The sequence below is a fragment of the Oncorhynchus clarkii genome, chromosome 12 (assembly GCF_045791955.1).
Source record: "Oncorhynchus clarkii lewisi isolate Uvic-CL-2024 chromosome 12, UVic_Ocla_1.0, whole genome shotgun sequence".
Taxonomy (NCBI): Eukaryota; Metazoa; Chordata; class Actinopteri; order Salmoniformes; family Salmonidae; genus Oncorhynchus; species Oncorhynchus clarkii.
Window position 1 is genome coordinate 29,593,436 of NC_092158.1, and position 570,418 is coordinate 30,163,853.

General features: G+C 42.7%; 17 protein-coding genes across 33 annotated transcripts; 6 read left to right on the plus strand and 11 right to left on the minus strand.

The window, feature by feature from the left end:
- Window positions 1-6,205: 6,205 nt before the first annotated feature.
- On the minus strand, window positions 6,206-34,021 carry LOC139423008 (UDP-glucuronosyltransferase-like). The gene is made up of 6 exons (XM_071174555.1): window positions 32,964-34,021; window positions 28,779-28,910; window positions 19,310-19,397; window positions 18,922-19,141; window positions 17,233-17,510; window positions 6,206-9,854 (listed from the first exon to the last, which is right to left on the minus strand). The coding sequence occupies exons 1-6, from the start codon at window positions 33,870-33,872 to the stop codon at window positions 9,835-9,837; spliced, it is 1,647 nt and encodes a 548-aa protein (XP_071030656.1). The 5' UTR covers window positions 33,873-34,021; the 3' UTR covers window positions 6,206-9,834.
- A 1,536-nt stretch (window positions 34,022-35,557) lies between these two features.
- LOC139422437 (UDP-glucuronosyltransferase 1A5-like) lies at window positions 35,558-37,181 on the minus strand. The gene is made up of 3 exons (XM_071173614.1): window positions 36,505-37,181; window positions 35,938-36,130; window positions 35,558-35,575 (listed from the first exon to the last, which is right to left on the minus strand). The coding sequence occupies exons 1-3, from the start codon at window positions 37,179-37,181 to the stop codon at window positions 35,558-35,560; spliced, it is 888 nt and encodes a 295-aa protein (XP_071029715.1).
- A 15,930-nt stretch (window positions 37,182-53,111) lies between these two features.
- Window positions 53,112-59,597, minus strand: LOC139423009 (CWC15 spliceosome associated protein homolog). Its single transcript, XM_071174556.1, has 8 exons — window positions 59,521-59,597; window positions 58,772-58,913; window positions 58,491-58,603; window positions 58,185-58,276; window positions 57,961-58,071; window positions 56,640-56,776; window positions 55,198-56,557; window positions 53,112-55,075 (listed from the first exon to the last, which is right to left on the minus strand). The coding sequence occupies exons 2-7, from the start codon at window positions 58,900-58,902 to the stop codon at window positions 56,428-56,430; spliced, it is 714 nt and encodes a 237-aa protein (XP_071030657.1). The 5' UTR covers window positions 58,903-58,913; window positions 59,521-59,597; the 3' UTR covers window positions 53,112-55,075; window positions 55,198-56,427.
- A 6,761-nt stretch (window positions 59,598-66,358) lies between these two features.
- On the minus strand, window positions 66,359-79,885 carry LOC139421974 (sestrin-3-like). The gene is made up of 10 exons (XM_071173116.1): window positions 79,590-79,885; window positions 73,297-73,362; window positions 72,817-73,017; window positions 70,612-70,794; window positions 70,230-70,463; window positions 69,969-70,116; window positions 69,756-69,874; window positions 69,484-69,674; window positions 69,153-69,297; window positions 66,359-68,415 (listed from the first exon to the last, which is right to left on the minus strand). The coding sequence occupies exons 1-10, from the start codon at window positions 79,665-79,667 to the stop codon at window positions 68,329-68,331; spliced, it is 1,452 nt and encodes a 483-aa protein (XP_071029217.1). The 5' UTR covers window positions 79,668-79,885; the 3' UTR covers window positions 66,359-68,328.
- An 8,859-nt stretch (window positions 79,886-88,744) lies between these two features.
- Window positions 88,745-96,869, minus strand: LOC139423010 (protein FAM76B-like). Of its 2 annotated transcripts, none has more exons than XM_071174557.1 (10): window positions 96,424-96,866; window positions 95,375-95,439; window positions 95,215-95,269; window positions 94,937-95,092; window positions 94,661-94,839; window positions 94,374-94,424; window positions 94,109-94,210; window positions 93,744-93,879; window positions 90,706-90,807; window positions 88,745-90,358 (listed from the first exon to the last, which is right to left on the minus strand). In XM_071174557.1, the coding sequence occupies exons 1-10, from the start codon at window positions 96,508-96,510 to the stop codon at window positions 90,269-90,271; spliced, it is 1,023 nt and encodes a 340-aa protein (XP_071030658.1). In that variant the 5' UTR covers window positions 96,511-96,866; the 3' UTR covers window positions 88,745-90,268. The 2 variants fall into 2 exon arrangements, with proteins under 2 accessions (XP_071030658.1, XP_071030659.1); XM_071174558.1 differs by having other exon boundaries at window positions 89,220-90,358; window positions 94,133-94,210; window positions 96,424-96,869.
- An 11,748-nt stretch (window positions 96,870-108,617) lies between these two features.
- LOC139423011 (myotubularin related protein 2) lies at window positions 108,618-122,320 on the minus strand. 3 transcript variants are annotated; one of them, XM_071174559.1, is made up of 16 exons: window positions 122,088-122,320; window positions 117,556-117,661; window positions 117,392-117,415; window positions 117,219-117,279; window positions 117,047-117,141; window positions 116,828-116,932; window positions 116,489-116,593; window positions 116,304-116,387; window positions 116,082-116,231; window positions 115,771-115,959; window positions 111,665-111,850; window positions 111,313-111,519; window positions 110,960-111,052; window positions 110,685-110,798; window positions 110,310-110,486; window positions 108,618-109,951 (listed from the first exon to the last, which is right to left on the minus strand). In XM_071174559.1, exons 1-16 carry the CDS (start codon window positions 122,165-122,167, stop codon window positions 109,787-109,789), a joined length of 1,941 nt encoding a protein of 646 aa, XP_071030660.1. In that variant the 5' UTR covers window positions 122,168-122,320; the 3' UTR covers window positions 108,618-109,786. The 3 variants fall into 3 exon arrangements, with proteins under 3 accessions (XP_071030660.1, XP_071030662.1, XP_071030661.1); XM_071174561.1 differs by lacking the exon at window positions 117,392-117,415 and adding an exon at window positions 118,330-118,476; XM_071174560.1 differs by lacking the exon at window positions 117,392-117,415.
- A 234-nt stretch (window positions 122,321-122,554) lies between these two features.
- On the minus strand, window positions 122,555-151,301 carry LOC139421975 (cGMP-dependent 3',5'-cyclic phosphodiesterase-like). The gene is made up of 29 exons (XM_071173118.1): window positions 150,967-151,301; window positions 137,853-137,942; window positions 137,557-137,648; window positions 137,319-137,428; window positions 137,107-137,156; window positions 136,799-136,858; window positions 136,544-136,697; window positions 136,353-136,405; window positions 136,172-136,246; window positions 136,030-136,071; window positions 135,726-135,794; window positions 135,470-135,600; window positions 135,235-135,346; window positions 132,242-132,281; window positions 132,082-132,145; window positions 129,311-129,392; window positions 129,020-129,194; window positions 128,409-128,521; window positions 128,161-128,238; window positions 127,914-128,036; window positions 127,630-127,823; window positions 127,442-127,529; window positions 126,047-126,094; window positions 125,683-125,757; window positions 125,480-125,579; window positions 125,265-125,377; window positions 125,078-125,116; window positions 124,844-124,950; window positions 122,555-124,673 (listed from the first exon to the last, which is right to left on the minus strand). Exons 1-29 carry the CDS (start codon window positions 151,069-151,071, stop codon window positions 124,418-124,420), a joined length of 2,838 nt encoding a protein of 945 aa, XP_071029219.1. The 5' UTR covers window positions 151,072-151,301; the 3' UTR covers window positions 122,555-124,417.
- Window positions 151,302-155,779: 4,478 nt separating this feature from the next.
- Window positions 155,780-169,651, minus strand: LOC139423013 (arf-GAP with Rho-GAP domain, ANK repeat and PH domain-containing protein 1-like). Of its 2 annotated transcripts, none has more exons than XM_071174563.1 (29): window positions 169,372-169,651; window positions 169,183-169,212; window positions 168,897-168,982; window positions 168,611-168,745; window positions 168,434-168,503; window positions 168,220-168,340; window positions 167,876-168,057; window positions 167,655-167,761; window positions 167,376-167,575; window positions 166,623-166,708; window positions 166,226-166,405; window positions 162,828-163,002; window positions 162,019-162,144; window positions 161,280-161,415; window positions 160,985-161,087; window positions 160,686-160,881; window positions 160,243-160,464; window positions 159,876-160,091; window positions 159,080-159,185; window positions 158,701-158,848; window positions 158,509-158,586; window positions 158,258-158,332; window positions 158,010-158,127; window positions 157,724-157,837; window positions 157,333-157,463; window positions 157,143-157,225; window positions 156,958-157,008; window positions 156,766-156,829; window positions 155,780-156,674 (listed from the first exon to the last, which is right to left on the minus strand). In XM_071174563.1, the coding sequence occupies exons 1-29, from the start codon at window positions 169,378-169,380 to the stop codon at window positions 156,630-156,632; spliced, it is 3,393 nt and encodes a 1,130-aa protein (XP_071030664.1). In that variant the 5' UTR covers window positions 169,381-169,651; the 3' UTR covers window positions 155,780-156,629. The 2 variants fall into 2 exon arrangements, with proteins under 2 accessions (XP_071030664.1, XP_071030663.1); XM_071174562.1 differs by having other exon boundaries at window positions 157,333-157,466; window positions 169,372-169,487.
- A 20,059-nt stretch (window positions 169,652-189,710) lies between these two features.
- On the plus strand, window positions 189,711-208,819 carry LOC139423014 (long-chain-fatty-acid--CoA ligase 4-like). Of its 6 annotated transcripts, none has more exons than XM_071174565.1 (15): window positions 189,711-189,782; window positions 194,219-194,772; window positions 195,040-195,217; window positions 195,369-195,478; window positions 200,147-200,285; window positions 200,486-200,636; window positions 200,947-201,070; window positions 201,183-201,254; window positions 202,420-202,559; window positions 203,216-203,388; window positions 205,013-205,087; window positions 205,450-205,638; window positions 205,870-205,984; window positions 206,161-206,318; window positions 206,486-208,819. In XM_071174565.1, the coding sequence occupies exons 2-15, from the start codon at window positions 194,422-194,424 to the stop codon at window positions 206,641-206,643; spliced, it is 2,133 nt and encodes a 710-aa protein (XP_071030666.1). In that variant the 5' UTR covers window positions 189,711-189,782; window positions 194,219-194,421; the 3' UTR covers window positions 206,644-208,819. The 6 variants fall into 6 exon arrangements, with proteins under 6 accessions (XP_071030666.1, XP_071030669.1, XP_071030668.1 ...); XM_071174568.1 differs by having other exon boundaries at window positions 189,717-189,782; window positions 194,536-194,772; XM_071174567.1 differs by having other exon boundaries at window positions 189,728-189,782; window positions 194,539-194,772.
- Window positions 208,820-219,094: 10,275 nt separating this feature from the next.
- LOC139423015 (cohesin subunit SA-2-like) lies at window positions 219,095-233,064 on the plus strand. Of its 3 annotated transcripts, none has more exons than XM_071174571.1 (34): window positions 219,095-219,327; window positions 220,740-220,858; window positions 221,003-221,081; window positions 221,213-221,368; window positions 221,488-221,584; window positions 221,719-221,795; window positions 221,897-222,101; window positions 222,323-222,474; window positions 222,863-222,936; window positions 223,489-223,612; window positions 223,777-223,875; window positions 223,973-224,052; window positions 224,202-224,309; window positions 224,487-224,595; window positions 224,948-225,065; window positions 225,139-225,242; window positions 225,720-225,812; window positions 225,971-226,060; window positions 226,209-226,412; window positions 226,700-226,770; window positions 226,887-226,974; window positions 227,086-227,166; window positions 227,280-227,372; window positions 227,554-227,728; window positions 228,025-228,164; window positions 228,265-228,366; window positions 228,481-228,629; window positions 228,814-228,942; window positions 229,075-229,283; window positions 230,126-230,354; window positions 230,703-230,816; window positions 230,923-231,049; window positions 231,153-231,230; window positions 231,460-233,064. In XM_071174571.1, the coding sequence occupies exons 2-34, from the start codon at window positions 220,815-220,817 to the stop codon at window positions 231,481-231,483; spliced, it is 3,822 nt and encodes a 1,273-aa protein (XP_071030672.1). In that variant the 5' UTR covers window positions 219,095-219,327; window positions 220,740-220,814; the 3' UTR covers window positions 231,484-233,064. The 3 variants fall into 3 exon arrangements, with proteins under 3 accessions (XP_071030672.1, XP_071030673.1, XP_071030674.1); XM_071174572.1 differs by lacking the exon at window positions 219,095-219,327 and adding an exon at window positions 219,336-220,308 and having other exon boundaries at window positions 231,460-231,696; XM_071174573.1 differs by lacking the exon at window positions 219,095-219,327 and adding an exon at window positions 219,831-219,869 and having other exon boundaries at window positions 231,460-231,696.
- A 457-nt stretch (window positions 233,065-233,521) lies between these two features.
- LOC139423016 (THO complex subunit 2-like) lies at window positions 233,522-295,209 on the plus strand. 2 transcript variants are annotated; one of them, XM_071174575.1, is made up of 39 exons: window positions 233,522-233,828; window positions 236,152-236,207; window positions 236,505-236,596; window positions 237,155-237,206; window positions 237,320-237,390; window positions 242,979-243,100; window positions 243,624-243,757; window positions 244,098-244,258; window positions 245,619-245,711; window positions 247,228-247,377; window positions 249,061-249,233; window positions 249,498-249,693; window positions 249,812-249,853; window positions 253,737-253,867; window positions 254,133-254,234; window positions 268,655-268,739; window positions 270,779-270,872; window positions 271,024-271,104; window positions 272,870-272,966; window positions 273,671-273,788; window positions 273,916-274,095; window positions 275,679-275,843; window positions 276,205-276,480; window positions 277,570-277,711; window positions 278,424-278,581; window positions 278,716-278,844; window positions 279,029-279,160; window positions 279,361-279,545; window positions 283,159-283,334; window positions 283,519-283,621; window positions 283,989-284,389; window positions 284,535-284,593; window positions 286,137-286,172; window positions 287,748-287,882; window positions 288,117-288,183; window positions 288,304-288,452; window positions 293,767-293,843; window positions 294,134-294,185; window positions 294,326-295,209. In XM_071174575.1, exons 1-38 carry the CDS (start codon window positions 233,764-233,766, stop codon window positions 294,159-294,161), a joined length of 4,713 nt encoding a protein of 1,570 aa, XP_071030676.1. In that variant the 5' UTR covers window positions 233,522-233,763; the 3' UTR covers window positions 294,162-294,185; window positions 294,326-295,209. The 2 variants fall into 2 exon arrangements, with proteins under 2 accessions (XP_071030676.1, XP_071030677.1); XM_071174576.1 differs by having other exon boundaries at window positions 294,329-295,209.
- Window positions 295,210-297,991: 2,782 nt separating this feature from the next.
- Window positions 297,992-411,443, minus strand: LOC139423017 (glutamate receptor 3-like). The gene is made up of 16 exons (XM_071174577.1): window positions 411,319-411,443; window positions 410,624-410,782; window positions 377,741-377,980; window positions 361,702-361,889; window positions 325,955-326,004; window positions 325,469-325,646; window positions 324,751-324,918; window positions 324,503-324,607; window positions 323,140-323,247; window positions 321,059-321,265; window positions 316,094-316,467; window positions 314,391-314,589; window positions 306,337-306,584; window positions 305,448-305,562; window positions 298,879-299,127; window positions 297,992-298,370 (listed from the first exon to the last, which is right to left on the minus strand). Exons 1-15 carry the CDS (start codon window positions 411,404-411,406, stop codon window positions 298,882-298,884), a joined length of 2,673 nt encoding a protein of 890 aa, XP_071030678.1. The 5' UTR covers window positions 411,407-411,443; the 3' UTR covers window positions 297,992-298,370; window positions 298,879-298,881.
- A 43,485-nt stretch (window positions 411,444-454,928) lies between these two features.
- LOC139423018 (coiled-coil alpha-helical rod protein 1) lies at window positions 454,929-473,944 on the minus strand. The gene is made up of 19 exons (XM_071174578.1): window positions 473,739-473,944; window positions 472,994-473,285; window positions 472,719-472,886; window positions 472,397-472,514; window positions 470,642-470,836; window positions 470,354-470,517; window positions 470,147-470,261; window positions 469,797-469,907; window positions 469,500-469,643; window positions 469,236-469,346; window positions 468,686-468,792; window positions 468,317-468,429; window positions 468,092-468,164; window positions 467,787-467,911; window positions 466,589-466,777; window positions 466,280-466,381; window positions 465,966-466,117; window positions 465,281-465,425; window positions 454,929-455,740 (listed from the first exon to the last, which is right to left on the minus strand). Exons 1-19 carry the CDS (start codon window positions 473,803-473,805, stop codon window positions 455,601-455,603), a joined length of 2,631 nt encoding a protein of 876 aa, XP_071030679.1. The 5' UTR covers window positions 473,806-473,944; the 3' UTR covers window positions 454,929-455,600.
- A 3,351-nt stretch (window positions 473,945-477,295) lies between these two features.
- Window positions 477,296-504,045, plus strand: LOC139423019 (neuroligin-3-like). Of its 2 annotated transcripts, XM_071174579.1 has the most exons (7): window positions 477,296-477,393; window positions 480,129-480,810; window positions 482,273-482,323; window positions 483,667-483,816; window positions 484,576-484,761; window positions 499,252-500,041; window positions 501,632-504,045. In XM_071174579.1, the coding sequence occupies exons 2-7, from the start codon at window positions 480,327-480,329 to the stop codon at window positions 502,500-502,502; spliced, it is 2,532 nt and encodes an 843-aa protein (XP_071030680.1). In that variant the 5' UTR covers window positions 477,296-477,393; window positions 480,129-480,326; the 3' UTR covers window positions 502,503-504,045. The 2 variants fall into 2 exon arrangements, with proteins under 2 accessions (XP_071030680.1, XP_071030681.1); XM_071174580.1 differs by lacking the exons at window positions 480,129-480,810; window positions 482,273-482,323 and having other exon boundaries at window positions 477,305-477,393.
- Window positions 504,046-505,537: 1,492 nt separating this feature from the next.
- LOC139423020 (myelin proteolipid protein-like) lies at window positions 505,538-511,781 on the plus strand. Of its 2 annotated transcripts, none has more exons than XM_071174582.1 (7): window positions 505,538-505,641; window positions 508,167-508,353; window positions 508,597-508,753; window positions 509,133-509,310; window positions 509,427-509,500; window positions 509,700-509,765; window positions 510,497-511,781. In XM_071174582.1, the coding sequence occupies exons 1-7, from the start codon at window positions 505,638-505,640 to the stop codon at window positions 510,569-510,571; spliced, it is 741 nt and encodes a 246-aa protein (XP_071030683.1). In that variant the 5' UTR covers window positions 505,538-505,637; the 3' UTR covers window positions 510,572-511,781. The 2 variants fall into 2 exon arrangements, with proteins under 2 accessions (XP_071030683.1, XP_071030682.1); XM_071174581.1 differs by lacking the exon at window positions 505,538-505,641 and adding an exon at window positions 507,539-507,756.
- Window positions 511,782-511,949: 168 nt separating this feature from the next.
- LOC139422438 (calphotin-like) lies at window positions 511,950-520,723 on the minus strand. The gene is made up of 8 exons (XM_071173615.1): window positions 520,689-520,723; window positions 520,455-520,566; window positions 520,121-520,261; window positions 519,944-520,012; window positions 513,733-514,881; window positions 513,404-513,466; window positions 512,478-512,580; window positions 511,950-512,332 (listed from the first exon to the last, which is right to left on the minus strand). Exons 1-8 carry the CDS (start codon window positions 520,699-520,701, stop codon window positions 512,234-512,236), a joined length of 1,749 nt encoding a protein of 582 aa, XP_071029716.1. The 5' UTR covers window positions 520,702-520,723; the 3' UTR covers window positions 511,950-512,233.
- Window positions 520,724-565,551: 44,828 nt separating this feature from the next.
- On the plus strand, window positions 565,552-569,487 carry LOC139423022 (rho-related GTP-binding protein RhoG-like). 3 transcript variants are annotated; one of them, XM_071174585.1, is made up of 2 exons: window positions 565,552-565,673; window positions 566,395-569,487. In XM_071174585.1, exon 2 carries the CDS (start codon window positions 566,427-566,429, stop codon window positions 567,000-567,002), a length of 576 nt encoding a protein of 191 aa, XP_071030686.1. In that variant the 5' UTR covers window positions 565,552-565,673; window positions 566,395-566,426; the 3' UTR covers window positions 567,003-569,487. The 3 variants fall into 3 exon arrangements, with proteins under 3 accessions (XP_071030686.1, XP_071030685.1, XP_071030687.1); XM_071174584.1 differs by having other exon boundaries at window positions 565,621-565,743; XM_071174586.1 differs by having other exon boundaries at window positions 565,628-565,668.
- Window positions 569,488-570,418: the final 931 nt, after the last annotated feature.

Here is a 570,418-nt window from a genome sequence, read left to right on the forward strand (position 1 = left end):
GTTGCTTCTAACAATAGTAATGAAGCACTATGCTCACCTTGCCCCAAAGTCTTCACTCTTCTAATACATCAATCAGCATCTGCTCTTTCCCTATCTTTTACATTGGTATTTATACATTTTGTCCAAGCCCTTGACTACACACAAGACATCATCCCCCTTGCACATGACATTTAAGCAAAGTTACATAACACATTGTCTCCTTTACACGTGATATCTACACAGACTTTTGTAACACATTGTTTCCTTCATATGTTACGGCAATCCACGGTGTCATCTGTTCATGGCCCATGTTTCATTCGGCAGCTCCACCAGCTCTAACCCAGGGCCTGAGTACGACAGGGGTGTTGCCACATAAGATGAACCTCTGCCCTCCAGCAGAGGTTCACTTGAGTGGGTTGAGTCACTGATGTGATCTTCCTGTCTGGGTTGGCGCCCCCCTTGGGTTGTGCCGTGGCGGAGATCTTTGTGGGCTATACTCGGCCTTGTCTCAGGATGGTAAGTTGGTGGTTGAAGATATCCCTCTAGTGGTGTGGGGGCTGTGCTTTGGCAAAGTGGGTGGGGTTATATCCTTCCTGTTTGGCCCTGTCCGGGGGTATCATCGGATGGGGCCACAGTGTCTCCTGACCCCTCCTGTCTCAGCCTCCAGTATTTATGCCGCAGTAGTTCGTGGTGGGGGGCTAGTTTGTTTTATCTGGAGTTCTTCTCCTGTCTTATCCGGTGTCCTGTGTGAATTTAAGTATGCTCTCTCTAATTCTCTCTTTCTTTCTCTCCCTCGGAGGACCTGAGCCCTAGGACCATGCCTCAGGACTACCTGGCATGATGACTCCTTGCTGTCCCCAGTCCACCTGGCCGTGCTGCTGCTCCAGTTTCAACTGTTCTGCCTGCGGCTATGGAATCCTGACCTGTTCACCGGATGTGCTACCTGTCCCAGACCTATTATTTGACCATGCTGGTCATTTATGAACATTTGAACATCTTGGCCATGTTCTGTTATAATCTCCACCCGGCACAGCCAGAGGAGGACTGGCCACCCCTCATAGCCTGGTTCCTCTCTAGGTTTCTTCCTAGGTTTTGGCCTTTCTAGGGAGTTTTTCCTAGCCAACGTGCTTCAACACCTGCATTGCTTGCTGTTTGGGGTTTTAGGCTGGGTTTCTGTATAGCACTTTAAGATATCAGCTGATGGGCTATATAAATACATTTGATTTGATTTGAGAGAGAAAAATACATTTGATTTTGATTTTCATCGGTCTCTAGGCATCTGGTGCAATTGGCCTTAACTTCTGTCAGCCTTATCGTCCCAATTTCCATCTGCCTGATCCCACATTGGCCACATTCTCCATGACACAATCCAGTACACATATACAAGCAATGTCATTAAAAAAAAATCCGTAATTTTCATCACTCATTATTTATATTTATAGCCAGTCTAAGCAACACAAATCAATCAAAGCAAAACCTTCACCCCACCCCGGGCAGACTCCTTAAAATGTCATCCTCACCTGGCTCACACCTTCCCCTGATTAGTCATAAAGATTCAGTATCTCCAGCAATTCAACATCCATTTCTCCCTCCAACTGAGTCTTAGTTTCTAGGTCAGTAATATCCCTTATTTGTTGATAGGGCCGGAGTTCCTTCAAGATTTCCATCACCTCTGCAATTTTAACTGAAAGGGCCGCTAGCTCACCGGCCTCTATCCTAGCCCTTCACTCATCTCCTGCTCTCTTCAACCTTCCCCTAAACTGGCGTTCCCCTGCGAAAACTGGGGTTAAGGCTCCAATAGCCCCATCCTCAGGTTCCTGATGCTGCCACCACCATGCTTCACCGAAGGAATGGTGCCAGGTTTCCACCAGACATGACGCTTGGCATTCAGGCCAAAGAGTTCAATCTTCGTTTCGTCAGATCAGACAATCTTGTTTCTCATGTTCTGAGAGTCTTTGGGTGCCTATTTGTAAACTCCAAGCGGGCTGTGATGTGCCTTTTACTGAGGAAGGGCTTCCGTCTGGCCACTCTACCATAAAGGCCTGATTGGAGGAGTGCTGCAGAGATGGTTGTCCTTCTGTAAGGTTCTCCCATGTCCTCAGAGGAACTCTGGAGCTCTGTCAGAGTGACTATCGGATTCTTGGTCACCTCCCTGACCAAGGCCCTTCTCCCCTGATTGCTCAGTTTGGAAGGGCTGCCAGCTCTAGGAAGAGTCTTGGTGCTTCTAAACTTCTTCCATTTAAGAATGACGGAGGCCACAGTGTTCTTGGGGACTTTCAATGTTGCAGACATTTTTTGGTACCCTTCCCCAGATCTGTGCCTCAACCCAATACTCTGAGAGAGCTCTAAGGACAATTATTTTGACCTCATGTCTTGGTTTTTGCTCTGACATGCACTGATAACTGTCGGACCTTATATAGACAGGTGGTGCCTTTCCAAATCATGTCTAAGCAATTGAATTTACCACAGGTAGACTCCAATCAAGTTGTAGAAACATCAAGGATGATCAATGGAAACAGGATGCACCGGAGCTCAATTTCAAATCTCATAGCAAAGGGTTACATTTAGCATACAGCCGCCGGAGCGGTTAGATTTGTCTAAACCTCAAGAATGAACCAAAAGGATTAGGAGGTTTGAGCATGTTCATAATGTGAGTAATCTTCACACATCTACTGAGGAGAACCAGATAAATACTCTCGTACTGTATAGGCGACGAAGCAGATTACGTTTTGAGGGGTCTAAACCTAAATGAACTCGAGCAAAAACAGTATGGACAAAGAGACGGATTTCATGGATTCTTTATTGTAAAAAAAAATGTGATCTATGAGAGCACACCTTAACATGAAAATTAAAACAGTGGAATATTTTCTTCTATGGCCTTATATGCCATAGCAGAGTATTGCAACTATGGACTTTTGCACAATGAACTAATTAGAGATCGCAAGGCAAATTGAAAAAGCAGTAAGGCTGCCTGCGAGGTGGAAAGGCAGCGAGTGGAAACTGAAATTCCAGCTTGAGAAAGCTAGCCATGAAAATGCTAATGACAAAAAGCAGTCAAAGTGCACAGCTAATGAAGTAGTGTGTCACTCCTGTGGGAAAAATTGACATTACCAACATGTGTGTATGTCATCATGAGCCGTAAACGAGAAGAAATGTTGTTTACGGCTCATGAACACATTGTCTGGGATCACATTTAGAAATGTCAAATAGACACTGGTGCCGATGTGACTGTTATCCCAGACAATGTGTTCAATCACATTTTTGCAGGAACCAGCAAGCCAGCTCTACAAAAACCAACAAAACCTCTGATAGGACCAGGAAGAGTGCCGCTGGACGTGATCGGCGTGACACAAGTGTGGATCTAAGAAAGGGAGAAAAGGAGACACTGAAGGAGGTATATGTCAGAGATCTACACACAGCTTTACTAGGCAGACCAGCGATCATAAAGCTTGAGCTAGATGCTCGACTCAACAGCATTGATTTACAGACACTGAAAGAAAGCTATCCTAAGCTGTGCAGTGGTCTTGGCACAGTAGAACAACCATATACCATCAAGCTGAAACCTGGTGCAGAGCCCTACTTACTCCACAACAGATTCCTCTGACATTGCGGCCACAAGTCAAGATAGAGCTAGAGCATGTTCAAGGGTTTAAGATTGTCACTTGAGTAAAGAAGCCCACGGACTGGTGCGCCGGCATGGTGGTTGTCCTTAAGAAGAACAGGGACGTGAGGATATGTGTCAACTTCACCAGTCTCAATGAGTCAGTGTGTAGAGAAAAATACAAACTTCCCACTGTCGAACAGACCCTTGGCTCACTAGCCGGGGCGAATATCTTCAGTGAGTTCGACGCGAACATGGGCTTCTCGCAGATCCCGCTAGCCGAGGAGTCAGTTAAACTAACAACCTTCATCACACCTTTTGGACATTACTACTTCAACCGTCTGCCTTTTGGCATCGCTTCAGCACCTAAACACTTCCAGAACAGAATGGTGAAAGAGGTCACTGAAGGCCTGGAAGTTGTGGTCTGTCACATGGATAAAGTGTTGGTTCTGGGCCAAACACAGGAGGAGCATGATACAAGACTTCATGCCGCATTGCAGGAGATGGAAAAAGCCGGTTGAACTCTGAACATGGACTGTGACCTGTCAAAGGAAGAAGTGAAGTTCCTGGGTCACATCTCGGACAAAGGAGGACAGCCCGACCTGGCAAAGACAGAGGCTGCCAAGGAGAAGGCGAAGCCATCCAAAATCAGCGAGCTGCAGAGTTTGAAGAATGGTGAACCAACTGGGAAAGTTCATCCCCCAGTTAGCAGAAAATGACAAACCTCTCAGAGACCTACTCTCAAAGAAAAATCACTGGTTCTGGGGGGCCGACCAAGTCAGAGCCTTCAAAGAGCTGAAGGAGGAGCTGACATCCACACCCACTCATACCATCACAACTTCCTGAGAGACCCTGTCAAAGACTGAACAGACTTGTTCACTCTGAAAATCACCACCTACCTCTCAAGGTATGTGGAAATCGCAAACATGTCACTAACAAAGTCTGTGGAAGTCATAGTTCATCTGAAGTCCATCGTCGCCTGCCATGGGGTACCTGAGGTCCTGGTTACTTGCAATGTCACCAGTAGTCCAATGTTCCCGCAAAGCAACGGAGGCAGACCGCACTTGCTTTGCTGGCCTATCGGTCAACTCCGCTCTAGAATGGCTTCAGCTCAGCTGCTGATGGGATGACAGCTTCATACCACAGTGCCAACACTCCCATCGCTGCTAGACCCATCACTCTTAAACACAGCTATGGTCAGCTCAAAGGAAAAGGAGAGGAGTGCGGAACAATAACGCTTCAACAAGCGTCACAGAGTTAGCAATCTCAGCAGACTCCCACCTGGAAAACAGGTGTGTGTGACTGACTCAAAAGTCACAGGAACAGTGCTGAGGGAACATGCAGCACCACAATCCTACATGGTGGAAGTTTCCCACGGGTCTGTCCGCAGGAACAGACATCACCTCATCCCTATGAATGGACCCGAGAACAACAACGCTACGCAGGTGAAGATTCAAGTGTCTTCACGCTTAGCGAAATACAGTGAATTTGGAAAGTATTCAGGTCCCTTGACTTTTCACATTTTGTTATGTTACAGACTTATTCTAAAATGTATTAAATTGATGTTTTCTCTTGTCAATCTACACACAATACCCCATAATGACACACCGCATTGCCAGAACCACCAACACCAAAAGTAATCATGGATATTCCTGCTACACCCAGAACAAGGTCTGGGTGAGCAATAGTTAAAGACTGGACTTATAAGTCAAAGCAACAAGAACAAAAGACTGAGCTCAAAGTTAAACAAGATTACAAAACACCTGTCAAATCGTTACAGTTCTAACTTACCTTTGGGGTAGATTTGTGTTAAAAGAAATGAGATGCATTTTGGGTTAAAGTTGACAGAAAATATATGTTGATTACTATGTTGACATGTTCCAGAAGAACTAGGCAGGAACAGACTTACCAACATAAGGGCAGAATAATCCCTTGAGGTCTGTTGCGACAAAGGCAGTCTACCATTTGTTCTCTGAAAAGGGGAGATGTGGTGTTCATGAGGAAAGCATCTCTCTCTTGTGGCTTGTAATGTGAAGCAACGTCAAGTAAGCAATAAATGTGCCTTCATAAAGACACACCGTTAGCAGTTATTTTACTCACGTACAGACACGTTTGATTAAACGACACTGCCAAAACCAGAGAGGGAGCCTGGGAAGAAATTGCAGACAGAGAAAATGCGCAAGTGAAGTGGCACAATTACAATATCTAATAGACCTAGCAGACACACATGCCTGATTAGTAATAATGCTTTCACTTTATAGAGCACTTTTATTGCAACACTGGTGATATGTGTCAAGGCTATGGTTCAATATGTACTGTAAGTTGTAGTAGCCTGTCACAATTGTAATGGTAGGCCCATTCCATAGCCTATGTAGGGTGAAAAATAATGTATTGAATTCATAGTGCTTTTCGTGACAACACGGGCAACAATGTGTTATATGTTTAGTTGTAACCCCAAGGGAGTCACAAACAAAAGAAGTGAGAAAGATCATTGAATTGAATGACTGTTTCTGAAAATGATTTGGTGAAAGTGTAGGTTACAGTATTCATGTATTTATGCTGTGAAAATATTTTTTTTTCACGTAGTTGTCACAGGCGTCGTAAGAAGGAGACCAAGGTGCAGCGTTGTGAGCGTACATTTTATTTTAAAATGACGCCAACAAAACAACAAACACCACAACCGTGACGCTTACAGGGCTAAGTACCACTAACAAAGTTAACTTCCCACAAACACAAAAGGGAAAAAAGGCTGCCTAAGTATGATTCCAAATCAGAGATAACGATAGACAGCTGATTGAGAACCATACCCGGCCAAAACAAAGAAATATAAAAACATAGAAAATAGAACATAGAATGCCCACCCAAATCACACCCTGACCAAACCAAAATAGAGACATAAAAAGCTTTCTAAGGTCAGGGCGTGACAGTAGTCTCTTTCATTTGGTCCAGAGGGTCATTGAATGGGGGATGTGTTCCATCTCTAGCACCAATGACGTTGGAAAATCTGCAGCGTGAATTAGGCCAGCTTTAAATCTACTCTTGAAAGTTGTAATAGTAGAATGCACAAGGTGCAATTTCAAAATTGGGTAGTGCATCATCACTTCCTCTTGTCATGTTAGTCATTGCGTACCTTAGAGAACTATTTATAACTTGTCATAAATGTCCAGATCAACTAGCCCATGTCAGCTAAAAAAAATTTGCCCACAGATATTTGTGTAATTTTTTTGTCACTCAAATATTACATGAATACACATTAGACATGGGAAAATTTGCTATAAAACTGCAAAATTGTCGTTGTACACCATGACAAAATGTGTAGAATTGCAGGACACAAGCTTTAACCTGCAAAATTCTGAACAAGAGGGGTGTGAACAGTTTGTGCCATGAACAGTGCTTGTGCCCATAAAAATAGACGCAGCATGCAAGGGGAGTGCGGGATGTTCCCCAAAGCTTGAACGGGAGCCCAGAGTGAAAACGTTTGGGAACCCCAGATCTAAAGGGTGTATTTGAGGTCCAGAAAATACATTCCCTTTGTAAAGCACGAAGAACAGCACAGGCTCCGATGTCAAGTGGATTTAACCAAGAAGTGACAGGGCATAATGATGAACAAATATCTGATTGGCTTAGAGGTCCCATATTTATTCACCAGGACAGGCTAAGATCAAGTTAACCTAGTAGGTCGCGGGTTTGCTTCAGAGCATTCGTTGCTATGGTTTCTGATCAGGCTCTCTTTCAAGCTTTCTTTCTGGAGCTGGAGTTTGCACAAGTTCCTGTTTGACAGATCTTGCGGAATCACTAATCCGGCTTCCAGGAATACCCCTCTGACAAATGCATATTTCCACATGTCAACAAACAGAATGTGCTGTAAAAATACTGTATCTCCAGGATGAAAAATGTCACCACTCATCAGAACAGCTGGGCATAGTGTGTACCGCATTGTGGGCAGCAGGTAGCCTAGCCGTTAAGAGTGTTGGGCCAGTAACTGAAAGGTCATTGGTTCGAATCCCTGAACCGACTAGGTGAAGATTCTGTTGATGTGCCCTTGAGCAAGGCACTTAACCCTAGTTGCTCTGGATAAGAGTGTCTGCTAGATTATTAAAATGTAAATGCTGTATCTCTGCAGTCACCAGTGTTCATACAAAATGTAATACAAGGCTTCTTTTTGTTTGTTTTGTTCCATTGTCTTCAGACAGAAACATGTTAATCTGTGGTTAGTCTGGGGGTTCATCTGAATCATCTTCAATCTTAACGCATACCCACCATGACCCCTCCACTGGAGCCTCTATCTGGAATCCAATAATAAGAATAATAACTTACATAACATCGTACATACTTAGGCCACTATTCAATCCGTATCACCGAAGATCAGCGTTACAGTGTGATTAGAATTCAATGTTCCCACATTAGCAGAGACTACATTCATAGTAAACTCTGCATATGTCGGTCCATCAGAAATAATCTTTAAATTTAAAGCTTCAGTGATACAGATTGTGATACAGATTGCTCACGTGGTGAGCTAAGAAAACAGAGGAGGGGTCTTTACATAGCAGGTATGATGGATGATGGTAGGGAAACAGAATGGATGTAATAGCCACTCACTTATTAGAGAATTCTTCTAAAGAAATCATGTAATATAATGTCGTAATCATCAGGCCTTCATCAGACCCCCATGTCTTTATATGATCGGTGATTCATAATATCTTCAGCAAAAACAGCTTCATCCCCTAAACTACCAGCAGATAAAAACAGATAAACAGTTTATAGGGAGATAAAGATGCTTGTGTTAAAATGGCTGAGACTCAAAACAAAGTATATTCATGTTGCCAAATTGACTTTGGGTACAGCCACACAGAGAGGCCCAAATCGAAATCGACCCCTAAACCCTACGACCCTATATGCACTTGTGGAGATTTGAGAGGATCTTATTGGTATAACACTGATTGAAGTGGATTTAACAAGTGACATCAATAAGGGATCATAGCTTTCACCTGTATTCATCTGGTCAGTCTTCCTAATGTCTGTACACTCAGTGTACACACTCATTCACACACATTACATTGACACTCCCAAACAACAACCCCCCCCCCCACAACAACCTTGTACCCCCCTGCACATTGATCTGGTGCTGGTACTCCCTGTACATAGCTCCATCCTTGTGTATTTTATTTTATTTTCTTCTGTTACTATTTATTATTTTAAAACTCTTCATCGTTGGGAAGGGCATGTAAGCAGGCATTTCACAGTAAAGTCTACACCAGTTGTATTTTCCACATGTGACAATTACATTTGATTGGATTTGACTCAAACTGGAGCAAGAGAGAGAGAAAGCATCAACTGAAACTGGAAGAGAGAAGAGAGGAGGAGAGACAGTATGAACTTAAACTGTAAGAGAGAGGAGAGACAGCCGTCATTGACACAACTGGGACAGAATGTGAGCTATGGGAAATACAGGAAATGTACGTCCAGCTGGGAATCAAGAAGGTTCTCATCCCATCCGTGCTGTGTTTGTGTCCCGAATGGCACCCTATTCCCTTTGTAGTGCACTACTTTTGTGCACTTGCCAAAGTAGGGCACTACCTAGGGAATAGGGTACCATTTGGGAAGCATGCACTGTAACTACTACCAGCAGACAGTATCCTACCAGCAGACAGTTGCCCATCCACTCTGCCAGGGAGACTCAGCTCCTCAGGCCGGCACTGGAACACTCTGACCACCTTCTCACAGCCTTTCTGCCTCACCACGGTCTCAGTGTGTTCTGCTATGGAGCTGACCTCCACTGTATACACCTACATGAATAAACAGGGGTTTAATACACCTACAATGCAGAACAGAACACAAACCAAAACAACAGAAGTTAACACACCTACAGGAGTAAACAGGGGTTTAATACACCTACAACACAGAACAGAAGTTTCATATACCTAGCGCACAGTGTTCTAACTAACATTGTCCACTAGATTGAGGTTTAGGCATTGTAATGTCCAAGTGAACACAAGGCTCAAAAGAAAAGTTAGCTTCTATCCACTAATTCAGTTAATAGAATATCCTAAATATTGTTATATTGCAGGGAGGATGTGACACAGTGAACCTGTTAACATTAATAATAATATATTACAATCATGGATGGGCCAGGCGGGCACAGAAGAGACTGATGGCTCTGCTGCCAGAGCCCAGGTACATGACCACCTTCTCCCTGAGGGGGGCACCGTTGGTCAAGGTGACCTGGCGGTACGCCTCCATCCTCACACGGTCACTCAGCATCTCCAGGTGAAGCCTATGGGTAAGCAGAAACACAGACAACAATATTAACACATTTACATTACAGTCTATGTCCCAAAATACTTCTGGCGCCGACAGAGATGGCCGCCTCGCTTCGCGTTCCTAGGAAACTATGTAGTATTTTGTTTTTTTACGTGTTATTTCTTACAATGGTACCCCAGATAATCTTAGGTTTTATTACATACAGTCGGGAGGAACTACTGAATATAAGAGCAACGTCAACTCACCATCATTACGACCAGGAATACAACTTGTGTACAAAACCTGTGTTTTGCCCACCACCCAGGACAATGGATGGGATCCCAGCCGGCGAACCAAAACAACGTTGCAGTAAAAGGGGCAGACGAAGCGGTTTTCTGGTCAGGCTCCAGAGACGGGCACATCGCGCACCGCTACCGAGCATACTACTGGCCAATGTCCAGTCTCTTGACAACAAGGTTGATGAAATCCGAGCAAGGGTAGCATTCCAGAGAGACATAAGAGACTGTAACATTCTTTGCTTCACGGAAACACGGCTCACTCGAGACACGCTATCGGAGTCGGTACAGCCAGCTGGTTTCTTCACGCATCGCGCCGACAGAAACAAGCATCTTTCTGGTAAGAAGAGAGGCGGAGGGGGTATGCCTTATGATGAACGAGACGTGGTGTGATCATAACAACATACAGGAACTCAAGTCCTTCTGTTCACCTGACTTAGAATTCCTCACAATCAAATGTCGAACGCATTATCTCCCAAGAGAATTCTCTTCAATTATAATCACAGCCGTATATATTCCCCCCCAAGCAGACACATCGATGGCCCTGAACGAACTTCATTTGACTCTATGTAAACTGGAACCACATATCCTGAGGCTGCATTCATTGTAGCTGGGGATTTTAACAAGGCTAATCTGAAAACAAGATGCCCTAAATTCTATCAGCATATCAATTGTGCTACCGGGGTTGGTAAAACCCTGGATCATTGTTATTCTAACCTCCGCGACGCATATAAGGCCCTTCCCCGCCTTCCTTTTGGAAAAGCTGACCACGACTCCATTTTGTTGCTCCCAGCCTATAGACAGAGACTAAAACAGAAAGCCACCGCGCTCAGGTCTATTCAACGCTGGTCCGACCAATCTGACGCTTCAAGACTGCTTCGATCATGTGGATTGGGATATGTTCCGCATTGCGTCCAACAACAACATTGACAAATACGCTGATTCGGTGAGCGAGTTCATTAGCAAGTGCATCGGCGATGTCATACCCACAGCAGCTATTAAAACATTCCCAAACCAGAAACCGTGGATTTTGATGGCAGCATTCGCATGAAACTGAAAGCACAAACCACTGCTTTTAACCAGGGCAAGGTGACCGGAAACATGACCGAATATAAACAGTGTAGCTATTCCCTCCGCAAGGCAATCAAACAAGCTAAGTGTCAGTATAGAGACAAAGTAGAGTCGCAATTCAACAGCTCAGACACAAGAGGTATGTGGCAGGGTCTACAGTCAATCACGGATTACAAAAAGAAAACCAGCCCCGTCGCGGACCAGGATGTCTTGCTCCCAGACAGACTAAATAACTTCTTTGCTCGCTTTGAGGACAATACAGTGCCACTGACACGGCCCGCTACCAAAACCTGCGGACTCTTCTTCACTGCAGCCGACGTGGGTAAAACATTTAAACATGTTAACCCTCGCAAGGCTGCAGGCCCAGACGGCATCCCCAGCCGCGTCCTCAGAGCATGCGCTGACCAGCTGGCTGGTGTGTTTACGGACATATTCAATCAATCCTTATCCCAGTCTGCTGTCCCCACATGCTTCAAGAGGGCCACCATTGTTCCTGTTCCCAAGAAAGCTAAGGTAACTGAGCTAAACGACTATCACTCACTAGCACTCACTTCCATCATCATGAAGTGCTTTGAGAGACTAGTCAAGGACCATATCACCTCCACCCTACCTGACACCCTAGACACACTTCAATTTGCTTATGGCCCCAATAGGTCAACAGACGACGCAATCGCAACCACACTGCACACTGCCCTATCCCATCTGGACAAGAGGAATACCTATGTGAGAATGCTGGGTCATCAACTACAGCTCAGCATTTAACAATAATAGTACCCTCCAAACTCATCATCATGCTCGAGCCCCTGGTTCTTGACCCCGCCCTGTGCAACTGGGTACTGGACGCGCCGCTCCCAGGTGGTGAGGGTAGGTAACAACATCTCCACCCCGCTGATCCTCAACACTGGGGCCCCACAAGGGTGGGTTCTGAGCCCTCTCCTGTACTCCCTGTTCACCCACAACTGCGTGGCCATGCACGTCTCCAACTCAATCATCAAGTTTGCGGACGACACTACAGTGGTAGGCTTGATTACCAACAACGACGAGACGGCCTACAGGGAGGAGGTGAGGGCCCTCGGAGTGTGGTGTCAGGAAAATAACCTCACACTCAACGTCAACAAAACAAAGGAGATGATTGTGGACTTCAGGAAACAGCAGAGGGAGCACCCCCCTATCCACATCGATGGGACAGTAGTGGAGAGGGTAGTAAGTTTTAAGTTCCTCGGCATACACATCACGGACAAACTGAATTGGTCCACCCACACAGACAGCATGGTGAAGAAGGCGCAGCAGCGCCTCTTCAACCTCAGGAGGCTGAAGAAATTCGGCTTGTCACCAAAAGCACTCACAAACTTCTACAGATTCACAATCTAGAGCATCCTGACGGGCTGTATCACCGCCTGGTACGGCAACTGCTCCGCCCACAACCGTAAGGCTCTCCAGAGGGTAGTGAGGTCTGCACAACGCATCACTGGGGGCAAACTACCTGCCCGCCAGGACACCTACACCACCCGATGTCACAGGAAGGACAACAACCTCCCGAGCCACTGCCTGTTCACCCCGCTATCATCCAGAAGGCGAGGTCAGTACAGGTGCATCAAAGCAGGGACCGAGAGACTGAAAAACAGCTTCTATCTCAAATCAAATCATCAAATCAAATTTTATTTGTCACATACACATGGTTAGCAGATGTTAATGCGAGTGTAGCGAAATGCTTGTGCTTCTAGTTCCGACAATGCAGTAATAACCAACAAGTAATCTAACTAACAATTCCAAAACTACTGTCTTGTACACAGTGTGAGGGGATAAAGAATATGTACATAAGGATATATGAATGAGTGATGGTACAGAGCAGCATAGGCAAGATACAGTAGATGGTATCGAGTACAGTATATACATATGAGATGAGTATGTAAACAAAGTGGCATAGGTAAAGTGGCTAGTGATACATGTATTACATAAGGATACAGTCGATGATATAGAGTACAGTATATACGTATGCATATGAGATGAATAATGTAGGGTAAGTAACATTATATAAGGTAGCAATGTTTAAAGTGGCTAGTGATATATTTACATCATTTCCCATCAATTCCCATTATTAAAGTGGCTGGAGTTGAGTCAGTGTCAGTGTGTTGGCAGCAGCCACTCAATGTTAGTGGTGGCTGTTTAACAGTCTGATGGCCTTGAGATAGAAGCTGTTTTTCAGTCTCTCGGTCCCAGCTTTGATGCACCTGTACTGACCTCGCCTTCTGGATGATAGCGGGGTGAACAGGCAGTGGCTCGGGTGGTTGATGTCCTTGATGATCTTTATGGCCTTCCTGTGACATCGGGTGGTGTAGGTGTCCTGGAGGGCAGGTAGTTTGCCCCCGGTGATGCGTTGTGCAGACCTCACCACCCTCTGGAGAGCCTTACGGTTGAGGGCGGAGCAGTTGCCGTACCAGGCGGTGATACAGCCCGCCAGGATGCTCTCGATTGTGCATCTGTAGAAGTTTGTGAGTGCTTTTGGTGACAAGCCGAATTTCTTCAGCCTCCTGAGGTTGAAGAGGCGCTGCTGCGCCTTCTTCACAATGCTGTCTGTGTGAGTGGACCAATTTAGTTTGTCTGTGATGTGTATGCCGAGGAACTTAAAACTTGCTACCCTCTCCACTACTGTTCCATCGATGTGGATAGGGGGGTGTTCCCTCTGCTGTTTCCTGAAGTCCACAATCATCTCCTTAGTTTTGTTGACGTTGAGTGTGAGGTTATTTTCCTGACACCACACTCCGAGGGCCCTCACCTCCTCCCTGTAGGCCGTCTCGTCGTTGTTGGTAATCAAGCCTACCACTGTTGTGTCGTCCGCAAACTTGATGATTGAGTTGGAGGCGTGCATGGCCACGCAGTCGTGGGTGAACAGGGAGTACAGGAGAGGGCTCAGAACGCACCCTTGTGGGGCCCCAGTGTTGAGGATCAGCGGGGAGGAGATGTTGTTGCCTACCCTCACCACCTGGGGGCGGCCCGTCAGGAAGTCCAGTACCCAGTTGCACAGGGCGGGGTCGAGACCCAGGGTCTCGAGCTTGATGACGAGCTTGGAGGGTACTATGGTGTTGAATCCCGAGCTGTAGTCAATGAACAGCATTCTCACATAGGTATTCCTCTTGTCCAGATGGGTTAGGGCGGTGTGCAGTGTGGTTGAGATTGCATCGTCTGTGGACCTATTTGGGCGGTAAGCAAATTGGAGTGGGTCTAGAGTGTCAGGTAGGGTGGAGGTGATATGGTCCTTGACTAGTCTCTCAAAGCACTTCATGATGACGAAAGTGAGTGCTACGGGGCGAGGCCATCAGACTGTTAAACAGACACCACCAACATTAAGTGGCTGCTGCCAACATACTGATGGTTCATTAAAGCCACACCCTCAATGACTGAGGGGGTTTTAAAAAGAGCAAATTAATCCAATTACATTTTCACATTCTTTATGATACATCTGTAGTTCTCAAGAAAATGCTTTCAATGAGAGTAACATACATTTTTTTTTTTTTCGTTTTGTTGTCACAAGAAACCTTGTCGAGATGCTAAGCCTGGTTGATAAGCACATCAGCTGCTGCCAATGACGGTGAATCAATCGTCAGTCAGTGTCACAGCTTTGAAGCTGATGGGTTGTTTGGTGACCATGAGGTTATTCATTTGGTTTTTAATCTTGAGTTTATGTATGCCTTTTTGTAGTTTCATTGTTTATATATATTTATTTTGGTCATCTTTGAACAACTAATATTCCGCTTGACCTGGCCGACCAAGATGTCAAGAGAGACAGGTCCAGGACCAGTTCTAAGGTAAGATTGCTGTCTCCCTGGGCACATGTGTATCCAACAGTCCTCAAATGCTGATTTCCCACATAAATGCACATATTCATTCAGGTTACAGACCATGTAAGTAGGCCTAGGACCCCTAGACAAACCAAGTGCAACAATATCCGTAGGCTAGTTACGGGTTTCGTAACAGTTTTTTATTTTGTGGCAGGATCAATGGCAGAAGAGGAAGCGAGACATCCCACTTCCTCTTTTTTTCTGGTTCATATACGGTCAATGAACTAAGTAGACCAGACCCAGCTGCTATTGTATTGGTGCTTACAGGAGAGCCACCCCTTACGCTGAGTAGAACTGTGACAACTTCTTTCAATGGTAAACAACCCTACTACACTACTTGATAAAATCAAAGTTTGGTAGCTACCGCAGATCGTGAAGTCAGTCAAGCTAATAAACTCATCGGGTGGAGTTGTCATCTTTATCCTCCTGATGCATCCTGGTAGAATCATAAACTTTCTAACAATCAAAACTGTTGGCTATTTCCACAGACCTATTATTGGTTTGCGTAGGGTAATGTGGCTTAGTTGGTAGCGCATGGTGCTTGTAATGCCAGGATTGTGGGTTTGTTTCCCAGGGGGCACTAGTATGAAAAATGTGTGCACTCACTACTGTAAGTCGCACTGGATAAGAGTGGCGTCTAAACTACGTACATGTACAGTTAGCAAGTCTCCTGCAGAGATAACAAAAAGTGGTATGATATTTTAATATACTGTAGTCTACTCGCTGAACAGCCAGCTGTGGTTATTTCCGGTTTCTCATCTCTCATAGGTAGTGTAGTTCTCTATTTGGCTGTGTTCAAGTGCTCATTGGAAAGTTATTTCCTCTCACTCTAACGGCAATGAAAAGGGACAAAACGTTTTATTAAAATGTATTTGTAGATTATTTTTTTTCACAATGTGAACCAAAATACTGTACAACAACAAATAAGCAAAATACGTATTCTTTGTCTTAACATCTAGCAACATGTTCAGCTGGAAGACATCACTTTTTACCAGCGAAAAATGCATTTCAAAGACTGAGAAATTCTCTCCTGTCACCAATTTGGTTGTTAAAGGTCCAATGTAGCCATTTTATATCTCAATATCAAATCATTTCTGGGTAACAATTAAGTACATTACTGTGATTATTTTACCATTTTCATTTTAAACAAACAGCTTCTTAGCTAAGATCAATTTCTCAAGCAAGTATTTAGCTGGGACTGTCTAGGAGTGGTCTGAGTGGGGTGTGGGAAACTAAACTAGCTGTTATTGGCAAATAGGTTTGGAACTCTTTCTTATTGGTTTATTAACTAACTTGCAGCATGGAGATGTCAACAGGCAGGCCATAACTCCATTCCACCTAAATAGGATGACATTTCAGGTGGTCTTTTTAAACAGATCTTATACTAAAAGGACATTATCATACTTTTCTCTTCACAGTATTATTCCAAACTCTGTGTGTAAATATATATGAAACAGGGAAATCAAATTTGACTGCACTGGGCCTTTAACAGGGTATTGAATCAGCATGACATAGGCTGAACTAGAAAGGCCAACAGTTTGAGTCATGGCTAGATTCAACCATATCGCGGAAGAGCTGCGTTATAATGCAATTAAAATTTCCGATTGAGACACGTGTGAACGCAGTCTCCGCAAATGCAGGAACATTGTTTTTAAATGGCAATCGCGCTATTGCACTGATCTTCCACAATACGGATTTCATCTAGGCCATACTCTTCCAAAGGCACAGTGACTGAGAAATGGGACTTGTGTCTTGCTGGATTCAGGCCTTATTGATAACAGATGCATGAAGTTACTTTGACATTATCCTGAGATAAGCTCCCCCCACTACACACAAGCCCTTCACTCACACAAACCATATAAACCCAGGTGTGGGTTTACTGAGCAGTTTTTTGGTGTTCCTTTACTTCAACCTACAGTAGCCTACAGTAGCCTACAGTATATATTCCCTGTTATACACACAGGCCCTAGAGGTGGCAGTATAGCTTCACAGGACTCTAGTGCCTTAAGGCTTGGCTGGTATTCAATCATAGCTTTGTAGGTTGCTTAACATTTGAAGATAATTTGAGTTGACATCTGCAGCATATAACGTGAATGCGATCACAGCAAACACGGAAACATTGCCTGTAAAAGGCACATTATTGGTGACAGTGCACTACAACCAGGATTGAATCCCAGCCTAAGCCACAGGAAGGACATTCACTCACTCTTCATCTTCCTTGTCCAAATCATTCCACAGCACTTGTGGAAGCAGACTTTGCAGCATTTAACGGTGACCATGACAACAGTGAGAATTATAGTAAGTAGCAGAGCGAACACGTCCAGGCTGTGGTACTGGATCCAGTTAAGGTCGTGAGCAGCGGGTCTCAGGTGGTCGGCTCCTCCGTGGCGCATCACAAACTCTGTCCAGAACACGGCCAGGTCCAGCGGCTCAATGGGACGGTCCTTATGCACCTTTGACAGCTGTAGCATCTTCTGCTTGTAACTGAGGAGGAAGGATAGAGAACATGAGGAATGCATCAAGGTTTGCCATCTCTTCATAGACAACTCATGGCTGCTAATACTGTACCAGTGAAGGAAGTGGGTTCCTCTAACGAGGAACTCCGACTGTCACCTCCAATAATGGATTGGTGACCATATATTTGTACTGAAATGCAATGTGTGTGGATTTAAAGTTAGGATTTGGTCTCTATAGTGTTTGCACGGCTTCTTGAGTTCACAGTATCTCCTATTATATAAAGACATTACCATCTAAAAGGATGCATGACGACCAACATGTGAAGTTCATAGGAGCATGTCAAATGAAAGCTAAGCGTACATTTTTTTTATAGTCAAGGCATATATACATTCTTCAACCATTTTCCATCCAAATAATTAGGAAAAGGGGTCTCAGACATCATCTACCAGAAAAAGTATTAGAAATACATCAAAACACAATGTTAAATTACAGAACCCTGCCAATATCAACACTTATTTGAGTGGGTTGGGGGGCTAGGGTCAGTCTTATATCTGGAGTATTTCTCCTGTCTTAATTCCCTCTTTCTCTCTCTCGGAAGACCTGAGACCTAGGACCATGTCTCAGGACTACCTGGCATGACTCCTTGTTGTCCCCAGTCCACCTGGCCGTTCTGCTGCTCCAGTTTCAACTGTTCTGCCTGCGGCTATGGAACCCTGACCTGTTCACTGTGATTACTATTATTTGACAATGCTGGTCATTTATGATAATCTTGGCCATGTTCTGTTATCTCCACCCGGCACAGCCAGAAGAGGACTGGCCACCCCTCATAGCATAGTTCCTCTCTAGGTTTCTGCCTAGATTCTGGCCTTTATAGGGAGTATTTCCTAGTCACCATGCTTCTACACCTGCTTTGCTTGCTGTTTGGGGTTTAAGGCTGGGTTTCTGTATAGCACTTTGATATATCAGCTGATGTAAGAAGGGCTATATAAATCAATTTGATTATTTGAGAAATTATTTGTCTTCTGTACGTTTAAGAAACATTGCCTTGTGCCTTAATTCCGTTACCAAACACCTCATGAGGGAGGATAATGAATTCATAGAAGTAACAAGTAAAGGTAGACTTACCAATTAGTTTGTGTTTTTAGTGGTATCGTGATTTAAAACTCTGAATTCTGTTACCAAATTGGTAACGGAATTACAGAAAGAAAATTAACGGATTTTCAATTGAATTGGCTAACATGCAAAATCATAGTAGTCAAACCACAGTTGGGTCAAATGCTACTGTCCTCCCTTTCACTGGCATACTTTGTTCAGCTCAAATGTTTTCTGTTGTCTAATGGTTAAAGCAACACTGAAAGAAGTCTGGACAACCCCGCAATCTCACTTCTCTCTCTCCTATAACATGATGTCCTAGTATTATGTTAGCATGATGTCTGACCTCTTGTCATTGATGACCTTGTTGAGGGCCTCCACCAGTTTGTCTGAGGTGATGTCGAACACACTGAGCACCTCCCCTACTCCCCTCACTGCCATGCGGTGTACGTTGTCACCCTGGTCACCAAACAATGGCAGCATCACCATGGGAACACCGTTACAGATCCCCTCGTAAATACCGTGGGTTCCTCCGTGGGTGATGAAGGCCTTGACCTTGGGGTGGCCTAGAACATAAAACATTCACAACAAGGGTGTTGACATCAAAATAAAGGAGAAGATAAAGTATTTATCTTGCAACATAAACAGTGTGTTGGGTTCACTGAGAAGTGCCCTTCTGTAACTTCCCCTATATGGTTTATTATAAATATATAACACTAACTGATTAAACCAACCCAGCAAATCATTCTGAGGAAGCCACTTCATCACTCTGACGTTGGCTGGAGCATTCTCAGGCACCACCCCTGTGTACCTCCACACAACCTGAAAAACAGAGACAACAGTTTATTTAGCTAATCAAGGCTTAGATTCAATAAGATCAAGTGTTAATCGGCAACAGACGACACCCGCATAGCTGTTGTTTTGGCAGTGTCTGGGGGTGTAAATCACTGGTAACTGTGTTCGAGCTGTCAAAGTGGTGAGGAGCTGCTCTTATGATCATTGGGTGGATTCGATTATGCTGAGATGCAGGGCCAGGCAAAGGACCATCGGGCAGGGAGGAGTGCCATTCTCAAATCAAACAGTAATCTGTGCCACTGTCATTTTGTCAACAAGGCAGCATGGTGGATTTATGGGAACATTGTTTCATTTAATGACATCTGCTTTCATATTGTTAATGAGATACAGTTTTACATTTATTTGGTTAATTATTAAGCATCCTAAGTATTAGATTTTTTTCTTCTTGTCCACTTAAATGATTGTTGTAGATGAGTTTTCATTTTCCCATTTTGTTTTCTTTCCACATTCATTTTATATCCTGAGATTTTAGTATTCTGAAAAAATAATTTTAGCAAGGGGAGCATTGAGTTTTCAATATTGGTCAGATATATCAGAAGATCATCTGCAAATAAGTTCAATTTATATTCATGTCAACCTATACCGAGACCTGTTACGTTTGGGTCCAGTCTAACTATTTCTGCAAGCGGTTCAATTGCCAGAGCAAAGAGAATTGGGGGAGAAAGACATCCCTCTTGTGCCCCTTTCAAAAGCAATTTTATCAGATAATGTATTTCAGCTGGAACATGTTCTTGTATGTGTTTGTTAGTGTTTATTTTTAATAAACTCTGTTTGATTATGTATCAAGTCTGGTAAGACTTTTGCCATTCTATTGCTTATGAGCTTTGTTATTTTGTCAGTTTATTAAATGCTCATCTGATGCAGCACTCCATCACTCTCCTTCTTGGTCAAATAGCCCTTACACAGCCTGGAGGTGTGTTGGGTCATTGTCCTGTTGAAAATCAAATGATTCTCCCACTAAGCCCAAACCAGATTGGATGGCATATCACTGCAGAATGCTGTGGCAGCCATGCTGGTTAAGTGTGCCTTGAATTCTAAATAAATCACTGACCATGTCACCAGCAAAGCACCATCACACCACCTCCATGCTTCACGGTGGGAAGCACACATGCGGAGATCATCCGTTCAGCTACTCTGCGTCTCACAAAGACCCGGCAGTTGGAACCAAAAATCTCAAATTTGGACTCATCAGACCAAAGGACAGATTTCCACCCGTCTAATATCCATAGCTCGTGTTTCTTGGCCCAAGCAAGTGTCGTCTTATTGGTATCGTTTAGTAGTGATTTCTTTGCAGCAATTTGACCATGAAGGCCTGATTCACGCAGTCTCCAATGAACAGTTGATTTTGAGATGTCTGCAACTTGAACTTTGAAGCATTTATTTGGACTGCAATCTGAGGTGCAGTTAACTCTGCAGCAGAGGTAAATCTGGGTCTTCCTTTCCTGTGGCAGTCCTCACGAGAGCCAGTTTCATCATAGCACTTGAAGAAACGTTCAAAGTTAGACATTTTCCGGATTGACTGACCTTCATGTCTTAAAGTAATGATAGACTTTCGTTTCCCTTTGCTTATTTGAGCTGTTCTTGCCATAATATGGACTTGGTCTTTCACCAAATAGGGCTATCTTCTGTATACCCCCCTACCTTGTCAAAACACAACTGATTAGCTCAAATGCATTAAGGAGGAAAGAAATAAAAAAAATGACCTTAACAAGTTGTTAATTGAAATGCATTCCAGGTCACTACCTCATGAAGCTGGTTGAGAGAATGCCAACAGTGTGCAAAGCTATTATCAAGGCAAAGGGTTGCTACTTTGAAGAATCTCAAAATAAAATCAAACTCTATTTTGTAATGCTTTTTTTGTTTACTGTGTTATTTCATAGTGTTGATGTTTTCACTGTTATTCTACAATGTAGAAAATTGTAAAAAATAAAGAAAAACCCTGGAATGAGTAGGTGTCCAGACTTTTGACTGGTATTGTATATGTACCCCAAGAAGAGTAGCTGCTACCTTAGCAGCAGCAAATGGGGATCCCTAATAAATCCAAAGGGCACCTATTGGTAGATAGGTCAAAATAAAAAAAAGAGTGCAATTAATAACGTCACCTTGCCACTTTAAACAATGCTACTTAATATAATGTTTACATACCCTACATTATTCATCTCATATGTCTACGTATATACTGTACTCTATATCATCTACTGCATCTTCATGTAATACATGTATCACTAGCCACTTTAAACTATGCCACTTTGTTTACATACTCATCTCATATGTATATACTGTACTCGATACCATCTACTGCATCTTGCCTATGCCGTTCTGTACCATCACTCATTCACATATCTTTATGTACATATTCTTTATCCCTTTACACTTGTGTGTATAAGGTAGTAGTTTTGGAATTGTTAGTTAGATTACTCGTTGGTTATTACTGCATTGTCGGAACTAGAAGCACAAGCATTTCGCTACACTCGCATTAACATCTGCTAACCATGTGTATGTGACAAATAAAATTAGATTTGATTTAGATTTGATTTGATAGTGTATCAATACACCCAGTTACTACAAAGATACAGGCGTCCTTGTTAACTCGGTTGCCAGAGAGGACGGAAACCGCTCAGATTTCACCATGAGGCCAATAGTGACTTTAAAACAGTTGAGAGGGGATTGAGTCAGGTGTCTGCCAGCAGCCTCAACATCAGTCTCGCGAGCTCTGTTCCATTGCTTCTCTACAGACAAAGGAATTTTCCAGTTGGAATATTATTGAAGATTTATGTTAAAAACATCCTAAAGATTGATTCTATAATTAGTTTGACAGGTTTCTATGGACCGTAATGGAACTTTTGGACATTTCATCTGCAACTGGTAGACGTGCTTCATGAGTGTGGATTTGTTTACCAAATGCGCTTACAAAAAGGATCTATTTGGACATACATGATGGACATTATCGAACAAAACAAACATTTAATATGTACCTGGGATTCCTGGGAGTGCATTCTGATGATCATCAAAGGTAAGTGAATATTTATAATGCTATTTCTGACTAATGTTGACTCCAACATGGCGGATATCAATTTGGCTTGATTTTGTCATCTGAATGCTGTACTCAGATTATTGCATGATTAGCTTTTTTTTTTTTTTTTTTTAAATCTGACACAGCGGTTGCATTAAGGAGATGTTTATCTAAAGTTCCATGTATAATAGTCGTATCTTTATCAATGTTTATTATGAGTATTTCTGTAATTTGATGTGGCTCTCTGCAAAAATCACTGCATGTTCTGGAACTACTGAACATAATGCACTAATGTAAACTCAGATTTTTGGATATAAATATGAACTTTACCGAACAAAACATACATGCATTGTGTAACATGAAGTCCTATGAGTGTCATCTGATGGAGAGTGATTCATTTGATCTATATTTCTGCTTTTTGTGACTCCTCTCTTTGGTTGAAAAAATTGCTTGGTTTTTCTGTTAGTTGTTTGTGGTGCTTTCGCTGTAAAGCATTTTTGAAATCAGACACTGTGGCTGGATTAACGAGAATGTTATCTTTAAAATGGTGTAAAATACATGTATGTTTGAGGAATTTTAACTATGAGATTTTGGTTGATTTGAATTTGGCGCCCTGCAGTTTCACTGGCTGTTGACAGGTGGGACGCTACCGCCCCACGTACCCTAGAGAGGTTCATGGCTGTGATAGGAGAAAACTGAGGATGGATCACCAACATTGTAGTTACTCCACAAAACTAACCAAATTGACAGAGTGAAAAGAACAAAGTCTGTGCAAAATAAAAATATTCCAAAACATGCATCCTGTTTGCAACAAGGCACTAAAGTAATACTGCAAAGCATGTGGCAAAGCAATTACATGTATGTCCTGAATACAAAGTGTTATGTTCGGGGCAAATCCAATACAATACATTGCTGAGTACCACTCTCCATATTTTCAAGCATACTGGTAGCTGCATCATGTTATGGGTATGCTTGAGCTGGAATCGGCTAAACTTTGATAATTGAGATAGGAAATTAAAGAGACTGGGTTATGTCAGAAGTTAATGGTTCTCTGAAGAAAAACAATGGACATCTATGGATTAGATGAAGGAATGTGTTGAGGTCAGGAGGTGAGGACAGATTCTCTTAAGGCAGTAATAAAGGTTTGTCATCCCGTTACACTCTGTATTAGCTTCCTGTGGAGCCATAAACTGTAAGGATGTGTTTTAAGTAGGATGTATATAAATGTGAAGAAATAAATGTTTTGCTGTCTCATTACAGCTGTACAGAACCTTTAGGAATAATTAAACGTGGTTAAAGCTTCTCTAGTGTCCGTGAGTTATTTACTCTGAAAAATAAGAACCTAACACTTGTAATCATTAAGGACTGGGGAGTTTTTCAGGATAAAAAATAAACGGAATGGAATTTAAGCACAGGCAAAAACCTGGTTGTTTGCTTTCCACCAGACACTAGGAGATGAATTCACCTTTCAGCTGGACAATAACCTAAAACAAAAGGCCAATTCTACATTCATTGCTTACCAAGAAGGCAGTGAATGTCATCCACATGTACTGATACAAGTTCTACAGTATTTGTAAAAATGTTATCTGTACCCATTGAATGCAGTGGCAATATCCAGGAAAGCCAAAGTAAAAAAAAAAATACAAATCTGGGCCTAAAATAGTGTAAGATGTCATACAAAAGATTTAGCTGTGACTTATGTGGATGTTAAAAATATTTGTTGGTCTGATGTGATTTAATAAGGAACATACAGATGCTGCACTTGATGAATTTATGAAATTGCTTCTTCAATTATTGATAAATGTGCACCTGTTAAGAAACTGACTGATAAAACTGTTAAGGTTCCATAGATTGAGGAATTAAAGAAGTGTATGGTTGAAAGAGATGGGGCAAAAGGAGTAGCTAATCTGACTGTCTGATTTACTGCAGATTGAGGAATTATGTGACTAAATTCAACAAAAATAATAAAGTATATTATGAAGTCAAGATCAATGATAAAGAATGATGGAAAAAAATAGAGTACTTTAAAATAAATGATGGGCAGAAAGACATTCAACTCCATCTTTTATCGAATCAGACGGCTTATCACAATAATTTTGATGTTGCCAATTACCTTAATGATTACTTCATTGGCAGAGTGGGCAAATTTAGGCAGGAAATGCCAACAATGAGCCATCCTACTCATGTATAATTTTATTTTTTAAATCATTGCAAGTTTGAATTTTGTAAAGTTCGTGAGGGAGGTGGAAATATTGTTATCGATCAATAATGACAAAACTCCTGGCATTGACAACTTAGATGGAAAGCTACGGAGGATGGTAGCTGACTCTATAGCTACTCTTATCTGTCTCATCTTAATCTTTAAGCCTGGTGGAAATTCTTTGACCTTAGGCCTGGAGGGAAGCCAAAGTCATTCCACTACCCAAGAGTGGTAAAGTAGCCTTTACTGGTTCTAACAGCAGACCTATCAGCTTGCTGCTAGCTCTTAGCAAACTGTTTGACCAAATACAATGCTACTTCTCTGTAAATAAATTAACAACAGACTTTCCGCATGCTTGTATAGAAGGGCACTCAACATGTACTGCACTGACACAAATTACTGATAGGTTGAAAGAAATTGTGGGAGCTGTACTGTTAGCTCTCTAGGCCCTCTACTCTTTTCTATTTTTACCAATGACCTGCCACTGGCATTAAACAAAGCATGTGTGTCCATGTTTGCTAACGATTCAACCATATACGCATCAGCAGCCACAGCTAATGAAGTAAATGAAACCCTTAAAGAGTTCAGTCTGTTTTGGTTGTATTTAGTAGAAATCGTTCTAGACCTCAGCTGAATCTGGTAATGAATGGTGTGGCTGCTGAACAAGTTGAGACTAAATGACTTGGAGTAATCTTAGATTGTAAACTGTCATGATGAAAACATATAGACTCAATGGTTGTAAATATGGGGAGATGTCTGTCTGTAATAAAGAGATGCTCTCCTTTTTTGACACCACAATCCACAAAACAAGTCCTGCAGGCTCTAGTTTTATCTTATCTTGATTATTGCCCAGTCATATAGTCAAGTACTGCAAAGAAATACCTAATGAAGCTGCAGCTGGCCCAAAGCAGAGCGGCACATCTTGCTTTTCAATGCAATCAAAGGGCTAATATTAGTACTATGCATGCCAGTCTGTCTTGGCTAAGAGTTGAGGGAAGACTGGCTGCGTCACTTGTTTTTTATAATAAACGTGTTAAAGTCCAAATTGTTTGCATAGTCAACTTACACACAGCTCTGAAAACACTTACCCCACCAGACATGCCACCAGGGGTATTTTCAGTCCCCAGGTCCTGAACAATTTCAAGGAAACGTACAGTATTATACAGAGCCATGAGTGCCCTTCCATCTTATATAGCGCAAGTGAACAGCAAACCTGGTTTCAAAACACTAATAAAGCAACACCTCACGGCACAAGGCCTCTCCCACATGTGACCTACTTGTTGTATGTTTGTACTGACATGTATGTGTAACTGATAAATGCATGCACACACACACTACATGTCAATGATTTAAATGTATGTAAAGTATTTTGTCTGTAATGTCTTTCATTATATGTCGGACCCCAGTAAGACTAGCTGTCGCCATTGCGCCGGCTAATGGGGATCCTAATTAAGCTAATAAAATGTTCCTGAGTGGTAGAATTATATTTTTGACATATCTGCTCGGCAAGACTAGCAATGATTTAACAACCAATTTGACAGAGCTTGAAGAATTTTGAAAAGAACAATGGGAAAATATTGAACAATCCAGCTATGCAAAGCTCTTAGAGATTTACCCAGAAAGACTCTAATCAAAGGTGATTCTGAAATGTATTGACTCAGAGGTGTGAATAGTTGGATAAATTAGATATGTCTGTCTTTAATTTTCAAGAAATTAGCTAACATTTCTAAAATCTGTTTTCACTGTCATTATTGGGTATTGTGTGTAGATGGCTAAGAAAAAGTATTTTGAATTCAGGCTGTAAAACAATATGTGGAATAAGTCAAGGGGTATGAATACTTTATGAAGGCACTACAGATATTCTAAACAAAGTGTTTTGATAACTTTCAAGTGTAACAGTTCCATGTACAATAAATCCTCCTTATGCCTCGGGCATTCTGCTCCTGATATGGTAAGGGGGTTCCCATAACACTGCTGAACAACAAATCACCAGATTTTGTAAGTAGCCTGTGAATAGAATAAAAATATCATCACTCAATAAACATACAGCGAAGAAAAATTACTTTTCTCTAGTTTGGAAGTAATTATACAAATAGAGTGACTAAGTACAGAATAGATTCAGGCCAGTGATGTTGACGTCGGTTCTATGCAACCAGGTGTGTAAAGTTACATTGCTGAATGCTTGCTGACACGCATTTGTAGCATGCTCGCTAAAAAGACTGGTACTCGGGCTAGACAAATGCCATCCTTCATTTATTTTTGCGCTAGAAAATACACAATATACTTTTATGATAACAGGCATTTTGTTTTAGCACTAGTAGCAGACGAAGCCCACGAAAGCTAGCTAACTAACCTAGCCATTGATTATAACTCCGAGATCCATTACAGTAAAGGCAGAATTCCGTCTGGGCCAGAGTTATCAAGAGAAAACCCAAATAACATTCCTGTTCTCAAAAAAAGTATATTAGCCAGTGGTTAAGGGCGCTGTACTGCAGCGCCATCTGTGCCACCAGAGACCCTGGGTTCGCGCCCAGGCTCTCTCGTAACTGGCTGCGACCGGGAGGTCCGTGGGGTGACGCACAACTGGTCTAGCGTCATCCGGGTTATGGAGGGCTTGGCCGGTAGGGATATCCTTGTCTCATTGCGCACCAGCGACTCCTGTGGCGGGCCGGGCGCAGTGTGCGCTAACCAAGGTTGCCAGGTGCACGGTGTTTCCTCCGACACATTGGTGCGGCTGGCTTCCGGGTTGGATGCGCGCTGTGTTAAGAAGCAGTGCGGCTTGGTTGGGTTGTGTATCTGTACGGGAGTTGTAGCGATGAGACAAGATAGTAGCTACTAAAAACAAAACAATTGGATACCATGAAATTGGGGAGAAAAAGGGGTTAAATAAAAAAATAAAAAATAGTATATTAGCTAGCTACATAACTTGCAAATCCAGGTTCGTTATATCTTTATCCTAATTTAAATGAATTAGCATACGTTCGCTAATAGGGAGCTTAACTAGCCAATACAAGTTGAAACCTTATCGATAGCAAGCTGACTGTTACATCCCATCAAATTGTACTGTCAGGTATAACTATGCAAACTTTTCTCTATGACATTACACATAAGGAGAGGATATGTATTTAGCTAGTTACATCACAGTATCATAGCTAGCTAGCTACTCACCATACACGTCACAGTCATCTTGTCATATGTAATCCATTCCTTGCAATATTGTTGAATGCATTAGAAGTTTGCAAGTGTGCATGCGTTACACATGGCAGCTGGGGGCGGACCACACCTTGTTGTCTCTGGGCAATTGGACATCATTGACAAAATTTGGCATGTAAGTAATCTAAAACCTACCCATCCATACCCGTTGTGACCCATTGACTTCCAAATCTCGTTTTGGGCGAGACTCACTTTATGACCAAAATTATCCTCTTTACACATTGTAGTAAATGTTGACACTATAATGAATGTTTCTGATTCCTATCGATGCCACATAGGCCATTTATAACCAGGGAAGTTGGTTCTAGGAGGCATTTCCTCTTTAAATGCTGGAAGCCCTCAATGGAAATGTCTACAACAGAACAGTTATTTCCATCTAGAGTGCTCTTTTATCTCTATGATTGACACTTAAGACTGAAACTGCAGTTTGTTTTGCCAAAATAAAGATGGGTAAAGTGATATTTTAAACATCTAACAACAATTAATCAACATTGAACATTTAACAGAAAACAATACATTCGATTTAAAGGTTTTTAAAATCAGTTTAAAAATCATGTTTTTTAATATTTTGTTATGCAAATAAAAATATTACAATTAATCTAATAGAAGGTTAAATCAAAATGATCACTACTGTGCATGGTTCTCCTTTATTGCAACTTTTTCGGTATGTTTCAGTAGTGACACATTTAGTGGAGTGGTAAGGAAGTCAGGTAAATATTTAAAATGTGCTATACAAATTGTGTGAGTATATGTCTACCTCACGTACTGTATGTTGGAAGATGTGTGCTGAAAGTTTGTTAGACCCCCAATTTACACCACTTCTGTAGAACGACAGTGCACTGCATTTGGCCAGTTCTGGTCAAAAGTCGTGCACTATGTAAAAAATAGGGTACCATTTGGGATGTATTTGCATTGTCCTTACCCTCTGAGGGATCCTGCTGAAGGCATCAAAGAACTGCTTGGCTCTCTCCTCTGGCATCTGGGAGACCAAAGAGCCCAGGGTGAAGACCACGAAGCCATCCTCTCCTGACTCATCCACAAACTCCTGCAGGTCCTGAAGAGGCACGAGGGTGAATGGTTACTTAACAAGGACATTTTACATTTAACATTTTAGTCATTTAGCAGATGCGTTTATCCAGTGACTTAGTCATTGCATTCAACTACAGTGGCAAGAAAAACTATGTGGACCCTTTGGAATTACCTGGATTTCTGCATAAATTAGTCATAAAATTTGATCTGATCTTCAGCTTAGTCACAACAATAGACAAACACAATTTGCTTAAACTAATAACACACAAATTATTGTATTTTTATCTATATTGAATACATAATTTAAACATTCACAGTGTAGGTTGGAAAAAGTATGTGAACCCCTAGGCTAATGACTTTTCCAAACGCTAATTGGAATCAGGAGTCAGCTAACCTGGAGTCCAATCAATGAGACGAGATTGGAAATGTTGGATAGAGCGGCCCTATAAAAAACACTGACAAAATGTGAGTTTGCTATTCACCAGAAGCATTGCCTGATGTGAACCATGCCTCGAACAAAGGCATGGTTCAGGAACACACACCACACACACAGGCATGGTTCAGGAACACACACCACACACACAGGCATGGTTCAGGAACACACACCACACACACCGGCATGGTTCAGGAACACACACCACTTTGTGGCACGGCACATCAACATCAACCTCATCCCAACTGTAAAGTATGGTGGAGGGAGCATCATGGTTGGGCTGCTTTGCTTCCTCAGGGCCTGGACAGCTTGCTATCATCGACGGAAAAATGAATTCCCAAGTTTATCAAGACATTTTGCAGGAGAATGTAAGTCTATCTGTCCGCCAATTGAAGCTCAACAGAAGTTGGGTGATGCAACAGGACAATGACCCAAAACACAGAAGTAAATCAACAGAATGGCTTGAACAGAAGAAAATACACCTTCTGGAGTGGCACAGTCAGAGTCCTGACCTCAACCCGATTTTAAAATGCTGTGTCATGACCTCGAGCGGTTCACACCAGACATCCTAAGAATATTGCTGAATTGAAACAGTTTTGTAAAGATGAATGGTCCAAAATTCCTCCTGACCATTGTGCAGGTCTGATCCGCAACTACAGAAAACGTTTGGTTGGGTTTATTGCTGCCAAAGGAGGGTCAACTAGTTATTAAATCCAAGGGTTCACATACTTTTTCCACCCTACACTGTGAATGTTTACATGGTGTGTTCAATAAAGACATGAAAACGTATAAATGTTTATTAGTTTAAGCAGACTGTTTGTCTATTGTTGTGACTTAGATGAAGATCAGATCAAATTTGATGACCAATTTATGCAGAAATCCAGGTAATTCCAAAGGGTTCACATACTTTTTCTTGCCACTAAGTTTAGTGGGAAAGTACAACCACATATCACAGTTATGCTACTAGATCCTTTGAAATATCTTCACACTATGCAATGGAATTGTATGTCCACAGGCAGAAAAAGGACAGCAACTGGTGTGTACTCTTACTCTGAAATGTTCCCTCATAGTAGCCATCAACATTTCACATTGGACAAAATAAAACATGTAGGAGACTAAATCATATAGTTGACATTGGACAATATGTCTTAACTTCCATACATCAGTGTTACAACAGTAGTTGGTCTAGTTAGTAAAACATTGGCTGAAGAGTGAGGTTATGAAAGGAGGCCATGCTTTGAAAGCACACCCTGTAGTCATACAAGGTAAAGGCATACTAAACCCTAACCCCAACCCTACAAAAATATCCCTGCAGAGTAGTTTCCCTTCCTGAGGTTTGTAGTGTTGGAAGAACACAATAGGGCCCCTCAGTTCCTCTGTTAGATTATAATGGCCACAATCCAGGAGGAAAGAATTGCTGTTCCTGGCTCAGGTTTCACTGGCTGCACAGAGCCAGTGTCCCACATGGCACCCCATTCCCTATATAGTGCATTACTTTTGACTAGAGCATATGGACCCGGTCAAAAATTGTGCACTATATCGGGAAAATGGTGCCATTTGGGATACAACCAGAATGTTTAGAGAAGAGCGAGGAATACTCTCCCAAAACTAATGTTGAGCAATACTTATTTCTACAAAATATGAAGAACCACACCAATGCTTTCCCTGCACATCTGCTTTGTCATTTTTGCCTTCTCCAAGCTCAATGATTGGGCTAGAAAAACACATCTCAATTTAACTAGAACTGTTTTCAGAAACTCAATTTGAAAGTGTAATTACGCAGAATTTCTATTGGTGCATTGATTATTTTATGCCTAAAACATTGTCAGGATAACTTATGATTCCTATAGCACTCTGGCACCCCAAGTGGTGCAGTGTTCTAAAACACTGTACTGCATCTCAGTGCAAGAGGCGTCACTGCAGTACCTGGTTTGAATCCAGGCTGCATCACATCTGGCTGTGGTTGGGAGTCCCAATGGGGCGATGCATAATTGGCCCAGCATTGTCTGGATTTGGCTGGGGTAGGCCGTCATTGTAAATAAGAATTTGTTCTTAACTTACTTGCTTAGTTAAATAAAAAAATCCATTATCAATAGAGGAAAGTGAGGTAAGTTGAGCCATTTCTCAGATTCAGCATCACTCTGTCAAGGGAAATATACTATTCTTTCTAACAAATATGTATATCGTTGTGTATATCGGGAAATAATCAGAATTAATGTAAACATTACAAATTTGAAAACATAGCTTGTCTAAAAAAGGTGGTCTCTTGGCACAACTTATGGGGTAAGTTGAACCGCAGGACAGGGTAAGTTAAGTTGCCCACAAATTTCTGTCCTGAATGAAATATTATCACTACCTTTCCCAAACACAACATCGCAATTTTTTGTCTTTTGATCATTTTAAGCATCTATTAATACAGGCTTAATAACACCTAACAAACACTTTGGCTCAAACATTGGCTCATCCATCGGCTCAACCATCGGCTCAACTTACCCCATGTTACAAGGATGTACTTTCATGATAGGTCTATAAGCTCCTCACATTGAAGCTTATAAAGACCCCAACTGATGTATAGAACAATCTTAAAATAATCTACTTTGGTTTAGATACAAGCATCATGACACCTCCAACACGATACATTCAATTGGCTTGGGGAAAATTATTTTTTTTGGACTTAACTTGCTTACCACTTTTTCCATGTGGTTTCTTCCTTCAGATTCATTAAATGATGACCTCTTTCCTAAATATTTGGTAAAATGCTTAATTTTGTGTGTGTGTGTGTTTGGGAGGAAAAGGGTGGCTCAACTTACTCCACTCTCCCCAACGCATGATACTTAGAATTGACAGGAAAGTAGCTGGTTCTCTAGTCTACACTATGTTTCTAGATCGGTTCACAGATTTGAAGGCAAATTAGGTTGGAATGCATGTTGTATAACGTGAGGAGGAGCTGAACATGGTACACAAACATTGAGCTATGTCAAGTCAATCCTCATGGAGGAAACACAGATCAGGTTACAGCCGGTTGCTAATTGAGTGTCTGACAACACCCCAAAAAACAAAACAAAAAGTGATTCAGGGAACACGTTAGAACATAAAGATCTTGAAAAGGGATATTGTCCCAAATAAGAATTTGATATCTTGAAATATGTAAACAAGTTGAAAGTTTGCTGTATTTTATCCAGAGGAATCCTTGCTGTGGTCCAACTGCCACTGCAGTGAATCTATCCCTTAAAGGAAAATTCTACCCTAAAACTGTACTTAGTTATTTCTTTAATTAGTCCATTGTTGATATAGTCCCAAAAATGATTTGCATGTCAGTAATCAAGTTTTCAAGATGTAGAACTTTCAAAATACAGAAATACAGCTGGTTTGTGGCATTTAACGTCATATGATGCAAAACGTGCATACCGGCTGTATTTCTGTATTATGAAAGTTATATATCTTGAAAATGTGATTGCTGACATGCAAAACATTTTGGGACTATGTCAAGAATGGACAAATGAAACAAATACCAAAATAGTTTTTGGGTGAAGTTTTCCTTTAAGGTTTCTGTACCTGGATCCATACAACATATAAGGTGCACAACTCCGCAAAGTGGAAGTTTCTCCACTTGTTTGTTTTAAAACATTTTTACAAGAGACTCACCGGTGGCAGTGGAGCTCTTTTACCACAGTTGATGCCTCCTATGTTGACCATGTTGGGCATCCTGGGTTTGGGATATTCAAAGGAGTAGTCATACCTCAGCAGCCAGATAGCACCGTTTCCCAGCAGTTCCCTGTATGTCATGTCTTTCTCCAGATACCTACTGGTCAGCTTGTCAAAGCTGGCAAACATGAATGTACACAGGTAGCTCTCCAGACTGTACATCATCATGTTCTTCAACCTCCCTAGGAAGTCCATGTGGTCAGTGTTGCCTGAGTGGAAGCGTGGTACATAGGAGGGGGGAGTGGGGCACTGGGCAGCCCTGTCATCCAGCCCACAGGGGATCCCCCTCAGGAAGTACACTGCTGGGATGTTGAAGGAGTCAGCAATGATGGATCCACAGGGTAGGAAGGGATCCGTCAACATCAGCTGGAACCCTTCTCCTCTGAGGCGCTGCATCAGGGGTTCATCATACAGCAGACCCTCACAGCCTTTCACCTGCATGGTGGTGAAGTCAACCAGACGCTGCACGCTCACAAATATATCCATTACCTCCGGCATCTTGAGAAACACGCCGTCCTTCAGTTTGTTGACGCTCTCGTCCAGCTGGGCCTTGCTGTAAGGGACCCTAAAAGTCTCAGTCCTGTAGTAGTCAGAGCCCTGGATGAGGATGGACGTCTCAGGGACCAGCACAACCATCTCATGGCCCCTGGCCGCTAGCTCCTTCACCAGCAGCTTCATGCTCAGCCAGTGGCTCCCATCTACAGGCATCACCAAGACCTTGTCCCCCTGGACGGTCCCCGGACACAGGGCCAGGCAGTACAGCAGGGCCAGCGAACCCTGTCCCAGACACTGCCCCATCTTCAGCCCCGTCCTCAACCCCAGCACAGGAACATTCTCCCCCCAACCCATGCCTCTCTGCCTTTCAGCTCAGTAATGCGAGCTGCTGTGAGAAGGACAATACCTCCCTGAGATCTGGCACTGAGTGCTACTGAGAGGGGGCTGGACCTCAGAGTAAACTGTGGATGGGTGGGTTGGTGAGTGTCTCCCTGCTCATTCTCGCTGCCTCTATGGGCAGGCTGTTATATAAGACCAGACAGTCCTTCCTGTGGGCTAAAGTTTATCTGTAGGCTGAATGGTTCATGATTCCTTAAGATCAATTGAGAGAGGTACAAGATTGGCTCGCCAGTCATCTCTTGTGACAACCTTAATAGTGGGTTAGCTGAGTTGGTTCTAGGTGCCGAGATTAGCTAGCTAGTGACTTATAATGCAATAGTTTTTAAAACAAAACTGTACCAGAGATACTTATGATCAATTAGATTTTTTTAACAAGTACTGAAACAAGAAAAGTAAACATGGCTAATTTAAATGGGCTGTTTTCTTGTTTGAAGTGTTTTCTTATTTCCACAAAATAAACGATTTATTAATTTCCCATTGAGCAGCATGATATTGAAAAAAAAGTCATTACAGAGCATGTAAGTTACCCTTACCATGGGAGGAGTCATGGTGGTATTCTAATCCTCAAGCTCAGAGTATGACCTCATGTTTCGTGAGGAATCTAGATCATTAACTTCAGCTCCTCCCCTTTCTCCTCCCACCCAAAACACTGACATACTTTTCACATACTTTCACACACTTTCTCAAACACACATACACACTCTCAAAAAGACCAGTGGCGTGCGAAGGCAGCTGTCTTGGGAAACAAACACTCACACATCCAGTCCGGGGGAGATAACATCTAACATATGATATATAGAGCAGTATTTCACCTACGGTTAAAGCTAATATTATTATTGACAAACCACCTTTATCACAGTGACACAAATACATTACATTTGTCCTCCTATGTTAATGAAGAATAAAATATTTGTTTCCTTGAACATCAACAAAAATACATCAGCATTGAAAGAATGCTGAGTGTTACACAATCAACCATATTTGAATTACAGTACATATTACAATACAATACAGTATACAGTGCTAATCAACTATTTTAAAGGTGAAGGACTGTAATCAGTAATAACACTGTTATCCTGAGTACAGTCCCACCCACAGACTGAGCCTCTCTACACCACGTTCTATTTACTCCCTGAACAGGAACTGTTGAGGTGATCAACTAACTCACTGTGATGGTTTCTAATGACGGAAGCTAAATATAAAAATTACTTTCAGTGCCCATCATTCTGGATATGATCAGACAGTTTACTGGTGTTGTTACCATGTTTGTTTGTGTATCTGGGGTATCAGGGCACTACAGTGTAAACAACTAGCTGAGGAATACAGCCAGGCCCCCAGGGACAATACAACAGTCAATACAGCCAATGGCCATCTGTTTTCACTGAGATGATGGTTCTTCAACAGAGTAAAGAGAGACCACACAGAACACCCAATTAACCAACAGTCTAATTCAGAACACACATCTGTCCATGCCCTGAGGCCAAGCTGGAGATTCTATTCTGGACGGTTCTAAAGGTTGGGCCTCTGTCTGTTTTTTTTCTTCCTAATGTGTGTACACAAACAGAAATCGATGAAGAAGCGAAGAGGGCTAGAAGTTTGGCTCATCTGATCAATAGACTGTGAATATGTCCCAAATGGCACTACTTTTGACCAGAGCCCTGTAGGGAATAGGGTGCCATTTAGGACACAATCAGTCACCATCTGCAATTGTCCTACACAGCATTATATTATCTGGCCTTTTTTTATAGTGACAAAAAATAATCAGTTCAGACTATTGTCTAATTGACCTTAGGGCTCGATTCAGTCCTTACCTCGAAAGTTCAATGCGACTTGAAATTGAAAGGTAATTTCCGATTGTGCCGACATATGCAGCATTTACAGTGATTGCAGTGTACGTGAATGCAGGAACATTGCAATCGCACTGAACTTCTGCAATACGGATTGAATAGAGCCCTTGGTTACATGCACTGAATAAGAAGTCGCTCTGGATAAATGACAAATGTAAAATGTCTTTAGCTACCTCTGGCAGTTCATTTGGCTCCTCAAAGTCCATTCCTCCGATCATCACCATATTAGGCATCAAAGGCCTGGGGAACTCGAAGGTAAAGTCGTTGCGCTCCAGCCACAGTGATGCCTTCTTCATCAGCTCTGGGATGGTGGTCTCTCTCCCCAGGATCTCTGAGGCGATGACGTTGACATCAGAGTACAGGTACCTGCAGGACAAGGGTTTGAGGTCAGGGCAGCCATACTCAATAGGCGGACCACGGACCGGATCTAGACCCAAAACGGGGTCAAAACGGACCGTGGGTCCTAACAAAAAATATTCGGCCTAGATTTTGTTCCTTCGCTCCATGGCATAATGTGTAGAATTGCAGGAAACTAGCAATAAAACTGCAATTTTTGTCTGCCAACAAGAGGGGTGTGAACAGTTTGGGATCGCATGGGTTGCGAGGAGCGGGTTTGTTACTACACTGATAAATATCCATCCGGACCATTGCCACTTAGGAAATATGTCTGACCAGACCTTCTGAAAGGATATTTGAGTACCCCTGTTTTAGGGTTAGGGTTGACATCAGAGTACAGGTACCTGCAAGCCAGGGGGCGGAGCAACGCCCAAAGGAAGTTGACGCTCCTCTGCCTCAGGGTCATGTGATCAGTGAAGTGAGTAAAGCGTCCAGGGGTGTAAGAGGGTGGGCTGGGGCACTGGGAGGCCTCAAAGTCCATTCCACAAGGCAGGCCATTGTGAATGTAGATGGCAGGCAGGGAGAGGAGTGCTCCTACAATCACGCCCAATGGCTCAAAGGGGTCAGTCAGTATAGCATCAAACCGCTGCTCCCTCAGAGTCTGCATCATGTCCTGGTTGGATAGCAAGCTGTCACAATTGTTACGGGTGTAGTTCCTGAGAACCGTCAGGGTCTGGTAGTAGCTCCACATCCTGCTGATGTCGTTGGAGGTGTCGGAGGCCATGATGGTGTCCAGGTTGGCCCTCTGAATGGTCTGGAGCTGTGTCCGGGTGTAGGGCACGGGGTAGGTCAGTGTGATGGTGTGTTCCGATGGACCCAGAGAGCCACTTACCTCTGGAATCACCATCACCACCTGGTTTCCGCGGCGACCCAGCTCCTCCACCAATGGTTTCATGCCCGTCCAATGGCTGCCGTCGGCTGGGATCACCAGGAGTTTACCGGCCCGGCAGGACACCACCAGACACAGAGAGAGGACCAGGCCTGCTGCTGCTCCCCTCAACCCTACCCCTCCTCCAGCCATAACACAGCAGTAAAGTACAGTCACACTGTAGGATAGACAGAACAGTATACACAATTGGAGTAACTGAACTGTGCTTCCTAGCAGAGAACCAAGTGTTTAAATAGAAAAGGGTGTGTCCTTATCAGGGGCTGGCCTGATTCAACCGGCTGAAATCAAGACTTCACCACTAAACATACAAAACGTTGTTTGACAGGTTTTTTTCATTGGCCATAGTGCCAAACAACAGTGAGCTGTGCATTCAGAAATGTGTTTACTACAACCGGGTGTCATGCTGTCAAATGGGAGCTGATGCAGGGTTTGTAGAAGGATCTGTCTGCACCAAGATGCAACGTCATACTCCTTCTGTGCAATAGCATGCTACACTACTAGACCTATAGCCATGCTGTACGTGAGAGAAAAGGCAACATCCAACTGGGCAGAAACTGGTTGAATCAAGTGTTTCAGGAATTTGTCAACATATTGTGACGTGGAATCAAAGTGGAAAATACAATGGATTTTTTTAAATTAATGTTAAAAAGAAAAATGCTATTACAACCTCTTTGCAATAAGGAATTGAGACCAAAAGCTTGAAGTTTCAAGTGTTTAATACCAAGGATAGTCAGCGGAGGGCATATATTTAGAAAGTTCAGAAAACATCTTATACTCTTCATTCCTTGTAGGTGTCACCTCCTCAGCCATACATTTTATGACCCCAATGAGTGTCCCTCCTTTCCCCTCATCTCTTTGTTTAGCCAGATGTCAGAATCACACCCCGTCTATCTTCTGTTCTGGGCCTGACCCTGCTCTCTGACCCTGGGCAATTTCCTCTTATCTGATTAGGTTAATCTTTCTAAATGAGCATACACACAGTTTCATGGCCTAAACTCACAGTAATCATTCACTAAACAGGATAAAAAACCAACTACAGTTTAACTTGAAACATTTTTGACAGAATCCATCAGTCCCCCCTATTAAACAATAAGAAGTGTTTATGGTTTTAATATCACTAAACAAGCATTCAACTGCCGGCTGTAGACTTACTTCTTTTGGTTTTCTCCAGACCTGAGAGTGTGATAGAAACCGACTTGATAGACATAGAAAAGTCTAGAAGACACAAAACAAAAAAACACTCCTAAATTCTACTGATTTATCATAAGCATCTATGTAGATACATGTATAAACTAAATCTCTGACCACAGCTTGAGGGACACAACTGACAAAATGTCTTGCTACCCCTGAGCCCTATACCCACTGAAATGCTTTTCTGCTCAGGTCCACAAAAAGTAGGGCTCTAAATATCCCCATTATGCTTTTCCTCAGTCTTCCATCAAGGGCTACAGGATCACAAGAGATGTTTTTCAGCCACGTCCTCCTCACTGCATTCACCTCCTAAAGCTGCCCTTAGGACGCAAGCCGTAGCCTGAATCAATTTCACCTCCTCTTGTGGAAAATCCGCACAATAGGTGTGTTTGAACAACAAAGCTTTACTATATGGAATCCTAACAATGCCATCATAGCTACACCCGTAACTGCCAACACTGCCCATGCCGCATATTCCAACATCCACCTTATTTAATCAATAGTCCAATACCATGCTGGTCCTACAACACCTTCCACAACCTTGAGTCTCTTTTGTTATTACTCCCAATGTAAGAGCAGTAAGTATTGTTACAGCAATAACTCTGTCACTGTCAGTAACTTTCATCACCGGCTTTGCCGTTAGATCTATGATTGAGTTTGTGATATTCTCTGCCTTTTTCCCAGTCCTCTCCTAACCTTTTCCTGACCAGCTTATCTATTGCCTCCTTATGTTGTGCTACAGTAGGGACTGGCGGGTAATAATGACCATTACTCAGATCTGGATCACATCTCTTATCCCACAGCATACCCACCCCCCTGTGACAACCCTAATGGTTTTTCCGCAATCCCTCTACAGATTTCTGTTACCGTGTCTTGGTCCCAGGAGGTATGTCAATGGATTATCTGCCCTTTGATATGGAGGAGAGAGCAGTGGGGTTGAGAGAGTGTCCAGTTCTACATATCTCTGGGTCACATGCTTCCTGATCATCCCCTGCAACAGATGGGATGCCACCACTACTGCAAGCTTTATCTCTGGGAATATAGCTTCCCGTATACATGGGTCTGTGGCAACCTTCTCAATTGTTGTTCCCTCATCAGTAAAACCGTCTCCATATGTGGCTATTAAAGTCTGAAATTGTAAAACTATTTCAGCAACGGTTATGATCACCCTGCTAGAGTCCTCCATGTTGGGCTTATCCTCATAGTCGTCCTTCCACTCTACACAGACCACTGTCTTTCCCACACAGCGCACTATTCTGTGTATAACTCTACACAGTGGAGTGGTATCATTCTCTAATGAGTATATCACCCATTTTCTTAATTTATAGGAAAGGCATCCCTCCGCTTCTGTCACAATTAATCCTCAATTTATCAAAACAATTAATGATCAATTATCAAAACTTGCTCTAGCCTCTCCATCTTGCTCGGCCTCTCCCAAGTCAGTAGGTGTTGATACAGCTTTCACCTGGGACACGTGGATCCAGGCCTTCCTTCCCGACACCTTCACTGCTGTGTCAGTCACTAGTAGGACAGTGTGGGGTCTGGTCCACCTGGGCTGAAAGGTACCCGGTTGATGAACCTTCAAGCACACGTAGTCTCCCGGCTCTAGTGAGTGAGCTTTCCAATCCTGAGGGAGTCTACGGTGGGCCTCTTTCACCTGGGAAGATATACACTGCAACGCATGGGTCATTTCCTGACAATATGACAACATAGACTCTCACAGCATGGCCAAATCACTAATTTGTGACGTGAATAACAGCACCCGGTAGTCCCATCGGTCTCCCCCTTAACCCTTCTTGTGGCATGAGTCCTATGGTAGCGTTGGAATCGTATCCAACCTAACAAACTCTGAGTCATATGTTCCTTAATCACACTCTTCAGGAGATGTGATGATATTATTACAGCAAACTTCCTTTCCGTTGATGTGGCTTGCTGTATACAGGAATTTGTTGCTTTCCTTTTAATCGTTATACCTTCTTTGACAAACCCCTCATTGAAAGTTGACAATAGTATACCATCTCTGCTACTGTCACCATGATCTGGGTCTGTGTGACATTCAGTTTACTTTATATTAGTTTCTGTATTCTATATTGTGCAATTAGCTGTCCTCTCCTATGAGCTATATCCTGTAACAATATACAGAGTGGTACTTTTTCCCAGAAACTCTATTACCCACTTAATGTATGAGCCACCGCCAGTCACATTCAATTCCGCTTTCCCAATTCCCTATAACGTTAATGCCAAAGAGCGTAACCACACACTGTTGAAACCATTTTCCAAATTGTCCTATACTCCCTAATCATAGGTTCTACCTCACAGCAGATACAGGGTCAGGGAGTTACATCACTAACCTCTCGGGAGAAATCCCAACAATACAACATCCCCAATCTGGTGAAATATGTATCAGAACAAATACAGAAATACTAACCGACATAACACTGCCTGTTCAATCAAAGAGAAACAACTTAGGTTATTAACATCCAATTAGAATTACAACTATTGATTACTCCATAAGGAAATGATTTTATCCCATAAGGTAAAGGTAAAATAGACTATACTTTAAAAATTCTACTATTATTTCTAGTAAGATTGATCAGGCCTCACCAGAAAGTCAGGACAAAGGTCATTCACCACCATTAGTTATTTCCTTTCCCTTTCTTTCCCTATCCTTCAGAAACCATGTAAATTTAAGACCCCAACAATAAATCCCACGATAGTAACACCACTAACCCATATTCATTATCAGTGAATTGTGTTTGCATGCTGGTGTGTGTGTGTGTTAAACCATATGGCGAAAACACACACGGCCAGGCCTTACTTATTTGGGAGCTCATTTACAGGCCTAATCCTTCCAAAAAGCATGAAAATGACACCCCCTCCTCTCCTGGAAGAGAAAGTGTACACTTCCTTGGCATTCACTATGCTACATCTTAATCAGCAACTCGTACGTTTTAATTACAAACCAAACTCAAGGATAAATCCACTGTCCTCCCTCCAATCATGAATCATTTGTTTTAATCCACCTCATTGTTTATATGGACTTAATTTAGCATGTACTACCCTTAGACATGGCTACATTTATTTAGCCACCGAGTCCAACGATTCACTCCCGTAATGACTGGTCTCCATGATTTTCCATGACCACTGCAGTACAACATTTTCAAAAGGTAATTATAGGTTTGGCTACCCCAACTCTAATTTCTTGTGACCTTCTCCCAATATTAACTCTCATCTAATTTCCAGTGACCCATCCACCCTTTTGTCAATTCTATAAATCTATCCTTTAACAGTGTTTGCTTCTGTTCTTTTGTCAAAGATGCAAAACCCTTGCATTGCTACATTCCCTCCGAATGCACCGGGTGTAGTAGACTCCATTACCACTACACTCATTCTTCCAATGACCCACATCTAAGACAGGGATCTATCTCCCTAAGCCTTGATGTTTTTTCGCTACGTTTGTCTTACCTTGGCCATTGAAACCACTGTTAGTGACTTTTACTGTGGCTGTATTAACCCCTCACATGACTGCGCAGTGAGCAGAGTTAGATTCCACTCTCAAAGCATCCTGCTCTATTTCATCCAATAACCCCGCATTTGCCGTTTTGATAACAGGTTTCAAACCTGCCATCAAAGCAGACGTACATATTCTATAAATGTTTTCACAAACCCAGTCTTTTTGCAGCTGAGCACTAATCTACTAATTTAGGGTTTAAACCTCTCCAAACGGTATCCAGGGTGTTTAAATCTCCACACTCACACTCTAATACACTCCAATTTTAACTATTGTTACTATTTTTTTCTCACAAATGTTCCAACTATTTATTTACTTATTTCTACAAATTCGAATATATATATATATATATATATATCTTTCTACCAGTTCCCATACTAAAATGGTTTGGACTCACTTAGAAATGTCCTTGTTTTTGAAAGAAAAGCAAATGTTTTGTCCATTAAAATAACATCAAATTGATTAAAACAATACAGTGTAAACATTGTCAATGCTGTAAATGACTATTGTAGCTGGAAATGGCAGGTTTTTTACTGAAATATCTACATAGACGTACAGAGGCCCATTGTCAGCAATCATCACTCCTGTGTTCCAATGGCATGTTGTTATAGCTAATCCAAGTTTATAATTTTAAAAGGCTAATTGATCATTATAACACCCTTTTGCAATTATGTTAGCACAGCTGAAAACTGTTGTCCTGATTAAAGAAGCAATAAAACTGGCCTTCTTTAAACTAGTTGAGTATCTGGAGCATCAGCATTTGTGGGTTCGATTACAGGCTCAAAATGGCCAGAACAAATAACTTTCTTCTGAAACTCGTCAGTCTATTCTTGTTCTGAAAAATGAAGAATATTCAAAGCGAGAAACTGCCAAGAAACTGAAGATCTTGTACAATGCTGTGCACTACTCCCTTCACAGAACAGCGCAAACTGTCTCTAAACAGAATAGAAAGAGGAGTGGGAGGCCCTGGTGCACAACTGAGCACACACCGATACTGGCAGAATGTACATTTACATACAGTATATTTATCTTATATTTCTAGCATTAACTTTTCTCATCACTTGTGGTAATGACAGATTGGTATCTCAATGCATTCTCAGTCTAAATTACTATATATTTCAGTATGCAGACCTCCACAATCAACCTGATACCCCAAATAAACAATTTTGGATAAGCCTAAATCAATTACGGGCACGGTTGACCACCCCCCTCCCTTCCGGCAATCATCCTTCTAGTGTTTCTTCATGTTCTTCTTCAGATAGTGTTTCAATTCATCCTCCCAATGGCACATGTTCAAAGTGGATGGCCCTTGATAATGTCTCTCACCTGAGCCGCCACTGTCCTTTACAGTCCATTATGTCTTGTTCATTTTCCTACCAGTACACCAGCAAGTTTGGATGGGATCTCTCTCCATGCTCACTCCACGTGGACTCATGTCGCACTCCTGAGAGAAAAGGCAGTTGATAGCTTCGACTGGATGATGTGTACAGGTTGCTGGCTCGGACTCAGGTCTCACGGTAGACGTGGTGAAGGGCTATACTGAACACCATTGTCGCCATTGCTTCAGACGGTTAGGGGGGAGTTGAGGTTCACACGGTTCTTGGTCAAATTATCTCTTCCATGCATCTAGAAACCATCTGTGGTCACCTTCACCATAACCCTGAGAGAGGACAGACCAGAACAACAGTTTAGGTTAGGGTATTTCTGATTCAGGAAATCCAAATGTATTTATTGTCTGATAAATTATTACGACCTGATTCAGGAAATCCAGACAAATTATTTACTGTATGACAAATTATTACTACTACCAATATTCTTAATACATATATCTAAAACAATTGTCAAAGAGAATAACAACACAGTTAAAACATTTCTTTTCTACAAATTGGCTTATACTCCAATGTCATTTTTGCGATCACGCTGGAGAGTTACAGGGTCAGGGAGTTAGAGGGCTAATCCTTAGGGTGAAATCCCAACCAACCAGCAGACCCAATCTGGTGAGATGTGTTATTGAAGCAAGACAAAAACAAAAAAGAGAAGAAAGGAAAACAGCAACAGAAATGCACATCACTTGAGGTGGGGAAAACTTAAATAATTTGGAGTAATTGTCAACCATTACCAACATATATTTATTCCTTTTTATAGGCAGACGTGAACAAAAACAATTTGCATATCTACCAACGGGCCAGGGCTCCAGGGGACTGGTAATTCCCCCTTTGTACACATGACTCACATCGGGATTCATGTGTCCAATAAATGTAAAATAAACAAATTAGAATATCAAATTAGAATTACAACTATTGACAACTCCATAAAGAAATAATTGTGTTTGTGGTAAAAATTGCAGGGTAAAAACAAACAAAATGGCCAAGCCTTACTTAATTTGGGAGCTCCCTTGACAGCTGGATTCGGGTACATTTAACTGCTCTCCTAAAGCATTTGCCTTAGGAAGCCTTTCAAAGGGAGAGATACAGAATCATTGTTAAAAATTTGTTTTTTTAACCTGGTAGTGGACATTCCATCAGTCGTATACAGAATTATACTTCAGACACATGATACAGTGTACCGTCAAGCTGAATATGCACCTTCTAAAGTAAACAATCCCAGAAACCCTCTCTTGTAATCACTGTCATTTTGACCTGTTGCATTGAGATACAATTCTGTACAAACTGTCCCAGGAACATAAACTTAGTCAAAAATATATAAAACCTGTTTAACATCTGCTAGGACCTTTCAAAACGTTGGTGCTGTCTTATCTGCTCAACATTCGGTATTAAAAATATTTACTTGGATCTACTTCAATTCTGGACAGTTCCGAGTAATGAAAACATATTATTGTTTTAGATGAAATTACTTACTTAAATCACTGGTGCTACCCAAACTATGGAATTTAGTAATAAATTGTCAAAAACATCTTATTCAATTGTTCATACCTCCATCCAAAATTCCCCCACTGTGCCCCTTACAGCCAGTTTGAGTACAGTGTGTACTGGCGCCAATCTATTGTTCCACAGGAAGCTTATCTCTAACCCAAACAATAGAGGGCTTAAACACGAGAGCAGTGAACCAGGCCTTGAAGAGTGAATGGCCTCTAATTTAATGTCAGTCCCAATGCTCAATCCCTCTGTTTTACGGCATCAAATTACTAAAATATTGCATTATTGGAGTGCTATCTGAAAGCCAGTTGCAGATACTGATGGTGAGGATTCATTCAATCAGTCACTTGCATGAACACAGAAAACAGTTATTAGAAAAGTACAAACCTAGAACACAAATGTATGGGTAGAAAAGCACCAACATGAAATGTTCCATCACACTACATCAAGTCAAACTTTAAATCATGTGTGATTTGATTTAGTCCTATTCGTTTTGGTTGAGATGTAGACATGAATCCAACAAGTCAAACTGGAATTAAAGCCAGACTAAGTCAATGGCACAAAATATACGTCTCCTTCAGATGTTGATATTTGTTTGCGTTGACAAACATAAACAATTTAATATCAACTTTGCAATAAAGTAGCTAAATAGCCTATTAACTTGTTGAAAAGGTAACAGATGATATGTTGGTTTCATGTCTAAAACCAAACCCAAAAATCAAAGTTAAAGAAAAGGATTAAGCCAGTAGCTCAGATGAATCTATGCAAGCACTAGATACATCTCCTATAAATGTTCATATTTGGTTGAGTTGTCAACCAAACACAATTCAATATTACTTTTGTAAAACAGTAAATGGCCTATCTTACAAACTAATGCAGGCAACTTGCAGGCCGGGTGGGTTTTTTGCCTGTAAGACTGTAAAAACACCAGGAAATCTGCACCAAGATATTTTAATTTTGGAAATCGGTTCCCAAGTATTACCATACATAAAAGAGACACGTGATATAAGTAAGGTTTGAAATGATTGTTTTAGTCAAATATTATATCTGCTTGAGCTTCTTGCAGTCTACAAATGATTTGTAATTATGTTCCGGCCCCCCAACCATCCGCTCAAGAAAGAATTGGCCCGTAGCTGAATCTAGTTGATGATCCCTGAACACAGGAGGTTGGTGGCACCTTAATTGGGGAGAATGGGCTTGTGGTAATGGCTGGAGCGGAATAGGAGGAATGGTATCAAATACATCAAGCACATGGTTTCCTTGTGTTTGATGCCATTCCATTCTCTCTGTTCCAGACATTATTATGAGCCGTCCTCTCCTCAGCAGCCTCCACTGTCCCTGAACTAATGTAACAGTATTTATTCAACCTTAAAATGAGTAACACATCCATGGACACATTGAGGTTACTGTAACTACAAATGTCTGATTTAATCATAGAAATCGTGCATGTTCAAGGAAGCATGCAATGGTTGCATGTCTATGGATATTTTCACCATTTCTATAATAATCTGTGCAGAATCTCAATGAAACCTCAACTACAATCCAGGTCATTTGGTTAGGCTATTTGATAAGGCACAGTGATAACACATTAAGTTGTTTGTATAAATACAAAATATCTGACATTGTTTTGCCATTTGAATTTTGTTTAAATGGTTGAAAGTGTAGTGATAACACATTGGGAATTCAACAAACTTCTGGCTGGCTAGGTTGAAATCTCATTGATCAACGTCTCAACCAAATATTAAAATGTCCACGTTGAACTGCCGTGGTGTGCACAGTGGAATATTTCAGACAGACCATCTCTGTACCCAAAACTAATATCACAAACCTTTGGTTGTGTGGCAATAAACACATTTATATTCAGATCTATCAGGCTGGAAGTAACAGCAGACTATGGATATGTCATTAGTAATAAAGTAATTAGTGAAAGTTCTAGCAAGCTGATTGGTGATTAATCTACCTGATCAGAACACTACCTCAGCCCAGCACACTGATAATATAACAAATACATAATATATGCCATTTTATCAGACATTTTTCTGCAAAACAACTTAGTCATGTATGCATTCATTTTACATATGGGTGGCGCCAGGAATTGAACCAACAATCCTGGCGTTCTAAATGCCATGCTCTATTGTACAGAGTGATTAACCAGCTTTCCATTACTTTGACTAATGTCAGATAACAGAGTGAGTCTGTTATTGCCAGTGACTCATCACCCAGCCCAGAGCAGAGCCCTCTGGTTCAGAAGTGAAGCAGTTTGAATGAATGGGAGCTCCATTTTTCTTTTCCCGTCCTACAGGCAGAAATTCAAACAGGATGTACCCGTGACAAGAAATATTCAATGCTGGTCTGACCAATCGGAATCCACGCTTCAAGATTGTTTTGATCACGCGGACTGGGAAATGTTCCGGGCAGTGTCCGAGAATAATCTAGATTTATACGCTGATTCGGTGAGTGAGTTTATAAGGAAGTGCATTGGAGATGTTGTACCCACTGTGACTATTAAAACCTACCCTAACCAGGAACTGTGGATAGATGGCGGCATTTGCGCAAAACCATGGAAAGGTGACTGGGAAAATGACAGAAAACAAACCGTGTAGATATTCCCTCCGCAAGGCAATCAAACAAGTGAAATGTCGGTATAGGGACAAAGTGGAGTCACAATTCAACGGCTGTGGCAGGGTCTACAGGCATCCACAGACTACAAAAAGACAACCGCCGACGTCACTCTTCCAGACAAACTACACACCTTCTTTGCCCGCTTTGAGGATAATACAGTGCCACCGACGAAGGCCACTACCAAGGACTGCGGGCCCTCCTTCTCCGTGGCCGACGTGAATAAGACATTTAAACACGTTAACCCTCGCAGGGCTGCCGGCCCAGACGGCATCCCTAGCCGCGTCCTCAGAGCATGCGCAGATCAGCTGGCTGGTGTGTTTACGGACATATTCAATATCTCCCTATCCCAGTCTGCTGTCCCCACATGCTTCAATATGGCCACCATTGTTCCTGTACCCAAGAAGGCAAATGTATCTGAACTAAATGACTATTGCCCCGTAGCACTCACTGCTGTCATCATGAAGTGCTTTGAGAGACTAGTCAAGGAACATATTACCTCTACCTTACCCTAAACCCACTTCAATTTGCTAACCGCCCCAAAAGGTCCACAGACGATGCAATCGCCATCACACTGCACACTGCCATATCCCATCTGGATGAGGAATTCCTATGTAAGAATGCTGTTCATTGACTACAGCTCAGCATTCAACACCATAGTACCCTCCAAGCTCATCATTAAGCTTGAGGCCCTGGGTCTCAACCCCATTCTGTGCAATTGGGTCCTGGACTTCCTGACGAGCCACCCCCGGGTGGTGAAGGTAGGAAACAACACCTCCACTTCGCTGATCCTCAACACAAGGCTGCGTGCTCAGTCCCCTCCTGTACTCCCTGTTCACCCATGACTGCGTGGCCATGCAGTTTGCAGACGACACAACAATAGTAGGCTTGATTACCAACAACGACGAGACCGCCTACAGGGAGGAGGTGAGGGCTCCAGGAGTGTGGTGTCAGGAAAACAACCTCTCACTCAATAGCAACAAAACAAAGGAGATGATCGTGGACTTCAGGAAACAGCAGAGGGAGCACCCCCCTATCCACATCAACGGGACAGCAGTGGAGAAGGTGGAAAGTTTTAAGTTCCTTGGCGTACACATCACGGACAAACTGAAATGATCCACCCACACAGACATTGTGGTGAAGGAGGCCTCTTCAACCTCAGGAGGCTGAAGAAATGTGTCTTGTCACCTAAAACCCTCACAAACTTTTACAGATGCACAATTGAAAGAATCCTGTCGGGCTGTATCACCGCCTGGTACGGCAACTGCACCTCCCACAACTGCAAGGCTTTCCAGAGGGTGTCTGCACAACGCATCGCCGGGGGCAAACTACCTGCCCTCCAGGACACCTACAGCACCCGATGTCACAGGAAGGCCAAAAAGATCATCAAGGTCACCCTGCTACCATCCATAAGGCAAGGTCAGTACAGGTGCATCAAAGCTGGGACCGAGAGACTGAAAAACAGCTTCTATCTCAAGGCCATCAGACTGTTAAACAGCCATCACTAGCACAGAGGCTGCTTCCTACATACAGACTTAAAATCATTGGCCACTTTAATAAATGGATCACTCGTCACTTTAATAATGCCACTTTAATAATGTTTACATATCTTGCATTACTCTTCTCATATGTATATACTGTATTTTATACCATCTATTGCATCTTGCCTATGCTGCTCTGTCATCACTCATCCATGTGTGCATATTCTTATTCCATTCCTTTACTTAGATTTGTGTGTATAAGGTAGTTGTTGTGGATTTGTTAGATTACTGTTAGATGTTACTGCACTGTCGGAACTAGAAGCACAAGCATTTCGCTGCACTCTGCTAACCATGTTACCAATAACATTTGATTTGATTTAGACACAGAGCTTACTATGCCCTCTAGTGGTGGGATGGTACAATGACACACTTTAATGTTTCTATTTTTTTTTACATTAACCCTCAGTCAATGCTGAGACCAATATATTTTTTCCTGGTGAGCCCTGTATAGCACCATAATACACATCCAAATACAAGAAACACATTACTACAAATGCATATACACATTAAAATACACTTTATTATACACAACAATACACAAAAAGCTAAACGCAATCATAAAAAACAGACACATTCTTCAATAAAAAGGTCCCCTTACAGCCTTACATCTGAAATGCCCTAGAGGTACCAATTCCTATTTATTAAGTGCATTGTAGATCATTCCACACACAAGGCGCAAGGAAACCGACCTAACTCTCTAGACACCAAAGGAGTCTCCAGAGTTAACCAACCCTGTGAACTAGTTTGATAACTTGTCATTGTAAATCTTAACAGTGATGTTAGGTAAGTCGTAAGTTTGTGGAGCAGGGCTTGGAAACAAAAAGAGTGTAAGGATGTGATCTGTTACTTCAAAGAGGTCCAGCCAACCTTTTGGTAACGAATACAGTGATGAGTAATAATACTGTTTTCTGTGATAAAACTGAAGGCGCTTTGAAAAACGGCATCAAGGTGTTTAAGAGTGCAGCTGCACTTTGATAAATACACTGAACAAAAATATAAATGCAACATACAACAATTTCAAAGATTTTACTGAGTTACAGATTATATAAGGAAATCAGTCAATTGAAATAAACTCATTAGGCCCTAATCTATGGATTTCAAATGACTGGGAATACAGATATGCATCTGTATACCTTTAAAAATAAAATTAAAAGTAGGGGTCTGAATCAGAAAACAAGTCCGTAACTGGTGTGACCACCATTTGCCAAATGCAGCATGACACATCTCCTTCGCATAGAGTTGATCGGACTGTTTATTGTGGCCTGTGGAATGTTGTCACACTCCTCCTCAATGGCTGTGCAAAGTTGTTGGGTATTGGCAGGAACTGAAAAACGCTGTCGTACATGTTAATCCAGAGCATCCTAAACCTGCTCAATGGCTGACACGTCTGGTGAGTATACAGGCCATGGAAGAACTGGGACATTTTCAGCTCCAGGAATTGTGTACAGATCCTTGCGACATGGGCCATGCATTATCATTCTGAAACATGAGGTGGTGGCGGTGGATGAATGGCACGACAATGGGCCTCAGGATCTCTGTGCATTCAAATTGCCATCGATATAATACAATTGTGTTTGTTGTCCACATCTTATGCCTGCCCATACTATAACCACATCGCCACCATGGTGCACTCTGTTCACAACATTGACATCAGCAAACCGCTCGCCCACACGATGCCATACATGTGGTCTGCGGTTGTGAGGCCAGTTGCATGTACTGACAAATTTTCTAAAATGATGTTGGAGGCAGCTTATGGTAGAGAAATGAACATAAAATGTTCTGGCAACAGCTCTTGTGGACATTCTTTCAGTCAGCTGCCAATGCATGCCAATTGCACGCTCCCTCAACTTGAGACATTTGTGGCATTGTATTGTGTGACGACAACGTCACATTTTAGTGGCAATTTATTGTGCCCCGCACAAGGTGCACCTGTGTAATGATCATGCTGTTTAATCAGTTTCTTCATATGCCTCACATGTCAGGTGGATGGATTATCTTGGCAAATGAGAAATGCTCACTAATAAAGATGTAAACAAATTTCTGCACACAATTTGAGAGAAATACAATGTTTGTGGGTATGGAACACTTCTGGGATATTTTATTTCAGCTCATGAAACATGGGACCAGCACTTGACATGTTGTTTATATCTTGTTCAGTGTACTTTTCAAGCCAGCATAATGTGACTTGTGGAAGTCCACAGGATTGAAAATGGATGAATGCAACAACCATGTCAACCATGGCTAGGTTTCCATCCAATTGGTGACAGATTTTCATGCTAATATAAAAAATTCTGCATAAAAACAATAACTATGCAGAGCTGAGATTGAGCGGAGATTGTTGTATGCAAAGCCAGGTACACAAAAGAGCCCTGGAAAGGCCAATGACAAATTGTAGCCAGAAGGACTACTGTACCCTTAAAGGATCTGTGGGAGATTATATAATTGGATCTTGAGTTGTATTATTTGGACGGTTGATACAGGTTTATATTGGGACAGCTCCCTCACGGTTACCCCTCACTTTTTGTGAAATGGAAAATGGAACCACACACACAACCAGTCCCTTGTTTAATACCATGATAAATGCTATTTTTAACTCCATGGGACTGGAACATGGGCATCACAATATGGTGATGTGGCAATATAGATAGATATGTGACATATGATGGTGTGTATAGACATTATGGACAGTATATAGGATAAACCTTGACTATAATACGGTATATACAGTGCCTTGCGAAAGTATTCAGCCCCCTTGAACTTTGCGACCTTTTGCCACATTTCAGGCTTCAAACATAAAGATATAAAACTGTTTTTTTTTGTGAAGAATCAACAACAAGTGGGACACAATCATGAAGTGGAACGACATTTATTGGATATTTCAAACTTTTTTAACAAATCAAAAACTGAAAAATTGGGCGTGCAAAATTATTCAGCCCCCTTAAGTTAATACTTTGTAGCGCCACCTTTTGCTGCGATTACAGCTGTAAGTCGCTTGGGGTATGTCTATCAGTTTTGCACATCGAGAGACTAAAACGGTATGTAAACGTTATTCAAGTGACCAGTGATCAATGACTATGTACAAAGGGGCAGCCATCTGCCCCTAAGATGCAGGGTGGTGTACCGGGTGGTAGCCGGCTAGTAACAGTGACACAATTTCAGGGCAGGGTACTGGGCGGAGGCTGGCTAGTAGTGAATAGTCAACAGTCTGATTGCCTGAAGATAGAAGCTGGCTTTCAGTCTCTTGGTCCCAGCTTGGTTGCACCTGTACTGTCTCCACCTTTAGGCCATGGTTCAGTTGGCTGATAGATAGAAGCTGGCTTTCAGTCGCTCTGTTTTTTTGTGTGATGTGCCATAATGTGTTTGAATAGTAGCTGCTACATTAGGGTACTGTGGTCATAGAGGGTACAGGATACTGAGTTGGAGAGATTTCACCTTCAGTCTGGCCAGTAGAGGGTCTCAATCCAAAGCATGGAATCCCTTTCCTTTTATAATACTGAAGCACTTAGCTTACAGATAAATTGGATGTCTGGAAAAGACTGGCTCTTTAAGCTCTTTAATGAGTGGACCTTAGCAATGACCTTGGTAGGAAAAACTCATAACTTCCAGCAAATTGAATTTTTTTATAGAACTATTATTATTTTTTTTACATTGCTCCTACCTAGAATTGGATTCTTTGCAAATAAAGTTGACGTAGTGGTGATTGTTTCATCAAAACAAACATTTCAATTTGAGAAACCTATCCTAATTTCCTGGCTTAATATATGACAGTGCTAAGTAGAATGTCAGAGAATTAGATGGTTGCTGATGCTGAGTAACCCTTCAATTACATCCTTATTTAGTCAGTCTAAATTCTGCTAGTTGACAGGCTGAACCACATCATTCTTTTAACAAGATCTGAAATATATAGGCACTTTGAACAAAGTGAGATCAAAGAGGGATCAATGGTCCAGTAGATGCTGTGAATGGGAGTGTGAATAACCCTTGTTCTGCTCAGGTCAGCCTCTTGCTACTGCAGCTTGCTCATCTCATACAGTATTTATTTATTTTTTTACAGCAGCAAATCGCTGTGGCCCTGATTCCAACCTGAGTTAAGCACGTGTAAATGGAACGTTATTCCCTTTATATGCACTTCTCTTTCTGTGTATTCTGACCTTGAATTTAAGCTATTCACCTGCCATTCATTTTGGGTTTAGATGGAATAAATGAAGGTGTGGCAGAGGTGTGCCTACAGATATGCAGTTTTCTGACCTTTACTTAATCCCCTAATATTTCCACCAACTTTACGCATGACGAAACCATGAATAAGGTCCAGCAAACTACCAAGTGGAAAAATAATTGACTTTATTTTTTCAGATAGAAATAATGCTATTGATAAGAGCTAGGTAAATGAGTAATCTGTTTGGATAAGGGAATTGTAAATATAATTGACACTTGTTTTTTTAGATATATTTGACCTTATCGCTCGAGAAGTGAAACCAGTCATATGGCAGCAAACTGAAGCATATCAACTTTCTCACAGTAAAGTTTATGAAATGCTGTGCCATTATGCAGAATAAACATTTGACAGCCTTTTAACTGGCGGGGATGGGCACTCTCAAATGTTGTAATTACAGGCTACCCCAACTTTCTAAATACCACGATCAGTCTCGACCCTCAGTAGGCCTAATAACAACACATATTCAACTGCCAATTGACTGTTAGTTCCCTTCAGTTGGTATAGCCTACATTATCATTCCATTATTTAGTTTGCCTTCATTTGCTTCCTTTGTGAACTCCATCACAGACGTGTGGTTGTTCCAGGGGATCATTCGTAATAGTTAATGAAATTGTTATGGAGCAGAGCACAGACCAAGACCGAACAGTTTGAACCCGACACTTGGCTATGTCATCACATAGTTCCATGGCTAGTGCAGGCAATAAATGAGGGTATAGCCTATTGTACACTATTCTCCCTATTATAATTGTATATACATTACCTTGGGTTAAACATTTTCTGAATGACTCAAACCACCATTTTTTATTCATCAATATCTTTCATGCGTAAAGGCTCTCCAAACCAGTTCTTTTTAATGATTCATACAACCCTAAAATGTGCCTAAATCATTAACATGAGTATTTTTAAATCTACCAGTTGGTGTTGAAACGGAGACGAATATGCATATATTTAGATGACTTTCTTTCATTGATCCTTATTTTCTGAACCCGTTCTCTCAATGTATTCTAGTCTGTAGACAAATTTCTAATTAAAGGCACACCATCTTTAAAGGGATGGCTTAAGATAAGTGTACTGAGAAGTGCGTAGGAATTTATGCCTTTCCTAAGTCGGAATGGGGCCCTTTATGATTACAGTTCAGCCTTTGAGTGAAAGAGAACAGCCAATAATATAATAACTTCTGTACATCTGAGGACTGCGTTATTGCAATCACAAAGACCGTCAGTCAAACATTGTCTGTGGAAGGTCTTCCAATGACATGTACCTTTTTGTATTCTGACAAGGAAAAAGCATACTGGCAATACATTCAACCAAAGCGCATGTTTAGGGAACAAACTGAATGAAAAAGTGCATTCTTATTTGATTTCCTTTTTCCTCTGAGTGGCTGAATGGCTAAAAATATTGTGTATAAGTTCAGCAAAGTAAGATTGTAGAACTGAGCAACATGATTGAACAAACAAAAACATAGGTTGCATTCAGCCAGTTAATCGTTTTGTTGTTTCCCCACGAGACGTACTATTCTTAACTTTGGTATGATAGGTTGTACAATCAAATTTATTTATGAAGCCCTTCTTACATCAGCTGATGTCAAAGTGCTGTACAGAAACCCAGCCTAAAACCCCAAACAGCAAGCAATGCAGGTGTAGAAGCACAGGGGCTAGGAAAACCTCCATAGAAAGGCCAGAACCTAGGAAGAACCCTAGAGAGGAACCAGGCTACGAGGGGTGGCCAGTCCTCTTCTGGCTGTCAAACGTTCAGATGACCAGCAGGGTCGAATAATAATAATAATAATCACAGTGGTTGTAGAGAGTACAACAGGTCAGCACCTCAGGAGTAAATGTCAGTTGGCTTTTCATAGCATCTCTACCGCGCTTGCTGTCTCTAGAGTTGAAAACAGCAGGTCTGGGAGAGGGAGCCCGTCCGGTGAACAGGTCAGGGTTCCACACCCGCAGGCAGAACAGTTGAAACTGGAGCAGCAGCACGACCAGATGGACTGGGGACAGCAAGGAGTCATCAGGCCAGGTAGTCCTGAGGCATGGTCCTAGGGCTCAGGTCCTCCGCGAGAGAGAACATACCTAAATTCACACAGGACACCGGATAAGACAGGATAAATACTCCAGATATAAGACTGATTCTAGCACCCCCAACACAAACTATTGCAGCATAAATACTGGGAGGGGTCAAATGACCTACCTACCATGGAAGAGAGGAGGAAATTAAGAAGGCAGGAACCACATGGAATAAGGTCAAGAAAACCATCCAGAAGAGTTCCCTGGAGATGTACTGCTGGCTGAGGACCTAATCTGCTGAAAGGAAAAAGTATGTTGTCATAATTAAAGTGAAGAAGGTCTATTGCAACATACAATCACACCATCTCAAAATGAATGTCAAGCACATCTGCAGAGCTAAATGTTTGCCTTTATCACCATGAGGAAAATAACATCTGTCAAGGTTAAATTCAAACAAGAGAAGACATTCAGTGGGAACAGCTTAGCACATCAAAGCAAACAAAATACAAATACTTACTAATCTTTCCACATTTCTCCACATTTCTCTGCCACACTGTGATGCGTTATGAAGAATATGGCTTGACTCATTCGCCAAAGGAAAGGGAGCACTGCCGCAACCTCGCTTTCCAACCAAGGTGCATGAACTGAAGAGCAAACTAAAGGGGAGATTCAGCAACTATTGGAGGACAATGGAAGTTAAAACATTACAAATAAAACCAGTGTTTCGGCTTTTGGCCATCGCATTAGTTTTACTTAACTTCCATTGTCCGTTAAATAGTTACAATATCTCCCCTCTAATTCTGAGGACATTCACCAGTGTGTGTGAACCTCCTCCTGAAGGCAGTCAGTCAGGTTGCAGCTGACAGTAAGTTTAACCAACACTTCACTTCAGTTAAAATAAACATCCTCTGCAGAAAGGTTTAACCTCATCTCAATTAAAAGGCATGAGTCTTAAAGGTAATGTGTCACATAGGCTTTCAATGACCACAAAATAAGCCCCCAAAACAAAAGGAGAGAAAAGGCATGCTGTCGAGCTTGCCATTGCAGAATTATAACTCCTGGGGCACAAAGCTAAAAGCAATGACAAAACCATAAAAGCCCTCTCACAGACAGGTTTTATTTATTGTTTTATTAACATCGCTTAAAAAAAGGCTAAAAGCAAAATAACAAAAAGTTGACGATGTCGCAATTGCAACCATTCCTTTCAAGGGTAGAAAATGTTAACACTAAACAAAATTAGTTAATCTGTTTATGTCAAGCATTAGATTCATTTATATACAGAGGATTCGGTACGTGGGGGTCCCTCCATTCTTCAGGTTCATTCAATGATTTCAGACGAATCCCTATCAGTCAGTGATGAACTGGAAACAGAGCAGAGCCGAGTGAAATGAAACACCTTCAAAGCAGAGTTGTAAGTTCTACTTCACATATTTCTCCATGAATTTCTTGTGGAACTCGGAGCGCAGTGTGTCGTTGACAAAGCGTTTCTCCCTGCGTGCCTCATCCACTCCCTTTGCACAGTTCTTGAACACTACATCATCGTCCCACCTTAGAGAGAAAGACAGGAGAGGATATAAAACAACTGTCATCCACAGCCATGCACCAGGCAGTTGTGTTTGTGTGTGTTTACCTCCGCTTGACGCTGAAGGCAGTCGGGGTGGGGACTATCTGCTGCTGCTGCTGCTGTCCTGCCAGGTTGAGCAGAGGATTTCCACTCAGGATGTTCTCCATGCGGATCCTCTCCTCCTCAGCTTTCTGCTCCCGCTCCTGGTACAGGACACGAAACGTGGACAGAGAGGACCAGGTGCAAAGCTCTCATTGTTCAATAGTTTAGCCACTTCCTGGTAGGCCTTGATAAAAGGCTCAAATAGTTGCTTGCAAGCATCTCAAAAATCAACAAAAAAGGTAGACTTGTGTCAACTCAGGACTGTCCCTTTAAACATATGTAACCACTCTGAAATTCAAAGACAGAGCTATAGATGCAAGGACTGACCAGCCAATATATCAACATTAGTTTCATGCATGTTTTGAGGCATTTACTCCAATCTTATATTTTGGGTTCTGATGGGGTTTGACAGTTGAATCCATATGTATATATCCAAGTCAGAAAATGTCTGACCAGGATTATACACTATAATGACGAAAGTATATGGACACCCCTTCAAAATAGTGGATTTGGCTATTTCAGCCACACCCGTTGCTGACAGGTGTATAAAATCGAGCACACAGTCATGCAATCGCCATAGACAAACATTGGCGGAAGAACAACCTTACTGAAGAGCTCAGTGACTTTCAACGTGGCACGGTCAAAAAAGTCAGTCCGTCAAATTTCTACCCTGGTCAACTCAGTGCTGTTATTGTGAAGTAAAAATGTCTAGGAGCAACAACAGCTCAGCCGTAAGGTGGTAGTCCACACAAGCTCACAGAACGGGACTAGTGAGTGCTAAAGCGTGTAGCACATAAAAATAGTCTGTCCTCTGTTGCAACACTCACTACCAAACTGCCTATGGAAGCAACGTCAGCACAAAAACTATTTGTCGGGAGCTTCATGAAATGGGTTTCCATGGCTGAGTAGCCGCACACAAGCCTAAGATCATCATGCGCAATGCCAAGTGTCGACTGGAGTTGTGTAAAGCTCGCTGCTATTGGACTGTGGAGCAGTGGAAATGCGTTCTCTGCAGTGATGAATCACGCTTCCCCATCGAAGTTGAGATCGATGTGGAAGAACTTGACTACCTGATTTTGGAATGAGATGTTTGGCTAGCAGGTGTCCACATATTTTTCAAACAAAACAACCCAATAATTTAGCAGGTCAATTTAGCCCTATTCTCTACTACTCAGCAATACTGGAGTAAGCCATTTGCACTTGGCTGGACTCAACTGGCACGACTGTGACCTTGCAGCTATTGACCATCTTGTAGCGACTCGTATCTCTGCGTTGGAGGCCTTACCTTGCGTTCCTGCTCCTCAGCCCGCTCCTTCTTGATCTTCTCCAGTTCAGCCAGCAGAGCTGCAGTGTCATCATCATCACTGTCCTCAGAGTCATCATCTTCCTCATCATCCTACACCCAAACACATAAAACAATAACAGTTTAGAGGCTGAGCTTTCAAAAAAGAAGGGAAAAAAAGAAGCACAGACTTTAATGTGACAGGTGGATGAACATGTGGCACCTACATCAGTGAGGGGGTCGTCTGCATCAAGGTTGGCAGCAGGGATCTGATCCAGTCTGGGCCTCTTTGAGGACGAGGATGAAGATGTGGTGTGTTCTGAAAATTAAAAAGAGAAACCACAATTTCAATGATACTTGCTTGAGATGAAAGCCCCTGCAGATGACTCATGCCAACAAAAAATAACCTTTGGGCATAATGGTATGTCAGATGCTAAATCCTCTTGATCTTCTTTACACACAGAATACAATATTTTACATTCAGGTCAATCTTTACCTCAGGTCTGAGTTTATGTGTATGCCTGGATACCCACCTCTAGGTCCCCTCTCTCTGGTCTTCTCCCGGACAGCAACACGCTCCCTCTCCTCCAGCTCTCTGCGGAAGTCACGGGCACGCACCTCCTCGGGGGCATCCTGGGTGGGCTGTCTGAGGGGATGAGACAGGGACACAGTGAGACATCACTCTACCTTCAACCAGAGGGACCTGTTCCCAACTACTGGTGCAGTGCAGCACTAAGCCATATGGTATGGGGAAAGACTGATGCCAAGATGTCAAAACACAACAAGAATAGGTTTTGTTACTTGTGTCACTCACCTGTATTTGATCTTTGTGTGACCAGGCAGATCTCGGCTTGAGTACTGTTTGGACAAGGCACTGAGATCGCCCTCTCCCTTCCCTCTCCCTCCTCTCGCTGGCTCAAACGTTGGTCTCGCGGCTGTTGTCATTTTTGGTAGCTCTAAAAATAGAAAACCCAAGGAAATATAGCTAGCTAGAGAGAACATAAAGGGCAACACATACATAGCTAATCTGCCATTAACACATCAAATTACGTGACAACGTTTTTTTATGTCACGTTAACATAACTCGATACGTATTTAGTTAGCTAACTCGCCATGGTGAAACAATCAAACGGTGGACGTCTGAGATACAGAGTATCTGGCGAGAAACGTTAGCTAGCTAGTAGTACTGTACTTAAATAAACACATACATCTAAGCTAGCTAGTTATATGGCTAGCTAACCAGCCGACACAGCTAGTTAGTAAAGCAAATTTAATAACGATTTCAGCATTGCATGGAATTTAGTACAAACTTGGTATTGATTATTGCTGTGCAAACACCAGCACACTCGTCTACGCTAGGTAGTAAGTTATGTGTACCGGGGTTGTTAGCTAGCAAGCTGGCTGCCAGCTAACGTTAGCTTTACTATCTTTTCAGCGAGAAAAATAACAGTCATACAGTAACCAAAGCTACAAGTTTACTAAAATAATAAACTGTATTTCTATTTTAAAAAATAAAATCAACTAGCTAGCAAGCTAATATGGAATAATGTCGAGGAAATGTACCTTTTTCCTCACACTATGAGGAAGAGAAAGGGCCTTTAGATGTAAACAGTGACGTCACGCCGTCCTTCTTCTTCTGTGGGTTTTATGGCGGACTACAACCCCAAAAGGTGAATTGCCGCCACCAACTGGACGGGTTGAAACTTGACGTTACGCCGTGTGCGAAATTTCCTTTCGTAGGATATCCGGAGCCAAAGGCATTAACATTAATGACTTACGTCGGGTGATTGGTGAGCCTTCTTGGGTGTGTGACGTCTCACATAAGTACTTTTACCATTCTACAAACTGTCCGTATGTTGCTTTTTGTGCTTTAAAGAAACTGGGAACAAAAAACGAGGTCAAATCATGATGTCGGTGATCTTCAAGTCAGAAAGTTGGAGCTGTAGAAAGATGCCTGAGTTTCCAACTTCGAATTCCGAGTTAGATGACCATTCCCAGTCTGAGCTTTTTTGTATATATTTTGTTGAGTTCCCCAGTTATCTTGAATGCACTTAAGTCGGATGTCAGAGATTTCTGAGGTCCCAGTTGTTGAACGTTTTTAACTCTGTATTTTTTAACCGAGGTGCAATCTGAATGAGATGGTTGCCAGTGTAGAGTACCACAGTATAAGTCATAATACCCATAACACCTAGCGGTCAAATGGGGAAATGGTTCCAATCGTTTTTCCACCATTCATTTTTCCTATAGGGGATTTTAGAAACACTTAAAATAGTAAGATGTCACTGACAGATATGGCAGCTCTGCTTCTAGCTCCTAAGCAACTTTGCAGTATTTTGTTTTTTGGTGTGTTATTCTTACATTATTAGCCCAGAAAATGTTTTGTGTAACTACATACAGCCGGAAAGAACTTTTGGATATCAGAGCAGCGGTAACTCACCAGCGTTACGACCAGGAATACGAATTTTCCGAATTGGATCATTTGTTTGTAGCCCCCAGGGCAATTTAACTTATTCCAGAGGCTGCTCCAAAACACAGCCAGCGGAGAAGAGGTATTCGGAGTGGATTTCTAGTCCGACTCAGGAAAAGTGCACACCATCCACCACTTCCGAGTATATTACTCGCTAATGTTCACGTCCCCGTTCATACATACTGTCCCCGTTCATACAGCCATCTGGGTTCTCAGTACATCGTGCAGACAGGAATAAAGACCTCTCCGGGAAGAAGAAATTTGAGGGTGTATGTTTTATGATTAACTACTCATGGTGTGATTGTGATAACATACAGAAACTCAAGTCCTTTTGTGCTCCATACCTAGAATACCTCACAATCAATTGCCACCCGAGTGAAGCCGATACCACGATGGCCGTCGAAGAACTACACTGGACTTTATGCAAACTGGAAACCACATATCCTGAGGCCACATTTATTGTAGCTGGGGATTTTAACAAAGCAAATTTTGGGAAAATGCTACCGAAGTTCTACCAACACATTGACTGTAGTACTCGCGCTGGGAAAACATTGGACCACAGCTACTAAACTTTTCAAAATGCCTTCAAGGCCCTCCCCCGCCCTCCCTTCGGCAAATCTTATCACGACTGCATTTTGCTCCTACCTTCCTATAGGCAGAAACTCAAACAGGAAGTACCTATCGTAAGGTCTATTCAACGCTGGTCTGACCAATCGGAATCCATGCTTCAAGATTGTTTTGATCACGCAGACTGGGATATGTTCCGGGTAGCCTCTGAGAATAACATAGACGAATACACAGATACGGTGACTAAGTTCATCAGGAAGTGTATAGGACATGTTGTAACCACTGTGACTATTAAAACCTACCCAAACCAGAAGCTGTGCATAGATGGAAGCATTCACGCAAAACTGAAAACACGAACCACCGCATTTAACAATGGCAAGGTGACTGGGAATATGGCCGAATACAAACAGTGTAGTTATTCCCTCCGTAAGAAAATCAAACAGGCAAAACGTCAGTACAGAGACAAAGTGGAGTCGCAATTCAATGGCTCAGACACGAGACGTATGTGGCAGGGTCTACAGACAACCACGGACTACAAAGGGACACCAGCCACATTCCGGACATCAATGTCTTGCTTCCGGACAAGCTAAACATGTTCTTTGCCCACTTTGAGGATAACACAATGCCACCGACGGGCTGTGGACTCTCCTTCTCCGTTGACGACGTAAGACATTTAAGCGTGTTAACCCTCGCAAGGCCGCCGGCCCAGACAGCATTCCTAGGCGCGTCCTCAGAGTATGCGCAGACCAGCTGGCTGGAGTGTTTACGGACCAATTCAATCTCTCCCTATCCCAGTCTGCTGTCCCCACTTGCTTCAAGATGTCCACCATTGTTCCTATACCCAAGAAAGCAAAGGTAACTGAACTAAATTACTATCGCCCCGTAGCACTTCTGTCATCATAAAGTGCTTTGAGAGGCTAGTTAAGGATCATATCACCTCCACCTTACCTGAAACCCTAGACCCACTTCAATTTGCTTACCGCCCCAATAGATCCACAGATGATGTAATCGCCATCACACTGCCCTATCCCATCTGGACAAGAGGAATACCTATGTAAGAATGCTGTTCATTGACTATAGCTCAGCATTCAACACCATATTGCCCTCCAAGCTCATCATTAAGCTCAGGACCCTGGGTCTGAACCCTTCCCTGTGTAACTGGGTCCTGGACTTCCTGATGTGCCGCCACCAGGGGGTGAAGGTAGGAAACAACACCTCCACTTCGATGATCCTCAACACAGGGCCCCACAAGGGTGCGTGCTCAGCCCCCTCCTGTACTTCCTGTTCACCCATGACTGCGTGGCCACGCACTCCTCCAACTCAACTATCAAGTTTGCAGATGACACAACAGTAGTAGGCCTGATTACGAGACAGCCTACACATGGAGGAGGTGAGGGCCATGGTAGAGTGGTGCCAGAAAAAAACCTCTCACTCAACGTCAACAAAACAAAGGAGCCGATCGTGGACTTCAGGAAACAGCAGAGGGAGCACGCCCGTATCCACATTGACGGGACCGCAGTGGAGAAGGTGGAAAGCGTCAAGTTCCTCCATCAAGGACATTAACCACCCGAGCCATGGCCTATTCACCCCGCTATCATCCAGAAGGCGAGGTCAGTTTTTGTGCATCAAAGCTGGGACCGAGAGACCGAAAAACAGCTTCTATCTCAAGGTCATCAGACTGTTAAATAGCCACCACTAGCTGGCTTCCACCTTGTTACGCAACCCTGCACCTTAGAGGCTGCTGCCCTATATTCATAGACTTGGAATCACTTGCCACTTTAATAGGGGAAGACCAGTCACTTTAATAATGTTTAAATCATGTTCACATACAGCTATACTCATCACGTATGTATATTTTGAATTCTATTCTACTGTATTTTAGTCAATGCCACTCCGACATTGCTCAATCTAATATTTAGATATTTCTCAATTCCATTCTTTTACTTTTATATGTATGTGTATTGTTGTGAATTGTTTTTAGATACTACTGCACTGTTAGGAGCTAGAAACACAAGCCATTCACTAAAGTATGTGATCCATAAAATTGGATTTGATAAGGGCTGTGTTTCATGTAGGCTTACCCTGGCATGACGTTTTGTATAATTCTGTCTAGGACTAGGTGACTTTTAGCAATATATTTGCCTGTATTTACCTCCCCTAAAAAAATGTAAATGCTAATTAGCTGCTAATGTGGCTAACATAAATAACTACAAATGCCCTGATGATCTGGACAAGTCTACCTGTCACGTTCTGACCTTTATTTCCTTTGTTTTGTCTATATTTAGTATGGTCAGGGTGTGAGTTGGGGTGGGCAGTCTATGTGTGTTTTTCTATGATGGGGTTTTGAGTTCAGCCTAGTATGGTTCTCAATCAGAGGCAGGTGTCGTTAGTTGTCTCTGATTGAGAATCATACTTAGGTAGCAGGGGTTTCACTTTTGAGTTGTGAGTGTTTGTTTCCAAGTGAGTGTTTTGGCCACACGGTACTGTTTCGGTTTTTGTTCATGTTCACGTTTATTATTTTGTAGTGTTCAGTTTATGTCTTTTAATAAACTTTATGGACACTTACCACGCTGCGCATTGGTCCTCCGATCCTTCTCGCCTCTCCTCCTCAGAAGGAGGAATGCCGTTACAGAAACACCCACCACCAGAGGATCAAGCAGCGTGGTAACAGGCAGCAGCAGCAGGAGAGGCAGTGATACCTGGAGAGATGGACTTGGGAAGAGATTCTGGACGGCAAAGGACCCTGGACTCAGCCAGGGGAATATCGCCGTCCCAAAGCAGAGCTGGAGGCAGCGAAAGCAGAGAGGCTGCTTTCGCTGCTTATGATGAGCTAGCTCGGTAGCGTGGCTGGAAGCCCAAGAGGCAGCCCCAAAAATGTATTGGGGGGAGGCACACGGGGAGTGTGGCTAAGTCAGGTACGAGACCTGCGCCAACTTCCCATGCTTACCGGAGAGAGAGAGGGACCGGGCAGGTACCGTGTTATGCGGTAGAGCGCACAGTTTCCCCAGTGCGTGTGCATAGTCCGGTGCGGTACATTCCAACTCCTTGTATCGGCCGGGCTAGAGTGGGCATCGAGCCAGGTGCTATGAAGCCGGCTCTACACATCTGGTCTCCAGTGCGTCTCCTCGGGCCGGCGTACATGGCACCAGCCTTACGCATGGTGTCCCCGGTTCGCCAGCACAGCCCAGTGCGGGCTATTCCACCTCGCCGCACTGGCCTGGCTACGGGGAGCATTCAACCAGGTAAGGTTGGGCAGGCTCGGTGCTCAAGAGCTCCAGTGCACCTGCACGGTCCGGTCTATCTAGCCGCCAGAGCCGTCAGCCAGCCAGGACCCGCCAGAGCCGTCAGCCAGACAGGAGCCGCCAGAGCCGTCAGCCAGACAGGAGCCGCCAGAGCCGTCAGCCAGACAGGAGCCGCCAGAGCCGCCTGTCACGCCGGCGATGCCGGAATCGCCCTTCACTCCGGAGCTGCCGGAGTCTCCCGCCTGTCCGGCGCTGCCGGAGTCTCCCGCCTGTCCGGCGCTGCCGGAATCTCCCGCTCATTCGGGTCCCATGGCTAGGGTCCCCAGTCGGAGGTCGGCGGTGAGGGTCGCCGCTCATAAGAGGCCACAGGGGCGGTTGAGGAGGCGGACAAAAACTGTGGTGAAGTGGGGTCCACGTCCCGCGCCACCGCGGACAGACGCCCACCCAGACCCTCCCCTATAGGTTCAGGTTTTACGGCCGGAGTCCGCACCTTTGGATGGGTACTGTCACGTTCTGACCTTTATTTCCTTTGTTTTGTCTTTATTTAGTATGGTCAGGGCGTGAGTTGGGGTGGGCAGTCTATGTGTGTTTTTCTATGTTGGGGTTTTGAGTTCAGCCTAGTATAGTTCTCAATCAGAGGCAGGTGTCTTTAGTTGTCTCTGATTGAGAATCATACCTAGGTAGCCTTTTGAGTTGTGGGTGTTTGTTTCCGTGTGAGTGTTTTGGCCACACGGTACTGTTTCGGTTTTTGTTCATGTTCACGTTTATTGTTTTGTAGTGTTCAGTTTGTCTTTTAATAAATGTTATGGACATTTACCACGCTGCGCATTGGTCCTCCGATCCTTTTCGAATCTCCTCCTCAGAAGAGGAGGAGGAATGCTGTTACACTACCGAATCGAGGCAAAGGTAAGAATCTCTGGATTAACTACCTAATGTTAGCTAAATGTAGTAATGAATAAATTGCCAACATTTCTTTAAATGGACAATTCTGTGAACTGTCTTGTGCACGTTTTAAAATGACACTAACTGTTTGCAAAAGTGTTCAGAGTGAGTGAACGTGTGCCACACGATTGGGGACAAGAACTGTGACTTGCTTTCCTCTCCGGAGCAGGGCACCGTTGAAAGGAGTGATAACTGGAGTGGCATTAAGTGTTGAGGAGGATAAATTGATAAGTGTGCAGAAGGACATGATACAAAGGAAGGTGTATAGGTGGAAAAAGTTGTGTGTGTAAACTATAGGGGTACCCATGATGTTGGAGATCAGAGGTGTCTGGTAAGAGAAAGGCTGGTTGAGGTTGCCAGGATCAGAGAGTACAGAAGGTGTCAGATGCTGAGGCAGTGAAGAGTAGTAGAGAAAGATGGGTCCAGGGTTAGGGATCCTAAGAGGAGAGGGCAGAGCCAAGCACGCACTAACGAGATCTTATAGGCGCGTTCTAGCACATATTTGCATATTTCCGTTATGGAAAGGGAAGGGAAAGGGGGATACCTAGTCAGTTGTACACTTGAATGCATTCAACTGAAATGTGTCATTCGCCCTCTGCTGCCTTAATTGACATCCAAAGCCTTCTCTGTGACATGCGTGTGCAAGAACTCAATTAGCCTCATTCTAAACAACAATATTGTTTTTTATTTGGGAAAGGGTAAAATCTACATGACTTAGTCCTCTCTGTTCGTAACATATTCTATTTTTGGGAACAGAAAACAGTATTGAGATCAAACGTTTAATTCATGAGAAAATGTGCGTAATGTTGGCCAAAATCCAACTTCTCCATCTGCTGGTCACTGGGCTTCCTCTCATTACCATATTTGGCAGTGAGTGGAAACGCCAAGCAGATGCTTCGCACTTATACATCCAATGAAATATCTGGCTCATTGTTCTGTGGCATTATCATGTCTAGCTAACCAGTTGAACCTCTGAGGTCGAACAGCAATTTTGAAACCCGATTTTACAGTATGTGTATTTGTGGGAGACATTTTTCTAAATAGCCTAATTTTCCATGCCACAGTTTTTCTATCTAGAATGACTTATTAAAATGTTGACTGATGCTACAGATACACACATACCAGTATCATACATCAAGTTACCAGTATGCATGTTGATATATCAAATAAACAGAACACATAATGTATTTGTAACTTCTTTATTGTTTTGAAAATGTCCTTACAGGCGAGGTACAGTTTCAGTTGCACTGTTGTCCTTTTAGCTTTTTTGGGGGGGGGGGGGGGGGGCAAATGGCTGAATGTGGCTTTGATGAAGGCACGACCTCCCAAAACTATTACAACAATCCTGAAGCACAATCTGGGAAAGAGAGAAGTGCAGCTTTAACTCTCAGACCGGTAGATTATCATTTTGTAAAGTTTGGACAACTCAGCTTCCATCATCAGTTATAATTCTGATGATACAGAGCCTAATTGGTATTGTTAACACTGTTTATTCAAATAAAATATGAAAATCCACTCAAACTAAAAGTAAACAGTACTTTGGTGAATGTCATCGGAGTTCAGAGGCATTGATTAAACATTGTAACTAAACCTATACATGGGGGGGGGGGGGTAAAATATGACACATTTCACATCTGAGAAATTAAATGCAAGAAAGATTTGAGAGGGAGGGGATTTAAGGAAACACTGACATTTCTTGCATATTTCCAACTGGGAGGTTTTTTTTCCTACAGTAAATATCTGCAAAAATGATTGACACTGCCATCAGCAGTTCCTACATTTGCAGATACAGATGTGCAAAGAGCAACAACAATTCACAAAAACACTATGATTTTTTCAACCCTACACTGGTGAAGAAATAAGCATCAAATAAATGCTGGTGATACAAAGTTAACAGTGCAGATTTTAGGATTAGGAACACACTCATGTGGTGATACTTCAGTAATTATAAAACAAAACAGAGCACATTCCCAGCATTACATAGCTTATTGCAGTTCTAAAAATGTACTTCCTAATGGAATATAAAAATGTTTTGAAAATGTCTCATGGATCTAACATCTGTACACTGCATCTTTGGTCGAAATAGACAAGTATGTAATCTTAATGTCTTACAGACCCAGTGAGAAACATTTGGCACAGAACAAAATTATAGAAGTCCTAAAATTGCTGATAATGTTGCCACAAAATCTTGTGCGCTACCTGCTGTGATTTATATTCTGTATTAGGACAAACATTGCAGATAAATAGTTCTCTAGAAATATTTTAATTTGACAGATTTATTGACAAAGGTATAAATATACTGAAAAGCGTAATTATCCTGTCAAAGGTAAACTCAGCGATATGACAGATGCATAAAAGTAAACAGCATAGTGGGTCAATTTCTGCAACAACTAAGAGTGATGAAGCGAGAGGTTCAACTTCTGTAAGTGTGAAGCGAACTCATACCCATGCGAAGATACTGTGTGTGACTGTTAGGGTGAAGTCTTGCATCTCACTCATCTCAATATCTGCGGTGCTGCTCATGGCAACGTCATTTAGCTAAGTCTATCTTTTTAAATTGCAAATTATGTAGAAATATTGCACTTTTTAAAATAGTGCCACAAAAGGGCTTGCTCTCTCAGATAACATTTTAATCTTACACCTGATATTGGTGGGACTGTACCAAATCAAGGCATTACATTCAGAGGTATATTCTACGTTGTGCAACACCGTTTCCGGCTATTCAGTATTTCCTTAGAGCACAGTGCAGTACTTTGAGGTTGCTTGGATAAATATATATTTTTTAAAGTTAGTCATGAACTCCAACCCCTTCACTATGTCACTAAAGCCAAACTGGCAATATCATTTTGCCAAAAAAGGATGAGAACGTGCACTCGTTTTCACAATTTTTACACACTCACAGTAGGATTTCCTTCATTTTCACATACTTCCTCTTTTAAAAGGGCATTAAGCTAAAATAAAATGGGTAAAAGTCCCCATCCAACCATACAGTAAGAGGCCAGTGACACGTGACTGGTAGTGAGACAGTTTCCTGGTTCCCAGAGGCCGCATTCCTGGGGCTGTGGAGAGGGGGAAGGCCAGTAGCGGTGTTGGGGGGGACGTGGGCTGGGGTTTCTATTGGTCAGGTGGAGACAGATGGCCCGCTGTGGTTGGTCAGGTCATGTAGCGTGTGATGGCGCGCAGGGCATATAGCAGTTCTGCCTGCATCCTGGCCTCCATTAGGAGTAGGTTCACATGGACCTGGAAGGGGCATGGTGGCCAGAGGATTAGCATACCATACATACTATAACACAGTGCAGTTACTTTATATAACTGGAATGGTATGGACTGCAGTATGGACAGCCATTGAGCTGTAAAATGGATATGCATTTGCAGAATGTAGCACAAGGCTGTAAGAGACAAAAGACATCTCACTGAGTCGGATATGTAAACCAAGTGAGATTCTATTGAGAAACGTTTTAATGGGGTCTGAAGGAAAAGATGCTTGTACAGACATAATTACTAACTAAAGTGAATGCTGCTGTCCTCATTACGTCAGGTATGAGACATTTGTTCCAGGTTGTCTTGACCGGAGCATTAAAAACAAGACAATGACCCACTTCCACGCTGCTGGTTCTAATAATAACTCGAGCTCGTCTTTCATCTCTTTCAGCCCAGTCAGATTCCAACAGGGGGCCTCTCTGCAGAACAACCAAAACACAATAACAGCATGTTCCTGCGGCCAAGAGCTTCATTTCCTCCAGCTCTGCTCAATAGTCCTAGTGTACTCATGAGCCAAAGCCTCCTGCAGAAACACAATCTAAGAGCATGACCAATCCTGCCACTGAACTCTGGCCTAGTTACAAAGACATATCAGGATTCACAAGATCATTTTTGTGGCTGTTGACAGTGTAAAGCAAAGCAAAACGGATACACACGTACATAAACACCAAACGATTATACACTCTCACAAATACGAGCATCTGCAGTTTTCTAACCTTCTCGGAGTGGCGGAACTGCCTCCAGTAGCTGTCATACATGCGACGAGTGGTCCTCTCTGGATAACATGTTACGGTCTTTATATAGACCTTCAGACTGCGTTCCAATAGCTGATTCACCTCCCCATAGTCATAGTCATCATATCTGCAGACAGGACATCAAGCCTGGAGCATCACTTTACGGTCTGCTATGGACTACTTCAGGGCTTCAATAAACACTTACTCACTCATTTAAATATTATCATTATCACACTAACTTGATTAATACTAAGTATCCACACTTGATAGTGAATGAGAAATGTATGTGACAGAAAGGGCACTGATGCCTTACCTGATGCCATACATGCAGTGCACGTAATTGAAGAGTGCACGTCGGAGCATGGTGGTGTCCACGTCCTCGTGACTGGCCATGTTGTAGTAGGTCAGGTCACACGCTGTCCGGAACTTGTCATCCAGCAGCAGCCCGATGTCTGAATAAAGCCTGTTGACCAGAGAGAAACCATGGTCCTCCCACGAGTAGTCCTACAGACAGAGAGACAGAGAGAAAGCGAGTGAAGTTGTTCAGGCATGACAGTAGAATTAAGGTTTTCCATTATCACCCACCTGTGCTCTAAAAGTTGGTGGATTGTCTTCCCCGCGTCGAGCAAAGTCCTGGTACCCGAAGGTGGCATCTTCCACAAACTGAGACACTTTGGATGTGGGCATCACCTCATCCTCCAAATCTGCAGTCACAATGGAGATAGATCATAATTAGTAATCATGTAATCCCTTTACTCAGTGAGAGAGAGACAACAGGAACAGGTGTGGTTGCAGTACCTCCAGAGCCCACCAGTAGGCTCTCTTTCTTCTCCTTCTCGAAGCGTGTGGCCATCTCCTCCTGCGAAGCCTCATCCTCCTCTCTCTCCTCCTGCAGCCTCTTCATTCTGTCCATCAGCGCCTCCAACTCACTGACCGAGTCTGTGGTCTGAAACACACACAACAAATGATTATATTATTATATTATTATGACAATAGAGTTACACATACTTAGATGCATTTCCAACACAATCCCTCCAAACACACATAGTTAAATCTCACCTCAGGGCTGCTACTGCTGAGATCTCGGTCCAGGTGATGGTCGCTGGCCAGGTCACATGTACAGTAGTTGCTGATCAAGACGGCCTGGAAGCCGTTGGTGTTTTGTGTGTCAACCTGGGGGTTGATGCCACTGCCAAACACAAAGCTGGCCAGAGCATGGAAATGGGCCAATATGACCACAGCATGGACCAGCTCTGCCAAAGACCAACTGTGCTCCCCTGTCTTCACCAAATTCTAAAGTAGAGGGGAAGAAAAAGGTTTGGTGCGAGTTACTTTGTCTGCGTATGTGGATAAAAGTTGTGTTTTTGAATAGATACAGTATGTGCATATGTGGATAATGTACTTGAATATGTGTATGTTTTATGTATGTCTGTGTTCTAACCTGAATGTGCTCCTTGGTGATGAGCCAAGGTCTGTGTGCTAGGAGCTTGTTGATCTCGTTGAGGTTCCTCAGTCTCTGAGGGACGTACTGCAGGCCCTTCAGCCAGTCCAGACACACCCCCATCCTGTAGAACTCACGCACATGCAGAGACACCAGGAAGGAACACTGGTGACGCGCTGCAGCCTGGAGAGAGAAAGAGGGGAGGCTTTCATATCTATATTTATAGCCTACTGGGAAAACCTTTCCTTTACTGCATATACTTTGTTGTTTTCTACTGTCTAAACTATTTATATTATTGTTCTATATACTATAGGTGTCTGGTTAGACTGTAAACTCTCCTTCCAGACTCACATTAAGAATCTCCAATCTAAAATTAAATCTAGATTCGGCGACCTATTTCACAACAAAGCATCCTTCACTCATGCTGCCAAACATACCCTAGTAAAACTGACCATCCTACCGATCCTCGACTTCAGCGATGTAATTTACAAAATAGCCTCCAACACTCTACTCAACAAATTGGATGCAGTCTATCACAGTGCCATCCGTTTTGTCCCCAAAGCCCCATATACTACCCACCACTGCGACCTGTACGCTCTCGTTGGCTGGCCCTCGCTTCGTACTCGTCGCCAAACCCACTGGCTCCAGGTCATCTACAAGTCTCTTCTAGGTAAAGCTCCGCCTTATCTCAGCTCATTGGTCACCATAACAACACCCACCCGTAGCACACGCTCCAGCAGGTATATCTCACTGGTCACCCCCAAAGCCAATTCCTCCTTTGGCCGCCTTTCCTTCCAGTTCTCTGCTGCCAATGACTGGAACGAATGGCAAAAATCACTGAAGCTGGAGACTCATATCTCCCTCACTAGCTTTAAGCACCAGCTGTCAGAGCAGCTCACAGATCACTGCACCTGTACATAGCCCATCTGTAAATAGCCCATCCAACTACCACATCCCCATACTGTATTTATTTATTTATTTATCTTGCTCCTTTGCACCCCAGTATCTCTACTTGCGCGTTCATCTTCTGCACATCTATCACTCCAGTGCTTAATTGGTATATTGTAATTGCTTTGCCACCATGGCCTAGTAATTGCCTTACCTCCCCCTTATCTTACCTCATTTGCACACACTGTATATAGACTTTTCCTACTGTATGTTTGTTTATTCCATGTGTAACTCTGTGTTGTTCTCTGTTCACACTGCTATGCTTTATCTTGGCCAGGTCGCAGTTGTAAATGAGAACTTGCTCTCAACTAGCCTACTTGGTTAAATAAAGGTGAAATAAAAATCAAAGAAATATTCTGGGTAGTACTGTATTTTACAGTCCTGTTTTAGTTGGCATTCACCATGTAGCTGGCTTGGCAGACTAATATAAAGCATACATTTTCCCTGTATATGCATGATCTATACTAAATTAATATTTTATATGCATGTTGTATACTGTCACTTCTCAGCATGACTTATTTTAAACTGCACATTGATGGTTTCCACATGGTTCTTTGACAATGCATTGCATTCAGCTGTTCCTCCTGACATAACATGCTGTGTCTTTAAGAGTGAGGGGGCAGACTTTGGCCTAGTTGTGGGCCACATCAGGAACTGGGTGAGTTGGAGGTGGGCTGGGAGGACCCTCTGAGATGGCTGCATAACAAAGCTCCACAGACGGAGGTGTTGAGTGGCCAGTATGGAGGTGTTGAGTGGCCAGTATGCCTAGGCGCGTGCGCACACCTCTCCCTCTCTCTCCCTCACTCCGGGGAATCTCAGCACTGAGACGAAAGTTTAAACACTATAAAAAAATATATATAATCTGTCACGTCGGGACAGCTATTGGTTGTTAGGGAAATGGGTGAATATGGAGATGATATAAAATCAGTAGAAGATGTGTTAGGTAGGTCTCCTGAGCAGGGAGGGAGAATCTAAGAGAGGACGTGTCTATGCAGGAGACATCCCCCTCGGCTTAGCTTGACCGTTGACCTATCCTGTATCATGCAGCTTCAGGTAGAAGTTGCCTGTAGGATCAGCTTACCGTACCTATATCCTAACCTCAACCATTGCAGGGAAAAATGGCACACTATATATACTACACTTCTTTTGACGAGTTCCCAGGGCTCTGGTCTAAAGTAGTGCTCTATATAGGGAACTATGATGCAATTTTAGACACACCCAATGATAATCTCTTGTTCATCCTACTCCAGTGTTTACCATGATGGCGATGAAGTGTCGGCAGTGGAGAGGCAAGGGGCCGTCCATCCTCAGCAGGTAGAACTGGCTGTGCAGGAAGGACTCCAGGTAGTGGGGGTGCAGTCCCATCACCTGGGTCAGGTGGTCCACCTGGCCTGACGGAGAGTAGGCCTCGGCTAGGAGCTGCTCTGTGAGGGGGTCCACTTGGGACGCCTCCACAATCTGGAACCAGGAAGGAGGGATAGGGGGAAGGGGTCCGGCCGGACAGGTAAGAGAGAGGTTTCAGTTAGGCAGTGTGTATTGAAATCGTGTTACAGTAAAAATGCTGCTGCTGTAATCTAAAATATGGTTTACACCTAAATTCGAAGCTAGAAGAAGATAAAGGTGGAAAGAAAGACAAAGGGGAAAAAGTTAGAGATTAAACAAAAGTGACCGAAAACGAGAGTGTAAGCAGGACAGGGGAAAGTATAGCCTCAAGACAGAACGAAAGCATTTTCTCACCTCTTCCTTTGGAATGAAGGCACTGGGTCCACTGGAGAAGGGTCGCGGCACTCTGACTCCTTTATCCTGAGACGAGACAAGAGCGTTAGATCAGGAAACTGGGTTAGGTAAGGAACCATAGTACACAAGGAATTAGATGTACAACCCCACTTTAAGCACCACTTAATTAAATGAACTCATCCATGTTGGGGAAACAAAGAGAAAAAAAACTTAAATGATGTGAAAAAGAGAGCATACTTTTCGGGAAAGTATTCAGACCCCTTGACTTTTTCCACATTATTACTTTAGCCTTATTCTAAAATTGATTAAATTGTTTTTTCCCCCTCAATCTACACACAATACCCCATAATGACAAAGAAAAAATTAGTTAGAAATTTTCAAAATAACAAAACTGAAATATTGCATTGACATAAGTATTCAGGCCCTTTATTCAGTACTTTGTTGAAGCACCTTTGGCAGTGATTACAGCCTCAAGTCTTCTTGGATAGGATGCTACAAGCTTGGCACACCTGTATTTGGGGATTTTCTCACATTCTTCTCTGCAGATCCTCTCAAGCTCTGTCAGGTTGGCTGGGGAGCGTCTCTGCACAGCTATTTTCAGGTCTCTCCAGAGATGTTCGATCACAATGCCCGCTTAACCCGGGTTCAAATCCGGGCTCTGGCTGGGCCACTCAAGGACATTGAGACTTGTCCCAAAGCCACGACCGCGCAGTCTTAGCTGTGTGCTTAGGGTCATTGTCCTGTTGGAAGGTGAACCTTCGCCCCAATCTGAGATCCTGAGTGCTCTGGAGCAGGTTGCCATCAAGGATCTCTCTGTACTTCTTTCCCTCGATCCTCACTAGTCTCCCAGTTCCTGCCGCTGAATGAAAAACATCCCCACAGCATGATGCTGCCAGCACCATGCTTTACTGTAGGGATGGTGCCAGGTTTCCTCCAGACGTGACGCCAAAGACTTCAATCTTGGTTTCATCAGACGAGAGAATCTTGTTTCTCGTGGTGTGAGAGTCCTTTAGGTGCTTTTTGGCAAACTCCAAACAGGCCATCATGTGCCTTTTGTCTGGCCATTCTATCATTCCAAACAGGCCATCATGTGCCTTTTGTCTGGCCATTCTATCATAAATGCCTGATTGGTGGAGTGCTGCAGAGATGGTTGTCCTTCTGGAAGGTTCTCCCATCTCCACAGAGGAACTCTGGAGCGCTGTCAGAGTGACCATCGGGTTCTTGGTCACATCCGTGACCAAGGCCCTTCTTCCCCGATTGCTCAGTTTTGGCTCCAGGAAGAGTCTTGATGGTTCCAAACTTCTTCTATTTAAGAATGATGGAGGCCACTGTGTTCTTCGGGACCTTCAATGCTGCAGAAATGTTTTGGTACTCTTCCCCAGATCTGTGCCTCGAAACAATCCAGTTTCTGAGCTAGGACAATTCCTTCGACCTCATGGCTTGGTTTTTGCTCTGACATGCACTGTCAACTGTGGGACCTTATATATTCCAAATCATGTCCAATCAATATAAATTACCACAGGTGGAATCCAATCAAGTTGGAGAAACATCAAGGATGATCAATGTAAACAGGATGCACCTGAGCTCAATTTCAAGTCTCATATCAAAGGATCTGAATGCTTACGTAAAGAAGGTATTTATTGTTATTTTGTAAATGGGAAAAAATGTCTAACCTGTTTTCGCTTTGTCATTATGGGATATTGCATGTAGATTGCTGAGAAAAACATTTAATTTAAGCAATTTTAGAATTAGGCTGTAATGTAACAAAATGTGGAAAAATGGAAGTGGTCTGAATACTTTCCGAATGCACTGTATAGAAGTGAGGTTTGATATGTAATGGGCAGCAGGTAAACCCAGCGGGTAAGAGCATTGAGCCAGTAACCGAAAGTACACTGGCTCAAATCGCTGAGCCGACTAGGTGAAAGATCTAACGATGTGCCCTTGAACAAGGCATCCAACCATAATTGCTCCTGTAAGTCGCTCTGGATAAGAATGTCTGCTAAGTGACTAAAATGTAACAGCCAGGCCTTTGTGCATCAATCCATTTGCTCAGAGGTAAAGTAACCCCCTCCTCTTGTAACCTTTTGAGATGAGCAAACAGCCTGTGTGCACACACATTAGCCATGGAACATTGGGATCAAGTCCTGGGCAGAGGAAAGAACGGCAGCTTTATGGTTCACATTGTCGTGTGTGTGTGTGTGTGCGTGCGTGTGTGAGTCTGGCATGTTAAAGTGTAGATTTATGTTAGGTTGTGTATGTCACACCTGTACATCTATTGAACTTAATGTACTGAGAGCTCTGAGGAGAGAGGGAGGTTAAAGAGATCTCTTCCCAGAGGCAGTGATGTAAAGTAACTAAGTAAAAATACTTTTAAATACTACACTGAACAAAAATAGAAACGCAACATGTAAAGTGTTGGTGCCATGTTTCATGAGCTGAAATAAAAGATCCCAGAAATTGTCCGTACGCTCTCTCGTGGGGTCTGCGGTTGTGGGGCTGGTTGGACATGTGTACGAAACTAATTTGTCTGCAGTTGTGGGGCTAGTGTACGAATGTACAGGTGTGACATACACAAAAAGTGTATTTCTCTCAAATGTTGTGTACAAATTTGTTTCGTACACTTGCCCCACAACTGCAGACAAATTTGTTTCGTACACACGTCCAACCAGACCCACAACCGCAGACCCCACGTGTAACCACACCAGCCGAGGACTTCCACATCTGGCTTCTTCACCTGCGGGATCGTCTGAGACCAGCCACCGACAGCTGATGAAACTCTGGGTTTGCACAACTGAAGAATTTCTGCACAAACTGTCAGAAACCATCTTAGGGAAGCTCATCTGTGTGCTCACCCTTCTCACCAGGGTCTTGACCTGACAAGAGTTTGACGTCGTAACCGACTTCAGTGAGCAAATCTTCGATGGTCACCGGAGAAGGCTATTTTACACACAATTCCTGGAAACTGAAAATGTCCCAGTTTATCCATGTCACCCATTGAGCATGTTTGGGATTCTCTGGATTGCATGTTCCAGTTTGCGCCAATATCCAGCAACTTCTCACAGCCATTGAAGAGGAGTGAGACAGCATTCCACAGGCCTGAAATGGTGGTCACACTAGATACTGATGGATCCACAACGCTAATTTTGTGGTATCCAATTGGTAACTCCCGCTGCAACTCCCGTACGGACTCGAGAGAGCGGTGAAGGTCGAGAGCCGTGCGTCCTCTGAAACACAACCCAGCTTCTTGCTTCTTGACACAATGCCCGCTTAACCCAGAAGCCGCACCAATGTGTCGGAGGAAACACAGGAGTCGCTAGTGCGTGATGGGACAAGAACGACGCTGGGCCAATTGTGCGACTCCCCATGGGTCTCCCGGTCGCGGTTGGCTGGGACAGGGCCTGGACTCGAACCAGGATCTCAATTGGCACAGCTATTAGACCACTGCGCCGCTCGGGAGGCCCCCTAACGTAAAAAAAAAAAAGTATCTGTGACCAAGAGATGGATATCTGTATTCCCTGTCATATGAATTCCATAGATTAGGGCCTAATGAATTTATTTCAATTGACTGATTTCCTTATATGAACTGTAACTCAGTAAAATCTTTGAAATTGTTGCATGTTGCATTTTATATTTTTGTTCAGAAGGATAGTAAAACAAGAAAATTGGGGACATGACTAACCCTAACCCCACAAGAAAAAAGGCTATTTTAGATTTAGGGATTAGGTTTAGGGAACAAAGGATTTTGAATGTGAATCAATTGTTTGGTAACTGGAAAATGTACCAGTTTCTCTAGTGAAATTACAGTTGACATATTTAGTCATGTTCTACTGACTCCAGGAGAATCCTTTTTTCAAACAATGCAAGACATTTTTTTTTTTCAATTTATTTGGAATGGCAAACCAGATAAAGTTAAACGAGCATATTAATATAACGAACATGAGCATTAAAACGATTAAATATTAAGACATTAAACCTCTCTTAAAGCCTCCATTGTATCTACTGTAAATCCAAATAGGATTTCTAGCAAGCTACTAAGAGAGGCCCATCCTATCTTTACCTTTTTGCAGATTAAAACCTTACATTTCGGTGGATTGACAATGGATGCCTGTTTAAAGTATCCTCCTGTTTAAATGAAGTCATACAGAGTTGGCTACAATTTCATCCTCCAGAAAAGGCAGATTTAATATTACAGCAAATAATATAGCTAAAGTCCAATATACCGATAGAGAAAAAATATATACCATTTTGAAAAAATGTACATGAAGGGTATAATATTTATGAAGGACATTGTAAACAAGAACTGTAAAATGATGTCACACAAGCTAACGACAGTGTAGGCTCAATACATATGGGGGTGGAGGAGAAAGAGTCAGAGAGACCCCTCTCTGTTCCAGTGGCATATGTCTTATTACATAACAGACCTTTGAATGTGCCTTCTGTCAACAGACAGGCAATTTCCCGTGAATTTAGCTAATTGGGTTGAAGCCCTGTGTCTCCCACTGCCACCGGTGACACACACAGACAGACAGACAGACAGACCTGCCCTGTGCTGCAGACAGGTGCAACCTGGTAGCAATCCCTCCCTCTTTCTCTCTATCCCCCTCTATTCTCCTATTCTCTCTGCCCTCTGGCCCTTTATGTGTGATGCGTGTCTGTTGCTGGGGCAGCGTGGCTGATGCAACTACCTGAGATGATACAGAGAGATGTGGCTCAAGTGCTCCTATATATCCTGGCCTGTGCAGATCTAAAAAGAGCCTGGACCCGTCTGTCTCCATCACACAAAAAACTAATAGACAGTTGTAATTGTGGGATAAGTATTTGTTAAATAAGTAATAAAGTAATCAAAAACAAGAATCTTACCTCATACTTAAAGATAAATTAAGTAAAATGCCAAGTGACAGTTCTCTAATTTCCAACCAATAGGGTGTCTGTTGAGAACAACCTCTATGAAACCTTTTGGGTTTTAACCTACAAAATAAAATATCTATAGTTTCTGTCTTTACCAGTATATGTATATATCTGATTGAGGCATAGAGTATTTACCAGTATCTATTGGTAAATGTAGGAGGCAGACATGAAAGTGTTTTTTTTTCTGTCAGTGATGCTTGTCATGAAAGGGCTGACTCTGGTGTGCATACAGACAAAGCTGTCTCTAGGCATTGTAATCTGTATGTCCTCATGTTTTGTTGTTAAACCGATAACTGTGGCAACAGGGATAGGACAGAGTATTGATGCATTCATTGACTGAGAGCTGCTTTTGAAGTTCTTCAACAGAATGTTGTTTAGACCGAAGTAGAGATTTAGAAAGAAGTAGGAATTAAGAGGTGGATTTAGATAAAAGTAGGGATTAACTAGAAATATACCAAAACATTTTTAGAAATGTACTTGAAATGAATTACACTTGAAGTCAATAATAACATTTTTTCTATTCTATGACAGATTACAATCATTTTAGCATATAGGTTCATGGTATAGTTGTCCAAATCTATACACTCACATGCCTATACAAATTTTACCACTAAATGTAAATACAAATGGTACTTCACAGTGAATCTGCAGAGAAAATTGAAGTGATGCAGTGGAAATATGATCACCATGCTAAACTATATCAAAGGCAGTCTCTATTTGTTCTGTTAAATGTTTTTGAGTACATTAATTATGTAATGGATATGTGCCATCTGTGTGCAAAATGCAGATACATTTCTAATGAGTTTACCATTTACATGCAGTGAGTGAGTTAGAGACTCTTATCAATTCCCCCCCAACTCTATTGCTATCATACTGATTGATGACCATACTGGGAATTAAATCAATGCAAATGGAACCATTTTTGCAGATTGTTGTCTGATATGTTTGAATGGAAAAACAGCCTGATTGTCATCAAAATTATTATTAACTTTCATGTTGTTCATGAACTGCAAAAAAGCCCATGATTAATAAATAAATTATTAGATTTCAGATTATTTACAATAGGCCTAAATCTAAAGCAATTTATGTCCTGAAGCAAATATAGAGATGATGTTGAAATGCAGAATGTAATACAAACATATCAGTAAGGGAAGGATTAGACCCATGAAAAGAAATGTGTATGTCTGCTGTCTGAATCAGTAGATCTAATCAAAGCCTACTAGAGTCTATAGGCGACTTACTGTACTAGGATCTAATTGAAAACTTAATAGGGTGCAATGATATTTTATCTAAATTGGAAGGAATGACTAATCACCTTGATAAAACATGCTATTGGTCGACTAGTAAAAATAACATTTGGAGAAATCAATCTGAAAACACCATACCTTTTTCCGTATCACCTTTTGACAGATGTTACACATGTGAAATGGGTTGGGGGAGGTGGAGTCCGCACTGAAGCTCATGCTGGCCGCCACTGTAACCGTCGTAGAAACGGTACTTTAAATAACTGTAGGCCTATGTCACTCTCTTGCAGGTGTGGTAGTGGTGGGTTGGGGAGACCGAAGAGTTGTTTTATCACGAAGCCGTTTTTCGAGAGTGGTATACGGAGGCTCTGTCTTCCCCAGTCTCGCTCACCACACAAACCCAGGCAGTTCCGTGAGCAAACTTCTGACTTTGCTCTGCCGGAGGTGGGCACGCCCACCAGCCAATAGCGACGCACAACAGCTAGAGGGGTGTGTTTGCGAAACAACATACGCCTGCTGTCTTTAGTTAGCTATTAAAGCAATAACTTTCCACAACCCGCATCCTTTTATTAGACCCAAAACTAAAAAGCAACTTGAATCCGTACCAAATAAAGGAAAAAACAACATTCAGCAAAATAATACAATTTGATTACTTTTCTTTGTGTTACGATGTATAGATAAATTACAATGCGTTTGTCATAAGTCATTTCAATTGGATATGACAGCATGAATAGAACCAGGATACAATACTCTGGTCTACAAGGTTTGTTTTAGTAATAGGCAATAAAGTTGGACGTGTGTGTGTGTGCGTGTGTGTGTGTGTGTGTGTGTGTGTGTGTGTGTGTGTGTAAACAAACAAGATGAAAAACGAAGGCTCAGCAATTTGCAGAGCAACACAACACAGGCCTACAGCCAGGTAGATCTTCAAGAATAAAACCATTATTTTCATCTTTATACTAAAAACTATAAATAAATACAGACATAAAGGAAGGATCCTGCTTTTGTTTTTCGTGTATAGTACTGGTAGTACTGGTAAGTCTGACGTGAGTCACCATACTTTCTGCTGGTATGCTGTAAATTCTCTTTAATTTGAAATGCATTATTAGTTGAGGAAGCAGAAAATATTTCATACAAGTACAACATTGAGTCAGCGAACAAAGAGAGCAGCAGTGGTAACAAAACCACTCAGCAGAAATCTTGACTAATCCAGCCCCACAGACATGTAAAGACATGTCTCATCATCTTTCACCTCCTCTCTCTTCTTCCTTTCAAGTCTCACCCAGGGCTGGGGAGTAGTGAACTATGCTAAACAAAAATATATACGCAAAATGCAACAATTTGGAAGATTTTACTGAGTTACAGTTCATATAAAGAAATCGGTCAATTGAAATAAATGAATTAGGCCCTAATCTATGTATTTTACATGACTGTGTAGGGGTGCAGCCATGAGTGGTAGTGATGGGTCGTTCGCGAACGAGTCGGCTCTAAGATCCAGCTCTTGTGGTGAACGTTGGGAGCCGGCTCGCATATCAAAAGAGACAAATCTATTTATAAAAATATTAAAACATTAAATATGAATAATCAAAAGATTTAAATGAATAGAATTAACAAATTCAAAGAATAAACAAAGAAATCAAATATATAGGCCTAAATGTTCAACACATTCTTTCAGACTGTCTGCTCAGACTAACAGCCTTACCTGTTGTTCCTGTCAATCAGACACACAGTGTCAACCAATGAACCAAAGATGCGTGAGGGCCGAGCCAACTCGCTCACAGTCACACATTTAGCAGCGAGGAGAGAGAGGACGGACAGCTGTGAAAACAACAGCTGGAAAATGAGTCGGAAGCACAGTAGCATGTGGATGCATTTTAATAATGTAGACTATGTTAGAGCACAGTGTAGAATTTGCCAAAACAAAATCTCATATAAATCCGGTTCTACGCACAACCTACACCGGCATATGCGAACTGTGCACCCAACTGTGAAGCTAGCTGTAGCGGAGCTTCGAGAAACTAGCGGGCCTGCTAGTGATACCCACCTATAGGCAAATCGTGCCATTTTGTTTTTACCAAGTTACTCAAGGCCTCTAGTTTCTGTGTGCCAAATTAGAAAAAAGTTACCAATCTGTACTTGAGTTATTTATTTGACCATGTCAAGAGAAAAAAATTGTAAGAATAAAAATAGGTTTGACAGCCTCGCTGTGAACCCCTAAATACGGGTGTTGGGAAAGCTACTCTGAAAATATAGTTTACCAAGCTACCAATTCCTACACACTGGAAGAAGTTAAGCTACACTAAAGCTACCTTTGAGAAAAACAGTTTACTTAACTAAAGCTACTTTGACTACTTCGTAAAATGCTCATATCTAAATCTGAAATGTCATCGAATACAAAATGCAATAACATAATGTGTAATTTATGCTAATAAACACAAAAACAATGTTTCAAGGGAGAATTAGGCTGGTCTGATGCCTGAAAATAAAGGACATTCTTGCCTACTTCACCCATATTTTATTTGAGCAAAAAAGCAATTATCTACTGAAAACACAATGTAGATTTGAACTAAGCTACTGCAAACTAGTTGAATTACTAGTTGAACTATATGTAGTAAACTGCTCCCCAACACTGGTAATCTTATGAGTGCCACTGATGCAATCAGTTTCTCCCTTTCATTCTCTTTTGGAATTATCTATTTTGGAACAATCTACATTGTTTTTTACTTAACTGATTGAAAAGGTGACAGGTCAAAAGGTAGTTAGGGACAATCTCCTCCACCTCATTGCCAGGGAGTCTCAGCAGGCGATACCAGGTGACTCTGGCTTAGGTGCTCTACTGCTCATTATCCCTCTGCATTAGGCTTTGAGTTTGGCTTTCCCACTTATATTTGTAAAGTAAAATTATTTAAATCTCCCTATAAAAAAACAATTACTAATCATTAGCCATGAAACTGAAATGTGCTCCATCAAGTATGTATCAAAGGTCATTCAAAGTCTTGATCAAAGGTCATTCAACAACTGGCTCACCCAAAATTCTCGCTGCTTAGTTTTTCATCCCGACTATTGTTGTTGTCGTCGTCGTCCTTTTTCTAAGAAGAGTGACATTTAGATGATTATTTACTGTTTGTAATGCTATGTGAATGGGTTGTACATACACAGTACAGGCCTTTAATTTGAACAGTTTTACACTTGAGTGTATCTGTATCTGCACTTATCTTCCAAAATTGTATTTTTATATTTTTTATTTCACCTTTATTTAACCAGGTAGGCCAGTTGAGAATAAGTTCTCATTTACAACTGCAACCTGGCCAAGATAAAGCAAAGCAGTGCGACAAAAACAACAACACAGAGTTACACATGGGATAAACAAGTGTACAGTCAATAACACAAAATAAAAATCTGTATACATTGTGTGAAAATTAAGTAAGGAGGTAAGGCAATAAATAGGCCAATAGTGGCGAAGTAATTGCAATTTAGCAATTAACACTGGAGTGATATATGTGCAGATGAGGATGTGCAAGTAGAAATACTGGTGTGCAAAAGAGCAGAAAAACAAAAACAAATATGGGGATGAGGTAGGTAGTTGGTTGGATGGGCTATTTACAGATGGGCTGTGTACAGCTGCAAACATCCAGAGTATTTATATACTGTATGTTGGGGGAATTGAAGACCTTCATTGTACTGTAGGTGATCACTATGCTGTACTAATACTGTAAGAATAACTGGAGAGAAAAATACTCAAGCCCTCATGTCATGTTGGCATTATCTGATTGGCTGTGTCATTGATTCCTGGCTCCTCCCATACAAAGATAAAGAGTTATACATATGACATCTTATAGTCTCAATATTTCCAACTAGTCACAATTGTTTATTCAGGTGTAATTCAATGTGTATTATTGAATTTGACACTAATCTGGATTTCAGCTTGGGTTTTCATACACACTGTAAATCTGCCGTGCAAGAGCTTGCTTCAAACAAGCAAAAAGTGTTACCCAGTAAGAAATCCGACATTTACAATGCTGTAAACTGAGAGACTACAGAGCTACAGTGAAAATGGTCAGTCTGCACAAAACATCCCATAATGAGAAATGTTTGCAAATGTATATAAAAAATAAAATAATGAAATATCACATTTATATAAGTATTCAGACCCTTTACTTAGTTCTTTTTTGAAGCCCCTTTGGCAGTGATTACAGCCTCGCGTCTTCTTGGGTATTACGCTACAAGCTTGGCACACCTGTATTTGGGGAGTTTCTCCCATTTTTATCTGCATATCCTCTCAAGCTCTGTCAGGTTGGATGGGGAGTATCGCTGCGCAGCTATTTTCAGGTCTCTCCAGAGATGTTCAATCGTGTTCATACCCGGGCTCTGGCTGAGCCTCTCGAAGGTACTCCTGCGTTATCTTGGCTGCGTCCTTGGGTCATTAACATGTTGGAAGGTGAACCTTCGCCTGAGGTCCTGAGCACTCTGGAGCAGGTTTTCATCAAGGATCTCTCTGTACTTTGCTCCGTTCATCTTTGCCTCGATCCTGACTAGTCTCCCAGTCCTTGCTGCTGAAAAACATCCCCACAGCATGATGCTGCCACAACCATGCTTCACCGTAAAGATGGTGCCAGGTTTCCTCCAGATGCGACGCTTGGCATTCAGGCCAAAGAGTTCAATCTTGGCTTCATCAGACCAGAGAATATTGTTTCTCATGGTCTGAGTCCTTTAAGTGCCTTTTGGCAAACTCCAAACAGGCTGTCATGTGCCTTTTACTGAGGAGTGGCTTCCGTCTGGCCTGATTGGTGGAGTTCTGCTGAGATGGTTGTCCTTCTGGAAAGTTCTCCTATCTCCACAGAGGAACTCTGGAGCTCTGTCAGTGACCATCAGGTTCTGGGTCACCTCCCTGATCAAGGCCCTTCTCCCCTGATTGCTAAGTTTGGCCGTGTGGTCAGCTCTAGGAATAGTCTTGGTGGTTCCAAACTTGATGTAGGCCACTGTGTTCTTGGGGACCTGCAATGCTGAAGACATGTTTTGGTACCCTTCCCCAGATCTGTGCTCCTGTCTCGGAGCTCTATGGACAATTCCTTCGACCTCATGGCTTGGTTTTTGCACTGACATGCACTGTCAACTGTGGGGCCTTTGTATAGACTGGTCTGAGCCTTTCCAAATCATGTCCAATCAATTGAATTTACCACAGGTAGACTCCAATCAAGTTGTAGAAACACCTCAAGTGTCATCAATAGAAACAGGATGCACCTGAGCAACATTTCAAGTCTCATAGTTTTGAGTTTTGCACATTAGCAAACATTTCTAAAAACCTGTTTTGGCTTTGTCATTATGGGAATATTGTGTGTAAATATTGTATATGTAATCCATTTTATAATAAGGCTGTAACGTAACAAAATGTGGAAAAAGTCAAGGGGTCTGAATACTTTCTGAAAGAACTGTAACCCCTCTATTTGGTCAGTGCTGCTGTGTGTCGCATACATTATAATCTCTCTGTGGCACTGAAGCTACCCACTGGACAAAATCTGGTTGAATCAACGTTTTTTCCCAAGACATTTCAACCAAAATAATCTGTGATGACGTTGACTCAACATGCAAAACTGATTGGATTTGTAAAAAGTCATTAACATAAGGGCATTGTGTTTTTTTCCCCTAAGTTTGAACATAAATCCAATGACACTGTGAATTATTTAGTTGATTTCTCGTTGAATTAACGTTAGATGACAACTCAACCAAATGTAAATCAAAGCTATACCGTAAAGTGACTTCTGTACCCAGTGGGTAGTTTGTGTCCTTCGTTAAACCTGTCCCTACTACAGGACACATATGCTTCTCATTTTGCTTCTAATAGGTGGGTATTGAATGTGCACCTTTCTTCCAGTTCCTTTGTAGCTGGTTTACTTTCAAACTCTAAACTCTGTCATCAGGCATTGCACTGCCTGACCCTCAATGGCTGGTTTACACAACACTCAGTCCCACTGGCAGCAACAAAATAATACATCTTATCATAACACAGGGTCCTCCAACACAATGAAGCCTGTCTGAGCTCACTGGGAAACCCAGACACAGATCACTGGCTGTGGCTAGAGCAAGAGACTGATTTCCAGACCCTGTTAGCTAGGTGTTTGGGAGGTTATGCGGAAATAGCTTGGCTATATTGCAATTTGTGTTTATGCATATTACAGTATGCCCCACAGATATGTCTGCACCGTACAGTGAGCATACCTAACCGCTGAGAATTTTTCAAAGCAATAAAATATTTTGTTTCCATTGAAGGACAGCGACACAGAGGAAGTTCAGATTGGTAGCTGGCAGGAGCGAGTGGCTTCTGATTGGATATCAGATTCTCAGTACTTCCTATACTGTGTGAGGATGACTATATTATGCATTACAACACATCGCAGTATAACAATCAAATTCATAAACAACTCCTACTTCATATCTCAGCAATCAAGGTTCAATGCCTGGCCACAATTCAGTTCATACAATGAATAACAAAGCTTTATTGTGTGCCTTTGTTCATAAAGTTGTAAGTCTCATTATTGTTGAGACTTATGTAATGTGGTTCTTGTGAATATACAAAAATATGTGGGTCTGATTCAGGTTTTCTTGGCAGAAGTATTCACTTCCTGTTTTGTGAACAGATCCAGAGTGCCTTTCTTTCTGTCAGAGCTCTGTGAATACGTACTGCTGTTCTCTCTTCTCTGCATGAGTTTGAGCAGATTAAACTTGGACATTCACCTGCTGTTTCTCTAGTTAAGGCTGTGTTAACTGTATGGCTTTTGTCAAGCTGTCAGTAATAATTGTATTATCCTTACATTATTGGAAGGCTGAAGGACAACATAGTGTATTATCAACAGTAAATTCCATAAGAACCATTGTAATAGTGCAAAATGATCCCGGCGGATTTCGTAAATTGTAAAGGGCATAATAAAACAGAATCTAAAACTATAAATGTGGGGCCACATATATTGGGTCTATGTTACATCTACTTTACATAAAATGTAACTCTTAAAGTAACTGTGAAAATATCCTTTTTAAAAGTTAATATTCTGTTAACCCATACCCCAAAAATGCCGTTGACTAGTCTTATACTCGTATTTGTGGTCAAAGCATAAATTGGAGAAAAAACACTTCAAAATCCCCACCTCAAACTTTAATCTCAAACAGAAGTTTAAAAAATGCTTGCTATTTCCTAAAAGAGAATGCCATCCTGCTTCATTAGCTAAGCTGGCCGATCAGTGGTCTACATTAATATTTTTAATGACTAGTAAACGCCCACACCATTCTTTCTGTTGTTGGGGTAGGTCATTGACATCACCAATAAATTCTGACAGGGAGAGCAGTAAAGGGGGAGGAGAAAAGAAGCATCCATATAGATAATACTGCCTCAGTCAAGAGGACCCGAGTGTAGACCCCAATGCATTGATCCACATTCATACCTGCATTGACCCACATTCTGGACTGTTGACCCTTACTTCAGCCCAACTGACCCTTCTGAAGCCTATGTCCTTCTACAGGGCTGAACTACCTGATCCATAGACTGCAATGTGTTTGCGCATACCATTTTGAATGACTAGCAGATAACATATGTAAATAGAATAGCGAAAACTTGTTCTAAACAAAGTGACATGGGATGACAGGCCTTCAATGTTGGGCACCTTCTCTCTGCACTCACATAACTTTTTTGATTGAAATCACAAGTCTAAGAGAGATTCTTACTTGAGAAAAAGACTGTCCTCTCCTTGACTCCTTCGTCCTCTCTCCTCTGTGACCAGGAAACCTATAAGTGGTTGAGGAGAATATCAGTTAGTTTGTAGGCAAACGGAGGAGTGTCCTCGCCTCCTTGACAGCCTCCTTCCGCTGAGGAAGCACAAGAGTATCCTACCTGAGTCCTTCGGGGAAGAATTTAGAGATCCGCCACACCCCCTTTGAATCAGCTGTTGTTTACACGGAGGAGAAAGCATGCATATATTTCAAAAACAATATGCTTTTTTATCCTTTTATCTATAAAATGTTTATCACAACTAGCTAAATGTATTTTTACTACTTTACACAATTAATTGAGGACTCCACCACTGTAAACGTAATTTGCATGATGTCCATTTGTTTTTACTTTCCTCTCCTCGACTACCATTTACCTTTTTCAAAAGGAGGTGAGGAGAGGATGGAAGAGTTGATCAAACCAATTGAGAATCTCCCAAAATTCCACTGTGCTGATTCCCTGGCATTTTCTAATTTGGGCAAAAGTCTGTCCTCCGTCCGCTCTCCTCCATCACCTGTAAATTGATAAATGGTTGAGGAGTATGCTAAACAGAAGATTGTCCTCCCCTCCTTGATAGCCTCCTTTTGGTGAGGAAGCACAAGTGTATCCTACCGTGGAAGAGTTTTGATACCTGCCATACACCCTTTGAATCAGCTGTTGTATTTTCAAAGGAGAAAAGCAAGTGCACATTTAAAAACGATATGCCTACCTACCTTAATTAGTTTTATCACTTTACACATTTATTTTGGGAACCACCCCTGTAAATGTCATTTGATGACTCGCAAGTGAAGGATCTTCTCACAAGCACATTTTCGTCTACGTTCATTCGCCTCGATTTGTTTTTGACTTTTTTCAAGAGGCAAGAGAGGACGGAGGAGACAGGATGCAGGAGTTGTGGAAATCCAATTGAGAAAAGGCCCTTGTTGTAGGGTTAAGACAAAACAAATCCAAAGGTGAAAGAGGACTTTAGTGCCTTAAAGTTTTAGCATGGGCAGCGCCATTGAGGATATTTGTCATTTTGAAGTAGTCAACTGGGTGGGTCTTCCTATGGGATTAGGGAGCATCATATAATTCCATCCAGGTCATCAGCCAATGAATTATGCTCATGATCAAACATTTTATAACTACAGGTAGCAGTAAATCAACAACCTTGGCTTTATATCTGTTCAAACACTCCAGGTGGCAATGTGCACCCTTTCAGTTTGTTTGCCAACTCAGAACTATCAGAAGGAAATTGACTACTTCAAAATGGAGATGGCCTCACTGGCACCGCCCTTCACCTCAGATGCCACAATTGGACAGATATAAAGAATTCTCTATCGGTCTTCTTTGGAAAATCCTCAGGTAATATTAGATTAGTTTCAGACCATCCAAACTGTGATCATGGGTAAATTGTAGTGATGGGTGAAAAATACCCAGTTACATATCAGGATATTATTTTTGCTATTTTTTAATAGAGCCAATTTGTTTTCAGCTTTCTTTCCCCATGACTGATCCAAACTCATCCTCATGTCTCTCTGCATCAGACAAATGGTGAGCAATGTTTGGAACATCAAATACTAATTTTATTACTATCCAATCGCAATTCATTAGCCTATCATATTGGGACTTTAGTATCGTGATAACATATCGCGAGGTCCCTGGCAATTTCCAGCCCTAGTAAATTGTGACACTGACTGATCAATAATTAATATCGAGTAGTTATTTGTGATGCAAGCTAATTTGTAGATCAATCAGTCTGGACTCACCTTTAAAGTCGACTGTCCAATGCACCCATTGAATGTAGAGCAATGTCTGAATCAGCATGTCAGATTTTATAGAATAAAGCAAACAAGCGCCACCTAGTGGTCAAACCTTGAATATCATTTGACACGTACGCCAGCTCTGGTGGAACAGAAAAACGTACAGGCACAATATGGTGGTGTTTGGGTGGGTCTGGCAGTATTATGAAGGAATGATACAGGGCACAATAGTAGAGAGCCACTCCTTGCTGAGAATGCAACAAATAAAAACCAAAACATGTTTAACCAGATTTAATATTTTTTTAAACATTGGGTTTGGAAAAAAAGTACAAAAGTGATCTGTACGCCACAGTATGAAACCAGTTTGGTCCAGAGCTGTAAAGTGAAAGTTGTGTTCCTTTAAAAACATATTCTACATATAATTACCCAGCCTACACACTCACTAAAACCGATACAAGTTACACATTTTAAATACATAGGCTGACCCCTGTAATACCTTTACATGTGATAAAAAAAGGACAAAAGTCTAAAAGTACATGAGACCACAATGCCAACCTGTATATGGCACTAAGTCATGCAGTATTACAATCGTTCCACTACAGAGAAACAGCAAAGCACTACAGCTGTCACAGTGAGAAAGAGGGCAGCCGGGAGGTGTCTCTAAATAACAAGGTTTAAAAATCTCTCAAAGAGTTCATGGTTTTTAGACTTTAACGCCGAGAGAAGTCTCCGCTGCTGGCCAGCAACGCTGTGGTTGGACACTATTTTAACATTTGCATACATAGTAAGTTGAGAAGGGTCTCTCCAATGAGGAGAGAACCTATTCCATAATTATGTCCAATTAGAAAAATATAACTAATATGTTAAGAGAAAGTTGCTGTTGAAGACAAAAATCCCCCAAACCCTGGTAAATGCTCAGAGTATGTGGTGAGAAAACACGAAGAAAGACAATTGAATAAATAATTCCATGACATATATAAAAATCAACTTGGTTCTGTGATGTTGGCAATCTTTTCCACCATGCGCAAACCATGCTGCTGGACCCAGGCAGTGTTAACGAGTCTCTCTCCTCCCTCCATCCACAGTCACAGCCAGATAAAATAATAATAACTTGGGGCCAAAACATGAGGACGCATTCTTATTGTCATGTCAACATGAAAGACAATTTCCATGTACAGCATGTTCACCAGGTTTTCCAATGAAGAAAACTGAAAATAATCAAAATTGAGAAAACAGAAAGGAGAGGGGAAAGGTTGAATGGCATCAGCCTTTCACAGTGTTAAAACAACAAAGCCCCTCCAAGCTGAGGTTGGGTGGGCTTGTCGTTACGGTAACAGCAGTGAACTCCCTGTTCTGTCAAACTTCTTGCCCTTTGAGAGTGCGGCCACTTGTTTTAGCAGATCCCGATTTTTGGCCTGTAGTAAAAGAAAAGTAGTGAGTATGTAACCATCTGTTTAATGAAAGCATTTACCGCACAAGCTAGTAGTGTTTGATTACATCCTACTGTGCCTCTTTCTTAGGAAAGTTGTTTGAATCCCATGCACTTGAGGGGCTAAAGGTCAACATATTGGGTTGGAACTTGTCTCAATGGCTGCGTTTACACAGACAGCCAATTCTGATCTTTTTCCACTAATAGATCAACCCATTTGCCAATAATTGGGCAAATGATCTTAAATTGGGCCAACCGTTTAAATGTAGCCAATGGCTCACAAGATGTCAGGTTTTTTTCTTGTAAAGGAATGCATGGAAATTTCTAGTCTACCTGTTGCTGTTCCATGGACTCTTTGTGTGCCTTCTCCATGTTGTTCATCTTCACCCTCATGTTGGATTCCTGGTACTGGAAGTCTGCCTTGAGCTCTGTGAGCTAGAAGTACAAAAAAAAAGGAGGCAGACAATCTAATGAATACAACATGACCAAAAGTCAAATTTCACATAAAAAAAAGTTTAGAAGTGTGTATGAATACCAGTCAAAAGTTTGGACACCTACTCATTCTAATTAGTCTTCAGTTGTATTATTTTCTACATTGTAGAACAATAGTGAAGACATCAACTATGAAATAACACATATGGAATCATGTCAGTGTTAAATCAAAAATATATTTTACATTTGAGATTCCTCAAAGTAGCCACCCTCTGTCTTGACGACAGCTTTGCACACTCCTGGCATTCTCTCAACCAGCTTCACCTGGAATGCTTTTCCAACAGTCTTGAAGGAATTCCCACATATGCTGAGCACTTGTTGGCTGCTTTTCCATCGCTCTGCAGCCCAACTCATCCCAATTGGGTTGAGGTCAGGTGATTGTGGAGGCCAGGTTATTTGATGCAGAATTACATCACTCTCCTTCTTGGTAAAGTAGCCCTTACACAGCCTGGAGGTGTGTTGGGTCATTGTCCTGTTGAAAAACAAATTATAGTCCCACTAAGCCCAAACCAGATGGGATGGCGTATCGCTGCAGAATGCTGTGGCAGCCATGCTGGTTAAGTGTGCCTTGAATCCTAAATAAATCACAGACAGTGTCACCAGCAGGGCACCCCCACACCATCACACCTCCTCCTCCTCCTCCTCCAGTGGGAATCACACATGCAGAGATCATCCGTTCACCTTCTCTGCATCTCACAAAGACACGGCAGTTGTAATCAAAAATCTCAAATTTGGACAGATTTCCACCACTCTAATGTCCATTGTTCGTGTTTCTTGGCCCAAACAAGTCTTCTTATTATTGGTGTCCTTTAGTAGTGGTTTCTTTGCAGCAATTCAGCCATGAAGGCCTGATTCACACAGTCTCCTCTGAACAGTTGATGTTGAGATGTGTCTATTACTTGAACACTAAAGCACTTAGGGATGCAATTTCTGAGGCTGGTAACTAATGAACTTATCCTCTGCAGCAGAGGTAACTCTGGATCTTCCTTTCCTGTGGCGGTCCTCATGAGAGCCAGTTTCATCATAGCACTTGATGGTTTTTGCAACTGCACTTGAAGAAACTTTGAAAGTTCTTAATTTTCCAGATTAAGACATGAAGGTCAGTCAAAGTAATGATGGACTGTAATTTCTCTTCGCTTATTTGAGCTGTTCATGCCATAATATGGACTTAGTCTTTTACCAAATAGGACTATCTTCTGTATACCAACCCTACCTTGTCACAACACAACTATTGTCTCAAACGCATTAAGGAAAGAAATTCCACAAATAAACTTTTAATAAGGCAAACCTGTTAATTGAAATGGATTACCTCATGAAGCTGGTTGAGATAATGCAAAGCTGTCATCAAGGCAGAGGGTAGCTACTTTGAAGAATCTCAAATATATTTTGATTTGTTTAACTTCTTGGTGACTGGGGGGGCAGTAATTGAGTAGCTTGGATGAATAAGGTGCAGAGGGTAAACTGCCTGCTACTCAGCCATAAAAGCTAGAAGAATGTGCATATAATTAGAATATTTGGACAGAAAACACTGAAGTTTCTAAAAACTGTTTGAATGTCTGAGTATGGCAGGCGAAAACCGGAGAAAAATTCAACCAGGAAGTGGGAAATCGGAGGTTTGTAGATGTTCAACTCTGTCATTCCAATATACAGTGTCTGTGGGGTCATTTTGAACTTCCTAAGGCTTCCACTGGAAGTCTACAGTCTTTAGAACCTTGTTTGGGGCTTCTACTGTGAAGCGGGGCCGAATGAGAGGGGATTGCTTTTCTACAGACAAAGGAATTCTCCGGTTGGAACATTACTGAAGATTTATGATAAAAACATGGTAAAGATTGATTCTATACTTCGTTTGACATGTTTCTACGACCTGTAATATAACTTTTAGGACTTTTCGTCCGACCTTTCCGCTGGACTTGCATGCACGCTTGGATTTGTTTACCAAACACGCTAACAAAAGGAGGTATTTGGACAGAAATGGTGAACTTTATCGAACAAATCAAACATTTATTGTGGAACTGGGATTATTGGGAGTGCATTCTGAAGATCAAAGGTAAGTGAATATTTATAATGCTATTTCTAACTAATTTTAACACAACATGGCGGATATCTCTGGCTGTTTTGGTCTCCGAGCGCTTATTGCATGGTATGCTTTTTCCATAAAGTTCTTTGAAATCTGACACAGCGGTTGCATTAAGGAGAAGTTTATCTAAAGTTCCATGTATAATAGTTGTATCTTTTATCTATTTTTATTATGAGTCTTTCTGTAAATTGACGTGGCTCTCTGCAAAACCACCGCATGTTTTGGAACTACTGAACATAACACGCCAATGTAAAACGAGATTTTTGGATATAAATATGTACTTTATCAAACAAAACATACATGTATTCTGTAACATGAAGTCTTATGAGTGTCTTCTGATGAAGATCAAAGGTTAGTGATGAATTTGATCTATATTTCTGCGTTTTGTGACTCCTCTCTTTGGCTGGAAAAATGGCTGTGTTTCTGTGACTTGGTGGTGACCTAACAATCGTTTGTGGTGCTTTCGCTGTAAAGCCTTTTTGAAATCAGACTCTGTGGCTGGATTAACGAGAATTGTATCTTTAAAACGGTGTAAAATACTTGTATGCTTGAGGAATTTTAATTATGAGATTTTTGTTGTTTTGAATTTGGCGCCCTGCACTTTCCCTGGCTGTTGGCGGGGTGAGACGCTACCGTCCTGAATATCCCAGAGAGGTTAACACTTTGGTTACTACCTGATTCCATGAGTGTCATTTCATAGTTGATGTCTTCACTATTATTCAACAATGTAGAAAAAAGTACAAATAAAGAAAAACCCTGGAATGAATAGGTTTAGGTATATCTCTATTAGTTAGGCATGTACCTTTCGGTCCTTCTCCAGCATTGTCTGATCCCTCTGCTGAAGCATTCTCTTTAATGACATCACTTCCTCTTTCAGCTGACTGATCAGAATGAAGTTGTCCGTTCCTCCAGAATCCATAGATTGGGTGATTGAACTACTGCAGGGAGAGAGCAGGGAAAAAAACAAGTTAGGGTGGCAGAAAAAGGAAAATACCTGTTTGGAGATCTTTTTCACACTGGCCAACTTTACCTGCTCCACCAACACCTTGATGGCAACCATCACAGATGTGTGTTAGAACCAAGAAGGCCAAAAATAAGTGTCAGGTACATACTGGATGTTCAGCCCTGTTTACTTCAAAAAGTTAGAACGAGTTTGTAACTCCTTACATCTGATTGAAACTCCTCTCGTACCTGTCCCCGTTGGATGGCTTCATCTCCAGTTTTGGTTTCTTCTTTGGGGTATCCTTCTGGATCGAAGACGATTTATGGCTGAAGGGAGAACCAACACACAACTTAAGCCACAGAGGCTCCATCAAAAACAGAACTCATCCCAGATTGCCCCATAGTTAAAATACATTGCATAACTAAGCAAATGGGCTTGTCATAAGTCAAAACACTAGGGAATATGATTCAGAAAGAGGTGGTAAGTCACCTCTGCTTCCACATTCCCTGCTCCTGCTCTGGACTTAAGCTCCCACTGAGTCTACAACACAGAGACAAGAAAATACACACAAACAAAAACCAAGTTATGTAATTTCATCTTTCAAGATGTTTCTTCTGATATTTGACACATACATCATTACTCAGACCCCTACATCCTTCCAAAAAGTGCCTGTTCAGCACAATACATATATAGTATTGTGACAGAGCAGAGACCTGCATTACAGAGGATGTAAAGGACTAACATGTAGAGGAGAGGGCTGTGGCGCCAGGGCCTACTTGTGTGAGCTGCTGTGTCTTTGCTGCTGGTGGTGATGGTGCTGTCTGGAGTGGTGGTCCTTCTCGTTGAGCGAGGAGTTGGAGTGGGAAGAGCTGAAGCCTTTCCTCTGCTCCTTGGTCTTTTGCAGTACACGTCGGTAGGACAGAGTGCACAGCCAGCACAGCAGTTTCCCATCCACCTGACACAACAGACACAGGACAGTGGAGGATAGTGAATACGCAAGTGTTGAACAACATGCATGTCAGGGTACCAATGCAGCAGGAATCTGTGCCTACCTTTCTCCTGCCCTCCTCCTTGCGGTCAAATGCGCACTGTTGTTTGCACTGCTCGCAGGTCTGTGGAGGGCCATACTTCTTCTCTGAGTTGGTGCAACGCTGACACTTTGTCCCGATGAAAGCAGCAATGATGTTACAGTATTGGCAGGGTTTGGGCTATGTGGGAAACAGAAGACTGTTTCAACCTGCTTTTGCAGACAATTTGGCCAGCATAACCATAACTGAGTCAATCAGTACATAATGTACAATTATAAACAGATAATTCAAGTCAAACATACTGTCCCAAACTGCTTTACATTCTGTGCACACTTCTTGCAAATGGTGTTTGTTTTGCTGGAATAAAGAACGGTAAAGAGAAATCACAACAACGTCCTGAAACCAATGTTTTCACTATATTAAGAATGGAATAAGAATACCAGGTGCTGGAGCAGAACTCACCTCTCCTGCTGAAACTCTGATCTGCAGTATGTACACTTGACGATGGGATGAGCGATGCGACACTCCTGTTGACACAAGAAACAAAGCATTAGTGATTAATCTCTTCAAATGTTTATAAAGCTCTTTCAAGAACAAAATATATTCGTGTATAATCGTGTTTAAAAAATAATAATAATGTTGGCAATAACACTAATAACTTAGTTATTAAAAACCCTCAATCATGAGTTGTTTGTCCTACCTGTCAAAACACCTTTGTCTGCCTTTATTTAGTGTTAAGCATTTGTTCATTATTATTTACCATGAATGGGAAGTATTTACAACGAACCTTTTGTTTAGTCAATCTGGGCAGAAAGCTTGAAAACCTGTGTGTGGTGGTGAGCTTATGGCAAATATGTATTTACAACGCACCAGCATGAATAGCAAAATGTTTTAATAAAATATAATAATTTGCCACTGGAATTATAACTCGATTTTTGCCCATTCCATTTTGAATTTCTGTGGAACATAGCCTACCCTACAGGCCGAAGAGGAATGCTACATTGAGCCCACTGGAATTCAGTTTTGTAAATGCCGGTAGTTAGACTACATTATAAAATAGACTTGTTAGTAAGTGGCATGAAGTGGAAACTAATGACAACTGAACAGGTCATGGACGATGCAATGTGAAAATAGATAACGTTAGTTAATAACACAAGTTCATCTGACATTATTTTGTCTGTTACACCCAGCGGACACTTCGGTGAGAAAACAACTCGCGGATGCATTGTATAGTCCCATTGTATATTATCTAGCTAACGAGGATGCCATTTGCGTCCCAGACATGTTGCAATGATATAGCGGTTACATAATTATCACTTGCTATAAGGGCTGAATGTGGCCAGAGACCTTGGAATTATACATCCAGGTAGCAGTCTAAACACGCGTGAAACACGTATACGTCTGTAATAGTACAGTAACGTTAGTTAACTTAACCATTCATATTGCCAGATTTGGGCTAACTAAATAGCAGGCGCCCACAACTAGCTAGCACCCACACCTCCAGTCCAAACCTTGCACAGCTGCTGTCCCTGCGACAGTTCTTCGAACGGATACCGCTGGTTACACTTCGTACACGCGTAGAGGGCCGTTGTTGCCATTCTCACCAAGATTAACAAAAAGTCACAGATAAAAACAAATAGAGTGAAATATGTAGTCACCTAGACAGCGTGCCGTCTTAACTATTTCCTCCGTAGCTATTTAGCTAAGCATGTAGCTAGCCAGCTAGCTAATAATAGTTAGCTAGGCTAATGCTAAATAAAACAGCTAAATGTTCTCAAATATCTATCATCTCTTTCTGTTGGCTAGCTAACATAAGTTAGTTAACATCGGTAGTCAAAACAGCTGATAATGGATTCTCAAAATATAAAAACGAGTAAAATATTTAACGCTGATCTTAGCTAGCAATTCTCCTAGCTTTTTTCCCTTTCTCTTTTTTTGTATCCGCGGCGGCGTCATTCATACCGGATGCGGCCCACTAGAGAAGAAAGAAAGATAAGCCAATCATGACATATTATTAGTGCGCGGGACTTTGCATTTTGAAACACAGAAGCCAATCAGAGAATAAAACAAGACTGAATGATTAAGTTCCACCAGAAAGCGAGAGGATTTTTTTGTATATGAGACTTTCGAATTACGTGAGGCCTGATCGAATAATAGTTTCGTAATGTTTAGACTATTACAAATGTACAGACATAAGTGGATGCACGTGGCATTCCAGCCACTTTGAGAAAAACTACATAGTTTTGCCAGTTGTTCACACGCGTATCTGAACACTCATTGGCTAGAATGGTCCCTTCATGAAAACATGTATTTCAATTGTTAGTTCAGTCATCTTGTCAATATAATATATAATCTCCGATTCCAATAGCCTCTGCCGAGTGGCCATGTTTAGATGGGATACAATTTTTCTAGATGGGATACAACGTCAAAAGTCGTTTCTTGCATTTTTTCTTAATGTAGGTCGCAGTTGTAAATGAGAATTTGTTCTCAGCTGGCCTACCTGGTTAAATAAAGGAGGGGGGAAATGATCTAACCTGCTACGTTCAATCTCCCAACGTGCTGCGTAAATTTTCCTAAACCTGCTATGAAAAGTTTTGACAAAAGCTGTATCCCTTCTAGAAAAAAACCCTACAGAGACCCAACAACCGAATGTTCCGGTTTTCAGGGGAACTGGAAAGAGACCTTGTGACGCGTGTTCAGCTTTTGGGCAAAATCATGGAAACTAAAATTAGCTTTTTGGTCTTAATTTAAGGTTAGAATTATGCATAAACTTAGCAGCGTGGTTAGGTTTCAAATCAGATTTTAAGAAGAGAAATCTTTGAAATAGGCAAGGTTTATGGTTGTGGTAACTAGTGACTACCCATAAACAAGGCAACACTCCATCTTAACTCCACCTCCACATTTAATGGATTGGTTGAACAGTACAGGAGAGAACCTCCTTGTTAAGACCAGTATGTAGGGGATCTAGTTTCAGGCGTTTCTTCTACGACTCCTACATTAGGTTAGAGTTACCTCAATTTGTATCACTTTGTGATAAGAGGAATTTGGAAACTAAGTAACTAGAACATACATGTGCTGTGTTACTATTAGATCTTTTAATTATACAAGGTAGACACATTTAATGTATTGTTCGTTTTGACTCTACTAAGCCTTTTCCTAGCTCGTTTGTGTGAACCAGTTATAGCCTTCAGTCCTAGTTTTGATTCCTGCCTGTTTGCCTACCTGTGTATGACCCTTGCCTGCCTGTGACCACGATTCCTGCCTTTAGTGAAGGCAAAATTAACACCTGCCGTGCTCTGCGAATGAATCTACACCTTTTCTCCCTGAGTATTCATTACAGAATACCTAACCTAAAAACGTAATGGATTCAGCAGAGCTACAGCGGCGCCTAACCCAGCAAGAGGAGGGTATGGAGGAAATCTGCCATCTTCTCCGCCAGCCTATCCCTAAATCAAATCAAATGTATTTATATAGCCCTTCGTACATCAGCTGATATCTCAAAGTGCTGTACAGAAACCCAGCCTAAAACCCCAGACAGCAAGCAATGCAGATGTAGAAGCACGGTGGCAAGGAAAAACTTCCTAGAAAGGCCAAAACCTAGGAAGAAACCTAGAGAGGAACCAGGCTATGTGGGGTGGCCAGTCCTCTTCTGGCTGTGCCGGGTGGAGATTATAACAGAACATGGCCAAGATGTTAAAATGTTCATAAATGACCAGCATGGTCCAATAATAATAAGGCAGAACAGTTGAAACTGGAGCAGCAGCACGGCCAGGTGGACTGGGGACAGCAAGGAGTCATCATGTCAGGTAGTCCTGAGGCATGGTCCTAGGGCTCAGGTCCTCCGAGAGAGAGAAAGAAAGAGAGAAAGAGAGAATTAGAGAGAGCACACTTAAATTCACACAGGACACCGAATAGGACAGGAGAAGTACTCCAGATATAACAAACTGACCCTGACCCCCGACACATAAACTACTGCAGCAAAAATACTGGAGGCTGAGACAGGAGGGGTCAGGAGACACTGTGGCCCCATCCGAGGACACCCCCGGACAGGGCCAAACAGGAAGGATATAACCCTACCCACTTTGCCAAAGCACAGCCCCCACACCACTAGAGGGATATCTTCAACCACCAATTTACCATCCTGAGACAAGGCTGAGTATAGCCCACAAAGATCTCCGCCACGGCACAACCCAAGGGGCGGCGCCAACCCAGAAAGGAAGATCACATCAGTGACTTAACCCACTCAAGTGACGCACCCCTCCTAGGGACGATATGAAAGAGCCCCAGTAAGCAAGTGACTCAGCCCCTGTAATAGGGTTAGAGGCAGAGAATCCCAGTGGAAAGAGGGGAACCGGCCAGGCAGAGACAGCAAGGGCGGTTCGTTGCTCCAGAGCCTTTCCGTTCACCTTCCCACTCCTGGGCCAGACTACACTCAATCATATGACCCACTGAAGAGATGAGTCTTCAGTAAAGACTTAAAGGTTGAGACAGAGTTTGCGTCTCTTACATGGGTAGGCAGACCGTTCCATAAAAATGGAGCTCTATAGGAGAAAGCCCTGCTATGATGGGGTCTAAAACCAGACTGAAGCATTTCGTATACATTGTTTGTCTTCAGGAAGGCAGTGAGTTGTGACAGCCTTTTCTAAAATTTTGGAGACGAATGGAAGATTCGATATAGGCCGATAGTTTTTTATATTTTCTGGGTCAAGGTTTGGCTTTTTCAAGAGAGGCTTTATTACTGCCACTTTTAGTGAGTTTGGTACACATCCGGTGGATAGAGAGCCGTTGATTATGTTCAACATAGGAGGGCCAAGCACAGGAAGCAGCTCTTTCAATATTTTAGTTGGAATAGGGTCCAGTATGCAGCTTGAAGGTTTAGAGGCCATGATTATTTTAATCAGTGTGTCAAGAGATATAGTACTAAAACACTTGAGTGTCTCTCTTGATCCTAGGTCCTGGCAGAGTTGTGCAGACTCAGGACAACTGAGCTTTGAAGGAATACGCAGTGAATTTATCACGTAGAACAACATACCGGGAACGCAACCTTTATGTATGGGTATAAAGTTTAGTGTTTTCTTATACAAGGTTGAAAAAGACAGTTCAAGACATTGGATCACGTCAATACTGCGGTCATTCATCTGTTGACAGCCTTCGTGGACCACTGCTCTGCTCTACATCTTGGATTTTCCCTCACACTTTTAGAAGTGAAATCCTTTTGAAGAGGAGTTCGTAATTTGCTTTCTAATAATCATGATCTTTTCCTCAAAGAAGTTCATGAATTTATTACTGCTGAAGTGAAAGCCATCCTCTCTTGGGGAATGCTGCTTTTTAGTTAGCTTTGCGACAGTATCAAAAAGGAATTTCGGATTGTTCTTATTTTCCTCAATTAAGTTGGAAAAATAGAATGATCGAGCAGCAGTAAGGGCTCTTCGATACTGCACGGTACTGTCTTTCCAAGCTAGTCGGAAGACTTCCAGTTTGGTATGGCGCCATTTCCGTTCCAATTTTCTGGAAGCTTGCTTCAGAGCTCGGGTATTTTCTGTATACCAGGGAGCTAGTTTCTTATGATAAATGTTTTTAGTTTTTAGGGGTGCAACTGCATCTAGGGTATTGCGCAAGGTTAAATTTAGTTCCTCAGTTAGGTGGTTAACTGATTTTTGTCCTCTGGCGTCCTTGGGTAGACAGAGGGAGTCTGGAAGGACATCAGGGAATCTTTGTGTTGTCTGTGAATTTATAGCATGACTTTCAATGTTCCTTGGTTGGGGTCTGAGCAGATTATTTGTTGCAATTGCAAACGTAATAAAATGGTGGTCCGATAGTCCAGGATTATGAGGAAAAACATTAAGATCCACAACATTTATTCCATGGGACAAAACTAGGTCCAGAGTATGACTGTGACAGTGAGTAGGTCCAGAGACATGTTGGACAAAACCAACTAAGTCGATGATGGCTCCGAAAGCCTTTTGGAGTGGGTCTGTGGACTTTTCCATGTGAATATTAAAGTCACCAAAGATTAGAATATTATCTGCTATGACTACAAGGTCTGATAGGATTTCAGGGAACTCAATAAGGAACGCTGTATATGGCCCAGGAGGCCTGTAAACAGTAGCTATAACAAGTGATTGAGTAGGCTGCATAGATTTCATGACTAGAAGCTCAAAAGACGAAAACGTCATTTTTTTTTTGTAAATTGAAATTTGCTATCGTAAATGTTAGCAACACCTCCGCCTTTACGGGATGCACGGGGGATATGGTCACTAGTGTAGCCAGGAGGTGAGGCCTCATTTAACACAGTAAATTCATCAGGCTTAAGCCATATATATATATATATTTTTTGTATATTTAAAAAAAATATATATATATATTTTTTAAATCGGCCGATTAATCGGTATCTGCTTTTTTTGGTCCACCAATCGGTATCGGCTTTGAAAAAACATAGTCGGTCGACCTCTAATTGGTACATCAAAAATCTCTTCACAACTATTTTACTATCTGTATGGCACAGCTGTCAACAACCTGGTCCTCAAATTAAACTGGTATACTTTCCTATTTAAGCTATTTTTATTCCTCTGACAGTTTTGATCCTTTATATTGGGCAGACAGACCAGTTCCCTACCTCCTCCCACCGCCACCTGGGGTAATGCTTTAATCAATTGGATGTACTCTTGGATTGAGCAGACCTTCCCGTACAATTCTGATAACTCAATGAAGGACATAACTCTACCATTACAATATAATTTAAGAACAAAATACCCTTTTCAAACATCTTTCTCATAAATACAGGTATTTTTTCAACCAGCACATTTGAGTTCAGCCATAATATTTGTTCTATCTTTTCAGGGGGATGAAATTTAACTCGTAGCCAGCTCTGCAATGCTTGTTTGAAAGATTTTGAGACTTTGAAAGTAGTATCATTTTCAATTACCCGGGCTATTTGCATTGACCCCCCTCACCACTTTGTTTTTACTCTGCTGCTACTCGCTGTTTATTATCTATGCATATTCACTTTACACCTACTTACATGTACAAATTACCTCGACTAACCTGTACCCCTGACTCAGTACCGGTACCCCCTGTATATAGCCTCTTTGTTATTTTTGTCACTTTTTTTCCTACTTTTTGTTTATTTAGTAAATATCTTAACTCTATTTTCTTAACTGCATTGATGGTTAAGGGCTTGTAAGTAAGCATTTTACAGTAAGCTACCTGGGCTCATACTTGGTTGACCGGGGTGCAGGCAGTGGAACTCTGTGATCAGTTCACTACTGTAAGGATGACGGTGTTGCCATCAGATGTGAGAAGACCAGTGACAAAGTCCAGTGATATGTATGACCAGGGACGACGAGGAACAGGAATCGATTGAAGGAGACCAGCCAGAGCTTGCAGAGGAGTTTTATTCATGCAGGTGGCGACAAACGCGGAGATGTCAAGGACCATGGTAGGCCACCAAAAGAGTTGTTGCACAACAGGCCAGGTCCAACGAGAGCTCGGGTGGCATGAAAGCCTGAAGGAGTGTGCCCACTCCAGGACCGAGGGGCGGAAAGCGTCAGGAGCAAACATCCGGTTATCTGCCCCCTTCCCCCGGGGTCTGGTTGGGAACGCTGCACCTCACAGACATGATTCTCTATTCCCCAGCTGAGTGCCGCCAGGATAGTCTCGGGGTCCGAGGCAGTAGCCACGGGGCTATAAGCGGCGTGAAAGTGCATCCGGTTTGACATTCTTGGATCCCGGGTGGTAGGAGAGGGAGAAGTTAAACCCACCTAGCTTGCCTGGAATTGAGATGCTTGGCGGTGCGGAGATATTCCAGATTATTGTGATCAGTCCACACTATGAAAGGATGTTCCGCCCCCTCCAACCAGTGCCTCCACTCCTCCATTGCCATCTTCACCGTGAGAATCTCACGATTCCCCACATCGTAATTCCCCTCTGTGGCGTTAAAAAGATGGGAGAATTCGGCGCAGGGATGCAGCTTGAGGTCCAGGGCATAACGCTGGGACAGAACAGCCCCCACTCCGACATCCGAAGAGTCGGCCTCCACCACGAACTGACAGGATGGGTCAGGATGAACTAATATGGGATCTGTGGTGAAATGGTGCTTGAGGTCCCAGAACGCTCGGTCAGCAGCTGGGGACCACGTGAACGAACCTTGGGAGAGGTGAGTGCAGACAGGGGGGAAGCCAGGGTGCTGTAACCCCGGATTAAGCGACATTTATTTTTTGAAAAACCCAGGAAGAGTTGCAGCTGCACTCCGGACGTAGGTTGGGGCCAATCCACCACCACTCATCTTTCCGGGAGCCATCGGTACATTCCCAGCAGCAATGATGTAACTGAGAAAGGGGATGGTGGAGCGATGGAATTCACACTTTTCCGCTTTCACAAAAAAGCTGGTTCTCCAGGAGGCGCTGGAGGACCTGTCGGACATGGATCACGTGTTCTTGGGCTGAGCGGGAGAAAACGAGGATATTGTCGAGGTAGACAAAACTGTTCAACATGCCGCGGAGAACGTCATTAACCAGAGCCTTGGAACACAGCTGAAGCGTTGGATAGACCAAATGGCATGACCAGATATTCGTAGTGAAGGCTGGCCGTCTTAAAGGCACTCATCCCCTTACTGTATCTGCACCACGTGGTAGGCGTTCCGCAGGTTCAACTTGGATAAAATGGTGGCCCCCTGGAGAAGCTGGAAGGCCAAGGCGATGATTGGTAGCGGGTAGCGGTTCAAAGCACAGGCGCAGGATTTTGTACTTCTACACAAAAACTCTGCACCGGCGGGGGAGGCAGAAGGACAGATACACCTTGCAGCCAGGGAGTCCTCGATGTAGGTCTCCATTGCCTTGATCTCCGGACATGATAGTGAATACAGCCGTCCCCGGGGTGGTGTGGTGCCCGGGAGAAGGTCGATCCCGCAGTCATAGTCGGTGCGGAGGAAGCGAAGTGGCCCAGGCCTTACTGAAAACCTCCCGGAGGTCCTGGTACTCTAAGGGAATGGCGGAGAGGTCCAGGGCAACTTCCAAGCCAACAGGAAGATGTCCCGGGGCAGGCTGCGCCGACTTCAGGCAATGGGCATGCAGAATGGACTCCAGCCCATGATGGCACCAGCAGTCCAGTCAATGAGGGGATTGTGTCGCTGAAGCCAAGAGAATCCCAATACCATGGGAACCTGAGGAGACAATAAGAATATATTGAATACCCTCGCTGTGATTGCCTGACACTTGTAGGTTGATGGGAGTGGTGTTGTGGGTGACCCTGCCTATAGAGCACCCGTCCAGCTCTCCAACATCCATGGGAATGGGGAGGGGCTGAGTGGGAATGCCCAGCATAAATAAAAAACTCTCATCAGGCCCAGAGCCATTGAGTACCCGGAGAGATTTCGACTGGCTCCCCTACAGCAGGATGTCATGGAGAGGGGTGCGAGTAAAGGGAGAGGGAAAGTTTTCCGTATGGCCCACCAGAGTACTCGCCCATTCTGGTGAGCCTGGTCTTTTAGTGGGCACGCCATCTTCGAGCAGTCCAAGGGGAAGGAGGATGGCTGCAGCTCGAAGATGAGGGAACCCTGAGCGAGAAACGGCAGACAGGTTCCCGACACTCCAGCGAAGCGTTTCGTTGGAGGTAAGCAGGATTCTTGGGAAGCCGGTGTGGCAGGGAGAGACGCGTTGCTGACAGCCAGATTACTGAGGGGCTGGGAGGTTACCGTCGTGGTAGGCTGCCTAACAGACAACCCGCAAAATTGCTCCAGCAATGTATCCAACGCACGCTCATGGCATTCGACCAAGGTCTGGAAACCTTCCATAAGGCCAAGAAGCAACTCCTTGTGCCTTCCAAGGGTGGCTCCATAGGAGACAGTGTTCCGGAGCTGTTCTGAGTCTGCTGGGTCAGTCATGGCCAGTTTGTACTATCAGACCTCATGAAAAGACCAAGTTGCAGACAGTTCGAAACAACAAATGTTTATTTACGAAACAGGGGGCAGGAAAACGACAGGTCAAGGGCAGGCAGAGGTCAGTAATCCAGCGCAGATTCCGTAAGGTATAGAACGGCAGGCAGGCTCAGGGTAGGCAGGGGTAAGTAATCTAGGGCAGTGTCAAGAGGTACAGAACGGCAGGCAGGGTCAGGGCAGGCAGAATGGTCAAAACCGAGAGAACTATAAAATAGAACTAACAAGAAACAGGAGTGTGGGAAAACACGCTAGTAGGTTTGACAAGACAAACTGGCAACAGAAACAGAGAACACAGGTATAAATGCACCAGGGATAATGGGGAAGATGGACGACACCTGGAGGGGGGTGGAGACAAGCACAAAGACAGGTGAAACAGATCAGGGTGTGACAGGCATGTGATTTGATGTCTCTAGCCTTTCTAGTGAGGGGGATCAGGCCCCACCAGAAAGTCAGAACTGTCATTCAACACCATTAAGTATTTTCTTTCCCTTTTCTTTCCCTGTACTTCAGACTACATTTCCATCATTCTGCTTACCTGGTTTACGTTGGGTTTTTCAGTACCCTTCTTATCAGGAGAATTTACATGGGTAACCACCACTAACAAATATTCATAAATGGTGTGTTGCGTGTGCTGGTGTGTGTGGTAAAATGTAGTGCAAAAACAAACAAATGGCCAGGCCTTACTTAATTGGGAGCTTCCTTTACAGCCGGATCCAGGTACCTTTTATACTTTATAAAACTGCATAATTTCACTAACTCCTCTCCCAAGACAACAGCCTCGGGAAACATTTCAAAGAGAGAGATAGGGACACCCCATCCTCTCCTGGAAGAGAGTGTGTACATTTTGTTAGTATTCACTATGCTAAATCTTAATCAGCAAAATTACAGACAAAACAAAACATAACTTCTGGGAGCCCACTGTCCTCCTTCCACTCATCCCAACATTTACGTACCCTTTATGTAGCCTGTACTACACTTAGACATGGAGACATTCCTCTCGCCACCGAGTCTAACGATTTCCTTCCGTACATGACTGGTCTCTTTTCCCCATGATTTTGTGTCACCACCTCATTACAAAATTGGTAAGTTTAGGTTTGGTAACCCCAATGCTGTCGCTTGACAGAATTGCTTTATCAAAACTCCACAATTACTCACAATATTAACTCCACTCTAATTTCTTGTGAGGACCCCTCCTTCCTTTAGTCAATTCTATTTCAGAATAAAGTGTCTCACAAGATTAAACAAAAACCACGGTTTTTAGCCATGCCAATTTGAACTTGTTACCTTTTAGAATCCATTCCCCTGTCATTTCGCAAAGACTATAATTTTCCCTTGGCAAATTTCTCATCATAAGGAATCAGTGATATCTGAGCGCCGATATCTATTACAAAGTTGTGATACGTGGCCTCCTACGGCCTCCTACATCCCCCTCCACATAGAAACCGTCCTCTCGTCGAACCACAATCGACCATAGAGGCCAGCCAGCCTAATGTGAAGTTTTCCTGCCCCCACTGCTTTCAAGAGAATTTGCTGCTGCTGTCTAGTGCGCCAAATGTCTGCATTGCGGCGTTCCCTCCAGAAGAAGCGGGTTGTTGGATTCAGGGTAAACTTTGAACATTAAGATATTAAAGACATGATAGATCAGACTCATTGTGTGTAAGGAGTGAAAGAGACTGGGTTTTATGTCAGGAGGTAATGGGTCTCTGTCGAAAGACAGATGGCTTTGGAATGTGTTGGGCAAACGGGAGGAGATCACAGGATTGCTATAGGGGAAGCGGATGGACATCTGTGGATTAGGCAACGGAGGGGTTGAGGTCAGGTCAGATCCCCTGAAGTGAGTAATAAGGGTTTATTATCCTAGTACCCTCTTCCTGTGGAACCATAAGATGTTAGGATTGGAGAGAAGGAGTGTTCAAAGTGGAGTATATATACTTGTGATGGTGAGAACATGTTTTTGTCTGAATTACAACTGTAACAACCCTTGGTTAAGCTTCTCTAGTGTTCGTGAGTTATTTACTCTGAAAAATGAAAACGTAACAGAGTGCAGTAGGCTCCAGAGTGCAGTAGGCTCCAGTACACTCATTCTACCAATGACCAACGGTCCCACATTTAAAACAGGGATCTATCGCCCTACGCTTCTGTATTTTTTCGCTACTTTTCCTTCCCTGTTTCTTCGTCTTACTTGGGCCGTTAAAACCACTGTTAGTGACTTTCACTGTAGCCGTATTAACTACTCGCGCAGCTGCGAAGTCAGCGGAATTAGATTCTACTCTCAAGGCTGGCTGTACTATTTCATCCCAATGAGAATATTGGTCCACTACCCCCGCAATAGGCGTTTTGATAACAGATTTCAAACCTGCCATCTAAGCAGAGATACAAATATTTATATGAAAAGGTACTCATATACCCAGCCCTTTCGATGCTGAGTACATCTTCAAATTTTTTGTTCCATCGGTTTTGCTTTTCTGTTGATAGAACGCTGAAATCAAAACGCTAGTGTATTGAAATTGATTTCTTTTGTCATTGTGCCAACTCACAATAGCATCTCTGAATTCTTTATTAGATTGGAATTTTCTATCAGCAGAGATGCGGACCAATTTTATCCAGTTTGCTAAATTATTTCCATATTCGAACATAATTGGTACAATGCTTGTGCGCTTTTTTAGCGCCTCTATGGCTTTACTATAGTTTTCCTCTTCTATTCCCCCTTTTACAAGAGTTTCAGAAAACACAGGTGCCATCTCAATAGTGGCTACTTCTGCGCCTCTCTCGACGGTGTTTAGATTTCCTAATTCACTACTCTAACAATTTTCCAAGGTAGTGATACCCACTTTCCCTGAGAGTAGGTATGGTATTTATACCTATTAATTGGTCACGGCAACTGATACCCTGTATTAAAACCAATACTGAAGTGTCTGCCAACTTACTACTGGACGATACGGTATAAATATCATTGTTAACGACACACAACCAAAATGATTCAGTTGTCTTCCTATTTCCACATAATCTGTCACGGCTCCCCGCCCCAGTAGGGCATAAACCAACCTCTCTCCTTATTGATACTGCTAATACACTCAAATCATGTTCAAACAACATTTGAATATCTTTTTGCTTCTCTAACCATGGATGGGGCTCTCCTCCAGAACTTGTAGGCAACCTTTTATCACCATCCACATTCCCACTCACAATGTTTTATCTTTAAACACAGATATCTCCACCGTATGCATTTCCTTCCTTTGTCCTTCTACATGGACTACTTCTCAACAATCTTTTGTATTAGTACACAAGCATGACAATTTATCCATACACACACTCCACTGCCTCCTGGCCACCGTGGCTACACTTACAGATCTCGCAGGGGAACACCCCCACTATAGACCTATCCTACACAGAACCTACCCTACACTGGAAGTTAGCTATTGATCTAGGGACCTATCCTAACGTTCCGTTAGGATAGGTCCCTAGATCAATAGCTAACTTAAACTATATATTTATATCCTTCTATTAGGCGGAGTCTCCTCTTTGCACATCTAGACAGCCAATACATATTTGTTGCTAGGCAGGAATTTAGGTGGTGTGTGTAATAAAAACTCACTTCATCTGACCTGGGCCCAAATTCCTCACTAATCCACAGCTATCCAACCAGGTGATTGCCTTTCCCTCACTCATTAACTTTCCAGACCCCTAGTTTTAATCCACCCTCCATTGACCCCACCATATACATGTAATCATTAACTTCTAGTATAGCAAGTATTTCAAGCTAGAATCCAACAATACATATGCAGCATTTATTAAGAACCTGTGAGTATGACCTTTCAAGAAGCACTTAGTTACAGCTTTCATTTTAAAACCATAACTAAACCATTAAATGCACATTGTCAATCCTGATTATCCATTTTCTGAGTGAGCAGTCTGCAACGTGATGTTATCGCATAAATCACCACAATATACACATAAGCAGATAACAGGGCCAAAATTCTAACATACATTCATATAGCTACCCTCTAACACTATCCCTCCTCCCTATATATGATGCACAGCATAACTCTAGCTAGACTTGTCTAGACTAGTCCATATCATAAAGATTTCCACCACTACTCCCTCATCGTTGCTGTAGGAGTGAGGGATGGTATACAGTACACAGATCAGTCTTCATGCTTATGGTTAACAATATTTAACTAAGTCAAGATGACCACTCATTGCAACAATTCAATGTATTAGATGATTAACTGGTCTTTGCAGTCAAAAAGCCCTCAAGCTATAACCTAATCAATTAGGAATGAGTAACAATACACCCACCCATGCCCACATTGATTCATTCACACCTATTTGGTCAAAATGTGTCCATTCAGTAACTATTTTCTCAACTCCGAGACAATTCTGACCTCAAACCCTATTTGGATTATGTCAAGTAGAAATAAACATACATTTGTTTAAATAGCCTGCCTTTCTGGAATAAATCTCCACCCTGCTTTAACAATGGAGGAATTCATTGAGCTATTACTTTTAGTGTGTTGCTTGTTTTATCCTATTAATCAATTAGTGTACTTATCACTTAGAATAAATGTAATACCTACATACAGTAAGCTAATATATTTCATACTTATTTGATGATAATATGTTACAGTACTCTTGACCCTGGCAGCAGAGGTCAGTAGAATGTAGTATGGCTGTAGCAAGGTGGTTGGAAACAAAGGCAGCTCTGTTTGGTGCAGCAGAAGGTTCTGACCATAGAGATATAAATTAAATGTTCTTATTCTCATTCTACAGTTCTGACTCTATATGACCTCAGCTGTTGAGGTGGAGCAGCCAAAGGCCAATATGCGGTTTCTACAGACACTTGTTGGTTGTTTTGCTTCCTATAGGAGTTGGGCCTCTGTCCTCAGCCGTCCACTATAAGCTTCCGGACACCATCCCCCTGGGTTTTGTCTGTCTGCTTGTCAGACAAAGGTCTGAACTGGAGTGATGGAGCGGGTGGGAGAGCCCGCCCTCTCAGAGGATGAGGATGCAGAGCGATTGGTCACCTCTCGCTGCAGCTCCTCCACCCTCTTCTGAAGCTCCGCCCGCTTTGCCAGCAGCTCCTTGTAGCGCTGGTGAACAGGCTCCTGGGAATAAGGTAGACAAACGGTAATGGTCAACACTAGAACATAACTATGCTATAACAAGCATACAAACAGCCATTTATATGAATGGAAATGTACATTTACCAGTGGAGGCTGCTGAGGGGAGGAAGGATCATAATAATGGCTGGAATGGAACAAATGGCATCAAACACAAGGAAACCAAGTGTTTGATGTATTTGATACCATTCCGTTCGAGCCATTACTACGAGCCCGTCCTCCCCAATTAAGGTGCCACCAACCTCCTGTGACATTTACTCATACTAATTATACCAGAAAGCATAAATATTACTACCATTAACTTCATTACTCCTGCTATAAAAGTGAGGTAGTTTTCCCAGACCTGTGGCCTCATGCGAGGGTTCCAGCGGATGTAGTATCCCACCCAGAGCTCCAGGTGGCGCATGCTGACCACTGGGAACAGCACATGGTTGGAATAGTTGACATACAGAGGGTTGGTGAACTCCTCTGTCTGGCTGTTGATGTAGGCCCACAGGGAAACTGCCTTCTTGGGCAGCTCCTGCAGAACAATACAATGTTTGACATGTGGGTGTTAACATAAGCAAATCAAATATATACCTTAGCATATTCGTTTTAGCAATGTTAAACAACTGTGTATGAAATGTTATCCATGACAGACCATATTTAATTTAGTTTCACATTTCTGCATTGCACTCCATGCTATTGTCGTCAATCTAACGCCATTGTTGGCACTCACCTCCTTCACCCTCTGCTGTTCACTATTACACATGAACGTCCCAAACAGGCAGCTGTACAGGTGGTCCAGGATGGTGATCAGGAAGTAGTCGTTGAACTCAAAGGCTGCAGGAAACTTAAGACGACAACAACAGTTAATTTACAATCCAAGGGGACGTTTGTTAAACATGACCCGTGTACTTTTTACTAGGGCCCAGAGCTTTTCCTGGTCAGGTCATATGGTTAGGAAAAACTCAGGGCCCTAACCCATCAGCACCAAACAGTGATGTCACTCACCTGGCGGGTCATCTGCCACACGCAGTCTATGAACTGCAGGAAGACAGGCGAGCGGTCTGCGTCTGTGTGGTTCTTATCCCCATGACCGATCCTCTGGAAGGAGAAGAACAGGGAGTCATGTGACCATAATGGCTGAACAAAACACAAGAAACAGGAAAGGGTGAAGTTGTGCCATGGGACATGGTTGACCCATGTGACCCGAGTCAGGAAATGATGTAGCCATCCAGAGTTTTAAACCATTTCAACTTCTCTTACCACATTAGAATGTCCAAAGCATTTCCAAAATGTGGCCCATGTATTGAGGCTTGGTATAAGGAACACAACACTGTTAGAGGGAGCAAAGGCTTATTTACCAGCTGGAAGCGGTGGCCGAAGCTCAGCCACTCTTTCTCCAGCAGCACCTGGAAGCCGCGGATGGTGCGGTAGTGTCCGTCCAGCATCACCATGGCCAGGGAGGTGAGCTGGGCAGTACGGTCCCACCCATCACTGCAGTGAACCACCACTGACGTCTTCCCTGACTCCACCTTGTCTGCAATACGCAGCGCCCCAGCCAGGATCAGCTACGCAGGGCACAGACAGACAGGTTAACATGGGCTGGAACAGCATCCAAGACACACCTTCTCCCCATTTTCTGCTTCCACTTTCTTTAACTCTTTATGTACAAAACAAATAATCTCAACCTTGATTTATTTTCTCTCCCCTCACCTTGATGTGTTCCAGCCAATGAGTGGACTCGAGGTTGGAGAACCAATGGGACTCCTCGATGTTGGGATAGACTACCTCCTTCAGCTTGCGCAGTGACTCCCTCATCACGTGGATGTTGTGGATGTCCAAGAACACCAATTCTGCATTCTGATAGGCATCCTCACTCTCATAACCACCCCCTTTCATCTGAGGACAACACAGAGAATCTCTTGTAATTTAATAATGTTACAGATTTTTTTTTATTTATGCTTCAGAGTGGCGTTGCTGTTAAGCAGCTGGTGAAGATACTGCGAGACACTGGGGCAGCCCAGTCCTTCATTTTGTTTTGCCTTTGTCTGACACTTCAACTACTGCCTATAGTGTGTAGCACAAGGCATGGAGATGGGTTGCATGGAAGCTCCTTTGTATAATGTGGAACTCGAGTCGGATCTTATTTATGGATCCGCTGTCGGTGTGAGGTCTAGACTACCGGTGAAGGGGGTCTCATTCATTTTGGGAAACGATTTGGCTGGAGAAGGTTGTGCTAAATCCTGTAATTTGTAAGGAACCCAGAGTAGAGGAACCTGATGGGTTATCAGAAAAGTACACTAGCGTGTTCCCAGCGTGTGCCGTTACACGTGCTATGTCTAAGAAAGTCACTGGGAGCAAGTCTAGTGTTGAGGAAGATGCCTGCAATCCCACCATGGTCGATCTGTAAAGATGTCTCCCTCGTCTTTTTGCTGAGATACGTCCAGAGGAGGAGTTTCTGTGAGTTACTTTGACAGAGATGGGATTCTAATGAGGAAATGGCATTCTCGCTCTACTTCTGGGCAGGACGATTGGCCCAGTGCATCTCAAATTGTCATTCCAGTTACGCTTCGATAAGAGATACTGAGGTTGGCTAACGATGGTAGTATGGCAGGTCATCTTGGAGTCAACAAGAAGTATGACTGTATCTTGCGTAACTTCTTCTGGCCTGGTCTGAAACAGGATGCCATGTCTTACAGTAAATCCTGTTATGTTTTCCAGCAGATGAGTATACCGAACCAAGCTGTGGTGGTTGCACCTATTCCTGCTTTTGACAAACTTTTCAGCAAGGTTCTGGTGGATTGTGTTGATCCTTTGCCCAAAGCAAAGAGTGGTAACCAGTTTCTCTTAACCATCACGTGTGCTGCCACTCGTTTCCCTGATGCCCTTCCACTGAGAAAAATCACGAGAGGAACGTTACTATGGATATTACAGGAGTTTCCAATTGAAAATCAGAGTCGGTGGTAAGGACAACTTGGTTGCAGTTTGTCTTTCAAGGGTGGGCAGTCAATAAGTTTTGTATTTAGCCAGTGTGTTGCCCTGGCTCACAATTTGTTTGACTGAACGTTTTGCTGTTTTGGAGATGAGTATTGTTTTGGTTGCGTTCATTCCAGTGCGATGAGAGTATAAGAAACATACTTTATTATACATGTTTCTCAAAACTTCTGTGTTTTAGTCAACTATATAAAAAATAATAACAATCAGGGGGGGGGGGTTGTCTTGTATTTAATTGTTGACAGTAGACGCCATGTTAATATTGGAAAAGGCGATGCATAGGTAGCAACGCATTTAAGTGATATTAAAGTTGTTTTCTTTTGGTGGTGAACAAACTTCTCCAACAAAAATATAGGATATATTTGTTGTCATAAGAAAGAAGGTGTTTGGTTTTTCCATTTATGTTTTGAGGTAGAACTTTTTGCCATGTATAGCACGTTAGTACGTAGGGTGCGCCGATTGGCGTCATCTATTTAGTCAGTATGTGTTACACGTGCTGGTTGCCATCTTATTAGTGGGAAGGTGTTTCACCTGTGCTGGCCCAGATGCTATTTAAGTGGCTGGCCCAGATGCTATTTAAGTGGCTGACCCAGATGCTATTTAAGTGGCTGGCCCAGATGCTATTTAAGTGGCTGGCCCAGATGCTATTTAAGTGGCTGGCCCAGATGCTATTTAAGTGGCTGGCCCAGTGTTCCAGTTGTCTTGAGAGATGTGGAGGATCAACACCTTTAGTTGGTGCACGCTATTTGATTTCTAGAAAAAAAAACATTCCTTTGTCTGATCTTCCCTCTTCTCGTTTCACCTATATTTTTGCTTTGCTTCCTGTCTAACTTTGGTGTGGGTTTTAATTTCGTTTCCCTGTTCTTGGGCAAATTTAGTGGGCGCTCATTGTGGATGTCTTTAGTTCCAGTTGTTGTTGCTCGTCAACTTTCAGTGGACAACGCCATGAGTGTCTTTCAGATCCCCTCTTAAAACACCACCTGTTTTGTTTTGTTTGTTTTCAGTGACTTTATTTAATTATTTTGGTTTTCTTGCTGGAGAATGTTCCCATACAGTGGGGCAAAAAAGTATTTAGTCAGCCACCAATTGTGCAAGTTCTCCCACTTAAAAAGATGAGAGAGGCCTGTACTTTTCATCATAGGTACACTTCAACTATGACAGACAAAATGAGAAGAAAAAAAATCCAGAAAATCACATTGTAGGATTTTAATGAATTTATTTGCAAATTATGGTGGAAAATAAGTATTTGGTCACCTAAAAACAAGCAAGATTTCTGGCTCTCACATACCTGTAACTTCTTCTTTAAGAGGCTCCTCTGTCCTCCACTCGTTACCTGTATTAATAGCACCTGTTTGAACTTGTTATCAGTATAAAAGACACCTGTCCACAACCTCAAACAGTCACACTCCAAACTCCACTATGGCCAAGACCAAACAGCTGTCAAAGGACACCAGAAACAAAATTGTAGACCTGCACCAGGCTGGGAAGACTGAATCTGCAATAGGTAAGCAGCTTGGTTTGAAGAAATCAACTGTGGGAGCAATTATTAGGAAATGGAAGACATACAAGACCACTGATAATCTCCCTCGATCTGGGGCTCCACGCAAGATCTCACCCCGTGGGGTCAAAATGATCACAAGAACGGTGAGCAAAAATCACAGAACCACACGGGGGGACCTAGTGAATGACCTGCAGAGAGCTGGGACCAAAGTAACAAAGCCTACCATCAGTAACACACTACGCCACCAGGGACTCAAATCCTGCAGTGCCAGAAGTGTCCCCCTGCTTAAGCCAGTACATGTCCAGGCCCGTCTGAAGTTTGCTAGAGAGCATTTGGATGATCCAGAAGAAGATGGGAGAATGTCATATGGTCAGATGAAACCAAAATATAACTTTTTGGTAAAAACTCAACTCGTCGTGTTTGGAGGACAAAGAATGCTGAGTTGCATCCAAACAACACCATACCTACTGTGAAGCATGGGGGTGGAAACATCATGCTTTGGGGCTGTTTTTCTGCAAAGGGACCAGGACGTCTGATCCGTGTAAAGGAAAGAATGAATGGGGCCATGTATCGTGAGATTTTGAGTGAAAACCTCCTTCCATCAGCAAGGGCATTGAAGATGAAACGTGGCTGGGTCTTTCAGCATGACAATGATCCCAAACACACCACCCGGGCAACAAAGGAGTGGCTTCCTAAGAAGCATTTCAAGGTCCTGGAGTGGCCTAGCCAGTCTCCAGATCTCAACCCCATAGAAAATCTTTGGAGGGAGTTGAAAGTCCGTGTTGCCCAGCAACAGCCCCAAAACATCACTGCTCTAGAGGAGATCTGCATGGAGGAATGGGCCAAAATACCAGCAACAGTGTGTGAAAACCTTGTGAAGACTTACAGAAAACGTTTGACCTCTGTCATTGCCAACAAAGGGTATATAACAAAGTATTGAGATAAACTTTTGTTATTGACCAAATACTTATTTTCCACCATAGTTTGCAAATAAATTTATTAAAAATCCTACAATGTGATTTTCTGGATTTTTTCCCCTCATTTTGTCTGTCATAGTTGAAGTGTACCTATGATGAAAATTACAGGCCTCTCTCAACTTCTTAAGTGGGAGAACTTGCACAATTGGTGGCTGACTAAATACTTTTTTGCCCCACTGTATAACCTGAACGATAGTGAATAGTTTTCATACTTACAGAAGATCTGTGAGAGGAGATCAACATCAATTCCACAGCAAATAACGCTAGCGGTTGAGCATTGAACTGTATTGGCATTGAGTATGTGAAACGCACTTTGCACTCAAATATTATTATTACCAATAACATACCTTGTTGGCAGCAGCATTGACGCTAGGCCTGGCATCAAAGATGAAGAGCTTGTGGGACTGAGCGTTGGCATCCATGATGGTTTGGAGGTACTTCTCATCATCTTTGCTGCGCTTGCCGTTGACCCCGACCATGGGCTGACTACAGCGGATCACTGTGGCCTGGCTCTCTGGGTGAATCCATGACAGCACCTGCACCGCACACAGCAGAGGCATTGGCATGGACAGGACCACAACACTGGACCACAAGTACTACATCAAGGTACTACTACGGAGGTACCGCAGACAGTGTAAAGTGTAAATATTAAACTCACAGGTATCCTGCCCTTGGCTCTGAAGGCAGCCACTCTCTTCAACTCCTCGTCTGGGATGTTAACAGGCACCACCAGGGTTGATGGGTAAGTGTCACACAGCTCGTAGTGATCATTCACTTTAGTTATCCTCCAGCTCTCGTTGGGTAAGCCCTACACACACCCCACCACAAGTGTATAAACAGCTTATAACCAGAGGCCAGATTCTCAGAATATTTCAAATACCTGTCTTTTGTATTCCGCTTGAGCATCATACACTTTCCAGCCATTTTCAGGATAGACCTGTCCATACTCAAAGGCAAAGATTGTCTGTGGATGATAGACAAAAAAAATAGTCAAGTCAGTTGGGTCTGTACATACAGCACACAGGTAACAGACCAGGGGTAGCAGAGACCTAGTGACTCACTCACCAGACCATTAGAAACAGGAAAGGCAAATTTCATCAGGATTTCGAAAACGGACTTCCTGAGTGAATCCTCCATCTGCTTGTGTGCAAACCGCAGATTACGGATATCCTGAGGAGACCGGTCACTGTAACCACTGTCATTTACACTCAGAGAAAAAAGTACACTAGTGCAGTGATTGGAGTCACATTTAAACATATTTATCTGAATCAATCATGGTAATTTCATCAGGGCACAAGAGTATAATAAAAATGCTTGTTCTCTTTGAGAGCGTCATAGATGATATATTAGGACAAACATCAGGTAAGGGATGTTCCAGGCATTTTTGTGGTGGTCACTGCTCACCTTGCAGACAAGCCCGTAGGAGACCTCACCACGGCTAGATGCCCCTCCTATCTTCTCCACCCGGCTCACTACCCCCAGGGGCAAGTCCAGCACAAACGCTGGTTCCTAGGAGACATAAAGGAAATAATAAAAACAATGATTTGACATCCTGAAGGGTGGAATGGAGACAGATGGAAAGCTATCATGACTGTTATATCAGTATAACAAAAGCCTACATACCCTGTCCATGCATTTGAAAAACAACCTGTAGTTGGTGACAGTCAATGTCCCCCTCAGTGCACCGATGTAAGGACAGATGTAGGTGACATCTTTGGCTGTTAGAAGGTTTAAGCAGGTCATTACATTAAACTCAAAATAACCGATAGATGGCCACAAAAGGGGGGTGACATACCCATGTCTTGCACGCTTTCCTTTGGTAGTAACTGTGGTCCTTCTTTTGAATCCCTGAGCACCTGTATATAAAACAAGATTCCATTGATAGGTAAAACATACAGAGTAGAAGTAGATTATATTAATTAAAATGGCAACACAAATCTTTAAGGGAAGTGGGATTGAAGAATATACCTTGGCAACCACTTTAGGTCTACCCTGAAATCAATAGAAGAAAAGCAAGAGGGACAAAGGGACAAGAGGGACAAAGGGACAAGAGGGACAAATGTTTTAGATGTTACTGCTACATTAGTAGACCTAAATCTACGTAAAGTGTAGGTGAAGAGCCATGTACCAACCCGTAGCTCTGGGGAAAAGTCTGTTGAGATGGACACATTGTCAGAAGACATTGCAAAGGTGGGCTTGGCAGCATGAGCGGACCGGTCAGAACGAGAGGTGGAGGTACTGTGATGAGAATAGCAGAATACATGTTCTATATCTTAGGATACTGAGCAAAAATATCATACCTAGCCCAGGGGACTGGATAATATATCACTGTCTGTTAGACCCTGTTTTTCAGTCCCCTGGGCTACTTACGTTTGCCCCCAGACTAGATGGCTGTGGAATCTGCCATCGTGTCTAGCTAACTACACTGAACAAAAATATAAACGCAACATATAAAATGGTGGTCCCATGTTTCATGAGCTGACATAAAAGATCCCAGAAATGTTCCACATGCACAACTTATTTAGCACAAATTTGTTTACATCCCTGTTAGTGAGCATTTCTCCTTTGCCAAGATAATCCATTCACCTGAAAAGGTGTGTCAAAGCAAGAAGCTGATTAAACAGCATGATCGGTGCACCGAACAATAAAAAGCCACTCAAATGTGTAGTTATCACAACTCAACACCACAGATGTCTCAATTGGCATGCTGACTGCAGGAATGTCCACCAGAGCTGTTGTGAGAATTGAATGTTCATTGCTCTACCATAAGCCACCTCAAATGTAATTTTAGAGAATTTGGCAGTATGTCCAACCGGCCTCAACCGCAGATCACGCGTAACCACATCAGCACAGGACCACCACATGCAGTTCGGCATCGTAACCGACTTCAGTTGGCAAATGCTCACCTTCAATGGCCACTGGCACGCTGGAGGAGAGGTGCGCTCTTCATGGATGAATCCCGGTTTCAACTGTACCGAGCAGTTTGCTGATGTCAACATTGTGAACAGAGTGCCCCATGGTGGCGGTGGGGTTTTGGTATGGGCAGGCATAAGCTACGGACAACAAACACAATTGCATTTTATCGATGGCAATTTGAATGCAGAGATACCGTGATGAGATCCTGAGGCCCATTGTCGTGCCATTAATCCGCCACCTTCACCTCATGTTTTAGCATGATAACGCACTGCCCCATGTCGCAAGGATCTGAATACAATTCTTGGAAGCTGAAAATGTCCCAGTTCTCCCATGGCCTGCATACTCACCAGACATTTCACCCATTGAGCTTGTTTGGGATGCTCTGGATCAACGCCCACGACAGCGTGTTCCAGTTCCAGCAACTTTGCACAGCCATTGAAGAGTGGGACAACATTCCACAGGCCATAATCAACAGCCTGATCAATTCTGCGAAGGAGATGTCACGCTGCATGAGGCACATGGTCACACCAGATACTGACTGGTTTTCTGATCCACGCCCCTACCTTTTAAGGTATCTGTGAACAACAGATGCATATCTGTATTCCCAGGCATGTGAAATCCATAGATTAGGGCCTAATGAATTTATTTCAATTGACTCATTTCTTTATATGAACTATAAAATCTTTGAAATTGTTGCATTTTATATTTTTGTTCAGAGTAGTTAGTACTACTAGTAGAAAAGTCTACTTTCCAGTGGTGGAAAAAGTACAGAATTGTTATACTTGAGAAAAAGTAAAGATACCTTTTTTAATAGAAAATTACTCAAGTAAAAGTGAGTCACCCAGTAAAATACTACTTGAGTAAGTCCAAGTATTTGGTTTTAAACATACTTAAAGTATCAAAAGTAAATAATTGCTAAAATATACTTAAGTATTGTAAGTAAAAAGTAAATCACTTCAAATTCCCTATATTAAAAAAAAGATGGCACCATTTTATTTTTTTTACAGATCGCCAGGAGCACACTCCAACAATTTACAAACTTAGCATTTGTGTTTAGTGAGTCCGCCAGATCAGATGCAATAGGATTTGACCAGGGATGTTCTTGATAATGCGTGATTGAACCATTTCTGTCCTGCTAGCCATTCAAAATGTAACAAGTACTTTTGGGTGTCAGAGAAAATGTATGGAATAAAAAGTATATTGTTTTCTTTAGGAATGTAGTAAAGTAAAAGTTGTCAAATATAAATAGTAAAGTACAGATACCCCCAAAAACAACTTAAGTAAAACTACTTTAAAGTACTACTTAAGAAGGGGAGAGCGAGGTAAATTGTCACTGTTCATACACTAGTGTTCATACACTAGGGTAGCCTAGTGGTTAGAGCGTTGGACTAGTAAACGAAAGGTTTCATGTTCAAATCCCCGAGCTGACAAGGTACAAATCTGTCATTCTGCCCCTGAACAGGCAGTTAACCCACTGTTCCTAGGCCGTCATTGAAAATAAGAATTTGTTCTTAACTGACTTGCTAGTTAAATAAAGGTAAAAATGATAAATACCTCCAACACTAGAGGTGCTCAAATCAAATAGCTACTTTGTGTGACCATGTTCTATGTTGAACTTCCTGTTCATGAGTCTCGTCCATCCATTGATGGACTCAACTATGCCAAAGAAAATTGCATAAATATGCTGTCATTCCCACCCCATTGATCTCATCGGCTTCAACCCTTAGTCTGTCTATGGGAGGCACATCAACACCACGTGTGATGCCTGGATGAGGAACAATCCCGGGAAGACATTGCCACAATCCCAGGAATGTCATAAATTGACAATCTCCTATCCTCTGGCTGCAACCCCCTTGAACATTCAGACTGGCTTTAGGGTGGCTGGAGTACAACCTTACAGGGATGTATTTCTGGAAACTGAGTTTGTGACATCCTACGTTACAGATCGCCCCAGCCCTGCCCAGTTCTTACGCTAGCACCAGCAATGCCATTGCTGACAGCGGACTACCAACTCCAGAGGACATCTGGCCATATCCAAAAGCTGGCCCCTGAAAACCAGTTTGCAAAGGAAGAAACAGCACAAAACAGCAATTCTAACTGACACACCAGTGAAGCAGGCACTAGAAATGGAAAAGAAAAAGTCACAATCTAGCAAAAGTCTGTTTCTGAAGGGAAGCAAGGAGGGGGAGGAGTCAATCTGGATCTGCAAAAAACAAGGCATCTCAAAAAAGAAATCATAGAAGAGTCATCATCAGATGAAGAGGAGTGCTTCTGCCTCGTCTGTGTGGAGCCATTTTCAAACAGCTTTCTAAAGGAGACTTGGGTGAAGTGTGTGAGATGCAGCAAATTGGCCCATGATGCTTGCACCTCAGGCCAGGCAATTTGTGTGTCAAAACTGACTCTGAAGATGAGTCTGATTAATCTGATATGGATGTATGTCCTATAGACTGTTACAAAACTGTGCATTAGTGGCACCACTTCTGTTAAGACTTTGGACATTTAAGCAAGTTATCTGCAGCATTCCATTCCAACAATTACCATGGATAGGCCTCCCGGGTGGCGCAGTGGTTAAGGGCGCTGTACTGCAGCGCCAGCTGTGCCATCAGAGTCCCTGGGTTCGCGCCCAGGCTCTGTCGTAACCGGCCGCGACCGGGAGGTCCGTGGGGCGACGCACAATTGGCCTAGCGTCGTCCGGGTTAGGGAGGGCTTGGTCGGTAGGGATGTCCTTGTCTCATCGCGCACCAGCGACTCCTGTGGCGGGCCGGGCGCAGTGCGCGCTAACCAAGGTTGCCGGGTGCACATTGGTGCGGCTGCTTCCGGGTTGGATGCGCACTGTTAAGAAGCAGTGCGGCTGGTTGGGTTGTGTATCGGGAGGACTTTCAACCTTCGTCTCTCCCGAGCCCGTACGGGAGCGATGAGCGATGAGACAAGATAGTAGCTACTAAACAATTGGATACCACGAAATTGGGGAGAAAAAGGGGTAAAAAAAAAAGAAAAAAATATATACTATTACCGTGGATCTATGTGCATGCCAGAGAACTTTCGATTTGTAAAGTGGTCGTGCCACTTAATCTGTGTTCTGCCAGCATTGTTTTGATTCTCAAGGCATGATTTTGCCAGATTCTCAAGGCATGATTGTTTTTATTTTGAATTCTTTAATGAAGTTGAATTTGGTTTTGAATTTGAAATTAAAATCAATATTCACAAATAATGAGTTGTGTTCTTATTTGTTGATAATCCAATATGACAATTTACCCGCTGATGGGGCAAATTGTCACAAGTGCACACTTTCTATTTAACGGTCTACAACTCCATACTGAAATAAGATATGAAGATGTAATGAATACAAAATATGACTTTCTCCTTTCATTTCGTATGACATTTATACTATTGTGCCCAGTAAATGTTAGAAAGTGTGACAACATACTTCGCTCTCCCCTACTTTACATACCTCGCTCTCCCCTACTTTACATACCTCGCTCTCCCCCACCACTGCTGCTTTTTTTGGGCAAACTGTTAAATTACCCTTTTGAGCTGTCTCCCATAGCTACTTTTGTAACCCTAATCCCAGTAAGGTTCAGCTAATACTTCAACATCTTTCATTGAATTACAGTCGTATAATGAATGACATACAGTATATTCACTATAGATAATGTTTCGACGCATTTTAGATAGCGATAGGTAGCATAGTCAGATATACAAGCGCCTGTCAATCGACTACACAGGGAGCAAGTTGAGCGAGCCCCACCTGGACAGTGAATCAACACTCGGCTGCCTTGATGAGGAACGCTTCGAGCCTAGACTGTCGATGCTCCCGGTGTTCTCCATGGTAAATCTTGGTCAAATGTAAGTATATTAATTATCAGGTTGAGGCGAGAGGGCAGATATCTACATGCAACTGTTTTGATTCCGTCCTTGGTGAAAAGTAAATCCAAGGTACAGACAGGAAGCTACCATCTTTTCCCAGAGTTCCCTGACCCTGTCTATAATAACGGTAGTGGTTTGTTTTACTTCTCGTTTGTATGGAGCTATTTTTTAACAGTCCATCTATGGTTGGGGTTGCGCCCCCCGCAGCCATTACAGGTTATTACATGTAGCCCACCCCATCAACACTATCAAGAGCTAAATGCTCCATCATTAGAGATTTTTTTTAAAAGAGAGATATAGGGAGAGAAGGTGAAGATGAGGATTGAGAATGGACACGTACTCAACACATTGTGTGCAAAACATTTTATTTGTGCACAGATATTAGGAACTAATATAAATATCCAGTGCATCATGTTAACATGTAGATTCAAGAATTCACAGAATTATCTATATTTTTGGTATTTGGAAATTGAAAAAGGCAAACAGACACATCAACATAAGAACTTAATATAGTTGGATGTTACAAAAACAAAAATGCATATCGACCCCATGCCATTTCTACATGTCACACATTCAAAAAGCAATGTTCAAATCAGACCAGATTTACACAAACTCTGAAAACAGTGTTTAAGGGGATACAGGGGAGAAGAAACATGTTATGAAAAATGTGTGCTATAAACTAGTGAATTGATCACTTTAAAAAAATATACAGTAGGCCTACATTATACATTCCAATCACCAACATTGTTATATATACACACAATACCACAAAGTATATATATTAACAATCGAGCAGTGTCTCATGTTGAAGGCAACCCAACAAGGTAAGGCAAGCTTGTTACATTCTGTTTACAAACGGGTTGAAAATATGTTCCGTTATGGCATCCCGGCAAAATAAATAGTGGGGGTGTGCTTACCGGTAAAACGTGAGCCTATCACAATTAATACAACATGCCCAAAAAACAATAGGCTATTACAGAAGTATTTAACATTACTGCATGTCTGCCACATCAAATTGTTGGGGTTTGGATGCCGAAATTATTTTGTGAGTGGACGTATATGCGTGGGTAGCCTACAAGGAGCGTATTTGTTAAGCGATTGTTTGACAATCAGATGAAAACATCATGACTGGTTGTGTTCATGCCACATTAAGGCATAGGCGGCCGTGCCATAATGCTAGGGGAAGCTTTCTTTGGAGTAAATTGAATTAAATTGCCGAAAGTATATGGCCTAATTAGCTTACTCCTGTCAATACATAAATAAAATCATTGAAAATAGGCTATTACACCAGAAAGCATGATTTGGCCACAGAGGATTATTAGTCAAAAAACACACAACCTGTGGATTGTTTTCAATCGCATCCCCTACAGTCGGAAGGGTCCGACATTTGGACAGTGCAGGCTGCAAATACATGATTGAGTTACTACTGTCAGTGAAAAGCAGAGACCCAGCCAGGCATATCGCAATATTTAAAAATACAATCGCGGAAAAACTGTTTGGAAAGCAAATGGCTATTGCTGTAAAGAGATGACGATGAAAATATCTGTCTTTTAATTATCAAAAAATGATTATGCTACTGTTCGCTCAATTAAGTTACCTTATTGGCACCAGTGGAGAACATCGGCCATATCCCCGGTGTGTGCATATTCACTGTATTTGTCAATGGGCCAGTGCCACTTTTAGTTTTTATTGATCCGTTTGTCAGTGTTAGCAGAGTAGACTACCCTGTACTTTATGTATGATTTAAAAAAAATGCCTGCTCGCACCTGGGTGTTCCATACCGGTAAAAATGTTAATCTATGTTCACCCACGTTTACAATGTACATGGTTCTACCTGATAACTCTCAATATCTGCCTTTAAAGATTCACACAAACTTCAAGTATCATTGTGAGAAACTCAAGGCAAAATAAAAAGTATAATTTTGTAAAATGAGTTTATAGCCATTGTAATATTCCTCTCTCTAAATCTATGTAATCAATCATTTCCTGTGTCCCCCTGCTGTCTGCATTGTGTTCCACCCCAGCTGCAATGTGAGAGAATTATCATTTAGATTGTTGTGCACTACATCCTGTAAAATAGGTGTCTTTGCAGGGGGAGGTAATACAATAATGATTGAGCCACAATCCATTTTGGGTATGACAGAATATAAAATCAAAATCACTTTGATGTAGGTGTTAGTTCTCCATGACTCTTGGTTGTCTTGCTGTGGCCTAGGGCTGGGCTGGAGGGCTACCATTGGTCTCATCGTCCATTTCCTGCTCTGTCTGTCTGTCCTGTCCTTCCTGTTCCATCTGTCCATTCTGCTCAACCTGTAGCTGCTCAAACTCTGCATCTAGGTAGTCCAGAGAATCGTTGCCGGGCCACCGCTTAATGTTGAGCTTGTGAGAGACCCTACCCCACTGTTCTCTGTTGCTAGCCACGGTTTCATACAGCTCTGCCGACCTGGGGAACAGGTCCTGGAGGAGTCTGTAGGAGGAAGTAGAGGAAGGGGGGGGGGGGGGGGGGGGGGGATATAGTCAGACAAGCTAAGGAGAGTCCACTAATATGCATTACAACAAAAACAGTTCTCATTGTCTGAGAACAATTACACCCATCATCTCCCAGATTTGGGGGTTAGGGATCAGTCAGAGGCTCACTTATAGATGGGCATGGCTATGTGCTCCATGAAGCTTGTCTGCAGCTCTGGGATGTAGGCCTTCTCCCTGTCCATCATCTCACTGGGACGGTTCCCCATGGCCTTCTCCTGCAGCCACAAGCACAGGGACACACTCTCACACAGAGGAAATCGTAAAAGTCCCTGTACCATATGGAGACAGAAAACAATATGAGGCATACCATGTTGGGCATTCAATAAACAATTCCATACATACCAGATCTCCTTGAGAAAAGAATTCCTTGTAAATAAGTCCCTGAAACAAGAACAGACATGCGTTTCATGCGAACATATTGCATGGAGGCCTACACCATCTTACTAAGACCAATAAAAGTGATCTAAATGTGAAAGAAGGTGAGAACACAGTTGGTTATTAAAGGAGTAAGATCTGAGTGGGTTCTTACTGCGATCTTCCAGGTGGTCTTCCAGTCCTTGGTCTGGTCAGAGAGGTCACAGGAGGTCATGATCAGGCACAGTAGCAGGTTATGGTGCTGAGGGTCTTTGGTGTTGTAGCCCACTGGAAGACACAACAGACAGTATGATTATAATAAGAAATAGAAGAGAAGTGAAGTGCTACCTTTCATAAGACTCTGAGACAGGATGTAGGGGGATAATTTACCGTCTGCCATTTTCTGCAGATCCTTCAGGATCCGTAGGTGATGAGCCAAGTCTGTGGCTAGGATGATGTCCCTCATCAGGTCAAGCATCCTCTGGTAGTCCTGGCAATCAAAAAAACAATGTGGAAACAGAGTCAAAATGGTACAACACCAACTAAAAAACCTTGAGAAAAGAGTACAGTCCTTACATTGCCTTTTGTTTTACCTTTCTAGATAACTTTTCAAAGATGTTGCAGCCCTGGGTGTTGAGTATGGCAATCGTCTGAGCAAAGTGGTGCCTCTGGAAATGAGAGCCAATTCAATGTCAGTGGTGAGGTTGCAATTATATTTCATATCCACTCGAGGGCAGAAACGACCCAGCGCACCATCGAGCCATGGTTTTACCTGGGGAAAACCTAGTCAGTTGCACAACTAAATGTATTCAACGGAAATTTGTCGTCCACATATAAAACAAACCAACTGAATCAGAGAGGTGCGGGAGGCTGCCTTAATTGACATCCATGTCATCGGCTCCTAAGAATGAGGGACATGCATAATACCATTCTGATTCATGAAGTATTTGTGTTTACCTCCAGCACAGATCCCTCAGAACTATACAGGCCAGCCAACACAGATTTCTGGAAAAAAGAAGACAGAAGAGCTTGTTTGGGTAATACACTTTTCTATGGCAGTTGGTATGATATACAGTGCATTTGGAAAGTATTCAGACTCATTGACTTTTTTCATATTTTGTTACGTTACAGCCTTACTCTAAAATGGATTAACAAAAACAAGTATCCCTCAATCTACAAACAATACCCCATAATGACAAAGCAAAAACAGGTTTTTAGAAATGTTTGCAAATGTATGAAAAAGCACCTTTGTCAGGGATCACAGCCTCAACTCTTCTTGTGTATGACACTACAAGCTTGGCACACCTGTATTTGGGGAGTTTCTCCCATTTCTTATCTGCAGATCCTCAAGCTCTGTCAGGTTGGATGGGGAGGTTTGCTGCACAGCCATTTTCAGGTCTCGCAAGAGATGTTTGATCGGGATCAAGTCCGGGCTCTGGCTGGGCCACTCAAGGACATTCAGAGACGGGTCCCGAAGCCACTCCTGCATTGTCTTGGCTTTGTGCTAAGGGTCGTTGTCCTGTTGGAAGGTGAACATATGCCTCAGTATGAGGTCCTGAGTGCTCTGGAGCAGGTTTTTATTAAGGATCTCTATACTTCACTGTTCATCTTTCCCTCGTTCCTAACTAGTCTCCTCTGCCTCTGCCTCTGAAAAACATCCCCACAGCATGATGCTGCCACCACCATGCTTCACTGTAAGGATGGTGCCCGGTTTCCTCCAGATGTGTCCCCTGGCACTCAGGCAAAATAGTTCAATCTTGGTTTTATCAGACCAGATAATCTTGTTTCTTGTTGTTTAGGTGCCTTTTGGCAAACTCCAAGCGACCTGTCGCACCTTTTCCTGAGGAGAAGGAGTAGCTTCTGTTTGGACGTTCTACCATAAAGGCCTGATTGGTGGAGTGCTGCAGTGATGGTTGTCCTTCTGGAAGGTTCTCCCATCTCCACAGAGGAACTCTGGAGCTCTGTCAGTGACCATCGGGTTCTTGGTCACCTCCCTGATTGCTCAGTTTGGCCATGCGGCCAGTTCTAGGAAGAGTCTTGGTGGTTCCACACTTCTTCCATTTAAGAAGGATGGAAACCACTGTGTTCTTGGGGACCTTCAATGCTGCAGAATGTTGTGCCTCGACACAATCCTGTCTCGGATCTCTACGGACAAAAATTTCTAAACCTGTTTTTGCTTTGTCATTATCGGGTATTGTGGGTAAATTCAGGGGGAAAAAAGTTTTAATAAATTTTAGAATAAGGCTGTAACATAACAAAATGTGGAAAAGGGGATTCTGAATTCTTTCCTAATGCACTGTAGATATACATACAGCATAGGAGTCTGTGTGTTTGTGGTATGTGGGATCTTACCGATGCCACCTGGAAGGAGTTGTTGGTCCCTCTGTGGTCCAAGTCATGACACATGCAGGACACAAAAAGAGCAAACATCTCGATGTCTCTGAAACAAGAGAACGCTGCGGTGTGAGTTGAGGTGTTCATGAGTGTGCTTCACTTTGCTGTAGCATAGTTTGTAAATGCTTATCTCTGTGTGTTCATACTCTAGGTAGTTGGAGAGCTCCAGGTTCTTGCAGAGGAGGTAGCAAAAATGAGAGACTGAGAATGCGTGCATCCAGTTGTGATATGGAGGATCCCTGTAGCCTCTCTTCACCATCAGACAGAACCTGGCCAGCGTGTGCATGTTGATCTTGTAGGTGTTTATGAAGCCCATGTCCTCAAACATGCTGATAATGGCCTGAAAACAGGAGGCATGATCAAGAGACATGAGAAAAAATAAATTATATTACCAGTGTATTTCTCCAAGAGTGTGTGTTGATTGTCTCACCGTGGGTGTGCTGTCGTCTGACAGGGAGCGAGGTGTGTAGGTGAAGCTGGAGAAGCTGGGGTAGATTTCCCCTACAGGCTGGATTCCCACAGTCAGTAGCCGGGTCACTTCCTCCTCTGACACCTGAGAGACAGGGTCAAAGGTCAGGACATTAACTGCCAAATATTACAAACTGACTGGATCTGCATTCATAGGTTGAAGAGATTAGTTGAATAGGTTGAAGAAGAGCTCTGATTGGATGCTTTACCATCATGTGGTACTTCATCATCTCATTAGCCAGCTGACTCCTAAACTGGGCTTCGTCGACTCTCTTATACAGGAGGGACTGGGGAGGAACAGAGAGCACAGGAGTCATTCATCATGATGACAACATTGATTAACACTAACGTGTCATCAACAATCTATCAATATCCTTACTCTATAGAAAAATATATATCAGGTAATAATCAGTTATAAGGTCTAAAGGATACGCAAAGGGGATGCCTGTGCACTCACATGAGCGATGCTGATGCCACAGTATATGGAGAAGGCTGTGGCCAAGTCCTCATCAAGGCGGGTGAACCATGGTCCATTAGTCTTGTTGACCAGCTCAGCCACGCCAATCACTTCTGAGAAAGATGATAGATGTATGTGTATAGATGTAGATCAGAAATAGGGAGAGGGGCTGCGACCGGGAGGCTCATGGGGCGACGCACAATTGGCCCAGCGTTGTCCGGGTTAGGAAGGGTTTGGCCTGCAGGGATATCCTTGTCTCATGGTGCACTAGCAACTCCTGTGGCGGGCCGGGCGCAGTGCACACTGACCAGGTCGCTAGGTGTATGGTGTTTCCTCCGACACATTGGTGCGGCTGGCTTCCGGGTTGGATGTGCGTTGTGTCAAGAAGCAGTGCTGCTTGGTTGGGTTGTGTTTCGGAGGACGCATGGCTCTCAACCTTCGCCTCTCCCAAGTCCGTACGGGAGTTGCAGTGATGAGACAAGACAGTACCTACTACCAATTGGATACCACGAAATTGGGAAGAAAAAGGGGTAAAATAATAACAATTTAAATAACAAAAATAGGGAGAGGGGGAAATGGAGAGAGAAAGACAAAGAGAGACAGAGACAGACCTCCGTGTTCATCCTTTATGGGGAAGCAGAGGATGTTGCGTGTCCTGAAGCCTGTGCTGTCGTCCACGGCGCGGTAGAAGAGAGGGTGGGAGTAGGCATCTGTGATGTTGAGGATCTTCCCTGTGGTGGCGACATGGCCTGCTATGCCCTGGTCAGCAGGGATACGCAGCTCTGTCTGAGATGAGAAGAAAAAGGCAATTATACTATGGAAATAACATCCATTTACAATGAAATGTTATCTTATACTAAACTTAGGGCTTTGATGTGAGTAAGTTTAGGATAAAGACCCACTTCCTCATTGATAACAACTCCTCCATCAAACACCTTGGCAACCAGCTCATGACTGACACTGTCCAACAGGAACACAGAACAACTGGAGGAGAGAAAGATGGGTCATATTAATCAGTGATACTAAGGCTGTGCTCGAATACCCACACTAACATCCTGTATACTACATAGTTAATGCGTCAGTCGTGATACAGTCAAGGAGAAAAGTTTTGATAATAACACAAATATTAATTTCCACAAAGTTTGCTGCTTCAGTGTCTTTAGATATTTTTGTCAGATGTTACTATGGAATACTGAAGTATAATTACAAGCAATTCATAAGTGTCAAATGCTTTTATTGACAATTACATGAAATTGATGCAAAGAGTCAATATTTGCAGTGCTGACCCTTCTTTTTCAAGACCTCTGCAATCTGCCCTGGCATGCTTAACTTAACTTCTGGGCCACATGGCAGCCCATTCTTGCATAATCAATGCTTGGAGTTTATCAGAATTTGTGGGTTTTTGTTTGTCCACCCGCCTCTTGAGGAATGACCACAAGTTCTCAATGGGATTAAGGTCTGGGGAGTTTCGTGGCCATGGACCCAAAATATCAGTGTTTTGTTCCTCGAGCCACTTAGTTATCACTTTTGCCTTATGGCAAGGTGCTCCATCATGCTGGAAAAGGCATTGTTTGTCACCAAACTGTTCCTGGATGGTTGGGAGAAGTTTCTCTCGGAGGATGTGTTGGTACCATTCTTTATTCATGGCTGTGTTCTTAGGCAAAATTGTGAGTGAACCCACTCCCTTGGCTGAGAAGCAACCCCACACATGAAAGGTCTCAGGATGCTTTACTGTTGGCATAACACAGGACTGATGGTAGCGCTCACCTTGTCTTCTCCGGGCAAGCTTTTTTCCGGATGCCCCAAACAATCGGAAAGGGGATTCATCAGAGAAATGACTTTACCCCAGTCCTCAGCAGTCCAATCCCTGTACCTTTTGCAGAATATCAGTCTGTCCCTGATGTTTTTAGGAGACGGTCATGGCGATTGCTGGACTTTCTTGGGTGCCCTTAAGCCTTCTACACAACAATTGAACCGCTCTCCTTGAAGTTCCTGATGATCCGATAAATGGTTGATTTAGGTGCAATCTTACTGGCAGCAATATCCTTGCCTGTGAATCCCTTTTTGTGCAAAGCAATGACGACGGCATGTGTTTCCTTGCAGGTAACCATGTTTGACAGAGGAAGAACTGATTCCAAGCACCACCCTCCTTTTGAAGCTTCCAGTCTGTTAATCAAACTCAATCAGCATGACAGAGTGATCTCCAGCCTTGTCCTCGTCAACACTCACACCTGTGTTAACGAGAGAATCAATGACATGATGTCAGCTGGTCCTTTTGTGGCAGGGCTGAAATGCAGTGGAATTTTTTTTTGGGAATGCATTCGTTTGCATGACAAAGAGGGACTTTGCAATTAATTGCAATTCATCTGATCACTCTTCATAACATTCTGGAGTATATGCAAATTGCCATCACACAAACTGAGGCAGCAGACTTTATGAAAATGTATATTTGTGTCATTCTCAAAACCTTTGGCCACAACTATACTATATACTATTAGATCATTTTAGTATACTGTAAGCGAATGGTATCATTTCAGTTGAGCGTACTAGAGCTTCGCTTGTCTTCCGGAAATTGATGCTGTTGCTATGCAACCTGTTGCTAGCTTGTTAGTATAACAAATTACTAACTAAACATTTTATGATTTTGGTTGTGTGTGTAAATTCCATCTGGAGTGCTAAAGTGCGCTCTGGGCGTTCGTAAGTCTCTAGAGTGTTGTCAGATTGTCCATTCGTAAATTCAGAGCGTTTCGCTTTTGTAGCATTCAATGGCAGTCAAGCACCCAAGCTAACTGGCTAACGATGGCTAATTACTTCCAGACACAAAAAACACCTCACTCTCACCATTTTACCCACCCTAGCACAGCTGGTTAAGCTGTTTTCATGTTATCCAGAGCGTTGGTGACTAACTGTACTGCCGGCAACAATATCTATATATTTTTTAATTCAACGGGTATTGAGCGTTCATAAATTAATCCGTTATTCTGCAGGAGAGTGCTCTGAAATCTGAGTAGATAGCCAGAATTAACAATGTCCATTGAAACTCACAAAGACTCTACCACTTGGCTAAAAATTATGTAAATAATCAAGTCAATAAACATTGGGTGGTTAGTTAGATAGCATATAGTTAATATACTGCCTGGCAAGTTCGATGTATTAGTAGCCAACTAATGTTAGGTAACTAGCTACATTCTGCTGTAATGCTATGTGGTTGGTAAGGATAGCGTAGCTAACAAATTGTCAGCCAACATAATGTGTAATGTAACTTATTTGAAAAATCATTACTTTATTACATTGCTCAACATTTTCTTAACATTTGTCATAATTAGTTAAAGCAATGAATTTGTATCCGCTCTCGTCCGACTTCTTTGCTTCAGCTGCATATTTTCCGCCATTTTCTTCAAATCTGAAAATGTTGTGAATCCACGCCCATTTTCTGAAGTATTGTATTGTGGACCCTAAAGCACAGAAATAGTGTCCAGTGCATGTATACTTCGTATTTTGGCGAATTTAGTACGACATCCAGGAACTTTGGCATACTAACTATATCCATACTATGACCTATAAGCATACTATATACTCAATTCACGTCACAAATAGTGCGGTTAGTATGAGTATTCAAACACAGCTTTAGGCTTTTGTTACAATGCTTGTGATAGCCTTATACAGTACTTACATTTCTGCACTGGTGAGACTCCGTGCTTCTGCAATGATCTCTTTTAGCAGGACTGATACATCATCTGGAGACCGAGATATATAAATGTTGTTATAACAGCAAAAAATGATGCCCCACTGTGCCACTAAAATAAGGATAATAGGTCAAGTATGATACTTACCCAGGTGTGTGAAAAGGTTTTTGGCGACCTGAAGCAGTGCCTATATGAACACAGACAGACACAGGAAACAGTTGAGAAGACTAGAAGCGTATTTGTGGGCTAGCTAAATATTCTCACCAAGTTAGGGATCGTGATGGACAAAAGGCAGTCACTCCGAGCAAGGCTCAGTAAATTGGGTGGTCAGTCCCTCAAAGTACTACTGAATTACTACATAAAACCTTGTCGCGCAGTAGTGACTATGTAGAGACCTGTAGGGATTGTGAAGTGAATGTGTAGTTTACACACTACTCAAGATACACAAGTAGAGTTGTGTACTTTTCAGTAGGAAACAGTAGTGTTTCCAGTAGTAATCAGGTAGATTTTTACTAATTGATGTTAGTAGTAAATAAGTATCACAACACTACAGCCAGACTACACCGTCTTTTTGCGACCACAGAAGTACACAAAACACGAAGTAGTTGGTTGTTGTTATCTAGCTACTTTTTGACAATCCTGAATTTAATCATCTTTCATTCTTCGTCATCCTCTCTTTCATAGCCCTTGTGCTGTCACCATCTGTACGTTTAAATTTCCTATATGTTTTATGAATACTTTCATGTAGTTGTTTAGCCATTTATATAACTTTTTACCACATCAAAAAGATTGCTAGACAAAAAAGACCACTTAACCATTAGCCATCATCCCAAACCATCTCAATTGGGTTGAGGTCGAGTGATTGTGATTGTCATCTGATGCAGCACTCCATCACTCTCCTTATTGGTCAAATAGCCCTTACACAGCCTGGAGGTGTGTTGAGTCATTGGCCTGTTGACAAACAAATGATAGTCCCACTAAGCACAAACCAGATGGGATGGCGTATCGCTGCAGAATGTTGTGGTAGCCATGCTGGTTAAGTGTGCCTTGAATTCTAAATAAATCACTGACAGTGCCACCAGCAAAGCACCCCCACACCATCACACCACCTCCATGCTTCACGGTGGAAACTACACATGCAGAGATCATCCGTTCACCTACTCTGCGTCTCACAAAGACACTGCGGTTGGAAACAAAAATCTCAACTTTGGACTCATCAGACCAAAGGACAGATTTCCATCAGTCTAATGTCCATTGCTCATGTTTCTTGGCCTAAGCAAGTCTCTTCTTCTTATTGGTGTCCTTTAGTTGTGGTTTCTTTGCAGCAATTTGACCATGAAGGCCTGATTCATGCAGTCTCCTCTGAAAAGTTGATATTGAGATCTTGAGAACTCTGTGAAGCATTTATTTGGGCTGCAATGTCTGAGGCTGGTAACTCTAATGAACGTATCCTCTGCAGCAGAGATAACTCGATCTTCCTTTCCTGTGGCAGTCCTCATGAGAGCCAGTTTCATCATAGCGCTTTATGTTTTTTGCTACTGTACTTGAATAAACTTATCAATATTCTTGAAATTTATGGATTGACTGACCTTCATGTCGTAAAGTAATGAACTGTCATTTATCTTTGCTTATTTGTGCTGTTCTTGCCATGATATGGACCGTAATAGGGCTATCTTCTGTATACCACCCCTACCTTGTCACAACATAACTGATTGTCTCAAATGCATTAAGAAGGAAAGAAATTCCACAAATTAACTTTTAACAAGGCACACCTGTTAATTGAAATGCATTCCAGGTGACTACTTCCTGAAGCTGGTTGAGAGAATGCCAAGTGTTTTCAAAGCTGTCATCGGGGCAACTTTGAAGAACCTCAAATAGAAAATATATTTTGATTATGTTTAGCACTTTTTTGGTTACTACTATGTGTTATTTCATAGTTTTGAAATCTCCACTATTATTCTACAATGTAGAAAATAGTAAAAAAAAAAAAAGGAAAACCCTTGAATGAGTAGGTGTGTCTGAACTTTTGACTGGTACTGTAAATACTATGCATGCCAGTCTCTCTTGGCTAAGAGTTTAGGAGAGACTGACTGCATCACTTCTTTTTATAATAAACGTGTTAAAGTCCAAATTGTTTGCATAGTTAACTTACACACAGCTCTGACACACCCTTATCCCACAAGACATGCCACCAGGGGTATTTTCACAGTCTCCAAATCCAGAACACATTCAAGAAAGAGTACCATTATTGCATGGAATTTCCTTCTATCTCATATTGCTCAAAATGAACAGCAAACCTGATTTTAAACTGATGAAGCAACATCTCACGACACAATGCCTCTCCCTTATTTGACCTAGATATGTTTTGTGTATGTACTGATATGTAGGCTATGTGTACCGTTTTTAAATTCATGTAGTTCCGTCCTTGAGCTGCTCTTGTGTCACGATCTTGGAAATGAGCGGACCAAGGCACAGCGTGAGTATAGTTCCACATATTTATTTAAGTGAAACTAACAAAACAAAATAACAAAACTTACAAAGACCGTGAGGACGTAGTGCCCAAACACACTAACACAAACAATCAATATCCCACAAATGCAGGTGGGGAAAAAGCCTACCTAAATATGATCCCCAATTAAAGGCAACGATTACCAGCTGCCTCTAATTGGGAAACACACAAACCACCAACCTAGAAATCTATGAACTAGATAACCCCCCCAGTCACTCTCTGACCTAAACACCATAGAGAACAGAGGGCTCTCTATGGTCAGGGTGTAACATCTTGTTTATTAATGTTCTGTATTATGTCAAGTTCCATGTTTTGTGTGGACCCCAGGAAAAGTAGCTTCTGCTTTCACAACAGCTAATGGGGATCCCAATAAAATACCAAATACACAAAAGCTCAGTAGTTACATAGTCATTAATGGGGAATTATGTGGTGATTTGGGAAGGAATAATGTAGTGTTCTCCGGTAGTGAAATGTCCCAATTTACTACATAAATCACTACTGGCTTACTATACATCTCAATAGCAATCAAGTAGTAAAACAGTACATTTTGTGCAGATCTTGTGTAGTAGTGATGAGTAGTAATTCAGTAGTACTTTTTCATGAGGGGTGGAGTCAGGTAGCGTCTCCTTACCTGGCATTCATACTTGAGTCTCTGTTCCTTTTGGAATGCCAATGTGCTGGTCAGTACTGAGGAAGTGTAGCAGAAACAGTGCTGCACTATGTGTTCATCCACTTCTGTGTGTCTGAAGAATGACAAGCACACACACATTTTACAGCAAGACACAAACCTATGCAGCTATGCAAGCACGTACGCATACACTCAGACAGAAGTTTGCATGCTTACGCTAACACACACAGCTCTATACCTGTCTGCTCCTTTTTTGTTGAAGGCACAGGCAAGGGCCACAACCTTGGTGGTGGCCCGACACTCAACAGGAACACACAGCATGGAGAGAACTTCAAATCCCAGAGTGCTGTTCAGCTGCTGGTGTTCCTTCTACAGTATCAGCCCAGAGAAGAGGGAAAAGGGGCAGAGATGTAGAGGACACGACCATCAAACATATCCAAACGTACTACTGTTAACACTACAATACTGATCAGGGGACATTTCAGTGTTCTTACTTGAGTGACGTCTTGCAGGGAGATGCTCTTCCTCTTCTCCACAGCCTGACCAAGGTTGCCAAATGTCAGCTGGACCACAGACAGACAAGACCAGACCAGACCAGACCAGACCAGACCAGACCAGACCAGACCAGACAGACAAGACAAGACAAGACAAGACAAGACAAGACAAGACAAGACAAGACAAGACAAGACAAGACAAGACAAGACAAGACAAGACAAGAAGACAAGACAAGACAGAGTGAGGGTCAGGGGCACAGGTGGTAATGTCAAAGGGATAGAAGGGTTGTGTTGTATAACTTACAGGGAAACTGATCTCCGCCTTCAGAACCTTGTCTCCAACTACCTGAGGAATAACAAAGACATCTAACAAACTTGTTTTTGTTTGAATTTTTGCACTTTTGCGTCATTTTAGAATATTGAATATTGTGTGTGTACATGTGTACCTGACAGAACAGCTGTTGGTTATCCTCTGATACCAGAAGTAAACAGCAGCACAATGAATGAGTCTGCGCCTCCAGCTGTGAAAACAACAATACAACCGATTCAGTCAAACAGTCACTCTGTGTATCAATCAAACGATCAACCAGCTTCTATAAATCAGTTTATTTCTGGTTCTGGACTCACATAACGGATTACTTTTAGTTGGAGGGTGGCAGCGTCCAGGTCATACAGCTCTCCTATAGTAGACAGTGAAAGAATCGACAAAGTCATTACATATAGTAATATATTCTTAACTACTATTATCCAATAGACTTGACAATGACAAGTCTATAGACGGCAGAACACAAGTGCTGGGCCCCATCGCACTGTCATACCACAAAGCCTCAGGATCTGATGGTCCAGTGCACTGTAGTCCACATCAAGTATGGTCATCCTGGTCAGGGATAGATATGATTTCCTGTTGACCTCTAACCCCTGGGTGAGCCTTTGATCCTGCAGGGCCTGGACTCTCTTACAGGCTATGGTGACCTGTAAGGAAAATCAGAGTTGTACCAGCAGTAGGCCTGCTGTCTCCGAATGTGATCGTATTAAAGGACTGGTGGGTCTGGAGAAGGACACTTCAGACTCACATGTCTCTCCAGTACATCAAGGCTTTGTTCCTGAGCTTTAGTGGGCTGTGTACAGCAAACCTTTCAGAATAGAGAAGACACCGTGTAACAGGCAGTCATATTAAAGTGATATCTTTGATAATGTAAGGCAGAGAGGTGAGAGGGTTATAAGGGTGGCAGGTTGCCTTGCAGTTAATAGCGTTAGGCCAGTAACAGAAAGGTTGCTGGTTTGAATCCCTGAGCCGACTAGGTGAAAAATCTATCGATGTGGCCTTGAGCAAGGCACTTAACCCTAGTCGCTAAATGTAAATGATGAGGAGCATGCTCACCAAGAGGAGGGCGGTAGTTACACCCTGGTCCAGGATTGGAATGATCAACACTGTGGTGGACGTGCAGAAGATAGATGGGAAAAGGATTGGGTAGAGAGGAGGAAAGTATTAGCCAGGAGGAGGACTGGGGACTGTTTTGAACTCTCTCAAATCTTTTAGAGTATAGTTGCTGTTGCTCATCCTGCAACACAGCCAGATACACAAACACACACCTCTTTTGTCCTGCTGCAGTGGCTCTGTTAGTCTCTCTCTCTGTTGCTCCTGCAGCTCTGAGGAAGGAAGTCCTTCACACTGTACTCTCCTCTGCTGGACAACCACATCCCTTAGAAAGACAGAGATTTTATTGATTTAGGAACATCAAAAACAATGTCACTAGAGGGAAAATGAAGACTGAATTAGTACGGTCTGAAGTACAGGTCAACTGGGCACCAGATCAGCCCTGCCGATTACCTGAGTCTCCCCTCCTTCGGTAGCTCATGGGGTGGTTCTTCACACCACAAGCGTCCTGTCTCTGCATCCAATAGATAGACGTATACACTGTCCTATAATAGAGAGAGAGGGGGGGGGGGGGGGCAGCCTGTTAGAGGGGGGAGAAAATATGGTTGTAAAAAATGTTTTGTAACATTATTTGGTCAAACATTTTCAAGTGGATGGTCAACCCTCCCCCAGGGAGAATACAGTATGGTGCTGAATAGGATGGAGACAGACCATATATATAAATCATGATGGAGACAGTAGATACACACCACTTCATAAAAGACAGTCTGGAGAGCCTCTCTGATGGCATCCTGCAGGGAAGAGGAGTCTGTGACTGAGGCCAGTTGGAGCAATGCATACTGGGAAATAAAATAAGGGGAAAGAATAATTAATACTGTGGTGACTTTGATGCACAGATACACAGAGAAGAAGGAGGTGGAGGAATGGGCTCTGGATGTTACTCACACAGAGCTGCCTCTCCAGTAGCTCATATTCACTGGAGACACATGCACTGTAGAGTACAGCCAGACCGACCAGTGACACTTACAACCCACTCACCATTACATCAATCAATGCAGTATATTAGGCCTTATCTCAAAGGATGTAGCTGGGTCAATTCTCTAACTGTCAAACTGTGACTGACAACCCAACACTCCGCCTCCAATTGTAAGACAGAATATTAAGTAAATTAAAGTAGACTATGTTATATTCATTGCATAGCCAAAGGACATTCTGTGTTCCTTTATAATTTATCTAAATTATGGAAACTGGTTTTAATATTGTTTGATAGCTGTATTTTTTGCAATGTCAACAGTTTAATGTTTACATGCACAGTGAATGCCCTGGAGAGGGTGCCTGTTTTATAGTGCCTTGTATCAGCTCGCGCACACATGTACACATGCTTACACACACACTTGTCACACAGGCAACCTTCACTTGCCTTAGAGTAAATTACAAACAGGTCTGGAGAAACAACTTCATCATACACAGTGATACTCCTTAATCCCAGAAACCAGCGTGTGCTCAGTTAAACATAAAAAAAAACTAAAAGCATAGGCCTCCCGGGTGGTGCAGTGGTCTAGGGCACTGCATCGCAGCGCTAGCTGTGCCACCAGCTAGCACCAGAGACAGGCTCTGTCGCAGCCGGCCGCGACCAGGAGGTCCGTGGGGCGACGCACAATTGACCTAGCGTCGTCCGGGTTAGGGAGGGTTTGGCTGGTAGGGATATCCTTGTCTCATAGTGCACCAGCGACTCCTATGGCAGGCTGGGCACAGTGCGTGCCAACCAAGCCTCCGGGTTGGATGCGCGCTGTGTTAAGAAGCAGTTGTGGGTTGTGTTTCGGAGGACGCATGGCTTTCAACCTTCGTCTCTCCCGAGCCCGTATGGGAGTTGTAGCGATGAGACAAGATAGTAATTACAAACAATTGGATACCACGAAATTGGGGGGAAAAGGGAGTAAAATATTTTTTTTAAATAATAGAAAATTATAATAAACTTAAAGCATTGTATGTGGGACAAATAATTCACTAAACCCTAAACCTCAACTACATCTTATAATAAATAATGTGGAAATGAAGCAAGTTGAGGTGACTAAACTGCTTGGAGAACCCTGTATTGTAAACTGTCATGGTCAAAACATGTTGATACAACAGTAGGTAGCAATGGGAAAAGTCTCTCCATAATAAAGAGCTGTCCTGCCTTTTTAACAAGACAGGTCCTACAGGCCCTAGTTTTGTTGCACCTGGACTACTGTTCAGTCATATGGTCAGGGGCCACAAAGAAGGACCCTTGGAAAATTACAATTAGCTCAGAACAGGGCAGCACGGCCGGCCCTTAAATGTACATATGGAGCTAACATGAATAATATGCATGTCAATCTCTCATGGTTCAAAGTGGAGGAGAGATTGACTTCATCACTACTTGTTTGTGTAAGAAGTGTTGACATGTTGAAAGCGCCGAGGTGTCTGTTTAAACTACTAGCACACAGCTCAGACACCCATGTATACCCCACAAGACATGCCACGAGGTCCCTTCACAGTCCCCAAGTCAAGAACAGACTACAGGAGGCGCACAGTACTACATAGAGCCATGGCTACATGGAACTCTATTTCACATCAGGTAACTGATGCAAGCAGATAAAAATACACCGTATGGAACAGTGGGGACCGTGAAGAGACACACATACACATGATAAGACACGCACTCTACACACACGTACACATGGATTTTGTATTGTAGATATGTGGTAGTAGAGCAGTGGCCCGAGGGAACACACGTAATGTGTTGTGAAAAGTGGTAAAAAATGTAATATTTTAAATTATATATATAACTGCCTTAATGTTGCTGGACCCCAGGAGCTGCCTTGGCAGCATCTACTGTAATGGGGATCCTTAATAAATACAAATACAAAAACGGCGTCCCTCTTGTAAAATGTGCTATGCTGATTGAGCTATGCTGCTGAACCTGATTCAGCAGTGTCTTGCTTGGCAACGTCTTTCAACACTATCACTTTTCTCAAGAGCCCTTCGGAGGAGCAGAGCAAACATGACCTCTCCCTCTAGTGTCTGTGGAATGTACGTCATATAGGGGTGTCTCAGGTAAATAACAGCACAGGAAGTAATAGTGTTTGTGCTTCCATAGCAGCATCTGGTGTTTACCCTCTTTATCTTACAAGTGTGAGGAATTTCTGATGCAAATGCTACTGACGTTGGAGTTATTTTACAGGCAGCAACACGTACCTGTGCACTCCTAAACATTGTGAATAAGGGAGGAAAACACACGCACACAGATGCACATGCACACACCCAGGGTGAGTCAGACAAAGGTCATCTGAACCACCCCCAGCACCCATTGCGTGTGGAGTCATGTGTCTGCTGGTTGAATTGATCTATGCTAAAGTTCACAGTAACCTTATGGAGAATATAAGCACCAAGTAATCACATCACCTGGAATCAATAGGATTCCTCCTACACTATATGGCAGACCAATCTGCTTTACAATACGCCCTCCCTAAGTCTGCCCTAGTTTTCTGTGTCCCAGTCTTGTTTCATTTATCTTCATTTATATTCATTTCATTTATCTATAGCCTACTTCACACATCTCACACTAACAACTTCCTGACATGTGACCTATTTTCAGTACATTTCTATACACACAGTACTAAACATAAAGCAGATACAGCGAACAAAGGCCCAATGACGCCAAAGCAGGAAGACGTGTATGAATCCTATTATATACAATATAATCCTATTTCTCCACCAGAGTGGAGACTAATGGGAGCAAACTTACAAGACACCTCGCTACTGTTTATAGGACAAAGTCTGAACACTGTCTAAAGATAAACACTAAGGTGGACTCATTTGCCTTGTGTGCGTGGGTGTGTGCGTGCCTCTATGTGTGTGTGTGTGTGTGTGTGTGTGTGTATATAAAATCAGGAAGGTAATGCTCACTCATTCATTGCAGTAGGTCTTGCCTGCATGGTCTTGTTCAGTAATTTTCTCATCCAACACCTTTACCAGCCAACTCTGACTCTAGCTGCAGCAGTCAAGAAATATGATCAGGCTTATGTTGAGATTTCCTTTCCCCCATCTTTTTCTTCAAGGGTTTGAAGTGTGTTTGCCAGCAATGATACTGTTAGTATTGCTTATGAAATGACAGAGGAGAGACTTTTCAATTCTGCTCAAACTCAGACAAAGACAGATGTCACCTTCAGGCTGGCCTGCCATAGCCCCAGGTCAAAGGTCAAATGTTAAGAGGCAGCTCAGGAGTTAAAGCAGCACTGTATTCTAAAGCAGATTGGCCTGGGAGTGACAAAGAAGGGCCCTGCTTGTTAAAATTGACAAAGTGGGGGGAAGGAAAGCACATGTGAGAGACACAGAGAGATCAGAGAGAAAAAGAGTGAGAGAGAGCATTACATACATAGCTATGATAACATAATTTCACAGTCATTTCAGTGCATTAAACCCATATCTGAACGCATCATAAGGAGGATAAATAGGGGACATTCACAGTACCACCGTCTGCCTACGTAAGCTACTAGCTTCTTAATCTCCTGGGAAGTTTCTGTAAACTCCATGTTTAGTTTAATACAGAGACCTCTTTCATCACATCAAGATAATGACAGTGGCACACAGACATGCCAAAACATCCACACCATCCTCACAGGAGTGTCAACACTATTACTCTAACCTGTATTCATTTGCTTGGCAGATACACTTATCTCTGGAGTCAAACATCTGTCTTTTAACCTTTACGTATGACAGGTTTCACTCACAATCTGCTATTTTCATCAGTTTATTACACATGGTGCCATCTGCTGCTAATATGTTACAGTGTGTTAGGGGGTGTTCAGACCTTTTGGTTCAGCATTAAGCCATTGGAGGACTGCCTGAAAACACTGTGACTGAGCAATCTGAGGGGTTCATATAGAAATGTACAGTGCATTCGGAAAGTATTCAGACGCCTTGACTTTTCCCCCCCAAAATGACTTTACAACCTTATTCTAAAATGTATTCATACCCTTTGCTATGAGACTCGAAATTGAACTCAGGGGCATCCTGTTTCCATTGATCATCATTGAGATGTTTCTACAAATTGATTGGAGTCTACCTGTAAATTCAGTAGATTGGACAAGACTTGGAAAGGCACACACCTGTCTATATATAAGGTCCAACAGTTGACAGTGCATATCAGAGCAAAAACCAAGCCATGAGGTCGATGGAATTGTCCGTAGAGCTCCGAGACAGGATTATGTCGAGGCACAGATCTGGCGAAGGGTACCAAATCATTTCTGCAGCATTGACGGTCCCCAAGAACACAGTGGCCTCCATCATTCTTAAATGGAAGAAGTTTGGAACCACCAAGACTCTTCCTAGAGCTGGCCGCCCGGCCAAACAGAGCAATCGGGGGAGAAGGGCCTTGGTCAGGGAGGTGACCAAGAACCCGATGGTCACTCTGATAAAGCTCCAGAGTTCCTCCAGAAGGACAACCATCTCTGCAGCACTCCACCAACCAGGCCTTTATGGTAGAGTGGCCAGATGGAAGCCACTCCTCAGTAAAAGGCACGACAGCCTGCTTAGAGTTTACCAAAAGGTGCCTAAAGGACTCTCAGCCCATAAACAAGATTCTTTGGTCTGATGAAACCAAGATTGAACTCTTTGGCCTGAATGCCAAGTGTCACATCTGGAGGAAACCTGGCACCATCCCTACTGTGAAGCATGGTGAGGGCAGCATCATGCTGCAGGAATGTTTTTCAGCGGCAAGGACTGGGAGACTAGTCAGGATTGAGGGAAAGTTGAACGTAGGAATGTAGAGAGAAATACTTGATGAAAACCTGCTCCAGAGCGCTGAGGACCTCAGACTGGTGCGATGGTTCACCTTCCAACAGGACAACGGCCCTAAGCACACAGCCAAGTCAACGCAGGAGTGGCTTCAGGACAAGTCTCTGAATGTTATTGAGTGGTCCAGCCAGAGCCCAGACTTGAACCTGATCAAACATCTCTGGAGATACCTGAAAATGCCTGTGCAGTGACACACCCCATCCAACCCGACAGAGCTTGAGAGGATCTGCAGAGAAGAATGGGAGAAACTCCCCAAATACAGGTGTGCCAAGCTTGTAGGGTCATACCCAAGAAGACTCTAGGCTGTAATCACTGCCAAAGGTGCTTCAACAAAGTACTGGGTAAAGGGTCTGAATACTTATGTAAATGTGATATTTCAGTTATTGTTTTTTATAAAAATTTGCTAAAATTAAATTAAAAACATAATTTTCTTTCATTATGGGGTATTGTGTGTAGTTTGATGAATATTATTATATTTTAAATCCATTTTAGAATATGGCTGTAACGTAACAAAATGTGGAAAAAGTCAAGGGGTCTGAATACCTTCCGAATGCACAATTTGCCAGCACTTGAATTTGTCTCGGGCCTAACAACACCTGTGCCATTATATCCACCAAACACAGCTTCTCTGGCATAATCACTTACATATAGTATAGTAGTAAAAGTAGCTTGTTTGAGTGGTTCTCAGCCTCATTCCATGTGAATAAGAGAGAAGATTGTAAGAGAATGTACCCTAGTACGGATGGATATAAATCAGCTATGCAGATTTAGGAACTTCATCTAAACAGGAAAGTCTGAATCTATATAAACAATGTTGTCAAGGGCTTAATGGGATGACAGAATAGAGATAAACACAGTGCCTCTCACCCCCAGCCTCCACTGTAGTCAGACAAACACTGTTTGTTGGTATCATTAAACAACAGGTGGGTTAGATGAAGGATGGCCTGCTGATTCAGCTGTATATGAATGGGCCCAGATTGATTAGCAGCATGCTAGTTGTGGCCCGGAAATACCTTCCCTATTTTTACACAATTGCATGCGCACAGAGTGCGTCAGAGAGCTGACACTGACAGTAAAAAACACTGATTGACACCCTCACCCCAACTGTGCTCTGACAAGCTGCTCAACTGCCAACACCAGCCTTCCATCGGACCTGTCTCCATTTGCAAACAAGGCTCTGGAGGGTGTTAGTTAGAGCTGAGCATCACCCACATTAAGAGGCACCCCACTGATAAGTGCTGTGGACAGACAGGAAAAGCATCACAGTTCAGAGTCGAGTCGTGCACCACTGTGGCATCACTAATGAGCAGACTCAACATGGTGTTCTTTGGGCTTGACACACAACAACATCCCTGATTATCTCTGAGGCTGAGCTGCCATGACCTCATGCATAGACACAGGCCTGCCTGCCTGTCTGTCAGTTAGCATGGAAGACCAACTGAGACTGTCAGTCAGAGTACTCATGGGAGGATTACTGTGGACATAGTCAGCTGTTACAGAGCTGAGTGGGGAGAAGGGAAGTCAATGACATGAGTTCTACACTCCCAAACAACGATTAATCCATTGCTCTGTTAACTTTCTGAGAGACTTCAAAAGAGAATCAATACACATTTGCCCTCAATACACATTTCAATTGATGATGTGGTTGGTGACACATTGCTTCTTGAAAGTCCTTTAACTGGAAATCTTGACTGTTGACATACAACAGGCCAATGAAAAAAATACTAAAGGAAAGTTTTGAGTGGATTTTCCCTTAAATATCAAGTCTAATATGGGGTGGCCCTAATGTCGTTGCTGCTGTACTAAGTATGCTGTTTATCCTGGACAATGAGCTCTATCCTGTAGGGAGAGTAATTTTCAAAAAAGCTTAAAGATGGCGCTGACAGAGAGGGCTGCCTCGCTTCTAGTTCTTAGGAAACTTTGCAGTAGTTTGCTTTTTATGTATTATTTCTAACATTTTTAGCCCAGAAAATGTTATGTGATATTGCATACAGCCGGGAAGAACTATTGGATATCAGAGTGGCGGTACCTGACCAACACTGCCAGCATTACGACCAGGAATATGACTTTCCGGAAGCGGATCCTTTGTTCGCACCACCCAGGGCAATTTAACTGATTCCAGAGACTGGCCCAAAACAACGCTGGCGAATGAGAGGTACTCAGAGCGGTCTTCTAGCCCGATTATGGAGGTGCGCAAACCACCAACCGCTTCCGAGTATATTACTCACTGTTCAGTAACTGGATAATAAAGTTTATGAGCTCAGGGCAAGGGTTTCTTTCCAGAGAGACATCAGGGATTGTAACATTCTCTGTTTTACGGAAACATGGCTCTCTCAGGATATACTGTCGGAGCCTGTCCAGCCATTTGGATTCTCAGTTCATCGTGCCGACAGGAATAAACGCCTCTCTGGGGGTGTATGTTTCATGATTAACGACTCATGGTGTAATTGGAACAGGAACTCAAGTACTTTTGTTCACCCTACCTAGAATACCTCACAATCAAATGCCGACCGTATTATCGCCCAAGAGAATTCTCTTAGATTATAGTCACAGCCGTGTATATCCCCCCTCAAGCCAATACCACGACAGCCCTCAAGGAACTTCACTGGGCTTTATGCAAACTGGAAACATTATATCCTGAGGCTGCATTTATTGTAGCTGAGGATTTTAACAAAGCAAATTTGAGAAAAGGGATGCCTAAATTGTATCAGCATATTGACTGTAGTACTGCTAAAACACTCAACCACAGTTATTCAAACTTACGGGATGCGAGGCCCTCCCTCGCCCTTCTTTTGGAAAATCTGACCACCACTCCATTTTGCTCCTCCCTACCTATAGGCAGACACTCAAACAGGAAGTACGCGTGCTAATGACTGTTCAATGCTGGTCTGACCAATCGGAATCCACGCTTCAAGATTGTTTTGATCACGAGGACTGGGATATGTTCCGGGTAGCTTCTGAGAATAATATTCACGAATACACTGAGACGGTGACTGAGTTTATCAGGAAGTGTATAGGAGATGTTGTAACCACTGTGACTATTAAAACCTAGCCTAACCAGAAACTGTGGACAGATAGCAGCATTTGTGCAAAACCGTTTTTAACCATGGCAAGGTGACTAGGAATATGGCAGAATGCAAATAGAGTAATCATTCCCTCTGCAAGGCAATCAAACAGGTAACACATCAGTATAGAGACAAAGTGGAGTCGCAATTCAACGGCTCAGACAGGAGACGTACGTGGCAGGGTCTACAGACAACCACGGACTACAAAAGGAAAACCAGCCACGTCGCAGACACCGACATCTTGCTTCCGGACATGCTAAACACCTTCTTTGCCCCTTTGAGGATAACACAGTGCCACTGACGCAGCCCGCTACCAAGGACTGTGGGCTCTCCTTCTCCGTGGCCGAGTTGAGTAAGACATTTAAAATTGTTAACCCTTGCAGTGCTGCCGGCCCAGACGGCATCCCTAGCCGCGTCCTGGCTGGTGTGTTTACGGACATATTCAATCTCTCCCTATCGCAGTCTGATGCCCCACATGCTTCAAGATGTCAACCATTGTTCCTGTACCCAAGAATGCAATGGTAACTGAATTAAATGACTATCGCCCCGTAGCACTTACTTCTGTCATCATAAAGTGCTTTGAGAGGCTAGTCAAGGATCATATCACCTCCACCTTACCTGTCACCCTAGACTCGTTTCAATTTGCTTACCACCCCAAAAGGTCCACAGACGATGCAATTGCCATCACACTGCACACTGCCCTATCCCATCTGGACAAGAGGAATACCTATGTAAGAATGCAGTTCATTGACTACAGCTCAACATTCAACACCATAGTACCCTCCAAGCTCATCATTAAGCTTGAGGCCCTGGGTCTGAACCCCACCCTGTGCAATTGGACGAGCTGCATCAAACACTCAAACTGGACAGTTTAATCTCAATCTCTTCATTCAAAGACTCAATCATGGACACTCTTACTTACAGTTGTGGCTGCTTTGTGTGATGTATTGCTGTCTCTACCTTCTTGACCTTTGTGCTGTTGACTGTGCCCAATAATGTTTGTACCATGTTTTGTGCTGCTACCATGTTGTTATGTTTTGTTGCCACCATGCTGTGTTGTCATGTGTTGCTGCCTTGCTATGTGTTTGTCTTAGGTCTCTTTATGTAGTGTTGTGTTGTCTCTCTTGTTGTGATGTGTTTTGTCTTATATTTACAGTTGAATTCGGAAGTTTACATACACCGTAGCCAAATACGTAAAAACCTTGAACATGCCTATATATAGACAAGGACCTGTCCTCCTGCAGCTTTGGAGCCTGTGATTTGTGTGAGGGTCCAACAAGATTTTTTTGTGAATCCTCCAACAACGAAAATAGCATCAGAGGGCCAAAGAAGGTGACTTGGCAGGGGATTCCAAAATATTAATGTTCCCCTTCTGCCTGGCTTCCATCACAGGTGACTGTTAACAGGTGACTACGTTAACAGGTGTTCAGCGTGCTCTATCTCCCTCCTTTCATCACATAAATACACAGACAAAGACACAGATACTGTAATGATTCTCTTGTTGTGAAGTAGAGGCGGACCAAAACGCAGCGTGGTGGTTGTTCATTGTATTTTAATTAAGACACTATACATGAACAAACTAACGAAAACAAGAAACGTGAGAACTCAAAACAGCCCTATCTGGTGCAAACACAAAGACAGGAACAATCACCCACAAACAAACAGTGAAACCCAGGCTACCTAAGTATGATTCTCAATCAGAGACAACTAATGACACCTGCCTCTGATTGAGAACCATACTAGGCCGAAAACATAGAACTGCCCCAAAACATAGAAAAACAAACATAGACTGCCCACCCAACTCACGCCCTGACCATACTAAATAAATGCAAAACAAAGGAAATAGAGGTCAGAACGTGACAGTACCCCCCCCCAAAGGTGCGGACTCCGGCCGCAAAACCTTGACCTATAGGGGAGGGTCTGGGTGGGCGTCTGTCCGCGGTGGCGGCTCTGGCGCGGGACGCGGACCCCACTTCGCCATTGTCTTAGTCCGCCTTATTGTCCGCCTCCGTGGCTTACTCACCATGCCCACCCCTCTCAATGACCCCACTGGACAGAGGGGCTGCTTGGGACAGAGGGGCAGCTCGGGACAGAGGTGAAGCAGCTGCTCGGGACAGAGGGGCGGCAGCTGCTCGGGACCGAGGGACAGCTGCTCGGGACAGAGGGACAGCTGCTCGGGACAGAGGGGCTCTAGCGGCCCCTGGCTGACTGGCGGCACTGGCGGCCCCTGGCTGACTGGCGGCCCCTGGCTGACTGGCGGCCCCTGGCTGACTGGCGGCGCTGGCGGCCCCTGGTTGACTGGCGGCGCTGGCGCTGGGCTGACTGGCGGCACTGGCGGCCCCTGGCTGACTGGCGGCACTGGCGGCCCCTGGCTGACTGGCGGCACTGGCGGCCCCTGGCTGACGGGCGGCACTGGCGGCCCCTGGCTGACGGGCGGCATTGGCGGCTCCTGGCAGACGGGCGGCGCTGGCGGCGCTGGGCAGACGGGCGGCGCTGGCGGCGCTGGGCAGACGGGCGGCGCTGGCGGCGTTGGGCAGACGGGCGGCGCTGGCGGCGCTGGGCAGACGGGCGGCGCTGGCGGCGCTGGGCAGACGGGCGGCGCTGGCGGCGTTAGGCAGACGGGAAGCTCCGATGGCGCCGGACAGGCGGGAGGCTCCGGCAGAGGCGCCGGACAGGCGGGAGGCTCCGGCAGCGGCGCCGGACAGGCGGGAGGCTCCGGACAGGCGGGAGGCTCCGGCAGCGGCGCCGGACAGGCGGGAGGCTCCGGCAGAGGCGCCGGACAGGCGGGAGGCTCCGGCAGAGGCGCCGGACAGGCGGGAGGCTCCGGCAGCGCTGGAGAGGAGGAAGGCTCTGGTAGCGCCGGAGAGGCGGGAGACTCCGGCAGCGCTGGAGAGGAGGAAGGCTCTGGACGGATGGGCCGAAGAGACAGCCTGGTACGGGGAGCTGCCACCGGAGGGCTGGGGTGTGGAGGTGGTGACGGATAGACCGGGCCGTGCAGGCGCACTGGAGCTCTTGAACACCGAGCCTGCCCAACCTTACCCGGTTGAATGGTCCCGGTCGCCCTGCCAGTGCGGCGAGGTGGAATAGCCCGCACTGGGCTATGCAGGCGAACCGGGGACACCGTGCGCAAGGCTGGTGCCATGTAAGCCGGCCCAAGGAGACGCACTGGAGACCAGATGCGTAGAGCCGGCTTCATGGCACTTGGCTCGATGCCCACTCTAGCCCGGCCGATACACGGAGCTGGAATGTACCGCACCGGGCTGTGCACCCGCACTGGGGACACCGTGCGTGCGCTCCACAGCATAACACGGTGCCTGCCCGGTCTCTCTAGCCCCCCGGTAACCACAGGAAGTTGGCTCAGGTCTCCTACCTGGCGTAGCCATACTCCCTGTTAGCCCCCCCCCAAGAAATTTTTGGGGCTGACTCCCGGGCTTCCATCCACGACGCCGCGCTGCCTCCTCATACCAGCGCCTCTCCGCTTTCGCCGCCTCCAGTTCTTCTTTGGGACGGCGATATTCTCCTGGCTGAGCCCAGGGTCCTCTTCCGTCTAATTCGTCCTCCCATGTCCATACCTCCTCGCGCTGCTCCTGCTGTTGCTTTTTCCGTTGCCCATTACCACACCGCTTGGTCCTGTTGTGGTGGGTGATTCTGTAATGATTCTCTTGTTGTGAAGTAGAGGCGGACCAAAACGCAGCGTGGTGGTTGTTCATTGTATTTTAATTAAGACACTATACATGAACAAACTAACGAAAACAAGAAACGTGAGAACTCAAAACAGCCCTATCTGGTGCAAACACAAAGACAGGAACAATCACCCACAAACAAACAGTGAAACCCAGGCTACCTAAGTATGATTCTCAATCAGAGACAACTAATGACACCTGCCTCTGATTGAGAACCATACTAGGCCGAAAACATAGAACTGCCCCAAAACATAGAAAAACAAACATAGACTGCCCACCCAACTCACGCCCTGACCATACTAAATAAATGCAAAACAAAGGAAATAGAGGTCAGAACGTGACAGATACACACATATACACTCCACGTTGCCATCAGTAAAGCATGAACCATTTGACCAACCGGCACAGCCAACTAAACAGCCAATCCAGAAGCATCTACAAATCAGCTGAGCATTGAACATGTAAATACCTCCAACTCTGAACATGAGGGAACCATCTCTCTCTCACAGGGATTTGCTCACTACTGCATGTCAAATGATTCCAGCTGAAATGTGACTGACAGCTGTCTCTATGGTGTCCGATCATACAGTATCTCACAGACACACAAGCCAGTCCTATAGTTCTTAGAGTGCAGACACATGCAGTGGTGGTAAAGTACTTAAGTACAAATACTTGAAAGAACTACTTAAGTAGTTTTTTTGTGGTATCTGTACTTTACTATTTATATTTTTGACAACTTTTAGTTTTACTCCACTACATTCCTAAATAAATGAATATATGTTTTACTCCATACATTTTCTATGACACCCAAAAGTACTTGTTACATTTTGAATGCTTAGCAGGACGGGACAATGGTCCAATCCACGCACTTATCAAGAGAACATCCCTGATCATCCGTACAACCTCTGATCTGGCAGACTCACTAAACACAAATGCTTCGTTTGTAAATTATGTTAGAGTGTTGGAGTACTCCCCTGGCAATCCGTAAATTTAAAAAGCATGAAAATCTTTGTCAGGTTTGCTTAATATAGGGAAATAATTTTTACTTTTACTTTTGATACTTAAGTATATTTCAAACCAAATACTTTTAGACTTTTACTCAAGTGGTATTTTACTGGGTGACTTTCACTTTTACTTGAGTCATTTTCTATTAAAGTGTCTTTACTTTTACTCAAGTTTGACAATGGATACTTTTTCAGCTACTGGACACGTGGCAGGAGGCTGGAACACTTTTTACTACTGTATGTCCTGGGGCTAGAAGAAGGAAGATAAGGGAAAGGAGAGCAGAGTCTTACCTGTACGGAGTTTGAATATGGCCCTCTCTCCTCCACCGGCGGGAACACCTGCCGTCCCCCTCCCCTGAAGAAGCGAAAGAGGGCAATAAGAACCCCCTGCAGCATACCTGTGTTTCTATAGCGCCCTCCTCTCCCTCTTTATCACTTTCTTTATCTCTATGTTTCGTTTTCTATTTGTCTCTCTCTGTCTTTCAGCCACTAACCCTACGTCTCTATCAGTCTCCTTGGCTCTCTTCCTCTAACACTCTCCTGGTTGTCAGTGGAGACAGAGTCTCAGTACATAAACAAGCCTACCCATATCTACACATGCTCCAGGCTTCTCACTCTCTCCTTTTCCCTCTCTCTTTCTCTCTCTCAAGTCTCTCTTCAAATCTCCTCCTCCCTAACTCTTTCTCTACTCTGCCCTGCCCCCCTTCTCTCTGGTCCTCTGTAGCTCAATTGGTAAATTATGGATCTTGCAACGCCAGTACAGTGGGTATGATTCCAGGGACCACCCACATGTAAAAATGGCATTCATGTCTGTAATTTGCTTTGGATAAAAGCAACTGGTAAATGGAATATATATTACAGTACTGTGTGTGGTTATTATGTTGTGTGTGCCTGTGTGTACATGTGCATGTGTGCGTGTGTCTGCATGTGTGGTTTGGGCAATCCAGTATCTGCACACTGGTATGGAAACTGCATTTTTGTGTGAGTGTCTGTGAATATCTCCAATGCCATCTCCACCTGCTCCAGAAAAACTGCAGGGCTCCAAAAACAGATAGAGAAGCAAACATGAAATGCCTAGTTTCTCTCTATCTCTCACTCTCACACTCACAGGGATATCGATCTAAGTGCCAACGAGTGAGAGATATTGTTTCAGCCCAGGGTCAGAGAGGCTGGCTCAGTGGGGGTGGGGGTTCCCTTTTTGCAAGCTCCGGTAACACAAGGCTTCATGGAGCAACATTCTATCACATGCACAAGCCTATCAACATATAATAGCACTGTCAGGTTGGTCTGTAGTGTACCCTTACATAGCCTATGGTCATATTTATTTGGGTCATATTTATTTTTTTCTGTTTAAGTTTTAATTAAATTAAGGGATTTATATTTCTATTACATTCTAATAATCCAGGAGGATGTTATGACATTAATGTGACATGAATAATGGTCCTGTGTAAACATCCCGTTGAAGAGTCATCTCCATTGACACAAGATCCATTTGACTCTGAGTCATATGAGCAACTAAACAGCCATGAAGTGATAGTATATGACTTTCCAGTTAAAAGGTTTTGTTATTGATAGGCTAAAGCTGAACACAGAACATCGGGGGAATCATATGCAACGCAATCTCCTTTGTATGATAATGAGAGCAAAGAACCAAGACCCTGATATCAGAACAGGCCTGTCCCCTGTCAAGAGGTCAAAGCTGCTGCACCTACTGAAAAGCACAGCAAAGAAAACACCCATAAATACATCAGCATGTGCATTTAGCATAATTGTGAAATAAGACACAGATAATAACACAAAGGAAACTTCATAGGCTTGTGTGATTCTATTAGTTGTGAATAAAATAAACATAATCTCTTTTCAAGCAGAAAAACCTAATTATATCTGAATGCTTTTTTTATCATGTACATAATTATACTGAATCAATTACCCCTGAATGAGAGCTGACTGGCAGAGAGTTAATAAAAAGATTCATTTGAGCATGTAATAGGCAATTTATTGACATGACCAAACATGAGTTATACAAATGGTACAAATTATTATAAATAATAAGAAAACATTTTTTTTAACAAATGTTAAGACCTCAGTCTATTTTTTCCTTCATAAAGCCTTTAAAGATTCATGACACCACCAGGAAGATATTCCCTCTTTGGTTTCTAATCTAGTTCCATGATGGACCACTGAAAAAGTTTTTCTAGAACATGTTGTACCAGTAATTGGCATGCAAGTCTTCTCATTGCAAGAGAACCACTTCCATTAAACGTAGAAAAATGATTCAGTCTATGTCAGAAGGTAATTAAATGACAGACCAGTCAGCAACATCTAAAGGTCTGCATGATGGGAAGTGAAAAAAGCTGCACTAAAATGTGAGATTCCATAATGAATGTAGAATTTTTGTGTCAAATATGCAGGTTGACATTTGTTGTCACGAGTTTTGCCCTGGAGGCAGAACTGAGCGGTTTCCGCTCGATGGGCCAGCTGCAAAGTCAAAATTGGCTTTATTGTAAAAATGTACGAAAACAAAAATATATTTTTGGTCTTAATTTAAGGTTAGGGTTAGGTATTACCTCCCTAACCTTACTACATTTGCACACACTGTGCATAGACTTTTCTATGGTGTTATTGACTGTATGTTTGTTTATCCCATGTGTAACTCTGTGTTGTTGTTTTTGTCGCACTGCTTTACTGTATCTTGGCCCGGTCGCAGTTGTAAATGGAAACTTGTTCTCAACTCTCCTACCTGGTTAAATAAAGGTGAAATAAAAAAAATAAAAGAAATGACAGTCAGCTGTGTGGTTAAAGTTAGGGTTAGGGTTAAAAACCGATTGTATGACTTTGTGGCTGTGCCAGCTAGTGATCACTCTGCAGAGCTGCCTGCGGTACATGAGTCATCTTAATGCCAATCTGCGTCAAATATGAGCAGGTTATGGTAATGTGTGAAGCTTAATGGGGGTAGTGATTTAAGAACTGGGGGTGAATGGAGTGCATGGTTGTTACTAGGGTGACTGAGCCTCTTCAACAGCCCTGAGTTCCTAATGTAAAGCAATTACCCACACAGCCTCACAGCTAATGACAGACAGCTGAAAAATAAAAGGATATTAGAAAGCCCTTTTATTGAGCGAGAGGCACTTAGCCCCACAAGAGCACCAATAAAACTTTATGGGAGATTGAGAGTGGTGGGGGGTCTAATGTGCTGTAGCTACACACAACATGCCAGAAATCCTTTCCTAAACCCTTTGTTACATCAAAATGACGATATAAACCTGGGAGAATTATAATGGGGTGGCAGGTAACCTAGTGGTTAGAGAGTTGGGCCAGTAACCGAAAGGTTGCTGGATCGAATCCCCGAGCTGACAAGGTAAAAATCTGTCGTTCTGCCCCTGAACAAGGCAGTTAACCAACTGTTCCCTGGTAGGCCGTCATTGTAAATAAGAATTTGTTCTTAACTGGCTTGACTAGTTAAATTTAAAAATAATAATAGAATGTGGGAAAACATTGAAATTGGGAACAGCAGGTGTGTGTGATCTGGTGTGTTAACCTATGTGTTTTTAATGAAAGGCAGAGGTAGGCAATGGGCTAGCATGATGGTGAATGGAAACAACGTTGTTGTGTGGATGATTCATGTTGGTGCTTGTTCTCATTTACCACAGGCACTTAATTTGCTTTAATAAACAATCAAAGTCTTGAAATGTTTTTATTTATGACAAAAATGGACTGTGATTGCCATTCAAATAGTCTAGACTCTAGATACAGCGGCAGTGTGAAGAGACTACCTACTACAGTGTTTTAGGCAAGCCATTTTTGCAAACACATCCATATCAAAGGCTACAATAAACAATTTACCATCAGAGATCTAGGGTGTAGAAATAATCTACTTCTCTACCTCTTCAGACTTTTTTTTTTATTTTGAAGGAGAAATGATCAAACACTGACAGGCCTTTTATTTCTATGCTTCTTCTACAGTAGAAGTGGATTTATTAAATCGGTAATGTTTTGCTTTGATCAACCAACCAAGTCAAAGAGGATTTTTAATGGCCACAGCATCCTGACCTCAGACATAAAAGGAACGGTGGGATAATGATTTTAAGAAACACAAAAACCATACACATTGTATTTCAAAGACAAATTCAACTTTGAATGATATACAATGATATCAACATTTCATTATCACAATCAGGTACTCAGATAATGATGTATAATCAACATATTCTGTTGTACTTCAGACACAACCACCCAGCGCATCAACATGTATAAACTTACATCTCTGCTGTTGTCGATGGCTGGAACTGCTGACTACGGCACAAGAAGGAGTTTCCACATGCCTGGCCCATCGCTGTCACCTGTCAGTCACAGTCCCAAACAGCTGGAACAGGGCCCCGTCTTCACAGCTCTAACCCCAGTCCACCCTCTCAGTACAGCGGAATGCTGTTATGGTGTCTATCTGAGCAGCAGCATCTCTGCAGCACGTGAAGAGGAGATGGGTCGTTCCACAAAAAGAGTGGCATTTGCATCCCTTTGATATTTGAAGTAGAAATTGTGCACCAATATGTAGTGTTTATAGCTTGGTATGTATGAAATGAAAGGCCTTTTAAAGATGTTCTCTCTAACGTTTGTATCATTTCAGCCAGTAGTTTGGAAAGTGGTGCTCAGAGCCGAACGTGCTCTCTGTTATTTTGTGTACTACGCCATTCATTTCGTGTGATATGTTACACATTTTGCAATTTTGCATGAAATCATATGTATTTTGCAATTTTGTGTGATATGGTACAATAATTTGTGCATTATGCAACACATGTGTTATGCTTAAGATCCCTGAGTGCATCTTCGAATATAGACAACATGAAGAATTCAATCAATCAGATTTTTTTGTATATGAATAAAGACTTACTAAAGTTCTAAAAGTCAGCTTTTTGACAGGTCCCTCTCAGGTCCCTCTCTGACATCTAGGAGGATTTTAACCAACTTAACACCAACATCCCAAAAATATTTTTGTTGATGTTGTGAAGATTGCATTCAACTGCCACTCCCTGTTGTACACAACAAGCTTCCATTCCCCTGTCACAAGGGGAATTCTGGCTTTTTAAAAATGAAATCATCAACCCTGTTACGGTCAACTCTGTTACTTTATTTGAAACGTGTTTTTTTTATGAAGATGAACATGTGCTCTTCACGACATAATGTTCAAATAAAATACAAATGTTTTTAAAGTTACACTTCTCAAAAGCCACCGACTTGGTGGAACGACCCAGATTTAGATACAGAGAGAGAGAGAGAGAAACCTCTGGGGCTTCGACCAGCCCGGCACTGGATCGATGCTGAATCTGCAATAGCAACCGGATCGGTCTCCTTTCCCTGCCCTGGCTGCTCTAAGGGTGCTGTCTAGCTAGCCGTACAACAGATTCCCTTTCATGTTAAGGTTCTGTTAAAGGATGAGCTGATGAAATTAATGAAAGTAATATAAACTGCACATCTCTGTAATGCAACAAGCTGTGGTCTTGAGTAGTGACAGCGTAGAAATCCTGCTCTCCAATCATTACTGACCACCACGGTTACCATAATGACATGAACAGAAAGCACTGTGTCTCATCTTAGATGGCTTTACGACTGCAGCTCTCCAACATGGTCATTATGTCCCCATAAAAGGGAACCTCAAAGTCAACATAGCGTTTAGATTATATTTCTCATGTGCCTCTAATATTATTGTTACTCATTTTTAGAATGGGAGTTTGTTGTTATAGTGTAGTTATATACTGCCTCCCCTGTTATTACCATAGCTGTGGGTTATAAATAGGTTCAACCAAATATTGACAGAGAAAATATATACTTTGAGGTTATTGATTTGATATACAGTGAAAGCGCATTTCTTTCCAGGAAAGACCTGAAGACTTGAAAACATCTCTAGTAGTAGATGGGATGGGAAAGCAGGATCAGGTTATTTCCCCTTCAGCCTCAGATCAGGAATCTAGCCTGGAAGCTGCTGGCCACAGATCGCCATCATGCTATGAAAATGAATAAATACAAAAAAAAGTGATGAGAAAAGCTAAAGTAGAAAAAAAAGCAGGACATTTTATTTCACAAAAAGATAATTACCTGGAGGCTCATAAAAGTGGCCAGCCACTCGATCAGCTCGTTCTTTGATTCACAGCACAGGTACCTGAGAAGATTGGTAGCGGGCGAGGGTGAGTTAGAGAAGGGCTAGATCTTTACCATGATCCTCAGCAGAGCTTAAGTGCTCTAATTACTACTGTTTAACGATCTTCAGTTGCTACCCAAGATACTCACCATTGCTGTATGTCTCGTACTGCCTTCTCACACACTACAGTCATCCCCCAGCTAGAACACAAGATCATAGAGATCATAAGAAAGGAGAGCAAGGACATGATATGGACAGCTGATATGGACCCAAATGATTTGAAATGGGGGGGTTGCTGGTTAAAGCCCCAAGTGGGACATTCAGAGATTCTCACCATGACGGTGGCTGTAACTTCCTCTTGATACCACAGTAGACCTTCAGAGCGTGGATTTGACACTCCCTCTCAGGCTGAGAACTCTACAAGATGGGCAAACAAGGCTGTTGTTACACAAATACTGCATATACATTACAGGAGTCTCACACTGTCACAGAAACAACACACATCTCCTTCCATCCTCTCTTACCTTCACATCTTTGTACAGCCTTAGAGACAAGCCACTGAGCACACAGAGGCGTCTGCTGAAGGTTCCCTTACCCCTTTGACCTTTTTCTTCACAGAACTTGATCAGGCCGTTTCGGGAGACATCTACCCTGCCTGCTGTGAAAGGGTACATCCAACTCTCATTTACTTTGTACACATTTTCTACCATATCATTAACACATCTCCTTCCCCCTTTTCATTGGACTTTATCTTCAGTTATCACTGCTTTTTAATTTTTTTACAGAATATATTCAATTGTGTAAGTATATTTATGGTATGTACTGGTCATCAAAACTCTATGTAGTAAAGTTTAACTTTGTCGTCAATCCAAAACTGACTATGTAGTCATTCACAACTCATTCAAAATACTGTACCTATGTAGGTAAGAATGGCCTCCATGTAGCAGTTCTTCTTGACCACCAGATGACAGTCTTTACCCAGAGAGAAATAGATAGTCAGCGCTCGCTCTTGATAGTGCAATGGACGCTCTGGTTGGGGGAACCAGAGAAGACACCATGTATTTTACCACTAGTTTACAGTTGAGCACCAGCTTTCATTATAACAATGTAAGATATTTCACACATTACCAACAGCTGTCCAACTCCTCAAACATTTAAGAAGAGACTTTGCAACTATAACTGAGGTGTTCTAAACCATTACCTATCTCCTGGTTGTTGTCGACCAGGAAGCAGCTCCAGTAGTCCCCCTGCTGTGGAGGGATGTTCCTGCGTCTCAGGACCTTACATACCAGCTCTTCAGCACTCACTTCCTGAGAGATCTGAGAGAGGGGAGCAGGCAGGGGAGCTTATGATTATCTGGGCACCAAAAAATTGCAGAAGAACACCCTGTACTGTAGCCTATGGATTCTAGAGTCAACGGTGAAAGGTGAGAGTGCACATGGAGCTGACCTGAACCAGCAGCTCAGAGCCCTCCTCCTTCCTCTCCAGGTAAACCCCGCAGATGGTGAGAGGTGAGGGGCTTCCCTACAGAACAGTATGAAGAGAGAGACGCAGCAGGCCAACAGCCATCCTTAGTCCAGCAAATAGTAAGAGATAGATAGTATAGGTCAAGGAAGTCAGGATTTAATCATTTCAGTTGGGTGGCGAACAGCTGCTGCAAGGGTTCTGAAAATGTCATCATGCCATGGGTGTGTGCTCACCTCCTCTGTGTGTTCCTTCTGTGCTTTGATGACATGCGAGATCATGTCCAGCTGTCTCTGAAACTGCTCTGCATCCACCTGCCACACAGACAGACAAATGTATTCCATCCATCTGATCAGGCCAATTCATTTGTCTTCTTGTGACAACACAGTACATTTCTCTCTCTTTGTCTGTGAGACAGACACACTCACATTGAAGATGTCCTGGTAGTTCTGGATGAGATCCTCTACCACCTGTCCTGCGCTGTTATCAGTGCCGTCCATCTGGAAGAGCGTGGGACCAAACACAATGGCCAAGTTGTGCATGTTCATCTGATTCTCATCTGCAAAGCACTGGACGCTTTGGGAACAAAATCGCCAGATTTGTACAACAGCGATGCATGTCTTGAACTTTCAAAGACAAATGAGTCAATTCCTTATATAGAAACTGTATAGAAACTGTTTTTATTCTACTTATATGTGAATAAAGGACAAATGTCCTTTGGGAAAGAGGTCCATTTTTCCAGAATGGAGGTAAAGAAATAAAAAGAGAGGGGAGGACAGACAGACAGAGGTAGCGATTGAGGCTCACCAGTAGAGGTGGTTGATGACAGCCCCCAGAGTGGCTCTGTTGACTCGGGGGAGGCTGTGGAGGAGGGCCTGGTACTGGGACACTCTCTCACTCATCTCACTGACAGCTGGTGGACAGAGAAGAAGAACACCTACATATTACAGCACAGCACACAACTCCCTATCATGGGGCTACTACCACTGAATATGTTTACATGCACACACATAATTCTACATTAAACTGATTATGGCAGAAGGTCGAGTATGAAATTTGTCATGTAAACACCTTACTCTGCTTATCTTAATCTTTGTAAGGTCATAATCAAAGTAAGCATACGCAGATTAAAACACCTTGTTTTCTGAGCAATCTGTAGAATTATTAGGACATGTAAACAGCTTAATTGGCGTTCCAGTGGTTTATTTGATCTGGGTATATGCAAGCACCTGGTAGTGCAAACCTCCTCTTATGCACGAGTGAAGTGAGTTCAGAAAAACGTATAAATTGTTTTTACTTACAAACTTTATATGTCTGAACTCAGAATCAAATAGCCTTTGCAAAAATACCATGGTCACTGTGGTAGAATGTTCATTTTAATTGACGATTTTCTGCATTTATCAAAAGTCCCATCAGAAGCCGGATTTCAGATGTAAACAGGAACGTTTTAAACTAACTATTATATTAACCTCTTTCCACAATAATAACATTATTGTGTGCATGTAACCGTGCTCAATGATACGACTACCAAGACAAGCAGTGAAAAGCAGTGGTGTGGTCATTGTGGTCCACCAGTATTAGAATGAGGGTAGGCCAGACTCACTAGTGGTGTGGAGCCATGGCAGAGAGGCCTGATGGCCATTGAAAACCCCCTCTCCCACTTCCCTGAGGAACCTCTTCAGGACGTTTGCCACGTCATCCACCTGGCGCTCCCCTTCATTCAGACGGACCTGCCGGGCGTCATGGCGGAGAAAGAACAGCAGGGCGGCGATCTTGGAGTTCACACCACTCCTCCGATAGATGCCCTCTGACTTCAAACCTGGAAAGGAAATCTCCCATAAAGAAACACATCAACACTGAACCATTAACACAGACTTACAAATACACTGATAATGAAATGAGTGAAGCTAGTAAGAGCTTATCTTTTGTTAGGTATCTGTCCCGACCGATGCCATGCTAGGTCCACCCACCATGCTGTGTGATGTAGCTCATGCAGCGGTCCACGATGACAGGGACGTCTGTGTCAGTGAGCTGCTGCTGGTCCAGGGGGCCATCTCCTCTCCCTGAGCCCTGTTGGAGCCCACTCAGCCAGCCCTGGAAGTCAGGCCTCCTGTCCCCCTCCACACGCAGGCTCCTGCCTCCGTCCACCAGCACCACAGCACCAGCACCAGCACCAGCCTCCTGCTCCATGGCTAAAACAGGGACACAAAACAACATACAGTGTCATGACTCACACTATCTGCATCAGCATGTACATCAACGTAGTAGCTGTTTTATTCTGTTGCAAACAAACAATATAGCACTCTTACATCATTAGTACAACAACACACACTAAAAACTTAAACTTCACAAAACTTCTCCCTCTACAGTACATCCTAATACCTCCACTGTGGCAGTTTCAAGAGTGACTCACAGAGCTCCTTTATTTTGCGCAGGTCGATGTTCTCCACTCGATCTGCTCCGTGGAGGAGTAGGAGCAGTCTGGAGCCCCCCAGGGAGAACCAGCCCAGGAGGGGGCTATGGTGGCTCTGGCCCTCAGTGTAGCTCAACCGACCCACCCTCGCAAAGGGCCAGCACACCAGGTCCTCTGCTGCAGAGGGGACCAGCGCCTGACATGCAATAAGATAAGGCAGTACTATATACACTAGCAAAACTACTAATTACCAGTCTATCATGATACTCAATGAAATCTAGTTTTAAAGAGGTGGTTACCTTGGCGATGGCCTTGATCCACCCTTTCACTTTGTCAGAGGAGTCTTCTCCAAATAGATAGACTCTCCCAGAGTCATGGTACAGCTCAAATGAATGGGCATAACTGAGCCAGGAAAGGTACAGTGTGGTAAGAAATATATACATCAACATTTTACTAAAGCCTACACTGATAGGGTTTTATAAATTCCCAATTATGCCTAAATGGTATAAATAATGGCATTTGCTACACAATGGAAAAGTACATGTGATCTGCTCATGTCATTACTGATGGGAGTGAATGAGTTGCCTGTCTTACCCATGTTTCCCTGGGGGATTGACCAACAGACACAGGACATCACTCATTTTCATCCCGCCGCTCTGACTGGAGCTCTTATCACTCTCATAGTAGCTGAAGTTACCTTGGTTCAGAGAGCACCATCGACGGCTAAAATCTAGAGAAAATACATCAATTTAGCTGATGGTAACTGTATTGGCATTAATAACACTTTCCTAAGAGGACTGTCCAAGTTGGTCATTATTTCACCTGACCAATAGACATTCAGATCTAAACAGGGTTGGGGAGTAACTGGAATCTATTTACAAAAAACTGTAGCTGTAATCAGTTATATTACCAGCAAAAATATTGTATTCAGATTACAGATACTTTTGAAAAACTAGATGATTACTTCTTGGATTACTTTAAAATTCAGAATGGATGTTTGCTAAATAAAATTATGACACCTTTCTATTTTCTCAATGAAAAAGGCGGAAGTTTAAGTTTGTTCCGCTAATAGTGAGACCACTATTATGACACGCCAAAAGCGTTTGATTGATCCTTTGTGTCTTCTTCTAATGCCTCTTAAGGGAAAAGTAATCAGATTACGTTACTGAGTTTGGGTAACCCAAAAGTTATGTTACTGATTACAATATTGGACCGATAACTAGTAACTGTAACAGATTACATTTAGAAAGTAACCTACCCAACCCTGGATTTAAAGCATGTCCAAACAAATCTCAGAGATTCGAGTTTATACATAGTGCCATGAATCACCCACCTCCTTTTGCTTTGCACTCTGTTACTGGCCGTATTGAAGAAGCGGTCTTGAAGAGATAACCAGTGTGTGAGACGGGGAGAGCAGCCTCTAGGAGTGTGTGATTTCCAGCCCTAGACCCTGGCAGATCTAGAGAGGAAATAAATAGAACTACTGATGGCTCCTATACTGAACAAAACACAGTACAAGTTGAATGTAAAGTTGGAGACAAGGGTTCCCTTTCATATATTTTATTGGAGTTTTTCTTTTTTTAAGTGCAAGACAACACAAAACATGCCACCTGGTGGCAGAAAAGCCACACAGCATCCATAAACAACAAATTCATACAATAGGAGTCAAAACAACACCCACAAACAATTGACAACAAAAACATGGAGCAATAATAATGATAGAGTTGATTCAGGACCTTTACGACACCAGCTACGTTGTGGTCAAGAGCTTCGGTTGCGAAAACTAAATAAAATCAATCCAATTTATTTATAAATCAAATGTATTTATAAAGCCCTTCTTACATCAGCTGATGTCACAAAGTGCTGTACAGAAACCCAGCCTAAAACCCCAAAAAGCAAGCAATGCAGGTGTAGAAGCACGGTGGCTAGGAAAAACTCCCTAGAAAGGCCAGAACCTAGGAAAAAACCTAGAGAGGAAGCAGGCTATGAGGGGTGGCCAGTCCTCTTCTGGCTGTGCCGGGTGGAGATTATAACAGAACATGGCCAAGATGAGGGGTGGCCAAAAATAGGTGCATTGTTCCAGACCTGTAAATGCACCCAGAAAAAATAGATATAAATGGAGCAGAGAGATGAGACTCCTACCTGTGTTGTGGTTGTGAGTTAAGAACTCCACCTGTAATATCTGTCCATAGTGTTGGGCCACAGACACAGGGCTGGGCAGCTCTGGATCACCTGTATAACAGTTCACATCTGCTCCACAGAACACCAGAGACAGAGTCTCCAACACATCATCCGTCTGAACGGTACTGCACAGAGCCTGAGAGGTAGGCAAGGAGGAGGGAGAGAAAGATAGAGAGGGAGAGAGAGATGAGAGACAGAGGAGAGAGAGAGAGAGAGAGAGAGAATCAGAGAGCAGCAAACACGTCTGAACTTTTGAGAGTATGGGATGAAGAGGGAGAGAAAGAGAGAAATATATATACAGTTGAAGTCGTAAGTTTACATACACTTAGGTTAGAGTAATTAAAACTTGTTTTTCAACCACTTCATACATTTCTTGTCAACAAACTATAGTTTTGGGAAGTTGGTTAGGACATCTACTTTGTTCATGACACAAGTAATTGTTTACAGACAGATTGTTTCACTAATATTTCACTGTATCACAAATCCAGTGGGTCAGAAGTTTACTTACACTAAGTTGACTGTGCCTTTAAACAGCTTGGAAAATTCACGAAAATGATGTCATGGCTTTAGAAGCTTGTGATAGGCTAATTGACATAATTTGAGTCAATTGGGGGTGTACCTGTGAATGTATTTCAAGGCCTACCTTCAAACTCAGTGTCTCTTTGCTTGACATCATGACAAAATCAAAAGAAATCAGCCAAAACCACAGAAAAAAATTGTAGACCTCCACAAGTCTGGTTCATCCTTGGGAGCAATTTCCAAATGCCTGAAGGTAGTATAAACGCCATGGGACCACGCAGCCATCATACCACTCAGGAAGGAGACGCGTTCTGTCTCCTAGAGATGAACGTACTTTGGTGCGAAAAGTGCAAATCAATCCCAGAACAACAGCAATGGACCTTGTGAAGATACTGGAGGAAACAGGTACAAAAGTATCTATATCCACAGTAAAAGGATTCTTATATCGACATAACCTGAAAGGCCGCTCAGCAAGGAAGAAGCCACTGCTCCAAAACCGCCATTAAAAAAGCCAGACTACGGTTTGCAACTGCACGTGGGAACAAAGATCATACTTTTTGGAGAAATGTCCTCTGGTCTGATGAAACAAAAATAGAACTGTTTGGCCATAATGACCATCGTTATGTTTGGAGAAAAAAGGGAGAGGCTTGCAAGCCGTAGAACACCATCCCAACCGTGAAGCACGGGGGTGGCAGCATCATGTTGTGGGGGTGCTTTGCTCCAGGAGGGACTGGTGCACTTCACAAAATAGATGGCTTCATGAGGAAGGAAAATTATGTGGATATATTGAAGCAACATCTCAAGACATCAGTCAGGAAGTTAAAGCTTGGTAGCAAATGGGTCTTCCAAATTAACAATGACCCCAAGCATACTTCCAAAGTTGTGGCAAAATGGCTTAAGGACAACAAAGTCAAGGTATTGGAGTGGCCATCACAAAGCCCTGACCTCAATCTCATATAAAAATTGTGGGCAGAACTGAAAAAGCTTGTGCGAGCAAGGAGGCCTATAAACCTGACTCAGTTACACCAGCTCTGTCGAGAGGAATGGGCCAAAATTCCCCCAACTTATTGTGGAAGGCTACCCGAAACGTTTGACCCAAGTTAAACAATTTAAAGGCAATGCTACCAAATACTAATTGAGTGTATATAAACTTCGGACCCACTGGGAATGTGATGAAAGAAATCAAATCAAATCAAAATCAAATTTATTTATATAGCCCTTCGTACATCAGCGTATATCTCAAAGTGTTGTACAGAAACCCAGCCTAAAACCCCAAACAGCAAGCAATGCAGGTGTAGAAGCACGGTGGCTAGGAAAAACTCCCTAGAAAGGCCAAAACCTAGGAAGAAACCTAGAGAGGAACCAGGCTATGTGGGGTGGCCTGTCCTCTTCTGGCTGTGCCGGGTGGAGATTATAACAGAACATGGCCAAGATGTTCAAATGTTCATAAATGACCAGCATGGTCAAATAATAATAATCACAGGCAGAACAGTTGAATCTGGAGCAGCAGCACGGCCAGGTGGACTGGGGACAGCAAGGAGTCATCATGTCGGGTAGTCCTGACATGGACTAAATAAAAGCTGAAATAAATTATTATTCTGACATTTCACATTCTTAAAATAAGGTAGTAGTCAGAGACCTGGCCGGGTGGTGCCAGAATAACAACCTATCCCTCAACGTAACCAAGACTAAGGAGATGATTGTGGACTCTCATCAACGGGGCTGTAGTGGAGCAGGTTGAGAGCTTCAAGTTCCTTGGTGTCCACATCAACAACACACTAAAAGGTTCCAAACACACCTTGACAGTCGTGAACAGGGCACAACAAAGCCTTTTCCCCCTCAGGAAACAAAAATTATTTGGCATGGGTCCTGAGAACCTCAAAAGGTTCTACAGCTGCAATATCGAGAGCATCACTGCCTGGTACGGCAATTGCTGGTCCTCTGACCTCAAGGCACTACAGAGGGTAGTGCGAACGGCCCAGTACATCATTGGGCTAAGCTGCCTGCCATCCAGGACCTCTACACCAGGCAGTGTCAGAGGAAGACCCTAAAAACTGTCAAAGACCCCAGCCACAGACTGTTCTCTCTACTACCACATGGCAAACGGTGCCCGAGTGCCAAGTCTAGGACAAAAATGCTTCTCAACAGTTTTTACCCCCAAGCCATAAGACTCCTGAACAGGTAATCAAATGGCTACCCAGACTATCTGCATTGTGCCCTCCCAACCCCTATTTTACGCTGCTGCTACTCTCTGTTTATCATATATGCATAGTCACTTTAACTATACATTCATGTACATACAACCTCAATTGGCCCAACCAACCAGTGCTCCCGCACATTGGCTAACCGGGCTGTCTGCATTCTGTCCTGCCACCCACCATCCTCCAACCCCTCTTTTACGCTGCTGCTACTCTCTGCTCATCATATATGCATGGTCACTTTAATCATATCTACATGTACATACTACCTCAATCAGCCTGACTAACCGGTGTCTGTATGTAGCCCCGCTACTTTTAAAGCCTCGCTACTGTATATAGCCTGTCTTTTTACTGTTGTTTATTTCTTTACTTACCCATTGTTCACCTAATACCTTTTTTGCGCTATTGGTTAGAGCCTGTAAGTAAGCATTTCACTGTAAGGTCTAAACCTGTTGTATTCGGCGCACGTGACAATTTAACTTTGATTTGATTTGATCCTAACTGACCTAAAACAGGGAATTTTTATTAGGATTAAATGTCAGAAATTGTGAAAAAGTTTAAGTTGTACGTAAACTTCCGACTTCAACTGTATATAGGGAGCGGGGGAGAAAAGTGATATTTGACAGTATGTGTGTGTCTCACTTTGTTGAGGGCCTCCTGTTGGCCAAACAGAGCATGGTAGCGGCGATATTTCCCCTGACAATACTTAGCAGAGACAAAGCGCTGGCGCTTCTCACTATCACTTGATGGTTGGAGCGCCTCGCTTGGTGGCGTGTTAGCTGCCCAGAACAGGTTTACCCTGTTGTTACCTAACAGGAACACCTGGTGAACAGGGAGTGGCATTAGAACCTTGATCTGAAAGATGTATCCCTTTATTGACAAGGTGAGCTATGAGAGAGTTCTTCTTTTCAAAGGAAAACATGTAAATTAATGCAAATATATAAAAAGAGGAACCATAGTGTGAGGAACATAAACAGAGGAAGACCACATATGGGTGGTGAGGATGAGGTTCCTAATAGAAAACTCATTAGAAACCTACCTGAATAAGGTTATCAGTCCACACCTTTTCATCCATTCTCAGACTGCGAACTTTGGACACACTCTGGCCCAGACCCCTGTGCACGCCTAAACCACAGAGAGATGTCAGAATTTGATGTCAATGTCCTCTCCCAGGCACTGTTATCCAATGGAAATGTATGTGCACTGTACCAATGTGGTACAACTTATTGACCTGAAATATTTATTTATCAAATTCTATTTTATTTGTCACATGGGCTGAATAGAACAGGTGCAGACTTCACTGTGATAGGCTTGCTTACGATCTCTTCTCAACGATGCAGTTAAAAAAAACTATTGTAACACAAGAGGAATAAAATGCACAAGGATGGGGCTATATACAGGGAGTACCAGTACCAGATCAATGTGCAGAAGTACAAGGTATTTGAGGTAGATATGTACATGAAGGGTAAAGGGACTAAACATCAGGATAGATAATAATAAGAGTAAAATAGAGAACAGAGTTTCAGCAGGATATAATTAGCGTAGAAGTGTGTGTGTGTGTATGTGTGTGTGTGTGCGAGCGTGTATGCGTATGTGTTTGTGTTATGTCGGCATGCGTGTGTGTGTGTGTGTGTGAATGTAGTGTATGTGGATGTGTGTGTGTTTTTGTGTGAGAGTGTCAGTGTAGTGTGTGTGACTGAGTGTGTAATCTGATCACTATAGAAACTGATCAATGCTCTTGACCATTCACTCTCTGAGTTTGGACTGCCATCTAGGCAAGGTTCTTCTGTACCTGCACAGCACTTGCAAAGGACCACACAGAGGTTGACAGAGGCCCAGTCTGGATGGGGGGCGCCACAGTCTGCACAGCGCTGGTTGGCCTCCACAGCCCAGATCTTCTGGGCCACCACATCGCTGGACAGAGAGCGACTGACACAGTCCTGCAGGGCCTCCACCCACTGATCCCTCTGCTGCGCCGACTCGGCCAGGAAACTAACCAAACAGAACAGGGGTCACAGAGGGTTCACTGTGGGATGACATTAAAGGGTCATAGGTCAGAGGTCAGTCTCACCTGAATGTTCTGTAGAAGGTGGTGAGGTTGAAGGACCGTTTGTCTGTGCTCTTCACAGTACCCACATTCATCTCAATGTAGGTGATGCCAACACCCTGGCTGTGCTCCTGATGACAGAGAACATCACAGGTTTTTAAGCATAACTGACTCCAAAGGACTTTCTTTCATGAACATTTCATTTAATTTATTTCAGGACAAATGCATGCACCATGGATACACACCTCAGCGTTCCCGTAGAGGAAGACCCTGTCAGCACAGATGACTACATAGACCTTGGAGCGCAGTCCATTCATCTCCAGGTATCCTTGTTTACTAATGAGAGAGTTCATAAGGGACATCTCCATGCTGCTACGACGCTGCTGAATAGTTTCTTTCAGTACTGACACCCATTCCTCCCTGACAGCTGAAAACACACACACACACACACACACACACACACACACACACACACACACACACACACACACACACACACACACACACACATAGATTGCACACAGATTGCACACACAAAGTATTCATATTTCCTCATTGTGATCATTGTTACTTTAGGCTGAACACTTACTGTTGTTTTCAGCACGGAACAAGAAAGTCCTGTTCCTTGTCACCACCTCAAACTTCTGCTCTCCAACGTTAAGCACTTCAGTGACAAACCGTATGGCTATGATCCGCTTTGAGTAGACCTCCTGAGGAATAAGGAGAGAAGGAGTGAGAAGGTATTTCACAGTATACACTCTGATCTGTGACACTATGTGTGGGTCTATAGAAGACGTCTGAACCTTCTCATTTTGAAAGTATCGCAGGTACTGTGCATCCAACATCACCCAACGCTTCTGGAAAATAAGGCTCCTGCAGATAAAACAGAGATTACTTACACATGCACACACACACATGCATGAACAAACACACAAATGCATGCATGTGCACGCACGCACGCATGCACCTCTCTCTCTTACCCCTGAGGTGGGGTCTTGTCCAGCCAGCCCATCTTGATAACAGGAGTGTGGTGAAGATCAGAGTCTCCGAGGTCGTATGATCGTGACAGTGTGCAGGCAAGATAGATACTGTCTTCATCAACCGATGATGTTCTCCTGAGAACAGAGATACACACAAAAGTAGCAAGGACATCACCTTATCTCATCATGTTTTCTCCCGTTTCTAGTCAAGTATAATATAACCAAAACATGCAATCGAGGGGAATCACACACAACTCACAGGCAAAACAGTTCAAAAGAAACACACCTGCTTGCTTCAATGTCTTCACACTCAACCTCCTCCATACTAAACTGACTGCGGAAGCAGTTCTGCATGGCTCGCAATGAATCCTCCTATGGTCCAGAATACAAAATGCTAACAATGTATCAAAATGTCATCTTTTGTACTTCAATGACTGTGTACAAAAATAACTCTGGCACGTGTACGATCACTAACATAAACACCCATCAGTCAGTCACTCTAAACATCTGTAATCCCACAAAAATAAGAGACAAATGTAGTACCTAAACATCCACACAGATGTATAACGTACCTGGTCTGCCATGACATCTGAGACGAATAACTGAAGCCAAAGGATTACAGTTAATAAATAGTTTCTCTGTTATGTCGGGAAATGTACAGCTGCGTCACGTTCCAATGAAAAACCACACCATCCAACAGAGCGTCAGACCTCACAACTGATGGTAAGGAAGTAAATTAATACAGTAACTTCATACAGTACCTCATTCATGTTTTCTCAGAGTCTGAGATTAGTTCACATTGGTAAACTGACAGGGTTTGAGTAAGAAATGGGCACTGTCATCTGGCAACCTGCTTGGGATTGCGAGCCCCATCCGTCTGACAATGTTCCTCTTATCACAGCAGGTATATACAGGATGTGGGCTTAGTAAACTGCTGTCAGAGAGACTGATGTTCCTCATGAAACTGCAATCACCCTGAACAAACAGCCTCTGTCTGAGATTTACAGCAGCTTCTCTAATGGCACAAGGCCACAGGCATATGAGTAAGGTATATATATATATGAGAGAGAGAGAGAGAGAGAGAGAGAGAGAGAGAGAGAGAGAGAGAGAGAGAAATCATTGCCCAATAGAGGGAACAAGGTCCCACAAAATATAATATGAGCATAGAGCATAGACTCTATGGCCAGACTCACAGATGGCAGCCTTTGTGATCAGAATGCTTGAAATAAATATTGATGGTATCACAAATACATATCATAAATAAGATTATTCTGTGCCTTGTCACGCAATAAAGTTATGTTGTAGTATGTAACACTAGGAAAGGCTGACCAGATGTTCAAAAGTCAAATCATCGTGTTTACCGGTAAACATTTGGCTGGATTAGCCAGCTAATAGTGGAAGTAAACAAACCATATAGTGCATATATGGGAAGTACACTGATGTTACCTGAGAGGCGGACAGTAAGCAGGTTACCATCCAAACGTGTTATGCATGTAAAGTACATGTTACAACAGGCCTGATTTGTCAGTACATTTCCAAACGTCGACTAAACAAAATACGCTAGAAAAGGTGGGATTTTTTCCTGCGCTCTAAAAATGAGGGGTTCAACAAGAGTTCTTCTAAGATCCTCAAAGTTCTCCAAAGAACCTTAGGGTTCTTGGCACTGAAAATGGCCTCTAAAAGCTATTCTAAGAACCCCATAGTAGGTGGGGTTCATCGAGAAACCTTCTTAGTTGGTGGGGGTTCTTGCAGGAACCTAACTGCCCAACTGAAACATTTGGATTTGAAAGGGCAGCAGGTGCAGGCACTTAACTGAAAAATGTAAAGATCTCCTCAATTTAAATTCATGTTTGTCCCTTGTATGATCTACATTGATATTGTTTTATGATGATACCGTTTATCTTTTGTGCAAATCTTTCTAAAATAGAAAATGGACACAATTCAATGGATATGAATCAACAAAGAGGTAAGAATGTGTAGGCTATAAGATATGTTGAAGGCTAGCTGTGTTGGGTGCAGATGACTGAACTGGAGGTATACAACATGGTATGTCAATATGCATTGGTTTGTTATGCTGATCACATGTACCATCCTCCTCCCTTACCTCTTCAATGAATATTCCATAGGCCTCTACATTATGGACAAGGTATGTGTATGAAAACCATTATCAACACCATTTTTTTTCATTCACATTCACCTCAAATACCAAGGTATAAATTCTGTCGTGCATGTTTTGTTAATCATCTGTATAATTATATTTCAAATCAAATCAAATTAAAGTGTATTTGTCACGTGCGCTGAATACAACCTTACAGCGAAATGCTTGCTTACAGGCTCTAACCAATAGTGCAAAAAAAGGTATTAGGTGAACAATAGGCAAGTAAAGAAATAAAACAACAGTAAAAAGACAGGCTATATACAGTAGCGAGGCTTTAAAAGTAGCGAGGCTACATACAGACACCGGTAAGTCAGGCTGATTGAGGTAGTATGTACATGTAGATATGTTTAAAGTGACCATGCAGAGAGTAGCAGTAGCGTAAAAGAGGGGATGGTGGGTGGTGGGTGGCGGGACACAATGCATATAGCCCGGTTAGCCAATGTGCGGGAGCACTGGTTGGTCGGCCCAATTGAGGTAGTATGCACATGAATGTATAGTTAAAGTGACTATGCATATATGATAAACAGAGAGTAGCAGCAGCGTAAAAATAGGGATTGGGGGTGGGCACACAATGCAAATTGTCCGGGTAGCCATTTGATTACCTGTTCAGGAGTCTTATGGCTTGGGTCTTTCTCTGATACCGCCTGGTGTAGAGGTCCTGGATGGCAGGCAGCTTAGCCCCAGGGATGTACTGGGCCATACGTACTACCCTCTGTAGTGCCTTGCAGTCAGAGGCAACTGGTTGCATCACTGCCTGGTACGACAATTGCTCGGCCTCTGACTGCAAGGCACTACAGAGGGTAGTACGTATGGCCCAGTACATCACTGGGGCTAAGCTGCCTGCCATCCAGGACCTCTACACCAGGCGGTATCAGAGAAAGACCCCAGCCACCCCAGTCATAGACTGTTCTCTCTACTACCACATGGCAACCCTAACCCTAACCGGAGCGCCAAGTGTAGGACAAAAAGGCTTCTCAACAGTTTTTACCCCCAAGCCATAAGACTCCTGAACAGGTAATCAAATGGCTACCCGGACAATTTGCATTGTGTGCCCACCCCCAATCCCTATTTTTACGCTGCTGCTACTCTCCCATTTTTGGGGGATTCCCAGACTTCACCCTCCCTACACCTCTAGTGAATATAACAGGAAACCTATTTGATCACCATGCACTGCAAAATCATTGTGGCTATGGATACGGAGAACATCATCACATTAACATCAACAGGCCAGAGGATATATCCATTGGACTTGGGGCTCTGCTGGGATTGACCTCATTTAGATTGTATTTAGATATTGTGTTATATGTGCATTATTCATTATAATAATAATAGGGAAGAGGGGGTTGTTCAAAAATGAACCCAAACGGTTCTTCAATGATCCATTAAAAGGGGTTATTTGAAGAACCATTTCAAAGGGTTCTTCGAATAATTTATAGAGGTTCCCCCACAGTTTCAATTTGAAGAACCCCTAAAGGATACACCAGGAACCTTTTCTTTTTAGAGTGTGTCTGTAAAATTAACTATTTGATAAATGGCAATGGGAACGCCTTAATTCGCAAATATTTATAAAATAACCGATCATATCGAAGTGAATTTGGGAGTCACGTGATATGTTGTGTGGTCTTCCCACAAAGACTCGGGAAAACATGCAGTTTATTTGGCAACAGATTCGATACAAAGTGATTTTTGTAACAGGTAAGAATAGCATTTTTGCTAACCCTAACCTTTTTCCTAACCTTAACCTCGTTAGTCCCTTTCAAAGTATGTTGCATTATGGGGATAAAATGTTCCGACTTGTGTTTACATGTCGACTGCATGAACTTTACAAAGTTCATGTCATCAAAGGACACTAAAGTTTGGAATGCAGTCGACTGCAAGTTTCTGCAGTTGCTCTTCACCAACTTCATCCTGCAGCCAACGCCTGCATTGTGGGAGGCTCTATTGTCAACCAATCATTATTGTGTTTTTGTTTGACCCACAAAATGTGACTGAAACAGAAACCAACTGTGCTGCAATTCATGGAAATGTACAAATGAATGAATGTGATATTTGAGGTGCTCTCTCTCAACAATTGATTGGAAACACGTTAAAAGTTGAAAGTCCGTGTTGCCCAGCAACAGCCCCAAAACATCACTGCTCTAGAGGAGATCTGCATGGAGGAATGGGCCAAAATACCAGCAACAGTGTGTGAAAACCTTGTGAAGACTTACAGAAAACGTTTGACCTCTGTCATTTCCAACAATGGGTATATAACAAAGTATTGAGATAAACTTTTGTTATTGACCAAATACTTATTTATTATTTATTCCACCATAATTTGCAAATAAATTCATAAAAAATCCTACAATGTGATTTTCTGGATTTTTTTTCTCATTTTGTCTGTCATAGTTGAAGTGTACCTATGATGAAAATTACAGGCCTCTCTCATCTTTTTAAGTGGAAGAACTTGCACAATTGGTGGCTGACTAAATACTTTTTTGCCCCACTGTATGTACACATACTTAATCAGGGGGAATGGGAACCAGGTGTGCGTAATGAGACAAGACAGTCCGGGGTTGTTGGTAATGAATCCAGTTCAGTGACGAGGGACTGGGGCGTCTAGCGGCTCTGTGCAAAGGAAAGAAAACGTGTGGAGGGGTAATAGTCTAATAAAAAGCATGAGCTGGCGCACACCCAGAGAAAATGATTTAGTGTAGAGGTGCTGACTAACTGTAAGCTATAAAAACAAATAGAGTCACACATGAATATGACTGTGGAAACAATGTCAAGGTTAAATGTTGTAATTGTGTGCAGCATTTGGTGGATGCCAGGTGCAGAAAGAAGCTAGAGAGGCCCAAAGATATAGAATCACTCATAATGTCTCTTATGCAGAGACTGCAAGGCAGATTGGTGAAACTATTAGGCAGAATGATGGCGATAAGAGGGTTACTCCTGGAATAGCTGAACCTACTGTAGAAAATGTCTAGACACAGATACGAGACCTGGTCAGAAATCTTGCTCTCACAAATGTGTCGTTTCAAAGGACACCTTAATAGTTAATCAGATTGACTTTATAGCCTTCATCGAAAAGATGATAAACCTGACTGTGTTTGTGGAAAGAACAACTGCCAGATTGAAGATCATTGTAGAAGTTTTTAAGAGTAACATATGTTACTGTCACCATGATCGTTGATATGTTGACTCCTAATGATACCAATGATGGAATGTCTCAGTATGATGATAATTAAAGTTTTATTTTGTTATCGTTCAGTGGAATGGCTGAGGCTTATTGCTAACAGTCAGGAGTTTAAGAAATGTGTAATAGATTTAGAGATCAAACCTGATGTGATACTTGTTCAAGAAACATGGCTTCGACCACATCTGGATTTTATTATTCCTGGTTATTGCTCAATCAGATCTGATAGATCAATTGGACAGGGTGTTGGGTGTGCTACGTTCATAAGGGAAGGTCTGGTATATCGTAATATACCTGTCCCATCTGAATATGATGGTAGAAATCTACAGTGCAGGTAGTAATATTAAGTTAGAGGTGAAAGAAACGCACACCTATATAGCGAGGTGCTGGCTAGCGGAGTGGAACGCTTAAAAAAATAAAGGAGAGCCGCAAACACTTGGAGCTCCGATGCAAAAATATTTATGTCCAACGTTTCGACAGACAAGCGGTCTTCATCTAGGTATAATGACAAACACTGCGGGATGACTCATTTATATAGTGTCAAAAGACACACAGGTGTCTGTAATCATGGCCGGGTGTGGCCTGATATCATTGGTTAATTCTCATATATTAAAATAACATACAAAAACATAAATGGATAGCGTACGATCATAGATACAATTTGGCTACATAAGCCTACAAACATTTACAATAGCAAAATCACAATAATCACAAGAATGGCTTCAGATCAAAGTCTACGTTGAGACCGAAGGGAGCAAGGGTCTTTAAATTAAAGATCCAGGCAGCCTCTCGTTTTAACAAAAAATTGTCGAGGTCACCCCCTCTCCTAGGGAGGGTGACATGTTCGATGCCAATATAATGAAGAGACGAAATCGAGTGGTTTTCTTCCAAAAAGTGGGCCACAACTGGGTAAGTCGAGTTTTTGCACCTAATGGTGCTACGATGCTCCAAGATACGTACTTTTAATTTGCGCTTTGTTTTACCCACATCATTTTTACCACAAGGACAAGTTATAAGATAAATAACTGCCTTAGTGGAGCACGTGATAACACCTTTGATTGGGATCTGTTTCCCTGTTTGGGGGTGTTTGAAGGATCTACATTTATAAGTGCCATTGCATTGAGCACAGCCATTACACTTGTAGTTTCCATCCAGTATGGGCGCAAACACACATTGTGCAGGGATAACTTGGGGTGGTAAATCAGAGTTTCAGTTTCTCTGAGGTTTCCGCCCCACGAGAATTCGACCAAGGGAAGGTCCGAAAACACATTACCGATACCATCATCGGATCTTAGAATGTACCAGTGTTTGACCGATTCCCTTAATGTTCAGAGCACTTTGACTAGCGGGTAGTTAGAATACTTATTTTTGCGAGACCGACCTTGAAAAAGGTCGTATCTCGCCTTGTTAAGATATTTCTCAACGGCAGTATTAATCTGTACCCCCCCTCCTTGAATTTACTTTGTGTCTCAGCTATATTTCTGTCTGATTGTTTTTTACAAATTATTTTGATTAGACAGAATTGGCTGTAAGGCAAACTTTTTTTCAAGGGAAGTGGGTGACAACTATCAACGATCAACAAACTGTTACGATCAGTAGGTTTCCTGTAAAGATCAGTATATAAAACATTATCTTTGCACAAGATCAGAAGATCAAGAAAACTGATTTGACGTGTATCAGATTGCATAGTAAATATCAGATGCTCAGAACAGGAGTTAAGAAAAGAATGGTTGGCCCCCTGGAGCTGTTTTGCATCACCCCTCCATAGAACAAAAATATCATCAATATACCTTTTCCAAATAATGATGTTAGACAAGAAAACATTTTTGAGAGGATTTGAAAATAGACTGTTTCTCCATGTAACCCACATACAAATTAGCATAGTTAGCAGCCATGGGGATCACATAGCAGTACCCTTCGTCTGAATAAAGACATAATTTAGAAACATGAAGTAGTTGTGTGTGAGTACTATTTCAGTCAATGTTATAATGCATGAGTAGTTCATTAGGGTCACGTTGCAGAAGAAAATGTTCCATAGCTTCAATACCGACCTAGTGTGGAATAATTGTGTATAACGACTCAACATCAAAAGTAACTAACAAAGTATTCTCTAGGAGAGGATCAGAGATTCAATAATAGAGCTCATACTGCTGGTGTCCTTTACCAAGGAGGGGAGCTGTTCTGCGAGTGGTCTAATAAAAAAAGTCAACAAAAGTCAATAGAGGGGCCATTACTGCATCAATGCCCGCTACAATAGGGCACCCTGGAGGTTTTGTAACATTCTTGTGTAATTTCGGCAAGGTATAAAAAGTGGAAATTTTAGGGTGTTGAATATTAAATTACAACATTTTTATAACCCTTGTTGTCAACTATCTGTAGCGATGTTTGATGAAATATCAGGGGAATAGGGCTCTAGAGATATGTGCATTAAAGTCGCCGCACCATAGTAGTTTATGGGGAAGTAGACATACAGATGCTAATGGTACTATTGTGGAAGATATGATGGAAACAAGAGCATTAGCATGTCTTAACGATGGATGTGTGTAGGCGGTGCATACTGTCGGCAGAGAAGTCAGGCGCAGGAGAGCAAAAACTGATTTACAATGGCGTAGTTTAATAAACAAAACTACTGTAAACAGAAAAATAAATCAATGGGTAAACAAAACCTGTTACACACCAGCATAATGTGCACAAGCACTACAATAAACAATTCCGGACAAGGACATGGGGGGAACAGAGGGTTAAATACACAACATGTAATGATGGAATTGAAACCAGGTGTGTGGGAAGACAAGACAAAACAAATGGAAAATGAAAGGTGGATCGGCGGTGGCTAGAAGACCGGTGACGTCGACCGCCGTACGCCGCCCGTACAAGGAGAGGGACTGACTTTGGCGGAAGATGTGACAATGTGGTACAAGAGTTGATGTTGTTAGAGGGGTTACATCCTGCTTGGACCTCACAATGGCTTCTAACTCTATTGCATCTATCTGTGAATGTAATGTAATGAATGATTCTACTGTTGGAAGTGATAATTTCCTGATTTCGTGTACAATGAACTTTGATGTTACTGTTCCAGACAGGGCACCATTCAGAAGATGGGGCTTTCATAAAGCAGACTGGTGATCATTGCTCAAAGTCTGTTGGACAGTTGTCTATAGAGAGGCCGGTTGATGTATGTGCTGCCTCTGTGATCTCTGATTTTGAGTGCTGCGAATGTATATGTACCAGTGAGTGAAGTGGGTGAGGAAAGGAAGGGGGTTACTTGGTGGACTGAAGAGTGCACTGCGGCTATGCGAGAAAGAAATAGGGCGTAGGAACATGACTCCGGAGAATCTACTTGATTTCCAAAGGAACAGAGCTTTAGTATGTAGAGTCATTAAGTCTGTCAAGAGAAATGCATTGAGACAGTTCTGCTCTACAATAGGCAGGGTTACTGAGCTGGGGGTTGTGTGGTCTATGTTGAAGAAGATGACTGGAAGAAGCAGGTCTCCTCGAATTCCAGTTTTTCCTCGACTAACCTGTAGTTACCGGTACCCCCTGTAAATACATTATTGTTATTTTATTGTTACTCTTTTGTTTTCTTAACTCTTATCGTATTTAAAACTGCGTTGTTGGTTAAGGGCTTGTAAGGAAGCATTTCACGGTAAAGTCTACACCTGTTGTAATCGGCGCATGTGACAAATACATTTTGATTTGATTTGATTTGGTTGTGGAGCAAAAAATGTCCGTAACTGATAAAGAAAAAGATGACTTGTTGGGAAGACATTTGCTAGGGTATATAGTGGGGTGTATAGTGTGGTTACTTTGGATTACGTATACAGTGCCTTGCGAAAGTATTCGGCCCCCTTGAACTTTGCGACCTTTTGCCACATTTCAGGCTTCAAACATAAAGATATAAAACTGTATTTTTTTGTGAAGAATCAACAACAAGTGGGACACAATCATGAAGTGGAACGACATTTATTGGATATTTCAAACTTTAACAAATCAAAAACTGAAAAATTGGGCGTGCAAAATTATTCAGCCCCCTTAAGTTAATACTTTGTAGCGCCACCTTTTGCCGCGATTACAGCTGTAAGTCGCTTGGGGTGTGTCTCTATCAGTTTTGCACATCGAGAGACTGACATTTTTTCCCATTCCTCCTGCAAAACAGCTCGAGCTCAGTGAGGTTGGATGGAGAGCATTTGTGAACAGCAGTTTTCAGTTCTTTCCACAGATTCTCGATTGGATTCAGGTCTGGACTTTGACTTGGCCATTCTAACACCTGGATATGTTTATTTTTGAACCATTCCATTGTAGATTTTGCTTTATGTTTTGGATCATTGTCTTGTTGGAAGACAAATCTCCGTCCCAGTCTCAGGTCTTTTGCAGACTCCATCAGGTTTTCTTCCAGAATGGTCCTGTATTTGGCTCCATCCATCTTCCCATCAATTGTAACCATCTTCCCTGTCCCTGCTGAAGAAAAGCAGGCCCAAACCATGATGCTGCCACCACCATGTTTGACAGTGGGGATGGTGTGTTCAGCTGTGTTGCTTTTACGCCAAACATAACGTTTTGCATTGTTGCCAAAAAGTTCAATTTTGGTTTCATCTGACCAGAGCACCTTCTTCCACATGTTTGGTGTGTCTCCCAGGTGGCTTGTGGCAAACTTTAAACAACACTTTTTATGGATATCTTTAAGAAATGGCTTTCTTCTTGCCACTCTTCCATAAAGGCCAGATTTGTGCAATATACGACTGATTGTTGTCCTATGGACAGAGTCTCCCACCTCAGCTGTAGATCTCTGCAGTTCATCCAGAGTGATCATGGGCCTCTTGGCTGCATCTCTGATCAGTCTTCTCCTTATATGAGCTGAACGTTTAGAGGGATGACCAGGTCTTGGTAGATTTGCAGTGGTCTGATACTCCTTCCATTTCAATATTATCGCTTGCACAGTGCTCCTTGGGATGTTTAAAGCTTGGGAAATATTTTTGTATCCAAATCCGGCTTTAAACTTCTTCATAACAGTATCTCGGACCTGCCTGGTGTGTTACTTGTTCTTCATGATGCGCTCTGCGCTTTTAGCGGACCTCTGAGACTATCACAGTGCAGGTGCATTTATACGGAGACTTGATTACACACAGGTGGATTGTATTTATCATCATTAGTCATTTAGGTCAACATTGGATCATTCAGAGATCCTCACTGAACTTCTGGAGAGAGTTTGCTGCACTGAAAGTAAAGGGGCTGAATAATTTTGCACGCCCAATTTTTCAGTTTTTGATTTGTTAAAAAAGTTTGAAATATCCAATAAATGTCGTTCCACTTCATGATTGTGTCCCACTTGTTGTTGATTCTTCACAAAAAAATACAGTTTTATATCTTTATGTTTGAAGCCTGAAATGTGGCAAAAGGTCGCAAAGTTCAAGGGGGCCGAATACTTTCGCAAGGCACTGTACAAGCAACTCAGATTTGAAATGTTCATGTTAATGTGTATAAGAAAAGGGATACTGTTGACTCTTCTTTGGATTCTGTTTTTACCATACATGAGATGCGTTCAGCCTTAGTAGGCTTTGTAATGTTTTAAGCATCTACCAGATGAGGTCAGACATGTTATCCTGGGATTATTTAATATGATTTCGAGTGAGGGCGTTATACCTTCTGATTGGAAACATGCAGTAATGTTACCTTTTGTAAAGCCTGGTAAGCACCCTTCATGTGCTGATAGTTGTAGACCAATAGGACTGACCTTCTGTTGTAAACTGTTGGAAAAGTTGATAGTCAATAGATTGTCATATTTCCTGGAAAGGTAGATCTACTTTGGTTCCATTAGTAAAGGTGAGCAATGAAGTTGAAAAAACTCTGGTCATGAAAGACGTTATGGCTACTGTCTTTTTCAACATTGAAAAGGCTTATGACACTATGTGGAGAGAAGGCCTACTGATTAAGATGAAATGGCGTGGTATTGGTGGGAGATTATATAACTGGGTTTTGGCCCTTTTATTTAATCCCTCTTTTCGAGTTAAAATAGGATAAATTTTATCTGATGCCTATGGAGTTGACAATGCTATTCCTCAAGGCAGTGCTATCAGTCCTATTTTGTTTAATATTATGATTTGCAATGTGTTTTTGAATGTAGGTATGAGTTTTGGGGCTTCCCTATATACTGATGATGGAGTTCTGGAAGATGGGAAGGAATGTCTCTCCTGATTATATCTATTCAACAAGCTATAGTGGATGTTGAAAGATGGTTGATTGACTGGGGTTTTAAATTGTCAATGGCGAAGTCTTGTATGTTCTTCTCGAAGAAGAAAGTTGCTGATAATATACAGTTGTTTCTGTATGGACAGCCTATGGGGAAGGTTTCTAAGTACAAATAATGGGGTATATGGTTCTATGAGCGATATACATGGAAAGATCATGTCAGAAATGTTGAAACAATGTGTAAGAAGGCGAATCTTATGTGCTCTGTCTCTGGTTATGAATGGGATGCTGACATACAATCGTTGATGGATATTTATAGAGCTCTGATCAGGACAACGATGGATTACGGATGCGTAGTTTATGGAACAGTGACGAACACTTGGCTTCAGAAGCTGGACAGAATCCAGTATATAGCTTTAAGGATATGTATTGGTGCATTTAAATCAGCATCTGTATGTGCTTTACAAGTGGAGGCAGGTGAGATGCCTTTGGATATACGGCATAAAAAATTGTCATTAGCTTATTGGGTTAGGTTGAAAGGCTGTTGGGTTGAGCATCCCACTGCTACTTTTCAAGATGACTGTTGGGAATATACTACTAGAAAACGCAGTGGTTTTGGTTGGTCAGTTGGAAAGCTTGCTGATGAGAGTGGTTAGGGGGAGTTGGAGGTTGTCCCTTCTGTGGTGATATGGGATGCTCCTCCGTGGTTACTTCCAGATCCTGTTGTTGATCTAACTTTGGTAGAGAAAAGGAAAGATTGGTCAGAATTCAATGATGTAGGGAAACTGGTTTACAATTACATTGGTAGAAGTTGTTATTATTTTTAACTCTTTTTCACAGATGGATCCAAGGACCCAGAGAGTGGGCGCACAGGAGCGGGCGTTTACATTCCTGAATTTGATGTGCAGATATGTAGAAAACTAACAGATGAACTATCAGTACACTCAGTTGAACTGTTGGCGATAGTAGTTGCCCTCCACTGGGTGGAGGACATATAACCTGTTAGAATTATAGTATGCTCAGATTCTCTGTCTGTATTAAATAGTTTATCATCTGGTAAATCTAATAGGAGTGACATACTATTGGAGGTATTAATGCTTGTAGCGATGTGCGCTGAGAGTCGGGAAGCAAGTTCAGAGTGTTTAAATAAATAAATTAAACATAATACAAAACAAAAAACCTGAACAACGCACAGACAGGAAACATAAAAAATGACACCTAGGGAAGGAACCAAAGGGAGTGACATATACAGTATAGGGCAGGTAATCAAGGAAGTGATGGAGTCCAGGTGAGTGATGACACGCAGGTGCGTGTAACGATGGTGACAAGTGTGCGCCATAACGAGCAGCCTGGTGACCTAAAGGCCGGAGAGGGAGCACACGTGACAATGTTATTGTGAACAATTGAGAGAATGGGTGAAATTTTAAGATTCTGCTGGATTCCAGCACATTCGGGCGTGTAAGGGAAGGAAATTGTAGACCAGTTATCCAAAAGAGCTTTGAAACAAGATATAATTGATATTAATGTTCCACTGGGTAGAGGTGAGGCCAATTGTAAGATCAGAGCCATTTTGATAGATGTATGGCAGAAGAGATGGGCATTTAAATGCCCTCCAAAAAAAGGTTGGTAGACCAAGATTCAAAAGGTCAGATTAGGAAGGTGTTTGCTCGAATGCGCTTAGGACATTGTACATTGCACCTGTCATTACATCTGGTTGGCATGCATGTGAATGGTTTGTGTCTGGAGTGTATTTTTTATTGACTTATTTCACCTTTATTTAACCAGGTAGGCTAGTTGAGAACAAGTTCTCATTTGCAACAGCGACCTGGTCAAGATAAAGCAAAGCAGTTCGACACATACAACAGAGTTACACATGGAACAAACAAACATACAATCAATAATACAGTAGAAAAATCTATATGCAGCATGTGCAAATGAGGTAGGACAAGAGAGGTAAGGCAATAAATAGGCCATGGGGGCAAAGTAATTACAATATAGCAATTTAACACTGGAATGGTAGGATGTGCAGAAGATGAACGTGCAAGTTGAGATACTGGGGTGCAAAGGAACAAGATAAATAAATAAATACAGTATGGGGATGAGGTAGATTGGATGGGCTATTTACAGATGAGATATGTACAGGTGCAGTGATCTGTGAACTGCTCTGACAGCTGGTGCCTAAAGCTAGTGAGGGAGGTAAGAGTCTCCAGCTTCAGAATTTTTTGCAGTTCGTTCCAGTCATTGGCAGCAGAGACCTGGAAGGAGAGGCGGCCAAAGGAAGAATTGGCTTTGGGGGCGACCAGTGAGATATCCCTGCTGGAGCGCATGCTAAGGGTGGGTGCTGCTATGGTGACCAGTGAGCTGAGATAAGGCGGGGCTTTACCTAGCAGAGACTTGTAGATGACCTGGAGCCAGTGGGTTTGGCGACGAGTATGAAGCGAGGGCCAGCCAAAGAGATTACACAGGTCGCAGTGGTGGGTAGTATATAGGGCTTTGGTGACAAAACGGATGGCACTGTGATAGACTGCATCCAATTTGTTGAGTAGAGTGTTGGAGGCTATTTTGTAAATGGTATCGCCGAAGTCGAGGATCAGTAGGATGGTCAGTTTTACAAGGGTATGTTTGGCAGCATGAGTGAAGGATGCTTTGTTGCGAAATAGGAAGCCGATCCTAGATTTCATTTTGGATTGGAGATGTTTAATGTGAGTCTGGAAGGAGATTTTACAGTCTAACCAGACACCTAGGTATTTGTAGTTGTCCACATATTCTAAGTCAGAACTGTCCAGATTAGTGATGCTGGAGGGCAGCCAGGTGCGGGCTGCGATTGGTTGAAGAGTATGCATTTAGTTTTACTTGCATTTAAGGGCAGTTGGAGGCCATGGAAGGAGAGTTGTATGGCATTGAAGCTCATCTGGAGGTTAGTTAACACAGTGTCCAACGAAGGGCCAAAGGTATACAGAATGGTGTCGTCTGCGTAGAGTTGGCTCAAAGAATCACCAGCAGCGAGAGCGACATCATTGATGTATTCAGAGAAGAGAGTCGGTCTGACAATTGAACCCTGTGGCACCCCCATAGAAACTGCCAGAGGTCCAGACAACAGGCCCTCCGATTTGACATACTGAACTCTATCGGAGAAGTAGTTGGTAAACCAAGCGAGGCAATCATTTGAGAAACCAAGGCTGTTGAGTCTGCCAATAAGAATGTTGTGATTGACAGAGTCGAAAGCCTTAGCCAGGTCGATGAATATGGCTGCACAGTACTGTATTTTATTGATGGTGGTTATGATATCGTTTAGGACCTTAAGCGTGGCTGAGGTGCATCCATGACCAGCTCTGAAACCAGATTGCATAGCGGAGAAGGTACGGTGAGATTCGAAATGGTTGGTAATCTGTTTGTTAACATGGCTTTCAAAGACCTTAGAAAGGCAGGTTAGAATAGATGTAGGTCTGTAGCAGTTTTGGTCTAAAGTGTCTCCCCCTTTGAAGAAGGGGATGACCGTGGCAGCTTTCCAGTCTCAGACGGGAATCTCAGACGATACGAAAGAGAGGTTGAACAGGCTAGTAATAGTGGTTGCAACAATTTCGGCAGATCATTTTAGAAAGAGAGCATCCAGATTGTCTAGCCCGGCTGATTTGTATTGGTCCAGATTTTGCAGCTCTTTCAGAACATCAGCTATCTGCATTTGGGTGAAGGAGAAGGGGGGGAGAACTGCACTCCTGCTGGGTTTTTCACGCTTAACAGTTTCCAGTGTGTATCAAAAACGGTCCAGCACCCAAAAGACATCCAGCCAACTTGACACAACTGTGAGAACCATTGGAGTCAACTTGGGCCAACATTCGACACCTTGTAGAGTCTGTGATGGAAAATGTTATGTTTGTGCTGTTCTAATAACAAATTCCTGTGTTCTGTTGGTTCTTTTCTAATAACCTATTTTTGTGTTCATGCAAGTGACTGATTGAACGAATCCTCACTATCAGTATCTGCAATTTGTCAGTACGCCCAGAACCTTGTTTTGACAATTAAAGGATATCTCAGTTTCAAGGTCTCAGCTTGGAGAGAAGAAGCTTTGTGAGGTATTGGTCTGTCACATGCATGAACCAAACGTTAACGATGAATTAATTATGAATGATGAATAAGCTAAATCATGCATATGTAATGTGTCTGTAAGCAGTATATAAGAGATATAACAGGACTGCCCTGATAGAGCTCCTGACAGATGTGTACTATGGAGCATCAAGTTTGTTGGAACCTCTCCAGTTAACTGTTTTAAAAATTATTTTTATTACATTACATTATTTTTATTTATTAATTTTTTTTTTACTACTCCTTTTTCTCCCCAATTTCGTGGTATCCAATTGTTTAGTAGCTACTATCTTGTCTCATTGCTACAACTCCCGTACGGGCTCGGGAGAGACGAAGGTTGAAGGTCATGCGTCCTCCGATACACAACCCAACCAAGCCGCACTGCTTCTTAACACAGCGTGCAACCAACCCGGAAGCCAGCCGCACCAATGTGTCGGAGGAAACACCGTGCACCTGGCACCTGAATTTGTGGATTCAGTGATTGAGAATGTGGAAGACCTCAATAAGGACATAGAAGCTGAGCTTTCACATATGCACACTGATGATGCAAGTGAGGAAAGTGAGGTAACTGGATTTCGTGAGGCAAGGGAGGTGACTGGATCTCATGAGGAGTCTCTCACGGAAAAGGAAGAACCCACATGGGAAACCTTCAACACTGACACCGAAGAGGAAGGTGGAAGTGGGTCAATGTATGTTGCTGAAAAATCTGAAATGGGAAAGGAAGATGAAAGTTCTTTGGAGGAATCTACCGGTGATCCTGAACTTGCATCTGGTGAAAGAATGGACCAATGTGCCAGTGGCAAAGATGCCACATTGCAGACTGCAGAAGGTGTAAACAACAACGGTGATTCCCCGGCTGTGACAGAGGAAAAGTATAAAAATCTTGTGAAAAGGGGAAACAATTTTACTCTGATGCCCTAAGCTGCTTTTTGAAAGCAATTGACATTATTAGAACTGGTGATCCTGAAATTCAGTTAATGACTATTCAACTGTGCTGTCAGGCTCAGGAAGGTAATGAATTAGTAAAATATTATTTCTGAAATGGTTGTTAACCCTGATTAGCTGTCACCTACACCAGGGTTTCCTAAACACATTTTGGTTTTGCCCTAGCATTACACAGCTAATTCAAATAGTCAACGCTTGATGATGAGTTGGTCATTTGAATCAGCTGTGTAGTGCTAGAGCAAAAACCAAAACGTGCCCACAGGGGTGGCCCCAGGACCGAGTATGGGAAACCCAGACCTACCTGATTGAAAATGTCAGTTTAGTGTTTGTTTTTTTAGGGTTTGTCTTGTAAAACAATGTTGAAACAAATGGTGCAAATAATTTTCTACTAAAAAAAAAATGTTTGAACTGTGGTGGGCTAGCAACAACAATACCAAACCCTGTAAGGTGATTGTGACACAATGAAAAATCTGATTGGCAATTGTTGGTAGTCTATTACTGAAGACGGCCACTTGATGGTGCACTAATGACTGGAAAAGTATTCCTCAGTTTGGCCAGAAGTACAGTGCCCTTTAGAAAGTATTCACACCCCTTGCCTTTTTCCACATTTTGTTATGTTACAGCCTGAATTTAAAATTGATTAAATTGAGTTTTTGTGTCACTTGCCTACACACAATACCCCATAATGTCAAAGTGGGATTATGTTTTTAGACATTTTTACAATTTTAATAAAAAATGAAAAGCTGAAATGGCTTGAGTCAATAAGTATTCAACCCCTTTATGGCAAGCCTACATAAGTTCAGGAGTAAACATTTGCTTAACAAGTCACATAAATTGCATGGACTCACTATGTAGAGGTATGTGTATGTATATATGTGTATATGTATGCATATGTGTATGTATATGGATATATATATTTACACCCCAAAAATACATGGGGGATTGGAATTGTTGCAGACAATTACATTGATGGAAGCAACAATCTTTCCGCAATACTAAACCGATCCACCCCTTAAATTAAAAAAAAATCCCTCAATTGATTCAAAGACAGATTCAACCACAAAGACCTGGGAGGTTTTCCAATGCCTTGCAAAGAAGGGCACCAATTGGTAGATGACATTAAATATCCCTTGGAGCTCTTCATATATTAAAGTGTGGTGGTGGCTGCATTTTATGGATATGCTCGTCATCGGCAAAGATTAGGGATTTTTTTTTTTTATAAAAAGAAACTGAAAATAGTTGAGCACAGGCAAAATCCTAGAGGAAAACCTGGTTCAGTCTGCTTTCCAACCAACACAGGGGGACAAATTCACCTTTCACCAGGACAATAACCTAATTCTCAAGGCCAAATATACACAGGAGTTGCTTACCAAGACAACATTGAATGTTCCTGAGTGGCATAGTTTCAGCTTTGACTTACATCGACATGAAAATCTATGACAAGACATGAAAATGTCTGTCTAGCAATGATCAACAACCAACTTGACAGAGCTTGACGAGTTTAAAAAGGAATAATGGCATTTTTTATCAAAAACTCCAGTCAGCCAAATCATAGACAGTTCTCTCTGCTACCACACCGCAAGCGTTACCGGAGCACCAAGTCTACAGTAAGTCCAAAAGTCTCCTAAACAGCTTCTACCCCCAAGCCATACGACTGCTGAACAATTAATCAAATGGCCACCCGGACTATTTACATTGACCCCCCACCCCTTTGTTTTTACACTGTTGTCACTTTAACCCCACCTACAGTGCCTTGCGAAAGTATTCGGCCCCCTTGAACTTTGCGACCTTTTGCCACATTTCAGGCTTCAAATATAAAGATATAAAACTGTATTTTTTTGTGAAGAATCAACAACAAGTGGGACACAATCATGAAGTGGAACGACATTTATTGGATATTTCAAACTTTTTTAACAAATCAAAAACTGAAAAATAGTCTCAGAGGTCCGTTAAAAGCGCCGAGAGCATCATGAAGAACAAGGAACACACCAGGCAGGTCCGAGATACTGTTGTGAAGATTTGGATACAAAAATATTTCCCAAGCTTTAAACAACCCAAGGAGCACTGTGCACGCGATAATATTGAAATGGAAGGGGTATCAGACCACTGCAAATCTACCAAGACCTGGCCGTCCCGCTAAACTTTCAGCTCATACAAGGAGAAGACTGATCAGAGATGCAGCCAAGAGGCCCATGATCACTCTGGATGAACTGCAGAGATCTACAGCTGAGGTGGGAGACTCTGTCCATAGGACAACAATCAGTCGTATATTGCACAAATCTGGCCTTTATGGAAGAGTGGCAAGAAGAAAGCCATTTCTTAAAGATATCCATAAAAAGTGTTGTTTAAAGTTTGCCACAAGTCACCTGGGAGACACACCAAACATGTGGAAGAAGGTGCTCTGGTCAGATGAAACCAAAATTGAACTTTTTGGCAACAATGCAAAACGTTATGTTTGGCGTAAAAGCAACACAGCTGAACACACCATCCCCACTGTCAAACATGGTGGTGGCAGCATCATGGTTTGGGCCTGCTTTTCTTCAGCAGGGACAGGGAAGATGGTTAAAATTGATGGGAAGATGGATGGAGCCAAATACAGGACCATTCTGGAAGAAAACCTGATGCAGTCTACAAAAGACCTGAGACTGGGACGGAGATTTGTCTTCCAACAAGACAATGATCCAAAACATAAAGCAAAATCTACAATGGAATGGTTCAAAAATAAACATATCCAGGTGTTAGAATGGCCAAGTCAAAGTCCAGACCTGAATCCAATCGAGAATCTGTGGAAAGAACTGAAAACTGCTGTTCACAAATGCTCTCCATCCAACCTCACTGAGCTCAAGCTGTTTTGCAAGGAGGAATGGGAAAAAAGTTCAGTCTCTCGATGTGCAAAACTGATAGAGACATACCCCAAGCGACTTACAGCTGTAATCGCAGCAAAAGGTGGCGCTACAAAGTATTAACTTAAGGGGGCTGAATAATTTTGCACGCCCAATTTTTAAGTTTTTCATTTGTTAAAAAAGTTTGAAATATCCAATAAATGTCGTTCCGCTTCATGATTGTGTCCCACTTGTTGTTGATTCTTCACAAAAAAATACAGTTTTATATCTTTATGTTTGAAGCCTGAAATGTGGCAAAAGGTCGCAAAGTTCAAGGGGGCCGAATACTTTCGCAAGGCACTGTACATGTACATATTACCTCGACTAACCTGTACGACCGCACATCGACTCATTACCGGTACCCCCTGTATATAGCCTCGTTATTGTTACATTTTTGTTTATTTTTTACTTTAGTTTATTTAGTAAATATTTTCTTAACTCTATTTCTTGAACTGCATTGTTGGTTAAGGGTTTGTAAGTAAGCATTTCACAGTAAGGACCTGTTGTATTCGGCAAATGTGACAAATATCTTTTGATTTGATTTGAAATTGTACAATCCAGGTGTGCAAAGCTCTTAGAGACTTGTCCAAAAAGACTCACAGCTGTAATCGCTGCCAAAGGTGATTCTAACATGTATTGACTCAGGGGGTTGAATACTTATCTAATCAACATATATTAGTGTTTTATTTTTCATTCGTCTATTTTTTATTTAATCGTTCTTCCACTTTGATATTAGAGTATTTTGGTGTAGATCAAAAAATAAAAATGATGTAATCCTAATTTGTACACAACAAAAGGTGGAAAAAGTCAAGGCGCTGAAGGCACTGTAATTGCCCAGAATGTATGCAATTTATTTTGACCATTATCTTAGCACCACATGTAATGTTCCTATCACCATTTCTTACCCAAATTCTGCAGGTCATGCAAAAAGGTGTGGCAATTAGTGTCTATGCAAGTTTCAATCATTTCTCAGCTATTAACGAGTCAAAAAACTGTGGCAATGCATTTAGTGCTTGCTACTTTGGTTTGGTGTATATGTTTTATGAAGCTGAGTATTCTGATTATAACTTGAGCTCTTATTATCTGACCCATAGATTGTATAATGATGACAATATCACACCATAAAGCAGCATGTTTAGTCTCCAAACTCTTCAACAGAACGGTACAAAGGTGTCTTCAGATACATAACATTCATATAGCCTTAAGTGATTTAATGTTACTATACTGGTGCAATTTCAATCTTCTGACTGTATTTCATATTTCTTAAAGCAATTTAGACACACATTTTGGCTGTTTTCAAAGGATGTGGGAGATGAATCATACAAGCAGCTTTTTGTTATTTTTGCTATGTTGAACATTTAAAGGAGAGAAATAGCCTCCATTACCAGTGTTTTCACTGGTTGGGGACTTAACTCGCATCTATATTTCATACAGTACAATGATGTGTTACCTAGTCTATAGGGATCATGTATTAATTTATGACCCACATAATTCACAAGGGTAACCTACAGTCAGATGAGATTAATTACTTATAACTGGTTGATATTCGTATAAAGTGTGACAATATATGTTTTTTCAATGAAACTGTAGCATCAAATTAACATGGTCTTCAGACCCATTCTCATTGGCTATGAGAGATGGACTCATATGACGTAAAGTTTCCGGGTTGTCGCCTCTCTGTTGGAGGTTACTTTCGGTCATTCATCCTTCTGGGAATGTCCCTCTCACTTCTCGGTTTTTGAGGTAAGATTAGATTAGATTGACTATAGCTAGCTAGGGAAATGGCTAAGTAAACTGTCAGATAATATATGTTATCATCATAGCTATCTTATTTACAAAAATGTGTTAATATTGAATATTCTTAATATCCAGTGTACTGAAGTAGTAAGAAAGAGCTAACGTTAGCAATGCCAACTTCATTACTGTCTTTGTTTATGATCTGGCCAGGCTACAAGCCTACAAGTCGTTTTTTATTTTAATAACCAACAGCGCCTATTAATATCAAATACTTAAAGTGCATAATGGTTGTATTCCACGGTGGGTCTCTGTTTTCAAACATCACATTACAGAACATTTGCGGAACGCCAGTCACCAAATTATATTCCTCGTTGTCCCTCTCATTTTCATAATGATACCACGAAGCTAGCTACAAAAAGTATTACTTTTGATATGCCGGATTCTTTTTAGATATGTGAACAGTCTTACATTTGTTGGGATAAATAGCACGACTATGTTTTTTCTTGAAGCTATGTCAACGGAGTTGACAGGTGCAGAGGTTACTTTTGGTCAGACAACGACATGGCCTCGCTCACTGGACCTTTATTTGATTTATTAATTTGATGTTCGTAAACTAAAAGGCATGTAACATTGCATAATTGTAAAAAAAACGAATGAATGTTTGAGCAAATGATTTGATAGCTATGTGGGTTATATTACAGGTTTATACTAAAGCGTTGGTGAATACTCGGTTCTGATTGGCTAGAATGGCATTCTAGAATAGACATTTAAGGGATAATGAGGGGCTAGCCTAGTGGTTAGAGCATTGGGCCAGTAACCGAAAGGTTGCTATATCGAATCCCTGAGTTGACAAGGTAAAAATCTGTCGTTCTGCCCCTGAACAAAATAGTTAACCCACTGTTCCTAAGCCGTCATTGTAAATAATAATTTGTTCTTAACTGACTTGACTAGTTAAATTTAAAAAAAATAAACATTACCTTGGAAAAATTAATTCCGCAAAGTGGCGCGTTGTCCATTATTTCCAAGGTAATGTCAGAGATGATCCCTTACGTTGCCATGAAACATACATTTGCGGATTATATTATATATAATATGCATGTTGTATATGTATGGTTTATATTATATATGGGTTATGCATCAAAAAATGGTTTATTTACCAAGAATGTTCAATATCAGTCCTAATAACAGGATAGCAAACTAATGCCAGTCATCACCCTGTTTTGTTATGATACGGTTCTTGCTACAATTTGTACAGATGAGGAGTTTGATGTACAGTGTAGGTTTGTTTCAAGGCTTGAGGTACAGTACAGGTTTGTCTTTCTTTTTCTGCCATCTGTTTTATAGGCATAGCAGTAGCATTGAATATTCTATCTAACAATACAACCTTGCCAATAGCCTTGGTCCTACATTTCATGCATCACACAGTATTCTTCAGTGTGTTAAAGGTCATTGACCTCATGCTATGACATGCTTCTACGTGGGTAGTAGTATCCTGTCTGATGATGAGGCAGTGGACATGTTTTTCTTGAAACAGCTGAAAGGATTTCACTGTTGCTGATTTGAAAGCGTAAGAGCACATCAAGAAAAATAATCATGTGGCTTGGATAAACATGTCTGTCTCCTCATTTCTTGGAATAGATTAAACTGAATCTGTGAACACAATGTTGTGTCAGTCTATGTAATGTGTATCACTATGAGCAACCAGCTGTGTTTGCGTAACAGTTTTAATAGATGTGGTCTCTGGAAATATAATGCAAAAAGGGTTAGTCACAGTCAGCCCTGAGTACGTTGAGATGACTACTGTAGAGAGGAACCGTATCACTTCCTGTCCAATACACTCTCCTATTGGATGAGAGCAGTTGTGGGTGGAAGCAGGAGAATGTATGTTAGCTCTTTGTGAGTGCAGCTGAGTTAACGAAAAACCTGAGACAGGGAGTGAAGAATAAACATCTTGTGTCGAATAAACAATATCTCGACCAGGCTTTTTGTTTAAGGAAAGAGGAAGAGGTGTTGTTAGCGTACTTCAGAACAGTAGGTAAGGTAACCAATTTCTTCTCTAGTTAATTCTACCGAAAGGTTTACACTGTTTTGATCTGCTCATCACTGGTGTAGTGTTTTTCAGAAGTGTGTGCATGTGTTAATTTTCTAAAGCCATTCAGACCATCTCTGAATTACCCCTCTTTTCAGGGGTAATTGGTCTTTCCTCTGACTGTTTTAGGCTCTCTGAAAATTATGATTCTGTTTAAAGAGCTGATACACCTGATAACGGATATCATTTCAATTAAGAGCAACAAAGCAGTTGGAAGATTTTTTTTTTGGGGGGGGGCATCATATCAAATGTAGAAGTATAATATATTTAGAATGTAGATAATTTCTTCTCACTGAAGAAGATATACTGATTGAAGGAGGAATTTGTCCTGGCTGATTCCTTCTGGGGTTGTGATGCCTGGGCCTCGTGTGCCTATGTAGTAAATGGGATTAGGCCAGATCAGTGGCACATGAGCAGTATAAGCCACTCACAGGCAGCTTCCTGTGTGCTAAAGCACTTGAGCCTTCATTACTGTCTGGAGGGATGTCAAGTCACACAAGCATTCACCATCAGGGTAACGTAGCAGATCATGATTCAAGCATGACGTGGCCTTTCTATCATTTAAAGTTATGATCCTGTCTAGACATGCTCAGCTGCTAGTTATAGTATCTACAGCAAGATCAATTAGATAACATTTTTAATGGAATGTAGGTCTGATGTTTTGGGCACTTTTATTACAGTTTGAGTTGACCTGATTTTTGTTTAGGCTTTGTTGAAGTTCAGATTAACCTTTGGTGCCCTTTTCAGTGTGCTGGTTAGTGTTAGTTACCAAACTTTGCATCTTTTATTTTACTAGACAAGTCAGTTAAGAACAAATTCTTATTTTCAATGACGGCCTAGGAACAGTGGGTTAACTGCCTTGTTCAGGGGCAGAACTATAGATTTTTACCATGTCAGCTCGGGGATTCGATCTTGCAACCTTTCGGTTACTAGTCCAATACTCTAACCACTAGGCTACCTACCACATCTGCACTGTTCTTCAAGTAAATGTGTGCATACAGTTGTATGGTTTGTTTAACTTTGTAATCATTAGTTTTTGTTTGACATGCATTTTAAAGTGAAAAACCCCAGTCTGTATCACTCTGTTACAGTGGAATTGCCCTCTTGCCAGTTGCCACCTTGGAGAATCTTGCACAAAGAAATAATGTGTTCTTTGGCTTACATGGAAATGTCTCTGGTTTGCACAAGGAAGTCGTTTTCGGTGAAGTCATTTGGGTTTGCCTTTTTCACGGGAAAAGACTAGGTGATGCACATATGCCATGACAGTGATCGAGGTTAGAATGTAGACGTATGTCAAAAGGGTTGCCAAGTGGCATCAGAAATGTGGAAGTAGTAAGAAAGTAAAAGCCAAGTATCAAAATAAGACAGAAAATGACTACTTAAATGTTTTACTTGTAAAAGGTTAAATAAGATTTCATGTATGCTGTCTCTGTCATCTAACCTCACCTCTTTGGCTTCTTAACCACTCTGCTGAACTCTGCTCTGCGTCTTTGAATTTCAGTCTCTTAATTTACAACATTCCTAGGGTAGACCGACTGAGCTATTTATTAACTTGTGTTGCTCATTTGGATTATTCTACCTTATAAAAGTTTCTGTTTTAACCAAGGCACCATCAATTGACATAAATACATACAGGTACACTTTCAGATTTTTTAAAACACAGACCTAACATTCTTCCAGTTCTGGGAAATGATTGCACACTGCAAGCATCAATTATAGATAAGATAAAAGGTAGCGAAATCTGAAGTGATGTTGACCAGACATGGGCCTAGATGTTTGTGTACAGATACAGTGGTCAGTGCAGTGCTCCAGTGAAACTCAGCTATTTTGTGCAGCAATATTTACCGGTGGTAAGGTATGTGTTAAATACCATAGCTGCTTCTTCTTTGACGCCCCCACCCCCCAATAATAAAACTTCTAGGTTTGCTGTGTTGCAATGTATGATTTGGCATGAAATGCATACAAGAAAGCTTTTTGAAAATAAATAAAGTACTTTTGGCTAGTCTATAAATTAGATGTTGTATTATGCTTGTGGCTACTGGCTAGCTCCTAGCTATTGCTTCAATATGACTACTCTTGGTTAAGTTCTGGGTTTATACGTGTTAGAAGTGAGTAGTTCACCTGTGTTCAGCTTCTCCCAATCCTGATATGTCCAAATAGTCAGTGAAGAAAACCCAAACACTGGAACTACTGTTGCTCGTTATCCTACACATTCCATCCCGCCGCGACAGATTCTTCAGTTTACGCGCAGAATCTGACCACAAGAGATTACAATATGACTAACATACTTCTCTTTCTCCATGTATTTTCTTCCCCTGTGCTCAACAATTCTGGACCAATCACCCTGCTATAGAGCTAGCATCACAGACCTCTTGTGTCAAGCCTTTCCATTGAGTCGTCTGGGTGCATGTGCTGCTACCTGTCCAATCTGTAATTACCGCCACCTGCTTTAGCAACCTTTCCATGACCTGAGAGCTGAGCCGTCTGAACTCTCCCTGAAGCAGACGCTTCTCCCTCAAGTCTCTTTTTCTTTCCACTTCTGCCTCACCTTCAACCATGAGGTTCAAAGTAGACATGCATTACATAGTGTTCTCGCCTGTGTACCTGTTGATGTGGCTGTACACGCTCATCACGTTTATCCCATGGTATTTCCTCACTGATGCTGGGAAGAAGAAAGCCATGGCAAAGAGAGAGAAAGCCAAGTCCACCACAGGCAAAGCAGAGGGCCCCTATCGTTGTGTGGAGAACTTTGACAACCTGGCCCGGGAGGACTTTGAGGGAAAGGACACTCTAGACAAGCTGTTTGAGCATGCAGTGCAGCGCTTCGGCAACACAGACTGCCTGGGCACCAGGGAGCTCCTAAATGAGGAGAACGAGACCCAACCCAGCGGCAAAATCTTTAAGAAGGTAGAGTGATCACACACACATCTCACCAGGAAACAATTATTGCAGTCAAGGTTCTGCCAAATAAGTTAGAAAAGTTATGCATCCTGAAGCAAGTCGGTGTAACTTCATATAACAATCATAGATTAAGTCCCTTCTTGGAGAGTTGTTAAATCAAATGTCATAAATATATGACTTGACTCTCCAGTGTGATCTTTACCCCTGTGAACTGAAGGCCCTTAGTAGAACCAACCCTAATGGCCTGTTTCTGTGCTCTCTCCTCTGCTGCAGCTGATCCTGGGGGAGTACAGGTGGCTGTCCTATGACGAGGTGGACCAGATCATCAGTCATCTAGGTAGTGGACTGGCAGCCCTGGGCCAGCAGCCCAAGAGTACCATCGCCATCTTCTGTGAGACACGAGCAGAGTGGATGATCACTGCACAGGCCTGCTTCAGACGCAACTTTCCATGTAGGCATTGACCCAACACACTTCCCTGTTTGAGAATGGCACATAAAGTTCCACTAGTTTGCATTATAAAGATATTTCCTGTTAGGACAGCAATATTTGTGAAAACATTGTGTTTGTGTGCATGTGAACAACATGTTTGGTTGTGTTGCAGTGGTCACTCTGTATGCCACCCTGGGGGAGGAGGCAGTGGCCTATGGCCTGAATGAGTGTGGGGCCACTCACCTGATCACCAGCACAGAGCTACTGGAGACTAAACTCAAGGTAGGAGTCATTAGGGGAAATGCATGGTTCAGATTCTAGCCTAACTACACACTGCTGTTCTCAGCTCCTCTATCTGTGGAAAAGAGAGCTATGTTTTTAGACAGGATGTGTGCAATCACCTCTGTAGATCAAGGAGAAATTTAAAATTAGCCATGGGGTGTTTGTGTGTGAACTGAGGTGTGTCATTGGTGAAAATGGCGCCGGAGAAGATGGCTGACGTGCTCCTAACCAACTGTGCTATTTTGTTTGTTTACATAATGTTGCTGCTGTCTCTTATGACTGAAAATAACTCCTGGACATCAGAACAGCGATTACTCACCTCGAACTGGAAGAAGCTTTTTTCCTTTAACGAGTCCAACAAGTCCGACACGAAGGATATACTGCTTTCCCAGGAACAGGCCCAAATCCCTGTCATTTGGGTGAAGAAAATATGGAGAAAAGGGGGCGGAGGTCAGGTTGCCTTCTGAGAATTCGTAGGTTGAGCGAGTAAACCTCCACTGCCATCTGTTCTATTGGCCAACGTGCAATCATTGGAAAATAAAATCGAGGACCTACGATTAAGATGATCCTACCAACGGGACATTAACTGTAATATCTTATGTTTCACCGAGTCGTGGCTGAATGACGACATGGATAAAATAGACCTGGCGGGATTGTCCATGCACCGGCAGAACAGAGAAGCTACGTCTGGTAAGACGAAGGGTGGAGGTGTGTGTCTATTTGTTAGTAACAGCTGGTGCGCGATGTCTAATATTAAAGAAGTCTCTATGTTTTGCTCGCCTGAGGTAGAGTACCTTATGATAAGCTGTAGACCACACTATCTACCAAGAGTTGTCATCTATATTATTCGTAGCCGTCTATTTACCACCGCAAACCTAAGACCGCACTCAACCAACTCTATAAGGCCATAAGCAAACAAGAAAATGCTCATTCAGAAGTGGCGCTCCTAGTGGCCGGGGACTTTAATGCAGGAAAACTTAAATCCGTTTTACCTCATTTCTACCAGCATGTCACATGTGAAACCCAGAGGGAAAAAAACTCTAGACCACCTTTACTCCACACACAGATATGCATACAAAGCTCTCCCCTGCCCTCCATTTGGCAAATCTGACCATAATTATATCCTCCTGATTCCCGCTTAAAAGCTAAAATTAAAGCAGGAAGTACCAGTGACTCGCTCAATACGGAAGTGGTCAGATGCCGCGGATGCTATGTTTACAGGACTGTTTTGCTTGCACAGACTGGAATATGTTCCGGGATTCATCCAATGGCATTGAGGAGTATACCACCTCAAGTCACCAGCTTCCTCAATAAGTGCATTGATGACCTCGTCCCCGTACGTACATATCCCAACCAAAAGCCATGGATTACAGGCAACATCCACATCGAGCTAAGGGAGCGGGACACTAATCCAGACACTTATAAAAAATCCTGCTATGCCCTCAGACGAACCATCAAACAAGCAAAGTGTCAATACAGGATTAAGATTGAATCCTACTACACCTGCTCTGACGCTCGTCGGATGTGGCAGAGCTCGAATACTATTACGGACTATGAATTGAAACCCAGAAGCGAGCTGCCCAGTAACGCGAGCCTACCAGACGAGCTAAATGCCTTTTTATGCTGGTCATGGTTCACATCAACAGGATCCTCCCAGATACCCTAGAGCCACTCCAATTCGCATACCGCCTCAACAGATCCCCAGGTGACACAATCTCAGTCCACACTGCCCTTTCCCACCTGGACAAAAGGAACACCTATGTTAAATAAAATGTTATTGGTCACGTACACATGGTTAGCAGATGTTAATGCGGGTGTAGTGAAATGCTTGTGCTTCTAGTTCCGACCGTGCAGTAATATCTAACAAGTAATCTAACAATTTCCCAACAACTACCTTATATACACACAAGTGTAAAGGAATGAATAAGAATATGTACATATAAATATACATGGATGAGCGATGGCCAAACGCCATAGGCAAGATGCAGTAGATGGTATAGAGTACAGTATATACATATGAGATGAGTAATGTAGGGTATGTAAACATTCTATAAAGTGGCATTGTTTAAAGTGACTAGTGATACATTTTTTACATCCAATTTGTAATTATTAAAGTGGCTAGAGATCACCTCACCTTCTGGATGATAGCGGGATGAACAGGCAGTGGCTCGGGTGGTTGTTGTCCTTGATGATCTTTTTGGACTTCCTGTGACATCGGGTGGTGTAGATGTCCTGGAGGGCAGGAGAATGCTGTTAATTGACTACAGCTCAGCGATCAACATCATAGTGCCCACAAAGCTCATCACTAAGCTAAGGATCCTGGGACTAAACACCTAATTTTGCAACTGGATCCTGAACTTCCTGACAGGCCACCCCCAGGTGGTAAGGTTAGGCAACAACACGTCTGCCACTCTGGTCCTCAACACTGGAGTGTGTACTTAGTCCCCTTCTGTACTCCCTGTTCACCCACGACTCCGTGGCCAAACACGACTCCAACACCATCATTAAGTTTGCTGATGACACAACAGTGGTAGGCCTGATCACACAACGATGAGACAGCCTATAGGGAGGTGGTCAGAGACCTGGCAGTGTGGTGCCAGGACAACAATCTCTCCCTCAATGTGAGCAAGACAAAGGAGCTGATCGTGTACTACAGAAAAAGGTGGGCCGAACAGGCCCCCATTAACATCGACAGGGCTGTAGTGGAGCGGGTCGAGAGTTTCAAGTTCCTTTGTGTCCACATCACCAACAAACTATCATGGTCCAAACACACCAAGACAGTTGTGAAGAGGGCACGACAAAACCTTTTGTCCCTCAGGAGACTGAAAAGATTTGGCATGGGTCCCCAGATCCTAAGAAATTCTACAGCTGCATCATCGAGAGCATCCTGACCGGTTGCATCACCGCCTGGAGTGGCAACTACTCGGCATCTGACCGTAAGGCGCTACAGAGTGTAGTGTGTACGGCCCAGGCCAAGCTTCCTGCCATCCAGGACCTATATAACAGGTGGTGTCAGAGGAAAGCCCAGAAAATTGTCAGACTCCAGTCACCCAAGTCATAGGCATTCCAGTACCTCACGGCAAGCGGTACCGGAATGCCAGGTCTAGGACCAAAAGGCTCCTTAACAGCTTCTACCCCCAAGCCATAAGACTGCTGAACAATTAATCAAATGGCCACCAGACTATTTATCAAATCATCACATGTATTTATATAGCCCTTCTTACATCAGCTGATGACACAAAGTGCTGTACAGAAACCCAGCCTAAAACCCCAAACAGCAAGCAATGCAGGTGTAGAAGCACGGTGGCTAAGAAAAACTCCCTAGAAAGGCCAAAACCTAGGAAGAAACCTAGAGAGGAACCAGGTTATGAGGGGTGGCCAGTCCTCTTCTGGCTGTGCCGGGTGGAGATTATAACAGAACATGGCCAAGATGTTCAAATGTTCATAGATGACCGGCATGGTCAAATAATAATAATCACAGTAGTTGTCGAGGGTGCAACAAGTCAGCACCTCAGGAGTAAATGTCAGTTGGCTTTTCATAGCCGATCATTAAGAGTATCTCTACCACTCCTGCTGTCTCTAGAGAGTTGAAAACAGCAGGTTTGGGACAGGTAGCACGTCCGGTGAACAGGTCAGGGTTCCATAACCGCAGGCAGAACAGTTGAAACTGGAGCAGCAGCATGACCAGGTGGACTGGGGACAGCAAGCAGTCATTGTGCCAGGTAGACCTGAGGCATGGTCCTAGGGCTCAGGTCCTCCGAGAGAGAGAGAAAGAAAGAGAGAATTAGAGAGAGCATACTTAAATTCACACAGGACACCGGATAAGACAGGAGAAGTACTCCAGATATAACAGACTGACACTAGCCCCCCGACACAAACTACTGCAGCATAAATACCGGAGGCTGAGACAGGAGGGGTCAGGAGACACTGTGGCCCCATCCGATGGCACCCCCCTGACACCCCCCCCCTCCATTTATTTTGTACACTGCTGCTACTCGCTGTTTATTATTTGGGCTCCAGAGTGGCGCAGCGGTCTAAGGCACTGCATCTCAGTGTTAGAGGCATCACTACAGACACCCTGGTTTGAATCCAGACTGCATCACAACCGGCAGTGATTGGGAGTCCCATAGGGCGATGCACAATTGGCCCAGCGTCGTCCGGGTTTGGCCGGTGTAGGCCGTCATTGTAAATAAGAATTTGTTCTTAACTGACATGCCTAGTTAAATAAAGGTAACATTTTTTTTTTTAAATACATTCACATCTATATATGGTGACTTTACCCCTACCTACATGTACAAATGACCTCGACTGACCTGTAACCCTGCACACTGACTCGGTACCGGTACCCCCTGTACATTGCCTCGTTATTGTTATTTTATTGTTTTTATTTTATTTTATTTGGTAAATATTTGATTAACTCTTCTTGAACCGCACTATTGATTTAAGGGCTTCTAAGTAAGCATGTCACTTACCGTGAAATGCTTTACAAGCCCTTAACTTATAGTGCACCTACACTTGTTGTATTCAGCGCATGTGACAAATAAAGTTTGATTTGAAAAACAAACACTGATGTCATTGAAACTTGAATGAACCCTAAAGGCATTTAGGACACGAGAGCTGAGATTATTCATGTCTAGACAATGATGTGTCTTCCTGTGTCTTTGACAGAGTATTTTGCCAGAAATGCATAACCTGAAGCACGTTATCTATGTGGACAACAAGAGCATCAGAAGGACGGGTTACCCAGAGGGCATTCAGATCCACAGCATGCAGGCAGTACAAGAGCTGGGAGCCAAACCTGACAACTGTACGTGGAAACATCAACAAAACTATGCATGTACAAAACACACAGGTCACCCTGTTATGTTAAACAGTGTGTGCGCTGAACTTGATGTCTAAGCAGCTAGTGAAGTATAATATGCACATATGCTGGCAGTTTAGTTTAGTCCCACAATGTAGTAAAGAATGTTTGTACTGTCCTGACGTGTCCCCCTGTGCTCCTGGCAGTGAGAATAGCTGTGCAGCGGCCCCAGCCCACAGACCTGGCTGTGGTCATGTACACCAGCGGCTCCACAGGACAACCCAAAGGAGTCATGATCATCCACAGCAATCTTATTGCTGGCATGACGGGCCAGTGTGAGAGGATCCCAGGCCTGGGGTGAGCAGAGCACTCTACCACAGGGCTTCTAGTATCTAACCACCATTTAACTAGGCTGGTCAGGTCTCTGCAACTGACATGGGGATTTGACGCTATGTTTTAAAGACAGCAGACAGACAGTGTAATGTGCTCATGATAACCGTGCCTAAACTTATTTACTCATGCGATCTTCCTCCTTAATTTGATAATTAGACAGTATTGTCAAAGTGCATAACCACTTCCTTATTTTTGTATAATGTTGTGCATGGCTACAGACATTGACATCTTCATATTGCTTACAGTAGTGTGATGTGTTTGTGCCCATGTGCAGGCCGAAGGATACCTACATTGGCTACCTGCCTCTAGCTCATGTGCTGGAGATGACTGCTGAGATCTCATGTATGACGTATGGCTGCAGGATTGGCTACTCTTCCCCACAAACACTCTCTGACCAGGTAATAGACTCAGCAGTTTGATATAAAGAGATATCTTTTCTTATGGATTTGTTTTATTATACTGCAAAGTGGGCAACAATCTACTGTTATTTTTATTGCTTCTCTTTTGCAGTCAACAAAAATCAAGAAAGGCAGTAAGGGAGACTGCTCTGTGTTGGGGCCTACTCTGATGGCAGCTGTTCCGGTAAGAACGAACATCCTTCCTTAATCTTTTTGCTTATCACTGATTTGTTAGTGTTTTATAAAATAGTGTTTTATAAAATAGGGATGTGCATGGTTATTTGAATATCTGAACGGACATAGTATTCTAATACTTGTGTGAGTGTAATGTTATAGGCCAATTTTAACCTGACTCTAACACTGAAAAAGGTTTTTCTAAATGAAATGTAAATATCCATGTGACTTTGTTACATACAAGGATAGACCATGTTATTTCAAGTTATTCATTTAATAAAACAAACCTTTCAGTGTAGTTATTATGATGTGCACACCATAAAAAGACCTGTAGACCATCCATTGCCTTCACGTAGCTTGTTGGCCAATCAAAGCGGCAAAGAGGTTCAATGTGTTGTGAAAGTTCAATAATGCAATGCAAGATGGACTGAATTACAAGTTAGTGAAATGAGAAGGTGTAGGCTACAATGAGCAACCAACAGGTAGGCTGTTTTATCTGAATGGGGTTGTGCAGCATGTGGACTCCATTAGATTAGCTAGCTTCTCTAGGATTCTCCCAGCCCTTGATCATGACTCTGCTTCATTACATTACACATAAGTCATTGGACGAAGGTGTCTTCTGTACGGGGGAGTTTTGTTAAGAGCCCTGACGTTCGGTCTGAACATTAACACACATCGCTTGATGTACGGTTTTGGAAGCATAAGGACCTTACAGACAGTTGAAATTGATACACACCTTTTGATGTGCTTAGGCTCCTCCAGTCAAGACAGACTGTCTTGTTATATGGGATGATAAATAACATTGTGGCTGCTCCAAATAAACGTTAGCTAGTCTTGACTGTCGCCGAGTTGCCTTGGCATCTCTCTGTCTGGTCGCTTCAAATATCCGCATATCCGACAAAAATGTATGATGCTATTTGAATAGTGACATTATTTCAAACCCACATCCGTACTATAAGGCTGGTTTCTTTCCAGATTTTTAGAGGTCAGGTTTAGACGAAATCCTCGAACAGGTGATGTTGATTATTTGAGGTTCTTTGATAACTATCCTGCAGCTTTGATTTCCTCTGTAGAGAAAGTGGAGGCAGACATGTATGGATAAGGTACGAAAGAAAAACTGTCACAAACTGATGCGTGACGCTTATCTTTTCTGTTTATTGTAACTTATCTGTCAGGAAATAATGGACCGCATCTACAAGAATGTGATGAACAAGGTGCAGGAGATGAGCTATGTGCAGAGGACTCTGTTTAAACTGGGCTACAACTACAAACTGGAACAGATCAAAATGGGCTATGATGCCCCTCTCTGCAACTTGTGAGTACACTGTATGTGAGGACACACACATACCAGCATGTTCCCAGCTGATGTACACAATCCTGTTACATGCACATGGCTATCTCTATAGAGATAAAATCCCTGATACAAGGTCAGTGCATAAAGACATAAACATTTCCAACATGCCATTACAATACTTGGAAGTAAGAGATATAGCTAGGCCTTATCAAACTACATGGGTTTTTCAAAGCTGTATAGATTTGTCCTCTAGAATCTATATATTTTAAGTGTATGCTTGTATTTTGACTGGTTTTTGTTCCTACTCGGTGGCAACAATATTTTCTTGTCTGCCAGACAAGACAAGTTTCCTTTCTCCATTTTTTGGTATCAGCATGACCGAGACATTTGCCTCTGGTCACCCTCTCAACTCTTTTTGTTTTTTTTGCCAATTTTACTCTATCGGATTCTAATAAATAGGCTACAAATGTGTCACTTGTGTGCCCTAGTTCTGAGATGGCAGAGACCAATGACAGGATCAGAATCTGTATACATTATCATAACATGCAACAACCTGCATCATTGCAAGCTACTTATCAGGGATCAGACAGTGAAACTGTATCAGTAAGCATGGACCAATGGGTATCTTGATAAACTAGTAAGTAGTAATAGTACATTTCTCTCCTCTGCTCTGTCAGGCTGCTGTTTAAGAAGGTGAAGGCTCAGCTGGGAGGGAACATCAGGATGATGCTGTCAGGAGGGGCACCCTTGTCCTCCGCCACACAGCGATTCATGAACATCTGCTTCTGCTGCCCTGTGGGACAGGGCTACGGCCTCACAGAGACCTGCGGAGCAGGTACCATCACAGAGGGTGAGTCATGGCAGGCACAGCCACGGACTACTACTGCTGGGGTCCTTTGCTAATGACATTCACCCGGGAAGTGGTGTCATTACCAAGTGCACCCTTGGTTCCTTCACTAGCAGAGTAGTAGTAGTAGTAGTAGTGTGTAGGGGAATGGTGGGAGCTCTATCATTTTAGAATTTTCACCATTGTGTTTTTTGGAGGAAATTATACTTATGCATGCCATGGTAAATGTAGGCTTTAGCCAAGACAAGGTCTTTGAGAAAATGCTACTGCTCAGGCTTTTATATATGTTAAAGTGCCCTGAGGGTTTCATGTCTTTAAACACGCATGCTTTCCGAGATAGATGTCTTTGTTCAAGCCCCAACCTGTGAAACGTTCTGTGGTACTGGGATCGTGGATGACAAAGGAATGACAGCTATACTATATTTAACTGTTTTGCGTCAATCGGCTTTGCTGCATTGGTCACGCAGGTATCAGTCGCCTTTCAGTGCATTGTAAATGTGGAAGGATATGCTTGTGTGACGCTACGCAGCAGTATGTGAGTGAAATAGTTGGCCGAATGATGCCAAATAACCACCGGGGAAGATTTTATAAGGCCATATTATTTAAGAGGACCTCAGGATAGGGTTTCGTTTAACACTCTTGCAAGGCAAAGGACAATGTACAAGTTCTTAGTTTAAAAACAAATAACATTATTTTATAATAAATCAATGTTTGCAAACATTTGATTTCCCTCATAGCTTAAAGCAGTGAATGAACTAAATATGACAGTGTTATAATTGTGATTCTCCCACCACACTGGTTTTTGTCTCCGGTCAATCTGAAGGACAAGTGTGTTAGTGATGCGTGGGTCAGCTGTTTGTTCACCTGCCCGCAGTTGCTAATAACACATTCGCAACCGCCCAACTCTATGTGATAAAGTGAAAATCTGTGGCCCGCTCCCGACCGACCCGATCCCGTAAATATAGAAATTGCGCTGCATTATGTTAAGCTATGTGAGAGGTTGTAGACTCAGCCTACAGTCAGTGTCGAGATTTCAGTTACTATTCCATTTAACCCATCTGAACACTACAGTTCCCATCTTGTGACTGTCGAATTTGTATAGTGCTTCACAATCATCACACAACATAGACGCTATTGTCAACCTCTTATACCACTTCACCAAATCTTTCCCAAACATTACAGTTCTGGCCCTCGATGTTTTTAATTCAACTCTGACATTGTCCTTTTTGCCTCCGTGGATGGACGTACATTTTTTTTCTGCCCGTCTTCCCTGAAGCATATAGAGTTATTGGCGTGCGTAGGCTAATGTTAGACCCTAAAGCTTAGGCTTTTTTGTACCCTTGTCTAAAGCCAGGTAAAAACATAACCAAAGAAAATCCTTAATGTAGCCTATTCTGTAGATATGAATTACACAATTGTATATTTGAGTCAACCCGTACATCACTAACGTGTGTATCTTGCTCTATGCCTCTATGCCTCTATGCCTCACGCTCATGCGCACTGACACTTATTCTTTAATAAGAAAACCCAGAGTGGTTTTTAGTAGGCCAGGTTGCAGCCTACTACTGGCATCAGGTATTAAACTCTACATGGGACTATTTTGTGATTGTGTGTTTCCTCTCTTCAGTGGCAGACTACAGCACTGGGAGAGTAGGAGCCCCCCTCATCTGCTGTGAGGTCAAACTACGAGACTGGGTTGAGGGTAAGTAATAAAACCTATGGACACACACATACAAACTTATTTGTGATAAAGTGTACTGCGCTGTTGAGAAAGGGCTTGCAAGTAAGCATTTCACTGTATCAGTTACACCATGTATCCTGTGTACATGACAAATACATGTTGATTATGACACACCTATAGTATGTGTATCACAGATGGCTTGGACATCCTCGTTTTGTAGCTGCCCAATTTGCCTCCTTTGCATGTTGTTACTGTATTTTCATGTGGCTCTCATGGGCCGATTTAGTTTCCATGTGGTTTGTTTTTTTCTGGTCCAAACAATACTCTATACAGCTATTATCTCCCACCATGCCTCACTCTTATATTCCCACTGTGTTCCCAAGGTGGATACACCAGTCAGGACCAGCCCCACCCGCGTGGAGAGATCATGATTGGTGGGCCCAACGTTACCATGGGTTACTATAAGAGTGAGCACCTGAACAATGACTTCTGGGTGGATGAGCAGGGCCAGAGGTGGTTCTGTACCGGGGACGTGGGGGAGATTCACCCTGATGGCTGTCTGCAGATAGTGGGTAGGTGGCTGAGAGTTGGAGAACGCCTGAATAATAACACCAATGTGCACTGAGCACTGATCAGCTGCCTCTTCAACACTTTATGACCATGAGGCAATACTGTCATAAACAATTCAAATGGATGTAAACAGTGCTACCTGCCATAACCTCTCAGGAGAAGATGTAGACAACGCTATGCTGACATACTTTAGTGTTCTCACTGACCCTCTCTGCTCTGTTTGTTCCATGTAGACCGTAAGAAGGACCTGGTCAAACTGCAGGCTGGAGAATACGTGTCCTTGGGGAAAGTGGAGTCTGCTCTGAAAAACTGCCCCCTTATTGAAAACATTTGTGCATATGCAAACAGGTATCTCTTCTGTCTGCTTTACTATATACCATACACTTCTTTACATAGGACAGAACACTGTTACATTGACACCACATGCATTTGTGGTTATTCTATATGTATCACCCTGAAAACATATTGAATGTGCATGCTCAGGTCTAGTCTGTATCATTTAAAAAATGTTCTCTTGCTTTTAGTGACCAGAACTATGTGATAAGCTTTGTGGTACCGAACCAGAAGCAGCTGACAATTCTGGCCAATAAGAACGGCATCAGTGTCGCCTGGGAGGAGATCTGTAACCACCCGGCCATGGAGAAAGAGGTCTTGAAGGCCATCAAAGAGGTGGCTACCTCAAGTAAGGCTGACACTTACTCTATGACACATATCCTGTTAACTTGATTAACCAGATGGATAATAACCTAGAATTATAAGACACATCATTTTAGTGTGTGACAATAGAGGGCTTTGTTCAGGCTATGTTTATCCCTTTTATATTAACCATTGTGTTTTCCCCCCCATCAGTCAAACTGCAGCGTTTTGAGATCCCAGTGAAAGTGCGTCTGAGCCCAGAGCCCTGGACCCCTGAGACTGGCCTGGTGACGGACGCATTCAAACTGAAAAGGAAGGAGCTGAAGAACCACTTCCAGACTGATATCGAGAGAATGTATGGAGGGAAGTAGAGCCACTATCTGATCTAACCTAAGAACGGTTTCCTGACAACTTTCACCAGTGAAATGAGTGGGTGCGTGTCTGAATGTGTGTGTATGATTGCGTACGTGTGCATATGCTTCAACGCACATGTGAAACTCCACGGCGGGCTGAGTGTCTGCGGGATTTCGCTCATCCCTTGTACTTGATTGATGAAATAAGGTCACTAATTAGTAAGGAACGCACTTCACCTGGTTGTCTGTCTTAATTGGATGGAAAAATCAAAAACCTGCAGACACTTTGCCCTCTATGGAATGAGTTTGACACCCTGCTTCACAGCATTATGTCTGTGAACTGTAGAATTGTCTTTCCACGTTGTCTCTTTTGTCACATTATGAATGTCAGTCCATAAAGTTCAGCACAAAGGGATCAGCTGGTTAGTTACGGCTATTTGTGTTGGAGATCGCACAGCGTTGTGTAAAACGCCATTTGAATGCAAGTCTTGTATTTGCATATTGTAATTTGCCTTTGGGATTTATTATGACATGTCTGTAAATACTACTATTTTTGTGTCTAATTGAGGTAGGAGTCATAATGGCCTTTTCTCAATGAGATTTGCTCAACTCCGGAGTCCTCTCTTCTCTGTCCCAGCTGGCCTCCTTTTGAGAAAGGTCAACATAATTGATGAAAACATTTTTGCTGCCCCCTAGTGAGCAAGCCCCCACAGTGCTGCTGTATAAATTGTTTGCTTGTTCTGTACATAGGATCACATTATTGCCACGCAACTGCTGAGCCCCCACAATCCTTTAGGCTATTGCACATAGATCAAACCTGAGTGTAACTTTGGCCATTTCTGTCACCTGTGCTTGTGTAATTTATGTTTTGAACCTGCTCATGACATTGTTATAGTGACCCAACCCAAGTATGTCACGTTATGTTTTAGATTTTTCAGATACTAGGTAAATGGTTAATGTCATATTTGCTATGTTACAGCATGGATTGTCATTTTTATTTGAGCAAAAATGAAGATAGTCCTTTAGCCTTCTTTTTCATGCTGATCTCTTCCTATAACTCTGTTGTATACGGTACAATATTTATAGTCTTAGATAATGTTTCAAGTCATCTTTATAATGTACTGTAATAGTTCTACATTTCTGACCTATGGATATGCCAACTTAATAGCCTATACTCTTAAATAATTTGACATTTTGTGACAAAGTTTATCCAGATATGAAATACTCAATATAATTCAATGCAATTTTTTTATTATATGATGTTGAAAATCCAATTGAGTTGCATGTGCAAAGAACTTCTATTTAAAATATTTTGTATGTATATGAAGGTCAAGTTAAACGTTGAACCATTTTACATTTTTTGGATGAATTTGTACTGTTGAACTGTTTAAAGGTCACAATTGTGCTTCTTGAAACTTTGTGTGGAACCTTAATGAAAATGCTGTGTATCAGCAAGTTTGCGTTATCATTCGGAAGCTGTTTAATTTGGCATATAATGCAGTAGAAGAGAATTGATGGGGTTGTGACAACTGAAACGTGCAAATCAATGCCAAAAATAATATTCCAGGATGCATTGCATTCATAACATATATAATACCATTTAACGATTTTGCAAATATCCCCAATGGCCAACACATTGGGGTGAAGCATACACTGTTCAAATTAGCCATGATACCACTCTAATCCATTGAGTCCTATCACGGCTATGTTCCAATAGGAGTAAGAAAGGTCAAAACATTATTTTTGTGAAGGTTTTATTATTCTTATACTCAGGGTTACATCCACCAAGAATGCAACTGCGGTAGTATTTATTTTGAGACCAACCTTTAATCTTATGTTAATTGTGAAGCACTTAGGTTGTGTTTACAATGGCAGCCCAATTCTGATATTTTTTCCACTAATTGGCATTTTGACCAATCACATCAGATCTTTTCACATCAGAGCTGATTGGATTAATCAAAATGCCAATTAGTTCAAACAAGTTCAGAATTGGGCTGCCTGTGTAAATGCAGCCTTCTCTCTCCATTTATATTGATGTGATGTTTTGTTAATTTGTATTATTTATTCAAATCTGTTAATATGTGAATGAAACAATGTGTGATAGGGATGGGCAGTGTGTACCTTCTGGTTATGTCATTTGAAAGTACATATTCTTTTTATATGAACATATTAAAGCTTTCTGCCCACTGTAAAATGTTTATTACTTGAATAATTGTCAATATAAAGTATTATTCAATGATTTATAATTAGGTTCACTAGTTTAAATCTACCCCATTCTTTCACAGCGCTGTCAAGAAAGATGCATTCTAACTATCCTTGGGGCAAGCTTTGCAAATCTTTCAAGCAAGGAGAATGACAGAATTTCAAACAAGCCCAAGGTATGAGGTGATTCTAATGCCTCTCATAAATTCAGTAGGTAGTGTAGGGCTAAACGCAAACTCAAATGTGGCATTGCTCCACTCAGACACGGCTGTTTTATTAAAGTGCGTCATGGCAGGTAACATAGTGCCTAGTGAAGGTCTACACAGCTTGAACAGTCTTCAACATTTTCTGCCTTCAAATGAAATCTAAAAATTGATGTAATTTTTTTTTTTTTTCCTACAACCTACTCCACATTTACAAAGTGAAAGTTGTAGAACCTTTTGCCATATCTATAACTCATATTTTTATGGGAATTTGGTTGGGTCGCCCAAAAAGTTACATATTTAATTGAAAGCAAGTCTAAGAAGTGGTAGATCTGTTCTACGTGCACTATTTCTATGCTTCCCGTTCTTAAGTTTAGTTTTTGTGTCTGCTTTCTTTTGCACACCAGCTTCAAGCACAATCTTTTTTGGTTATGGAAAATATATTTCACAGCAGTTTAGATGGTACAATATTTCTCTACACTATACTTGCTTGGTCACTAACTTAAATTGTTTAACTATTAGAATTTTAGCAACCAGGAAATGGCAGAGTGAATATTTTTAATGGTCTTGTTGCAAACAGAATTGATGATTTAGAGTGGATTTGTTTTTAACACAGGCTTCCTTTTCACTTTGTCAAACAGGCCAGTAATGTGAAGTGAATGCAATGGTTGTTGATCCCTTTGTATTTTCCACTATTGTGGCGGCGGCATGGGGTGTGAAGAAATACGCAATCAATACATCCTTATTTTTTATTGATTTTGAAAATTAAAAAATAATCTTGCACTTCAAAAATGCAGAGTAGATTGGTAAAAAAAAAGAAAAAAAGATCCAATTGAATCCGTTTTTAGATTTATACTGAACAAAAATAAACGCAACATGCAACCGTTTCAAAGACTTTACTGAGTTACAGTTCATATGAGGAAAACAGTCAATTGAAATAAATTAATTAGGCCCTAATCTATGGATTCCTTATAACTGGGAATACAGATATGCATCTGTTGGTCACAGATACCTTTTTTTTATTTTATTTTAAAGCTAAATCAGTATCTGGTGTGACCACCATTTGCCTCATGCAGTTCGACACCTTCACAGAGTTGATCATCAGGCTGTTGATTGTGGCCTGTGGAATGTTGTCCCACTCATGTAGCTTAAAGTTGATGTGGTTGTTACTGACAAGAAGCACATGGCTGAGCTCTTCAATCACCACTTCATTAAGTCAGGATTCCTATTTGACTCAGCCATGCCTCCCTGCCCGTCCAACATTTCCTCATCTCCCAACCCTTCTAATGCGACTATCCCCGATGCTTCTCCCTCTTTTTCCACTGCCACACTACAAAGTTTCTCCCTGCAGGAAGTCACTGAGTCTGAGGTGCTAGAAGAGCTTCTGAAACTTGACCCCCAAAAAACATCTGGGTCAGATGGTGTAGACCCTTTCTTCTTTAAGGTTGCTGCCCCTATCATTGCCAAGCCTATCTCCAACCTTTTTAACCTGTCTCTCCTTTCTGGGGAGGTTCCCATTGCTTGGAATGCAGCCACGGTTCATCCTTTATTTAAAGGGGGAGATCAAGCTGATCCTAACTGTTACAGGCCTATTTCTATTTTGCCCTGTTTATCAAAAGGGGTTAAATTCAGATGGATGTTATCAAATGCAATTCAGTTCAAGTCCTTTTCTAAAAATAATTGACCGTGACCCTATCTCTGCAGTTCTTTTTATCATCTGACATACTTGTGGTAATAGGCTGTAGATTTTAATGTACACATTGACACCTCTTCTCTCATCACATATACAGCAGCTATCCTGTATGATGAACGGACTAAGAAACCATGCAGGAGGTTTCTAAAGACTACAATTAAAGATACAAGGAACGTGTGAATTAAAGACCCTTACGATTTATCTGTGTAATGCTTATATTTTTGTCCTTTGCATCAGGCCAGTGTGTGATTGGCAACAACTGCAGATTCTCTCACATGTCAGAGGGAGATAGAGATCAAGCTGATCCTAGCCGTTATAGGCCTATTTCTATTTTGCCCTGTTTATCAAAAGTGTTGGAAAAACAGGTCAATAATCAACTGACTAGCTTTCTTGATGTCTATAGTATTCTCTCGGGAATGCAATCTGGTTTCCGCTCAGGTTATGGATGTGTCACTGCAACCTCAAGGGTCCTCAATAATGTCACCATTGCCCTTGATTCTAAGCAATATTGTGTTGCTATTTTTATTGACTTGGCCAAAACTTTTGATACGGTAGACCATTCCATTATTGTGTATTGGTGTCTCTGAGGGATCTTTGGCCTGGTTTGCTAACTACCTCTCAAAAGTGTGCAGTGTATAAAGTCAGAAAATCTGCTGTCTCAGCCACTGCCTGTCACCAAGGGAGTACCCCAAGGCTCAATCCTAGGCCCCACGCTCTTCTCAATTTACATCAACAACATAGCTCAGGCAGTAGGAAGGGCTCTCATCCATTTATAAGCAGATGATACAGTCTTATACTCAGCTGGCCCCTCCCTGGATTTTGTGGTAAATGCTCTACAACAAAGCTTTCTTAGTGTCCAACAAGCTTTCTCTACCCTTAACCTTGTTCTGAACACCTCCAAAACAAAGGTCATGTGGTTTGGTAAGAAGAATGCCCTTCTTCCCACAGGTGTTATTACTATCTCTGAGGGTTTACAACTTGAGGTAGTCACCTCATACAAGTACTTGGGAGTATGGCTAGACGGTGCACTGTCCTTCTCTCAGCACATATCAAAGCTGCAGGCTAAAGTTAAATCTAGACTTGGTTTCCTCTATCGTAATCGCTCCTCTTTCACCCCAGCTGCCAAACTAACCCTGATTCAGATGACCATCCTACCCATGCTAGATTACGGAGACATAATTTATAGATCGGCAGGTAAGGGAGCTCTCATGCGGTTAGATGTTCTTTACCATTCAGCCATCAGATTTGCCACTAATGCTTCTTATAGGACACATTCCTGCACTCTATACTCCTCTGTGATGAGATTCGAACACGCAACCTTCGGGTTGCTAGACGTTCCCGACCAACCACCCTATAAGTATCCTTCTGTCTTATGTAATCATACCAATTCTAACGTATTGTAGCGATCCGCACAGACAGCTGTGTGCTATGCTATTAGTTGGTTGTGTTGTACTTACCAGTACCCAGTGTTCGTGGGGTACGGCATGCCAATCAACCTGCTATCTGCCACTCACGGGAATTCCTGGAATGTTCTGATGCTGGGCATATTGGTGGTTGGTGGAGTGGCATGGGGGATGGAGCATTGCAAAATGGCGCCAGAGGAGATGGTTGCCGTTTTACGGTCTCCTAACCAATTGTGCTATTATGTGTTTTTTTTTTTGCGATATTTGTCAATTATTTTGTACATAATGTTTCTGCAACCGTATCTTATGGAAGAAAAGAGCTTCTGGATATCACTCACCTCAGATTAGACAAAGATTTCTTCAACAACAACAGCAGCAAGCAGGACTCACACGATATTCTCCAAACACCCCACAGGGTAGACATCCCAATTATTCACAAAAGGAAGCGACGCAGAGGACAAAGTGCCGGATGCCTCGTCCGGACCCGCAGAAGACAACTAGGAAAGCTGCCGTTACCGTCAATATTACTCACCAATATGCAATCATTGGACAATAAACTAGACGTGGTAAGATCACGAATATCCTACCAACGGAACATCAAAAACTGTAATATCCTATGCTTCACGGAATCGTGGCTGAATGACGACATGGATATTCAGCTAGCGGGATACACGCTGCACCGGCAGGATAGAACAGCACAGATTTTAGTCACCTGAAGTAGAGAATATTGTGATAAACTGCAGGCCACACTACTTGCCTAGAGAGTTCTCAGCTATACTTTTCGTGGCTGTTTATTTACCACCACAGACAGATGCTGGCACTAAGACCACACTCAGTCAGCTGTATAAGGAAATAAGCAAACAGGAAACCACTCACCCAGAGGCGGCGCTCCTAGTGGCCGGAGACTTTAATGCAGGGAAACTGAATTCAGTTCTACCAAATCTCTATCAACATGTTAAATGAGCAACCAGAGGGAAAACAATTCTAGATCACCTGTACTCCACACACAAAGATGCGTACAAAGCTCTCCATCGCCCTCCATTTGGTAAATCCGACCACTACTCTATCCTCCTGATTCCTGCTTACAAGCAAAAATTAAAGCAGGAAGCAGCAGTGACTCGGTCTATAAAAAAATGCCGTAGCCGATGTGAGTATGACCTTTAAACAGGTCAACATACACAAGGCTGCGGGGCCAGACGGATTACCAGGACGTGTGCTCCGGGCATGTGCTGACCAACTGGCAGGTGTCTTCACTGACATTTTCAACATGTCCCTGATTGAGTCTGTAATACCAACATGCTTCAAGCAGACCACCATAGTTCCTGTGCCCAAGAACACAAAGGCAACCTGCCTAAATGACTACAGACCCGTAGCATTCACGTCCGTAGCCATGAAGTGCTTTGAAAGGCTGGTATTGGCTCGCATCAACACCATTAACCCAGAAACCCTAAACCCACTCCAATTTGCATACCGCCCAAACAGATCCACAGATGATGCAATCTCTATTGCACTCCACACTGCCCTTTCCCACCTGGACAAAAGGAACACCTTTTGTGAAAGCAGCTCAGCGTTCAACGGCTCAACGTTTCACAGCATAGTACCCTCAAAGCTCATCACCAAGCTAAGGATCCTGGGACTAAACACCTCCCTCTGCAACTGGATCCTGGACTTCCTGACAGGCCGCCCCCAGGTGGTGAGGGTAGGTAGCAACACATCTGCCACGCTGATCCTCAACACTGGAGCTCCCCAGGGGTGCGTGCTCAGTCCCCTCCTGTACTCCCTGTTCACCCACGACTGCATGGCCAGGCACGACTCCAACACCATCATTAAGTTTGCTGACGACACAACAGTAGGCCTGATCACCGACAACGATGAGACATCCTATAGGGAGGAGGTCAGAGACCTGGCCGGGTGGTCCCAGAATAACAACCTATCCCTCAACGTAACCAAGACTAAGGAGATGATTGTTGACTACGGGAAAAGGAGGACCGAGCACATCCCCATTCTCATCGACGGGGCTGTAGTGGAGCAGGTTGAGAGCTTCAAATTCCTTGTTGTCCACATCAACAACAAACTAGATTGGTCCAAACACACCAAGACAGTCGTGAAGAGGGCACGACAAAGCCTATTCCCCCTCAGGAAAAAGATTTGGCATGGGTTCTGAGATCCTCAAGGTTCTACAGCTGCAACATCGAGAGCATCCTGACCGGTTGCATCACTCAGAGAGTAGTGCATTTGGCCCAGTACATCACTGGGGCAAAGCTGCCTGCCATCCAGGTCCTCTACACCAGGCGGTGTCAGAGGAAGGCCCTAAAAATTGTCAAAGACCCCATTCACCCCAGTCATAGACTGTTCTCTCTACTACCGCATGGAAAGCAGTACCGGAGTGCCAAGTCTAGGACAAAAAGGCTTCTCTACAGTTTTTACCCCCAAGCCATAAGACTCCCGGACAGGTAACCAAATGGTTACCCGGACTATTTGCATTGTGTACCCCCAACCCCCCTTTTACGCTGCTGCTACTCTCTGTATGCATAGTCACTTTAACTATACATTCTTGTACATACTACCTCAATTGGGCCGACCAACCAGTGCTCCCGCACATTGGCTAACCGGGCTATCTGCATTGTGTCCCACCACCCTCCAACCCCTCTTTTTACGTTTCTGCTACTCTCTGTTCATCATATATGCATAGTCACTTTAACGATACTTACGTACTACCTCAATAAGCCTGACTAACAGGTGTCTGTATATAGCCTTGCTACTCTTTTTTCAAATGTATTTTTACTGTTGTTTAATTTATTTGGTTAGAGCCTGTAAGTAAGCATTTCACGGTTAGGTTTACACCTGTTGTATTCGGCGCGCGTGACAAATAAACTTTGATTTGATTGCAAGTTAAGACCATGATTAGCCATTGTTCTCTCTCTTATGTCTGGTCTTCACAAGAGAATGTCACGGTTGTTTTATAGGGTATCTCATTTATTTGGAGTGGGCTACGGACAAACAGTAGCCTTTGTGGAGTTGGGTTAATAAACCATAAATTCGTAAACTCAACCCTGTCTGGACAATTGTTTCTTTATGACCTAGCCAGGTCCTTACATTGGTGTCAGAAGTAAAAACGTAGGTAAAAGTTAGCCCGTTAGGTAGCTGACGAAGTGGCTAGCTAATGTACGGGGTTTGAAAAGGCTTCGAGGGAATCCGAAAGTGAAAGTGAAGGTGGAGGTAGGGGACGATTATGGCCAAGAAGGAGCGTGTGCATGGACGTCGGAGGATCTGGCTGAGGCGATCGCCAGGGCATCGGAGCACAGATGCCGCTTGAGGGAGACCGCAAGAATGATGGCGGCTGAAGCGGACATGAGTGCTTCGTCGACTGTGCTTCGCACGGATACTTGTGGGCAAACCAAAGGGGTCACATCAACGCTGCGGGACATGGAATCTGGGGCTCAGGATGTAAACAAACATGGCGGCGCCCAGTTCCCGATTGTGTCCGTATCTGTTAAGACCCCCGAAGTACTCCGGTAAGGCGTATTGGGAAGTTTTTCATGCTCAGTTTGAACTGTTAGCTCATTTTGGGGGGTGGTTGAATGAAGATAGGGCACTACAGTTGGCAAATTATGCTCTGTCCTGTTTGATATTTATTAGCCCCGAGGACCGACGGGATTATGGGACTTTAGTGGGAGCACTGAGGAGGCGCTTTGGACCGTGTGTACAGCCCGGGCTGGTGCGCTCCGAACTGAGTAATAGACGCAGGATGCCTGGAGAGCCACTACGGGTGCTAACTAATGACATTGAGAGCCTCTCGGCAGGCATATGCTCACATGCCCCCTCCGTGCAGAGCGAACTAGTACGGGACCAGTTCATACAGGCGCTCTCTCCTACGGAGCTGCGCATACAGACCCAGCTGGCTCATCCTGAGTCATTACAGATAGCCTTGGAGATGGCTTTGGATGTGTGCATGGGTGGCTGAAATGACTGAACTCATTCGTGCTGTGTCGCTACAGGCAGCACGAAACACACACCCTGGTCCCAAGGTCTGCTGGAGGTGTGGCCAGCCAGGCCATCTGCACCGGGATTCCACCATGTCCACCAGAGCTCAGGGAAATGGCTTGGGGTCCGCATAGACGGGGCAGTGCAGACCCCTGGCTCTCTTTCCCAACCACCACCACCTTCAGGAGGAGCCCACTGACACGGACAGGGGAGCAAGGCTTCAGGTCCCCCAGAAGTAGACGAGATGGGTCGTTGTTGTGGTGGGTCGGACCTGTGTTGGGGACTTTTGTCATGTCACTGTGAAGGCCCTGCTCTGCCCTGGTGGACACTGGGTCCACAGTAACCCTGGTGAAGCTGGATATTGTGCCAGGTTGGACTCAGTTTGAGCCCACAACTGTGCAGCTCCGCACAGTCATAGGTGAGCTGGCACCCATGAAAGGGAAGGGAATAATGACTCTGACAGTAGGGGGCAGGAATGTGCGTCATCCTGTGTGGGTGGCGGCTGTGCAGGACCCTTGTATCCTGGGGTTGGACTTTCTTAGGAGCACAGGCTGCCAGTTAGACCTAAATGGGGGCACACTGAGCTTCCAGGGAGGGCTGGCAGTCACTATGCCCCCCCCCCTAATATCACATTCACACAACCCAACAACCCCTTTACTCTAACAGTTAAAGCAGCAGAGACTCATGGCTGCCCTCCCCCCACATCTGTGTGTGACTTTTCCACAGCCCCTTTGTCACCTATGTGTGTTACATTCCCCCAGCTACCTCCATGACACATCCCTCTGTGAGCCTGGGCTGCGCCCCCCCAGCCCAGCTACCCTAGATAGGAGAAGAGGACACTGTCTGCAGTGAGGGAGATATGGGGGAGGAACTGTGTTGGTCTTGACCCCGAGCAGCAGGAACAGTTGTGGCAGTTGCTGTTTGAATTCAGAGACAGCTTTGCACTGAGTGAGGAAGAGGTGGGTCAGATTCATCTGGTGCAGCATGAGATCGACACACGTGATGCTCGACCCATCAAGACGCGTCCCTGCCGTATCCCACTGGCACGCCAGGAGGCAGCAGATAAGGCTGTTTAGGAGATGCAGCGGGCAGCGGGCAGACTTTGTCGAGCCCTCAGACAGCCCCTGGGCGGTGCCAGTCGTCATGGTTCCTAAGAAGGGGGCAAGCTGAGGTTCTGTATGGGCTACAGGTGGCTGAATGAGGTAACCAGGAAAGACTCACACCCCATACCACGTATCGATGAGTCGCTGGACCTCTGCAGTAGCTACTGGCTGGCAGGTGCCCCTCTCTCCAGAGGCCAGAGACAAAACTGCGTTCTCCACTAACAGAGGACCCTGGCAGTTCAAGGTCCTGTGCTTCGGCCTGTGCAATGCTCCAGCTACTTTTGAGCGTTTGATGGACAGGGTGCTGGATAGCATCACCCGACTGCAGTGTCTGGTATACCTCGACGACATCCTGGCCTATGGCAGCTCCTTCCAATTAGCCCTGGGGGCGCTACGGCATGTGCTGGAGAGGGTGGCTGCCGCAGGCCTGAAGCTCCACCCCGAGAAGTGCCACTTCATGAGGAGAGAGGTGTCTTTCTTGGGTCACCGTGTGGGGAAGGAGGGTATCAGCACCATGGAGGACAAGGTGGGGGCTGTCCGAGGCTGGCCCACCCCCACCGACCAGCATCAGCTGAAGAGCTTCCTGGGCCTGGCCATCTACTACAGGAGGTTTGTGCGGGGCTTCTCAAGCGTCGCTGCTCCCCTGAACCGCCTGCTGCTGAAGGACAAGGCCTTCACTTTGACAGTGGAATGCGAGAAGGCCTTCAACACCCTCAAACGTGCACTGATCGAGGCCCACGTACTCGCCCCCCTGACCTCACCTTGCTCTTTATCCTGGACACAGATGCAAACAATGTAGGCATGGGTGGGGTGCTGGCCCAGGTGGGGACTGGACACTTTGGGGTCACAAAATCACTCAGCTGCCTCCATCAGGGCTTTTACTGGGGGCAACACAGAGGGATGTGGAGGACTTTTGGTGCCACTGTGACAACTGTACAGCGAGAAAGGGCCCTCCAGGCTGCTCTCATGCTCAGCTCCAACAGTTCCCAGTTGGGGCTCCCATGGAGGGAATGGGAGTGGCTGTGGGTGTACTTGGGCCGTTCTCCACCACAGACAGTGGAAACCGCTGGGTGCTCACGGCCATGGACTATTTCCCAAAATGGCCCGAGCCCTATGCTCTGCCTGACCAGGAGGCAGAGACCATCGATGACACCCTGACAGCGGGGATGTTCAGAAGGTTTGGAGCTGCGGAGTCCACCCACAGCGACCAAGGCAGAAACTTTGAGTCCCGTGTGTTTGCCACCATGTGTGAGAGGCTGGGTATTCACAAGAACCGCACTACTCCTCTCCATCCTTAAAGTGATGGCCTTATGGAGTGCTTCAACAAAACACTTGGACAGCAGCTGGCCATTGTCTCTGCCAAACACCAGCGTGACTGGGGAAAGCACCTGCCTATGGTCCTCATGGCATGCTGTTCCGCTGTCCAAGACTCCACCTCCTGCACCATTGCCCCATACAGAGGGTTCTCTGGGGAATGGAGCATTGCTAGTTAAGACCATGTTTAGCCATTGTTCTCTCTCTTGTGTCTGGTCTTCACAAGATAATGTCACGGTTATTTTATAGGGACATTTTCATTTATTTGTCGTGGGCTACGGCCAAACAGTAGCCTGTGTGGAGTTGGCTTAATAAACCGTAAATTCGTAAACTCAATCCTCTGTCTGGACAATTGTTCCTTTATGATCTAGCCAGGCCATTACAATTTTATACAAATTTGAGTGGCACGTATTTACGTTTACTATGTTACGTCTAGTCTATGAGACCAGGCTACATGTGTATGGTTCTCAGTATTTTGTATCATCAACAAGTCTGTGTTATGTCCTATTAGTTTTGTATGAAAATGAGTTGCGGGCAAGTGTACTGTTCAATTTGACCGACAGGTGGTGCGCCATCGACGACACGAATCCATCGACAACAAACTGAGCCATGCTAGTTAGCTAGCTAGCAGAGAAAAATAATAGCCATAGCTCAGGAATCAGATTAACCAAATCTACATTTAAGAGAGTGGTAAATAGCCAATTATATATTTACAAATTAATAAACGTTCCAGCGAGACAATTTCAGAAACATCTGGATTATTTTGATGGTTGATTACAGTATTTGAGTCAAACAACGAGGTAAGCTGTAAAATGGCGGATAACATTCTGGGAGCTAGCTGTGTTGCTAGTCATGTTGAATAAACTAGCAAGTTATTAGCTAGATGTAGCTAGGACAATTAATGTTAGCTAGATACAATAAGGAACTGGGATTTTAAATTGCGGTTTTGTCGCAAATTAACTAGCTTGCAGTTAACTTAATCATCAAACCATATTGAAGTGTCCCTTGACTGTAACGTTATATATTAGCCCGCTAGTACATGGTAGCTAAGTTATTTAGCTAGTTAGCTCTTTCACCATGATGTGTGCAAGGACTTTGCCCGATTTAATTCGGAATCGTTATCTAAATCGTCTTGCGATCACCATAACACATCATGCGAGTGTATGTTTATAGTTAACCCGTCTCTTAGTTAACCATAAGATAGCCAACTAACGTTAGTTAACTACAGCAATGGTAGCCAGCTAGCTGGCAAAGATGGACGTCAAACATTGTTTACACGGAAGAGGATTGTACCCTATCAATAATAGCTTGTTTTTGGAGTAACGTTAGCTATGGTGAAAATGTATGTAGCTAACTGAATGACAATTATTGCATACTTCTTGGTTTTGTTTAACTGTTTTACATTTACTACATTGTCTGACAGCCGCAGAATGCATAGCTACGTTACTAGCCAACCTTTCATTCGCCGACAACTAATGAGCAAAGATGGAGTAGTTTAAGAACGTCTGTTGCAGCCCTGGAGTAACGTTAGTCCTCATAATGTAGGGATTTTTTTTGTTTGTTTGAAGCCGACGAGGTGTTATTTAGTTCGAGATTCTCATTTGTACAGAAGTTTGCTGACGCAGCTTTCCGAATGGCCTAACGTTAGCTATCTCGTTTAGCTAGCTTTCTCGTGAATAATTGTTGCTGGCTTCATAACTGATTTTCTCCCCCTATTTCCATTTGTAAAGTCTGCTGTCTTCTGGTTCTACGTCTAGTGTCATGTTATTTTATTTCCACAGGTAACAGTAGCAAGCTACATCTGGAAGGTGTATTCATTTGTCTGTTGCAAAACGTTTCCCAACGTAAACCGTTTACTAAAGGAACCTAACGGACACAAACGAAAATGAAAGTTTTCTAATAAAAACCTATCGTTTTCGTTGCAAATAATTTTCTGTTTTGCGTGAACGGTTTCCGCTGCAAAACGGTTAGCAACAGACCAAACGTTTTGCAACGGAATCAGACTAATGAATACATCTGTCTTCAGCAGTCAATTGTGAACTGCCGAGTGTGCAAACGGAATTGGTTATCCTCACTTCTTATTTATACTGTTAATCCATTATACTTGTTACACATCAACCTACACACACGTTAAGTTATACATAGGCATAATACCATCTTTGGACTGCCTTTGTTCTTTTGAATGTTTGACCCTTCTTTTCATATGTTCTAGGTTGTATTAGTCTACATTTTGGTGGATCCTGAGAAGTCCATACTTACTAGAGTGTGTCCAGAAAATGTTAAAGAAATGATAGCAGCACAAGAGTTGCACACAGAGTTTCAGTTTCCTCAGTAAGTGTAACATGCAAATTGTATTACCTTATTTTTTTGCAAACCGTGAAGATACAGAGGACATACGCTTTGTATTGCATAGATAGACCTTCAAACTAGTTCTGTGTGTATTGTTACAATAACTTATTTTTGTTTTCTGAACAGAGAGACCGATACACAGTTATCCTCTGACACAGACCTTGAGGACCCTGATGTCAAGAATGCAAAGCTTGGGAAAGGAAAGGTGAGACTTGCTTGTAAAATCCTCTATCAACACAAGACATCCATAATTAAATGGATATGGTCACCTCCTACTTTACATTTGTGCACACACAATATAAACTAACACTTACACGGTATTCCTGTCTGTTGTAGGGTGGAAGGAAGGGGAAGAAAGCCCCTGGAGAGAAGGGGAAGGGTGGTGGAGCGAAGGGTACTGGCCTTGGCGGGGTGAATGGCCATCACCAGGAGAATGGGATGGAGAGCATGACCCTGTTCGAGGTGGTGAAGATGGGGAAGAGTGCCACACAGGTTGGTTCAAACTATTTTAATTAGAAGGATAGGGTAATAAAGTAGTCATTCTCAATGCATGTTGTTGATAGTAGTATTTTCATATTTAAGTGATGGCTAATTGGTGTTTTTTATTTTAGTCCATCGTTGATGACTGGATTGAGTCTTACAAGAGTGATCGAGACATTGCACTCCTGGACTTGATCAACTTTTTCATCCAGTGCTCCGGTTGTAAAGGTAGGCTCCCAGAGTGTATTGAATAGAATTGTTGAATAGAATACGATCTGCTGTGAAGGACTTTTCTAAATCATTTTGCATCCGTTACTTGTGAAGGTAATATTTTTTTGTTCTTGTTTTTTGTTTTGCTACAGGTGCTGTCAGTGCAGAGATGTTCAGACACATGCAAAACTCTGAGATCATCAGGAAGATGACAGAGGAATTTGACGAGGTACTTTTTGATTGTACACTTACTGTACATCGTTATTTATGCCTCTCTGTCTATAGCGTATATTTAAACATTATTCCCGCTTTCGCTCTGTTATCAAATAGGACAGCGGGGACTACCCGTTAACCATGGCAGGGCCACTGTGGAAAAAGTTCAAGTCGAGCTTCTGTGAGTTTATCGGGGTGCTGGTGCGGCAGTGTCAGTACAGCATCATCTATGACGAGTACATGATGGACACAGTCATCTCGCTGCTCACTGGCCTGTCTGACTCGCAGGTCCGAGCCTTCAGACACACCAGCACACTGGCAGGTCAGTACTAACACAATAGAGACTCTGGGCAGTTGAGGGAAGACTGTAGTTCAACCACTGTTAAACTATTAGCTTGATGTATTTTAGTGCTATCTTTTATGAGGGCTACACTGTGTCTATATGTAGGCCTATTGAATATACCTTGATTTGATGGCAGGTCTGCATAAATAGTGCCTTATTAATTAGTAGATGTCACTCAAGTGAGTCGTTGTCTCTACCAGCCATGAAATTGATGACAGCCTTGGTGAACGTGGCTCTGAACCTGAGCATCAACATGGACAACACTCAGAGGCAGTATGAGGCAGAGAGGAACAAGGTCATGGCCAAGAGGGCCAATGATAGGCTAGAGCTCCTGTTACAGAAGCGTAAAGAGGTGAGTGGGTTCTTCTGGTGTCTCAACCGTTTCTTCCCTACGGCTGTTGTAGGGAGGGGGAACCTTACCTGGTCCTAACAATTCAAAACGAACCATTTAGAAATGACATTTTTGAAAAGGCACAGCGCTCGCTCACCATTTTAAATATTATTTTATTTAAACAACTAAAAGCTTGACAACCAATTTCTGAAGGCCATCAATGAAGTCCGAAACGTCAAACTTTTAATAGTTGTTTAAGTAAAAAATGTTTTTAATGGTGAGTGAGCGTTGCGCCTTTTATAATTTAGTTTTTTGGTTGCACCTCGACTCGCGTTGGTTGTGCGCCCTCCACTTCTTTCCATTAGATATGTAAAAAGCATTTTCAATTTGAAACGTCTCCTCTTTTCAGCTTCAAGAAAATCAAGACGAAATTGAAAACATGATGAATGCGATTTTTAAAGGAGTGTTTGTTCACAGATATCGGTATGTATTGCAATTTGTCATCTTTCTACGTACAGAACAATGAATTAAATTACAACTGTAATGGATTATGTGTTATATTCTTTTCATTCTGTATTGTTTTAGGGTGGGTATTATGAATGGTGTTTTTGTAGTAGATTTTTAAAGAGGAGTCTATAAAGAGAACTGTGGGTGCATTCACTTGATGTCAGAGAGTTTGATCACTGTGTGAAAACCAACTTCAGGTACTGACATTGAGAGAGACTTCAGATGCATGGAAGGCTTACAGCAGTTCTGAGATGTGCAGGCTGGTCTTTCACTGAGCTGTTCCAAGGCTTTGGGGTGCCCTCTTGTGCTAAACAACAGGCAGCAACGGTTGCTAAGGCAGAACAGCTCATCATGGCACACCATGGTGCACTGATCTCTGATCTAAGTAGAACTGCTTCTGGCTGTACCACTTAAGCCTTTCTAATGAAATCAATGTTTACTGCCCTACCGTAAGATATCAAATAATTGATTTGATCATTGAGTGTAATGGGGGCTGTGAATAAGTCTGGACATTTCTCTGTTTATCAGCGATGCTATAGCTGAGGTCCGGGCAATCTGCATTGAGGAGATTGGGGTATGGATGAAGATGTACAGCGATGCTTTTCTCAATGACAGTTATCTGAAGTATGTTGGATGGACCATGCATGACAAGGTGAGCCATGCAATATGTCAAATCACATTTGTGGGAGTTGTATAGCATGTTGCGGGTAGTCATTTACTGTGTGTTTCAACAGTAGGTATATTATCAGAGTTGAAAAGCTACAGCATTGAGGTTTGAACATTGTGGTTTGGACATTGTCCTCCCTGTGATCACAGCAAGGAGAAGTGCGCCTCAGGTGTCTGACTGCGCTCCAGGGCCTGTACTATAACCGGGAGCTCAACACTCGACTGGAGCTTTTCACCAGCCGCTTCAAGGTAGGTCAGACGCCCATCACACCACTGACTGGGAAATCCTGTACATAACATACACACATCATGGTTGGCCAGATGTTGACTTTACTGTCATTGACAGGACCGCATTGTGTCGATGGCTCTGGATAAGGAGTATGATGTTGCAGTGCAAGCCATAAAACTTCTGACTCTTGTCTTGCAGTGAGTAACCTTGTCTACAAATCATGTCTATAATTGCTCATCCTTCACAACGTTAGCCCACGTATTAGTGTCCAGCCCTCCATGCACTCCTGACCCTTCGCTGATGACGATGAGACCTTACAGACCTGTGTGTTGTTTTCTCCTTGCAGTAGCAGTGATGAGGTCCTGACAGCAGAGGACTGTGAGAGTGTCTACCATCTGGTCTACTCTGCCCATCGACCTGTGGCTGTGGCTGCAGGAGAGTTCCTCTATAAGAAGTAGGTCTCACACTGGCTCTCTAAAGCTGTGGTGGAAGCTGAAAAATACTCTTATGAAATTGTGATTAAAGCCCCATTTGGGTTGGTAATGCCTTAAGGCTGAGAAACAGATCCATATTTTTGAGATTATCTGCACTAGCTGCATTTAACCTTACCTCAATGTTGCCATGTCCATAGGCTCTTCAGCCATCGAGGTCCAGAGGAGGAAGGGATGCCCAGGAGGGGCAGGCAGAGCCTCAACGGGAACCTCATCAAGACCACCGTCTTCTTCTTCCTGGAGAGTGAGGTGTGTTCAGGCTCCATGAAGAGTCTGTCTCTGTTTGAAGTGACCTACTTGGGGCACAAATAAAAATCACATTTTAAATTGTTATGTTTTGTAAACAACATGTGTAGACTAACTGTGAAATTATTACTTACGGGCCCTTTCCCAACAATGAAGAGTTAATGATAACAAAAATAGAGATACAGTAGTGACTCGACAAATAAATACACAGTGAATAACATGGCTATATACAGGGAGAACCAGTATCATGTCAATGTGTAGGGGTACGAGGTAGTTGAAGTAGCTATGTACATATAGGTAGGGGTAAAGTGACTAGTGACGTGTTTCAGTTGTGATAACCTCTGAACGTTTGCAGCTCCATGAGCACGGGGCCTACCTGGTGGACAGCCTGTGGGAGTGTGCAGGGGAGCTGCTCAAAGACTGGGAGAGCATGATCAGCCTGCTGCTGGATGAGCCCATGCCAGGGGAGGAAGGTAAGGAGGAGCAACACACACACACACACACATACACACAGAGTCATGTCTCAACATGTTTTGTCCTGTCCAGCCCTGACTGACCACCAGGAGACTGCCCTGATCGAGATCATGCTGTGTGCCATCCGCCAGGCCTGTGAGTGCCACCCTCCAGTGGGCAGAGGCACTGGGAAGAGGGTGAGTGCTGCTTGGCATTTTCCAATGTAAGCCCCTCAACGGTCAACTCTAGTACTAGTGAGCTCTCAAGGCTTTATTCTCAGAAGGCATGTTTGAACATTCACTCAGATATGAGGTTTTATAAAAATCTTTCATATAACATTATTGTAATGTGAGTTCAGGTGGGCCGTTGCGCTTTAGCAAAGGGAAGGAGGGGTGTTCAATGACAAAAATCACCAGAATGGCTTACCAAGAAAAACTTCCAAAAGTACTAATTTGAGGTAAAAGGGAGATGGAGCACTCAACAAAAAAAGCCAGCGAATGATTACTTTTTGCTCACTTTAATCCATTGTACAGGGAGCTAACAGGTGACTGACGGTTCTGCCTTTTTTTGTTGAGTGCTCATTTTTTACCTTAAATTAGTCCTTTTGGAAGTTTTTCTGGGTAAGCCATTCTCATGATTGTGATGTGATTGTGCTCTTCTGAAAATTCTCCTAGGTCCTGACAGCGAAAGAAAAGAAAACCCAGCTGGATGACCGGACGAGAATCACTGAGATCTTTGCTGTGGCGTTGCCTCTGTTGTTGGCCAAGGTCAGTTATCAGGTTGTGTACATGACTGTCACTTTTTATAGTCTATACACGGCTTCTATATATAACTCAACCCCTGGGACTGCCAGAATGATGCAGTATTACTCAACGCTAGGTCTCTGGTTGTAGCTACCCTCACCCTCTCCATCTTACCCTCACAGTACTCCGTTGATGCTGAGAAGGTGACCAACTTACTGCAGCTACCGCAGTTCTTTGACCTGGAAATCTACACCACTGGTCGATTGGAAAAGGTTTGTGAATCATCTGATATTCCTGGAGCATAACTAATCCTACCGCACCTTAGATTGTTAACAGGCAATTATTCACATGGCCATTGTGGCAGAATATAGTTTGAGACCTCGCCACAAACGGAGACTGTTGTCCTCTGTTTGTGTGCAGCACTTGGAGTCGTTGCTGCGTCAGATCAGGGAGGTGGTGGAGAAGCACACAGAGACCGACGTGCTGGAGGCGTGCTCCATGACCTACCACGCTCTCTGCAACGAGGAGTTCACCATCTTCAACAGGGTGGACATCGCCAGGTCCCAGCTACTGGACGAGTTGGTAGACAAGTTCAACAGACTCCTGGAGGACTTCCTGCTGGAGGTGGGCTGAGATGCATAGAGATACATAAAATGTCTATTGTATTCTATTTTATTCTATGTTTAGCTGGCTGAGTGGCTTAGAGAATGAGCTGTCTGTCAGATTGAAAACCTCTATGGCAGATTTGGCAATGCATAAGGACATTGCCTGTCTTTAATCTTTGTAGACTATTTGTCAAAGAAAAAAGAGTGTTCCAGGGTAGTACTCAGATTGGTGTTGATTGAAACTGGGACTGTAAATTGAGTGATACGTGGCTGTGTAGGATTTCACAACCTAGTTATCTGTTTCAGGGTGAGGAACCAGATGAGGATGATGCCTACCAGGTCCTGTCCACACTAAAGAGGATCACTGCTTTCCACAAGTAAGGCCTTGAGCAAGATTAAACAAGTAATGTGTAATCCAAACATTTGCCAATGAATGGTAGATAAATCATAACTCCTTATCTGAAAAGATTCTGTGTTTCTCTCTCCTCTTCAGTGCACATGACCTCTCTAAATGGGACCTGTTCACCAGCAACTATAAGCTATTAAACACAGGACTTCAGAATGGAGATATGCCTGAGCAGGTACCTAAACCATAACCCTTTTATCCCCTCAAACCCACCTACCCCTGAAATGTTTGACATTCATCTCCACTGTTTACTATCACTTACCTTGTAATACTCACTTTATCCCAGATTGTCATTCATGCGATGCAGTGCACACACTACATCATTCTGTGGCACCTAGCCAAGGTCTCAGAGGGCAGCTCCACAAAGGTACACACACTGTTGTTATCAGTGACTAATAACTATCCAGTGTCTGCCAATGGTTGTGACTATACACCCCTGTGTGGCGGAGTTACAAGTTGTGTCTGTAAAATGGTTTCCAGGGGAACATGGTCACCCTGAGGAAGCAGATGAGGGCCTTCTGTCTGATGTGTCAACGCTACCTCACCAGTGTCAACACCACTGTCAAAGAGCAGGTGGGTTGTCCTACGTCATGTCAGTCTGTTGCCTGACTGTATAGCTGTGTGTTCACTGTTAAGTGAGGGCTGAGGAATTGCTGCTCTGTTGTATTTTCCTGGATTACTGTAAAGCACTGTGTGACAGCTGTTGACGTGGACGGGTGTCGTGTGATTGATTGATTGATTGACTGTGTTCCAGGCCTTCACCATCCTGTGTGACGCCCTGATGATCTTCAGCCACCAGATCGTGTCGTCGGGCCGGGAGCAGCTGGAGGCTCTGATCTACACTCCAGACTCCCCCCTACAGGCAGAGCTGCTCAACTTCATCCTGGACCACGTCTTTATCGACCAGGACGATGACAACAACAGCACAGGTCAGACACAGCCCAATGCCCCCCCCCCCCCCCCCCCCACACACACACACACACACACACACACACACACACACACACACACACACACACACACACAGCACAGGCTGAACATCCACACAGCCCACCTGGCAGCTAGTCACAACACAAGAAGATGGCTGAGAATGGCTTTTAATGTGAATAGTGCACACACAAGTTAAAACACCAGAGCTGTTTCTGAGTTAAAGCGAACACATTATATGGAGACAGGAATGTTAAAGTTTTGCAAGGGGTTACCTCAGTGTTCTTCATTTTATCAGATGGGCAGCAAGATGATGAAGCCAGTAAAATTGAGGCTTTACACAAGAGACGTAACCTGCTGGCAGCGTACTGCAAACTGATAATTTACAATGTAGTGGAGATGAACACTGGAGCTGATATCTTCAAGCAGTACATGAGGGTATGTCTGGCCTCCAACCATATTTAGACCTTTTAAAAGAAAAATGTCATGTTGTGCTATTCCTAGTCAATGAAATAATGAAATGTGTTTTTCTCTCTAGTACTACAATGACTATGGTGATATCATCAAGGAAACAATGAGTAAAACAAGACAAATTGACAAGATCCAGTGTGCCAAGACCCTCATTCTGAGTTTGCAGCAGGTAAGAGCTATGGCGAAATTAACATTCAGTTAAAGTATTGTCTTCATTTTGTGACAATGTGAGTGGTTTTGATCATTGTTTTTTTTTAAAGTTGCAATACTTTTCTCTTTTTAGCTTTTCAATGAGATGTTATCTGACCTCGGCTGCAACTTTGACCGCTCGTCGTCGTCCTTCTGCGGCATTAAAGAACTGGCCCGACGTTTCTCGTTGACCTTTGGCCTGGATCAGCTGAAGACCAGAGAGGCTATCGCCATGTTACACAAGTAAGCCTGCTGCAAATGTGAAACTCATCCTCTGTGTAGGAATCAATACATAAAGGTTTAACAGCTCTGCAGGCATGCTTCTATTTGAGGCTTCTCAACCTCCCAGAACTGTTAAAGTATTTACAGCTCAATACTTCAATCCATTCCTTCCTAAACATTTTGTCTTGTGCTACACTTGCTGCAGGGATGGAATCGAGTTTGCCTTCAAGGAGCCCAGTCCCCAGGGAGAGGGAAACCCTCCTCTCAACCTTGCCTTCCTGGACATTCTCAGCGAGTTTTCCTCCAAACTTCTCCGTCAGGACAAGAAGACTGTGTAAGTCAGAGGAAACTGTTATACTTAGTGCTATGTGCAGTCAAATCATTAGTGACTGTATTATCCTTAGCCAGACAGACCACAGCTACACTAGATCATGGATGTTGATTTGTGGTCCTCTGTCCTCTGCAGTCACCTCTACCTGGAGCGGTTCATGACCTTCCAGATGGCCCTGCAACGAGAGGACTGCTGGCTGCCCCTCATCTCCTACAGGAACTCCCTGCAGGCCGGAGGGGACGACGACACCATGTCTGTCATCAGCGGCTACAGCAGCCGAAGTTCCAGCATCAGGACCAAGAAGGCCAAGCCAGCCAGCACCGGAAAGAGGAAACTGCCTGAAGGTGAGCGGCCGACACCGAGCCACAGAATAGCATGGGCAACATACGCTGGTGTTAAACCTGAAAGCTCAATGTTTAGCGTTATGATATACACTGAGTATACAAAACATTACGAACACCTTCCTAATATTGAGTTGCATTCCCTTTTGCCCCCAGAACAGTCTCAATTTGTCTGAGCATGGACTACAAGGTGTTGAAAGCATTCCACAGGGCTGCTGACCCATGTTAACTCCAATGCTTCCAACAGTTGTGACAAGGTGGCTGGATGTCCTTTGGGGGGTGGACCATTCTTGATACACACAGGAAACTGTTGAGCGTGATAAACCTAGCAGAGTTGCAGTTCTTGACCCCGACCGGTGCGCCTGGCACCAACTACCATAACCCCGTTCAAGGGCACTTAAATATTTTGTCTTGCCCATTCACCCTCTGAATGGCACACACACAATCCATATCTAAATTGTCTCAAGTCTTAAAAATCCTTATTTTACCTGTCTCTTCTCCTTCATCTACATTGATTTTGAAGTGGATTTAACAGGTGATATCAATAAGGGATCATAGCTTTCACCTGATCAGTCTATGACATGTAAAAAGCAGGTGTTCCTAATGTTTTGTACACTGTGTACACAACAAATTGTGTTCCAGAATATGCCACCTGCTTTGTGCGATTAGATTTTCACTTGGGGAAATAACTTGCCGAATGAAGTTTAGACATTAATGAATTGAGTGTTTGCTAGATGTTATCTAACGTTGGCTTTATAAAAAGCCAATACGCTAAGATGTCTCTACCTGAGCAGTGAGTGGTCTGCTCACTATATAACAACCCTATGAAACCCTTGCTATTGCAGCAGAGGAGAGTAGCAGCTGCAGCACAGACGCAGTGTGGATGAACCAGGAGCAGAACGTGCAGACGCCAGTGATGATGCCCTCGCCACATCTAACCTCCACTGTGCTGAGGGACCCCAAGAAAATGAGGCCAGAGGAGAGCTACATGGGTGTCTATGCTATGACATCAGAGCAGCAGCACCAACAGCTGCCCCCCCAACAGCACCACCATCAGACCCCCATGGACTACAAGTACGGAACACCTTTCTATGGCTCAACACCTTTTGATTTTCATGAGTATCTTTGGCCATCCATTGTAGGGCGGCAGGTAGCCTAGTGGTTCGAATCCCCGAGCCCACTAGGTGAAAAATCTGTCAATGCGTCCTTGAGCAAGGCACTTAACCCTAATTGCTCCTGTAAGGCACTCTGGAAAAGAGCGTCTGCTAAAGAACTAAAATGTAAAAATCTGTAATGTAATGTTACTTAGCTATGTATGCAATGTTATCAAAATGAATGATATCTTCAATGAAATGGCTGTAGTTCGCCTCTTGTTTGAATAAGTATGACTGTCTGTATTAATGTGTCTGACTCTGTTTTCAGTACCCAGGTGACCTGGATGCTAGCCCAGAGACAGCAGGCAGAGGCCCGGCAGCAGCAGCAGGAGCGAGCCAGCATGCAGTATGCCAAGATGAGGAGCCACATGCAGAATGCAATGTAAGACTGCATTTCTCTTCCAGACCACAGTGGTGTTTCAACCCCAGTGTAGTACTTACTTGTGTAATGTATATAGTAATTTGTGGCCATGTCTTTGACCGTCTAGCCGCCGCGGTTCAGGACTCATGGAGGATGATGAGGAGCCAATAGTAGAGGATGTAATGATGTCATCAGAGGACCGTTTGGAAGATCTCAACGAGGGCATGGATTTTGACACTATGGATATTGATCTGGTAAAATACACTCATAAAGATGTTAATTTTCTCACAAGTTGTGCATTTATGAATATTACTGCCTTGGTGTCTCTTCTTTCTTACTTTGCTGTTTATTGTTTAGCCACCATCTAAAAATCGGCGAGAGAGATCAGAGCTGAAGCCAGACTACTTTGATCCTTCTTCCATCATGGATGATTCGGTGGGTATTGGTTTGTTATTGAGAGTACAGTCATATCTTCATTGTTAAAGATCACGTACAACAAACAATATGATCAACAATAACAGTGGCAGTACCGACGTGAAATCCAGATACCTAGTTAATGTCTTTGGTATGCATATGGAAAGGCTATACTCATATTCTCTCATTCTTTTCCATATTATACAGCAAGTAACTAAACATTTAAATGCAGTATTTTCTTTCTTTTTAGGTCCTCAATGTTTCAATGTTCTAAGCTGATTATGGTAGATCTGCGTGAAGAGGACACTGTGTTGTTACCGAAAATGTTTTGATGACAAGAAGTATTCTCTGTAGAGAATTGTTTTAAAATAAGCTCATGGGACTATTTGCTTATGAGACATCAATGGTTGTACATTCGTCATGTTTGAATTTCACTTTTATTTTGTCGATCAATGGGCATGTTTTTGTCTCCTGTAAATACATAGTTGCTGACATACTTTTAAAATATAAAATCTGGCATGACATGTAGCCATATATTAAAACATATACAGTAGGAGAAAATGTGAAATGTCTTCATATTGTTGGAAGGCCTTACCGCAAATATGAAATACAGGGTTCTCAGAATTCTCTCTCTGTCATTATTTTTAGAGGTTTGTCTGTCCTGCTTTTATAACTTATAGAATACTTTGATTTATAGGTATTTTGTAATGACAATCAGATGTAAATCAGTACTTTATAATCATGTTAATACTCGTATAGAGTACAGAAATTAACCTTTGTAATGGAATTTCTGGTGTGTAATAATGGATGTGGCCTGCAGTTTTTCTTTTTTCCAATGTTATAGGTGAGACCTCTTGGTGAACTGATAATGCCCAATTGCCATTTGACCCATTGACAAGCTTAGTTTAAATTCTGAATCACTTTTAAAGGTTTGATGATTTTGAATGCTTTTGAAGAGTGGTACAAAAGTATAGTGTGCAGAGGGTTTGTATAAAAGAGTGGTCAAAATATTCTCTGTTGTACCACTGTGTTGTGTCTGTAAGAGAGCTTGTTATAGAATGTTTCTAAAATACCACATTTAAGAGTTTGGGTTAGCTATTATGGTATCATAATATATAATTATATATTATACAATTATACAAATGTGTAATATATTGTGAATCGGTGCTCATTTTATATTTGCTCAGTTTTAGTTCATTTGAAGTCTAATTTAGGAAAAGGTTCAATAGAATGTAAACTGGTTTAAATTAACCTAATTAATGTGCAGTTATGCATAAGAATTTACCTTTGAATTTGTATTTATATTTAAATGGTAAATGTTTTGTTTGTCTTTTCTAAGGATTTTTGTTTTAATAACTTTTCTTTACTTCTATGTACTTTGGTTTGCAGATTCCCAACAAGCTTTTCTGGAGGAATAAAATTGTAATCATGAATATTGTAAATTATAGTTTTATACAGCCACAACAGCTTAAAACACAGCCTCTCCATTTTCAAAAGCTAAAATGTTATATCTAAATACAAACCGGAGAATTGTATATTTTTCATTATTTACATTGTAGCAATGTTAGAGAAATTAAACAAATAATTTGAATGCATAGTTGTTTTGCTTAAATCTTATGTAGGCTTCATACTGTCGTTTTGATATTTACCTTTCTGTTGTCCTTGCATTGAACTGCTGAAAGTGTGTGCATATGTCTAAATGTGTATGTATACACATACATATATTATATATATTCAAATGTATATGAAATGTTTTTTTATTCTATTTACAAAGTCCACTGTTCCATTTATGGTTTGTATTTATGTCTCGAGACCAGTAACTTTTTGAACAAAATAAACCCCTGCAATTGTGTGATTTGAATTAAGTGTTACCAGTATTTAGTAGGCCTATTACACGGAAATTAAATGTCTACTGGACAGAGTGCAGTATAGTCACTGGTTGTGTGACTAGTTTGAATCACCTGTGTCAGGGGTTGTTACAATGGTGTCATTAATGGGATGGTGATCATGTAGATCACTAAGGGGTGAATGTGGGTCTTTTTAAAGAATAAGGAAGCCACTGTTACAGTAATGGGGTTGTGGATAATGTGAGAATTCAATGTACGCACAAACGCCCACACACAAATCATCCCAAGACATGACAGGCAATGGGATAAATCGACAAGTGGGTAAACTGGAGTTTACCTTTAAATGCTTTGTGCTCACCTCTGCCATGAATTTGTCTGAATACTGTTCATAAACTGAAATTGAGAGGCACCTAGCATCACATGACCATCATGAACTGAACACATGCTCTGACGACTTGAAGTGATAGAGACGCTTAAGCAAGCCAAAAACCCAGTGGATCTGTTCAACATAATTTATTATCTTTACACTAATCTACATAAAATCTTACACGTTAATTATTGTAGCGTTGCAATTTTAGGCTTCCAACGTTTGTTTGTGGTAAACTGACTGGAAGACCTCAAATTGACTCGTCGTCCCACGATGCACTAGTCTTCATTATTGTGCATTCAGCTAAACATCCGGGCTATGTGTGGTATTGTGGGGGAAGATGGCGACACGTATCATCCCTGCTGATTGGATCAAAAACTGGGAAAAATCTGGAAAACACGAGTTGTAAGTTGTATTATATTGTTAAATTGTGAAGACGAATGTCTTGGTATTTCGTTTTCCATTAGGGTTGTTGAGCCATGCAACCGGTTCCCATAGTTATCCTGTACAAGACCGGGCTAACTCGCGACGTGAATTAGCCAACCTAGCGTGCTAACTATTTCATAATAGCAAGATAAAGTTGGCTACAGTTCAATAATGTTGTTTGAAGTAATAATTTGGTAAGGCATTTGTACAATCCATGTACTGCAACACTGGCCCGGGCCATTAGATGCTAACTAGCAAGCTAACTAACTTTTGAGTTCGTCTGTCCTCCGAGACAGCTAACTAGTTAGCTTAGCCCTGAAAGCCAGTGCAGTGGACGAACTAACTAGCCAGCTATTATTGATGCAGGCTAGCCTGATGGTTGACCCTGTGCGTTCTAACTAACCTACCTACTATAGTTCGCTAGCTACCTATATACCTATTTGGCAAGTTGACTTAGTGACCAGTGAGTTAGCTAACTAATACTAGTATTGCATGCATGTGCATCACAACATGCGGGTTTCGCTCACATGCACTACATGGCCAACATAATGTGGACAACGCTCCAAACTTGTCGATTCGGCTGTTTCAGCCACACCCGTTGCTGACAGGTGTATAAAATCGAGCACACCGCCATGCAATCTCCATAGACGAACATTGTCATTAGAATTGCCTTACTGAAGAGCACATTGACTTTCAAAAGTCAGTTCCTCAAATGTCTGCCCGGCTAGAGCTGCCCTGGTCAACTGGAAGTGCTGATGTTGTGAAGTGGAAACGTCTAGGAGCAACAACGGCTCAGCCGCAAAGTGGTAGGCCACAACAGTGCAGAATGGGACCGCTGAACTTGTAAAAAATTGTCTGTCCTCAGTTGCAACACTCACTACAGAGTTCCAAACTGCCTCTGGAAGCAATGTCAGCACAATAACTGTTCGTCGGGAGCTTCATGAAATGGGTTTTCATGGCCGTGTAGCCACACACAAGCCTAAGATCACCATGCGCAATGCCAAGAGTAGTGTGATGCTCGCCCGTCATAAGGATTCTGGAGCAATGGAAATGCTTTCTCTGGAGTGATGAATCACGCTTCACTATCTGGCAGTCCGATAGACGAATCTGGGTTTGGCGGAGGCCAGGAGAACTCTAGCTGAATGTCCGAATGTGTAGTGCCAACTGTAAAGTTTGGAGGAGGAATAATGGTCTGGGGCTGTTTTCCATGGTTCGGGCTAGGCCCCTTAGTTCCAGTGAAGGGAAATCTTAATACTACAGCATACAATGACATTCTAGATGATTATGTGCTTCCAACTTTCTGGCAACAGTTTGGGAAGGCCCTTTCCTTTTTCAGCATGATACTGCCCCCGTGCACAATTCGAGGTCCATAGAGAAATGGATTGTTGAGATCGGTGTTGAATAACTTGTCAGGAATCTGTCCAGGCCAGTCCTCGACTCCATCAAACCCTGTTAAGATAAAATGGAACGCAGACTGCAAGCGAGGCTTAATCGCCCAACATCAGTGCCTGACCTCACGTATGTTTTTGTGGCTGAATGGAAGGAAGTCCCTGCAGCAATTTCCAACATCTAGTGGAAAGCCTTCCCAGAAGAGTGGAGGCTGTTTATAGCAGCAAAGGGGGGACCAACTCTATATTAATGGCCATGATTTTAGAATGATATGTTCGATGAGCAGGTGTCGTTCCCAGCAAGCTAATGGTACCACCACCTGACTCTTGCTACACGAAAATATTAGCTAGGTAGTTTACGTTAGCCACTTTGTCTAGAATAGCCATGCATGTATTGTCTTATGTTTTATTTTTACTTAATGCATGGTTCCCAGGCAGCTATCACAGTCTAGACATTTTCTATCAGGGACTAGTTAGCTACCCTAATAATTACCATAACTAGGCAGCTAGTGTTAACATTAGCTAGCTAGAATTGAAAACATGTCGTCATCTGAATTTGGTAGTATGGGTGTGATTTCTGCTGATTAAATAATAAATAACAGTTGGCATTGATAAGAATTTAGTCATCAAGCTCTAGTAACTGGATGTTACAGTTTTGGACTATGTTTTAAAGTGTCATAGCAAAAATGCTCAGAATGGTGTATTCAAACAGTTACAGTGTAATATGCAGCGTTAATATTGGGGGTTGACATAAGGCGGATTTTGCATGTCTGCAACACGTACTGTACAAATTATGTACACATACTACAGCACACTACTAACTGTTCTATGGTCATTTGGAAAACTATTTACAAGTCACTGAAAATAAACTAGATAATATATAGTAAATAATCACCTTTCCCCCTCCTTTTCAGTGTACAACTATGTAAGAATCTTGCATACAAAACAAATCATGACGGCACAATAAAAGGTAAGCTCAAAAATGAAAGTACCCATCTGTGCTCTTTGAAAGAACAGTATACATGTTAGTTTTGCAACAATTGAGTCTTTGCAAATTAAGTTAAGATATTATTCAAGGTAATTTAAGGTAATATTCATTCAATGATGGGGTCTCGCTATGTCGGGTGTCATTTATTGTTCATATAGCATCATAGTGAGCTTGTGCCTCAACAGCTCTTCGGTTGGTCGTTTGCGAAAAGGGGGTTATACTGATACATTGTATTGAGAGTCATTCTCTGCCTGTTTGCCTCTTCTCTTTATTCTCTAGATATACAGGCAGCTTTGTATGAACTCTGCTGGCATGTCATACAGGGGAACTTCAAGCTGGACCTTTCTGCTAGCGTCCTCTGTGACATGATGGTATGTATAGTCCTTTTGAATTCCTCATTCTCTGCAATGTCTTTCATCACAGAAAATCTTCCATGCGTTAGTGCAATAATGAAATGAGGGTTTTGTGTCATAGGAGAGTCCTTTTTAGTGAAAACATTGACTAGTATCTGCCATTGAGGAGTGATGTGCATTTAGTTCTTGATTTCTGGTTATTTTTAAGAGGGAGAAAAATATACAATCCTAATCGGAGGTTCCTTTAGCAGCTGTTCAAATTGATAGAGTAATGTTACAACTCAATGAGTCTACAAGTTTTTCCTCTGTTCCCTGGAATGTGGGATTTCTGTAATGTTACGAATAGAGGCACAGACGCTATCATTAGGAACATGCAGATAAGGTACACTTGCAGCTGCGCCATAATAAAACAGTCCTCTTCTGCCTATTCATTAATTTCAGACTGAAACAGTGTGCTTTGCTTGTGAAGAAAGCTAAACACCACCTCTGGAACTTCTGTATCAGCAAACAAAAGTCAATTAGAATTTACCTTTTTATGCCCGTTTTGAATGCGTCTGATTTCTTGTTTATTTCTAGGATCTGCGGGATGACATGCCATCCATTTTAGCAGATGTTTTCAGTATACTAGGTGGGTTTGACTTCAGTTTGGGCATATTGTGATAGTCATTTACAATTTAATGCCTAAATGTGTTGCCTAATTGCAGTCATGATATTGTAATGTTTCAATTGTTATTTTGACAGACATAGAGACCAGCTCTTTAGAGGAAAAAAACAAACGTGACCATTACACCCAGCTAGTGGGAGCGTGTCTGGTAAGTGTGTTTCAAGTTACTGCGATTAACAAAAATACATTCTCATGAGATGTCAGCTTTCACTAGGTGGCAGTATTGATCATAGAAAATTCAGCCATTGTCTGTATTTCCTACTGTAAGGCAAAAACAGTATTTGAGTGTCAAGCTTGAATTACATACTTTTTTTTAATGCTATTTGCTCTTAATTTAGAATATTATAGTAACATTTGATTCTCTTCACAAATTATACATTTTCTGTCATTCATAACCAGGGGTGAAAGTAGGCTGGTCCGGTACGGCGTTCCGGCCAAATAAATAGTGGGGCTACACCGTACTGGTAAAACGTGAGCCTATCACAATTAACACAAAATGCCAAAAAACAATAGGCATTTACACGCATTCTGGGATATGTTTCGGGTAGCCTCTGAGAATAACATTGACTAATACACGGATACAGTGACTGAGTTCATCTGGAAGATTATAGGAGATGTTGTACCCATTGTGACTATTGAAATCTACCCAAACCAGAAACCATGGATAAATGGCAGACTGAAAGCGCGAACCACCGCATTTAACAATGGCAAGGTGACTGGGAATACACAAACAGTGTACTTCTTCCCTCCGTAAGGCAATCAGAGGCAAAACATCAGTACAGAGACAGTGGAGTCACAATTCAACAGCTCAGACACGAGACGTATGTGGCAGGGTCTACAGACAATCACGGACTACAAAGGGAAAACCAGCCACATTGAGGACACCGTCTTGCTTCTGGAGAAGCTAAACGCTCTTTGCACGCTTTGAGGATAATACAGTGCCACCGACGCGGCCCGCTACCAAGGACTGTGGACTCTCCTTCTACGTGGCCGACTTGAGTAAGACATTTAAACGTGTTAACCCTCACAAGGCTGCCGGCCCAGACTGCATCCCTAGCCGCTTCCTCAGAGCATGCGCAGACCAGCTAGCTGGAGTGAATACCGACATATTCGATCTCTCCCTATCCCAGTCTGCTGTCCCCAGTTGCTTGAAGATGTCCAGCATTGTTCCTGTACCCAAGAAAGCAAAGGTAACGGAACTAAATTACTATTGCCCTGTAGCACTCACTTCTGTCATCATAAAGTGCTTTGAGAGGCTAGTTAAGGATCATATCACCTTCACCTTACCCGACACCCTAAACCCACTTCAATTTGCTTACCGCCCCAATAGATCCACAGATGATGCAATTGCCATCACACTGCACAATCCCATCTGGACAAGAGGAATACCTATGTAAGAATGATGTTCATTGACTATAGCTCAGCATTCAACACCATAGCTCGGGGCCCTGGGTCTGAACCCCGCCCTGTGCAACTTTTTGTAAAATGTATTTATCCAGGCAAGTCAGTTAAGAACAAATTCTTATTTACATTGATGGCCTAGGAACAGTGGGTTAACTACCTTGTTCTGGGGCAGAACGACAGATTTTTACCTTGTCAGCTCGGGGATTCGATCCACCAACCTTTCGGTTACTGGCCCAATGCTCTTAACCACGAGGCTACCTGCCGCCCCATGTGGACTGGGTCCTGGACTTCCTGGCGGCCCGCACCCAGGTGGTGAAGGTAGGAAACAACACCTCCACTGATCCTCAACACAGGGCCCCACAAAGGTGTGTGCTTAGCCCCCTCCTGTACTCCCTGTTCACCCATGACTGCATGGCCACGCACGCCTCTAACTCAATCCTTAAGTTTACAGGTGACACAACAGTAGGAGGCCTGCTTTACCAACAATGATGAGACAGCCTACAGGGGAGGTGGTGAGGGCCCTGGGAGAGTGGTGCCAGGTAAATAACCTCACTCAATGTCAACAAAACAAAAGAGCTGATCATGGACTTCAGGAAACAGCAGAGTGAGCACCCCCCTATCCACATCGATGGGACCGCAGTGGAGAAGGTGGAAAGCTTCCAAGTTCTTCTGTGTACACATCACTGACAATCTGAAATGGTCCACCCACACAGACGGTGTGGTGAAGAAGGCTCAACAGTGCCTCTTCAACCTCAGGAAGCTAAAGAAATTTGTCTTGGCACACTGCCTGCCCTCCAGGACACCTACAGCACCCGATGTCACAGGAAGGCCAAAAAGATCATGAAGAACATCAACCACCTGAGCCACGGCCTGTTCACCCCGCTATCATCCAGAAGGCGACATCAGTACAGGTGCATCAAAGCTGGGACCGAGAGACTATCATAAAGCCACCAGACTGTTACAAAGCCATCACTAGCCGGCTTCCACCCGGTTATGCATCTTGTCAATTCAGGCTACACGTGTAGGCCTTCACAGAATGTAATTACAGTACACGTATGTGTTTTGTAACGGATGGCTCTTTCCATTCATTTGTGAGTGGATGAATGTGCGCGGGTAGCCTCCTGGGGCCCTTTGTTAAGTGATTGTCAAACAATCGGATGAAAACATCATGACTGGTTGTTTACGCCGCATTAAAAGGCATAGACGACACGTCCATAAAGCTATGGGAAGCTTTCCCTAATGTAACTTGAATTCAATTGCCAAAATTATATAGGCTTATTAGCTTACTCCTGTCTATACAGAAATAAATAAAATCATTCAAAATGGGCAACTACACCAGAAAGTATGATTTGGCCACAGGATTGTTAGCATTGCTTATTTTTTAATTGCGTAACCTACAGACGGAAAGGCCCGCAATTTGGGCAGCGCACAGCAAGTACCAAATAGATGATTCAGTTGTGACTGTCAGTGAAAAGTGGAGACCCAGCCAGGCAAATTGCAATATTTAAATACAATTACAGAAAACAGTTTGGAAAGCAAATGGATGTTTCTGTAAAGAGATGGCAATGAAAAGACTCCAGTCTGTCTTTTAGATATCAAATTCTTAACTTAAGTGAGCGAACAGTAAGTAGCCTATTTTATTGGCACCAGTGGAGAACATCAGCCATATTCCTGGGGAGTGGATATCTTTATCATTGGGTCAGTAACACTTTTTTGGTTGTTTTTGGACAATAATTTCCTCCTCCAGGTTAGATAGATGTCATATTGTATTTGTGTCTCACCTTTTTTGTAGGCCTTTTTATATGGATCAGACAACATTGTTTTTATTGATCTGTCAGGTGTCAGCATTTGTCGTAATAAGATTCTGCTAATATAGTGAATTCAGAAAGTATTCCTATCCCTTGACTTTTTCCAAATTTTGTTACGTTACAGCCTTACTCTAAAATGTATTATAGTTGTTTTTTTTCTTCTCATCAATCTACACACTACCCCATAATGAACAAGAAAAAAACGTTTTTTAGATTTTTTTTGTTGCAAATTTATTTTAAAAAAAATGATATATTTACTTAAGTATTGAGACCCTTTACTCAGTACTTTGTTGAAGCCCCTTTTGGCAGTGATTACAGCCTCCAGTCTTGGTTATGACACTACAAGCTTGGCACAACTTTGGAGTTTCTCCCATTCTTCTCTGCAGATCCTCAAGCTGTGTCAGGTTGGATGGGGAGTGTCGCTGCACAGCTATTTTCAAGTCTTTCCAAAGATGTTTGATTAGGTTAAAGTCGGGGCTCTGCCTGAACCGATGAAGGTCATTCAGAGACATGTCCCGATGCCACCCCTGCGTTGTTTTGGCTGTGTGCTTAGGGACATTGTCCAGTTGGAAGGTGAACCTTCACCCTAGTCTGAGGTCCTGAGCGCTCTGGAGCAGGTCTCTATCAAGGATCTCTACTTTTATCCGTTCATCTTTCCCTCTGTCCTGACTGGTCTCCCAGTCCTTGCAACTGAAAAACATCCCCACAGCATGATGCTGCCACCACCATGCTTCACCTTGGGGATAGTGCCAGGTTTCTTCCAGACGTGACGCTTTGCATTCAGGCCAAAGTGTTCTTTCTTGGCTTCATTACGCCAGAGAATATTGTTTCTCATGGTCTGAGAGTCCTTTAGGTGACAAGCGGGCTGCCTTTTACTGAGGAGTGACTTCCATCTGGCCACTGCCATAAAGGCCTGATTGGCGGAGTGCTGCAGAGATGGTTGTCCTTCTGGAAGTTTCTTCCATCTCCACAGAGGAACTCTGAAGCTCTGTCAGAGTGACCACCGGGTTCTTGGTCACCTCCCTGACCAAGGCCCTTCTCCCCCGATTGCTCAGTTTGGCCGAGGGGCCAGCTCTAGGAAGAGTCTTGGTGGTTCAAAAAATCTTCCATTTAAGAATGAGGGGGTCCACTGTGTTCTTGGGGACTTTCAATGTTGCAGACAATTTTTGGTACCCTTCCCCAAATCTGTGCCTTGACACAATCCTGTCTACGAACAATTCCTTCGACCTCATGACTTGGTTTTTGCTCTGACATGCACTGTCAACTTTTGGACCTTTTTATATAGACAGGTGAGTGCCTTTCCAAATCATGCCCAATCAATTGAATTTACCACAGGTGGACTCCAAGTTGTAAAAACATCTAAAGGATGATCAATGGAAACAGGATGTACCTGAGCTCTGTTTCGAGTCTCATAGCAAAGGGTCTGAATATTTATGCAAGTATGGTATTTCTGTTATTTTTAACACATTTACAAAAATGTGTAAACCTGTTTTCGCTTTGTCATTATGGGGTATCGTGTGTAGATTGGATTTTTATTTAATCCATTTTAGAATAAGGCTGTAATGTTAACAAAATGTGGATAAGGGCAGGGGTCTGAATACTTTCCGGATGAATATAAAGTGTAGTAAAATTGAATGAAATGTGTTTATAAAAGGCCAACAAGACATGTATCTGATAGGCCTACTCTACACCCATTCGTGCTACAATTGAAGTATATCTTTTTTGACAACAGTGATGGAGTTAGTGTTAGCTTAAATAATGACTCCATTCTAATTCTCACATTCGGAATAGTAGACTAACTTACATAAGTCTGCAAATGCGAGGATGCATGGAATGCTTTATTATAAATGTGCATGTTTATGGTGAAAATGATCTTCCCCAAAGTTGAAACCCACGTGCCGTCTATGTTAAAAGGTAATGCATGTTAAGTGTTATGGCATATCTTTACTAGTCCGTGGCCCACTGAGATCATGTGAAATGAATAGGGATTCTATATGTAATTCTATGATTACACCTAGGCTATACGAAAACTAAATGTGTGTGCACTTTGGTGTCCCGTACCGGTAAGAAATGTAATCTACTTTCACCCCTGTTCATAACCATATAAGATCTATTTACCTATCTTTATACAGTCTCTCCAGGATTTCACAAGGTTTTTTTGTTATTATTGATGTCAAAAATGCTTGATTTTGCTGTGGCAGTTCTGGCATTTTGCATGTCAATGTGCAGTGATTTTTGTCCAATTGTTGCAAAAATGCGCTGAGGAAAAAGGTTTGAGGCGTTGCTTGATTGAACCATATTTTCGATAAATGTGCGCTTATTGGTTTAAATTGTGAGCCCTGTTTTTGTACTGTGTTATGGGTCAGTTTGAGATAATGTTGCATTAGACTTTTATGCGGGAATAGTGCAGTGATTGGTCATATTTGCAAGCCCTCCCACAATATGCTGGGAATTTTTGTAACCGTGGAATCCTGGAGGGACTGTTTATATAACACTTGTTTGTTTCATTCTGCCCTATCTTCAGTTCTTTGTGCCAGATGCCATCCTGAAGGAGAGGCTGGACCCAGAGACCCTGGAGTCCCTGGGACTCATAAAGCAAGCTCATCAGTTCAACCAGAAAATCGTTAAAATCAAGACCAAACTATTGTAAGTGGAGCGGTGACTCATTTTCATCTGTAAAAAAAACAAAAATCCTGTAATGGTCAGTGTCAAAAGTCAACAATGTAATAAATTGAATGGTCTGACCAAGTAGCCAGAACTAGAGTAAGCTACTGTTATTCCCCGGTCAGGGCTGAATGTGCTGTTAACCCAAAGTTACATCTCCAACACTGGGCTATCCACCTCGCAGCCTGTGGCTGTAACATTTAATATGTGACCATTTACCCTATAGGATGTGAGCTTTGCCACGAATGCCAAATGTAATGTCAGCACAGAATGTAGAGAAATTACATCACTTTAGTTGTTTATATTCTCTGACTGTTCATGCACTACCTTGCTGCAAAACATGGTTATTCAGGCTGTATAGGGTTCTATTACCCTATAATACACTAGAAACACAATAAATGATCATTTCACTTGCATTCACGCTTGGGCCTAAAGTTTGAAGTTGTTTATCTAATGGTGAGTGGTTGGCCTCCTGTGTATTGTTTTCCACTCTGCCCCCTTACAGTTACAAGCAGCAGAAATTCAACTTGCTCAGGGAAGAGAATGAGGGCTATGCCAAGCTGATCACTGAGCTGGGCCAAGACCTTTCAGGCAACATCACTAGCCACATCGTCCTAGAGAGCATCAAGTCCCTAATAGGTATGAAACCCCTAGTCTTTTTCATCACGTTCTCCACCGCCAAGAAGCAGCGGATCCTTGTTGCACTCTTAGTCTCGCTGCATTTTCTGTGACGGGTATGTATAATTTCTGTGACCAACCAAGAAAGTAATGGAGATTCTAAGTTTGGCAGAAGTGCATTTTACAGTTTTTAAATTGAGGATTGAATTGTTGCATGGGACCTTAATATTTATATATTTTTACTTTTAAAGACAACTCTCCATTTAGACTCCCAAATGGGGGTTACATTACATATGGCCTTATTTTGTACCCAACTTACTCAATGTCATCTGTACACCCTTACCCCCTCTCCACCCTGCAGGATGCTTCAACCTGGACCCCAACCGCGTTCTGGACATCATCCTGGAGGTGTACGAGTGTCGCTCTGACCAAGACGAGTTCTTCCTGCCCCTCATCAAGTCCTACATGTGTGAACCCCTCACCCTCTGCCACATCCTGGGCTTCAAGTTCAAGTTCAACCAGGTGAGAGAGCAGACTCCCCACTGTGACTGTCTGCACTCTACAGCCTGTCTGAAACTGGCCGGATATAAACTGTACAAATTGGTGTTTGTGAGGAGCTGCCTGTCCAAGAAGCGGACAAATCCTTAACCAAATTAATAAAAAATACTTGAAGGTCTTATTGATGAACATAAGTCTTGTGCACATTCTCCCTTGACCTGCAGGAATGAGGGGAAATGGTGCAGTCAGACCTGATGTGAATATTAGTGCTGCCAGTAGGGATGTTAATGTTTAACCACAAAAAAAAAACGGTCATAATTTAGTGGAAATAAATTGGCTTATGTATTTCCGTTACTTGTCATGTATCTTATCACATGTGCACAGAATACAGAGCCTAGTTTGAAGACTGGAATGGTCTATCACCTGTCAGACAGCGCAAGAACAGCTCCTCAAAAAGTTGGTACTGGAGTGAATCATGCTTTTATAAGCCCAGTCAGTAAGCAACAAATAACAATTCTAAATGCAATCAGGTGCCAACTCTTTTAAAAATAGCTCTTTTTAATTTTTTAACTCGTAATTAAAGCGTGCCTCCGATTCGATGTGCGTAGAATTTAGTCAACGGTAGGCAGGGTATCAGCATGTCACCCACCACTTTACAATGTAAGCTTGTGGCAGTGTAGTTGTTATACCTTGCTTCAAAGTAGCCTAGCCAAAATCCAACCATAGAAATGTGGAGACAATTGTTCCATAAAGACTCATGCCATTAACCAGCAAGGACCCCTGTTCTATTGGTTTTCATATCCAGAGACAGAATCCTAGTCATATTAGCAACCTGTCCTAGTTGTTGCTATTAGATTCCCCTCTAAATTACTAGCTGAGATTTTCATCTCTGTCACATGTGACAGACCGCCTTGTTAGGTAGTGTCCCGCGACATACGCCTAGTTTCCTGCTCTGTTAAGAATGGTGTTTTCCCGTGAATTGCATTTTGGCAAATGTTTGAAAACAACTTTTTTTTATTAGCTGCTTCATTACAGCAGTTGCATCTTCAGTAATATGCTATAGCCTTTTAGCGGCTTGCTATTCTTGCATGTTTTCATGAAGCTCTTAGGAAACATGTCCATTCCTTGTTTGTATACATAGTATTTTCTGTTGGTCGTGTCATTTTTCTGTTTTGGGATTTAAAAAAAAAAAAAAACGTTTAATGAGGGTTGGTCAGCCAGAAGCAAAATTGACTGAAATGTGCATCCCTAGCTGCCAGTCACTGAACTATACACTTTAGCTTCAAGTAGGGGATCAAAAGACAGCAGAGTGAATTCCCCCCCATATCCATTAGCTATTCCTCAGTATGTATTGAGTGTTCCTTGACTGTCGTCCTCCTCCCAGGAGCCAAATGAGGAGACCCCCACGTCACTCTACCACATCGCTGCCGCCCTCTTGCATCACAACCTTATTGAGCTGGAGGACATCTATGTGCACGTAAGCATCTCAACTCACACCTACAGAGCATTGTCTCACATAATACAGTTCCTTCTCAACTTCTTCCACATTTTGTTGTTAGAGCTGAAATTGTAAAAATAAATCACTGGCCTACACAGTACTCCATAATGTCAAAGTGGAATTGTTTTTTGAAATCTTTACAAATTAATTAAACATGAAAATCTGAAATGTCTTGAGTCAAATTACAAGTATCTGTGAGGTCCCTCATTCGAGCAGTGGATTTCAAACACCAATTCAACCACAAAGACCAGGGAGGTTTTTCAATGCCTTGCAAAGAAGGGCACCTATTAGTAGATGGTTAATAAAAAGAAGACAGTGAATTTCCCTTTGAGCATGGTGAAGTTATTAGTCTTTGGATGGTGTATCAATGCACTTGAGTAAAACAAGATACAGTCGTCCTTCCTAACTCAGTTGCCGGAGAAGAGGTAAACCGGTCAGGGATTCCACCATAAGGCTAATGGTGACTTTAAAACAGTTAGTTTAATGGCTGTGATATGAGAGAACTAAGGATGGATCAACAACATTGTAGTTAATCCACTATACTAAATATTCCAAAACATGCATCCTGTTTGCAACAAGGCATTAAAGTAAAACTGCAACAAGGCATTAAAGTAAAACTGCAAAGAAATTAACTTATGTCCTGAATACAAAGTGTTATGTTTGGTGCAACACATCACTGAGTACCAGTCTTCATCTTTTCAAGCATGATGGTGGCTACATCATGTTATGGGTATGCTTGTCATTGACAAGCACTAGGGAGTTTTTTTATGATTAAAAATAAACAAAATAGAGCTAAGCGCTGGCAAAATCCTAGATGAAAACCTGGTTGTCTGCTTTCCAACAGCCACTGGGAGACATTAACCTTTAAGCAGAACGATAACTTAAAACACAAGGCCAAATATACACTGGAGTTGCATACCAAGAAGACGGTGAATGTTCCTGAGTGGCCTATTTACTGTTTTGACCTAGATCGGCTTGGAAATCTATGGCAAGACTTGAAAATGGCTGTCTAGCAATGATCAACAACCAATTTGACAAAGTTTGATGAATTAAAAAATAATGTGCATATATATTGTCCAGGCGCGCAAAGCTCTTACACTTACCCATAAAGACTCACAGCTGTAATCACTGCCATTGACTCAGGGGATTGAATACTTATCTAATGAATGTATATTAGTTTTCTATAAATGTTTTACTTGTTAGAATTCTTTAGCACATATTTTGTGTAGATCGTTGACAAAAAAATTACAATTAAACTCATTTTAATCCCACTTTGTAACACAACAAAGTGGAAAAAGTAAAGGTGTGAATACTTTCTAAAGGCATATAACGGTATGTGTATATATGTATATCATTTTATATCAAAGATTTGACTAACATTGGTTGTCCTCAGTGCATGCCAGATTGTGCAACATGTGATCCAACAGAGAAATCTAAATGCCTGGTGCTATAAATTGTGACCTGATGTGTGACTGAGCCTGCGTTGCCCTCCCAGCTGATGCCACTGGATGCCAGCATTGTAGAGGAGCACAAGAGAGAAATCACAGAGGCCAAGCAGATCGCCCGCAAGCTCACCATGGTGGTGGTGCCCTCTGAGAAGACTGAGGACAAGGAGAGGGAGAAGGAGGAAGAGAAGAACGACAAGGTAAAGTAATCTCATGTTACACTCGCACACATTTCTACTATTTGAAATACATGTCTCCACATTTGGGTAACTGTTCCACACTAAAGCACAAGTCTACTTCCACTAAGTGTCCTTCTTTAATCGCCTTGATGAAGCCCAGTCTTCCTCTGTGTGCTGCTGAAGGAAAGGGAAAAGGCTTTATTGTTGTGTGTTAATGAGGTGTCAGTCAGTGTCTTGTCTGAGGCAGGGCTGTGCATACCACCACCGACAGACAGACAGACAGTGATTGATGGGCCAGAGGAGGTCTGTTAGAGTTAAAGCTGCAGCAGCAGCCCCCCCTCCCTCCCACACGTTAAAAGTAACGAAGAGCAACACTGAAGGCTTTTGTGAGCCATGTTTCTAAAATAAATTCCGCCTCCAGCCCAAGATCCAGATTGTCAGATTGCATCTGTCATCTGAGTGCCCGCGTCATGCTAATGCTAAATTTAGCAAATAACTGTTTCAATAATAGTTTTTCCAGTGGCTTGAACAAAAAAAAAATATTCTTTCAATATTCCAGAACATGCAGCCTGTTTACAATAAAGAACTAAAGTAAAACTGCAAAGAAATTAACTCTGTCCTCAATACATCATTGAGTACCACTCTTCATCTTTTGATGGTGGCTGTATCATCTTATGGGTATGCTTATGACTAGGGATTTTTTTAATGATAAAAATCAAACAAAATAGAGCTAAGTACAGGCAAATCCTAGAGGAGAACCTGTTTCCGTCTGTTTTCCAACACACTGGGAGACAAATTCACAAACACCTTTCAACATTAAGCTCATAGTTTGACGTAAGTGCTTTTAGTTTTTTATAAAATAGCCTGAAAAATGAGTGACATTGGATGAGCAGAATATCAGTTTGTCCTCTAGCTAGTTAACTCATCCCACACTCAGCCTCTCCCTGACAACAGTGCCTTGTTACTATGCTGTGTCAGTTGGTTGTGTCAGTCACACACATGAATTAAGTGCAGCGTCAGGTACGATGACAGATTTCTACAGTTCCTTGTTCCCATCCAGTGCTGCTGGAGAAAATTACGACTCATAGGGCCTCCCGGGTGGTGCAGTGGTCTAAGGCAGCTTTGCCACCAGAGATTCTGGGTTTGAGCCGGGTGGCGCACAATTGGGCCAGCGTCGTCCGGGTTAGGGAGAGTTTGGCCGGCAGGGATATCCTTGTCTCATCGCGCACTAGCGACTCCTGTGGCGGGCTGGGCACAGTGCACGCTGACCTGTCCTCTAGGTGTACGGTGTTTCCTCCGACACATTGGTGCTGCTGGCTTTCGGGTTGGATGTGCATTGTGTCAAGAAGCAGTGCGGCTTGGTTGTGTTGTGTTTCGGAGGACTCATGGCTCTCGACCTTCGCCTCTCCCGAGTCCGTACGGGAGTTGCAGCGATGAGACAAGACAGTAACTACTACCAATTGGATACCATGAAATTGGGGAGGAAAAGGGGGTAAAAATAATAATTTAAAAAAACTATATATATATTTAACTCATGATTTACTCACTAGTCTTTGTTTGCAAATCCTCCTTAACCTCTTTTTTAATGGGCCTACTTTGTGAGATTCCTCCGTCATAAACCTAAGGACATAGCTGCTCTCAGACTAACTTCTGCTGCTGCTCCAAGCTCACCCACACACTCTGCATCTCCCCCTCTACCCTCAGGCTCCTGATAACCAGAAGCTGGGTCTGTTGGAAGCGCTGCTGAGGATCGGAGACTGGCACCATGCCCAAAGCATTATGGACCAGATGCCCTCCTTCTACGCCACCTCTCACAAGGCCATTGCTCTGGCGCTGTGCCAGCTGCTGCATCTGACTGTGGAGCCACTGTACCGCAGGTGCCCGCCTGCTCCCCTGGATTCACTTTGTGCTCTTTGCATATTAGCTGAAGAAATGTACACATTTACCTAAATACAACACGACATACACAGCCAGCCAGCCGAAATACTACAAACTCTGATGCCAGCTTTTCATTTAATTGTAGGCACACACAGACACAACAACAGTCGCATGCAGAACCACCTAGTGTTAACACTAGAGCAGTGGAGGCTTTATGTTGCTGTTTGTAGTATGCCCTGTCTCACCTGTGTTTCCCTTTGCAGAGCCGGGGTCCCCAAAGGGGCCAAGGGATGTTTGTTGAGGCCCCTGAAGAACAAGCGGGCCCCCAGGCCTGCAGAGAGCTTTGAGGACCTGCGCAGGGATGTGTTCAGCATGCTCTGCTACCTGGGGCCCCACCTCTCCCATGACCCCATCCTCTTTGCCAAGATAGTACGCCTGGGCAAGGGCTTTATGAAAGAGGTACATACCCTAAAGTCAATTGATGCTTTTTTGATCCCCAAAGGAAAATGTATTGGCATACCGTCCTACCCTGGCTTCATCTCACTAATTGTCCTCGTGTTTTCTTTTGTTCCTCCAGTACCAAAGTGAGGTTAGAAATGACAACATCAAGGACAAAATGGTGAGTTGTCAAAGTAAATGGGACCAAGAAGTGTCTTGAACAGTTTTGTTGTATTAATCAGCAAGAGGAATTCACAGAGAATAAATTCAGGTGTACAAGTGTAGACTTTACCGTGAAATGCTTGCTTTCAAGCCCTTCCCAACGATGCAGAGTTAAAAAATATATTAAACAAATAAATAGTAACACAAGGAATAAAATACACAACAATGGAGCTATATGCAGTGATTACCAGATCATTGTGTAGGATTACGAGGTATTTAAGGTGTTAGGTTCTGAACAAACTCAAACCGACGACTGGAAAAGCTAAAAGTATATTTACCCACTGGGTCATACCCCTGCAAAGACAAGATATGATTACACAAGCACATATATTTATAACCTCTTCATAGGCGGGGTCAACTCTTTACACATCTAGACAGCCAATACATCTCTGTTGCTAGGCAGGAACTTATTTGTTTCCTCTCACTGGTGTAGTCATGATCCTGCCTGATGCTAGAACCTATGTGGAAGTTTGTGTGCGATATGATTTTTGTGGTGGGCCCCTCTGGCCCCCCCACCCAGAGGTTTCATCTCACTTCATCTGTTGACTTGACCTCAAGCCGAATTCCTCGATCCTCCCTAGTTCCGCAGCTGGCCTGCCTTATCAGAGATGAACTATTGCTCTTCGCCTAACTCTTTAGAAACATGGAACAGAATATGAACTTTCTGAACTTCCCATTATCTCACTCAGTAACTTCCCATACAGCAAGTCCCTATCTACCCTTCATTGACCCCAACAAACACATTCCTTATATATCAACAGTAAGACTGTAGTTATATATATTTGTGTGTGCGTACACACACAGTTGAAGTCGGAAGTTTACATACACCTTAGCCAAATGCATTTAAACACAGTTTTTCACAATTCCTGACATGTAATCCTAGTAAAAATTCCCTGTTTTAGGTCAGTTAGGAATAATAGTAGAGAGAATGATTTATTTAAACTTTTATTTCTTTCATCACATTCCCAGTGGGTCAGAAGTTTAAATACACTCAATTAGTATTTGGTAGCATTGCCTTTAAATTGTTTAACTTCAGGCCAAACGTTTCGGGTAGCCTTCCACAAGCTTCCCACAATAAGTTGGGTGAATTATGGCCCATTCCTCCTGACAAAGCTGGTGTAACTGAGTCAGGTTTGTAGGCCTCCTTTGGTCGCACACACTTTTTCAGTTCTGCCCACAAATTTTCTATAGGATTGAGGTCAGAGCTTTGTGATGGCCACTCCAATACCTTGACTTTGTTGTCCTTAAGCCATTTTGCCACAACTTTGGAAGTATGCTTGGGGTCATTGTCCATTTGGAAGACCCATTTGCAACCAAGCTTTAACTTCCTGACTGATGTCTTGAGATGTTGCTTCAATATATCCACAAAATTCTTTCTTCATGATGCCATCTATTTTGTGAAGTGCACCAGTCCCTCCTGCAGCAAAGCACCCCCACAACATGATGCTGCCACCCCTGTCCTTCACCGTTGGAATGGTGTTCTTCAGCTTGCAAGCCTCCCCCCTTTTCCTTCAAACATGATGATGGTCAAACAGTTCTATTTTTGTTTTATCAGACCAGAGGACATTTCTCCAAAAAGTAAAATCTTTGTCCCCATCTGCAGTTGCAAACCGTATTGCTTTTTTATGGTGGTTTTAGAGCAGTGGCTTCATCCTTGCTGAGCTGTCTTTCAGATTATGTTGATTATAGGACTCTTTTTACTGTGGATATAGATACTTTTTTACCTGTTTCCTCCAGCATCTTCACAAGGTCTTTTGCTGTTCTGGGATTGATTTGCACTTTTCGCACCAAAGCACGTTCATCTCTAGGAGACAGAAGGCATCTCCTTCCTGAGCGGTAATGACAGCTGAGTGGTCCCATGGTGTTTATACTTGCATACTATTGTTTGTACAGGTGAACGTGGTACCTTCAGGCGTTTGTAAATTGCTCCCAAGGATGAACCAGACTTGTGGAGGTCTACATTTTTTTTTGCTGAGGTCTTGGATGATTTCTTTTGATTTTCCCATGATGTCAATCAGAGAGGCACTGAGTTTGAAGGTAGGCCTTGAAATACATCTACAGGTACACCTCCAATTGAATCAAATGATGTCAATTAGCCTATCAGAAGCTTCTAAATCCATGACATCCTTTTCTGTAATTTTCCAAGCTGTTTAAAGGCACAGTCAACTTAGTGTATGTAAACTTCTGACCCACTGGAATTGTGATACAGTGAAATAATCCGTCTGTAAACAATTATTGGAAAAATTACTTGCACAAAGTAGATTTCCTTACCGACTTGCCTGAACAATAGTTTAACAAGAAATTTGTGGAGTGGTTGAAAAACAAGTTTTAATGACTCCAATGTAAGTGTATGTAATCTTCCGACTTCAACTGTATATATATTTTAAAAAATACTGGAAGAGAAATTACCGTAAAAAAAACTAGCATTGTAGATGAGAAATTATGGGAATTAACGGTAGGCAGCAGGGGTGGTGTGCAATCCCTGCGGCCTCCAATGGATTAATCCACTCAGATTGGCGTGAATCAGACACGTGTCTCGTGTGCCATACTTTAAAAAAAAATATATATATATATATATATTTGCCACTGCTCGACTAAAGAAAATCCGTCGACCAACAGCCTATTAACGAAACAATCGACCAGTTGACTAAATGTGGTCAGCCCGAGAATGAAGGCAGGATAAAGTGACTAGGAATCAGGATTAGGGATACAAATTTCGGCTGGGCTACTTTGAAGCAAGGTAAGACAATCTTCATTATTTGGGGTGAAGTAAAACATTCAGGTATTCAGCGATTATACTACCTCAATCTCACTTTGTGAAGTGGTCAAGCACTTTGTCAAGCGTTGATGGCCTCCCTACCATTGATTATAGTTTATGCACTCGATTGTTGAATGGGAGGCATGCTTTAATTACGAGTTGAGATTGAGTAATAAAAATAGTAGCTCTTTTAATCATGGCCATGAAAACAGTTAACACACGATTGCATTTAGAATTGTAATTTGTTGCTTACTGACTCGGCTTATAAAAGCACGTTTCACTGCAGTAACAGATTTTTGAGGAACTGTTCTCGCACTATCTGACAGGTGATAGGCCACTCGCACCTCAAACTAGGTTCTGTATTTTATGTGCGTGTGATAAATAAGATGCACGACGAGTAACAAATACACACGACAATTTAATTCCCCAAAATTATGCAAATGAATCTATAGATTGATAATCATGACCAGTCAAATGTATTTTCAGCAGCTAACCGATTTTAACGCTTAACTGTTAATATCCCTAATCAGGATGGATAGATGATGATGAGTAAAATAAAGAACAGATTAGCAGCTGTGTGTGAGAGCGCGTGGATGTGTGTGGGTTTTGTGTGAGTGTGCATAGAACAGTGCAAGATAGTCCCGGTATCCATTTAATAAAACATTAATCAGTCTTATGGCTTGAGGGTAGAAGCTGTCTCGGAGCCTGTTAATCCAACCGTTTACTGGACGTGGCTTGGGTGGCTGGAGTCTTGGGCAATTCTTTGGGGCATCTTCTGACACCACCTGATATAGAGGTCCTGGGTGGCACTGAGCTCGGCCCCCTTGATATACTGAGCTGTCTGCACAACTCTCTGTAGAGCTTTGCGGTCAAGTGCGGTGCATTTTACATACCAAGCTGTGTCAAGATTCTTTGGTGCATCTGTAGAACTTTTTGAGGATCAGAGGGCCTTTAAAAAAAAATTAATGTAGTTTTTTTTTATGCCTCCCGAGGGGGAGAGGCGATCTTTGTCCATATAATTTTGTAAGTATCCACTCACTGTGGTCTGTACTCTGGTGGTTGATGTGCTCTTGTTCCCTCCTAGGACACATTGCTGAGTTGTTTCCTGAGCATTGCAGACCAGGTGCTGCTGCCCTCGCTCTCTCTCATGGAGTGTAACGCCTGCATGTCAGAGGAGCTGTGGGGCCTCTTCAAACTATTCCCCTACCAGCACAGGTGACACACACACACACACGATCATAGTGGTGTCCTTTTAGACTCGAACTGACATGTTTGGCCATCCATTTTGAATCCATCCAATGGAGATAGCAAAGCCCACACAGTGACTGGAGTATGTGGGTTTATGCAAGTTGTTCTATTCTCCGACCCTGTTGTGTTCTGTTGGTATTTCTAGGTCCTAATTCCAGGCTGGTCCTGGTGTATGTATTATTAAATATGTCACTGTTAACCCACTCACCTGTGTGCTACCTGTGGTCGTCAGGTACCGGCTATACGGGCAGTGGAAGAATGAGACCTACACAAGCCACCCACTTCTGGTCAAGGTCAAAGCTCAGACTGTGGACAGAGCCAAATACATAATGAAGTAAGTCACGTTGCTACGCAAGCCTGGAATTTCTTGATTTTAGGGACAAGGCCATTTGCCTGTCAAGAGGTGCTCAATCTATCAGGGCACCAAGGCCATCAACCAAAATAGTCAATTTAAATTGATTTGAAAACCAAAAAACAGTAGCTATTCTGTTAAGAAAACAACACGATTAGCCTACATGTCAAAGTGTAGGTTATAGACTGTGTGTATTTGCTACAGGCTCTAGTGTCCACACCGATGCTGACATGAGGTTGGCACCAGAAAATGTCAACTTTCTTTAATGAGACTTTTAATTATACAGTGCATTTGGAAAGTATCAAGACCCCTTCATTTTTCCCACATTTTGTTTTGTTAGTCTTATTCTAAAATTGATTAAACCTACACACAATTCCCCATAATGACAAAGCAAAAAAAAAATGTAAACATTTTTTGCTAATTTATAAAAAAAAAACTGATCACATTTGTCTCACCACCTGTATTCGGTCTTATGTAGCAAAATGTGAAATGGTGTTTGTTTTAACATTGGATAAAAGTAGACTCAGAGCTATAAAATGGTATATCATACACTGCATTTCAAATCCAAATTTATTTATATAGCCCTTCGTACATCAGCTGATATCTCAAAGTGCTGTACAGAAACCCAGCCTAAAACCCCAAACAGCAAGCAATGCAGGTGTAGAAGCACGGTGGCTAGGAAAAACTCCCTAGAAAAGCCAAAACCTAGGAAGAAACCCAGAGCGGAACCAGGCTATGTGGGGTGGCCAGTCCTCTTCTGGCTGTGCCGGGTGTCGTTTATAACAGAACATGGCCAAGATGTATAAATGTTCATAAATGACCAGCATGGTCAAATAATAATAATCACAGGCAGAACAGTTGAAACTGGAGCAGCAGCACGGCCAGGTGGACTGGGGACTGAGTCATCATGTCAGGTAGTCCTGGGGCATGGTCCTAGGGCTCAGGTCCTCTGAGAGAAAGAAAGCGAGAAGGAGAGAATTAGAGAACGCACACTTAAATTCACACAGGACACCGAATAGGACAGAAGAAGTACTCCAGATATAACAAACTGACCCTAGCCCCCCGACACAAACTACTGCAGCATAAATACTGGAGGCTGAGACAGGATGGATCAGGAGACACTGTGGCCCCATCTGAGGACACCCCCGGACAGGGCCAAACAGGAAGGATATAACCCCACCCACTTTGCCAAAGCACAGCCCCCACACCACTAGAGGGATATCTTCAACCACCAACTTACCATCCTGAGACAAGGCCGAGTATAGCCCACAAAGACCTCCGCCACGGCACAACCCAGGGGGGGGGGGGGGGGGCGCCAACCCAGACAGAATGACCACATCAGTGAATCAACCCACTCAGGTGACGCACCCCCTCCAGGGACGGCATGAGAGAGCACCAGTAAGCCAGTGACTCAGCCCCTGTAATAGGGTTAGAGGCAGAGAATCCCAGTGGAAAGAGGGGAACCAGCCAGGCAGAGACAGCAAGGGCGGTTCGTTGCTCCAGAGCCTTTCCGTTCACCTTCCCACTCCTGGGCCAGACTACACTCAATCATATGACCCACTGAAGAGATGAGTCTTCAGTAGAGACTTAAAGGTTGAGACCGAGTTTGCGTCTCTGACATGGGTAGGCAGACCGTTCCATAAAAATGGAGCTCTATAGGAGAAAGCCCTGCTTCCAGCTGTTTGCTTAGAAATTCTAGGGACAATTAGGAGGCCTGCGTCTTGTGACCGTAGCGTACGTGTAGGTATGTACGGCAGGACCAAATCAGAGAGATGGGTAGGAGCAAGCCCATGTAATGCTTTGTAGGTTAGCAGTAAAACCTTGAAATAAGCCCTTGCTTTGACAGGAAGCCAGTGTAGAGAGGCTAGCACTGGAGTAATATGATACATTTTTTTGGTTCTAGTCAGGATTCTAGATAAAAGGATTCTAGATAAAAGCACATCCCTCTCAAGAAAAACACTCAATTTTCATATTACATGCACAACCCATAGTGTGGAAACTTCAGCTATGTAGTGTGTATGTACTTTCCAAGTTGAAGTATTTTCTTTTTCAAAATGTTTAATGACATTAGTGTTCTATAGATCGCCTCCACCATACCGCACGTTCTACGCTCAAAATATTGTTCCTGTATTTGCTTTTGAAGGTGTTAGTTTCAGCGGGAAAAGATCTGAGACAAAGTACATACTTTTAGTGAATTTGGAGAGTGCAAGCCTGGGTCTTCTCCCTTGATTTACCACAGGACGTGTGTCAATCCCCACTAGTTATTTCCTCCCCCCTCTGGGTGAAAGGGGGTCTGATTGAAGTTATTCGTTGCAAATTTGATCTGACCTATTTGGATTCTCGCAGTCAGTCATGACACTGCATAATGAAACAATCCCTTGTAAGCTAGTGTTTTGAGGGTGGACTGACTTATTTAGTACACTGGTTTTACTCAAAACAACTTTCTATCAAAGCTGGGAGAGAGCGCAGGCATGGCTCATGTCATGCAGGTTCAGATAGCCTATAACGGACAGTTTTATATTCCAAAAATCTGTAGCTGATTAGTATGTAAAATAAATTTGTTGCAACAGCAATCTGCAATGTTTGAATTTCGAACTATTTTTAATGCACCCCCCAAAGCCAGTCAGTGGTTTACATACATTTCTCTAGGAGATTATGAGGAAAAGATTATGATTATTAGAAAGCAAATTACGGACTCCTCTTTAAATCTGCGTATTCCTTCAAAGCTCAGTTGTCAGTCTGCACAACTCTGCCAGGACCTAGGATCAAGAGAGACGCTCAAGTGTTTTAGTACTATATCTCTTGACACAATGATGAAAATAATCATGGCCTCTAAACCTTCAAGCTGCATACTGGACCCTATTCCAACTAAACTACTGAAAGAGCTGCTTCCTGTGCTTGGCCCTCCTATGTTGAACATAATAAACGGCTCTCTATCCACCGGATGTGTACCAAACTCAGTCCCCAGTCCACCTGGCCGTGCTGCTGCTCCAGTTTCAACTGACCTGAGCCCTAGGACCATGCCCCAGGACTACCTGACATGATGACTCCTTGCTGTCCCCAGTCCACCTGACCGTGCTGCTGCTCCAGTTTCAACTGTTCTGCCTTATTATTATTCGACCATGCTGGTCATTTATGAACATTTGAACATCTTGGCCATGTTCTGTTATAATCTCCACCCGGCACAGCCAGAAGAGGACTGGCCACCCCACATAGCCTGGTTCCTCTCTAGGTTTCTTCCTAGGTTTTGGCCTTTCTAGGGAGTTTTTCCTGGCCACCGTTCTTCTACACCTGCATTGCTTGCTGTTTGAGGTTTTAGGCTGGGTTTCTGTACAGCACTTTGAGATATCAGCTGATGTACGAAGGGCTATATAAATAAATTTGATTTGATTTAGGAGATAAACTCAAGGTTACTGTTCTACAACAAGTAATTATGTTATTACCACCAACCTGCAGTCTAAAAGTGGGAGCATTGAGACACCGTATATAGCTTTTGTGCAATGTTAGGCATAACATGAGAAAATTATGACCAAATGGACCTACCAATAAACATTTATCGATTTGTTAATGCGTAGTTAACATGCCTTGGCACCACAGAATTCCTATAATCGATTTGCTAGGCATGCAGCCGCATAGACATGCTGCAATTTCAGCAACATTGACCGTGATCGTTAGTCTATACTTTGAGTGGCTGTCTGGCTGACTCATTCAATTTTATTTTAGGGAGGGGTGCCCGAACACTGTCCTTGCGGGGGGGCTCCAGATAAACTGCGTTACGCCAGTGATGATGTGCAATGGCTAATAAGAATTGAGAGAGCCATGTGAGAGGTGCTTTGTAGCATGGTGATTGGCAGCCGAGCGAAGGGAATTATAATTATTATATTCAGCTCAGGGGCATTGCAACCACACACATTGGAGGCCTGTTGCTACGCCTCCCCAACGTATCGCCTTAACAGTTAGATATAGTGCCCGTTGTTTTATCCATCGTGTGGTTGTGGCACTTAGAAGTCACATTTTATACACCCACTATTCGTATTTTCCTTTTTCTAGACTTTTCAGGCATCTAACGGAATTCAATCATCCAATCCATGCCCCTTGGGTACACTGTAGCAGCATCTCTATAGAAATGCACCCCCAAAGCCAGTCAGTGGTTTACATACATTTCTCTAGGAGATAAACTCAAGGTTACTGTGTCCATTGAATTCTTTATGGATATCAGTGGTTGGTATGGAAACATGTATTTAAAAAAATAAATAAATAAATAAGGAAGTGGGTGCTGAGAAGCACTAACATGTAGCCCTGGTTACCATAGTAATTATTTTGGTTGGCACAGATCTAGGACTGTTCTGCAACTTTCATGGCTTTATTTGATACAAGTGCTAACATCTACTAATGGCTTGCGTACCCAATGGGCCAGGAATATTTCATTTATCCAGCTCTCAACAAAATGCTCACTCGCACTGCCATAGAGAGAGAGACACACACACACACACACACACACACAATAGCAGACGTGGGCTGGTGTGGGTGCCTACTTTGGAAAAGGCCTCAGGCTTGTTTTATTTCTGAACCACTGGGCTTTGTGGGGTCAGTGCGTAAGTACAGCCTCACTACTGCACATGATACACAAGGACTGCATGTTTTCTAGATTCCCCAAATGTCTTACTTCTATAATAGTTGGCGCAAAATATATATATATTTTAGCACAGTGAAAATGTTTCACACAATTATCTCCTAAGAGGAACTGTCTTCATTCTATGTAGAATGATCAGCACTGGCTGTATAACGTTTACAGTGTATTTTAATTGGGCTTTTGATGGCCCCATTATGTTAATAATGGGGCCATCCAGGATTTGAAACAGTCACAACAAGGTCACCCAGTCACATGTTTTGATAAACAGCTGAGATATGCCAATTCCAGATTGCCCCTTTTAAAGAGCAATTCAACAAAACAAAAAAAGTATCTAGTTGAGAACGACCTGTGTGGCATTGATATTAGTCAAACATTTTTTCCAATGGTAACATTGTCTAAAAAGTGTAAGTAGGATAATTTTGGTCCTAAATTCAGTATATTCCAAAACAGTTTTGTGAGATTTGTATAACTGAGGTCTTCACAATTTACATGGAATTTGGATTCCATTCATGCCCACTTGCCAATTGTAATGCCTCAGGGTGTAACAGTTCACCAAACCCACGGTTCGGTACATATTGCGGTTTTGCGGTCACAGTTCAGGTACAGCGAGAAAATGAAATGCCAGTTATTTTTTGTTTAAGAAAATACAAAGTGTTGGTATTCCTGGTTCTCTATCATGAGTCATATAATGACTGATGGGATCGCAATCAGGAATAACAAAACTTTGTATTTTCTTAAATGAAAACACATGATTGCTCAATACTAAAATAAAGTGCAATTTGAGTGTAAAATATGTAAACATGGCTCAGACATTGTTTAGGTCTATGCTACATTTTCTTACAAAGAGAAACGTGTTAAGTAGCCCTGGAGGTTCATCCATCTGTAGTAAGCACAACTCCTGGTGCACTGGCCAATTCATTGTGAGAGGGCGAAGTTTGTAACGTGGCTCGAGCACTTTCACGTGGTGCTTATAAACTCCCCATTCTGAACCACTGAGAATGGGTGCATATCCACAGCTATAAACATACCCATCGCTCTTGTAATTTCTTTGGCTCGGTCAGAATCAGCTGCGAAGGGGTGCTTGAATATAGAGGGGGACAAATTATTATTATTATTTTTTTTGCGTTTGTCTTGATCTGGTGGTAGGAATACTGGGGTTACGTCGGCGTAAATGTGTTAACATGTTTGAGGTTTTGGCAGCTGCATACTGTAGGCTATTCTCTTGAGCAGTGGAGACGTACTCTCTGTCCATCGCTGTTGTAATCTACTGGGAAGCCAAAATGTTCCCAAACTGGAGATTTAAACGACAATGGTGAATCCTCCAGGTTTACCGACCCGTCACTGGCCATCGTACAGAATTAGTTCCCGGCTGCTTGTTTACATAAGACATTAAACTTATACAACTGGTGGGTCTAATTCTAAATGCTGATTGGTTAAAAAAATCTGACGTTAAAATGCCTGTTTACTCTGTTCCATCTGATTGCGCAATCCACGGTCTCATAAGCCCAGCCAGGCAATTTATAAACTTGATCTCCACTATAAAAAGCATCGACATTATCTCACAATATCTTTTCAGATAAGATTGTTTTCTCAAGTGGAGATTTTAATAAACCTTACGGTCGGTCTCGCCGACCATTTGCAACGTTGTTTCAATATTTAAATTTGAGCTCCAACTGTCCCATAGTGATGGACAGGCGGGCAGTGTTTCTCAACCAGTCAATCATGAATCGGCTGGCATTTTTATGGCTATACACAGAAATGTCCTTTTGAAAAAGTTACGAAACGAAGTGTAGCTATTTTGCATTCTTTCCAGTTTGAAGTGATTGTGTTAGCTGTGTTGTTGTGCTTACTCCTCCTCAGAGGAGCTCGACATTTTCTATGCCAGGTGAAATCATGCCTCATTTAAATCATTGTTATGGATGCATCCAAATGATTGTCACTAGAAAACAGCCTAACAAATGCAGCTACTGTTGTTATTCTGGCTGCACTGTTTGACGTGACTGTAAGATATTCGTAGTTGGCTGGCTAGCAAGCAAGGGAAAAGAACGTTGCCAGCCAGTATGGCAATGGAACATTTAGAGCATCCCAAAAAAACACTGAACGACTTAGTCGCGTCTCTGGCAACCGAACCGAACCGTTAGAATGGCTTGGGTAGAAACCCTAGATTTGTGTCCGGGCGATATCTTGTGGAAGGATTAAATAAATTAATCAAAAATAATGTTTTTAATGAAAACATGTCAATCTTTATTTGAATATGTTGGTACCACTCCTTTATTGGGGGTGTCTTGCTAATTGCCTATAATTTCCACCTGTGAAATGTATTGTCAATCAGTGTTGCTTCCTAAGTGGACAGTTTAATTTCATAGAAGTGTGATTGACTTGGAGTTACATTGTGTTGTTTAAGTGTTCCCTTTTTTTTGAGCAGTGTATAAAAGTGATAATTCCCTCGACCAGTGTTTGGAGGATATATTGGCACAGTTTGCCGGCTCTCGACTTTTGTCTCGGGCCTAACAACCATGCCAATATATCCTCCAAACACCAACTTCTCTGGCAATTTTCATTTAAATAACACCCACATCAAACCACACCCACAAGCATCCAAATCTTGTTTTTTAATGAGCAGCAGAAAAAAACATGCGTATCGGTGCATTCAGCCGCACCTTTTAAAACAATGGCACTTCATGCTAGCCAGTAAATCATACGGTAGTAGTGTGAAAAGCAGTAAATGGTATATACAGTAGCATATATTACAGTACCAGTCAAAAGTTTGGACACCTATTCATTCAAGGGTTTTTCTTTATTTTTACTATTTTCTACATTGTATAATAATAGTGATGACATTAACTATGAATTAACACACATGGAATTGTATAGTAACTAAAGTGTTAAACAAATCTAAATATATTTGAGATTTTTCAAAGTAGACAGCCTTTGCCTTCATGACAGCTTTGCACACTCTTGGTATTATCTTAACCAGCTTCATGAAGTAGTCACCTGGAATGCATTTCAATTAACAGGTGTGCCTTGTTAAAAGTACATTTTTGGAATTTCTTTCCATAATGTGTTTGAGCCAGTCATTGTTGTGTTGTGACAAGTTAGGGGTGGTATACAGAAGATAGCCCTATTTGGTAAAATACCAAGTCCATATTATGTGAAGAACAGCTCAAATAAGCGAAGAGAGGTGACAGTCCATTACTTTAAGACACGAGGGTCAGTCAATACAAAAAAAATTCAAGGACTTTGAAAGTTTCTTCAAGGGCAGTCCCGAAACCCCATCAAGCTCTATGATGAAACTGGCTCTCATGAGGACCACCACAGGAAAGGAAGACCCAGAGTTACCTCTGCTGCAAAGAATAAGTTCATTAGCGTTACCTGCACATCAGATGCAGCCCAAATAAATGCTTCACATAGTTCAAGTAACCTACACATCTCAACTGTTCAGAGGAGACTGCGTGAATCAGCCATTCATGGATGAATTGCTGCAAAGAAACAATGGGTGGGTGAGACGCCAATAAGAAGAGACTTGCTTTGGGCCTAGAAACACAAACAATGTACATTAGACCGGTGGAAATCTGTCCTTTTGGTGTGATGATGAATCCAAGTTTGAGATTTTTGGTTCCAACAGCCGTATCTTTGTGAAATGCAGAGTAGGTGAGCGGATGATCTCCACATGTGTGGTTCCCAACGTGATGCATGGAGGAGGAGGTGTGATGGTGTGGGGGTGCCCTGATGGTGACACAGTCAGTAATTTATTTGGAATTCAAGGCACACTTAACCAGCACGGCTACCACAGCATTCTGCAGCAATACGCCATCTCATCTGGTTTGCGCTTAGTCCCACTATCATTTGTTTTTCAACAGGACAATGACCCAACACACCTCCAGGCTGTGTAAGGGCTATTTGACCAAGAAGGAGAGGGATGGAGTGCTGTGTCAGCTGACCTGACCTCCACAATCTCCCGACCTCAACCCAATAGAGATGGTTTGGGATGAGTTGGACCGCAGAGTGAAGGAAAAGCAGCCAACAAGTGCTCAGCATATGTGGGAACTCCTTCAAGACTGTTGGAAAGCATTCACCATGAAGCTGGTTGAGAGAATGCCAAGAGTGTGCAGAGCTGTCAAGGCAATGGGTGGCTACTTTGAAAAATCTAAAATAATATATATTTTGATTTGCTTTACTTTTTTTGTTACTACATTACATGATTCCATATGTTATTTCATAGTTTTGATGTCTTAGCTATTATTCTACAATGTAGAAAGAAAAACCCTTGAATGAGTAGTTACTGTAGTATATGCTACTGTATATCTCATTTACTGCTTTTCACACTAGTGCAGTATGATGCATACTTATTTTCAATGTGTGGAAGTACATGTAAGTGCCTGAGGCCATTCCCTGCTCCCTGTAGTGTACCAGTGGACATAGGCGTATTCCCATCATTGCCACCATACACAGAGCGAGCACCCCAGGGCTGCGTGATAATGTATTACAGAGCAGACACTCAGGGAAGCCATGGTTTTGTTTTGTACCCTAAGCCCAACCCCGCCATCCCGGAAGAAAATATGTTTTTTAATGGAAGCAGGCAGCTGGGAATGGAGCAGGCCTCTTACCGCGTTATCAATATTCTGCTGGATCCCACCCGGCAGGAACACTGCACGGCCAGCCATGGTGTGCTCTCCCCCCACACATGTTTTGTTAACACTCTGGCAACTGTGACGGTGTTTCCACTGATTGCTTGTGTTTGCGTGTGTAAGCGCCTTGACAAAAGGATACCCTCAGGATGTGTGGTGCTGGTGGTGTCTTTGGAGGGTGCGATGTAACCACACCAGCATGCATCGCTCTGAAGGCGGAAGGGACAGTTTAGTATGTGTGAAGGCTCCCCAACTCGGTGGGTGGGGAGACTAATGGATAAACTGGTGCTGCGGGGCTGAGATCCTGCAGCTCTGGTGCAGTGGAAGGCAGGGAGGGGTGGAGTGGAATTGAACAGCTACTATTCCCTCCACCGGGGGCATTATAGAAGATGGCTCCACAGTTGTACTCGAGTGGACTACTCCCATCCCATGTCAGATTTGAGGCTAGCATTGCAGCACGCCAACCCTGCTGCAAAGGCCTGCTCTCATAGCACCGTGACCCTCTCACCAGCCCCTAGACTCATGTAATATAAACCATTTGTTAAGTTGCTGCTACTGAATGATTCAAATGGCCATTAGACATTTTGATTATTCATTCAATCCATCCCTTTCCCATCCCTGTATGCATCTTAGTCTCTTGTAGTTAGCTGAAGGATGTCACTGCCTTCGGTCCAGTGTTTATTAATAATGTAAATGGGACATTGCCTGGACATTACCCGTGCCTCTTGATATGGATACAGCTCTGCTGAGTGACATGTCACAACTGCTCTGCGTCACTACAAGGTGGCTAATGCAGACGATAGGAAGTTAATTAATGTGTTGTGCCTGGCACCTGGCCTGCATCATTATGCGTGTGCAGTGTACTGTGCAGAACCACAGTAGGACATGAATCCCTGGTGGTGGTGCTTTTAAACTACTTCTAAATCACCACCCCTCTTCCTCTCTCACGATTATGTATGTATTGCGATTGGATACTGTGTTCCGATGGCAATATTGGCAATGTTATTGTTTCGATGTTCCAAACATATTGCCAACCAAATGTCTGCTGCAGAGGGATGAGAGAGCAATGAGAAAAGCCACGAGTTTGATCAGTCAAGGAAACAAAAGTGCTGGAAACAACAGCCTTCTAGCGCAAAAATAATATTGCGATATTGTCAAAACGACACAATATATTGTCAAATAATATCCAGATTATGCAACTGTATTCCCCCCCCCCCCATCAGTGGAAGACAACATTGCTGTGGCAGAAGTAGAACATTTATTATAATGTATTCTGTCGCTATTGACCTTCAGACACGACTCACGGTAAGGGTAATTCCACCGAAATATAGATTTTGCCTGAACTATCCCTTTACCAGCTTGGATTACTGCACACACACACATACTTTTTAGTTTTGTCAACATGAAATATATAATGTTGTCAATAATACTATGTATGAGTTAACAAGATAAAGGGAAAAGCATAATTTCGATAAATGGATATCAGCATTGTTGTTATTTTTCAGAGTAAATAACTCACGGAGCTTTAACCAAGTTTAATTCTTCCCAAAGGGTTGTTTAGTTGTAATTCAGACAAAAAAAAATCACAAGTGTGTGTATATATATATATATATATATATATATATATATATGGGAACACTAAAATAAAACATCCTAGATCTGAATGAATTATATTTTTTTCTTTACGTAGTTGAATGTGCTGACAACAAAATCACACAAATTATCAATGGAAATCAAATTTATCAGCCCATGGAGGTCTGGATTTGGAGTCGCACTCAAAATTAAAGTGGAAAACCACACTACAGGCTGATCCAACTTTTGATGTAATGTCATTAAAACAAGTCAAAATGAGGCTCAGTAGTGTGTGTGGCTTCCACGTGCCTGTATGACCTCCCTACAACGCCTGGGCATGCTCCTGATGAGGTGGAGGATGGTCTGCTGAGGGATCTCCTCCCAGACCTGGACTAAAGCATCCGCCAACTCCTGGACAGTCTGTGGTGCAACGTGGCGTTGGTGGATAGAGCGAGACATGATGTCCCAGATGTGCTCAATTGGATTCAGGTCTGGGGAACGGGCCGGCCAGTCCATAGCATCAATGCATTCCTGTTGCAGGAACTGCTGACACACTCCAGCCACATGAGGTCTAGCATTGTCTTGCATTAGGAGGAACCCAGGGCCAACCGCACCAGCATATGGTCTCACAAGGGGTCTGAGGATCTCATCTCGGTACTTAATGGCAGTCAGGCTACCTCTGGCGAGCACATGGAGGGCTGTGCGGCCCCCCAAAGAAATGCTGCCCCACACCATGACTGACCCACCTCCAAACCGGTCATGCTGGAGGATGTTGCAGGCAGCAGAACGTTCTCCACGGCGTCTCCAGACTGTCACATGTGCTCAGTGTGAACCTGCTTTCATCTGTGAAGAACACAGGGCGCCAGCGGCGAATTTGCCAATTTTGGTGTTCTCTGGCAAATGCCAAACGTCCTGCACGGTGTTGGGCTGTAAGCACAACCCCCACCTGTGGACGTCGGGCCCTCATACCACCTTCATGGAGTCTGTTTCTGACCGTTTGAGCAGACACATGCACATTTGTGGCCTGCTGGAGGTAATTTTGCAGGGCTCTGGCAGTGCTCCTCCTGCTCCACCTTGCACAAAGGCGGAGGTAGCGGTCCTGCTGCTGGGTTGTTGCCCTCCTACGGCCTCCTCCACGTCTCCTGATGTACTGGCCTGTCTCCTGGTAGCGCCTCCATGCTCTGGACACTACGCTGACAGACACAGCAAACCTTCTTGCCACAGCTCGCATTGATGTGCCATCCTGGATGAGCTGCACTACCTGAGCCACTTGTGTGGGTTGTAGACTCCGTCACATGATACCACTAGAGTGAAAGCACCGCCAGCATTCAAAAGTGACCAAAACATCAGCCAGGAAGCATAGGAACTGAGAAGTGGTCTGTTGTCACCACCTGCAGAACCACTCCTTTATTGGGGGTGTCTTGCTAATTGCCTATAATTTCCACCTGTTGTCTATTCCATTTGCACAACAGCATGTGACATTTATTGTCAATCAGTGTTGCTTCCTAAGTGGATAGTTTGATTTCACAGAAGTGTGATAGACTTGGAGTTACATTGTGTTTAAGTGTTCCCTTAATGTTTTGGAGCAGTGTATATATGTGTGTGTGTGTGTGTGTGTGTGTAACGGTTTTGACTTGAGGTTATTATTTATAGGGGTGCCAGGTAGGTTGTGCCTACCAGAGAAAACATTGGTTTCTCCTTTTGGTTTGGGAGGGGATGAGTCCCATCTGGTCCGTCAAGTCTACACCAATACAAAGGACTTATGTAAAAGTCAGGATGGAAATAAACTTTTCATAAACCCTTAAAACATTGGAAAGAACTTCAAAAACAACTATTTTGCGTGGGTTGTATTAGCAACATCAATGATTACACACACACATATATATAATAATAATATCACAATGCGTTCTGGTTCTTCTAGCAATGTCCTGTACCTCGGGCCTAAAAAGAGTCCAGCCCGGTAAAGGAGTTCAGGGAACTCAAGTGACCTTTGTCACGCAATGTTTGTCCATTCATTCAAGTGTAGCGTAAACCCAGTATTAATCATACAATCAATATAACAATTATTTTACCACAGAACTTTAAAGCGTATGAACTCTTACTAAGTCCTCAACTACAACTAACTACATACATCATCACCGTATACATCACATCAAAACAAATGAAATACCGTATACAAAAAGGTGGTAGTCAGTCGGTCAGTCAGACAATCCAATCCGCCAATAGATCTCCAGCGGAGAAAAGCCATGAAAAACGGAGAGGTGTAGTCCACGGACGCAAAGAGTGGATCCGATCCTGGGTAAACTCTCTTAGGCTACAAAACACACGTTTAACGGCTACAAAACACACGTTTAACGGCAACAAAACAAACGGAATAGAGAAGCTTGGGAACTGAGGGTTGGACACATCCTCATTCACGTCTCCATCACAACCCCACTTTTGCGCAGCTGATGCTGGCTATTTAATTGGGAATTAAAGGGAAAGCGTCCTATTGGAAGGAGAAGCACTGAGACGGTTCAGAAAAATTCAGGGCCGTCACAGTGTGTGTGTGTGTGTGTGTGTGTGTATATATGTATATATATGTGTATATATGTGTATATATATGTATATATGTGTATATATACGTGTATATATGTGTGTATATGTATATATATGTGTATATATATGTATATATATGTATATATATATGTGTGTGTGTGTGTGTGTGTATATATGTATGTGTATATATATGTATATGTATGTATGTGTATATATATGTATATGTATGTATGTGTATATGTATGTATGTGTATATATATGTATGTGTGTATATATATGTATGTGTGTATATATATGTATGTGTGTATATATATATATGTGTATATATGTATATGTATGTATGTGTATATATATATATGTATGTGTGTATATATATGTATGTATGTATATATATGTATGTATGTATGTATGTATATATATGTGTATATATATGTATGTATATGTATGTGTATATATATATGTATGTATGTATGTATGTATATATACACACACACACTTGTGATTTTTTTTTTGTTGTCTGAATTACAACTAACATATCACTCCTCCTTCTCTCCAATCCTTACATCTTATGGTTTGACAGGAAGAGGGTAACAGGATAATATAACCATTATTTCTCCCTTCATGGGATCTGACCTGACCTCCTGACCTCAACCCCTCCTTCGCCTAATCCACAGATGTCCTCTCGTATCACCTATCGCACTCATGTGATTCTCTCCCGTCCACCCATCACATTCCACAGCCACTCTGTCTTTCTACAGATCTCTCCTTTATATACTATGCGTCTGCTCTATCATGTCTTTAATATCTCAATGTTCAAAGTTTAGCCTAAATCCAACAGCATGAAGCAACCAAACATTGAGCACAAGTTCATTATTAGTTGCAAATTCTTCTACTAAATCATCTTCTTCAATCTAGGCCTAACCATCAAATCAGTCCCACAGCATTGACAGGGGTACATGTATTGGCTGCAAGATGCTTCAATAGATTTAATAAATTGCTCTCTTTTCTCTCTTTCTTTGCTTTTTTTCCAGGCGATTAACCAAAGAGAATGTGAAACCATCTGGGCGCCAGATAGGCAAGCTGAGCCATAGCAACCCCACCATCCTCTTTGACTATGTATGTATTCTCAAGGATTTTATGTTTTATTCACATACTGTACAGTTGAAAGTAGTGTTTTGAGACTTACACTAATATTAGCCTTATTTTGAGTGATATCCCTCCTACTTTAACTGAGTATTTAATCTTGACAGTGAAAGGGCTCTGTGTCCTCTACTATCTTCATGGGGCAGAGAGATCTTATTTTAAGGCCACTATCTTTATAATCTGCCTTTGTAACGATAGGCTACTGCTGAAAAATGGGGGCTGAATGTAAATTGGATTCACTGCGACTGCTTACATTCTCTTTACCCTCACACCCCAATGAACATTTTATCATTGTCACAGATGTATGTATTTGTATATTTGTTTCTTTCACTTTTCTTGTTCACCTGTACTATCGGAGCCTAAGAATTTCACATTACCCAGCAATTACATATGTGTCCCTGTGCATGTGACTAATGAACTCACCTACTCCACATCACAGCCTGTCTTGTCTTGCTAGAACACCCCCATCCACTCCCCCTCCTGTCCATCTCCACAGCATAAGCCCTATCCCCTACCCCTCCCCTAAATATCTCACGTCTCAAAAAATGACTAGCAGAATGTCGGCCAAACGGAAAGAGGAGTGGGGAGGTAGTGGGGTTGTGTTTTGTGGCGCCTCAGCAGCAGGACATTAATGGAATGAAAAAGCTGTGCTGCTCCTCTCCCTTTTTAAAGCCTCCATCTCTTAATCTCTCAGCCTGCAGTCTGACTGAATGGCCTCTTCTCTGAGTGAATGAGGAGAGTCGGACCTCCCTTGAGACTCAACTCATCCTCCACCTTACTCGGCCTCAGCCCCCCATCTCTTACCTTCCTCCCCCACCTCAACCCCTGTCCATCTGTCTTCACAAATAATATCAAGGTCATGGGAAGAGACCACTCCATTATTTATTCTAACACTGGGTCTTTTAAAGCCTCTGTGCACTCAGGTACGCTACAGTATGTGGACACCCCTTCAAACTTGTGGATTTGACTATTTCAGCCACACCCATTGCTGACAGGTGTATAAAATTGAGCACACAGCCATGTATTCTCCATAGACAAACATTAGCAGGGATGAATTGGAACGCTGACTGTGAGCCAGGCCTAATCGCTCAACATCAGTGCCTGACCTCACTAATGCTCTTATGGCTGAATGGACGCAGGTCCCCGCAGCAATGTTCCAACTGTTATAGCGGCAAAGGGACAACCAACTCCATATGAATGATTTTGAAAATAAATGTTTGACGAGCAGGTGTCCACATACCTTTGTGGAGGAACAGGAGAGTGATGGCATCCTGTCACAGTGGGAGTGTAGGGATGTAGTGTAACCGGTAATAAGGTGGCTTTACCAGGAGAGAGGATAAAAAAGTTTAAGTGACCCTCAAAGGACACTGCAGAGCAATAGCCTTGTTTTCTCAGACCATTTAGAATGTTATTCTAGAATCTGACTAATGATCCATCTACACAGTCTACAAAACATTAGGAACACCTGCTCTTTCAATGACAGACTGACCAGGTGAACGCTATGAGCAGTGTAGATGAAGTGAAGGAGACAGGTTAAATAAAGATTTTTAAGTATTGAGACATGGATTGTGTGTGTGTGCCTTTCAGAGGGTGAATGGGCAAGACAAAATATTTAAGTGCCTTTTAAACTGGGTATAGTATTAGGTGCCAGGCGCACCGGTTTGAGTGTCAAGAACTGCTTAACAGTTTCCCTTGTGTGTAAACAATGGTGCGCCACCCAAAAGACATCCAGACAACTTGACACAACTGTGGGAAGTATTAGAGTCCACATGGGCCAGCATCCCTGTGAAACACTTTTGACAGCTTGTAGTTTCCATGCCTTTGTGAATTGAGGCTGTTCTGAGGGCAGAAGGGGGTGCAACTCAATATTAAGAAGTTGTTCTAAATGTTTTACACACTCCGTATGTATATAACAGCTGGGTGGATGTTTTTTTAGATATCCTCTTTAATCATCATCGTGTGGCCTGTTGTCCCTGTATTGTATTAACCAGGTATTTTTGTCCCTCTCTCAGATCCTGTCTCAGATCCAGTGGTATGACAACCTCATCGGTCCAGTGGTAGACTCCCTTAAATACCTCACCTCACTCAACTATGACGTCATGGCTTGTATCCTTAATCTGACATTTTGTGACTTGCCGTTTTTGACCATTTTATTTATACACTTTCAGAACTATGTTTAATCATGTATTTGAAACGCTATAGTCCAGCTGGCAGAATGTATTAAGCCGTGTTGTACCTCTTAACTCGTTGCCTGTAGATTGCATAATTGAAGCGCTGGCAAATCCAGAGAAAGAGAAGATGAAGCATGACGACACTACGATCTCCTCCTGGCTTCAGAGTGAGTTCCCTAACTGAATCCTACAGACAAAGAACCATATGTGTGCGTTTAATTATTATTGATTTTTTTATATAGACTTCATGAATCATTGTAAAAGAGGTATAATACAAAAAAATGCTAAATAATTGAGAGAAGTGTGATGTCTATCTTTAAAGATCTTTATCTTTTACTCTTAATGACGTATACACATTCCCCCAAAAATTATATATTTGACTCTCAGAATTTTTCTAAATGCACATAGTGCCTTTGGAAAGTATTCAGACCCCTACTTTTTCCACATTTTGTTACGTTACAGCCTTATTTTAAAATGGATAAAATCAAACGCATTCTCAGCAATCTACACACAATACCCCATAATGATAAATCAAAAATAGGTTTTTAGAAATTTTTGCACATTTATTAAAAACAAAAAACAGACCTTATTTACCTACGTTTTCAGGCGCTTTGCTATGAGACTTGAAATTGAGCTCAGGTGCATCCTGTTTCCATTGATCATCCTTGAAATGTTTCTAGAACTTGATTGGAGTCCACCTGTGGTAAATTCACTTGATTGGACATTATTTGGAAATGCACACACCTGTCTATGTAAGGTGTGGGACCTTACATAGACAGTTGACAGTGCATGTCAGAGCAAAAACCAAGCCATGAGGTCGAAGGAATTGTCCGTAGAGCTCCGAGACAGATCTGAGGAATTGTACCAAAACATTTCTGCAGCGTTGAAGGTCCCCAAGAACAAAGTGACCTCCATCACTCTTAAATGGAAGAAGTTGTTTGGAACCACCAAGACTTCTTAGGGCTGGCCGCCCGGCCAAACTGAGCAATCGGGGGAGAAGGGCCTTGGTCAGGGTGACCACTCTGACTGACAGAGCTCCAGAGTTCCTTTGTGGCGATGAGAGAACCTTCCAGAAGGACAACCATCTCTGCAGCACTCCACTCAGCAGTAAAAGGCATATGACAGCCAGCTTGGAGTTTGCCAAAAGGTACCTTAAGGACTCTCAAGCCATGGGAAACAAGATTCTCTGGTCTGATGAAACTAACTCTGACCTGAATGCCAAGCGTCACGCCTGGAGGAAACCTGGCACCATCTCTACGGTGAAGCATGGTGGTAGCAGCATCATGCTGTAGGGATGTTTTTCAGTGGCTGGGACTGGGAGATTAGTCAGGATCAAGGCAAAGATGAACGGAGCAAAATACAGAGAGATCCTTGATGAAAACCTGCTCAGGACCTCAGACTGGGGTGAAGGTTCACCTTCCAACAGGACAACGACCTTAAGCATACAGCCAAGACAACGCAGGAGTGACTACGGGACAAGTCTCTGAATGTCCTTGAGTGGCCCAGCCAGAGCCCGGACTTGAACCCAATCGAACATCTCTGGAGAGACCTGAAAATAGCTGTGCAGCAACACTCCCCATCCAACCTGGCAGATCTTTGGAGGATCTGCTGAAGAATGTTTGATCTGGGTTGTATTCAGTTTGGAGAAAATATTTCTAAATGTAGTGAAATGTGGGGGGGTACTACCTGAACTTGTCCAATTAGAACACAGATTTTTGTTTTCTGTTACAATGTACTTTGCTACAGTGTACCATACTAAACACAACCCTGATGTCACAAATCTGCTTTATTATCGAAGGGGCATTTGGGTGTACTTTTGTTCCATGTAGTTACAGCCCAGTGCAACTCTACTTTAGTTGACTGTATTTTATGCAACATATGTATGTCTGCTTGACAACTGATTGACTGCTGACCTTTTTCTCCTATCTCCAGGCCTGGCCAGTCTGTGTGGAGCGGTATTCAGGAAATACCCAATTGAGTTAGCTGGCCTCCTCCAGTATGTGACCAATACGCTGAAAGCAGGGAAGAGGTAACTAACTATAACTTCTGAGCTGGCAGACGGGCGCCTCATTGACTTGCTGGCTCTGATGTGATTCATAGTGATGGAGTCTGTCGCTCATAGTCAATCAACTGGGTCCCCTGTCTCTGTCTGGCCTCTCCTGAATCAGAACAGGGACTGACGTACAGTCTGTTCCGCCTGTAGCAATACAAGGCCAGGGCTGGGAGGGGGAGGGGGAGAGGGGTCTTGGCCGTTGTTGTGCCACCCTTCAGGGCCCTGGACTGGGCAAAGCTGCTGAGTAATGTTGTGTTGATGAGGAGGCTGCAGACTGTGTGGGGGTTTGGGCTTCCATAGAGGAGGAGGGAAGGATAATTATATCAGCGCTGGTCTCCCTGTGATGCCTGAAGTCAGCAGGTAGTAAATCACACTGGGCTCCATGGCCACTCTCTCATCTCTCTTTCTCTCTCTCCCATCAGTTCAAATCAGTCCTTTCCAGGGCCAGGGATGCAGGGGAAGTAAATAGAGGTGGCACTCTGCCACAACGCCCTATGAAACGGAATGCTGAATTATGTTATTATTAGTGCCCTGTCCTTAGCTACTCCCACGGTTGTTTTTGCCCCCAACCTTGTTTTCTTTTTTTTACCCATGTTTATTTTTGTGTATGCGCACATATTATTTATGTCTGCATTCACAAATATGTATAGCCTGTGATTGTTGTGTTCCCCCCACTGCAGTTTTGACCTGTTGATTCTGAAAGAGGTGGTGCAGAAGATGGCCGGGATCGAGATCACTGACGAGATGACATCAGAGCAGATGGAAGCTATGACTGGAGGGGAGCAGCTCAAAGCAGAGGTACAGGGCCCTGTTTGGTCTGACTTGAAACTGTACACCATGACCAGGTCAAAGCAGAGGCACATTGCATTAGTTGGCTATTCCTCAGCATGACTTGAAACAATGCAGTTATATTTTCTGTCCCCAGGGTGGTTACTTTGGTCAGATCCGTAACACTAAGAAGTCGTCCCAGCGTCTAAAGGATGCCCTGTTGGACCATGATCTGGCCCTGCCCCTCTGTCTCCTCATGGCCCAGCAACGCAACGGGGTGGTCTTTCTGGAGGGGGGTGAGAAACACCTCAAACTGGTGGGCAAGCTGTACGACCAGGTACTTACTGACCCCCTTTACAGCTTTACTTACACTAGTTTTACACCTTGGATAGTTCTCCTGTTTAGAGTTAATTAAATAGTCAATCTGTCATTGCTTTTCCTCTGCTTAAAATAGCATATTGATAAGCACAGAGGGTAACTAGAAGTCATGTCGATAAGCTACATCAGGGGAATGCAGATGAAGGGAATTCTCCCCTTTTTCATTTCTTAAATATTACTCAGCTGACAATTATGTTTGGTTCAATTCCCCCATGTTGCCTGTAAGCTGTGAGCCTTCCTCAGCGATAATCCCCCCAAAATTGCCTCTGTTTGCAGTATTGGGCCACATTGATGGATAGTTTGAATAAATCAGGTTGTGTCTTTTAAACAAATGACAAACTGTGGGACTAATAGCACACAAACATGGCTGTGCAATAAGGGAGAATGAACTGGCTGTGTCCAAAATAGATTGCTATATTGAGCAGACAGGATACCGCTCCAGCCATTACCACGAGCCCGTTCTCAACAAATTAAGCTGCCACCAACCTTCTGTGATAGAAAACTACTTTTGACCAGGGGTTTGAACCGGTTCAGGGAACAGAGCATAAAACAACGTTTATCGAGGAACGTAAATGATCAATAATGTTCCGGAACAGAACCGTTGTTTTCAAAGCATATGCAAAGCCCTCACTCAGTAACTCAAAGTTATTCCGGTGTCTGTCTGGCAGTTGAAAGTCTTTGCCAGTGTGCGTGTCTGCAACCTGCCCCTCCCCTCTGAACCTTAGGCTACTGTAGCCTACTGACGTTACAAGCATGATTCAGAAATTAGGGAGAGATTTTTCATTAGAGAAGAATCTCTTAACTATAGTATCTGTAACTAGCATTGAAAAAGTTAGCACGTTTCACGTTGGCTTTATTAACTACAAAATGGCAAGACGTGTTTTTAATTCTGGTGCCGCTCTGCACACACAAGATTGTCAGCTAGCTCTGGTCCAACTTTAAGCCAACTCTCGGAAGTTCAAAGACATTCAAAGTTCCTCCATAGAACCCGTTCCTCCGTAGGTATAATTCTGTGGGCCTAATTCATATAATGCATGTCCTAACAATGCCAGGCACTTCAAACCAAGCCTCCTCCACCCACTCTCCCGACCCGGGAATTGTCAGTTGCATCTCGCGCCCTACATTTGTCTGTCCATCGCACATGTAAACAACTATAGCTTAGGCAGCCAATAGCGCCCATGCACGGATGCCTAGGCTAAAACGACTACAGCTTGCCCGCTCCATAGCAAGGTGCTCTATCCTCACTGATTGGTGAAGTAATTTAATGTCAAGCTAAGGTAACAAAACTTCTGATTTCAGAGGATTAAAAAGGAACGAAAAGGAATGATATAAACCAGTACTTCTTTTTGGTACGAACGGTTCAGAACATAATTTAGCAAGTCGGAACAGTGGAATAGAATGAAAAAAACTATGATTCTGTTCAGAATGATACTATTGGAAAAGTATTTCGATTACATCCCCTGCTTTTGTCCAGCGGCCATAAGTAGTGCACTAAATAAGGATTAGGGTGCCATTCTCTGACTCCCTGTCCCTTGGCCATAGTGTCACGACACCCTGGTGCAGTTTGGTGGCTTCCTGGCCTCCAACCTGAGTACTGAGGACTACATAAAGCGTGTTCCCTCCATTGACATCCTCTGTAACCAGTTCCACACCCCCCACGATGCTGCCTTCTTCCTCTCACGCCCCATGTATGGACATCAGATCCTGGTGAGTAGTCTCTCCCTCCCTCTGGCACTTCACCTTTAGTCTGTACAGTATGACAATTGGATACAGTGAGTATAAACGATCTACAAATAAGACTAACTTTGAATTGATGTGCACAGTAATGCTTTGAGAACACTGGCCATGTAGAATCCTGAAAGAATTGTTTCAGTTTGAGAGAGTGCTGTGTAACCTCATTTACGGTCCCCCTGGCCGGACTTGAAACATCCCGAGTTCCCCCTCTGCTGCCGTCCATCATGAGGAAATGGACTCGGTCAGGTTGTGTGTCTGTAACATACTGTATATCAATCCGTTTGTGAATCTTACCATGTAAAGGAGACAGTAACTGAGTGTCCCCTCTCCCCAGTCTAAGTATGATGAGCTGAAGAAAGCTGAGAAGAGCAACCGGCAGCAGCAGAAGGTCCATAAGTACGTGGCTGCGTGCGAGCTGGTGATGTCGCCGGTGCACGAGGCCGTGGTGTCCCTGCACCCACCCCGTGTCTGGGACGACCTCCGACCCCAGTTCTACGCCACCTTCTGGTCGCTGACCATGTACGACCTGGCTGTGCCACACAACGCCTACGACCGCGAGGTGAAGAAGCTCCAGCTCCAGGTGCAGGTCATCGAGGAGAACCCCGATGTGGTGAGTCACATCGTCATGGTTGTGTTCATTAGAGCGCACAACAGACACTGCATTCAAACCAAAACAAGCTTTTATTATTAGTCCAGACCCAGTTCCCCTGTGTCCGTCTGTTTTCTTTCTTATGTTGCCGAATACTCTAAACACGACTCGGGCATCTAGCAGACCCCTTGATGACAACACTTGTATTATTTCTTCTTTCTTTAAATTTTTTTTAGCAGTGGTTGAAAATGTACCCGATTTGTCATACTTGAGTAAGAGTAAAGATGCTTAAGTCATTTTCTATGAAGGTAAAAGTGAGTCACCCAGTAAAATACTACTTGTGTAAAAGTCTAAAAGTATTTGTTTTTAAATGTCTTAAGTAAAAGTATAAATGATTTCAAATGGCTTATTAAGTAAACCACACAGCGCAATTTGTTTTATTTTATTTACGGATAGCCAGGGGCACACTCCAACACTCAGACATCATTTACAAATGAAGCATTTGTGTTTAATGAGTCCGCCAGATCAGAGGCAGTAGTGATGGGTCATGAATTGGGTCATATTTCCTGTACTGCTAAGCATTCAAAAAGTATTGTAACTAGTACTTTTGGGTATCAGGGGAAAATGTACAGAATAAAAAGTACATTTTCTTTAGGAATGTAGTGAAGTAAAAGTTGTCAAATATAAGTAGTGAAGTACAGATAACGAAAAAATGACATAAGTAGTACTTTACTCCACTGCATTTTAGTCATTTAGCAGACTCTTATCCAGAGAGACAATTAGTGCATTCATCTGAAGATGGGTGAGGTAAGTATTTTCCATCAAGTAGTTATCAGTGAAGTCAGTGCTAGTAGGAAAAGACAACACTGCAGCAGGAAGAGACTGTTCTCATCTTCCAGTTCATCTAAATGCCTCCAAACACAGTTGTACACTTCATTGTGGCGTAATTGCAATGTTCTCCAATTATCACTTGACTTGCAGTGTAATGGTAAAAGAGTACTGTAATTGTATTGTGCTTGAGCTCAAAGTTGTTATTAGTGTTTTCTCTCTGCATGTGTTCACCCTGTCTAAACAGCAGCCTGCTTGTCTGTCTATGGTGTCCGTCTGTAGCCAATGAACAAGAAGAAGAAGGAGAAGGAGCGCTGCACGGCCCTACAGGAGAAGCTGCAGGAGGAGGAGAAGAAGCAGCTGGAGCACGTCCAGAGGGTCCTGCACCGCCTCAAACTGGAGAAGGACAACTGGCTCCTCGCTAGTAAGATAACATTGCGCTCACACTCTTTTTCTCCTCCCCCCCCCTCTCTGTCTCTCTCTCTGTCTCTCTCTCTGTCTCTCTCTCTCTGTCTCTCTCTCTCTGTCTCTCTCTCTCTGTCTCTCTCTCTGTCTCTCTCTCTCTCTGTCGCGCTCTCTCTGTCGCGCTCTCTCTGTCGCTCTCTCTCTGTCGCTCTCAAAAAGACACACACACACACACACACACGCACTGCTGACTGCCCCTCACAGCACTAATCCCAGCAGACCCTCCCGTACCCAGCTGCCTGTTCCCATTGGGGGACAATACTCTATTGGGACAGTAACACCACAGTCAAGCCCCCTCAGCTCCCATGAGGCTGCTGAAAACCAGCCTCACCTTGTTTGTTTTAGCCCAGTTAACAGGCATGACAAGTTGTTTGATGTAATGGCGCCATAGTCTGTTTTAGAGGATCTGGGCTAACGGCAGATGTCAACTCTCCCATTTCATTAAATCACACATCAGTCATATGAACAATTTCACTGTACAGCTCTATACAACCTACGCTAATGACATTTTAAGAGTGGGTTTAACCTCAAATCTTGTTTGAAGAATTACCTCTGAGTCACTCTAAAGATGAGTCATGCAAGTTAGTTGACGGTAAGTCTTAATTCACTGTTCTCACATCCTTTTTTTTTAATCAATCCCTTCTCCCTCACACCTTTTTTTCCCCTCTCAGAATCCACCAAGAATGAGACCATCACTAAGTTCCTGCAGCTGTGTCTGTTTCCTCGCTGTATCTTCTCTGCCATCGACGCTGTGTACTGCGCCCGCTTTGTGGAGCTGGTGCACCAGCAGAAGACCCCCAACTTCTGCACCCTGCTCTGCTATGACCGGGTGAGACTTCTCCCTTTCTCTCTGTCTTTCTTGCTTTCTCCTTTCTGCCCTGTACTATCTCTGGTTGTCACAAGTCATTATACCATGGGATTTTCATCACTTAGTGACTCCGCCCTGACCTAACTGTGTTGCAGGTGTTCTCTGACATCATCTACACGGTGGCCAGCTGCACGGAGAACGAGTCGCGACGCTACGGCCGCTTCTTGTGCTGCATGTTGGAGACGGTGACCCGTTGGCACAGTGACCGAGCTGTCTACGAGAAGGTAAGGATTCCACCTCTATCTCACACACTACATCCTCTCAGATCAACAAATGTGTCGGGGCAAGGGGTTGATTTGAGGTTGGCCAACATTATCTACTGACATTACTAATATTCACTGAAGTGTGGAAGATGTAGAATGCACGTGTTAACACTTCATCTTGTCTATTTGTTGTTCCGTCTTTAAGGAGTGTGGTAACTACCCAGGCTTCCTGACCATTTTCAGAGCCACAGGCTTCGACGGAGGGAACAAAGCAGACCAGCTGGACTATGAGAACTTCAGACATGTAGTGCACAAATGGCACTACAAGCTGACTAAAGTGAGTTCTTCCCTTCGTTTCATTGCCTTCTGAAGAAGTCAATCTGGTATTTTTGTCTCATTAACACCCATTCATTTACTACCATTATTCAGAATGCAATAGTTTAAATGAAGAGAAACGTGACAGACAACTCTAACAGGAAATAGCAACCGCTCAAGCAGTTACAATACACTCCTCACTCTCCCCTCTGTACCCTCTAGGCATCAGTCCACTGCTTGGAGACGGGGGAATACACCCACATCCGGAACATCCTGATCGTGCTGACCAAAATCCTGCCCTGCTACCCCAAAGTGCTGAACCTGGGCCAGGCACTCGAGTGCCGTGTCCACAAGATCTGTCTGGAGGAGAAGGAGAAGAGGCCAGACCTCTATGCCTTGGCCATGGGGTAACACAGAGTCCACCAGCCGCATTGTGTGCAGCCCAGGCACAGTTCACTAGCATTGTGGGGGTTGTAGTTAAGTGGCAAGTGGTTACCTAACATATTGCTGTTAGGTTTGTCAGTTTGTTGCTAGTACCAACAACGGGTGGCGTTAAATGGAGTTGTGTACTTTCAATGCAAAAAGAACTGCAGAGGTATAGATGAAGTGGTATTGGATGAATTATCATTAGGGAAGGTTGAGTTGTATTTTTATCCAGATGTTATTTACATTGGGAAGCACTTGTTGGGGATTATCTAAACAGAGTTGTGAGAACAGATAAATGATCTTGGTACTTTGTCTGTCTTGTAGTGACTAGTAGAGGATGGGTCTTAAGGAGCTGGTGTGGTAATGAGGACTGATTTTAATTAAGGTGTAGGCCTAGTCTAGCTGTTGACCTGTCTGCCTGGGATTCAGTCAGTCACCTGGTGCTGCTGCAAAGCACTTCAGACAGCTAAACAAACATAATCCTCTACAGAGCTTTACAGGATGTACCTGGCAAATCCTCACTTAGAGGCACTGATCCCGTGTGTGTGTTTGATGTAACGATTCACCGATACGCATCGGCCCCCAGTTCAAATGTTTAAGATGCGAGTGCATCGGTCCGCAGGCGTCCAAACTGATCCAAATGAAGCCTGCATTGGTAAGAGAAACTATTGAAACGTTGCCAAATCGCCGGTCCACTAACTTTTTTACTCGTAATATTTTATTCTGCCTTATTCCGAAAAATACTTCTATTCTGTTGGCTGAATTGGTGTGTCCTTTCCTTCAGCCTATCAAACTTTTATGCATGTAACTGTGTATGACTACAAGTCAGATCACAACTGTCAAATCAAATTGTATTGGTCACATGCGCCGAATACAACAGGTAGACCTTACAGTGAACTGTTAACTTACAAGACCTTAACCAACAAAGGAGTTAAGAACCCCCTCCCCAATGTAAGAGATGTTAATAATAACAAATAATTAAAGAGCAGCAGTAAATAACAATAGCAGGGCTATATACAGGGGGTACCGGTTAGTTGAGGTAATTATGTACGTGTAGGTAGAGTTATTAAAGTGTCTATGCATAGATAATAACAGAGTATCAGCAGCGTAGGGGGGCAGTGCGGGAGACACTACCAATGAGAGGTAGGTCTACCCTATCCCTGTTCTAATATTTGTAGGCTACGTCTGTGCGGCACCTTCAGCATTCAATGTTTGTAAAATGGCTTTCGCATGATTAAATCATAAGCTTTATTGCGGGACAACCAATGTAATTGGCTGGGTCATTGTTACTAAATTGTGTTTCACTGGTGGAGCTGTATAGGCTACCGAAGTGGTCACAAGTAACGTCGTGCTGGTTGCACATCCAGCTGCTGATTGGGGCTTTTCAATTACAATGTTCACCGTAATAAGTATTTTTGGTAGTTCTGCTTTAAACAGTCTGCAGTTGGTCCTTTTTACATGCACATGGTGAAGGTGTCATTTCATAACAAGGACAGCCATTTTTACTGGCTTCACTGGTCAGAACAGGAGAAGAGTAGTTCTCCTCTGTAAAGTTCTATCTAAATCATTCTCTTTTGAGACGGTGGGGACATCCAAAGTTGTGTTATGCGAATTGGCTATGTATTTCATAGCTCATTTTTGAAGATGAATATTGACATATTACTAGCACAACACATTTCTATCTTCTATATGACAAGTTCATCAGTGGGTGATCAGGATTTCAGATAAAAAGTAAGGGGGGGGAAACAAATTGCCAGCTCACACACTACATCACACACACACACACACACACACACACACACACACAGGGCTGCTCAGACCAATCCAGCTGAGCTCCATCCGTAACATATATTAATTTAGAATGGAAAATGAATTTGTTCATGCAACAGTTGTTTGTGCATTGAATTGAACCGAATCACATCGATTTGTTACACTAATGAAATCGAATCGCACCGAGTCATGAAAGTATCGTATCAGAGCCCAGTCAAAAGTTTAGACACACCTACTCATTACAGGGTTGTTCTTTATTTTTTACTATTTTCTACATTGTAGAATAGTGAAGACATTAAAACTATGACATAACACATAGGGAGTCATGTAGTAACCAAAAAAGTGTTAAACAAATCTAAATATATTTCATAATGGACATTCTTCAAAGTAACCATCCTTTGCCTTGACAGCTTTGCACACTCTTGGCATTCTCTCAACCAGCTTCATGAGGTAGTCACCTGGAATGCATTTCATTAACAGGTGTGCCTTGTTAAAAGTTCATTTGTGGAGTTACCTCTGCTGCAGAGGATAAGTTCATTAGAGTTACCAGCCTCAGAATTTGCAGCCCAAATAAATGCTTCATAGAATTCAAGTAACAGACACATCTCAACATCAACTGTTCAGAGGACACTGTGATTCAGGCCTTCGTGGTCGAATTGCTGCAAAGAAACCACTACTAAAGGAAACCAATAATAAGAAAGAACTTGCTTGGGCCAAGAAACACGAGCAATGGACATTAGACCGGTGGAAATCTGTCCTTTGGTGTGATGAGTCAAAATTTGAGATTTTTTACACTTAACCAGCACGGCTACCACAGCATTCTGCAGCATTACGCCATCCCATCTGGTTTGCGCTTAGTGGGACTATCATTTGTTTTTCAACAGGACAAATGACCCAACACACCTCCAGGCTGAGAAAGGGCTATTTGACCAATAAGGAAAGTGATGGAGTGCTGCATCAGTTGACCTGGCCTCCACAATTACCCGACCTCAACCAAATTGAGATGGGTTGAGTTGGCCCGTAGAATGAAGGAAAAACAGCCAACAAGTGCTCAGCGTATGTGGGAACTCCTTCAAGACTGTTGGAAAAGCATTCAAGGTGAAGCTGGTTGATAGAATGCCAAGAGTGTGTAAAGCTGTTATCAAGGCAAAGGGTGGCTACTTTTAAACTAATCAAAATATATTTTTGATTCTTCACTCTTTTTTTGGGTTAAAACATCATTCCATATGTGTTATTTTGATATTTTCGATATCTTCACTATTCTGCCCTACCAAACAAAAAGGAGTTGCTGTTAGGATTGTCAGTTTGTTGCTAGTACCAACAACGGGTGGCGTTAAATGGAGTTGTGTACTTTCAATGCAAAAAGAACTGCAGAGGTATAGATGAAGTGGTATTGGATGAATACATGCTTAATCAGGTGGACAAGTATTCTGCCTTGTCCACAACATGGGGGTCATGTTACTGTGAAAGTAAGGTAAAAAAAAAAGAGCAGTTTTTCTCAGTTCTACGCTACAAGCAGTTACTGCCTTTTTGCTTAGTAGGGCAGTATTATTCTACAATGTAGTAAATAGTACAAATAAAGAAAAACCCTTGAATGAGTAGCCGTGTCCAAACTTTTGACGGGTACTGCAGATGTGTATCGAATCGTGCTTGTAAGGATAGATGCACATCCTGTGTGTGTGAGTGGAAAGATATCATTATGTTATTGCGTCCCTATGTGGGAGTTCTGTTTCTGTGGTATGGGTATGTGTGTAAGCATGTGTATGGGGTGTAATGCTGTATGATTGCCCTGCTTGTACCTTGTACTCTCCATGTCTCTTGCAGCTATTCTGGCCAGTTGAAAGGCAGGAAGGCGCACATGGTTCCTGAGAATGAGTTCCACCACAAGGAGCAGCCGGTGAGGAGCGCCACCCCTGTCAGCCAGCAAAACGGCCCTGGCACCACGGCCAAGCCTGCCACCAACGCCAGCAAGACGGAGGAGGGCGTCAGTGAGGACGCCGGTGAGTGGGGAGATCCAACAAGTTTCCACTGAGATCTGACCTTCTATCATAACCACAAGTCTAACAGATAATTTTATGTGTCACACACAATATGACAGGTGTTCTTGTTTTAATTAGTATGGGGACAGTTGTTTTATTGAAAGGGCCATTGTGTTCATTCTGTTGCTGCTTCATGTTTTGATAGATCGAGCCAAGGATAAATCTCAGGGTGCAGCGAAGCCAGTGAACAAAGCCAACAGCACAGCGGCCAAAGTGACCACCAGCAACGGGAATGGGGCTCCTAACAGGTAGCCATGGAGGCCAGCCAATAGCAGCCCACAGCACTGGGGCTGGGAAACAACCAGATTTACTTATTTACTGTTCTCAACTATAGCTCATTAATACGTTAAAAAAAGGCTGAATAAAACAGGAAAGAGCTCGATCCGTTGTTTGAATATGTCACTCAGTGAATGACCAGATTGGAATCTAACACTGCACTTTGAACTGGTGGATATTAAGACTAGGCATCTGAAGCTTGAATGTTTAAATACATTAATTAAAGATTGACTTTGTATGATTTCTATGAGCATGTTGAATCAGTCTTGCTTATCTGTGCATCTGTAGCATGTTGTCCATGTTGAACTCTGAACCATGTCCATTCTGTTTCTCTCGCAGCACCAAAACCATCAAAGAGAGGGATGACAAAGAAAAGAGCGGGAAGGAGAAAAAAGAGAAGAAGGAGAAGACTCCAGGCAGCACTCTAGAGACGAAGGGGGAGAGCCGGAGGGAGAAGCAGAGAGACGAGAGAGGAGCAGGCGGCAAGGAGGAGCGGGCGCCACGCGAGGGTAAGGAGAAGACCCCCAAGGCAGACCGGGACAAGCAGAAGGCGGAAGAGAAGAGCAACAAAGAGGACAACAAGGCCAAGACCGGCAACGGAGAGCCCAAGGAGCCATCCAGGGAACGCGACACCGGAGCCAAGGAGTCTAAGAGCAAAGAGAAGGGAGGAGACAGGAGTGCCATGTCCGGATCCCTCAAGTCTCCAGTTCCCCGATTGGAGTCTGCTGAATCTGAGAGGGGTAAGCAGCCTAACCTTCAACACGGGCTCTGCTCATATACTGTTTCTGATTTTCTCATTGTTGTCAACGGGTAATTGGAGCTATTAGTTTGAATGTGCCTGTTGAAATGAGAACTAACTGAATTTAATCCTCTTGTTTATTCCAGATCACAAAAGGCGAAAACTGGAGACCCACTCTTCACCATCCCATTCCTCCTCTGTTAAGGTTAGTATGGCCTGAGGAAGGCTATGCGCGTGTTTCTTCCCTTTCTCCCGGAGCGTTCCCAACTGTTGCGTGTTCCATCGTCCCTCAAGATCACCGAGGAGAGTTCTCACACACGGGAGCCCCGTCTGGAATCCCCTTCCTAAACCATGACCGTTTGGAAATAATTCCATGGACTTTTCCTTAATATTTTCCTGAGTGGGGAAAACCATCAAGGACTTAGCCAAGAGAAAAATGTATATATTGAAATATAAATTTATTTTCGTGTGAATGAAAGCAGTAAAAGGAGGAGTTTTTATGCATTTCAATAGTCCCCACCCTTTTTTTCTCTTTTTGAGTGCACTATTTTTCCTCAAGTAAAATGCCTTCCAAGTCAGGAGCTTGCTCTTTTTTCGCTGAAAAGATGACCCCCCCCCCCCCCCCCCGCCTCTAAGACCGGTATTTTTCTGTTCTAAATAGAACCCAAGATGAAGAGCTTTTCTCCTGTTTTCCGGCAAGCTGAAAATATTTATTGTTTGAAGTGGCGTGAAGTGTTTTTCTTTTCCTCTGAATCTACGGGAATCCAGTGGGGGTTGAGCGGAGTCCACAGTGGCACAGTGTCTTCAGAGGAAGTCTATCTGCTACAGGAGGAGAGGCAGAGAGCCGTCCTGCTGCCGCCACGTCATCTGTCCCCACTGTTAGTTCTGTTCAATCAGCCTTCATGCAGCCTCAGTCTGTACCTTCGCTTCCACTCAAGATGTGTACGCAGTCAGTTGTTCCTTTGGCCTCCTCCCCACAACCCTTCCCCACCAACAACCAGCAACCCCCCCCCCCCCCTCTCAACACCCCTACCACCCTGTCACGCGCGCAGTGGGAACCCCAAGCACCACCAGCACCCAGGAGAGACGAGCGGGAGCTTCAGTTTTACACCAGCCAAAAGTACAGAAGGAAAATAAAGCCTGCCTTCTACTACAGAGAGTGCGAGAGGGAGAGAGAAAGTGTTGGCGAAGCCTTCTGGATCTGCTGGAGCGTTGCCTAAACCGCTGGAAGCTTGTGATAGGTCTTAATGTTTACTACCACCAGAGAGATAGGCTCCTCCCTGTGTCTTATCCATTCTCAACTGTAAGTGACAACAACAGTGTTAAAACGTAGGAGAGCAGAGCACATACGAAATGTAATTAATTTAGTCAGACACATACATACACAGTTCAGTTGTTTTGTTAGTTTACACCACATGCACTACAAACAAAGTAAAATACCAGCTGTTCTTCAAGCCTCAGAGGCTTCATTTAATTCCAGACATTTTTTTTATACAAAGTAATCAGACACTATTTTTATCTCACAAGTCAGTGTTTTTCTGATTTAATGTAAAGTCTATGAGATGACCCTTGTTAAGGCTATTATGAACTCCCTTCTCTGTTAATAACCTTGTGAAAGCCTTAGTCCTTGAAGGTCAATTGGGAAAGAAGTGTGACGTCGCTCTGTCCAGCCCCCCCTCCACACACTTCTCCTCCTGTCCTGCTGTCTGACAACTCCCCAGCTCATCTGTCTCCATTCATTCCTACAGGACAATAGCAACGAACCCAAGGACTCTGCATCCAAGGTTTGGACTCCTAAACACTTCTCTATTATCATTCACCTTGACTGTTATCATCTTCACTCTCCTTTTACAAGTGCCATGAGGAGGGGTCAGTTAGAAGGACTTTAGTAGTTCACACGTATTGAATGGGCAAATTGACCATTTTGCAGACTGTCCGAATAAATCTGACTTAAATAAAAAGTCATTGCTGAATAGTATAACTTGAGATGTCACCTTAGGTCCAGTTTTTCTGTTTAAGTCCACTCTGTGCCAGGCAGCCAGACCCACACACTACGTTTTAATGAGCTCGGAGTCATGGGAAAGATTAAAGTCCTTGTCCAGTACAGCAGACTGTTGTGAAAAAGTGCTGATTGTGCCACCGGGGGGAAGAGAAGGCGAAAGGGCAGGATTTTAAGCAGGCGGCATTTCTTCCTCTTGTCTGTGATCACTTTCTGAGGCCGTCCCTGATGCCTGCCCGGCTGGAGACTCATTAGCTATGCATGTGATGTGCTGAGAAGAAGAGGGGTAATCCTCTATTGAGCCCACACTACAGACCTCTGTCTCGCAGTCAGACACACCTGTTCACCCACCCGCCTCTATTCCATATTGATTTCTGATATTAGTTTAAAGCAAAACACTTGAAGTCTTTATTAAGCTCTAGGTTTTTTAGGCTCGTTTTAAGACTGTAGCCTGCCATTCCTTTTCACCACCAAAACCCTTATAAGCCCTAGTCCATATTCATTGGGTTCCTCTCAAATCAGTAGCCAATGCCATAGTTCAGTTATTCCTCTGTCTAGATGCTCTCCTTGCAGATTGAGCTAGAGATGCTGTAGATGGCTACGCCAGGTGAATAATTCATACAGCAGGTACAAGGTTGGCTTGTTAAACTTTTATTGAGTTAGACAGCAGCACAGGTAGCATTGCCCTGCTGTCTGTGTCCTGTACTAGTCTGTGATATTTTGATCTCCCGCCTGCGGTCCCCATGGTCCAGTCTCATATCACCTACTATCTATGCTCTCTGGACTGAGCTACAGTCATTGGTGACTCAGTTGTTGTCGGGGAGGGAAATGTTTGGGGTCTGAATACTGAGGATGATGGACCTTACTACACCTCTGACCACGTGGTTAGGGATAGTGTTCAACTTTGATACTACAATATTGAAAATGTTCCTGATGTTCTATTTTACTAGATAACTTCTGCAGTGGTAAGATGCACTGTGGATCTGCTCTTGAATCTCCTTTTCTTCCTATTTGTTTTTAGTCCCGTTTTATTTAGCCGCTCTATATTCCTGTGTCTTTCTATGTTTTCAATGATTTTATCTTTGACTGTTTCCTAGTGATTTTCCTCCAGGAACTAACTGTCAGAGCCACTTAGTGGGTTCATTCATATGATCAGCAGCACGTAGTACAGTTTACAGGGTGTTCCTGGGAATATGGGCTTATATTATCAGGTTAATGGCTTGGTAATAGGCACACTGAGAGAACGGGCTGATTTCAGCACACACATGTCAAGGTATCCTCCTGTAAGTGGACAGAATGCCATGAAACGTAAAAATAATCATCTATTTCGGTCTGTCTGTTGTATGCTAATTCCTTACAGCACCACATCAACTACAATTCGGTCGCGCGGTCCAAGAGCAGAGAGAGGGAGACGGACAAGAAAGAGTCCGAGAATACCCGGGGCCGTTCCAAAGAGAAGAAGACCGAAGACAAAGACCGAAAGGACAGGAAGAGAGTGAGTATTTTACAGGCCATGTTGCATTGAGAGATGTTAAAGCCCCACACTGGGCTCCATGTGGAACTGAATGTTCTGAACTGATTTTATACAGGTCCCATATCTATCTTGATTTGATAGCTATAGAACTTAACAGCCAAAAACTTCAGAGGAATTCTGACATTAGTTTTGCATAGATTGTCAAGACTGGTGAGATTGATTCATTGTCCTTATTTATTTCCCATCTTTTTTTAGGATCATATGACCACTGACCGTGAGATGAGCCTAGAATCCAAACGCAGAAAAGATGAAAATGGAACCAGTAAGTTATCTCCATGTACATAATAAGCAAACCTCTGCCTAAGAATACAGAATAAAACATTATTTTCAACATGGATATGATCAATATTATTGGTTGGTTATTCTTCTGCTTCTCTCTTAGATTCCTCCAACAAACACAGCAAGAGTGCCAGTCCCTCCTCAGGCTCCCCAGTCTCGGCTGACAAAGAGAAGACCAAGAGGTCAAAGTCCTCTAGCAAGGAGAAGGGAGAGTCTGCTAAACCTGAGAGAAACTCCTCCGGGGGCAAGAAGGTAGGTAGTACTGGCCTGGTCCTGGACCCTTGCAGAACACAACACAGTGAGACTCAGTCAGTTCCCTCCCTGGGAGGGGCCATCGTCTCTCATCATAGTTTTGACCCCTTATGGGTTGTTGTTGAACAGTAAAAGCGGTGTAGCTGTAATGGTCTTGGCCCAGCCATGACATGAATGGTGTTTTTCCGTACAGCTTGTCTGGCCCTTTATAAATAAGTAAAGGGACTGGCATGCTGCTGCAGATAAATATTGGAATCAGCATATATCAGACCTGTCAACCTGCACACATTTTATTTGAGGTCAAATTACGCTGGTATGAAAAATGAAACGTTTAATTGGCACTTTGTGGTTTTTAACTCAACCATCTGAAGTTGGAGCTGAGCCAATCAGAGGACTTGGGCAAGGAGGAAAAATCTTTAGCTCTCCGCTTCGGCCCGCCCCCGTAGTCATAGTACTATATTCCTCCCTCGAGCTGGATGGCAGTGCGCCACTTCGGCCATTGATACCACTGATGTGAGAGAAAAACCACTTTCTTGCCTGCACATGCTGTGATCTCCGCAATGGTAGTAGGCACAAGCGCATCAACAATTAAGGAAACATGTTGTGGTAGTTCAGTGCCGTCGCTGTGTGGATGGAAACAGACATGGCAGAGCGCTATTCCGCTAATACCTTCCTTCACAAAGTTCTGTTGGACCATTACAGACTAGTAGGCCTATGTTACTGAATCAGTTTCTGTCCTCTTCATATATGTCAACACTAGGCTCCTAATGGTAAGTCCGTTCACCAATGACAACAAGACATGTCGAATGAATGGTAGCCTAGTAGTCAGACCTAACTTGATGGATGAGGTCAGGGATAGAGATCTGAAACGAGCTCATATAGGCCTAGTTCAGTTGTAAATTTATTCCAAATAGCCTACAATAAGCTACACTACTACATTGCATCCAGTAATTGAACGAATAAGGTGGTTTACATTTTCATTAGACTAGTATCCACATAAAGACACCCATTAGAATAATCATTACCCCTAAATTTTGCCCCCAAAAATTGAGACAACTTCTAATTTAGGATCAAACAAGACTTCTCTTTTGACTACATTGTTTGAAAATCGTGAAGGAGACATTTGCATTCATATGACATTTTTCTGCAACAATATTGTCACATCTGTATACTTGGACTTTGATTTAGCTTTTCCAGTATTAGTAGCCATATTATAAGTTTGCAAAACAAACAGTTTTCGTAACTCTAAATATTCTTATAATTTTTGTCCAAAATGATATGGCATGCTGTCGCGCAAGGTTCGTAGCTACATTTTACGACAGATACAGGGTTTCCGGATACTCCCGTAAAGCCCAGCTCACTGGCTATCTAGCTAGCGTTGTTTGACCCCCATTGGTGCTTATTTGACAAAGTTAGTCGTTCAAATGAAGACCGCCCGCGACATCGGTGTGCCATGAAGGCGTCGCTCTCTGACCAAATATGGTGTCCTATAGGATATACTACACCCCTAATGATATAGTGAAGTCTGGTTACATTCTAGGATCTCTGAGGAATACATACGAACGTGATTTGACTGGTTGAAACAACATTTAGGGTTCGATTTTCACAGATTCCTTTCTTTGCAAATTGAAGGAGTGGAAATACAAAATCGATCGTGCATGCTATATGGACCTTTTTAGAATATGAAAAGGGATTTTATTTAACAAAATTACACTTCATGTTATCTCTGGGACCCTTTGGATGATACATTCTGAAATCTTGCTCTGATTTAAGTACACATTTCACCTTCAGAGATTAATTTATCAAGCCTATCGCGGTGAAAGTGTTTTGTTAGGAGCTCTCCTCAAACAATAGCATGGCATTTTTCTTTTGCAGTAATAGCTACTGTAAATTGGACAGTACAGTTATATTAACAATTTAAGCTTTCAGCCGATATAAGACATTTGTTTCTCTAAAAATCTGTCATTGTGACAAGGCGCTGCATGATTTACAACTGTCCCGTTGACGGGACACCTATCCCTAAAAAGGATTTAAATACATTTTTAAAATCCTCATCAATCTACACACAATACCCCATGATGACAAAGCGAAAACAGGTTTTTAGAAATGTTTGAAAATGTGCTAAATATAAAAAGCATACCTTATTTACATACGTTTTCAGACTCTCTGCGATGAGACTTGAAATTGAGCTCAGGTGCTTTCTGTTTCCATTGATCATCCTTGAGATGTTTCTACAACTTGATTGGAGTCCACCTGTGGTAAATTCAATTGATTGGACATGATTTGGAAAGGCACACACCTTTCTATATAAGGTTCCACAGTTGATAGTGCATGTCAGAGCAAAAACCAAGCCATGAGGTCGAAGGAATTGTCCGTAGAGCTCTGAGGCAGGATTGTGTCAAAGCACAGATCTGGGGAAGGGTACCAAAATATCTGCAGTATTGAAGGTCCCCAAGAACACAGTGGCCCCCATCATTCTTAAATGGAAGAAGTTTGGAACCACCAAGACTCTTCCAAGAGCTGCCCCCCTGGCCAAACTGTGCAATCGGAGGAGAAGGGCCTTGGTCAGGGAAGTGAACAAGAACCCAATGGTCACTCTGACAGTTCTCCTGAGTTCCTCTGTGGAAATGGGAGAACCTTCCAGAAGACAACCATCTCTGCAGCACTCCACCAATCAGGCCTTAATGGTAGAGTGGCCCGACGGAAGCCACTCAGTAAAAGGCACACGACAGCCCGCTTGGAGTTTGCCAAAAGGCATCTAAAGGACACTCCGACCATGAGAAACCAGATTTTCTGGTCTGATGAAACCAAGATTACTCTTTGGCCTAAATGTCATGTCTGGAGGAAATCTGGCAGCATCCCTACGGATGGCACGGTGGTGGCAGAATCATGCTGTGGGGATGTTTTTCAGCTGCAGGGACTGGGAGATGAGTCTGGACCGAGGGTAAGATGAACGGCGCAAAGTACAGAGATCCTTGATGGAGCAGGTTTTCAGAGCCCTCAGGACCTCAGACTGGGGGGGAGGTTTACCTTCCCTAAGACAAGACAGCCAAGACAACGCAGGAGTGACTTTGGAATGAGTTTCTGAATGTCCTTCCTTGGCCTAGCCAGAGCCCGACTTGAACCCAATCGAATCTCTGAAAATAGCTGTGCAGCATTACTTCCCATCCAACCTAACAGAGCTTGAGAGGATCTGCAGAGAAGAATGGGATAAACTCCCCAAATACAGGTGTGCAAGCTTGTAGCGTCATACCCAAGAAGACTCGAGGCTGTAATCGCTGCCAAAGGTGCTTCAATAAAGTACTGAGTAAAGGGTCTGAATACTTGTGTAAATTTATTTTTATTTATTTTTTGTAAATTTGCAAATATTTCTAAACTTTTTTCTTTGTCATTATGGGGTATTGTGTGTGGATTTAGAAGAAAAAACAAACAATTTAATCCATTTTACAATAAGGCTGTAGCGTAACGAATTGTGGAAAAAGGTCTGAATACCATTCGAAGGCAATGTAAATTGGATGTTTCTGTATTTAATTTTCATTAAATTTGCTAACATTTCTAAAAACATGTTTTAATTTTGTCATTATGGGGTATTGTGTGTAGATGGGTAAGAATTTAGTTTTTAATCCATTTTGAATTCAGGCTGTAACACAAAATTTGGACTAAGGCAAGTATGAATACTTTCTCAAGGCCCACACATTGGTGGTCCTGGTGTACAGTTGTGGCCAAAAGTTTTGAGAATGACACAAATATTAATTTCCACAAAGTCTGCTGCCTCAGTGTCTAGATATTTTTGTCAGATGTTACTATGGAATAGTGAAGAATGATTACAAGCATTTCATAAGTGTCACAGGCTTTTATTGACAATTACATGAAGTTGATGCGAAGAGTCAGTATTTGCATTGCTGACCCTTTTTTTTCAAGACCTCTGCAATCTGCCCTGGCATGCTGTCAATTAACTTCTGGGCTACATTCTGACTGATGGCAGTCCATTCTTGCATAATCAATGCTTGGAGTTTGTCAGAATTTGTGGGGTTTTGTTTGTCCACCCACCTCTTGAGGAATGACCACAAGTTCTCAATGGGATTAAGGTCTGGGGAGTTTCCTGGCCATGGACCCAAAATATTGATGTTTTGTTCCCCAAGCCACTTAGTTATCACTTTTGCCTTATGGCAAGGTGCTCCATCGTGCTGGAAAATGCATTGTTCGTCACCAAACTGTTCCTGGATGGTTGAGAGAAGTGACTCTCGGAGGATGTGTTGGTACCATTCTTTATTCATGGCTGTGTTCTTAGGCAAAATTGTGAGTGAGCCCACTCCCTTGACTGAGAAGCAACCCACACATGAATGGTCTCGGGATGCTTTACTGTTGGCATGACACAGGACTGATGGTAGCGCTCACCATGTCTTCTCCGGACAAGCTTTTTTCCGGATGCCCCAAACAATCGGAAAGAGGATTCATCAGAGAAATTTACTTTACCACAGTCCTCAGCAGTCCAACCCCTGTACCTTTTGCAGAATATCAGTCTGTCCCTGATGTTTTTCCTGGAGAGAAGTGGCTTCTTTGCTGCCCTTCTTGACACCAGGCCATCCTCCAAAAGTCTTCGCCTCACTGCGTGCAGATGCACTCTTCTACCTGCTGCCATTCCTGAGCAAGCTCTGTACTGGTGGTGCCCCAATCCCGCAGCTGAATTAACTTTGGGAGACGGTCCTGGTGCTTACTGGACTTTCTTTCTTCTTCACAACAATTGAACCCCTCTCCTTGAAGTTCTTGATGATCCGATAAATGGTTGATGTGGGTGCAATCTTACTGGCAGCAATATCCTTGCCTGTGAATCCCTTTTTGTGCAAAGCAATGATGACGGTGTGTGTTTCCTTGCAGGCAACCATGGTTGACAGAGGAAGAACAATGATTCCAAGCACCACCCTCCTTTTGAAGCTTCCAGTCTGTTATTCGAACTCAATCTGCATGACGGAGTGATCTCCAGCCTTGTCCTCGTCAACACTCACACCTGTGTTAACGAGAGAATCACTGACATGATGTCAGCTAGTCCTTTTGTGGCAGGGATGAAATGCAGTGGAAATGTTTTGGGGGGATTCAGTTCATTTGCATGGGAAAGAGGGACTTTGCAATTCATCTGATCACACTTCATAACATTCTGGAGTAGATGCAAATTGCCATCATACGAACTGAGGCAGCAGACTTTGAAAATTAATATTTGTGTCATTCTCAATTTTTGGCCACGACTACTATGTACCACTGGTGGGCAGTAGTGATGTTTTGATTGACGTGTGTGTTTCCTGTCTGTTTGTTGAAGGAGTCTAGGCACGACAAAGAAAAATCTGACAAGAAGGAGAAGAGGGACAGCAGTGGTGGAAAGGATGAGAAAAAACAATATCCTTAAGTTCTGGGTATCACTTCAGAACTGAAATTATGGAATTAACTAACTTCTGGAGACCTAGTATTTGGTGTAATTATAATTGTATTACCTTGAGTACTGTATATATTTTAATTGTATTATTCAAGGCAACAACCAAATCAAAATATTGGGTCTAAATAAACATGACCCTGTGAGATGTTTCTAATCTCGCTACCTTGTGGTAGATTTTCTATTGATCTTTGCCATGTGTATCTAACGAATTGCAATGTTTTTACTGTTTGAAGTTTTTCCTTAATGGTGGTACTCATAAATCTTCTGACAAGCACAGATAATGTGTTACAGTTCAGTCAGTGAAGGTAAGTAGTAATGGAATAGTATATGAGAAGTTAATTTAATATTACGCTTGACTTTCAAGTGTTTGTATGATTTGGTCTTTGTCTAAAGCATGTCTTCATTCTTATACTCCTTCCTCACCCTCCCCATCTGTGGGCTGCAGCAGACCTGGAGAAGCCGTGCTTTCCCCTAGACAGACAGACAGACAGACGGAGAGACAGACAGTTACCCTCCCTCCCTCCTGTACCATGCTGTTAGCTAGTGCTCCGTTTTCTCTGCCTTGTGCAGTCTGAGATGAGGCATCTGAAATTTTACTCATTTCTGCCTGTTTCAGTTGTAACTGTCTGCAAGTGATGTTAGTTTTAGTGTTTGAAACTTGCAGATCTCCTTTATTTTTTATTTCAGTAACCAACTGAAAGTGAGTTTCTTTTGTTTTGTTTTTTACTTTTGAATATTGGCACAATGTGCTATTCAAATCACGAAATGTTATTCTATTCAGAAATTAAACTGGTAACTGTATGAAATGCTCTCAAGCATCAGGTCATAGTCGATAATCACAAATGCCTGATGAAAAAAATGTACCTGTTTCTTGTTGTCAGGCTCCTACCCTCTTTCTTGTTTTATTGGCATTAATAGACACGCTCCATATTTGCATTTACCTCATTTAGTTACATGTCTATTTTATTTATCCTCCTTTTAATCCAGGCAAGTCTTTAGGCATGTATTGAGTGAAATGATACAAATGACCAGTTTGTATATTATGTGTACAATAATAAAGGTAACATGTAAGTCATATCTGTTATGTTTATTTTTCGATGTCCCCTTGCTATGTCAATTATGCGATTGTGTGTTATCAGGTTTTTAAATCATTTGTAAAATGACAGTTCCTCCTTGAAGCCAATAAAAAAAAAAAAATGTACAAATTTAGAAAGCTTTGTACTCCAAATACAAATGTTTCAGAAACAACCTTTTTTTGGAGTTTTTATCTGCTGTACTCGACAAGTGTATGCTTTTTTTTAAACTAATAAATGATAGTTTTCCTAGTGAGCCATTCGTGTTCGGTGTCCACTTATTTGAACTTTTAGGGTTATTTGCCATCCCACTTCACTTCGTTGTTAAGCTGAAGTAACACAGACCTTTCAGTTGGTCAGGCAAGAAGTTATTAGAAAGTTCAAGTTCCCACACACAGGGTACACAGAGAATGCTCTAAACCGTGCATTTCCTGATGTGAAACCTTGCACAGAGACATCCCCAGTGTTGAGCAATGCTATAATGCCTTATAGGACAAGCTTTTGCAGTTTATTTTCTGATATGTACAGAAACCCTTAAGAAAAACGTTTTCAGTCAGAGTGCAGTATAACTTCAGTACACTGCAGTTATTCTGCAATTACTGTGTCCAAAATACCACAGTTGACTGCAGTTACTGCACTTTTCCTGCCGTTTCAAAACTGCAATCTTTTTTTGTAAGTGAAGCTCTTAAATACCTTTAGACATGTATAGTCTAGTGTTCGCCTATCAGATTTCCCACCAATGCTCCTTATCGGATATATCACTTCACTCTAAACTGGCCATATCTGGATACCTGTTGCAAGACCCATTTATTGATGCTTATTTATTAAAACCCTCTTAGGGCCTCACTCCCCCTATCTTAGTGACCTACTGCAACCCTCATCCTCCATATACTGTACAACACCCGTTCTACCTTATTGCCCTTAGTGCTGTTACCTGTGGCTAAATGTTTCTACCATGTTTGTGCTGCGACTGTGTTGTTTCATGTTGTGTTGCTACCATTCTGTGTTTTAGGTCTCTATGTAGTGTTGTCTTTCTCGTGTGTTTTGTCCCAGCAGGATGCCTCTTGGTAGGCCGTCATTGTTTGTAAATTAGAATTTGTTCTTAATTGACTTGCCAAGTTAAAGGTTAAACAAATAGTGTTCAGACTAGACTCCTAGTCTTGTTATTTTACAGTTGAGAGCATTCTCCTGTTCCCCTCTGCCTCTGTTTTAGCTTGGTCGTAAATCACAAGTTCCCTGGCTTTACATCATTTATCACACAAAATCCCCAGACCAAGTCCTGTCCAGTCTGGCAATCCTGCTAGTTTATACATGTACATTGGAAATAACCCTCTCTCATTCCTTCTTTGAAATATAGTGCATTGTCATGAAAAAATTGCTTGCATATACCATTCAACCGTAATTGCATTCTACTCCAGGGCAAGCCTTATGGATTGTCCATATTGTGTCATTCTCTGACCAGTTCAAGATCATGCTTGCAGGATGAATAGTTGGCTGGATAAATGTTAATATTTCCTGGTTTCTTCCTGTCTATTATATGGTGCAGTATGATCACTGGAGATATTTGGATGATAAAATGTATTGTCCCTGTATGAGAGAATAACATTCAATAGCTTAACCAATAATATTAGAAAATAACTGAATTTTAAATCCACTTTTATTTACAAAATGTAATAAAATTCTTTGTACAGGACCTCACAAGGTTCAGTATGTCCACACATGCAGTTCTTGTTATCACTACGCGGCTTGGCAATTTTCTCATTGCTGAGGTGCAATTACAAATTAAATAACTAAAAGGATCCGATTCGTTATAAAGTTGAGATTGTTTGCTAACTTCCTAGGGTCTGCTTTAGGTTGCAGTTTGGTAAAGTGATCACCAATTTCACATGCATTTTATTAGTTTAAAAAAAAAAAAGGATATGAGAAGCCTTCATTAATAAAATCAATGTTTCTTAACATTTATGCTTCTCCATGGTTAAAGAATGATCTTATTCATCATCATCCGTTTTCTGCTTGGCATGTCTTCAAAGTGTAAGCTAGTGGATCACAGTTTTTGTAGAAACATAAAAACACAGAAATACTCTTGTATTCTTCTGATAGTTATTTTTTCTCAGAAACATAAAACAGAAGTACTCTAGTTGTATTCTTCTGATCTCTCCACTCTCATTGGGTTAATTACTGAATAATGATCAATCTAAACAGAAAACACAGGTACAAAGAAATTAATGTAAATTACAACTAGATATAGTGTACTATTATTTACCAAACATGTTAAGATAGAGATTTAACTCCATTAGTATATATTATCATTGGATTGCATTGCAATTAGACTTACAATTGAATAACCTTTTTGTGAAAATTATGTAGCCGATTTTGATTAATATGAGTACTCAAACCTTTATGTTGTAAATTGGGGTGTACTGTTTATAACAAAAAATCTATTATGCTCAGTAGGCCTATACTGTAAATATGCAAGTGTTCTCTACAACTTTAAATACTCTGTTCAATCAAAAACCTCAATCACAACATGGCCCCATATGGCTTTTAAAAACTGATCATGTCTTCATAAAATGTCATATTTAATATTAATATTTTTGTTTGGCAATAGTGACAAGTGTGGGCCATTGCCCAAATTAAATATTGTATTTATTTTTAACCAGTCATGTTATGCTGCTACCATGGTGATAAAATGTCAGCTTGTCCATCAGGCTCTAAGATAATGGACTGCACTTGACATTTTAAATAACCAATGATTTCAAATTATTCATATTTTTTAAAATAAAGATTAGGGTACAACATTGTCCTTTTCTTTTGATCCTACCTACCCTATTGATTGAAGTTTGTCTTAGATTATTATATGACATTGAAAATCATTTTATAGTAAAATAGGCAGATGACTCTAGTACGTTCAATAAAACACAACATTTTTTCAATAAACATTTTACCACTAAAATACACCTGTAATGGCTTGAAATTACTTCAAATGTTCTCTGGGATGAGTTTCTTAATGGTAAGTAATGGCTTTTTTTCTTAAATAGTTGAACTAAAACTTTCCCCACTTATAGATTACAACCGTATAAATGTTTTCTTTCTTTCCTACCCTATATTCCTTTGCAATTCTTTGTATTTCCAAGTGAACCAAAATGGAGTTGCATTGCTGTGATGCTGAATGCTCCGTAAGGCACTAAGAGAGGCAAGTCCCATATTTGAAGAAGCACAAGTCCTATTGCGTCACCGTCGTCAATAATCGTGCCAGGCTTGGCAACACAGGATGGGCATTTGTTGACTGTGGGTTTGGGTCCAAGCTGATGACCAAGTCTGCCGCCTCGCCTCCAGGGTGCCAGCCAGTGGGTTGTGTTCCTACAGAGTGACTGTCCCTTCCTCCAGACACACCAGCGGAAGGGACAGACTTCAGATCTGTAAAACCGGAGTCGGATTTCAACAGAATTTTTTGTTGATACCATAAAATGTTATTTTTCAGTAATAGGCAAACTTACATAAAACATATAGACCATTCAGGACCCTTGAAGACTAGATTTCAACAGCATTCAAAATCAGTGTTTGTAGCCTATTCTTGAAAAATATTCTAGAACATACAATACATGCATTGCTTATGTTGAAAACATTATCAGCTTATAACATTGTGTTGCAATGGCATTCAGTAACAGGGTGACATCAATTCTGAGAGACACTTAGTGCCCAAGACAGGGCTCTCCAACCATGTTCCTGGTGAGCTACCCTCCTATAGGTTTTCACTCCAACCCCAGTTGTAAGCAACCTTATTCAGTGTATCCACCAGCTAATTATTAGAATCAGGTGCACTAGATTAGGGTTGGAGCAAAAACCTCCAAGACGGTATCTCTCCAGGAACAGGGTTGAAGAGCCCTGGCCCAGACAACTGGGACAAAATGTGGGAGAGACATACCCCCTAGATTTTAACACTCTCTGTTCCATATACATTATAGCCTTCTCGGTACGTGGCAAAATTCTGGGTGTTTGCCGGAGGAGCTGGTTTAAAGTTTTGGGCATTCTTAGCCAGATTCAGTCGTTTGGTTTCAGCCCGTGACTTATAACAGAACTCTATCAAAGCCACGGTCATAGCCAGCCCTAGCCCTCCAACCAGAATATAGAAGACTCCCGCCACATTGCTCAAGCTTAGAGCACTTGTCTTGTCCTGGGGAAGGTAAAGAACAATGTTAAGAATTTTTTTTACAGACATTTTGGTTGTGACCTGATCAAACAAGACAAAGGCAAAATCTCCCCAAGTCAAATCCAGCTCTAATGAAGATGACACCCCCACTATTAGTGATCTAATGGATTACCCCAACAACTCTGTATGGTTCTATCAACTGTATAGGCAGTGAATCCCATGGAGACATATGCCTACTGTGGGGTACTATTGAAGTAAACTACAGAGGTTGACCTGCTGAATGACTTCCCTACAACAGTGGGAAGCTGGGAGCAGCTTGGGACTATCTTGTAGGTCAGTCAATCCTCAACAATAGCAGGAGAGGTGGGTCAACTCTGCAGGTAGTTAATAACATAGCTAGATTGGTGAATGTCGAGAAAAAGGTTCCTTATACCCTACTCTGTGGCTCGTTTACGAGGCCACCCTAAAGGAAGGTGGTCAATGTCGTACAGGTCAAAAAACTCTTAATTGGCCCTGACTTCACTGTGATATTGTAGTTCTTCAAATGTACCATTAATAATCTGACTGAATCTCACAATTTCAATCAAAGTGGCAAGATGTTAGAACTGTGAATTGAACCATTTTGCTGCTACTAAGATCCAAACTTAGATATTGAAATTAATTTATAAGAGTTTTACCATTTGCATTTTAACCCTATAAGTGTGTCCTTTTAAATTGTGCTTCATATAGACTGTCATAGGAGAGCCCTGACATTGGCTACAGGGCCAGTATGTCCTGTCCTCTGAATTTCTCAGAGGGTTAAATAACTGGTTTATATTAAATCCTTTAACTTCACGAAGTGTGCAAACAAAATCTCCTTATTGTGACATTCCACAGTTCAAACATGACCGTCAGATTCCACATGATCACTGTATGACCAGGTGGAGTTTGAAAGTTATTTGGGAGTTTGTCAGAGTAAAGAAGCTTGTTCAGTAAGTCACACTGTATAATGTTAATAGATTCAATATACTCAATTAGCACGCAAATAAGTAAGGACACTAATAAACAATGTTTCAATAAAAGTTTGGTCAACAAAACAGTAGCATAATGGTTACAATTCAAGGGTTGTCATTTGTCTATGGTAAATATGAATACAAATGTCATTTTACATTTTCCAGGGCATGCTGCACCTTTTCAACTATCATTACATATGTCTAAGCTGTGTAATGAGATCTTAGGAATAATAATAATTCATAATTGAACAGTAATGTAAACATTCATAATGTGGATGCGGATGTGTCAGACAAACTATGCCATGAATATTGTTTCGAATGTTTTCACTGTGTTGCAGATATGTCATTCTTGGAACACAAAAACAAAAATAAAAAAAATGAAAGAAAAAATAGTCTATACATATAAATGTTTTAAATGTATGGTATTTAGGTATTTGCATATGAACAGTTAAGTCAAAATGCCGTACAAAAAGACCTGCAGCGACTGACCTTACTTCCAGAGTCCTTGGTTCCACATTCACCCTTATCGTACCACCATTTGTTTTTCAGCTTGTCTAAGATGCCTTGTTCACTGAGTTTCAATACGGCAAGGTTTACAGGAGTTCTTCACGTGGGAAATAACATAAATAACATTATATTATGTTATTTTATGTTATTCAAGCTTTAAACTACTTCATACTTTACAAAGCGATAGAGCAGGGTCCTGGCCAAGACAACACAGAGAGCAGGCAAAACTAACTGTCACCTTTCATACACCAGGACTAACCCCTACCGTACCAGACCCTACCTGTATCGCTTTGAGTAATCGGCACACACTGTTCAAAAAAGCACTTACGATTGGGACTAGCAGAATAGCTACTGTAATATAGCTCTGTATGTACATAAAATAGGTGCAATTGTTATGGGCACATGTAGCTTTTTGACCAAGGGTTTAGCAAGGTGGATCTAACAGGAACCCTTTCCTGACTAACAGACAAACAAAAACTAGCAGCCCATTTTGGTTCTAGCTGAGGGTAGCCAACGCCTCACAAAATACAGCCCTTCACTGCACATGCATCCACAGAGCCACCTATAAATCTGACTTGCGTAGGCCTATACTGTGCAATTAACATCAATCAAATGTAACATTAGGAACTACAAGAGAGCGGTAGATCTAAATTGGAGTAATATGGAATTGTAGCCAATCTGGTTTTCTATCATATATATATATATATATATATATATATATGATATATACTGTATGTGTGTGTATATATATATATATATATATATATATATATATATATATATATATATATATATATATACCAACATGTTGATTCTATTAAGATCTGTGGCTGCATGATTAGTGTATATAGCTACTTTTTTAACTTCTAATTGCAATGAGATCAATAAAGTATACAGGTAGATTTGACTGAATAAGACTAAGGAATGTAAAAGCTAAACAGTTTCTATTGAGTCCTGAAGTAGGGCGTTTTGTTTGTAAGACATTATGCTATCTACATGACTGCTCGATTTCTGTATTTATTTTCTTCCTGAAAAATGATCAGGGTTTGTAATTTAACTTCATTAAATATATTGTATTCACCACTGTAGTCTGCTTCATGCATAATAGCATAATATTTACATAAAAGAGGAGAGAATGGGAGGTTATTTGATCTTATCTGGCTAGACGGCTTATTTTCACAGCAATTTAGACAACATACTTCGACAACATTTATGGTTCACAGTAAGTCTCAGAAAAGTGAAATGTGAATAGGAATGAGTTTAGTAACAGCAGCTTTGCACAATTAGTACTGTCTCCTGCTCATACTGAGCTGTTGCTATGGACATGGTAAGTCACATCGGGCAAGGTTCCAGTACTGGTATCAGTGTGGAGAGAAGCAGCTAAACAATGGGCAGAATGGGCACAACATCAGGACAAACTGGGTGTACTGACATCTGTTTCCCTACTAAGTCCCCAAGCAAGAAGAATCCCTGGCAATGGCATGGCTATCTGGTTTGGAAGAGTACCATCCCCCCTTTTTTAGACTATAGTAATGACAGACTAAATAAATAAAGCGCTATAACAGTGCCATAACATAACAGTGTTATAATGCATGATGTAGTCACGGGGACAAAGCAACAACAACAACAAAAAAACAGGTGATCATTTAGTTCCCTCTTGCGTGACCCGTATCCAGAGCTGGCAGGGTGTCCTATGAGGGCATGCAAACACATGAAGTGACTCACAATAGCCATGACCCAGCAACCTAGAGGTCAGTGGACTGAGAGCGCTGACAGGCTAACAGCGAGATAGAGGACAGTACTCTCCTAGCTAACGTGTCACAGAAGGTCTGTCTGTCTGTCCAGTAGCGGCTGACGTGATAATGACACATGCTGATGTACACGCTGTACTGAGCATGCCTGTCAGATGGCTATCCCCTTGTGCCTGTGATTGCTGCTAGGTAAACATGCGTTGCTTCGTCCCGTCTTGATCCAGTCCAACAACGAGGAGGAGCAATGTAAAAAAGCAACGTTCAGTTCTTTTTTGAGAGTATAAAATCAGTGTCTGTGGTGGGGGATGTCGAATGACTCTTTCCCTGTTACCATCAAGTATGATTCAGGTGTCAAATGAATACATATGTTGAGGTGACAAAACAAAAACTGGAAAACAATACAAACAGAACACTCCCAAAACAATACACACAGAACACTCCCAAAACAATACAAACAGAACACTCCCAAAACAATACAAACAGAACACTCCCAAAACAATACAAACAGAACACTCCCAAAACAATACAAACAGAACACTCCCAAAACAATACAAACAGAACACTCCCAAAACAATACACACAGAACACTCCCAAAACAATACACACAGAACACTCCCAAAACAATACACACAGAACACTCCCAAAACAATACAAACAGAACACTCCCAAAACAATACAAACAGAACACTCCCAAAACAATACAAACAGAACACTCCCAAAACAATACACACAGAACACTCCCAAAACAATACAAACAGAACACTCCCAAAACAATACAAACAGAACACTCCCAAAACAATACACACAGAACACTCCCAAAACAATACAAACAGAACACTCCCAAAACAATACACACAGAACACTCCCAAAACAATACAAACAGAACACTCCCAAAACAATACAAACAGAACACTCCCAAAACAATACACACAGAACACTCCCAAAACAATACAAACAGAACACTCCCAAAACAATACACACAGAACACTCCCAAAACAATACACACAGAACACTCCCAAAACGATACAAACAGAACACTCCCAAAACAATACAAACAGAACACTCCCAAAACAATACACACAGAACACTCCCAAAACAATACAAACAGAACACTCCCAAAACAATACAAACAGAACACTCCCAAAACAATACAAACAGAACACTCCCAAAACAATACACACAGAATACTCCCAAAACAATACAAACAGAACACTCCCAAAACAATACAAACAGAACACTCCCAAAACAATACACACAGAACACTCCCAAAACAATACACACAGAACACTCCCAAAACAATACACACAGAACACTCCCAAAACAATACAAACAGAACACTCCCAAAACAATACAAACAGAACACTCCCAAAACAATGCAAACAGAACACTCCCAAAACATACAAAAGGACAAAACTATCAAATCAACCCACACAGTATTTGACAGTTCATTCAAGATATCAAGATACAATTTTAAAACAAAAGATGAACAACTGAGAGAACATGACACACAGAAGAAACACGATTTACTCACGTCTTTACACCATCCGATTCTCATACATCCAAATATCTATCAGAAATAGTTACTCATTCCAGTTCTTAACCTGCTGTGTGAACTTTCCTTATTGACTATATGTCTGTGATAAGCATGTTGTCCACTTTCATATTTGAGACAATTTCCCTGGGTATGTATGGTATATTTACAGTGTAATTTGCCAATGTCAGATCTAGTTTGTGTCTATCATATATTGGGTTTTGCTCTGTCAGTGGTTATTACATACAATATATTTGAAGCACATTGTTAAAAGTACCAACACATGCATTTTTAAGAATAAAAGAATAAACAAGAAATGTGGCAGTCTGGTGCAATATCATAACATGGCTACCCTCTCTCTACCAAGGATTCAAGGCAGATTGCTTGCAGGACGAGGCAGCTGCTTTGTGTTGCTCTGCTATAGTTTTCATGTCCCGCTTACACTCAGGAATGAATGACTAGAGTCAACAACATCAAAGTCAGTCTGCCTGTTCTTCTACAATGTGCCAAGTGTACTGTGGTCAAGATGCAAGCAGAAGATTAAAGACAGAGACGGATCCACAGTCAGGCTGTCACTGTGCCCTCGTGTTCTGAAACACAAGATCAGGTCATATTTTACACCCTCTTGCAGCGTTTCATTAGTCGGGATGGGGCCGGCCATGGGTAGACTGACTGGTCTTGGAGACTAAGACCAACCAAAGGAATCTGTCAGGGTCACAAGCTAAGACTGGTTTTCAGCAATGTTGTTGGTATCAGACAGAAGTTTGGATCATTTGGTGTCACTGTCATTAGAATTCTCACGTTTGCCTGCAATGCTTAGTCCCCTCAAGACTACGCTGTTCGCCTCGCCTGCCCTAGCACCCAAGGTTGAGGCAGTTTGGAGAGTGCTACAGTACACCTCAGTGCTAGGGTACATGGCCACTGCCATGTTATTCTCTTAATCAATACTTAATTCAGAATCAATTGCATCCACTGTCAGTTAAATAAGTGATGAAATGTGTTGTTCTCTTCAAATAGAAGCCCCCTGAAGTACATTTTAGTGAAACAGCATTATAATTCCACCATGTTTGTCCTGTGGATATAAAAAGCAGAGGAAATGTACATTCTGCCATTCTGTATGTTTTGCCTTTGACAACCACAGGGCAAAGCACTAAGCTAAAAAGCCTCTGGAGAAACGTAGGAAATATCTCACAGAGCAGCCCTGCTGCAGAGCAAAACACTAACTCCCCAAAGGAGGTCACACAATATGGCTTCTTACCAGAGTGGTGCTACTCTTCAACCATCGGGAATAATAATTAGTTTCAACACTTCTTTACCTGCAGTTAAAAAATAGCTATTTTTTATCAGAAATATCTAAATTGTTACTGGTCTTTTTCCTCCATTAGCCAAGTAAAGGGTTCTCAGTTTGATCTCAGTTGCACAATAAAATAGAAAAAGCCACACGGTTTTCTGTTACAGGGCTATTGTGGATGTGGTTGGGGCATATAGGTTACAGTAGTGATATAACAGGCTTGCCGATTACTCTACTCTACGATACCCGATATTGGTGACATTGAGGCTGACCTTGGAGTCACCTCCCCCGCTGCCGCACTCTCCCTTGTCGTACCACCATTTGTTTTTCAATTTGTCCAAGAGGCCTTGCTCATTCAGTTTTAACACTGCCAGGTTAACAGCATTTCTTGAAACGATAAAACATGACTTGTAAGAAAACGAACAGGTCCGTGAGAAATCTAATATTAGAATATTGGTTAATAGTAATAATAATAATAATAATATCAAATGATTCATAAGGGGGATCACGAAAATGACAAATTGGTAAAGAATTTCAACGGTGTGTAGAGGTAAGAAGCGTTTTACAGCAAAGAAAGTGTTAAATATTAAAGAGGTGGTATGGAGGGTTACATTGCTCAGAACTGAAGTGTGCGGGATAGGGACACTTTGTCATAGAGAATAGAAGAATAACGACAACATACAGCATGCACGTTAACATTCATCATAAGTGACAGTGCAGCTTTTAGCAAGTTAAGTGAAAGAAACACATTGAACTGTTAAATTAGAAGCAATGCTGAACTGCCAGAGAGGGACACCACAGAGGACAGAGAGAGGAAAGGTTGAGGGAAGAGAAAAACAAACGAGGGGTGGGTGTGGGTGTGGGGGCACATCAACATTCAAATGGATTTAGTAAATATGACTAATATACCAATAAGTACTTTCCCTTTGAAGAGAAAGAAAAAGACAGAAACACAGAGAGAAAGAAACCATAGAGAGAACATGATAGAAATGGCTTCACGTCTACACGAGAGTTAAACACATAATACCGTTTACTTCCTGATGAACCTCAAAAAATGAAAAATTGAGGAGTGAGGAAGAAGAGGAATGGGACAACAGGAGACATCAGGGTAGGTGGAATACTATAACAACATGGAGAATATTGTTATATTATCCCACCCACCTTAATGCTGAGCCTTTAGGTGTTGCCACACCGTATCCTTTAGAGTCGAGGTTGCCGCCCACTTTCATGGTGTCACAAGGTTTCCGCTGCTCAATGTACTCGTTCATTGTGGATTCGAGAAGAAAGGCAAATTTGCCTTTCGACTTTCGCACTCGGGCAACCCCTTCTGGAGTGGTCTTTGCGAACACTGACGGTTCAGCTGATTTCATGTAAGACCACATTTTTTCATAAACTGCTATTTTGGAGCGCTGCATTTGGGGAGAGAGGGAGAAAGAGAAGACAAAAATAGGTTAGTGGTGTATTAAAAAAAATGGAGACCTTAGCTCTCAGTGCTTAAATAACACATTTTACACACATACAGTGGGGCAAAAAAGTATTTAGTCAGCCATCAATTGTGCAAGTTCTCCCACTTAAAAAGATGAGAGAGGCCTGTAATTTTCATCATAGGTACACTTCAACTATGACAGACAAAATGAGAAAAAAAAATAAAGAAAATCACATTGTAGGATTTTTAATGAATTTATTTGTAAATTATGGTGGAAAATAAGTATTTGGTCACCGACAAACAAGCAAGATTTCTGGCTCTCACAGACATGTAACTTCTTCTTTAAGAGGCTCATCTGTCCTCCACTCGTTACCTGTATTAATGGCACCTGTTTGAACTTGTTATCGGTATAAAAGACACCTGTCCACAACCTCAAACAGTCACACTCCAAACTCCACTATGGCCACGACCAAAAGCTGTCAAAGGACACCAGAAACAAAATTGTGGACCTGCACCAGGCTGGGAAGACTGAATCTGCAATATGTAAGCAGCTTGGTTTGAAGAAATCAACTGTGGGAGCAATTATTAGGAAATGGAAGACATACAAGACCACTGATGATCTCCCTCGATCTGGGGCTCCACGCAAGATCTCACCCCGTGGGGTCAAAATGATCACAAGAACGGTGAGCAAAAATCCCAGAACCACACGGGGGGACCTAGTGAATGACCTGCAGAGAGCTGGGACCAAAGTAACAAAGCCTACCATCAGTAACACACTACGCCGCCAGGGACTCAAATCCTGCAGTGCCAGACGTGTCCCCCTACTTAAGCCAGTACATGTCCAGGCCCGTCTGAAGTTTGCTAGAGAGCATTTGGATGATCCAGAAGAAGATTGGGAGAATGTCATATGGTCAGATGAAACCAAAATAGAAATTTTGGTAAAAACTCTACTCGTCGTGTTTGGAGGACAAAGAATGCTGAGTTGCATCCAAAGAACACCATACCTACTGGGAAGCATGGGGGTGGAAACATCATGCTTCGGGGCTGTTTTTCTGCAAAGGGACCAGGACGACTGATCTGTGTAAAGGAAAGAATGAATGGGGCCATGTATCGTGAGATTTTGAGTGAAAACCTCCTTCCATCAGCAAGGGCATTGAAGATGAAACGTGGCTGGGTCTTTCAGCATGACAATGATCCCAAACACACCGCCCGGCAATGAAGGAGTGGCTTCGTAAGAAGCATTTCAAGGTCCTGGAGTGGCCTAGCCAGTCTCCAGATCTCAACCTCATAGAAAATCTTTGGAGGGAGTTGAAAGTCTGTGTTGCCCAGCAACAGCCCCAAAACATCACTGCTCTAGAGGAGATCTGCATGGAGGAATGGGCCAAAATACCAGCAACAGTGTGTGAAAACCTTGTGAAGACTTACAGAAAACATTTGACCTCTGTCATTGCCAAAAAAGGGTATATGACAAAGTATTGAGATAAACTTTTGTTATTGACCAAATACTTATTTTCCACCATAATTTGCAAATCAATTCATTAAAAATCCTACAATGTGATTTTCTGGATTTTTTTCTTATAATTTTGTCTGTCATAGTTGAAGTGTACCTATAATGAAAATTACAGGCCTCTCTCATCTTTTTAAGTGGGAGAACTTGCACAATTGGTGGCTGACTAAATACTTTTTTGCCCCACTGTACATCTTCATATACAGTGTAGTCCTTTGCCATGAGTCAATAGAGTGCTCTCTGTGCTCCCAGAGAGCTGAGTAAAGTAGTAGTTGTAGTGGGCCTGTTGCCAACAGCAGATAGGGCCTAAGGTCCGACAAGCTGGCAGCACACTAAAAACAAAACTGCAGGGCCACGTTTCTCCTCGGCATCCATCGACAGGACGACCACCTGACTGACCACCTGCTCCCTTTCACCATCCCCCTTTAGTTCACAAGACAGGAAGTGAGTCAGCATGCCCTTTGACATTGGGGTTCTGGAGGTGTCACCTGGATTGGTCAGTGGGGCTGCTGCCACCTGGAGCAGCAATATGACGTGCTGAGAGGAGAACACAACCCTGCCATGCCTTGGCCTGCCTCCTGCCTCCTGCCTCCTGCCTCCTGCCTCCTGCCCTTCCCTTACTGACACACACCCAGGGAGCTGCAGCTAAAAGTGGCCTTTGAGTGGCTGGCGTCGGGTCTCCATGGAGCTGGGGTATGCACACAGCAGTCGACAACAGAAGGACAAATAAGGAAGCTGCATTAAACTTGGTTTATGTGACCTTCCGCCGAGTGACCGAACAAGTGGGGAAAACTTTAGGATGGATGTTCTCACGACCAAAAAAGGCATGTGTATAAATAGCCTATAGATTGATTTAATTAGCAAGTGAATGCTTAATGTGGCAAAAACAGAGTCAACTTGGTGATTATATCTATGGCTATATTGCTCAGGGCCCCAAATAACATAATATATTGTTGATGAATAGATATTACAATTTAATCTGAGAGGGCCATTGGAAGTTCATTTCTAGGAAGGCTTTGTTTTGTCATATCTTTTTCACATGGGCAATAGGCCCACCATAATAGCTGAATCAAGCTAAATCTAACATTACATATTAAACTGCAGATGGCTTGGCTACTGTGGACCATCGTGAAATTTAGTGTGAAATATATGACTGTACTAACCAGATAAACAGATTGATCTACGTTTTACGAGTGTGAGCACACGCATACAGTTGCAGACGCACACACACACACACACACACACACACACACACACACACACACACACACACACACACACACACACACACACACACACACACACACACACACACACACACACACACACACACACACACACACACTTACAGTATACGTTTTAGTATCCTTGTGGGGACCTAAAATGTATTTCCTTTCAAAATCCTATTTTCCCTAACCCTAACTCTAACCCTAATTGTAACCCTAACCATAAACCTAACCCATAAGCCTAAAATAGCCTTTGTCTTCGTGGAAATTTTTCTTGTTTTACTATCCTTGTGGGGTCTTTTGCGGATTTCTGGTACCCACTAGAATAGTAATACACACACGGAGTAAAAAACAACTCATGGAATGGCAGGGACTGTGAGGGGACACACAGATGCACTCTAACACACATAATGGTGTTGTTGTATTGTTTGTATTATTATTTTGTTGTATTGTTTGTATATCATTGTATTTGAAATGTGTGTGACTGTCTATCAGTGTAACAGTGTTTTGTTACTTGTCATGTAATGGGGATCCAAATAAACATAAAAGGGTTCTACCTAGAACCAAATATGGTTCTTCAAAGGGTTCTCCTATGGGGACAGCCAAAGAATCCTTTAAAGTGTAAACACACACACACACAAACACGTCCTTACAGACGAAGAAGGCCCACATTTACGTAGAGAAAAATTCCTCTCTAATTAATATCGTTTGTACATTAAGCACCAGTTCTGATGTGTTCTCTAAAATCAGTCTACAGGCTGTCTTATTGACTGATTTACTAAGTTTTGGGGATCAAATTTGCTGGACATTCAGCTGTTTCTTCTACCAGAGCAAAAAGGTGTATTGTCATCTTTATCTGGATTAAGTAAATCCTCATAGGAAGTGTCAATCTGTTTAACAGAGGTGGCTGTATACAGAAACTACAATGTCACTTCATTTCAGTTAGCTGATTATTAATATATTACATGACTCTGAATGTTATAATTTTGAAACAAGTGCGGCAGGGTAGCCTAGTGGTTAGAGTGTTGGACTAGTAACCGGAAGGTTGCAAGTTCAAACCCCTGAGCTGACAAGGTACAAATCTGCATAACCCACTGTTCCTAGGCCGTTATTGTAAATAAGAATTTGTTCTTAACTGATCTTGCCTAGTTAAATAAAGGTAAAATAAAAAAGGTAGCCTAGTGGTTAGAGCATTGGGCCAGTAACCGAAAGGTTGCTAGATTGAATCCCTGAGCTGACAAGGTAAAAATCTGTTGTTTTGCCCCTGAACAAGGCAGATAACCCACTCTCCCTGGGCTGTCATTGTAAATAAGAATTTGTTCTTAACTGACTTGCCTAGTTAAATAAAAAAGACAGAGTGCTGTGGTTCTGGGGAGGTGATTTGGGATGTCAATAGTTTACAGAACCTCTAACGGCCTCAGCTCCTCTGCTCTTTAATGGGAGTGATGAGCTTGACTCCTTATGAGCTTGATGATAACATCATTGGTCTGTAATGTAAACTGTAAATAGGGTTGTTGAACATAATGAACACATTGGTGTCACTCTAGTAGATTCTGTAGAGATGCCTGGTGTTCTCAGGACAACTGATATGACAGGGGGTAGGATCAGATCAGCGGGGATTCAATAAATGAGCTAAATATGAGTCAACATGTTAATTATTAAACTATAGAGAAACAACCAATGCTGCAGTCAAAATATTAGTCTCTGATCTGCACATACACCATCTGCTGCTATGTTGGCATCAGCATCACTGCTCAAATATTCACAAACGCCAATACTGTCATACAGTTCTCATCAGTGATGGTTGCGTTTACACTCACAGCACACCAAGGAATTGAATGAAATTGAGCTGACTAGTATGTAATCTTGAACAATGGGGAGTCAGGTTCCCCTACAAATGATTCCTCACATCACCCCCCACCCCCACCCCAGAGAGGTGGATTTTACCCCCTGCATCACACACTCATTTAAAGAGTACAGGGAGAGACCATATGGGAGGTGATTGAGGGGGTGGGGTTGCTCAGCGGGACATTCCTTGGAAGCGGTTGCTTCTTATGCACCAACAGATGTTAAAGCCTTATGGGTGTATCAATCAAGGGCAAATATGTTTCACTAACAAAATATTTTCAAATCTGCAGTACATTCAGTTCCTATTGCTGCTAGTTACACCTCCATGATCTTCAGGCAAAAGGAATATGGAAATCAGTGTGTCTTTTGGAAAAAGGGCCTTTTGTGCAGCAGGGCCTTCAGCCCATGTTTTCAGAGAGAGAAGCTAGAATAGACTGGGCGGAGGGGGTGGGACCTGAGCTGTCGCCAGAGTGGAAAGGGCATTTACACAATACAGGTGACAAGAATGACTGTGGCCAGAGAATCCAGTAAATGTCACAGAAAGTGCTTTAAATGTCAATACTGAAACCCCTGTGAGAGCACTTTTGTTATCACTTGAAACATAACAAGACAAATTATTTTCGGTATCGATAGCGAAGTCAGCATTATATCAGATGAAGTACAAGAGCCAAGCTTAAGCACCTGGCTTGATCAGACTGATGTCATGGATGCTCTATATCAGGGATGGGCAACTTTGATGGGGGTGGGGGGGGGGGGGGGGGTCACAAAAAAATCTGAACGAATCATGATGGGCTGCAGTTGCTTATGTCTCCAGCTTCTTATGTTTTTACAGTAGTTGCATGATAATATCTGCTCAATGCGTTCTGCAAGATGGATGCATTTAACAGAATATCAGTATCAATGCATTGCTGAATAAAAAAATTAAGCTGTCTCCCCGCATTGTATCATGCAAATTTCAGCAGTAGTTGGATATGTAATGAATTCAGGGCCATGATTGAATCATGCTTGACATCTGCACAATTTCAATGGGAGGGACCGTTCATGTAAATTACAGTAATATTTTATGACAGGCTTGGCCATGCTGTGTAAACAGAGGGTTATTTCTGGGTCATGTAAAGATGCGTGCAGCTCTTCTGCTTGTGTTACTTGAGTCAGCAATCATATGTGGGCTAAAGGTCTCCAGTGTTCAAACGCAAATCTATTTTCATCTAACATAGATAAGCACGTTGTAAGTTAGTTTTCGGCCTCAGTATCCATTTGCAAAATAAATAAATATTAATGAGAAGATGAGCTGACTCCCATAGTGCAACACAAACACCTCCAGCTGTCAGTCCATCTATCAACTCTCCATTTATGCGCTCTGAATGCTTCATGGCTGTTTGCTCAGATCCACCCCACTGGCAATACAAAGTAGGGATGAGTCAGAAAATAAATCATTAGCATTCTGTCTGTATGCAGAGTGCTTGTCCACATGTAATTTTTGGATTCTCTTCTGGCCAGTTATACGAGTGCCAAAAGTATTCAAATGTACTCTGGAGACAACATAAGTAGCTGCAAAAAAAATCTGCAATTTCATTTCATCAGGCGTTATAACATCAACCTGGACACATACACATAACATAGCAAATGTAAATCCAGGACACTCCAATTAGTATGATATGTTACATTTTGTATGGTATGTATTCATTTGTGGATTTCCATCATCCAGTTTGTATGAGATGTTACGAATTACAATTTGTAGATGTTACCAACTGCAATTCATACAATATCTTACGAATTTGCGAAATTCTAGGTGGCTAATGCAAAAATTTGCTAGGTGGGTAAAGTTAGCCAGGCTATATGTTAGGGTTATGGGTTAAGGTTAGGTTAAGGTTAGGGAAGGAAGTAGCTAACGTGGTAAGTATTTGCAAAGTAGCTAAAAAGTAGTAAGTAGTTGCAAAGTTGCTTATTAGCAAAACTACTAAAGTTGTCCGTGATGAGATTTGAACAAGCAACCTTTGAGTTGCTAGACGCTCGCATTTTACACCGAACCATCCACCCTGACCAACCACCCTACTTTAGTTTTTGTATTATGTAAACTTTTGTCTTATGTAACCATACCAAATGTTACATATCATACTAATTTGAATGTCCCGTATTTACATTTACTATGTTACGTTTAGTCTATGAGACCAGGCTGATAACATACACATGGCTGGTTTTGAAAATGAGATGCCTGAGCTAAGTTCATTTCTCTCCATGTATCACATACATGCTGCTGTGCCTAAGATACATGAGGTGGAAATGGAGCTAAAAATGCAAGCACTTAAAATCTATTTGACGTGTCTGAATATTCTTCTTCTGACTCTTTGACAACAAAGGGGCTGTGTCATAAGTGAGGGAGGAGTTGGGGAAGCATGTGATGTACTAGGGTGCCGGTACGGTAAATCCTGAGAGAAGTGAGGGAATGCATGGAAAGTAAAGGTGAGCCATTTGAGGGATGACCTGCCAATGTGTCATCAGAGCAGATTTCCGTTTGCCTGGTGGCTATATGACTCTAATTAAGCAGCACATCTTTCCTGAAGAACATATTTAAAAATGTATCTGGAGCCTCTATTTTAATTAAAAGTCCCCCAGAATGGCTCCTCGGTCGTGACATTTGAAGTTTGAAGGCGGAGGGACAGGAAGTGGGTCACTCATTATGAAGTCCCTGAACACCTATCAATTATCTTCCCAGAAAGACCTGGGACGAATCACCAGGCCGTCAGCCAGCCTGCCAAACAAATCATGAAAGAGAAGTACACTTGCATTACATCCAGTGGCTTGCACAGGTAGTTGTGTTTCACTGCACTGATTCACTAACTCTAAACACCAGGCTATAAATATACTTTTTAAAATATTCAGTGTGTTCAATTTTTAATGCTTTGTTTTATAAACACCACAAATTGAGAGAGAAACCACGCAAAATTGTCTTCTGTCACCACACAGTAGCATAGACTCTGATAGCCACTTGTTTCGTGTATAGTAGCTTGACTTTCTTCAATATTTATTATCATAGCTAACTACTTCCATATTTTCTGTCGGGTATCAAGCAAAACTAAATATCTATACCATTCCCCTGTGCTCCTTGCTTTGATGTCTTGTCTGCTTTTTTGTTGTTTTCTAAATGTCTGTAAAGAGACTAAAGTTGTGTCTGGTGAATAAACCCCCAGTTAGTTTAGTCACTCACCCTAAAAAACTCCTTGGTGGAGCCTGAGTCTAGGGTCCCGTAGGCAATCTCTGTCTGCTTGGCCAGGTCCTCAGCACTCTCTATGGGAGACACCATCCTCTCCACTGTGAGGAAGGCAGCCAGGTTGGCTGTGTAGGAGGAGATGATGATGAGGGTGAAGAACCACCACACCCCCCCCACGATTCTGCCCGACAGAGACCTGAGAGAGAGGGGAGGAGGAGGAGGACAGAGGGACATGAGAGCAGGGTGCTCATCCTACACACTGACAGCGGGATGGAGATCGCCATGCTTTTGGAGTCCACTGCTTCCTGTGTAGAGTCTGGGTATCACACACCATGTATTGACATAAATGCACAGCCTCAGAGCATTGATCTTGGATTTATGGTGTCCCAGCCTTGTTGCGCTATGATGCTTGCGTGGAGGGTTGTGTTGTGGCTGAATGATAGCACACACAAACACAGCAAGCAGAGATTAGCGTGCATCAGCTTCAATGAGGCTGACGATCCCCACTGGTACGGTATCTACTAACCTTAGGCTTACTGTAGTATATCACGAAAACGGATCCTCCAGGAGGGAGAGGGACATTTACTAAATCATTTTCATCAAATTCATCAAATCAGTGGCATTGACTCTTTGGCATTCTATGGGCTTTTCAAATAGTACCTGACATCCTAAATTGCCATAGAATGTTTTGTGTTCTTTTCTGGTATTATGTTACAATGATTAAATGGCTTGTCTTTTATTTAGAGTTGACTTTCTTCACTGCACATGAGAAGCCATCACTCAGTTTTCAGCACGCAAACCCCTTCCTTTTCATGAGCAATGCTCAAAAAAATAAATAATCTTATCATAGAGACAGTAAGGGAACAATTACTGAGGAATGAATCCGAACGATGCATGTTTAAATGTTGATCTCAGTGGACCATTACCCTATAGCGCTGTAGCCATCACTATTCAGGTGAGACTGATGCTTAGCTCTGATAGACATGTCCTGGAACACTCTCTCATTGATCTTCATTCAGATGCACTACAATGGCCCAACATCCCAGACAAGATGAGGAGGGATGGCTTGAACAATGACAGTCCCCCGAGAAGGAATGAGGGACACACCGGCACAACAGTGATGATGAGTGAAGAGATGGACTGAATGAATGAAAAGAGGGGGAAGAGGGCGTAACTTTTTGTCTATATGAAAATGCATGATATTAGTCATGAGGTAGAGGCCGAATTTAATGCCATTAAGGTGCTTCATCAGAGTGAAAATTGATAAAAATACATTATATGCACCAGGCTGATGACCGTAAAATGGGACACGCAGCAAAAACACGGTAGCCCTCCAAGAGTCATGGGGAATAGGGTAAACTACGGATGTAATGACCCTGTGCATTTTACAGTCCCCGGGATGCTGGACATAAGTTATTTTGTGGATGCAATGCATAACTGTTAGCATGCAGCCAGGAGAGAAAGAGTGGGAGAGTGAGGAATGGTGGTGGTGTGTTTAAAGAGCATGAGGGAAAGGTGAAGTGGAGGTGAATGGGGTGGAGAGGAAAACAACCAAGACACAACCAAAAAATAACATATATGCACCATGACATGATGGGAGTTGTAGTGATTATGACCATAAAATGCAGAGAGATGGTACAGTATGTAGATGATAGGATGGCTGAGTTTGAGGTGATGGAACATGGAGTACAGTAACCAACCTTGGCGAGATATCGCATCCTTGCTGCATGAAGGCGCCCAGGGAGAACCACAGGCTATTAAAAATCCCAAAGTCGTTAGGTGGGTCTGGAGGGCTCTGGGGGTCTTTGGCCTCGTCGTTCTCATCCAGATGCCACTCATATGGGCTGAAGCGGCTGACCAGGAAGAGCACCACGCTCACGCCGATATAGGCAAACACTATGCACATCCAGATCTCATAGGCCAGCGGGTCCAGGAAGGAGAACACGCCCGGCTTTGACTTTTGAGGCTTCTTTATCATAATGGAGATCCCCAGGCTCATAAAAGGCTTAGAGAAGTCTATCACTTCCTCTCGTACCAATGTTATAGTTAGAGGAGCCACTGCTATATCAGCTCTCTGGAAACATGGGAACAGGAACAGGAGGAGTTAGAGGTTCAAAACAGAGCACAGACACATCACATCAAACTGCCTTGTGATCAAAGCCCGACTTATAACAATTTAAAATAGAATGCCCATCTAAAGAAATGATGAGATTTTACTGTTTCTTGATCAAATAAACTGGTCATCAGGCAATTTTCAATATCTCATTATGACTATAGTATATCTATAATGTATTGCTGAAACCAATGAGTAGAGATGGAGCACGGAAAAATGAAATGGATTAGAAAAATGAATGCATTAAATGTCAGATACGTTTAAGAAGAAAGTGAGACCTGCCAGCTTAAAATGGACCAATCTCAGTTAGCATTAGTAGTGGCTAATGTCTCTGCCTTAATCCAAAAGAGTGCATTACTCCGTCAGATCCATCTATGAAGTAGAAGGTATGGAAACAGGAGGTTGAAGAGCTTATGCAAACAGCCCATGATATTTGAATCAGCCTAGGAAATTCAACTCCTTTATCAGATTGTCTTTAAAGCCTCCTAGCCTTATTAGCGAATAGCTCAGCTAGGTAAAAAAATGTTCCCATCGATAGCTTTTCAGGTCCCAGAGTTACAACCGGACCCGGCCTTGACTTATAAATATGTAAATGCCATGCGAGGGCTGGGATCATCTTAGTGAGGTTTAGGCAGGGACCCTGTGAAAAACACAGCTCCAAGCCACTCCTTGTCTCAATATATCACTGGCTCATTTGCATGTGAATGGCTAATTAATGGTTCGGCGGATTTACTGTTGATGCAGAGAGGTGTCTCAGGGCATGTACAAAGCCTGTCAATTATAGCAGGAGATCATCTCTCTCTCTTGCAGCTCTCTGAAGAGTTTGGGGTGTCATTTTACAGAATGGTTGGTAAAATGTTCATTACAAAAGGAATATGTGTAACGGTTTTCTGTATGTGAAGGAGAGTCGGACCAAAATGCAGCGTGTAGATTGCGATCCATGTTTTAATGAACAAACGTAAAACACGAATCAATGCAAACACTACAAAATAAAGAACGTGATGAACGTAACGAAAACCTAAAACAGCCTATCTGGTGAAAAACACATAGACAGGAACAATCACCCACAAACACACAGTGAAACCCAGGCTACCTAAATATGGTTCCCAATCAGAGACAATGACGAACACCTGCCTCTGATTGAGAACCATATCAGGCCGAACATAGAACTGGACAAACTAGACATGTAACATAGAATGCCCACTCAGATCACACCCTGACCAACCAAAACATAGAAAATACAAAGTAAACTATGGTCAGGGCGTGACAGTACCCCCCCCCCAAGGTGCGGACTCCGGCCGCAAAACCTGAACCTATAGGGGAGGGTCTGGGTGGGCATCTGTCCGCGGTGGCGGCTCTGGCGCTGGACGTGGACCCCACTCCATGACAGTTTTAATCCCCCTCCTAAACGTCCCTAAATAGGTTACCCACCACAATGATAACATGGGACAGAGGGACAGCTCGGGACAGAGGTAACTCGGGACAGATGGGTAGCTCAGCACTGAGAGGAAGCTCAGCACTGAGAAGAAGCTCAGCACTGAGAGGAAGCCCAGGCAGGTAGTAGAAACTACCAGAACCTGGCTGGCTGGCGGTTTCAGCAGATCCTGGTCGACTAGCAGATCTGGGAGAATCTGGTCGACTGGCGGATCTGGGAGAATCTGGTCGACTGGCGGATCTGGGAGAATCTGGTCGACTGGCGGATCTGGGAGAATCTGGTCGACTGGCAGATCTGGGAGAATCTGGTCGACTGGCAGATCTGGGAGAATCTGGTCGACTGGCAGATCTGGAAGAGTCTGGTCGACTGGCAGATCTGGAAGAGTCTGGACGACTGGCAGATCTGGAAGAGTCTGGTCGACTGGCAGATCTGGAAGAGTCTGGTCGACTGGCAGATCTGGAAGAGTCTGGACGACTGGCAGATCTGGAAGAGTCTGGACGACTGGCAGATCTGGAAGAGTCTGGACGACTGGCAGATCTGGAAGAGTCTGGACGACTGGCAGATCTGGAAGAGTCTGGACGACTGGCAGCTCTGGCTGCTCCATGCTGACTGGCTGCTCCATGATGACTGGTAGCTCTGGCTGCTCCATGCTGACTGGCTGCTCCATGCTGACTGGCAGCTCTGGCTGCTCCATGCTGACTGGCTGCTCCATGCTGACTGGCAGCTCTGGCTGCTCCATGCTGACTGGCTGCTCTGGCTGCTCCATGCTGACTGGCTGCTCCATGCTGACTGGCTGCTCCATGCTGACTGGCGGCCCTGGCTGCTCCATGCTGACTGGCGGCCCTGGCTGCTCCATGCTGACTGGCGGCCCTGGCTGCTCCATGCTGACTGGCGGCCCTGGCTGCTCCATGCTAACTGGCAGCTCTGGCGGCTCCTTGCAGACTGGCAGCTCTGGCGGCTCCTTGCAGACTGGCAGCTCTGGCGGCATCCTGCAGACAGGCAACTCTGGCGGCTCCTTGCAGACTGGCAGCTCCATGCAGACTGGCAGCTCTATGCAGACTGGCAGCTCCTTGCAGACTGGCAGCTCCTTGCAGACTGGCAGCTCCTTGCTAACTGGCAGCTCCTTGCTAACTGGCAGCTCTATGCTAACTGGCAGCTCTATGCTAACTGGCAGTTCTGAACAGGCGGGAGACTCCGGCAGCGCTGTAGAGGCGGAAAGCTCTGACAGCGCTAAACAGGCGGGAGACTCCGACAGCGCTGGAGAGGAGGAGGGCTCCGACAGCGCTGGACAGGCGAGGCGCACTGTAGGCTTGATGCGTGGTGCTGGCACTGGTGGTACTGGGCCAAGGACACGCACAGGAAGCCTGGTGCGGGGAGCTGCTACCGGAGGGCTGGGGTGTGGAGGTGGTACTGGAAAAACCGGACCGTGCAGGCGCACTGGAGCTCTTGAGCACCGAGCCTGCCCAACCTTACCTGGTTGAATGCTCACGGTCGCCCTGCCAGTGCGGCGAGGTGGAATAGCCCGCACTGGACTATGCAGGCGAACCGGAGACACCGAGCGCAAGGCTGGTGCCATGTAAGCCGGCCCAAGGAGACGCACTGGGGACCAGCTGCGTAGAGCCGGCTTCATGGCATTAGGCTCGACGCTCAATCTAGCCCGGCAGACACGCGGAGCTGGAATATACCGCACCGGGCTATGCACCCGCACTGGAGACACCGTGCGCACCACTGCATAACACGGTGCCTGTCCGGTCTCTCTAGCCCCCCGGTAAGCACAGGGAGTTTGCGCAGGTCTCCTACCTGGCGTAGCCATACTCCCTGTTAGCCCCCCCCCAAGAAATTTTTGGGGCTGCCTCTCGGGCTTCCTTGCCAGCCGTGTTCCCTCATATCGCCGGCTCCTCTCTCCGGCTGCCTCAGCTCTCCTAAGTGCCTCCACCTGTTCCCATGGGAGGCGATCTCTTCCAGCCAGTATCTCCTCCCAAGTGTAACAGCCCTTGCCATCCAAAACGTCCTCCCATGTCCATTCCTCTTTACGCTGCTGTTGCTGCCTGTTGACACGCTGCTTGGTCCGTTGGTGGTGGGTGATTCTGTAACGGTTTTCTGTATGTGAAGGAGAGTCGGACCAAAATGCAGCGTGTAGATTGCGATCCATGTTTTAATGAACAAACGTAAAACACGAATCAATGCAAACACTACAAAATAAAGAACGTGATGAACGTAACGAAAACCTAAAACAGCCTATCTGGTGAAAAACACATAGACAGGAACAATCACCCACAAACACACAGTGAAACCCAGGCTACCTAAATATGGTTCCCAATCAGAGACAATGACGAACACCTGCCTCTGATTGAGAACCATATCAGGCCGAACATAGAACTGGACAAACTAGACATGTAACATAGAATGCCCACTCAGATCACACCCTGACCAACCAAAACATAGAAAATACAAAGTAAACTATGGTCAGGGCGTGACAATATGCTATTTCGTGTTCAATTCAAATGCGTTCAGAGTATCACTGCTTGCATTCAAACTGACAAACAGATGTTTTTCATTTTCACTTTATAGTCTGGCTGTCATCTGTCCCTTAATGAAACATGAACCAGTTCACAGTTGGTGTTTTATGAAAGAAGAAAATGAGCTCATACTTACACATGTAGTGAGTGGTTCATAACATAAAGTAATCAATCTTTCAATTAAGATCTGATTTATGGAGATACATATGGAGAAAATCACACACCCAGTCAGTAGAGGATTGCGGGCCAGATCTGGTTGCTGGGTGGCACATATGGATCAGTGCTGCCACCGCAACAGTAAAAGGCCAGATCTGGTCCGAATGTGGGAGATGCGACCAGGGCGAGGGCAGGCACACTTTGCTTATGAGCCAGTTCTGGCTTGTGATATGTGACCGTAACAAATACCCATAGTTGCTGGGCCACTTTTGAATGAATGTGGACCACATTCACCCTGCTGGGCAAGGTCTGGCCTTTTCATGCCGAAGATCTGGTTTAGGTGTGTTAACCAGATCTGGGCCACATACCTCAAGCCAGAGCTGGCCAAGCCCCCGTCCCTGTGTTGGTGACAGTGCTTCAGTACGTCGAGACTGTCACTTACCCCATATACCAGCTCACCCACCATCCCGTTCCACGTCTTGGTCTCTGGATCCCTTGCACCATACTTCCCGTCCGCAACTACTGACAGTTTGTATCTTATCCCCACATGTTTTGCAATTTCAGCCGCTAAATCGACACAGTAGCCTTCATATCTGTCATTCCCATCCAGTGACAAGTAGTTTCGCTTGTACATCACATAAGGAGATTCCTGTTAATTAAACATAATGTTGAGTTTATAGTTGAACATGCACACATTCCATTCACAGAGGCCTTTCCTCTTGAGGCCAGTCCTCTTAAACCCACACCGTGATTGTTGCATGCACACATGCTTGGATTACACACACAGACATACACAGACACAGAGCACACAAACAGGAAATAATAACAGAACAGCATGGACAAGAAGCGACACACAGAGTTGGTCACATGAGGATGTTGGGGTGCTGACCCGATCCACAGCCAAATGCAGCCAGCCTCCATAGCAGCGGGCTAGATGCAGGGCCCGGCCCGGGTAACCAGTAGGGACAGTAAGGCCTCTGACAGACAGGCATGAAGGGGAAAGGGGGTGGGTCACTCAGCCAGATTCCTTCATGTTAAACCCAGACACAACTCTAAGGAGGTGGGGGCCGGGTGGAGGGTGCATTAGCTTTGCATCGGTTTGGTAGGACAGGGGCAGGTTGAACAGGGGTTTGTGATACTTTCCAGTTCATCATGTAAATGGTAGTGATTGGCAAGGGATTACAGTAATGCTCGTTTTTATTGCAACATCATCAAACACATCGATGAATGTGCAGGGAGGCTGCATCATTCAAGTCATCAAACCAACTCTGAGCTTATCTTTCATACAGAATACACTGGGAGGTGTTCATACAAATACTTGGCTCTTTAAACTCTGAGATGTGGTTGGTTTTCTTTTTGGCTTGGCTCAAAAATCACAAAAAATCACAGTGATTGATCTTAAATCACATCCCAATCCGTGTCAGGTGTAGAAGAGATGCCAGTGGGTAAAACAATGGTCAATTTCTTTCTTTCTGTGCTGAAGGTATCTTTTCACCTCTATGCTAGAAGAAATGGGTTCCTGAAACAATAAAGTCAAATATAGCTAATTCTGATGCATAATGAGATATGGTCAATTTACAATGTGAATAGACAAATACATGATCATTAGATGAGTGGTGTAACACTATTGCTATCATAACATTACAATGGTCGTACCATTTCCCTGTGTCTATCAGAAGTATCCTAACTAATTATGAGTATGAGCATGACATGCTTACATCTAGATGAGAATGTCTGACTTTCGTATTCTGAATTTGCCTAAGATGAACACATAATAGGCAGAGTCAGAAAGAAGGCCATCGTTTTAAATGTAAGATAAGGCTTACCTTATTTTACATTTAAAAATGACCAAGATCTTCTAACTAACCATATATACATCCAGCTGATGTATTTTTATCTCTCTGCTTGAGCTGGGGAATGCTTCATCTCTTGCTATCCCTGACCTTTGACCCCTAATATCGCTGGATAGTGGAAGAAGCCACAGAGGTTATACTTCAGTACAGAACTTGTAGTGGACGATCCAAAATAGATTTGAACAAGGGGATAAACAAACCAAAGCTTTAAAGCCTTGAGGTTTTTTATGTCCTCCATCAAATGGCAGTTATTTTGTGTCCCCAGTGAGAAACAATTGACATTAAAGGTTGTTTTGTTGTCTCTATCCCTGTCATCATTGACCATTTACTTAATGAGTAAGAAACAGGTTTTTACTTACGTATGCACTGAATGTGTATTAGATTACGTCTATAGGCTCTAGCTAGTTATCATTACCAAAGCCGTTATTGTGATGTCACTGCTACAACAGGCCACCGTAATATGGAAAATCAAAATGCTTTAACACCCACACGGATACAGTTGAAACACTCTTTGTGAATCGACTGTTTCAACATGTAGTGAGTGGATGGAAAGCAACTCAAAAGAAAATAGTTCTACCCTCCCAGGACAGAATGTAACAATGGACACCTTGACCTTGAGTGGCAGAATTGTTTAGAGGTGGAACATTTAAAATCTGCTTGGAAAGTGTACCATAATAGTAGTGACCACAATCGTTCGGTTTTCCACAGAAGAGGACTCGTTGGTGACCTGCGCATCCACAATAAATACATATTTTTCGAATTCATTCCAGTACCCGGTCTGAAAGTGACAGAAACATCATAGTTATTACAAGAAACAGCCATTTAAAAGACATTTGTGAGTAAAGCCTCCAAGTGCAATTGGCAGGCGAACATGTCTGATGAGAGTCTTGGCCTGAATGGGGGTTGGGGTTGTCTAGTGATGCGCGAGATAAAAAGCCCTGTACTGGTGCTGTGCTTGGAGATGACACTTTAACCTCTGCTACAAATCCAGTGGGGGAAAAGAGCATTCAACTTTCAGCTAATCTCCCTCTCAGCACCCTTACTACAGCTGCACTGTCACAGATCTTTTACATAACCATGAATTACTGCCCATGAAATGCTCCTCGCATCTAGCTTGGCAATACTAATACCAGCAAAAAATAATGAGTCTTATTCAGCAATAAGCAATTTCAGTTGCCATTTACAGAGTGAGGGGCTTCTCTTAATGTACAAACATTAAGCATACTATATCTATGCTGCTACTAAAAATAGATATCTGACGTCTGTGAACCTTTTCAATAACTGCTGAGATTTAAGAAAACGTCAGCAGTTACATGTTATTTGTTCTGTTCTGTTTTGTTCTGTTCTGTTTTGTTCTGTTCTGTTGTTCTGTTCTGTTTCGTTCTGTCTGTTGTTCTCGTCTTTTCTGTCCGGTTGTATTCTGTACATTTCTTTTCTGTTCTTTTTAATTCTACTTCTCTCCTCTTCTACTGTTCTATAGCTCAGCATGTTGTATAGGCTAGTATGTGTGGTAACTAGAGGGGTTACTGGCTAATATAACACTACTCCTGACAGACTTGATGCGTCCCCTCTCCTACCCCCTGCCCCAGTTATGACTGAGCACAAAGGAAGCACGCAGGGAGAGGTCAGCCCACAGTACATAATCCGCTACAGGTGAAAGCTGTCCTACTGTAAGCACTCCAATAAATCTTTAAGCTCTGCCCTGGACCCTGCTCAGAGCTGTTCAATGATTACTGTTGGGCACGTATGGTGCAATGCATTTACAAGCACACTTGTGTTATGGAGTCATGTTAATGTGTAATTACGTAAATATTGAATGTGTAATTACTTGAATATTCATATTTAAAGTCCAAACAACTGAACTATCTTCACATGTAATCTCAGTTATGAATAAAGGGAAAAAAAAGAAGTGAACTGGTCTGACATCCTGCAACCTTTTCCCCATTACTCAGTTAATGACCCTCTGAACTCAAACAATGTGAGAAATTGTTTTGTAATCTGCATGTTGAGCCACTGTGCTGCTTTCTACTTACCTTCTTGGGCCCCCCTATTTTCATTTCATACACATCGATGCTGTAGTTGGATCTCCGACCGAACGAGTCAAACTGGATATTCCCTGTCATACCTTGTACCTGGACCTGCCATGCACACCACGACACAAGGAACCGTAATAACCTTCACACAACAGCTCAATTCAGATTTAGTCAAAATATACTACCATATTTTAAAGACATGGTAACAGGGGTACACCTGGGCACCTGTGAAGACCCCTCCTACCAACCATTTTGAGGGCTCTCTCTATGTCAATGCCTTGGCTCCAGGGTACGGCCGGGTTGGCTAGGCAGTCCCCAGCGCTCCCCCTCCGGGACACGTCCACCCTCTGCCTCCGCAGGTACCGGAAGGCCTCTGCCAGGACCAGCACGGCATCATGGGTCAGTGCCGACGTGTACTGAAACACAACCACCACACCAGATCATGACACTAGGAGAGCAGTTCGAAGGGTACTCACTGGTTTGTGTAAGGAGCACATTTAGATACAAAGCACAATGTGAAAAGGGAATAAATTGTGAAAATGAGTATCAATGATAAAGTCGGTACAGCAGTAGCTGAACAGCCCACTGCCACTCTGCCTCAAGGTTTATTTTATTCAAGAGTAATTGGTGATGTGCAGTCTGTTGTTGCCTGATATGCCAAAGCTAGTTCATACTGTTGTAGCTACTTTCAAACAGAAAACCAATTTTTGCCTCTTTTCTGAGTGACAAGCAGTAAACAAGCAGTATGATTTTACTATTGCCTCACTGACAGTTTATCTGGTTAAATTTGACAAAAGCCTTCCTTTTGTGAGTGAAAATGCTCTGTCTTTGATACTATTAGCGAGACGCAGATAACTGAACAGATAGTCAGAGAGAAAGGTAGAGAAGCAGATATGGGCAGGAGATGGAAGTTTCGTACTGTAAATAAAACATCCACACAACATTGACAGCTGTGTGGTACTGTACCTTCAGCGGTGTGCCCTTAGCCTCAGGAAACTCCCTCTCGTCTAGGCGTTCCCAGCGCTGGATGAACTGTGTGACTATTGGGTTCTCTGGGTTGATGATCTGGAAGCCTGTTATGTTGGCTCCTCCAGCAAACACTTTGTCCAGGGTCATGTTAGCGAAGCCCTGCAGTGAAACCAGAGGTACCCAACAACATGCAGGCATCAAACAATCTGTCCCCAACAACTGGGTTCATCTGTACTGAGAGCTTCACCTGTAATGCCTTTAAAGTTAAAAAAAAAAGGAAAGCGTTTTCTGATGTATTGTTTTCTGAATAACATACAACTTTCTAGTTTGTGCTGATAATGTATGTTCGTATTTGTTCATAAAAGTACAGTTTGTTCAAATTTAGAAAACTAAAGTGATTGCACATCCCATTTTATAATACATGTTTGAGAGAGCCCCTGAAAGAGATAAGGATTGTTGTGTTGTCCTACTCTACTCACCAGGTTAGCCAGGATGTAGTGGTAGCCTCTGCTGTTCTTCCCCAGGGTCACCACCTGCAAGAGGGGGGAAAAACCTCACAATTAGACAAGGCATCAAAGGGCATCGCATCACATACTCTATCGGTCTTCTGTTCTAAGAAGACACAATAGAACCTGAAAGCCTCTATCAGTTCTCAGAAGTAGCATAGATCCACTTGATCAAGGTTGTGGGTTTCCAGTCTCTTTGCACTAATGAGCAAATATAGTGCACCTCCACCATCCCCATCAGTGACTTTTGTTGAGCAGCAGAAACCGCACAGATTCAACTGTCATCTTTCAGTTCAAAAACAAACAGAATAATTGAATTTCTTAAATAATGTTCCTTAGATAATGTCTGATGTGTATATGAGTGTTTCTCTAACAGTGTCTGAGTGTGTGTTTGTGTGTGTGTGCGTGTGTGTGTGCGGGACTTTGTGTTCCTTTTGTATTAGCGTCAGTATGGAAAATAAGGTCAGGATTCAAGGCCCGCAGAAAAATTACCCTTTCATAACGCAGCTGCCTGCTGAAACAAAAAGTGCTCTCCGTCATTTTCTGCTGTAGCTCAATCTGCCACAGGGTTATAGAGACGTAATTAGGACCAAAACTGTTCTCTCCTAGTGAGAGTGGGCAGGCAGGCATGGACAATCAACGCTAGCTGTTTTGTTTACTCTAATGAACAGTCCAGGCTTAGTTAACGCATCAAGGTTACTCAGAGATACTGTAAGTTACCATAGCTCTCATTCTTACTGCCTGGCAGAACAGAACAAGGCAGAACAGAAATGTGGTTTCATCATGGAGATACATACAGTGCCATACTGAGGGGGTGGAGAGAGAGGCTTTTTTCTCTCTATTTTCACTGTCTTTTTAGACTTCCTCCCCCACAGTTTTGACAAGGATGCTCTCTATGTGTCAGCCACTGCAACATCCAGTGTTATGTAGGACAGTTTCACACATTGTAGTTGAGAGAATGCCTATGAATTCCAACAACAAACATGTGGTAAATGTGTGGTATGTTTCATTTTCATTTTACCTGAATAACCTCCAATATGGATCGTAATTATTGTAAGAGTATCAAAGCAAGGAATCAAGGACATGCAATATGTTGTGTTGCATCGCTTAATCAATTCTCATATCTCCTCCACCTCCCGCAATGTCACTGAGGGCTGTATTGTTAGATGTAACCAAGGAAACAATAGAAACAGCGTAGGAATAGGACTGTTTTATCACAGTTTAGGGCATCTTCATAAATTACCCACAAGTCTCCATCTGTAAAGGCATCCATCTGCACATTGTGACTTTCATTCAGACAGCATCCAGTCAGTCCTTTCCTTCACACTTCTACCTTTCAACCATCATCTGCTTAGTCCCTTTAATAGCTCCTAATTGTCTCTGGAGAGAGAACATTCTCAATCCTCCAAGGTTACAGCTCAGTCCCTCTCCCTATCCTCCCCATCCTCATGGCACTTTCCACTCTAAATCCTATTACCCTGGGAAGGTGTGCTCAACGATTTCATTATGTTTGACATTTTCCACCTCCACCAGTAACCCCCTCAGATCCTGCCTGCCTGGGACCCCAAACTTCCCATTTCTCAGAGGAAGGATAGTTACGGAACTAGAAGGTCCCAGTGTGTGGGATAGGGCCATACTACTGGTAATAACACCTGTAATGACGTTCATTGCCCATTTCACTGTCATTTCAGAAGACACAGAGTGATACAGACAGACTCCTTGACAGTGGGACTCTGTCTCCAGTGAAGGAGAGTAGTGAACTGCATGTAGTTGAACTAAATTAAAATCTAGGTAGTTCATTACTTTTTTGCCATGTAGCGGTGTAGCTAACTACTAACACACTACGTTTTAGGCAAAATTACATTGTGTTAACATGTGACCCCAAAGTTAACTGTTTTGCATTTCAGTCATTGACATTTCAGATGTACATATTAAACTTTTTCAGTAGCTTGAATGTAGTGAATTGCTTTTTCAAAGTAACTGTTAAATTACTTTAATTAAATTACATTTACAATATCAAACAAGATAATATACATCATAAGACATTTATATTTAATGAAACTACGTATATTTTTCTTAAGGGTAGCTTTAGTCTAGCTTAACTTCTTCCAGTGTTAAGTACATGGTAGCTTGGTAAACTCTCTTTTCAGAGTAGATTCCCCAAAACTGCTGATCACACATGTTAAACCACCCTGTTCCTCAGCCCCTCGTCATCCCATCCCTCCCAGGCAGAAAGCATGCATAATCAAAAAGTTCAATTAAAAAAGAAGAGGGAACAAAAAGCCCTTCATCTGGGATTCATGTGAGAGGGAAGGAGCCACGGCGGACAAAGTGTGACAACACAGCAAGCACTTAATGAAGCTGCAGCGCCTGGAGCCAGCGGCTAATTCTCTCCTCTGACGAGTCACGGAACGAACGGAACAGGACCACTGCATCCTGCCGTAAAACATAGGCTATTCGCTTATATGAGGGCCTCTAAAAATTTGCCACTTGAAATTGTATTTTTGGCTCAAATATTGAAGTCTGTTTAATTCATCGTAATTAATGAGTAACTTAATATTGCGCTGTGATCTGAAATGCAGAAAGCGCTGAAACATCTCTGTGGTCCGCTGTGTGTTGGTTCTCTGTTGCAGAGACGTATGACTACGCAAATCCAATTTGAGTACTTAAGAGTCCTAAGCTAATCCGTCCCAGGGTGTGTATGTGTGTGTGTGCCCACGCGCACGCACTCATGCAAGTAGGGGGAGTTGAGGTATTTCAGTGACTCATACACATTACCATTCAAAGGAGGCCAGTTTCAATCTAGGGGACATCATTGTTGTATATGAAGACAGTATGCAGTATCCCCCCCCCCCCTTTGCCCTCAGAACAGCCTCAATTCGTCGGGGCATGGACTCTACAAGGTGTTTGAAGCGTTCCACAGGTACAAGTTGGCTGGATGTCCTTTGGATGGTGGACCATTCTTAATACACATTGGAAAGTTTTGAGCTTGAAAAATCCTGCAGCGTTAAAGTTTATTACGTTCCTAAAAGACACCCACCATGAGTGCCCACTACATTGGCCCATGAAGGCCAATATAAAATAAAGAAGAACCCACACCAAACTTAAAGACAGGAGGCAAATCAAAAAGTGGAGCAAAATGAAAATTGAGAAGAACAGATACAGGATTGTTTTTCTAGAAATCAAATAGGGAGTGCCAACTAAAGGTGTTAACCCCACACATCTCTCAAGAGAACTGGGCCAACCACTCTTAAATATCACTTGGGCCAGCACATGTGAAACACCTTCCCGCTAACGAGATGATAAACCAGCACAGGTGTAACACATTCTGACTAACGAGGTGACACCAATTAGTGTGCCCCACGTGCTAACGTGCTAGAGTACAACCTCGAAATATAAATGGGCAAACAAAAGCATGTAACAAGTTCTTGACACAAACCAGTGTGCCTAGCACCTACTACCATACCCCGTTCAAAGGCACTTGAACATGTTGTCTTGCCCATTCACCCTCTGAATGGCACACGTAAACAATCCATGTCTCAATTGTCTTAAGGCTGTCTCCTCCCCTTCATCTACATGGATTGAAGTAGATTTAACAAGTGACATCAATAAGGGACCATAGCTTTCACCTGGTCAGTCTATGTCATGGAAAGAGCAGGTGTTCTTAATGTTTTGTATACTCAGTGTATGTCTTGTTCTCTAGACCAGAAAAGTGGACTAAGATAAAAATAAAGCATGTGATGTGTGCATAATAAATATTTTTAGGATCCTAGCGCTCCAGTTTCCTGGTTCCCCTGGGATGATAATATTTCCAGCCTGCACCTAAAACAGATGGATGGGGACTTAGTGAGGTCATTCTCATTCCTCAGTCACATCAGTTCGCTTCCTGATCTGAACCAGTCTCTGTTGTTCTCTTTCGGTCAGAGACTAGGTGGGTCAGGCCATTGTGTTCCAGCCAAATAGAATGTCATTCTATTCTATTTATATGGTTCCATGTCCTTAGACAGGATGGACAGCTCACCATTATCCACTTTGTGGGTGGAAAAACTCTTCAAAGGCATAGCAATAAAGGAGAACTGTTAAAGAGTCTACACCCTATCCAACTATACACTGGGAGAGAGTGAGAGGGGAGCTCCAGTATCAACTGCATTGATGTACTCCTCAATTTTATTGAACATTGAATGGAATAGATAGCCTGAGTGCTATCATGGACTGCTCATAGTTAGTGTCTTCTTCACAAATCAGCCTCACATACGAGCCAGCAACATGTGGTCAATGTGTGATGCATCTAATCCATTTAGAATTAATCTTAGGCTTTGTGTAACGACAAGCTAACCAGAGGGAGCCACTCCCACACCATGGACAGTGTGACCATACAGATGTAGGGTCTTCATTTGAGTCAGTTTGCTACAGCAGGAAAATTATCCTGCAGCAACAGGAAACCTGAATTATTATGTGGATTATAATTAATTTACATTTTTGAAGGGGTTGCAAAAAAAAAATCAAGTCTGAAATGTCAAAGTGGAATCGACAAACTGCAGATTGTATTGGGCAGACAAAAAAAGCCTTTATTGAGAGGAGGGGAGGCTATGCTTGGTTTTTAATCAAATGAAACAGTTATTTTTTTAATTCTGTGTTTCTAAATGCGAAGTATACAGGCACCAAATGCACATTAGGCTACTCTTGTTCCATGCGCATACTGGCGCAGTGTGCATCACGGCTGGATAGGCTGCATTTCCGCTGACAAAATTCATGCCATAACCAACTGCGTTACTGCTAAAACCAACTTTTGGTTGGTCTTAAATATCCCTATCAGCACTGCATGAAATTAGCACTTTGGAACATGTTTTTAAGGACACACATCAAATATTTCCACCACACCAATCTGAGCGCAAGCTAGCTGATATAAGATAGGTAAGATGCCACTGCGGCATCTCTCTCTCTCTCTCTCTCTCTCGCTCTCTCTCTCTATTAAGGTTGGTGAGTGTAAACTTCACTATTGCAAAGTCAATATTAAACAAATCACAGATTCATTTAAATTGACTTACTGAAATTCAGAAGACATGACTCTCAGAGGATCACGAATCAGGTATCTTGCCCCCGGGCAGCTCTCAGTAAAAGTCTGGTCTGGGCGTGTCCAGGTCGTCTTTTGTCAGATGGGAAATTCCCTAATGCTTTCCCACTAGGGAATGCGGCACCGGTGTCTCCCTCGCAGACCTTCACTGATCCTATTTGTGATGCCAAATTATTGTGGAAATTACAGATGGACACAGGGACACTCAAAGTCAATCTTAAATGAATCATTGTTTATTGTCAGCACACTGGAGAGGTTCCAACAAACATGATGCACCATAGTGAACGTCTGTCAGGAGCTCTAACGGGGTAGTCCCGTTTAGTTCCATTATATACTGGTTACAGACACGTTACATAGGCATAGTTCATAAGGTTGCTTCCGGCATGGGTCTGGCACCGTCTCCTTTCTTAACTTATAGAACATATTCCGGGCATTCTGCCAAATAGTCTAAAGGAGGTACAGTGAGGCAAAAAAGTATTTAGTCAGCCACCAATTGTGCAAGTTCTCCCACTTAAAAAGATGAGAGAGGCCTGCAATTTTCATCATAGGTACACTTCAACTATGACAGACAAAATGAGAAAGAAAATCCAGAAAATCACATTGTAGGATTTTTAATGAATTTATTTGCAAACTATGGTGGAAAATAAGTATTTGGTCAATAACAAAAGTTTATCTCAATACTCAATACATTTGACAGAAGTCTTCACAAGGTTTTCACACACTGTTGCTGGTATTTTGGCCCATTCCTGCATGCAGATCTCCTCTAGAGCAGTGATGTTTTGGGGCTGTTGCTGGGCAACACAGACTTTCAACTCCCTCCAAAGATTTTCTATGGGGTTGAGATCTGGAGACTGGCTAGGCCACTCCAGGACATTGAAATGCTTCTTACGAAGCCACTCCTTCGTTGCCCGGGCGGTGTGTTTGGGATCATTGTCATGCTGAAAGACCCAGCCACGTTTCATATTCAATGCCCTTGCTGATGGAAGGAGGTTTTCACTCAAAATCTCACGATACATGGCCCCATTCATTCTTTCCTTTACACGGATCAGTCGTCCTGGTCCCTTTGCAGAAAAACAGCCCCAAAGCATGATGTTTCCACCCCCATGCTTCACAGTAGGTATGGTGTTCTTTGGATGCAACTCAGCATTCTTTGTCCTCCAAACACGACGAGTTGAGTTTTTACCAAAAAGTTATATTTTGGTTTCATCTGACCATATGACATTCTCCCAATCTTCTTCTGGATCATCCAAATGCTCTCTAGCAAACTTCAGACGGGCCTGGACATGTACTGGCTTAAGCAGGGGTCACGTCTGGCACTGCAGGATTTGAGTCCCTGGCGGCGTAGTGTGTCCCAGCTCTCTGCAGGTCATTCACTAGGTCCCCCCGTGTGGTTCTGGGATTTTTGCTCACCGTTCTTGTGATCATTTTGACCCCACGGGGTGAGATCTTGCGTAGAGCCCCAGACCGAGGGAGATTATCAGTGGTCTTGTATGTCTTCCATTTCCTAATAATTGATCCCACAGTTGATTTCTTCAAACCAAGCTGCTTACCTATTGCAGATTCAGTCTTCCCAGCCTGGTGCAGGTCTACAATTTTGTTTCTGGTGTCCTTTGACAGCTCTTTGGTCTTGGCCATAGCGGAGTTTGGAGTGTGACTGTTTGAGGTTGTAGACAGGTGTCACTAAATACATAATCACTAAAAACCAATGTCACCCAAAAATAAATATTAGACATTGTTATAACATTCACACAGAGAAAAGCACCAGTAATGGATGGCTTTCCCAAATAATTATATTTAACATTTTGGGACAAAGCAGCTCCCCTATTTATACAAATGACAGCACACATCACTCAATTCAGTTCCTCCTAGTGTATCAAACAGTTATTTTAGTTATATTAAAACAAGGAAAGTCCCCTGCTGATTACAGACCAATAAGTGTAATAATTTGTGACAATAACATTTTAAAAAAGCTCATAAGCAATAGAATGGCAAAACTCTTACCAGACTTGATACATACAGTGCCTTGCGAAAGTATTCGGCCCCCTTGAACTTTGCGACCTTTTGCCACATTTCAGGCTTCAAACATAAAGATATAAAACTGTATTTTTTTGTGAAGAATCAACAACAAGTGGGACACAATCATGAAGTGGAACGACATTTATTGGATATTTCAAACTTTTTTAACAAATCAAAAACTGAAAAATTGGGCGTGCAAAATTATTCAGCCCCTTTACTTTCAGTGCAAACTCTCTCCAGAAGTTCAGTGAGGATCTTTGAATGATCAAATGTTGACCTAAATGACTAAATACAATCCACCTGTGTGTAATCAAGTCTCCGTATAAATGCACCTGCACTGTGATAGTCTCAGAGGTCCGTCAAAAGTGCAGAGAGCATCATGAAGAACAAGGAACACACCAGGCAGGTCCGAGATACTGTTGTGAAGAAGTTTAAAGCCGGATTTGGATACAAAAAGATTTCCCAAGCTTTAAACATCCCAAGGAGCACTGTGCAAGCGATAATATTGAAATGGAAGGAGTATCAGACCACTGCAAATCTACCAAGACCTGGCCGTCCCTCTAAACTTTCAGCTCATACAAGGAGAAGACTGATCAGAGATGCAGCCAAGAGGCCCATGATCACTCTGGATGAACTGCAGAGATCTACAGCTGAGGTGGGAGACTCTGTCCATAGGACAACAATCAGTCGTATATTGCACAAATCTGGCCTTTATGGAAGAGTGGCAAGAAGAAAGCCATTTCTTAAAGATATCCATAAAAAGTGTTGTTTAAAGTTTGCCACAAGTCACCTGGGAGACACACCAAACATGTGGAAGAAGGTGCTCTGGTCAGATGAAACCAAAATTGAACTTTTTGGCAACAATGCAAAACGTTATGTTTGGCGTAAAAGCAACACAGCTGAACACACCATCCCCACTGTCAAACATGGTGGTGGCAGCATCATGGTTTGGGCCTGCTTTTCTTCAGCAGGGACAGGGAAGATGGTTAAAATTGATGGGAAGATGGATGGAGCCAAATACAGGACCATTCTGGAAGAAAACCTGATGGAGTCTGCAAAAGACCTGAGACTGGGACGGAGATTTGTCTTCCAACAAGACAATGATCCAAAACATAAAGCAAAATCTACAGTGGAATGGTTCAAAAATAAACATATCCAGGTGTTAGAATGGCCAAGTCAAAGTCCAGACCTGAATCCAATCGAGAATCTGTGGAAAGAACTGAAAACTGCTGTTCACAAATGCTCTCCATCCAACCTCACTGAGCTCGAGCTGTTTTGCAAGGAGGAATGGGAAAAAATGTCAGTCTCTCGATGTGCAAAACTGATAGAGACATACCCCAAGCGACTTACAGCTGTAATCGCAGCAAAAGGTGGCGCTACAAAGTATTAACTTAAGGGGGCTGAATAATTTTGCACGCCCAATTTGTCAGTTTTTGATTTGTTAAAAAAGTTTGAAAAATCCAATAAATGTCGTTCCACTTCATGATTGTGTCCCACTTGTTGTTGATTCTTCACAAAAAAAACAGTTTTATATCTTTATGTTTGAAGCCTAAAATGTGGCAAAAGGTCGCAAAGTTCAAGGGGGCCGAATACTTTCGCAAGGCACTGTATCAATCACCCAGGGTTTATTAAAACTCCATTTACGAACAAATACCATAACATATTTCAGTTTAATACAATACGCTAAAAAACAAGATTTACATTTATCAATAATGGCCGTTGATGCCGAAAAGGTTTTTGACCGTCTTGAATGGCTTTTCTATTCAAAACTTTGGAAGTTTTCAACTTTCCAGCTGAAATAATAAATGTTATAAAGAATATTATATAAATGTCCTAAATTATGAAATTGCTGATGAGGAAATTGCTTTAGAAAGGGGCACAAGACAGGGATGTCCTCTCTCCCCCCTCCTGTTTGCACTGGCAATTGAACCACTTACAGAAATAATTAGACAGGACCATATCAGTATTGGTAAACATGAATATAAACCAGAGCATGTGAGCGGAATTGAGCAATTGGAAATTGCTCTCATCGCTCATGGAGTGGTGCTTGGGCTGGAAATGTTTGATGTGAGTCTGGAAGGAGAGTTTACAGTCTAACCAGGCACCTAGTTATTTGTAGTTGTCCACATATCTAAGTCAGAACCATCCAGAGTAGTGATGTTGGACGAGCGGGCAGGTGCAGGCAGTGATCGGTTGAAGAGCATGCATTTAGTTTTACTTGTATTTAAGAGCAATTGGAGGCCACAGAAGGAGAGTTATATGGCATTGAAGCTTGTCTGGAGGGTTGTTAACACAGTGTCCAAAGAAAGGCCAGAAGTATACAGAATGGTGTCATCTTAAATCATTATAGTCTATACATTGTGCATATAGGCTGTGATTTACTGAGAATGAAATACAAATTAAATGAAAAATGACTTATTAGTGCCTTTGAATACATTTTTAGAATACATTTTTAGAAGCACTAGTTTGCCCAGTGTGTGGCTTCAGGGTCATGCAATGGTGTCTGGAGAACAGGCCAGCAGTGTATAATATCCTCTCCATACTTGCGGAGCCACTGGGGATCCTAAACACCCTTTTGGCCACTCTTCCCAGGCTGGGTAGAGCTCCAAAGTCGTTTTTTATTTTTCTATGGGGAGGCACCTCTGGTTTTTAGGCAAATTAACCCAATCAAAATGGAAAGCTTCTTGAACGTGGGAATATGCCAGGCCTATTGGGCCAAAATCAATTATGGCCTATTGGGCCAAAATTAATTATGGCCTATTGGGCCAAAATCAATTACGGCCTTTGGGCCAAAATCAATTATGGCCTATTGTATAGATAACAGAACAAAAATTAACAGAACGTTTAATAGCATGTGTACATAGTAAGCACACCGACATACTTTCGGGATACGTGTCTTTTCAGATTCCACAATGATTCTTTAGTTGTGGGCACTACATCACCACACTCCCTCTCTTGCTCTTGGTCCTCACCTTGATTTAGCGCCTGTGTGGTTTATCAGTTTCTTTATGAAAATATTTAGGAACTCCATGACAGTAGCTAAAGCAAGGGGCTATAACAGCACACAAGTAGACTACAAATGCATGCTGGGCTGGGCCTGCCCTAAGCTCATGAAGTGAGCGCTACTGGAACGAAATTGGAGCAAGCGAGAAGGCCGATGCTCCAGCCTCTAGGAAACTCGCTCCACGCTCCAGTCAAATTGGGCATGCTCCGCTCCTCGCTCCGCTCACATACTCTGATATAAAAAAAAATATTTGCAGATGATCTCCTGTTATACCTGACCAATATAAAATACTTAATGTCCCCCTTGCTAAAAATATTTTCAGAATACTCTAAAATCTCAGGATATAATATGAATGTGGAAAAAAACGAAATAATGGCAATATAAAAATAAAATGAATAACTTATGAGTGAGACAACCCTCCCACTCAGTCTGCCCAATTCTTTCTCTTTGCTCTTGTTTTCCTTAATAGGATGTCGGTGGGCGGAGCCGAGCGGGTCGTCAGCGAAATGAATACACCTTTCCCCCATACATTGAAGAGACTCTCTCCATGCAGACACACTGTTGTTTTTTATTCTAGCATTTTGGGTCTTCTTTGTGTGCACTTGTTTTGGCACCTCTCATTATCACCATCTTTGCAAACATCCACTCACTACACTAGTGAATACACACACCATTGTCAATTGTATATAGTTTACTTGATTTAATAAATATGTTTGTTATTTCTTTATCTCCGCGTTGTCTCCCTCTTTGTTACGGGCTATGATCCAGTTCATAACATGAGCTACAGCAATCCTTCAAGTGGACCACAAAAATATCAAACCCTTAGGATGTGTAATAAGTAACAACAAACATATAAAGATCACTTCCTCACATCACTTAACAAGACGAAAGCAGATCTAATTAAATGGAACAATCTTCCCATAAACCTTACAAGTAGAATAAACGTCTTCAGAGTGGCAAGGCTCCCAAACTTTTTATATTATTCTCGGCAATAACAATTACCCCACCGAAGACATTCTTTAAAAAATGATTCTCGGTCATAACAGACTTGAAAACTCATAGAATAAAAAGTTGTGTTTTATATCTTCCTAAGTCTGAGGGTGGTTTTAACCTTCCATCAATTCGCTACCCAAGCTTTCACTAGGGACACTAAAGAGAAACAATGGGAACATATTGAATATGTGCACGCTCATTCCCAGAACCTTTTTCACATGTCTACTTTCAAAGGATAGAGCTAAGAACATGAGCAACTGCATAGTTAAGAACACTATAACAATATGGAATAAAATGAAATGTATTCTACTAGAACTAATATCACTCCCTAAAAACACAACCCTCAGAATTCACAGATAAACTGAAGGCATAGAAAACGCAAAAGGCTTGGTAATAGGAAATACATGTGTTTCTATTTCAGAATGAACAAGCTCTTTTGGATTGACCAATGTCCATATTTTCAAATGAAACAACATTTTGATTTGAAATCTTTTGGGCATCAGAGCAATCTTGAGGGAATCCTATTTGAGTCAGGAACGGATCTTCATATGATAGGTAAGATATGCAAAATCTTGCGAGAGCCTATCCAACTGATAATCTCTGACAACAACAAAAAAGAAACTATTGTAATCAAGTAGTGATATTGGCACAAGACGGAAGGAATGTTGAAACAGAGAATCACTGAAGACAGGGGAGCATGGACATGGGGGAGCATGGGGAGCATGGACATCTACCCCCCCCCCCCCCCCCCACATGATTTGTTCTCTTTGAATAAGCCTATTTTCCCCCCTGATTTGCTTTGGGGTTTGTGTTATTGAAGAGTAACATCAACCGCCAACATTTGATGCCGTGACCAGAATGAATTGAGCTGAAAAACAACAAGAAAAAAGTAATCAACTGTGTGTTGATCCAGAAGAAAGAGAGAAGGCTGAGTGCAACCCACTTCGGGAGTCAACTCTTAATCTCCTGATTGTTGGCATAATTGCTGGGTGAGTCTAGACAAATATAATTTTAAAAGAACCAAATCAGGTAAAAATGTGTGCATGCAATGAGTTATACGTATCTGTGAGGTATAAGGGTTCAAGTCCTTTGTTCTACTACAGAGTTTAGTCCTTTGTTTGCTCGGTTAGTGGGTTGAGTCCTCTGTTACAGATTTGTTAAATCTCTATTATAGGGGTTCAAGTCCTCTATTAAAAGGGAAACAACAGAAACAATTTGTGTTCTAGAAGATAATAGAGGTTTGAGTCCTCAAAAGAGTTTATACACACACACACACACACACACACACACACACACACACACACACACACACACACACACACACACACACACACACACACACACACACACACACACACACACACACACACACATAATTTGGGGTTAAATAAATATATAAACATAGAGGTATATATTATACAGCTTTTGAAGTTAATATAATGCCATTGTTAAGTGAGAAAACCACTCTGGAGAAGGGCAGAACAGCTCCTCCAGATGTGAGCATGAAAAATATTTTAAATTCACTGTCTAGTGATATGAAGAACCATTTCAAAGTAGAGAAGTGTAGGCAAGAGATAATAAAAAGTATTCTGTCATTGTTGACAAAGATGGAATATTGAATCTGTCTGATATACAAAAAGTTTGGGGAAAATACAGAGAATGTCTAACTCATTGATAAAAACAAGATGGACATACACAGTATTAGCCGAAGTAAGGAAGGGGGATGAGAAATTCTGTCTTGATGACTGTGATAGGACATTGCAGAGAGATAAAGATAGTTTGAAAACTCTTGGTGAACAGATAAAAACCTTCAAAGGTGAAATTCAACAATTACAGGAGGCAAGGGTGGCAGACTTGACCCCCACCTGTGGACCCTTTGTTCCCTCAATCTACCCTCAGGCTGAGTTGCGCAAGGATGATCGGTTTTTAAGCATCTGGTCAGCATTGCCTGGCTTTGAGTCAACAGATTCTGACAGCGGTGATGAACGATGTCTTTAGCCAACCAGAACAACCTCCAGTGACAGTAATCACACATAAATCAGCATCTCCAAAACAGTTGGATGAATGATCAAACATGTTGAAACATCCACGAGAAGTGGGTATGAAAACATGCGACCATTTGAAGCGTTATAAGAAACTCTACAATCCACATCCTTATGATGGGTTACATTATTTAGCCTTTGTTTTGAACAACCGTGAACATCGTAAACTTGAAGAAAAGGTTTATGGGGCTGTGGGTGGTGAAGAGCAAGATGTGGCCGATGGATGGAGAGACATACATGTTTTTCTTAAGGGAGAGATAACCAAATGTGTTCAAAACCGAAAGAACCGTTTGTTAAATTTGAAGAAAGGTTTAGAGAAGAGGTGGTTAGACACAGTGGGTTACCCGACATGGAAGATGAAGATACACTCAATTCCTCCAAAAATGGGGCTCATCTGCTGATGCAATACATACATGATGATTTGCAAAAAAAAATGTTTCCACAACTACTGATTGGGAGAGACAAAACTATGGTGACATCATCGAAAGGTTATCACGACTGGACAGAGACATCAATCCACATTATAAACCGGCTGTTATCAGAGTTGTGCAGGTTCCGAGTGAAACCAACAACATTATTCATTCAGAAAAAGAAAAACCTGGTGTATGTCATTATTGCGGGATGTCTGGTCACTGGCAACGAGAATGTCGGAAAAGAAAATGTGTTTATATGAGTAGTGGCCTGGAGAAGAAGGGTCCATCTAAGGGAAAATAGAATCAAGACAACAGCCCCAAACGACACAATGCTGATGCAGAAATTTAAGAAGCTCTCTCCGGCTCAGCAGCAGAGTTTGCTGGATGCTGTGGAGGGAAACTAATAGACCCACTCTTACATCCCATCTCAGCTGGTACATATGAAATCGGATGGAATATATGTGAACATGATGGTTAATAACTTTGCAGTAGTGTTTTTTGTAGATACGGGTGATGAAGTCACTGTATTGCCCATATCTTATGCAAACATATAGAGTTGAAGTCGGAAGTTTACATACACTTAGGTTGGAGTCATTAAAATTTGTTTTTCAACCACTCCACAAATTTCTTGTTAACAAACTATAGTTTTGGCAAGTCGGTTAGGACATCTACTTTGTGCATGACACAAGTCATTCTTCAAACAATTGTTTACAGACAGATTATTTCACTTATAATTCACTTTATCACAATTCCAGTGGGTCAGACGTTAACATACACTAAGTTGACTGTGCCTTTAAACAGCTTGGAAAATTCCAGAAAATGATGTCATGGCTTTAGAAGCTTCTGATAGGCTAATTGACATAATTTGATTCAATTGGAGGTGTACCTGTGGATGTATCTCAAGGCCTACCTTCAAACTCAGTGTCTCTTTGCTTGACATCATGGGAAAATCAAAAGAAATCATCCAAGACCTCAGCAAAAAAAATGTAGACCTCCACAAGTCTGGTTCATCCTTGGGAGCAATTTCCAAACGCCTGACGGTACCACGTTCATCTGTACAAACAATAGTATAAAGTATAAACACCATGGGATGACGCAGCTGTCATACCTCTCAGGAAGGAGACGCGTTCTGTCTCCTAGAGATGAACGTACTTTGGTGCGAAAGGTGCAAATCAATCTCAGAACAACAAATCAAATCAAAGTTTATTTGTCAAGTGCGCCGAATACAACAGGTGTAAACCTTACAGTGAAATGCTTACTTGCAGGCTCTAACCAATGGTGCCAAAAAAAGGTATGTGTGTGTGTGTAGGTAACTAAATAAATAAAACAACTGCAGAAAGACATTTGAAAAAAGAGTAGCAAGGCTATATATAGAGACACCTGTTAGTCAGGCTTATTGAGGTAGTATGTACATGTAGGTATCGTTAAAGTGACTGTGGATATATGATGAACAGAGAGTAGCAGAAGCGTAAAAAGAGGGGTTGGCGGGTGGTGGGACACAATGCAGATAGCCTGGTTAGCCAATGTGCGGGAGCACTGGTTGGTCGGGCCAATTTAGGTAGTATGTACATGAATGCATAATTAAAGTGACTAAGCATATAAGATAAACAGAGAGTAGCAGCAGCGTATAAGGAGGGTTGGGAGGGCACACAATGCAAATAGTCCGGGTAACCATTGGTTACCTGTTCAGGAGTCTTATGGCTTGGGGGTAAAAACTGTTGAGAAGCCTTTTGGTCCTAGACTTGGCACTCCGGTACCGCTTGCCATGCAGTAGTAGAGAGAGCAGTCTTTGACTGGGGTGGCTGGGGTCTTTGACCATTTTTAGGGCCTTCCTCTGACACCGCCTGGTGTAGAGGTCCTGGATGGCAGGCAGCTTTGTCCCAGTGATGTACTGGGCCGTACGCACTACCCTCTGAAGTGCCTTGCGGTCGGAGGCCGAGCAATTGCCGTACCAGGCAGTGATGCAACCGGTCAGGATGCTCTCTATGTTGCAGCTGTAGAACCTTTTGAGGATCTCAGGACCCATGCCAAATCTTTTTAGTTTCCTGAGGGGGAATAGGCTTTGTCATGCCCTGTTCACGACTGTCTTGGTGTGTTTGGACCAACCTAGTTTGTTGTTGATGTGGACGACAAGGAATTTGAAGCTCTCAACCTGCTTGACTACAGCCCCGTCGATGAGAATGGGGATGTGCTTGGTGGTCCTTTTCCTGTAGTCCACAATCATCTCCTTGGTCTTGGTTACGTTGAGGGATAGGTTGTTATTCTGGCACCACCCGGCCAGGTCTCTGACGTCCTCCCTATAGGCTCGTCATAGGCTCGTCATTGTCGGTGATCAGGCCTACCACTGTTGTGTCGTCAGCAAACTTAATGATCATGTTGGAGTCGTGCCTGGCCATGCAGTCGTGGGTGAACAGGGAGTACAGGAGGGGACTGATTACGCACCCCTGGGGAGCTCCAGTGTTGAGATCAGCGTGGCAGATGTGTTGCTACCTACCCTCACCACCTGGGGGCGGCCTGTCAGGAAGTCCAGGATCCAGTTGCAGAGGGGCGGTGTTTAGTCCCAGGATCCTTAGCTTGGTGATGAGCTTTGAGGGTACTATGGTGTTGAACGCGGAGCTGTAGTCAATGAACAGCATTCTCACATAGGTGTTCCTTTTGTCCAGGTGGGGAAGGGCAGCGTGGAGTGCAATAGAGATTGCATCATCTGTGGATCTGTTTGGGCGGTATGCAAATTTGTTGTGGGTCTAGGGTTTCTGGGATAATGGTGTTGATGTGAGCCATTCCCAGCCTTTCAAAGCACTTCATGGCTACAGACGTGAGTGCTACGGGTCTATAGTCATTTAGGCAGGTTGCCTTTGTGTTCTTGGGCACAAGGACTATGGTGGTCTGCTTGAAGCATGTTGGTATTACAGACTCAATCAGGGACATGTTGAAAATGTCAGTGAAGACACCTGCCAGCAAAGGACCTTGTGAAGATGCTGGATGAAACAGGTACAAAAGTGTCTATATCCACAGTAAAACGAGTCCTATATCAACATAACCTGAAAGGCCGCTCAGCAAGGATGAAGCCACTGCTCCAAATCTGCCATAAAAAAGCCAGACTATGGTTTGCAACTGGACACTTTTTGGAGAAATGTCCTCTGGTCTAATGAAGCAAAAATAGAACTGTTTGGCTATAATGACCATTGTTATGTTTGGAGGAAAAAGGGAGAGGCTTGCAAGCCGAAGAACAACATCCCAACCGTGAAGCACGGGGGTGGCAGCATCATGTTGTGGGGGTGCTTTGCTGCAGGAGGGACTGGTGCACTTCACAAAATAGATTGCATCATGAGGGGTGGACAATTATGTGGATATATTGAAGCAACATCTCAAGACATCAGTCAGGAAGTTAAAGCTTGGCCGTCATCTTCCAAACGGACAATGAGCCCAAGCATGCTTCCAAAGTTGTGGCAAAATGGCTTAAGGACAACAAAGTCAAGGTATTGGAGTGGCCATCACAAAGCCCTGACCTCAATCCGACAGAAAATTTGTGGGCAGAACTGAAAAAGCGTGTGCGAGCAAAGAGGCCTACAAACCTGACTCAGTTACACCAGCTCTGTCAGGAGGAATGGGCCAAAATTCCCCCAACTTACTGTGGGAAGCTTGTGGAAGGCTACCAGAAATGTTTGACCCAAGTTAAACAATTTAAAGGCAATGCTACCAAATACTAATTGACTGTATGTAAACTTCTGACCCACTGGGAATGTGATAAAATAAATAAAAGCTGAAATAAATAATTCTCTCCACTATTATTCAGACATTTCACATTCTTAAAATAAAGTGGTGATCCTAACTGACCTAAAACAGGGAATTTTAACTAGGATTAAATGTCAGGAATTGTGAAAAACTGAGTTTAAATATATTTGACTAAGGGGGTGGGGGGCAGATATGAAGCAAACCAAACCATTATCAATTTCTATTGGTCCAATGAAGATTGATGCAGGGGTGTGGATAGGCTCATTTGAACAACCTATTTTAGGCCTTGATGTTATTATGCAACTTGACTCTACATTGAACATTTCTAAAGGGAAGGTGACAGTTCAGAACCATCCTATTTGGACTACGGAAAAAAATGGGTGTGTAACTTTGGATATGGAACCAGTGTACTTGACAGGTGCTGCCCCACTTTGCACAAAACAATATCCCATTAGCAAAGAAGCAATGGCCAATACTAAAGTAGTGGAGGCTCCTAACATCATCATACAACGTGGCACACCACGTAATCCAGCTACTCTGATGCTTCCTCCAGATACCACATTACTTGAACACGACTGTTGTGAGTTGGCTTTGGATCAGCTCTCTGATGGGTTTATGAAGAATCTGTTGGAAAACCCGGAGTTTATCTTATACACAGACGGTTCAAGCATTGTGGAGGGGGGGGTGTGAAGAAGGCAAGCTGGGCAGTTACTACAATGGACAATGTGATAGTGACAGGCACGTTACCTGCAGCAACATCAGCACATGTGGCGGAATTGGTGGCTTTGACAGAAGCATGTAAACAAGCTGAAAGAAAAACAGCAAATATCTACAGACTTGATGTATGCTTTTGGTGTTACCCATGATTTGGGAAAAATATGGAAAAACAGGATTCATGTCATCACTGGGAGCTCCTGTGAAGAATGGACCAGAGGTGATGGCTCTACTGAATGCTCTCCAGTTACCTGGACAAGTTGCAGTTTTGAAAATGAAAGCACATGGAAAAATCTTTACAGATGAGAGTAAAGGTAATGATCTGGCTGACAGAGCTGCCATGGCGGCTGCACCTCAGGCACCTAAACTGACTAGGAAATACATCTCAGATGCATTGCCTATGGTATTATGTAGTATACGGGCAACACATAATAAAATCACAGGATTGAGTCCGTTTGAGGTCGTCACAGGTCAACCCATGTCACTACCAGGCACGTTAGATTTGAGAAAAGCAGACGTTCACTTTATGAGTGACACAATGCTTAACTATTGCATACAAATCTCAAATGCAGTGTGGGAAGCAGACAGACAAGCAAAAGAGGTGAATAACTCCCGAGGGGAGACATGACGTAGTACCAGGACAGTGGGTGGTGGTAAAAACAATATGTAACAAAGACATTAGGGCCAAAACGGAAAGGTCCTTATCAAGTTTTGCTCATAACGAGGTCAGCAAGGAAAATCACGATGGATACATGTCACTCATTGCAAGGTTGTCCAAGTCATCATATTAGGGATATCTAGACAACTTTTTCCTGAAAATCGGGACATGCTTACTTAGGGAAATCTATGTGAAATATACATTTCTCTTGAAACCAGGACATGTTACTTTCACTTTTTTGTTTCCTTCGTTACAGGTTATGCTAATCTACCATCTGAAGCTGCAGCACTATCCCTTGACTGTACCTGAAACGATACAAGATCACCGGTGAAGTGTTCATTAGTGACGTCCTTATCAACCAGTGGAAAGGAAGAAGAATTCCTCACTAACAGGCAGACTGTTAGAACATCATTTCTAATAGTTATCTATGTGGGACTGATAACAGTGTGGAAGAGCTGGTCACCTTTATAGGACTTGGTGAATGATTACCTTGCCAATAGGACGATTGAATATTATTGTCTTGAATATTATTGTTTGTGTAAGTTTCCTCCTAATACAGGATGTGGTTGGAATCGTAAGGCACATCACCATTACACCTGTTAATACTTTTGTTTGAAATCTATTTCTTATGGTAACAGCGAGTACAGTATGCCCTTTGTGTTTTATAGAAATGCAAGGTGTTTAATGTGAATGATTTTATGTTTACTGCTAATGTTTTTTTACTGTCTATTTTTTCATGTTTTTTATTGTTTTCTAAAAATACATTTGAAGTATATTTATTTTTTAACTGGTCTAGGGTGGAGTGCAAGAATATTTGAAAGATAATACACGACGCAGAGGACAAGAGGTCAATAGAGTACTAACGATCAATGGAAATAGTGTTTTTTCTGTCATATCAATGGGTCAGAGACATGGGAGGAATTTCAGTCCGGAACTCAAAGCTACATGGCAAGTTATCATTGGTCCAAATTGTTTATACATTGAACCTGAAATAGGATACTTGTTATTTGGCCATTGTCCCAGTTTTATTCTAAGGAATTCTAATTGGTCAACCACAGGCTAGGGCTGGGTTATAAAACTGCATCCTGTCCCTTTATTCTGTGGAGAGAATCACAGGAGAGAATCACTGAAGAGAATCACAGGAGAGAATCACTGAACATTTACCATCTACCTCCCCGCATGATTTGTTCTCTTTGAATAAACCTATTTTTTCCCCCCTGATTTGCTTTGGGGTCTGTGTTATTGAAGAGTAACATCAACTGCTAACACTATACAGTGCATTCGGAAAGTATTCAGACCCCTTGACTTTTTCCATGTTGTTACTAGAGTTCGAATGATTAGGATTTTTCAACGCCAATACTGATACCGATTATTGGAGGACCAAAAAAAGCTGATACAGATTAATCGGCCGATTAAAAAAAAAAAAGCATTTGTAATGACAATTACAACAATACTGAATGACCACTTATTTTAACTTAATATAATACATCAATAAAATCAATTTAGCCTCAAATAAAATGAAACATGTTCAATTTGTTTTAAATAACGCAAAAACAAAGTGTTTGAGAAGAAAGTAAAAGTGCAATATGTGCCATGTAAAAAAGCTAACGTTTAAGTTCCTTGCTCAGAACATGAGAACATATGATAGCTGGTGGTTTCTTTTAACAGGAGTCTTCAATATTCCCAGGTAAGAAGTTTTAGGTTGTAGTTATTATAGGAATTATAGGACAATTTCTCTCTATACAATTTGTATTTCATATACCTTTGACTATTGGATGTTCTTATAGGCACTTTATATTGCCAGTGTAACAGTATGGCTTCCGTCCCTCTCCTCGCCCCTACCTGAGCTCTCCTCGCCCCTACCTGAGCTCGAACCAGGAACACATCGACAACAGCCACCCTCAAAGCACCGTTACCCATCGCTCCACAAAAGCCGCGGCCCTTGCAGAGCAAGGGGAACAACCACTCCAAGTCTCAGAGCGAGTGACGTTTGAAACGCTATTATCGCGCACCCCGCTAACTAGCTAGCCATTTCACATCGGTTACACCAGCCTAATCTCGGGAGTTGATAGGCTTGAAGTCATAAACAGCTCAATGCTTGAAGCACAGCGACGAGCTGCTGGCAAAACGCACAAAGGTGCTGTTTGAATGAATGCTTATGAGCCTGCTGGTGCCTACCATCGCTCAGTCAGATTGCTCTATCAAATCATAGACTTAATTATAACATAATAACACACAGAAATACAAGCCATATGTCATTAATATGGTTGAATCCGGAAACTAGACGCTTATTCTTTCAGTGAAATACGGAACTGTTACGTATTTTATCTAACAGGTGGCATCCATAAGTCTAAATATTCCTGTTACATTGCACAACCTTCAATGTTATGTGATAATTACGTAAAATTCTGGCAAATTAGGTGGCCCAAACTGTTGCATATACACTGACTCTGTGTGCAATGAACGCAAGAGAAGTGACACAATTTCACCTGGTTAATATTGCCTGCTAACCTGGATTTCTTTTAGCAAAATATGCAGGTTTAAAAATATATATGTCACGTTCTGACTTTTATTTCCTTTGTTTTGTCTTTATTTAGTATGGTCAGAGCGTGAGTTGGGGTGGGCAGTCTATGTTTGTTTTTCTATGTTTGGTTTCCGTTTCGGCCTAGTATGGTTCTCAATCAGAGGCAGGTGTCGTTAGTTGTCTCTGATTGAGAATCATACTTAGGTAGCCTGGGTTTCACTGTTGGTTTGTGGGTGATTGTTTCCGTGTGAGTGTTTGTCGCCACACGGTACTGTTTCGTTTATGGTCACATTTATTGTTTTGTATTTTATAGTGTTCAGTTTATTTATTAAAGTAATCATCATGAACACTTACCACGCTGCATCTTGGTCCGATCCGTACTCCTCCTCAGACGAAGAGGAGATCTGCCGGTACAATATACTTCTGTGTATTCATTTTAAGAAAGGCATGGATGTTTATGGTTAGTTACAGTCATGCAACGATTGTGCTTTTTTCGCAAATGCGCTTTTGTTAAATCATCCCCCGTTTGGCGAAGTTGGCTGTCTTTGTTGGGAAGAAATAGTATTCACAGAGTTCGCAATGAGCCTGGTTAGCAGGAAATATTAACTAAATATGCAGGTTTAAAAATATATACTTGTGTATTGATTTTAAGAAAGGCATTGATGTTTATGGTTAGGTACACATGGGAGCAAGAGTCCTTTTTCGCGAATATGCACTGCATAGATTATATGCAACGCAGGAAACGCTAGATAAACTAGTAATATCATCAACCATGTGTAGTTAACTAGTGATTATGATTGATCTATTGTTTTTCATTAATGCTAGGTAGCAACTTACCTTGGCTTACTGCATTCGTGTAACAGGCAGTCTCCTCGTGGAGTGCAATGTAATCAGGTGGTTAGAGCTTTGGACTAGTTAACTGTAAGGTTGCAAGATTGAATCCCCGAGCTGACAAGGTACAAATCTGTCATTCTGCCCCTGAACAAGGCAGTTAACCCACCGTTCCTAGGCCGTCATTGAAAATAAGAATTTGTTCTTAACTGACTTGCCTAGTTAAATAAAGGATAAGTAAAGGTGTAAAAAAAAAAAATCTGCCAAATCGGTGTCCAAAAATACAGATTTCCGATTGTTATGAAAACTTGAAATCGGCCCTAATTAATCGGCCAACCTAGAGTTGTTACGTTACAGCCTTATTCTAAAATGCATTAAATAAATGTTTTTCCTCATCAATCTACACACAATACCCCATAATGACAAGGCAAAAAAAAGGTTTTTAGAAATGTTAGCAAATGTATTACAAATAACAAACAGAAATACCTTATTTACAGTATTCATACCCTTGCTATGAGACTCGAAATTGAGCTTAGGTGCATCCTGTTTCCATTGATCATCCTTGAGATGTTTCTACAACTTGATTGGAGTCCACCTGGGGTAAATGCAATTGATTGGACATGATTTGGAAAGGCACACACCCGTCTATATAAGATCCCAAAGTTGACAGTGTATGTCAGAGCAAAAACCAAGCCATGAGGTTGAAGGAATTTTCCGTAGAGCTCTGAGACAGGATTGTGTCGAGGCACAGATCTGGGGAAGGGTACCAAAATATCTGCAGCATTGAAGGTCCCCAAGAACTTTGTGGCAACAGTTTGAGAAAGGCCCTTTCTTGTTTCAGCATGGCAATGTTCCCCATTCACAAAGCGAGGTCCATGCAGAAATGGTTTGTCGAGATCAGTGTGGAAGAACTTGACTGGCCTGCACAGAGCCCTGACCTCAACCCCATTGAACACCTTTGGGAAGAATTGGAACGCCGACTTCGAGCTAGACCTAATCGCCCCAACATCACTGTCTGACCTCACTAATGCTCTTGTGGCTGAATGTAAGCAAGTCCCTGCAGCAATGTTCCAACATCTAGTGGAAAGCCTTCCCAGGGACCAACTCAATTTTAATGCCCATCATAGTGGTCTCTGAGAAATTTAAACTTGCGCCTTTTTAATGTAAACATAATTTCTGAATTTAAAAGTAAGCCAGTTGTTCAAAAGTATCTGAAATCGGATTTCAATATTCTGCTGGTAACATAACCGGTTACAGTTAGTTTTAGTCAGATTACATCTTAATCTTCAATTTGTTGGATTGAAAAGGGGCCAAACCTGAATGCGGTGATGTATTCTTTTGCAGTAAGAGTTATAAAACAGCCCATCAGTATGTTTGGGAGAGGGCTTTCTGTCTGCCCTGCCCATTGTGTAAGAGAGCACAGTTATGTTCATTTCCTCTCCTATCTTGGTTGCGCTGTGCTGGGCTGTGCTGTGCTGCTGCAGGACCATTAGCCTAAGTATTCCTTGGGGAATCTATTCTAATTAAGCAGACTGGAGCCGTGGCTCTGTGCAGGGCTCGATCTATACCCCGGTGTCTTCCAACAGATTTGGCTCCCTTTAAAAGCATTCCCACTGACAGAGCCTTGTCTTTGTTGATGTCGTATAAGAGTCATTTGTCATCCGACTCCTCAGAATGGAAACTGGCATCCTTAGGATTCCAATCCTTCCCTTTCGCTTTCCACTTAAACATCTGTGTAAAACAACTGAGCAGGAAAAGGTCAAATTAAAATGTGTACTAATGATAGTAATAGTAGTACTAATAGTAATACTGCTGCACCACCTCTAAAACTGCAGTACTACTACAAAGACAGCGTATCATGTCATACCTTTCAAATTGATATCTATTGTCGTGTCTTTGGCATCATTAAAACTGAAGACCTATTTATCAAATAACTCTCTGTAATTACTATTACTTGATTAAACTACTTAATCATGTAACTGTAATTAACTAGGAAGTCGGGGCACCAAGGAAAATATTCAGATTACAAAGTTATAATTTCCCTAATATAACTTTTCAGATATTTGAATATCTGATCAATTAGTCTTCTGATTAATGACTTATTCTTTATTTTACCTCATGTTAGTCTCATTCCAAACATTGTAAATTGTTGGTTATCTGCACGAACCCAGTCTTCACTAGGAGTCATCCATACATCAATTGTCTTAAATCATTTATTTACTAACTAAGTAATTCACAGAAATGCATAAACAAACGGTAGATAGTTACAAGGAAATGATAGCGGATGTGCCCTAGTGGGCTAAACCGGCATCGCGGCTTGGTGTACAAAAAGGGAAGTGGGGGTCAACTGAGATGAGACACTACAAAGTTGATAATTATAACAATTGAAATGCTAATCCTTTGCACATGAACACTCATTCATTCGGGAACAATTGCAATCAATATATATATTTACGCTCAGTGTGTCGTCGGGATCTCTGTTGAAAAGTTTGTTTCTGTTGGAGAGCCTGTGCGCCCTCTCTCTCTCTCTGTCGTGGTTAGGATAGATAGTTCAGAGTGACATTCATTCATGTCGTTTTGGAATAGATGTTTCGGCGGTTGTCGGTCTTCGCGTTCAATGATACCGAATTCCGAGCTGCAGACTAGTAATCAATATCAAAGACTTGTTCTTATTCTGTCGGTATCGATAGTCTAACAGTTTAATCACGTGGTATGGTTAAAAGATTCAGCAATCATCTGCAACCTTTGTCCTCTCGTAATTGAGAGAAACATGGTCTGGTGATAGAAAACCCGGGTGGTGGTTTTATTCGGAAGAGCAGAAAAGGGCATGTCCCAGGATGCCCGACTATAACTGTGCTCATGGGAGGTCCTCTGATTTAGTTAAACTCCAAAGGAAATTGAAGTTTCCTTCATTAAACAGTCCAAAATCACATTACACAATTTCACAAACAGTATCATCCTCACTCATTCTTCTTATACAACAATTAGATGTAAGCCTCGTATCTGAGGCTATTTTATAAACAGCGTTATGGTAATGTGGCAGTATTGTCTCCCATGAGTTTCACAAAATTGTACCAAATGGACCCGTTCGTAGCTGGATTCTTCACCGATCTTTAATACCTTCTCCAGAACATAAATGTTGTTCAGTTCTCCAGTTCTGTGAGGTGGAAGAAATTCCTTTGTTCTCTCTATGAAACTTTACTCTTTCTCTATACTGTGGCCATGAGGAGATAACCTCCTCCAGGAATTTACAACCTCTCTCTGACCACAGCAGCCTGGGTGTAGGAGACAGGGGGTAGGGGGATGGTGCATAGAAAAGGTCTGGTGCAGAGAGAGGGGTGCTCGCTGTACCCAAAGAGGGCAACATCATGACACTATGTAAAACAAACCATTTAGCAATACAGTAATTCACACACAGAGTTAGGTTCCCTCTCCCATTTCCCCCTACAGCAGAATCCAGCTCATCCACCCCCCTCTCCTCTGTGGGAGTGGAATTCCAATCCACCAGTGGGCATTATACCACTTCTGCTATTCCATCAACCAGCACAGAGCACTGCACAGCAGAGGGAAGCTACATGCATGGTTCCATTCCCACAAGCATTCTATTCTCTCTCCATCCACTCTCGTCTCTAGTCTCCACACACTACCTCTCTTTTTTTCTCCTGTGGTAAACTGGTCCCGTCGCTTGATCATTTATGAGCAGGTTGTGGGAGTGAGGTCTCTCCAAAGGCCCATCCATTCAGGCCTGGGCCTATTCTTTACAGAGGAGATGAGCAGGTTGATAGCTTTAAGATGGTGAGAGCCTGCAGGGCAGGGCAAGCTCCCAGACCCCACAAATCAACAAATACAGAGCCTCAGGCCAGCACACACTCTGGTCTGTCTAGCACCAAACTACCTCACTGAGAGAAATGATAACGAATAACAACTATATGATTGAATAGGAGACACTCTGCTAGACATGCGTTTTGAATGACAAGTCATTGGGTTCATATTAGGAGAGAAAGACAGGGAGCCCTCCACTCTGTGCATCTCTCTCAGATATTGTGCCTTCAGTACTGCACACTACTCGAGGAATACAATCCAAAATGGGTGTATCGCTGAGTGATCTTGCATGTGTTCAGGCTCCTGCCTGCCTTTGTGTGAAATCTTCCCTCAGGCTAGGAGGCTAGGGCTATTTTTAGCAGGCTGATTGTATGCTGTTATGGGACAGCGTGTCCTACTTACACTGGGAGCTGCTGATATTAAAGCAAAGAGTTGATGTGACGACCCACATAATGAATCGTCCTTGAGAGACCCAGACGTGTCCTGCCAGTCTCAAACACCAAAGCCACCACTGTGTCTGTTAAGTGACTTCAAATGGCTTCAACATTCACACTGGGGTTGTGGGTGTCAGGGCTTGGAAAGCAGAGATATCACACTTATAATTGCCAGAAGTTAAACAGAATGACCATATTGGTATTCATAGGACAGCTCAGAATTAGTAAGCTGAATTCAGCTAATAAATGTCAAGATTTCAACCTCTCACATCAGTCAAGAGGACAGATATAAACCTCCTGACCTGAATGAGAAAGTAATATTCTGTCACTTTCAGATTCATCCTTCCATCAGGGTCAGAACCAAGTGGCAATAAACACAAATCTGTCTGAAAGGTCACAGTAAAACTCTTTAGCACAATCACAATGAAGGATCACCATAATGAAGAAGACCTGCTCATTCCATGACATAGTCTAACCAGGTGAATGCTATGCCGCTTGTTAAATCCACTTCAATCAGTGTAAAGGAAGCGGGGGAGACAGATTAAAGAAGGATTTTTAAGCCTTGAGACAATTGAGACATGGATTGTGTATGTGTGCCATTCAGAGGGTGAATGAGCAAGACACAATAAGTGCCTTTGAATGGGGTATGGCAGTAGCTGCCATGCGCATTCGTTTGTGTTAAGAACTGAAATGGCGCTGGGTTTTTCATGCGCAACTGTTTCCTGTGTGTATCACGAATGGTCCACCATCCAAAGGACATCCAGCCAACTTGACACAACTGTGGGAAGCAATGGAGTCAACACCGGCCAGCGTCAATGTTCCCTCTAAACTGTGTGTGTGCACTTCCTCCAGGACTGCCGCCCAGAAGAAATGCCATGCCGCACAGAGACGCATGAGATTGAACTTCACTGAAGTTGTCCCATTAGTTTGCGCTATATAGATCAACGTTTTTCTGTGATCGAATCAACATTATATCACCCCCTTTTCAATGCAACAAACCAAAATAAATCTAACTTTGCAATATCTATCTGTGATTTTGTTGTAACAGAGCCAGAGCACAACAGAGTAGAATTGTGGTCATTCCTCAACCTGGTGCCAGGTTTCCTCCAGATGTGATGCTTGGCATTCAGGCCAAAGAGTTCAATCTTGGTTTCATCAGACCAGAAAATCTTGGTTCTTATGGTCTTAGAGTCCTTTAGGTGCCTTTTACTGAGGAATGGCTTCTGTCTGGTCACTCTACCATAAAGGCCTGATTGGTGGAGTGCTGCAGAGATGGTTGTCCTTCTGGAAGGTTCTCCCCTCCACAGAGGAACTCTAGAGCTCTGTCAGAGTGGCCATCGGGTTCTTGGTCACCTCCCTGACCAAGGACCTTCTCCCCCGATTGCTCAGTTTGGCCATGCGGCCAGCTCTAGGAAGAGTCTTGGTGGTACCACACTTCTTCCATTTAAGAATGATGGAAGCCACTGTGTTCTTGGGGACCTTCAATGCTGCCAAAAATGTTTTGGTACCCTTCTCTCGATCTGTGACTCGACACAATCCTGTCCCGGAGCTCTAAGGACAATTCCTTCGTCCTCATGTCTTGGTTTTTGCTCTGACATGCACTGTCAACTGTGGGACCTTACATAGACAGGTGTGTGCCTTTCCAAAAATGTCCAATCAATTGAATTTACCACAGGTGGACTCCAATCAAGTTGTAGAAACATCAAGGATGATCAACGGAAACAGGGTGCACCTGAGCTCAATTTCGAGTCTCATAGCAAAGGGTCTGAATACTTATGTAAATCATGTTTTTTTTTCTAAAAATCTGTTTTTGCTGTGTCATTATGTGTAGATTGCAGAGATTTGTTTTATTTAATCCATTTTAGAATAAGGCTGAAACGTAACAAAATGTGGAAAAAGTCAAGGGGTCTGGGTATTTTCCAAAGGCACTGTACATTATGCTCAAATAGCCACAATAGCCTATTGGCAACTGTCTAAAACTGTAATGTTACAGCCTCAGTGTTGACTGTAACCGTGTGCAGGAAGTTGCACAAAATCCTCACAATGTTCAAGTGTCCCCTCAGCTGATCAAAGGTTTGCTCAGTGCCCCCCAAACAATGTGAAGTAACTTTGGCCAGCATCCCTGTAGAATGCTTTCGATACCTTGTAGAGTCCATGTCCCAAAGAATTGAGGTTGTTCTGAGGGAAAAACGCAATATTAGGAAGGTGTTTGGACACAGATATACACACACACACCATGTGAACCCTGTAGGCTTGTGTATTTGTGTAAAAAATAAGAAGAAACATAACATGGGTGAAACAAACAGTGTAATTATGAGGAGTGTTTTCCTGTGTGGACTGAAGGTCCTGGGAGTCAGTCAGTCAGTCCCATTCCTTTGAGCCCTCTGCCCCAGGTGGCACTCCTTCTCATTAGAGCTCTGTGACATTGTAAAGAAAACCTTTCAACACCGCTGACTAAAGAATTGTGGCATTACTTCAATGTCCATTGACAGATAGAATTTAAGAAAAAGAGCCGCACAGGGTTTTTTTCCCAAAAAATCCATTCAGTTTGAAAAACCCTATGGGAAACATGTTTTATGAAAAAAAAAAAAACGCTAGATAATGTATTTAGTTATAGTCTATGAGTTGGGAATCACATCGCTAATTAATCAAACTCTATATATCAGATGAAATGCCATCCTAACAACAACAAAAAAAGCTAAACAACTGGCATAAAATTATATTCTTCACAATAAGATTAGTGAACCCATTCCAAGCTTGTGCAAGCAGACATAAACAAATCTAAATCAACAGTCACGTCTTATTCAGTGGCTGATCACCTAGGAAACAGGATGAGAGAGGAACCATGGTTAATAGTAGCTGCTATTCCTCAGTGAAAATGTAGCCTAGGAGCCAACCTCAAACCGTGGCTAGATCAACAATAAGAACCAACGACAAGTTTTCATTTATTTTTGTTATGTTGCACCATAACCCCCTTAAAGAGAGAATGTTCTCTCTGTTTGTGGTGTGTGAGGTGATTATGAGGCGCTAAGTAAGCGTTTCAGCCATACTTACTGCCCAGTTAAATGTCTTAGAGGGTAATGGAGAAGCCCTGTTAAATGGCTTAGAGGGTAATGGAAAAAGAATAAGAAGTACAAAGCTGGAGGAGCCAGGAGAGGTCTCTACTAATGGAGATGGTACTTTCAGAGGTATTGAAGGAATGGAGGCAGACTGAATGGCAGACTGAGGCTCATAAAATGCTTATTTGAAGGGATGGAACACTGACAGAGATCTATGTGGGTGAATCAGACTCTCTCAAAGAAGGTCCTCTTAGTATTTGAAAACAAACAAAGGACACGGAGAAACTTTTAATCATCTTTTGTAGAATCAAGATTATTACTACAAAATACTCCATTCATGCACACACATAAAGGACAACTAAAGTGATTTTTAAACCTAAGAACACAGCTCATTAAATGTTGCTTGAGTACGCGTAATAATTATATTTTTTTCCACAGGTATAAAAGTATAAATGGGGTACTGAACCCTGGTTGTTGATTCATTCAGTTGATAGACATCAACTGACTGATCCGATTCACACACACCAATATAACCGAACTTGAGTACTCTACAACTCAACCAAAAATCGGTGGTTCTGCCCCTGAACAAGTGCCGAAGACGTGGATGTCGATTAAGGCAGCCCCCCGCACCGCTCTGATTCAGATGCAGAAGACACATTTCAGTTGAAGGCATTCTGTTGTACAACTGACTAGGTATCCTCCTTTCACCGCTCCCTTTCCCATATGAGAGCTAACACCAGTATTGAGGTTTCAGGTGAAGTTACTAATCTAAGTGTAGTTCAACGAATCCCCTCATTTTCTGCAGTAGCGAATGAGTCTTAAAGGGCCAATGCAGCCATTTGTATCTCAATTTCAAATCATTTCTGGGTAACAATGAAGTACCTTATTGTGATTGTTTTCAATTAAAATGGTCAAAAATAAACAAAATAGCTTATTAGCATATAGCAATTTCTCAAGCAAGAATTTAACTACAGTAGGAATGTCAGGGAGTGGAGGGGGAATACTGAAAACTAGCTGTTATTGGCTGAGAGGTTGGTCTATTAACTAATTTACCGCCTAGTAATGTCACCAGACAGGCCAAAACGCCATCCCACCAAAACAGGCAGAAATTTCATGCAGTTTTTTCAAACAGCTCCCACACTAAAAGGGCATTATCATCATTTTCACAGTATTATTCCAACCTCATAGAGTGGAAATACAGTATATGAGGTTGGAATAAAAAAAAAATTAACTGTCATGGTCAAAACATATTGATGCAATGGTTGTGAAGATGAGGAGAGGTCTGTCCGTGAAAAAAAGATGCTCTGCTTTTTTAACACCACACTCTTGATTATTGTCCAGTCATATGGTCAAGTGCTGCAAAGACTAGATACGCTGAAGTTATCCCAGAACAGAGCTGCACGTTTTGCTTTTCATTGTAAAACATGTATCATTGTAAACCATAACACTTAGGCTTCAACTTCCAGTTTATTCAGTCATGGCCAAAAGTTTTGAGAATGATATAAACATTAATTTCGACAAAGTTTGCTGCTACGCTACAGTGTCTTTAGATATTTTTGTCAGATGTTACTATGGAATACGGAAGTATAATTACAAGCATTTCATAAGTGTCAAAGGCTTTTATTTACAATTACATGAAGTTGATGCAAAGAGTCAATATTTGCAGTGTTGACCCTTCTTTTTCAAGACCTCTGCAATCCGCCCTAGCATGCTGTCAATTAACTTCTGGGCCACATCCTGACTGATGCCAGCCCATTCGTGCATAATGGATAATTAGTGCATAATGCATCAATATTTGGGAGTTTGTCAGAATATGTGGGTTTTTGTTTGTCCACCTGCCTCTTGAGGAATGACCACAAGTTCTCAATGGGATTAAGGTCTGGGGAGTTTCCTGGCCATGGACCCAAAATATCGATGTTTTGTTCCCAGAGCCACTTTTGCCTTATGGCAAGGTGCTCCTTCATGCTGGAAAATTCATTGTTCGTCACCAAACTGTTGCTGGATGGTTGGGAGAAGTTGTTCTCGAAGGATGTGTTGGTACCATTCTTTATTCATGGCTGTGTTCTTAGGCAAAATTGTGAGTGAGCAACCCCACACATGAATGGTCTCAGGATACTTTACTGTTGGCATGACACAGGACTGATGGTAGCGCTCACCTTGTCTTCTTTGGACAAGCTTTTTCCGGATGCCCCAAAAATTCGGAAAGGGGATTCATCAGAGAAAATTACTTTATCCCAGTCCTCAGCAGTCCAATCCCTGTACCTTTTGCAGAATATCAGTCTGTCCCTGATGTTTTTCCTGGAGAGAAGTGGCTTCTTTGCTGCCCTTCTTGACACCAGGCCATCCTCCAAAAGTCTTCGCCTCACTGTGTGTGCAGATGCACTCACACCTGCCTGCTGCCATTACTGAGCAAGCTCTGTACTGGTGGTGCCCCGATCCCGCAGCTGAATCAACTGTCCTTTCACTTGCTGGACTTTCTTGGGTGCCCTGAAGCCTTCTTCACAACAATTGAACCGCTCTCCTTGAAGTTATTGATGATCTGATAAATGGTTGATTTAGGTGCAATCTTACTGGCAGCAATAACCTTGCCTAAGAAGCCCTTTTTGTGCAAAGCAATGACGACGGCATGTGTTTCCTTGCAGGTAACCATGGCTGACAGAGGAAAAACAATGATTCCAAGCACCATCCTCCTTTTGAAGCTTCCAGTCTGTTATTCGAACTCAATCAGCATGACAGAGTGATCTCCAGCCATTTCAGCCCTGCCTTTTGTGGCAGGGCTGAAATGCAGTGGAAATGTTTTGGGGGATTCAGTTCATTTGCATGGCAAAGAGGGACTTAACAATTAATTGCAATTCATCTGATCACTCTTCATAACATTCTGGAGTACAGTGCCTTGCGAAAGTATTCGGCCCCCTTGAACTTTGCGACCTTTTGCCACATTTCAGGCTTCAAACATAAATATATAAAACTGTATTTTTTTGTGAAGAATCAACAACAAGTGGGACACAATCATGAAGTGGAACGACATTTATTGGATATTTCAAACTTTTTTAACAAATCAAAAACTGAAAAATTGGGCGTGCAAAATTATTCAGCCCCCTTAAGTTAATACTTTGTAGCGCCACCTTTTGCTGCGATTACAGCTGTAAGTCGCTTGGGGTATCTCTATCAGTTTTGCACATCGAGAGACTGACATTTTTTCCCATTCCTCCTTGCAAAACAGCTCGAGCTCAGTGAGGTTGGATGGAGAGCATTTGTGAACAGCAGTTTTCAGTTCTTTCCACAGATTCTCGATTGGATTCAGGTCTGGACTTTGACTTGGCCATTCTAACACCTGGATATGTTTATTTTTGAACCATTCCATTGTAGATTTTGCTTTATGTTTTGGATCATTGTCTTGTTGGAAGACAAATCTCCGTCCCGGTCTCAGGTCTTTTGCAGACTCCATCAGGTTTTCTTCCAGAATGGTCCTGTATTTGGCTCCATCCATCTTCCCATCAATTTTAACCATCTTCCCTGTCCCTGCTGAAGAAAAGCAGGCCCAAACCATGATGCTGCCACCACCATGTTTGACAGTGGGGATGGTGTGTTCAGCTGTGTTGCTTTTACGCCAAACATAACGTTTTGCATTGTTGCCAAAAAGTTCAATTTTGGTTTCATCTGACCAGAGCACCTTCTTCCACATGTTTGGTGTGTCTCCCAGGTGGCTTGTGGAAAACTTTAAACAACACTTTTTATGGATATCTTTAAGAAATGGCTTTCTTCTTGCCACTTTTCCATAAAGGCCAGATTTGTGCAATATACGACTGATTGTTGTCCTATGGACAGAGTCTCCCACCTCAGCTGTAGATCTCTGCAGTTCATCCAGAGTGATCATGGGCCTCTTGGCTGCATCTCTGATCAGTCTTCTCCTTGTATGAGCTGAAAGTTTAGAGGAACGGCCAGGTCTTGGTAGATTTGCAGTGGTCTGATACTCCTTCCATTTCAATATTATCGCTTGCACAGTGCTCCTTGGGATGTTTAAAGCTTGGGAAATCTTTTTGTATCCAAATCCGGCTTTAAACTTCTTCACAACAGTATCTCGGACCTGCCTGGTGTGTTCCTTGTTCTTAATGATGCTCTCTGCGCATTTAACGGACCTCTGAGACTATCACAGTGCAGGTGCATTTATACGGAGACTTGATTACACACAGGTGGATTGTATTTATCATCATTAGTCATTTAGGTCAACATTGGATCATTCAGAGATCCTCACTGAACTTCTGGAGAGAGTTTGCTGCACTGAAAGTAAAGGGGCTGAATAATTTTGCACACCCAATTTTTCAGTTTTTGATTTGTTAAAAAAGTTTGAAATATCCAATAAATGTCGTTCCACTTCATGATTGTGTCCCACTTGTTGTTGATTCTTCACAAAAAAATACAGTTTTATATCTTTATGTTTGAAGCCTGAAATGTGGCAAAAGGTCGCAAAGTTCAAGGGGGCCGAATACCTTCGCAAGGCACTGTATATGCAAATTGCCATCATACAAACTGAGGCAGCAGACTTTGTGAAAATTAATATTTGTGTCATTCTCAAAACTTTTGGCCACGACTGTACATACTATACACATTTTACATACACAATCTATTTTACAATAGTTATATTTTGTTTCATTTTAGTCCTGGCCTTCCTCTATTTCTGATGTCCATCCAGTTTGATTTTTATTTGCCATATATTTGTAACTGTGCTATTTCACAAAAGTTCTGAACCTATATACATTTTAGAGACATTCTATTTAAATGTGTTATCTTGTTGTTATTAGTCCCACCCTTCAGCTCCATTCAGCTCCATTCAACCCCTCCCATCAATCTCTTGGGAGATACTGGATTTCAAGTTGACATATATTCTTCAACTGTGCTGTGATGCTTCACAAAAGTACTGAACCTTTCTATTCTCATAGTTTCTGAAGATTGTAAATTAAAGACACACATCTTTACTAAAATAATTATTATATTATTAATCAATTGACTATGACTTTTCAAATCACCCAGTATTGCTATCTGCAGTGTTAGCTCTAGGTAAATGTTACAATTATTCAGCCATTTCTGGACTGTGACCAAAAAACGAGCTACATATGGACAGTACCAAAATAAATGATCTAATGACTCTGCCTCCATGCAGCAAAATCTGCAGAGCTGGGAAGGTTGTATGCCACATATATACAACATTCTATTGGTTGCAAGAATTGAGTATAATCCTTTATATTGAAAAATTAGAAATGTTGAATCCGTCGTTGTTTTGCATGTCAAATCATAAACCATGTACCATGGAATCAGTACATCGTCAAATCTCACCTCATGGCACAATGCCTCTCCCTTATGTGCCCTACTTTTTGTGTGTATGTGTAAATTGTAAATTGTCTTTTGTCTGTAATGTTATATTTCTCGTTATGTGTCGGACCCCAGTAAGACTAGCTGTCGCCATGGTGCTGGCTAATGGGGATCCCAATAAAACAAAATGTAAAATATATACACTCACCGGACAGTTTATTAGGTACACAAAAATCGATCGCTCCTACACACAATGAGTCACGTGGCCGGGGCTTGCTATATAAAGCAGGCAGACAGGCAGGCATCAAGGCATTCAGTTACTGTTTGATTGAACGTTAGAATGAGCAAAACAAGTGACCTAAGCGACTTTGAGCATGGTATGATTGTCGTTGCCAGGTGCACCGGATCCAGTATCTCGAAACGCAAAACTCGTCGATCCTTGTCACGGATGGAATATTTCAATAGACGACCATACCGTGTTCCTCTCCTGTCAGCTAAAAACAAGAAACAGCTCCAATCTCCACGCAATCTCTCATAGCTTGGTTCCTCTATAGGTTTCTTCCTAGGTTTTGGCCTTTCTAGGGAGTTTTTCCTAGCCAACGTGCTTCAACACCTGCATTGCTTGCTGTTTGGGGTTTTAGGCTGGGTTTCTGTACAGCACTTTGAGATATCAGCTGATGTACGAAGGGCTATATAAATACATTTGATTTGATTTGATTACAAACATTAGACGATTGAGGAGTGGAAAAACATTGCCTGGAGTTCAGTTTACTTAAGCAGCCTGCACAGTCCCCAGACCTCAACCCAGTAGAGCATCTTTAGGATGAGATGGAACGGGCTGTTCACAGCAGTAATGCACTGTCGTCCGATCTGCAGCAACTGCGTGATGCCATTGCATTAGCATGGACCAACCTCCCTGTGGAACGTTTCTGAATTGTAGAATTCACCCGAAGAATTCAGGTTTTCTGGAGGCAAAGGGGGGTCCGACCTGGTACTAGATGGGTGTAGCTAATAAACTGGCCAGTGAGTGTATATTTAAAACAGGAAAATCACATTTTTGACTGCACTGGGCCTTTAAGGCCCACAGTACTATACCTGTTCCAGGATGGTGTTGATTCTTCCAACCTCACAGTCGATGAGGAAGCGTTTCTCCTGCCTGCGGTCCATCTCCTCAATGATGCGTTTGTACTCTGTAGGGTCCCCTATGCTGCCCACCGACCGGGCCGTCACCTGCCAGTTATTGGCCACTGCTGACTCCATGATGGCTTGAAGGATAGAGAAACCTGGAGAGGAGAGAGAGGGGATCAGTCACATACAGTAGAATGGGAAAGGTGTGTTTGTGGTCGTTTGCAGAGGAGAGCGGTGTACTTAATCACGTCATAGTTACTGTAAAGTCAAAATACAAAGCTCTTTGACAAATAAAATCTGGGCACATATTCTAGTCACGTGCACAAGTACGATGAAATGCATTTCTTGCGAGCTCTAAACCCAACAATGCAGTAATAACATAAGAGAACAAAAACACACAAGAAATAAAAAGAAGAAATCAGAAATAAAAGAACACGAGAAAGTAAGAAGCTACAGTTCCAATACCATATTTACAATGTGCAGAGATACTGGAGTGATAGAGGTAGATATGTATATTGGTAAGGTGACTAGGCATCAGGATGTAGCAGTGGCGTAAATAAAGATTGTATGTGCGTGTGTGTGTAGTCAGTATGAATCAGTATGCTGAGGGGAGGACGGCTCATAATAATGGCTGGAACGGAGCAAATGGAATGGCATCAAACATCTAGAAACCTTTGAAACCATGTGTTTAATGTATTTGATACCATTCTACTGATTCCACTCCAGCCATTAACACGAGCCCGTCCTCTCCAATTAAGGTGCCACCAACCTCCTCTGGTATAAATGCGTGCATGTTATGTGTGTGTTGGAGTGTCTGTGTGCGTGAGTGTGTAGAGTCCTGTGTGTGTGAGTGTGTAGAGTCCTGTGTGTGTGAGTGTGTGTGTGTGTGGACCATTTTAAGTCCTTAGTGATTTGGACCTTGATGGACTTGAAGCTCTCAAACCGCTCCACTACCGCCCCATCGATGTGGATGGGGGCGTGCTCGCCCTCACCCCTTTCACATTTCTCACTTTTTATCATCGTCAATTTAAAGGTTCTGTTTTGTACTGTTTGTTAACCAACTGGTGTAGGGTATGAATATTTTATGTTTTCTGTCCACTTGAATGGTATCATTCTGTCATAAAAACAACCACAATAGTCTTTGAGCCCGCGAGGGAAAAAAAGACAGCCCTGTCAATATCACATTTCATGGGTGAAATAAATGGTACAGAAGGTAAAGTGTGTCAAATGGAAAAGTAGCTTATAGCTTCCAGGACAGGCAACTAGAAATTCTAGTCTGGGCTTTTTATGATGGGGAGCTGTTTCGCGGAAATACTACTTGCAATGCCAATAAGCTTTGGAGGAAAATTTCAATTGAATAGGTTTTCATTTCAGCTCCCAGTGTCTCGGCTGTCACAGTCTGTAATAACTGAATGAATGTGATTTAAAATTCAAATTGTGCGGTACATCATGTCAGTGTTACCAGTATCAGTGTTACCCCTCCAACGTATAGGTTATAATGGATATCACAGTGCTCTAGGTCTGACAAGCAGGCCTTAAAGGGGCGGAGTTACAACCCAGGACATGTTTTCTTTTCAGAAGATCAATGCATCGTCCGTTATGTCAACTCAAGGTCAAACTGCGGGCCTGAAATGGGGGTTATACAGCGAGAGCCGCACCCCTTTATGGGTAATAGCCTTATCAAAATATGAATGTTATTTAATAACACTCCTTACACCACAATGAATAATGCTACCACTGGATTATTCATGCATAGTAATATACAGACCTAGAATAGGGTAATGAAAGAAAACATATATACGTATCAGCGATGGTGGAAATGTGTGGTGGCAGTAGGTCATTATGTGGTAACTTGTAAGTAATAGACAGATAAAATGGTGCAGTTGAGGAAGGCTTTGTGCGAGAGCAAGCACGCTATAGTCGGCTTGGCTAAATGGGCAGAGGCAGCAACATGCGCTCGGCTATCTCTTCCTCTTAGAGGTTGGGATAAAATCGCTGATTCAATAAAATGATGAATATTATTACTGATGCTGAAGCAGTCAGTGTAGATTATGCTAATGCTGATGCGGTCTTTGCAGTGCACCCCTGCTGGGCCCATCCACATTAAGCATCCACACTGTTCCCTATATGCGCTACCGTCACTTTGTCCAACCTGCTACTGGCACGCCAGGGACCTCTGTATAAAAACACTTTGACAGCCCAGTCTAAAGACACTTGTAGCCCAAAACATCTCACAGTACCTCCACTAACAGCCAGCCATCACAGTTTCAGCATGTTACTTTCCATGTGAAAGGGGCATTTTAATTCACGTCAAATGGAGGAAACATGTTATGAGTGTTCATGGATACTTTAAACCGTCTAGAACGCTAGTTGTAGGCATAAATGGATCTACTGCTGTATATGTAGATATATGGATCTGTGAAGTGAAGAACTACCATAGACTAGCTAGCTAGAGCACATAAGAATTCTGCGCACAGCCAGAGACTCAGCCATCCACTCTCCTCTATATCCTCTCCTACGTTAGTGACCTTCACTCAAGAGACCACTGCAGAAGGTTGTCCAATCAGACATTGCCTTTTATAAGACAGGCGGCTGTGAAGGACTGAGCACGGCTACATCACCATCACCCACTCAGGTGGCGACTGGAAGAGCAGCGAGGAGCAGGGAGAGCCGTGTATGCACGTCTGATATTTCTAAAGGTTGGGAGACTCAACAACGGTTTTCATGCGTCTGGCCGTATCCCAGCGCACTGTGAATGACAGCCAGATAAGATAAAACCCAGGAGCTGACCCCTGGTTGAAAGGACAGGGGCTTATTCTGTCATTGTAGAAGCACCATCAGGTCACACTGAAAAACACTGTGCTTTTATCATCCATCCCCACAGCATATTAAGAGAGAGAAAAGACTGCAGTCTATGTCTGATAGCATAGCAGCACAGAGGAAATTAAAAAGCAAATGCTGAAATATGAGGTGTTTTTTCACCAGCTTCCCTGAGACTACATATTGTATAGAGTACACTGGGTAAAGCCTGACATTTTAAACATGTTACCAGCTGCTTATGAAGAAAAAGGATTTGGAAGGATTTAGAAATGATTCCCTCATGACTTATATTTTGTATCAATCTTCTGCCTCTAAGCTGATTTGGAAGTTTTGGGATTCAGACGTTATGATGTATTTCTCAATGTTAAACGTGTTGTGAAACATTGACAAGTTAAAATACTTGGAGATGAAAAATAAATTACCAATAATTCTGGCAGAAAATATAAACAGGGGATGTCATTTAACACACGTTGGCTTTCATTTTAATGTGATAGGTAAAGGTCGTGGCATCACAATGCTAAAAGGAACAACAGTCTGGATATTGGCATAGCCTGTCTGCTGTGTGTGAGATGAACATAGTGTCACTCAGTGGTTCAAACACAAAGCGAGTGAATGTTGGTGCAAGGTTTTTAGACGTAAACAGATGGTACATATCACAGAAGCCAGCGGGCAGGGCGACCATGAAGAGCATTTATAAACTGTCAATTGTTCAGCCCATAATAAAAAACACATGAAATATTCAGAAATCTGGGGCATATTGTCACAAGGCAATGTATAATTGGGATGAAAGTAAGACATTTTGTGAGGGAAATGCTTTAAAGATGACCTATAGTAGAACATTTCTTTAGAAACATTTGATACTGTAGAAACATTCACCTGAATGATTTTTACTACAGCCTGCTGACCAATTGGGAAACATCATTTGTGTGGAAATGAGTCCCAGCTACAGAGTGCAGGGTCAGGGTTGACACCTTTATTCACATCAAGTCCTCAACACTAGATGTCTATCATCTGAAGTCCGACTTGACAGACACTCCATTCAAGTGTAATATCTGACATCCTGTCAGATGATGCAGTAAAAAAATGCAGCTAACTAAAAAAAATCTCTCTCTGACGCTCGATACTCAATTGAACCAATTTTTGTCAGCAAGAAAAACATAAATGATTTTGTACTCAGTATCAAATCTTTGAAAACTAGACATGGTGAATGGATGAACGAGGAACATTCAAAATATCATTTTAATGGTGGGGACCTTGACTGGAATATAAACCTTCTTGGTTGTCATCACACTAGGTTCATTTACATTTCTTCACATGAACATAATTCCCTGCCTCAGCGTGGAGTGTGAAAGGTCAAAATGATTATGCAGAAAGCAGAGAAAATGTCTAGTTTCTTCAAAAGAACAATTACAACCCCTGATATTTGTCAGTGTCAATTATCATAATTGGGCTATTTGAGTAGAGTAAGACATTAACATTTTCCTGATTTGACAGTCAGTGAAAGCTATATATAGTATTTTTTTCATATGTAACAATTGAAGGGTATTAGTAACCATTCAAAATATACAGTTATAAACAAAGACTGACTACATCTGGGACAGCACCCAACTCCAAGCCCAAAGCAGTGTGATTTGCATATAGTCTTTGTATATGGGAAGGATTGATAAAGACATGTTTTACTGTAGGTGGTGAGCAGTATGGATAATGTGTAGGGAGGTTCTGATAGTATTTGATTTCAGTTCGAGGATATAAGTGTAGATAAGGGTAGTGTGGATAGTATGCTGTGCCATTTGGAGGTTATGAGAGGTAGAGTGGACAATATGCTGTCTCAGGTGGTGGATAGCATCATGGTGGCTGCAGCATCATGGATGCTGTGTGCCCTCAACTCTGACTCAGTCTTCCCCTGCTGCCTCCCAGGAGATGGTGACCTCTTTTAATCTCTCTCTCGGGGCAGGCATCAGAGTTATTTGCTGTGATGGCTTGCCCAAAGCTGAGCAGTGCATCACCGAGGTGAAGTCACACAAAGCTTCTGAGACCACTTTTAGAGAAAGCTCCAAAAATCTCAAAGCTTAAGTCAGAGAGAAAAAAACAACAAGAGCTACTGCAGAGAGAGGCATTCCACTTCCCTGCACCAGATTTCACAAAATTGAGTTTGCTGGCTGGCTTTCTCCTTGAGAGTAAAGCTGCACGTACAGTCCCATGTTTCTGCTCAATTGCCTACAGAACACCCATCTCTTAAACAAACAAAAATGGCCTTTCATCTTGGGCAAACCATGTACCGAACACAGCATATTAAGTCTTTCATAATGCAGAAAGACCACTGTTCAAATGGCCCATGCATTATCCTGAAAGCTTGTGTCCCAAAATAGATGAAAGGCTTTGGAGACCAGTGGCCAGAGACAAGTGAGCAGAGGACAGTATAAACAAAACAGTGTGTAATAAAGCAGGGGCAAGTTCTATTAGTCACCCAGTTCATTATTATGCCATTTTAAGTCACATGGTCAGGCCAGATTAGATGTGACAGACTGTGGATCTCCTTAGGAGATGTTTAGAATTCATAAAGTAAATCATATTTGGTTGAGCTGCAGAGGCACAAAGGGTTTGCTGACTCCTCCATTATTTTCCCCAGGCTACGCCTCCACAATGTTTTTTATGCTATTGAAATTTCTGCTATTTCTCCTGCGAGCAGCTGAGACTAGTGCAGTCAGCTGAGGAGAGAGAGAAAATGAGAGAGAGACTCATCCTGGCCATTATAAGCCTCTTGCTCCTGGGCTCCTCTCTTGCTTTTGTTTAGAATGGATGTGTGTACATTTGTCTCCTAATGTCAGTTTTTCCACATACTATGATAGCACAGAATACAAATACAAGGGACTTATTCTGTCAGAGATACAAAGGCTATATAACAATGGGGTTTAAATGCCAACACATTTTAAATATTGAACAATTACATACCTAGGATAATACTGAAATGAGTCACATTACATGTCGATGTTAAAGGTATGCATACATGACATTTTAAGGTCAGTGACTGTGCTGGTTTTCTTTTCTCTCTGAAACACTATTTCTGTCTGCATCCTGTGTATTGATTTCTTTATTTTCCCCCAGCAGCAGCAGCAGCAGCCGTAGGGGCAGTCACAGCACCAACCAAGCAAGCAGTAGAGAGAAGAGAACTGTCCAGTGCTGAAATACTGGTTTCTGCAGTCAGAGCCAGTAGTATAGAGTGGAACTGTCCAAGGTTCTGAAATATTAGCAACTTAGAACAGGGAGCAGGGAAAAGCAGGGGGAAAAAAGATCTGAAAATGGCACTGAACCACACAAGGCTGCAGCATTGGAAGCAGTGTTAGTAGGAGCTGTTTCAGCCCAGTGCTGAAATACTAGCTGCTTAAAGAAAGATGAGTACAGACCAGTCGGAAATACTAGCTGCTTAAAGAAAAATGAGTACAGACCAGTCGGAAATACTAGCTGCTTAAAGAAAGATGAGTACAGACCAGTCGGAAATACTAGCTGCTTAAAGAAAGATGAGTACAGACCAGTCAGAAAGACTGATGCTTGTGATGATTTTTGTATTTGTATTAGTATTTATTATGAATCCAAGGCAGCAGCTACTCTTACTGGGGTCCAGAAAAATGAAGGCAGTTTATACAATTTTAAAAACCTTACAATCCATTCCCAGATTTCTCTTCCTGGGGTTCAGCAAAATTAGGGCAGTTTATACAATTTTAAAAACATTACAATACATTCAGATTTCACAAAACACTGTGTGGCCTCAGGCACCTGCTCCACCACCACCATCTACGGTACTAAATCCATGTGTATGTGTGTGTATAGTGTGTATGTTATCGTGTGTGTGTATGCATGTGTCTGTGCCTGTTTGTGTTGCTTCACAGTCCCCGCTGTTCCATAAGGTGTTTTTTAATTTGTTTTATAAATCTAATTTTACTGTTTGCATCAGTTACTTGATGTGGAATAGAGTTCCATGTTGTCATGGCTCTATGTAGTACTGTGCACCTCCCATAGCCTGTTCTGGACTATGAAGAGACCTCTTGTGGCATGTGTTGTGGGGTATGCATGGGTGTCCGAGCTGTGTGCCAGTAGTTCAAACAGACAGCTCGGTGCATTCAACATGTTAATACCTCTCAATAATACAAGTAGTGAAGAAGTCAATCTCTCCTCCACTTTCAGCCAGGAGAGATTGACATGCATATTATTAATATTAGCTATCTGTGTACATCCAAGGGCCAGCCGTGCTGCCCTGTTCTGAGTCAATTGCAAGTCCTTTTTTGTGTCACCTGACCACACGACTGAACAATAGTCAAGGTGTGACAACACTAGGGCCTTTTGGATAGTGCCTTGTTACTGCCTTGTGATAGTGTATGATATTGTAGTGCAATTGTAATGGCTTAGCAGATAATAAGAAAAGACGATCAGTATTTATCTGGCTAAAAGAGAAGGAATATAATATCTATTGTTTACAGGAAACTTATTCAACAATTTTAGATTACATTTGTGGACTTTTCTAAGCTGTTTAAAGGCACAGTCAACTTAGTGTATGTAAACTTCTGACCCACTGGAATTGTGATACAGTGAATTATAAGTGAAATAATCTGTCTGTAAACAATTGTTGGACAAATTACTTGTGTCATGCACAAAGTAGATGTCCTAACCGACTTGACAAAGCTATAGTTTGTGGTTGAAAAACGAGTTTTAATGACTCCAACCTAAACTTTCGACTTCAACTGTATATATTACATATATAGTACCAGTCAAAAGTTTGGACACACCTACTCATTCCCGGATTTTACTTTATTTTTTAATATTTTCTACATTGAAGAATAATAGTGAAGATATCAAAACTATGAAATAACACATATGGAATCATGTACTGTAGTAACCAAAAATATATATTTTATATTTGAGATTTTTCAAAGTAGCCACCCTTTGCCTTGGAGACAGCTTTGCACACTCTTGGCAGGTAACTCTTGTATGTCTTGTCAAAAGTTAATTTGTGGAATTTATATTCTTCTTAATGCATTTGATCCAATCAGTTGTGTTGTGACAAGGTAGTGGTGGTATACAGAAGATAGCCCTATTTGGTAAAAGACCAAGTCCATATTATGGCAAGACCAATCAAACAAGCAAAGAGAAATGATAGTCCATCATTACTTTAATTAAGACATGAAGGTCAGTCAATGCGGAAAATTTCAAGAACTTTTCAAGTTTCTTCAAGTTCATACGCAAAAACCATCAAACGCTATGATGAAACTGGCTCTCATGAGGACCGCCACAGGAAAGGAAGACCCAGAGTTACCTCTGCTGCAGAGGATGAGTTCATTAGAGTTACCAGCCTTAGAAATTGCAGGCCAAATAAATGCTTCACAGAGTTCAAGTAACAGACACAACTGTTCAGAGGAGACTGCGTGAATCAGGCCTTCATGGTCAAATTTCTTCAACGAAACCACTACTAAAGGACACCAATAATAAGAAGAGAATTGCTTGGTCCAAGAAACACAAGAGTGTGCAAAGCTGTCATCAAGACAAAGGGTGGCTACTTTGAAGAATCTGAAATCTAAAATATATTTTAATTTGTTTAACAATGTTTTGGTTACTACATGATTCCATATGTGTTATTTCATAGTGTTGATGTCTTCACTTTTATTCTACAATGCAGATAATGGTAGAAATAAAGAAAAACCCTTGGATGAGTAGGTGTGTCCAAACCTTTGACTGGTACTGTACATTTACAAAAATATATATGGGGCATTGGAAATTGTGAAGACAATTGCATTGATGGAAGCCATAATCTATCTGCAATATTAAAGTTGATCTACCCCCTAAAAAATAAATACAAATACACATATATAACACACTCTAAATGTGGTCCCAGATAAATAATGGGAATGTAGAATTGGTGTCACATTATGGAGGACTCTGATATATCTGGTGTAAATGCTATTATTATAGCAACACTATGGACTCCTGTGATTCTATATTTGACACTTAATTTTTACTGTTAGTTCCCTCTACATCCTTGTCATTTGTTTATCACTCCGAAACCGCATGATAACTATTCCTCATTTGTCTTTGTGCTTCATGATTGAGTTCAAAATGCATCAAGAGTGCAAAATAGTCAGACTCAACATACAGAAATCAATGTGATATCCATACCAGAACAGCTTACTCCTAACAAACTCCCTTTCTCCCTCTACTAACCTGCACCTCCTGATACTGTTTATTTATCTGTTATTTTACCAGGTAAGTTGACTGAGAACATGTTCTCATTTGCAGCAACGACCTGGGGAATAGTTACAGGGGAGAGGAGGGGGATGAATGAGACAATTGTAAACTGGGGATTATTAGGTGACTGTGATGGTTTGAGGGCCAGATTGGGAATTTAGCCAGCACACCGGGGTTAACACCCCTACTCTTACGATAAGTGCCATGGGATCTTTAATGACCTCAGAGAGTCAGGACACCCATTTAACGTCCCACCCAAAATACAGCACCCTACACAGGGCAGTGTCCCCAATCGCTGCCATGGGGCATTGGGACATTTTTTTAGACCAGAGGAAAGAGTGCCTCCTACTGGCCCTCCAACACCACTTCCAGCAGCATCTGGTCTCCCATCCAGGAACTGACCAGGAGCAACCTTGCTTAGCTTCAGAAGCAAGCCAGCAGTGGTATGCAGGGTAGTATGCTGCTGGTATACCACCCTGCATACCTGCATACCATACTGTATTTCCTAAGAGGAAATGTCAAAGCTAGATTAAAAAGGAAGCTATAACACAGTCTATATTCATAATCAACGCATTTTAATCCTGAATATGCAGCACACCGCAACAGTGTGTTGTGGCACAATATTGTAGCCAAGTATTATACTATTCTATGTGGTCTGCAGCACAGCACAAACCACAGATTTTCCTCCCATTCCACTACCTCTACATGCTTGAATGTGCCTGGACACATGGTGACCATTTGGGGCCTCTGGCAGGAAGGTGGGCAGGCTTGGTTTTGTTCAGAGGGGAGAGCAGAGGCACTCGGGGAGAACAGATGCCCCAGCTACAGACTCTCTGCTGTGAATGCTCTATGAGTCATCGCTTTTCATCAATGAGGTCATTCCACAGTGCACGCACACAGAGAGAGCCTTACAAAACACAAACAATAAGATCAACATACACCCATACAGTACACCCACCCACCCAGTATACCCATCCACACACTACAACACACCACCCCACTTTTACCTTCATCTCATACTCTGACTGATAACTCTGACTGAGCATTCCTTGTTTAAAACACACTGTACAGTACTTCCATCAAGTTGCAGTTTATCTAAAGCTTTGCAGTCAACAGACCCAGTTTGTATCATCTATCTCTAAAGTTAATACAATTGGGGATTCAAAGAGGATTTGTTAGGCATCACAGAGCTCTCCAAGGATACAGAGCTCCAAATTGGACCGACCCAATGTTCTCCATGTTCCGCATCAGGTTGGGCCCCCCAGAGAGAGACACACAGGTCCCATAGAGAATAAGGACTTGACTTAGAGACGTTAAAAGCCAACTGAAGTCTCGGAGTCCCAAGGCAGAGCTAATGAGTGCGGGAGAGAGGGACCACACAGACGGCAGGCAGAGCCAGTGATGGGGAAGAAGAGATAAACAGTGTTTAGCCACAGCAGGCTGCCTGTGCTCATTGATTTGTGCGGAGAGGCCCGGGCTGGGCTGGAAGCGAAGGTGGTGTAGAGAGCTCACGGAGATGGAGAGGAGAGGGAGTGGAGCAGCAGGTTTGTGCCACGTCGTCTCTCTCTCTCTCACCCACACTGTGTTAATGAGCCTGTGCCTGACTGCTGAACGCAACCATTTAGCACTGTGCAATTAATCAGATGTTTCCTTGCAGAGAGGAAGCCAGTGAGGCATATAGCAGGGGAGCTGTGATTTTACTCCATACAAATGCAATTTTCCACCTCAACCCCTACCTTCACCTAGTGTCAGGGGTAACAGAGAAAAGCTGTCCTTTTGCCTGTTAGTTTGTAGACTTTGGTTAAGATGATTTCATAAGATGAATCCAAAGCAAGGAAACAAAAGGTTTATTACAAAGCCCTATATCCTACAAGAAAGGGGGCAGTCAGTTAATATTACAGTATTTATGCAGGCAGTAGAATATAAATACACTTTCTTTCCCGTTAATCACATAAAATGACTGACAAACAGAAAGTAGACCGCTCTCACAGGAGTGTGTGTGTGTCTGCTTGTGGATATTATATGAAAAGGATTTGATTTCTCATATTAAAAATAAATGCGCTCTATGGCATATTCAACAAGATACAGTTGAAGTCAGAAGTTTACATAAACTTAGGTTGGAGTCATTAAAACTATTTTTCTCAACCACTCCACACATTTCTTGTTAACAAACTATAGTTTTGGAAAGTGGGTTAGGACATCTACTTTGTGAGTGACACGAGTAATTTGTCCAACAATTGTTTACAGACAGATTATTTCACTTATATCACAATTCAACTGTATCACAATTCCAGTGGGTCAGAAGTTTACATACACTAAGTTGAATGTGCCTTTAAACAGCTTGGAAAAATCCAGAAAATTATGTAATGGCTTTAGAAGCTTCCGATAGGGTAACTGACACAATTGGAGTCAATTGGAGGTTTACATGTGGATGTATTTCAAGGCCTACCTTCAAATTCAGTGCCTCTTTGCTTGACATCAAGGGAAAATCAAAAGAAATCAGCCAAGACCTCAGAAATACAATTGTAGACCTCCACAAGTCTGCTTCATCCTTGGGAGAAATGTCTAAATGCCTGAAGGTACCACGTTCATCTGTACAAACAAGAGTACGCAAGTATAAACACCATGGAACTACGCAGCCGCCATACCACTCAGGAAGGAGACGTGTTCTGTCTCCTAGAGATGAACATACTTTGGTGCGAAAAGTGCATATCAATCCCAGAACAACAGCAAAGGACCTTGTGAAAATGCTGGAGGAAACAGGTACAAAAGTATCTATATCCACAGTAAAACGAGTCCTATGTCGACATAACCTGAAAGACCGCTCAGCAAGGAAGAAACCACTGCTCCAAAATCGCCATAAAATAGCCAGACTATGGTTTGCAACTGCACATGGGAACAAAGATCATACTTTTTGGAGAAATGTCCTCTGATCTGATGAAACAAAAATAGAACTGTTTGGCCATAATGACCATCGTTATGTTTGGAGGAAAAAGGGGGAGGCTTGCAAGCCAAAGAACACCATCCCAACCGTGAAGCACGGGGATGGCAGCATCATGTTGTGGGGGTGCTTTGCTGCAGGAGGGACTGGTGCACTTCACAAAATAGATGGCATCATGAGACAGGAAAATTATGTGGATATATTGAAGCAACATCTCAAGACATCAGTCAGGAAGTTAAAGCTTGGTTGCAAATGGGTCTTCCAAATGGACAATGACCCCAAGCATACTTCCAAAGTTGTGGCAAAATGGCTTAAGGACAACAAAGTCAAGGTATTGGAGTGGCCATCATGAAGCCCTGACCTCAATCCTATAGAAAATGTGTGGGCAGAACTGAAAGAGCAAGGAGGCCTACAAACCTGACTCAGTTACACCAGCTCTGTTAGGAGGAATGGGCCAGAATTCACCCAACTTACTGTGGGAAGCTTGTGGAAGGCTACCTGAAGCGTTTGACCCAAGTTAAACAATTTAAAGGCAATGCTACCAAATATTAATTCAAAATGCTACCAAATATGAATTCAAAATGCAAACACTAACAGGATCTCGCTATAAGTCAAAGGCACAAATGAATTCCATTCAAACACATTCTCCTTTATGAATTATTATTGTTAAAGGACTTGAGGTGTTCTTCAAGCAGAACACGGGCAGGTATACTGACTGAACTCCCATTTCTGTTAACAGGAACTAGTGGCAAAGAACTCAAAACACTCTTCAATGATTCAATAGGAAAATCCTATTCAATGTGATTCAGATTCAACACAACTATGGAGACAGGTAATTCTAAGTATTTCCAGCATGATGGCGAGGTGGAATCGATGTGATACAGAGGTTGAAAGAGGAGAACATGACTGCCGGTGTGAGAGACTCTCACTAAGGGGCCAAATCACATTGGAAATCGAATGCTCCATGCACAGTGAAGGCAGGGTCGAAATCTTTGGGTGTTTATTTTGCAAGCAGGAGATTCCTACGTTATTGTACCTTGACACAGTAACAAATCTTCCTATTACAACACAGTGTCTCTGAACCTGAGCAAGACATTCAGTCATGATAGGGTTCACTTCACGGCGATCCAGGAGACTGTAGTTTGCATCCATTACTATTCCCATTTTCATGCTTTTTTGTGAAGAAAAAGGGACTAGAGTCATATATATTTCTCTGTCTCTTTTTTTGAGTGTCCAGGTGTGTTTGGTGGCTTTGTCATCAGTGATGGAGAAATCATCCCACTGGAATTCTTCTCTGCTTTAGTGCCCTAATGCTATCATACTCTGTCACGAGATGTCAATACAAGCAGACATTGCTCCTGCCTCCGAATTTAAGAGCCTTCCCAATTTCAAATGGCTCCCTCTTGTAGTTGTAACAGGGAGTCAATATCAGTGTACCTAATAGTAACATAGCATTTAGAATGTCCTTTTAAAACATGTGGAATTTAGATAGGTGGTGATCACTGTAAAGCCTAAACAACATATCCCAATCCATGTGGGGAACAGAACAGTGAGGGGTGCTAGGAACAGGAGGAGCAGGAGGGCTCTCTAGCTTTTCTTGCCTCAGAGCAAACACAAGCTGTAGGTAAGGCATGCACAGCACAGCATGTGGGGTAAGACTCCAAACTACAGTGGCTAAAGTGCCAATGTTGCTGCAGGCCAAAGGCCCATTAGACCCCCAAAAAAGCTTAATCTATTGCTTTTCCAAAAATCTTCCTAAATTTCCTATGACACAAAATACCACAGTGAGTTGATAGGGCTCTTCTCTCCTGTTATCCGTCTGGCGGGATGGAGTTTTTACCCATTTTTATTTTCTTTACTGTTTCACGTCATTCTGTGGAAATGGGAGTATGTTACAGATGGGGGCGATCTGATCCAGACACAGTAGGCGGAAGGGCCTCCATAAGTCAAGGAGAGCTGTAGGGTGAATCAGGAGGCACATGGAGGAAGGTTGATTTTGCCCGGGAGAGACAATAAACCTCGTAATCACCTTTCCTCCACCACAGCAGCCAAGCAATTATCCGCTGGTACGGCCTGCCGCAGACACACAGACACTGAGACACATGGCCCGTGTCCATGCTTCTGACATGAGGCCCCCAATTTCAAAGCAATTGGCACTGTCTTAACATGGTTTAGGAAGGGATAAAACATCTGGAACAACATAAGGAAAGGGTGTTAGCTACTAACATCTCAATTAGGTTGGTGTGCTGTGCTGATGGAGAGGGAAGATTTAAAAAGACAAGCATTTTTTTAATAAACGTCTTAAACGTTTAAATGGGTTAGAAGTGAGCAGTCTTTTTCTGGTTGAACGATACACAACATGGTTTGATGAGATGATGGATAAAGCACCCAAGTTATACTGTATATCGTAAGGTAAGCCAGCAAGTAAACCTCTACAAAGCACTGTAATAAAGCTGTCTCAACGTAGGCTCAACAGCACTTTGAATACACTCTACTGTATATAAAACCAGTACACAATCACAATACAGTGAATATCTCTCACCATCGCCAGACCATTCAAAAATACATGTAAAAAAGGGCAGAATGTATTTTAGCCCAAATGTGGTCTAATATTTCAGAACGCTAATTATTTCCTAAAAGCTCAACATTTGGTTATAGGAACCTCACATGGGCCAGAGAGGATAAAGGCAACTAAGATCTCCCTCGGCCAGAGGAAAAACTGGAAATGGTCGACAGAGGACATACACTATAGTTTTACACTATGATGAATAGTAAATGGTTGGTTTACACAAGTGAGAAACGTTGTGTAACTGTCAGCCTCTGCATTTTGTCCTATCCCCAGTTTCTAATTACAGCAAGAACATGGTATTGTAAACAGAATACCTGCTCCAGTACAGTAGCCTGGTCCAGTACAGTTTGTCTCTCCCTCTCTACAGCCAGCCTTACAGTACAGTAGCCTGGTCCAGTACAGTTTGTCTCTCCCTCTCTACAGCCAGCCTTACAGTACAGTAGCCTGGTCCAGTACAGTTTGTCTCTCCCTCTCTACAGCCAGCCTTACAGTACAGTAGCCTGGTCCAGGACCAGGAATATCCCACTCTGACAGATTGGAGTGTCATTAGTGTTCTGTCTTAAAGCTGAACTCTCCAGATGTTGACCTTCACAGAGCAGGATGGAGACCTCCGCTAGCTCCCTCCGTCAGCCCACGGCTGCTGATGGGGTACAGCGGAGAAGAGAGGAGGGGGGTGCATGAAGGACATGTAAAAGTCACGGTGTGTTGCGGCTCGTTCTTTATATAATCCAATTAGAGTGTAAATTCTATTCAGAGGATTAGAGGCTGGTACCGTACAGATGGAGGGATCTCCTCAGAGTTACACTACAGCACATCAACAGTCACAGCGACAAGAGCACATAACAGTACCTGTCCTGGACTCATTTACGGAAGCAGACAGAGCCCTGTGGAAGCCAAGCAGCATTCAACCTCCTCCCAGACACTAAAGCACTTTGGCATCATTACAGGCCCAGATGTAAAGGTCTTAGATAGACCACTCTTGGAATGAGAACTGGGGAAAGGATTTCCACACTGAGGGGAAATAATGAAATACTTCATGGTTTAACGTGATGTGAGGAGAGAGGAGCACCTCTTCTTTTTCCTGTCAGTCAAACTGGATTATCACTTAGCACAGAACCTGAAATCAAAAATGAGCTCGTCTGATGGGTCTAACAATATCAAATAGACATATTTCTCTCATGATTTACTGAACATAAAAGTAAGTCAGGCTATGGGTTAACCAGAGAGCATGTATACTGTATATAGTACAGTGTCTCATTTGTGTCAGGCTGTCAGTCCGTCAGTCTGTTAGGCGGCTGTCTCTTAGCTATCTCCAGGTGTCATAGAGGTAGACAAATAAAGAAGCCAGGCTAAGGGTTAACCACAGAGACCCTTTTCTATATGCAGCATTCCATTGTGTGTGGATGGAAGGCTGTCTGACTGTTAGACAGGCTGTCTCTTACCTCTCTCGGTGTCATAGAGGTAGACAAACTTCTCCCACTTGTAGTGGGCCAGCAGGCTGAGGACAACTCCCCGTAGAGGAGGCCTCATCTGGATGACAAACTGCACGTCGGCATCGGCGGGGAAGCTGGGTGTGATGAAGGAGGTGTGTAGAGCCCCACAGAACGAGGTCAGCGTGTTCATGGACTTCTGGTCGTAGAAGCCGAAGATGGCGTACACTCCTCTGGAGAACTGGGAGCAGACTGGAGAAACAGACAGACAGACAGACCGAACAGTCAGCTTTGGGTCAGAACATAGTCAGCCTAGAAATACAAACAGACAGGCAGTCTGTTTGAGGAAGCTCAGGTGAAGGTTAGAACACAGTCAACCTACCAGACAGACAGACAGCACCGTCAGTGCACAGCACTGGATATAAAATACAGACAGTACAGTTAGGTGAGGGTAAAATGAGGGTAAAATCAAAGTCAACCAAGCCTCCAGGCATTTCTTCCCACATTCAGATATCCAGGTGAGGGTCAGAACACAGTCAACCACACACACAGTCCAACAGAACCAAATCTCTCCCGGCAGCCATAGAACATAACACCAAGCCTGACAGACATGGTCAGATCTCAAAATAATAGCTACCAATCAGAGAGAGAGAGAGAGAATGGATTATTCAGAATATTGTACAAAATAGTTGTCATGGTGGAGTAATTGAGAATTCAGAGGAAATCACATTTAATGTGTAGAAAATGAACTATTCTTTATTCATTTAAACAGGCATTAATCTAAATAGGGAAATAAATGGTGACCATTCAGAATAAAGGACAGCTGTGTGGGATGTGCGTTCCCATGGCAATGCTCTCTGCCTCTCTGTGCCTTTCACTTCTCCTTGGAGTCAACCTATCTGCTTGGTTAATCAACTAGAACTAATAGAACTAATGGGGGAAATCAGTGCACTGGTCACTGCTCTTAAGAGACAAATACCTCCTTCCACCATGCAGGACGCAGACAGGCGTTGTTGCAGCATTAGATTGTGAATCACAGATCCCTCCGGAACTTTCATCACGCACACCTGTCCCCTATTCCCACTGATTAGTATTTGTATATGTGCCCTTTGGTTTCCATGGTCTTGTCGATTATTGTTACAGTGTCCGTTGGTGTGTGTGAGTACCTTTGCTGTGTGTTTTGGTCTTTCGTGCCCTTGTGGATTGTGTTTGTTTGGTCTTTGTCCTCTTGCCCTTACACGGCACGCCATAATTTTGGGTAAAATAAAAACCTCTGCCTGTCTCTCGAATCATTCATACCAGCGTGACACTGTGCTCACTGGTCGCAGCAGTATAAACTGATTTGTAACAAGCTGCTATCTAGAGCCATATGTGAGACTGATGAAAACCGCTCTGCCTATAAACACTATGAACACACTGGATCCTTGGTCTAACAAGGTATAAATATTTGATTTTATTTGTACAAAACAAATGAGTGAACATTCCTCTCATGTGACTGTACAAAAGGTTTTAAACAAGCTCCCGTGACCCTGCCTCTCTCTCTCTCTCCTATAGATGTTAGTTGTAAGTGGAATGGATGTTTGTGAACCCTGAATAACAACTCTACTGTGCCACACCATCTGGCTGATCCCTCAAGCGCTTTGCCCTCCGTGGAGTGTACTCTTCTCCTCTCCTCTCTTCACCTGACTGACCGGCAAAAGTAGAAAATGAAAGAAATAATCATTGAAAAGGAATGCAGTGCTCTAAAGCTTATGGAATCAATAGGGGCCTAAACCTCAAGTAAATCTCTTGAAAACTTCAAACTACAGCATAGATACTGCATAAAACTATAAAGACCGACATTTGGAATGTATTGGTAAAAAGAGAACAGGCTTATTTCAAAGTCTGGAGGCACACCTGAATAATTTTGCGGTTCTGTAATCTTCAAGTATTATTTTCAAGTTCAATGCTGCATGTTATACAACACTGGTTTAAAGGCATCTCAGCGTCATTCCTCCATCAAGCTAACCATTCACTCAAACATCCACACATTTCTCTACCCATCTATCATGCTTCAATTCAACCATCTATCCATCCATCATCCTATCATCCATCCATTCATGGCCTTTTCCTTTGGTATGTGCACACATCAGATGAATGTGTATTTGTTCTGGGGCCAGGGGCAACACCAGACTAATGACTCTGCTACAGCAGGTGTCTTTGTGAAGCTAAAGCATTACATCTGCATGGTATAACTAGCAACAGATGAGGCTGAAACCACGGGACGTGGTAGGACTCAACATGAGGCTGTTGTGGCATTGTTTCATATTCAAATCATATTCTTTCCCCTGTTTTTTTCGGCAGACTTGAAGGACCTTTTTTAATTGAATGTGTTCTACTCCCTTTGTTGTGGCATTGGAGACAGGCAGATTCCCATGCACTGCTAGAACCATCATTTATCACAGCCTCTCTCAAAGCCAGCCCACCGTCTGCATAGAAACAACCATGTCGATACGACACACACTCACACACACACAGAAACTAACACACACACACACACACACACACACAAACACACACACACACACACACACACACACACACACACACACACACACACACACACACACACACACACACACACACACACACACACACACACACACACACACACACTCAGCTCAGCTCAAAGACCTGATACACTACATGACCAAAAGTACACTACATGGCCAACAGTATGGGCATTAATATGGAGTTGGTCCCCCCTTTGCTGCAATAACAGCCTCCACTCTTCTGGGAAGGCTTTCCACTAGATGTTGGAACATTGTTTCCAGTCAGCCACTAGAGTATTGACGAGGTCGGGCACTGATGTTGTGCGATTAGGCCTGGCTCACAGTCTGTGTTCCAATTCATCCCAAAGGTGTTCGATGGTGTTGAGATCAAGGCTCTGTGCAGGCCAGTCAAGTTCTTCCACACCGATGTCGACAAACCATTTCTGTATGGACCTCGCTCTGTGCACGGAGGCATTGCCATGCTGAAAGAGAAAAGGGCCTTTCCAAAACTGTTGCCACAAAGTTGGAAGCACAGGATCATCTAGAATGTCTTTGTATGATGTAGCATTAAGAGGGGGGGGGGGGGGGGGGGGGTGTATGTCCCCCATCCCCAGTGAAAGTTGCGCTCCTGTACTGTACTATGGCCTAGCTGCAGGTTATTACACAAAATGATGGCAATCGCTCCTGAAGTCACTTGAATAGCAAAAAATAAATACCAAATAATATATTTTTTAAGACGCACATTTTCTCCTCTCATCCGCTCCTGACTGCATATGCTTAGCGGTGGAGAGTAATCGATTCCTTGTCTCCTTGCCCTTCAAATCTCCTCCTCGACTGCCACGGAAGATACTGAGTAGTTGTTTTAACTTCCAAGACAACAAACTCACATCTTTCACAACAAAGAAAGAGCAAACTAGTGAGGGAAAGAGAGGGGAGGGGCACAGCCATACGTAGGTAGGCAAGCCCGACACAAGGCAGACAGAGTCAGAACTGTGCACCGGTAAACAAAAGCTGTATCTTGCCATTTCATGGCTTACAATTTCAATAAGTAGGGGCTATCAATGTGTAGTAGGCTACCGTAAACTATTATATACGCAACAGACCGAAGACTGAACACACACTCGCGAAGAGAAAGAACAGGCGACCCAGGGAGGGAGAGACAGGCAGGCAGACAGTGGTAACAGTGCGCATAGGCAATATAACCTGTATCTCGCAATGTCTTGTCTAGCAATGGCTCATAAACTCACCAAAAGTATATTAAAGTATAGATTAGGCTATCAATGTGTATGGCTAAACTATTATCCATTGTGCCAGTGAATTGAAGTTGAACATCGCCAAATGCGTCAGTTTAATTAGGCCTAAATGTGCAATAAAAAGTATTGTGCCTATAGCTTATTTAATGAAACCCTGGCTGTTGATGTCCTAGGCAATAGATCGCAAAGCAGGGAATCCCCGATTCCCCAATGAGCAAAACTTTTTGGGGAAATGGCAGGTTCACTTTCTCATCCATAGGGTGATTTCCCGTTTGTAAATTCAGAGCGTTGTTGTCAGATTTCCTGTTTGTAAATTCAGAGCGTTGTTGTCAGATTTCCCGTCTGTAAATTCAGAGCGTTGTTGTCAGATTGCCCGTTTGTAAATTCAAAGAGTTTCGCTCTCTCTTTCGCGCTTTTTTTTAATGACCCCGGATATATTCAACTAGTGTTGAGCGTTCGTAAATTCATCAGTTATTCTGCGCTCTGGCACACTCAGACTAGAGTGCTCTGAAATCGGAGTAGATAGCCAGAGCGAATTTATAAAGCACCCATAACCTCAAGCGCAAATACTGTTCATCAGCTCAAATCAGAAGGATGGGGGGCATTTTTATTAGGAGGGTCTTCTACCACGGATTGCTAAAATAATAATAATGATAACACTTCCTCAATTTAAATATTATGGGGGCACCTATACATTAGGCAGCCAAGCACGAGTTATCAGTGTAGTCTAATATCGTCTAGACATGCCTCTAGGTTTAGGGCATTTCAGACATTTGTTAAGAGGACCTTTTTTGCTGAATAATGTGACAGTTTTTTATAATTGTGTTTTGCCTTTTGTGTATTGTTGTGTATAATGAAGTGTATTTTAATGTAATTCATGTGTTTATTGTATTTTGATGTGTATTGTGGTGCTATACAGGGCTCGTCTGGAATATATAATATATGTCAATATAAAGGTTAAATAATTGAAATATGAAATATCTTCACACCTAGAATAAAAACCACAGGCACTGTTATACTGTTCTATTTTCACTCACATCTCTGTTCTATACGCTCACAGCTCTGTTCTATACGCTCACAGCTCTGTGCACCTCTGCTCAAAATAACACCACAGAGGTGCATGATTAACACAGACATGAATGAAAAATCCCTTCACTTCTTTTCTCTTTACTTTCTCTAAGTATTCTCTGACATACTTTCTTCCCCCTCTCTCCTCTCTTCTATTTAGCCTCCTCACTGTCTGAGACTGTCGTTCCTTACTAAATGACAGACAGTGTCTCTCTCTATATCCCTCTCCATCTCTCCATCCCTCTGTTGCTCCCCCTCTCGACAACTCATTACGCGTAATGGGTGGTTGGCGCGGTCCCAGTGGCCCCAGTGTTCAATCATGTTTTCCAGAAACCTGGTGATTTGCACTTCAGAAGTTCTCCCCTACAGGCAGCTGGTGGATCTACTGTGAGTCTTACATACCACTCAGTGAGGTGAGGACGAAGCTGTATCAACGCTATGCACTGCAAAGCCCAGGCAACCTGCCTGCAAAGTGAATTCTTTAAGTGCTAGCTAGCTGCTATCACTGAAGGTAGGGGAGGAGAGGAGAGGCTAACAGAACAGAACCAACAGGCTTTCTCTTCAAGTTGCTGCTGCTGTCCTTGTCCAGCTACGGTAACACCAGATGCATCAGTAAGGCAGCCAGAAAATCAATCCCCCATTTATGTGACTGAATAGAGCAGTAAGAGGGAGATACGGGCTAATCAAGGCATACCAAGGCTCTATGACATTGCTGAGGCCGCCCTCCTGGGTCTGAGGGCCAACAGACAGTGGATGTGGGCTTACTATGGACAACTAAATCACCCTCTGGAACAATGGCCGATTAGACATGTTGTTGCCTGATGGTGAGGTTATTCTAAAGCTGCCTAAGACCAACAACTTCAGTGTTGGCACTGGGCTGGCTGTATTCTACTGTAGGTGTTGGGAGCCAGCAAGGGGGAGAGTGTTGACTGCTGACTGGAGGTACCTCACCCTACTTCAGAGAGGCATCCTGGGTGAGAGACAGGCCAGGGGCCTGGGGTTAGGCTCTAATCACCATGGGAATACCTGTCCAAGGGCCACATGTTCAGGGACAAGATAGAGTAGAGCACAGCGCACAACAGCTGCTGAACATACATGCGGACACACACACACAGATGCATGGACACGCTGACACACACGTACACTACACACACTATTTGAAGTTAGGCAAAGCAATATAAAATAACAGAAAAACAACTCCCAACAGCTCAAAACATGCCCCAAAAATACAAATAGATGAAAGACATAATACTCTTATGGTATACTTATTGAGAAAGATAAACAACTTGTATATTTTCAAAGACAGCCTTATTAACTACTGCATGTGGAATTATTTTGGAGGTGGAACCTATTTACGATACTGTAATGTGGGAATCACTGTTTGGCAGACAACAGAACCAATGGTACATTATGTTGCTGTTATGCTTCAAAGGGATTTCACCACTCTCAAGACAAGCTTAAAGCATGCCAGTACCCCCGTGTTACACAATAAATACATACTTCGTCCTCTTATCCCAGAAGAGGCCACTTTCAAATAATGATTGTGTTTTCGGAAAAAAATATATTTTAGAATAAGAAAAATTCTCTTCAACCTTTATTTTTACTGGTTGTCCAATGAAGAGAAATGTATTAGATGAGATTGTGTCCATTTCCACTTTATATAATTTATTTGTATTTTATATAGTACAATCATTTCTGGTGTAAATTTGGAAAAAGACTGCAATGAAATTACAACAATTCGTTGAATCCATAGCAAAGTTTCAAGGAAAGTCTCTCACAAATCGTACTAAGAAACAGGACCTACCTTGGTTCAATGGCACCCTTTGGCACCTGATAAAGAAGAGAGATGCTGCTCTGAAGAAATCACAAAAATCTGGCTTAGTGGTTGACTGACCAGTTAACAAGGGACTTAGAAATGAAGGGACTAAGAGTTTTAGGAAAGCCAAAGCTGATTTCTTTCTTAAAACCATCAAGGAGGCCAAAGGCAACGGCAAACTCACATAGAAAAACCTTGATAAATTGACTGAAAAAGGCCATGTCAAGACTGGTGACCTACAACTGAAGGTAGATGGGAGTCTCCAAGACAAAAACTGTCATCGCTACCACTTTCAATAAATGCTTAATTGATTCAGTTTTAAATTGAGCCAACAATTTACCATCAGAGACCAGACTATCAACCCTTGCAACGAATGTCACCAGGGACAAGAAAAAAGAAGAAACCTGGACCCTGCTCTTGCTAGTACCACTGCTCTTTATTAAGCTTTACGTATCTAGCAAGAGCAGTGTGCGGGTTTCTTCTTTTTTCTCATCTTATCCAATTGTTACCATGTACCTGCAAAAAAGATTGCTCAGATGTGCGAGTGCCTTTTGAATTTTGAACCTGGTGACGACAAATTAAGGGAAGGTGCATCCTCTCATATCTTCTGTGTCAAACTCTAAAGCCAAGGATTAAGAGTTTATTAAGTACTGTACACTACCCCGTTCACAAAAAATGGATCACTCATACAGACAGTCACGGGGCATGCTATATAAAGCAGGCAGACAGGCAATCAGTTATTGTTCAATTGAACATTAAAATTAGCAAAACGAGTGACCTAAGCGACTTTGAGCATGGTATGATTGTCGGTGCCAAATGCACCGGATCCAGTATCTCAGAAACGGCCGCCCTCCTAGGCTTTTCACACACAGCAGTGTCTAGGGTTTACAGAGAATGGTGCGACAAACAAAAAACATCCAGTCAGCGACAGTCCTGTGGGCGAAAAAAGCTTGTTGACGAGAGAGGTCAAAGGAGAATGGCAAGAATGGTGCAAGCTAACAAGCAGGTCACGCAAATAATGGAGCTGTACAACAGTGGTAATGGAACAGCTAACAGTCCACCTGAAAATGGGTAGCTTTCCCCTTCACCCCATGCAGTTTAGGTTTAGGGTCAACCACTCTCCAGAAACAGCATGTTGGTATTTCCTAGAGATGATCAAGGCCAAGCTGGATAAAAGCGGGTGTTGTAGATTCTGTTCTCCTCGACCTCAGAAAAGCCTCTGACACTGTTAACCACAATGTCCTCTTCTCCAAGCTATTTAACTTCAACATCTCATCAAGTTCTTTAAAATTGATTGAGTCTTATCTGGCAGAACAGATGCAATGTGCTCAAATAAATGGTTAACTATCATCACAAAGGGATTGCACTATGGGAGTGCCACAGGGGTCAATCCTGGGCCCTTTGTTTTTCGGTCTCTATATTAATGACCTTCCATCTGTGTGCCAAGGTGTGGATAAACAAATGTACATGGATGATACAGTTTTTTATACCCATGGCAAGAATGCTGATTAAGTGGCAAGCAAACTAACAGCATCATTGGAGAAAGTGGCTGAATGGCTCAAACATTCCTGTCTCACCCTCAATGTGGAAAAAACAGGAATAGTACATCCGGCTTACCCGGACATAATCCTCCATGGACAATAAAATGTACAGTTTAAATATCTGGTCAATATCCTAGACCCTACTTTGAACTTTAAAAAACACATTAAAAGGATGTCCATCAAAATCATATATAGTCTTTAAAATGTCCAATACATCAGGAACTCATGCTCTACAGAGGCAGCCAAAATGTATTTACATGCAATGATCTTTTCTCACCTGTCCTATTTTAACACCAGCCAGTCTCAAGCCAATGAAACATAAATGATACCCGTTAGATCTCTATATAAGGAAGCACTGAAGATCCTGGACAGGAAATCACATTATTACCACCACTGTAAAATTCTCCACATGTACAATCTGTTACATATATATATATTTGTTTTTTTTTTTTTAATTTTACCCCTTTTTCTCCCCAATTTTCGTAGTATCCAATTGTTGTAGTAGCTACTATCTTGTCTCATCGCTACAACTCCCGTACGGGCTCGGGAGAGACGAAGGTTGAAAGTCATGCGTCCTCCGATACACAACCAACCAAGCCGCTGCTTCTTTAACACAGCGCACATCCAACCCGGAAGCCAGCCGCACCAATGCGCCGGAGGGAACACCGTGCACCTGGCCACCTTGGCTAGCGTACACTGCGCCCAGCCCGCCACAGGAGTCGCTGGTGCGCGATGAGACAAGGACACCCCTACCGACCAAGCCCTCCCTAACCCGGGCGACGCTAGGCCAATTGTGCGTCGCCCCACGGACCTCCCGGTCGCGGCCGGTTACGACAGAGCCTGGGCGCGAACCCAGGACTCTGATGGCACAGCTGGCGCTGCAGTACAGCGCCCTTAACCACTGCGCCACCCGGGAGGCCAATCTGTTACATTTTGACAACTTTATTTTTTTCTCAGATGTCTTTCTAGTTTATAAGATGATCAAAAATCCTACACCCCCACATCGGAAAGATGTTGTAATATTAAGCTCTGAACAAAACAGCAGTCACGCAGAACTCCACAAGAGTAGACCAGTGTTTTCCCTATATGCATTTAGCAGCAGCTTATATATATTTTTTCGGGATGGTAAAACATTTTCAGTGTAAACTTGAACAACTAAAACCAGATATAAAGTATGTAGAAAAGATAATGGAGCAATATCGTTTTTTATAAGATCATATTTGAGAACTAACAATCACCAAAATAAAAACTAGACAGTCAGAGAGAATCTAAAATTCCCAAAATGGCATGGCATGGGGCCCCCATTGATATTGTTCTAAAGTTTGAGTCACTCAGACAGCATAATAACAAGGCATAAGCCATGGAAAAATTTGTATAATTGAAGGAAATCTGTTTTAACATGAAAATGTTCACTCAATCCCATGTCAAAATGTGGAGAATTAGAGGTAATTAGCTTTGAAATTGCAATTTTTCCTTCTCCATGGAGGTCAAAGCAGGATCAAGGCGCACCAACCCTGAACACATTGACTAATTCTTAATGCACCCAAGTATCAATGTGTTTCATGTACTGTGTCCTGTACTTATTATATTATTTGTTCTATTTTATGTGAATGTATATTTAGCTATGTTTATAATATATGCCATTTAGCAGTTGCTTTTAGCCAAAGCCACTTACAGTCATGCGTGCATACACTTTAAGTATTGGTCATCCCAGGATTCAAACCTTCTATCCTGTAGTTGCAAGCACCATGTTCTAACAACTGAGCCACAGAGGATTACATATTTAGTTACGTTTAGTTAGGGACTGAGTATGAAAAATAGCTGTGTTTAGCTAACTCTGGTGCAAACATCATATTTCACTGTCGGAAATGTTTTTACTTCCACATGGTCCCTTTAAATAAACAACTACTACCACATACATTAAACCAAATTCAATTGTGCATCAGATCTATCTGTACTGCCATAATGAGCAGTGAGAGGATGTATCATGAGGGAATGTGAGTGTTTTTGTGGTTGTAACCAGCTGTAACTCCATATGGACCTGACTTGAACATCCTAATCCAGTTCAACTAACAGATGTGTGAAGTGGAAGCAGTGTGTGGGGTCTCACGTCTCAGCCTTATGACGATTTTATGTTTGAAGATGTCAGGTACTCTGAAATCCGCTCCCCCATGACAATTATGTCTCTTTCCAGGGAGAGGGAATGAACTGGTTCCACTGAATAATGAACTAGTTTCTCATGGCTGCCTCTTCTCATGGTATTTTTGTGTCAACATGTTTAACTGTTTCGTAACACTCATGTCTTGTAAGTTTCCGTGCTGTCATGTGCTCCCTAAAAGTAGTGTGATAGAAAAATGTAAAAGGAACAGTTCAATTCCCCAGGTCCACTAGTCCAATCTTATTATAAAGTCGCAAAAGACCAAAGTTATTATCAGGCTGTAAAAAGTCCCTGAATGCAAACAAAACAAAACATGACATACTATACAAATACACAGAACGTGCTTCCACTTGTGTAATACCCATGTTTAGAGACGTGGAATAGTACTGTAACAAAACTGTATGTTAGAAAAATGAGTTTTCTGTTTATATTATTGAAAACAGGCATTATGCAGGCCTCAGGCACCAATGTGAGATGTTGGTTGGGATACATCTCTCAGCAGAATATGTAAATAACATGAAGTTGCACCAATGGTCTGCCTGTGTTTCCACTCGTATCCTCAGACCACATCTGAGGTGGATTATGCCTAATCTCAGGCCTACTGGTGTATTTATGCAGCCCACAAGTAAAACGATCAGACTGAGCGAGCAACAAACAGCACTGCCGGCTACTGTGGTTCTGTATGACAGAATTATGCTTTAATATTCCAGCATGGAGGAACAGCAACACAGCTAACCCCCAACCCACACACACTTTGCATATTGCAGGAACAACAGGACCAGACTGTTTATGAAGAGCAGGGGAAGGAGATGCTTGATACATGTTCTTTAAAGTCCTTGCTTTTTGAAACGCTGCTAGATCTGCACCAAAGCCCTTGATTGTAGAGTTGGAAGAAATCACAAGGGAGACTCACAAGATAAATGTTGCACTCTGATGATTTACAATGTGTTGTACATTGCCTCTTGTGAGGAAAGGGTTAAGGGATTCAATAATTGTGCATGTGAAGCAGCACTGTAGTAACACAACCACTGACACTCATTCAGACGCGTGAAATATTGCAATTTCAATGGGAGGAATTCCATCATGACTCCAGAGGGCTGTGCATCAGCACCATGAAACCCAGTATGAAAAGTCAACTTGGAATATTGCCTGCTACTCACAGGATCAAATACTTTCCTTAATCTCCTTCAAATCCACCAACACACACACTACAATAGACATTATGAAATGCATATCATGCTACTGTACTGTATGTTAAATATGATATGACACAAGTGTCAGTTTGGACAACTAATTTCAAAAGGATGCATATTCTAAAAATGTACTAAAATATTGAATAAACTAACAAACTGCCATGGGGGGTTATGAATGAACATGAGCTGATTCTAGTAAGATTACATTTTCATCAAGCATATGATCACATTTTTATACTTTGTGGTTTCAAAGTTCATTATCATTTCATTTGTATTTGAGGCCATAACGTGATGCTCTTCATGTATCAAGTAATTGCTTCTGCAAACCCAGTACAAATGCCAAGTGGAATTAAGAACGAGGTACATGTGAGTCCTTGAAAGCTATAAAAACAGCCCCGCTAAATTATTCACTTGCCCAATGGTGTGTTTCGTTTATTTTTCATTAGGCTACTCAATGTGAAGCACATAGCTTGTTGTCCTAAAATAATCTCAGATAATAGTGAATCACAGCACAGCGCAACCTTCAGAGCTTTATTGTGTGCTGCTGTAGCTAGCTTTCTGTGGGCCTGTGATAAAGTGTGTTGTGTAAGAGTGAAAAATCTTTCAGCGAAGAAGGGGGCCATTGTGACCTGTCAGTAGAGATCCCTTTCGCTTGGTTGCCACACTGACATTCATGCACATTCTGAAGCACAGGATGAAAGGGGCACTGCACAACCCAATGACTCGCCCTCAGGATCACCCAACACTGATGCCATTTTAAAACCTCACCATTTCCACCATGTGCATTGTGGGCAGAACATACTGCTGCATGTGTTAGAACTCGATGTACAGGACTGTGGACGGGTTAAGCACAAAATGAAATAGAACACTACTGTGTCTTGTATCTGTATGGGGCTACGTCTTTCATTTTGAGATGGGCAAGGTGACATTCTTTCATAAGTATATGTTATGGTCTCTGTTTATCAATCACCGTGATTCAATGCACTGATGCCAAAATCCATGATCTGCCACTTCACTTTCTATATGGGCTTAATCCACCACATGCTGAGGAGAATATGTTTGTCTAGTCAGGTGTGAGATGTGTCCTCCTACTGTGGTCCAAACTGGGGATGTTAAAACTGGTCACGATATCAGCCACTAACTTTGTAGTGCTCCAAATGCATAATCCCCCGATGCAGACGTCCTTTGCAACTTTTATCTGTCTTAAAGACTGACAAAGGAATTCATGGAGGACACTCAGATAAATTCCTATATACTGTTCTTGTGAACAAAATCATTGTAATTATGCAAATTGTCACGTCTACTCCCGCTCCCCCTCTCTGGCGCTCATTGTCGCCAGTTTACTAATAATTACGCACACCTGTCACCATCGTTACGCGCACCTGCGCCTCATTTGACTCACCTGGACTCCATCACTTCTAGGATTACCTCCCCTATATCTATCACTCCCTTTGGTTCTGTCCCCAGGCAGTATTAGTTATGTTTCTCATGTCCAGACACTACTTTTGTTTTGCATTGTTCTATGTATTATGAAATTCACCAAACTGTACTTTCTTCCTGACTCCCAGCATCTGCAATACACAAATCCCTCTAGCACCAATTAATGGTGCTAGATCTACCTCTGGTATGGGTGTGGTTGGGTGTATGTATTGGTAACCAGCATCAATATTTCCTTTCTCCAACAACCCCTAGGCGTAGATGACGGAGTACTGCAACTTATGGTTACTGATAAACACAGAGTCTAATGTCAAGGAGAGGTCAATGGACTCACTAATGAACAGGAAATGTTGTTTTAGCAAAACGAAGGGGAGAAAATATTACATAACACAATATTTATGCTGCAGTCTCTAAGTGAAGGTCACATCAAAAGCATACAGTATCAAATCAAATACATTTTTATTTGTCACTTGAGCCAAATACGACAGGTGTAGACTTTATGGTGAAATGTTTACTTAACAGCCCTTTCCCAACAATGCAGAGTTAAAAGGTCAAAAATAAATCAGAAAAAAAAGGAAATAGTAAAACAATAAAATAACAATGACGAGACTATATACCAGTACTGAGTTAATGTGCCGGGGTACGAGGTAGAGTTCATTTGTACATGTAGATAGGGATAAAAGTGACTAGGACATCAGGATAGATACTAAACAGAGTAGCAGCAGCGTATGCGAAGAGTGAAAGTGTTTCTATGTGTGAGTGTGTGGCGTCAATTTGAGTGAGTGTGTTTGTGTGTGTGTGTGGGTTTTGTGTGTGCATGTACTGTATTTGTGTCTTGGAGTGTCTGTGTAGTATGTGTGAGTGTGTGGGTAGAGTCCAGTGAGTGTGCATTGAGCCAGTGCAATAATGTCAGTGCAAAAAATACATCAAAAAGAGGGTCAATGCAAATAGTCTGGGTAACTATTTGATTAACTGTTTGGGTAGAAGCTGTTACAGAGCCCTTTGGTCCCAGACTTAGGTCTCTGGTACCGCTTGCCGTGTGGTAGCAGAGAGAACAGTCTATGACATGAGTGGCTGGATTCTTTGACAATTTGTAGGGCCTTCCTCTGACTCCGCCTGGTACAGAGGTCCTGGATGGCAGGGAGCTCGGCCCCAGTGATGTACTGGGCCGTATGCACTACCCTCTGTAGCGTCGCATGCCAAGCAGTTGCCATACCAAGTGGTAATGCAGCCAGTCAAGATGCTGTCAATGGTGCAGCTGAATAACTTTTTGAGGATCAGAGGGCCCATGCCAAATCTTTTCACCCTTGTGAAGGGAAAGAAGTGTTGTCGTGCCCTCTTCACAACTGTGTCGGTGTGTTTGGACCATGATAGGTCGTTAGTGATGTGGACACAGAGGGAACTTGGAGCTCTCGACCCATTCCACTACACCTCAGTCCATGTGAATGTGGGTGTGCTCAGCCCTCCGTATTCTTGAATGCACGATCAGCTCCTTTGTCTTGATGACGTTGAGGGAGGGGTTGTTGTCCTGGCACCACACTGCCAAGTCTCTGACCTCCTCCCTGTAGGCTGTCTCATCTCAGTCGGTGATCAGGCTTACCACAGTCATGTAGTCTGCAAACTTAATGATGGCGTTGGAGTTGTGTGCGGCCACACAGTCGTGGGTGAACAAGGTGTACAGGAGGGGACCAAGCACGAACACCTGAGGGGCCTCCGTGTTGAGCGTCAGCATGGCGGACATGACGGTATGCGAATTGGAGTGGTTCCAGGGTGTCTGGGATGATGGTGTTGATGAGCTTGGAGTGCATGACCAGCCTTTCAAAGCATTTCATGGCTACAGATGTGAGTGCTATGGGGCGATAGTCATTTAGACTGGTTACCCTGGTGTTCTTGGGCACATGAACTATGGTGGTTTGCTTGAAACATGTAGGTATTACAGACTAGGTCAGGGAAAGGTTTAAAATGGCATTGAAGACACTTGCCAGCTGGTCAGCACACACTCTGAATATTCGTCCTGGTAATCCGTATGGCCCTGCGGCCATGTGAACGTTAACCTGTTTAAAGGACTTACTCACATCGGCTATGGAGAGCGCGATTACACAGTCATCCGGAACAGCTGGTGTTCTCATGCATGGTTCAATTATTGCTTGCTTCGAAGCGAGCATAGAAGCTATTTAGCTTGTCTGGTAGGCTCACATCACTGGACAGCTCGGGATGGGTTTCCCTTTCTAATCCGTGATAGTTTGCAAGCCCTGTCACATCCGATGAGTATCAGAGCCGGTGTAGGAGGATTCGATCTTAGTCCTGTATTGAAGCTTTGCCTGTTTGATGGTTCGTCTGTGTAGAGGGATTTCTTATAAAAGTCTGGATTAGTGTCCCGCTCCTTGAAAGCGGCAGCTCTAGCCATTAGCTCAGTGTGGATGTTGCCTGTAATCCATGGCTTCTGGTTGGGTACGCACGGTCACTGTGAGGATGATGTCGTTGATGCACTTATTAATGAAGCCCGTGACTGATGTGGTAAATTCCTCAATGCCATCGGATGAATACCAGAATATATTCCAGTCTGTGCTAGCGAAACAGTTCTGTAGTTTAGCATCTGCTTCATCGTACCACTTCCGTATTGAGCGCATCACTGGTACTTCCTGTTTGAGTTTTTTCTTGAAAGCATGAATCAGGAGGATAAAGTTATGGTCAGATTTGCCAAATTGAGGGCAAGCAACAGTATTGTATGCATCTCTGTGTGTGGAGTAAAGGTGATCTAGAGTTTTTCTGCCTCTAGTTGCACAGGTGGCATGCTGGTAGAAAGGATTTCAGTTTTCCTGCATTAAAATCACCAGACACTAGGAGTGCCGTATCTGGGTGAGCATTTTCTTGTTTCCTTATGGCCCTATACAGCTTTTTGAGTGCGGTCTTAGTGCCAGCATCGGTTTGTGGTGGTAAATAGACAGCTACGAAAAATATAGATGAAAACTCTCTTGGTAAATAGTATGGTCTATAGCTTATCATAAGGAAACTCAGGCAAGCAGAACCTCAAGTCTTCCTTAATATCAGAGATTGCGCACCAGCTGTTGTTAACAAAGTGACACCCCCCCCCCCCCCCCCCCCGAGCTTGTCCGACGCTGCCGTTCTGTCCTGCCGATGTATAGAAAGAAACAGCTAGATATATATTTTCCATGTCCTTGTTCAGCCACGACTCAGATCACATTGATGGGATTGTCTCGAACAGAGCTCGTTCAGTTTATTCTTCAGTGATTGCACGTTCGCCAATAGAACAGAAGGTAGAGGAGGTTTATCCACTCTCCGACGTGCTTCTACACCTGCATTAATTGCTGTTTGGGGTTTTAGGCTGGGTTTCTGTACAGCACTTTGTGACATTAGCTGATTTAAAGAAGGGCTTTATAAATCAATTTGATTGATTGATAGTCTCGTTGACCTCTATAGCGCTGTATCCTCCATCTATGAGTGTCCAGTATGTGGGCCTGGTCCGGGATAATCAATATGTCCTTCACCTCCGACTCATTGAAATAGTCCTCATCCTATCGAGGTTAGTGATAGCTGTTTTGATGTGCAGAAGCTTTTTGGTCATAGGAAACAAAGGCGGAAACGTTATGTACAAAAACAGTTAAGATCTGCATAAAAAATATACAAAATAGCACAATTGGTCAGGAGCCCGTAAAGCAGCTGCTATTCCCTCCAGTGCCATGTTTTTACCATGTGTCCATGGTAAAGTTTGAACAAACTGTGGACATCAATTTGGATTGGCTTGCAAGGCATTCATGGAAGGACTCAAAATCATTCAAATATGCTCACCGTTGTCAAGTAAACACCTTAGGGTATACATATAGCATGTGTTGACTGGTGTTTGCTCACACACAATTGTGCTATAGAGAAATCCGTGTTCCACTTGAGGATTTTCAGTCAGAACAGATTCTTTAGTATTTTTTTAAGCTCCTGTATTTTTTTAAGCTATCAAATGATAACCCCATGACAAAATTTGAGAGGAATGCTTGCCAACCTGAGGCAAGGCATCCAGACTAACAAAGCTCTGGCTTTAGTGGCTGGAAATTCAGACATTTTTGTCAGTACATCATAAAAAAAGGACACATTTTGGGAAAGATTCTCAGTCCGTCCGAGTGATCCCCAAATTCAGAGGGTACTCTTTCAACTTTCAAATGAAACAGAGGTAAAACAAAAAAAAGAGAGAGACATACTGTCACATTACTCTCCACTTGATACCCCTGTGCCTCAAGGGAATTGTCGTTTATCCATCTTCATTCTATCTGGGTCAAGGACTGTCACTGTGAACTGGTCCAGACCATTGAAAATCATCTCTATTTTTACATCTCAAAACGCAATCATTCCACAAGGACAAATTCTTGACCATTACTAATTCAAGCATGCTCTACTTATTTGTTTGCTAAAAATATCATTACAGTGTTTCTCACTGAGCAGATTGAAAGTCAATGAGCATGGCATACTGTGGAAGGAAGGTTCTATCTATATAAATAATTACATCTTACAGTAGGTTCCACCACTCTGACCTGGTTCTGATTAAATGAATTAATTATATATTCTAAGATTATTATCTGCGGTCTGTAAATACACTTCCTACTCTGCCACCAAATCAGATCCTAAATGAGTCTGGTTCCAGGTGAGAGAGCCAGACATTCTATGGAGGCTGCAGTTCTCTGGGGTCAACCTATTTGACGACACTGGTCCCAGTGCTGGTCCATCATTCATGAGGTTGTCTGCAAAAATGAGCAGCACTCAGAGAAGCAATGGGACTTAAATCCCCTATCTGGGAAACCCCTGCTCTCACAGAGCTGGGATAATAATTGACATTAGATTGAAGACATCCAATTTTCCTCCAAACCATTCTATTGGATAAAAAAGGCACAGCGGCTGCTGTGCTCCCTCTGCCATATTGAAAAAAGGAATTTGAATGCAGTTGACCCATCGTGACTCCTGGTATGTCTGATCTATATCTTATATAGGGCATGCTGTTGCAGGGAATGAGTGTTTCCATGGGTTCCTGTTTTTCTGGGCCAAAACAGCAATTGCTGGAACGGGAGATCCAAGCGATAGATAAATAATCAAACTAGAATAACTCTTGAGAGGAGACATAAGATCGTCTCTGGTCAAGAGTATACCAAGGCTGGAGGTAAGATGTTTTAAATAGAATAACAAGACCACCAAATTACTGTTTAAAAAAACATTCTATATTTCAAAAGACAAATATGTCTTTGACAGCAACCTCCATGCTCAGGTTCACTCTAAGTGTGTCTTTTGATATTGGTATTAAATATGCAGTTTGTTGAATTTGCCCTCCAGTGAACAGAATGGATTAAGCTGTATCTCATTACCATCTATTCTCCACTAGATGTAGAATGCAGATTGGCCACCATCCTCTATGAACCAAGATGAAATATCACACAGATCCAGGCAGAAAAGGATTATAAACAAAAGACACATTCCTCTGAATGAACAAAATGTACAGAACATTCCTTCTTCCTCCCAATGGGTTGTAGTGTTAACAGCACCAAAGATCTTTTCTATTAGTATATCAATTGGAATCCCCACTATTCTCTCTCTCTCTCATCCCCAATCTCTCAACCCTTATAAACCTCTAAATAACTCCACATGTAGCTAGTATTTTGTTGTGTTTAATCTCATGGCACAAACTCCCTCTCACAGGTACCCAGGGCAGTTAAAGAGGAGGAGATGGTGTGGTACTGGCATTGTGTTGTCCCTGTGCTGCTAAACCGCAATGCTGCCTCTATAAAGCTGAAGCCAGGTGGAGTTCAAACATGACCCTTGAGCTATGCCCATGGCCATGCTCAGCTAGTGACAAACACCTCCATATTGGCCATGGAGATACAGTGCATTCGGAAAGTATTCAGTCCCCTTGACTTTTTCCAAATTTTGGTTAAAGTTACAGCCTTACTCTAAAATGGATGACAGAAAAATCCTCATCATTCTACACATGATACTCCATAATGACAAAGCAAAAACAGGTTTTTAGAAATTTTTGTAAATTTATAACATTTAAAAAACTGAAATACCTTATTTACATAAGTATTCAGACCCTTTGCTATGAGACACGAAATTCAGCTCAGGTGCATTCTTGAGATCATCCTTGAGATGTTTCTACAACTTGATTGGAGTCCATTTGTGGTAAATGCAATTGATTGGACATGATTTGGAAAGGCACACACCTGTCTATATAAGGTCCCACCATTGACAGTGCATGTCAGAGCAAAAATCAAGCCATGGAATTGTCTGTAGAGCGCCGAGACAGGATTTTGTCAAGGCACAGATCTGGGTAAGGGTACCAAAACATTTCTGCAGCATTGAAGGTCACCAAGAACACAGCGGCCTCCATCATTCTTAAATGGAAGAAGTTTGGAACCACCAAGACACTTCCTAGAGCTGGCCACCCAGCCAAACTGAGCAATCGGGAGAAGTGCCTTGGTCAGGGAGGTGACCAAGAACCCGATGGTCACTGACAGCTCCAGAGTTCCTCTGTGGAGATGGGAGAACCTTCCATCTCCAGGAGTGGCAAGATGGAAGCCAATCCTCAGTAAAAGGCACATGACAGCCTGATTGGAGTTTGCCAAAAGGCACCCAAAGGACCATGAAAACAAGATTCCCTGGTCTGATTAAACCAAGATTGAACTCTTTGGCCTGAATGTCAAGCATCATTTCTGGAGGAAATGACTAGTCAGGATTGAGGGAGAGATGTACAGAGCAAAGTACAGAGAGATCCTTGATGAAAACATGCTCCAGAGCTCTCAGGACCTCAGTCTGGGGCAAAGGTTCACCTTCCAACAGGACAACTACCCTAAGCACACAGCCAAGAAAATGCAGGAGTGGCTTCAGGACAAGTCTCAATGTCCTTGAGTGGCCCAGCCAGAGCCTGGACTTGAACCAGATCGAGACCTGAAAATAGCTGTGCAGCAACGCTCCCCATCCAACCTGACAAAGCTTGAGAGGATCTGCAGAGAAGAATGGCAGAAACTCCAGAAATACAGGTTTGCCAAGCTTGTAGCCTCATACCCAAGAAGATTCAAGGCTGTAATCACTGCCAAAGGTGCTTCAACAAAGTACTGAGTAAAGGGTCTGAATACTTATGTAACTGTGATATTTAATACATTTAAAAAAAATCTAAAAACCTGTTTTTGCTTTGTCATTATTGGTTTCTGGGTGTAGATTGATGAGGGGGAAAAAACTATTGTATCAATTTTAGAATAAGTCTGTAACATAACAAAATATGGAAAAAGTAAAGGGGTCTCAATACTTTCTGAATGCACTGTACGTGCTTTACAGATCAGAGAAAGGTGTGCTCAAAGAACGTCATTGCATGCCTTTGATTTTAGCTGAAAAATGACTCAATGAATGTTATTTCTGAGTGGATGGGTACCACAGATACTCCATTGGAATTGTCTATTTCGGAATTGTCCAATGTCAGGCCTAAGGGTGGTTTAGCATCAGTGCTCTAATTCCAGAGGATGTCACACTGTGATCAGATCTCTCTCTGCGCTCCGTCCAACACCCCAGCTGACTGATAATCAAATCACTGATGTTGTTTCAGCCATTAATCATCAGTCTGATGTAATGTTATTGATAACACCTCGAGCAGATGACAATCAGATGGTACTGCTGGTATTGGTGCTTCAGTGGGACTGCTCAGTGCTGTATGTCCTCTATGATAGCGCGTTAAGGTGCTTTAACAGCACTGTGCTGGTTGAGTCATATGCAGGGCAGGGAGAGATTAGGAGCTGCTTTCCGACACTATATAAATAATATACTGCTATAATAACATGATCAAATAGAAGTGTAACTCAGAAGAAATTGTGGTGCATGAAAACCCTGCAGCTTTTACTTTAGATATTGGGTATGGAGTAAGTTCTAAAAGATAAGTGATGTGGCTTTTTACTGTGTTTATAGTATATATTCACAGAGCAGCTTGGGACTATTCCTCCTTTTAGTGCCATGAGCCTGTAAAGTGTTTGTACATTATACCAAGACAATAGCTTTGGTTTGTCTCTACTTATTTCAATCTAACTGACAAAGTGGTGTGATTATAATAAAAACTTGCTTATGTAAATGTATGGTGGCTACTAACCCAGTTCCACTAGTGCTAACCTAGAATTCCACATAGACTTGCCACTTTCCAGATAGACTTGATTCATGTCCACTCTCACTACAGCACATCTAAACTTCCATTCCACTGTGACTCAGTGTCTCCCTCTCCCTCCTCCCTGTCTTGACCTCAGCCTAAAAGTGGAATTGACAGCGTTTTAACTACTTTGTATTAAAAAAATAATCTAATTCCCAGTTTATGCTTCAAAACCAACTTCATAAGAGGTTTTTATAAAATATTATATTTGACTCAAAATTCCATGACGTACAGTAAGGCATTGTGTGACGGCTTTCCTCTTCCTCTTCTGAGGAGGAGTAGCAAGGATCGGACCAATACGCAGCGTGGTAAGTGTCCATGATACTTTAATAATAACTGAACACGACTCAATACAAAAATAACAAAGTGAATGGAAACGAAAACCGAAACCGTCCTGAATGGTGACACAAACAACAAAACAGGAAACAATCACCTACACCACACAGGTGGGAAAAGGCTACCTAAGTATGATTCTCAATCAGAGACAACTACCGACACCTGCCTCTGATTGAGAACCATACCAGGCCAAACATAAAACACAACATAGAAAAACGAACATAGACAACCCACCCCAACTCACGCCCTAACCAACCTAAAACAAAGACATAACAAAAGAACTAAGGTCAGAACGTGACACATTGTTGGCAGAATAGATGAATGCAGTTCAATGTATGATTAATATAATTCACCAATACATTTCTTGGTTGTCTCCAAAATATTGCATAATATTGTTTGCTGCCTCCACCCATTCAGGATGCACTGTTTCAGTTTCAATTACTCAATATTTTGAACAAAAACAGACAACAATAACTAAGGCTGGGAATGACAATACAATCAAACTAGCTAGGGCAATGATCAAAAGCCAATCATAACGTGGCTAATAGGCTAGCGCACATATCAAACACCGGGCCCGTGGGCCGAACAGGACACACAAGTGAGTATAAATTAGTCAACAGTTTTACAGCCAAATCAAATCAAATCGAATCATATTGGGCACATACACATATTTAGCAGATGTTATTGAGGGTATAGTGAAGGCTTGTGCTCCTAGCTCCAACAGTGCAGTAGTATCTAACAATTCACAACAATACACACAAATCTGCCACGCCTTCTTCACCACACTGTCTGTGTGGGTGGACCATTTCAGATTGTAAGTGATGTGTATGCCGAGGAATTTAAGTTTTACACCTTCTCAACTGCGGTCCAGTAGATGTGAATAGTGGTGTGCTCTCTGTTGTGTCCTGAAGTCCACGATCAGCTCCTTCGTTTTGTTGACGTTGAGGGAGAGGTTATTTTTCTGGCACCACTCCGCCATGGCCGTCAGCTCCTTCCTGTAGGCTGTCTCATCTGCAAACTTGATGATTGAGTTGGAGGTGTGCGCGGCCATGGAGTCATGGGTGAGCAGGGAGTACATGAGGGGGCTGAGCACGCACCCTTGTCAAATCAAATAACATTTTATTGGTCACATACACATATTTAGCAGATGTTATTGCGGGTGTAATGAAATGCTTGTGTTTCTAGCTCCAACAGTGGAGTAGTATCTAACAATTCACAACAATAAACACAAATCTAAAAGTAAAAGAATGGAATTAAGAAGTATCTAAATATTAGGACGAACAATGTCGGAGTGGTATTGACTAAAGTACAGTAGTATTTGGGCCACTGTGTTGAGGAACAGCGAAGTGAAGGTGTTGTTTCCTACCCTCACCACCTGGGGGGCGGCCCGTCAGAAAGTCCAGGACCCAGTTGAACAGGGCAAGGTTCAGACCCAAGCTTAATGATGAGCTTGGAGGGTACTATGGTGTTGAAGATTGAGCTATAGTCAATGAACAGCATTCTTACAGAGGTATTCCTCTTGTCCAGATGGGATAAAGCAGTGTGCAGTGCAATGGTGATTGCATCATCTGTGCATCTATTGGGGCGCTATGCTAATTGAAGTGGATCTAGGGTGTCAGGTAAGGTGGAGGTGATATGATCCTTAACTAGTCTCTCAAAGCACTTCATGATGACAGAAGTGAGTGCTATAGTCATTTAGTTCAGTTACTTTTGCTTTCTTGGGTACAGGAACAATGCTGGACATCTTGAAGCCAGTGGGGACAGCAGACTGGGATAGGGAGATATTGAATATGTCCATAAACACTCCAGCCAGCTGGTTTGCGCATGCTCTGAGGACGCGGCTAGGAATATCGTCTGGTCCGTCAGCCTTGCAAGGGTTAACACGCTTAAATGTCTTACTCACGTCGGCCATGGAGAACGACAGCACACAGTTATTGGGAGCTGATCACGTCGGTGGCACTGTGTTACCCTCAAAGCGGGCAAAGAAGGTGTTTAGCTTGTCCGGGAGCAAGACGTTGATGTCCGCGATGTGGCTGGTTTTCCCTTTGTAATCCGTGATGGTCTGTAGACCTGGCCACATATGTTTTGTGTCTGAGCCGTTGAATTGCGACTCCACTTCGTCTCTATACTTACATTTTAATGTTTGATTGACTTACGGAGGGAATAATTACACTGTTTGTATTCAACATATTCCCAGTCACCTTGCTGTGGTTAAATGCGGTGATTCGCACTTTCAGTTTTGTGCGAATGCTGCCATCTCTCCGCGGTTTCTAGTTTAGGTAAGTTTTAATAGTGACCGTGGGAACAACATCCCCTATACACTTCCTGATGAACTCAGTCACCGTGTCCATGTATATGTCAATGTTATTCTCAGAGGTAACCCGGAACATATCGCAGTCCACGTGATCAAAACAATCTTGATACATAAATTCTGATTGGTCAGACCAGCGTTGAATAGACCTTAGCACGGGTACTTCCTGTTTGAGTTTCTGCCTATAGGAAGGGAGGAGCAGAATGGAGTCGTGATCTGATTTGCCGAAGGGAGAGCGGGGGCAGGCTTTGTAGCCATCCCGGAAGGGAGAGTAACAATGGTTCAGAGTTTTTGTAGCGCGAGTACTACAGACAATGTGTTGATAGAACTTCGGTAGAATTTTAGACAAATTTGCTTTGTTAAAATCCCCAGCTAGAATAAATGTGGCATCAGAATATGTGGTTTCCAGTTTGCACAAAGTCCAGTGTAGTTCCTTGAGGGCTGTTGTAGTATCGGCTTGAGGGGGAATGTACACGTCTGTGACGATAACCGATGAGATTCTCTTGGGAGGTAAAACAGTCGTCATTTGATTGTGAGATATTTTAGATTGGGTGAACAAAAGGACTTGAATTCCTGTACGTTATCACAATCACACCATGAGTAGTTAATTATGAAACATACACTACTGCCTTTATTCTTCCCGGAGAGTTCTTTATTCCTGTCTGCTCGGTGTACTGAGAACCCAGCTGGCTGTATGGACAGGGAGAGAGAGATGATTCCGGAGAGAGAGAGATGTCTGGAGAGAGAGATGATTCCGTGAAACAGAGTATGTTAATGTCCCTTATGTCTCTATTGAAGGAGACCCTCGCCCTGAGGTCGTCTACTTTATTGTCCAGGGACTGAACATTAGCGAGTAAAATACTCAGAAGTGGTGGATGCTGTGCACTTTTCCTGAGTCGCACTAAAAGTCCACTCTGAATACCTCTTCTCCGCCAGCGGCATCTTGGAGAAGCCTCTGGGATAAGTAAAATTGCCCTGAGGGGTACGAACAAAGGATCCAATTCAGGGAAGTTGTATTTCTGCTTGTAATGTTGGTGAGTTACCGCCGCTCTGAATTCCAAAAGTTATTTGCGGCTGTATGTAATAACATTAAGAAACGTTCTAGACTAATAATGTAAGAAATAACACACAAAAAAACAAAATACAACAAAGTTCCTTAGGAGCTAGAAGCAGAGCTGCCATGTCTGTCGGTGCTATGTTTTACTGCTTGTATAGGTGAATTCAACTTCAATTGCGCTGCCTTCGTGTGTCTTGTTTACAGCGCGCAGCAGAGGGAAAGTGTACAGACTATGCTATAGTCCTAGCTAGGCTACTAAAATGTTGCAGTCTGGCTTTGGTTTTTAAAGCTTGACAATGAATAACCAAAAAACAAAACACCATGCAAAGGAGAAACATGTAGGCCTATTACAGCAACATTTGAGCAGTAACCTGGGCTGGCAACTCAACTACAATACATTTTGAGTGCACCATTCAGCAATGCTGCATTCAACAGCACCTGTGATCCATGCAGTGCAACAAAAAAATTAAATAAGCTGGCTACTATTCCCCATCGTTTATCAGTGCAATTTTGATGGCCAACTAGCTGAAAAGGTTTGAGAGGGTTTAGCTTATCTCACACTGGCTAGCATTACATGTTGTGCATAGGCAACTAAGGGAGAGAACCTACCATTTCAAGGCTGTTTGATCTATAGGAATGTGAAGTTCCCAAATGTAAGAGGACTCCCGGGGTATTTACATATTTGCAGAAATCCATTCAGGTGTATTTTGTAGCTTTTGGCGAATACGATCTAAAATAGGTCTAGTGTAGCTCTGATTGGCTATGGCACACCAGTCTGTGTAGACTTTGGTCCTGCACAAGACAGATGTTATTAGGTTTTATTTACTGCAATATCGATGAATTGTCCAAACGCATGGCTGCTTTCTCACTCTATTGCTATAGAATCTTCACAAATGCCTTACTGTACGTCATTCCCAAACATTCTATGAATTAATGAAGGGGCTACTGCAAATAGAGCCCTTTTTTATGATTATTTTATAACCTTTATGGAGAATGGTTCTAGAGAGAAAGTTATTTTTTAGAACCATACAGTTTTTTTTATTCTGGTTTAATAACCATATTATACTCTATTGTTAAAATTCCATAGGTTTTATTATTGTGTTTTATTAAGGAGTTGAATCAGGTGTGCTAGCTCTGGAACGGCTATGGGTCCCCGGGGAGAGAATTGAGAACTACTCACTTTGTCAACGGTTCTCAAGTCTTTCGAAATACATTGTCACTGGCCATGTAATAGCATAACACATCAGATTAGATCAACGGGAATAACACTCTCACAATTGAACAAAAAGAGCTGTATGCAATCTACGCCCTAAAAAAATTGAATGTGCCACCGCCCCTACATTTTATCGTTCACTAAAATAGGAGATAACCTTTTTGAACTGAAAATAACCATTAAAGGGCTCAAAGGGTTCTTTGGGTCAGTATGGTTCCACATAGAACCATCCCCCTTCCCAAAGAACCCTTGAGGACCCCTCATTTTTGTGTGTGTAGTGAGACACCACATAACTTTTCTCACTAGAGAAAATCCTTTGAAAATAATTTGAATAATGCAACTCGTTTTCCACCAACTGAGATGGTTATTTTGTTAGCATTGTCCCACTTTTAACATGATGCATACAATCCGGTCTTACATGTTCCAGGTCTCTTGAATAGAAAAAAACATTTTCTATTTTCGTTAAGTAGGAGACATCTGCTATGTTCAATCTTCAAACTGAATATCCATCTGTTATGCAGATGTTTTGAGGAAGCATGAGAATGCATTAAAGAATGAGTAGCAGCAGATCCACATACCATCCCACATTATTATCAAGTGAGGCTGAGGTGAGAGAATAAAGAGTATCTTCTGCGATGAAAGAACATACAGTATATTCGGAAAGTATTCAGACCCCTTCACTTTTCCCACATTTTGTTACGTTACATCCTTATTCTAAAATTGATTAAAAATAAAAAAATCCTCATCAATCTCATCAATCTACACTACAAAGGGAAGCACAGCCGCGAGCTGCCCAGTGACACGAGCCTACCAGACGAGCTAAATCACTTCTATGCTCGCTTCGAGGCAAGCAACACTGAGGCATGCATGAGAGCATCAACTGTTCCGGATGACTGTGTGATCACGCTCTCCATAGCCGACGTGAGTAAGACCTTTAAAGAGGTCAACATACACAAGGCTGCGGGGCCAGAAGGATTACCAGGACGTGTGCTCCGGGCATGTGCTGACCAACTGGCAGGTGTCTTCACTGACATTTTCAACATGTCCCTGACTGAGTCTGTAAAACCAACATGTTTCAAGCAGACCACCATAGTCCCTGTGCCCAAGAACGCGGCAGGGTAGCCTAGTGTTTAGCGTTGGACTAGTAACCGAAAGGTTGCAAGTTCAAATCCCCGAGCTGACAAGGTACAAATCTGTTGTTCTGCCCCTGAACAAGGCAGTTTACCCACTGTTCCTAGGCCGTCATTGAAAATAAGAATTTGTTCTTAACTGACTTGCCTAGTTAAATAAAAGGTACAATTAAAATGACTATAGACCCATAGCACTCATGTCCGTAGCCATGAAGTGCTTTGAAAGGCTGGGAATGGCTCACATCAACACCATTATCCCAGAAACCCTAGACCTACTCCAATTTGTATACTGCCCAAACAGATCCACAGATGATGCAATCTCTATTGCACTCCACACTGCCCTTTCCCACCTGGACAAAAGGAAGACTTATGTGAGAATGCTATTCATTGACTACAGCTCAGCGTTCAACACCATAGTACCCTCAAAGCTCATCACTAAGCTAAGGATCCTGGGACTAAACACCTCCCTCTGCAACTGCATCCTAGACTTCCTGACGGGCCGCCCCCAGGTGGTGAAGGTAGGTAGCAACACATCTGCCACGCTGATCCTCAACACTGGAGCTCCACAGGGGTGCGTGCTCAGTCCCCTCCTGTACTCCCTGTTCACCCACGACTGCATGGCCAATCACGACTCCAACACCATCATTAAGTTTGCAGAAGACACAACAGTGGTAGGCCTGATCACCGACAACGACGAGACAGCCTATAGGGAGGAGGTCAGAGACCTGGCCGTATGGTGCCAGAAGGGGTGTCAGAAGGTGTCAGAGGAAGGCCCTAAAAATTGTCAAAGACCCCAGACACCCCAGTCATAGACTGTTCTCTCTACTACTGCATGGCAAGCGGTCTTGGACAAAAAGGCTTCTCAACAGTTTTTACCCCCAAGCCATAAGACTCCTGAACAGGTAATCAAATGGCTACCTGGACTATTTGCATTGTGTGCCCCCCCATCCCCTCTTTAATGCTACGGCTACTCTCTGTTCATCATATATGCATAGTCACTTTAACCATATCTACATGTACATACTACCTCAATCAGCCTGACTAACCAGTGTCTGTATGTAGCCTCACTACTTTTATAGCCTCTCTATTGTTCACCTAACACCTTTTTTGCACTATTGCTTAGAGCATATAAGTAAGCATTTCACTGTAAGGTCTACTACACCTGTTGTTTTCGGCGCACGTGACAAATAAACTTTGATTTGATTGTTTTGATTTGAATACCCCATAATGACAAAGCAAAAACCGTTTTTTTTTTACATTTTTGCAAATGTATTAATAATAAAAAACAGAAATACCTTATTTACATAAGTATTCAGTCCCTTTGCTATGGGACAAGAAATTGAGCTCTGGTGCATCTTGTTTCCATTGATCACGCTTTAGATGTTTCTACAACTTTATTGGAGTCCACCTGTGGTAAAATCACTTGATTGGACATGATTTGGAAAGGCACACACCTGTCTATCTATAAGGTCCCGCAGTTGACAGTGCATGTCAGAGCATAAACCAAACCATGAGGTCAAAGGAATTGTTCATAGAGCTCCGAGACAAGATTGTGTAGAGGCACAGATCTGGGGAAGTGTACCAAAACATTTCTGCAGCATTGAAGGTCACCAAGAACACAGTGGCCTCCATCATTCTTAAATAGAAGAAGTTTGGAACCACCAAGACTCTTCCTAGAGCTGGTCACCTGGCCAAACTGAGCAATCGGGAGAGAAGGGACTTGGTCAGGGAGGTGACCAAGAACCCGATGGTCACTCTTACAGAGCTCCAGAGTTCCTCTGTGGAGATGGGAGAATCTTCCAGAAGATCAACCATCTCTGTATCACTCCACCAATCAGGCCTTTATGGTAGAGTGGCCAGACGGTAACCACTCCTCAGTAAAAGGCACATGATAGCCCGCTTGGAGTTTCCAAAAACGCACCTAAAGGACTCTGCCCATGAGGAACTCTTTGGCCTGAAAGCCAAGCATCACGTCTGGAGGAAACCTGGCACCATCCCTACGGTGAAGCATGGTGGTGGCAGCATCATGCTGTGGAGATGTTTTTCAGTGGCAGGGACTGGGAGACTAGTCAGGATCGAAGGAAAGATGAACAGAGAAAAGTACTGAGAGACCCTTGATGAAAACCTGCTCCAGAGCGCTCAGGACCTCAGACTGGGGCGAAGGTTCACCTTCCAACAGGACAATGACTCTAAGCACACAGCCAAGACAATGCAGGAGTGGCTTCGGGACAACTCTCTGAATGTCCTTGAGTGGCCAAGCTAGAGCCTGGACTTGAACACGATCTAACATCTCTGGAGAGACCAGAAAATAGCTGTGCAGTGACGGTCCCCATCTGACAGAGCTCAAGAGGATCTGCAGAGAATAATGGGAGAAACTCCCCAAATACAGGTGTGCCAAGCTTATAGTGTAATACCCAAGAAGACACGAGGATGTAATCGCTGCCAAAGGTGCTTCAACAAAGTACTGAGTAAAGGGTCTGAATATTTATGTAAATGTGATATCAGTTTTTTATTTTTAATGCCTTTGCAAACATTTCTAAAACACAGTTTTTGTTTTGGCATGAAGGGGTATTGTTTGTAGATTGATGAGAGAGAAAAAATTATTTAATCAATTTTAGAATAAGTCTTTAACGTAACAAAATGTGGAAAAGTGAAGGGGTCTGAATACATTCTGAATGCACTGTATATACATATCATCCATTTGATAATTTCATCTGACATTAAAAAGTGTGACTAATAAATAGTAGTAACTGTGTTATTGTCCAACAATGTTAGTGTCTGATGAGGTAACTTTTCTCCATATCTGCCCTCTAATGCTAAATAGATTGAAAAATTACAGTAAGACACAAAAGTTGGAAAAGTGAAAAAACGAATCATCATTATGCGCAATTGTAATCCAATTAGAAATTAAAATATAGAAATACAGTTCAAAGCACTGTATGTAAAATAAATGTATTCTAATCTTCAATTGGCCAGTAATTTAGAAATACATACATGAAGGCTCGAATTCAATAAATGTGAAAAACATGAATATTATTAAAGTGCTACACATTGAAATGTCAGGCTTTGTAGCCTCTCTGGTCAAAGTCAAAGGTTATCCAAGTTGGCTACTAATCTATTTTCTCCCTCTTCTTCTTCGGATGTCATTTTCAAAGGGAAAGTGACATAAACAGATTTGTATTATATCATGGCACTGGTGGTGTTATGAGTGCTTTATGAAGGCTTCATGGAAGTCCGACTTATAATGTTCCCTTCTGATTTTCTGTTGTGTCATGCCATTAACAGACATGGTTTTTAACAAATGGAAATACCACAATACACAAAAACCACACAGAAGGACAAATGTCAATTTGTAACTACAAAATCATCGCAACGAGAGATGGTTTTGCACTTTAATAGATGAGCCCGCAAAGGCATCAAACAAGCTCCACATTTCCTCGTCTTTTTTCTCTTTATTGAGTTACACTGCCATCTGAGTGGCTAATTCTGTTTGCTGACACAGATTTGAATAGTCTGCCTCATCCTTAGAGAAGTACAGTTAGTGAAAAGTTAACATGCCAAAAGAGTGCTTCTGACAGTCCCTGTGGCTCCCAGACACATCCAATGCTGCCAGAGGAAGTCAGTACGATTTTGGAAGCCCACTCTCTGTCCACAACCATTCTCATCTAGAATGAACCAGAGGGTCCCATCGCATGCCATTCGACAAAAACAAATGCAAAGACCTGACATCAGAATACACTCCAACATGTTGAATATTAGATAAGCAAACAGATAAATATAGTTATTTAAGTTAAAAAATAAAGAAAAGCAAACTATAGGTTATTGTCTTCAATAAACACTGCAATACAATACTGAAGCAAAACACGTTTTTTCTTGGGATAGCTAGCTAGCATCAAACTGAGGTTGGCATTGGCTCCTCTTGGAATTTAAAACATTACATTTACTCAAACTAGAAACAGCAAATACTGCATTTAATCACAATGGAAAAATGTGCAACTGAAATGTGCACAGAGCACATGTTTACTTTACTTAGCTTTGCTTGGCAGAAAGGCTCATACCTGCTTGTCAATCATGTGGCAGATATCCATATTCTGTCATATTGATCACTATAGCAACTGGAGGCATTTCATGAATCCTGAAATATCTAAAAGCCATCCATCCGTCCAATTATAGGTCAATTTCTCCACCCCGGCAATCAAATTAAGTAGTCAGTTCCAGAAATGAATGAGAATTCATTCGACAAATCTAAGAGAGGAAAATTATTTTACCAAAACTATCCTCACAGTCACAGTAAAGGGAATTGGTACAAAGTAAATTCAACAACTTACAGCGTAGGCTATAGCAAAATGATGCAACCGGAGATAGGGGGGTTAAATAAAGCCCAACAGTGGGATACACTGCAGGCTTATTCTTGTGCACCCTCATTACAAGCCTATCGCTGTGACCTTACAATAGTGCCCCAAGTGAACAGCAACTAAGAGAGGAGATATAACACTGTCAAGTGCCATTCATTAACTTTTTTTATACCACAGCTACAACACAAGGTAGAGAGAAGCATCTTTGCCAGAGGAATGTGGAATTGTCATTTCAGAGAAATATTAACATACAGTTTTCCAACAGAACAACAGCAACCTCTGTTGAATAGTATCCAAAGGATCGATAAGCATTTCCTACAGATGATAACTGTGATATTCTCAATGACATTATCTCAAGTCTTTTGTGAAATATCCCAGCTATAGACAGACATGACAAGTTTACTGCGTGTCTTCGTATACATTAAACATTTGTACCTGTGTACCATTGTGCTTCATGTGTCAAGATAACTGCTATGCAGTTTAGACATAATGTTTCTCAATTTAGTGTAGACTTGGCTGACCCTAAGCTCTTTTTTTAAATGCTCTTAACGTACACACTTGACTAGTGTACTGTGCATGACAAAACAAAATATCATTTATATCTACTACAGTGTAGGTAACTCACAAAAAAAGTGATATAACAGAGAGCTGAATCTGTCATTTTGATTATTAGGCTATACAGCAATTGCTGCAACAGCCACCTCTTTGGAATATCCACGGCTTCATCTGAAAGGAACTGGGGCTTGTATAATAGTCCAACTTTCTTTGACAATCATAGTGGTGTGAAAAAAGTTTTTTTGCATACAAAAGATAGTATATCCGGACAGGAAAGAATTAACAGATAAACTATAAAAGATCAACCATATTTTGAATCTTTAACAATTACTCCAGCTTAAAATAAGCTGTATATCCTGAAATAACTATGCCACTTAAAAGCTCATAAAGCTGACATTGACACACAACAGTAATGTAATGTTTTCATGCGGTGTTTTCATTCAGTGTTTTTCTGGAATTGTTCTCATCAATTTGACCCAACCCTATACCCTACCATCAGCAAAGCGATGTGCAGTGACAGCTCAGAAGACTTGTGGGATGATTGTCTTCTAATGCTATAGCAATTCGCCTACAATCAATGTAATAAATTACATAGGCGTCAAGCCAATGCCACTGTGGATATAGCCCCCAAGTCGGTGCAGTAGCCGCTCATAATACATTGAGAGGGGTGGGGGGGGGGGGGGGGGGGGGGGGGCAGTGCCCTCCATATGTGTCGTTAATTAAATGAAATACATTGCCATCATTTAGTGTCGTGGTACTCACACGCATGTGTGACGGAGAAGCTGTTGGAGGATTCGAGGTTGTCTACATTATAATTGAGATGGAAAGGTTTCTCCGTCACATTCTGATTGGTATTATACAGCTGAACAGCGAACCTGAAGGCGCTGTGCTCCTGCACTGTAGAGCGCATAAAAAGCCCACCTATAAACGAAAGAGGAGAGGAGAATGGGAAGAATTGCCTAGGTTAGTTCCTCTTATTCCGTTTCATTAAAACATAGTATGACATCAATATCAGCCCTTATCATTTATTTTCTATCACTGACGACAAATGATCAGTCCTATTTTACGCACCAAGGTATTTCACATTACTAAATGGATGAACATCGCTTAATCTAGAATAAACATCAACCAATGAATTCTACTGTGATTAATTTATTAATGTAAAATCTATACTGGCCAGTGAAGTGGTGGAAAGTTCTGCATGAAGATACTTGAATAGGCAAGTATGTGAAACTTTTGGTAATTTATTTTACCCTCCCCCCACTCTTAAACGCATTGTTTCTCATAGCTAGTCTGCTACCTCTCCTTAGGGTATGACTGATGAACTTGACAATGAATTATGCAAATAATAATCAGTGCAAATGAAGTCAACACCACACAAGCTTTTAATGTACATTTATCTCGTTTTCTTTTTAGGCTAAAGAAAAAACATCTTAGTTATTTCAAATATAACTTACCTATATTTATCTGGTTTGGAAACGCTCCATGCGATTTACCAAAAAGCCACACACAAAAAAGGACAGTCGCTATTATGCGATGGCCCATTTTATCAGACCTCAGAATTTAACTCCTCAAACGAATCTGATATGTAGGTACACAAGCCTATTCGCAGAGAAAATCCGCCAGATGTGCAAGGAGCTCTCAGCCTCTCACTGTGGACTACGAGTGACATACATTGAACTGCGAGCCGAACTGCAGCAGAGCGAATCTTCTTCCGTTGAGAAAAAAGGCACAGACTTTCTCAAAGATGGTTGCGGAGCGAGAAGATTATATTTTTGTGAATAAGGATCCAATTGAGCCAGCAGGGGGACGTTGATTATACTTGATCTGACGTTGAATTATAACAGCATCCTCGCCATGCCGCCACTGCAGACATGTGGGCTGGGAAGAATCAGCGCGGACACAGCTATACAGTGTTTGTCTGCATGGTGCACAGACAAAGCGAGTCCAGATATGATGGTCTCTACTCTGTAGTCAAGTGGGCTAGTTGAGGGAAAGTGACATTTTTGGTATTCTTTAGTGCATGTTCTATAGCCTATCTGGTGAAGATGTAATGATTCTATATGAAGAAATAAGCATTAGGCTATGTGATTTTCCTAAATATATGACAGTTAAATTATAATGGATGCCAGGAAAATTGGTGACCATTTATTTAATCTCCTGTGTAATTGGTCTCTGGAGATATTCCTGAAGACATGAAAAGTTTTTTTTATCTCCTGAACTAAACCTGTAAGTAACCCAGGCCCAGCCCAGGTGTTAGGTAGACTTCAAGTCCTATGAGTAAGTCAAATATATTTTCCATCAAAATAGTTCCTATGACAATGAAAGTGAATGAGTGCCACTTCAGGTTTTCATTAAAATAATTCCTTCCATGATTGCAGTCGTCTGCGCTGCCTGCCTGTCAGTATCTTTGGAGCGAATGTGATTGAGTCTGTCAGTTATTCATTCTGGGGTTACTGTGTAATGTGAAACAGGTGCTGTTGCAGGGCCCTATCAGACCCACGCCATCCAACCCCTTTTCATCAAGCCAAACTATGCCTCCAGTCACAGGCAGGCACCAAGAGAAAAGGGATGTGATGTTCCATCCTGGGGAGTGAAATCCCTCCCAGCGCTGGAGAGCTCTCGCCTACAGCAGGTTGGAAATGTTCATTAGTATTGCGGAGGAGTTTCACACTGATGCTTGCTGAGGGACTTAGTGCAGTTATAAAGGTATCAGTCATCTTCTATAACCTCTATACAGTACATACTGTAGTATACAACCACTCACTACACTAAGTATACAAAACATGAAGAACACCTGCTCTTTCCATGACATACACAGACCAAGTGAATCCAGGTGAAAGCTATGATCCCTTATTGATGTGTAGATGAAGGGAAGGAGACAGGTTAAAGAAAGGGGGGGGGGGGGTGCAACTAAATATTAGGAATGTTTGTATGTTGGTATACTCAGTGTATACTGTGGTTCATGTGATTCTTCAAAACAATGATAATTCACACTCTAGCACAGCTATATCAACCCACTGTAGCCTGGCTATGAATAAGGAGATATAGATTACATTATTGAAGCTCTTTGTTCAGAGAGTCCGTGTGTACTGTTGGAGAGCCAAGGGCAAGTCAGCTAATCATTACCGCTTTCTGTTAGGAAGAGGCTGATGCAGACCCAGCCTAGCAGAACAGGTCAGACTGTATTGACCCAGATTAATCAGAGGGATTTAATGCTTGGCATTACAACTCTGATGTTAATTTACAGTTAACTCACTGTAGTAGGGCCAGAGCAGTGGTGCTGTGCTGCACAAATGTTGGGTGATTTCCTTCCAGGAGCAAAAGTGATTTGGGTGTACAAAACATTAGGAATGTTATGCACGTGAGTGAGGACCCAAAAGCGGTTTAACAAAAACAGAGTCCTTTAATGTCAAAACACAGGTAAGACATAGATCCTCTTCAAATGTATATGATGGCAAAATAAACAACCCGCAGAGAGGGCGACAAATGAAACATAAAGTCCTTCTGAAATCACAGAAGAGTGCCCCTTCTAGCAGCAGAGGAGAATAGCTGGGTTAGAGTCCCCTTCTAGCAGCAGAGGAGAATAGCTGGGTTAGCGGCGACAGACTGCTGGTCTCTCTGGGTAGGCGCGGGTCGTAGAGGACAGAGGTACCTGATCACACGTAGCATCAGATGAACAGGCAGATTCCGACAGGACAGGACAAGGGTGAAGCAAACGAGACGATAGTTTGGTTCTGGCATGAGAAACTCAAACGAGAATCTGACAAAGACAGAAGCAGGAACAGAGAGAGAAATAGAGACCTAATCAGAGGGAAAAAAGGGAACAGGTGGGAAAAGGGTGAACGAGGTAGTTAGAGAAGATGAGGAGCAGCTGGGGGAAGGAGAGGAAGAGAAGGTAACCTAATACGACCAGCAGAGGGAGACGGAGTAAAGAGAAACAACAGGAACAAGACATAATATGACAATACATGACAGTACCCCCCCACTCACCGAGCGCCTCCTGGCGCACTCGAGGAGGAAACCTGGCGGCAACGGAGGAAATCATCGATCAGCGAACGGTCCAGCACGTCCCGAGAGGGAACCCAACTCCTTTCCTCAGGACCGTACCCCTCCCAATCCACTAGGTACTGATGACCACGGCCCCGAGGACGCATGTCCAAAATCTTACGGACCCTGTAGATAGGTGCGCCCTCGACAAGGATGGGGGGGGGGGAAAGACGAGCGGGGGCGCGAAGAACGGGCTTAACACAGGAGACATGGAAGACCGGGTGGACGCGACAAAGATATCGCGGAAGAAGAAGTCGCACTGCGACAGGATTAATGATCTGAGAAATACGGAACGGACCAATGAACCGCGGGGTCAACTTGCGAGAAGCTGTCTTAAGGGGAAGGTTCTGAGTGGAGAGCCAAACTCTCTGACCGCGACAATATCTAGGACTCTTAGTTCTACGCTTATTAGCGGCTCTCACAGTCTGCGCCCTATAACGGCAAAGTGCAGACCTGACCCTCTTCCAGGTGTGCTCGCAACGTTGGACAAAAGCCTGAGCGGAGGGGACGCTGGACTCGGCGAACTGAGACGAGAACAGTGGAGGCTGGTACCCGAGGCTACTCTGAAAAGGAGATAGCCCAGTCGCAGACGAAGGAAGCGAGTTGTGGGCGTATTCTGCCCAGGGGAGCTGTTCTGACCAAGACGCAGGGTTACGAAAAGAAAGACTGCGTAAGATGCGACCAATAGTCTGATTGGCCCGTTCTGCTTGACCGTTAGACTGGGGGTGAAAGCCGGAAGAGAGACTGACGGAAGCCCCAATCAAACGGCAAAACTCCCTCCAAAATTGAGACGTGAATTGCGGACCCCTGTCCGAAACGACGTCTGACGGAAGGCCATGAATTCTGAAAACATTCTCGATGATGATTTGTGCCGTTTCTTTAGCAGAAGGGAGCTTAGCGAGGGGAATAAAATGAGCCGCCTTAGAGAACCTATCGACAACCGTAAGAATAACAGTCTTCCCCGCTGACGAAGGCAGTCCGGTGATAAAATCTAAGGCGATGTGAGACCACGGTCGAGAGGGAATGGGAAGCGGTCTGAGACGGCCGGCAGGAGGGGAGTTACCGGACTTAGTCTGCGCGCAGACCGAACAAGCAGCCACGAAACGACGCGTGTCATGCTCCCGAGTGGGCCACCAAAAACGCTGGCGAATGGAAGCAAGCGTACCCCGAACGCCGGGGTGGCCGGCTAACTTGGCAGAGTGAGCCCACTGAAGAATGGCCAGACGAGTAGGAACGGGAACGAAAAGAAGGTTCCTAGGACAAGCGCGCGGCGACGGAGTGTGAGTGAGTGCTTGCTTTACCTGCCTCTCAATTCCCCAGACAGTCAACCCGACAACACGCCCCTCAGGGAGAATCCCCTCGGGGTCAGTGGAGGCTACTGAAGAACTGAAGAGACGAGATAAAGCATCAGGCTTGGTGTTCTTAGAGCCCGGACGATAAGAAATTACGAACTCAAAACGAGCGAAAAACAGCGCCCAACGAGCCTGACGCGCATTAAGTCGTTTGGCAGAACGGATGTACTTAAGGTTCCTATGGTCAGTCCAAACGACAAAAGGAACGGTCGCCCCCTCCAACCACTGTCGCCATTCGCCTAGGGCTAAGCGGATGGCGAGCAGTTCGCGGTTTCCCACATCATAGTTACGTTCCGACGACGACAGGCGATGAGAAAAATACGTGCAAGGGTGGACCTTGTCGTCAGAGAGGGAGCGCTGAGAAAGAATGGCTCCCACGCCCACCTCTGACGCGTCAACCTCGACAACGAACTGTCTAGAGACGTCAGGTGTAACAAGGATAGGTGCGGATGCAAAACGATTCTTGAGGAGATCAAAAGCTCCCTGGGCGGAAACTGACCACTTAAAGCACGTCTTGACAGAAGTAAGGGCTGTGAGAGGAGCTGCCACCTGACCGAAATTACGGATGAAACGACGATAGAAATTTGCGAAGCCGAGAAAGCGCTGCAGCTCGACGCTTGACTTAGGGACGGGCCAATCAATGACAGCTTGGACCTTAGCGGGATCCATCTTAATGCCTTCAGCGGAAATAACAGAACCGAGAAATGTGACGGAGGAGGCATGAAAAGTGCACTTCTCAGCCTTCACAAAAAGACAATTCTCTAAAAGGCGCTGGAGGACACGTCGAACGTGCTGAACATGAATCTGGAGTGACGGTGAAAAAATCAGGATATCGTCAAGGTAAACGAAAACAAAGATGTTCAGCATGTCTCTCAGGACGTCATTGACTAATGCCTGAAAGACAGCTGGAGCGTTAGCGAGGCCGAAAGGAAGAACCCGGTATTCAAAGTGCCCTAACGGAGTGTTAAACGCCGTCTTCCACTCGTCCCCCTCCCTGATGCGCACGAGATGGTAAGCGTTACGAAGGTCCAACTTAGTAAAAAACCTGGCTCCCTGCAGGATCTCGAAGGCTGAAGACATAAGAGGGAGCGGATAACGATTCTTCACTGTTATGTCATTCAGCCCTCGATAATCTATGCAGGGGCGCAGGGACCCGTCCTTCTTCTTAACAAAAAAAAACCCCGCTCCGGCGGGAGAGGAGGAGGGGACTATGGTACCGGCGTCAAGAGCTACAGACAAATAATCTTCGAGAGCCTTACGTTCGGGAGCCGACAGAGAGTATAGTCTACCCCGGGGGGGAGTGGTTCCCGGAAGGAGATCAATACTACAATCATACGACCGGTGTGGAGGAAGAGAGGTGGCCCTGGACTGACTGAACACCGTGCGCAGATCGTGATATTCCTCCTGCACCCCTGTCAAATCACCAGGCTCCTTCTGTGAAGAAGAGACAGAGGAAACAGGAGGGATAGCAGACATTAAACATTTCACATGACAAGAGACGTTCCAGGAGAGGATAGAATTACTAGACCAATTAATAGAAGGATTATGACAAACTAGCCAGGGATGGCCCAAAACAACAGGTGTAAAAGGTGAACGAAAAATTAAAAAAGAAAGGGTTTCGCTATGATTACCAGAGACAGTGAGGGTTAAAGGTAGCGTCTCACGCTGAATCCTGGGGAGAGGACTACCATCCAAAGCGAACAAGGCCGTGGGCTCCCTTAACTGTCTGAGAGGAATGTCATGTTCCCGAGCCCAGGTCTCGTCCATAAAACAGCCCTCCGCCCCAGAGTCTATCAAGGCACTGCAGGAAGCTGACGAACCGGTCCAGCGTAGATGGACCGACAAGGTAGTGCAGGATCTTGAAGGAGAGACCAGAGTAGTAGCGCTCACCAGTAGCCCTCGGCTTACTGATGAGCTCTGGCTTTTACTGGACATGAAGTGACAAAATGACCAGCGGAACCGCAATAGAGACAGAGGCGGTTGGTGATTCTCCGTTCCCTCTCCTTAGTCGAGATGCAGATACCCCCCAGCTGCATAGGCTCAGCACCTGAGCCGGCGGAGGAAGATGGTAGTGATGCGGAGAGGGGGGCAACGGAGAACGCGAGCTCCTTTCCACGAGCTCGGTGACGAAGATCAACACGTCGCTCTATGCGAATAGCGAGTTCAATCAAGGAATCCACGCTGGAAGGAACCTCCCGGGAGAGAATCTCATCCTTTACCTCCGCGCGGAGACCCTCCAGAAAACGAGCGAGCAAAGCCGGCTCGTTCCAGTCACTGGAGGCAGCAAGAGTGCGAAACTCAATAGAGTAATCTGTTATGGATCGATTACCTTGACATAGGGAAGACAGGACCCTGGAAGCTTCCTCCCCAAAAACAGAACGATCAAAAACCCGTATCATCTCCTCCTTAAAGTCCTGATACTGGTTAGTACACTCAGCCCTCGCCTCCCAGATTGCCGTGCCCCACTCACGAGCCCGTCCAGTAAGGATAGATATGACGTAGGCGATACGAGCTGTGCTCCTGGAGTAAGTGTTGGGCTGGAGAGAAAACACAATATCACACTGGGTGAGGAACGAGCGGCATTCAGTGGGCTCCCCAGAGTAACACGGCGGGTTATTGATTCTGGGCTCCGGAGATTCGAAAGCCCTGGAAGTGGCCGGTGGATCGAGGCGGAGATGGTGAATCTGTTCTGTGAGGTTGGAGACTTGGGCGGCCAGGGTCTCAACGGCATGTCGAGCAGCAGACAATTCCTGCTCGTGTCTGCCTAGCATCGCTCCCTGGATCTCGACGGCTGAGTGGAGAGGATCCGAAGTCGCTGGGTCCATTCTTGGTCAGATTCTTCTGTTATGCACGTGAGTGAGGACCCAAAAGCGGTTTAACAAAAACAGAGTCCTTTAATGTCAAAACACAGGTAAGACATAGATCCTCTTCAAATGTATATGATGGCAAAATAAACAACCCGCAGAGAGGGCGACAAATGAAACATAAAGTCCTTCTGAAATCACAGAAGAGTGCCCCTTCTAGCAGCAGAGGAGAATAGCTGGGTTAGAGTCCCCTTCTAGCAGCAGAGGAGAATAGCTGGGTTAGCGGTGACAGACTGCTGGTCTCTCTGGGTAGGCGCGGGTCGTAGAGGACAGAGGTACCTGATCACACGTAGCATCAGATGAACAGGCAGATTCCGACAGGACAGGACAAGGGTGAAGCAAACGAGACGATAGTTTGGTTCTGGCATGAGAAACTCAAACGAGAATCTGACAAAGACAGAAGCAGGAACAGAGAGAGAAATAGAGACCTAATCAGAGGGAAAAAAGGGAACAGGTGGGAAAAGGGTGAACGAGGTAGTTAGAGAAGATGAGGAGCAGCTGGGGGAAGGAGAGGAAGAGAAGGTAACCTAATACGACCAGCAGAGGGAGACGGAGTGAAGAGAAAGAACAGGAACAAGACATAATATGACAATACATGACAAGGAACAACACCCAAATGACATCCAGCCAACTTGACACAACTGTGGGAAGCATTGGAGTCAACATGGGCTAGAATCCCTGTGGAACGCTTTTGACACCTTGTAGAGTCCATGCCCCAACGAAGTGAGGCTGTTCTGACGGGAAAAATGTGTGTAACTCAATATTAGGAAGGTGTTCCTAATGTTTTGTACACTCTGCCTCTGTAAGACCTCACAGATTTGGTGAACTACACATTCTACTTTAAAAGCTCATAAAGCTGACATTGACACACAACAGTAATGTAAGGCTGTGTAAAAGTATTACATTTGTTCCTGTGCGCTCAAAAACAAACTCAGACTTAATTTGACTGAGTTTGTGGCAAAGCTGGCGCTTCACGTTCACTGAGGTGTGTATGTCATCAGGATGAGAGCCATCAGAGACAAACTCATCCAGATATAATATACAGGACCCCTCTGAAATGAACCGTTGAAAGGAGAATGGTGAGGTGATGAGGATGCTACTACGTCTGAAACATCTCAGCAGGGAAGAATAGGGAGAACAAGGAAACCATGGTCAAGCTAAATAGAATGGGTAGGGAAAGGAGAAGAGTGGAGCAAGAGGAGATGAGACAGGCAGTCAGGGGGAGATGCAGCATGACACTAAGGCCGGTCTGTGCTCACACACTCTCTGAAGACATGAAAATGTGCTTTAGCTTTTTAAACAATGAGCAGCCAGCTGAGTATTCTTTCCATGCAATAGTGAATTCACGATCTAAATCAGGGATGGGCAACTTTTATTGGGGTTAGGGCCACAAAAAACTTGAACTCATCATGGTGGGCCGCATCGTGCCATCCTACACATTTTGTCATGGGGTGTAGAGAAAATGTTGAAGCTAGTTTGCTTCAATTATACACATTTTGCCATGGGGCGGAGAGAAGATTTGGCAATTTTATAACTAATTTCATGCACATTTTTACATTTAAAAGTTCATTTTGTGCAATCTTACTCCTTTTGCCATGCGGTGGAGAGGAAAAGTAGCAGTTTTACAGCTAATTTCATGCAATTCTACAAATTTTGCCATAGGGTGGAGAGAAATGTTAACAGTTTTGAAAATGATATCTGAGTGAGACTGACTAACAAAATCAGTGGGGGCACCTGGGGCTCTAATTCGACCTTGATTACTACAAGTTTAGAAAGCTGATCTCTAGACTAATTTACTAATCTAAAACATTTTAGCTGACATGGGCAAATTGAGTGGCTATCAGCGACTGACATACTGTAACAAGAGAAAAACTGTTGAAGCACAACCAAATTTCAAATTGCATCTTGTGTATTCTACTATTCTACTTCGCAACAGTAAGTTGAAACCTTGACTGAGTTCCAAGGGGGGCCTTCTTAAGCCCCCCATCACTGATCTAAATGTGTGTACTGTTGGTGTTTCATTATTTGCTGCTATGTACTTTTATTATGTGCTACATTTAAAAAGAGATTCGGTGCAGACAAGGGCCTATTATGCTAGCCTGAGACATTTTCTTCAAACTATCCTAAGCATGCAAAGAAGGCTGCATATCTCTGGCGAAGCTAGCTTTTCATCATATTATAATGAAACACACAAGTATGAACCGCACAAGTATGCGCGAGCACACACACACAATCTGTGTGTGTATTCAACAAGACCCCACTGAGTGTAAATGCTAGTCGGCCATTCCAGCACCTCCTAAGGAATTTAAGTGAACATGCCATTCAGACACTGTAGACCATATGGCTAGTACAATTAATGACACAGTCTAATTTTGGCATCTCCCCAAAGATAGCTTTATTCAGCTCTGTGATGACATCACACAAACAAACCATATCCCCAGGCTAAATACTGTCGCGAGGAACTATTTTATTTTCTTTAAATGTTAATATGTTTTATTTAATCCCAGTTTACCAACAGAAGAGACACACACATGTCATCATCCATAGAGATGCAGTAAGAACGTCACCACTATTTAACAGATCTCTACCACCATGTTTGTCTGGTAACCTTATTTCTGCCTGCTGGGGGCCTGACTGGTTGGTGGAGACATTAGTAGATTTGTAATCATCAGAAGTTATATTTTATATATATATATATATATATATATATATATATATATACAGTGCCTTGCGAAAGTATTCGGCCCCCTTGAACTTTGCGACCTTTTGCCACATTTCAGGCTTCAAACATAAAAATATAAAACTGTATTTTTTTGTGAAGAATCAACAACAAGTGGGACACAATCATGAAGTGGAACGACATTTATTGGATATTTCAAACTTTTTTAACAAATCAAAAACTGAAAAATTGGGCGTGCAAAATTATTCAGCCCCCTTAAGTTAATACTTTGTAGCGCCACCTTTTGCTGCGATTACAGCTGTAAGTCACTTGGGGTATGCCTCTATCAGTTTTGCACATCGAGAGACTGAAATTTTTTCCCATTCCTCCTTGCAAAACAGCTCGAGGTCAGTGAGGTTGGATGGAGAGCATTTGTGAACAGCAGTTTTCAGTTCTTTCCACAGATTCTCGATTGGATTCAGGTCTGGACTTTGACTTGGCCATTCTAACACCTGGATATGTTTATTTTTGAACCATTCCATTGTAGATTTTGCTTTATGTTTTGGATCATTGTCTTGTTGGAAGACAAATCTCCGTCCCAGTCTCAGGTCTTTTGCCGACTCCATCAGGTTTTCTTCCAGAATGGTCCTGTATTTGGCTCCATCCATCTTCCCATCAATTTTAACCATCTTCCCTGTCCCTGCTGAAGAAAAGCAGGCCCAAACCATGATGCTGCCACCACCATGTTTGACAGTGGGGATGGTGTGTTCAGCTGTGTTGCTTTTACGCCAAACATAACGTTTTGCATTGTTGCCAAAAAGTTCAATTTTGGTTTCATCTGACCAGAGCACCTTCTTCCACATGTTTGGTGTGTCTCCCAGGTAGCTTGTGGCAAACTTTAAACAACACTTTTTATGGATATCTTTAAGAAATGGCTTTCTTCTTGCCACTCTTCCATAAAGGCCAGATTTGTGCAATATACGACTGATTGTTGTCCTATGGACAGAGTCTCCCACCTCAGCTGTAGATCTCTGCAGTTCATCCAGAGTGATCATGGGCCTCTTGGCTGCATCTCTGATCAGTCTTCTCCTTGTATGAGCTGAAAGTTTAGAGGGACGGCCAGGCCTTGGTAGATTTGCAGTGGTCTGATACTCCTTCCATTTCAATATTATCGCTTGCACAGTGCTCCTTGGGATGTTTAAAGCTTGGGAAATCTTTTTGTATCCAAATCCGGCTTTAAACTTCTTCACAACAGTATCTCGGACCTGCCTGGTGTGTTCCTTGTTCTTCATGATGCTCTCTGCGCTTTTGACGGACCTCTGAGACTATCACAGTGCAGGTGCATTTATACGGAGACTTGATTACACACAGGTGGATTGTATTTATCATCATTAGTCATTTAGGTCAACATTGGATCATTCAGAGATCCTCACTGAACTTCTGGAGAGAGTTTGCTGCACTGAAAGTAAAGGGGCTGAATCATTTTGCACGCCCAATTTTTCAGTTTTTGATTTGTTAAAAAAGTTTGAAATATCCAATAAATGTCGTTCCACTTCATGATTTTGTCCCACTTGTTGTTGATTCTTCACAAAAAAATACAGTTTTATATCTTTATGTTTGAAGCCTGAAATGTGGCAAAAGGTCGCAAAGTTCAAGGGGGCCGAATACTTTCGCAAGGCACTGTATATATATATATATACAGTTGAAGTCGGAAGTTTACATACACCTTAGCAAAATACATTTAAACGCAGTTTTTCATATAATAATAGTAGAGAGAATTATTTATTACAGTTTTTATTTTTTTCTTCACATTCCCAGTGGGTCAGAAGTTTACATACACTCAATTAGTATTTGGTAGCATTGCCATGCTTCACAATTGGGATGGTGTTCTTCGGCTTGCAAGCCTCCCCTTTTTTCCTCCAAGCATAACGATGGTCATTATGGCCAAACAGTTCTATTTTTGTTTCATCAGACCAGAGGACATTTCTCCAAAAAGAACACTCTTTATCCTCATGTGCAGTTGCAAACCGTAGTCTGGCTTTTCAATTGTGGTTTTGGAACAGTGGCTTCTTCCTTGCCGATGGGCCTTTCAGGTTATATCGATATAGGACTCGTTTTACTGTGGATATAGATAGATATTTTTTGTACCTGTTTCCTCCAGCATCTTCACAAGGTCCTTTGCTGCTGTTCTGGGATTGATTTGCACTTTACGTTCATCTCTAGGTGACAGAATGTGTCTCCTTCCTGAGCGGTATGACGGCTGCGTGGTCTCATGATGTTTATACTTGCGTACTATTGTTTGTACAGATGAATGTGGTACCTTCATGTGGTACCTTCTAAAACCATGACATCGTTGTCTGGAATTTTCCAACCTGTTTAAAGGCACAGTCAACTTAGTGTATGTAAACTTCTGACCCACTGGAATTGTGATACAGTGAATTAGGAGTGAAATAATCTGTCTGTAAACAATTGTTGGAACAATTACTTGTGTCATGCACAAAGTAGATGTCCTAACCGACTTGCCAAAACTAGTGTGGTTGAAAAATTGGTTTTAATGACTTCAATCTAAGTGTATGTAAACTTCCAACTTCAACTGTATATATATATATATATATTTTACCCCCTTTTTCTCCCCGATTTCATGATATCCAATTGCGATACACTTACGATCTTGTCTCATCACTGCAACTTCCAACAGGCTCGGGAGAGGCGAAGGTTGAGTCATGCGTCCTCCGGAACATGACCCGCCAAACCACGCTCCTTAACACCCGCACCAATGTGTCGGAGGAAACACTGTTCAACTGACGACCGAAGTCAGCCTGCAGGCACCCGGCCCGCCATAAAAGTTAGTAGATGGGGCAGTGGCGCAGTACTGCCGGGTGGCGCAGTGGTTAAGGGCGCTGTACTGCAGCACCAGCTGCACCACCGGAGACTCTGGGTTCGCGCCCAGGTTCTGTCGTAACCGGCCGCGACCAGGAGGTCCGTTGCGCGACGCACAATTGGCCTAGCGTCGTCCGGGTTAGGGAGGGTTTGGCCGGTAGGGAAATCCTTGTCTCATCGCGCACCAGCGACTCCTGTGGCGGGCCGGGCACAGTGTGCGCTAACGAAGGTTGCCAGGTGCATGGTGTTTCCTCCGACACATTGGTGCGGCTGTCTTCCAGGTTAGATGGCGCTGTGTAAAGAAGCAGTGCGGCTTGGTTGGGTTGTGTATCGGAGGACGCATGACTTTCAACCTTCGTCTCTCCCGAGCCCGTACAGGAGTTGTAGCGATGAGACAAGATAGTAGCTACTAAAACAATTGGATACCACGAAATTGGGGAGAAAAAGGGGTACAATTTTAGAATATATATATATTTTTTAAAGTGTCAGTAGAACGCGATGAGCCAAGTAAAGCCCCCCCTGTCAAACCCTCCCCTAACCCAGACAATGCTGGGCCAATTGTGCGCCACCCTATGGGACTCCTGGTCAAGGCCAGTTATGAACCACAGCCTGGGATCAAACCCCGGTCTGTCATGACACTGCAATGCAGTGCCTTAGACTACTGCGCCACTCGGGAGGCAATCATCAGGAGTTTATTCATAAACTGTCTCCATGGTAAGATTTTGTGTGCAGGGTAGTATTTTATTTAGGGATATGTGATTCTTAAAAGCAGTGGCCACCTTTCATCTCTTCAGTGAGTGCTTCGGATCTCCAACACATAGCCAAATCCCTGTTCCAGGAAATTACATCTAATATGTCATTGACTCAGCTTGTCAATATAAAGCTGTCAATATAGATTAAGTGAGATGTTGTTTTCCTTTGGTAATGGTTTGTTAGAACCCATGGAATTACACACAAGTTGTTAGCTTGAAAAAGTGGACTGGCCAATACAGCCAGCCAGGCAAATGCATTGTTCCGTATTTGCACTGTGACCAGAGTGCAAACCATTACAGTCAGACTGAGACCCATCTGGAATCTATAGCAATTAAATCCAGATAAAGTCATTTTACTTCCTACTTGTTTCTCCAGCGGGTTTCTTCTAAATCATTTGCCCTTTCATTTACTGGATTATGTCATGTAATGGAATGAGATTGTAGATTAGGGGCGGACATACAGTATGTTTGCTATTTTTGTCAACTTGTTTAACCATTGTTGAAGCAACTGTTTGAGATAAGATAAGGCTCACAGAAAAGCAGTTGACATAAGGAAAACATACACATCTTTTTTCTGTCTGCATTCTTAGCTTGGAGGTGCTGCCTGTGTGTCTGAGGATGAAGGCTTGCTTATTTCACATGGCGTGTTTTGCCTTTCATTACCCTGTGAAATTGGATGTGGGCCTTGCTAGGCATGTGACTGTTCGCAGCGGTTCAACGTTTTACATTCAAGTCCACATTAGGGCCAAAGCCTGCCAGAGAAACTGGCAAGTGCACGGCAGAAGTGCTCTGATGCATGAGCAGCCTCATTTTCCTCAGGCAAATTAGGGTTGGCGTTGGCTAATTAAAGATGGAAAATCCACTGGTAAACAATGTCTCTCTATTTAAACAGTGCACAGTGGATCGATTTCCTGTCATACAGTTTAGCTTCGGTATTAGAGATTAAGTGAAGAGAGCATGTGGTGTAGTCTGAAGGCGGGCTGTCCAGCAGAGTAGAATATGACCCACGTAGTTTTATTTTTTATGCCCCTTTTGTTTGGTTGGTTTCAGAGAGAAAGACATGCTAAGATGGGAAAGCCATAGTAGTAGCCTACTGCATCTTAAAAACGCCTTAAATTAATAGAATCAACAAATACTGTCATAGATGTCCTAATGCTGAGTTCATGTGCCTAATAGTCAATTGTACAGTTTGTTGCATGTACCTATTACGGGGAAGGATTTATTTTTCTGTTCACCTGATACCTCAGTCAAATGTATTTCAATCAATCAAATGTATTTATAAAGCCCTTTTTACATCAGTATGAGTTTAACATTAACATTATGGTGTATTATGTCTTTGACAATATAACAAGAGGAGCAAAAACAAGTTATGTCCAGACTTATGTTATGTCCTCTGTTTAGGGTACTGTAGTGAAAGGTCAGAGGATAAAATAACACATTGAAGCAGATGAAGGGCTGCGGTTTGGATTCCTCTCAGTGTCTGAAACTCCTATAAACTCCTCTGGTAAATGATCTGGACTCAGTTATGTTCCTTCACTAAAGTGCTCTGAAAAAATATCACATTTTCACTTTCCACAAAATATCCACATTTGTTGTGCCAATAAGATGATAGAGCTGTCCACCAGGTTGTTATTGACAAAATGTGTTTCCTTTTCGCCATTTATCTCATCGCTGGCAATGCCCGGATTTCAGGAGTGAAGGCCTCAGGCTTATGCACTAATGTTCAGTGTCATGTATTCCACCCCAGGACTTGACCGACTGAGACTGAGAAAATTGGGGAGGATTCTGAAAAATACTTTTCACAAGTATCCTGGCTCTTCTGTACAGCCTACCGGTATTTGATTTGGAATACTCGCTCGCAAAATAGCACAAATGAAAGTCAAATGTCAAGGCATATTCCATTGCCAAGAATATATTCTATATTTTATCAGTAGTGCTGCCAGGAAATGTGCTGGTAATGTTCTGAAAATGTCAAAACTGTGGGGTAAGCTAAGTGCATGCATATTGTCACAGCTATGTATGCTATAGTATGTATAAGAGGGCAAAGAGCAGGGGAAGTACTCTCTCTCTCTCAATAATTCAATAGAAACAACAGAGCAAATTCGTCTTGTGAGATGCTGCCTCACACTCTTTTGATTAGGACATCAGCATGAGAGATTGGCTATACCGTTGCATGCAGATAATGCTGCGTTTCAGCAGGGCCAGAAACGGGGTGGCAGCTTGCCAACATGTTTCTCAGCATCCAGCCAAGTGGAGAAAAGCCAGCCACAGGTGTGCCCTATCAGGACACTTTGGTTACACAGCTCAAAGTAATCACTATGTTACACCTGGTCTTCAGAAGAGCTGTGGAGCAGCTCTCACATCTGTGCTGGGGAGACAACAGAGAGCTTAATGAAGGAGTCCCGGAGTAGTCCTTCATGGAAGCAATGGAATCAACCTAAGGGATTTTATACCAGCCTAATGACATGGCACTGTTATAACCATTGACGGATAGCTTATGTCAATCTTGCTTAAAGGTAGTTTGTTACATCATTTGACATCACAGTAGGCATGGGCTGATATCGTAGCTGTACTATTATGGTTATTTTAGAGTTGTAAAGGCTGATGATGGCCAGGTGGATCAAGCAAAGTGTTACCTAGATGTCAAATGGGGCTGAATTAAATGCCAGCCCTGGAATCTGCCTGGATGTCTTATGACAAGCACTGTTGTATTCCTGTTATTGAGTCATATACAGTACCAGTTGAAATGTTTGGACACAACTACTCATTCAAGGGTTTTTGTTTATTTTTTATATTTTCTTCACTGTAGAAAAGTTGTGAAGACATCAAAACACATGTGGAATCATATAGTAATCAAAAATGTGTTAAACAAATCTAAATATACAGTGAGGGAAAAAAGTATTCGATCCCCTGCGGATTTTGTACATTTGCCCACTGACCAAGAAATGATCCGTCTATAATTTTAATGGTAGGTTTATTTGAACAGTGAGAGACAGAATAACAACAACAAAATCCAGAAAAACACATATCAAAAATGTTATAAATTGATTTGCATTTTAATGAGGGAAATAAGTAATTTGCACCCTCTCAATCAGAAAGATTTCTGGCCCCCAGGTGTCTTTTATACAGGTAACGAGCTGAGATTAGGAGCACACTCTTACAGGAAGTGCTCCTAATCTCAGTTTGTTACCTGTATAAAAGACACCTGTCCACAGAAGCAATCAATCAATCAGATTACAAACTCTCCACCATGGCCAAGACCAAAGAGCTCTCCAAAGATGTCAGGGACAAGATTGTAGACCTACACAAGGCTGGAATGGGCTACAAGACCATCGCCAAGCAGCTTGGTGAGAAGGTGACAACAGTTGGTGCGATTATTCGCAAATGGAAGAAACACAAAAGAACTGTCAATCTCCCTCGGCCTGGGGCTCCATGCAAGATCTCACCTTGTGGAGTTGCAATGATCATGAGAATAGTGAGGAATCAGCCCAGAACTACACAGGAGGATCTTGTCAATGATCAAAAGGCAGCTGGGACCATAGTCATCAAGAAAACAATTGGTAACACACTGCGCCGTGAAGGACTGAAATCCTGCAGCGCCCGCAAGGTCCCCCTGCTCAAGAAAGCACATATACATGCCCGTCTGAAGTTTGCCAATGAACATCTGAATGATTCAGAGGACAACTGGGTGAAAGTGTTGTGGTCAGATGAGACCAAAATTGAGCTCTTTGGCATCAACTCAACTCTCCGTGTTTGGAGGAGGAGGAATGCTGCCTATGACCGCAAGAACACCATCCCCACCATCAACCATGGAGGTGGAAACATTATGCTTTGGGGGTGTTTTTCTGCTAAGGGGACAGGACAACTTCACCGCATCAAAGGGACAATGGATGGGGCCATGTACCGTCAAATCTTGGGTCAGAATCTCCTTCCCTCAGCCAAGGCATTGAAAATGGGTCGTGGATGGGTATTCCAGCATGACAATGACCCAAAACACATGGCCAAGGCAACAAAGGAGTGGCTCAAGAAGAAGCACATTAAGGTCCTGGAGTGGCCTAGCCAATCTCCAGACCTTAATCCCATAGAGAATCTGTGGAGGGAGCTGAAGGTTCAAGTTGCAAAACATCAGCCTCGACACCTTAATGACTTGGAGAAGATCTGCAAAGAGGAGTGGGACAAAATCCCTCCTGAGATGTGTGCAAACCTGGTGGCCAACTACGAGAAACGTCTGGCCTCTGTGATTGCCAACAAGGGTTTTGCCACCAAGTACTAAGTCATGTTTTGCAGAGGGGTCAAATACTTATTTCCCAATACCTTGACTTTGTTATCCTTAAGCCCTTTTGACACAACTTTGGAAGTATGCTTTGGGTCATTGTTAATTTGGAAGACCCATTTGCGACCAAGCTTTAACTTCCTGACTGATGTCTTGAGATGTTTCTTCAATATATCCAATATATAATTTTCTTTCCTCCTGATGCCATCTATTTTGTGATGTGCACTAGTCCCTCCTGCAGCAAAGTACCCCCACAACATGATGCTGCCACCCCTGTGCTTCACGGTTGGAATGGTGTTCTTCGGCTTGCAAGCCTCCCCCTTTTTCCTCCAAACATAACGATGGTCTGGTGTAACTGAGTCAGGTTTGGCGCCCCCCATTGGGTTGTGCCGTGGGGGAGATCTTCGTGGGCTATACTAGGCCTTGTCTCAGGATGGTAACTTACCATAAGTTGGTGGTTGGAGATATCCCTCTCTCTCTCTCTCTCTCTCTCTCTCTCTCTCTCTCTCTCTCTCTCTCTCTCTCGGCGGACCTGAGCCCTAGGACCATGCCTCAGGACTACCTGGCCTGATGACACCTTGCTGTCCCCAGTCCACCTGGTCGTGCTGCTGCTCGAGTTTCAACTGTTCTGCCTGCGGCTATGGAATCCTGACCTGTTCACCGGACGTGCTACCTGTCCCAGACCTGCTGTTTTCAACTCCATCTTGAGACAGCAGAAGTGGTAGAGATACTTTGAATGATCGACTATGAAAAGCCAACTGATATTTACTCCTGACCTGTGCTGACCTGTTGCACCCTCGACAACCACTGTGATGATTATTATTTGACCCTGCTGGTCATCTATGAACATTTGAACATCTTGGCCATGTTCTGTCATAATCTCCACCCGGCACAGCCAGAAGAGGACTGGCCACCCATCATCGCCTGGTTCCTCTCTAGGTTTCTTCCTAGGTTCTGGCCTTTCTAGGGAGTTTTTCCAAGCCACCGTGCTTCTACACCTGCATTGCTTGCTGTTTGGGGTTTTAGGCTGGGTTTCTGTACAGCACTTTGTGACATCAGCTGATGTAAGAAGGGCTTTATAAATACATTTGATTGATTGATTGATGGTCGTTATGACCAAACAGTTCTATTTTTGTTTCATCAGACCAGAGGACATTTCTTCAAAATGCAGTTCAAAATGCAGTTGCAAACCGTAGTCTGGCTTTTTTATGGCGGTTTTGGAGCAGTGGTTTCTTCCTTGCTGAGCGGCCTTTCAGGTCATGTCGATATAGGACTTGTTTTACTGTGGATAATACTTTTGTACCTGTTTCCTCCAGCATCTTCACAAGGTCCTTTGCTGTTGTTCTGGAATTGATTTGCACTTTTTGCACCAAAGTACTTTAATCTCTAAGAGACAGAACACATCTCCTTCCTGAGCGGTATGACGGCTGTGTGGTCCAATGGTGTTTATACTTGCGTACTATTGTTTGTACAGATGAACGTGGTACCTTCAGGTTGTTTGGAAATTGCTCCCAAGGATGAACCAGACTTGTGGAGGTCTACAATTTTTTTCTGAGGTCTTGGCTGTTTTCTCTTGATTTTCACATAATGTCAAGCAAAGAAGCACTGAGTTTGAAGGTAGGCCTTGAAATACATCCACATGTACACCTCCAATTGACTCAAATTATGTCAATTAGCCTATCAGAAGCTTCTAAGGCCATGGCATCATTTTATGGAATTTTCCAAGCCGTTTAAAGGCACAGTCAACTTAGTGTATGTAAACTTCTGACCCACTGGAATAGTGATACAGTGAATTACAAGTGAAATAATCTGTCTGTAAACAATTGTTGGAAAAATTACTTGTGTCATGCACAAAGTAGATGTCCTAACCGACTTGCCAAAACTATAGTTTGTTAACAAGAAATTTGTGGAGTGGTTGAAAAACTAGTTTTAATGATTCCAACCTGAGTGTATGTAAACTTCTGACTTCAACTGTATATAATAGGCGGTGTCAGAGGAAAGCCCATAAAATTGTCATAGACTCCAGTCACCCAAGCCATAGCCTGTTTTCTCTGCTACCGCACTGCAAGCGGTACTGGAGCATCAAGTCTAGGACCAAAAGGCTCCTCAACAGCTTCTACCCCCAAGCCATAAGACTGGTGAACAATTAATCAAATGGCTACCTGGACTATTACATTGACCCCCCCCCCCCCCCCCCCAATTTGTTTTGTACACTGCTGCTACTCACTGTTTATTATCTATGCATAGTCACTTCACCCTTACCTACATTTATAAATTACCTCTAACCTATGCCCCCTCACACTAACTCGGTCCTGGTACCGCCTGTATATAGCTTCGTTACTGTTATGTTATTGTCTTACTTTTTTACATTTATTTTTTACTTTATTTTATTTGGTAAATATTTTTTTCAACTCTTCTTGAACTGCACTGTTGGTTAAGGGCTTGTAAATAAGCATTTCACGGTAAGGACTACACTTGTTGTATTTGGCGTGTATGACAAATAATTTTGATTTGATATGAATCGACAGTTTGTCGCACCATTTCTCCGAATTTTATAATAGAGGGGCAATTGGAAGGATGCAATAATTGTCTTGAACAACATCAACTCCCTCTTTAATTCATACATCATCCTCTAATGGAAGAGAAACTGCCACTACATGGTACAGTTACATTTGACAGCAAGATCTACTGGCAATTTAGCTCTAATTGCATATGAATAGGAATGTCTACAGTAATGCAGTAGAACTACCACTGTGTCTTTTAAAGTAATGAGAATAGCTCAGAATATCACATACGTTGGAGAGCCATTTTATCCTGTACTAGCATGCTGGTAACTACAAAGAGCTAAGGTGCTGCAGCACAGATTAATATTCACGGTAATTTGATTCTAACATCTCTGTCTTCAGCTGGAGAATATCCCACCGGCCAAGTGTCAGTGCTTAGAGAGTGGAGCAAATTAGCCTGGCAATTTTAATTAGCGATGCTCTGCTTCTAAAGCATCCCACCGTCTCTCTCTTCCTCTTGATGAGATATCCACTGTGCACATACTGTAGAAAAACTGTAAAAGAAGAAAAACCGTGAGTCACAAAAGGAGGAGCTGTATACATGGGAGAGGTGGTAAAGGGTGTTGTTCCCAATTTCCGGGTGAATCTAAGAAACATTTTGTTGGGGTCATTAAACTGAGCAAGCTTCAAAAGACTCCTGATAAGAGGACGTACTGTAGCCTTATAGCTGGGAGATAAAACTAGGTCTGGTTGTACTGCTGCTTATTACAGCTCAGAGGTTACCATGACCACGATTCAGTGTAGTGTTAAATGGCTATGTTTTGAACAGGATATACAATACCTGTCAAAAGTATGAACACACCTACTCATTCAAGGGTTTTTCTTTATTTTTACTATTTTCTACATGGTACAATAATAATGAATACATCGAAACTATGAAACAACACATACTGTATGGAATCATGCAGGAACCAAAAAAGTGTTAAACAAATCAAAATCCAGGCTACATCTCATCCGGCCGTGATTGACTTCCGCCGAAGTTGGTCCCTCTCCTTGTTCGGGGCGGCGTTCAGTGGTCGAAGTCACCGACTTTCTAGCCATCGCTGATCCTCTTTTCATTTTCCTTTGGTTTTGTCTTGTCTTTTATCACACCTGGTTTCAATCCCATCAATTACATGTTGTGTATTTAACCCTCTGTTCCCCCTCATGTGTTTGTCGGTGATTGTTATTTGTAAGTGTTTGTGCACGTTTGTCCTGGCGTGCACATTTGTAATGTTTCCCGGTGAGTTTTTGTTTAATAAACTGCGCCGTTGGAAACACCGTTTTCTCTCCTGCGTCTGACTTCTCTGCCGCCAGTACGCAACCCCTTGCAAAATGTCCTTGTTTTTGAAAGAAAATCTAATTTTTTGTCCATCAAAATAACATCAAGGATCAGAAATACAGTGTAGACATTGCTAATGTTGTAAATGTCTATTGTAGCTGTAAACAGCAGGATTTTTAATGGAATATCTACATAGGTGTACAGAGGCCCATTATCAGCAACCATCACCCCTGTGTTATGAAAAGTCAAGTGACATTTACTCCTGAGGGGCTGACCTGTTGCACCCTCTACAACCACTGTGATTATTATTATAATCTCCACCCGGCACAGCCAGAGGACTGGCTACCCCTCAGAGCCTGGTTCCTCTCTAGGTTTCTTCCTAGGTTCCTGCCTTTCTAGGGAGTTTTTCCTAGCCACCGTGCTTCTACATCTGCATTGCTTGCTGTTTGGGGTTTTAGGCTGGGTTTCTGTATAGCACTTTGTGACACCGGCTGATGTAAAAAGGGCTTCATAAATACATTTGAATGATTGATTGATTGTTCCAATGGCACGTTGTGTTAGCTAATCCAAGTTTAACATTTTAAAAGGCTAATTGATAATTAGAAAACCCTTTTGTAATTATGTTATCACAGCTAATTATGTTATCACAGCTGTTCTGATTAAAGAAGCAATAAAACTGGCCTTCTTTAGACTAGTTGAGCATCAGCATTTGTGGGTTCGATTACAGGCTCAAAATGGCCAGAAACAAAGAACTTTCTTATGAAACTCGTCAGTCTATTCTTGTTCTGAGAAATGAAGGCTATTCCATGCGAGAAATTGCCAAGAAACTGAAGATCTCGTACAACACTGTGTATTACTCCCTTCACAGAACAGAGCAAACTGTCCCTAACTAGAATAGAAAGAGGAGTGGGAGGTCCCGGTGCACAACTGAGCAAGAGGACAGGTACATTAGAGTGTCTCGTTTGAGAAACAGACGCCTCACAAGTCCTCAACTGGCAGCTTCATTAAATAGTACCCACAAAACACCAGTCTCAACGTCAACAGTGGAGAGGCGGCTCCGGGATGCTGGCCTTCTGGGTGGAGTTGCAAAGAATAAGCCGTATCTCAGACTGGCCAATAAAAAGAAAAGATTAAGATGGGAAAAATAACACAGACACTGGACAGAGGAACTCAGAATGCTGACACTGACAGTGTCACCAGCAAAGCACCCCCACACCTCCTCCTCCATGCTTCATGGTGGGAATCAAACATGTGGAAATCATCCCTTTACCTACTCTGGTCTCACAAAGACACGGCGGTTGGAAACAAAAATCTCAAATTTGGACTCATCAGACCAAAGGACAGATTTCCACCGCTCTAATGTCCATTGCTCGTGTTTCTTGGTCCAAGCAAGTCTGTTCTTATTATTGATGTCCTTTAGTAGTGATTTCTTTGCAGCAATTCAGTCATGAATGCCTGATTCACAGTCTCCTCTGAACAGTTGATGTTGAGATGTGTCTGTTACTTGAACTCTGTGAAGCATTTATTTTGGATGCATTTTCTGAGGCTGGTAACTCTAATGAACTTATCCTCTGCAGCAGAGGTAACTCTGGGTCTTCCTTTCCTGTGGCGGTCCTCACGAGAGCCAGTTTCACCATAGTGCTTGATGGTTTTTGCGACTGCACTTGAATAAACTTTAAAAGTTCTTGACATTTTCCGGATTGACTGACCTTCATGTCTTAAAGTAAGATGGACTGTCATTTTCAAAAAATGGCACAATACAACTGATTGGCTTAAATGCATGAATATGATTCCATATGTGTTATTTCATAATTATGATGTCTTCACTATTATTCTACAATGATGAAAATAGTCAAAATAAAGAAACACCCTTGAATGAGTAGGTGTGTCCAAACTGTTGACTGGTACTGTGCATGCGTGACTATTTAAATAACTATTTGTGAAAGAGAGGCATAGCTGAACAACTGATCATGGTCAGTGAAACCAGAAATAACAAAATCATGATAAAAACATTTTTAAAGCATCAATTATAATGTAGTATTAAACTGTAGTGTGACAAGGATTTTTCTGCCAGATTAGAGTCTAATGATATATTCAGTGAACTGATTCAACCCCCTTGGGGACTACAGGTTCCTAGTTGACCTTCAGGACCTTTAGGTTGGACGCCCTTGATGTTCTCTCAATCTGGGGTCCACATAGACCGACATGATAAGAATAATTTGGCTGAGGTCAACGTGACTTGACTGACAAGTCTGACAACACAAAGGCCATGAGAACCAACCTCAATACTGCTTCTCTACCTACAGTGCTGTGTAGGATACTGCAGACCGGGGTCATTACTGCTTCTCTACCTACAGTGCTGTGTAGGATACTGCAGACCGGGGTCATTACTGCTTCTCTACCTACAGTGCTGTGTAGGATACTGCAGACCGGGGTCATTACTGCTTCTCTACCTACAGTGCTGTGTACAATACTGGAGACCTGGTTCATTACTGCTTCTCTACCTACAGTGCTGTGTACAATACTGCAGACCTGGGTCATTACTGCTTCTCTACCTACAGTGCTGTGTAGGATACTGCAGACCGGGGTCATTACTGCTTCTCTACCTACAGTGCTGTGTAGGATACTGCAGACCTGCGTCAATACTGCTTCTCTACCTACAGTGCTGTGTAGGATACTGCAGACCTGGGTCATTACTGCTTCTCTACCTACAGTGCTGTGTAGGATACTGCAGACCTGGGTCAATACTGCTTCTCTACCTACAGTGCTGTGTAGGCTACTGCAAACCGGGGTCAATACTGCTTCTCTACCTACAGTGCTGTGTAGGATACTGCAGACCGGGGTCAATACTGCTTCTCTACCTACAGTGCTGTGTAGGATACTGCAGACCTGGGTCATTACTGCTTCTCTACCTACAGTGCTGTGTAGGATACTGCAGACCTGGGTCAATACTGCTTCTCTACCTACAGTGCTGTGTAAGCTACTGCAGACCGGGGTCAATACTGCTTCTCTACCTACAGTGCAGGATACTGCAGACCTGGGTCAATACTGCTTCTCTACCTACAGTGCTGTGTAGGCTACTGCAGACCGGAGTCAATACTGCTTCTCTACCTACAGTGCTGTGTATTCTACTGCAGACCGGGGTCATTACTGCTTCTCTACCTACAGTGCTGTGTAGGATACTGCAGACCAGGGTCATTACTGCTTCTCTACCTACAGTGCTGTGTAGGATACTGCAGACCGGGGTCATTACTGCTTCTCTACCTACAGTGCTGTGTAGGATACTGCAGACCGGGGTCATTACTGCTTCTCTACCTACAGTGCTGTGTAGGATACTGCAGACCGGGGTCATTACTGCTTCTCTATCTACAGTGCTGTGTAGGATACTGCAGACCGGGGTCATTACTGCTTCTCTACCTACAGTGCTGTGTAGGATACTGCAGACCGGGGTCATTACTGCTTCTCTACCTACAGTGCTGTGTAGGATACTGCAGACCGGGGTCATTACTGCTTCTCTACCTACAGTGCTGTGTACAATACTGGAGACCTGGTTCATTACTGCTTCTCTACCTACAGTGCTGTGTACAATACTGCAGACCTGGGTCATTACTGCTTCTCTACCTACAGTGCTGTGTAGGATACTGCAGACCGGGGTCATTACTGCTTCTCTACCTACAGTGCTGTGTAGGATACTGCAGACCTGCGTCAATACTGCTTCTCTACCTACAGTGCTGTGTAGGATACTGCAGACCTGGGTCATTACTGCTTCTCTACCTACAGTGCTGTGTAGGATACTGCAGACCTGGGTCAATACTGCTTCTCTACCTACAGTGCTGTGTAGGCTACTGCAAACCGGGGTCAATACTGCTTCTCTACCTACAGTGCTGTGTAGGATACTGCAGACCGGGGTCAATACTGCTTCTCTACCTACAGTGCTGTGTAGGATACTGCAGACCTGGGTCATTACTGCTTCTCTACCTACAGTGCTGTGTAGGATACTGCAGACCTGGGTCAATACTGCTTCTCTACCTACAGTGCTGTGTAAGCTACTGCAGACCGGGGTCAATACTGCTTCTCTACCTACAGTGCAGGATACTGCAGACCTGGGTCAATACTGCTTCTCTACCTACAGTGCTGTGTAGGCTACTGCAGACCGGGGTCAATACTGCTTCTCTACCTACAGTGCTGTGTATTCTACTGCAGACCGGGGTCATTACTGCTTCTCTACCTACAGTGCTGTGTAGGATACTGCAGACCGGGGTCATTACTGCTTCTCTACCTACAGTGCTGTGTAGGATACTGCAGACCGGGGTCATTACTGCTTCTCTACCTACAGTGCTGTGTAGGATACTGCAGACCGGGGTCATTACTGCTTCTCTACCTACAGTGCTGTGTAGGATACTGCAGACCGGGGTCATTACTGCTTCTCTATCTACAGTGCTGTGTAGGATACTGCAGACCGGGGTCAATACTGCTTCTCTACCTACAGTGCTGTGTAGGATACTGCAGACCGGGGTCATTACTGCTTCTCTACCTACAGTGCTGTGTAGGATACTGCAGACCGGGGTCAATACTGCTTCTCTACCTACAGTGCTGTGTAGGATACTGCAGACCGGGGTAATTACTGCTTCTCTACCTACAGTGCTGTGTAGGATACTGCAGACCGGGGTCAATACTGCTTCTCTACCTACAGTGCTGTGTAGGATACTGCAGACCGGGGTCATTACTGCTTCTCTACCTACAGTGCTGTGTAGGATACTGCAGACCGGGGTCAATACTGCTTCTCTACCTACAGTTCTGTGTAGGATACTGCAGACCGGGGTCATTACTGCTTCTCTACCTACAGTGCTGTGTAGGATACTGCAGACCGGGGTCAATACTGCTTCTCTACCTACAGTGCTGTGTAGGATACTGCAGACCGGGGTCATTACTGCTTCTCTACCTACAGTGCTGTGTAGGATACTGCAGACCGGGGTCATTACTGCTTCTCTACCTACAGTGCTGTGTAGGATACTGCAGACCTGGGTCATTACTGCTTCTCTACCTACAGTGTTGTGTAGGATACTGCAGACCGGGGTCATTACTGCTTCTCTACCTACAGTGCTGTGTAGGATACTGCAGACCTGGGTCAATACTGCTTCTCTACCTACAGTGCTGTGTACAATACTGCAGACCTGGGTCAATACTGCTTCTCTACCTACAGTGCTGTGTACAATACTGCAGACCTGGGTCATTACTGCTTCTCTACCTACAGTGCTGTGTAGGATACTGCAGACCGGGGTCATTACTGCTTCTCTACCTACAGTGCTGTGTAGGATACTGCAGACCTGCGTCAATACTGCTTCTCTACCTACAGTGCTGTGTAGGATACTGCAGACCTGGGTCATTACTGCTTCTCTACCTACAGTGCTGTGTAGGATACTGCAGACCTGGGTCAATACTGCTTCTCTACCTACAGTGCTGTGTAGGCTACTGCAAACCGGGGTCAATACTGCTTCTCTACCTACAGTGCTGTGTAGGATACTGCAGACCGGGGTCAATACTGCTTCTCTACCTACAGTGCTGTGTAGGATACTGCAGACCTGGGTCATTACTGCTTCTCTACCTACAGTGCTGTGTAGGATACTGCAGACCTGGGTCAATACTGCTTCTCTACCTACAGTGCTGTGTAAGCTACTGCAGACCGGGGTCAATACTGCTTCTCTACCTACAGTGCAGGATACTGCAGACCTGGGTCAATACTGCTTCTCTACCTACAGTGCTGTGTAGGCTACTGCAGACCGGGGTCAATACTGCTTCTCTACCTACAGTGCTGTGTATGCTACTGCAGACCGGGGTCATTACTGCTTCTCTACCTACAGTGCTGTGTAGGATACTGCAGACCGGGGTCATTACTGCTTCTCTACCTACAGTGCTGTGTAGGATACTGCAGACCGGGGTCATTACTGCTTCTCTACCTACAGTGCTGTGTAGGATACTGCAGACCGGGGTCATTACTGCTTCTCTACCTACAGTGCTGTGTAGGATACTGCAGACCGGGGTCATTACTGCTTCTCTATCTACAGTGCTGTGTAGGATACTGCAGACCGGGGTCAATACTGCTTCTCTACCTACAGTGCTGTGTAGGATACTGCAGACCGGGGTCATTACTGCTTCTCTACCTACAGTGCTGTGTAGGATACTGCAGACCGGGGTCAATACTGCTTCTCTACCTACAGTGCTGTGTAGGATACTGCAGACCGGGGTAATTACTGCTTCTCTACCTACAGTGCTGTGTAGGATACTGCAGACCGGGGTCATTACTGCTTCTCTACCTACAGTGCTGTGTAGGATACTGCAGACCGGGGTCATTACTGCTTCTCTACCTACAGTGCTGTGTAGGATACTGCAGACCGGGGTCAATACTGCTTCTCTACCTACAGTGCTGTGTAGGATACTGCAGACCGGGGTCATTACTGCTTCTCTACCTACAGTGCTGTGTAGGATACTGCAGACCGGGGTCAATACTGCTTCTCTACCTACAGTGCTGTGTAGGATACTGCAGACCGGGGTCATTACTGCTTCTCTACCTACAGTGCTGTGTAGGATACTGCAGACCGGGGTCATTACTGCTTCTCTACCTACAGTGCTGTGTAGGATACTGCAGACCTGGGTCATTACTGCTTCTCTACCTACAGTGCTGTGTAGGATACTGCAGACCGGGGTCATTACTGCTTCTCTACCTACAGTGCTGTGTAGGATACTGCAGACCTGGGTCAATACTGCTTCTCTACCTACAGTGCTGTGTAGGATACTGCAGACCGGGGTCATTACTGCTTCTCTACCTACAGTGCTGTGTAGGATACTGCAGACCTGGGTCATTACTGCTTCTCTACCTACAGTGCTGTGTAGGCTACTGCAGACCGGGGTCATTACTGCTTCTCTACCTACAGTGCTGTGTAGGATACTGCAGACCTGGGTCAATACTGCTTCTCTACCTACAGTGCTGTGTAGGATACTGCAGACCGGGGTCATTACTGCTTCTCTACCTACAGTGCTGTGTAGGATACTGCAGACCGGGGTCATTACTGCTTCTCTACCTACAGTGCTGTGTAGGATACTGCAGACCTGGGTCATTACTGCTTCTCTACCTACAGTGCTGTGTATGCTACTGCAGACCGGGGTCAATACTGCTTCTCTACCTACAGTGCTGTGTAGGATACTGCAGACCGGGGTCATTACTGCTTCTCTACCTACAGTGCTGTGTAGGATACTGCAGACCGGGGTCATTACTGCTTCTCTACCTACAGTGCTGTGTAGGATACTGCAGACCTGGGTCATTACTGCTTCTCTACCTACAGTGCTGTGTAGGATACTGCAGACCGGGGTCATTACTGCTTCTCTACCTACAGTGCTGTGTAGGATACTGCAGACCTGGGTCAATACTGCTTCTCTACCTACAGTGCTGTGTAGGATACTGCAGACCGGGGTCATTACTGCTTCTCTACCTACAGTGCTGTGTAGGATACTGCAGACCGGGGTCATTACTGCTTCTCTACCTACAGTGCTGTGTAGGCTACTGCAGACCGGGGTCAATACTGCTTCTCTACCTACAGTGCTGTGTATGCTACTGCAGACCGGGGTCATTACTGCTTCTCTACCTACAGTGCTGTGTAGGATACTGCAGACCGGGGTCATTACTGCTTCTCTACCTACAGTGCTGTGTAGGATACTGCAGACCGGGGTCATTACTGCTTCTCTACCTACAGTGCTGTGTAGGATACTGCAGACCGGGGTCATTACTGCTTCTCTACCTACAGTGCTGTGTAGGATACTGCAGACCGGGGTCATTACTGCTTCTCTATCTACAGTGCTGTGTAGGATACTGCAGACCGGGGTCATTACTGCTTCTCTACCTACAGTGCTGTGTAGGATACTGCAGACCGGGGTCAATACTGCTTCTCTACCTACAGTGCTGTGTAGGATACTGCAGACCGGGGTAATTACTGCTTCTCTACCTACAGTGCTGTGTAGGATACTGCAGACCGGGGTCATTACTGCTTCTCTACCTACAGTGCTGTGTAGGATACTGCAGACCGGGGTCATTACTGCTTCTCTACCTACAGTGCTGTGTAGGATACTGCAGACCGGGGTCAATACTGCTTCTCTACCTACAGTGCTGTGTAGGATACTGCAGACCGGGGTCATTACTGCTTCTCTACCTACAGTGCTGTGTAGGATACTGCAGACCGGGGTCAATACTGCTTCTCTACCTACAGTGCTGTGTAGGATACTGCAGACCGGGGTCATTACTGCTTCTCTACCTACAGTGCTGTGTAGGATACTGCAGACCGGGGTCATTACTGCTTCTCTACCTACAGTGCTGTGTAGGATACTGCAGACCTGGGTCATTACTGCTTCTCTACCTACAGTGCTGTGTAGGATACTGCAGACCGGGGTCATTACTGCTTCTCTACCTACAGTGCTGTGTAGGATACTGCAGACCTGGGTCAATACTGCTTCTATACCTACAGTGCTGTGTAGGATACTGCAGACCGGGGTCATTACTGCTTCTCTACCTACAGTGCTGTGTAGGATACTGCAGACCTGGGTCATTACTGCTTCTCTACCTACAGTGCTGTGTAGGCTACTGCAGACTGGGGTCATTACTGCTTCTCTACCTACAGTGCTGTGTAGGATACTGCAGACCTGGGTCAATACTGCTTCTCTACCTACAGTGCTGTGTAGGCTACTGCAGACCGGGGTCATTACTGCTTCTCTACCTACAGTGCTGTGTAGGATACTGCAGACCGGGGTCATTACTGCTTCTCTACCTACAGTGCTGTGTAGGATACTGCAGACCTGGGTCATTACTGCTTCTCTACCTACAGTGCTGTGTAGGCTACTGCAGACCGGGGTCATTACTGCTTCTCTACCTACAGTGCTGTGTAGGATACTGCAGACCGGGGTCAATACTGCTTCTCTACCTACAGTGCTGTGTAGGATACTGCAGACCTGGGTCATTACTGCTTCTCTACCTACAGTGCTGTGTAAGATACTGCAGACCTGGGTCAATACTGCTTCTCTACCTACAGTGCTGTGTAGGCTACTGCAGACCGGGGTCAATACTGCTTCTCTACCTACAGTGCTGTGTATGCTACTGCAGACCGGGGTCATTACTGCTTCTCTACCTACAGTGCTGTGTAGGATACTGCAGACCGGGGTCATTACTGCTTTCTCTACCTACAGTGCTGTGTAGGATACTGCAGACCGGGGTCATTACTGCTTCTCTACCTACAGTGCTGTGTAGGATACTGCAGACCTGGGTAAATACTGCTTCTCTACCTACAGTGCTGTCTAGGATACTGCAGACCGGGGTCATTACTGCTTCTCTACCTACAGTGCTGTGTAGGATACTGCAGACCTGGGTCATTACTGCTTCTCTACCTACAGTGCTGTGTAGGCTACTACAGACCGGGGTCATTACTGCTTCTCTACCTACAGTGCTGTGTAGGATACTGCAGACCGGGGTCATTACTGCTTCTCTACCTACAGTGCTGTGTAGGATACTGCAGACCGGGGTCAATACTGCTTCTCTACCTACAGTGCTGTGTAGGATACTGCAGACCGGGGTCATTACTGCTTCTCTACCTACAGTGCTGTGTAGGATACTGCAGACCGGGGTCATTACTGCTTCTCTACCTACAGTGCTGTGTAGGATACTGCAGCCCGGGGTCATTACTGCTTCTCTACCTACAGTGCTGTGTAGGATACTGCAGACCTGGGTCAATACTGCTTCTCTACCTACAGTGCTGTGTAGGATACTGCAGACCGGGGTCATTACTGCTTCTCTACCTACAGTGCTGTGTAGGATACTGCAGACCTGGGTCATTACTGCTTCTCTACCTACAGTGCTGTGTAGGATACTGCAGACCGGGGTCATTACTGCTTCTCTACCTACAGTGCTGTGTAGGATACTGCAGACCTGGGTCAATACTGCTTCTCTACCTACAGTGCTGTGTAGGCTACTGCAGACCGGGGTCATTACTGCTTCTCTACCTACAGTGCTGTGTAGGATACTGCAGACCGGGGTCATTACTGCTTCTCTACCTACAGTGCTGTGTAGGATACTGCAGACCTGGGTCAATACTGCTTCTCTACCTACAGTGCTGTGTAGGCTACTGCAGACCGGGGTCATTACTGCTTCTCTACCTACAGTGCTGTGTAGGATACTGCAGACCGGGGTCAATACTGCTTCTCTACCTACAGTGCTGTGTAGGATACTGCAGACCGGGGTCATTACTGCTTCTCTACCTACAGTGCTGTGTAGGATACTGCAGACCGGGGTCATTACTGCTTCTCTACCTACAGTGCTGTGTAGGATACTGCAGCCCTGGGTCATTACTGCTTCTCTACCTACAGTGCTGTGTAGGATACTGCAGACCGGGGTCATTACTGCTTCTCTACCTACAGTGCTGTGTAGGATACTGCAGACCTGGGTCAATACTGCTTCTCTACCTACAGTGCTGTGTAGGATACTGCAGACCGGGGTCATTACTGCTTCTCTACCTACAGTGCTGTGTAGGATACTGCAGACCTGGGTCATTACTGCTTCTCTACCTACAATGCTGTGTAGGATACTGCAGACCGGGGTCATTACTGCTTCTCTACCTACAGTGCTGTGTAGGATACTGCAGACCTGGGTCAATACTGCTTCTCTACCTACAGTGCTGTGTAGGCTACTGCAGACCGGGGTCATTACTGCTTCTCTACCTACAGTGCTGTGTAGGATACTGCAGACCGGGGTCATTACTGCTTCTCTACCTACAGTGCTGTGTAGGATACTGCAGACCTGGGTCATTACTGCTTCTCTACCTACAGTGCTGTGTAGGCTACTGCAGACCGGGGTCATTACTGCTTCTCTACCTACAGTGCTGTGTAGGATACTGCAGACCGGGGTCAATACTGCTTCTCTACCTACAGTGCTGTGTAGGATACTGCAGACCTGGGTCATTACTGCTTCTCTACCTACAGTGCTGTGTAGGATACTGCAGACCTGGGTCAATACTGCTTCTCTACCTACAGTGCTGTGTAGGCTACTGCAGACCGGGGTCAATACTGCTTCTCTACCTACAGTGCTGTGTATGCTACTGCAGACCGGGGTCATTACTGCTTCTCTACCTACAGTGCTGTCAAGGATACTGCAGACCGGGGTCATTACTGCTTCTCTACCTACAGTGCTGTGTAGGATACTGCAGACCGGGGTCATTACTGCTTCTCTACCTACAGTGCTGTGTAGGATACTGCAGACCTGGGTCATTACTGCTTCTCTACCTACAGTGCTGTGTAGGATACTGCAGACCGGGGTCATTACTGCTTCTCTACCTACAGTGCTGTGTAGGATACTGCAGACCGGGGTCATTACTGCTTCTCTACCTACAGTGCTGTGTAGGATACTGCAGACCTGGGTCATTACTGCTTCTCTACCTACAGTGCTGTGTAGGCTACTGCAGACCGGGGTCATTACTGCTTCTCTACCTACAGTGCTGTGTAGGATACTGCAGACCGGGGTCATTACTGCTTCTCTACCTACAGTGCTGTGTAGGATACTGCAGACCGGGGTCATTACTGCTTCTCTACCTACAGTGCTGTGTAGGATACTGCAGACCTGGGTCAATACTGCTTCTCTACCTACAGTGCTGTGTAGGCTACTGCAGACCGGGGTCAATACTGCTTCTCTACCTACAGTGCTGTGTATGCTACTGCAGACCGGGGTCATTACTGCTTCTCTACCTACAGTGCTGTCAAGGATACTGCAGACCGGGGTCATTACTGCTTCTCTACCTACAGTGCTGTGTAGGATACTGCAGACCGGGGTCATTACTGCTTCTCTACCTACAGTGCTGTGTAGGATACTGCAGACCTGGGTCATTACTGCTTCTCTACCTACAGTGCTGTGTAGGATACTGCAGACCGGGGTCATTACTGCTTCTCTACCTACAGTGCTGTGTAGGATACTGCAGACCTGGGTCAATACTGCTTCTCTACCTACAGTGCTGTGTAGGATACTGCAGACCGGGGTCATTACTGCTTCTCTACCTACAGTGCTGTGTAGGATACTGCAGACCGGGGTCATTACTGCTTCTCTACCTACAGTGCTGTGTAGGATACTGCAGACCTGGGTCATTACTGCTTCTCTACCTACAGTGCTGTGTAGGCTACTGCAGACCGGGGTCATTACTGCTTCTCTACCTACAGTGCTGTGTAGGATACTGCAGACCGGGGTCATTACTGCTTCTCTACCTACAGTGCTGTGTAGGATACTGCAGACCGGGGTCATTACTGCTTCTCTACCTACAGTGCTGTGTAGGATACTGCAGACATGGGTCAATACTGCTTCTCTACCTACAGTGCTGTGTAGGCTACTGCAGACCGGGGTCAATACTGCTTCTCTACCTACAGTGCAGGATACTGCAGACCTGGGTCATTACTGCTTCTCTACCTACAGTGCTGTGTATGCTACTGCAGACCGGGGTCAATACTGCTTCTCTACCTACAGTGCTGTGTAGGATACTGCAGACCTGGGTCATTACTGCTTCTCTACCTACAGTGCTGTGTAGGATACTGCAGACCTGGGTCAATACTGCTTCTCTACCTACAGTGCTGTGTAGGATACTGCAGACTGGGGTCATTACTGCTTCTCTACCTACAGTGCTCTGTAGGATACTGCAGACCGGGGTCATTACTGCTTCTCTACCTACAGTGCTGTGTAGGATACTGCAGACCGGGGTCAATACTGCTTCTCTACCTACAGTGCTGTGTAGGATACTGCAGACCTGGGTCATTACTGCTTCTCTACCTACAGTGCTGTGTAGGATACTGCAGACCTCGGTCAATACTGCTTCTCTACCTACAGTGCTGTGTAGGCTACTGCAGACCGGGGTCAATACTGCTTCTCTACCTACAGTGCTGTGTATGCTACTGCAGACCGGGGTCATTACTGCTTCTCTACCTACAGTGCTGTGTAGGATACTGCAGACCGGGGTCATTACTGCTTCTCTACCTACAGTGCTGTGTATGCTACTGCAGACCGGGGTCATTACTGCTTCTCTACCTACAGTGCTGTCAAGGATACTGCAGACCGGGGTCATTACTGCTTCTCTACCTACAGTGCTGTGTAGGATACTGCAGACCGGGGTCATTACTGCTTCTCTACCTACAGTGCTGTGTAGGATACTGCAGACCTGGGTCATTACTGCTTCTCTACCTACAGTGCTGTGTAGGATACTGCAGACCGGGGTCATTACTGCTTCTCTACCTACAGTGCTGTGTAGGATACTGCAGACCTGGGTCAATACTGCTTCTCTACCTACAGTGCTGTGTAGGATACTGCAGACCGGGGTCATTACTGCTTCTCTACCTACAGTGCTGTGTAGGATACTGCAGACCGGGGTCATTACTGCTTCTCTACCTACAGTGCTGTGTAGGATACTGCAGACCTGGGTCAATACTGCTTCTCTACCTACAGTGCTGTGTAGGCTACTGCAGACCGGGGTCAATACTGCTTCTCTACCTACAGTGCAGGATACTGCAGACCTGGGTCATTACTGCTTCTCTACCTACAGTGCTGTGTATGCTACTGCAGACCGGGGTCAATACTGCTTCTCTACCTACAGTGCTGTGTAGGATACTGCAGACCTGGGTCATTACTGCTTCTCTACCTACAGTGCTGTGTAGGATACTGCAGACCTGGGTCAATACTGCTTCTCTACCTACAGTGCTGTGTAGGATACTGCAGACTGGGGTCATTACTGCTTCTCTACCTACAGTGCTGTGTAGGATACTGCAGACCGGGGTCATTACTGCTTCTCTACCTACAGTGCTGTGTAGGATACTGCAGACCGGGGTCAATACTGCTTCTCTACCTACAGTGCTGTGTAGGATACTGCAGACCTGGGTCATTACTGCTTCTCTACCTACAGTGCTGTGTAGGATACTGCAGACCTGGGTCAATACTGCTTCTCTACCTACAGTGCTGTGTAGGCTACTGCAGACCGGGGTCAATACTGCTTCTCTACCTACAGTGCTGTGTATGCTACTGCAGACCGGGGTCATTACTGCTTCTCTACCTACAGTGCTGTGTAGGATACTGCAGACCGGGGTCATTACTGCTTCTCTACCTACAGTGCTGTGTAGGATACTGCAGACCGGGGTCATTACTGCTTCTCTACCTACAGTGCTGTGTAGGATACTGCAGACCTGGGTCATTACTGCTTCTCTACCTACAGTGCTGTGTAGGATACTGCAGACCGGGGTCATTACTGCTTCTCTACCTACAGTGCTGTGTAGGATACTGCAGACCTGGGTCAATACTGCTTCTCTACCTACAGTGCTGTGTAGGATACTGCAGACCGGGGTCATTACTGCTTCTCTACCTACAGTGCTGTGTAGGATACTGCAGACCGGGGTCATTACTGCTTCTCTACCTACAGTGCTGTGTAGGATACTGCAGACCTGGGTCAATACTGCTTCTCTACCTACAGTGCTGTGTAGGCTACTGCAGACCGGGGTCAATACTGCTTCTCTACCTACAGTGCAGGATACTGCAGACCTGGGTCATTACTGCTTCTCTACCTACAGTGCTGTGTATGCTACTGCAGACCGGGGTCAATACTGCTTCTCTACCTACAGTGCTGTGTAGGATACTGCAGACCTGGGTCATTACTGCTTCTCTACCTACAGTGCTGTGTAGGATACTGCAGACCTGGGTCAATACTGCTTCTCTACCTACAGTGCTGTGTAGGATACTGCAGACTGGGGTCATTACTGCTTCTCTACCTACAGTGCTGTGTAGGATACTGCAGACCGGGGTCATTACTGCTTCTCTACCTACAGTGCTGTGTAGGATACTGCAGACCGGGGTCAATACTGCTTCTCTACCTACAGTGCTGTGTAGGATACTGCAGACCTGGGTCATTACTGCTTCTCTACCTACAGTGCTGTGTAGGATACTGCAGACCTGGGTCAATACTGCTTCTCTACCTACAGTGCTGTGTAGGCTACTGCAGACCGGGGTCAATACTGCTTCTCTACCTACAGTGCTGTGTATGCTACTGCAGACTGGGGTCATTACTGCTTCTCTACCTACAGTGCTGTGTAGGATACTGCAGACCGGGGTCATTACTGCTTCTCTACCTACAGTGCTGTGTAGGATACTGCAGACCGGGGTCATTACTGCTTCTCTACCTACAGTGCTGTGTAGGATACTGCAGACCTGGGTCATTACTGCTTCTCTACCTACAGTGCTGTGTAGGATACTGCAGACCGGGGTCATTACTGCTTCTCTACCTACAGTGCTGTGTAGGATACTGCAGACCTGGGTCAATACTGCTTCTCTACCTACAGTGCTGTGTAGGATACTGCAGACCGGGGTCATTACTGCTTCTCTACCTACAGTGCTGTGTAGGATACTGCAGACCGGGGTCATTACTGCTTCTCTACCTACAGTGCTGTGTAGGATACTGCAGACCTGGGTCATTACTGCTTCTCTACCTACAGTGCTGTGTAGGCTACTGCAGACCGGGGTCATTACTGCTTCTCTACCTACAGTGCTGTGTAGGATACTGCAGACCGGGGTCATTACTGCTTCTCTACCTACAGTGCTGTGTAGGATACTGCAGACCGGGGTCATTACTGCTTCTCTACCTACAGTGCTGTGTAGGATACTGCAGACCTGGGTCAATACTGCTTCTCTACCTACAGTGCAGGATACTGCAGACCTGGGTCATTACTGCTTCTCTACCTACAGTGCTGTGTATGCTACTGCAGACCGGGGTCAATACTGCTTCTCTACCTACAGTGCTGTGTAGGATACTGCAGACCTGGGTCATTACTGCTTCTCTACCTACATTGCTGTGTAGGATACTGCAGACCGGGGTCATTACTGCTTCTCTACCTACAGTGCTGTGTAGGATACTGCAGACCTGGGTCAATACTGCTTCTCTACCTACAGTGCTGTGTAGGATACTGCAGACCGGGGTCATTACTGCTTCTCTACCTACAGTGCTGTGTAGGATACTGCAGACCGGGGTCATTACTGCTTCTCTACCTACAGTGCTGTGTAGGATACTGCAGACCTGGGTCATTACTGCTTCTCTACCTACAGTGCTGTGTAGGCTACTGCAGACCGGGGTCATTACTGCTTCTCTACCTACAGTGCTGTGTAGGATACTGCAGACCGGGGTCATTACTGCTTCCCTACCTACAGTGCTGTGTAGGATACTGCAGACCGGGGTCATTACTGCTTCTCTACCTACAGTGCTGTGTAGGATACTGCAGACCTGGGTCAATACTGCTTCTCTACCTACAGTGCTGTGTAGGCTACTGCAGACCGGGGTCAATACTGCTTCTCTACCTACAGTGCAGGATACTGCAGACCTGGGTCATTACTGCTTCTCTACCTACAGTGCTGTGTATGCTACTGCAGACCGGGGTCAATACTGCTTCTCTACCTACAGTGCTGTGTAGGATACTGCAGACCTGGGTCATTACTGCTTCTCTACCTACAGTGCTGTGTAGGATACTGCAGACCTGGGTCAATACTGCTTCTCTACCTACAGTGCTGTGTAGGATACTGCAGACTGGGGTCAATATTGCTTCTCTACCTACAGTGCTGTGTAGGATACTGTAGACCTGGGTCATTACTGCTTCTCTACCTACAGTGCTGTGTAGGATACTGCAGACCGGGGTCATTACTGCTTCTCTACCTACAGTGCTGTGTAGGATACTGCAGACTGGGGTCAATACTGCTTCTCTACCTACAGTGCTGTGTAGGATACTGCAGACCGGGGTCATTACTGCTTCTCTACCTACAGTGCTGTGTAGGATACTGCAGACCGGGGTCATTACTGCTTCTCTACCTACAGTGCTGTGTAGGATACTGCAGACCGGGGTCATTACTGCTTCTCTACCTCAAATCAAATCAAATCAAATTTTATTTGTCACATACACATGGTTAGCAGATGTTAATGCGAGTGTAGCGAAATGCTTGTGCTTCTAGTTCCGACAATGCAGTAATAACAAGTAATCTAACTAACAATTCCAAAACTACTGTCTTGTACACATGCAAGGGGATAAAGAATATGTACATAAGGATATATGAATGAGTGATGGTACAGAGCAGCATAGGCAAGATACAGTAGATGGTATCGAGTACAGTATGTACAAATGAGATGAGTATGTAAACAAAGTGGCATAGTTTAAAGTGGCTAGTGATACATGTATTACATAAGGATACAGTCGATGATATAGAGTACAGTATATACGTATGCATATGAGATGAATAATGTAGGGTAAGTAACATTATATAAGGTAGCATTGTTTAAAGTGGCTAGTGATATATTTACATAATTTCCCATCAATTCCCATTATTAAAGTGGCTGGAGTTGAGTCAGTGTCAGTGTGTTGGCAGCAGCCACTCAGTGTTAGTGGTGGCTGTTTAACAGTCTGATGGCCTTGAGATAGAAGCTGTTTTTCAGTCTCTCGGTCCCAGCTTTGATGCACCTGTACTGACCTCGCCTTCTGGATGATAGCGGGGTGAACAGGCAGTGGCTCGGGTGGTTGATGTCCTTGATGATCTTTATGGCCTTCCTGTGACATCGGGTGGTGTAGGTGTCCTGGAGGGCAGGTAGTTTGCCCCCGGTGATGCGTTGTGCAGACCTCACTACCCTCTGGAGAGCCTTACGGTTGAGGGCGGTGCAGTTGCCATACCAGGCGGTGATACAGCCCGCCAGGATGCTCTCGATTGTGCATCTGTAGAAGTTTGTGAGTGCTTTTGGTGACAAGCCGAATTTCTTCAGCCTCCTGAGGTTGAAGAGGCGCTGCTGCGCCTTCTTCACGATGCTGTCTGTGTGAGTGGACCAATTCAGTTTGTCTGTGATGTGTATGCCGAGGAACTTAAAACTTGCTACCCTCTCCACTACTGTTCCATCGATGTGGATAGGGGGGTGTTCCCTCTGCTGTTTCCTGAAGTCCACAATCATCTCCTTAGTTTTGTTGACGTTGAGTGTGAGGTTATTTTCCTGACACCACACTCCGAGGGCCCTCACCTCCTCCCTGTAGGCCGTCTCGTCGTTATTGGTAATCAAGCCTACCACTGTTGTGTCGTCCGCAAACTTGATGATTGAGTTGGAGGCGTGCGTGGCCACGCAGTCGTGGGTGAACAGGGAGTACAGGAGAGGGCTCAGAACGCACCCTTGTGGGGCCCCAGTGTTGAGGATCAGCGGGGAGGAGATGTTGTTGCCTACCCTCACCACCTGGGGGCGGCCCGTCAGGAAGTCCAGTACCCAGTTGCACAGGGCGGGGTCGAGACCCAGGGTCTCGAGCTTGATGACGAGCTTGGAGGGTACTATGGTGTTGAATGCCGAGCTGTAGTCGATGAACAGCATTCTCACATAGGTATTCCTCTTGTCCAGATGGGTTAGGGCAGTGTGCAGTGTGGTTGAGATTGCATCGTCTGTGGACCTATTTGGGCGGTAAGCAAATTGGAGTGGGTCTAGGGTGTCAGGTAGGGTGGAGGTGATATGGTCCTTGACTAGTCTCTCAAAGCACTTCATGATGACGGATGTGAGTGCTACGGGGCGGTAGTCGTTTAGCTCAGTTACCTTAGCTTTCTTGGGAACAGGAACAATGGTGGCCCTCTTGAAGCATGTGGGAACAGCAGACTGGTATAGGGATTGATTGAATATGTCCGTAAACACACCGGCCAGCTGGTCTGCGCATGCTCTGAGGGCGCGGCTGGGGATGCCGTCTGGGCCTGCAGCCTTGCGAGGGTTAACACGTTTAAATGTCTTACTCACCTCGGCTGCAGTGAAGGAGAGACCGCATGTTTTCGTTGCAGGCCGTGTCAGTGGCACTGTATTGTCCTCAATGCGGGCAAAAAAGTTATTTAGTCTGCCTACAGTGCTGTGTAGGATACTGCAGACCGGGGTCATTACTGCTTCTCTACCTACAGTGCTGTGTAGGATACTGCAGACCGGGGTCATTACTGCTTCTCTACCTACAGTGCTGTGTAGGATACTGCAGACCGGGGTCAATACTGCTTCTCTACCTACAGTGCTGTGTAGGATACTGCAGACCGGGGTCATTACTGCTTCTCTACCTACAGTGCTGTGTAGGATACTGCAGACCGGGGTCATTACTGCTTCTCTACCTACAGTGCTGTGTAGGATACTGCAGACCGGGGTCATTACTGCTTCTCTACCTACAGTGCTGTGTAGGATACTGCAGACCGGGGTCATTACTGCTTCTCTACCTACAGTGCTGTGCGGGTTATACATGTTTATCCATTTCAACTAACCTTGAATTCTGTCCTTGTAGAATTCTAAACTTATTAATAATAACTTATCCTTAATTTCCATTATTAGTATCGTGGAGCCTTGCTTGAAAATAAAGTACAGAGCTGTACATTGTACTGTGTAAGTTTATTTCTTATCCATGCAAAAGTTAGAGTTCATTTTGAAGATAGGACAGTTCAGTACACTGCTGCCATTCCCTGAGGTAATGCCCCAGACTTACTGTATCTATAAATAGGGTTACTGGGCTGCATCCTCCCAGCCACACAGCTCCTTATGCATGCTGCTGTCCCCTTTAGCATGGCCTGCCACAGCACTGAGCCATCCACCATGTCCTGGTCCAGCATGGAGCGCTGGTGGTGGTGAGCACTGCACTGACTGACTGAATTACATCAGCCTTAGCTTCCGCCTCAGCTAGCTAAACCACCATGCCTGTTATGTCCTCAGGTCAGCCTGAACATCCTTGGCCAACACAGACCGAACAGTGTTTTCTATAGTTATTATTAGAACTAGGGCCTGGAATTTTTCCTGGTCAGGTTATGTGGTAAATATAACACAAACTAACCAGCCTATTCCAAATATATGGATCAGTGTTGAAATTCTGCAGATGCCTGAAGGCAAAACTTAATCAGAATCATGTTATATAAGTATATGATGAGTCATATGGCCCAAAGACAAGATAGTTTTTGGTTTAAGATGTTTGTTTACTCCATTATGTCATCTTCCTAACCACAAAACAGCACAGTGCCATAGTGGACACGGTTTCCCCTCGGATCGATCTGTACCTCCTCTCCAACACATCAACAGCTGCTCACAGGGAGGCTGCCCAGCATCATTAAGTAAGGAAGATGACTGAGCCAAAGGAGGTCAGCACCTTCCTGCTCGTCGGAATTTCTTATTTAACATATCATTCATTCTGAATTGCTAATAAAAAGGTCTGGGAGCTTATTGAAAGCTTTTTATCACCCCGCTTATTTCATGTCGTCTAGCTCTATTCAATTATTCGTAAGTTAGCTACTACTATGATACCTTGCTACCATACCACACCATTCTTTGCGAAGCTGCTGAAGCAACTGAAATACTGCTAAGTTTCAGCTGGTAGGTTATGCATTATAAAATCCATTTACCAGTTTGGTTACGAATAGAGAGAAAATGTGGTGGCTTCTGTAGGTTTTTCATCAGAACCTTGTTATCACTGTGCTGACATGAAGATTGCACACTTGGCTATTTGTGGATAAGTGAAACATGGAGATAGAAGGGTTTTAAGTGCTGGTGGGCGAGTCTCCTCTCCTGCCTAAGTGCTGCATGTTATTGCTGTTTCACCAGGAGAAAGACTTCACTTTGCTCAGACAGGACATTGTATTAAGCCTAATAAAGTAATGGGAATTGTCACTTCCTCAGGGAAATGTGCAGTATGAACATGGTACAAGCTGTAGAAGCTGACATAAAAATAAATTAATTTTAGAAGTACTCGCTGACATCGGTGCAGAACGCAGCACACTCCAACAGCCAATAGTAATAGGGGGTTTGTGTCTTGGTTTGTTAGTGTGAATTTGTGTCTGTGCTTCTATAGTGTAATAACAAATCAAGACATTATGCAACGAACCAAACTAAGCCCACTGAAAGATACACATGACGTCACCTGCCGTGTCAGTCATCTTTATGGGACAGCAATGCCCTCTGCTGTTTGAAAATGTTTCTGCAGGTGGTAATGTGCATGTGAAATAGAAGAGTTGAATCTAGAGTACTTGTGTTTATCAATTAAACTATACTATGGCTCAGTACATAAAGTTTAGTGTTAGTATTTGCTTCCATCCAAAGATATTTATTGGCATCCCACTAAATTAGATGGATTGAGTAGTCCTCTAGAGATATAGGCCTTATCAGACGATCCCACATTGATCATGACAGAAATGTTCATCATTATAGTGCTAACATGTAGAGAAAGACAATATTCATGTCAATCTGTGAATGAACACGACATCACCAATACATTAATCAAAGTAATTAGTGTCAGTGAGCCGTAGTTAAACATACTCTGTGATCACATTAACCTGACAGAGAGAGGACATTGGAATGGAAAATGGCACCCCTAACTGCATAGGATAAACATCACGTCAGGGGTCCTCTCTGCACCAAACCAAACAATACAATGCCTTAGAGCTGCTGGGGTCTGATGAGGACACTGCTGGGGACAGATAAAGCAGACATCCATCAGACGGTCCTGCTGCTGCTTCACAGCCTTCTGGGAAACAAATCACCCTGCATCATGCACTCTCACAGCCAGCACATTCACAATCTCCGTCTGCCTTTACACTACCATCTAGCATGTCGCCCACTTACAGCTAGTCAATACTGTACAGATAGCCAAGCTATCTTAGCACTTCCAACACCAGGGTTTGTATTGTGCCCCTGATGGATATGCCTGATTGAGTTTGTTGTTGGCATGGACAGCCTCAGTCCCAATTAGTGCTGCATAAATTGCATGAAACAGTAATGGTGTTCTGTAAAAGGAAAAGCAACAAGAGGCTGATGGCAAGGGACACAAACAGGAACCAGGGCTACACTTAAATGAATTTAAATTAATTTATCATTAGTATAGCTAATCATAAATGCTTATATATATATATATATATATATATATATATATATATATATATATATATATATACACACACACCTGTGTATTTTTCTCTGCTGCAGTCCAGGTTGTTTTTCTGGAGCCAGTTGATCACTCCTTTACCCAGCTATTGCTTCATAATGGAAATACATATAATTAAAACGTAAAAAGGGGACATACTTTCACAACACTAAATATAGTGACTAAATTGAACATCTCTTCCAGTTAGGCCTGACTTCGACTTATAGTCATAACCAGGCGATGACAGCTTCTAATAGACCGTGAATCACCAGGTCACTTTAAGTAAGAGCCATCTGAGCATCTCACAATCTGCTCCTGATTCTCTGGAACGAGTTTTTATATCCTGTCACGATCTCTCCATTCCTTAATGGAGGACAGGCGGTCCAAATGTTCATGAAATGCATTCTAAGTTCCATCAAAACTGCACTTCTCAGACACTATGAAAGTTTTAAATATCAACATAATTTATTACATCACAAACAAATACACAACTTTGTCAAAGATGGTGATCCATGTCTTCATAAACACGACCATTAGCAAGACTATAGAAACATCAGCAGAGGTCAATCTCGTGTCTCCAGTGCTACAGTTCAGAGCACTTAGGGTCACAACAAGCCTGTTTTTTAGTCTTCTCCAGCGGAAGGCAGCACGCTGTTTTGAACGAAGCTATCCATTCATTTGATTTTCCTGTCACGCTGTGAGGCCCTGGGAGAAAGCACATTGACTTATTGCTTAGACTGGGCGCACAGGCCACACGTCCACCTACCTTATATAAACTCATCACAGTCAGTGAGCTTCTCCTCTGGACGGAGCCTGTCAGCCAAAGGTCAATTAACATTAAGTAGATCCATGAAATCTTAAAACATCCAATACATTTTTAAACTGGGAACATTGCTGTTGTGTCGACAGTGCCATTTTATAGACATTAAGAAAGCACTAAATCGTCCACCCACATCATTACCACCAACATGGAGTCTGAGTTACACACGTAATGAAATGTCAATTAGTCATGAAGAGTGTATAAAAAAAACGCAGATTTGAGACTTGAAAAGTTCAAAAAGTAAAAATGCAGAATAAAAGTTCCTAGTAGTCCTAGTACTTATTGCGGACCGTCACTTTAGTGAGTCGTCCCCTCTGGTTCTGGAATGCCGTACCCTGTCCCCATATCCCTCCTCCTCTGCATCGTCTTCTGAGCTGTGGACCACTGCAGCACTCAGAGTCCGAAGGTCCCCAAGCACTGACAGTAGCGAGTCTAACAGGGAACACACAGAACAGTTCACTGGTTACTACTGTGTGTCTGTAGACATGTTAACTATAGTCAAATTACAATTTCATTCTATGTTTTATAAATTTGCTATAAACATGTTATAGATAATAGTATACATGAAGTATACTTAAGGACACCGGCTCTTTCCATGACAGACTGACCAGGTGAATCCAGGTTGAAACTATGATCCTTTATTAATGTCACTTGTTAAATCCACTTCAATCAGTGTAAATGAAGGGGAGGAGACGGGTTAAAGAAGGATTTTTAAGCCATGAGACAATTGAGACATGGATTGTACAGTACCAGTCAAAAGTTTGGACACACCTACACATTCCAGGGGGTTCTCTTTATTTTTACTATTTTCTACACTGTAGAATAACAGTGAAGACATCAAAACCATGAAATAGCACATATGGAATCATGTAGTAACCAAAAAAAAGTGTTAAACAAATCCAAAAATACTTGATATGAGATTCTTCAAAGTAGCCACCCTTAGCCTTGATGACAGCTTTGCACACTATTGGCATTCTCTCAACCAGCTTCACGAGGTAGTCAGCTGGAATGCATTTCAATTAACAGGTGTGCCTTGTTAAAAGTTAATTTGTGGAATTTCTTTCCTTCTTAATGCGTTTGAGCCAATCAGTTGTGTTGTGACAAGTTAGGGGTGGTATACAGAAGATGGCCTTTACCAAATAGGGCTAAGTTCATATTATGGCAAGAACCGTTCAAATAAGCAATGAGAAACGACAGTCCATCATTACTGTAAGACATGAAGGTCAGTCAACAAGGAACATCTCAAGTGCAGTCGCAAAAACCATCAAGCGGTATGATGACACTGGCTCTCATGAGGACCACCACAGGAAAAGAATACCCAGAGTTACCTCTGCTAGAGAGGATAAGTTCATTATAGTTACCAGCCTCAGAAAATGCAGCCCAAATAAATGCTTCAGAGTTCAAGTAACAGACATCTCAACATCAACTTTTCAAAGGAGACTGCGTGAATCAGGCCTTCATGGTCAATTTGCTGCAAAGAAACCACAACTAAAGGACAATAAGAAGAGGAGACTTGCTTGGGCCAAGAAACACAAGTAATGGACATTAGACCGGTAGAAATCTGTCCTTTGGTCTAATGAGTCCAAATCTGAAATTTTGTTTCCAACCGCCGTGTCTTTGTGAGACGCAGAGTAGGTGAACGGATGATCTACGCATGTGTGGTTCCCACCATGAAGCATGGAGGAGGAGGTGTGATGGTGCTTTGCTGGTGACACTGTCAGTGTTTTATTTAGAAATCAAGGCACACTTAACCAGCATGTCTACCACAGTATTCTGCAGCGATACGCCATCCCATATGGTTTGCGCTTAGTGGGACTATCATTTGTTTTTCAACAGGACATTGACACAAAACACACCTCCAGGCTGTGTAAGGGCTATTTGACCAAGGAGAGTGATGCAATGCTGCATCAGATGAGCTGGCCTCCACAATCACCCGACCTCAACCAAACTCAGATGGTTTGGGATGAGTTGGACCACAGAGTGAAGGAAAAGCACCATGCCTCAGGACTACCTGACCTGATGACTCCTTGCTGTCCCCAGTCCACCTGGTCGTGCTGCTGCTCCAGTTCCAACTGTTCTGCCTGCGGCTATGGAACCCTGATCTGTTCACCAGACGTGCTACCTGTCCCAGACCTGCTGTTTTCAACTCTCTAGAGACAGCAGAAGTGGTAGAGATACTCTGAATGATCGGCTATGAAAAGCCAACTGACATTTACTCCTGAGGTGCTGACCTGTTGCACCCTCGAGAACCACTGTGATTATTGTTATTTGACCCTACTTGTCATCTATGAACATCTTGGCCATGTTATGTTATAATCTCCACCCGGCACAGCCAGAAGAGGACTGGCCACCCCTCATAGCCTGGTTCCTCTCTAGGTTTCTTCCTTGGTTCTGGCCATTCTAGGAAGTTTTTCCTAGCCACCGTGCTTCTACACCTGCATTGCTTGCTGTTTGGGGTTTTAGGCTGGGTTTCTGTACAGCACTTTGTGACTGTTACGGATACAGTTATCCTGTGTGTATCCTGTGTGTGTGTGTGTGTGTTTCTTTTCTCTCCTTCTCCACTCACAGGTGAAAATCATCACTCCCCAATCAGTCAACAATCAACCCATCAATCAGAAGACACACCTCCTCCTGTTTCCTACCCTATCATAGTTCCTTCCCCATGGTTTAAAAACCCCATCATTTGTTTGCTCAGTAGCTCAATCTCTTTGTAATGCCATGTTGGTAGATCTCTGTTCTATATAGATTTCAAGCTCAATCGCTTTGTAAATGCCATGTATGTAGATCTCTCTCTTTGCGTCTTAACCTCTTCTTTTGTTTGAGCACCTCCAAATCACTTTGTCATCTCCTGTGAGTATTGTTTTGGTTATGGTGTTTGTTTGTTGCTGGTGGGAAAAGGGGGAAACCAAGACAAGTCGCCCATGGGCATACACTACCCGTAGGTAAACTTTGTTAACACACACTAGTTAGAACTGGGCGGACCACCCACTGTATTTTTGGTTAGTTAGTTAGCTGTTGTTGAAATAGGCTAGTCTAGCTTAGGGGTGTTTTGAATACTTATTGTTTCTTTCCTTGGGTCCAGCTCAGCCCCTTTTCCTGCTCCCCCCCCCATTACCGTGTGTTTATAAATAAACCCTGAGTTTGACGGTATTATTTCGGTTGTCGTGGTTATTTCGTTCACACTTACTTTGTCACAATTATAATTTACATGAATTATGTTACGGGTCTCACTACCATCCCCCCTAGACTGTCGGGCCAAAAGGGATTCGTAACATAAGTGGAGCCTCATCCGGGATATGTCTTTACTGACACCCATGCCGCTCATGTAGATTGAAGTGGTATAGTTCAGTGTTGAACGTTATAGCTGAAGTAGCATTAGTGTTTGCTATTTTCGTTGGCTCTTGTGAAGTAGTGTAAGATGGCTACTTTTGATTTGAAGTCCTTTTTGGATAACCCTTCGTGGGAGGTTTTTGATAAATGTCGTAGAGTTGATTTAATGACCTTGGCTGACCATTATTCAGTATCGATTCCACAGAATGTAGTTAAGTCGGAGGTTAAAAAGCTGGTGTTAAATGTATTGTTGGAAGAGCAGGTGCTTGTGTTACCGCTGCCTGAGCATACTAACCCTGTAGGGGATGTTGCTGCTCCTGTAAGCCCATTGGTATCTGAGAATGAGGGCTAGGCTAAAACACCAGCCACATTGTCCCATTTTGAACCACTCTCCCCACTGTCAAACGGTGATGCCAGGAGGGATGTCCGTTTAGCACAGTTCCAACTAGAGGTGGAAGAGAGAGCCCAAATTAGGCGAGACTCTCCAGTTGGAGATGTGTAAAATTGAGGCAGAGAAAGAACGAGAACAGCGGCATTTAGATTTGGAGATGGGTAAAATTGAGGCAGAAAGAGAACAACGGCATTTGGAGATGTGTAAAATTGAGGCAGAAAAAGAACGAGAACGAGAACAGAGGCAGATGACGTTTAAAATGCGCCAGATGGAACTGGAGGCAGAGACAGCGAGGCTAGCCTTCGTTCCTACTGTTCCTGTTAGTGAGTCGTCCTCACCAGCTGTGTCCTCAAACACGTTTGACATTAGTAGGCAGATTGCCTTAGTACCTTTGTTCAGAGAGTCGGAGGTTGACTCCTATTTTTGTGTATTTGAGCGTATAGCCGTAGCATTGAAATGGCCTGAAGAGGTATGGTGCCTATTACTTCAGTGTAAATTAACTGGTAAAGCCCAAGAGGTTTTGTCAGCGCTACCTCTAGAGGACAGTTTGAATTATGAAGTAGTCAAAGCTACTGTTCTTCGTGCCTATGAGCTTGTGCCTGAGGCATACCGACAGAGATTTAGGTCTCATAGAAAGTCTTCTAGTAAGACTTATGTGGAATTTGCTAGAGACAAGGGAAATCTGTTTGATAAATGGCATGCTGCTAGTAAGGTAACTGATTTCAACTCTCTCCGGGAGTTAATCTTGTTGGAAGAGTTTAAAAATTGCTTACCCGAACGCATTGTAGTTTACCTAAACGAACAGAAAGTATCCTCCCTGGCAGAAGCGTCTGTGTTGGCAGACGAGTTTGTGTTGACGCACAAGAGTGTGTTTTCGGCTCAAACTGAGAGTAGAACCACTGAGTTTCCTACCTTTAGCCCTAGTCGACCAGCAGTAGTATATCAAGCACGGCAGAAGAATGAGCGTTCCTGTTTCTATTGTCATAAAGTGGGACATATGATTAATGATTGCTTCCTGCTTAAACGCAAACAAGGGATGTCTCTTCGTGCCAAGCCACCAACAGGTGTTGGTCTAATTCGTATGGTTGTGAGGTCTGCAACAAAACAGGTGCCTAAGGGTAACTGTAGTTTGAAAGTCTCAGTCCCCGACCGCAGTTATGAACCATTCATTTCCGAGGGGTTTGTGTCCCTAACGAATGACGGAGCGTCTCAGCGTCCGGTTAAAATCCTTAGAGATACTGGTGCGGCGCAGTCGTTTATATTGTCTGATGTGTTGCCCTTATCTGACGATACATACTGTGGTTCCAGTGTGTTAGTGCAGGGTATTGAAATGGGTTTTGTCCCAGTGCCGTTGCACTTTGTGAATGTACACTCTGAGTTAATCAGTGGAATATTCAGAGTGGGGGTACGTCCTAAGTTGCCAGTGAAAGATGTGACCTTTATAATGGGTAACGATATTGCCGGAGGAAAGGTAGTACCCGTATTGGAAGTATTGGATAAAAGTGACCACTCTCTCTCGAATGAGTTGGCACAGTTATCCACATGTGTTCCCCGCTTGTGCTGTCACTCGTGCTCAGGCACTACAAGAGGGTGACGTGATAGATTTGTCGAACACTGTTCTGTTCAAAGAGGATGATCAAGAGGATGGGTTGTGTGATACCTCTGAGAAGCTGATCACCTCTGACAAACAGCCCAGGAAAGAATCAAAGAACGTTGAACTTATTGCTGATGCAATACAGTTACCAGTCACTCGTGAGCAGCTGATTGCTAACCAAAAGGTTGACGACAAACTTGCTAAATGTTTTTCTAGTGTTGTCTCATTGGAAGAAGTGAAGAAGAAGAACGTGGCTTACTTCATTGATGGTAATCTCCTCATGCGTAAATGGAAATCCCATGTTGACGCGGGTGGAGATTGGAATGCTGTTTACCAAATAGTGATTCCTACAGCCTTTCGACAAAATGTGTTATCCCTTGCTCATGATCACCAGTGGTCTGGTCATTTAGGAATTACAAAGACGTATGATCGGATCCTTCGACATTTCTTTTGGCCGGGTTTAAAACAAGATGTGGCTCAGTTCTGTCGGACATGCCACACATGTCAGATAACAGGAAAACCAAATCAGGTTATTCCTCCCGCTCTTCTTTGTCCCATACCTGTCATAGGTGAACCATTTGAGCATGTGGTGGTTGATTGTGTCGGACCGTTACCGAAGACAAAATCGGGTAACCAGTTTTTGTTAACGATAATGTGTATGGCTACAAGATACCCCGAGGCTATTCCTCTGAGAAGGATTACAGCTCCGATAGTGAGTAAAGCCTTAATAAAATTCTTCACGACATTCGGGTTACCTAAGGTGGTACAAAGCGATCAAGGTACCAATTTCCTATCCAAGCTCTTCAAGCAGGTGTTGAAATCCTTATCAATTACGCACCGTGTATCAAGCGCCTATCACCCAGAGTCTCAGGGTGCGCTTGAAAGATGGCATCAGACACTGAAGTCTATGCTACGTAAATATTGTTTGGAATCTGAGAAAGATTGGGATGAGGGAGTTCCTCTAGTTTTGTTTGCTGCTCGTGAAACTGTGCAGGAGTCCCTAGGTTTCAGCCCGGCTGAACTAGTGTTTGGTCACACAGTAAGAGGACCAATGAAAGTCCTTAAAGAACAGTTCTTGTCCCAAGAGTTGTGTACCAGAGATGAGAATGTGTTGGACTATGTTAGTCGCTTTCGTGAGCGCCTACACCAAGCTTGTGCTCTCGCAAAGGAAGCTCTGTCTTCCTCACAGAGGAGCATGAAAAGACACTATGATAAAGAGGCTGTTTCTCGTCCACTACAGCCAGGTGACCAAGTACTGGTGTTATTACCTGTTCCAGGATCTTCACTGTCAGCTCGTTTCTCTGGTCCTTATTTAATTGAAAAGAAAATAAGTGAAACTGACTATGTGCTTCAAACTCCTGATAGAAAACGCCAATCTCGTGTGTGTCACATTAACATGTTGAAAGCATACCACACCCGACCCATCACACAGTTAGATAGTTCAAAAACAGAGGAAGGTACTGCTGTCTCCTCTGCTACTACTGCGATGATAGTGGACTGTCAAATTGATGATGTTGATGGCTTGGAGTTGCGCAATACTCAGCAGCAGTGTGTTAGATTGCCCAACTCAGAAATGCTGCTGTCTATCCAGTCAGGTCTGGTTCATTTAACGGATGGACAGGCTAATGATATTGTGAGGCTACTACACAGTTTTCCATGTCTCTTTAATGACGTTCCTACTCGCACAAATGTGTTGGAACATGACATTAATGTTGGAAATGCTACACCTATCAAGCAACACCCATATCGTACCAACGCTTCCAAGAGGAAGATAATGAGGGATGAGGTGAGATATTTGTTGGAGAATGACCTGGCTAAGCCAAGTTCAAGCCCTTGGAGTTCTCCTTGCATTCTGGTTCCTAAACCTGATGGTACGTCCAGGTTATGTACGGATTATCGAAAGGTAAATTCTGTCACAATGCCAGATTCGTTCCCGTTACCCAGACTGGATGACTGTATCGATACTATTGGTGCTGCTAAGTATGTAACTAAGTTGGACCTCTTAAAAGGTTACTGGCAGGTTCCGTTAACTTCACGTGCTTCAGAGATTTCTGCCTTTGTGACTCCAGACAACTTCCTACAGTACTCAGTCATGGCTTTTGGGATGCGAAATGCACCAGCCACTTTCCAACGACTGGTTAACTCCGTATTAGCTGGCGTTCCTAATTGTAGTGCATACCTTGATGACCTAGTGATTTATTTGTCTGAGTGGTCAGATCATGTTGACTTGCTAAGGGTAGTATGTGAACGGTTGGCAGCTGCTTCTCTAACACTGAACTTAGCAAAGTGCGAGTTTGGGAAGGCTACTGTTACCTATCTCGGTAAAGAGGTTGGCCATGGACAGGTGCGCCCTGTTGATGCCAAGGTCTTGGCTATAACTGCATTCCCTGCACCTACCACTAGACGAGAGCTACGCCGCTTTTTAGGGATGGTTGGCTACTACCGTAGCTTCTGCAAAAATTTCTCTGCGGTAGTTGCTCCATTGACTGATTTGCTTAGTCCGGCAAGACCATTTGTGTGGTCCCCTGATTGTAAGAGAGCTTTTGAATCAGCGAAAGCACTCTTATGTAGTACCCCTGTACTTGCTGCTCTGGATTTTGAACAACCGTTCAAGCTTGAAGTAGATGCTAGTGCCAGAGGTGCTGGTGCTGTTCTACTGCAGCAGGACAAGAGTGGAGTAGATCATCCTGTTTGTTATTTTTCACGTAAATTTAATAAATGTCAAACAAACTATGCGACAATAGAACAAGAAGCTCTTGCTTTGTTGTTGGCTCTGCAATACTTCGAAGTATACATTGGTTCCAGTGCCCTACCCGTGATTGTATATACTGACCATAACCCCTTAGTTTTTCTCCACCGTATGTACAACCAGAACCAGCGCCTTATGCGTTGGGCGCTGATTGTACAGAATTATAATTTGGAGATCCGCCACAAAAAGGGTTCAGATAATGTGTTGGCAGATGCTTTGTCTCGTGTGTGAAGATGATTTCTGTATGTTTTGCAAGGTTGTTGCTTTGTTGTGAGTGTTCATTTAAATACAGTAGTCGCAACCCCTGGGGTTGCTCTTTTAAGGGTGGGAGTGTTACGGATACAGTTATCCTGTGTGTATCCTGTGTGTGTGTGTGTTTCTTTTCTCTCCTTCTCCCCTCACAGGTGAAAATCATCACTCCCCAATCAGTCAACAATCAACCCATCAATCAGAAGACACACCTCCTCCTGTTTCCTACCCTATCATAGTTCCTTCCCCATGGTTTAAAAACCCCATCATTTGTTTGCTCAGTAGCTCAATCTCTTTGTAATGCCATGTTGGTAGATCTCTGTTCTATATAGATTTCAAGCTCAATCGCTTTGTAAATGCCATGTATGTAGATCTCTCTCTTTGCGTCTTAACCTCTTCTTTTGTTTGAGCACCTCCAAATCACTTTGTCATCTCCTGTGAGTATTGTTTTGGTTATGGTGTTTGTTTGTTGCTGGTGGGAAAAGGGGGAAACCAAGACAAGTCGCCCATGGGCATACACTACCCGTAGGTAAACTTTGTTAACACACACTAGTTAGAACTGGGCGGACCACCCACTGTATTTTTGGTTAGTTAGTTAGCTGTTGTTGAAATAGGCTAGTCTAGCTTAGGGGTGTTTTGAATACTTATTGTTTCTTTCCTTGGGTCCAGCTCAGCCCCTTTTCCTGCTCCCCCCATTACCGTGTGTTTATAAATAAACCCTGAGTTTGACGGTATTATTTCGGTTGTCGTGGTTATTTCGTTCACACTTACTTTGTCACAATTATAATTTACATGAATTATGTTACGGGTCTCACTACCATCCCCCCTAGACTGTCGGGCCAAAAGGGATTCGTAACAGTGACATCAGCTGATGTAAGAAGGGCTTTATAAATACATTTGATTGATTGATTGATTGAAAAGCAGCCAACAAGTGCTCAGCATATGTGGGAACTCCTTCAAGACTGTTGGAAAAGCATTCCTCATGAAGCTGGTTGAGAAAATGCCAAGAGTGCAAAGCTGTCATCAAGGCAAAAGGGGGTACTTTGGAGAATCTAAAATATATTTTTATTTGTTTAACAAATGTTTGGTTACTACGATTCCATATGTGTTATTTCATAGTTTTGATGTCTTCACTAATATTCTACAACATAGAAAATAGTTTAAAAAAAAGAAAAACCCTTGAATGAGTAGGTGTCCAAACTTGACTGGTACTGTATATGTGTGCCATTCAGATGGTGAATGGGCAAGACAAAAGATTTAAGAGCCTTTGAGTGGGGTATGGCAGTAGGTGCCAGGTGCACCAGTTTGTGTCAAGAACTGCAACATTGCTGTTTTTTTTTAATGCTCAACAGCTTCCTGTGTGTATCAAGAATGGTCTACCACCCAAAGGCCATCCAGCCAACTTGACACAACTGTGGGAAGCATTGGAATCATGGGCCAGCATCCCTGTGGAACACTTTCGACACCTTGTAGAGTTCATGCCCTGGCGAATTGAGGCTGTTCTGAGGGGAAAAGGGGGTGCAACTCAATATTAGAAAGGTGTAGCTAATTTTTGGTATACTCAGTGTATAAAGTGTTATACATATAACTTGTATTATATTACAAGAGGTATTCATAGAAAGAGACAATGTGACAACATGGTGTGTTGGTGGAAGTTACCTCTGGTCTGTGGCTGGTCTTTGGCTCTCAGAGTGTTGCTCTTCCTTGAGGGTCTCTGCTGCTGCTCCAAGGCCACAGAAGTCTGCAGGGCTGTGGTCCGGGCTGCCTTATACTCACTCATCAGACCCCTCTCACGTACAGTCGCCTGTGGGAGGAAAAATATACAAATACTGAAAATGGATCTGTGTAAGAAAGTGTCTTGACAGTTGTCAGTTTCACAAAAAAGAAAAAAAAGTCTCTCAACATGGTAAACAATAAGTCTCGCGGAGGCCATCCTTCCAAAACTTGTCTTGTTGACTGTTGGAGGCGCTGAGGCGCTGCAGTGGCCAACACTCACATTTGATTGGCTCAGAGTAGAAATGACATTCCCTGTTAGGAGAGGCATTTTTTTTTTTGTCATTTTCATATTTTTCTACCACGTCAGACAACGTTTAAGTATGTAGCGTTGTTTTTTGTATCTCATGTTCGCTTGCTTTTTGGAAGTCAAATGTTTTCTGGAACAAAACCTCTGTTCAGAGCTTGAACCATGTCAAATACTAATTTCCATCTAGACTAACCCCTTTTAAGCATCTTTCTGCCGACAAGTTCACCAGGCTTTCAGAATGTACAGTACGTGAACGAAGCCTGAGGTTCGTGGCTAACTTACAATAAACCAAGACATGGGAAAAAAAAACAATGAACTCACCAAAAGTAGATTTCTGTCCTTGTCCTTTTCTTGCAGTAGTTTCTGTAGATCCTGGATTTCTCTCTTGGTGTGTTCACTCTGAAGGCATTGTGCTTCTCTCTCCTGCTCCCTCTCTCTCTTAGCCTGTCTCTCAAACTGACGCAGGGCTACCACTATAACATACAGACAGGAGTCCTATCAGTCTTAGCCATATATATTTACACTACAGTACATTTCTGTAGACGCATATATGAATCCTCTCAACTCTACATGACCCTTTCACATGTTTGTGTTGAGATGGACATTATGTGATGAATGAGTCAAGTGTACGCTACCTGCTTTGGTGTGTTCTCTTCTGGCCGTGTTGAGTTGAGATTCCATCACTCTAAGCTGCTGAGCACAGTGATCCTCTGTCTCAGACACTCTCTCCTGCAGAGCTGATGGGACAGTCAAACACCGATGGTGTAAGGAGAAATTCAGGTACAGAACATTGTGACATGTCAACAATTCGGTCACATCGATTTCAAGAGAAATTTAAATTTGATGAATAGATTGAAAAATCCTTGCAGAACACAGAACAATTGACTGAATTACAATGGAATCCTGGCATTGTACACTTAAGTCCACCCTGATCCCTCTCTAACCTCTGTCACTGTCCTCCTGTTGGCTGATCAGCTGTGCATGGAGCTGCTCTAGGTTGAGATTGCTCTCCTCTAGCTGTGTGTGGGCCTCCTGCAGCCTCTGCTGGGCCTCCTCTCTGGCTGCCTGGGCCTCGTGGGCTTCACCCCTGCTTCGCTCTGCAGCCTCCCTCAGCTGCCTCACCTCACTGTCAACTGGAGAGGAGGGGGAACACAGATGGTGTACTGCAGGGGTGTCAAACTCATTTGCCCAGGAGGCCGCAGTCAGTCTTCAACGAGGTCCAAAGGGCCGCATGGAAAACTGGTTATTTTTCCACGCCGTGAAAATGGCCAAATATAGTCTTAAATCCATAATTCCGGGAATCCCGGACTCTCCATCTTTCATTACGGTGATTATTAGCGAGCTGGACACAGTCAATGAATTTAGGTTCATTATCATTACCACACTGTTCTCATTTGGCTTTGGTTATTTTAAAAAGTACATTGACTTTGTTCCCACCACGGGTCGGATTCAAACCACCCGAAGTCCGGCTTGGACCCCCTAGCCAGCCGTATGTTTGACACCCCTGGTGTACTGTATTCTGAGTATTTCTACTACCACATAGTCAGGATATACAAGAGGAGGAAGGCGCTAAAAATAGTCAAAGAGTACAGCCACCCTAGTCATAGACTGTTCTCTCTGCTACCGCATGGCAAGCGGTACCGGAGCGCCAAGTCTAGGTCCAAACAGCTTTTACACCCCAAGCCTTACGACTCCGGAACAGCTAATCAAATGGCTAACCAGACTATTTGTATTGTCGCCCCCCCACCCCTCGTTTATGCTGCTGCTACTCTGTTTATTATCTCTGCATAGTCACTGTAATAACTCTACCTACATGTACATATTACCTCAATTACCTCGACTAACCAGTGCCCCTGCACATTGACTGTGTACCGGTACCCCCTGTATATAGCCTTCGCCACTGTTATTTGACTGCTGTTCTTTAATTATATTGTATTTTTAACTTAATACTTATTTTTCTTAACTGCATTGTTGGTTAAGGACTTGTAAGTAGGCATTTCACTATAAGGTCTAAACCTGTTCTATTCGGGCAAATGTGACAAAGAAAATTTGATTTGATGGTGCATGCAAATCTACTGTAGGTACAGTTACAGTGTACAAGGAATTCATGAATCTCTCTGAACAGATGACTAAACAGCGTACACTGTTCACGGACATCAGCCAGAGCACTCTCAATGAGCTCGGGGGTTCTCTTGAGCTCCTGCCTAAGCTTGTCTCTCTCCTCACACGCCGAGGACAGCTCTGCCTGGAGCTCTGTGACAGCGGCACTGTGAATAGAGAGAGAGGACAGCACAACTAGTGAGGCAATGGGAGATGTAGTGGTAGAGAGACAAACTGAGGCAATGGTCTACAAGTCAAGGCCTTTTCCTGATTAATAACTGGCCATTGCCAGCTAGGGTTCATGGAGACCCAGGGCCAAGGTGGTCCAGTGTGGTCAGTTATCATACAGCTCAGAGACCGGGTTGGCTGCTTTAGTGGCCTGCTGCACTCTCCGTAGGGCCTCCTTCCTCATCATTAGACCTGCGAGACAACAGTACAGTGAATGTGTGGTCAAACTGAGCCAGAATAAAACAGTGCAAAGAATTATCCAGGGGCACATGCAATTTAAACTCACTGTTGTAAGATTTCCTGTAGTTAAGCGGGAAGAAATCATTTCAGATCTATAGACAGACCTTGAATTGTGTCCACTCTTCTTTTGGCAAAGGTCAGCCTCTGGCCAAAGCTGTTCAGACGTGTTTGGACAGTCTCCACCTCTGACATCTTAGCCTCAAATGCCTGACTGAATCTGTAGAAAGAAGAACTGGTACTATAACAAAAGATTTGACATCAAATGAGGATTGTAGGATCGAGTAGTACACAAATTCACCCTGTGTCATTGGACATTTTGTAACAGATGGTATGAGTGATATGGACTGTGAAAGAGTCTGGAAAAGATTAGGTGCCCAGTGTACAAAATTACAGTTAGTACAACTTAAATATCTCAGGCGACTTGACTTGTATAGTGGTTGTCAAGGGGATCTGTCTATCTGGCAGCTCTTTACCGCTGGGTATCCTCTGTCATTGTCCTCAGTCCAGCCTCTGCCTCCTGACTCCAGCTCTTCAGCTCTGTGTTCTCCCTCTTAGTCGTAGTCATGTCCTGCTCCACGGCCTGACAGGACCAGACAAACATAAAAACCGACCCGCCACCAGACAACTACTAGGGTCTCCTTTCGGATGAGGTCATAGTGACCTTTTGATTACATATACAGTTAAATGTCAAATTTCTGAAAAAAGTTTAATGTCATCGCACACTGACTTCAGGGTTCAATCGTGTCTTTTGAGGATTGTTTGAGAGTATTTAATCTGGAAATTTTAATCTTGCTATAACATTTTTAAAGGAAGCATTTTTTGTATTCTCTTAATACTAATGGGAGGTGTAAGAGATTTTTCGTGAGAAGTGGCGCCCTCTGCTGTGCTAACACAACAGAGGTAATTGGCAACTCCCCCTGGCAACAGCAGATGCATCATGTCTCAACAAAATGGAGGAAAGACATCCTATGAAGAGATGCATTGAGACACTCCCACAGAGGCTGTCCCCCAGCTCCTCCTCACCTCCCTAGCCACCCTCTCCAGCTCCAGCTCAGCTGTTCTGTCCTGCAGGCTGTGCTGGAACACATTGGACTGGTACTTCTCCTTCTTCACCTCCTGCTCCAGAGACAAGATCTGAAGCAACAGGACACACAATAGAGTAATGGATGTTTCTGCACGTTTCGATTATGTCCCTTATCACGATTTGCCTATTTATACACTGAACATTATTTCACAGTGGTTGGAGTTCGTCAGGTTTTTAAGTCATAAGCCTCCTAAATCACATACGGTTGAGTGAAGTTTATCCCTTTCTCCCCTCAGTTCCATATCCTTTGAGCGAAGCTGGACCAACAACATGAAGACCTTCTCTCTCCAGCAACGCAGAACCCGAGTGCCTTTGGGCCCAGCTTTCAGGAGAGGGTCTGACAGAGTCTGTGGACGTGACAAAGCCTTTACTTAACCCACAAACCACTCAGATATAGTCACCCACACATGGGGGAATGGATGTTAATCAAATATCTGAAAGAAATAAGAGGATTTTGCATCAGCTGTGGGGCTGTGAACACACAAGCATGGTTCAAACACCTTCTCTACCATCTCCTCCTCTTGTAGGGCCAATATGTCGTTCACAGAGTTGAGTCTGACCGTCAGAAGCTCTGTTGTCACCTGCAGAGCCTCCTTCTCCCTATTCAGTGTCTATAGAGGAAGTCAGATTATAATATTGACTACATATTACATGGTAATATGAAAATATGCTCATACCATACATTGAGATTAAATGAGCCAAGATTCACCTTGTTCTACAGACAAGACTTTGCTGGAAGAACAATCCATTTCTCTGCTTGGTTAAGCACTAACTGTATTTTTCCTTGTGTGTTTCCTTAGAGCACACAAGTAACTTGATCTAAATCAATGTTATCAATGAATCTCCCCACCTGAATGGTTTCAGTTAGTTTCTCTTCCAACCCTCTCTCAGGGGTAAGTTGTCCAATGTAGTTTCTAAGACTCTGCAACGTTGCTGACTGGGTCTCAAAAGCATTGCCCATTTGGCTGAAAAAATAAAAACCCAAACATGAGATACTATCCATCCATTGAACAAAGCAGTATATTTAAGAAGCTTTGGGATCAAATATAACACCTACCTTAGTTGTTCTTTCAGTCCATCTCTCTCTGCAGACACTTCCAGTAGACAGCACTTCAGATGAGTCACCTCCTTTGACAGATGACATAACCTCTCCTGCACCTCAGAGCTCGTCTGTCTGACTGTGGACAATTCAGTGTCATGGGTGGCAGTCAACTGCTGCAACTAGAGGGAACAAATAAAGAGATCCACAATAAAACTTACACATCTGTAAAAAATGTATTATTTGCGCCATGTTTGTTAAATTGTTCAGAAAGAAATGTAAACAATCTGAAAAAAATACTCTTACCTGTGTTTCATGTCTCCTGTGGGATTCCTCCAGTTGCTTATTTAGTTTCTGCAACTCCTGCTTGGCCTCTTCCCCAGCCTGCAGCCTGGCTATATCAGCCTCCCTGGTCAGCCTGTGGGTTTCCTGTCTGCTCCTCTCCACCTCCCTCCTCAGCCTCTCAGCCTCCTCCACAGACTTCCTCTCCAGCATATCCAGCTGCACACCACAGAGAGCAGGCATTGTCCAATACAAGGTCAATGTAGTAAATAAAGAAGAGGTTTTAGTGGAAGCCTGGGAGCAGGGAATTGATTTAAACCAATAGCTGTTTTGAAGCAGTGATTCAAAATTACAGTCCTTGGGGGCTGCAAGCATACCTGACTTGGCTTCTATACCATTTCTTGGACCATCAATATACAATGTATTCAGAAAGTATTCAGACCCCTTCCCCTTTCCCACATTTTGTTACATTACAGCCTTATTCTAAATTTGATTCAATTATTATTTTTCTTCAATCTACACACAATACCCCATAATGACAAAAACTGTTTTTTTAGACATTTTTGCAAATGTATTAAAAAATTACAATAATAATACCTTATTTACATTCAGACTATTTGCTATGAGAATCGAAATTGAGCTCAGGTGCATCCTGTTTCCATTGATCATCTTTGAGATGTTTCTACAATTTGATTGGAGTCCACCTGTGGTGAATTCAATTGATTGGACATTTTTGGAAAGGCACACACCTTTCTACACAAGGTCCCACAGTTGATAGTGCATTGTCAGAGCAAAAACCAATTCATGAGGTCGAAGGAATTGTCCATAGAGCTCCAAGACAGGATTGTGTCGAGGCACAGACCTGGGGAAGGGTACCGAAACATTTCTGCAGCATTGAAGGTCCCCAAGAATACACTGGCCTCCATTATTCTTCAAATGGAAGAAGTTTGGAACCACCAAGACTCTTCCTAGTGCTGGCCGCCCGGCCAAACTGAGAAATCGGGGGAGAAGGGCCTTGGTCAGGGTGGTGACCAAGAACTCGATGGTCACTCTGACAGAGCTCCTATGTGGAGATGGGAGAACCTTCCAGAAGGACAACCATCTCTGCAGCACTCCACAAATCAGGCCTTTATGATAGAGCGTCTAGACGGAAGCCACTCCTCAGGAAAAGGCATCACCAGAGAACATCACCGGAGAGAACATCACCGGAGAGAACATCACCGGAGAGAACATCACCGGAGAGACCTGAAAACAGCTGTGCAGCAATGCTACCCATCCAACCTGACAGATCTTGAGAGAATCTGCAGAGAAGAATGGGAGAAACTCCCCAAATACAGTTGTGCCAAGCTTGTAGCGTCATACCCAAGAAGAATCTAGGCTGTAATCGCTGCCAAAGGTGCTTCAACAAAGTACTGAGTGAAGGGTCTGAATACTTATGTAAATGTGATATTTCTAAAGACCTGTTTTTGCCTTGTCATTATGGGGTATTGTGTGTAGATTCACGAATAAAAAAATATTGAACTAATTTTAGAATAAGGCTGTAATAAGGCTGTAACGTTACAAAACGTGGAAAAGGTCAAGGGGTCTGAATACTTTCCAAATGCACTGTATAGTTTTGCAATCATGCCATTGTTGCTGATGATGCTGCAATCATGGCACAGCTGCTGCAAGCTAGATGCAAATAACTGAACTTTCCCTTAGTTACCACCACACATAAAACAGAGGTGAGCTGGGATGACAACCTACACAAATGTAGAGTTATTTGTGAATAACTGTTACCTGGGTGCTGAGTCTCTCTTTGTCCTCTCTCTTTTGGACCAGCTCCACACTGACTTGGCTGAGCTCAGTCTTAGTCTTATATAACTCCTCCCGCATCACCTCCATTTCATGACTCTGCCTGCAATATAGGGTGTAGGGAGAGGGGAGGTAATATCACTGGTAACTTAAAAAACAAAACAAAAAAAATAAGTAGGTCTACTTAGAATAGAAGCAGGATACACATTTCTCCATAAAATGTGAATTGTTGAATGAGGAATGTAAGATCTAGATTACTAATCTGCCATAATGACAAGTCAGTGTCTATACACCCACACTATAATACCTGTTCAGATAAGTTTCTTTGACCCTCATCTCCTCTCTCTGTCTCCCTCCAACTTCCTTCAGTGCTTCTACCTGGCCTTTCAACCTCTCTGACTCTGCCCTGAAACGCTCTGTGTCCAGTCTCCATTCTGTCTCCCACCTGGAGGCCTGCTCACCTCTCGCTCCAGACCTGTGTGTGGGGGGTGGGAGGAGCAGGTTAGGTGTTATGTTAATAGACATGGGTGAGAATTGAAAAAAGTGGATTTCATAAGCAAGGCATATAGAGCAGCACCTGACCTTGCTATGGAGTGTGCAGAATCCTCTGTTGACTCCGTTCCTCTGAAGCAGTCTCCCTGTAACATCAGAATCCTCTGGTTTTCTCTGTGTAGTTCTAGAATTTCCTGTTTGGCCTGAGCCATGGTGAGCCATGGGTTGGCAGGGCCAGAGTCCGATGGGGGTGTTGCGTCATGGGTGACCCATTTTATTGGTGTTGTCCCTCGTCCCGTAACAGTCCCTGGTACTATGATGGAGGCAGACTGGGTGCTTGCGGTGAAATGGGATGGGGGCATCAGGGTCCTCTGACTACCCTCTGAAAAACAATATGCAGTATTCAGTATGTGAGAATGTACTTGCAATAAGCATGTGACAGAACACCTGCTGTCCCAAATATAGAAATAGAATGAATAGAATGGACATCCCCATTCAAGTCAATGGTGGCATAATGGGTGGACAGGCGGTGATTGCGACTGTACCCATGGAGGAAGTCAAAACAGCAAGTGTACCCATCAATATAAATTAAATTGTATTTGTCAAATGTTCCCAATGCCATCCAAGAGGACAGGTTCGGCGCATACGCGACTAGGTACGTTTGGTGCAACAGCTCACAAGACACAACTTACGCTGCTGTATAACTTAGAAAATTATACAACTTAAGTAATTGGTTAGCAATGCTACTTATGTTCTATATAACGTTAGGCGCAGCTGGCGTTAGCTTCCGGGTAGCTAGCCAACTAACTAACTTAGCTAGCTTTTTAGGACTTACTTGAGACACTTGATGCCACAAAATCGGACGGGGCATTCAGCTTCTCATCCTCATTGCATCTTTCCATCAGAGAATCGTAAAATGACCACTGTTCTAAAACAAGTTACAAAAGAGTACACTTTGTATTGTGCGCGGGATCATTTTGAACAACACTTTCATGGCGACGCGTCGCTGCAACGACTCTTCCTGTTTACGTAGTTACGTGTACGGAGTAGTTGCGTGGGCGTTGCATTCTCAATCGTTTTGGTAAACGGCAATAGATTTTAAAAAACATTGATGTATATCGATCAAATCAAGTCAAATTGTATTTGTCACATGCGCCGAATACAACAGGTGAAGGAAGACCTTACAGTGAAATGCTTACTTACAAGCCCTTAACAAACAATGCAGTTTTAAGAAAATACCCCCAAAAAGTAAGAGATAAGAATAACAAATAATTAAATAACAGCATTAAAATAACAATAGCGGGGCTATATATAGGGGGTACCAGTACAGAGTCAATGTGCGAGGGCACCGGTGTCGAGGTAATTGAGGTAATATGTACATGTAGGTAAAGTTATTAAAGTTACTATGCATAGATAATAACAGAGAGTAGCAGCAGTGTAGAGGGGGGGGGGGGGGGGCAATGCAAATAGTCAGGGTAGCATTTGATTAGATGTTCAGGAGTCTTATGGCTTGGGGGTAGACGCTGTTTAGAAGCCTCTTGGACCTAGACTTGGCGCTGCGGTACCGCTTGCCGTGTGGTAGCAGAGAGAACAGTCTATGACTAGGGTGGGTGGAGTCTTTGACAATATTTTAGGGCCTGACACCGCCTGGTATAGAGGTCCTGTATGGCAGGAAACTTGGCCCCGGTGATGTACTGGGCCGTACGCACTACCCTCTGTAGCGAGCAGTTGCTCGGTGGCCGAGCAGTTGCCATACCAGGCAGTGATGCAACCGGTCAGGATGCTCTCGATGGTGCAGCTGTAAAACCTTTTGAGGATCTGAGAACCCATGCCAAATATTTTCAGTCTCCTGAGAGGGAATACAGTAGGTTTTGTCGTGCCCTCTTCACGACTGTCTTGGTGTGCTTGGACCATGTTAGTTTGTTGGTGATGTGAACGGCAAGGAACTTGAAGCTCTCAACCTGCTCCACTACAGCCCCGTCAATGAGAATGGGGGGGTGCTCGTCCTCTTTTTCCTAAGAACCGATATGTGCACAACAATGGGGCAAAACAGCAAGGGGTTGGCTTTGATGGTTGACAAAATGCAAACTATATTTCGTCTCCAATGTTTATTGAAAACATAAATACATTTGCTCAATGAGCACTTGTTTCCTCTCAAATACATCCTTACAGTTGTTGGTTAGTGACTTTTTGCCATATTTGCATTGCCATGAACTCAGTCAAAGCAAGACATGGTATCAAGAACAAGATGAAACGAGCCCCTTACAATTCCCCACATGGAGTTTCTTGTTATTCTTGCTAGCAATCTGGCCGTCCAGAATCACAACAACACGCTGACTTCTGCCCCATGGAAGCGCACATACTGTATAATTACAGATAGAACAATGAGACAGATATTTCACTGGATGTATAAATGTGAAGCATCCGCTTGGCGTTTCCACTCATATGGTAGTGAGAAGAAGCCCACTGTCGAGCAGTGGGAGAGGATGGAACGAGATGGATTTTGGCCGACATTCTGCAAATGTTCTCATCGACGAAACATTTGATCTCAATACCGTTTTCTGTTCCCAAAACTACAAGCTGTTCCGAAAAGAGTGGACTAAGTTTTGTAGACTTTGCCATTTGCAAAGGGTTTCAAAAATCGCGTTGTTTAGAAGGTGTGTTTAGTCGAATGGGGTTAATGCATACGTGCAATTCACAAAGTAGACGTTAGCTAACGGAAATATGCAGATGATGCTCGTGCTTGGCTCTGCCCACCTCCTTGCTTGTTCTGCCCACTATGACTAATTTGTTCCTATTGGAAACGACATGCTGTGGTCTAGCTTGATTTAGTTCTAAAAAAATATTTGGTTTAATTTTCGTGATGTTGTCAACACATCTATAGAGAATGATAGTGGCCTCTAGTGGCCAAACTGCCATATTAGCATGGGCAGCGCCATTGAAGGCTTTCAACATTTTCATGTCGTCAACTAGGTGGGACTTACAACTTCATTGGCTGATCCAGCTTTTAGTGACCCTGTTGGAGTCATGTCCAACCGGATCATAAGGAGGGATCAGCCAATCGTGAAGAAGAAAATTGACCACTTCAAAATAGAGAGAGCCTCATTGGCGCTGCCCATGCTGTCACAGACGATATAATGGCACAGATAGAAGATGAGTCCTCTATCTCTATGGAGTACCCCAACAACAAAATGGTGAGGGCGTATACCGGTCAATAAAAATATGAATGACAAGTAAAAGAGCTGATTGGCCAGCTCAGACGGTGAGCCAATTAGAAGTCTCAGTCAAAAACATGAAGGCATCCTCTATGAGGAAATAGCAATTATTTTTTTCAACGGTTTGAGGTGGGGCTTTGGAAGCATTTTTTTTCTCTAATTTGTGCTTTGGCCACAAATATAAGTATAGGACTAGTCAACAACATTATTTGGGTACGCGTTAACAGATTATGAGCTTTTTAAAGTGAAATTTTCACTGGACAGTTACTTTAAAACATCGTTTCCCACTGAAGTTGCCCACGATGGCTGTGAATTTTAAACTTACCACAAGGGGGAGCTGTCCAACGCAGCATCAGCACCAGATACTGCAAGTGTTTGGGTGGGTGATGCTGAGCGCCTCTTTATAATTTAAACTTATTTTATAACTATAAACCATTTACTATATTAGACCATTCACATTTTAATGTTTTAATAAAGACATCTAATCAAAGGGTAATTACTAGCACCATTTTCCCATTCAAACGTTGACATGGTATTAGCAGAATTTGCTGAATCTTATCGAATGATTCCCATTGAATTGTCAGGAAGACAATGCAGATTGTAGGCCTATCCTTAAACAGCATTGGTTATGCTTAGGCTATCACACACACAGCCTACATTTAGACCCTTATATTTGAATTTTAAATTAGATGAGACCTGAATCTGCATCACTCTCATCGTGTCTTTCATTAGGCAGTTTTTCCTAGCCACCGTGCTGCTACATCTGCTTTGCATTCTGTTTGGGGTTTTAGGCTGGGTTTCTGTAGAGCAATTTGTGACATCTTCTGATGTAAAAGGCCTTTAAAAATACATTTGATTGATCACACAAGGGACCCGGGGAAAGGCTACCTGATGCGTTAGATACCATATAGCCTAATTATTATAATGAAATATACATAATTTTGATTAGACCATGATACAGATACATTCCCTTTACTTCTTTACTGCCTGTCTGTCAGCTCACGCGTATCCCCATGGTTGCCTAGAAACGCGAAGACAGTGGGCGCTCCTGACCTTGCCGTCGTGAACGAGCTGCGCGCGCACAAACCGAAAGGGCTAATATATTAATGTTAATCAAGAAGACAAAATAGAACATGTGAATTGAAAGCAAAATATTTGCATGCGATTTAAAAAATTATATTAATGAAATGTGATCATCAATGCAGTGCCATGAAAACGAAATGATATGGAGAAGAGCAAACCAGGGATGAAGAGTAGGAGCCTCCGTTAGAGCAGGTGAGTCGAAAATTCCCTTTCCATGAGATGAAGGTTTGGCAAGATTTTACTACACACCACGATCCCACATAGCAGGATCATGGGTATTCTTTTCATAATATGATGTGTTTTAATTGTAGCACATTTAAACATCATTGTATAATATGTTGATGATATTTAGATGTTTTGCATGTGATAATTAGGGTCAACATTTGCAACGTTTTATTCATCAACCGCATCCTTGGTGTTTATTTGGGAATTTGGAGGAGCAGGGCTGACTGTGGCTTGGTCTTTTGTGTGAACGTCTGGTTTTCAGTCTCTTTTTCACTCTGACATTTTAACGCATCGTTGCCTATTACTGGTGAATCAGTGCCACCAGCTCACCTTCAACAAGGTGTTCTGTGACATTATCATCCTTTTACCCTGTAACCGTGCATGTTTTAGTTTTACACTAAAACGAGTTGGACTAATTGAACGATTTGGAAGGATTAACACTGATTAAATTGCAAGGGCACTCGATTTGGCTATAGCACCGGATATGCGTGCCTTACATAGATAGAGAAGATAAATAAACTGCTTTATTTGCGCCGCACTCCGGTTATCTTTTAGCCATAACCATTCTGCCAATGGTCACAAGCTGCTACCTTGGAATCGGTATAATGCAATTGGGATTCATTAACACAAATTTATAGGCGAAATGTCAAAGCATGTCATGTGTGTCCAATTAGACTCCCCGTGTAGAGTAATTCACTACAAGTTGTCATTGGGATGTGGTTGTAATTGTGCTTATGACTGGCATAGCCAATAGAGCCACTGATATCATTACATTATTGTGGGCCTGTAGCCGCCATAACGGACCTCAACAATGTTGTTTTTTCAAATGCATCTTTAAATGCATGAATACATTTTTTGCCCAGCTTTGGCCCATAAATGCAACATTTGTAGACTATATTCAGGATGTTAACACACCTGTTTTGAGTGTGGTATAACTTATGGTTAATTGTCTGTATTTGACATATTGAGTATATTCGAAAGCATTAGGCTAATGGCCTACACTCAAAGTGACCATTGTTGTTCTCTATGCATTTTCTTAATCAACAGCCTTTGCATTGGGTCTGAAAATTACACACAGCTCAGGAAAATAGGACAGGTTGCGGCATTTAGTTGCAGACTTATACACAGGGCCTGTCAGTATTTTGAAGTGATGATTTTAATATAAGGATATTGAGAACTCTGGATAATTTATTTATTTTCAATGTAGGCTACACACTGCATGGGCATCAGATAGCTCCCACAGCACTGCAAGTATAAGAGACCGTGGGTTGTAATCTATTCGTATTCATGTCTTGTCGGGAAGTCTCTTCCATCTCCCCTGCTAGTCTAAACGCAATCCTATGTGTTTAGGGAATATACCTCGTCAGCTTTGCCTGGCCTCCTGATTAACCTAAGCTGAGGCTTACTTTGTCAACCTTTAGCCTGTTTCTGTATCCATACATCAGCCAATAAATTGCAATCATTGCACAAGTTGAAAATAAACAAATAAAAACAGCGTTTATCTAGCTACATTCACTACTTTTTTCTGATATATTTTCACAACCCAGATTGTACACTTTTGAAGAGGTAGAGGACTCAGAGATATTTCTGTTTTTTGACAAAATCATTATCTGTTCATTCCAGAAAAGAGTAGGTTCACTTTCAGGTGCCTCTACCATGGTCTATCAATAAATGCTAAAGAAATTCATTTAGGGAAACAAACTTATGCTTGCATGTTCTTGGAGTCATCCATACCGACAAGCAAGTACCCAGCCTGATGACCCAGGAGGCTGGTTACACTGTTTCTATTGCCTGTAGCTCTGCAACACTGTTGTTTCACTGTTTTCATTAGGATTTAGTCTAGTGTTTAGCTGTTTTCATTAGGATTTAGTCTAGTGTTTAGCTGTTTTCATTAGGATTTAGTCTAGTGTTTAGCTGTTTTACTGGAGGGTTGTTGTTGCCATGCTGCTGTGGCTCTATACTACGCACATGCAGGCATCATGGGTAAGAACATGATTATATGGCACTGTACTTCCTTCCATCACAGCTTTTCATCCTTCCACTCAAAGGTTACGTCAGTGTTGTTTTTCTGATATTTCTGTCCCGTTCATTACTGTCTTTTAAATGAGAGAAAGTGAATGTGCAGTATATTACTAAATCCCTTACTTCCAGATGCATTGCAGTATACAACATTCTGCCTTCATCGATGCAGATGCTTTTTCAGATAGTTCAAATCTTCTCCCCATGGTATTGTCAGCCCACACTAGAACCATGAAAGGGTGTTTATAACAAACATGACGCTGGAAATTATATCGCCTGTTTGTAGAGTAATATTTGTCCCAGGTGAAATCGTAAAAAAAAAAAAGAAGACAATTGAGGCCAATGAGCATATCTGCGATATATATTTACATATACAGTATTTACATTCATATTCTGCTGGATTACAGACAATACTACCACTCACTCACCAAAGTAGTGTGTTCAAATGGTCCCTTGAGTTCTCCCAAGTGATTAGTTTGCTTTGAAATGATTGTGTGGGTTGTCTACAGGGAGCCTATCTTCTGTGAAAGCATACGGATGATGAGCAACTCCCGCTCTATATATTTAGAAGCCCCAGTTTTCAAGTAATCTGGCAACATAGTCCCGTCAGTATACTCAGGGGCATTGCAGTTAGCAACCCACCGATGTTTGCTCACCTAACCATTTGTCTCTCTTGTTTGCAGCTCGGTTTCAGAACAGCAATGAGAATTGGAGCTGGAGATGAGTGAATACCTGGGCTTTGTTCATTTGTTTTTAGTAACCATTGGCGCCCAGGGCAGGTTGAGCGATGCCTGGTTAAGTGGAATATAGTAGGTCATAGGGGTTGAGAGGACACTCGAGTGTACATTGGCGTGGTGCAAGGGCACTCACTTGCCCAGACCATGTGTTTGGCAGAGTTTACGCACCATGTGTTGCCTGCACACCTATCAAATCGGCGAGGAACCGCAACCATCACCACCCGCCGTGGTCTTTTAATGTGGATGTTATGTTCCTACTGGCCATTTACAGTGGTGACCAGCCAGAACTTCAACCCGACTGTGAACACCCAGTTTGGGAAGCTGAGGGGCCTCCGGGTTGCGGTGCCAGGCGAGGTCCTTAAGCCCGTTGACCAGTACCTTGGGGTGCCGTACGCTGCCCCTCCCATCGGGGAGAAGCGCTTCATGCCCCCAGAGCAGCCCTCTTCCTGGTCAGGGATCAAGAATGCTACCCACTTCATGCCCGTGTGCCCTCAGAACATCCGCAACACAGTGCCTGAGATCATGATGCCCATATGGTTCACCTATAACCTGGACACAGTGGCCAACCTCATTCAGGATCAGAACGAGGACTGTTTGTATTTAAACATCTATATTCCAACAGAGGATGGTGAGTGGAACGGGTAAAATGGACCAAAGGAACAATCCATGTTGTTTACTGTATTACCCTTGCTGTCACCTTGCAATCATCATGTTTTGCGTATGCAGCAGTTGTCCTTGTGCATCTCATTTGTGCCACCCCAAGTTGTTTTCTCATCCAAAGTCATGTCACCTACTCTTCTTCATCCTGTTACACTGTTGACTCCGTTCATTGTGTTCTCTACGGGAAAATCACACACTGATATAAAACCTATTATTGCGTCAGACAACTAATAATTTAAAGTCAGAATATAGCCTACAGCATGGCATAACCTAACTACTGGGAATGGCTCAATAGTTATGATAAATCAGACTCAGACATTTGTTAGGCCGGTGAAATGTTTGTTATTGTGCACTAGAGGCCTGTTGTTTACAATGAAACGCCTTAACCGTGTAAGAATCTGAGTTGCAATACATTTATATATTTCTATGCTATGGATCTGTAGATCAATATTTACTTGACAAATTCGGAGGTGCTTAGTCTCAAGTAAACACTATTGTGATTGATAAACACATTTCCTTTCCTTCATTTATTTTGTAGAGTATTAGGGCTCATACAATATACAGACAGAGTGCATGTGAAAATGGACTGTGTGCAGCATTGTGAAATCATTATGATTATTATTTAATTCGATGTATATCTTTAACCCCCTATCCCACTACCTCCCTTGTATAGTTCCTGAGGGGATGAAAAGTGAACCGGGTTGGGAATTGGGTGCCTGAATGCTTCTTCAATTTTTCAGAGCCTTCTGTTATTCCGTAGTCTTTCATTCATTTTTCAGTCAAAAGAGTATCCAAGGAATGTGCCAGAAAACCCAACAAGAAAGTATGTAGAGAAGAAGGTATGTAAGCTAACAAAGAAGTAAAAAGGAGCAAAGTGACTTCAGAGTTGGCTCAAAACCAAGATCACATCGTCATCGTATTTGAAAATCAAACACAGTAGAGACCGATAAATGTCGGTCAGAGATGTGTGCGTCCATCCATGCCTGAGAGTGTGTGTGTCTCTCTGCTGTGTGAAATTAAGAGCAATCCAGAGTAAGATCATTCCACACAATAACATCCACCCATGACATGTTTATTCGAAAAACACATTGAGTTCTATACATTTTTTATTTGTTATTATTGGAAAGCCATTAATGAAATAAATCAACATTCTGATGTCAAAAGTTACTGTTTGTACAATATGTAAATCTAATTTGTTCTGATTGAGTCATGGCAATGAAAAGGAGAGTACATCATATCTTACCTCAAATTCTGCACAGCCTATGTTTACTGCAAACAAACATTCTTTTGTTTTTACAGTAACGCCATTTTTGACAGATTTTCCGAGACACAGATTGGGATATCACTATCTTCCTTCCTTGGTGGTCAACCATGCTATTTTTGAATTCTCTTGTACTTTTTTGTTTTTTCCTCCTTGATGTGATTCTTAGGGGCCCACAGCAAGAGTCAAGGAGTGGATTTCTCTCATGGTGACAGTGAAGGTATTTTTGGTGCTCAAAGTTTAATGCATGACGTTTTTTCTTTTTTTAGACACTTTTTGACTTTTGATATTTTCATAGACTTTCGTCTTCGATCTTACCTTTGACAACTCAGAAGTGGTTAAACCTTAGTTTATCAGTGGGCATGCCAAGTCAATTATAAGTCACTTGATTCTCTCAGCGTCTTAGCTATTTCACTCTCAATTGTTTTGATTTGGACATCCATATCATATCTGCAGTATTTTTGGTGTCATGGATTTTTTGGGACACTGAATACTGATTTTGTCCCCCTTGAAGACAAATGCTGGTCAATTTGCCATTGATCCCAAATTTACTCAATTTGAACAATGACTCACATGGGTTATTTCTTGTATCTTTGGGGCTATACCAATCAACAAAGATATTATTTTGTAGCACCATAAATAGAATGGGAAGTGAAGATTTTCCTGTGTCTTCTAGGGATCACAGACTGGGCTATCTATAACCAACTACATCTTATCTCAAAGTCTCCACTACCTCTCTTTGAGTCTCATGAGAGGACCGTATGAGTGACTCATGAGGATGAAGCTATTACTATTCACTACATGTCGCACTGTTCAAGAGATTGAGTGTGATGTAGGAAATGGGTGTCCTTAAGTTATTTTATGGCAACTCACGCCTTTCTCACATTGACACTGAACTTACAGTTCAGGTCATATGCCTTATTCTTTTTGTCACCAAATTGTTTTTTACTTTGTCATTTTTTCATTGGGGCGGGGAGGGCAGTTATATTGTGGGGAGGGTTTATATACTTATTCTGACGAAAAAACTATATTTAGTAGTTGTTGTTTTAGATGCAGAGAAAATCATGTCCTGTAATTTAACCACTATTATGACAAATTAATTCGATAGGAGCTTGGTGCACAGAAACGACCACCTTGCCTGAAGACGCATGCTCTGTTGAACATAGTGAACACATAGTATTAACTAGATGCACTTTAGAGATACTAGATGTTAAAACGGTATATTGCTAATAATAGAATATTAGAATATGGCTCAGGCTCTAGTATAAACACAGTTTTGTGGGGGAAAACATTGAGATTGACATAATATAGATCCCTGTTAGGCCTGTATGAGTAGTGTCCTTGCTTTGCATTCTTGTCTCCATTGGTGCGTCACAACCAAGACCGTAATCACCGAAGCACATCTGCTAAAATCAATACCATTACCTTGAGCTTACCTTCAGCTTTAGTGGTGTAAATGTTGCTGAGTCTACCGTCTGGTAGGGGTTACAGTATTCTGATGTTGCATTACCTTGCCAATAACTCTTTACAGTACAAATAGTAAATGGCTGATTCTCTCTGCAGACATTCGGAACACTGAGGCTAGGCCTGTGATGGTCTACATCCATGGAGGATCCTACATGGAGGGGACAGGAAATATGATCGATGGGAGTGTGCTGGCCAGCTATGGGAATGTCATCGTCATCACTCTCAACTACAGGGTCGGAGTACTAGGTGATGGGATTCTCTTACTATCTCTGAATGGTGTCTGTGGAATTTCTTTTCAGTCTAGAAGATACATTTTCTTCTTCTCATAACGTTGATCTCCACACAGAGATCCAATTCATATGTACACTTATGCCAGTTATTCAAACTTCTATTCATTTGTTACATTTCTATCATGTGCTATGGAAGTCCTTTTCTCCTGGTGTGTAATGTATAATCCCAGGTTATGAAGGCAAAGTCTTTTTCAGTATGTTATTGTCTTGAAGAGGGAGTAAGATTAGAACTCCTCAGTCAGAGGACAACGGTTAGGACTATTAATCGCCTACTTGGTGTATACAAGCTACAATATTCCAAAACACTGTTCATCTTTTTTGAACTAACCGCCAGGGAAATTGACCGCTTTTGTCAAGCCTGGAAGACTGATTTAAATAGGAAGGGATGCAGGAATCACAGCCAAGGTCTGGAGTCTTTCTTGTAGGAGCGACATCACAGCTGTAACACTTCATGTATCTCTGTGCGAGGGGCGGAAAGGGCCAGCCCCTCTCTCTGTGATTGATACTGCATAGTGGAGAATGCATAGTGGAGAAAAAGACTGGTTGCAACTCAAGGAACCATGCAGTGAGAGTATCCTTATGAAAAAGTGGAGGAGGAGGAGGAGAATGATGTACTGAGCTAGGTATTTAACCTGCTCTGGTATGGTAAATCACAGATAAAAGTGTGACAAGAAAGAAGTTAAATAACACTAATATCCTCTGCTGTACACTTCAGGGTTCCTCAGTACAGGTGACCAGGCAGCTAAAGGAAATTATGGACTCCTGGACCAGATCCAAGCCCTGCGTTGGATCAGCAAGAACATTGGCTATTTTGGAGGAGACCCTGGTCGCATCACTGTCTTTGGATCTGGGATCGGAGCATCCTGCGTCAGCCTGCTCACACTGTCCCATCACTCTGAGGGTAAGACTAAAACTCAACCTGGATAGACAGGGCAGGGGGGGTGGGATGGGATGGGGATAGTCACCAGTGAATCTCATGCCCAATGAGAATGCCTTTATATAGCTTTATCGCATGATAAACACACACAGACCCAGTGATTCCTCAGCCTGCAGTTTTCACAGACACATACTAGGTACTACATTATCTGGTACTTCATCTCAATGTATAGCTTTATGTGGAGCATTAACATTAATGTGTTGTGCTCTGTAGTATTGCTTCAGGGAAGTGACTTTATTCACTGTGTTGAAACAGATCTACTGTTATCTGCTTTTATTTCTACTTTGATGTTTTTATGCAAAAATGAAAAAATGTTATTTTTCTGTATTATGCCATTATTTAGTTTTACCTTTACATTATAAAGTGTGTTCGGAAAGTATTCAGATCTCTTCCCTTTTTCCACATTTTGTTACGTTACAGCCTTATTCAAAAATGTACTAAATTCTATTTTTCCCTCATCAATCTACACACAATACCCCATAATGACAAAGTGAAAACAGGTTTTTAGATATGTTTGCAAAGTTATAAAAAATGTCAAATATAAATATCTTATTTGCATAAGTATTCTGACCCTTTGCTATGAGACTCAAAACTGAGCTCAGGTGCATCCTGTTTCCATTGATCATTCTTGAGATGTTTCTACAACTTGATTGGAGTCCACCTGTGGTAAATTCAATTGATTGGACATAATTTGGAAAGGCATACATCTGTCTATATAAGGTTCCACAGCTGACAGTGCATGTCAGAGTAAAAACCAAGCCATGAGGTTGACTGGAGAAGGGTACCAAAAAATGTCTGCAGCCTTGAAGGTCCCCAAGAACACAGTGGCCTTTGGAACCACCAAGACTCTTCCTAGAGCTGACCACCTGGCCAAACTGAGCAATCGGGGAGAAGGGCCTTGGTCAGGGAGGTGACCAAGAACTCGATGATCACTCTGACAGAGCTTCAGAGTTCCTCTGCGGTGATGGGATAACCTTCCAGAAGGACAACCATCTCTGCAGCACTCCACCAATAAGGCCTTTATGGTAGAGTGGCCAGACGGAAGCCACTCCTCAGTAAAAAGCACATAATAGCCCGCTTGGAGTTTGCCAAACGGCACCCAAACAACTCTGAGACCATGAGAAATAAGATTATCTGGTCTGATGAAACCAATATTGAACTCTGTGGCAGGGACTGAGCTAAAGAGGATCTGCAAAAAAGAATGGGAGAAACTCATCAAATACAGGTGTGCCAAGCTTGTAGTGTCATATCCAAGAAGACTCGAGGCTGTAATCGCTGCCAAAGGTGCTTAAACAAAGTACTGAGTAAAGGGTATGAATACTTATGTAAATGTGATATTTTTTATCATTATATTTTATAAATGTGCAAACATTTCTAAGCCTGTTTTTGCTTTGTCATTGTGGGTTATTGTGTGTAAATTGATGAGAAAAAAAACAATTGAATACATTTTAGAATAAGGCATTAACGTAGCAAAATGTGGAAAAAGTCAAGGGGTCTGAGTACTTTCGCAGTATGCGCAGTATACAACCCTTATCCTCAACTAAAGAAGGAATAGTTTCACCAAAATGGCGCCGGAGAAGAAGGCTGATGTTTTACGTGGCCCCAACCGATTGTGTTTTTTTTTTTGTATATTTGTGTTGTTTGTAACTTATTTTTGAACTTATTTTGTACATAATGTTGCCGCTACCGTCTCTTATGACTGAAAAGAAGTAATGGACATCAGGATTGCGATTACTCACCACGGACTGGCAGAATCCTTTTTTTCCTTTAACGAGTCTGACGAGCCCTACGCAAAGTATTTACTGCTTTCTTGGGAACAGGCCCAGATCCCCTTGATTTGCGTGAAGAGGAGGTGGAGAAAAATGGGCCAGAGGGCGTGCTGCCTTCTGAGAATTTGTAGGCGATTGAATAAACCCCCACTTCCTTCCATTCTGCTAGCAAACGTGACATTTTTTAAGAATAAAATCGATGATATTCGCAGAGATTAAACTACCAACGGGACATTCAACACTGTAATATCTTATGCTTCACGGAGTCGTGGCTGAACGACGACATTATCAACATACAGATGGCTGGTTATACGCTGCACCGGCAGGATAGAACATCGGTGTCTGGTAAGACAAGGCTCGGCGGACTATGAATTTTTGTAAATAACAGCTGGTGCACGATATCTAAGGAAGTCTCGAGCTATTGCTCACCTGAAGTAGAGTATCTCATGATAAGCTGTAGACCACACTATCTACCTAGAGAGTTGGGGTGGTAGGATAGCCTAGTGGTTAGAGAGGTTGCAAGTTCAAATCCCAGAGCTGACAAGGTACAAATCTGCCCCTGAACAGGCAGTTAACCCACTGTTCCTAGGCCGTCATTGAAAATAAGAATTTGTTCTTATCTGACTTGCCTAGTTAAATAAAGGAAAAATAAAAAATCTGTATTTTTCGTAGCTGTTTACATACCACCACAGTCAGAGGTTGGCACTAAGACAGCTTTGAATGAGCTGTATTCCGCCATAAGCAAACAAGAAAACGGTGTTCCTAGTAGCCGGGGACTTTAATGCAGGGAAACTTAAATCCGTTTTACCAAATTTTTGTCAGCAACCAGAGGGAAAAAACTCTTTACTCCACACACAGAGACGCATACAAAGTTCTCCCTCGCCCTTCATTTGGCAAATCTGACCATAATTCTATCCTCGTGATTCCTGCTTACAAGCAAACATTAAAGCAGGTGCACCAGTGACTAGATCAATAAAAAAGTGATCAGATGAAGCAGATGCTAAACTACAGGACTGTTTTGCTAGCACAGACTGGAATATGTTCCGGGATTCCTCCAATGGCATTGAGGAGTACACCACATCAGTCATTGGCTTCATCAATAAGTGCATTGATGACATCATCCCCACAGTGACCGTACGTACATACCCCAACCAGAAGCCATGGATTAGAGGCAACATCCGCATTGAGCTAAAGGCTAGAGCTGCCGCTTTCAAGGAGCGGGACTCTAATCCAGAAGCTTATAAGAAATCCCGCTATGCCCTCCGACGAACCATCAAACAGGCAAAGCGTCAATACAGGACTAAGATCGAATCGTACTACACCGGCCCTGACACTCGTCGGATGTGGCTTGCAAACCATTACAGACTACAAAGGGAAACACAGCCGAGAGCTGCCCAGTGACACGAGCTAAACTACTTCTATGCTCGCTTCGAGGCAAATAACACTGAAACATGCTCAAGAGCACCAGCTGTTATGGAAGACTGTATGATCGCGCTCTCCGCAGGTCAACATTCATAAGGCCGCAGGACCAGACAGATTACCAGGATGTGTACTGTGAGCATGCACTGACCAACTGGCAAGTGTCTACACTGACATTTATAACCTCTCCCTGACCGAGTCTGTAATACCAACATGTTTTAAACAGACCACATAGTACCTGTGCCAAGAGCACTAAGGTAATGTGCTTAAATGACTACCGACCCGGATCACTCACAGAGTGCTTTGAAAGGCTGGGAATGGCTCACATCAACACCATTATCCCAGAAACCCGAGACCCACTCCAATTTGCCTACCGCCCCAACAGATCCACAGATGATGCAATCTCTATCGCACTCCACACTTCCCTTTCCCACCAGGACAAAAGGAACACTTATGTGAGAATGCTATTCATTGACTACAGCTCAGCGTTCAACACCATAGTGCCCTCCAAGCTTATCAATAAGCTAAGGACCCTGGGACTAAATACCTCCTAATGCAACTGGATCCTGGACTTCCTGATGGGCCGCCCAAGGTGGTAAGGGTATATAACAACACATCCGCCATGCTGATCCCCACCATAGGGGCCCCTCAGGGGTGCTCAGTCCCCTCCTGTACTCCCTGTTCACTCATGACTGCACGGCCAGGCACGACTCCAACACCATCATTAAGTTTGCCGATGACACAACAGTGGTAGGCCTGATCACCGACAACGATGAGACAGCCTATAGAGAGGAGGTCAGAGACCTGGCCGTGTGGTGACAGGACAAAAACCTCTGCCTCAACGTGATCAAGACAAAGGAGATGATTGTGGACTACAGGAAAAGAGGACAGAGCACGCCCCCATTCTCATCAATGGGGCTGCAGTGGAGCAGGTTGAAAGCTTCAAGTTCCTTGGTGTCCATGTCACCAACAAACTAACATGGTCCAAGCACACCAAGAGAGTTGTGAAGAGGGCACGACAAAGCCTATTCCCCCTCAGGAGACTGAAAAGATCTGGCATGGGTCCTCAGATCCTCAAAAGGTTCTACAGCTGCACAATCGAGAGCATCTTGACTGGTTGCATCACTGCCTGGTATGGCAACTGCTCGGGGTCCAATCACAAGGCACTACAGAGGGTAGTGCGACCGGCCCAGTACATCATTGGGGTCAAGCTTCCTGCCATCCATCTATACCAGGAGGTGTCCATCCTGCCATCTATACCAGGAGGTGTCAGAGGAAGGCCCTAAAAATTGTCAAAGACTCCAGCCACCCAAGTCATAGACTGTTCTCTCTGCTACCGCATGGCAAGCGGTACCGGAGTGCCAAGTCTAGGACAAAAAGGCTTAACAGCTTCTACCCCCAAGCCATAAGACCCCTGAACATCTAATCAAATGGCTACCCAGACTATTTGCATCCCCCCCCCCCTCTTTTACACCGCTGCTACACTCTGTTGTTATCATCTATGCATAGTCACTTTAATAACTCTACCTACATGTACATATTACCTCAACTAACCGGTGCCGCCTGTTACGTAACTAGGAGTGGTGGGTGCGGAGTCAGGAGTCAGAGAGCAGAGGTTTAAGGAAAACCGTATTTATTCCGGTGAGAAAAGGTCATGCCAAAACAACAGGCGAATAAATCACCGGCCCAAAACAGGACACAAACAGTCCGGAAAAATACAAACAATACCATCCACAAAACAGAACAGAGAAACAAGCCCACGCAAAAGCAGGTGGGCATAACAGGCTTAAATAGCCCTAAACCAAACCCCAAACGAGAAACAGGTGAAACCAATAAGACATAACCAACAGAAAAGGAAAAGGGAATTGGTGGCAGCTAGTAGACCGGTGACGACGACCTCCGAGGAAGGGGAGCCACCTTCGGTGGAAGTTGTGACACCCCGCACATTGACTCTGTACCGGTACCCCCATGTATATAGTCTCCCTATTGTTATTTTACTGCTGCTCTTTAATTACTTGTTACTTTTATTTCTTATTCTTATTTTTTTAAACTGCATTGTTGGTTAGGGGTTCGTAAGTAAGCATTTCATTGTAAGGTGTAACCTTTTGTTTTCTTAACTGTGTAACCTGTTGTTTTCAGCGCATGTGACTAATAAAATTTGATTTGATTTTATATTCAAACGAGTTCAGTTCACGTAACTGGGTTGACTTTAAAATGAGGGACAGACGTAAATGAATCACTAATCACATTAAATAAATACAAATCTTCAGAAAGGTCTTTGTCAAAGCAAAAACATAACTAGAGCTTTACAGTGATAGTGAAACCTTCAATACATTTGGGGTTAAGCGGGTTAAAATCTTCATGTCAAAATGCCGAATTTTCCATGTGGTCTATAATAAAGGGCACTTCATTTAATTTAACAGGCTTTTGAAATTCACTATTGGTAAACAATTTCTACTTAAAATATCAAAGGGATGCAAAATGTACTCTATTTGTGAACCAAACCGCAAACTCCAAATGGATCCAATCGAGTCCTTCAGAGGAAGTGAATTGTTTGGATATGTGGCTAGGGTGGTAGGGTAGTGGTACAGTTAAGTGATGGCTATTGTTCTCCTCTCCTAAATATAATCAGACTAAAAGCTTTGCCTCTTAAAGAGTGAACCCCTTTAACAGATCCACCTATAAATTCAAGGTAGTGTATGGATGGAGTCTAACTATCTAGCTATCTATCATTTGAACTTTATATATTTACATTTTATTCATCAAGACATGTGTACACAGCACATACTGTGCAGCATCTATTAATCAATATAATAATCTTTAAACCTCACTCTGTTTTACACTCACTAATTTATCCCCAGCGTTTCAGAAAGATTTGCTCGTATTTCTTTCTTACCCTCACGAGAGTAAATGGAAGGAGGGTTGTGAATGAATTGAGGAATGTCACTCAATCTGAAACGAAGATAGTGGCATCTGTGCCTTTACATCTCCCACAACCGCACACACACACACACACACACACACACACACACACACACACACACACACACACACACACACACACACACACACACACACACACACACACACACACACACACACACACCACCTCTTCTCCTCTAATCAATCAGCCCTTTATTACATCAGGCCACAGCTCTAACGGCACCAGAGCCAGCTTAGGCCCCTCTCACTGAGATTGTGTGAGCCAGCGTGATACTGTGGTATACAGACAGACTACCCAAGTCTTTATATCATATATTTTTCAAGCATTAATCAAGAACCACGATCACCGTTGGCGATATAATAAAAATATATTATATCGCCATGTTTTCCAGATGTTTTTCCACTGCCTGGCTGTGTAAAATGAGCTTGTTTCACTACAGGCCAAATTTGGTTTGATGGGATCATAACAAAGTAAAAAACAGGAAGGTCAGTTAAGTGAATAATTAAGGTGAAGCATACAGTATAATCAAAGTGGATAATTTAAGGGACTGAAGAGCAGTGGGATTTGTCCTTTGTTTTCCAGACATGTATGCTTTGGTTAGTGGTTGTGATGTATGTCCTGGTAGCTTGAAGCTACCCTTCAGCTCAATGCTCAGGGTCTTGCACTAACTGTAATCTATGGCCCTCTGAATATACTGTCTTTATCTGACAGTATGCATTATGTGGGTTGAATGCTGTAACAACACAGAATAAAAACATTGAAAGTCCCATTTGGGCTCCCGAGTGGCGCAGCGGTCTAAGGCACTGCATCTCGTTCTAGGGGCTGTATCACAACAGGCCGTGATTGGGAGTCCCATAGGGCAGCGCACAATTGTCCCAGCGTTGTCTGGGTTAGTATTTGGCCGAGGTAGGCCGCCATTGTAAATAAGAATTTGTTCTTAACTGACTTGCCTAGTTAAATAAAGTTTTTTTTTAAATGAAAAATGAAAAAACGGTAGTGAATGCCCATTTTTACTTATCACTTATTAACCATCATTTATTCACATTACTTTACTTTAATACATTTTTTGTTTTATGACTTTATTATTATAATAAAATGCAATTTATTTTTACCTACTTTTTCTCCCAAATTTCATGATATCCAATTGCGATCTTGTCTCATCGCTGCAACTCCCAAACGGGCTTGGGAGAGGCGAAGGTTGAGTCATGCGTCCTCCAGACAATCCGCGCTTCTTAACACCCGTCCGCTTAACCCAAAAGCCACCCGCACAAATGTGCCGGAGGAAACACCATCCAACTGACAATCGAAGTCAACCTGCAGGCGTCTGGCCTTCCACAAGGAGTTGCTAGAGTGTGATGAGCCAAGTAAAGCCCCCCCGGCCAAGCCCTCCCCTAACCTGGGCGATGCTGGGCCAATTGTGCACCGCCCTATGGTACTCCCGGTCGGTTGTGACACAGCCTGGGATCGAACCCGGGTCTGTAGTGACACCTTAGACCGCTGCGCCACTTTGGAAGGCCCCATGACTTTATTATTTCATTCAAAGTAATCATCTCATATAGGGCTGCTGCTGCCTATGCTGCCTGACAAAATCACAATTTGACTAGTTCTTCAGTAAATAAGGCATACTTTTATGACCCTGAAAACCAACTGTCAATCACTTAGATCATGTATTTAAGTGAACCCAGCCTAAAACCCCAAACAGCAAGCAATGCAGGTGTAGAAGCACGGTGGCTTGGAAAAACTCCCTAGAAAGGCCAAAACCTAGGAAGAAACCTAGAGAGGAACCAGGCTATGAGGGGTGGCCAGTACTATTCTGGCTGTGCCGGGTGGAGATTATAACAGAACATGGCCAAGATGTTCAAATGTTCATAAATGACCAGCATGGTCAAATATTAATAATCACAGTAGTTGTCGAGGGTGCAGCAAGTCAGCACATCAGGAGTAAATGTCAGTTGGCTTTTCATAGCCGATCATTATGAGTATCTCTACCACTCCTGCTGTCTCTAGAGAGTTGAAAACAGCAGGTCTGGGACAGGTAGCACGTCCAGTGAACAGGTCAGGATTCCATAGCCGCAGGCAGAACAGTTGAAACTGGAGCAGCAGCACGGTCAGGTGGACTAGGGACAGCAAGGAGTCATCATGCCAGGTAGTCCTGAGGCATGGTCCTAGGGCTCAGGTCCTCCGAGAGAAAGAGAGAATTAGAGAGAGCATACTTAAATTCACACAGGAAACCGGATAAGACAGGAGAAGTACTCCAGATATAACAAACTGACCCAGGAGACACTGTGGCCCCATCCGATAATACCCCCGACAGGGCCAAACAGGAGGGATATAACCCCAACCACTTTGCCAGAGCACAGCCCCCACACCACTAGAGGGATATCTTCAACCACAAACTTATCATCCTGAGACAAGGCTGAGTATAGCCCACAAAGATCTCCGCCACGGCACAACCCAAGGTTGTGACTCAACCCACTCAAGTGACGCACCCCACCTAGGGACGGCATGAAAGAGCACCAGTAAGCCAGTGACCAGTAAGCCAGCCCCTGTAATAGGGTTAAGAGAATCCCAGTGGAGAGAGGGGAACCGGCCAGGCAGAGACAGCAAGGGCGGTTCGTTGCTCCAGAGCCTTTCCGTTCACCTCCTGGGCCAGACTACACTCAATCATATGACCCACTGAAGAGATGAGTCTTCAGTAAAGACTTAAAGGTTGAGACCAAGTCTGCGTCTCTCACATTCTCGCAGACCATTCCATAAAAATGGAGCTCTATAGGGGAAAGCCCTGCCTCCAGCTGTTTGCTTAGAAATTCTAGGGACAATTAGGAGGCCTGCGTCTTGTGACTGTAGCGTACGTGTAGGTATGTACGGCAGGACCAAATCAGAAAGATAGGTAGGAGCAAGCCCATGTAATGCTTTGTAGGTTAGCAGTAAAACCTTGAAATCAGCCCTTGCTTTAACAGGAAGCCAGTGTAGAGAGGCTAGCACTGGAGTAATTGTTAGGAATTTTATGAATAAATGACTAAACAATATCCCCATTTTAAATAGAACTGTAACTAAGTAAACTTATACTCTGTTTTATTATATCTGATTAACAATATGAGTTCATAAGTGAGGGATTGTGGAGCCTGAAGCAGGGGGTAATTACATTTAAATAAATACCATTCCAGCCAGGTTGGAGGAGATTAGGAGTGTTTTTTTTAAGTAAGCAGAAAAGGTCTTTAACCTATGGTTGAACCGACGAAACTTAGCTCTGGGGTGTTTTAGATAAGGCAGTGAGTGCATTCCCAGGTTTCCGTTAACTAGAACTGTCAGCTAAGTGGTGATCGATAATGGTGAGGGGTCAAGAGTTAATTCAGCTATGTTGTGTGTCCTGTGTGTGCGTTAGTGAGTCGGAATGAACTTTTAAACTTGCTTTGTCTCAGTCGGGAGGAGGAGATTCACTCTAGAAGCAATGAAATGACGTCATGTTTTGTATATAAACTGTTGTTCGTGGATAGCGCGCTCCGGAGCGCGCTCCGAGAATAAATGCTATTATCCATTATTGATAAGACTGGTCTCCGTCTATTTTATGCAAATAACAATCTTACAAATTCTCATAAAATAGACTAAGTGAATTCAATTAATGAAAACATATTGGAAATAATGAAATTACAGTAACAGTAATAAGATCACATTTTTTGGTTCTAGTCAGGATTCTAGCAGCCGTATTTAGCACCAAAAGAATGCGGTGATCAATGGTATCAAAAGCAGCACTAAGGTCTAGGAGCACGAGGACAGATGCAGAGCCTTGGTCTGATGCCATTAAAAGGTCATTTACCACCTTCACAAGTGCAGTCTCAGTGCTATGATGGGGTCTAAAACCAGACTGAAGCATTTTGTATACATTGTTTGTCTTCAGGAAGGCAGTGAGTTGCTGCTTTTTCTAAAATTTTTGAGAGGAATGGAAGATTCGATATTGGCCGATAGTTTTTTATATTTTCTGGGTCAAGGTTTGACTTTTTCAAGAGAGGCTTTATTACTGCCACTTTTAGTGAGTTTGGTACACATCCGGTGGATAGAGAGCCTTTTATTATGTTCAACATAGGGGGGCCAAGCACAGGAAGCAGCTCTTTCAGTAGTTTAATTGGAATGCAGCTTGAAAGTTTAGAGGCCATGATTATTTTAATCAGTGTGTCAAGAGATATAGTACTAAAACACTTGAGTGTCTCTCTTGATCCTAGGTCCTGGCAGAGTTGTGCAGACTCAGGACAACTGAGCTTTGAAGGAATACGTAGATTTAAAGAGGAGTCCGTAATTTGCTTTCTAATGATCATGATCTTTTCCTCAAAGAAGTTCATGAATTTATTACTGCTGAAGTGAAAGCCATCCTCACTTGGGGAATGCTGCTTTTTAGTTAGCTTTGCGACAGTATCAAAAAGGAATTTCGGATTGTTCTTATTTTCCTCAATTAAGTTGGAAAAATAGGATGATCGAGCAGCAGTGAGGGCTCTTCGATACTGCATGGTACTGTCTTTCCAAGCTAGTCGGAAGACTTCCAGTTTGGTGTGGCGCCATTTCCGTTCCAATTTTCTGGAAGCTTGCTTCAAAGCTTGGGTATTTTCTGTATACCAGGGAGCTAGTTTCTTATGACAAATGTTTTTAGTTGTTAGGGGTGCAACTGTATCTAGGGTATTGCGCAAGGTTAAATTGAGTTCCTCAGTTAGGTGGTTAACTGATTTTTGTCCTCTGACGTCCTTGGGTAGGCAGAGGGAGTCTGGAAGGCCATCAAAGAATCGTTGTGTTGTCTGTGAATTAATAGCACGACTTTTGATGCTCCTTGGTTGGGGTCTGAGCAGATTATTTGTTGCAATTGCAAACGTAATAAAATGGTGGTCCGATAGTCCATGATTATGAGGAAAAACATTAAGATCCACAATATTTATTCCATGGGACAAAACTAGGTCCAGAGTATGACTGTGACAGTGAGTAGGTCCAGAGACATGTTGGACAAAACCCACTGAGTCGATGATGGCTCCGAAAGCCTTTTGGAGTGGGTCTGTGGACTTTTCCATGTGAATATTAAAGTCACCAAAAATGTGAATATTATCTGCTATGACTACAAGGAATTCAGGGAACTCAATGAGGAACGCTGTATATGGCCCAGGAGGCCTGTAAACAGTAGCTATAAAAAGTGATTGAGTAGGCTGCATAGATTTCATGACTAGAAGCTCAAAAAACGAAAATGTAATTTTTAAAAATAAATTTACATTTTCTATCGTAAATGTTAGCGACACCTCCACCTTTGCGGGATGCACGGGGGATATGGTCACTAGTGAAACCATTTTCAGGCTTGCGAAGCAACTGCTTTCTATCCCTCTCGATTGGCCTTCTCTCTTCTCTCAGTCTCCATGTCTTGCTCCGCACAGACCGGACAAGTTTATGCGGGCGTGCAATAGATTATGGTCATTGTAGTTAATTACCACGTTTTCTGCGCTAAACTGTGTAGAATATTGGCCTGTTGGAAACTTCAACTCCCTACTATGTTGCACAGTTCAGGCTTGATCTGATTTATCTATACATAAACTGCATATCGAGCTCACAGAAAAAAACAGAACGAAATGGAACAAATTATATTTGAAAGTATTTTGAATGTCTCTCATAAAAACCTAATATTTGAGGTATTTGAAAATATGCAAGTTTAAATATATATATATATATTTGATGGCAGCCAAATATTTGATAAAGAACAAAAAACCTTCTACAGTTAGTTCAGTTAATCTAAATATATGATCATAAGTACATGGTTTGGAGAGCTCTTAGATATGAATCTCAATATAGCCTATATTCTTGAATGAAATACATGAGGGACATGGAATCACCTCAACATTAGAGTAGACCACTTTTGCTGCTTCAGAATGACTAACAAATATATGTTCATAATGAGACAAGGTAATACTAACACTTGACATAGTTGTTATACATGTGTAGTAACTTTGTGATTATTACAATAGAAACATTGGTGTTACATAGGACTTTGGAAATGGCTTTATAATTTCATATTAATGGAATTATTACATAAATGGAATAAGAAACAGTCACTATTCCTCTTGTGTACAGTAGTTAAAAGGGTTAGGGTTAGCTAATAAAATGTTACTACAAAAGTAATGACAGTTGTATTACACAGACACAAGAATAGTTTAATGTTAAGTGTTACTGAGAATGCTAATAGTAACCAAATATGGCTATTAAGTGTTGAAAGGAAATCAACTACAGCTGAGGTAGGTGGAAAATCAAAAAAATGATCCCTTTACAGATGGTATAGTGTGTGTTTGAAATAAGAACACTTACCCTCAGATGGACAGAGGTTCCAAGTAGTTTTTTGTAAGTATCCAAATTGATGTTTGTAGTGTTTGCAAGTGGCTTTTAATTACTCTGCATTATTTTCAGGTATCATAAAATTAATTGCAGCTTTTGACCTTTTCAGTAGCATGTTGAAAGAGCCATACAATAGTTGAGTATCACAACTTATTTATACTTATCTGTACAAAATGTCATTGGTTAATTGGTTTGACTTGATTATGTACACCTGGGGCAATTGACATTCAAGAGAATGGACATTTACAAAATGTTCAGATAGAAATGTATTGTATAGATCAAATATGACTGCCAGATAGATTGGAATAGTATAGGAGATTGTGTGTGCTCTATTCATTCTATCTTCAACATGCAGTTCCGATACAGTCCTGCCATTAGTTGAAGGCAGCCAATCCAATAGTTTCAGAAAAGTAGTCCCTTACTTGTTTTCTCAGATCTGTATTCAATTTGTTTTAATAAGTAGTTACTTTCTGAGATCTGTATTTGAATAGCTTTAAAAAGTAGTTATTTCCACAAACTATATTTGTGGGAAGAGTTACTTTCCACAAACATAGTTTAAACTACAGGTATCCCAGGTCTGAATTATACCCATTTTGCCATGACTTGTTAATATGATTTCTGAGTGAGTGCCTAACAATATCGCCCTGGAAGTCAGGGCCACTGGGCACGTTCCCTGCATGCACGGTCGGTAATTCGATCATGATTCATACAAGTTTAGGTAGTTGGCTAGACTAATTTACCAATCTGAAAGATGTTTTGACATGGGCTAGTTGATAAATAGAGAGAAACTTCTGATGCACTATCAAATTTTCGAAATTACTGTACACGTCTGTCAAATAAAATGGTGGCCCTGCCACATAGCCAAGTAGTCTTTGGTTAGAGAGTTCCCTGAGGACGCAGATATTGAGGCACGATGCGATGACTGACTTTGTGTGTGCTACTGTGGTGTGTGTAGTTCCCTGCATGAGGGCTGCCTGTTATCGCATACACACCTGCTCACACACCCCCTGATGTGGTATTGATTTTGGAGCATGGTTTCTGTCAATGTTTATTATTTGGTTTGCCTGGCTGTCCACGGACCTCCATTACACTTGGTTCTGATGGACATGCTGTGAGTGTCAGCAGAGAGAGAGAGAGAGAGAGTGAGAGAGCTGTGAGTGTCAGCAGAGAGAGAGAGAGAGAGAGAGTGAGAGAGCTGTGAGTGTCAGCAGAGAGAAAGAGAGAGTGAGAGAGCTGTGAGTGTCAGCAGAGAGAGAGAGAAAGATGTTCCACATCAAGATCACTGGACCAATTCTTGCACAGAGTTAGGTTGAATTAATAGTGCTTCTTAAAATGTAATCTTAAAGGTTCATTTAACAGTGATGTTTTCAACAAGGCTACTGTGTGTATTCACGAAAATTCCTTTTTTTTTTTTTTGTAAATTGAAATTTTCTATCGTGACTCATTCCCAAAATCAGTACTCTTCAAGATGAGTGCCACAAATATGATGCCTTTGTGTTGAGTGAGAGTTTAATTAATTCAAATCCCTTTTTAATGTGGCCAATGTTGTGAGACCTTGCATATGCACCACTTACTAAGCTTTATTTTTAATTGTGGAATATACACTCTCAATTAGAATTCATATCATTTTTAGAGTTCCTTCCTTTCCCTCGATATTATTTAGTGATTTATCTTTCGTTAAAGGAAAATGAAAGTTAACTGAGACTGCAGATACACAGATTGAAAAAGCAATGTTGATGAGGTTTGTCTATCACCATCTCAGATGAAATTGTGCGGTGAGCACAAATTATCATCAAAAGTCTGGTCAAAACTGACCTCTCATCATCAGAACCTAGATAGAGATCCTATGAAGCTACCAATATGTTATACTGCAGGGTAGGCCTAAACATTTACTGTCTCAGATGGTTGTTGACCAAACAGCCCTCCTCTGATCTATGTTTGTGCCTGACTGTGCTGTGATCTCCTCAGGCCTGTTCCACAGAGCCATCATCCAGAGTGGCTCAGCCCTGTCCAGCTGGGCCGTCAACTATCAGCCTGTCAAGTACACCCGCATGCTGGCCGAGAGGGTGGGCTGCAACGTGCTGGACACCCTGGACATGGTGTCCTGCCTGCAGAAGAAGAGTGCCAGAGAGCTGGTGGAGCAGGACATCCAGCCAGCCCGCTACCACGTAGCCTTTGGCCCCGTCATTGATGGTGACGTCATCCCTGATGATCCCGAGATCCTGATGGAGCAGGGCGAGTTCCTCAACTATGACATCATGCTGGGCGTCAACCAGGGGGAAGGGCTGCGCTTTGTGGAGACTGTTGTTGACCTGGAGGACGGCGTATCTGGCAGCGACTTTGATTTTGCTGTGTCGGACTTTGTGGACAGCCTGTATGGCTACCCGGAGGGGAAGGACACTCTGAGGGAGACCATCAAGTTCATGTACACGGACTGGGCCGACAGGGACAACCCGGAGACCAGGAGGAAGACATTAGTTGCCCTGTTCACTGACCACCAGTGGGTGGAGCCCTCAGTGGTGACGGCTGACCTGCACGCCCGCTACGGCTCGCCCACATACTTCTACGCCTTCTACCACCACTGCCAGAGCCTGATGAAGCCTGTGTGGTCGGACTCGGCCCACGGGGACGAGGTGCCCTATGTGTTTGGCATCCCCATGGTGGGAGCCACTGACCTGTTCCCGTGCAACTTCTCCAGGAATGACATCATGCTCAGCGCTGTGGTCATGACCTACTGGACTAACTTCGCTAAGAGTGGGTGAGTACAGTACACTGAGATCTGGTCAGCCTTGATTGTATAGTAAAATAATGGGGTCATTCTTTCACTTCTTTCAGAATATTTCCCATTTGTGTCCATGTATTTTCCCCAAAAGTTTTCCTAATCATATTTAGATGCGCATTGAAGCCTGTGCAGAATAACCAGTATTTATAGACATACAGTATAGATGCACTTCACATGTACAGTGCCTTCAGAAAGTACTCACACCCCTTGACATATTCCACATTTTGTGTTACAGCCTGAATTAAAAAATTATTACATTTAGATTTTTTTGTCAGTGGACTACACACAGTTTGTGATGTCAAAGTGGAATTAGGATTATTTTTAGTTTTTACAAATGAAAAGTTGAAATATCGAGTCAATAAGTATTCAATCCCTGTGTTATGTCAAGCCTAAATAAGTACAGGAGTAAACATTTGCTTGACAAGTTGCATGGACTCACTCTTTGTGCAATAATAGTGTTTAATATGATTTTTGAATGACTACCTCATCTCTGTACTCCACACATACAGTACAATTATCTGTAAGGTCCTTCAGTCAAGCAGTAAATTTCAAACACAAATTCAACCACAAAGACCAGGGCAGTTTTCCAATGCCTCACAAAGAAGGGCACCTATTGGTAGATAAAATCAAAAGAAGACATTGTATATCCCTTTGAGCATGGTGAAGTTATTCATTACACTTTGGATGGTGTATCAATACACCCGGTCAAAACAAAGACACAGGCATCCTTCCTAACTCAGTTGCCGGAGAGGAAGGAAACCGCTCTGGGATTTCACCATGAGGCCAATGGTGACTTTAAAACCGTTTCAGAATTTAATGGCTGTGATAGGAGAAAACTGAGGATGGATAAACAACATCGTAGTTACTCAACAATACCAACCTAATTGACAAAGTGAAAAAAAGGAAGCCAGTACATAATACAAATATTCCAACAAGGCACTTAAGTAATACTACAAAATGTTATGCTTGAGGCAAATCCAATACAACACATTACTTATTTTCAAGCGCAGTGGTGGCTGCATCATGTTATGGGTATGCTTGTAATCGTTAAGGGCTGGGGAGTTTTTCAGGATAAAAAAGAAACGGAATGGAGTTAAGCACAGGCAAAATCCTAGAGGAAAACCTGGTTCAGTCTGCTTTCCAACAGACACTGGGAGATGAATTCACTTTTCAGCAGGACAATAACCTAAAACACAAGGCCTAATATACATTGGAGTTGCTTACCAAGAAGACAGTGAATGTTCCTGAGTGGGCGAGTTACAGTTTTAACTTAAATCTACATGAAAATCTATGGCAAGACCTGAAAATGGTTGTCTAGCAATGATCAACAACCTATTTGACAGAGCTTGAATAATTGTTTTAAGAATAATGGACAAATGTTGCACAATCCAGGTGTGGGACACTCTTAGAGACTTACCCAGAAAGACATTTCTGTGACATTACATCAACCAGTTTCACAGCTCACAACTTGCCTGTTGACATCCCCCATAATGAAACAAATGAAAGTTTAATGTCTTCTATGTGGGTAGTCAATCTCTGATCCCTGTCTTCACTGTTTGTTTGCAGGGATCCCAACAAGCCAGTTCCTCAGGACACCAAGTTCATCCACACCAAGGCCAACCGCTTTGAGGAGGTGGCCTGGTCCAAGTACAACCCCCATGACCAGCTGTACCTTCACATCGGCCTGAAGCCTCGCATCCGCGACCACTACCGCGCCACCAAGGTAGCTTTCTGGAAGCACCTGGTGCCCCACCTGTATAACCTCCATGACATGTTCCAATACACCTCCACCACCACCAAGGTCCCTCCCCAGGACACCACCAACTCCAACGGTAAGAGGACTGGCACCACCAAGCGTCCGCCTGTCTCCACGGCCCACAGCAGTAACGGGGATGAGGAGGAAACGGGTCCTCTGATTGTGGCTAACCCGAGAGATTACTCCACTGAGCTGAGTGTCACCATCGCTGTGGGCGCTTCACTGCTGTTCCTCAATGTGCTGGCCTTTGCCGCGCTCTATTACCGTAAGGACAAGCGCAGCCGACAGGATGGCCACGGCAGCCCCCATCAAGCCAGTCCCCAGCGACAGAGCAACGGCAACGAAGTGAGCCACACCACCACCACCATCGACGAGAGCCTGTCCCATCAGATGACCCAGAGCAGCCAGATGAACCAGTGTGACACCCTGCATGACCTCCATGATCTCCACGACCTCCATGACCTTCATGACCTTCACGACCCCCTGCACCTCTCCACCAACATGGACTACACCATGACCCTGCGCCGCTCACCAGACGACATCCCCCTGATGACACCCAACAATATCACCATGATCCCCAACTCCTTGATGGGCCTTCCCAATATGCACCCCTACAGTACCTTCCCAGCCGGGTACAACTCCACAGGCCTGCCCCACTCCCACTCCACCACCCGGGTATAGACCCAGCCTGGGACAGATGACATACAGACCACAGGGGACAGAGATTGTAGAGGTGAGTTGAGGTGCGTGCTGTGCTGTACAGTAGTTTAGGAATGAATACAAAACAGTAGTTGGTATGGGATGCGTGGGTAAGATAAGTTTGAATTTATGTTCATACTGCAAGAGCCATACAAAGCTTTTTCTGCTCAAAGGGTGCAGAATCGCCACCAATATAATACTACTGCATCCTCTTCCTCACAGAAGGAGGTCTATAAGCAGTGTCATTTTCTTATAATCATTTTCAAAAGCCTTTGTGAGCTGGTTAAAACGTGGGGAAAAAAAGCTTTTTATTTCCCATTCTTGTCTTTTGAGGGTAACATTTATCTGTTTCTTTCTTGTACAACCTCAGTATAGTGTTTGTACAGTTGGATTTGTACGGGAAGCTTTTTTCTTACTATGATATCTGTTTTGATTTTCAACAATTCTTTGTGGAACAATTAACATCTGGACTCATCCCTGACTGAAGGACATTTGTAAAAAGCAGAAAATCTGTGTTATGAAGCTATTTTATACATATTCCTCATGTTACTCACAACTTAAAAGGGTATTTTTTACTTCCTGACTAAAGAATGGCTTGTCACTGTAACATTCTCTGCTTAGAGAAATACTGTTACGGTGACTGTGATGAATTGAACCTTTACTACAACATTGATTACAATTTGTAGTAAAAGTATCACATTTATCCAAACAATATTTCTATTTGAATATGCACAACGTGTGTGCGTTCGTGTGTGTGTGTGTGTGTGACTGTGTGTGTGTGTGTGTGTGTGTGTGTGCGTGTGTTTGTGTCTGTTTGCGTGCGTGTATGTTTGTGAGCGTGTGCGTGTCTGCGCACACGCAAAGTGCAATGTACAAGTGTAAATTGGTAAGACATTTGTTTGACATTTGTTTGAAGTATTGGCTTTCATCATATTAGTGTTGTACTCCGATCTATGGTCGTCTGTTTAAGTACCTTTGTTATTTTTCAGTTAACTGGGTCTTCTTTTGCTAAACCCGTTCTGCGAATGCGACTTCTGCTTTGTTATAAACAGAGAATAGCTTAAGATGGCACCTACTCTAACCAACTGATATGATTCCATTGGCTTGGCTTGTTTGTACAGAATAAACTTAGACCAGCAGTTTTTTTATTGTTATTTGTTTATATGAATATAAAGGTATTCAGTAAGATAATTAAGTATATCACAATTGTATGTATAAACTACCTGAATCAATCAGATTTTAAAGAGTTTTGCTTCAAATATTGCAGATTGAGCGAGCTGAGATTCACCCATAGGCTTCATCCCATTTACACAAAACCCAGATTTTGCAGCATAACCCGTTTTGAAGCATTGCTATGAAAGTTTATTTTGAATTCAATGTGAACACTTCACAGTATTATTCTGGGAGAGTGCACATCGCTCGGAGAATTATTGTCATCTTGCTTTCTTTGATACGATCATAGAACACAATTGACTAATACTACTGTTCAATATCAATGGGCTGATTAAAGATTTTTTGGAACTGAGTTGTCTTCTTGTCAAAATCCATCAACTTTAAAAAAATGTATCAGCTTTACTATGAGTCAGATGGCCAATCTAATTCAATTGTATCACATATCAAGATTATTTTTCAACGGAAAACAAACAGCACAATTTCAGCTTGGATTTTGAGGCATCAGGGCAATGCCCCATATATGACTGGGACCAGTTGAGATTACATAGACACAGCTTTGGCATATTATCATAATCTATGGTACATTTGTAACTGTATGTTGATATTTTGGTCAAGGGCTAAGACTGGGGAAAGTCAAAGAGGATAAGAGGTTACAGGCACACTCCAAAAAGACAGTGTGGTGTTTGCTCCAGCTGCACACTGGGACCATTGTAAGGAGTGGGCTTTGACATCAACTGGGTCAGGGATGAGGGAGGGGAGGGAGGGCAGCAGCTGGATCCAGCCCTCAATGTCCCCTTGTTAGTCTACTTAATCAATGTCAGTCCAATGGCATTTCCATGGTCTACCTTTTGTTTTATACTTTTGTCTGCACATTCTTCATATCTCTCTGTGTTTCCTGAAGATGCTTCTCTGAAGAGCCGAACACACCCACCAGCCAGAGCTTGCTTTCATTGACCATGTGGTGTCCTTTACGTACCTCAGATAGGCAGCACACATACTATGCAGACCATGAATAGCCTGGCTACTAAGAGAGAATAAACTGTCCATGCAGCAGCCCACACATGATCACACATGATGATCACACCTACAGTAAAAAGGCCTACAGATCTGCTATCTTAATTTCACCCTGTTTCTCACAGCAGGAAAGTAATTATGCAGCAACAGGAAATCTGAATTATTATGTGGATTATAATTAATGTAGGGGTTGATACATTTTTTGTTAGGGCAAATCAAGTTTGACATTTCAGTGGAAATTACAAACTTTAGAAGCCTTTTAAAACCTCAAATACACTATAATTTGAATTTCTTCCTGCACAGGAAAATTCTCCGCAAAAACAGTGTTCAAATTAAGATAGTAGATCTGTATGCATAGGAATAGGATTGTATTTAGGGAAATTGTTATAAGGTTTCTGCTCTGGATTGGTGAATACAGGATGTCATACTCAGTCTAGGAGAAATTTTGAAAAATATGGCATATCTTTTGAAATGTGAAAGGATATGAAGTGCTGCTCATTGAGTTGTATCTGATTGCTAACATTTAAAATATGTAATAACTTACTCCTAAAATCCAAAGCCAATTTATAGGGAGACATGCCACAGCAATGTTTACGATGAAGTCTGCTGCAAGTGTACTACACAGAAAAGGCTATGTGTTTGTGTGAATTTGTTATGCATGAGAGTGACTGAAAAGCAAGGGTCTACGGGTCTTTGACCCCTGCACTGTCCTTAATGTTGAACCCAGGGCTGCATTAGTGATGGACAGTGGCTGAAAAGGGACTTTGTGTCTTTAAGATCTGCTGGTATCTGGGAGCTGAGGGTCTGTCTATTGTTGGTCAGACAAAAGCGTGAGTCAGATTCATATAGGAGTGGTGGGGAATAACTTCTCAAATCACAGTCACAAAGCCGCCAAGCTAAACCTCAATAACCCCATAGCTCTTTCTGAACATGGGTAAGTGGTTATCTAATTAGTTTTTAATATTTTCTATGACTATCTTAATAGTAAAAGTCTGTGGAATATAATTAATCTACTTTTGAAATATATATATATATTTTAGAAAATATAATTGTTGCTTCACTTGAGAACAATATGAAGGCTTGATTAATATTGTGATAATTGCTGGTTTTATTGCAAGTTGATTGTATGATTGTCTGATAAGATTATAATGTCCACTTGTGGGTACCTCATGGGTTATTCATAACACAACATTGGTAATATTGCAACATTATAAACATAGGCAGGATTGCTCAAATATTATTCCAGGTTGCACGTAGGTAATATTGTAGACTAAATAGTCAATTTGGAACATTTGAGATAAGCTAAGCTTATTGATACTCATTACTCAAAATATTGATTGCATTTCCTTGAAAACAAAGATTCAAATACATTCAGGATCATCATCTAATCAATGAGATTAAACTTCAAATACATTCAGGATCATCATCTAATCAATGAGATTAAACTTCAAATACATTCAGGATCATCATCTAATCAATGAGATTAAACTTCAAATACATTCAGGATCATCATCTAATCAATGAGATTAAAATTCAAATCGAACCAGCTCTCACACAGCTAATATCTGTAAAATATTTTCTAAAAGGTGGATTGAACTCATTGGGGTTCAGAGAGACAGAGGACCAGCGCAGGCTGCTGTCAGGGAGAGGTCATGCAAGGTCGATCACGTCAAAGGCTCTCACACTTCCAGTCTTGTTCAGGGCATAATTAACAAATTTGCATGGAGTCCTTTGATTCACGTGGTAGATCTGACTCTGGAGTCAGTTTAAGTCGACCAACTATTCCTCCTTCACTACTATTTCTTCAAACAAAATAGTTACTCTGCACTACAGTTGATTCAGATTTAGCATGATTTAAGGACTTAGTTTGGTATGATCCTTCAGTGGTATCTGTGCTGTGATTTTATTAATAGGTTATCGTGGCATTTCAAAGCACAGCTGAAGAGGGGGCGTCTGCAGCTGATGTAATTTCCAGGGACTCAAACAACTTTCCAGCTGTTGCTGTTTTTATTTAAATGGCAGTATATTTCATTAATATACTTTGTTTATTCCTACCAACTAAAATCACAGAAACCATAATATTACAGGAACATTTAGTCAGTGTGCAACAGTTTCTCAGTCATCTATTATGTATGATCATGACAGTGTTTGCCATTCCCGAATGGGGTTTGTAGATCATACAACTTTGATGAGCCACTTGGTTGTTGTTGTGAAGATATTTCAGTTTCCCCCCACCCATTCATTGTGCTTCCTCCCACCCTTGAACACTTGAACTGCAGTCCCCACCCCCTGCTGAAATAGACACTTATTCGCTGCCATAGTACCAGTCCCAGCCAGCTGTAGCTGTGGGCTGGACTGGGTGAGTAGCACTGACGTTGCCATCGGTACTGTGAGAATCCTGGTGGTGGAGATACTCCCCTGACCTCCGCCCCACCTGCCCAGGCACCCGATGGCTTGTTTATTAGATTGTTGGTGTGTGTGTGTGTGTGTGTGTGTGTGTGTGTGTGTGTGTGTGTGTGTGTGTGTGTGTGTGTGTGTGTGTGTGTGTGTGTGTGTGTGTGTGTGTGTGTGTGTGTGTGTGTGTGTGTGTGTGTGTGTGTGTGTGTGTGTGTGTGTGTGTGAGAGGTGGTGCTAGTGTGGTCTTTGTTTGTTTGACATCGCTGGCCTTTGTTCTCCTCCAATCCTAGCTATGACAAAGGGCACTGTGTATCCCGCCACAAAGACAGGCTCTCTCTCTAAGTCCCTGGAGCCCATCCCTCAGTGCCCTCTTCTCTCTCTCCTCTCTTGGTGACGCCTGTGGTGGCGTGTGGTGGTGAAAGAGGGTTGGACTCTGGAGAGAAGAGGGGCTGAACTGTAAGCTGTTGGCAGGAGCTGAGGAGCCTTTACACACGGATGAAACCAGTGCAGAGAGCTGTTCTTTAGTTGCAATATCCTGCAGAAGAGCCTTTAGCATCACTGATTCATAAACTCTTTGCTTGTTGTTGAGGAGCACAAGATCGAAAGCAGCAAATGTTTCCGGTCAGACAGCCTTGGCTTTGCAAAGCCCTAGGTGCATCTCTCTCTCTGATTCCTATACCAATACAGCCATTAACAGTCTGGATATTTCCTATCTGCTTCCCCAGCACAGCTTACATTGGAGGAAGTGTATGAGAGTGCTGTGAAGTCATTGGTGGCTGGTTTTGTATGGGCGCTTTAACGTTACTTGGTTGGATACGCTGCTCTGCTGCACTTGGTTTCGCTGTTGTGTTTCGCTAAAATGTTTCTGTTGCTTTCATGCCTGTTGATGGAAGTTGTTGGTGGATGTTGATGGATTTTCAGCAGAAACAGTGGGGTCTTTCTTTTCAACAGCTCCCCAAGTAGGGTGACTGACAGGTGTCTGGACTGTGGCGTAGATGTGCTGTGTGTTGGTGTGTGCGGTGTGTGCCGCCTGTGTGTTGATGTATTATGCCCCCTCACCAGGTTGTTATGATTGCTGTATCCACTGCCTGGGGGCAGTGCCCTACCCCTCCCTGGTGGCCACTCTGCTCTGCTTCACCGGCATGGCACTGTTCTGTGGCTGTGGGCACGAGGCACTGGCCAACACAGAGGTTCTCGCCGAGACTTACTTCGCTCGTAACATACAAGACTATGTTGTCCTGGCCTCGTTGTGAGTTGAGTGGTCCTTTTAATTGATGAGTAGAATTTTCTTCCTAGTAAGTGTTTGTATTTGTAGATAGGTTGTGGAAATCAAGCAACATAAATGTAAAGACTCTTACAGTAGTAGTAGTAGTAGTAGTAGTAGAAGTTAGTAGTAGTACCCCTTCCTTTAGGTAGGTTGAGAGCAGCCACCTCTCAACAGCAAATGTTTATATCTGACCTCTCCTTATTATGACCTGTCCTTGTCTCCCAGTATCAAGTACTTCCAGTACGTGATCTATGGCCTGGCCTCTTTCTTCTTCCTTTACTGCATCCTGCTGCTGGCCGAGGGATTCTACACCACCAGTGCCGTCAAGCAGACCTTCGGAGAGTTCCGGAGCACCAGATGTGGCCGCTGCCTTAGTCTGACGGTGAGTAGGGGAGTGGGAGAGAGAGAGGTGAGGGGGCAGGGGGGAGGAGGGAATGACGTCACCTCGCTGTTAGGTTGCTAAAATAATATTGACACTATAGCCTACTGTACTCTAGCTTGTAACCCACCCACTGCAATAGAGGTTGAAAAACAATCCATAAACAATTCATAGAGTAGTTAATTAATCATCAGTTAATTATCCATGAATCCCTCATATATTATGCTCTGGGGATATTAAGCTCATGTTAGAGTATTTACCCTCTGTGGTGGGGTATTACTGCAGTAATAAGGCCTCATGGGACATGTTGTGTCACATCCTGATTCCCTGGAATTTGACCAATAACTTCCTGTGACCTCCTACTCTGCTTCCTGCTACACAGTTCATCATTGTGACATACGTCCTGGCAGTGATCTGGCTGGCGGTGTTTGCCTTTACAGCCATACCCGTCTTCTTCTTCTTCAACATGGCACAGACCTGCCACACCATCAACATCCTGGCTGAGACGACACCCAGCATCAACCAGCATGGCTGGATCTGCATGGATGCCCGGCAGTATGGTACGTTTAGGATGGGCCCAGCCGGGCCACCTTATGTTATTTTCTTTTTAATACATTTTTTACATTTGAAATGTACTGTACTTCATTTCACATTAATGAGACAAGCTTCGCTTTAGGACTGCTGCCCTGGAATGCAATGCCAGGGAAGGCTTGTGGAATGACCTTGGCATCCATTTGCAAAACAAAAGAGGTGAGTTGGTGGTAGCTCTGTCTGACAATACAACTACTTTGAAAGAATGAATGTTCCTGGATTATGTAACCTTTAAACCGCAAAACACATTATCATTCTGCATAGCAATTCAATGTACAGTACATGCACTCTATGAGGCCCCTTTTTATAATGTGTACTAAAATGCATTTAATCATATTTGCATGTTTTGTCTCTGCAGTTCTTCATCACCTATGACCTATATATCGCTGCCTTTGCTGGTGCAGGGATCGCTCTCTTGGCTCTGGTGAGTAAGAACGTCCACCCAGAGACTGATGAGTCTATGGGGCCTGTCAACCTCTTGGTTTAAGTTCAGAGTATGATTTGATGGTAACAGTTTATAATAGCTATCCTTTATAAACCATTTATAAATTAGTAAATAAATAAACTATTCGCAGATTATTAATAGTTAAATATCAGTACATTACTGGTAACTATATTAGTTAAAAATTATAAAAATTATGTTTAACTAATGCAGTTACTAATAATGTACTAATAATTTGGTAATATTTAGTTCATTTATAAATGGCTTATAAAGGATAGTTATTGTAAAGTATTACCGACTTGAATTTTGCAGCTCCATCTGGCTTAGTTTAAGGCATACCACCAAAGAGGTATGGGGTTCATTTAAGGCTCTTTGGCAGAGAAGAATAATAACAGAGAAATAGACAAATGTATCATACTGTCCATCAGCACAGTAGCTAAGTCTTTATTGATTTTCAACAATGATTAAGATGACAAGACCAGCCAGGTCATAAGAGAAAAGCTCACCAATAGAGAACAGACTTAGTGTTATATAGGTGTAACTGTAGGGGCATATGGAAGTGATCAATGTGTGCAGGAAGAGAGATCAGCTTGTGAGGCTATTGAATAATTGTGTCATCTAAATGAAGCTGCAGTTTTGCAAAAACATATTTAGGATGTATTTCATTTTTTTAATAGTTTCTCTTTTGTCCCACTCTTCATCTTTCTCTCTAGTTTATGTATGTGGTAGCCACCACATATAACTATGCAGTCCTGCGGTTCCTGGGCAGGAAAGGGCTGCGCTGTTAAAAACTGTGCCCTTTCACGTCTCCATCACCCCATAGACTGGGCCTGAGGGGGGCAGTTACACATCACACCACTGAACTCCATCCATCCCCTGTGAGACACACCTGCAACCTGGATCCCCTACGTACTGCTGGCTGCTTCCCTGGAGGGCTCCAATTACTGACACATGGTTCATCTGACCATCTGGTTTATCACCTCAGCCTAGCCTCAGAGCCATACTTTATGTATTTCTGAGCACCTCCAAGATGTATGATACCTACTAATGGTCTAGTTACTTTAGACAGAAACTAAAGTAGGGAGGTTGGTCAAAGAAAAGGGGTGGGCTCAATCCATGACTGTATGATATTGTACGACCGCTATTCCATTCATAACATAACCTAATGTAACGTAATATATCATGCTAAATGGAGTGTCAAAGATTTACGTTGAGAATAATACAGATTGCCCTGAGACCACGTTGGGTCGTTATAACTTTAAGCCCCTCCCCCTGCTCACCAGTCTTATACCCGTGGTTCTCAGTCCAGACTCTCTGATGTCTGTTGCTAATTTTCACATTGGATGTAGCGTCTCTGATTTTGGTTCACACATTAAAAAAAAAAAAGCTTGTATAAAGTGTCAGACGCTATTGTCAGATTGCGGGCTCTATTTAGCTCTCTAAATCTGAGTGACTTGGAGAGATGGCTGCTCTCCATGCTAATCAGAACTAAGAAACCGACCCCAGTCGCCTTGCTTACTGATATGTATATAGATTGTGAACATGATCTAGCTCCTGTTGCTTTAGATTGTGTTAGTAAATGAGCTGTCCATTACTGTAACTAGAGAAAACAGCAGAATGTGCCAAAGTTCTCTACAACACTCAAGTGAAATGTGGGAGTGTAATGTGGGAGTCGCTCGTCTAAGTGTGTCAAAGCACTTACGGCAGCTTTTTTGCATTCACTCTTGATGTAGTACCTATTGTTTGTCCTTTTGACTGATTACTGTGTGTGGGGTGCAAGGAAACCCAATTCTATGGATGTGCTAAAGGTATAAGCTAAATAAGATACTCCGTTTTCATTCTCCATATGTATTAATGCTCTCTGCTTTTAAACTGTAGTGTTTGATTTCCAGGGGATTTCTGGCTGGTGAGTGGCCTGCAATGCTATTTACTGAATTGGGTGTGTATATAATGCTGTGTTGAATTGATTAGCAATTAAAATGTATCAAAGCCTTTGAACCCAAGGTATTAAAATATTGTGCTTCATTTCATTGTCATGCAAATGTCAAATGGTAAAACAAAACTTCCAGTGAGGTTGGGTAATATAATGCACAACAACAAACAAGACAAATGTTATTAGAAGTTAATTATTGACAAATTATGGAAACGGTCATAAATCATTTATATATTTTTTCTCATTAAAGATATACATGCCCTCCACATGATGAAAACACAATAAATGGGGAAAAAATAATTATTTGTTTACAGAAAAAAGTCTTACATTCACAAAAGAATGGAATTCAGTGTCAGGGAAGGAAAATTGATGATAACTCTGGAATTATAACGTCTTACAAAAAAAAATTGAACAGTGTTAGCAAGTAATCTGTCAAAATGGTTTTGTTGGTGACAGGGATGTTCCAGGGATGACACTGTTGTGCCCTCTGTGTCAAGGTGATGAGAAGCCCTGGGGCCTACATGGTTTTAATAAAGCAGCCATCACAGTGGATCACTCGCCCATGCACGAACATGGAGGTCGTCATGTCCCCCAAGGCCTTACTGCACAACCCGCACTGAAAAAATGAAATATTCCCCTCAGTATGGAGAGAGAGAGAAAGAGGACTAACATATCACCAAAAAACAAGTGTCATAATGTTCAGTTCACTGACAGATTTTTTTGAACAATGAGGTGTCTGGACAAGGGTTGGGGTGCTGTACCTTAAAACAGTCTGGGTGGCTGTAGATTTGTGGGTAATTGATTGTGATCTTGACATTTCCATCAATTGACTTGTCACAGTATGAACAAATGGCTTTGCCATCCCTGCAGGGGAGAGGGGAAGTTCATCAATATTGAGTACGGTCAAAACATCTCTTTCTTAAGTATAGAAAATACACTATGACCTTTGGAATGGCTAAAACAGACTCGATTGTAAAATAATTGGCAAAAAATATGTTTACTTTTACAGTGGTGGAAAAAGTACCCAACTGTCATACTTGAGTAAAAGTACAAAATACCTTAATAGAAAATGACTCACGTAAAAGTCACCCAGTAAAATTCTACTTGAGTAAAGGTATAAATCGTTTCAAATTCCTTATATTAAACAAACCAGATGGCACCATTGTCTTGTTTTTTTTATTTACAGAAAGCCACGAGCACACTCCAATACTCAGACATTTTTTACAATTGAAGCATTTGTGTTTAGTGAGTCTGCCATATCAGAGACAGTAGGGATGACCAGGGATGTTCTCTTGATAAGTGCATGAATTGGACCATTATCCTGTCCTGCTAAGCATTGAAAATGTAACGAGTACTTTTCGGTGTCAGGGAAAATGTATGGAGTAAAAAGTAAAATATTTTCTTAACGAATGTAGTGAGGTAAAAGTAAAAGTAGTCAAAAATATAAAAAGTTAAGTACAGATACCCAAAAAAAAACACTTAAGTAGTACTTTAAAGTGTTTTTACTTAAGTACTTTACACCACTGTACTTTTATGAGGAGAAATGTGCATCCTGCAATGTGTAGTATTATGCTGGTGTAATTATTGGTGTAATATAAAAAAAACTGTCTTCCCCTTTACTCATAGTAAAGGTGTTTTCCTTTTAGGCCTACTATAGTCTGAACATGGACAGAATGACAACACTTACTTGGTGTGACGAAAGTCATGGACTATCTGATGCTGTGGTTCAGCATCCTCCTGTTGCTGAATGCTGAAACAGTACAGAAACAAATAGACACTGAAATTGCACTGCCCAAATGTAGAAAATGTACATACCATGCAAGTGTCTTACTGCATTACTACTGCATGTATTGAATGTATGTATGCATGTATCAAATAACTTAAAGGGTAAATGTACATTTGAAATGTGTGCTTGTTTACTGTACTGATTAACTTATCTGCTCAAATTACTTTAAAATAATTGTATTGTCTCTAATAGGAAAAGATTAGGACAACTTAATATGAGGGCAGACTCACAGTGATGGAACCTGACCCCCACAAGGGGATGGTGTAGGTTCTGATGCAGGTGCTATTATATCATCTGCCACGACTTCAGCAGCGGGTAGCTCCACGTCTAATGCCTCCTCAAGTTCAATAGCAGCTGATAATTCCTGAACAACTTCAACAGCTGCTTCAGCCACAGCTTCAGCTTCAATGATGGGTTCAGATGTTGACTCCTCAACTACAGGTTTAACTGCAGCCACAGGCTCAACTACAGGTTTAACTGCAGCCACAGGCTCAACTACAGGTTTAACTGCAGATAAAGGGTCAACTACAGGTTTAACTGCAGATACAGGGTCAACTACAGGTTTAACTGCAGCCACAGGCTCAACTACAGGTTTAACTACAGCCACAGGCTCAATTACAGGTTTAACTACAGCCACAGGCTCAACTACAGGTTTAACTGCAGCCACAGGCTCAACTACAGGTTTAACTGCAGCCACAGGCTCAACTACAGGTTTAACTGCAGCCACAGGCTCAACTACAGGTTTAACTGCAGCCACAGGCTCAACTACAGGTTTAACTGCAGCCACAGGCTCAACTACAGGTTTAACTGCAGCCACAGGCTCAACTACAGGTTTAACTGCAGCCACAGGCTCAACTGCAGGTTTAACTGTAGCCACAGGCTCAACTGCAGGTTTAACTGTAGCCACAGGCTCAACTACAGGTTTAACTGCAACCACAGGCTCAACTACAGGTTTAACTGCAACCACAGGCTCAACTACAAGTTCAATTGCCTCCACAGCCGCTGGCCTAACTGCAGGTTCTTCAGAAACACTGTCAACAGGTTTCACTACAGGTTCTAAGACTGATTCTACAGCAGCCTCTTCTGATTGAATTTCACTTGCTGGTTCCACTGTGGGTCCCACGGTGGGTTCTGCAGTGAGTTTTGCGATGAGTTCTCCATCAGCTTCTTCCACAGATGCAGGTTCCTCAGTCGTTGTCTCAGAGGGCTCTGCTGCCTCTGGTTGGTCAGTAGGTGCATCTACAGATTTTCTATCTGCTGGTTCATTTACAGATTCCTGCACTGCAGGTTGTTCCACAGGTTTCCCAAGAGATTTGTATTTTGATTCTGCTGTTGGTGGGTCCGACTCCTCCACAGCTTCTGACAACTCTTCAGGCCTACTGTAAATCAGTCACGCAGAATTAGCACTTAAATACGCTTTATGGCAGTAACTGATTCAAGCACCCATTATACTACTTCTGTCAGGGTGAACAACAGCACCTGCTATCTATATTTCTCCTCAATTATATTCTAAATGTGCACAAAATCTATTATTGCATAAAACAAAGTAAGGTAACATTCATTTTAATGGAGCTGGGGATGTGCTTGGCTACTTCATAGTGAATACATTAACCCCTTACCCTCCTGGGAAATTGCCTATATGGATAGGGCTAGATTGAGAAAAAAAAATTACAGGAAAAATATGGAAATTATATACATAACCATGGTAGCAATTCAAAGGGAGATTATGGCAAGATTATTAGGCTAAAGGTGAGGACACAACAGTTAACCTGACACAAGACTGAATCCAAACATTACACTTGATTTTATGTGCATTTTACATTTACTGTATTTTTAGCCGCATTTGATGATAACGAAATCTGAAAATACTCTGGATACATTCAGTAACATGATAAGAATATTATTGGGAAATTTAGGGTAGGTGCAACATAAGACAAAACAATTACAAGAGTTTGAGTGAGAGGTCTAACTGGTGGCCACACCTCTCCATAGTGTGCACAGTTCATAAGTCATTTCAATGCACTTTCATGACTCAAAGAAGAGTCTTCAACTAAACTCAGCAAAAAAAGAAACTGTTGACACTGTCAACTGTGTTTATTTTCAGCAAACTTAACATGTGTAAATATTTGTATGAACATAAGATTCAGCAACTGAGACAAAAACTGAACAAGTTCCACAGACATGTGACTAACAGAAATGGAATAATGTTTCCCTAAACAAAGGGGGGCTCAAAATCAAAAGTAACAGTCAGTATCTGGTGTGGCCACCAGCTGCATTAAGTACTGCAGTGCATCTCCTCCTCATGGACTGCACCAGATTTCCCCGTTCTTGCTGTGAGATGTTACCCCACTCTTCCACCAAGGCGCCTGCAAGTTCCCTGACATTTCTGGAGGGGGGAATGGCCCTAGCCCTCACCCTCCGATTCAACAGGTCCCAGACGTGCTCAATGGGATTGAGATCTGGGCTCTTCGCTGGCCATGGCAGAACACTAACATTCCTGTCTTGCAGGAAATCATGTACAGAACGAGCAGTATGGCTGGTGGCATTGTCATGCTAGAGGGTAATGTCAGGATGAGCTTGCAGGAAGCGTACCACATGAGGGAGGAGGATGTCTTCCCTGTAATGCACAGCGTTGAGACTGTATGCAATGACAACAAGCTCAGTCCGATGATGCTGTGACACACCGCCCCAGACCATGACGGACCCTCCACCTCCAAATCGATCCCGCTCCAGAGTACAGGCCTCGGTGTAACTCTCATTCCTTCAAAGATAAACACGAATCCAACCATCACCCCTGGTGAGACAAAACCACACTTTTTGCCAGTCCTGTCTGGTCCAGTGACGGTGGGTTTGTGCCCATAGGTGACGTTGTTGGCGGTGATGTCAGATGATGACCTGCCTTACAACAGGCCTACAAGCCCTCAGTCTAGCATCTCTCAGCCTATTGCGGACAGTCTGAGCACTGATGGAGGGATTGTGCGTTCCTGGTATAACTCGGGCAGTTTTTGTTGCCATCCTGTACCTGTCCCGCAGGTGTGATGTTCGGATGTACCGATCCTGTGCAGGTGTTGTTACAAGTGGTCTGCCACTGCGAGGACGATCAGCTGTCCGTCCTGTCTCCTGGGCATAATTTTAAAGCATGTTATATTAACCAACATGACTAGCTAAATTATAAAATACAATCTTACAGTGCTAGGCTTTCACTAGAAAATTCAGAGAAGCAGATCATAATTTTGGTGCGCATAGAATGGAGTCATGACTCGTGTGCATTTAGATGTGTGGTCCGCTTAACATTTTCTTCACAATACAATAAACATAGGCTCAATCTGTTAAGGACAAACCAGGGTATAATGCCATGTCACCTTGTAACTGTGCGTCAAAACATAGTGATCATAAATGTTGACACTGTATATTACATGAGTTTTATCATATGGAAATGTGAAGTGCACATTTGGACTCAAGGGTGTTTGGCTTGCTTGTATGATATCAAAGCAGTATTTATTATCTCAATGTCTCATCTTTCAAAATACATCGAGTCCTCACTCAGCATTTTCCCCACTCAGACAACAAAATATTTGCAAAAGTTGCCCAATTAGCGGGAGGGATGAGAGACCCTGTGCTCCGATGTCATGAATAGTATGTTACTGTACAGTCACTGCTTTCCAATTTAGGAACTTATCAGTGTCCAAATCTACCATTTTCGACCCCTATACAGATACGAGTGTAAAGTGCTAGAGATAAGTTGATGTTATGTCCCAGGGTGATGGAAAGATACTCAGTCGGGATCACAGCAGCGACATCAATCGGAGTGGATGCAATTTCAGAGAGAGAGAGAGAGAGAGAGAGAGAGAGAGAGAGAGAGAGAGAGAGAGAGAGAGAGAGAGAGAGAGAGAGAGAGAGAGAGAGAGAGAGAGAGAGAGAGAGAGAGAGAGAGAGAGAGAGAGAGAGAGAGAGAGAGAGAGAGAGAGAGAGAGAGAGAGAGAGAGAGAGAGAGAGAGAGAGAGAGAGAGAGTATATTTTCTATCAGGAAAACATTACCTTATAGGGAAAGGGAAATGTGACTGGCTGATTTTGAATGGTGGGGGGCTCGTTGGGGAATCCAGAGATCTAAAAAGGTAAGAGAAAAGACATACCCTAAGATAACTTGCATGTCGGAACTAAACTACCGGTCAAAAGTTTTAGAACACCTACTCATGCAAGGGTTTTTCTTAATTTTTTACTATTTTCTACATTATAGAATAATATTGAAGACGTCAAAACTATGAAATAACACATATGGAATCATAGGGAAGCAAAAAAAGTGTTAAACAAATAAAAATATATTTTATATTTGATTCTTCAAATAGCCACCCGTTGCCTTGACAGCCTTGAACACTCTTCGCATTCTCTCAACCAGCTTCACGAGGTAGTCACCTGGAATGCATTTCAATTAACAGGTGTGCCTTCTTAAAAGGTCATTTGTGCAATTTCTTTCCTTCTTAATGCGTTTGAGCCAATCAGTTGTGTTGTGACAAGGTAGGGGGGTATACAGAAGATAGTCCCATTTGGTAAAAGACCAAGTCCATATTATGGCAAGAACAGCTCAAACAAGCAAAGAGAAATGACAATCCATCATTACTTTAAGACATGAAGGTCAGTCAATACGGAAAATTTCAAGAACTTTGAAAGTTTCTTCAAGTGCAGTCGCAAAACCCATCAAGCGCTATGATGCAACTGGCTATCATGAGGACCGCCACAGGAATGGAAGACCCAGAGTTACCTCTGCTGCAGAGAATAAGTTCCTTAGAGTTACCAGCCTCAGTCATTGCAGCCCAAATAAATGCTTCACATCTCAACATCAACTGTTCAGAGGAGACTGTGTGACTCAGGCCTTCATGGTCGAATTGCTGCAAAGAAACCACTACTAAAGGACACCAATAAGAAGAACAGACTTGCTTAGATCAAGAAACACGAGCAACGGACATTAGACCGGTAGAATTTGGTCCTTTGGTCTGGAGTCCAAATTTGAGAGTTTTGGTTCTAACCACCGTGTCTTTGTGGGATGCGGTGTGGGTGAACGGATGATCTCTGCATGTGTATTTCCCACCGGAAAGTATGGAGGAGGTGTTATGGTGTGGCGGTGCTTTGCTGGTGACACTGTCTGTGATTTATTAACCTCTCTTGGGTAGGAGGCAGTATTTTCACGTCCGGATGAAAAGCGTGCCCAAAGTAAACTCCCTGTTACTCAGACCCAGAAGCTAGGATATGCATATAATTGGTAGATTTGGATCGAAAACACTAATGTTTCTAAAACTTAAAATGTATGTCTGAGTAATAACAGAACTGATATGGCAGGCAAAACCCAGAGTACAAACCATCCCAAAAACAAACAAAAAATCTCCCTACCAATGTTTTCAATGGCTGTCACTTTTATTATAAGGTGAAATCCTCCCATATTGCAGTTCCTAGGGCTTCCACTAGATGTCAACAGTCTAAAGAAAGAGTTTCATGCTGTTTTTTGGAAAAATTAGCCAGAAATTGTAATTTTCTAGATGGCTCCCATTTTGGCTGTACAGTTTCCAAGCGCGTGGAAGAGAGCGTTTTGGTATTTTTCTCCGGTAAAGACAATAACAATTCTCCGTCTTAAATTGTATAGTTTTGTCACGTATTAAGGTACCTAAGGTTTGATTATAAATGTTGTTTGACTTGTTTGGAAAAGTTTATTAGTAGCGTTTGTGATTCATTTTGTATGCATTTTGATGGAGGGAAACTGGGTGGATTATTGACTGAAGCAGTTTTTATGGCTATAAAGGACATTATCAAACAAAAGGACCATTTGTGATGTATCTGGGACCTTTTGGAGTGCCAACAGAAGAAGATCAAAGGTAAGGTATTTATTATATCGCCATTTCTGACTTTCGTGGCGCACCTGCCTGGTTGAAATATGTTTTTCATGCTTTTGTATGCGGGGCACTGTCCTCAGATAACCGCATGGTGTGCTTTCGCCATAAAGCCTTTTTGAAATCTGACACAGCGGCTGGATTAACAAGAAGTTAAGCTTTATTTTGATGTATTACACTTGTGATTTTATGAAAGTTAAATATTTATAATTCTGTAGTTTGAATTTAGTGCTCTGCAATTTCACCGGATGTTGGCCAGGTGGGATGCTACCGTCCCACCTGCCCATAAGAAGTTAAGAATTCAAGGCACACTTAACCAGCATTGCTACCACAGCATTCTGCAGCGATACGCCATCCCATCTGGTTTGATTTGTTTAACACTTTTTGGGTTACTACATGATTCCACAATGATACTGGGAAGAGATAAACAATATGCTATTCATATGTTACAAGTAAAAAGACTCAGCTACTGAGTTTTATGGGTAGATCTAAAAAAATATATATTGTGTAAATATACATACAAATAAACATTAAAACACTACACTAAAACACAAACACCCACTCAAATTTCTTAGCTGCTGAGAGGACATAGGACTTTGCCAGGGGTCTGACCCTGCTAGATGTCAATGACCTACAGAAGAGAAGAAAGAGGTAATTAAGTTATGACATGTTATTACACTTTAATAACTGTCTAATACTGATTCATCACATGCACAGTCAAAGGTAATTACCCTCTTACCATTTGGTGATTTCCTCAGGGGTCAGTGGGTCAACGTCTGGTGTCACTGTAGGACTGTAGGGGTTGCATGGAGCAAGAGAGGTAACAGGGCTGGATTCAGCTGAGAAGAGACCAGTGGGTTTCTTTGGAAGTTCTGGCTTACTTGAGAGAAGAAAATAGTGGGGTTGTGGAATGTTAGTTCCAAATAGACTAGCGCCATAAATATAAAATCTGACTCAATTGTTGATTGCAATTAACGCTTTAGATAAATCATTAATGTCTTAGACAAAGATAAATGTGCCTCCATTGTCTCCTAAAACATCAAGTGGGTGGATTTTGGTTTGGAATGGGTTACCGTGGTTTTCCCTCTTCTTCATCTGGGTCTGTCACTCTACGGATCCAGCTGCCGTCTCCCTTGAGGGAAGTACGCACCTTCATGGTTCGAACCACCTGTGCTCTGTTAACTTCTACAACACACACAACACATACACTTTATATTATTCTGTGTTTTGATATACCACAATTGCTCATGATGGAGCAGTGATGTTTTATATAGTGTTTAGTTACAGAGTTATGTAGCTCAACACACCCTTGGTGGCCATGGTCCAGTCCAAATCTCTGCTTCCTATTGAAACAAAGAACACGGTTGTTGGGTAATTGTGTGGGGATCATAGTATGTACAGAACAGAAGTCTGTATGTACTAAATATATATTGCATTAGAAAAAGGTATAACCAAAGGCACTTCAGCCCAGCTTAAACAAAAAAGGGGAATCAGTTGCTAGACTGAAGGATTTGAAAATCCAAAAAACATTCCTTCCCCCAGGATACTTCAACTGGTGACTAACCGGGAGAACAAAGAAAAAAGAGCACACTGGTACTGCGTAAATCTAATAGATTTATTGACTGGACAAACAAACAATATGCTTGAGTTTCGGCCTTAATCACCTTCATCAGAGCCTTGAGAAGGAAAATAGTGGGAGGCACCTACAGTTGAAGTCGGAAGTTTACATACACCTTAGCCAAATACATTTAAACTCAGTTTTTCACAATTCCTGACATTTAATCCTAGTAAAAATGCTCTGTCTTAGGTCAGTTAGGATCACCACTTTATTTTAAGAATCTGAAATGTCAGAATAATAGTATAATTAATTCTTTATTTCAGCTCTTATTTATTTCATCACATTCCCAGTGGGTCAGAAGTTTACATACACTCAATTTGGTAGCATTGCTTTTAAATTGTTTAACTTGGGTCAAACGTTTCAGGTTGCCTTCCACAAGCTTCCCACAAAAAGTTGGGTGAATTTTGGCCCATTCCTCCTGACACAGCTGGTGTAACTGAGTCAGGTTTGTAAGGCCTCCTTGCTCACACACGCTTTTTCAGTTCTGCCCACAATTTTTCTATGGATTGTGGTTAGGGCTTTGTGATGGCCACTCCAATACCTTGACATTGTTGTCCTTAAGCCATTTTGCCACAACTTTGGAAGTATGCTTGGGGTGATTGTCCATTTGGAAGACCCATTTGCGACCAAGATTTAACTTCCTGACTGATGTCTTGAGATGTTGCTTCAATATGTTCACATCATTTTCTTTCCTCATGATGCCATCTATTTTGTGAAGTGCACCAGTCTCTCCTGCAGCAAAGCACCCCCACAACATGATGCTGCCACCTTCGTGCTTCACAGTTGGGATGGTGTTCTTCGGCTTGCAAGCCTCCCCTTTTTCCTCATTATGGCCAAACAGTTCTATTTTTGTTTCATCAGACCAGAGGACATTTCTCCAAAAAGTACAATCTTTGTCCCCATGTGCAGTTGCAAACCGTAGTCTGGCTTTTTTTATGGTGGATTTGGAGCAGTGGCTTCTGCCTTGCTGAGCGGCCTTTCAGGTTATGCCGATATAGGACTTGTTTTACTGTGGATATAGATTTATTTTGGTACTGTCCATATAAGATAACCAATGTAAAACATACAAGATCTGTAAAATGTATATAGGTTCAGAAATGTTGTGAAATAGCACAGTTACAAATAGAAATCAAACTGGATGGACATCAGAAATAGAGGAAGGACTAAAAACAAACAGAATATAACTATTTTAAAATAGATTGTGTCTGTAAAATGTGTATAAATATAGAGGATTGGAAATTATGCATACAATTACATTGATGGAAGCAACAATCTGAAATATTAAAGATGATCCACCCCTTAAAAAAAAAAGAACAAGAACATTTCCCAGGACATAGACATATCTGATATGGGCAGAAAGCTTAAATTCGTGATAATCTAACTGCACGGTCAAATTTACAGTAGCTATAGTGAAATAATACCATGCTATTGTTTGAGGAGTGCACAGTTAACTTGAAAATGTATTAATAAACCAATTAGGCACATTTGGCCAGTTTTGAACAGTTCATTGAATCAGTCTAAAACTTTGCACATACACTGCTGCCATCTAGTGGCCAAAATCTAAATTGTGCCTAACCTGGAATAGTACATTATGGCCTTTCTCTGGCATTTCAAAGATGGAACAAAAAAACATGTTTTTTTTCTTTGCATTATTTTTTACCAGAACTAATGTGTTATATTCTCCTACATTCATTTCACATTTCCACAAACTTCAAAGCGTTTCCTTTCAAATGGTATCAATAATATACATATCCTTGCTTCAGGTTCTTAGCTACAGGCACTTAGATTTGGGTATGACATTTTAGGCCAAAAATGGAAAAAAAGGGTCCGATCCTTACGTGTCACGTATCAGTTTGCAATTTAAAAAATAATAATAGAGTTAATAAAGCCGCATACAAACTTGGTCTCTTTTTTGCTTTCTTGACCAAGGCAGCTCCAGCCTAGCTCCGTGCTTTCTGCGGTGGTGGGGCAGTGTTCTGTCCCACTACGACACCACCAAATCTAAGGGTAGAGCTAAAACAATTCAAGCCCCTTGGGTGCTGCCATAGAGTTACATTAGAAGTGCCCATCCAAAAAGGCACAAGGTCATTGAGCACAGGTAAAATGTCAAATCACGTTATATCTACAGCAGCTTTGATTGGACAACATCATACTTTCAAAATCTTAGCTTGCAAGCTAGCAGTCATCATCATGAATGAAGTCGACAATTTACTGGCAAATACTTTTTAATCCTTGTCATACGAAGATAAATAATGAAGAGAAATGATAGATGTAAAGTATTGGTGCTCATAGGCCATTGGACATAAACAAGTTGGAAATTGCAAATTCAACAAGAAGTGGTTTGGAAGGAATCAGTGGCTAACTGCAAGCATTGCAAAGCAATCACTAGCCTGCTATTCAGTGGAGTGGATGTGTGGTCCCAAGTCTGTGTTTAATGCCCCCTCTGTGTCAGATTTCAAAATAACTTTACGGAAAAAGCAAACCATGCAATAATCTGAGACGGCGCTCAGAACAATAGTCAAATTAGCCGCCATGTTGGACTCTACAGAAACCAGAAATTACATGATAAATGTTCCCTTACCTTTGATGATCTTCATCAGAATGCACTCCCAGGAATCACAGGTCCACAATAAATGTTTGTTTTGTTCGATAATGTCAGTTATTTATGTCCAAATACCTCCTTTTGTTAGCGCGTTTGGTATACATATCCACTTCAGACAAAAACTTCAAAAAGTTATTACAGGTCGAAGAAACATTTCAAACTAAGTACAGAATCAATCATTAGGATGTTTTTATCATATATCTTCAATAAAGTTCCAACTGGAGAATTCCTTTGGGTCTTGAGGAGCAACGGAACGCAGGTCGCTATCATGTGGAATGCGCGTGACCAGAAAATGGCTGACTGCCAGACACCTGTTCATTCTGTTCTTATTCAGTCCCACAACACAGTAGAAGCATTCAAATTGCTATAGACGGTTGACATCTAGTGGAAGCCCTAGGAAGTGAAACTTCATTCATATCTCAAGGGGATTTCAATGGGAACTGTGTTGAAAAACTACCAACCTCAGATTTCTCACTTCCTGTTTGGATTTCTCCTCAGGTTTTTGCCTGCCATATGAGTTCTGTTATACTCAAAGACATCATTCAAACAGTTGTAGAAAGAGTGTTTTCTGTCCAATACTAATAATAATATGCATATATTAGTAACTGGGACTGAGGAGCAGGCTGTTTACTCTGGGCACCTTTCATCCAAGCTACTCAATACTGCCCCTGCAGCCATAAGAAGTTATGTATGCCCTAACAGTTTGTGGGCACCGTTTGCCACTGATATAGTTCAATTAATGTATGGTTTGGTGTTGTGTAATGGGTTTGCTGGCATGCATCTAAAACAAAATGTGTTTTTGTTTGGCCCACCAAGATTTACATGCTAAAATTGCCACTGAATGTGTACAAAAACTTAACCAACAATCAATGCCGGTGTGTTAGTGAGGAAGAATGTGTTGATAAAAAATTGGTTCAATGGATATAATGTCATCATTGTGGGCGTGGCATGCGGCCACCATGGCATTTCTTTCTAAATATATATATATGCACAACCGGTCAAAAGTTATAGAACACCTACTCATTCCAGTTTTTTTCTTTATTTTTTACTATTTTCTACATAATAATGAAGACATCAAAACTGTTAAACACATAAGGAATCATATAGTAACCAAAACAATCTGTTTGTAACGGTTTTTTATTGTGGTGAAGGAGAGTCGGACCAAAACGCAGCGTGGTTTCTATTCATGGTACTTTAATAAAGCAACTACACATGAACAATCTACAAAACAAGAAACGTGAAAACCTAAACAGCCCTATCTGGTGCAAACACAGAGACAGGAACAATCACCCACAAAATCCCAACACCAAACAGGCTACCTAAATATGGTTCCCAATCAGAGACAATGACTAACACCTGCCTCTGATTGAGAACCATAGCAGGCCAAACATAGAACTAGACAAACTAGACATGTAACATAGAATGCCCACTCAGATCACACCCTGACCAACCAAAACATAGAAACATACAAAGCAAACTATGGTCAGGGTGTGACACTGTTGTGTTGTGACAAGGTAGGGGGAGTATACAGAAGACAGTGCTATTTGGTAAAAGAACAAGTCCATATTATGGCAAGAGCGCAAATAAGCCAAGAGAAATGACAGTCCGTCATTACTTTAAGACATGAAGGACAGTCAATACAGAAAATGTCAAGAACTTTGAACGTTTCTTCAGGTGCAGTCGCAAAACCCATCAAGCGCTATGATGAAACTGGCTATCATGAGGACCACCACAGGAATGGAAGACCCATAGTTACCTCTGAGGATAAGTTCTTAAAATGTACCAGCCCAAATAAATGCTTCAGAGTTCAAGTAACAAACACATCTCAACATTAGCTGTTCAGAGGAGACTTGCTTGAGCCAAGAAACACGAGGATATTAAACCGGTAGAAATTTGTCCTTTGGTCTGGAGATTTTTGGTTCAAAACGCCAAGTCTTTTTGAGATGCAGCGTGGGTGAACAGATGATCTCTGCATGTGCATTTCCCACCATATAGCATGGAGGAGGTGTTATGGTGTGGTGGTGCTTTGCTGGTGACACTGTCTGATTTATTTAGAATTCAAGGCACACTTAACCAGCATGGCTACCACAGCATTCTGCAGCGAGACGCTATCCCATCTGGTTTGGGCTTAGTGGAACTATAATTTGTTTCAATAGGACAATGACCCAACACACCTCCAGGCTGTGTAAGGGCTATTTGACCAAGAAGGAGAGTGATGGAGTGCTGCATCAGATGAACTGGCCTCCACAATCCCCCGACATCAACCAAATTGAGATGGTTTGGGATGAGTCGGACCGCAGAGTGAAGGAAAATCAGCCAACAAGGTCTCAGCATATGTGGGAACTCTTTCAAGACTGTTGGAAAAGCATTCCAGGGGAAGCTGGTTGAGAGAATGCCAAGAGTGTGCAGATCTGTCATCAAAGCAAATGGTGGCTATTTGAAGAATCTCAAATATATTTTGATTTGTTGAACACTTTATTGGCTACTACATGATATGGCAACTGCTCAGCCTTCGACCGCAAGGCACTACAGAGGGTAGTGAGAATGGCCCAGAACATCAATGGGGCCAAGCTTCCTGCCATCCAGGACCTCTTTACCAGGCGGTGTCAGAGGAAGGCCCTAAGAATTGTCATAGACTCCAGCCACCCTAGTCATAGACACCCACACATAACGACAAGAGAGACAACACTACATAAAGAGAGACATAAAGACAGCAACATAGCAAGGCAGCAATACATGACAACACAGCATGGTAGCAACACAACATGGTAGCAGCACAAAACATGGTACAAACATTATTGGGCACAGACAACAGCACAAAGGGCAAGAAGGTAGAGACAACAATACATTACACAAAGCAGCCACAACTGTCAGTAAGTGTCCATTATTGAGTCTTTGAATGAAGAGCTAAAACTGTCCAGTTTCAGGGTTTGTTGCAGCTCGTTCCAGTCGCTAGCTCCAGCGAACTGAAAAGACGAGCGACCCAGGGATGTGTGTGCTTTGGGGACCTTTAACAGAATGTGACTGGCAGAACGGGTGTTGTATGTAGAGGAGGAGGGTGGCAGTAGATAGGGGGGAGTGAGGCCTAAGAGGGTCTTATAAATAAGCATCAACCAGTGGGTCTTGCGACGGGTATACAGAGATGACCAGTTTACAGAGGAGTATAGAGTGCAGTGATGTGTCCTATAAGGAGCATTGGTGGCAAACCTGATGTCTGAATGGTAAAGAACATCTAGCCGCTTGAGAGCACCCTTACCTGCTGATCTATAAATGATGTCACAATTATGTCACGAGATCTTGGCCACTTGTAACAACACCTGCACAGGATCAGTACATCCGAACATCACACCTGCGGGACAGGTACAGGATGGCAACAACAACTGCCCGAGTTACACCAGGAACGCACAATCCCTCCATCTGTGCTCAGACTGTCCGCAATAAGCTTAGAGAGGCTGGACTTGTAGGCCTGTTGTAAGGCAGGTTCTCACCATACATCACCAGCAACAACGTCGCTTGTGGGCACAAACCCACCGCCGCTGGACCAGACAGGACTGGCAAAAAGTGCTCTTCACTGACGAGTCGCGGTTTTGTCTCACCAGGGGTGATGGTCGGATTTGCGTTTATCATCAAAGGAATGAGCGTTACACCGAGGCCTGTACTCCGGAGCGGGATCAATATGGAGGTGGGGGGTCCGTCATGGTCTGGGACGGTGTGTCACAGCATCATTGGACTGAGCTTGTTATTATTGCAGGCAATCTCAACGCTGTGTGTTACAGGGAAGACATCCTCCTCCAGCATGTGGTACCCTTCCTGCAGGCTCATCCTGACATGACCCTCCAGCATGACAATGCCACCAGCCATACTGCTCGTTCTGTGCATGATTTCCTGCAAGAATGTCAGTGTTCTGCCATGGCCAGCGAAGAGCCCAGATCTCAATCCCATTGAGCATGTCTGAGACCTGTTTGGATCAGAGGGTGAGGGCTAGGGCCATTCCCCCCAGAAATGTCCGGGAACTTGCAGGTGCCTTGGTGGAAGAGTGGGGTAACATCTCACAGCAAGAACTGGCAAATCTGGTGCAGTCCATGAGGAGGAGACGGACTGCAGTACTCAATGCACATCTATCAGTGTTAATGCAAAATGTTAATTATTTTACCTCTATGGCCTATTTATTGCCTAATCTTACTACATTTGCACACACTGTACTATATTTGTCTATTGTGTTATTGACTGTACGTTTGTTTATCTCATGTGTAACTCTGTGTTGTTGTTTTTGTTGCACTGCTTTATCTTGGCCAGGTCGCAGTTGTAAATGAGAACTTGTTCTCAACTGGCCTACCTGGAAAAAATAAAGTTGAAATATATAAAAATAAATAAAATGCAGCTAGTGGCCACACCAGCTACTGGCTGTTACTTTTGATTTTGAGCCCCCCTTTGTTCAGGGACACATTGTTCCATTTCTGTTAGTCACATGTCTGTGGAACTTGTTCAGTTTGTCTCAGTTGTTGAATCTTATGTTAATACAAATATTTACACATGTTACGTTTGCTGAAAATAAACACAGTTGACAGTGAGAGGACATTTCATTTTTTGATGAGTTTATGAAATAACACATATGGAATCATGTAGTCACCAAATAAGTGTTAAACAAATCAAAATATATTTTATATTTGAGATTCTTCAAAAGTAGCCACCCTTTGCCTTGATGACAGCTTTGCACACTCTTGGCATTCTCTCAACCAGCTTCACCTGGAATGCTTTTCCAAAAGACTTAAAGGAGTTCCCACATATGCTGAGCACTTGTTGGCTGCTTTTCCTTCACTCTGCAGTCCAACTCATACCAACCCATCTCAATTGGGTTGAGGTTGGGTGATTGTGGAAGCTAGGTCATCTGATGCAGCCCTCCATCACTCTCCTTCTTGGTCAAATAGCCCTTACACAGCCTGGAGGTGTGTTGGGTCATTGTCCCGTTGAAAAACAAATGATAGTGGGACTAAGCACAAACCAGATGGCATGGCGTACTGCTGCAGAATGCTGTGGTAGCCATGCTGGTTAAGTGTACCTTGAATTCTAAATACATCACTGACAGTGACACCAGCAAAGCACTCCCACAGCATCACACCTCCTCCTGCATGCTTCACGGTGGTAACCACAAATGCAGAGATAATCTGTTCACCTACTCTGTGTCTCACAAAGAGACGGCGGTTGGAACCAAAAATCTCAAATTTGGACTCATCAGACCGAAAGGACAGATTTCCACTGGTCTAATGTCCATTGCTCGTGTTTCTTGGCCAAAGAAAGTAACTTCTTCGTATTTGTGTCCTTTAGTAGTGGTTTCTTTGCAGCAATTCAACCATGAAGGCCTGATTCACAGTCTCCTCTGAGATGTGTCTGTTACTTGAACTCTGTGAATCATTTATTTAGGCTTCAATTGCTGAGGCTAGTAACTCTAATGAACTTATCCTCTGCATGTCTTAAAGTAATGATGGACTGTCGTTTCTTTTTGCTTATTTGAGCCGTTCTTGCCATAATATGGACTTGGTCTTTTACCAATTACCAAATATTCTGTATACCAACCCGACCTTGTCACAACACAACTGACTGGCTCAAACGCATTAAGGAAAGACATTCCACAAATTAACTTAACAAAGCACACCTGTTAATTGAAATGCATTCCAGGTGACTACCTCGTGAAGCTGGTTAAGAGAATGCCAAGAATGTGCAAAGCTGTCAAGGCAAAGGGTGGCTACTTTGAAGAATCTCAAATATATTTAGATTCGCTTAATAATTTTTTGGTTACGACATATAACACATGGAATTTTCATAGTTTTGATGATGTCTTCAATATTATTCTACAATGTAGAAAATGGTAAAAAAAAATAAAGAAAAACCCTTGAATGAGTAGGCGAGTCCAAACTTTTGACTGGTTCTGTATATTTACAAATATATATATGGTGGATTGGAAATGATCAAATTACATTGATGGACGCTACAATCTAGCTGCAATATTAAAGCGGATCTACCCCCCTAAAAAAAACATAATTAAAAAAAGATCCCATGGCACATATCGTAAGAGTAGGGGTGTTAACCCCGGTGTCCTGGCTAAATTCCCAATCTGACCATCATGGCCACCTAATCATCCCCAGCATCCAATTGGCTTATTATTCCCTCTCCTCTCCCCTGTATTATTCCTCAGGTCATTGCTGTAAATGAGAATGTGTTCAGTTGACTTACCTGGTAAAATAAGGGTTAAATAGGAAGTGCAATGCTCTTCAGGAAACAAAAAATGGGGAGTTGGCATGCAACACAAATCTACTCAGGTGGGTGAACCTCTGTGCCCCTACAGGCTACCAGAATATCATCCATATATCTGTGCCACGGGACAATATTATTAAATAACGTGTTCGATACAGCATTGTTAATGAATTTATTTTTTCCAGAAAGCTATAAACAAATTAACATAATTTGGCACAATTGCCGCTCCCATCGCATATTGAAAAAAGTTAATAGTTAACGCCATTTTGGTTAAAGTCTAAATAAATCCATAAGTGGCAGCAGACCTTCAGGGCGTGTATATGGTGGGAGAGGGCTTCTAGGCCTCCTGCATGGGGGATGTTTGTAAGTATGTCATTAGATTCATATTTGACATTCTCAAGGATCTTTAGCACGTAAGTGGTGTCGCCAAAGAAAGCTGTGAGGAAAGGAACCAACTTCATGAAAAAAATATACAAATTGGGATAGGGGTTCCGTGAGGCTATTATTAGCACAGACTATAGGCCTCGGAGGAGGGTCAGATTGTTTCTCAAGAAACAGAGTGCTCCTTTTACTTTTTTCTCCTGTATAATCACCAGTTGAAGTATCCAGGGGTAAGGAAGGTTTTTTAGATATTAGATTACTCAGTGGAGCTGAAAGCCCTGAGGGAAAGATCTAGAGCTTTGATTATGTCAGTCATCCATCTTTTTACCATGACTTCACACACAATTTATGGGCCAACATTTCACTAGCAACCGGTGTTACCGCATTCTGGGACTCTAAAGGAATGATCGGCATCACATTTAACCAACATATGCAAAACCCACAAAATCATGTAACAACAAAAATGTACAGATGTACATGAACATACCAATTATTACAGGCCTCTAGAGCAGGGGTTCTTAACGTTTTACATCCTGGGACCCAAATTAGAAATGCTGTGCTTTTCTGGGACCCAAGCTTATGAAAACTATACGTAAATATCAGTACGTTTAATTGCCCGTATGCCTAAAACAAATGCAATATAGATAAAAACAAATAACAATGAAATACCCATATAAAGAGCAATTAATGTTTATTTTTCCCCATTAAAAAAACTCTTACATATCTGTCTAGGTTGGAACTATTGCTGTTAATATACAATAAATAATTTTAATTCTGAACTGGAATAAACTGATTGTTCACTTCACACAGACGTATAAGAGAACACACAGGCTCAGCTTGATAGTGTAACCCTAAGTAACAGTACATTGAAAGATTCAGGCCTACTGTACATCTTACTGTAGAAAGTATTGCTGGAAAAAAGGTCTAGGTTAGAACTGTTGCTGTTAAAATACAATAAATATTTTCTTATTTTGTCTGGAATAAACCTTTTGATCACATCACACAGATATAGACCAGAAAACAAACACGCACAGTCACAATGAGGTGTGTGACTGGTTGAAGTTTTCAACAAGTATGTCGATTCTGGGCTCAGTTTTTGATAGTGCAACCCTGAGGTCATGCTCAGAATTGGGTATGTTTCTGTACTTTTTTTTTTAGGTACACCAGAGTTGAGAACCCTGACTTAGGTATGTGGTGCCAAACTGGAAAATAATATCTACTGCCTTCTCACTCAGGCAGGGGACCACTTCCTGCTGTTCCAATCTGGAATTGTTTAACAATAATTTATACAGTAAGATGTACAGTAGTTCAGATAATTATTTATCTTCATCTGTACTGTTACTTAGGGTTGCACTAAGTACAGTAGCTACTTTAACTAACTTGGTTTAGCTAAAGTTAGCTAGCTATTACCTGTGTACATGGGGATTGTTCGATAGAGAAACTCACATCTACTTTAGTACTATGAGCGATACAAACGTTACTCCCATATTTCTGCTGATCATCACCTGTTAGAAAATGACAACAATGCCTTGCTAGCTGAATTACTTTTCCACTGTCGAAGCACTGTTTCCTGAAGCATTGTGCCCTGTTCTGAAATAACTCCCTCGGTTTACCTTCATGCTGTAGACGTTTGGTCAGGACGTGTATGAAACCAAGAGAGATAAATGTATTGCTGTATGAGCTCAGTCAGAACATGTGGCTAGCTTGAGTACATTTGATTACAGAGGTGAGTGAGAACGACAAGACAGTGGCTGTCATCTGCTGCTGAACGACGCTGCAGCTTGTGTGTCGCGGAGTGATCTTCAATAAAACTGCAGAAAAAAGATCCGGTGAACCGCCCCTCCCACAGCTGCTAAACTGATCAGAGACACTGCTGCTAAACAGAGAGCACAGTTGCACTTGGCAAAATCAGTTCCAGTAATGAATGAAATAATTACACATTTACCCCCAACATTGTTATTACAATCTGCAATGACTGCAACAAAGCAAGGATGCTGGAAGAGTCATGTGATCTACTCCAAAGAATGGAAATTTGCCAAATTTTACATTAATCTATAACCAGTTGTAAAATATCTTCTCCATTTGCCGCTTCAATCATTGTGGGCAACTGTGTCTGCATCCACACACTCACATTATACACACTCTCCACTGAGTAATGGATTATTCACACTCTACAGATGGTCAAGACTAGCAGCACCAAAACAAAGGTAAGTCTAAGGACCTGTAGTGAAACCTGTTAAGTGTTTCTCAAGGAATGCAAAGGCAACAACATAAATATCAGTTTAAAGATCATGTGTATGCATATGTAAATCATTTAAATGTTCTGCAGTGAGAGCAGTCTGAATTAGCAGCATAATCTCTCCCTCCCAGTATTTTATAAAGTTTTCAGATTGTTGTCTAAAAGATCAAAGGCAGGCAGAACTCACCTGTTGGAATCAGTACTGTGGATGATAGCAGTGCCGCAGTACCTGGTCTGGGTTTGTAGCAAGTCAGGTCCTCCTTTCACACAGCATAGATGCCTCTCACTGTGGGATGGTTGAGACCGCAAGCTTAAGATTCAACACAAATAGCTTTTGCCCCCCTCCCCCCCATCTCTTACACCACAGGTACCACCCCTGGATGCTAGTATGCCATGCAGGGATCTCAGAGTGGGGCAGAGGGGAGCATTGTGACTGTCATTTTTTATTTATGTCTTACTTCCTTTGTATGTTTGAAAGACATTCCTAGAGAGGCAAAGAGATACCAGATAAAACCGGATCATAACGAGGCAACACTGTTTCTTACTAATTCCTGCTTTCACAGCCTGGTCTCATAGATTAAATGTAGCATAGTAAACAGAATTCCGGGACACTCAAATTAGTATGATATGTTAAGTTTGGTTACATAAGACAGATGTTTACTTAAGGCAAAAAACACAAGACGTCTAGCAACCCAAAGGTTGCGACTTCGAATCTCATTACTGACAACTTTGGCATTTTAGCTAATTGGCAACTTTTCAACGACTTACTACTTTTGTAGCTACTTTTCATGTTAGCTAACCCTTCTCCTAACCTAACTCCTGAATTTAACCCTAACCCCTAGCCTAGCTAACATTACTCACCTAGCTAACGTTAGCCACCTAGCAAGAATTCGCAACATATCATGAGTTTTGCAAATTCGTAACATATAATACAAATTGTAATTTGTAACATATCATACGAAATGATGGACATGAACAAATGAATGCGTACCATACGAAACATATCATACTAAATTGAGTGTCTGTCACGATCGTCGTAAAGGGGAGACCAAAGCGCAGCGTGATTAGAATACATTCTTCTTTTACTGAAGGAAGAACAGTTAAACAAAAATAACAACACGAATGTGACGCTATGCCCAACGAGTGCAGACACAGGCAACTTCACATAGACAATAACCCACAAACCACAATACAAAACAGGCTACCTAAATATGGTTCCCAATCCGAGACAACGACAAACACCTGCCCCTAATTGAGAACCATATCAGGCCAAAACACATAGAAACAGACAAACTAGACATGCAACATAGAATGCCCACTCATATCACACCCTGACCAAACAAAACATAGAAACAAACAACGCAAATAATGGTCAGAGTGTGACAGTCCCGGATTTACATACAGAATAATACAAAATGCTCTGAGACCAGGTTGGTTTTCAAAAACGTTTATAGTGAAACCCAGATGCAAAGCTCAATTAGCAGTCATAAAAAACAGTCACTAAGACACAAACCCATCTGGTGTGCTCTGTGTCAACACAACTTTTTATCATTAGAAAGTAAATTACTAAAGGCTAAAATCAGGCTAGCTTTTCAACACCAGTAAGTATTAGTGTCTTGATGAGGAGCTATCAGAATGTTAGTCTGACTTGTCCTTGTTGAATTAAACTACTCATGTATAGCCATTCAACTGCCCCAGAGTAAATTGAGCATTAGTCTTGTTTTTGGTGATGTTATGTGGTGAGATTAAGTGCCTATAACTGATCACAGTCATTCCTGTTTTGACTAACCACTCTCTTCCCCCTTATACATAAGGAACTTGGCCAAGGGGTGTATGCTTTTCCTCTTTGTATGCACCACACACAGTCACACTCACGTAAAAATAGACCAGACCCATACACCATGAATAAGTAGATTTACTGGGAGGTTTCTGGCCATGCCCTCATAGCTAAGCTTTAATATTAGGCCAATCAACATGAGTCAGTTAACACTCTAGTGAATACACTTTGTGGGTTATTTCATTAAATGTCTGTGTGCCTGCTTGCTTGAAACCCTCATCCACCCACACCCCATCATTCCTACCCACCATCTAGCACAATATGGAACCAGTAGAACCTCCCCTCTCAGTCTACCTCCCTCTACCTCCCTCTGCCCTGGGGCCTTCGATGGGAATTTGCGGCATTTGAATCCACCTCACCGTATCCAAAAAAGACAGAAGGAAAAAACATAACTATATGAAGACAATGTTTGGCATCTGTGGACTGATGATTCATGTCAGTGGCCAATCATTCTCAGACAGAGCACAATGAAGATTGTTTATGACACATGAGAAGGCAGGGACATTCTGATCTGTTCTCTTATTTTCAAGTTTGAATGTCACGTGCACAAGTACAGTGAAATCTCTTTCTAGGCCCAACAATGCAATAATCAATATCAATGTAGCACTAAAATACCATAAGGTAGAACAAAAAAACACAAGTAAAAAAATCAGAAATAAGAAGAATATGAGAAAGTAAGTATGCTATATACAGGGATCAGTCAGTTCCAATATCATATTTCCAATGTGCAGGGATACTGGAGTGATAGAGGTGGGGTAAGGTGAATAGGCATCAAGTTATATGATAAACAGAATAGCAGCAGCCTATATGATGATCATATGTAAGTGTGTACGTGTGTGTAGAGTCAGTATAAATGTGTGTGCATGTTGTGTGTGTGTGTTTAACTGTCAGTGTGCATGAGTTTGTAGAGTCCTGTGAGTATGCATGGAGACAAAAATAAAATGCCAGGGTCTACTGAGATAGTCCATGTAGCCATTTAGTTAGCTATTTAGCAGTCTTATGGCTTTGGGATAAAAGCCTGTTGGTGTCAGACTTGATTCACCTGTACAGCTTGCCTTGTGGAAGCAGAGAAAACAATCTTTGGCTTGAGTTTGGAGTCTGGATGGCAGAGAGCTAGGCCCTAGTGATTTACAGTGCATTCAGGCTCCTTGACTTTTTCCACATTTTGTTACGTTACAGCCATATTCTAACATGTATTAAATGTTTGTTTTTTTCCTCATCAATCTACACACAATACCCCGTAATGACAAAATAAAAACAGATTTTTAGAAATGTAGCAAATGTCCCTTTACTCAGTAGGGGAGAGTGAGGTAAGCTGTCACACGGGCAAGTTGTCAAACTGTTCATACCTCCAACACAAGAGATGCTATCTCAAAAATCAAATAGCTACTTTGTGTGACTACACAAATTGTGAATTTCCTGTTCACATGTGGTCAAGGTCACTCTAATCTGAGATGAGCACTATTTTCATATTTTTCCCCTTCAAAAGGTAAAAAATTGTCACTTTACATTTTAAGCAATAAAACGTTGTTAGGTATGAATGTTCAAAATTATAATTTTGCACTGAGTAGAGGAGACAATAACGTCTCTTTTGATACTTTAGCTGCAGTCTTAGGTTGAGCTAACCTTGAGATTTAGCCAACATTAGCACACATGTCAGTTTGGGGCAAGTTGTCTCAATGACCTTGGGGCAAGTCTTCACATTTGACAACTTGCCCTAGTATACATAGACACATAGAAAATGTTAAGAAAATCATTGTGATATTGTATAATCAGCTCTGATAATAGTATTAAATGTTACTGTAAATGGATTATTATATATGCACGTATGTCTTAGAGCAGCAGACCTATCCCTAGACTACACAAGACAGGCTCTGGTGTATGTGTGTGTGTCTACTAACACACTACATGCCTACTGTATGACACAGTATATCCACACACACACTACTTCATACAGTGTCATGAATTTAGTGTGGTGTTATGTATTGCATTGTGGCAACAAGGATAGTAGACAGTTAAGTGGGTGTAATAAGCCTGTAATGAATATGTAATTGCAATGAGGAAATGTGTTTTTGAAGGAAAAATGGAAGGAACGAAAGAGGGTTATACATTTTAAAAGAAAGACAGAATGGCAGCACACCACCTGGCATAATGTTATAGGCAGTGAGGCAGGTGAAGTTGCAGAACAAATGAATCAGGAGAACAGGGAAGGATTTTTACATAAATGACCGTACTCTGCAGCACCAACCTGCCAGGCTCCAGCACCATTTCATCCCTGCCAGGCCCCAGTACTAACCTGCCAGGCCCCAACACCAACAGTTGGCCCCTGAAAACCAGCTTGCAAAGGAAGAAAACGGCGCAAAACAGCAATTCTAACTGACACACCAGTGAAGCAGGCACTAGAAATGGAAAAGAATAAGTCACAATCTAGCAAAAGACTGTTTCCGAAAGAAAGGGAAGCAAGGGGGGGTGGGAGGAGTCAATCTGGATCTGCAACGACAAGGCAACAGCTTAAAAAAATTAAAATCGTAGAAGATTCATCATCAGATGAAGAGGAGTGCTTCTGCCTCGTCTGTGTGGAGCAATTTTCAAACAGCTTTCTAAAGGAGACTTGGGTGAAGTGTGTGAGATGCAGCAAATGGGCCCATGATGCTTGCACCTCAGGCCAAGCAATTTGGGGGCCAGAACTGTGACTCTGAAGATGAGTCTGATACGAATGTATGTCGTATAGGCTGTTACAAAACTGTATTAGTGCATTAGTGTGTTTAAACACCACGTCTGTTTTGTTAAGACTTTCGACATTTAAGCAAGTTATCTGTAGCATTACATTACATTCAGATTCCAACAACTATCGTGCATCTATGTGCACACCAGAGAACTTTCGTTTTCAAAGTAAAAGTAAAAGTGGTCGTGCAACTTATTGTTTTGATTGAAAGGCATGATTTGCCAAATTCTCTAGGCATGATTGTTTTGATTTTAAGGTCTTTAATAAAGTTGAGCTTGGTTTTGAATTTGAAATTAAAATCAATATTCACAATTAATTAGTTGTGTTCTTATTTGTTGATAATCCAATGTGACAACTTACACGATGTAGTGTGACAATTTACCCGCTGATGGGGCAAATTGTCACAAGTGCACACTATTTAACAATCTACAACTTCGTACTGAAATAAGATAGGAAGCTGTAATGAATACAAAATATGTGCCCAAGACTTCCTTCTTTCATTTGGTATGACATTTATACCATTGTGATATATTGTGCCCAGTAAATGTTAGACAGCGTGAAAAGTGTGACAACATACCTCGCTCTCCCCTACTTTGTTGAAGCACCTTTGGCAGCGATTACAGCCTTAAGTCTTCTTGAGTATGACGCTACAAGCTTGGCACACATGTATTTGGGGATTTTTTCCCATTCTTCTCTGTAGATCCTCTCAAGCTCTGTCAGGTTGGATGGGGAGCGTCACTGCACAGCTATTTTCTGGTCTCTCCAGAGATGTTAGATCGGGTTCAAGTCCAGGCTCTGGCTGGGCCACTCAAGGACATTCAGAGACTTGTCCCGAAGCCACTCCTGCATTGTCTTGGCTGTGTGCTTAGGGTCATTGTCCTGTTGGAAGGTGAACCTTCGCCCCAGTCTGAGGTCAAAATCAAATCAAATAGTATTTGTCACATGCTCCAAATACAACATGTGTAGACATTACCGTGAAATGCTTAAGTCCTGAGCACACTGGAGCAGGTTTTCCTAAAGGATCTCTGTACTTTGCTCCCTTCATCTTTCCCTCAATCCTGACGAGTCTCCCAGTCCCTGCTGCTGAAAAACATCCCCACAGCATGATGCTGCAACCACCATGCTTCACCGTAGGAATGGTGCCAGGTTTCCTCCAAACGTTACGCTTGGCATTCAGGCCAAAGAGTTCAATCTTGGTTTCATCAGACCAGAGAATCTTGTTTCTCATGGCCTGAGAGTCCTTAAGGTACCTTTTGGCAAACTCCAAGCAGGCTGTCATGTGCCTTTTCCTGAGGAGTGGCTTCCGTCTGGCCACTATACCATAAAGGCCTGATGGGTGGAGGGATGCAGAGATGGGGTTCCTTCTGGAAGGTTCTCCCATCTCCTCAGAGGAACAGCTCTTGGTCACCTCCCTGACCAAGGACCTTCTCCGCTGATTGCTCAGTTTGGCCAGTCCGCCAGCTTTAGGAAGAGTCTTGGTGGTTTCAAAATTCTTCCATTTTAAAATTATGGAGGCCACTGTGTTCTTGGGGGCCTTCAACGCTGCAGAAATGTTTTGGTACCCTTCCCCAGATCTGTGCCTCGACACAATCCTGTCTCGGCGCTCTACGGACAATTCCTTCGACCACATGGCTTGGTTTTTGCTCTGACATGCACTGTCAGCTGTGGAACCTTATATAGACAGGTGTGTGCCTTTCCAAATCCGAATCTTGTCCAATCAATTGAATTTACCACAGGTGGACTCCAATCAAGTTGTAGAAACATCTCAAGGATGATCAATGGAAACAGGATGCACCTGAGCTCAATTTCGGGTCTCACAGCAAAGGGTCTGAAAACGTAAATAAGGTATTTGTGTTGTTTATTTTTAATACAATTGCAGACATTTCTAAAACCCTGTTTTTCGCTTTGTCATTATGGAGTATTGTGTGTAGATTGTTGAGGATTTTTATTTATTTAATCCATTTTAGAATAAGTCTGTAACGCAAAAAAAAATGTGGAAAAAGTGAAAGGGTCTGAATATTTCCGAATGCACTGTATGTACCCATGTCAGACCTTTTGAACCACCTGAGGGGGAAGAGGCGCTGTCGCGCCCTCTTCATATCTGTGCTTGGACCATTTTAAGTCCTTAGTGATTTGGACACTGAGGAACTTGAAGCCTTCGACCTGCTCCACTGCAGCCCCCGTCAATGTGGATGGGGGCGTTTTGTTGTAGTCCACGATCAGCTCCTTGGTCTTATTGATGTTGAGGGAGAGGTTGTTGTCCCAGCACCACATTGCCAGGTCTGGCCTACCACCATCGTGTCATGAGCAAACTTGATGATGGTGTTGGAGTCGTGCGTGGCCATGCAGTCGTGGGTGAACAGGGAGTACAGGAGGTCCCCCTGTGTCGAGGCGGAGGTGATGTTGCCTACCCTCACTGCCTGGGGTCAGCCCGTCAGGAAGTCCAGGATCCAGTTTCAGAGGTATGTGTTCAGGCCCGGGGTCTTAAACTTGGTGATGAGCTTGGAGAGGACAATGGTGTTGAACACTGAGCTGTAATCAATGAACAACATTCTCACACAGGTATTCCTCTTATCTAGGTGGGTGAGGGCAATTGAGATTGCGTCGTCTATGGATCTGTTGGGGTGGTATGCACATTGGAGTGGGTCTAGGGTGTCTGGGATGATGGAGTTGATTTGTTCCATAACCAGCCTTTCAAAGCACTTCATGATTACAGATGTGAGTGCTACATGGAACAGGAATGATGACGGTCATCTTAAAACATGTGGGGATTACAGACTGGGTCAAGGAGAGTTTGAAAATGGCCATGAATATGCCTGCCAGCTGTTCTGTGCATGCTCTGAGAACGCACCCAGGAATACGTCAGCCCTTGACCTTGCAAGTGTTGAACTGATTAAAGACCCAACTCACATATGCGAGATAATCCAGTCGTCTGGGTTGGTGAGGGTCCTCACACCCGGAAGGGTGTTGCTATTGTCGAAGAATGTATAAAATGCATCGATTTCGTTTGGTAGAGAGGCATCGTTGGGCAGATCACAGCTGGGTCTTCCTTTATAATCTGTAATGGACTGTAGCCCCTGCCACATGTGGTGGTCAGCGGAGCCTGTGTAATATGATTCCACCTGGTTACTATATTGGCCTTTTGCTCATTTCATGACTCTGCAGTGGTCATAACGGGACTTCTTGTTTTTGGTTTTAGCCATAGCCTCAGGGTTGTCTGGGATAGCCCTGTGTGTGGTGACCATGTTCTTTAGCTTAGAGCCAACCTTGGTGTTAATCTAATTGGAACATACATAGGCATGCAAAAGAACAGGTTAAGGAGGGAGGGTACATAGTTTGCATGATACAGGAGGGTATAGGTGCAAATTTATCAGAACGACCATGCATTGCATGTAAAATAATGAGGTTAACACTAGTAGCACCAGACAGTGAAAGCCCTTTAGAGATAATAATAATAAAAGCAGAAAGATAAACGTTCATACCATAATGTGAGAACCAGTTGTTTCCGCCCGGCTTTGAGAGTCTCTACACACTAAATATTGTCAAGTGACTTGTGTGACACAGATACTAAAGCCACAATTATTAAAAGGATAGTTCACCCAAATTACACATTGGTTTCCTTAACCCAGCCTGTTCTCATAGACTAGACATAACATATTAAACAAAAATCCGGGACACTAAATTATTAAGATATGTTACATTTGGTATGGTTAAATAAGATAGAAGGTTACTTAAGGCAAAAATGAAAGGAGGGTGGTTGGTCAGGGTGAATTGGTTGCCGTATAAAGTAAACATCTAGCAACATCTAGCATCTAACCCAAAGATTGCGTGTTTGAATCTCATCACAGACAACCTTACAATTTTAGCTAATTTGCAACTACTTATTACTTTTTGGCTACTTTTGCTACTCCTAACGTAGCATTTTAGCTAACATTTCCCCTAACCTGAACCTGAACCTTAACCCTTTAACTTAACTCCTAAACCTTAGCCTAGCTAACGTTAGCCACCTAGTGTTAACTAGGTGGCTAACACTAGTGTTAGCCACCTAGCCACTTAACTAACATTAGCCACAACAAATTGGAAATCATAATATATCATGTGAATTGCAATTTGCAACATATCATATGAATTGTTATCCGTAACATATCATAAAAAAATTGATGATGGACATCCACAAATGAATACATACCATACCAAATGTAACATATCATACAAATTTGAGTCCAGATTGCTTACCCTGTAAGCAGTCTATGGACAAGGTATGACAGTAATCCATGCATTGGTTTTGTTTACCTGGCCACTGTTTAAAGCTAGAACATTCAATGGTACCTACAGTATATTAGCATTTCCGCACGCCATGTCCAAATCATTAATAAGTCACTTCATTGAGCTACACAATCAATTTTAGCTACTTTAATTTGAATTTAGTTCAACTACCACCAAGTTACTGCAAAATGTAGTTAAATTACTATTTGAACTACATATAATACACTACTCCCCAACACTGAAGCATAATGGCCATGCATTCCACCTGGCTACCCCTCTGAGATTCCTAAAGATTGGAAAGCGGCCGCGGTCATCCCCCTCTTCAAAAGGGGGAGACACTCTAGACCCAAACTGTTACAGACCTACTTGTATATCCATCCTGCAATGCCTTTCTAAAGTCTTCGAAAGCTAAATGAACAAACAGATCCCCGACCATTTCGAATCCCACCGTGCCTTCTCTGCTATGCAATCTGGTTTCTGAGCTGGTCATGGGTGCACCTCAGCCACGCTGAAGGTCCTAAACAATATCATAACCGCCATCGATAAAAGACAGTACTGTGCAGCCGTATTCATCGACCTGGCCAAGGCTTTAGACTCTGTCAATCACCGTATTCTTATCGGCAGACTCAACAGCCTTGGTTTCTCTAATGACTGCCTCGCCTGGTTCACAAACTACTTATCAGATAGAGTTCAGTGTGTCAAATCGGAGGGCCTGTTGTCCGGACCTCTGGCCGTCTCTATGGGGGTGCCACATGGTTCAATTCTCGGGCTGACTCTTTTCTCTGTATATATCAATGATGTTGCTCTTGCTGTGGGTGATTCTTTGATCCATCTCAACGCAGACGACACCATTCTGTATACATCTGGTCCTTCTTTGGACAAACATCCAATCAAATCAAATCACTGCGTAACAAACCTCCAAACAAGCTTCAACGCCATACAACACGCCTTCTGTGGCCTCCAACTGCTCTTAAATGCTAGTAAAACGAAATGAATGCTCTTCAAGCAATCACTGCCCGCCCGACTAGCATCACTACTCTGGACGGTTCCAACTTAGAATATGTGAACAACCATAAATACCTCGCTGTCTGGCTAGACAGTAAACTCTCCTTCCAGTCTCACATTAAGCATCTCCAATCCAAAGTGAAATCTAGAATCGGCTTCCTATTTCGCAACAAAGCCTCCTTCACTCATGCTGCCAAACATACCCTCGTAAAACTGACTATCCTACCGATCCTTGACTTCGGCGATGTCATTTACAAAATAGCCTCCAACACTCTACTCAACAAATTGGATGCAGTCTATCACAGTGCCATCCGTCTTGTCACCAAAGCCCCATATACTACCCACCACTGCGACCTGTATACTCTCGTTGGCTGGTCCTCGCTACATATTCTTCGCCAAACCCACTGGCTCCAGGTCATCTATAAGTCTTGCTAGATAAAGCCCCGCCTTATTTCAGCTCACTGGTCACCATAGCAACACCCACCCGTAGCACACGTTCCAGCAGGTATATTTCACTGGTCATCCCAAAAGCCAACACCTCTTTTGGCCGCCTTTCCTTCCAGTTCTCTGCTGCCAATGACTGGAACGAATTGCAAAAATCACTGAAGTTGGAGACATATCTCCCTCACTAACTTCAAGCATCAGCTGTCAGAGCAGCTTACCGATTGCTGCAGCTGTACACAGCCCATCTGTAAATAGCCCATCCAACCAACCAACTACCTACGTCATCCCCATATTTGTTTTTCTGCTCTTTTGCACACCAGTATTTATACTTGCGCATCCTCATCTGCACATATATCACTCTAGTGTAAATTGCTAAATGGTAATTACTTTACCACTATTGGCCTATTTATTGCCTTACTTCCTGACTTAATTTGCAATCACTTTTAACAGATTTTGCTATTGTGTTATTGATTGTACAATTGTTTATCCCATGTGTAACTCTGTGTTTTGGTCGCACTGCTTTGCGTTATCTTGGCCAGGTCACAGTTGTAAATGGGAACTGGTTCTCAAGTGTCCTACCTGGTTAACTAAAGGTGAAATAACACATTTAAAAAAAAAATAAGTGCACGCATGGCAGTTGTATTACTCAAAACTAATACTTACACAAATCATTCCAAAGAGTGTAATTCATAAAGGGACAAATAACAATCTAAAACATAATGATGAATAAAATTCTAGGGTTTTATTTCCAATGCCAGCCAGTGGCCATAAATATGGCACCACTTGACCTGAAAGAGACACTCCTCATACAACAATGTTGGCATCCATGCTTATAGGGGCTAAGGTAGACAAGAGCAATGTATAATTGATACACTGTATTTACACATACATGCATGTTCCTTCTTTGATCTGCCTCGGTAAGTCTGAGGTGCCTAAGGAATGCAGCTGAGATACCAGGCAGAGGAAGCTCTCTCCTGTGGCATCTCAACAGATAAAAAGTGTTACTCTTCCTGCCACTTAGAGATGATACATAACAGTGGATATGTGTGCTGGTGTGTATAATGCTTACGATTAAAACATAACGGATAACATGATACATGTGGAGGTGTCCTCCTAGCGGTCAGTGGGAACGTCCATCAACACCAGGTGACATATTGTGCAGCTTGTGCTCTCTACACCACTAGATGGTGGTGGTGTTGTAGCCTGAGAGAGACTAGGGTGTCTGGCCCCCACTTGAGCCCATCAGTAGAACTGTAGCTCACAGCTCTGAGTGGATGTTCGACTACTCCAGTCAAAGCCCTATTTAAAACCAAACTTATTTTCTGTTTATTCACTGTACCTTGAACTCAAAAGAGACAACAGTGCATGATAAGATCATGGTATCTGACAGGGAAAAGAATGTTTCCTCGGTACAACAAAGGTTGACGTAGGTCTCCTGGCCCAGTCACATTTTTTGCTGGAAGACCGGCCCAGCAACAAAGGAATGTATTTATACAGTAAGATCAGGATCTATGTTCAGTGTTCCTCAGAGTCCATCTGGACAACAATAGCTAGCTTAAGTAAACAATTCATTCTGATAATGTTAAAGTGACCACAGAACAGTATAATGCAGCTCTACTTGAGCAGGGATTGTGTCAGTAGTGGTTTTGTTGCAAAACTAAGACGGTTCTGCCGAGTTATTTGAATGATGCTCCACACCACTCTCTCACTTGAGTATCTTTCCTAGTTATTTTCAGATCTCGTTTTTGTTCTGTTGTAGCTTTGGAAACTATGTGTGTGTTTTCACACCTGTCCCCTTGGCTGCAATCCTTCTAATTTAGTGTACCCTGTGCGCACAGCCCATGTGGAATTCCGGGTCTCTGGCAGCATTTGGAACTGCCAAACTGCTGTCAAGAAAGCCAAGTTCATCTCAGCCTACAGTGCATTTGTAAAGTAATCAGACCCTTTGACTTTTTCCACGTTTTGTTATGTTGCAGCCTTATTCTAAAATGTATTAAATCTTTTATTTTCCTCATCTACACAAACTACCCCATAATGGCAAATTGAAAACATGTTTTTAGAAATGCTTGCACTTTATTTAAAAGAAAAAAAAACAGATCATATTTACTTAAGTATTCAGACCCTTTGCTATGAATCTTGAAATTGAGCTCCGGTGCATCCTATTTCCATTGATCATCCTTGAGATGTTTCTACAACTTGATTGGAGTCCACCTGTGGTAAATTCAATTGATTGAACATGATTTGAAAAAAGGCCCGCTTGGAGATTGCCAAAACACACCTAAAGAACTCTCAGACCATGAGAAACAAGATTGAATGCCAAGTGTCACGTCTGGAGGAAACCTGGCACCATCCATACGGATAAGCATGGTGGTGGCAGGATCATGATGTCGTGGTGTTTTTCAGTGGCAGGGACTTGGAGAGTAGTCAGGATTGAGGGAAAGATGAACGGAGCAAAGTACAGAGTTCCTTGATGAAAACCAACTCCAGAGCGCTCAGGACCTCAGACTGATTCACCTTCCAACAGCACAACGATCCTAAGCACACAGCCAAGACAACGCAGGAGTGGGTTCGGGGACAAGTCTCTGACTGTCCTTGAATGGCCCAGCCAGAGCCCGGACTTGAACCTGATTGAACATCCATGGAGGGACCTGAAAATAGCTGTGCAGCGACACTCCCCATCCAACCTCCCATTCTACAGAGAAGAATGGGAGAAACTCCCCAAATACAGGTGTGTTAAGCTTGTAGCGTCATACCCAAGAATACTCAAGGCTGTAATCGCTGCCAAAGGTTCTTCATCAAAGTACTAAGTAAAGGGTCTGAATACTTATGTATTGTTAGATTCTGGGTGAAACTTGAAACATTGTTATATGCAGAAGCACAGTATTTAAAGGAGTGAAAGAGACTGGTTTTTACATCAGAAGTTAATGGTTATCTGTAGGAGACAGATGGCTTTGGAATGTGTTGGGTGGACAGGAGGAAGTCACAGGATTGATATTTTTTTAATTTTTTTTATTTCACCTTTATTTAAACAGCTAGGCTAGTTGAGAACAAGTTCTCATTTACAACTGCAACCTGGCCAAGATAAAGCATAGCAGTGTGAACAGACAACAACACAGAGTTTTACATGGACCAAACAATAAACAAGTCAATAACACAGTAGAAAAAAATAGTCTATATACATTGTGTGCAAAAGGCATGAGGAGGTAGGCAATAAATAGGCCATAGGAGCGAATAATTACAATTTAGCAGATTAACACTGGAGTGATAAATGATCAGATGATCATGTGCAAGTAGAGATACTGGTGTGCAAAAGAGCAGAAAAGTACATAAATAAAAACAGTATGTGGATGAGGTAGGTAAATTGGCTGGGCTATTTACAGATGGAATATGTACAGCTGCAGTGATCGGTTAGCTGCTCAGATAGCAAATGTTTAAAGTTGGTGAGGGAAATAAAAGTCTCCAACTTCAGCGATTTTTGCAATTCGTTCCAGTCACAGGCAGCAGAGAACTGGAAGGAAAGGCGGCCAAATGAGGTGTTGGCTTTAGGGATGATCAGTGAGATACACCTGCTGGAGCGCGTGCTATAGGGGAAGTGAATGGGCATCTGTGGATTAGGCGAAGGAGGGGTTGAGGTCAGATCCCCTGAAGGGAGAAATGGTTTATTACCCTCTTCCTGTCAAACCATAAGATGTAAGGATGGAGCGAAGGAGTGCCTAAAGTGGAGTGTGTGTGTATGTATGTATGTATGTATGTGTGTATGTGTGTATATATATATATATATATGTGTGGGGAGAACAAGTATTTGATACACTGCCGATTTTGCAGGTTTTCCTACTTACAAAGCATGTAGAGGTCTGTCATTTTTATCATTGGTACACTTCAACTGTGAGAGACGGAATCTAAAACAAAAATCCAGAAAATCACATTGTATGATTTTTAAGTAATTCATTTGCATTTTATTGCAGGACATAAGTATTTGATCACCTACCAACCAGTAAGAATTCCGGCTCTCACAGACCTGTTAGTTTTTCTTTAAGAAGCCCTCCTGTTCTCCACTCATTACCTGTATTAACTGCACCTGTTTGAACTCGTTACCTGTATAAAAGACACCTGTCCACACACTCAATCGAACAGACTCCAACCTCTCCACAATGGCCAAGACCAGAGAGCTGTGGAAGGACATCAGGGGTAAAATTGTAGACCTGCACAAGGCTGGGATGGGCTACAGGACAATAGGCAAGCAGCTTGGTGAGAAGGCAACAACTGTTGACGCAATTATTAGAAAATGGAAGAAGTTCAAGATGACGGTCAATCACCCTCGGTCTGGGGCTCCATGCAAGATCTCACCTCGTGGGGTATCAATGATCATGAGGAAGGTGAGGGATCAGCCCAGAACTACACGGCAGGACCTGGTCAATGACCTGAAGAGAGCTGGGACCACAGTCTCAAAGAGAACCATGCTGTTTATATAATAGCCTCAGATATGAGGTTTACATCTAATTGTTGAATAAGATGAGTGAGTATGATACTGTTTACACAATTTTACAATGTGATTTTGGACTGTTTAATGAAGGAAAACTCCAATTCCCTTTTTGAGTTAACTAAATCAGAGGACCGCCCCTGAGCCCAGTTAGGGTCAGGCGTCCTGGGACAGCCCTTTTCTGCAATTCTGAATAAAACCCAACTTTGAGAAATTATCACCAGACTATGTTTTTCTCCATTAGGAGGGGACGAAGGTTGTAGACCATTGCTGAATATTTTAACCATACCACGTGGTTAAACTCTTAGACTATCGATACAGACAGAATAAGAACAAGTATTTGATATTAACTACTAGTATGCAGCTAGGAATTCGGTATCGTTGAACGATAAGAACGTCAACCGCCGAAACATCCATTCTATAACGATTCGAATGAATGTCACTCTGAACCACCCACTATAACCAACAGAGAGAGCGGGAGAGAGACGGACAATTTTACAAAATAACAACTTTTCACCAGCGATCAAGACGACACACGAGGGCAAATATATATATTGATTGCAATTGTTCCCTAATGAGTGAGCGTTCATGTGCAAAGGATTAACATTTAAATTGTTATAATTATCACTCTGTAGTGACTTCTTAGTCGACCCCCACTTCTACAAGCCGCCATGCCGGTTTAGCCCACTAGGGCACATTCTCCTATCATTTCTTGTAACCATATTTACTGTTTGTTTATGCATTTCTGTGAATTACTTAGTTAGTAATAAATAAATTAAGACAATTGATGTATGGATGACTCATAGTGAAGACTGGGTTCGTGCAGATAACCAACAATTTACGATGTTTGGAATGAGACTAACGTGAGGTAAATAATTCATTAATTCGAAGACTAATTGATCAGATAAAATATCTGAAAAGTTATTTTAGGAAATTATAACTTTAATCTGAATATTTTTCCTTGGTGCCCCGACGTCCTAGTTAATTACAGTTACATGGTTAGTTGATCGAGTAATACTAATTACAAATAATCTTTGATTAAAAACTACGTCTTCAATTTAATGATAGTAAAGACACGACAAAGTATTGAAACTGGTAACATAATGTTGGAGAGTAGGACATTATTCCAAGGTGGATAACACAAGGACAGCCAGAGATGAAATGCTGAATCCCCCAGTACTGTGGATGTTTCGATTTTAACTCTCATCAGGCTTTGTTTCTTACACGTGCGCACACACCAGACCACGGGAAACATACAAAGGCAGGTTTCACTTGCTACCACTACAACATTGTATAGTCATATCCCTCAAAGCTATTGGGTTTAATTCTCTACAGTTGTTTTAATCATTTATCTAAATAGGATGTTTACAAGTACATGCGGTTGCTATTCGTTTTTTCTCCACAATAGTTATTGAACCAATCATCTCATGACTATGAAAATGGTACATTCTGAATCTGGGCTTGAGAAGGCAATGAGAAATCTTAAGTCACAACCTAGATTCGAGCAAATGTCTTAAGTAGTTGAACATGTTAATAAGCCAACTTTGTGACAAACTGACAAGTTTACATTTTTGTAAAAAATAACATATCATAGGAGTGCCTTTGATTAGACAACCAGCATATGCGCAGTTTGACGCGAGACGGTCGTTAGACCCGATGACGTTTCTACGCATGAGTTTAGCTAGCCAACGTCGCCATGACATAACCTACGAGTGCGATCAGGGATTTTTATTCAATTTCTACTGTACTGTCTTTGGTATTATTGTGTGTGTAGCTCCGTTTTCTAGCTAGCTTGTGTAACACACGGGATATTAACCTGGGCCACCCATGGAGGCAAATAACGTCTTAGACCAAGAGGAAATTCCTTCTTGGGCCGAGGGCAGATATTGGTTTGGAAGTTTGCAGGCGGGGCTACCTCATCACGTAACCATGGCCGCTACATTTACCCCCTTTGATCTCCCCCGCATAAGAGATCGCCCACGTTGGGATATGAATCTGGGTCCCGCATGGGAGCGACCAATGTCTTAGACCATCAGATCAATAGGACATTTTCACATGTTGCTTCCTAAACTTATTATAAAGACGAAATGCACATTTTTATCACACCAATAGTGGTGTAGTCTACGTCGATACGGATATCACATGATTGATATCGACATAGTGCATTGATGTGAATCACACTGCTCCTCTCTCATTTAGCTCTTTGCGCTTTACGGATTGTGGATGGCTGTTCACAAATCTAAATGTGTATTTGAACCCAATAATGGTTGAATTCAAGAAGTTTAAGCTGCCAATCAATCATTGTTTTTGAAACCAGTGGACATCCAGTGAAAAATGAGCTCTTGCAACAGCTGCATAGTTCGGATCCAAGCCTATGGAATAAAAGTGAGCAATAAAAGCCCCAATCTAATTCATGCTGATTTAAAAAAAAAAAAAATAAAAAAAAAAATAAAAATCCATAGGCCTAATGAACACATGCTCAAACTTGCACACTTTTGATAGACTTAAAGGGGAAATCAGTATTTGCTACATGTATTTTTGGACTTATAAATGATACAGTTGAAGTCGGAAGTTTACATACACTTAGGTTGGAGTCATTAAACCCCGTTTTTTTAACCCACTCCACAAACTTCTTAAGGTATAGTTTTGGCAGGTTGGTTAGGACGTCTACTTTGTGCATGACACAAGTAATTTTTCCAACAATTGTTTACAGACCGATTATTCCACGTGTAATTCACTGTCTCACAATTCCAGTGGGTCAGAAGTTTACTGTGCCTTTAAGCAGCTTGGAAAATTCCATAAAATTATGTCATGGCTTTAGAAGCTTCTGATAGGCTAATTGACATCATTTGAGTCAATTGGAGGTGTACCTGTGGATGTATTTCAAGGCCTACCTTCAAACTCAGTGCCACTTTGCTTGACATCATGGGAAAATCAAAAGAAATCAGCCCCCAAAAAATGGAAAAGATGGTATACAAGTCTGGTTCATCCTTGGGAGCAATTTCCAAATGCCTGAAGGTACCAACAATAGCACGCAAGTATAAACACCTTGGGACCACGCAGCCGTCATACCTCTCAGGAAGGAGACTCATTCTGTCTCCTAGAGATGAATGTACTTTTGTGCGAATGAATACCAGAACAACAGCAAAGGACCTTGTGAAGATGCTGGAGGAAACGGGTACAAAAGTATCTATATCCACAGTAAAACGAGTCCTATATCGACACAACCTGAAACGCCGCTCTGCAAGGAAGAAGCCACTGCTCTAAAAGCGCCATAAAAAAGCCAGACTACGGTTTGCAACTACACATGGGGACAAAGATCGTACTTTTTGGAGAAATGTCCTCTGGTCAAAAATAGAACTGTTTGACCATAATGACCATCGTTATGTTTGGAGGGAAAGGGGCAGGCTTGCAAACTGAAGAACACCATCCCAACCGTGAAGCACGGGGTGGCAGCATCATGTTGTGGGGGTGCTTTGCTGCAGGAGGGACTGGTGCACTTCAAAATAGATGGCATCATGAGGAAGGACAATTATGTGGATATATTGAAGTAACATTTCAAGACATCAGTCAGGAAGTTAAAGCTTGGTCGCAAATGGGTCTTCCTAATGGACAATCACCCCAAGCATGCTTCCAAAGTTGTGGCAACTGGCTTAAGGACAACAAAGTCAAGGTATTGGCATGGCCATCACAAAGCCCTGACCTCAATCCCATAGAACGTTTGTGGGCAGAACTTAAAAAGCGTGTGTGAGCAAGGACGCCTACAAACCTGACTCCGTTACACCAGGTCTGTCAGGAGGAATGGGCCAAAGTTCACCCAACTTATTTTGGGAAGCTTGTGGAAGGCTACCCAAAACATTTTGACCCAAGTTAAACAATTTAAAGGCAATGCTACCAAATACTAATTGAGTGCATGTAAACTTCTGACCCACCGGGAATGTGATGAAAGAAATAAAAGCTGAAATAAATCGCTACTATTATTCTGACATTTCACATTCTTAAAATAAAGTGGTGGTCCTAAGAGATTTTTTTACTAGGATTAAATGTCAGGAATTGTGAAAACTGAGTTTAAATATATTTGGCTAAGGTGTATGTAAACTTCCGACTTCAACTCTATATACAGTACCAGTTAAAAGTTTGGACACCTACTCATTCAAGGGTTTTTCTTTATTTGTACTATTTTCTATATTGTAGAATAATAGTGAAGACATCAAAACTATGAAATAACACAAAAGGAATGATTTTAGTAACCAAAAAAAGTGTTTAACCAATCAAAATATATTTTAGATTCTTCAAAGTAGCCACCCGTTTCCTTGACAGCTTTGCACACTCTTGAAAAATGTTCTTGTTACTTACAACCTCATCCTAATCGCATTAGCCTACGTTAGCTCAACCTTCCCGAGGAAGGGACACCTATCCTGAAGAAGTTTAACCCTTTACACTCACGGGAATTGGCTAATTTGGATAGGGCTACATGTAAATGTTTCTTACAGAATAAATGTTTTATTTATTTTATTTCACCTTTATTTAACCAGGTAGGCAAGTTGAGAACAAGTTCTCATTTACAATTGCGACCTGGCCAAGATAAAGCAAAGCAGTTCGACACATACAACGACACAGAGTTACACATGGAGTAAAACAAACATACAGTCAATAATACAGTATAAACAAGTCTATATACGATGTGAGCAAATGAGGTGAGATAAGGGAGGTAAAGGCAAAAAGGCCATGGTGGCAAAGTAGATACAATATAGTAAGTAAAACACTGGAATGGTAGATTTGCAATGGGAGAATGTGCAAAGTAGAAATAAAAATAATGGGGGTGCAAAGGAGCTAAATAAATTAAATACAGTAGGGAAAGAGGTAGTTGTTTGGGCTAAATTATAGGTGGGCTATGTACAGGTGCAGTAATCTGTGAGCTGCTCTGACAGTTGGTGCTTAAAGCTAGTGAGGGAGATAAGTGTTTCCAGTTTCAGAGATTTTTGTAGTTTGTTCCAGTCATTGGCAGCAGAGAACTGGAAGGAGAGGCGGCCAAAGAAATAATTGGTTTTGGGGGTGACTAGAGAGATATACCTGCTGGAGCGTGTGCTACAGGTGGGAGATGCAATGGTGACCAGCGAGCTGAGATAAGGGGGGACTTTACCTAGCAGGGTCTTGTAGATGACATGGAGCCAGTGGGTTTGGCGACGAGTATGAAGCGAGGGCCAGCCAACGAGAGCGTACAGGTCGCAATGGTGGGTAGTATATGGGGCTTTGGTGACAAAACGGATTGCACTGTGATAGACTGCATCCAATTTGTTGAGTAGGGTATTGGAGGCTATTTTGTAAATGACATCGCCAAAGTCGAGGATTGGTAGGATGGTCAGTTTTACAAGGGTATGTTTGGCAGCATGAGTGAAGGATGCTTTGTTGCGAAATAGGAAGCAAATTCTAGATTTAACTTTGGATTGGAGATGTTTGATATGGGTCTGGAAGGAGAGTTTACAGTCTAGCCAGACACCTAAGTATTTGTAGTTGTCCACGTATTCTAAGTCAGAGCCGTCCAGAGTAGTAATGTTGGACAGGCGGGTAGGTATAGGTAGCGATCGGTTGAAGAGCATGCATTTAGTTTTACTTGTATTTAAGAGCAATTGGAGGCCACGGAAGGAGTATGAATATGAAATGAAATATGAAAAGCATAAACCATGATAGCAATTTAAAAGGAACAATTGAGAAAATTGAACAATTATTAGACCAAAGATGAGTACACAACCTCCTGACAAGACTAAATCCAAACATTACACAGTTTGTGCATTATACATTTACTGTACTTTTTTGCAGCATTTGTTGATAATGAAATCTGAAAATACTCTGGATACATTCAGTATCATAAAACTATTCCTGGAAAATGTGGGGGTAGGTGCAACACGAGACAAATAAATTAGGGTTTAAGTGAGAGAACTAACTGGTGTCTCGGAGTGGCCACCACCTCTCCAAAGTGTGCAGAGTTCCTAATCAATTTCATTGCGCCTTTATGACTCAAAGAAGAGTCTTCAACTATAAGCTACTTTTTGGAGCTCTCCTAGCTGTGCCAATGAAGAACTAGAGCAAGCACACTTGTAGAACCCTGCATCCCCACAATTACTGTTTACACAATCCAAAAATGGCTCAGGTGGGCATGATTTGAGAGCTTGTTCTATTGTCAACATGACTATCTAAGTTACAAAATACAATCGTACAGTGTTAGGCTTTCACAAGGCAATTCAGAGAAACAGATCATAGTTTTGGTGTGCATTGAAAGGAGTCAGGAGTACATTCAGGTGCGTGTGCCCAGGCAAATTTTCTTCACAATAAACAAACACGGGCTCATTCTGTTCAGAACAACCCAGGGTATGACCCCATGTCATCTTGTAACTGTACTTCAAACATAGTGATCATCAGGGTTGGGTAGGTTACTTTCTAAATGTAAATCAGTTACAAGTGACCTGTCCAAAAATGTAATCAGTAACGTATCTTTAGGATTACCCAAACTCTGTAACTTAATCTGATTACATTCCGTTACTTTTAGATGACTTTCCCCTTAATTTAAACAAAGCCTGCCATAACTATGAAAATTATATATTCTGAATCAGGGGAGAATGGAGAAAAATTCACCCTTTTTGTGTTGTTGAGATTTGGTTATAGCATAATCTAAATTTCAGCAAAACGTGTGGATTGTTTTCCTTCCACCCCTGATTCAGAATATATAATTTTCATAGTCATGGCATTCTTGGTTCAATAGCTATTGAAGAGAGAGAACCGAATATCCAATATTAAACAAATTTGACCTTGGTGCCAAACCATAAATTGAATTGCTCTATTATAAATTAGGCTATAGATTTGAACAATGTTAGTTAATTAAATGGGGATTGTGATATCAGGTGCTTAGCGATATATTGACAATATATTTGTTATGGTGAGTGTCATGAGAATGCACTGCATTACCAAAAGTAGGTGGACACCTGCTTGTCGAACATCTCATTCTAAAATCATGTGCATTAAAATGGAGTTGGCATTCTCCTGGCATCCACCAAACCCAAATTCGTCCTGCAGACTGCCAGATGGTGAAGGGTGATTCATCACTCAAGAGATCGCATTTCTTCTGCTCCAGAGTCCAATGGCGGCGAGCTTTACACCACTCCAGCCGACGAATGGCTTGTGTGCGGCTGCTCGGCCATGGAAACCCATTTCATGAAGCTCCTGACAAACAGTTCTTGTTCTGACGTTGCTTCCAGAGGCAGTTTGGAACTCGGTAGTGAGTTTTGCAATCGAGGACAGATTCATCACATTCATTTTTATGCTCTACATGCTTCAGCACTCGGTGGTCCCATTCTGTGAGCTTGTGTGGCCTACCACATGTGGGCTACCACGTCATGCTAAGTTGTAGCGCCTAGATGTTTCCACTTGACTATAACAGCACTTACAATTGAACGGGGCAGCGAACACATTTGACAAACTTACTTTTTGGAAAGGTGGCATCCTATGATGGTGCCACGTTGAAAGTCACTGATCTCTTCAGTAAGGCCATTCTACTGCCAATGTTTGTCTCTAGAGATTGCATGGCTATGTGCTCGATTTTATACACCTTTCAGCAACGGGGAAGGCTGAAATAACCAAATCCACTCATTTGAAGGAGTGTCCGCATACTTTTGTATATGTAGTGTATATTGGAATGGCATTTAGGGTAAAGTCAGCATTTGTGGAACATCCGATGTTGTTAAACATTTTGTGCTTGAGGGTAGGCTACTGTACTATGGTAATTTGGCAACCTAATCACTACAGATGTTATTGGGTTGTTGCTGAATGTGTTCTTTGAATGACAATTGTTTTGGATAGTGTAACATCCATTTTAGTGTGTGTGGTCAGGTTTCTTAGATAAGGTGACTCATTGAAAACCATGAGAAACTGTCATACTATGAAACCTTGCTCTATAATGATAAGGCTGTCATTCTGCCAATTATAATTCAACAATCTAGCTTTTGGTGTTAAAATGAATATTTATTGTTATTGCTTTGAAATATAATAACCATTCATGTAAACAGATTTGATATTTTATGAAAATCTGATTGATAGTGCTGTCACACTTCCCCTGAATGGGGTTTGAATAGTGGGACGGGGTCCTGCCCAGCTGTAAAATTGCACAAAATAGACCTTTAATCAATTTAAATGTAATTACCGTCATTAGATATGCTAAAAATACATTGCAATATGTTGTTTTAGTTGTTCATACCATCTCTGAATCTATTCAAGATGCTATATAGCACATTTTATTTTTATTTTTTATTTCACCTTTATTTAACCAGGTAGGCTAGTTGAGAACAAGTTCTCATTTGCAACTGCAACCTGGCCAAGATAAAGCATAGCAATATCGACACATACAACAACACGAGTTACACATGGAATAAACAAAACATAGTCAACAATACAGTAGAACAAAAGAGAACAAAAAGTCTATATACAGTGAGTGCAAATGAGGTAAGATAAGGGAGTTAAGGCAATAAATAGGCCATGGTGGCGAAGTAATTACAATATAGAAATTAAACACTGGAATGGAAGATGTGCAAGTAGAGATATTGGGGTGCAAAGGAGCAATATAAATAAATACTGTGTGGGGATGAGGTAGGTAGATTGCCCATCTGTAAACAGCCCATCTATGTACAGGTGCAGTGATCTGTGAGCTGCTCTGACAGCTGGGGCTTAAAGCTAGTGAGGGAGATTTAAGTCTCCAGCTTCAGAGATTTTTGCAGTTCATTCCAGTCATTGGCAGCAGAGAACTGGAAGGGAAGACGACCAAAGGAGGAATTGGTTTTGGGGGTGACCAGTGAGATATACCTGCTGGAGCGTGTGCTACGAGTGGGTGCTGCTATGGTGACCAGTGAGCTGAGATAAGGCAGGGCTTTACCTAGCAGAGACTTGTAGATAACCTGTAGCCAATGGGTTTGGTGACGAGTACGAAGCGAGGGCCAACTAACGAGAGCGTACAGGTCGCAATGGTGGGTAGTGTACGGGGCTTTGGTGACAAAACGGATGGCACTGTGATAGACTGCATCCAATTTGTTGAGTAGAGTGTTGGAGGCTATTTTATAGATGACATCACCGAAGTTGAGGATCAGTAGGATGGTCAGTTTTACGAGGGTATGTTTGGCAGCATGAGTGAAGGATGCTTTGTTGCGATATAGGAAGCCAATTCTAGATTTAATTTTGGATTGGAGATGCTTAATGTGAGTCTGGAAGGAGAGTTTACAGTCTAGCCAGACACCTAGGTATTTGTAGTTGTCCACGTATTCTAAATCAGAGCCGTCCAGAGTAGTGATGCTGGACGGGCAAGCAGGTGCGAGCAGTGATCGGTTGAATAGCATGCATTTAGTTTTACTTGCGTTTAAGAGCAGTTGGAGGCCACGGAAGGAGAGTTGTATGGCATTGAAGCTCGTCTGGCAGTCGTCTTAGTTGACAGTGTCCATAGTGGGGTCAGAAGGATACAGAATGGTGTCGTCTACGTAGAGGTGTACCAGAGAATCACCAGCAGCAAGAGCAACATCGTTGATGTATACAGAGAAGAGAGTCGGCCCGAGGATTGAACCCTGTGGCACCCCCCATAGAGACTGCCAGAGGCCCGGACAACAGGCCCTCCGATTTGACACACTGAACTCTATCAGAGAAGTAGTTGGTAAACCAGGCGAGGCAATCATTTGAGAAACCAAGGCTGTCGAGTCTGCCAATAAGAATGTGGTGATTGACAGAGTCGAAAGCCTTGGCCAGGTCGATGAATACGGCTGCACAGTAATGTCTCTTATTGATGGCGGTTATGATGTCGTTTAGGACCTTGAGCGTGGCTGAGGTGCACCCATGACCAGCTCTGAAACCAGATTGCATAGCGGAGAAGGTACGGTGGGATTCTAAATGGTCGGTAATCTATTTGTTAACTTGGCTTTCTAAGACCTTAGAAAGACAGGGTAGGACAGATATAGGTCTGTAGCAGTTTAGGTCTAGAGTGTCACCCCCTTTGAAGACGGGGATGACCGCGGCAGCTTTCCAATCTTTGGGAAACTCAGACGATACGAAGGAGAGGTTGAACGGGCTAGTAATACGGGGTTGCAACAATTTCGACAGATCATTTTAGAAATAGAGGGTCCAGATTGTCTAGCCCGGCTGATTTGTTGGGGTCCAGATTTTGCAGCTCTTTCAAAACATCAGCTATCTGGATTTGGGTAAAGGAGAAATGGTGGGAGCTTTGGCGGGTTGCTGTGGAGGGTGCCGGGCAGTTGACCGGGGTAGGGGTGTAACCAATGTGAAATGGCTAGCTAGTTAGCGGTGTTGCGCGCTAATAGTGTTTCAATCGGTGACGTCACTTGCTCTGAGACCTTGAAGTAGTGGTTTCCAAGGGCCGCGGCTTTTGTGGAGCGATGGGTAACGATGCCTCATGGGTGTCAGTTGTTGATGTGTGCAGAGTGTCCCTGGTTCGAGCCCAGGCTGGGGCGAGGAGAGGGACGGAAGCTATACTGTTACAGGGGCAGCCAGGTGAAAAGCATGGCCAGCCGTAGAGAGATGCTTATTGAAATGATCAATTATAGTGGATTTATCGGTGGTGACAGTGTTTCCACATAAACAGCCATAGGATGACATCTTTAGGAATTAGAGTGAAATAACAAGGGTAGGAAAGTGAAGAAAGGAAGGACTGTGACATGTAAGAAAGGGAGGATAAAAAAAGAGGCTCAATTTATGAAAAGGGACAGCATTTGGGGAATAATAGAGGTGTTTCAGGATCAAGCAACAATGTTGATTGTTGTTCTGACTGTTAATATCTGTTTCTGTATGTCTGACTTCTGGTGATGCCTCCAAGTAAGCACAGTATGAAACTAGGGATTTTCCTCCAGAAGTTCAAGAGGTGGGAAGCATAATTTAAGCCCACTTTCATCAGGCTTGCAAAATAATGTCACTATCAGACATTTTTTAAATGGAATCCCTGCCATGTAACATGTCCCTGGCCAAACAAATATTAGAGACAGAGGTATGACCCATGTTATAACTGTTGTCTCATGTCTTCACAATGCAGTGAGGGAGATGGTGGAAGACAGCATGGTGGGCAGCATTATGGGAGAGACATGCTCAGTGAACTGTGCAAAATGCTGCCTGAGGTACAGTGGAGCTATGTCTATCTCTATATCACCTGTCTGTATTTAGAGGTCTTTATGTCTGCATGGTTTTCTGTCCTACAGAGTACTGAGTCATGTGTCCTGTTCTGTAGGAGAGACGTCTGAGGGCATACCAGGCGGAGCATAACCATCTTGAAGACTCTGACCTCTTCATGCTCCTAGTAGTGGAGGTGCCCAGGTGATTACATTTTTTGGGGTGGCTGGTCTTCACTATGTATTTCAGCATGCTGCATGGTGTCTGCAGCCACAGGTGAGCATGAGCCAGAGTGATTGCCATTGTTTTTCTCAGATCCCTGAACTTTCTTAGAATATTTATTTGACTTGCCTGTTGATTTGATCTTAGTGATATTACTCTCTTTCTTAGAGCTTTTGAGCTGCCCAGAGTTGCACTCCATCCTACGGCTGGTCCCGAGGGCAGGAAACTACATGAATGCCGCAAGTAGCAGTCATCTGGCACCTAGACAGCCAATGGAGCCAGATATTGAAAACCATTATTCTCTCTTCTTTCCAAATGTATTGAGGGCATGAGTATGAATGAGTTGAAGTGGGAGGGAATGATCTGATCGTGTCACACCTTCTGACTTTCATCAACAGGGAGGTTACACAGGTAATGCTGCTGGGTTCCGTGTCGCCTCTCTGCTCAAACTCACTGACACCAAAGCCAACCAACCAGACATGAACCTGCTGCATTATGTGGTAATGATAAAAATCTGCTAAATACTTCACAAATGGATGTTAAAACACTCCTTTCAGACATATGTGTCACGCCCTGACCTTAGTATTCTTTGTTTTCTTTATTGTTTTGGTTAGGTCAGGGTGTGACATGGGTGATGTATGTGTTTTTTTTTACTGTCTAGGGGTTTTGTAGGTTTATGGGGTTGTTTACTATCTAGGTGTTTATGTATGTCTATGGTTGCCTAGATTGGTTCTCAATTAGAGGCCGCTGTTTATCGTTGTCTAATTGGGAACCATATTTAGGCAGCCATCTTCTTTGGGTATTTTGTGGGCTACTATCTTTGTCTAGTTGCCTGTGTTTGCACTTTTGTATCATAGCGTCATGTTTGTTTAGTTATTTTGTATAGTGTGTTTAGTGTCTATCTATATTAAAAGTATCATGTATTCACATTACGCTGCGCCTTGGTCTCCTCACTACGACGATCATGACAAAATGCAACATAAGTAGTCGGTTAGGCCCCCAACCCTCCCCAAACTCAGTCGGGGTCTCAACTTATTATTGAGAGTAAGAAAAGTAAAAAACACCAGGTGCAATTTCGAAATTTGGTTGTGCATCAGCAATTTCTCTCATTATGTCAGTCACTCAATTAGCTGAAAGTTAGCCATGTCAAATCTTTGATTGGTAGTTAGCTGGCTAGACTATCTAAACTTGTAGTAATCATGGCCAAATGCTGACTGGGCACGCAGGGGATGCGCCCAGGAGCCCTGACTTCCAGCGGGCCCCCATTGATTTTGTTAGTCATTCTCACTCCGATGTCATTTTAACATGGCATAAGTCATTAATAGTTTTTTGAGTTGTCTGAATTTAGCTTCAGAGGCCCACACCAGAGGGCAATGCCGGCCCTAGTTTGGCATAATTCCTGTCCTATAGCGTAATTTCTCGTTTAGGTTCCACGTCCAAAGAATGATGCAGGCTGCTAATACATATTCACGAATTGGGGGTTGTAATGTTGTGGAGAAATAACAATAAATAGGGCACTGACAGCTGTCAGTGTAGCTAGCTAGCATGCTAACCTTATCTATCTAGCTAATGTTATGTTGTTGCTACACTGTATTCAAATGATTAGCCAGCTGGCTATGCTGTGGCTGGTTCTGGAGATGGATTTGTCATAAGTATTTAGGGAAATCTTCACCACAGATGGATATGGAAAATATTTTATTTTGCCATCTATTGTTATCTCCAAAGTTTTGGCATGTTCTATATATTGCGGCCTCACATCAAAATAATCAAATTAAGCTCCGGTAATATGGATAGCTTAACTATTGAACGGTTTGGACTAGATTCTACATTGTAATGGACACAGTGCAACCTTTGGTAGGCTTCTGGCAGGCTGCGCTACAGCAATGCCACGTCAGCCTGTGCTCATGCCATGGTTCTCACATCTAGGGGAAGTGATGGCTACAATGACTTTGCTTTTGATGCACGCCGCAAATTATACTATATGTAACAACACGCTCAGCGCATTGGACACGAAACACCAACACAAATGTAACAACCGCACAAAATAGATAAACACATTTTCTATTGCAGGTGCCATCATTATAGGATAGACACTTGTGATTTCTAGCTGCACCGATCAAAGCAGTGGAGTGTGTTCAAAACTATCTTGGGGAGCTGGGTTCCAAAATGCAATGATATCACTCACAATTTTACCATTTATAAAATGGTCATATATATTTATTTAATACAGACTAGCTCAAAAATAAGTGAAACTTGACAAATTATCCAATGGATTATGATAATTTTCTAGGGGGGGGAACAACAACAAAAAAAACATAAGTTTGCATCCCCTATTTTAATTTGTTCCATGACTCAGGTGACCAAGTGTACGTTACAACAAAAAGCTGTTTGGCTCAGCCGAAGATGATCTGTTATATTGCTCAGCTCAGTCGAGACTCGCGAAGAGGAAGAACTTTGCAGGTGTTTCTGATTAATAAACAATGCCATGCTGGTGGGTGGTAACATTCAAATGAAACTGTCCTGAAAAGAAACGTAGACTGAAAAGTATTAGCATGTCATAGCATAGGTGAAACACACGGCATTGGCATGGATAATGTCCAAAGTTACCACTTCAATCCCAAATATTTCATACTTTGACTAAAATGATGACTTATTTTAAATCATTTTGCAACATCATGGGCAAACTATGGACATTGTCTTTCAGCTGAAGAAAAAAAGTGAATTCTCTCTTGCAAAGAAATGTCTCTTGCAAAGAAATGTCTCCACCCCATGGCAAAATGTGTAGAATTGCAGGAAATAAGCTGTAAAACTGCAAATGTTTTCTCTCTGCTCCATCACAAAATGAGTAGAATTGCACAGCCTTTAGTCAACATAACTGCAATCAAGCCCTTCCTACAGCCATCGATGAGCTTCCTTTACTGTACTGGAAGTTTGGCCCACTCCGCTTGTCCAAACTGCTCCAGTTCTCCCAGATTTTAAGGGTGCCTTCTCCCAATTGCTGTTTTCAGATCTCTCCACAAGTTTTCAATGGGATTTAGTGCTGGCCACTTCAGAACAGTCCAGGATTTTGTCTTAACATTCCTGAGTCCTTTTTGAAGTGTGTTTGGGGTCATTATCCTGCTGGAAGACCCATGACCTTTGACAGAGACCCAGCATTCTGACACTGGGTCCGACATTGCGCTCCAAAATGCCTTGGTATTCTCCTGGTTTCATGATGCCATACACACGTTCAAGGCACCCAGTGCCAGAGGCAGCAAAGCAAACCTAAAAAACATCCCCAAACTTCCATGTTTGACTGTAGGGAAGGTGTTCTTTTCGTTGAAAGCTTCATTTTGTTTTCTGTAAACATGGAGATGGTGTGCTTTACCAAAAATCTCTAATTTGGTCTCACCTGTCCACATGACATTCTCCCAGAAGGATTTTGACATGTTCAGATGTGTTTTAGCAAATTGCAGTCAGGCTTTCTTAAGTCTCTCTCTCAGCAGTGGGTGTCCTGGGTGTCCTACCATATAACCCCCATTCATTGAGTTGGTGATGGATGGTGCGAGTTAATTGTCGTAACTTGTGCCTGAAGGTCTGTGTGGCAGTTGATCGAGGTGCTTTCTCCACCATTCAAACAATCCTTTGCTGCAATCTTCCATCAAGTTTTCTATTGCTGCCACGTCCAAGGAGGTTGGCTACAGTGCCATGGGCCTTAAACTTCTTGATAACATTACGTACAGTGGAAACAGGAACATCACGGTCTCTATAGATGGACTTGTAGCCTTGAGATTGTCCATGCTTGGCTACAATCTTGTGTCTGACCTCATATAATTATTTTCTCCATGCTCATTGCAGCATACATTGTGCCGCAAAACAGGAGAATGAGTCCTTTCCTCTGTTAAAGCTGGTTGAATTAGTTATTTATAAATTGTAGGCACCTGCAACTCACCATATGTGAGTTTAATTCCAAAGTAAAGGAGCATCACCTGCTTGAAATCTAATTATTTCAAACTACTTCTAGAAGGTGCCAATAACATTGTCCGTGCCGTTTTAGAATTTCTTTGTGTAATATGCTAACATTTGGTATGTTATTACGATTTGTTTTGTTTTGTTCAAATGCAAACTAAAGACATACGTGGATACCAAATGTTGTATTTTTTTTCAACAGTTTTCTGGAAGAAAATGTGCATTATTTGAAAAAAGTGCAAGGGTGCCAATGTTTTTGGCCACGACTAACAGTTTTCGCATGTTTGATGGGTTTACCCAGCTCAAAAACAGATGTAAAGTAATCAATTATGTGGGTGGGTTGGTTTATTGAGCCATTCCCTCATCCATTAATTCACTCGTTCAGTCCATTGTTAATAACAATGTTAGGTCCCTTTACAGACTAATTTCACCTCTTGCGGTTCTCTCTCACCCATCAGACTGTCTGTGGATGTGGTGCATGGGCATCTGTCTCAGCTGCACAGCAGACTAACTGCACTAGAGATGAGAATTCAGACAATCTGCTCTCCAACAGCAAATCAAATCCTTTCTGTAGGTAAGTGCTTCCTGAAAAGTAATTTATAATATCTCAAAATAAGGCCGCAAGACTGCCATTTCAATGTTTCAGAAATGACTTTACATTGTAAGTAATTTGATTGGAATTTGGACTAACAATCGTAAGTTATGAAAGGTAGTTTGCAAGACTTTTGTTGTGGTCTGTTGTTCGAGCACTGAGGGGAGGCAGAGGTGGAAGCTCTACTGCAGGCCCAACAGGACCTGATGGTCTTCTTCTGTGAGGATCATGTCACGTTCAAGCTGGAGGAGGCCTGCAGCATCTTTTACTCCTTCAACGTTCGCTTTCAGACATCTTTAGAAGTCAGCAACTAACCAGCATCTGTTTGAGTTCAACCATATTTTCACTTCTCCCATTGATATGAATGAATATTATTTTGCTACAATAATGCATGTGTGCTGGTTGGCAAGACCTGCATCGATGTACTTTTATTTGCCCTAAATGATTATTGTAATTTGATTACACTTCTGATTGTGTTTCAGTAGAATGCAAAGAGGGAGCTTCAGGAACAGAAGCGAGCAGAGGGGGGAGGATGGAGAGGGACTGGGACAGGACAGGGAGATGTTGCTCCATAGCCACCTGTTCATCACTGGAGATGGGACCACCACCCCAGACAAAGCCTCAGCAGACTGTGGCTGCTCCCCCCTCTGACCCCATCAACAGTATGCCTGCCCAGGAGACCACACCTCCGGTGGACAGCCCACAGTCATCTCTGGAGAGTGCCTACTGCTACTCACAGTTGCGGGACAAGCAGGAGCAAGACAGCGGCAGCACCCCAGGTCCACAGAGCGGCAGCACCCCAGGTCCACAGAGCGGCAGCACCCCAGGTCCACAGAGCGGCAGCACCCCAGGTCCAGGGGGATAACATGCAAGCAAAAAGTTATGTACACCAGCTTCTGGGCTGCAGAGAAAAACTCTGCCCAGGAGCAGGGTGTCCACACCCTCTGCTAGCCCCACTTCCACCCTTTCCTCTACTCCCTCTGCCATCCCCACTTCCACAGCCTCTGCCATCCCCAAAATGCAGGGCAGGTCAGAGGCAGCCTCCACATGGTCCTCACTTCTCCCTCTCAGGGACTCAATGCGTTCCCCAACTCCATTCACCTCCAGAGATTATACTGAGGTCAGACAGGAAGCGATTGTTGCGGAGAAAATTATTTATCTGAATGAGCAGACAAAAAAAAGAATCCACTTTGTCGACTACTAGAAAAAGACAAACCGAAGGAGAAGATAAAGGAGCAGGAAAGAGAGATGGCTGGAGAGGGAGAGATCATGGGAGGGAGTGAGAGGGAAAACGAGAAGGTAAAGCATAAGGAAGAGAGGGAAAAAGGTAGGTCAATGAGAAAGAGAAGGACATGGAGAGGAAGATGGCAAATTATAATGAGAGGGAAAAGGCAGAGGAGAAGAAGCAGATAAAAACGAAGCTAAAGTGGTGGGAGATGGAAGTGAAAGTGTAGCCAGTGATGGAGTCAGCTCTGTGTGTGTCCAAGCGGCTGCCCCTGCACCCTGACTGTCATACCTCTATACCCTGCCGTGCCCTTCAGAGCTCTGACCACCAGTGCCAAGGTCATACACTGTGCTGTCATTGCTGCTGCGGCTGTGAATAAGGACAGGAGCAGCCGGTCCACAGTAACAAAAACCCCAGTTGAAAAGCTGCCTGGCCACAGGTCGAAGCTCCCAACTCCACTATCCATGTGGAAGTGAGGCCGCCCACACCCACTCAGTCTATGACCCAGACATACATAAAAACCCTCAGATCTAATATGAACAGATTCCAATTGGGATTCAAGAAAATTACAAGTATTAGTAATATCACACTTCCTTGGCTTTAGCTGAGTAGGCTACCCTGAATTATGTTGAACTGAGGTGAGAACTGTGGTGAAAGTTTTAAGTAGAATATTCTATTACTATGCTAGACATATTATTCAAAGTAATGAAATAATTTGAAATGTTTGCTCATCACTCTGTATGCTGTTTTTCTATTCAGCTAATTTAATAGATGCATTTATTTTTATAATGATTTACTACTGAAAGTGTGATTAATATTATGAGGTAGGTAATAAAAGAACACCCAATGGGTCTGGTGAATTTACCTGTAATAATAAAATGTTGCAAAATAAAGGGAAAAATATGTATGGATGAGGTGGTATATTCAACAAGATGCTTGAATATGGCGTGAATGGATGAGGTGGGGATGAACAGAGAAGGATCTGGTCAGGAATAAAAACCCACTTTGATGGGGTTTGTGTGCTTGTAGGTGACTTGATTAATTGAAAATGCATTGAACGTTTCTATATTTCGTACCTTGTATTCATGCTAGTTCCAACTCTACACAAAACAATACAACTACGAAAATGTAATTTGGTCTGTTATCTGTGTGGCTTTTGTTAAATAACTGACTCCTCCACTGTACACAGACTGTAGTGTAGCAGCTAGCTACTACAACAACCAGAACACAATACAATTTGGGCAAGAATCCCCGGATGAAATACTTGCTACAACAACGAAAGGAGGAGGGCGCGAGACAAGAAGTGGTGGGGTAATTTATCAAAATAACCTGACTTTCAGCTCAGTTAATGGAACATTTCAACTTCCCTACTAAATTAATCGTGAGTTGTGTTCTTAATTTAGCCTGGTTACAGATGATTTCCAACAAGTTATTCTTATTCTCGGACAATTTTACAACCTAGCGTTTAGTTTAGCGTGTAGCTGTGGCTAACGCTAGCTAAAGTTCATAGCTAGCTAACGTTATCTAGCTACGGAAACAAGCGCGTGCTAGGTGGCTAGTTAGATAACTTTGAGCCAACTAGCTTGTTATCTGGTTTTCCTGCTGGATAGCTAGCTAAAACCATCGGCTGTCCTTCCTGTACATAACCATTTTAATTTCATTAAATTATACTATTGTGTTTGTCTAATTAACTCGCAAAGTAAATAGTATAACTTTCTTCTAGCTAACGAGAAATAAAGTGAACTAGCTATCTTGTTTGCTAACGAAGTAGCTAGCTGAGCAAGTAACTTTATCTAGGATAATATTTGGCTATCATATTTGTTGCATGCATTTAGCTATATTCTTGCGAATGTTCTAGTTATGTGTTTTTATCTTACTGTGTGTTGGTAAACCATCTCTGCCTCTTTACATTGAGGACCACATTGAAAATAAGTGTTGAAAAACACTTTGTTTTATCCTCTGAGTTCACTGTCCGAACTTATGGTCATATTTCTACCCTTTCTTGACTCACTCTCATTGTCCCTTGTTTCAGGCACCCTAGTCGCCAGTGTGGCTGAGGGAAGCATGCAGACCATAAAGTGTGTGGTGGTGGGTGATGGCGCTGTGGGTAAGACTTGCCTGCTCATCTCCTACACCACCAACGCCTTCCCAGAGGAGTACATTCCCACCGTGTTCGACAACTACAGCGCCCAGATAAGTGTGGACGGCCGCGCCATCAGCCTCAACCTGTGGGACACGGCAGGCCAGGAGGAATACGACCGCCTGCGCACCCTCTCCTACCCCCAGACCAACGTCTTCATCATCTGCTTCTCCATCGGCAGCCCCTCCTCTCATGCCAACGTACGGCACAAGTGGCACCCAGAGGTATCCCACCACTGCCCCGGGGTTCCAGTGCTGCTGGTGGGCACCAAGCAGGATCTGCGTGGAGATACGGAGGCGGTAAAGAAGTTGAAGGAGCACGGCCTGACCCCCACCACCCAACAGCAGGGCAATGCCTTAGCCAAGCAGATTGGTGCTGTCAAATACCTGGAGTGCTCAGCTCTGATGCAGGAAGGCGTGAGGGAGGTGTTTGCAGAGGCTGTGCGAGCTGTGCTCTACCCCGTTACCAAGAAGAATGACAAGAAGTGTGTTCTGTTATAACTTTGCGCCTAGACTGCAGGGGGACTGGGGGAAGAGACTCAAATGATTGGCTAGGCCATTTTGGCTCCCAATAGGCCTTCCACGTTCTAACCCTCACCAATGTTAGCTTTGCCTGGCTTCTATATTAATTGATTGTCAAGAGGTCCTCTCAACTAAGATATGGTTTTAATTGATGCCATCAACCTTCCTATGGATTTTTTTTGTACCTCTGAAATCAAGAACCAAAATGAAGATGCCACGGGATTTCGATGGTCTTCTCACCTGCCTTAAGTGTCATGTTACAGCTAAGAAGATTACATCTGCTTTGCTTTTCTCCTTCATCAGGCCAGTCTTGTGTGTTGAATGTTTTCTGTTAACTTTGCCCTTGTTTTCATCTGATGTGAATCACAGGAATTTTGTGTCAATCAATATCTATCGTGTTAAACATTTTGTTCATCCCCTGTGCCATTATAGTTATTGTCTTATTGCATTAGAGCTGTCAATAAGATATACAGTTTGTATCTAACGTGGCTCATAACCTGGGGTCGCAGGACATCAGCTGAACTAGCCTTACTGGAATGAGAGAAGCAAGGGTGGGTGTATGTATGACACTGTTACCCCAAACACAGGCACACTGATTAGATCAGTCTGTCTCCTATTGCTCTTTCAGTTACTCACACTCCTCTCTCTCTTACTCTGTAAAGCCATGAGCTTGCCATTGCACACAATGCTTTCTTGTTAAAACAAAGTCCTGATTGTCTCAGATTGAATACAGATTTGGATGTCTGTGTCTGCTAGGTAAACAGATCCCAAAGATGAATCTTCCATTTGTATCGCTGTTGTTGGAAGAAGTTGGGAAGCAATAATTTTATGAGTGATTATTGAGACCCCTTCCCCCAAAAGTCAAACTTCTGTCTGCTTACCTGCTTATGTGTAATAAACTCTATTTTTTTGTCTGAAGTCAAACAGAAACCACAAGGAAAATGCATTCCATGTTATATTGTCACAGAAATCTATGTGCTGATTAATGCTACACATTAGGATGTCATAAAAATCCTCTACTGTTTAGCGTTACCTCCCTCATGTAGGTACGTATGTGTTTTGAAGGTACCAGATGTCAGCAGTGATGCTACTCATTTGAGGCTAACTGTGTTAACTTATCTAGGTGTAATGGAAAGTATGTATGACTAATACTGCAACAGGAGCTGCAACCCTAACAGTTACTAATGTTGCATGGGCTGCATGAACATGCTTGTGGGGTAGTGTTGTGGAAAGGTATATGCCTCTGCTGCAGGGCAGATGCCTACCTGAGGAGAGTGCCTACATATTTTATCCAAACCACTCTAGCAGGATTCTTTCAGTGCCTGGTGGTTATTGGTATGACTAGTTCTGTCGTTTGCCTCGTGCCTTTGGTGACATCATATGGGGTCTGTGCACCTTATGGCCTTAAGGGCTACAGGGTCAGCTGGTTAAATTTAATATAAAATATTGCATTTGATGGACACCTGTTTTATAAATCATAGTTAATCTGCTGACTGGATGACACATGTGGTGGAAACCTACAGAGTCTAGCACTTGAGAACTAAAGTTGCACTTCCTCTGTGTGGAAGTCTTTGTCTTCTCGAACAGATGGATTGCCCCCCCACCACTACCCGATAATAAATGGGTTCTGGTGGAATGTCATAGGTTTCTTAACAGGTAATCTGCCATGACATGTATAACAGGTGATAAAGGTTCAATTAAGAAGTGCAATTTTGTTAACTTTTTTTTTTATACACCATACATATTCCCTTGTATCTTTGCAGCTCAATGCCATTCTGTACTGCAGACTAAAGATGCTTGGTTTGGTATTTATGATCCAAAAGAGACATTTGGCATTGGATATTTTATAATCCATTTAATTCCAGATGCAAGTGGTCTTTACCTATTATATGTAAACACTCGACTTGATTATATATTTTTGATTTAATCCTTTTTTACAATGAGAAGTCTGTGTGTACTTTACAATACATAATATTTTAGATAAATGATTATGTAGTAACACATGCATTACCTTTTCAAATTACTTTGATAACAATTTCTTAAAATTAGATTTTTACGCTTATATAATTACAGCACTGTAAAAGAATGGGCAACTAATTTCTTCAATCTATTGTGTCGTCAGAGCAGGCATCAAGGAAACATCACCTAAGTAAAAAAAAATTGGGGAGTTTCTCTGCTATACTTATAAATCAATGAAAGGCTGGGTCCTGTGTGGTACAGTGAACCCAAACCATATATTTGGTATTCCCCAGACTTGCCCTGCTGCACACAGCCTTAAATTGCTGAAAACTCAAGTTCGGCCTTTTTTAATCTCCTTTAGCTGAAAGAGATGACTTGGCCTTGAAGGAGTGTATGGTGGTATGTGGTTTTTGATTTGTGTGTTAAAAAGTCATTTTAACTGCAACCCACTTGAATAACAATTCTGTTGAAAATATCAGTCATGCCAAATAAATTCAAAAGTTTACATTTGTGTTTCTCAACTTTGTACTGTTGTATATTTGAGGCACTATTGAATGATGAAGACCTCAGCACAAAAACTGATTAAGTATTAAGACTATGCTTGTATAAACAGGAGGAATATTCAACACCTCCATTGACAGCCAGCGAGGGGAAGTCACCCCCCCCCCCAAAAAAAACACTTTCAATATACTCTGAGACAAGCGCCTAGATTTGGTTTTACAGTTTGCTCACATACCACAACAAAGGACAGAGAGAGCAGCTGCAGCATTCACATTGAACACTCTTACATCATACTTTGCTGTGACACCACTGTACACAAACATTTCATTGTCACTGTGCTTGGTGTAGCTCCTGTGTAGTTCAGTTGGTACTGCATGGTGCTTGCGAAGCCTCGGTTGTGGGTTTGATTCCCATGAGGCACCAGTATGAAAATATATGCACTCACTACTGTAAGTCGCTCTACTGATAAGAGCGTCTGCTAAAATGTAAATGCATGGCCTGTGCTGAAGCATGGATGACTGGGCTCTTGACCTGGTGGTGGGCACATAGATGTGCAGTGGGAACCATATCATTAATTATATTTCAATTGTTGGTGGAGCTACTATGAAAATGTAGTTTACCAAGCTACCAATTACTTCACTCTGAAAGAAGTTAATCTACCCTTAAGGAAAATATGGTTTAATTAACTAAATGTACTTTGAAAAAGGAGTTCACTACATCCAAACTACTTCTTCAAAAATTATCATATTTAAATCTGAAATGTCATAGATGACAAATTGCAAGAAAAGATCACTTTGGTGTAATATGTTAACAGAATTAGTCATTTAGCTTACACAAAATCAATGTTTCAAGTGAGAATTAGGCAGGTCTGATGCCAAAAAATAAAGGTCATTATTGCCTACTTCACCTTTATTTTATTTTTGCTAAATGAGTAG

Excerpts from the sequence above, each read along its gene's own strand:
- LOC139423008 (XM_071174555.1), bottom strand. The coding sequence starts at position 33,872 with ATGGGTTGGGGGGAGAATGTTCCTGTGCTGGGGTTGAGGACGGGGCTG. Across the intron at positions 28,911-32,963 it reads AAAGAGCTCCACTGCCACCG|GACCTGCAGGAGTTTGTGGA; the intron begins GTGAGTCTCTTG and ends GTGCCTCTTCAG. Across the intron at positions 19,142-19,309 it reads TCCTCAGAATGATTTGCTGG|GCCACCCCAAGGTCAAGGCC; the intron begins GTTGGTTTAATC and ends TTTATGTTCTAG.
- LOC139422437 (XM_071173614.1), bottom strand. The coding sequence starts at position 37,181 with ATGGCTGGAGGAGGGGTAGGGTTGAGGGGAGCAGCAGCAGGCCTGGTC. Across the intron at positions 36,131-36,504 it reads CTCCGCCCCCTGGCTTGCAG|GTACCTGTACTCTGATGTCA; the intron begins GTACCTGTACTC and ends CTTGTCCTGCAG.
- LOC139423009 (XM_071174556.1), bottom strand. The coding sequence starts at position 58,902 with ATGACAACAGCCGCGAGACCAACGTTTGAGCCAGCGAGAGGAGGGAGA. Across the intron at positions 58,604-58,771 it reads CACACAAAGATCAAATACAG|ACAGCCCACCCAGGATGCCC; the intron begins GTGAGTGACACA and ends TCATCCCCTCAG. Across the intron at positions 56,777-57,960 it reads CTGAGGAGCAGGAACGCAAG|GAGCGGGAGCAGAAAGCTGA; the intron begins GTAAGGCCTCCA and ends GTCCTGTACCAG.
- LOC139421974 (XM_071173116.1), bottom strand. The coding sequence starts at position 79,667 with ATGAGCTTCAGTGCGGACTCCACCTCCCCCAACCCATTTCACATGTGT. Across the intron at positions 73,018-73,296 it reads CCTTCATTCCAAAGGAAGAG|ATTGTGGAGGCGTCCCAAGT; the intron begins GTGAGAAAATGC and ends TCCTGGTTCCAG. Across the intron at positions 70,117-70,229 it reads TCAGCAGTAGCAGCCCTGAG|ACCACAGACTCGGTCAGTGA; the intron begins GTGAGATTTAAC and ends TGTGTGTTTCAG.
- LOC139423010 (XM_071174557.1), bottom strand. The coding sequence starts at position 96,510 with ATGGCAACAACGGCCCTCTACGCGTGTACGAAGTGTAACCAGCGGTAT. Across the intron at positions 95,093-95,214 it reads ATGTAAAGCAGTTTGGGACA|CCCAAACCCTGCCAATACTG; the intron begins GTATGTTTGACT and ends TTTCCCACATAG. Across the intron at positions 94,425-94,660 it reads AGACACAGCAGCTCACACAA|ACTCAGTGGGAGCTTAAGTC; the intron begins GTAGGCCCTGGC and ends TCTGTGTTGTAG.
- LOC139423011 (XM_071174559.1), bottom strand. The coding sequence starts at position 122,167 with ATGGAGAACACCGGGAGCATCGACAGTCTAGGCTCGAAGCGTTCCTCA. Across the intron at positions 117,142-117,218 it reads GGAAAGCGTGCAAGACATGG|CCAAAGATGTCACCTACATC; the intron begins GTATGTCACCCC and ends ACCTTCTAACAG. Across the intron at positions 116,232-116,303 it reads AAGCGGAATACAAAAGACAG|GGCTTACCCAACGAGAGCTG; the intron begins GTATTTGAAATA and ends GGGTGTGTGTAG.
- LOC139421975 (XM_071173118.1), bottom strand. The coding sequence starts at position 151,071 with ATGCTGCAGGGGGTTCTTATTGCCCTCTTTCGCTTCTTCAGGGGAGGG. Across the intron at positions 127,530-127,629 it reads GAGCTCTCCAACTACCTAGA|AGACATCGAGATGTTTGCTC; the intron begins GTATGAACACAC and ends CTCTTGTTTCAG. Across the intron at positions 125,580-125,682 it reads TTGAAAAGTTATCTAGAAAG|GACTACCAGAGGATGCTTGA; the intron begins GTAAAACAAAAG and ends TTTGATTGCCAG.
- LOC139423013 (XM_071174562.1), bottom strand. Across the intron at positions 160,092-160,242 it reads GAGCTACATCACACAGCATG|GTTTGAAGTCAGAGGGCATC; the intron begins GTGGGTGGACCT and ends TTTCCTTTCCAG. Across the intron at positions 157,838-158,009 it reads CGACAACAACCAGGAGATAG|AGCGTCCATTGCACTATCAA; the intron begins GTAATGGTTTAG and ends TCCCCCAACCAG.
- LOC139423014 (XM_071174565.1), top strand. The coding sequence starts at position 194,422 with ATGAGGTTCAAAGTAGACATGCATTACATAGTGTTCTCGCCTGTGTAC. Across the intron at positions 200,286-200,485 it reads GGGAGCCAAACCTGACAACT|TGAGAATAGCTGTGCAGCGG; the intron begins GTACGTGGAAAC and ends TGCTCCTGGCAG. Across the intron at positions 203,389-205,012 it reads AGCAGGTACCATCACAGAGG|TGGCAGACTACAGCACTGGG; the intron begins GTGAGTCATGGC and ends TCCTCTCTTCAG.
- LOC139423015 (XM_071174571.1), top strand. The coding sequence starts at position 220,815 with ATGATAGCAGCACAAGAGTTGCACACAGAGTTTCAGTTTCCTCA. Across the intron at positions 223,613-223,776 it reads GATGGACCATGCATGACAAG|CAAGGAGAAGTGCGCCTCAG; the intron begins GTGAGCCATGCA and ends CTGTGATCACAG. Across the intron at positions 227,729-228,024 it reads CGATGACAACAACAGCACAG|ATGGGCAGCAAGATGATGAA; the intron begins GTCAGACACAGC and ends TCATTTTATCAG.
- LOC139423016 (XM_071174575.1), top strand. The coding sequence starts at position 233,764 with ATGGCGACACGTATCATCCCTGCTGATTGGATCAAAAACTGGGAAAAA. Across the intron at positions 270,873-271,023 it reads CAACTATGACGTCATGGCTT|ATTGCATAATTGAAGCGCTG; the intron begins GTATCCTTAATC and ends CGTTGCCTGTAG. Across the intron at positions 279,161-279,360 it reads GGCACTACAAGCTGACTAAA|GCATCAGTCCACTGCTTGGA; the intron begins GTGAGTTCTTCC and ends TGTACCCTCTAG.
- LOC139423017 (XM_071174577.1), bottom strand. The coding sequence starts at position 411,406 with ATGGGCCATCGCATAATAGCGACTGTCCTTTTTTGTGTGTGGCTTTTT. Across the intron at positions 361,890-377,740 it reads CCTCTATGACACCGAGAGAG|GTTTCTCTATCCTTCAAGCC; the intron begins GTAAGAGACAGC and ends TCTCCTCTCCAG. Across the intron at positions 321,266-323,139 it reads TTGTGGTCACTACTATTATG|GAATCTCCTTATGTGATGTA; the intron begins GTACACTTTCCA and ends TTTAATTAACAG.
- LOC139423018 (XM_071174578.1), bottom strand. The coding sequence starts at position 473,805 with ATGGAAAGATGCAATGAGGATGAGAAGCTGAATGCCCCGTCCGATTTT. Across the intron at positions 473,286-473,738 it reads TGTGGCATCAAGTGTCTCAA|AGGGTAGTCAGAGGACCCTG; the intron begins GTAAGTCCTAAA and ends ATTGTTTTTCAG. Across the intron at positions 466,118-466,279 it reads AAGAGAACACACCAAAGCAG|TGGTAGCCCTGCGTCAGTTT; the intron begins GTAGCGTACACT and ends TGTATGTTATAG.
- LOC139423019 (XM_071174579.1), top strand. The coding sequence starts at position 480,327 with ATGTGTTTGGCAGAGTTTACGCACCATGTGTTGCCTGCACACCTATCA. Across the intron at positions 483,817-484,575 it reads CTACAGGGTCGGAGTACTAG|GGTTCCTCAGTACAGGTGAC; the intron begins GTGATGGGATTC and ends TGTACACTTCAG. Across the intron at positions 484,762-499,251 it reads ACTGTCCCATCACTCTGAGG|GCCTGTTCCACAGAGCCATC; the intron begins GTAAGACTAAAA and ends TGATCTCCTCAG.
- LOC139423020 (XM_071174581.1), top strand. The coding sequence starts at position 507,717 with ATGTTTCCGGTCAGACAGCCTTGGCTTTGCAAAGCCCTAG. Across the intron at positions 507,757-508,166 it reads TTGGCTTTGCAAAGCCCTAG|GTTGTTATGATTGCTGTATC; the intron begins GTGCATCTCTCT and ends CCCCCTCACCAG. Across the intron at positions 508,754-509,132 it reads GCCGCTGCCTTAGTCTGACG|TTCATCATTGTGACATACGT; the intron begins GTGAGTAGGGGA and ends CCTGCTACACAG.
- LOC139422438 (XM_071173615.1), bottom strand. Across the intron at positions 520,262-520,454 it reads GAAGAAGAGGGAAAACCACG|TAAGCCAGAACTTCCAAAGA; the intron begins GTAACCCATTCC and ends TCTTCTCTCAAG. Across the intron at positions 512,581-513,403 it reads CATGACTTTCGTCACACCAA|GGATGGCAAAGCCATTTGTT; the intron begins GTAAGTGTTGTC and ends TCTCCCCTGCAG.
- LOC139423022 (XM_071174585.1), top strand. The coding sequence starts at position 566,427 with ATGCAGACCATAAAGTGTGTGGTGGTGGGTGATGGCGCTGTGGGTAAG.